Raw genomic sequence first — 481,549 nt, forward strand, 5'->3', positions numbered from 1 at the left:
TCATTTGAATATTTTAAGATCCGTGACAGCATCTGAAAATTGCACCAAAATAAAGGCTTTATTAGCATCAATTATTGGTAACACTTTAGAATAATGGTTTGTTATTAATAGATAACTATGCAGGACTAATGAGTAGCACTACATTAACACTTCAGCTACTATTATTAACTCATATAGAAACAAGCTGAACTAATCAGTAAGTAATATTGAATTCAGGACTAAGAGTTCCTTATTAGGTAATTAATGGTAACTGAATGAGACTGGTGTCACTAATAACTAATAGGTAACAAGGAAAAATTATAAAGAATTACTAATTACTAATCACAAAATTAGCATGTCTGAGATTTGAGAAATAGTCTTTTTTTACACTCAATGTGGTCATTAAATGCATCATTAATTACTTAAGTGGTAGTCATTATTCGGGAACTTCTAGTGATCTGGACCATTATTTTAAAGTGGAAAACATTGTTAGATCACTATTAATTCTTAAAAAAAAATCCTTTGTTACTCTGAATAAAGTAATAAAATGCATCACTAATTACTAAAGTACCCAATAACTCTTCAAGGACTTCTGATGATCTGGACCATTATTTTAAAGTGAAAAACCCACATGTTCTACTTTAAAACAATGGTCCAGAGATCACTAGTAGCTCCTGCATAATGACTCGGTAACACTTAAGTAATTAGTGATGCATTTTATGACTTTATTCAGGGTAAAATATATGATTAATTACATCTCAGACACACAATAATGTGATAATTGGTCATTTAGTTAATAGTTTTTAATGAGGCTCATCTCAGTCAGTATATTGATTACTAAATAATGAACTATCTTAGTCCTGAATTCAATGTTACTTACTGATTAGTTCAGCTTGTTTCTATATTAGTTAATAGTAGTAGCTAGCCTGGATGCCAGCCGAACGTAGCCCCGCCCACAAAATGTTTAGGTCGGGTGGTTCGACTAGAATTGAGTATGACCACGTCAGGCTAAGTAGTAGCTGAAGTGTTAATGTAGTGCTACTTATTAGTCCTGTATTAATTCCTGCATACTTCTTTATTAATAACGGATCATTATTCTTAAGTGTTACCCAATTATCTGTATAGTATAAAAGTGGTTCTTTAGATTATTGAATTTTCTTTCAGAATGGTTCTTTTAAAAACTGTTCACTGAATGTTACTTTGGGGAACCAAAAATGGGTCTTCTATGGTATCCATTTGTAACCTTTGTTTAATGAGTATACTTCCCTACTCTAGAGTAAAAACAGAATGTGAAAAGAGTAGTGTGCTAAAGTCAGAACTGTCTTAAGGTCAGTGTCAAGTTTAGTGGACATAGCTGGAATTGCAGCCAGACATTTTAACACTTGGGGGGGGGGGGGGGAATGCACTCAGTTTCAGTCAATCTTGAGTACCTATAGAGTAGTATTGCATCCTTCATATCTCCGAAAAGTCTTTAGTTTTGTTATATTTATAAAAGAAATATAGGCTCTACCGAGTTGTCAATGGAGCAAGTCGGGAACCGGCGAACATTCAGTGTAAACTTGAATCCAAAAATAAACAACAAAACAAAGTTAAAGCGGCAACCCCACACAGATGACTGCTGCAAATAAACATAATAAAACACAACATAAATAGTCTAAGCCTGGCCCTCTCTCGTCTTGCACTTTTTTCACTTCTACTTTTATCCTTCCATAGCTCCTCTGTAAAACTCGTGACCAGTGTGGCACGCAGGTTGCGCTCATTACCCCTCGCACGACCGGCCTCGATCCGTTCCCATGGCTCTCGGCTACGCCCTGCTTTACACAGCAAAGTCTTTCAGCCTGATTTGTCTAAGTTTGGTAAATGTAGCTTGAAAACTTCCTACAGTCAAACAAAAAATAATTAGTTGTTTTGAAAATGTTTATACAATCACTGCTTTGTAACAATCGAGTGATTAGCAGTTGAACTTAAAATTGGTGACCAAACAGAAATATATATAAATATGAAGAACCTAATTAGGAGTTTGGCCACAGTTTGCCTTTAGACCAGCTTTAATACTTAATCCATTATACACCTACAATAAAGATTTGCAAATGTGTAAAAGTGATTAGAAGACACCTTTTTTCTTCATTCTGGTGTTTATGAAGTTGTCTCCACACACACTCCAAAATGGGTCGAATTTGGATCCCCTTTTAGCAGTGTGTGTGGAGACCATTTAATCCTGGAATTTGAGAAAGTTATAAATTATTGGTGTTTGCACCCGGATGTACATGGTCCTGTTAAATTGCTTGATATTTCTTAGCCATTAAATATCTCCATTAGACCTAATGATTCTCACAGGACTGAAGTTCACTTCATTTGAAATCCCCCACCGTGTTTAACAGACGGCAAAACACTTTGTGAGGTGAAGGGAACTTTTGGCTTGCCAAAAACAAACTCATCCGATTGCAGGAAATAAAGTCAGTAATGAGTCATACCATCTCATTGTTGCTTGATCATTGTTCAGGGCTCCAGAGCCATTATTTAAGTGGTTTGACTGATAGCCCTACCAAAATAATTTGTTGGTAGCTACTACTCATATACAAAAAAATATGTATTTGAACACCTTTGTAAACCCTTTTATTTCCATTTGATAACATCCAAGTGTTTTAATAAATTAAAATAATCCCATAGACAAAAGGGATAATCACTCGTAGAATAAAGAATTAAGGTTCACCCAAAAAGTGAAATTTATGTCATAAAGGACTCACCCCAATGTCGTTCCACACCCGTAATAGCTCCGTTCATCTTCGGAACATAGTTTAAGATATTTAATTTAGTCCGAGAGCATATGCAAGTGTATGCACACTACTGTCCATGTCCAGAAATAAAAGAACATAAATAAAAACATCATCAAAGTAGCATTCGTCGCTGTCCGATGAAAACCACGTATGTCCATTTTGGCGATTTAGAGATTTTTTGACGGATTGAATTTCCAGGTTCATTTCCGTATACAGTATGCTTCACATATCTAAATGGCTATCGAAATATCTAAATGACCAATGAAAAGTTGTGAAATCATGTCATCTGATTTTCACGTATATCCATTTGTAATAAAGCTGTCAATGACGGCGCGTATCTCCCACCCTGTGGAAGCATCTCGCCGGTCTCGTGAAGTTTCATCTTATTGTGAAGATGTTAACGCATGGATTTCTGAAGTGAAGTGAAACAAAATTGACTGGGCATAGCGCTATATTTTTTCTGATCTATTTTTTTCCCCATCCATCATGATGCCTGTCTCTGTAAAGGAGCTGTGTGATTTGATGAATGTTAACTATGATAGTGCTGTTATTAAGGCGATTGCGAGGGTCAACAATGAGGAGGAAGGTTTGTAGGAAAATAGAATTGAGTCAGCCAAACAATTAAGTCTACATTGTATTCATTACTGAAATGTAGGGCTGCTCCTATCACGATCGGCCAGTCGTTGATGCGCATCTCGTCAGTAAAGCCGGTTCTCTAATCAGCGGTAAATTCCCTCAGGTGCGTGATTTCACAGAGCAGCTGTTACTACACAGAGCTAGCCTGACAAGCCAAACCCACATTTAAGATGTTTGGTCTGGAAACTCACCATTGACAGGGCTCAATCCGAGGGGCGGGATAAACGGTTGTCTTTCAAACTCCCTCTGCACGCGATAGGATAGCGCTACAACCAACCAGAGCAACGAAGGTGAAGCGGAGCTTGTTGATAGATTAAACATTCGCCGTATCCGGTCAGCAAAACTCCGAACACATCTTCCCTTTTTAAGAATGACTTCAGTGCCGTTCTTTGTTCTTTTCTCAGAGAAAAGCTTAACTCCAAGTCTTCCAGAGTCGCGGTCAAAGCTGATTCGAAAGACCGCCGTTTGCCAGTTTCTGTGTTTACTAGAAGCACGCAAACGCAACTCGGCTGTCGTCATTACACAATGTGATTGGCCCGGCAAGAGTTAGGCAATTACAGCTCAGATGAGTATTGAGAGTTGCTAGATGACACTCGCGGGCAAATTTAAAAATTAAATTTGCTGCCGCTAGGGGGCGTCTAGATTTCTAGGCTAACAGAGCCGTTGTTAACTGAGATGCGCAAATAAAAGCTGAAAATGAATGTGAAATATGAAACGTGACTTGGCCATTCTAATTTATGATCGGAAGAACACGTATCGACAACTGTTACTGTAAAATATGCATGTATGTCCATTTAAACTCCAAAGACCAAAAGTTTTGGTCAAATGTGGATTAGATCATTACACTGGTAATAATATGGTTACATGTAAAGATGCCATACCAAGTATGGCAACGCTACATTCAAATGCTTTTGAAATAGTGTTTTTTTTTTCACTTCCTGAAAAGTAACCGTTTTGGACATGACTACGTGACTACGTGAGTTTCATCGGGCAGCGACAATATGTGACATCAGAATCTCTTGAAGCATCAAAAATACATTTTGGTCCAAAAATCACAAAAACTACGACTTTGTTCAGCATTGTCTTCTCTTCCGGGTTTTTTTTTTTCAGTCCTCAAATAAAGATTCAAATGGTCATGAATCAGCGTATTGATTCATGATTCGGATCGCGTGTCAAACTGCCAAACTGCTGAAATCACGTGACATTGGCGATCCGACATAGCCTGGATGCCAGCCGAACTTAGCCCCGCCCACAATTTTTTTAGTTAGGGCAGTTCGGTCTGGCCTTGATCCATAGAGGAGTAATTATCTCCGAACAGAAACTGTTCAGACCAATGAAATCATCAGGGTGGGCTTTAGACGATGATGGACAGATGATCAACAGTAGCGTAATCATGCACGTCATCAAAGGGGCTTGGATTATATTTTTTCGAATCCTAAACGGAGAGCTTGTTTCTATATGCATTCACCTTCACAATGTCTCTCAGAAATGATGATCATGGGTAAGTACTCTGTGTATCATTATATTATTTTATTTTTTTACAACCCCGGCAAAGATTGTGTATTCCAGCCTGATTTCAGCGCGCGTGCGGACAGGGTTACTACGTTTTTACAACAAAACCTGGCAACTACTAGCCCTAAACAATAGCTTCTGGGGGTTCTCTGGGGAAAAAATGCCGTTTGGGGGGTAAAATGTGTGTTATTTTGGCAAGGTTGCCTGATAAAATTCGCACTCATGGGTCTATATATCACATAATAGTCGCTTCAACCCGTGGAAAAAAACGCGGACTTGGCAACACAGTGCAGTTGAGTTCTGTTGACATTTGAATGACAATGCGTCGCTTCGTTGCTCTGATTGGTTGTAGGTCTGTCCAACTGATGTCTTTCCTGGTTCGGTTGAAACACGCACCATAATCACAGCCCAATGGAGCAGTTTCAGACTTATATTCTGACTAGAATTGAGTATGACCACGTCATGGCTAGATCCGACATAGTGTGCATACACTTGAATACGCTTTTGGGGCTAAATATAAAATATCTTAAACTGTGTTCCGAAGATGAACAGAGGTCTTACGGGTGTGGAACAACATTAAGGTGAGTCAACTTTTGAGTGAATTTACTTACCTACTTGGGACATGTAGAGACCAGAATACATACACTCTAAAAAATGCTGGGTTAAAAACAACCCAAGTTGGGTTGATTTTAACCCAGCATTTTTTAGAGTGTAGGACATGTGTATCGCCTCCTGTTCAAACCGCCCGTTCCAAGCGGGACTCAAACACAGGTCCGTCGGCATGAGAGTCGGACGCTGTAACAAGGAGGCTTAAGGCTGCAACCTCTAGAGTCAGACGCTAGAGCATCTCTTGAGGTCAGAGGAGTGAGGTTTACTTGCACTCCGTTACACATGGAACCTGTGGACAAATCCATTAGGGCCCGGAGTCCATATTGTGCCTACTTTGGCCCAATCTCCACCCAAATGAAAGTATACAAACACCATTTACTAAAGTTTTTGGTTTCAAGGATGTGAGTCATGACATTTTATCCTCAAGTAATGTTAAAGACTGTGGGTTTCCTTTTACAGTGGTATATATAAGTGGAATCTGACATACATTTCTGTAACGAGTCAGCTCTGGCCTTAAATTTAAGCTAGACAATGTATTGTGTATTCAAATGGCTCTGCTGGAGGTTGGAGGCTTCTCTGTCTAGACTAAATGCTTCAGGAAATGACAAAAAATAATTGATGTTGCCTCCTTGAATGTCTGCAGAGAGACTCGCAGACAAACAGGTCAAACCTCAAAAAACTGATTGTAAATATGCATTTTCCATCTGTCTGAATTCCTTCTAAAATCTTTTGCTAACCTTATGATCAAACTTATACCTCCTGTTATAATCATGTAGCATTTGGACACCAAAAAAGAATTCTAAATCCAAAAACAGGCTTTACATTAGTAGCAATATATCCAGGATTTTTTTTTTAATCTTTAGAAAACTATTGAAAAAAATCTCTCTGACCTCAAACTTTTGAACAGTTGTGCTGTACCCTTCAAAAAGTGGCTTCCCTGTAAATTTCCTCTATGGAAAATGAGCGATACATCAAATCATGCAGCTTGTTGAGGAGATTTAAACTATTCTAAGCAGTCAAACTTATGGGCAAAAAATGCCTTACATTGAAAATTATATCTATAGGTTATCATATACGTTGGGCTCTTTTGACCTGGGCAGTATAAGCAAGCCCCATGGGTGCTCTGGGAGAAGCAGCTCAGATCTTAGAAACCACATGGCCAATGGCAATGCCACATGGCAAGCAATCACCACTCGGACAAAATCTAGTTGTTACTGTCATTCGAAGGCTTCCTCAAAACCCAGGAGGGAAAACAGAGGAGCAAACAAAAGCTACATGTAGCTGGCGTCCCGATTGTCCTGAAGTTTTAGTTTTGTTCTCATGATTTGAAAGATAAATAAAAGTGGGGCATTGATAGAGTGAGTGGACATTCACAATAGAAGATGGGCGGAGCCATCGTGCCTTATTCATACACCTGACATATGACTCCAGCATTTAAACAGCAAGAGGGAGTTTCAGTGTGCTGTGAAAACAAAGCGTCCCTCTCTCTGTTTGGCTGTTTAACCACAGTTTTAGATGGGGTTTGTTCATTATTTCAATGCACAGGCCCTCTCTGAGGAGTGTGTAAATGAAATTGTAGAAACTGCAGTATAAAAATCGTAGTTTCCGCATTTTAATAAAGGGCAAGATGATCCAAGATTGGTAATCTAATCTCTGTGGGAGTCACATAGCCCACAGTCAAACCTAAATTTGTTCAGACACCTTCAACATGTTCTCACATTATTACAGTTTATTCGCTATAGTTTAGAAAATGATAATAAAATATGACCAAAACTTCATCTTGATAATGTCAGATAACTTTGATAGAAAGGAGTGTAATGGACATGATATTATGAAAACAGGCTAACTTCCATCAACATAACCAGCGTGAACCTGCTGCTTGCACAGAGAGCGTGCTGGAGACTGTTTTCAGACGCTGCATAATATCATTGCGCCGCTGCACCCATGGCACGGCAGCAAAGTTCCTGGATTATTACGCAGGAATGAGAGTGTATCCTAGCCATATCGAGCTAGAAAAATCGCAATTTTTTCCCCGTCAGTCTTAGTACGCGATCTTACTATACACATCACAACATGTAAATAGGAAAATGTTAGCATTATTTTGTCACTTATTGAGCAGTAGGCTAGATGGAGCCGTTTACTTCCAGTCTTTGTGCTAAGCTAGGCTAGCGGTGGGTGCTTCAGACAGAGTTATGGTACACACGGAGATGAGAATGGTATGGATACACTTATCATACTCTGGGGGATACGGTCAGTAAGCTAAAGTCCCAAAAAGTTTTGCTTTAAGCAAACCATGGTCAGAGTGAATAATTTTGGTCCCAAGTGTTTATCAATTTTACTGGTAGCATTAGTCCACTACACTCTCAGAAAAAAAGAGAGTGTACCTTTTTTTATAGGTACAAAAGTGAAAAGGTACGTCTTTGTACCTACTCACCCCTAAATGGTACACTCTAAAAAATGTTGGGTTATTTTAACCCAATGTTGGGTTGTTTTAATCCTGCGATGGGTTAAATATTTGCTTAAAGGGGGGGTGAAACACTCAGTTTCAGTCAATCTCATGTCAATCTTGAGTACCTATAGAGCAGTATTGCATCCTTCATATCTCCGAAAAGTCTTTAGTTTTATTATATTTATAAAAGAAATATAGGATGTACCGAGTCTTTCCGGAAAAAAACGAGCGCCTGGAGGCGTATCGTGTGGGAGGAGCTAAAGAATGACGAATGCGCACAAAGCGGTGACGTCCTCAAGCGTGGAAAAGGAAAACGCTACCCTAAATCAGATTCAACTAATACATATATGATCCAGAATCAGATCCGGAGGCTGAAATAAATTGAACAGGGGAAGCAACAACAGAAGGATGTCCGTCTGTGTTATGTGGCCTGTCAACATTTGTGTGTGTTTACTCGCAGTTTATGAGGACATGATTCGGTTTATGGACTATTGTATGTGACTAAACCTTAGCAGTAGCAAGCAAAACATTTTTTCACGTCAGACTAGTGTAACGTCATACATAGAACAGCAATGGAGTAACCGTTAGCGCATTTGAATGACGAAGCGCGCTTCGTGAGAACGCTAGGTTTATGTTTGGGTGGTTTTACTGACACCTAATGGTCAGCTAAACAAATGTATTTAAACACACACCATAGATCGCATGCTCCATTGATAAATGAACTATACACGATTGTGTCGTTTACTGATGTTTACTCACGCAACGATAGCCAACAACATAGACATTTGAAGCAGTTTTCCTCACCGCCTGCTTCCAAAGCAGGACCGAACCTTTATCGCTGGGACCGCTCCGTCAAAACCACACTTCTTTGGTATGATTTGGTGAAGTCCTGTGACAGCAGTGACCGTGGAGATCCGCGATGTTGTGAAGCTTCCCATCATTTCTGCGTTCAAATCGGTTCAAATGCAGTGCTGCCTTCCCGGAATGCTGTGCTGAAGCGTTGAAGTCGCTTGATGTCACCCATAGGAATAAAGTGGAGCGCGACGCGGACTATAAAGACATAAGTGCTCACGGATGAGTGGATCTGCAGCTAATCTGCAACTGAGCGAGTGTTTTACGGGCGTGCATTTCCTCTCTCGCTCTAGTCACGCGTGCGGACCCTACCGGGAGAAGAGCCCGTACGGCCCATACAAGGACCTTCCTCTCTATCGACGTCAAGCTGACCCATACTCGAAAAAAAACTCTGAAACTTGTGAGAAACCGGAAGGAGTGTTTTTGACACAGAAATACTCCATCAAACGTCCAACATTAGTTTTTGAAACTTTGTCTATGTTTAGGATGGGAATCCAAGTCTTTAACAGTGTAAAAAGCTCAGTATGCATGAAACAGCATTTCACCCCCGCTTTAAAACAACCCAATCGCTGGGTTAGTCCATATTTGACCCAACATTGGGTTGTTTTTTACCAAAAATGTTTTAGAGTGTACATATTAGTACCTTAAAAGGTACATTTCAGTACTCTAAGAGTGCAAAAGATTTTTGGGCATAATATTTCACACTGTACCCTACTTTGTTTTGCTATCATCAATTACATAAATGAAATATATTGTCCTGCACCCTCTAGTAACATTAAATTATATCTGGTTTCTGGATCATTTTTGGTTTGACTCGATCTCAAACACCCTCCCAAACACATACCGTAAGCTTGTTTTTCTGCACTGTTTAAACTGAATTTGGATGGACTCAGGCTAAACAAAGATGGACACTGTTACTGTCTTCAAGTTATTACTGGCAGGCGTATTTCCAAGTTGGTCACAAGAAGGACATGCAGCTGACTGACATTCTTCCTGGGATGGCTGCTTCGAGAGAGTGTCTGCCGTGGTTTGAGCTCCATTCCAGACCAGACCCCAGAGAGAGGAATTCCCTGGGCTGGGAAGTATTGTGAAAGTCCCTGGTCAGGACGACCTCGGAACAAAGGCCATCCAATCCCTGAAACAGGTGGCCCCTTCGGCTGGCCATGAATGAAAGGAACATTTGTGCGAGTCTCTAGAAACTGAACACTTTTCACAGGGCTCTCTTTTCAAGTTATCGCCTGCGCTGTCTTTGTGTTTCTGAATATATACAATGACTTATTTCCAACTAACTGAACCTATCTTTTTTTTAGTCTTATCTATCTATCTATCTATCTATCTATCTATCTATCTATCTATCTATCTATCTATCTATCTATCTATCTATCTATCTATCTATCTATCTATCTATCTATCTATCTATCTATCTATCTATCTATCTATCTATCTATCTATCTATCTATCTATCTATCTATCTATCTATCTATCTATCTATCTATCTATCTATCTATCTATCTATCTATCTATCTATCTCTCTGTCTCTCTGTCTGTCTTTCCATCCGTCCGTCCGTCCGTCCGTCCATCTGTCCATCCAACAACATCAAATCACAATCATATGGCAATCCAGCTATTTTACGTTTTGGTTAACTTGGTGGCTAATTTGTATGAATTTGTACAATCTCATTAATCTCATTAATTTTCGTATGATCTGTTTATGCCCCAGTGATGAAGAGTGGGGTTGTGGCCATGTATGCTTTCTTGTACATTTTTGTAAGATTGCATAGCATAAATTAATTTGAAATCACCACCGTGCCACCATGTAGCATGCAATATTTTATATATATATATATATATATATATATATATATATATATATATACTGTATACATATTCAAAACACATTTATCCAAAGTGCCATACAAATGAGAACAAGACAAAAGTATAGTACTGCCATATCAAATATGTGTAATTTTCTACAAATATATAGCATAGTTTTATTTGTATTTATGGTATATATATATATATATATATATATATATATATATATATATATATATATATATATATATATATATATATATATATATATATATATATATATATATATAGTATTATTTTTAGCTTTTTTAGCATTCATGCAATATTTTGCATTAGTTTAATACTCAGAAGAGATTTCAAAATTAATTGTGCACTTATATTCTGATCATCTGACATCGATACTGATTTAAGTGTGTTGGAATAGCAAAGAGACTAACTCTGAAGCTCTCTCAGATTGCGAGCATAGCAATCGCTCCTCCAGCGTCCGCTTTTTGGGGCACAGTGTGTGCGCAGACATTCCACAGCCACTGCCAATTGCATGCCAAAACTGCCCGACCCCGCTTTGAACTGGGCCAACATGTGACTTCAGTAATCCAGACAAACAGTTGTATTTGTGAGAGAGAGAGAGAGAGAGAGAGAGAGAGAGAGAGAGAGAGAGAGAGAGAGAGAGAGAGAGAGAGAGAGAGAGAGAGAGAGAGAGAGAGAGAGAGAGACATTTGTCCTCAGACAAAAGTATATAAAATGTCCAATATTACAGTTGACAGCTGATTAAAAAGTATTTTGTGTTGGTCAAGAATAGAAATTATACTACTGACTGCAGTATCTATACATATTATAAACTATGGCTTTACAGAACTCCATCTATAAAAACATATATTCATAAATAACAAATAATTAGCAGTGTTCAATTATTTAGGTAGGCTATGATAAATGTTTTGTGGGAAGAGTAGGATAACACAAACAGTTTCTTGTATTGCCTGCTCAAACTGTGTCACAGGGTGACATATAAACAACTGCACTGTCCATTTTTTGTGTTTAGAGACAAAACGTCTTAACAAGACGTTCCATCCCACATCATTGCTCCATTTGTTCTGGTATGACAACTAAAGAATCAAAAATGGGAGGAGAACCGTCATCCTCACGGGTATAGAGTGTTTTTAACCCTCATGTTTTTTTGGGTCTGATCATAAAACACATTTAACATTTGAAGTATTGAGTTGATACTTCATGACTCATTAAACCTGTGAGAAATGATTATAAGCAATTCATAACAATGTCAGTATGCAAGTGTTTCTGATACCACAAGTATAAAACAGGAATTGTTGTGAATTTCCTCCTGCTAAGATTCAGTTTGTGTACACAATTTAACAGTTCAGTTTTGCCTTTTTTGATGGATTTATTTTATGTGGGGGTCCAATGCCCCCAAACAGAAAATTTGCTATACTGTATAAAATAACAACTGCATTTCTGAAAGGTCTGTCTTCATTATTGTACAACACTGCATGGATTAATGTTTCAATAATATAAAACGAATAATGAACGCTAGTTATGATGAGAAAAAAAACAGGAGTGAGAAATAAATATGTCTATATAATTTTATATACAATGACTTGACAGAGATAACAGATTGTTTGGAGAAGATATTATTTGTAACAACGCAAATCATTGGCTGAAATTTAAACGTGAAGTGTTAGGAGGAATCTGATTGGATGTAGGTTCCTCCAGCTCTCGAAAGGGTGGCGTTTCCAAGGATTCCGAGTGCGCTCGAGCCCCGACCCAGCGAGTGCCGCGCGCGCGTGTGCGTCGAGTTGGACCGGGGAATAGGAAAACTTTCGTACAATTTTTATCTATCAAAAGTACTTGGTTGAGGACAAGACACGGACCTACCTTGTCGTTTAGACACTTCTAGCGAATTAATGAGTTTTTGGTGCGCAATGGGCGTTTACAGCGTAACATCAGCGCTTTATTCCCAACAGGTAGGTGCTGGCTAGCCATTACAATACCAGTTAGCCTTTACTTTGTTTTGCTAGCTACTTATGCTAACCAGAGCCCAAGGTTTTATATATTACGCAGAACAATCAAACTTTACCCAACACGCAACGTGCTTCATGTGTTCACGCATTAAAATAAACTCAGACACTTTTAAAGTGAATATAAATACAGTCTGTTGTCTTTGAGTACACGACATCACGGCAGAAAGTTTCCAGCGCTGTTAGCCTAACGATATCACACCAGTTGACTGACCACACTAGATAAAACCTCTCCGCTTACAATCAGATTAGACTCTCTGTCTTGGTTTATCATTTTATTTCAACAGGATTAAACTTGTTTAATCGGCTCGTGCGTTTGATATCTCAAGAGTTTGAGCTTTTAATGAAGAAAGGTTGAGGCACATGGAACCATGTGGCATAAGGAAAAGACTCGCGTTTTGCTGGAATAAGCGATTTTAAGGGCGTTTGTGTTGGCCGAAGTCTATTGGCCACAACGGTTACTTCAAAACACCTGTCAGAAAGAAACAAAAACAAATCGGAAATGGCGTCAAACCTGTTTTTATATCAGATTGTGTGCAGAGAACCGTACAATTGATTACATAAATAATGTTTACTTACCTTGTTTTGAAATTTTTAGAAAGTGGTTTCAGTTTGGAAAAAAAATGTTGTAGAACCAAAAACGTAAACAAGTAAAAAGTGAAATGTCATTATGATCACATCGTAAGAGTATTTCATTTAAGTAATTAAATGTTTCCAGCTTTTGTCGTTAAATAAGGCAGTCTATGTTTAGTATTAATAAGATGTGTTTTTATTTGCTTCCCCAGGGTCTTTTACCCAAACATGTGGAAAACCAAATCCAGTTTGATGTTGAAGCAGATTTGAGGAGATTTCTCTAGATGTTGGCTGCAACGGTGAAATGATGGCAACACACTGGAGGAATTCAGGCGACGAGGATGAGCTGAATTATGCTGGAGCATCTCCTCGTTGCGAGGTGAGACCCGTGCTTTATATAACTGGATGCTTATTAACGGTGAGCCCCCCTGGAGGGCCACTATATGACCAAATGATTGATCATGGATCATCATGACCTTTTGGGTTACCACCATCCCAGATCTCTGACTGTAGGTTTGATTGAGATGATATACCATTCCTTAATGTTTCTTACCAATCTTGAAATATTGTTTTGTTTTATTTATTATTATAAATGGTTTGAATTATTGTGTAATTTTAGATGAGCCAATCTCTATCTCTGATTTTAACTTGTGAGCCACCACAGATGTTTTTTAGTCAGTAGTTTGTTTTTGATTTGAATTGTGCGAGTCTACATCAGCGCGTGTGCTTTATTTGTAGTGACTTCAGTGACATAGTTAGTGAAGGACATAAACATTTCCAATGAAATACACTGTCATTTTGTCTGAAATTTATCTTGAATGCAGCATGAATGAGATAATTTCAGATGTAAAATAAACAATCGGCTGAAGTTTACCACACTCTTGTTCCTTTTAAATGTTTCCTTTTTAGTATTAAAGGTCCCGTTCTTCACGTGTTTTCGAAGCTTTAAATTAGGTTTGATTTTATGCGTTTTCCGTATCCTTACCAAGCATTTTGAGAGAGGTTTTAATAGTGCTGGGTGGTATACTGGTTCATACTGAATACCTGTGTTTATATTTGTTATGATGTGATTATTTTGATTATACCGCAATACTGGTATATGTCACTTAAATAACGTTCGGAAAGTGGTGCAGCACGACACTGTTTGAGAGGGTCCCGTTACTCTGTAGTGAGGACACAGCTGAGATGGCATTATACTCGGGCTTAATCCGAATTTGCCCCTTAAAGCCTTATTCAGTATTATCCACTATGGAGTGAATAAATACGCATGTGTGAAGTCAGACAGCCGTTGTGTGTAGATCGGCTTTACACTCGTTATTGCTGTGCAATCTGGGATTAAATGAGTGCACTCAATAACGTCCACTATTGTTTTGGACACCACCGCAAATGGCTGTCCCCTCAAATAATTTCCTGTTTGAGGGTATAGGGGGCAATTTCGGATTCAGCCCTTGATTACAGCAGTGAATTCAAACAGCACACAGTGAGCACAAGAGAGCGGTTTCTGTGCGGAGCGCTGTGATGAGATTAAGACAGCTCCAACCACATGGATCATATAGCTCAGATTCAGGGCAGAATGAGCGCGTTTAAATTTTTTATGGATATTTTACATACTCTAGTCCTCTAAACATGAACCAGCAGCCTGTAAGGGCACATATTTCATCATATTTTCTTCAAGCAAAATGTATGCAAACATGAACATTGATACAGCCTTTCGTCTGATCATGACCAAGATGACATGATGAATTATTCTGCTACACCGAAGACAATGATGTAAATGAATAAATAGACTTGGAATGCAAAGAAGAATGGGCAAAAAAGTAACTTAGTGTTAAACTTGCTTGTGTTATTTGTTCAGAGAATGTAGTGCTCTCAAATGTATTGAAAATATCCTTAGACCTTTTAAATGTCCTTCTGCGTTTTACCCTCTTTTTAGCAGTTTGTTGTTATAAAGGATTAGATTTTTAAAATGCTTAAGGTGCCCTCAACTTTGTTTTTAACTCTCCATGGTCATATTTTGATAATCATGCGTCTGTAATGAGTGTGTTGCAGGTCTGGGTTTTATTGGTTGTTGTGTCCCCTCAGCAACATTTTGTGTGGCTTTGCAAAATTGTGGAATGTTTCTACAATATTCACTCGTCATGACAGTAAATAAGGGCATTCTAAGTCAATCTACTACAGTATTTCCTCCTTTAATCAGTAAAAAATGTGGTTAACACCCGATCATGCATTGGGGAAAAAAATACCATCATACGAAACCGGTATAATTTAGAAAAATACCATGATATAAATGTTTGCTCATATCGCCCAGACAATTCATAGCCACCGGATGACAAATATGAATGGGAAAAAATGCGTACAAAAATTTCAGACTTTTAAACCCTTGAGCTTTTAAGTTTCTCTCACAACATGTCTCATTACATTTTTGGAGTCATCTGAACACAGTGAAGCACTTCAATTTAAAACGTAGCACGACAGACAATACACTTCATTAAATTGCAGCCTTTTGCTATTTGATAAGTGCAGTGCACTGAGCCATATTGTGATTACAATTTTGGTTTGATTGACATATGCTTTGCCAAAGCAACACAGAAAAACATAACATTAACTGTCTTTTGTTATTATGAGAAATTTTAAACTTTTTTGGGTTCATTACAGGTTCATTTAGATTAGACCGCCAAAGTCTATGTGATTAATGGGAAAAACTATTCTGACTAAGAGTTCCATTGGAAAATCTCAGCAGAAACATGTTGTTCAGGTCACAAGATTGAATTAAAAGGTACTGCTGCTGTTGTTCAGCCTGTTGTTGTTGTGCCACTGACTGGTGTGGAATGCACAAGCTGTGCTGCTTCTTTATCCAAATACAAACTTAATGCCTTACCTCTGTTCTCATATTAAAGGAATTCTCTTTCTCCAAAGTTCTGTTTTTGGTTTTTATCAGTGCATCGTATTAGCTGCATTGTTTGATGGTTGCACCGCTAAGGTTTTGTTTATAACCATATGTGCTAAACCTGTTTTCTCGTGGGGAGTTTGCATATCAAAAGCAGTCTTTTGTAAGTCCAGAATGGTGTTTAGCTTTGGTTAACGTTTTGACTGTTGATGAACTCTGCTGTTGTCCTGCAAACATGATGTTTTGATGCTTACTGGAGCTTTTGGCACAAATTGAGTCTGGGTTTTTCCATACTTTTTCACAGTCTGGAGTTTATTTGCTGTTTGAAATTCCTTTGTAGTTCAAGAGAAACATGAAGCACTGTAATTTGTAATCATAAGTGTGTGCAGAAGAAATTCAATTCTTTGGATGCTCTTGAAGGAAATTCCTTGGCAGGCCTCTCTCTAGCGAGGAGCATCCGTTTATCCGCAAGGGATCTGTGGGGGAAGCTTCTCCAAACAGTCTGAACCACACAGTCAGATCGCAGTGCAGCTACAATGTAAACAGCTGGTGTGAAACCCCAACCTTTAAACACATGGTCAATGTGTGGACCATCCGAATACTGACATTGTCAAAATAAAACATGCTATATTTCTTTTGCTGTGTAGTTGGGTATTAACTTATGGTGATGACATACAATCTCAAATCTTTTTTTCAGAATGACTGACCGATTCATGATTTAGATTTTTAATTTTTTTTGTTGGACAAGTGAACTAAAAAAAACGTGACTACAAAATTATAAGATATTATTAATAGCAAATGCTTTGTAAGAATAGAAAATAACCCCCGTTTTGTCTGTCACCATCATGCAAATGAAATCTCAAACATACAGTAGTAGTTCTTTATGGGTTTTTGCATTCCGTTGAGCTGTTTGGCCGACGTGTTTGGCTGTTATCAGCGCCTCAGCCATGAAATGGTATTATAAAAAGGTGGAGCTCACCTAAGTTCTAAGAAACTTGTGTCTTCCTTTGTTTTTTCCCCATTCCACTGCCCGTGTCTTTTTTTTTCAACGCAATAATGCATTCTGTTGAACAGCTGCTTGGATGTAAAGGGTTTCTACATTAAAAGTGTCATGAACTGGCTTTCAAAAAAAATGTATACTGTTGTCTGAGGTCAACTAGTGATGTTCGTGTGGTGTTTACATTCAAAAATAAATCAATTTAGTCAATAGAGTGAGAATACCGCAGAACAAGAAAGGAATATTACGATATTCATTGGCCTGCTCCCTGCTGACGAGCATCCGTTTTGTTAGCCCATCTGGAAAACACACAGCCCTGGGACGTTGGGCTTTGCGAGCCCTGGACCATACAGGAGTCCAGCATGCTAAAGTTATGCTCTGTTAGACACATACACATAAGCAAAACAATCTATAGCAATGCAATACTATTACATAAAAAAACCACACCATTTACTCACACCATTGCACCATTCCTGTCGGATCTAATATAGAAGAAACAACATTTGTGCTTTAATCTCAAATGTCTGCAAATCCAGCATCGAGCTAAGATTTGTTTACAACTGTAGTTAAATGATGTGAAGTGAACACGTCTTCTCCACGTGAGCTGGAACTTCATTAAAAATAAAATTCAACCACACATTCCTTATATCAGGATCTAAGGGTGTCCATGGTTAACCGATTGATCGATTAACCGTTAAAAATTGCATAACCGAGTGAAACATTTTGCTCGGTTAAGTGGCGTCAATGACGTGCTTTGAATTTAGTTGTAATATATGTTTGCACCCCTAGAGCCCGCCAGAGCGCTCCCAGACATTTGTAATATCCATAAGAAGAAGTCATGACCAGCTTTCTAAGCGGGCAGTGAAGCGGGCAAAGAAAGCGTGGGAGCACTTTAAAAATGAGAGTGACGGGGCAAAATGCAAGTGTTGCAATGCAGTGCTTACCGCCTTTTTCAGGCTATAAGTTGCTCCGGAGTAAGAGTTGCATTAGTCAAAATATGTGTCATGAAGAGGAAAATAACATACGTCGCACTGGACTAAAAGTCGCATTAGGGCAGAAGCAGAGCGCGAGCTGCGCGCGCTGTGCATAACGGATCAGAAGAAAGAAAGTTTGAAGAGAGAAACTTGTGAATGACTAGAGAAAAGCAGACGTTACTTTAACTGTAATGAAGAAAACAAAAAAGCTAATCGCGGACTGAAAGCAAGATGGCCAGAGCTGAAGGGACGAGTCCACAGATGCTTGAACTCTCTGCCGGGAGAGGCTCAGCTGCACGAGTCAAACGCTGTGTCTGTGTGAATCATTCTCGGCTGCATATTTTACTACATGCCCTAATCATGCAGACGCCCTCGCGGCCACTTGCGTTGCTCGTGAACTGGAGCGCATCTCATCCTAATTTAACGAAACTCAGTGTACGCCTCGCAGACATGAAATAGATCTTAGGAAACTTGAAATGTCTTTTAACAATTTAAAACTAAAAGAAATGGGCTACTTTCTGATTATGTAATCCATGATGTGCATTTCTCTATATAGGCGCGTTCACTACAGACATGGTGGTCGTCAAATTAATAAGCTAAAAATAACCCTGACGCACACTATGGTTAACCGAGTATTAACCACTAAGGGCCTCGGTTAACGGTTAATAAAAAACTTGAAAACGTGCAGCCCTATCAGGATCGGAAGAAAGCTTATTCAGCGACTGTGTTCTTCCACAACCAGGAATAGCGCAATATCTTGCTATCTTCTTCACTGCTCCATGAGTGGTTGGGCGAGGTTACTGCTGTAGAGGTGTGTTTTGTCGCACAATGACGTAAAGATGTGCACACAATATTTTTCTAGGCCTGGTGTCTTAAAAGCTTTTCTTTGACTAACAAAGATGTTTTCAGCTCTGTAACTTACAGGATATTTTTATATTACCATGACCATTTATATATCAAGTTGAAGGGAAAGTTGATTCATCAATTCATCACCCCATTAACAGAGCATGTCACACGAGCAATTAGGTGCACCATCATTTACTCCGATCATTTTCTTCTATTAAAGGGTTAGTTCACCCAAAAATGAAAATTCTGTCATTAATTACTTATCCTCATGTGGTTTGACAGCTGTAAGACCTTTGTTCATCTTCAGAATGAACCTTTGGCTTGGCCTTTGGCTTGGCTTGCTCAGTTGGGGACACTAAAAATATGATTAAAGTTATTCAACTTATTATACAAATAAGATGTATGAATTGGGTCTTATTTAGTTCTATAGGCTGTAGTACTGATCTGCCAACATTGTCGCTATATGGTAAATTGGAATGGGCTGATGGCATCGCTGTTTTCTCCGGTGCGACTGTGCGGCCGGGTCTGGTTTTGTCGCAGTGTTGTCCTGTTTGACACTGTGAAGCTGCTTTGACACAATCGTGATTGTAAAAGCGCTATATAAATAAAGTTGATTGATTGATTGATTGATTGATTGAGAACACAAATAAAGATATTTTAAAATCACAGCAAAAAATTACAATTTAATTATTAAAAAAAAAACAAAAAAAAAAAAAAACGCCCAGCCCTGAATTGACATTTCAGTGTGGGTTGTGCTGACTTCTCCTCAAAAGGTTTGTTTATTGTTTTTCCTGCAAGTTAAGGAGTAACACTGACCCTCTTTTCTCTGACGTGGTCTGGATCTTTTCCTCCAGGCGTGAACTGGGTTTATGATTTGGTTTCATTTTTCATTTCAATTTGTTTTGCTAATGCACTTTGCAGAAGCAGGGATTTCCCTTTTTCAAAAAGAAACTGAAGTTAGCTAAATGGGGAAAAAAGGTAAGCGAGTGTTGATGATTTATGTTGGGTAACGCTGTCCTGCTGTGATATTAGTTCGCTCCCATGAATCAACATTTTTGTGCTCAGTCTGCTGAATCGTTCCATTGGTCTTCTAAATGAAGACCTTTGTATAAACCCCTGTCCACATTCATGGCAGGTTGAAGGTCATCTATTTTTAGAATCAGCCGATTTGTGCTCACATTAGCCCTCCCCTTTAATCTAATATTTGGCACTGTCTCTGTTTTTCTGCTGAAATGGAGTCAGGGGACAGGATGTCTCTCTTCTGCCAGTGGTAGGTCTGTCTTCATCAGGAGTTTTCAACTGAGTGATGAGGAAGGGAAACCTGTTGCCTACATGTTGATTAGATGAGCCGAGCATTTAATGTGTGAATAAGAAGTTTTTTTGCTTGGTGCTTGTTCTGTGTGGCTCAGCTGAACTCATTTTGATGGGAAAGAACGCTACATTATCACTGGTTTTTAATTAGTACCTTTTTTTACTCAAGCTTAGGGCTGCAGCTATTGATTCTTTTTGTAATCGATCAATCTAGCACTTAATTGATTGATTAATCGGATAATAATTAATTTTGTCTTTATTAAAGAGCAATGCTAAATATATATGAGAAAATAAGACGGGAATCTTAAAATGAACATCTAATTTGTTTTCTTTTTAGAAAAATTGAGTTTTATTGCTGAAGTTGCATAGCCTAGAAATCTAGACGCACCCTAGCGGCAGTAAATCTAATCTGCCCGCGAGTGTCATCTAGCACCTCTCTATACCATTCTGAGCTGTAATCGCCTAACTCTTGCTGGGCCAATCACATCATGTATAGAGTCGGTGGGCGGGGCCATAATGACGATGGCCGAGTTGCGTTTGCGTGCTTCTAGTAAACACAGAAACTGGCAAACGGTGGTCTTTCGAATCAGCTTTGACCGTGACTCTGGAAGACTTGGAGTTAAGCTTTCTCTGAGAAAAGAACAAAGAACGGCACTGAAGTCATTCGGAGTTCGGAGTTTTGCCGACCGTATACGGCAAATGTTTAATCTATCAACAAGCACTGTTTCACCTTCGTTGCTCTGGTTGGTTGTAGCGCTATCCTATCGCATGCAGAGGGAGTTTGAAAGACAACCGTTTATCCCGCCCCTCAGTTTGAGCCGTCAATGGTGAGTTTCCAGACCAAACATCTTGATGTGGGTCTGGCTTGTCAGGCTAGAAATTGCATACATTAATAACTGAAACTAAACAATTTTAATGAATACAATCGACATATTATATAAAATCTATTTCAAATTACTTAATTACTGTTCAAATTACTGTTCTAGAATGAGGATTCTTTTTGCAATTTTTGCAATTAACCATGGCGAAATAATAAGAGTTCAGTACATGGACATCACATACTGTGAGTCTCAAACATCATTGCCTCCTACTTCTTATGTAAGTCTTGTGAATCCAAAACTCCACAAAAAAAAAAGTGCTTCTCAACATAAACCCAACCATGACCCAAGCATTGGGGAAAATTTATATGCACGCCCCCAACATTTGCATCTGTCCAAACGTGTGCATTGTCAGGCGGAAATGGAGCGAATCTTCAAAACAAGCTGCTCGCATGGACACATGTCATGTTCCAGGCTGTTTAGGAGACTTGTCTACCCTTCCCACAGATAAAAAATGTCAACAGTCATGGTTGATGTTTATAATCGGATACCACAACAATTTAATTCAAGATTGTTCGTTTGTTCGGCCCATTTCAAGCAAGCTTCGCTCAGCGTCTTAAACTGAAGAAAGTGGCAACTATATTCCTGCAAGCAGTAAGTAGCAATTGTATCCACTTATTGACTGTTTAAACAATTTCTGATTAAATTGAAAGTTTCTTAGAGAGACCGCATTGTCTAGATAACGCAAGATGCTAGTACAGTAACAATAGGAAACACCAAGTACCATACTAAACTAAATAGTGTGTCTAATGAGTAATGTTATTTTGTATTACAAAATACAACCATAGATACTGTGCTTAGATCGTTCACTCGATCCTTCTAGCAAACGTCACCTTTTCCACCATATAAGTTAAAACAATAGTCATTTGACAAGGCTATTCATTTTGTAAAAATATAAGTTTTGAGAACTGAAGTATGGTGTTTACTATGATGTTTTTGCCTATTTGTATTTCAGATTAGGCTACATCACAGTCACTGCGTTACGTTAGCCTACATTGTGACTAACGTTATAAAAACATGCAATATCGTTGATGAAAAAAAGACAAGTTTAAAAGATGCCAGATTGGACATGTTTGGGTAAAAAACGGAGAGTATACAGGTTTCTTTTCACAGTAAAGCTCTGTTTGATTTAATTACTGAACTCTGGCAACCGCACGAACTCGAGCTCTTTCTCGCCCGTGGATGTTCTGAAAACACCTAATAAACAAGTGAGCTGCATTTTATCAATCTCCATTTGAGATGTTTTGCTTAGTTTCATTTAGTCGGTCTGTGTTGTGTCAGGACGGTCAGGACTCTCAAGCCGCTTGATCACGGCGGCCGCGGCACCTGGGGGTAAGGACAGAGAGGTGAGAGAAATGGAGACGGGAGCACGAGGAGCGACAGAACGAGAGAGGGGAAAGAGGGAAAAATAAATAAAATCTGGTCTGGCACCCAGACACATCGCCCGCCGAGAGGCTCTTCCTCACGGTGCTGTGCGATGGCACTGGACGCTGGTGGACAGCCCGATCCTCCTCCGCCCCTAGGCGGCCGGCGGTGACTCCTCCTACTGAGGGACCCGGCAGCGACCCCGCGCTCCCTGTTCCTCCCCTAACCGGCGGACGGCAGCAGACTCCGGCTCATGGCAAGTGCAGCGACTTCTCCGCTCCCTCTCGAATGGCAGCCACCCCACCTCGACCCAGGGGCACGGCAGCAAACTGTCCCACCTTCCTCGCTCCAGCACCATCACTTCGGGCAGCCCTTGCGGTCTTCCTCCATCCGCGCTGCCCGACCTACTCAGCACCGCGATCCCTGTCAGCAGCGAGGGCTCTTCGACAGCATGTCCCTCCTCCCCCCCCGGGTTTTGGCACCAGTGTAACGAGTTCGTTGATGGAAGGAAGGAGGCGGGAACCGGCGAACGTTCAACAAACTTTCCAAACAAATAAACAAAACGAAAGAAAAACCGCGGGCAGCCCCTCACGGACGACTGCCCGCTATACACACACATGATGAAACGCGGGCAGCCCCTCATGGACGACTGCCCGCACACACACAACAAAACGTAAACGAGACAACACAAATCCAGGCCTGGTTCTCTCTCGTCTTTCACTGCCTTTGCTCCTCCTTTTATGCTCCCGTCACTCGGCCGCAAGACAAGACCGGTGTGTCGTGCAGCTGGCACTCATTATCACTCGTCACCCGCCCGCTCTCGCGGTCCCTCGGCCCGCTGCTTGCCACACTCATGTTGTTCCCAACCAAAATTATATTTTTTCTCTATAAAAAAAAAATACCTAAGAAAGTAAAATAAAGAAAGTATATTGTGACCAAAGGCTTAAAAAACAAACAAGAAAACAAAAAGTCCAACAAAAAAAGTGAGATTTAACTGGTTTGCAGTGAATTTTGGTCTGTTCATCATAATCTATTGTAAGGCAGTAGACTTGGACTGTTCTTTTGAAACCTGTTCCTGTGGTCATAATTATTTATTTTTGCATGGAAAAGATTCTTCAGCTTAGAGGTTCATAAAAATCATCTTATTATTTTAAAAGATCTCACCCGTTGTTGTAATGTTGACACAATTTTTCGATTAGGTAGATTTAAAATGGGTGAAGTTGGCCTCTAACTAATTTTTAAAAATGTTTTTATATGCTGTTTTGATTCCTCACCCTCATGTTGGTCCAAACCCGAATGAATGACTTCTGCAGGATGTAGGATATTTTGAAGAATGTTTGTAACCAAACATTTTTGGTGACATTTGACTCTTATTTAATGGACAAAAAAAGACATTGAGACTTTTCTCAAAATAACTTTGTTTCAGATAAGAAAAAGTCTTACAGGTTTGTAAAGACCTGAGGGTAAGTAAATTATGACAGATTTTTCTCTTTTGTGTGAACTATCCCTTTAATTTAATTGGGTCACTTGTTCTTTCACAATAATCAATGGATAAGGGTTTCAGCAATAAACACTACAAACAAGCACATTCTGTGTGATCTATTAGAAGATTGTTTATGACATAAGTTTATTGTGTAATAGATTTTTTTTAAATAATGTTTTCTAAGTTCTCTTAATAATCATTAGATATACCTTTATGGATGAAAAGTATAATAATATGAAGCATAAATATGCACATGGTAGTACCAGACCGAAATGTATTGGTTGCAACATTCCTAGCTTTCGGCCCTTTTCCTGTTTCTCAGCCCTGTTCCTGATCATATGATTAACTCCAGGGCCAGAAGGGGAAAAATAGATTCTCAATTCAATAGAAAAAGACAAATTGATTCTATCCAATGCTCTGTCTTAAAAGAACAGCATACCAGAGTCCAGGCATACTTAGTTCAGTTATTTCTAATGAACACCGATTGCATTTAACAATGAACAGAACAACATAAATACAACAGAAGAAAGATATGAAATAAACAGTGATTTTTAGTAGGATTAGCAGTAGTTTTCAGGAACAGAAATAAAGTAGACATGTAAAATAACACTGCAAATTCTGCTGCACTGTATTAAATGCATGCTAATCCTTGTTAAAGTTATTTAATCAAGAGTAGTGAGTTTGATTTGTTTTGATTAACATTAAAATGCAGACAGCATTGCAGCAGAATATTTAAATTTGCATGGCTTAACCACATGCAAATTATAAACTTTCATGAAGGTGAAGCACTGGTCTGATTGGGACGGTGACAGTGTTGCACAGTTCATTTGTCCAGAGCGTTTCTCACGCTGACCTTATTGACGAGCCCTGCTGTGTTTTGTACAAATTTAATTTTGTTTTGGCAAGTATTTAAAATTTCCCTAGAATGAGTTAAAACAATATGTTAAATTATACTCTGATATCTACATTAAGGGTATGTGGCTTATTTAAGGGCAAAAATTGTCCAGATACAGTTTTACAGGTCCATTTACAACCCTATAAATTGTCCCTAGTATGTAATGCTCTGGTTTTGCCTTATATGGAAGAGTCATGAATATTAATGTTGAGCTCTGCTTATTTTTTATTTCATTTGGCTTATTTCAGCAGCTCACATCAGTTCAGTTGTTCAGCGAAGCGGCTCGTTAGTCCTGACCCTCTTGACAGAACACAGACCGACTGAATGACACTTTAAGCAGAACATCTCATGGAAATGCCGCTCTATATTATAATACTTTTGCGCTATGAAAGCCTTCTTAAAGGGGGGGGGGGGGGGGGGGGACACTCAGTTTCAGTCAGTGTCATGTCAATCTTGAGTACCTATAGAGTAGCATTGCATCCTGCATATCTCCGAAAAGTCTTTATTTTTTTAATAATTATATAAGAAAGATGCGCTGTTCCGAGTCTTTCCGAAAAAAGCCGAGCGGGTGGGGGCGTGTCGTGTGAGCGGAGCTAAATAATGACGTGTGCGCGCCGCTGTTGTGTTGAGTGCGTCGTAAAGCTGTGTCATCCCTAACAGCGGGAAAAACTTTATTCAAAATAAAAATATGGCTTTTAATCAGATACAGCCATACATCTATGATCCGGAATCAGACCCAGAGGCTGAAGTTGAACAGGAGCAGCAGCAAAAACGACTAGAGCAGGGCGTCTCTATGTGGTACAAGTTATACACTAACTATATAATATGCTTAGCAACTTGTGTTATTTACATATTTATACTTGAATTATATCGTCGTATTTTTGTCTTTGAAGGTGTACATGTGGGAAGTGCAGTTGTGCAAGTGTGTGTGTGTGTTTACGCGTGGTTTGTGTAGACAATTGTAACGTTGTTAAGCGGACTGGTTTTGCACGGCAGGATAAGTTAGTGTTTACATAGAAAGACATGGAATAGTAGCGCATTTGAATGAAGAAGCGTGCTTATTTAGTTCAACATATTTCCCCACTCTTTGTGTATTCACACTACACATCGCATGCTCCATTGATCAATTAACTATACGTGATCATGTTTGGGCTACTTGATGAGCATAGGCAAAAACACAGACATTTGAAGCAGTCTAACTCACCGCCCGCGGTTCTAACGTTGGGACCTTTATCGTTGGGACTGCTCCATCCTTTAGCATTAGGCGATTGTAAAATCCGGCGTCGAACTGGGCCTTGTTTATGAAACAGTCGGCACCGAAATGCAGCGAACAGATATAAACATTCGCGCAACTCAGTTGCTGATCCGGAAAAGCAAATTCCATCCACTGTTGCCTTAACGCGGGTTTTTTGGGGAATCTGTGCAGGACTGTCTTGGCCTGGCAACCAAAAACGCACTTTTTTGGTGACATTGTTAGTTGTGCACATCACCTGTGCAGCGCATCCTACAAGCCAGCGCTTTGATGGGCGTAGCCTGTTACTTTCGCTCTTTCCCTCTCTCTCTCTCACGCTCTTCCAGTAGAATTGTCCGTACGGCCCATACAAGGAAATTCCGCCCCCATTAACGTCAAAGTGGACGCATGATCGCAAAAAACTTGCCGAAACTTATGACTAACCGGAAGTAGTATTTTTGACAAAGAAATACTCCCATCAAACGTCCACCTTAACTTTTGAAACTTTGTCCATGTTTAGTATGGGATTCCATGTCTTTAACAGTGTAAAAAGATCAGTATGCATGAAACAGCATTTCACCCCCCCTTTAATAGCCTTTCTTGTTCTGCCCTATCTATATGTTGCTGCCTCATTAAAATGCACTATACATTTAAAATAAATGTAATTTCTTAGTTTACAGGCCGTATTTCTATAAATATATTTACTTGTTTTTCATGAATATATTTTGTAACATTTTACCAGATTTAGAGCTACACTTATTCACTTTTGTGGTTTTCTTAATTTTTTTCCCATGTTTAGATTTTATACAATATTGTGCACTCATGATTTTGTAACTTTTGCTGCTGAATTATCCACTAATCTAATTTATTCACCATCTATAGTAGTATTTTTCTCATAGGTTGTGATTTTATTTATATATATTTTTTATTTGTTGTTTTACTTTATAATGAAGTTGTCTGTATTGAAAGGACAACTTCCCAACTTGAGTGTTTGCCTTTTTTTCCGGTTACAATGGAGTTCCCAGTGGACTTCAGTGCGAGATACAGCTAGCCGTCTAAAACAGGTGAATTTAAACAATGGCTAAGTGGCTAAACTCATCTCATTGTCATGCAAGGGACTGTAAAATGTTGGACAGACATTTTAATTGCATTTTGTGTCTGTTGAGGCACAAAGACACCCTTTACGTTTATGCCCCCATAAGGCCATCCTTAAAAATATTCTTGTTTGCCGTAACCCGACCGACCCTGTCAATTTAGGGCCGACTCAATTTTTTTTTTTTTTTTCCTTTTAGTCCGACCGACTTGCCGGTTGTAAATTGGCTTTAAGACCGACCAATTTCTTTTTTTTACTTTTCAAACAACTAATACAACAGTAATAAAATAATATGAATTATATTTAAGTAAGTATTATAAATGTATAAATTGCCTGGGCCATACAAACGAAGGCTACGTTCTTTCGTTTATAGAAAAACCCGTGACGTCATCTATGTTTACACTATGGTTAACGGATGTCACACTATGGCCTGCACGTGCGTTCGTTTCGGCTCGGCTCATACTCTCATTCACTGTAACGTTAGACTGTTAAAGCCCTGTCGGAGATTTCGCCGTGTGACAGGAGTCAGGACCATGGACACGTTACACACACCAGGCAAGTGCACTGCAGAGGGGAGGGCTTAGTTTGAGCCCCTGCCCTTTTTGAAAATGAATCAAAAGTGCCCCTCTCAACATTTATCATTACTATATTGTGGCGAATAAAACAGATTTTGAATTATAATTAATATAACAACGTGTACAAAACAGTAACAAATGGCGGAAAAGCCGTTTATCTTGTCTCAGTCAGTCTGAAATGTCGTTGTCATAACGCGTTGCTATGGGTAGCGTGTGTTCTGCTCGACCCCAGCGCGTGGTGGGAGCGGCGGCACTGGTTGTAACTTGAAAAATAATGCTTTATGTATGGTTCTGTCGATGGATACACGTGCACTACAACAGCGATAATAAAAGAAAACATGGGCAAAACGGTCTATATTTGTAAACTGTGTTCAATGCATGCGAGTGCTGCCGTATGACCAGTCATTTTCGCCATCATCACTCAGTATATTCGCCAGAAGACGCGAATGAGAACCCTCTGCAGTGAGAGAAGATCTGTCTCTGTGCGCAGCGCGCGCACGTCTCACTGCGCGCAAATATTGAGTTCTTTCAAGTCTTGCGTTTGAGCGGATAAACTCACACAAAAAGTATGTCAACATGTCGATCTTGATGAGTACCCATCAGACAGTCTATATCCCTTAAGAGAACTTTATACAGTTGAGAAAGACGATGCATATCTCTGTATTAGGTCTTAAAGGGGCAGTAGCCTTTACTGCTGTCTGTCAAACAAAAGATAAGGACTCACTCACTGCTCTTGATTGAATAGCTGGTTATAGCTACTTAATTAATTGAATTCATAAAAACAACTTTTTGCTTTTTAATATTCAAATGCACTAGTCTATATCACCAGATGCGTTGGTCTGGCAAGAAGTGCAAGCCACTTCAGAGACAGATAGTTGCGTGTTCTGAGTTAACACAATCGAGCATAAAAATAAGAAACATATCACGGGAAAATACTAAAACGGGAAGACAGCGGGAAAAGAGCTAAAATACGTGAGAAACCCGGAAAAAAAGGGAAGGTTGACAACTTTGAGTCAATGACAGCTAGCTGGTTGTTGGACCCTTTTCTTAAAGAATGCACCTGAAATGTATGCAATAAACATGTTTTTGACAAATATTTCAATTTGTTTGTGGTCTATATAGCCTGCAATTAGCCTACACGCCCGACGGCACGGCTTGAAGACCCAGTCAGTGATGTCACGATATGCCAATTTGTTTAAATTCATACCTACGTAATCACCATCACCAAAAATTTACATTTTTTTTTGTATTAAAATTTGAAAAAAAAAAAATATAGACCTACCTACCGACCCTTTTTTAATTTTTTTTTACTGTTACTGCAAACCAAAATATTTTTAAGGATGGCCTAACTGTCGTTTTGGATGAGTGGGGACTCTGGGCATTAACTTAAACAGCTCAGTGTTGAAAGGACCAATCTGGTTCCTTTTTTTTTTATAGACTGTACTGACAAAGATATAACGATAAAGATAAACTTAAAAATTCGCTGGAGTTGTCCTTTAATTGATTGTTTAACTCACAAAATAGTGATTATCATTTCCACAGACTGAGGTATAGAAATTCTACATAGAATTTTTTTAACAAAACTGCATTGGTATCGGTTTAGTATCGGCATCAACCGATACTCAGAATTTTTAATATCGGATTGGTTCCGAAAAAATGGTATCAGTGCATCCCTAGATTTAAATGTACTGAAATATGGCAACCACAAGCACGAACGCTTTTCTTTCCCTCTGACAAAGCCAGTGGTTTTTGTTGAAGTTTTTATTTTTTAAACTACATTTTAGACTCGTCTTTTTTCGTCAACGATATTGCAGTTTTATATGATGTTAGTCACAATGTAGGCTATGCAGTGACTGTGATATACTCTGAAATACAAGCATGCAAAAAACATCATAGGCCTACTTCAGTTCTCAAAAATATAAATATACATATTTTTACAAAATGAATAGCCTTGTCAAATGACTTAAAACTTATCTTATTTTGACTTATATGCTGGAAAGTGGTGGGCCGAACAAACGAACGATTTTGAATTAAATAGTTTGCTATCCTCGAGTGCCGCTTGTTTATCTGCAGTCCCGATAATTCGGCTTCTTCAGTTCCACCTGACAATGAACATGTTTGGACATATGCAAATGTTGGGGGCGTACATATTATTGATCCCCAGCGGTTGCGTCACTGGTTGCATTATGTTAAGAATCACTTATTTTTCCTTGGTGTTTTTCATGCACAAGATTTACATAAGAAGTAGGAGGCAATGGTGTTTGAGACTCACAGTATGTGATGTCCATCTATTGAACTCTTATTATTTCACAATGGCAAGGTTAATTACATTTTTCATTCTATGGCACCTTTAATTATTTTACCCAGAGGAAAAAAAAACTGGGGGAAAACATTTATTCATTAGTTACTAATGAAAAAAAGTTTCAGTGACATTACTTCATTAAACTACTATATATAATGTTGAATATAATGTATAATGATGCAATAGGGGAACTCTTTACGTTGACTTAAAATATCGGGATACATATCGTACTGTGAGTTCAGTATCGTGATAGATATCGAATCGTGACACAAGTGTATCGTTACACCCCTAATAGTGTAAAATTGTCTCGTCCACTGTAATTTTTATGCCAAATGTAAACGCCAAATTTATGCGTAATTGATCCCATGTACAACAGAAATAATGATATCACATATAATAAGATGATAACCTTTTTTTTATAATAATACATTTAATTTGTTATATGTGCCTTTTTCATGATATAGCCGATATGGGGACGCTTTTAATTTGATCAAAAAAATGTACATTTATATGCGGCCGATACATCGGTGCATCTCTTGTGTAAGACCCATGTAAGATTTAACAAAACTAAATATACTTGTCCTATACACATCTGTGCAACATGGCCAGCTGAACACACTATTAGCACGGCATGACTATAAAATTACTGGAGGGACACTCTGTCACGTTGTTCACCTTCTTCAGTTGTCCATGTGTTTATCAGTCTAGGGAACTTGGAGCTTATCTAGCTGTTGCTTTCTAATAAGGAAACGATTCCAATTTCCAGCCCAGCAACCATCCACACACCTTGGAGTGTAACACATTGTCCAGGTGCATTATGCTCATCATGAATTATTTACAGGCATACTGCACAACCTGAATGAACTGCTGCTCCACACTCATCCGGAACAAAAGGATGGTGTGTGTGTACAGAGAGTATCACAGATATGTCCAGTATTGATGGTTGGCTTTTGTCACAGGAGTCTGTAGAATGTGGCTTGATATAACTGGCATTTTTTTACTACTGCTTATTAAAAAAAATATAATAATAATTTTATACCCCTCACAAATTGCTTTTGAATCTGTGGGAAACACTGTAAATCATGCTTAACACTATTCATGGGACCTAATTCAAAAATAAAGGCTATAGAATATGGTTGTCAGTTCCAAATTTTGTGCTTAAAGGGGTGGTAAAACACAATTTTACTTTTCTAACTTTAGCAAGTGTGTAATGTTGCTGTTTGCAAAGTTACAATGTGCAAAGTTTAAAGCAAAGGGAGATATTTGCTTTTAAAGAAATCAGTTTGGACTACAGCAAACGGCCGTTAGGGACTACAAGACATTCCTCCTGGGTTGATGACATCACCAGCCTCAATATTTACATAAACTCCTCCTCCAAGAATATTAAATAAGGGGGCGAGGTCATTTTTTGTTGCTGTTGAGAAGAGTTGTTGTGGTATAGTTAGTAGGTAGGGGTGTAACGCTACACAAATCTGACGGTTCGGTACGTACCTTGGTTTTGAAGTCACGGTTCGATACGATTTCGGTACAGCAGTTTTACAAAATTGCTTTTTATTTTTATTTTTTCAACAGTGATTCAATGAAAAAAATGTCTAAATTAATTAAATTATAACTAAACATTTCCTAAAGTTGATGATGTAAATATAGGGAGTTTACTTAGGCTACACATTGTAATATTAAAGGTTAACAACAGAGCCCAAATATGCCTCAATTCAGTTATTTTTAGATATAATAATCAACACTCATAAGGTTCACAGAAGACAGTTTTTAACTTCTAAATCTAATTAAGTATTTATTCTTCTCAAATTCATTGCTGAAATATAATCAGAAGATGCCAAAACGAATAGTTTAATTGTTGGGACTAAAAACCTAAAACTGGAAGCCATAAAAGACCATGAATCATCCAAATGCCACATCCAGGTAAAAAAAAAGAGCGCACAGAGCCCTAATCGTTTAATGAAATGTATATCAGTTCATGGTTTGTGTGTGTATAAGAGAGAGGGCAAATATCAGTATTTCAGTGAGACTTGAGCTTAAGTATTGTAGAGCTTGTCGTATTAATTTTCACATGCAGTTACTCATTTTCAGTTAAAAACCAAAGAAAGTGGCTGGTTAAAACATTGAGTGGCTGGTAGATTTTGAAATCCACCAGCCACAGTGGCCGGTGGGCAAAAAACTTAATTTCAATCCCTGCACTAGACATTAAGAAATCATGTTAATTTAAAATACTTATATCATTGACAACAGTAGTCCGGCCAGGATATTGTCATTTAAAAGTTGTTGTTGAAGCCCTCAACTGATGTTGATGTTGACATGTTGTGTTTTGGCCTGAAGCGCCACCCTCCACCTATCAACCAATCACGAATAGTGTTTCGGCATCCGGGTTGCCAGATCTGGTTTAGTTACCACGTCTGCAGCTACAAACATTCCTGCTGATCCGGAAGCCTATCGGGCAACCTCGTGCCAGTCTGGAGGGGGAGAGGGAATACATCGCTCTACAGTAATTTGAAAGTGATTGCAGTAACAATTTTGGCCATAATCTTCCTTTAAATGCTAATTTATACTTAACATTATCTGACAAACACTTATTGTTAAAACTTTGTTAAAATCTCAACTAGGGCTGGGATAAACGATTATTTTTTTAAACGATAAATCTAGCGATTATTTTTTCGATGCATCGATTAATTTGTCCTGTCCGATTCGGTTTCGATTATCGATTATCTCCCCATAATTGCCTAATAGCAATTTATACATGTTGATTTAATTATCTGAATGAAAAAACTAATTCCTTAGCATTGCAATATATGTTTATTGCTCTTAAAATTCCAAAGTAAGACTATACAAGAGCAATGCATTCAATAAAACCTTGAAAACATAAAGTACACACACACACACACACACACACACACACACACACACACACACACACACACACACACACACACACACACACACACACACACACACACACACACACACACACACACACACACACAAATAGATAAGTATAAACCAACAACAAAGAAACACAATATACGATTTTTCTATGTATGCAACTCGGCCTACAGGCTATGCCCATCGATTAAATATCAACAAGAGACTCCAAATCCAGGGACACACCGCAAGCATGAGCGTCTTGGCTGCGTGGCGTGTCCGTTTTTGTTTCGGCTCCCATGTTAACAGGTTGGAGTTTGCACACTGCCTGTGACGCGCGGAAAACGCGTGCATGCTAGAAATAGAAGAGCGTCTATTTTTCACGCGTGTTGCGAGCGTCTCCAGGCAAAGAATAAGAAAAGATGTTTATATATCATTTTGACACGAATACATATTATCAAATTACATTTTCATGTTTGAAAGTCTGTAGGTTTACATAAATGCAGATATAGGCCTAATTGTAATAACGACAATTATCGATTTTGAAATATTGCAACTGTCAATACAGAACGAAATATTGTAGCCTATTTTGCCGTCAATACCATAGATATGTGGCTACTGCCGACGTTGTCTTTGCTGTATCAGTAGGCCATTTATGTTTAACATTAAGAACAGGGCTTCCCTCCGCATCAATAGCAGCAGCAGCGCCGCGCCAGACACGCTTCTAGTGTGCAGAGGCAGAGAAAACGCCACGCAGACCCGTGGCTGACCCGCAACAGAAACGCCACGCGCATCCGCTGCATGACAGTGAAAACAGTTACATGTAGAGTGCATTACGGGCGCCAATATTTTAATTTAAATTTAAAACCGGAATAGTCCTGGGGTGAAACTCTGCTCACTTACAGGATGGATACCCTTGGTCACATCAGCGCGATTAGACATTGAACATTTTAAATTTAAAACAGCTTATTATGTAGGTAGCCAATGTGCCCGATGCTTTCACTTGATGCAAACGTTTGTTTTTTGTGATTAAAATAGCCTACATAAAATATTACCAAAACATCTGTCTTCCTGTGTGCAGAAATTTGTTTATGTAGCTGTGACAACAAAACGCGTGCACGCACGGAGCAAGCGCTCTTAACACAGACACGCATGCCTGTGTTAAGAGCGCTTGCTCCGTGCGCGCCACACGCCAACCCGCAAACCTTGCACTTCAGAAAGTCTGAGGAGCCACCCGTGTTGCTACCATAGATATACATAATAAATAATATACTTAATTATATATATCTATGGTTGCTACTACTCTCCGGCGCCGCCATCTTTATATTGAGTCTGACGAATCAGCGCAAATTTTGCGTCGACATATTTTTTGCGTTGTCCCAGCCCTAATCTCAACAGCGAACCTGCTTCGAATTAGTGTAAATTATTCTTTGATTGGAGCTTTTATGTTTTGTCTATCTACATGCTTGTTTATCTACAGGCATGCTAAACATGGTTCTGTGTTCGATATGGCTAATATAGTAAATATTAAGCCAATGTTTAGTGTTCGTTTTGGGTTAATAGTTCTTACAACAGATATTTCGCTATAATCCTTCTAAAAATACAAAACATGCACTAGGCGGTTAGCGAATCACAACACTGGGCCAACTAACCAGTCTGAGCCTACCCATTGCATATTTTTGAGGGACTGGCTTCATAGAACCCGGTAACCATCAGACCGTTTTTACTAGGAGTGACAGAGGAGTGTAGAATATATGAAAAAAAATGCAATTTAAAACAGAAAAATGAAGCATGGACACGTTACAGTGCACCCCACAAACACAATCAACCCTTCGATGAATGCGTTTTACCACCCCTTTAATATGGTTGCTTTTAATAATTTTGTTTCTTAAGAGCGTGACATCTGCATTCTGTAACCAAACTGAGACCTGCACATGTTCTTATTTTTTCTATAAAAACGAAGAGAAACCATTTAGTTCAATATAAACCATAGTTCATTTGGACAAATGATGCTACAATTATAAACTGAAAGTTGCAGCACAGTGCAACAGGGGTCAGATTTCGAGAGTAAGGAGAGATGATGATTTGATGCGCAACCTCAAAATTAAAATCTTATCTAGTAAAATGTGAAGTCATTACATATTTTTGGAATGTAGTCAAATTCAAATAGTCTCCCTCTGCTGTGTGTAAACAGAGCTGGCCCTAGACCTTTGGGGGCCCTAAGCTAAATTTGGTTGGAGGCCCTTTTGACCATTTTAAGTAAGGCCTAAAGAAAAGCAATGACTACCTTATAACTATACTGTACATTTTATATCTACTATGTTACTTTTACATTTTGTACTCTATTAAATTATGTTTTAATTATTCTATGTATAGCCTACTGTATGATAAATATCTTTTTTACGCTGCTGGTCCTGAGTACGAATTTCGTTCTTATGTGTCAACATGTACAGAACGACAATAAAAGACCTTGAGTTCTTGTGCAATGAACACACACGGATGAACTTGCTGAATAAAAAGACTGATTTTCACTGACCATCAAAGAAACATTTTTAATTGACACCAGAGTTTAAAAGGTAAAAACAGCACATGATAACAAATTTTGCTGGACAAGAAATTGGCCAAGAAATTATTGCGATAATATGCGATAAATGATAATATTTTTCGTTCTAAAAATCACTTTCTAAAAAGTGGAATTATTGTCCAGCCCTAGATCTATGTATTACTTCCGCTTGTGCTGTCTTAAAGACAACTATGGTTAGATCAAATAGAAGCAGCTTGTATGCTATTCTATTAAATGCCTTAGTTGACAGTTGGGATAAATATTACATGTTCCAAAATATTGTTCGCTGAAAGTTACAGACGGGTAGAAAGTTTAACTTACTAAATATTTAGACATTTCTTGTTTAACTTTTAAAGCCAAGTAAATCTGCAACATTGCATAACAAACAGCCATTCCATTTTTTTTTTCCTCACCTCCATGAAGTCTCTCTGTTCCCTTTTGGGGTGTATTACCAGAGAAGGCTGAGATCATTTGATTATTGGGGTTTTGGCACATAGAGGTGTTAGTAGAGTATTTATTGGTTTGGTCTGTCACCGTACTGGAAAGTGCAGGACTATCTGTGCTGAAGCTGCTCCCTATCCATCTGTTTGGATTAGCTAAGCCTTGCCTCTATGTCCCAAAGCAGAATCACCACTTCCATTATGCATGACTGAGCAATATTCCTGATTTGCATCCGGTTGGGATTGTGATCTCACATGAAAGAGACACTGATAATTTTGCCAGAATCTGCATACATCTACATACTCTGGTTCTGGACATTAATTTCAGGCAATTTTAGTTCCAGGGCATAAGCCAAAATATATGATGTGTGTGTGGAATAATAATTTAATGCTATGTTGTGTTTCCATTCTGTAGTTTTTCTTGGTGACACACTGTGCATGTGCTCTCTTTCCGGTCCATTGTCATGTGTAAGGTGTGCTGATGGACATGCACAGATGATGCTTGTATAAAAACTCTGTGCGGTATATTGACTTAGTACTATATATATCTAGTATATATATATATATATATATTAGGGTGGGCATAGATTCATTTTTTTAATCTAGATTAATTTTGAAATTAATCTAGATTAAAATGGCTAATCTGAATTTTGCCGAAGGCTTTCAGAATGTGTGCACTACCCTTTCACATACGTTACACTAAGGGTGCGTTTTTCACGGTTTTGGTACTGTTCTGTATTTACTGTGTTCAGGGAAAAAAGGACAACTGTCAAATGAAAATAAGAACAAATAACTTAAATAGAAGCAGCACACAAATACTATTGAGCAAAGATACTAATAAAATAAACAATGCTTTTCAGGTGGGTCTAACATTAGTTTTTAGGTAAAGAAATTGAATAAAGTAAACAAATGTAAAATAATTGAACATTTCACTGTTTAAATTAAAGATTAATCCTTTTTAAACTTATACAAATTATTCAATCAAGAGCAGTGAGTGATCCAGAGCCGGCCCAAGCCTTCATGGGGCCCTAAGCAGAATTTTATTTGGGGGTCCCTCGGTACCGATTGACTATTGTCAATTCTTGATAATAATCCCACACCCAGACGACTAAACAGTAATTAAATAAGAACAAATAAACATATTACAAAAAATAGCACAAATAAATAAAATAGAATAAAATATATAACTGAAAGACTGCTTTATTTTTTCAGGTAGGTCTAACATTCCGGTAAGAAACTGAATTAAAAAATGCAAAGTGGCTAATTAAATTTAAAATAACATTGGATAATGTTTTTTGCAGAAAATTAAATAGTTTCATATAAAACCATTAAAGTTACATAAGTTGATCAGTCAAGAGCAGTGTGATCGTTTATGTCTTTTTGTAGTTTGACTTTAAATAACAAATGACTGCTGTCCCTTTAAGAACTGCCGCACTCATGGATCCTGAACACTGTTCCTGTTACTCATTCTTCATTTCTTCCTGAACTGTTTACGACTGTGTTTACATTAATACTCTTCAAAATGTGCACTGAGAATTTGGTTGATTGCATTTGACCAATAATAAGCTGGAATAAGATTAAATAAATATATATATATATATATATATATATATATATATATATATATATATATATATATATATATATATATATATATATATATATTATACTAAACGATATAGAGTATACAGAGTGATTTATTATTTTACAAAAAAAAGATTCAAGTTGGTTAATGTTTCTATTGCTTACATCGTGACTAGTTGTGGCGTTCTAATTTATAGTTTTGTATAGCTTTTCAAATCAGTTTAGGTTTGTAATCGATGAGGTCCCATTACCTCAGTCTCCGAAATTGTTCTGGTATACAGCAATAACTTCTTTACAGCACAGTGTTGTCTAAAACATCCTGCAGTCAGCTTTACTGCTGCTCAGCAGTTTAAATTATGAGCGTAATATTCTGGAAATTGTCAGAGCTCTTGACAGAAACCTGCTCCACAAGTTCACACAGGCTCTCAGATTTCATGTGCACTCGCTTTGTTTCACACTTATTAACTCATTCCTCAAAGACTCAGCCCTCGTATCAGAATTTGGCACCCTCCAGACATATTCCAGCCACTCGAGTAACCTTAAGACTGCTTGTTTAGTAGACTAAAATAGACCATAGCCTGCTACACATCACTGTTGAGTCAGTGTTCCTTAGCACACCTGATAGAAGCATAGAATATTTCTTCCTTTTCTTTCTAGTAGTGAACTCAGCTAGTCATGAGAGGGGTAATGAATTTGCAGACCTCCTTTCCACTGCAGATGTCTTGCAAACATCAGCATGTTTTTGCTCAGTGCAGAATGAACTTTTGGACAACGTTGCTTGTTCCTATATAAAAAATTCATTTTACAATGGTGAGAGAGACTATAATCAGTCTAATCAGATTTTTAAACCGTTAACAACATAAGGCTGGACGATGTGGCCAAAAAAATGACACATGAACATTTTCATATTTTGTCAATATCGATAGTTATCAGGATAAATGTCAAATAATTTCTTTCAAGTTTAAAGGCAGATTTTTCCTTAAATGAAAGTTGTAGAAACCAGACCGTTACATTGTGAACGTTAATTGAGAACATGACGAACACGGTAATTATCTTACAGAATGTATGTCTACATATACACTGAGATGGGCATATGGTTATTATGTTAATATTGTTTGTCATGTTCATGTTAAGAAAAACAAGAATTTCCACATGCTTGGGTGAAAGTTGCTAATCAGTCTCATAACAATAAGCCCGGCTGCAGAGAAAATTCATACCTCTGACACATACATTGCAGGGGCACAGATAATGATGTGCTACGCAAAGTTTCTTACAGCGCTTTAAGTTTTGTTAAGGTAGACGAGTTTAAGAACAGAAAAAACAAAAGTATTAAATGTCTTGAGATAATTTTGCTATCAAATAAGTTATCTTTTCGGCTCACTCAGAGGTACAGCTGTGCTTACCTGTAGTAGGGATGGCTCGATACCACAATTTTGGCTTCGGTACGATACCCCAAACTAATACCGAAGTACCGATATTAACTCGATACCACACGGTCTGATATTAGCGCGGGTATATTGCACGCGAATGAGAACAATTATTCTAGTTTTGAGTTTATAAAGTGGGAAATTACCACAAATGCTTATTAATTAATTATTTAGCAAACCTTATCACATCAAATCAGTCATTTGAAAACTTTCTTGTGAGAAATAATTGCAGCAAAAATCTCTCAAAATTAGCAAATTGCTTCTGGTTTCAGCACCTACACTAAAGCAATCTGCATAATCTGATTCAACATTTCACGTTCGTCTCGGGATGGATAACGGAAGTCATTTGAACATGCAAGCGATTTTATAGCATTTCGTAAAAAAAGGAGATATGAGCTCATAACGACACACACACACACACATGCACACACACACACACACACACACACACACACACACACACACACACACACACACACACGCCTGTAACTTAGAGCTCGCACATTACAAATTAAGTTTCCTTAAACAGTCAAATACACAGAATTATGTACAAATGTCCATCTTTAGTGAGTATTCACATTAACACAGTTGGTTGTGTCTAACGCGAATGTAAATAGTGCAGTAGTACGCATGCAAATATTATGAGATCTAAATGTCATTGGTTGAAACGAAAGCTGGAGATTTTGTGATATTCGATCTTATGTTAGGCTATGTGTGTGCGTTGATCAGTGTAAAAAGAAAATACATGTCTAAATGAGATGGTTTGAATGATTCACTGACCTGTCGATCTCTTCAGAAGTCTTAAAGTCAGGATAGTGACAGATGCTTCTTGGCTAGGTTTGATGGTTCTTCATCAGTTTTATAAGCAAAGTAATTACACATTTCACTTCTACTCTCTTTATTAATTCGTTTTGGGCATCTATGTTCAACATGTTCGTCTATGTTGTTGTCACATTTGCCGGTTGTTTCGGGTCAGTTTTGGTAGCGCGCTGCCATCTAGTGGTGAACTTCGGAAAAGCAGCATATACCGAAATGTGCCAAATTATGATATCGTACCGTTTTAAATAAAATATATACCGGTATTTTTCCAGTACCAGTATACCGCGCATCCCTAACCTGTAGTGGTGAATGCAGTGATGGACAGCTGTGTTTCCTCATTAGACTAGTCAATAAAGGTGCTTTGTTTTTTGAATTTCATGTGATTTTGTATTAGGTCTGGCTTAAGACCTGCACTGATCTTATTACCTCAGCTGTAAGCTACACGTTCACTAAAGACATATCCGACTGTGTTTACCTCAATACTCGCCAGACCATGCATTTTTACATACGTTTGACCATTCAAACCCAAATAATAATCCGCGAAAGAGCTGAATGGCGATCGCATGTTTGTTGTCTGAAAGGCGTGTGCGCGCACTTCAGGTCAGAGTCCGGCAGCGCGAGCACGTCCCGCGCCACTCTTTTTCTTCTCATACGCGCATATTTCTGTTGCTTTCTCTGTCACGCGCTGCGCATATATTTAACTCTTATACTATTTCCAATGTTTAGTGACCGGGTGAAGCAGAGCTTTGCACACACGTCCTGACACCTGCTGTCACACATCCACGCACATTAAGAAATACAGCTCATATTAGCGCTGTCCTCCTTAAAGTACCGGTACTAATAAAAGTCCATATCGTACCGTTTGTAATAGCAGGCAATACTTTTCTAGTACCGGTATATTGAGCAACACTATTTACAACACGTGAATTCTTCCACTTCTCCCGAAATACTTAAAGTAAGTGGCTGGTGAACTGGGAATAGAATAGAGTAAACACTGAAGTTACTTACACAATGTGTATCTGATATGAATAACGTGTCGAATTATAATGGAAAGGATTATTATTACCTCTTCCATAGACATCATTGTGTATTTTACAAACTCTAAATGTATAGGGTTTTTTTTAGTACTTATGTGAGAAATAATTGGTTTTCACCGAACACGTAGTCATATCGTATTGTATTGATATCGAGATATCTGGCATGAAAAACGAGATATGAAATTTTGTCCATATCGTTCAGCCCTAATATGCACACCCCTGGTTCTAGCATGTCACACTTTTTCACCAAATTCCGTGTGCATTTTGTAGCATTTTTGCTTTCGACAAGCATTTGCAAGGTAATTTACTTGTATTACCCCTTAATCACCAGAAAAACTACCACAAAGACTCCTCTGAGCCAGATTATTACTATTTGTTCATTTTAACTGTTTTCCCATGTATCATTATTAGAATTATTATTATTTATAAACTTGTGTAAAATTCATTGACTTTAAATAAAGAATTTGAAAATAAATACATTTTCCACTCATTTGCTGATTGTAGGTTGAATACTTTTTGATTTCTACATTTTGTCATGTAAACCAAAGCTTTAGTCATTTGACTTTTGATTAGGGTGTTACATTTTTGTTTTGTGAAAACTGTACTTGATAGTTTTTATCAATCTTTTTTTAATGTATTCTAATTATTATTTTCAAAAAGTAAAAAAAAAAAAAAGAATCTCACTGCATATTGGTTATAATACAAATAAACAAAAATAATCTCAATCAAATATTAGTTGGTCTCTACTTTATATAACTGTCACACTTTTGTGAATATCACCAGGTGTGGCATTTCAGATGTTGGTTTGTGTTTATAGAGGGGGAATATTTGATTTCTCACACCTCTGCTGAAAGAGGTTTGGCAGTAAAGGCTAGGGCGTGACTATTGTGTAGGTGTGAGGCTATAAATACTCCATAAACAGAGCAGTGCGTGCCGGAAGAAGAATGCCCTCACTGGAATCGGAAGGCATGGAGATCTAAAGAATACTCAAGGCCTAAGACCTTAACCTGACCAAATTACACAACTTGAGCCTTGTTAAAGTAAATCAAATAGTAATAATAATAATAATAAAAAAAAAAAAATTATAAAGTTGTTATTGTCAGCTAAATAAATTTGAACAGTGGATACTTCTGTAAGGGAATTGGCATATGGTGTCTGTTATCCTTAAATATGCTTCACAAAGGAAAATTAACTTCAGATGAAACATACAGCATCACCCACACCCTCCAGACATGACATCAGGCCAGCCCTGACTCAACCTTCAGTGGGTGTTCCTCAGTATAAAGAGGAAAATGTCAAGGATGATGATGTCATAGCAGTTCTGATTCTTCCTGCGCTGATCCTACATTAGTTTGTTGAATAGGTTTCAAATTTTCTAAACAATGTATATGGAATTTATAATTGACAGTCGAATTGGATTTCTCTTAAGGTTTTTTTTATTTATTGTTTTCGTTATGCTGTTTCTCCAGGATGTGGTTGTCCACTGCTTCTGCTTATGAAAGGCAGAAGAGCTCTTGTTCAGTGCTCTCTTGCTCGCAAAAGTGATTCACTGGTGTGAATATCAGTGGCTGTATGTCATGATCTGTACAGTTTGATCAGGTCATTTCTCAGAAACTACCAGTTATAAATAGACCCAGATGGAGTTTTTCATGTTTTCGCTATTTAAAAAATAAATAAAAAAATTGGTTTCACCCAAAGTGGGGTTAGAGACTGAATCAGTGATTTTTAATGAGCACTTCTCTGATGGAGCGTTCTGACTGTGTGTGTGTGTGTAGATTACTATTTAGGTAATGTTGAGAATTGAACCCTAATCTAAAGTGTAACCAAACGTTTTAATTAATTCTCCATCCTGTGTCTTATTAACATCTCTTCTAAATTGTTTGGACTATTTATGGTAATTATTTATTGATCATTTTAAATTAAACATTTCCTTTTTTTTTTTTTTTTTTTTTTTCAGTTTGTGGAAATCACGATCAGTTATAATCAGTGTTCCCAGCTTCCCACTGCTTCCTCGTGGTTTCATGTGTTTCTCTCTTTGTAGGATGTGGTGGATCAGGATGATTGTACGGGAGTGCTCTTCCAACTGGAGGAGGAGCCATTTTCCTGGCCAGGGCCTAAGATGCTTCGCCTGCGCCGCACTTCACAGGGCTTCGGCTTTACTCTGCGTCACTTCATTGTGTACCCACCAGAGTCTGCGGTGCACTCCAATTTTAAGGTAGTGTACATCGTTCATTGCTGTGTTCATTGAGTTTCATAGCATCTTATCTTAGTATTATTTATATTCTTAGTATTATTTGTAACATACAAATTAATTTACTTTTTCTGTTTGTTATAGGATGAAGACCATGGTCACAGAGGTAAGTTATCACTTTTAATGACATAAAAACATAATCTATAGTTTTGTCCCAAATTACATACTATACACTATGCATTTATACCGTGCACTAAGCACTCTACCATCTAGTGTATGAATTTTGTAAAGTTGTTTTGTCATCTTGTCTGATAACCCTCCCGAACCCTGCTACATAAGGAAAGATGTGACAGTTTAGTGTAAGAAGTGTCCACCATTCCATTTATCAGTTAATTAAGTATATTATCTAGGAATTTGATGCATGGTGCAATTTTCAGTGTAATCACACTGTTTGCACTATGTATACTACAACATGGCTTAGAATAGTGCATAAGCATGCGAATTGGGATGCACCTTCTGTCTGAATAAATCCTTTATAAAACTTGACTTGAGGATCTTGACAATTCATAAAAACAACCAGAGTTTTCCAGAATTTTTTTTTAATCATACAACCTCCTTATAATCTAGCAACCCAAAAAGTTTGTATCAGAGCAGTTGTTCTATTAAAGGGGGGGGGTGAAACACTCAGTTTCAGTCAGTGTCATGTCAATCTTGAGTACCTATAGAGTAGCATTGCATCCTGCATATCTCCGAAAAGTCTTTATTTTTTTTATAATTATATAAGAAAGATGCGCTGTTCTGCGTCTTTCCGAAAAAAGCCGAGCGGGTGGGGCGTATCGTGTGAGCGGAGCTAAATAATGACGTGTGCAGCAGCGCGCTGCTATTGTGTTGAGTCGAGTGCGTCGTAAAGCTGTGTCATCCCTAACAGCGGGAAAAAAACTTTATTCAAAATAAAAATATGGCTTTTAATCAGATACAGCCATACATCTATGATCCGGAATCAGACCCAGAGGCTGCAGTTGAACAGGAGCAGCAGCAAAAACGACTAGAGCAGGACGTCTCTATGTGGTACAAGTTATACACTAACTATATAATATGCTTAGTGGCTTGTGTTATTTACATATTTATACTTGAATTATATCGTCGTATTTTTGTCTTTGAAGGTGTACATGTGGGAAGTGCAGTTGTGCACGTGTGTGTGTGTGTTTACATGTGGTTTGTGTAGACAATTGTAACGTTAGTAAGCGGACTGGTTTTGCACGGCAGGCTAAGTTAGTGTTTACATAGAAAGACACGGAATAGTAGCGCATTTGAATGAAGAAGCGCGCTTATTTAGTTCAACATATTTCCCCACTCTTTGTGTATTGTTGTTTGGAGTGCTTTTACAATACACAAACATAAAGTTACACATATAGTGGCCAGCTAAACAATTGTACACGCACTACACATCGCATGCTCCATTGATCAACTAACTATACGTGATCATGTTTGGGCTACTTGATGAGCATAGGCAAAAACACAGACATTTGAAGCAGTCTCACTCACCGCCTGCGGTTCTAACGTTGGGACCTTTATCGTTGGGACTGCTCCATCCTTCAGCATTAGGCGATCGGGAAAATCCGGCGTCGAGCTGGGCCTTGTTTATGAAACAGTCGGCACCGAAATGCAGCGAACAGATATAAACATTCGCGCAACTCAGTTGCTGATCCGGAAAAGCAAATTACATCCACTGTTGCCTTAACGCGGGGTTTTTGGGGAATCTGTGCAGGACTGTCTTGGTCTGGCAACCAAAAACGCACTTTTTTGGTGACATTGTAATTGTGCACATCACCTGTGCAGCAGCCTACAAGCCAGCGCTTTGATGGGCGTAGCCTGTTACTTTCGCTCTCTCCCGCTCTCTCTCTCACGCTCTTCCGGTAGAATTGTCCGTAAGGCCCATACAAGGAAATTCCGCCCCCATTAACGTCAAAGGGGACGCATGATCGCAAAAAACTTGCCGAAACTTATGACTAACCGGAAGTAGTATTTTTGACAAAGAAATACTCCCATCAAACGTCCACCTTAACTTTTGAAACTTTGTCCATGTTTAGTATGGGAATCCAAGTCTTTAACAGTGTAAAAAGATCAGTATGCATGAAACAGCATTTCACCCCCCCCTTTAAGGAATGACTTTTATTCACCTCCCATTACGAAATGGCTCTCATAACATGGTTTGGCGCAACCATCTATAGCTGCCCGAAATAACTCACCGGATTCTTTCCTCTGCTCAACCTCTCCCCCCTTTGTTTGAACTTTTGACCTTAGGTGTGTTTTTAAAGATTGCATCATTTTGTTGCAAAATGACTTGACTGTTAAACGTATATATTTGATCAGTTTTTCTTGTAGGTTCATCCTGCTGTCAATTTAGGGACATACATGCATTGTTGACATTTCAACAGTGCTTCTGGCGCTTTGGGTGGCTAAAACCTGCCCAGTTACGTCTCTAAATTCATCTCTTAAAGCCTCCTCTCTGCAGAAATACAGGCTTCTAAATCTGATTCAGGATCTCCCACACTGAGTTCTGTCTTTTTGATGACTTTACTTAACAAATGTGACCTACATAGATTTCATTGTTGTAAATTATAGGAAGGTTGTAAAGCTTGATGCTTTCAACAAACCACACACAATGGAACTTTCAAAGACAAGCCACATTCTTGATAAAGAATGAAGAATGTGTGGAGAAAAAAACCCTTTGCTTTATTGAGTGATTATCGATCGTGAAAGAATGTAGAGAAATATTGCGATTAAAGGGGGGGTGAAACACTCAGTTTCAGTCAATCTCATGTCAATCTTGAGTACCTATAGAGTAGTATTGCATCCTTCATATCTCCGAAAAGTCTTTAGTTTTATTATATTTATAAAAGAAATATGGGCTGTACCGAGTTTTTCCGGGAAAAAACGAGTGCCTGGAGGCGTATCTTGTGGGCGGAGCTAAAGAATGATCAGAGCGCAAAGCGGTGACGTCCTCAAGCGTGGAGAAACTCATGGCTATCGAGCTCAGCTAATACAGATAATGATCCAGAATCATTAGGAGGCTGAAAAAAATTGAACAGGAGAAACGGCTACAACAGGACGTCCGTCTCTCTGGTATGTACTGTATTTAGTGTCCTGTCAACATTTGTGTCTTTACTCGCAGTTTATGAGGACATGATTCGGTTTATGGACTATTGTATGCGACTAAACCTAGCAGTAGCAGGCAAAACGGTTTTGCATGTCAGACTAGTGTACATAGAACAACAACAGAGTCCGTTAGCGCATTTGAATGACGAAGCACGCGATCGTGTCATTTACTGATGTTTACTCACGCGACAAGCCAACAGCACAGACATTTGAAGCAGTTTTACTCACCGGCTGCTTCCAAAGCAGGACCGAACCTTTATCGCTGGGACCGCTCCGTCAAAAACACACTTCTTTGGTATGATTTGGTGAAGTCCTGACAGCAGTGAACGGTGGAGATCCACTTTTGCGACGCGACTGAAGCGATGTTGTGAAGCTTCCCGTCATTTCAGCGTTCAAATCGGTTCAAATGCAGCGCTGCCTTCCCAGAATGCTGTGCTGAAGCGTTGGAGTCACCCATAGGAATAAAGTGGAGCGCGGCGCCTGGATCGACTGGATCTGCACCTGCGTGTTTATGGGCGTGCATTTCCTCTCTCGCTCTAGTCACGCGCGCGCACCCTACCGGGAGAAGAGCCCGTACGGCCCATACAAGGACCTTCCGATCCATTAACGTCAAGTCGAGCCATACTCGAAAAAAACTCCGAAACTTGTGAGAAACCGGAAGGAGTATTTTTAACACAGAAATACTCCATCAAACGTCCAACATTAGTTTTTGAAACTTTGTCTATGTTTAGGATAGGAATCCAAGTCTTTAACAGTGTAAAAAGCTCAGTATGCATGAAACAGCATTTCACCCCCCCTTTAAATGTAGTATCGTGAGTTTAGTATTGCGATGGTATCGAATCGTGACGAGTGTATTGCCCCTAGTAATTTCTTGTAATTGTACCTCCTTGCATACAAAATAAAATGTATATAATTAAAGAATGCATAAAATTATAAATTAAGTGCACTGACTAAATTGTCATTCTTTTAGGCCACGTAATCATGTAAAATAATATTAATAATATTAAATTATATTTAAAAAAAAAAAACATTAAACACTAAGCCACCTGAATAAAATAACATTTCTACTTTAGTGCTTAGTACTCAGTAGCAAATTGCATCTTTTTATTTATAATAACAAAGCAGTAATATTAACAATAGACAAAATACATTTACAAAGTGTAATGTTTTCAAATGGAGAACATAAATAAATGACAGGGGAGTCTATCAGTATTGCATAAATAAAAGCATTTGGTTATAAACTATAGTTTTAAAAGGTTTGTGTTGTTTAGTAGGCTAAAGAATGAAGAGAATGGAATACGCCGTAATGTTCGCTGGAAAATGCATTGTTAGAAACAACAAAACCAAAAATGCTTTATTGCAATTATCTCACCTGGCATGTTATCAGAACCTTAATGTTTTTTGTCTAGATTATGAAATACCTGTTGACTGAGCGCTGCTTTTATCTGTGTTTACACAGAACTTCTGTCGCAGAGATGATTGATTTCCACATATATAGCTAGAATTATTTAGATGTTTATTAGTGAACTTAAGGTTATATAGTAAATGGTAATATAATTTAGAGAGTTTGAAATGAGTGGATCTTGTTAAAAGCTGCATTCTTGAGTCTCAAGTCAGGGAGCGAACAGCACAATGAATGTGACTTTACGAGACTAATGATGAGCCAACACTCATTCATGGCTGATTTATTTAATTCATGTAAAGTTATGTCTTTATTGGGACATGATTTGATAGATTACGTGACACCATTTTTTAGTGCCAAGTTTAAACTACATATCAAGAATTTATGCAACATATTGAATTTGTACATTAATCGCTATGTTTAACTAAGTTATTTAACCTTTGAACACCATTTTCCCTTAGATGCAGTGCTTTAATGGCAGTCTTGCTTACAGTTCTCAAATTGGCCACAAGACTGCAGCATTTATCAGTGAATTTAATGTTACAAAACCGATACCTGATTATGGTAACATTCTTAAATATCGGGAACATTATTGGTTGATCTCTAAATCCAGTATCTTTCCAGAAAAAATTAATAAAAAATCCCTGCTATATTCAGTCACTTCTGCGGGGGCCATCAGATCATGGAGATTCATTTTGAGCTTTAAGTTTATTAATGCTTTGTCATTATCTGTGTTGTGGTTTATAATACTGTACCTAATGCATCATGGCTAAAAAGCATTATAAAAACACTTTTTTTCACACCGATATCAAATGAACAATCTTTAGTCTATAAGAGAGAACTCGTGCATAACCCTGTAAAACTTATTTTACTTTACCTAGAAGAGTTCAACCTAGCTTACATAACATCTCTAGGTTCTGTATGTAAAACATAGTAGGACCTGACAAAAACAAAAAAAAAATACAACAACCTGAACTTACACCAGCATAGGTAATAGTAAAATATTCGATTTGCATGTTGTGTGAGAGCCAGACGTTTCTTTAGGCCTGTTCTATCTCTCTGAATATGTGGTTCCAGGTTTGTAGTTGTGTATTTATCTGTTGGTTTTAGTTTGTTTGTATGTTTGTGTGTATGTGCACAACACATACATAATAGTTTGTGTCTGTATTTTCGCATGTTGCTATGCGTCTGCTTTGGACAGGAGTGAGTCATTGTTTCATGTTCTCAGCAACAGAAGGAAACTTGAACTCCAGTGCACAGATTGCATAACTGACATGCATTAATCCCACAACCACATTAGAATTGAAATCTGACAAAGCAGCTATTGGGCTTAGTTTATGGATGGTTTTCATTTATCATCACAGTTGGTACACTTCTGTTGTGAATGTTCTATAATTTCTGATACCAGTCCAGATGGGTTAATATGTTGTTCACTATTATAAGCAAAATGCAATAAACATAGCAATATTGGGTGTTTCTTCATATTCCTAAAGGTAAATGTGTAACTTTTAACATTTGAAAACTGCAGTGTATGACAGTGAACACAAGATGGCGCATTAAATCTTTACTAATCATCTGATCGCTCTTATTGTGACTGAAATATTTTAAATATGTACTGTGCATAGTTTGCAAATTGTCAGTAAACTGAATTCCCAGGTGACTTACTAAATTTGTCATAATATGCAGTATAAAACTAAACACACTACATCTCATCCCACTATGCAATGTGCTCCATTTGACCTTTCATTTCCAATGTAACCAAATAACCAGAAGTATTTTCAGTTATATTTTTTCTGAATAGAGGTCGACCAATAAATAGGTTGGGCTCATGCTGGCCGATAACCAATTAAGCAACCAATATTTTTTTTAATGGATACTGAATGAAAACAAATATAACATCAAAATAGTGGTGAACTTTATTATAACAACTGAAGCACAGTATTGTAACCATGAAAATGTACTGTACTTTATAAATGAAAAAAAAAAAAAAATCTATATATATTATGAATACGTGGTCATTCATGTTAGTTTATAGTGCATTAACATATGTTAAGAGAAACAACTTTAAAATGTCAAATGTATTGGTAAATGTTGATATTATCTGTAAATAAAACTTATTGATAGTTACAAAATGATTCTTATTGTAAATTGGATAACACTTTAGTTTAGGGTTCAATTCTCACTATTATCTAGTTGCTTGTTAGCATGCATATTACTAGGATATTGACTGTTTATTAGTACTTATAAAGCACATATTAATGTCTTATTCTACATTCCTTAATCCTACCCAATACCTAATCTTAACCACTACCTTACTATCTATTAATTAGCAGTAATTAGAAGTTTGACGACAGTTAATAGCTAGAATTGTATCCTAATCTAAAGTGTGACCATAAATTGTTATGAAAATGTCTGAAGTTACCTAGAGAGCATTTGGATGATCCAGAAGAGTTCGATGGAATCAAAATATAGCTTTTTTTGTAAAAACTCAACTTGTCGTGTTTGGATGAGAAAGATTGCTGCACCATACCTACTGTGAAGCATGGGGGTGAAAACATCATGCTTTGGGGCTGTTTTTCTGCAAAGGGACCAGGACAATTGATCCGTGTAAAGAAACGAATGAATAGGGCCATGTATCATGAGATTTTGAATAACAAATTTATTACATTTACCTTGCTTCCACCAGCAAGGGCATTGAAGATGAAACGTGGCTGGGTCTTTCAGCATGACAATGATCCCAAAAACAATGCCCGGGCAACAAAGAAGTGGCTTCATAAGAAGCATTTCAAGGTACTGGAGTGGCCTAACCGGTCTCCAGATCTCAACCCCATAGATAATCTTTGGAGGGAGTTGAAAATCTGTGTTTTTAATATTGCAATATATATATAGCAGAAAGCCAAAATATTGCAGTGCAAGTGTTTCTAATATCATGCAACCCTAATTTAAATGTGATAGTTATAGTTGTCTAATAAGAATCGATTTGTGAGAGAATTGTGATCTCTATTTTTAAAAAAGAAATTGTGATTCTCAATTTATCCGGAACTGTGCAGCTCTACTCTACAGGCAAGACCTCAAGCAAAAAGAAAGAAACATGCAATCGGAACCTGTAGCACACTTAGTCATGTCTGCTGGCTGAAATCATTACAGTTTTATGAGGGAGATGTCATTGCCCAGTATGGGACATTAAGTAGTGATTGGAATGTTCTTGATGAGCTCCTCATTGTTGCCCTTTTGGAAGCAGTTTGTAGAGACTAGAACAGATTTCTGTCTTTAAACTCTGATTTACACATGCACCTGCAGCTCAGTTATACTCTTTTATTTGTCCTCAGATCTCAGTTTTCCATTCTTTAATTCCAGAAAAAACTGAAAGCAATTAAAGCATCCGTATGCCAAGTTGGGTTTGTTTGTGATTGTGAATTCTGGGCACATCTGAGTGGTTCTAAGACTGTTCAAATGGGCAGCAAAATATTTTTTCCTATAGTCTAGTTTGGGGACAGTTTACAGTCTAGAAATCTTATGCTCATTTGTATTTGTTTGATCAAAAATACAGTAAAAACAGTAATATTGGAAATTAGTAAAATAAAATAAAATAAAATGTATTCCTGTGATTTTTAGCATCATTGCTTCAGTTTTCAGTGTCACATGGTGCCCAAGATTTTATTTTTATTTTTTGCAATACTGAAAATGCTTAATATTTTTATGGAAAGTAGTAGTACAGTTATTAGAAAATGAATAACAGTCTACAACAACAACTACTACTACTACTACTAATAATAATACAATTATTAGTTTAGGAAAGATAAGGAAAGCAAAGCAATAATTGTGAACAGTTAAATATGAATGAGTATAATAGATCTTGTTTGTAAATCAGAAACAATTTGATAATTTGACAACAGGCTGCTGAGGTAAGTGCAGTTAGAATGGTTGGCCAATCATTATCCATACTTCCTCAAATACACATAAAGAATCATGAAGGTAACAAAATCAATACACGCAATTTTAAATATTTGGTTTGGGACAGACCATGTTCTGTAGTCACCCACATTGTGCTGTTGTGTTTGTAGTTCCATGTGTTGCCCATTTTTACACAATCTGTTGTTAAAAAATTAATTATCTTAACATTTTACCAACATCATTACTACAGCAATCAATGTGGATATACCGGATGCTTACTATCCGAACAAACTGATTGGATGTGGACAAACTAATTAGGGACGGGTCAAAATTGTCGACTAGTTGACCAAAATCAGAGTAGTCAAATTACTGACTGGTCTGTTGGATAATTTTAGTTATCTCAAAGGGATGGATTTAACATGCTGACAGTAAATGTAAGTCGATCAGTGTCAGTGTCAGACTTTAGACAGTCAGGTCAGACATTTTTCATGTAGAATTCACAGGTTTATTTCCAATTCGGTAGATTAACAGAGATGTATTGAACAAATAAATAGACTGTTATGGAAAGATCCGCATTCCTTACAGCAAGTGCAAGTAGACATGGGCCACTGTCTTAGCGTTTTGTAGCTGTCATCCTCAGGGAATCTGCAGTGTTAGTTATACTGTTAGAACTGTGATCTATGTTCTGGCATATGTCTGAATGAAGCCAAGTACAGCGCTTCCCTTAGGGGCTGAGGGATGTCACATTGAATGCTGGGTCATTTCTAGACTAAGTCACCGCATTTCCACTGTATTGACGGGTTAAATGTTTCATTTGGAAACTGGTGTGATTCAAATATTTATTTTGTGACTCGATCTTGTGACCGCTTGGTTCTTCTGGCGATGGTTTGTTGTGATCTGGGTCACTCGTGACACTGCTGCTTTTGTTGTTGCCAGGGAGACCACGGAACAGACTGGAGCCCATGGACACGATCTTTGTGAAGCAGGTCAAAGAGGGAGGGCCCGCTCACAGCGCCGGACTCTGCACTGGTAATTACACCAGCTCTTTAAATGTACAGCACATTGTTTTGTTTTGCTTATCGATGTCTGATAATCTAAAAGCTGATAATGGAACATCAACAGGGGACAGGATAGTAAAAGTGAATGGTGAGAGCATCATCGGAAAGACATACTCACAGGTCATAGGGCTCATCCAGAACAGGTAAGAGTGTGTTATAATTAAATTAGTTGTCATGAATGAGGTCCTAAATATTTATTTTTTTACTTCCAGTCATACATTTCTTGAGTTGTGTGTGATGCCAAAAGATGAAGATATACTACAGCTGGTAAGAGTTTTGTATTTTTCTTTTTTTAAAGCAGTCCCTAACAGAATTTTATTTTCAGATTTTCTGCACTGACTTTGATGTTGTAAACTTGTCTGGTTAGGAAACATGTTATTACTTCAAATAAAACTGGCCAGAAGCTTCTGAATACATCATTCTAATGAGGTCCTTGTATGCACTATATTTTAAGCTTGCATTCAGTAGTACTTGTTCTATTCGCACCCATGGAAATGAAGGTGCTGACCCATTTTGGAGGTATGAGGCGGGTTCCTCTCGCTCCTTAGAGTGCTGCTGTATCTGGGACTGCTAACCAGGACACTGCAGCCTGTCCTTCTCCAGCAAGACTCAAACTGCTGCACCATCCACAGCTGCCCTCAATTACACATAACTGTAGTGCAGTCATCACTTCATCTGCCCTGCATTCTCTTTTACACTTTCCATTACAGTCAAATTTCCATTATGTGTTGCATTCTTGGATCTTCTGACTCATCAATGGTGCCATTGTTTTATCATATGTCCCAGATTGACTGTAGCGTTAATCACTAACTCATCTTTAATATAGTAGATATTTTCAGTTGCTGTGAACTTTCGAACATGCTCTATTTTGATAGGAAGTTTGTAGAGGTGAAGAGCAGGATGTTCTCTGAGACAGGATGGAAGCTCTCGCTTCATGAAAGACTGTTTGTGTTGAAGCAGCCGTTCAGCTGGGAGTGAGATGCCAGCTGGGGCCTGGCACATGGGTTCTCTCTCACACAGAGATCTGATACACTGCTGTGCAGTTTCAGGGCTCAATGCTAGGATTTTTCTACTGGCCTTGTCATGGCAGTGTTTCAAAATTTTCCCCGGCCCTACCTCAAGAAAGTAATAAATAAATACATTAAAATAGTTTTCATTGTGTTTGACACATGCAACCTTAATTAACAAGGTTATGACAACAAATTTTAGATACCAGTGAAATTTCAAAATTCTCGATTCCAATGTTGATAACACAGCAAAAAACTACTAGCCTGACTTGTATAAATTTCAAAAATTATTAAATACAAGTAAACAGTCAGTAAGAAGAAATTATGGCAATAGCACAAATAAATACCATATAACAAACATACAAATAAAATAATCAGTGCGTTTCAGTTTTTTTAGGTAGGTTTAATAGTAGTTTTCAGATACATCAATTAATTAAATTAACAATTAATTTCTATATTAAAATCATTCCACCTTAAACTGTCTGCAAATACACCTAAATGCTATTTAAGGTGCAGCTTCAGTGTCACATCTCAAAGATGAATTTTGTTGATGCCATTTTCAATAAAACTGCCTTTACAAGGCAGATGTTAATTAAAGTTAATTAAAATCCCCTGGAAATCAGTTTATTAAGGTGGCAGATATTACCACATAATGGGAATGTTGTATTGATGTTATTGATCAGAAGTTGCTTTAATTTTTTAACTGTTCCTAAAAAAAATACTCTAAAAGTGTATTTATTAAAAAAAAAATATTTTTGTATAATATTGTCTACAAAAGAGCTTCTCAGAGATTTTTTTAAGTCTTGTTTTGTTTTCCATGTGTTTGTAAATTATGGTAGAATTTTTGTAAATTTGTGACAATTTGGCTAAATGATGCCTTTAAACATTGTAAATTTTAACACTTATTTTTGTGGATAAAATGTATTTTGTTAAGTTTGTATTCTGTGGAATAGAATGGAAACGTAAAACTCAGATTCGTTTGGATCACTGACTCTTGTTCTAACTACTTTGTGGGAATAATCACCCAACGTCCTTTCTTTCTGTTTTTAGTGCTTCCTAATCCTGTCCATAGTTTTGCTCAGCTCAGTGAGCACATGGAGTCCTGCACTCCTTTGTTTGCCCTTTAGATTAACTTTTAATGCATGCCATTTAATGTTGTAAGCATCGTTTGAACTCTGGCAGCAGGCAAAGGTATTTCTCAAAGCACCTCTGCTGTTTCATGTGCAGGGTGTAGTGGAAAAACAATGAATTGCATAAGAGAAATCTTTAATTTATGAAATATGTTCTCAACATTTAAAACATGTTAGTTGTTTAAGTTTGAAGTGCAAGAATCTTATAGAATATATGGGTCTTTAGTTTTCCATTTAATATGTCATGTGGGATGTTGGACTTGAAGCCAATAGCTGCTTTCACATGTTAAACTTGGTAAATTTTTCAGTAAATGTACCACAAAAATGGTACCACATACCATTTCTCACAATATTATTTTAAGCAGTTTGGAATCTATTGCAATTACTGGTATGGATTTAGGTTGGTTTTGTTCTTATCTTAAAGATAGCATTCAATTTGTACAACTCAACAGTTTGAATCAACCCACTTATGTTTTCTATGGGGTTCCTCATGGTTTTATTTTAGGACCTCTTTTGTTTATCATTTATCTAAAAAGATTTTGTAACATTGTACTACCATTTAAATGTTTTGGGTCGGTAAAAATTATATTTTATTAATTTAAAAATAACTTAAAAGAAATTAATACATTTATTTTGCAGGGCTGCATTAAATTGATCAAGTGACGGTATATTTCAAATAAATGCATTTCTTTTGAATTTACTACTCATCAAAGAATCCTAAAAAGAATTTTACACAACTATTTCAGCATTGATAATAATCATAAATATTTTTGAGCAGTAAATCATCATATTAGAATGATTTCTGAAGGATCATGTGACACTGAAGACAGGAGTAATGATGCTCAAAATCCAGCTTTACATCACAGGAATAAATAACATTTTAAATATATTCAAATAGAAAAGTTATTTAATATTTTTTATAATTTTTATAATATTTCACAATATGACAGCTTTTTTTGTATTTCTAATAACATAAATGCAGCCTTGGGGAGCAGAAGAGACTTCTTTAAAAAACATTTTAAAAATCTTACCATTCTAAAAGTTTTGACCGGTTGTGTGTTTTTATATATATATATATATATATATATATATATATATATACATACATATACACACACACACACACACACACACACACACACACACACACACACACACACACACACACACACACACACACACACACACACACACACAGTGAGGAAAATAAGTATTTGAACACCCTGCTATTTTGCAAGTTCTCCCACTTAGAAGTATTGGAGGAGTCTGAAATTGTCATCGTAGGTGCATGTCCACTGTGAGAGACATAATCTAAAAAATCTCAATTACAGAGGTCAAATGTTTCCTGTATTTTTCACCAGGTTTGTACACATTGCAGGAGGGATTTTGGCTCACTCCTCCACACAAATCTTCTCTAGCTCACTCCTCCACACAGATCTTCTCTAGATCAGTCAGGTTTTTGGCCTGTCGCTGAGAAACACAGAGTTTGAGCTCCCTCCAAAGATTCTCTATTGGGTTTAGGTCTGGCCACTCCTTGGTTATCCTGGCTGTGTGCTTCTGGTCATTGTCATGTTGGAAGACCCAGCCTCAACCCATCTTCAGTGCTCTAAGTGAAGGAAGGAGGTTGTTCCCCAAAATCTCACAATACATGGCCTCGGTCATCCTCTCTTTAATACAGTGCAGTCGCCCTGTCCCCTGTCCCCTGTGCAAAAAAACAAAAAAACAAAGCATGATGCTACCACCTCCATGCTTCACAGTAGTGATGGTCTCATCATTTGTCTTCCTCCAAACACGTTTAGTGGAATTATGACCAAAAAGTTCAATTTTGGTCTCACCTGACCGCATGACTTTCTCCCATGACCTCCTCTGGATCATCCAAATGTGCACTGGCAAACTTAAGATACTGCTTAGAATTAAGGCCAAGTTCTATCTTGGTCTCATCAGACCAGAGAATTTTATTTCTCACCATCTTCCAGTCCTTCAGGTCCTTCAGGAGGAACGAATTCTCACCACTTTAAATGGAAAGAAATGCACTTAAACATCACAGCCCTATTTTCTTGCGGTCATTGCTCGTGGTTGCTGTCCTGGTTGCAAATGTATTGTCCTTTTCAGACACCTGGTAGAACTGCAAGACTGGTGAAAATTGGTGATTTACCCAGATTACTGAAACATTTTTAGAAAAAGTGTCTTGTGTGTTTTGCATCATCTGATCAGCTCTTCTAATCTGCCTTTTTAGAGACCACCGAACAAACTATATAAAGCTGTTATTGGCTGATAACAATCAGTTCCTGAACAATCGGAGCAACCTTAAGCCCCGTCACCAAAATTACCCGGAACAATTTGTACCAGGAACTTTTTTACAGGAACTTTTCTCCCCCACAGACATGCAACTGTCTGCGTTTCCACCGCTAAATAAAGTTCTGTGAAGATTAGGCAAATTAGTCCGGTGATGTAGGACTGTGCGCGACTGCTCCTCCAAGTCAGTGACGGACAGTAATCATTTTTGCGTGTACCGATTGAAAGATTTAGTGGACTGTTTACATGAGACGTTATCTAAACCGATCTAGTGTTTACATGTGTTGACTTTCAATCGCAATCATTTTGTCACATACAATTTGTCTGCCGCATCAAAAATGTCAACGCTGTTTTCTCCAGCAGCTGGAATGTGTTAACTGTAGCCATAGTAACTCTTAACGGCCACCACGACTAATACAGTATTATATAATAAGCTGTATGTTGTAAAGTGTAATAATCATCTCAGAAAAAAAAAATTTCTCCTGTCAGGTGCAGTTAAAGTAAATATTGCCTGGGGCAATATACACTGTGTCATTATTCCAACATTATCTTCATAACTTACGAAATAAAAAGTTTACCCCTCAGAAAAATGTGCTTTCCTCTCTTGTCAACATGAGCGCGGCGCGCGCGGTCACATCATGTAACGGCGCACTCTTAAAAGTAATCGGTCAGGTCGTTTACATGGTGAAAAATAGACTGTAAAAAAATTAATAACGAGTATGGAAGAGATTCAAGCTGTGCTGCTTTTTCTGGTTATGTATAGGTTTACTAAAGAGGTAATTAACAACGACAGAAAAGAGCACTGATATGTAGATTTAGCAGCATATTCAGAAAGCTTGTAAAGGTAGATTTAAAATGACAATGTATATTATTATCAGCTATTACGGACATTGCATGTGAGATGGCTGAGACCAACGCGCGCCATCAGACAGACAGCAGGACTGATATTTACTGAACGTAGACCGAACCTTGCAAAAGACTTTTAAAAATGCCGGTTGAAATAAAATGCTAAACCAATCAGCATATTCTGCGCCCAAATCCCGCCCTTGAAAGTTCTTGAACTTTGAAAAAGTACTACCTCGCGAGCAGGGCCGTTTAGAAGAGGGAAATATTTACCCGGAACTTCATTTAGACCCTGGTTCCTGTGGTCAAAACACACCGAGTACCACCCAAAGTTTCTGGTCCCTGGGTAAAGTTCCTGTGGTGGAAACGCGGCTTTAATGTCTATCGTGGGACATGACAGTTAAAATGCTGCATCATTTTCATCAACCTGTATGAAATGTGCCTTAGTTTCACTACCTGTCCAATTTTACATCTTTTTTTTTTTAGTTCTGAGTGACAGCTATGAAGGGCCCCCATCCGTTTACTGTCGATGACTTGATGCATCATCACTGATTATACTGGGGATCAGGAAAACACTTCAAATTGTTTATTTTTAGACAAAGTGTATAAAAAATTAGGACTTTACAAGCATTTTGCTAGTATAACTTAAGGTGGTTTGTAGATTTTTTGAAATACTAAACTAATTTTTCCCGAAATTATCATCAGATTTCCGCCAGACTTTTGTTTTTTGTTATTCCAATTCTTAGTGATTCTCATAACTGTAATGCAATATGAGCAGATTAAAGGATATGTCATAATGTCAAAAGTAAATCTTTATTGTCCAAAAAATAAGTTTTGCTTTCTTCAAGCAAAATATGATTTATTAATTAATTAATTTTTATTTTGAAGTGAAGTATAACCTGGATTTACTTTTAATCTTCCTCGTCTTTAACATCACCACCTCTGTTATATTTTCATACCTTACTTGGCTGCTGCACAGCTTTTGCCGTGATGGTGCTTTACTCTTGCGTGTAGCAGTGTAACAAGGAAATGCTGTGCCTGTCTAAACAAGGTTTTCAGCTGGGTGGAGGATTTATCCATCCAAGGTCTCTGGTGACATTAGTCACAGTAACAGAGTTGATCATAAGAGGCGTGAAGGATGCTACAGTGAGCAGGGGTTTATGGATTTCAATGAGAAAGAGAGACAGGAAGTGGCAGGAAAGATGAGATTAGATCATCTGGAGTCAGCTGACTGCTCCGTGTTGTGGATACTCTATCTGAAATAGGCGCGAGCCAGCGAGAGAGAAAAGGGAAGGGAGGGGGAAGCTGTACCATCTGAGCTGAATGTATAATCAAGCATCTGCCTCCGACATGTGAATGGTTACAGCTTTCCAGCGAGAGTGAGGGAGGGAGTGAGCGAGCAAGTGACCGCGTTAGCTGGGAGGGAGGGTGGGAGTGTGTGCGTGTGATCACGGAGTAATCTGCCTGCGGATGGATGGAGAGGGGAGAGATGGAGAGGCGATCGCTACTATGCGAGGCAGGCACCAGGCACCTCAGCCCCCACCTCGACTGGGAGCGACGAGGACAAGCAGGTGGCATCGCTAACGTGACAGTCTTCCCACAGCACCCCTCCACCTTCCCACGATCCCTCCTCAGTAGCAGCACTGCAGCTCCTGTGCATTTTTTGCATTCTGTACAGAGATATTTACTGTGGTAGTGGCTGTCAGTACGTGGACTTGATTCTTTTGGTTTTGACCATCTTTAATGTATGCTGGTCTTTTACTTTACCCCCCATTTGCTCTCTTTTTTTTTTCTACGTGGGTTTGTGATGTAATGGCTGCAATTTTTGCAGGGAATCACTAGTCTGGTAAGCAGATCAATCTACATACATGTTGATTATGTTGTTCTTTTCATTTATAAATGTCATGCATGTCATGTATTCCAGTTGGTGATTTCCTGTTCCTTGTCATTTTCAGACGACTGTCATTATGTCTCTGGTTGTGTGTAGCATAGTACAGTGTAGTTTGTGGAATGTCTCGATTGCAGTAGCGAAGGGATTGTGTGACCTGTTCGATTTAGGCGTGTGGGTAGTTCTCAGATATATCCAGCAAGAATATTTTCTGTGCCTCGCCCCTTTTTTCTCATTTTTCTCTATTCCTATGATGAACTTTGGCCTTTGTAACAAGGCATCTGTGGCATTTCATGAAAGGAGGGGCAAAGTTCCCTACTACTGATATCAGATTCAGTTTGTATTGTTATGCTAAAGGAATGTAACTATATGATGGGTTGAAGTCCACTCTACATGACTAGCTGCCTTTTTCCAACATATCCGAGTAAGACAAACAATATGGAACCTGGTATTTGTTTTCGATCTGATATTCCTCAAACTGAAGTGCTGTGATATAGTAGTTCACCCTGAACTCTGGATTTTGACATGATTACGGAGGTCAGATTTAGTACCATTGCTAACCAGAGCAGTTGTTCACCTCTGACTTCAGTGTCGCTTCGGTCACGTGTGGTGACCCGAACGGTGGGTGACCACTTTCTTCTTACTCTGAATTGCTATGTATTATGTATACATGTTATTATTGTAGTCAGCCTAAAATGGCTATGTAATATGTCTGTGTGTAAAATGGAGGACCCTCTTGCTTTCCAGCACCATAATAAAATTTAAAGGAAAGGAATTACCTGTTTGCTCCCAGATGATATCAGATCACAGGTGTTTTTTTTTTTACTGACATACACAACAGAAACTTTGTAGTTCAGTCAAATTAATTGCTGTAGGTGTATTTTTGCTCTGAACTGTCAGCTTTGTATATTGTGAATATTGTAAAATTCTCAAGCACTTGGCGCACCAGAGTACAGCTCACACTTCTGACCTGTCAAACTCCCACATGCAAATGTAATGCTGTCCACCCACTCAGAGAGAACTATTTGTAGGAAATCATCATGAATTTCTTGTTTTCTCTTTAAAGTGAATGTGACAGTAAATGCTTTTAAAATATACCTAATTCTTTTTTCCACAGGCCTATTCCCAAGATGCCTACCTTAAGGGACATGATGCATACAGTGGAAATGCCCGCCATATCCCGGAGCCTCCCCCTATATGTTACCCTCGAGTAGACTGTAAGCCCCCGGGGATGGCCCAGGCCACTGAGACATTAGCCCCGGGGGTTTTACCATCGGATCTAGGATATCGTGTGGAGATACCAGTACCTCCCTCCCCTCCACCACCAATTCCAAAGACACAGACTGCGGTATGTGTGTGCAATGAAAGTGTTCGGACAGTTGTGTTACCTCCTGATGTTCACATGGGCCGTATGGTTCCGGGTCATAGGGGGGACTATGGCCTAGTAGGCCCAGAGCCAATGCTGATCAGAGCCAGGCCTGGTACGGTATCTGGTGGTCGTCCGCCATACCTCCATCCTCGCAAAGCTGACATGTTTCCTTCAGGTTACCATGGTGATCATTATGCCATTCCACCTACACACTATGCGCCTGCTTCCTCCATCAACTCCCCTGCTACTCACCAGAACATTGACTGGCGGACTTACCAGACATACCGGGAATATATCGATAATAAAGGTCTCCACACTTACAGTCGGACTATACAGGAGCGTTTAGACAGCCTGCGAGCTGCATCCCAAAGTCTCCATGGTGGCCCTCACTGTGGACCCCAACCTGGCTGGGGCAATAAGTTACGCCGCAGAAGCACATCTCATGAGCGGGCTTACCAGGGCCCTTCTGTGCTTCCTCCACGCAGCGCTTCACAAGATAGGATGAGTGGAGCAGAGAGAGCAGCCCACGCCAGGGACTGGCCTCCTCGTAGTGTGTCCTCTGACGGCCTTATGCGGAAGCCCCGTGCTCATTTGTCAGACTATGTGGAACATGAACTGGTTTCTGCCACACCATGGGCTGCTGTGGATAGGCCACTCTATGGCAGACTAGACCAAAGGAGTCGTCCTAGTAGGCAGTCTCTCCCACCACGGGCGGTCCTTTACCGTCCCCCAACAGGGTATGGTATGAGCGTCAGGGGTGTTGCTGGCTCCCATATGCACAGCTCCAGAACAGACATCCCACCCACTGCTGGTTTTCCAGAGCGACCGCGCAATGGAGTTAACCAGGCCAAAGAGCCTCCTTCCAAAGACCAAAGTGGAACTGTTGTTGGAAATCGTATTTCTAATTCTGCATCAAACCATCCAAGAACTAGGGCTGAAACCATGCAGATCCCAGAAACTGGGAAAGAGAATTTAGTGGAATACAGGACGGCATCTTACTCAACTCCGCCTCTTCAGAGGCCACAGGGTGGGGCATCAGCTCAGAGAACACACTCACGGGATGTCAAGGGTTTACCCGTAAATGGGTCTAGTCCTGTAGAGGGTGTAGTCCTCCGAGAGAAGACCCCCACAGGAAAGGGGACCCCACAACCTCTCCGCCATCCCTCATACATCCTTGCAGTGAATGACACGGATGGGTCAGAACCGGCAGGGGGTGGTGTCTGCTGGTTGCCGAATGATGCACGCCGGGAGATGCACATGCGGAGACTGGGGGAGCGGCTTGACTCCTCCTTCTGCTCTAGTAATCTGGACGAATCACTTGACTCCATTCCCTTCATCGGTAAGTGCACTCATTGTAACCATAGCAACTCTAACCCGGCAACATTCTTGAACCAGCAATGGAGGTTGTTTTAGAGCTACAGCAGATATTTTTTAACAATTGGTTATGTGTAGACTTTTTGTTTTGCAATACATTTTTTGGGGTGATCAGTGCATTTTCGTATAATTAATAATGCTACTGATCTTTTATCATCACAATTTCAAATCCTGACCCAGTGCATCCAGACAGGATTATCATGAGCAAATCTTGCTTTGTATTTTCTGTTCAACCTCTCAAACCTTGAGGAGTCAGGGTGTTTTAACAGGAGGTGCAATTCTAGGCCTGTAAGTGTGGTTGTTTGAGAGTGACTGAAATAGAGTGAGAGTGACTGTGTGTGAGTCATGGTGTTGTTCAGGGAGGAAGTGGCCTTCCCTCATACTCCAGTGCCTGAGGATAGGTCTGGAATATTGAGGGATAGTTTAGAAGCAATCTGTCACATTTCATCTTTGATGCTTTGTTGTGCACTGGACTTTTGATATTAGGCATGTACTGTAGCTATTTTTGTGTGTGTGTCCAAAATCTCTGTTGCTTATCTTTGATGCTGCTTACACATTTGGGTTAGAACTTTGAAAGAAACAAAAAAAAAGAAGCAAAATTAATTTGCTTCAGAAGCTTTTCATTTGCACATTCAATTTCCTAAGTAGCATGATATTAACTAATGACTAATTTCCCTATCCCTCTCATGACTTGAGTAGAATAATAGTGTTGGTAAGTTCAAACTAGAGCTGCATGATTCATTGTTAAAAGATATCAACCCCTATTCATACACCCATGTGATCTTATTTTTTTCTGATCGGTCAGTCACTGATTTCAGCAGTCAAATATTTCTGAATAGCTCTTGTATAGTCTTCCAGGGCAAAGCTTTATAGGTTGCTGCTAACCTGTTGTATCTCTGTATAAGGCATACATTTATTTCAACGTTGTTTTTTTGTTTTGTTTTTTTCAATGTAGACGACAGAGTAATAAAAAGGCATAATGTATCATCACCTGGTCATTGGAAAAAAACAAAAAAAAACAGGGTGATACAAAATTACAAGCTTTCACTGAGTTTTGTTATACAATGATTTTGCTTGAATTAATGGTTTACTCTGTTGAATCAGGGCTGCACAATTAATCAAACTTTTAATCACAATTTATGATTACGCAATCGTTCAAAGCAGCTATTACAAAAAGAAATTTAATCTACATTATTCTCTGTGCTTAATAGGTGTGTTTAGAGTATGTTACGTTGTGAGAGGCGAATCATGACTACTTGAGAGTAGGGACTAACCCAGCAGAAGCAGTGAAGTGGCCTAACCCAGCACCTGCCATTTTTAAAAAGCAATGTACACAGCCTATAAGCCAACTCCATCAACTAACACTACAAACATGGAAAAGAGTCAAGTCACCTTTACCTTTATTTATAGTTTTTTTTACAATGCTGATTGTTTCAAAGCAGCTTCACAGTGTTAAACAGGAAAATAATGCAATAAAATTTAGTTCGGCTGTACAAGCCGTTCAATCGAAAACCGTGATGGATGGACCGCTCAAACTTTATACAAAGGAGAAAATCCAACACAACTTTTTAGGGGTGTCAACAATAATCGATTCGGCGATGCATCGCGATGCGGGGCATGAACGATTCAGCATCGATGCGGCAAAGGGCCATAATCGATTATGTCACTGTTTATTTTCTGGCGGACGATAAAGTTGTGAAGTTTCAAATACTTCCGGTTCCGGGAGAATAACAACAACAACAAGGAAGATGGCTGAGGCGGAGGGAGATGACCGCGATAGACGGGTTATTAAAAACGCGCTAACGACCCGAGGTGTGTAGGATTGTACGTATATATTTTTTTGCAAATAATCAATGAATCTATAATGACGAAAAACGCCGCAATTCACCTTTATTCCACAAGGTGGCAATGTCTGATAAGCAATGATGAAGTGACGTTACACTAGTTACCTCTGACAGAAAACGAAACTATAATAATTATAATCTGCAAAACTTGAAATGTCTCAGTGATTTACTTCAGAGAGCAAGAACTAAACACAATCAGATCACTGTCTCTTGATGATGGATGTGGTCAAGAAGCTGTCAGTGATCAAAATATTGATTTTGAAGACATTGAAAATGAGTTTGGAGAATATGCTGGAGATCGCGAATATGAGGCATGTAAACGAGCAGATGCTGGTAAACGAGCTCTGACGAGGACAGATGATGATGGTATTAAACATCTGCTCAAACTGAATCCTTCCAAGCTCCAAAAGGTAACGAAATAGGTTTTATTTTATTCTTCTGTAGCTATTACTCTAAAATCAGGAGTTTTATATATTATCACGACAGGTAGAGGTCTATCCATGTTAAATATAGATCTGGGTCGCTAACGACCTGAATATGTAAGAATGTTTGGCGAAACAGTCATGCATTTAAGGGCTAATTGCATTTTATTTAATTACATTTTATTTTATTTAATAAATTTTATGTCATACAGGAGACACATAGCAGCCAATACAATCTGTTAATATCTGCTTGTATTGCCTCATGACTGATGAAAAATTTGCTTTGTGTGCAGTAGAATTTTGATGCATCACAATGCATCGTAGAATCGAATCGAATCGAATCGTTACCTGGTGAATCGTAATCGAATCGAATCATGAAGGAAGTGCCAATGCACACCCCTACAACTTTTAAGGGGACAAAGTGAAACATGATTATGCATTTCTGCTCAGCTAGTCACATAGGACATCAATCCCACAACAAAAGTTAATACTTTTTCATGGCTTCTTTCTTTGTATAATAGTTCTACCTAATAACATATTAGACAGGTCTGTTAAAGAGATCGTAAGCTAATGAAGACGGAGATTGAGAGCACTGTGTGCTCAGGCTCTGGTGTTCAAAATGATTTCAAAATAAATGTCAAGACAACAAGCGCGGATTACGTCACTTTAGAGTTACTTGCAAGTGTGTATGTAATCAGGAAAATTACCCTAAGGGTCTGGGAACCACCCTGGATGTTTGTTCATTCCTATAACTGAATTTCTAGAACTGGGAATTTCCTAGAAATTGTGATTTTAGATGCATGAAAATGATTAAATGTCATATAAAAATGATTAAATTAATATAAATTAAATGTTATATATATAAATTTACTCATTACTACTTGCGTTAAGTATAGTATACCACAATCATAATAGTATTGTAAAAAGTTGTTTGACTCTTTGAGTGAGTGCTGTTGAGCTGTAATCGTAAATACCTATGACTGGCCATTGTGCTCATGCGCTGATCAGATGTGCCTGTGATTGGCTACAATGATCAACACACCAGAGCGTTTGAAAGCACACGGAAGTGTTTGAAAGGGTTTTGAAAGCAGGAGCAAGAGCTTCCTAGGCTGATAGACACCTGCATTCAAATGCTCTCTGTATTTGTTTAAGCGCTTTGTGAAAAGCGTCATTGATGTACATTTACAACATGTTTGTGAAGCTCTGGTCGTTGTAGCCAATCACAGACCTATTTGATGAGCGTGTGAGCATGATGGCCAGTCAAACGTGTTTACGATTACACTGAACAGCACTCAGAGCGCCACATTTTTCAAATTTCAGTACCGATTTGGTATCGCGGTCGGTAATCTTGACAACACGATCATAATATAAGGCAAGCTCATCACGTGTATCTGACCTATATTTAGCAGCATTCAGTATGGGATTTGACTGCTCGTGGAGGGCAGGGGGACCTGTGGGAGGAAAAAGGGAGGACTGTACCGTCTCTGGAGGGCAGGGGGGTTAGGCTAGTTGGTTGCAAAAAAAAAAATGTTGGTTACAAATTTTTTTTTTTTATTTGTCGACTAGTTGTTTATTTGTACCAAAGCACAAAGTTTTGTTATTGTAAGTGTGTGAAGTTGAAAGGAGACCCTTTACAGTTTTGAATGTTTTTTAAAGTATTTTAAGTTCATTCTGTTGTTATTAGGAAAAATGCAAGTGATCGTGCTGTCACCTCTGGGTTTAAGGGTTAGTTCACCCAAAAATGAAAATTGTCATTTACTTGGCCACATGTTCCAAACCTGAGGGAATCTTAGTTAATCTTTGGAAAACCAATGAAGGTATTTTTGATCAAATCTGAATGATTTCTGTCTCTCTACTGACAGCTACATAACTATCTCTATAATTTTCCTGAGATCCACATTTGTTTATATGAAGACCAGATTGAATTTACGCTGTTATTCACATAAACATTGATCAGCGCACATAAACAGAAGCTCAACCATGCTTGCTTGAGACGCGTGAATAAACCTCATTGGTTCTTGCGAAAACTCATATGTCCTGCACAATGTATTGTAAATACCACAACCACATGGAGCAGCTCTTTTAAGGATCTGTTTGTCATGGACTACATGAACTCTCCACTTTCTGTCCAGTTCTTTTTCTGAGTAACTCATTAAAATTTTGGCTCTTCTCATCCACTAAGGAACCGATATACTTCAAGTGAATATAGTAGATATTCACCTAAAATGTACGGTGGCCCAGTAGTGCAGCCATACTAAATTATACCACAACACAAAGAAATCGCCATACCACAACGGATTTAATCCACAACACAACGAAATCGCCACACCACAACGGAAACAAGGCACAACACAACGAAATCGCCACAACACAAAGGATTTAATCCACAACAACTTGGAATGCAAAAAAGTTAGTTTTCCTTTCCATTGCCCTATAGATTGGCCAGTCTAACAAATATATAAACACCACAATCAGTTTTAAGTGTGTAACCATTGTATATCGACATCAAATATCAACTTAATATCAATTCAAACTCACCTACATGCATTACGCTGCATTTTTATACTTGTGACCGTTTTTACTTGCGATCACGGCACTTGATCCCCAAGGGAACGTCTGCCAATTCCACCAAGTGGTTGAAACGTATCATTTTATGAATTAAAATGATTTTTTTGTTGTTTTTTACATGTTCAAATTCTAATGTTGTGCATTATTGAGTCAGTTTTTTAGAATACAACAAAGCTGTGGAATTTTAAAATGTCTGTTTTTAAATGTTAAAAGTAATTTTAATTCATACAAATTATGTTTCAACTGCATGGTGAAATTGGCAGACATTCTCTTGGGGATCAAGCGGCGTGATCGCAAGTAAAAACAGTCACAAGTATAAAAATGCAGCTAAAATGCATGTTGGTGAGTTTGAATTGATATTATGTTGGTATTTAATGGTTACACACTTAAAACTGATCATAGTGTTTATATTATTGTAAAACGGGCAAAATCTATAGAGCAATGCCAAGGAAAACTAACTTTTCCTAAAGTCGGGAGCATTTCCGTTGTGTTGTGGCTCGTTTTTGTTGTGTTGTGAAGATTTTGTTGTGTTGTGGCGATTTTAGTTTCAATCAATCTCATGTCAGTCTTGAGTACCTATAGAGTAATATTGCATCATTCAATGAGTCTTTCCGGAAAAAGTGTATAGTGTGGGCGGAGCTAAAGAATCAAGAGTGCATGCAGGTATTGCATGAGAGCGTCTAAAAGCTCTGTCCTCAAGTGTGGAAAAGAAAATGTTGCCCTAATTGAAAACGTTGAGGTTTTCAATCTGCTATCAATCAGATTTAACTAATACATATATGATCCAGAATCAGATCCGGAGGCTGAAATAAATTGCACAGGAAACGCAGCAACAGCAGGATGTCTGTCTCTGTATTTAGTTGCTTGTCAACATTTGTGCGTTTACTTGTGGATTATGAGGACATGATTTGGTTTATGGACTATTCTATGCGAATAAACCTCAGCAGTAGCAAGAAAAACGGTTTTGCACGTCAGACTAGTCTATACATACAACAACAATGGAGTTGCGCATTTGAATGACGAAGCGCGCTTTGTGAGGACGTCCCCTAGGTTTATGTTTGGGGTGGTTCAATAAACAGACACATATAGTGGTCAGCTAAACAAATGTATTTAAACACACACCATAGATTGCATGCTCCATTGATAAATGAACTATAAATGATTGTGTTGTTTACTAATGTGTACTTACGCAACGATTGCCAACAACATAGACATTTGAAGCAGTTTTACTCACCACCTGCTTCCAAAGCACGACCATGAATCTTTATCATTGAGACCGCTCCTTAAAAAACGCACTTCTTTGGTAACATTGTTGATTTGCTGAAGTCCTGTGACTGCAGTGAGAGCAGCGTTTATGGGCGTGCATTTGCTCTCTCGCTCTGGTCGCTCGCGCGCGCACCCTTCTGGGAGAAGGGCCCGTACGGCCCATGCAAGGATATTCCGTCCTATTGACGTCAAGTGGACCCATACTCGAAAAAAAAACTCTCCGAAACTTGTAAGAAACCGGAAGTGACACAGAAATTTTGACACAGAAATACTCCATCAAACGTCCAACTTAGTTTTTAAAACTTTGTCTATGTTTAGGATGGGAATCCAAGTCTTTAAGAGTGTAAAAAGCTCCGTATGCATGAAACAGCATTTCACCCCCCCTTTAAAGTACATCCATTGCTTTATCAATTGTATTGTACAAATTATTAAATAAACACTTTCATATCATTCACCAATAGAGCAAAACAAATACCTACTTGGGTAAAATAATGAACTACTTTTAATAGCTATAAATAAGTGATGTTTGTAAAGAATTGATGTTTCCTTAACTTTTCTGCGGTCAATTTTATTTTAAGATATTTTAAAATATGCACTAAAATAGGACACGTTAATCAGTTATACTACCTCTCACAATCGTGCATGTGCAGGACTACAATGACAAGAACTACAATCTGTGGAAATCTGCAGAAAGCTGTGGCCCTCCAGAGGTTGACATCCTGAGGAGTAGTAAACAACACTTTGCCTCTCTAGGATTTCAGTACATTGATCAGTAAGTTTGACTTCTTAATCAACCACTGGCATGGCAAGGCCCAAACCTCAGATTTTAAGTTGCTTTGGATAAAATATATGCTAAATGGATTAGGGATGGGACGATACACTTAAACTCACGATACGATGCACCTCGATATGCCAGGGTTATGATACGATACGTCACGATACGATATCAAAAAAAAAAAGGAGTTCCAAATCTGTGAATTTTTTTTTTTACCACCAAAGTAATGTACTAAAACGAAAGGTAGGATTTTTCTCTTTTTTTTGCATTTTGGTTCTATGTTGTTTAAAAAAAAGGAGAATTTTTAGAAGTCCGCGACCACATCTTAAACAGGGGTGCCAATAATTGTGGAGGGCACTGTAGGAATGTCAACCGATTAAAATATTGAATAGCGATTAACTGCATGATTGTCATGAGTTAACTCGCGATTAATCGCAATTTAATCGCACCTTTTTAGCAATTGTGAATATATCTTAAATTAAGTTTAAATTAAGTTTTAAATATTCTAATCAACATAGGTATGGACAAATATGCATGCTTTATGCAAATGTACATTTATTATTAGTGAAACCATACTCATTCAATAATAATCAATATAGCATGAAGACTAGACATATCAAAGGTCATAGATATGTTTATCTAAGAAATTGTTAATGTCTCTTAAGCCTAAACTTAAAAATAATGAGTAAGTAGTGATTTCTCTCATTTTAACAATATAAAGGGAGTTTTTACACTGGCAGTTTAATTCAGAACAGGGAAAAGTTTGTATGAAAAATTGTTAATGTGTACCACTGAGCAAACCAGAACCACACCATACCTGGAGGAGGTCCATATTACACGAGGAGGAATATAGTGTGGCCCCTTTAAGAGATCCGCATTCCCTATTGAACTGCCGGTATTTTAAGTGTGCGCGCCGAACTGGGCCGTGATTCACGTGGACAGTGTGAAGAACACGGACGACTCGGGAGCGCGCTTGTTCAGGAAAGTAACCTGTGCATTAGTTTTAGCCGATTGTAATGTATTTAGCTCAATAAAACACGTGTTCTGTAAGGGGTTATGTGTTAATGATTTACCTCAGACATGAGCGAGAGTGAGCTGCAGTGCATCGCGCTCAGACTGCAGAGAATGTGCTCAGTGAAAAAACACACTTTTCTCTCTGGAGTCTTATAAAAGTTAAACAGAAAATATGGTAGCTTATGTAGGCAATAACACACACACACACACACACACACACACACACACACACACACACACACACACACACACACACACACATAATACACTAAATTATTTATATACTACGCAAATCATGCAGCAGTGCCATCTATCTTTATTTCGCGATCCATTTTTTTCGACCTCGATGCGTTTCGTCACGTTTTGTATCGCGAAATTTTGTCAAACGATATTTCGTCCCATCCCTAAAATGGATGCAGTAGAGGCTGGTAACCACCTTCCTGCCATGAAGCTAGGTGATTGCTGATGGCATTACGATTCTTGTGTCTTGGAACGAAGCGATCTGTAGGATATCCTAGAGTTCTTGGGCTAAGCATGGAAGAGGATTTTGCATACCTTCCCCTTGGCCCTCTTTGAGAAACGCTGGAGGATGCAGGAACTAGGGCAGTTACTTTAATTTTAGCTGCTCCAGCCCCCTGGCAGCACAGAACAGCTTTGTACTCCAACCTTTTTTGGCTGAGACCTGCAGAGTAGCTCAAAAGTTTTCAGTCCTCTCAAAAACAGGACATGTCAAATTTTAAGATAAATAAAACTGTCCTTGTTCCTAGAAAAGGTTTTAATGTAGACTAAATCAAGACATGCTCTTTAGCCTTGACATTTTTAAGGCACAATAAAACCTGCTTTCTGTGGTATGGTATATTTTTTGTTTATGTTAGTTTTATCATACCAAAAAAAAAAATATATATATATATATATATATATTTTATGACAGGGCGTAACGTTTATTTTTCCCAAGGAGCATCTGTGCTCCTAAGTTGAAAAAGTTAGAGGCGCATATAGAAACTTTAGGTGTGCAACTAACCATTTCAGCATTTATATTATATTAACAGATGAACAGATTTTGCCATACTAGTTTTATTTTAGTTTCACTGAGATACTATATAGTTTTTTAATTACATTTAATTCTGCTTTGATTTTAATTTTAGTTGAACATTTTAGTAATTCTGTTGTTGTTTTTTGTTTTTTGTTTTATGCATTTTTTCAATTTTAGTTTAAAAACCTTTAATCAGGTTAATTTCAACCTAATAAAAATATGAACAGTTTGTTTTTTTATGTCAGTTAACATTTATTTCAAGTAAAGAGATTTTTTTTTTGTTAACTATAGTAACAATGATACTAGTCAAATCTATATATTTAAAGGTGCACTATGTAATGTTTTTGCAGTAAAATATCCAAAAACCACTAGGCCAGTGTTATATATTTTGTTCAGTTGAGTACTTACAATATCCCAAATGTTTCCAACTATTTGTAAATTGTGAGAAAATTGCTATTTTAACTAAGGACCGGGACGCTTCAGCATAGCGTTTGAGAGAGTCGCCTGTCAATTGTGTCATATCTGCGTTACCCTCGGTTTTATTCTGCAGAAGCGCTTTTCTCTTAGCAGTGTGAACATGTCACAGCAGCGCCGAGCGAACGCACAGAGTAACGTCATAACATAATTTTAAACACACTTAAATCTATCTAATATGATAAACAGAGCTGCTTTACCTTATAATCATGACCGGAAAAAACGGAAGTGCGCGCCTGGTGACTGTGTCCCGTCCCGTCATAATAAAAGTCTCGGTGCTCGCAAGCCGTGTGTTTGTATAACAATCGCTCCAGCAGCTGTGCTCAGCTCCACAACACTCGGTCCCGCTCTGCTTCACACTACAGTAACGTTAACAACCGCATCCATGAACATGATTTCTGCCCGAGTCCTATTTTCCACCGGCTGTGAGGTGAAGACCACATGTCCCAAGATACTACACTCACACTTGACGTCATCAAACTATACCTTTGTTTAGAATAGGTGCCCTCCAGTGGACCAAAAGTTGCATAGTGCACCTTTAATATGTGTCAAATAATGTTCTTAGTCTTTACTTCCTGTGATGGGATCCTGGACAGAAGCTAAAATAGTTTACTTTAAATTAAATGGAAATTAAATTAAATGACATAGTTTGTTGTATAACCAACTAACAACCAGGGTGGAAATTGGACACACTGCATGACTTTTATTTAATAAACAACCCCAAAATACACTGGGACACTATTTTTGCCCAACAGCGCAACTTTCAGGCTTTGAAAGGTGAAGCGCTCACATTAAGCTTAATGCGATAGTCGGTGTTGACAATGTTACGGCAAAACACTGGTTACATCACTTGCCCACCGCAGCACTGCCCCTCACCGTCGTTTATTAATAAAAAAATAAAAAAAGGTTGTTATAGTAATACAATTTTGTTCAGTTAGATAACAGACACTACAATTAACAACTGAATGTGTCTTCTTAAAAAAACGTGAGCCAAAGATTTAATTTATCTCGAGACTAAGGTGCTGAATGACAAGATCCCGAAAGATTTGATTTCAAAGTGAAAAATAAAAGCGCCTATTTAAATGTCTTTGTCATTGTACTGTTTTCTTGTTGTGTTTTTAATTAAAGAATAATAGGCTAATGAACCCCCCATTCACACAACCCACCCCTCAATTTGCACTAATTCTAAACCGAAAGTAAAATGCGCATGGCCGCACTGTTATTCATGATACGTGCCCAACTTCTCAAGTTCACTGAAGACACTCTTTGCTCTTGTTATGAATGCCCAATTGGCTGTGAGCATTTTACTTTTGGTTTAAAATTTTAAAGCTAAGTTGTCACGTACATTAACCGGTGGGGAAATTTCCTCATCTTCACATCCCTAGCTCACTTTTATTTAATGTAATTATTAGGGCTGCCCCCAAATAGTCGACTAAACGTTAGTCGATATGAAGAGGGCTTGGTCGAATACAGTTTCATTAGGTGGTTAGTCGGAAAAAAAAATCCCGTGAAAAAATTATGCAATCAGGGGCCTATGTGAAAGCACAACAGGGTGTGCGGATCCTGTACCGCATACGCGACGGCGACGCAACACGCACCGCACACGCACTGCAGACGGAGTATGACATGACATGACATCAAAGCAACGATCGGTCAACGAGACCTCGCGCCTCGTGGTATACCAAAGCGCACTTGTGGGAGAGGTGTCTGCCTGGCTGATGCTAATAATTATGTCAGGAAAAAAGTCCAAAGTGTGGGATCATTTTGAAAAGTCGAAGGACGACCCTAAAAAGGCTGTTTGCAAACTCTGCAGGCAAACATTTGCCCATCACGCGTCAACATCGAATATGTCTTATCATTTAAAACATGTAAGTAGTAACGTTTCCTTATAGTGTTTCTGTTTGCTATCTGTTAGGCTATATAAAAAAAATGAGTATTTTTATAACAGTTAGGCTATAAAAATAAATAAATACGTATTTTTATTTATTCGTTTTTATAAAATGCAGAAGTTGTTTTTTATTCTGTAAGAAAAATTAGTCTGATGTTTGCAACTTGTTGTTTCAGTTCAAGACTCATCTGTCGTCTTAATGGCAGTTTGCGGCTTTGCTCTGATATATTTGATCTGTATTAGTGTTCTTTAAATTATTTGTTCTGCATTTTGTCTTAAATATAGTTGTTCTAAACAATTTAATCAAACACTTGTTGGCTGTGTATTTGTTTGCCGCCGCCTTTTTTTTATTGTTTTGGTGTTGTGCCATGTGCATTTCTTAAATTGTTTGTTTTTGTTAATTTTCCTTTTGAACAATATAAAAAGTATATAAATGTTCCACTGTATTTTTATACCAAACAGCGTTTTAGCTACAGTACTTGTTTTGTACTAGGCCCAAGTTATAATACGTTAATTTAATTAATTTTAAAGAACGAATTTTAGTTTATTTTATTCAAAACTGTTTTTTTTTTTTTTTTTTGGACATGTAACTGTTACAGTTTGCATTTTTGATAATAAATTATTAAAATGCACAGGCAGTCTGATTGTTTTTTTTAATGTTATTTTTAGCCTATAAAGTTCCGGCCACTGATTTTTGTGTCCTTAAGCGCTGTATACTTTAAACGCTTTACTATTCTGTTTTAAGCACTTCATTTTTATTTTGAACGCGCTAATATGCTTTAGCATTTTCTGTCATAAGGAAGTCTTAAACTTCAACTTGGACTATACCTTTTCTTGTATATACGCAAGTTTTTATAATAATATCATAAATGAATGATTATTCGACTAATCGCTAAAATGCAGGAGTGTTAGTCGACTAGGAATATTTTTAGTCGGGGGCAGCCCTAGTAATTATAGCCTTTTGAAGTTTTATAATCACATTTGGTACTATCATATGATTTTCTTTCCCCAAAATGTAAGATGCCTTTAAAATGATTATTAAGATGCTTGTTATATCGTTTAAGGTATTGAAGACCTTTTTAAGATCTTCCATTTAAGAAAACTGATGAGCGGGGATTTTTTATTCGCACATGCTGAAAATTACATTTTACAATTTGCACGGGTGTATTTTTATTCGTGAATGCGTGAAATGGCCGCACTGTTGAGCCCTGATTAACCTTTAGGAATACTGATAAATTTATTACCAGGTAAAGCCAAATACTTTTTTTTTGCCAGCTTTCCTTGGAAAAAAAATGGTGCCACATTGCAATTTTGTGGTCAAAATATGAATTCTGTCTTTTAAAACTGAGTTTAATATTTTGAGGCAAATATGATGGGTGGGATATGAACTGTGGAAGTACATATGTATATTTTTCTTTATCTTTTCTTTATATTTATTTTTCCAACTGTATTGTAGCAGCTTTTTAGCTCTCTTTGGCATGTATGCATTCATGTTCACAGAGGCTTGCAGAGTTGTTTCATTCACATGTTTATCGCTCTGTTACTATGTTTACAGATGAGCCAGCCAGCCCTAGTGTAGACCATGATGGCAGCCACATTCCTGCATCGGTTGTGATATCTGGAGCTCAGGCTATAATCTCTGACAGCCCAAGCCCTACCACCCCTAGTCCCCACATGCGCCGGCAACTGTCTCATGACCAAGGTAAGCAATTCTGTATAAATTTCAGTTTATTTGAACAATTATTGCTATCTGACAGCACTATATAAATGGGACAGGGAGCATTTTGTTGAACATGTTGCTGATCTATGCAGAGTCTCTCAGAAATGCCCTTCTGGAATCAGGAACCAAAACGGAGCGCTCAAAATCATACGATGAGGGTTTGGACAACTACCGGGAGGAAGGCCGTGGGTAAGTTTAATTTAAAAGCACCAGCTCATACATTTGTAGATTCCCAATGTTGTAGTTGTGAATGGTTGTTTGGCCTAACACACTTATTCATTTTCACAGACGATCCAGCAAGCCGAGTCTAAGTGTTTTCAGGAAGGTGAGAGATGCACTTCCTCAAACAACAGCTTTCTTTAAACCAGAACTCTCATTTACTAATAATGGTGGTGTTGGCTTTGTTCCAAAACCTAGCGAAATGCCAGTGTAGAGGGCATTTAAAGCTGTGCCTAAAGGTCAATCTAAGATGCATTATTTTAGCCAAATTTTAAGACCATATTGAATGTGTCCTTTGTGGATTAATACTGCATTGTGACAAATGTCCATCCAAGATGAAAAAAAGAATCAGACAGATTAAAGTAATAGTGCAAGCTGTTGTGGCCAGTCCATACGATTGTCATCGTAGGCTTGGGTGCAGTAGCGCCAATTCACCACTCTGTGAACTCTGACGGCATCATCAAATCTTACTCCCACGACATGACAAGTGTGTGTGTGTGTGTGTGTGTGTGGTGCATCCAAAGATGAATCACATACTTTGATTATAACACAGCAAATTATACTGTTATCGACCACTGTTATACAAATGAAGTACTTTTCAAGGACATTCAAGCATTTCACATAACTTTTTCCAGCACTTCAAAAGTTCAAGAGCGAATATTATCCAATTTAAATGTTATTTATTTTTTATGTAATGGTAAGGAAAACTGGAAAACTAACACCTAGTGAAAACCAAGCACTTTTATTTTAACTTTATTTAATTTTAATTTAAAAAAAATATATTTGAATTGGAACAGAGCTAAAATTATTAACCCGTTAACCAAGACCAAACACGTAACATTTCATGTTTGTTCTGGTTTTATAGGCACTTGATGGCCACAAGTCTGATGACTCCAGCTCCAGAAGAGACTCCTCCACCGAGATCTTTAGTGATTCCACCAAGGAGGGTTGGTTGCATTTCCGACAGCTCAACACGGAGAAGGGCAAGGTGTGAAAAGAATCTCTCTGACTCTTCTCTTTCACTATATGCCAAATACATTCAGGAGCATATTGAATGGAATAATGATTGCTTTACTGTGATCGTTTCAGGTTACTGATCATGACCAGTTTTTACATTTGTTTCAATCTTTATAGCGAGTTGGAGGTGGTATGCGGCCATGGAAACAGATGTATGCAGTGCTGCGTGGACACTCCCTCTACCTCTATAAGGACAAAAAGGAGGGACTTTCTCACGTCAACTCCCAACTGGAGGATGAGCCTCAATCGATCAGCATCAAGGCCTGCTTGATTGACATCTCTTACAGTGATACAAAGCGCAAGAATGTCCTGCGGCTAACGACTTCAGACTGCGAGTACCTGTTTCAGGCAGAGGGCCGAGAGGACATGCTGTCCTGGATAAGAGTCATTCAAGAAAACAGCAACCTGGATGAGGAGGTTTGTTGACAATGATAGCCTAGTCTTCTTGGCTATGTTCACACTGTAGCTGCATTGGTGAGAGCTTGTGTAAGGAGGTTAAGCGATTACTGTAACTCTAATTTAAAGAGTACAAAGACATTTTTATTGGCCATAACTTCTAGGGAGAAATAAAGCAGACAATGAACAAGGATGACACTTTCTAGTGCGCATGGTTTGAGCACCTGTTTGTGTGGGCTGTCAAATGGAATATAGTATACTTTAAAAAGCCAAGTGTTCGTTTTTTTTTTAGTATTTGCATCAAAACTGAGGTATGTGTTGAATTTTAGACATCATTAATATATGGAGTAGGGCTGTGCAATATTGAAGAAAAATGCGATATGCAATATCTTGTTAAATAATGCATACAATATTGCTATTACTGTGTAAAATCTATTTAAATTATATTTTAAAAAATGATTTAAAAACTGAGAATGATACCATTTGTGTTTCACATTCTATCTGGGAAAAGAAAGCATTTCTACAACTTCTGAAAGTGACCAACAGTGTTTAAGCAAACATTTATGTCACAAATTGTTCACGTTTTGGTGTGTGCTAGATTGCGCGAGACTGCAAGTTATTGTTTTTTGCAAATGATTGCGTTTAGTAACTATTTTTAACGTCAAGCAAGTCACATTAGTAATAGTCATGTGCCCATTCTATTCTCTGCTGTATGCGTCAACCTTAAATGTACACTTTTCACAATGTTGAAGTAGCCTATTAAAATCATTCAGATATTGCATACCGATGCGATATGCATATTGCGATATATACATTTGTGATATTTCATTAATTTCGATATATTGCACAGCCCTAATATGGAGTCAATTTATTATTTTTAAAACAACTCCCAAAGAGATGGTCAAGTGTGGTAATTTGCACTTTGTTCCAAAGCAGAATAAAAACCCTCAAGGCTAAGTATAAAGGGGTCAATGACTGCATTTTCTTCATCTTCTTTTTCTCTAATGAACATGCCAAGCTTGGATGTTTTATTCATAAACACAGTTAAAGAGTACTGCCTGTTGCCATCTTTGCTAATGATCATTTGGTTGTGGGCACACCGATTTTTGAGCCGTAAATGCCATGTGACTAATTACTGTAACTGTAGGAAAATGACAACCTGACAAAGCTGTATTGGCTAGTGGCAAATTGGCCTTCTAGTGACTGTCCTGCTGATGCATGAGCTGTGACGTCAAAGGCAGCAGGCAGGGAAAAATCTATTTTATGCTTCTAAGTGGTCCAAAAAACAGGCACTGGTAAAGCATCTGGTGTATACAGTAACATATTTGTCCACATAATTGTACAGCAATAGTAACAGCATCTACCAACAGGGGATAACAGGATCATCCTAACCAACCACTTAATACTTGACCCCTTTTAGAACAGTGTCTGAATACAAATTAAAAAAGTCCTCATCACACAAAAAATTCGTGGAAAATCATAGCTGATTGATATCATCATGTGAAGTCTGTGGCCCGTATATGCCCCCTCATAGCTGACTACACAAACACCGTAGTGTTGCATAACTTTGTCAGCATTTCCTGATATGAAACCATGTGAAAACCAGCTAACACAACAGCGCTTTGTCATCTGCTTAAATCAGTGTTGCGATGAAATAGTTTACTGAAGGTGTGAGGATTATGGGTAGGCTTTTCGTTGATAGTCGCTTTCTCTGTTTGCTAGAGGAACTGGTTTTCTTTAATGCTCACAATCAGATTAATATTGCTGTGCTCAGAGTTTGCATGTTACCACAGAGCTAATGATTCTTTGTCTTGTATTTTTAGAACGCTGCAGTTACCAGCACTGATTTAATCAACAGAAAGCTCAAGGAGTATATATCCATGAGGTAAAGAACATATCCCAGAGACCAGCATGTTTGCTTTGCTATATTGGCCGTTTCAAATCCTAGTGAGCTGCCTCACTGTTTAGATTGGCAGCATCCTGACTGAAATGTAACCTCAGAAGAGAGTGAATTAAATTAAAGCTCTGTCAGCTGTCAATCTCTCAAGCTGTCAATTAAATAAGTGCACAGCATGCTTCAGTTTAATGCACGGCGCTGTGTTCCTTTTACACGCAAGCAGCTCATAATCCTGTGTTTTCAGTGTCTCAGACTATTTCGGTTCACAGTAAATGTTACTCCACACAAACTCCATCTCTGGAGAACCTCTAAACAGAGGTTACCATAAGTAACTTGATTGATTTAACGTTTGAAAATAAAGAAATTAAGGCAGCAATAATTATTAGTATTGTAACTTTTGGTTTTAACTTTAACATAAAAAGGTTTGTATTTAAAAATGTATATTTTTTATAAAAAAATCTTTAATATTTTGGATGATGATGATTTAACATTTTTGGGCAAACCTGGAGCTTTTTTTTTCTTCTTCTTTTTTAAACTCAATAACACACTCATTAACGTGTGTGTGTGTCATAAACACACACACGCAAATTGTTAGTTTCTACACTAACAACTTTATAATACAATTATCAAAAGTTTTGCATTGAAAGCCTGCCCTTTTTTTTGTTTTCACTTACCTCTTTACACATGTTGTGAACTGTGTAAGCATGCCTTGTCATCAGTGTCCAATAAAATGTGTATTTGCTACAGTGCACCCAGCAGTAAGACAGAGCCATCACCCAAGACCTCACGACAGTCTCTCAGCATTAGACACACTCTGCTGGGTGGAAGCAGTAAGAGTCAGAACCCATATTCGCCCAGAAACGAACAGGAGAGGAGTAAAGGTAACACGCACATTATGAAATGACATCGAAACCTACTGAATGCGCTTTGATCCCAGTGAAATGTTGATGTCAGTGATATGTCTCTCAGATGACTCCAGTCCTCCCAGAGATAAAGCCGCTTGGAGGAGAGGAATTCCAGGCCTGAAGAAGAAGCCTCAAGATAAGAGGCCCACTGCTGGCGTCACGTTTGGAGTGCGACTGGATAATTGCCCCCCTGCACAAAACAATAGAGTAAGAGATGCCAGATACAAATGTGGCTCTGAGTCATGCAAATTAAACTATTATTGGTGAAACTCGTGCAAACGTGTTAAGTTTACTTTTCACTTCAAAAGCAAATGGGGAAAAAGAAAATGTATTTTTGCATAATGAATTTTTTTTAAACATTTTTTTTCAATGTCACAGTATTGAGGGGGTTTTCTGTAGTAAATAGGCTTAATTGTCATAAAACTAAGGTCATTATGGGAAAACGGTATAGTAAATGGTTCTAGTTTCATTTTCCCAATGCAAAATTACATTTCCTGATTTTCTTTTTGAATTTAGGGTGAAATATGGCCAACCTTTTGATTTGTAAGATTATGTGATATTAAAAATGACACTAAATGCTGTCTTTGTTTTAGTTTGTGCCTTTGATCGTGGATGTGTGTTGTAAACTGGTGGAGGAGAGAGGACTGGAGTACACAGGGATTTATAGAGTCCCTGGAAACAACGCTGCCATCTCAAGCATGCAGGAGGAACTAGACACTAAAGGCATGGCAGACATTGATATCCAGGATGATGTGAGTAAACACTTGATGTGTGATATCATGTATGAGCTCTTGTACCATAAAGGCAGTCCTGATCTTTATACTTTTGTTTTGTTCAGCAGAAGTGGCGAGACCTCAATGTGATCAGCAGCTTGCTCAAGTCCTTTTTCAGGAAACTTCCTGAGCCTCTTTTTACTAATGGTGAGACCCATGATTGCATAGAATAGATGATTCTTCTGGCTTTATATAAAACACTGTGCTCTCTAATAGTGAGAAACCTGTATCTAAGCCCTATTTATTCAACTTGTGGAGGAAGCACTCCTCCTAGAGGATGACAGTAGTTTGTTTATATGGTCATATAAAACCTGAAAATATCCAGGAATTTTTTAATTCATGATTTGCAGGCCTGAAAAAAAAAAACAAATCTTAAAAAAGGTCTCTAAATGGTATTCACAAATTATAAGATCTGTAGTATTTTTTATTTTTTTCATATTCATCAGAAATATTCCCTTGCTGTAGTATCTTTGTGAATGTGGGGACCCTGATTAATAGACTTCAGCGGTGTTCTTATGATGCTTGTTTTGCTCTGATCATAGAAAAATATTCCAACTTTATTGATGCCAATCGAATGGAGGACCCTGTTGAGCGGTTAAAAGCACTGAAGAGACTGGTATGGTTTTTCTAAGACTGCTGTTGATTTACTAAATACTGATGTTTACTAGATTGGAGAAATACAGTTCCTCTAATCAGCAATAAAGTCCTCAACAGATTTAAATAAACCATATTTACTGTGTTTATTCCTCTCAGATACATGAATTACCAGACCATCATTATGAAACGCTCAAATTCCTTTCTGGACATCTCAAAACCGTCTCTGAAAACTGTGAGAAAAACAAGGTATGAGTTCAGTTAATTTACCCTGTTTAGGTGCCGTATATTGAATATATAGGTATATATTCTGAATCAACCTTAAGCTGGTTTTGTGGTTAATATTGCTTCATTGTAAACCATCACTTTCGTTAAAGTTAAATATTAAATTATATAATTCTTTACAGATCATTAAAATGGCAGTGCTTGTCTGAATAACCCGGATGCTTGTGTGTCATCCATAATTTGTCCTATAGATCGAAGAGAAAGGAATTGAAAGCTTTCTTTACTGAAGCTTTTTTTGTATTTAATTAGATGGAGCCACGAAACTTGGCCATTGTGTTTGGCCCAACCCTTGTCAGAACCTCTGAAGACAACATGACGCACATGGTCACGCACATGCCAGATCAGTACAAGATTGTTGAGACTCTCATTCAGCAAGTAAGGCAATTTTCCTTTAATCTCTGTGTAAACTGACATCTAGATTCTGCTCAACTTTTTCTGCTTTTTTCTTTTACAGTATGATTGGTTCTTCACAGAAGATGGAGATGAAGAGCCAACGGTGAGTCTGTAGCTTCCTGCCATTCTCCTCTTGAGAGGATTTATCAGCCCTAAACAAGCATCACCAATCATATTCCAAGATCTAGTAGATGAGTCTCGTCTCAGAATAACCACTGAGTGTCTCTAAGGTAACACTGGTCAGGAAAATGAAGAGTCATCCTCATCGTGTCCTTATGGGCCCATTTCCACCTGGTATTAACTGAACTGAAACAGTGTCAGTTGTTTCTTGAAATCCACGCAGTGCATTCAGAGTTGGGTAGGGACTTAAATGGCTACATTGCTTTTGTAGAGCTAATTCATCCTGGCCAACATCGAAGATCTGTCCCTTACAGGGGCAGATTTGTAATTTTTCAGACCCCAAGCAGTTCAGACCTGATGCATTATTTCATTTTCTACAGAACAAAAGCTGCATTACAGGTACATCTGATACTAGGGTGCGAGGCAAGTTAGAAGCTTATTTTAAGGCTTCTTAAGCAGCTTTGCATCTTCATGCAGAATTCAAGAGAGCCACTTTAACTTGCAGCGTACAGTGCACAGGTCATTTACACTCATAGCATACAGTGCTTCTTTAAATGGCTGTGAAACTGATGGGTGAGTGATATCCACTGCTACTAAATACACACTTGCTTTGTCTTTCAAAAAGCTGAATGCAAAATCAACAAAGAACTAATAAGCTAACCAATTCTGCTATTTTCTGCTCTTCACTTTCATGCAGTAACAGACTGTAAACCTACAAGACATTGACACAGTTTTATTTATTTTAAGTCATGATTTGCTGGAAAAAGGACACTTGTGGATAAAGCCCCTAAAGCACTAAAGCCCCAAGCATTTGCATGGTTTACATGGCGGTGAAGCTGCCACTGGTCACGAAACACACAATCTTTGCATTGAAAGATTTCGATTTCAAATCGGTTTTAAAAGAAAACATTTGTCTCTTTGGCAAAGCTCATACATGCACATGCTTAAGATTGCACTGAACCTTTTTAATATGCCTTATATCAGTGACAGGAATTTTTACCTCTCATTCCTTATGTATGGCAGACCACCGTGGAGCAAGAGAGCACAGTTCAGTCTCAGCCTGTGCCCAACATTGACCATCTGCTAACCAACATTGGCCGCACCGCCCCATCACCCGGAGACGTCTCAGGTAATCTTGCCTTCATAGTCCAAAAGTTTCAGGCCAGGGATATGAGTTTAGAAGAATGGATATTATTTAAATCCAAATTGAAACATTCAGGGTGTTCAGATGTTATTGTGTGTGTATATATATATGTTCACTCTCTTAGTATATTTTAGATGATTAGCAGATACTCATGCTTGCCATTTAGATCTGTCAATGTTTAGAGCAAACAAAACAAGCTTGTCAGAAATGTCATGGTTCATATGTAAAGGTGAACTATTTTAGCAATTTTGCATTGGTCAAACGTATTTGATGAGCTGTTTGAAAAATTGGATAAAATAGTTCCTATGTTTGTGAAGCTTATGAATCAACCCTTTTCATTTAATTGTTTCTTTACCTTCAGCTATTGTTTTGACTAGTTGTCTTAATTTCAATTATATGATTTCTCCAGAATTCTCCTTTTGCTTTGGTTTGTATTGGTTTGAACCTCACTCATTGTCATCCCTCCCTAATGCTTTAGTCTCCGTTATGACTCCACTCCTCCTTTTCTTTCAGTTCTTTTCCCTCCTTACACTTCTCTTGTGCTAACCTGGCATGTTCTTTCCCAAAAGAAATGGAAAAATCAATGATAAACCACCAAAGGTTTACCCGTCTGACCCATCTTGTCTCTAGTGTTTTTCTTCCCTTGTCCCTGTCCAGCACTGCTCACACATTACCCAATCTTGACACAGGCCAAGTGGGCGGCGTCTATCACTCGGTGATGTCACTGATGGACTCTGTAATGTCTGTGATGGACAGCTGGGACTGTAGGAAGAAGGAGGAGTGTTGTCCCCAGTGTAGCTGCCTAGTCTGCAGAAATCCCAGATTCTTATAAATTGAAAGCGAATCCGGGACAAACCCACCAGAAAAAAAAAAGAAACCAAAAAAAAGTGTCAGAGAAGTTGATATTTGTCATCGTCGTGTTGCACGTTTCATATCTTATAAGACTATTATTAACAGAGAGGATACAGAGCTGTGATGGTGTAATGTGTCTGAAAAGCCTCTTTGCTGTCTCTCGTTGTCTCTGAAGCTGACCGCATGGAGTTCTAGCATGGTATGGTCTCAAGGATTTCTTCCAGTCATGTGACATGTGACATACAGTAACTGTCATTGATGATGTCTGAAGGGGTGTGGCGAGGGGCTGAGTCGGCTTAAATCATAAAGCTCCTGATGAAACTCATACCATTCAAAAGCATTAATATATCTGCTGGAGAGTGAGCAAAGGGGCTTTTGAGTGGTGAAGTAGCCCGTCTTAAGGACTTGCTTCCTCCTCGTAGCTGCTCTACCACCTTATAGCTTTGGCCCCTTTAGCCCCTTTCTGCCCTCCTGTCATATCTGACCCTTGTTGTCCCTTGTCATGGTCTCAGTGCTTTGATTCATTCTGCATCTCCATGTTCTGCATATAAAAAGCTGATACCATTCAACACAGATATGATTCCCCAAGTGACTGATTTTACCAGTGAACTTTCAGACTGGCTGCGATTAGCCGTGGCATAGCTACCCTTCAGGTACCATGTAACTGACTGCTAGCGTTGAATTGAGCCATTTTTCTGCTCATGAAAATAAACAGACGTGATGTGGCGACAACTAATGAAAGAGCAGACTGTGGAGGTTTTGTAATTCACATCAGTTGGCAGAGTACAGCTACGTGGCCACCTCCAGTTTGAACATCCTTTAAAACATTCCTTACTCCACAACAACTTTACATTTCTGTGCCGTCTCATTAAAATCGACACCTTATCCTTCAAAACTACTATATCTAAATTTGTCGCAATTAGTACATAGTTGAATGATTACAATAAATTGAGCTAATAATTGATGTGCATTCCAATTCTATAACCAAACATTGCCTTCCAATTACTAGAAATGCCATGAAATATATTGCACAGTAGCCTATAAGTGATACGGATGCATAACACATAAATCCCATGAGGCAATATAACCATCTAATGTAGGTTTATTAAAGTAAAGTTTTAAGCATATTTGGTCGTTCGCAAATAACTGCAATGTCCAGTTTCCAGCCAGATTTGCTACAGCTCTCGCCCCTCAATACATAGCTGTAAGAATGTCCATTCCTGCCTTGGTGATGTCTCTGAGTTGGGAAAGAATGCCTGTAGACATGTTCTGCTGGCTCTGTGTATGTGTGTGTCAGTGATTGGCGGTCTTACTGTGGACAGGCTGTCTGTCTGTGTGAATGTGTGCATGAGCTGCCTCCTATCTTTCTTCACACTGCCGGGTTCTTGTCATCACTCATTCCTCTTTCCTCCATTTCTCTGTGTGTGATGGCTTAAGTGTGTCGCCGTCATCTCTCGGATCTCTACATGACTCCACTGTTTGTGCTGTTCTGCTGCTGTTGTGGTGAAGGATATTTATATTTCGGTGTCCCCTTTTCTCTGGCTCTCTGTCCCTCCTGTTTTCCACTTGAAATGCCCTACTTACCTTTTTCTCTCCCTGTTCCGCTAGATTCAACCACCAGTGACTCTGCCAAATCAAAGGTGAGTACTTCCTTTTGAGATCATTACGAAATCACCTTCACATGAAAGAGATGAATCCTCCTTCCAAAGCCAATTCCCTGAGATGCGAGATTGATCACAATGTCTTGTAAACTTACACTTTTCTTTATGTGCTTGGTTCTGTAGCAGGGTTCCTGGGGTTCTGGTAAGGACCAATATAGTAGAGAGCTGCTGCGTACTTCCATCTTTGCTAGCCGCAAACGCAAAAAGCCTAAGGACAAGCCTCAACCGAGCAGCTCTGATGATGACCTGGATGCTAGTTTTCCTAAGGCAAATCTTCCAGTGCAAAATGATCCAAATTGGCCTCCTGATGATCAAACCGAAGATGCTGAAAGTGAAGTTGGGCTTGATGACCAAATAGAAAGGACTGATGATGATGATCAGAGCCCAGGAGACACTCTTGACCTCACCACTGATAGCAAGCAGCTCATCTCTGAACTTCTGCCCCGGCAAAATTGTCCCTCACCTAAAATAATGACGTCACCCAAGCCTAGTTATCACATGCAGATGACTCGCCAAAGTTCCCTGTCCGATCCTCCCTCTAACTATGATGATGGATGCGTCTCAGATCTGGGCACGCTTAATAGCACCAGTTCCCAGGCCTCGGTACCAAGGATGAGGCTCGGAAGGACACCAGGCCACTGGATGGAGAACACAGGAATGGGCCCAGGAGCAGAAGTCTGCTCTATCACATCAGATTACTCCACCACATCCTCCATGACTTTCCACACGGGGGTGGAGTCCATAGCTCTCAGTCCAGAGGTCCAGTCTGTTGCTGAAAGCCGCGGGGATGATGCTGACGATGAAAGAAGTGAACTCATTAGTGAAGGACGGCCCATGGAGACCGACAGCGAGAGCGACTTATCGGTCTTTGCCTGTGGCAGAGATGGCGGGCCAACTGAAGATGGCAACCAACTGGAAAGCAGTGTCACACCTTTGCAAGATGTACCAAACCTCATCTCCTCCCATCGAATCATTGCGTGTGATACCTTGGCACGCAAGAGGGGTAGTCGGCAGAAGACTGACAGCGAGTCTTCAGCTGATGGGAGTCGAAGTGACAAGGAGTCTACTCGACTATCACGAGTGCTGGAGGCAGTCAAGGGCCGGTCCACTGGCAGTCTTAGCTCTTCTTCTCGCAGCGAATCTGAGCGCGCCGAACCCATGTGGAGAATCAAAATCACAGACCGGTTAAAGTGCCGACTGCGAACATCAGCCGATGACATGTTCGGGGTGGGCTCCCAGCGCACCAGGTCCCCCGAGACTCGAAGTAAACGGAAAAGCAATATCCGCCGCAGGCACACCATGGGTGGTCAGCGGGACTTTGCCGAGTTGTCGGTTATTGGGGACTGGCAAAGAGTCGAGGGCAACGAGCTCTCAGCTATGGATCGTTTAAAGCCCAAGTGCAGTTCGCAGGACTTCTCCATCAGAGACTGGATAGCTCGAGAACGACACCGCACCAGCAACCCTGAAGTCAGCCTGGACGGGCTGGACCTGCACCCTTCCCGATCACGGGACCTGTTATCCGCTGGGCCCTCGCACTCGCACTCCCACTTGGGTCCGCTCCTCAATGGAGATGTAGCGGCCGCTCAAAGCAAGAGCCTAAGCCTATCCGCCGATGCCCACCCTCACAAACTCTCTGGTGCTCAAGTGGTCCGTTCCCGTTTCTATCAGTACCTGTGAAAGTGTGTGTGAGTGTGTATTCTCATGCTTCAATAGGAGTGTCCAATTATTGACATGTTTAAAGGTACTGGAGTGATGCTTGTAAGCCATGTTGGCGTCAGCAGAAGAATATAATGAGCGAGCGCATGTGTTTGTGTGTGTGTGATGTTCGAGATCAGGAGAAAGTCTGTATGAAATAGCTGTTGAGCATTCTCTGGAAAAACGATCTTTCCTGTGATATTTCCTTCTGTGAATGAAATTACGTACAGACCCAATGTTGTACAGTGAACAGAGGCCCTCGCTGTAGGCCAAACAAAGTGCAGTATTGACGGAAAACTGGGTGAGCTCGAGTTCCAGTGAACATAGATTTTAGAGTTGAGCGTAGAGTTAAGACGACTGAGACGTCATGTAATGGGACAGTTTTAGTCCAAATGGCTTGGAAGATAAAGGCAGGTAACTGAGAAATAGGCTGAGGTAGGTCAATAGTCTGGAATTGTAGGATGTTGAGAAGACTAGTGTCTTGAGCCTTGACAAAATATTCCTTTTATTGGAAAGTGTAAAGAGGTCCCTGGTGTTGTGATAGATCCTTCAGTAACCAAAACAAGAATGTATCTGCTCGTTGTAATACTAAACAAACTGCCATTGTCATTTATGAATTGTATATATTTCCCCTTTCTGTGCTTTTTGTTTATTCTGCCTGTGTTTGGACTGCTTTGTGTGCTGTGCTATGGAACGGTGTCTGTTTCGTTTTCCTTTTTAAATGCAATGCATGGCAGACACTCGGCACAGTCAACTTTTTTTTTAAAATAACGGAAGACAAAAAGGAATTCAAAACTTCCCTCTGATGCAATTTGCTGTGTACATGTTGCTGTTGTTATACTACGACTACTGAGACATGATTAGTGTCTCTGGCAAAAAAAGATGGAAAAAGAATGGATTGTTAAAGAACAAATCAGGTGTCTTTGGATCATGAAAGTGCCTCATATTGATTACAGGTCTTGGGTATTTGAAGGTGCCACATCTCACATTATAGTAAAAAGAAAACATGATTTAAAATATTTTTCTCTTCACCTCAGCCAGACTTCATTCATGGAAAAATGAGAAGCTTCCATTCCTACAGCATTCCTCCTGGGTCTTAACACTATTTTAATGCATTATTGTTTTAAGTTTTGCATTTGGTATTTTAACCAGACTTGAATTTTAAATATTCCTGTAAAATAAGTAACTTAAATGTACATATCTATTACATGTTTTAGCTGCTCTTCTTCCTCCGGTCATCTTCATCGCATCAGTTTCTTTTTGTAAGTATTGTATGATACAGAGGTGAGTTAAGGGACCCGGCCGAGTGAATGCGATCATCTCTGGGGCTCTGTCTAACCTAGTGTGAACAATGCTTCCCTAACTGTTTGTATCATGCTGGGTCTGCACCTGTGGCAGATACACATTGTAAAACACTGGAAAATAAACCCTTTTTGTCTGATACATAACTAGTGTTGAATTATTTTGGTTCTTTGTCAGTCTCAGTTTGATGCCACAAGGGGGCAGACTCATCGCAGGAATTTACATGATACTAGCTAAAAAAAGTCCTTGAAACTTTGTCTGCCACATAATGCAGCTGCATACATAGAACCCTGTGGTATCTTGTTTTTGAATGAGTAAAGAAACAAAATAGCTTTCAAAATGCTTTATGTACAAGGTACACACAAGTAGGGACCAAAACAGTAATTTACACATCAGTGCATCTGCTTACAAGACAGGATTTCACTTACAACAATAAATTCAGTGGAACCACATAGGAACATTCAAGCTGTCAAAAGTAATGACACGTAAATAGATACATTAACACAAAAGAAACCATCTTGCCACCATGCCAAATTATATAGCCAGAAAATATATTTTATGCGAAAACGTTCTTTGTAACCATGTGACCAAAAAACAAACCAAAAAGCGAGTCCTATGAATTGTGAATTCACAGTTAATCTACTGTATTAATTTACAACTTAACCAGCACACAGGACTGTAAAAAAAAGAAGAAATAAGGTAGTTCTTGGCAGGATTGTGGCGTGGCTCTTAGTCCTCTCTTTGATAACATAAATCTATTTCTAAACTTTTTTTTCCCCCCAATCTGTCCATAAATGATTCTTCCTACCTCATGGACTGCCTGTCTAGAGCAGGTTTATTCCAATAAGGCACAGTGACTAAATGAATCTCACAGACATTTGCAGCTGCACTCAAGTCGAAAAAGAATGAAGACTATCCTTCTCAGAATGGGCCGATTCACTAATAAACAACATGGATGCTGCTGCGGTTCATTACTACAACAGAGCAACTGTTTCACTGTAGCACATTTAATGAAACCGAAGGCGAAACGATCAAAATCCCTGTAAGAATTTTATATGAATGATTTATGCTTCTTTTTTTTATTACGTAAATTGCCACATTCAGCTGACGCATGAAATGATATGAACATTTTTCACAAATTCATTCAGCACAAACAGGCCTGATAACTTTGACATTGACGGCAGAAACAAATGACATTTATACCCAAATAAAGGCCCTAAACTGTAATAACTGGATTAAACTCAATGCTATGCAGCAGGGAAAATAATTGAGTAATTTGCAGCTTCAGTACTCTGACCAATCATTCTTCTTTATATTGTGCTGTCATCTCTTAAAGCTTTCTGTCAGCAATGGATGAATTAGAGAACGCAAGCAAAACAGCTCGACGCTTCATCCAGGTTTCTCACACGATGCTTGTGTGGTACTGCGAGTATGAAATGCTTCAACATGTACCTCCACAGGTTATTTTATCACCAAGTCATTCAAACTCTTTCCTGGATCCAATGAGCCAATCAGAGTTGAGGGGCGTGGTCCATGCAGAGGCTCAGGAGAAGCCATCGGAACTAACATGGGAATGGAGGAGGGTGCAATGGAGGGGAGGAGTTTGCATATTGGGCTGTAAGCTGGCTTGTGTTGGATATGAAAAGGACTTTAACCATCATCCTCGTTGTCCTGTTCCACTTTCTCTTCGGTCGGTATCTCTGGTGGTCTGAAACACTCGACAAAGAAGTTGACCAGCGACTGACTTAGATGTTGCTGTGAGTCTTTCGAGTGAAGGAAGTGGCCTTCATCTGGGTAGATCTGACAACAACAAAAAAGAGAGCTGCAATTTTCTCAGTTCACTCAAGTACTATCCATTTTACAATCATTCACTGAAATCAAATGGGATATTAAATGAAAAATAGTACGCAATATTCATTCCTAGCTCTGCTCAATAAGCCACAAGAATTGACGTGTCATTCATGTTTTTGACACAAATGGTACCAAAAAGGTTAACATTTAATAATTAGTTTGTTTAAATCGCAATATCTTTAGTATGAGCAATATGTTTGATGCAACAAACACAGGGCTCAACATTAACGCTTGTCTGCTTCTCCGAGACAAGTGGAAGAGAATTTGATTTGTCCGACTGGACAAGTAACCTGATTAAAAGGTAAATTAAAAAAAGGGTATCGCCAAAACACAAGAATGATTCTGCATTAATTTAGTGTAAGTGGTGATTGATTGTGAATAATAATATATAGGCTAATATGAGGGCAACAAGGCTGTGCTGTTGAGGCTCACGCTGCCTCTCCAGGAGACATCAAAACAAATTAGCACAGCACAAAGAAACTCAGTTAAAGCTGCACTATGCAAACTTTCCATCTGCTAGAGGTCGCCTATTCAAAACAAATGCGTAGTTTGATGACGCTACGTTTGAGCGCAGCATCTTGGGATATGTGGTCTTCACCTCACAGCCGGTGGAAAATAGGACTCGGGCAGAAATCATTTTCATGGATGCGGTTATTAATGTTACGGTAGTGTGAAGCAGAGCAGGACCGAGGAGGTGAGCACGGCCGCTGGAGCGATTGTTGCCGAACGCGGCTCGTGAGCAGCGGGACTTTTATGATTGAACACAGGCGCCGGCGCCATTGCGCATCTCACAGCAACACTCAGCTGTGTTTGAACGAATCGGTTGAGTCAAAGATTGAGATTCACCTATTCATAAACAACTCTCATTCTGAATGAATCAGCCATTTGAACAAATCGTTTCAATGAATGACTCAACGACTCACTCATTAAAACCGTAACCTTCCGCCACCTGCTGGTGGTTTAGTTTCATGTTTAAAAGTATTATTCTTTCCAGAATGTATTTGTACATTCAAAATAAATGTAAAACAATCTCAAATTATTTAATGCAGTTGTAATTTTTCAGCATTGTATTTGACTAATAATAGCCATATAGTGCCCTATTATTATAATTTAATTTACTGATCAAATGTAAGAATTTGAAATAAAAGATGAAGAATGCATTTAATAAGATTTATAGCCACAACATAACGGCAAAAATATCACAAATTAATTGCAGATTGAAACTTATCAAAGCTGATTGAACACTGATGAGGAATATTGCTTCAGAATAAATTATATTTACAGCACAGAATTCTGGACAAGCGACTTTTTTACTCGACAAGGGAATGACATGAAAAGGCTTAATATGTCCTGAAAAAAAAACAACAATGCTGAAACACAAGTCAATTACTGAGAGCTTTAAATATCAGGGGATGATGAACTCTTACCTGTAATGTATAATTAGCCTTCTCATTTATCAAATGGGTGATAAATTTGGCTGTGTGCTGAAAATGGACTTTCTCTGTGTGAATAAAGAAATGTTGCATATAATCCAGTGTCAGTTAAACAGATTTAATTAGAGCATGTATTTAAGAAATAAACTTAGGGATAGTTCACCCCAAAAATAAATTAATGTCATTAATTCCTCTTCCTCATGCCGTTCCAAACCCGTAAGACCTTCGTTCATCTTCGGAGCACAAATGAAGTAGTCTGACAAGCCAGACCCACATCAAGATGTTTGGTCTGGAAACTCACCATTGACGGCTCAATCCGAGGGGCGGGATAAACGGTTGTCTTTCAAACTCCTTCTGCATGGCATGCACGCATAAGTGTTGTCACCTTGTCATATGAGCTTCACCTGTGACTAATAATGGATCAATTAGGTCTCAAGTGTGTATAAAAAGAACCCCAGTACATTAGACCTTCACATCAACTGCAACTAGACCTCTGCAAACATGCCTAAGATTCACCCAGAGACTAAAGTTTTAATTATCATGAGGCTGAAGACCAGATCCACTGCTGATGTGGCAGACACCTTCAATGTGTCTCAGCGTCAAGTACAGAGGATAAAAAAAAGATTTGAAGAGACTGGAGACGTTTTTGACAAGCCCAGGTCAGGCAGACCCCGCAAGACAACTGCTCGAGAGGACCGTTTGTTGGCTTGAAAATCCAAGGCCAGCCCATTTTCCACTGCAGCAGAGCTCCACGAGACCTGGTCACCTGAAGTCCCTGTGTCAACCAGAACAGTTTGTCGGATTCTGTCTCGAAATGGCCTCCATGGTCGAATCAGTGCCCAGAAGCCAGCACTAAACAAAAGACAATTGAAAAACCGTGTGGCATTTGCCAAGGCCCACAGCCTGCTAAAAGGATGGACGCTGGAAAAGTGGCAGAAGGTGGATTTTTCAGATGAATCTTCTGTTGAATTACACCACAGTCGCCGCAAATATTGCAGGAGACCTACTGGTGCCCGAATGGATCCGAGATTCACCCAGAAAACAGTGAAGTTTGGTGGCGGAAAAATCATGGTCTGGGGTTACATCCAGTATGGGGGTGTGCGAGAGATCTGCAGGGTGGAAGGCAACATCAGTAGTCTAAAATACCAAGAAATCTTAGCTACCTCTTATTCCCAACCATAAAAGAGGCCAAATTCTGCAGCAGGACGGTGCTCCATCGCATACTTCCATCTCCACATCAAAGTTCCTCAAGGCGAAGAAGATCAAGATGCTCCAGGATTGGCCAGCCCAGTCACCAGACATGAACATCATTGAGCATATGTGGGGTAGGATGAAAGAGGACGCATGGAAGACGAAATCAAAGAATATTGATGAACTCTGGGAGGCATGCAAGACTGCTTTCTTAGCTATTCCTGATGACTTCATCAATAAATTGTATGAATCCTTGCCAAACCGCATGGATGCAGTCCTTCAAGCTCATGGAAGTCATACAAGAAATTAAATTTGAATCTCACAGCACCACAACTTAATTTGCTGACATATTTTTGTATTTGACATAAATTTGTTACATTTCTGTATAGGCGACAAAACTTTTGTCTTGCCAAAATTTGACCTTTCCGTCTTGATTAAATGATAAATATTTTTTCTGTGAACATTATTTATTTCAGTGCATTAAACATCATTTAGGAGGGTTTTAGCTTTTCATATGAGCTATTTCTAACACCAATTAATGAATTAAAAGTCAGGTTAATATCAGGTATTTCTAGAAAATAGATAAGCGACAAGACTTTTGTCAGGGACTGTAGAGCTACAACCAACCAGAGCAACGAATGTGAAGCAGAGCTAGTTGAAAGATTAAACATTCACCGTATCCGGTCGGCAAAACTCCGAACACATCTTCCCTTTTTAAGAATGACTTCAGTGTTGTTCTTTTCTCAGAGAAAAGCTTAACTACAAGTCTTCCAGAGTTGCGGTCAAAGCTGATTCAAAAGACCGCCGTTCGCCAGCTTCTGTGTTTGTGAGAGTTGCTTGACGACACTTGTGGGCAGATAAGATTTGCTGCCGTTAGGGTGCGTCTAGATTTCTAGGCTACAAATGAAGATATTTTTGATGAAATCCAAGAGCTCTCAGGAAAAACATCCATGCGACTATGCTAGTTCAACCTTTATTTTATGAAGCAACAACTTTATTCAACAATTTCGTTCTGGCCTGTGCCAGTCTCCTACGCAGTTTCTGTTGTAAATAGTGCAACTCTTGGATTTCATCAAAAATATGAAAAATATTCTGAAGATGAACCAAGGTCTTAGTTTGGAATGGCATGAGGAAGAGGAATTAATGACAGAATTTGTATTTTTGGGTGAACTAATCTGGTTACCATCAGCCGTCGGGTGGATTATCATGAGATTCTTGTCTTTCAGTTGCTCCATGTGCTCTGTTAAACGTGTCATCTATAAAAATAAATAAAATTACAAGCAAACACCATATGTAACATTAATTTAACTTGACTTTTAACCATCATATGCTGGCGTAAATTACCTCATACTCTCTCTTATTGGTCCGCGGTGATCCTAAATAGCGTTCAGAAAACGCAGACGCTGTGGGGCAGACGTTCATGATTATCAATGAAATGAGTCCATCACTTTTATTTCCATAAATCAAGGACAGGATATGACATCATACCATATAAAGAGAAGTCGGTGATGGGGGAGATGGCGGTGCCGCACTTGATTTTGAATTTAAACGTGTTTGGCGGTTCATCCGAGCGCAACAGTCGGCTGGTCAGATATCCTCCATAAGCCTGAGGCAGACAAAAACAGGTTATTAGTCATGCGTGAACATAATTGATGCTGGATGATACAGTCATACATCACATGGTGTGGTTTTATCAAGAGAGAATTTTGAGAACATTAATATGAATCCAACAATGCAGACAACCTGAAGGCAGGCAACATGAAATCAAAACTCCATTTACGGGGCTAATTATGTGTTCCTTGTTTGATTTTGAATGACTCATCAGTGTGTGTTATTACAACTAAAATAGATGTGTTCTAGGTATAATGTGATATAAAAAGCCACAGTATAGTTATGCTACCCCTCTACTTTTGGAAAAATAGTTGTATGATATAAGAGAATATACAGGTCCTTCTCAAAAAATTAGCATATTGTGTTAAAGTTCATTATTTTCCATAATGTAATGATAAAAATTAAACTTTCATATATTTTAGATTCATTGCACACCAACTGAAATATTTCAGCTCTTTTATTGTTTTAATACTGATGATTTTGGCATACAGCTCATGAAAAACCAAAATTCTCAAAAAATTAGCATATGAATCTAAAATATATGAAAGTTTAATTTTTATCATTACATTATGGAAAATAATGAACTTTTATCACATATGCTAATTTTTTTAGAAAGACCTGTAGAGCAGAGCACATCCTTAAATTTCATTCAAAATCCTAAACTGAGCAGAAATATGCAATTTGCTGCAGTTGCTGATATTTTTATGGCCAAAAAGAAAGATGATATTCTGAAATCTTGTCATGCAAATGAGATCTTTATAAGAGTGTAGCAGACAAAAAGCCATATAGATATCAGTTGTGACTCTATTGTAGGAATCTTAGTAAGATGAACAAATAAACCTTCCTTAATTTGATACATTTTAACATCATTTTCTTAAAAAAAATGATGTGGTTAGTCATGGGTAAACCATGAGATACATTAGTCTAGTAAGTGTTAAAATATTACTAACTATATTAATAGTTTTTATAGTTGTACTAAAAGTTTCAATCGGAAGCTATCAATCGGATGACAAAAGGCATGTAGTAGATTGAGTACTACAGGTTTTTCAGCAACGTTTTAAACACGTTGACAATTTAGACATCTTAGAAATTTAACCAAATATAACAGTAGACTTTAAAGGCTTATAAGTTCAGTTACTCCCAAACAGTCAACAAGCAAACAAACCTTTCCATAAACTCCAATTCTTGAGAAGTCAATGTACGGCAGCTGTGATATAACCCTGCAGAGAATCACAGAAGAGATGTAAGCGTGAAGTAAACTGACGTGGCTTTATTGTTGTTCATGTCAATGATCTGACCTGAGAGCTTCCAGCTGGTCTCTCTCCTCAAACTCCCCCAGTTTCTTCTTCACGCGGTGAAGGAGGTTTGTGCCCTGAAATCCACTGCCCCGGCCGTCCAGACTCATGACTATGGTGTTGAAGGAGCTGACCAGCACCGTGGTCCAGTCCACCTGAAACTGCTCCGTCACCATCTGACCACCGGGGGTGCCATCCCTGTCACAGTTAATCAGTTTCAGTACATCTGATCAACTAAATGCCTCAAAGCAATATCACAACGCTTTCACTTTTATATGTTTTCCAATACCTTCTTAAAACTTACTGGCTGAATGTTATGAAGATTTGTCAGGGTTATTTCACCCCAAAATTAAAATAAAAGAAACGAATAGGAAAGAAAGAAAATTATACAGAAACATTTTTTTTTTTATTACATTTATATTACAAATTATATTGGACACTCCAATATAATTACACACATATTGGGTCCTATTTTACCAATCTGAGCACATGGCGCAGGTGCACTTAGGGCATGTCCTAACGGAAAAAATGGCCAGCGCACCAGGCGCATGGTCTAAAAGGGCTGCACCTATTCTCTTATTGAGTCATGGGTGTGTTTTTTTGGGCGTAACGTGCAATAAACCAGTCAGAGACTCATCTCCCTTTCCCTTTAAAAGCCAGTTGCACTTGCACCATGGTGGATTTTCTATTTACATGGCGGAATTAATATTTTATTTTTAATATTTTAAAATGTTTATGTGTAATACGTCCCTGTATTTGTAATAAGCAAAGAGTACTTGTGTACAAAGTGCACCCGCCTATAGAAATGCGGCAACAATGCACCTGAACACACCTAATTTTCAGACCAGCGAGCCATGGGCGAATTTTCTATGTAAAGAACATGGCACTGGATGTGAAAACGATAACTGCGTCGGTCTGTTGTTGCATTGCGGCGGGTCCTCAATTATATGGGACACGTTTTTGCCATTAAAATGACCAAAAAAAATCAACTTAAATGTTTGTAATAATCAAATAAAACGCAAGCAATTTTTATTTGTGTAAAATGTTTGTGTTCACGCTGCCTTAAAAATGTGAGGACTCACTTGAAATGTGAAGTTGCACAACATGTATATTTGAGTTGACTAAACTTAAAAACACAAACTACATTATGTACAATACATTACGTTACATTAATGTAACTTTTTTTTTTTACAGAGAGATAGCGAATTAGGTGGAGCAGAAGGAAAATAATGTCACAAATAAAATAAATAATCATGACTCTAAAATACAAGTATAATATTCTTGCAGAGAAAGATAATGTCTTATTTCTTTCTTTTGATTTTGAAAATGTCCCTGGCGCCTTTCATGAGAGAGTTTTTGTGATATTCACCCTCAGCTCACTAAGCAACAGCGGCGCTGATGCAGTCACTCTCAGTCAGCCTTTCTCATGCTACAGAGAACATTAGTATCGTCTCACTTAGTCCAGTATTAGTATAGTACAATCTCATGTGCTGAAGGAATACACTGTGTTCTTGTATTTTGTGTGGTTGGTGTGTATCATCATGTGTCAGTTATTCAGTGTGTATATCACTCACACCAGCAGCAGTAAGGGGTAGTGAGCCGTTTCTAAAAACCCTGCTGGCTTCAGAATCTGGATGTTCAGACCTGTGCAAATGATGGAAAAGTTACTGTGCTTTGTAAAAATAAAAAATAAAAAAAACTTCTGCAAGTCTGATGTAAGATACTCACTGTAATCATCTATGTTGATCTTAATGTACTCTACTTTGGGCATCTGTGTGCGGTTCACGGTGATGTTCAACTCCTCATTGGTCTCCACATCCAGCAGCTCTGAGGGAAACCGTACATGTTCAGAAAGGTACATTTATGTGCTATAAATATCAAACTGTTTTCTGTTTAAATGTAAAAATGTAAATGCAAAGATTTTTCAGCATAATTTCTCCAGTCTTCAGTGTCACATGATCCTTCAGAAATCATTCTGATAAGAGATTTTGCTGCTCAAGAAACATTTCTTTTCAGTGCTGAAAAACGCTGAGCTGCCTTAAGTTGTTCAAGGTTCTTTGATGAATAGTACATTCAAAAGAACAGCATTTATTTTAATTAATTAGTTTTTTTTAATTTAATACTTAACATCCTTGCTGATTTCTTTTTTAAATCCTACTGACCTCAAACTTCTGAACGATATAGTAATAAAGTGCACTGGTAAAGCATTTACTTTAATATAATGATATATTAGTAATATGTTTTTCACCAAAATGGCGTCAGAGGGAAGACCACTCCCCAGCAGGCGCTAACAAGGTCATGCTAACCAGCTAAACCACAGCCTCTTGCTGTAAATACTAATGTATTAATACGGGTGTGGAAATGGACACACTTTTGTGCTGCAGACATCGGTGAATCACCTAGGTAAAGCGAGTCAGATCAATCTGATGTCCCCCCCTTGTTTTCTCCCCAAGGGGCCGATGATAATCACTGCTAATTATTCTAGACATTCTCAATTGTCTTCCGCTTACACTCTTATAGATCCAAGGACATGGTGTTAAAACAATTCATCTGACAGAATTCGGTAAGTGTTATCTTACATTTGAGGCGTTTCTTGTAACGTTTATCTTCGAGCACACTTCTAACTGATAAAGCGTTGATAAAGCACATACAGTATCTACATCTTTTATCATGTCCTTTGGGTGAGAAATACCTTTCTAGTAAAACAAGCTCTTGGCATCTCAGGCCCAGAGCTGATAAAGTGCATGTGATCGTGTGTGTGTTCCTGCCGATAGTGTAACGAACAGAGGACTCACTGTGATACTGTCCATCTCTGGTGCTGTACACGGCTGAGTGTGGCACAACTGGGCCTGGACAGAAAAAAGCACAGTGAAGAATAGTGTGACTGACTGCATATATATTTATCCCATCTGGGCTACCATGCACAGCTCAGCATCTAAACTTTATGATTTGTATCGCTCTCTCTCTCTCTCTCTCTGTCTGTGTGTGTGTGTGTGTATGTGTATGTGTATGTGTATGTGTGTGTGTGTGTGTGTGTGTGTGTGTGTGTGTGTGTGTGTGTGTGTGTGTGTGTGTGTGTGTGTGTGTGTGTGTGTGTGTGTGTGTGTGTGTGTGTGTGTGTGTGTGTGTGTGTAATATTCTATTATTGTAGTAACCCATTTCAGATAAACCTGTCTCTAAATGGAACATAACAGCACTTTATACAATAATGGCTGTCTTATCTAGGAAAATCGACTTCTTGACCCTTCATTCAAATTATTACAAATGTGTTAAAATTTTTGCAACCATATTGCATAGTTATGCTGGGATTCTGTGTAATAAAACATGCCAAATTGTACAGATATAATTTTTGGCCAGGTTTTCATACTTCATACAAATAAATGATGAACATATGCACAAAAAAAAAAAAAAAAAACGAGAGAAGCAATGAAATATTGATAACTGATTATGTTGTAGTCAAAGTATGCTTTCTTTATATAAATACAAATATTTAACATTTAAATGATAAAACTTTGCAATACTTTGAAAATTATCATAAGGACCATTATTTTTGTATCATGTGCATACATCAACATTTATATCATGATATTCTTAATATTTTGGTTGATGACCTCTAGTAAATCCAATTAATGCAGTCGCATGATCCTTCAGAAATCATTCCAATATGCTGATTTGCTGCTCAAGAAACATTCTTATCACTATCAATGTAGAAAATAAATGCTGATTAATATTTTTGTGGAAACCGTGATACATTTATTTGATTCTTTGATGGATAGAAAGTTCAAAAGAAAAGCATTTATTTAAAATATAAATCTAACATTGTGTGTAACATAACTAATGTAACAATGTAACATTATACATTTTTTACTGTCACTTTTGATCAATTTAATATGGCAGCTTGTTTCCGACATGGAATAAAATGACTGCCTTTTCTCAGAATTGTGAGTTTATATCATGAGATCGAGAGAAAATGATCTTTTTTATTTTGTATTCTGTGGCAGAAACAAGCTTCCATAGTTTAGTATAATTAAAGTTTCAGGAACTTATCTGTGATTACCTGTGATTAACATCACTTAAACGTGAACTAGAGTGACATTTTGTTTTTGAATGTGACAATATGTTCCAGGATAACTGAAATTAGAATACAGCACCTAAAACAGACCCAATGCACGATTTGATCCACACAACAGGTGGGACCATTTAACAGAATTTACAAGAAGTCAATGTTTCTTTGCTGAGGTCTGTGTGAATGACCATAAGGCTCTGCTCTACTTCATCTCCTTAATAACACTGACCTTTCCTTGTGCTCATCAGAGCCCGCTAAACAGATCAGTGACCATGGCAACCACGCTTTATTGTTGATAAAACACACAGCAGGGTAATGATGTCATGACTAACACATTTAGATCAGTGAGAGTCACCGAGCCAAACACTCGGCAGTGTGCTTTGACAAAATAAGAAACTAGTATCTAACAGATTTAGGAAAAAAACTAAAAATGAAACACTGACTTTACATTGGATTTTCTTTCCGGTCTATTAGTACGTATTGCTGAACTATTATTGTGGTTTGATCTGTTTCAATAAACTAAAATGTGGACAAAACATTATGCTTTTTAGTCAACGGTCAAATATCAGGAGCTTGAAATTTTGCAGTGATGACCCCACATATTACATTAATAGCCTACTTATCAAACAAAACAAAAATTCTTGTGAAATACTACTTAGAGTAACTATTTGATTATGTACGGAAGGATATGAAATACAAAACCAGAAATATAGGAGATTGTAACCAGTCAAAATGTATTCCAGAGAACTATTTAATAGAGTGCAAAATCTCGACAGGGGAATTGAGTTTTATTGATAACTTCTAAACTGATAACTTTATCAGTAACTTTAAAGGCGATCTGTTCACATTACTTCACATTAACAATCCCATGATTCTGCATGGAAATCCACCAATCAGAGAATAGCGAATGGCAAATCATGCCAAAATAAGCGTTTACCCAATCCCATGAAGCACTGAAAATGATGTAACAGTCTACCTAAACTCTCAAACTACTTACACACACTCACATGATTTCATGCTTTATCTTTCCATAGCATGGACATAATGATTGTTATACTGTACTATATTTTCTATCCCCTTACACTAAACATACCCCTAAACCTACTGCATCCCACAAAACTTACTGCATTTTCAAAAAAACACAATTTAGTATGAGTTATAAGCTGTTTTCTTCATGGGGACCAACAAATGTTATCATGGACATTATGTTTACCTGGACCACACACCCACTTCTTGAATATGTGGTTTACGGAGACTCTCCATAGGCGTAATGGGTTTTATAATGTACAAACCGTATATTTTATTCCCCTACACTAACCTACTCCTAAACTTCACATTTCATAAAAAATCACATAAAACCTTTTGAATTTTTTTAAGCTGTTAAGTTTTAAGGACACAGGAAGTGTCCTTATAAACCATGTTTACATTGTAACACCCATGTCATTATACACATTTGTGTCCTCATAAACCATATACAGGGCGTAAAATAAACACTCAAATGCGAGTAAAACTCACACACCAAATGCGAGTAAAAATTAGTGTTGGTGCGAACAGGAAACAGTGTCGCCAGTTGGCCGGTAAAATTTTGTTGAATTTTAGTGATAACATGAATGTGAACAAACATGAACGACGCTCCGTACAGTTGACTGGTCAGTGCTGCATCATCATCAAAATTTTAGCCTTTCCAATGGAAATATTCAAGTGCTGGAACACGTGAATGGGAAGTTTAAACATCTGAAGCGCATGCCCTGAAAGCCGCAAGACAGTGCGCAAAGTTGAGCTCTATTTCATGTCTTCCTGCACTTGAATGAATAAATTCACTCAAAATTAAAAATGCCCGTCTCGGCGAGTATCCCAGTAAACATGGCCGGTTATGCCGTAAGTGAACGCAAAACGGTGGTACAAAAATATTTTTGGACAGTTTTTTTTTTTTAAGAGTCCACAGCCATTGGCTTCTGTGGCAAAAAGTTTGTTTTAAGCCCTACAAATATATGTGTATACAGACATCAGTAGTTTTATATTTATAGTTATTAATTTCTCATTTCCAATGCTTCTGGAATTGTCCTGGGATTGAGCTTCCTCATTAAAGCCATTACATATAGTTTTGTGACTTTTTGTCAGATTTTCAAATATTTTTTGCTTCGACTCAAACTTTTGATTCAGTGTTTTGATTCCAATCCCAGAAGCATTGGAAATTACATAAATTAAAAAATATTAAAATATAAAACTACTGATTTAAAAACAGTGTGTGTGATTGTGTAGATACATTTGCAGGGCCTAAAACTAACACATTCCATCCACCTTGTAACTGGTTGCTTTGGTCCATGTCTTGTAACTATTTAACAAAGACATTTTTAAAAATACTACCGGTACTATGTGGACAGGCATCGTTGCACTCTATAAGTGTAAGAAAAGATATTTACAGATGTTTGCATAGAAAACAACATGAAACCTTTGCAGTTGAGAAGGAAGTTGTTGGCATCTGGACTGAACGATCCACTGACGTAACCACAGCTGGATTCACAGGAAAGACATTGGCGGTTGAAGGATCCTGTGGTGTTGGCACTAAAACACAACACACGGACGGCATCAGTGCGATGCTTGTAAACACTTGGCTGAGTGTCACACCATTTATCATACCTGTAGAGGTGTCGCCGTCTTGCGTCGTCTTCTGTACTCAGAAAGTATCTGCAAAGACATTGTTGTCACAGACATCTATTCTTAATGTATTACAAAAGCAGATAATGGCATATTTTTTATTTTAATGTGACATTTTAAGATTTTGACAGAAAATATGGACAGAATTTTTTATGCTGCTGATCACATGCTTACACAAGTTTGGTGTCCTCGTTGTAGGCTAAAATCTGCGTCACGTCCCAGTCTCCTGACGTCAGGGACTGTAGCGTGTCTGCGCTGCTGTTAGGCTTAAAGAGACGACAACAGCAAGTCACTTCTTACATTTAATGTGCTGTTAAACCTTTTTAAGTAGCGTGATAGGTTCTCAGTGACAGCTTACCTGGGAAGTGGACATGGATATGTGGAAGAACTTCCCTCGGCCCCCCTGTGGAACGGCTCGGGTGAAGAACAACCTGAAACCGTCTCTGGAGAACAGCGGGGGTTCATTCTGCAGAGAGATTCACATCTTCCCATCAGCGAACATTTGAGCAGCGCCCCTTACACACACATCCCACACACCGTACGTGTCTGCGCTCTGAGACGCCGCGTGATGCGTGACTCACCTGTCTGTGAAGCCAGCTGTCACTTTCATCTTCATGTTTCTGAAAACACACCGGAAGATTATTGTTTTTTTTTTCTGTGTCTCCCATTGTGTGACAAAGTCCTTTATATAGAACCAAAGCATTTGCCTAATCTTTTCTTTCATTTAACTGACATGCATTTGGATGTAACAATAGGCGCTGTTACACATACACTTTTCCGGAAAATGAAAGGTCACTTCGTAATTCACATCCTTCCATTTGTGTCCTTTTATAGTCTTAATGACTTGATAATTAAGATTGTTTGCTATATCAGATGGTACCTTGGTGCAGATTCCTGTGGTGGCTTCACATAAGGTCAGGATGGAGTTGTTCTGCGCTCGGTTCAGCCAGTTTACTGCTAGTTTGGTGCTGGTCGCCCACTTCACCATGGTGATGTAGTACTCTTTCCTGCATTGAGATGATAGTTAAAACACTTATTAAAGTTATTTAATAACACACTTATTTTATTTATTTTTAAAGTGTCAAATGTGTGTCTGTGTACAAGTTTTGTGGATAAATGTGTTTATATATTTAAAAAAAAAAAATCCCATTTTGTTCATTGGCTCATTTCCAAAATGCTTCAAAGAGATTTTCTCTTTAGCCAATGATTTAGCTATTCAAGCCAAGTAATGCCGTCCATTAGTCTGACTGCAGCTTGTTTACAAAGTTTGCTAAATAGATGCAGTATTCTTCTACAATTTGGGGTCAGTAATTTATTTTTTTATGAAAAACCAAACAAACATTTATTCTGCAAGTACACATTAAACAGACAATTTTATTTTTTGTAGAATTTTCTATTCATTAAAAAATCCTGAAAAAAATGTAAAAACAGTTTCATGATTTCCACAAAAACAGTAAGCAACACAACTATTTGATAATAATAAGAAATGTTTCTTGCAAATCAGCATATTAGATATTAGTATGATTTCTGAAGGATCAAGGGCCCTATTTTTACAATCTGTGCACACGGTCTGAAGAACATGGCGCAAGTGCACTTAATGGTTGTCCGAATCCACTTTTCCGGATCCGCTAGTTTAGCGACAGAAAAAACGCTTGGCACATCAGGAGCATGGTCTTAAAGGGCAGTACCTATTCTCTTAATGAGTCATGGGTGTGTTTTGGGCGCAACGTGCAATAAACCAGTCAGAGTCTCATCTTCCATTCCCTTTAAAAGCCAGTTGCTCTTTGCATCATGGCTATTCACTATGTTCATGCCTGAATTTCTGAGCGGAAAGACTGAACGCTTTCCAGAGAGAAATAATTTTATTTGTAATATTTAAAAATGTTTGTGTGCTCCTGTGTCTAATAAGCAGAGTGTACGATGTGTTGTGCACACGCCTAAAAGTGTGTATTACTAATGCGCCCTTTAAAGAACAAGTTTCAGTTGCCTCAAAATAGCAACGCGCCAACAACCCACCTGAACACACTTTGTTTTCAGACCAGCATGCCCATGGGCAAACAAATGACCATCTCAGAAATAAATTACATTTTAAAATATATTCAAATAGAAAAAAAGTTATTTAAAATTTCGACAATATTACTGTATTTTAGATCAAATATAAGGTATTGTGATAAAATATATGACACTTTATGGTTTTTAAATGTTACACCAGCTGTTTAACAGTCATGGATGACCCAGAAAAGTTAGTTTTAAAGGTTATAGTATCATTTGTTAGATGTCTCTTGGCTATGTTTTATAATGCAAAAACTAACATTCATACATTTTTAAGGGTCCAAATACTATTCGGGCCATCGTAAACTTGACTGAAGCAACAGATAAAGTTATTAAATATGCATCTTGTTGTGTGGTCACTGGCATATCTTCACCTGATTCTGGGATCCTCTGGTTTCCTCATCCTCACTGTGTGTAAAGGGCCGTTCAGACTCACCACTGACAAATAGATATCAGGATTCTCCTCCCCGGCCTGCAGAGAGCCATTCAGTCATTATTCACCCAAAACCCAAAAGAAAAGTCTGCAATCATTTCTAATGCAGCCTGGAATCATTATCACACAATGTTCATTCATCTGGCCAGAGAAGAACTGGTTCCCCAACTGAGCCTGGTTTCTCCCAAGGTTTGTTCTTCATTTCTGTCATAGATGGAGTCTGGATTTCTTTGCCACTGTCGCCTTTGGCTTGCTCTATTGGGGGCACTTAATATTCAGCAATATTATTGACTGCACTGACACTACTGGATGAGAACCAAACTGAACTGAATTAAGCTGGACATTGACACTACTGTTTAATGTAGATCTGGGGTATTTAGTCAGCCACCAATTGTACAGGTTCTCCCACTTAAAAAGATGAAAGAGGGCTGTAATTTTCATCATAGGTACAATTCAACTATGAGAGACAGAATGAGAAAAAAAAAATCACATTGTGTCTGATTTTTAAAGCTTTTAATTATGGTGGAAAATAAGTATTTTGTCAATAACTGAAGTTCATCTCAATACTTTGTTATATACCCTTTGTTGGCACTGACAGAGGTTATAGTTAAAAATGTACCAATAATAAAAATTACAGGCCTCTCTCATCTTTTTAAGTGGGAGAACTTGCACAATTAGTGGCTGACTAAATACTTTTTTGCCCCACTGTATATAGCTGTTTCTATTTCATAAAAGATGGTTTTTGCAACATCAACACTGGTTATCTCAAAATATTTTATTTTGGTTTAACTCTTATTTATATAACAGAAAACAAAGTTGTTATTCAAGGAATATAATCTGACTTATTTATTTAAAAAAAAGATGACTACCACAGGGCCAAACAACGGGTCCTCTTCTTTTTTTCTATTTTCATTAATGCTCTTCCCTTAGTTTCACACTCTTCTGTTCTTCTTTATACAGACATTGATCTACTCTGAATTTGGGCTTTATATGGCTGGATCCCAAAGTTACTTTTAAATCTCACATTAACCATACTATATACATCTTAAGATCAAATTCAGAATCAGTGTATTGTATCGATCTAAACATGTATTCATATATAGATTTTGATAAGCTCCATGCATGTGGATTAATCAGTGTCTATGTCTGAATAAAACCCTAAACTAAATATGTCCATCATATGAAACGATCACATCTCTAAAGACTTGGACTAACTGGTTTGATTCATATGGATTACTTTTACCATCAAATTTGTAAATATATACGAGTAAATGGCGACAGAATTGTCATTTTGGTTGGGTAAAATAACCCTTTAAATATCACAATTAGGACACCGATCAGACCCCATTTCAAGGTCACAGTGACACTAGAAAACACAGTGAGGAATAATCAATCCTTGGTTTAACCATAAAAAGAAAGTGCAGAGATTTACTTTAGGGTAGCGGTACTCCTGTCCGCTGGGATACAGTGTGCTTGTGAACATGGGTATCTCCATCTTGGGCACCAGAGTGTCATTGATGGTGGCATATGCCAGTCTGAGACCATCTGGTGACCACCAGTGAGCGATGTGATTCTGGAAGATCTCCTCTGCAAGCACAAGCAAATGAACACGTGCATTAAACACAAAACTGAAGCTTTAGGAAGCATTGTCCTATGAAAAAAGTGACGCATGTCCTGAAAAGCTCTGTTGCATAGTGACCGTATCTCTGTCAGATCCATAACCTCTAATACGTGTTAAAGGATTACATTTCCTTTCAACCAAACAGAGACAGAGGGCACTCTGCAAAATACATAACTGCAACATGTGCAAAAACAGCCTGCGTGATTTATCACATCCATTTGCCTTTAGGCGCCTGCCTCGGGAGTCTCATCCATCACTCTATAAAGCTGACAGCCTGTGAGATGGAGGAGGAACAGCACAGCCGTCAGGCTATAGAGAATATATAATATGACTTCCTGTAACTGTAAACTGGACCCCTAAAGCTTATTAAGCCATTATGTAACCAGACTAGAAAAGAAGAACACTGACGTTGCTGATAAAAAAAAAAAAAAATATGTTGCAACAATTGGCCTTATTTAAGATATTTTCATAAATTCTTATACAAACTGTGGCATTAAAAACAACAGCCTATTTTTTAAGCTGTTTAAAGAGAAATGAATGAATAAGCCCAGATGCTGAAATGACCCACATGAGCACCTGTGCTCATGACACTAACCGTTACACTATGGAAAAATGTATCTAATAATGAAAATGGATGATTTTATTTGAAGTTGATTTAAATTTATGTTACAAAGGTTTTCTGTAAAACACCAAAATAAGAAATGAGTTTACAGGCAGTTATTTTAGTATTCATTAATATTTTGAATGAGATACTTTTATATTTTCAGTTTTTTATTTCAATTTCAATTTTAAAAATTGTTTATGCACTATGTCCAACTTATTTTTATTTCAGCTTCAGTTGTAGCTTATTTTGTTTCAGTTTATTTAAGTTTTTCATTCAATATTGATATATTCAATATTCAGCTTTATTTCAATTACCAAAAAACGTTTTTGTTATATTAATTTCCATACAACTGAAGTGAATACCATCAAAACATCATCAAACAGTTGTTTTGAATCATATATTAATATTCCCCCTTTTGTTAAATGGAAAGGAGCAGCTTGAACATTCTTCAAAATATCTTCATTCATGTTCCACCAATGAACACAGTAAAATATGACAGAATTTAAAATTTTGAGTTAACTATCTCTTAAAGTTTTCTCTGGTCTGTTCTGATAAAATGCTAGCTGTCATGAAATGTGAAACCACAGGATGGCAGTAGAGATCTTTACACAGTAGAGAATAATCAGAAGTTGTATTAAAGCATGGGACTAAGTGAAATTCCTACGCATAATTTCAGGAGGAGTGAAACTATCAAATCTTTCAATTAACTGCCAGAGCATATAAGTAGCCATTCATCTTGCTCCGGTGTCAGCTGTTTTGACATCCCTCCACCTCTTGCTACCAGACTCATCTTCTAAGCATTAGTAGTCCCACTGGGGGAGTATATTTAAGCTTGAGTTGAAGCTGCTTCCTCAAGCCCCTCCACTGCGGCTAGCCAGCCGAATATGTTTAACCTTAATAGCTTAAAGATTATATGGGCAAACGAACCCGTGAAGTATAGCCTCAGACAGAGAAATTAATTTAGGATAAAACCAATTACTGGGCAGCATGCGTCACAAACAAACCTGAAGCCAATGTGCCCCCGAACAGCAGGAATGACAGAAATACAGAACTGAGAACATTAACTGATAAATATTTATATAATCTGCATAAGCTATTTTGTGATTAATGTTATATAATATTGTTTAGTCTCTAATGCTTTGAAAACGCATTTCAAAAAGTGTCTTTGGCTGTACGCACTTTATAAAAAATATAAAAAAATAACTGCACCAAGTTTATCACCCCCAACGAGCTTAAAATAACATTCTTATTACAAGCCACAAATGAAGGGAAATGAAAGCGGTAAATCATATGTGGAGTCTGGGTAAAGCCAAGTGGAGGGTTGTGCGTGTTTTTAGAGAGGACATGAGGAGTATTATCACTCGCAGCTGTGGGAGTGATATCCATATTCATGTGAATGACTCCTGGTGCTACAGATGCAGCGCAGTTTCAAACTGCTTGATGGATTTTGGTGGCAGTACCAAAAGTCAGCAACACACACCCTGATGAAGAGGTCTGATATGATAAATGAGATGCTGCTGACCTGCTTTAACTCAATTCGTAAGTACAGACCATCACACACAAACACACACAAACGGTTTAATATTTTTGTGAGGACTCTCCATAGCCATAGTAATGGTTTGTACTGTACAAACTGTGTATTCTATCCCCTTACACTAACCCTACCCCTAAACCTACACGTCACGCAAGACTTTCTGTATTTTTAGATTTTCAAAAAAACGAATTCTGTATGATTTATAAGCTGGTTTCCTCATGGGGACTTCGATTTATGTCCCCACAGTGACACGTGTCTTTATGAGTCAGTGTGCAAACCCCAGCCTGATTTGCCGCCGATTTGATTTCATATTATTTTGTATTTTTCTATCCCGCTTCCACTACAAATTTTTGGGAACCAATAACAAACCAGCTTATCCACCTGGCGTGCTATTGGCGGGTTTAGCACGATGACGGATAGAGAAGTGATGGATCGTTGGTCTGATTGACTATCCAATTGCATACATATTCAGTTGAATTATGCTTATTGATCAACGCCTCTTGTGGTCTGATTGGTTGAAGGACTATCCAATTGCGTACAGAGTCATTTGAACTATGCCCAGTTGATCACACCTCTGGTGCAGTAGAAAATACAGAGCAGACTACCCAGACCAATGTTCAATCTTAAAAGACTGAGCTTTGTCTGGTGATAGCCAGACAAGTTGAAGTCCCCGTGGGATAGAAAAACATGAACACAGTGGTGTGAATGATGCATGATTTGAAGGGACAATCTGAATTTGGTAAAATTGCCTTCCGTTACAATGCCCCTTCAACCTGAAATGCTTTGCAGTTGAAGCTAGGCACTATAATTCCACTTAATGATTTACAAATTATATGTCACAGAAACCTTCAACTATAAGTGTGATTGTACATAGGCTGCTGTTTTGTTTTTGTTTTCTGCCTGTTCTGGTTATGTTATTGTGTCATATTTTGTTTGTTGTTGTATTTAACTTTTGTCCTTGTTAAGTGTTGCATGGTTTATGAGGTGCTGATACATTTTTAAGTGCTGCCTTTCTTGGCCAGGGATCATTTGAAAAAGAGACTCAATCTGAGTCTCAATATGATTTCCCCTGGTTAAATAAAGGAATAATAATAAAAATAGATTTTTTTATTATATGAAATCCAATGAGAAACATGAAATCCAATCAATATGAAATCCAAACTGTCCCTATTACTTCTAAATACATCTGACCCATGCTGGCTAAAGGAGTCGGAATGTGCACACGATAATTTCGAGCTACAGGCAAAACAATTGAGTCGATTTTGAGGTTTGCACAAAAAAAAAATCATTAATATAGGCTGTCTGTTTCATTAATGTTAATCAAATAATTGTGGTATCATGGAAAACAAAGTTGAATATATATTTTTCCTATAGATATCTGGTGTTGACTTGATGTGTGCCAAATTTGGTGTTATTACCTGGGATTGTAAGGTATGGTTGCTGGGTGATTGTTTTGGAATCTTCTGAAAACGTAACTTTGCTGACTATCGACTTTCTCTATCCGTTTTTGTTCGATTCAAACAAATCATGCATCTTTTTGAAGGGTTTTTAATAGAGAATTTTGGAAAATAACTAATTTTTGAGAACTTGCTCATTCCAACTCATTTTGCCAGCACAGGTCACGTATATTCCTGGGGCCGGTTGCATAGACTGCTAAGACTAGTCTTACAGGATAGTCATCACTTTTTTTTTTCTTTAAGACTGTTCATAATGGTTTCGAGTCAGTTAAATAAAAAAGTAGATTGGTCTAATTTGATACTAAAAAGTAAGACTGATTGCCCCTTCAGTCACTGCTAGTTGGTCATACTAGTACTTAAGACAAAGTCTTAACATAAGAGCTGTTTATGCAACTGGCTCCTGGTCTTATATTGTGAATTATTCCTCAGTGTAAATCATTGTGAATGTAATTACTTGCTCTGCCTCTAAAATTAATTTCTTTTCGATTTATTTCATCAAGGTCACATCAGTTTTATCCAACAGTGTTTCAGTTGGAGCAGTACTTCTCCACAATTAACGGCACTTTCCAATTTATTCCAGATGAAATATCTAGATAATTGCCTGGCATACACATCACATTATTGAAGTAAAAATATATAAGTAAAAAGCCTTGTTGTTTTTCTTTTTTTTCTTCATCATACTGTGCAAATCATGAGCCAGGGCTGTGTGTGTGTGTGTGTGTGTGTGTGTGTGTGTGTGTGTGTGTGTGTGTGTGTGTGTGTGTGTGTGTGTGTGTGTGTGTGTGTGTGTGTATGTTTTTGTGACATATGAGGACACAAATGTGTATAATGACATGGGTATGACAGGTATTACAAGGAGAGGGTGAAATATGAGGACATTGGCCATGTCCTCACTTTTCAAAATGCTAATAATATCATACAGGATGAGTTTTTTTACAAAGTAAAAATGCAGAATGTTTCCTGTGATGGGTAGGTTTAGGTACAGGGGCAGTGTAAGGGAATAGAAAATACAGTTTGTACACTTTAAAAGCATTACGCCTATGGAATGTCCCCATATGTCACAAAACAAACGTGTGTACGTGTGTGTGTGTATATATATTTATATATATATATATATATATATATATTTATTTATTTATTTATTTATATATATATATATATATATATATATATATATATATATATATATATATATCCTAATTAAATTAATTATCGAAGCCTTAATCAATATGTATCTTCCTATATTATTATAATGATTCTTTCCAGTTATGATTTTACCTAAGAGAACCACTGATTGTTTCTAGTTTTCTAAAGTGTGTATTTGGAACTCCGTTGTAGCCGGAAAAATAGTCCAGTGGGGAAGAGCATCGTGTGTATGAAGAGGCTCTGCTCATCGGCTCGACGGTTCTCAGTAAAGAACGTGTCCGAGAGAAACGGTTTTCGATTCTGTCCTGCTGATCTGGAACGTTCAGTAACACGCACATGCTCAGTATCAGCTGCTCGTGAGTTCATCAGATCTCTCAGCAAAACATGATTCAGTTCAGTGAACGGTTGGATTTACAACATATAATTCAAGAGATTAGTTTATTTTTATTCGGAGGGACTGTCACTCATGTCAGAAAGTGAGTAACTAAAGTAACTTGTGTGATCAGCGCTGATTTGAGAAGCGAACCGTTTAGAATGATTCAGTCCGATTTGGTGAACTTGTTCGCCTGGTTCACTAAAAAGAACCAGTTAAAAAATATGATTCGTTTGTGAACCGGACATCAATAGAGTGATGATCCGATCGGGCTCACAAGTGAAGTAGAAATGGTTCGCGTTTGTGCCTTTCCAAATTGTGAAAATTTGCAGCGAACACTTGACTAACTTACACAGACACAACACAGCCGGGCCGGTTGAAAAATGCCATTCTGTGATTAAAGACGGGTGCAACCACTGTGGAGGTAATGTAAACTTTATTTATCCTTCCATTTGGGCACACCCGGCTTGAGGAAAGATGTGAGGTAGCCTAATAAAATAATTGTGCTTCACACACACGACGCTCTTCCCAACTGGACTGCCTTTTTTCCGGCTACCGCTGAGTCCCCCCGGGACTTCAGCACGAGATACAGCTAGCTGTCTAACACACTGTTTAGGTGAATTTAAACAATGGCTAAGTGGCTAAACTCATCTCGTTGTCATGTAAGGGACTGGTTCATGTTGGACAGACATTTTAATTGCATTTTGTGTGTGTTGAGGCACAAAGACACCCTTTACATTTATGCCCCCAAAGCTGCCGTTTTAGCGGGGGGGCTCTGGGCATTAACTGTAATAACTTCGCGTTGCAAGCACCAATCTGGTTCATTTTTTTTCTTTCTATAGACTGTACTCACAAAGATATAATGATCAAGATAAACATAAAAATTCACCGGAGTTGTCCTTTAATCAAATTTACCATGACTGTGCATTTTCTCTGAGCCAATCAGAAGCATCCACATTGCAGTAATGATGTGGATAGCCCTGGAAAAGGGTATAACTGCTTTTACAATTGTATGAACAAAAGGGCGGGGCAACGAGATGGTGAGAGAGGGAGCGCGGCCTACGAACTCCCTGTGAGACTTGAAGCTGGCTTCTGCTGTAGAAACTGCAAACTATTCTTAAGTATATTTTTCTTTAATTAATTGCACTCCTGACTCTTCGTCTTCATTCTTCACCACAATGTCTTGGGTCATAAGCTGTTAACCCCTAACACTAAGGTGTGTTGAAAGATTTTTTTTTTGTGAACATCTGCTGTTCACATCCTGCAGTTTAGATCAAATTTCTCAAACAATTTACAATAACTATTCTTCATTGCAACGATGTTTAGTGCATCAACAAGTTTGGTGTCCACAATTAAGACCAAGAAACAATCCTGAAACAAACCAGATGAACTTTACTTTTACATGCTCAATAAATCATAATATAAAATAACATATATATAAATAAACATATATAATAAAATAAAAAGTATCCAGTTCAAAACATATTGTTTATATAATACTGCATGTTACAATATTATAAATAGTGATAATTATTATTATAACTATTATATCTATGCACTTTGGTGTGAATTCTGTTACTATTTCATCTTGTGGAATATATTTCCATATCGTTTATGCCCATTTTATCAAAGATGAACAGTTTGATGATCATAACGATCACAAAATTATGAGCAAAGTAGTATTTCAGCAATGTAGTTTAGATTTAAAAAAAACGAGTGGATCAGACCTACAAATGCAATATGTAAAAATAAACAGATCTTCCCCCCAAACTACACAACAGACACTCACAATCCCTTCTGCTCTTTTATTACAGACATGCGCACCTCTGGCGTTTTTTATTATTCATGCTTATGGGCTTTACCTTCATAGAGCCAGTCAGCAAGTCCATTAAATATAACCCCCGGACTTCCTGTGGAAACCAGGCGGATTGGTACGCTGTTCACTTGCGCTTTGTAGTAGATGTTATTCTCAAAGATGAAAATCTGTCAGGAAAGAAAAACAAATGATTGTAAAGAAGACCATGTCAAGCCTTAACAGATGTAAAAATCCCATTCATTTTCTTTAAAAGAAAATTAGGTAACACTTTAGAATAATGGTCCGTTATTAATAGATAACTATGCAGGACTAATGAGTAGCACTACATTAACACTTCAGCTACTATTATTAACTAATATAGAAACAAACTAATCAGTAAGTAACATTAAATTCAGGACTAAGATAGTTCCTTATTAGGTAATTAATAGTAACTGAATGAGACTGGCCTCACTAATAACTAATAGGTAACAATGAAACATTATAAAGAATTACTAATTACTAATCACAACATTAGCATGTCTGAGATTTGAGAAACTTTCTTTTTTTACTCTCAATGTGGTCATTAAATGCATCATTAAATACTTAAGTGTTACCTAGTCATTATTCAGGAACTTCTAGTGATCTGGACCATTATTTTGAAGTGGAAAACATTGTTAGATCACTATTAATTCTTTAAAAAATTCCTTTGTTACTCTGAATAAAGTAATAAAATGCATCACTAATTACTGAAGTACCCAATAACTCCTCAAGGACTTCAGATGATCTGGACCATTATTTTAAAGTGAAAAACCACGTTCTACTTTAAAACAATGGTCCAGATCAATAGTAGCTCCTGCATAATGACTCGGTAACACTTAAGTAATTAGTGATGAATTTTATGACTTTATTCAGAGTAAAGAATATGATTAATTGCATCTCAGACACAATAATGTGATGATTGGTCAGTTAGTTAATAGTTATTAATGAGGCTCATCTCAGTCAGTATATTGATTATGAACTATCCTAAATTCAGTGTTACTTACTGATTAGTTTAGCTTAGTTTAGATTAGTTTCGATTAGTTTCTATATTAGTTAATAATAGTAGCTGAAGTGTTAATGTAGTGCTACTCATTAGTCCTGCATTACTCCCTGCATAGTTATCTATTAATAACGACTATTATTCTAAAGTGTTACCGGAAATTTAATTAGCAATAATGTATAAACTTTTAAGACAGAGCTACCAAGAGCTCATACTTCTGTGGAAACCGGCAAAGTAGTATGATTTCAACTTAAAAGAATCCCTGGTGAAGAACTACACTACCCATAACCCTCAAGAGATATCCACCAATCGCCAAGTCGCAGTTACCATATAAACAGAACTCCTACCATAAAACTCACTCCAATGAAACATATTAAATTACATAATTGACCTGTTAACCACACACTCTCAAACTATTGATATATTTCTGAATGTTTTGAAATGGATTTTAAACATTGTATTCTTATCATTACAGTCATGGATTTATATCAGAGATTCGGCGAGTATTTCCTTCCCTCATGCAAGAATTATTTACACAACCTTGTATCTTGAACATTTTATTCAGGTTTTCAAATGTGGTTCAAAACTTAAAAACCTTTACTGAAGATATTTTGACATGAGTATGGAGAAAATAATAGGACAAATACCTCTAGAAACAAGGCAGCTGAAAAAGTGTAAGATGCCTGCACTTTGTATAAATGTTTAAAAGCGGGTTCAATGGTTATGGGACAGTAAACTAATTTGCTAAATCAAGTTTACTATGCTGTTGTAAAAAGCAAAGCCTACACCAGCAATGAAATTAAAATAAATGAACAGAATTTTTAATTGTCAATAGACTGTACTATTGAAACTGAGCATAGCTGATCTGCTGTAACATCTCATAGATCTGTATTGAAGGTACAGTGATTTACACTGTTGTGTGACGCTACAGTAATCAGGAATGGTGGCAGATTGCCTACAGGATGACTGACAGCTGTGGGAGTGGTGGTGGTAGAGTGTGATTGTGTGTGTGTGTGTGTGTGTGTGTGTGTGTGTGTGTGTCTGCCTTACTGTCTGAAAAGCTCTGTTGGGATTTATTCAGCAGCTGAAACATGCTCTGCCAAAATCACAGAGATGCTGGACTAATTTATGCAAATCTAACAGACCATGCCTGAAAAAAATACAAACTCTTAAAGGAGGTGATTGTGGCCATAAATGGTACTGCAGGTGATTCCCCTCTCCCTCTCCCCCCTGACTCGTGGTTGCCAGATAGGCTGCAGGATCTAGCAGGAACGTTTGTAGCTGCAGCTGTGGTAACTAGAGCAGATCTGGCAACCCGGATGCCCAAACACTACGAACTTCGTGATTGGTAGATTGGTGGAGGGTGGAGCTTCAGGCCAAAACACAAAATGTCAACATCAACATCAGATGAGGGCTGCAACAACAACTTTTAAATGATAATATCCTGGCCGGCCTGCTGTTGTCAGTGATAGAAGTATTTGAAATTAACATGATTTCTTAATGTCTAGTGACATATCAGGGCCACCAATGGTTCTCTGAAATATATTTCTAACTTACAGTTCCTTTAAATACAAACTCTTTAGAAATCAAAATGGAAAAAATCATATTTTAAATGAAATATTGCAGTTTTACAAATTATTATTATTATTTTATTCATGGGCCCTTATAATCTTTAAATCAAATTAACTTCCCCCTCCTTCTAGCAGTGAGATCTCTTCACTGATGACGTGTTGTTTACTGGTGGGAGGGCAGGACAAACTATAACTTACATGACATCACCACAATAGCAAACCACAAACATCCAATCAATTCCAATGGACAAAATATAGCCTTACCCTATATATATTTTTCATGTTTGAGGAGTTGTTTCACTGATATTGTATATATAGGGAAAAAAAGCCCATCACAACTTTTTTTTGTGCCAATTTTAAAGGATTACTTCAGCAATTAGCATATTGCTTTGTATCAGTAGAAACCCTGGATTATATCCAAATTTTTGTGCTTTGTTTGTTTTCTCGAAGCGGCAACAACAAGAACAAAGTTTGTTCTGGCCAGTGCATTCATACTTCACGAGAAAAGCAGGTGCCGATCATCTGCGTTTCTTCGCATTAACCACACCCACTTTAAATGTATGACCAATCACACAATAGTTCTCAGACACCCGCAAGAAAAACGTTCTGCTCAGGGGATGTGTCGAGAACAAGTTGCGAGAACTCCCAAACCAGGGCTGTGAGAACAAAATTATGTAATTTTGTTCTCGCAGCCCTGGGAGTGAGAACTTTTTTCTCTGTTCTTGCAGAGTATGTTGCAGCCTTTACTTTAAGACCGCTGAGGCTGCTTTAGATGGAACATTTCTCTAAGACCTGCTATAGCCAGTGCCTAGTTTTTTTTTTTTTTACTAGTGCTTGCCGTAGTATGTGACAGATAAATGCATATCTGCAGCATAAATAAATGCAACATACTCCGCAAGAACAGAGAGAAAAAAAACGTAATTTTGTTCTCGCAGCCCTGGTTTGAGAGTTCTCACAGCTTGTTCTCGACACATCACCTGAGTAGTACTTTTTCTTGCGAGTGTCCAAGAACTATTGTGTGATTAGTCAGACATTTAAAGTGGGCGTGGTTAATGCGGAGAAACGCAGATGATCAGCACCTGCTTTTCTCGTGAAGTATGGAATGTACTGGCAAGAACTAACTTTGTTCTTGTTCTTGCCACCTCGAGAAAATGAACAAATTTCTTTGCTTTTGCAGAGTATGTTCCAAGCTTAACAAAGAGGGACACCCAACACTGTCAGCTCTATGCCGCTACTTAAAACATCAGTTGGGGAGGGGAAGCAAAATAAATACAGGAAATAATGCCCTAACATATTTAGTTTTCTTTGCATTAACCCAAGGAGTGTACGATCAAAGGGGAGCGAAACCCAGCTTCATAACCCATCTTTTGCAGAGAGAGATAAATAATTAGGGTATGCAATTGCCTGAAGAAAAATGCTTATCCCGCAAGCAATGTTCCAGACCTGTCAGAAGGTGGTTCATGAGAGTATGCAAAACGCACCAGTTACATCATCAGTTCAGCTTTGGAGCAAGATATAAGCTCATAGAACAACTTTGTGTGCCCCACACACCATCCCCAACCTATAACATGTATACAAAAAAATGTTGTCTATGCTCTCCATTCCTCAGTCATCTCAATCTCTCCAGTCCACAGACTATGACCATCCACAACCCCCAGTGATTTAGGGATGTACTTCATGAATGCCTACAATTGCACCTTTACCTCTCTAAACTTCCCTACCAGGTGTGCTGAAAACTTTAGAGGGTGAAACCGTAGCATCAAGGAGAAAATTCTCTCCGATGTTCACCAGGTTCTACCAAAGATGCCTCTCTATTACCATCATTGCTGCCATTGAGCAACTGATAGCAGCGTCTGTTTGTTAACTGGCATGGAGGGCAAAATCTGTGGTCTGTTCAGCAACTGCTTCAAGGGACACACCCTGCCCCTGATGCAAATCCATTACCAGGTTCACCTGGTAGGCCAGCAGAATTGGCCTGAGCTACGGGCTGTGGCTGCATACGGCCTGCCATTCAAGAGCGAGGGGGTTTGAAGCCATGTTAGGAGCCCTCAAATGGAATGACTCGCCCTGAGAGAGATAGTTGTTGAATGTCTCTTCAACAGGGGGCATCCTTGGGGGCATATCCCTGCTCGCTCAATCCTTCCACGTTTGCATAGTTTGAATCATGAAAAGGATGAATGTAAGCTGAATATGGCTTCTTCCATTACCTCTCTAGTTGTGCGTTGAGGTTAGGAAGGAATCAAAGGCTCATGGGAGAAGGGTGATTATGTTCTGACAGGAAGCACTAGTCCAGCCTACCACAACCGACATCCGGTCTTTCACACCCCCAAGATAGATCTAATCTGGTTGTGGTGTGGGCCGAGACAGCCAACGTTTCTGAGAGGACTCAGTACATGCATTATCCTTGACCTCTTCAACCAAATCCGGCTCCTTGTGGCTGGATGGTGCCAGCAACATGCTATCTGCGGGATCAGATGATCCCAGAGAAACCACATCTTAAACCTATGACTGATGAGTGTGAAAGAGCTATAGCTTTCACAAACTCCTCGGCCAGCTCGACCTGCTATCCCTACAACTTCAGCCTTCTCTGTGCCTCGGCAAGGCACAGCTTCTTGTCCTACATTCCTCGAGAATAAGGACAAGTGTGAACGGAGCTTCCTTATTATGAACTTTTCATTATAGGCACATTATAGGATAGAGCTTTCCCTATCCAATCTTTTTTCCCCTCGTCTCAAGAAATATCTGCGTACACATGAAACCACAGGAACTGACTCAAAATGGACTCAAAACACAAAAAACACTTTATGGCTCCTAGAATGCCGGATCTGCCTAGACGAATGCCGGATCCTGCTCAGACGCTTATCTGAGTGGATGGGGGATGAATGTGCTGCTCCTCACCCAAGCAGGAAACGCACATTTTAGATTTCTCCATTTTAGATCTGCCTTAACCAACTACACAAACGGCTTACAAAGACGGCTAATGACGTCCTCATTGTATATGATTGGAGTGTGTTCACACTTCAGACACCGGTTAGCGTCGATCCAAGACAGTGTTGCGTTCCAACTATAATATAACAATATTTCATTGTGCCAGTAAAATTTAGAACAGCACTTTTCATCTTTCAACGGTTTGTTCATATTTTAGCTTTATTTTTGTTACAAACTTCAAAACCTAATTTATTTTTACTCAATATATATTTTTTTTACTTACATTTTTAATATTTACTGCAATATGAGACATGAGAATAATGGGTAAAAAAAATCTGATGATTTTGGAAAATAAGAGTGAAAATATTATATAATTGTGTTAGCTATGAAAATAGCCTGAGCAAGACGAGATTAATTTTATTCCAAATATGTCTAAATGTAATATCCAATACTATCATTTTCACCATCAGAATATTATTAAATGAAATGATAGTGTGCTGGAAATGACTATGATTTACATGTGTAACAGTGGAAATGTGAAAAGTGTCTATTTTGTAAAAACTGTATTCATTTTTATTTTTTATTATGCAAACAGACAAGTACAATATTTACAAAAGAGAAACTAGACGCAAAATACAAATACAAAGACCAACAAAACATACATAAGAGCCAGTATGATTTGTGTGTGTAAGTGTAAGTGGGTGTGGGAGTGGAAATATATAAATAAAGGAGCATGTAGGGAAGTACAACAGACATTTAAAAAAAAAAAAAAACAACAACAACATGTATTCCAAGTAATGCGTAACAGATTAGGCCTGTGTCTGCTGAGAATGTGTCTAGTGTTTGTGAATGTGTTACAATTATCCTTTCTCTGGTTATGGTTACAACACAAATGCTCAGATAACTGCTAAAAGAAGAAGCAGCGTTTGAAATGCTGAGGACTGATAATTGTACTGCATTTGGAGCCATTAAGATAATTGCGCCGTGATTAGTATGATTTAATACGAACAACTTTAAACCTGTGGTTTTGTCTTATTACTGCAATGTTTGTGAATCATGGCCGATTTTGTCTTGCGCATGACTAATGGATGTGATTGTGCCCTGGTATTTATCTGTTATAGTTATGCATTTATGTAATCACTGTCATTTACTCTGAATGAAGACTGAGTGGAACAGCTCATGGGGCAGACAGAGATACAGACAGACAGACAGACAGACAGACAGACAGACAGCAGATAATGGCTCAGTGCTCTGTTCTTAATGAATTCACAAGGGCTGAACACAACGAATTACTGCTTTACTGCTATAGAAAGTCTAATGAGGAGAAAAACGCATACGACAGGCAGTAAAAAAAAAAGCTTAAAAAATGTGTTTGTGTGACCTGCTCATATGAGACAATGGTTCTGCTCCAAAAATCAGTGAGCTGCTTAAATAGGGAGCATTTTAGGACATCACAGACATATCTATGCAGTAAAAGTTACATGATTATTCTACCTTCTTTATCCAAAGCGACTTTAGGAAGCTTATTAGGAACATGTTCATAGAAAACTCTACTACAAATCAACTGGCTGTATGATGCATAAATCTGCTGCCTGTGTAGAGCATCCCAAATCATTTCAACTTGATACTCGCGATCCCAAATCATTTCAAATTGATGCTAGGAAGTCTCTGTACGAGTTGGGTGCTATCTGAAATTCAGATATGGTAATGTGGCCGTTTTATTTTCCATCATGTGCAAGCGGCAGACTGATCAGAACAGAATGACTTCAGCTTTTTACTTCTGGTGATTGTATTTAGGCTTCAAAATTCAAAGTTGTGTTCATCTGTGAAGATTATGTTGATTAATAAAACATGTAAAAATCATAAACCTTTGTTGGTCGTAGAGCTTATTTTCTGCAATATTCCAAAAGCCGATGCAAAATTCTGTTGGGTTTGTTTTGAGGATGATGAGAACTTCTGGTTTGGCCTACAAAAATACATCATCCCTGTATAGGAACTCTATAGGAACAATTTCAGTAGAGCTCTTTCGAGATTAAATTGCCACGAGTGATTTCACAGTTTCACATGATTTGTCCCACTAACATAATAGGGTATAGCATAATATATGTAGCCTGGATGCCAGCCGAACTCAGCCCCGCCCACAACATTTGAGCTTGGGTAGTTCGGTCTGGACTTGATCCATAGAGGAGTAATTATGCCAGAACAGAAACTGTTCAGACCAATGAAATTGTCAGGGCGGGCTTTAGGCGATGATGAGCAGATGATAAACTGTAACATAATCATCAATGTCATTAAAGGCGCTTTGGGTTGAATTTGTTCTAATCCTAAATGGAGAGCTTGTTCATATATGCATTCACCTTCACTATTTCTCTCAGAAATGATGATCGTGTTGGTAAGTACCCTGTGTATCCCGAAAATCTTTTTTTAGAACACCGGCAAAGACGCAAAATTCGTTTACACTCATCTTTTTCTTCTAATGCTTATTCCAGCCTGCATGCCAGACAGGGTTGCCAAGTCTTTACAACAAAACCTGCAAACTTCTAGCCGGAAAAAAATGGCTTTTAGGGGGTAAAATGTGTGTTATTTTGGCAAGGTTGCCTGCTAAAATCTGCATTCCTGGGTCTATACATCACATTATTGAGGTCTTCTCAACCCGCAGACAGAAAACAACCCGCGGAAAAAACGCAGACTACACAGTGCAGTTGAGTTCTGTTGACACTTGAAAACTATTTGACAACTTGTTATGCGTCACTCCGTTGCTCTGATTGGTTGTAGGTCTATCCAATTGAGGTCTTTCCTGGTTCGGTTAAAACCCGGCCCATAATTACAGCCCAATGGAGCAGAATCAGACTGACTTGAATTGCGTATGACGACGTCCGGCTATAATATGAAACACTGTGTCAAAATTTGTTGGCACACCGAATTTGACTTATGCATTGATAATCCGTCATCTTGTTCATGATACAATGCATTATGCACTGCTGCAATATAATATTTTGCAATAAAATCATGTATGCTTATGCATGAGTTTTAGAAGGCAGCCTCCCATGTAGACATCAGACAAGGTAGGTCAGCAGGTTTTGAGACAGAGCCAATGGCATCTACACTCTGGCCCCCGTCCCGCTGTCTGCACGTTCTCCTCTATCACACCAGTGATGTACAGCGATGACTCCTCAACATCTCTAGCTCTGCTCATCCATGACCGCCATTTTGATCTGTCTCACGCTCTCTTCCCCCCCGGAGGAGTCTGGGATGTGACCTTCAGTGTAGGTTCTGGCTGCACTGGCCCCTGCTGATTGCTCTGTCACGGAAAACTAATTGCCGGAGGCATCACCGAAGCGCAGGGCACGAGGTAGCATACGGGCATCTGCAAAATTACACACCTGATGCTCCGCGCACTTGCACACACACACACGCGTGTGCACACGCGCGCACACACACACACACACAGATGCGCACACACGCACACTAAACACAAACACAAGTAATGTCTCAACAGAACACTGTCAGTGTCTACACTGCACAAAACATTTCTTTCTTAGTATATTTGTCTCTAATTCCATTCTGAAATCAATTACATGTACTTGAGAGCAAATGATCTCTCAGTGGTGTAAGAAAAATGATCTTTTTCCCCCTTTAAAATGTGTTTATTTTTTTTGACCCTAATGTTTAGTCTTACTACACTTACAAGCATACTCACTATGAAATAAGAAAAAGGGGGTCAGAAAAAATAAACTTAATTGAAACCAAGGACCCACTGGAAGACTATTGTTCTCACTTTATTTTGATGCATTTTTCAGAAAACAAGACATAATATCTTGCCATTTTGCTCCTTAAGTAAATGCATCTTAATTTCAAGAACAAACAAGACAAAAAGTACACGTTTTTTTGTTAGATTAGCACACCCTTCCTAAGCAAGCCGTGTGATTTGGGATATCGATCACATTTTTAGCACAAATAGTGCAGGATGAGGATTAATATAATTACAAGTTACAGTTAGTTAGAGGTTAGTTAAACGATAACTATGAGGAATTTTAATAGTGAGGACTGCCTTTAGCCTAGAAATCTAGACACATCCAAGCAGCAGCATATCGAATTAGCAGTGAGTAGTCTAGCAACTCTCAATAGCCTTCTTAGGTGGAAAAAAACAAACTCTGGTCAGGCCAATCACATCATGTATAGAGTCGGTGGGCGGGGCTTAATATAATGACAGCAGAGTTGCGTGCTACTTGTAAACAAAGAAGCTGGAGAACGGCTGCCTTTCGAATCGGCTTTGGCCGCAACTCTGGAAGACTTGGCGTTAAGCTTTTCTTTTAGAAAAGAACAAACAACCGGTACTGAAATCATTCTTAAGAAGGGAAGATGTGTTCGGAGTTTTGTCGACCGAATACGGTGAAAGTTGAATTATAAACTAGCTCCATTTCACGTTGCTCTTTTTGGTTGTAGTGCCATCTAATTGCGTGCAGAGGGAATTTGAAAGACAATTGTTTATCCCGCCCCTCTGATTGATCCCTGTCAATGGTGAATTCCCAGACCCAACTTCTTGATGTGGGTCTGGCTTGTCAGGCTTGACTCCCTTAGCAAACGGCATTATTTAAGGTCAGTAAGAAACGTGGCTTCTAAAATCAGCTCTATTGAAATGAGGCTGTGTCATGCTGCTGCCATCTGCCACGTCCTGCTTTATCTCAGCCAGCATGACTCAGACACACTCGGGTCAAAATGACCAGCTCACATAGATCCAGCATGGATCATGTGCTGTTTCACACTTATTGATGGAAATGTTGAGCAGAATGATTATTTTTTTCTTTCTTTTTTTATAAGTATTTTATGCTCACCAAGGTTGAATTTATTTGATAAAAAATATAGCACAAACAGTAATACTTTGAAATATTGTTACAATTTAAAATAACGGTTTTAATCTATTTTAAAATATAATTTGATGACAAAGCTTGATTTTCAGCATTTCTCCAGTCTTTAGTGTCAGATAAGCCAGAAATCATTCTAATAAGATGATCTGATTCTCAAGCACATTTCTCATTATTATCATCAATATAATTTTTTTCAGGATTCTCTGAAGAATACACAGTTCAAAAGACTGTTTATTTTAAATACAATATAATTTATTTTATAATTAATACAATATAATTCATTTATTGGGGCGGCAGTGGCTCAGTGGTTCATGTAGGTTGTCTACAAACCAGAAGGTTGGTGGTTCAATCCCTGGTTCCACCTGACCAAGTGTCGAAGTGTCCATGAGCAAGACACCTAACCCCAGCCGCTCCCGACGAGCTGGATGGCGCCTTACATGGCTGACATCGCTGTCGGTGTATGAATGGGTGAATGTGAGGCAAAAATGTAAAGCGCTTTGGATAAAAGCGCTATATAAATGCAGTCCATTTACCATTTGCAGTCCATTTTAAATACTTTATTTAAAATACATTTTGTGACATTACAAATGTCTTTACTGTGACTTGATCAATTTATTGTGTCCTTGCAGAGTAAAAAATAAAATCTGACTCTGAATAGCAGTGTACTGTACATTAAATATTTCTCAAATATTTCTAACTAAATGGTCACACTGAAGAAATATTTAAGTGTACCGCAAAAATAAAAAAAAATAAAAAATGTACAAGATGATTCAAAATGATAAGTTAAAAGCTTAAAAGAGATGGTGATTAAAATATACAGCAATACTAAAATGTACACTATCCTTATAGATGCAATTACCATATGGAGCTTTTAGCTGTGACAGTTCCAGGTTCTTCTAGCCCCCCGAGCTGTTTTACTTCAGTGCGTTTGGTCAAATTAAGATGAAAGCTTAAAACACTCCATTTTCAAAAGATTAGTGGAGATTTAGGCTTCTTTAGGATTCTACCAGAATCGGTGGATCAAGGCAAACCAGGATTTAATGTAGAGTAGTACAGTTTCAATAAAATTCAAGTATTCCACAAGCCATTGCTTAAACAGAAAATGTCTCATTTTAATTTCTAAAATGCCACTGCTTTAGCAATTAAGGCTAAACATGATCTAGCAAAAATCATTTACATTATGAATAAGAATCATTGAAGATCACCTCGCCACTACGTTGGAAATATTTAAAACTTGGGTATAAGATTAGGGTCCAATTCTTACTATTAACTACAACTTTTGCCTCAATAAACTCCTAATGACTGCTTATTAATAGTTAGCAAGGTATTGGGAAGGATTAATGTAGAATATGGTCATGCAGAATAAGGCATTAATATGTGATTTATAAGTAATGATAAACCGCCAATATCCCAAAAATATGCATGCTAATTAGGAAATTTGCATTTATTTTGAACAAAAACAGTTCACAAAAAGAGTACATACTTTTAGGGCGTGGTATAAATAGACAAATTAACGCAGCAATAGTGTTTGATTTGCCCTCACGAGGCTTACCTGCGTGTCTAGTTAATTTTCTAGTTTTTTTCCCAGTGTTTCTTTCTGTACTGTATATATAGTCCTCATTTTTAATTAGTCTTTGTCTGATCTCATCTCTATTGTGGTTGTTTTGATTCCCGTGTTTCTGATTCAAGAAGTGTAATTTTTATTCTGTTTAAGTTTAAATTAAAAGTTCCTACTTGCAAACAGATCCAGCTTTTATTTTCCGTCTTTGCGTCACTGCGTGACAGTTTGTTCATGTAAATGAATGAGGCAATTATATAGCGCTTTCATATGTATTACTGTACAACCAAAGCACTTTCCACTCAAAACAGGGGTCTCTCCTCATCCACCACCAACCATTAGTTCATTCTTCGTTAATTAATGCTTGATGATTAGTTCATTATGAGCAGCCACATTCTTAATTATAAAAAGGTTTTAATTTTTATCTGAAATGTGTCATTTTGATTTTTAATGGCATTGCAAATAACAATGTTTTAATTGTTATTTTTAAGGTTCAAAAGCTCTGATGATTAATTTGTGTTAGATTTTTTGTTATATAATCACAAAAAACAGCTGTTTTAACAGGAGTGTGTAGACTTTTTACATCCACTGTACATACAACCTGTTACATGTTCCACATAATCACAATGAACAACAGGCTATATTGGCGGGCTACTGTAAATTAAACCAACCTCTTATGAATGTTTAGTGCCATTTATTTATTATTTTTTTAAGTTCACCTCCTTTTGGTGACACATTAGTAGTACGAGTGTGTGTGTATGATTTTCTTACCAGTTGCTGTCCTTTGGGACCCCATCCAGCATACTGCAGTGCGGTATTCTGCACCTCATTAGGGTTCAGTTCCACTTTCTCTCTGTCATAAAACAAACCATTCTCAAAACAAGAATAGGATGACCACACACTGTAAAAAAAAAAAAGGTCACGTCCTGAAATTTATTAGTACAATCTTAGATGTTATTTCAACTTCGATTATGTTAAACTGACTTTAAAAAATTGTTACATCTTGTATAACTTAAAAAAAAGTGTAAGATTTCTTAACTTAGTTTGATGACTTAAAACAATGTAAAAACATATGTTGTCATAACTTATTGAACATATATTTTTTACAGTGTGTGTGGGGGGGGCATGTTTTTGTGACATATGAGGACACAAATGTGTATAATGACAGATATTACAAGGAGAGGGTGACTTATGAGGACATTGGCCATGTCCTCACTTTTCAAAATGCTTATAAATCATACAGGATTAGTTTTTTTTAGAAAGTAAAAATGCAGAATGTTTCCTGTGATGGGTAGGTTTAGGGGTAGGGGCAGTGTAAGGGGATAGAAAATATGGTTTGTACTGTATAAAAACCATTACGCCTATGGAATGTCCCCATATGTCACAAAAACAAATGTGTGTGTTTGTGTGTGTGTGTGTGTGTGTGTGTGTTTCTTTTGAACCACATTGTGATGTGACACCAGCATCTCTATGTATCAAGGCAGAGAGACTGTGTAAGTGTGTGTGAGAGCCGGATACTGAATGAGAAAGATGTGTGCGTGTACATGTTTAATCTGTTTGAAGTCTAATTTACCATAGTATACTACTACTACAATTATCATGATGTATTTCATTGGTCAAAATTGGAATTCTCTTGAGATGTTAAAGGGTATGAGCAATGAATAATTTAGATAAGGGGATACCCACTCTGAGGACAAATTATATTTGCACAGACACGACCAGCTCTGGGGAAACTGACACCGTTTTTTAGGAAACACACTAGGTGGCAGTGCTACCCACAATTCTCTACAATGGCTCTATCCTATCAAGCTCAGTGAGCTGAACCCTCATGACAGAGTTAGTGACAGTAGAAAATAAAACCAGTCAGAATGGTGAAAGGACTTACGGAGAATCAAGGCTGCAGATGATATAATGGGCCATGAAGGAATACTGATAAAGCTGTAGAACAAAGAGACCAGGCGAGATGTCTATAAGAAACATGATCGGTCACACGCTGTATCATCTTTTACAAAGAGATGTGATGCAATAGATAAGAGAACTTAGTAACAAAAGACAAGAGAATTTAAGTAACAAACACAGCTAGATTCTTCACATTATAAATCAGAATATGAAGCATTTACCGGCACAATATTGTAGGCCAACAGCACATATTTTAGATCAGGAGACACTTGGTATTTAGTCGGTTTGTAGGATCCCTAAAACCAAAGGCTCAAAAGTTAATTTAAGTACAAAACAGCTAAAAAGCTGCATATTTTTTTGTTAATCAAAGCAGTAAGAACCTGGCTGTGGAAACTCTCGAACATCTTATTCTTCACTAAAATCTTGGAGTTGTTTGTCAGCACGTTGAGCTTCACCACATCGCCCTCACGGGAACGGTACAGAATTTCAGTGTCTATGAAGGGGAAGAAGAGAAAAACATCTTATCTGTGACATACATAATATCCTATTAATGTACAGTCAACTGATCATTATCAAAAAATGAACCACAAGAGCGTGATAGCTGGCTGTACATTATTACAGTTTAGCTGCCATAAGGAGTGTGTACATATATAATTAATTAATACCATTTTAAACTTTCTATTCATAAACAAATCTTGAAAACAAAATTGCATAAAATATTCAGCAGCACAGCTGTTCTCAACTGTTGTGCTTATTATTATTAAGAAATGTTTCTTATGTACATATACATATTTGAATCAGACGAACAATAAGGTAAAGGTTGATGGATGGTTTCATTCTTGTGAGAAAGGAAAGCTACTTTTACTGTTGTGTTACTTACACAGCACATTAAATAACCTTGGATTCATTTTTATAATGTATATAAATGTGTTCATTCATATATTTTGAATAGCCTTTAAAATCTTTTTACAGCTCATTTTAAAGCATTGGCTCATTTGCTTTAAGAGTTCCTGTTTTGCTAAGGCAACTGTGTTCTTTATTTATTCAGGTTGTAAATGTTATACCTACCCCGGTAAACAAGTCTGCTACAGACCTGAATGCAGATAGTGCCCGCCTTGATAAATAATACAGACGAGTGATCGCTTTTAAAAAGGCTTGACGCTGGGTTGTGGAGCATGTCAGAGGGAGAATAATGGGGCTGTTTCTCGGAGGTAAACACAGCCTTAAATCAACAAACGCATTTTCAGGAGCAGACAAAAAATGATTAATCAAAATGCAGATAAAAACATCTTTTGCATGGTTTACAAGGCACCTGGGTTGCACCTTTATAACACAAACAGGGACAAATAAATGACACCCCCGTTCTCCATCCTCCCAAAAATAGGTTGAAATTTCAGGCACAGAAAAATTATAATAGTAGCTAAAATAAGGTATTAACAAAAGCCTTAGCACTAGAGAGATAAACCAGAACAACCCCCAGTGAGAACTATCTATGACGAAAACATTATAGCAAGCATAAATGGTTGGTATAGCTTTTTATTCCTTTTTTTTAAGCTTAGTGTTAGTGTAAGCAATCTGTTGTTTTTTTGTTGTTTTTTCGTTTTTTTTTTCATGACAGAGCTTTTTTTTTTCCAGAACCCTTCACATATCTTAACAAAATAATAATACTTGCAAATAATATAATATATATGAAATAAAAGGCCACTTTTAAGAGAGTAAACTTTTGTACTGTGTTTGTACTATGTTTCTTAACACACTTTAAAAATGTACTTTGTAATAAATGTCAAATTAAAATTTGTATTTGTTTTAATAATCGTTTTCCACACTTTAAAGTACACTCATTGTAATGTGATGACTAATACATATAACTGCCATATGCTATTTAATTTAACATTAAATTAAATATTTTTTAAATTGTGCTAAATCAAAACTTTATTACAAATATGTAATTATAAATGTACTTAAATACATGACACGTTTCATTAGAAATTACATTAGAGTATATTTTACTATTAATGTTGGCTAGTAGCATTTGACAGTACACTTAAAACATATTTCGAAGACAATAGAAATAAAAATTATCATTAAAATTATAATTATGAAAAAGTACATATAAAGATGTACTTAAGTCCTCCTTAAGTGGGTCAAAAGAACTCTTTGGTTCAACTATTTGCATTACAAATTTAAAGTATAATATTCTCATTTAATGGTTAATAACGTGCAATTATTCAATTATCCAAAACATTATTCAGTTAAGTATATTCTTTTAAAAGACATGAATAAGTACTATTTTTAAAAGTATGCTTCTTCTTAAAAGTGAACTTCATTTTCCTGTCAATATAGAAATATACTACATTGAAACTTGCTCTTGCATCTATAGATCAGTAATATAAATGGCAAATATTATATTGTTTAACCTTTTCAAAAGCTGTATAAATGCAGTGGTTAGATTTTGTTCAGTGAAGTTTTAAAAACTAATAATGTATGCTACTTGATGTCTTCTAAAGCTGTACAATGGCAACATATAATGCAAATGTAAGCAATGGAAATAAAAAGAGAGATTATGTTGCAGTGCATATAAATAGGTCATACTAAAATGATAACGGACAGTGAATTTGTGGATGGAAAAATACTATTAAAAAAAAGAGAAACCATGCAAATGTTGTTGAGGATTACGCGACATGCTAATGCAGATCAATCTGCCAAAGATAACAGTCATGCTAATAATAAATTACAATGAGAAAGATGCCATTTTTGAGAGTTTGGGGAACAAGTGGAGTCTTAGGGGAAGGGGATTTGCCAGTTTTGTGAGGTCATGCCAACCTCTGCTCTCATGGTTAATTAGCTTGACCCATCTGTTGTACAGCCTTCAACAGCCAACTTTTATAACAATCTGTCCTTTTGGAAAATTATAAATTATATGCACTTGCTGTTACTTTTTTAATTCTTACTAAAGTTTTTCACTCAGAAATACAATAAATAAGCAAATAAACAAAACCACAAGTAACATTGAATTTAACATAAATTTTTTAATTGAAACTGTAATTTTATTTTATTTATTTATTTATTGGTGGTGGGGGGGGGGGTTGACAATTTACGTGTTACAACTAACTATAGACCTTAGTAGACTGTTAGGTTACGGTTCACGTTAGAATAAAAGGTTGACATGTAGTTGCAAAGTTACTTATAGTTATTAGAATGTCTGTTAGGGAGCATTAATATAAACTGCCCCCAGTTTATATTAGTTGGCACGTAGTTGTTCTGAAGTTCCCATTCAGTTGGTCACTTCTGACGCCATGTTGAACACCGAGGATCATGCTAGCGAGATCTAGTTTGAGTGTAACTAAACGAGGCAATGCGCATTGGCATGCAATGATTGCCCCAGCTGCTCATGCCACGGAGTGCGGGTATAAATGAGGCACAGGTACTTGCATCAAATCAGCTTTTTGCTTTATTTCCCCAGTCTGTGTCACCGCGTCTATCCCCGTGTGCTTCAGCACCACGGAGAGCAGTTTCTCTAGAAGAGCTACTAAAGACCATGTCCAGTTGATGCTGTACTGCCTGAACATGGTTCAAGGCAGGACGACAGTCCCAATGAAATAAAATCAGAGGCTCCTGGGGCATATGGCAGCAACAACACCACTCAGTCTGCTTCATATGAGACCACTTCAGCATTGGGCTTCACGGTAAGTCCCGAGATGGACATGGCAGCGCGGCACTCACCGACAGAGTACCACCTTCAGGCCGTGGCCAAACCCCTTGTTCCTTCAGGCCGGAGATCCCTTGGAACAGGTGTCCAGGCATGCTGTAACTTTCACAGAAGTCTCTGCCATGGGCTCAGGGGCCACGTACAACAGGCATGCAGTGTCAGGTGTTTGGATGAGAAGTGGAGGTTCGAGGTGACTAACTCCAAGAGGTAGTTAACACCATTACTTCGGCACGAAAATCGTCTATGATGTGTGGTGTTCTCGCCCGAAAAGACCCCCAAAGATGTTCAATCACATCTGTGCTTTCCTTCCTTCTGGAGCATAGGCCGTCGTCCTCTACCCTCAAGGTCTATGTTGCTGCAATATCTGCTTATCTTGACCACGTACAAGGTAAGATGGTTGGGAAGCACAACCTGGTTGACAGGTTTCTCAGGGGGTTGAGACGGTTAAATACTCCTCTATACCCTCTTGGGATCTTACTCTAGTGCTCTGAATAGAAGGCCCGATTTGAGCCTCTGCAGTTGGTAGAGCTAAAGATTCTGTCTTTAAAGATCTGGTGGTGATGCTGGCTGAACTGGCCTCCTGCAGCCATTTTCGGTCTATGAATCCTAGAGTTGGGCTTTGTCCATCACGGAGGTCAGCAGAAGGGAAAGGCTGTCTCGAAGCAGAGGATGGCCCACTGGATAGTGAATCCTCATCACCTTGGCTTACCATTACCTTGACTTATCCGCTCAGGGTGTGAGCACACTCTACTAGAAGTGTTGCATCCTCCTGGGCGCTGGCACGTGGTGCCTCGCTGTCAGACATCTGTATAGCTGTGGGCAGGGCAACACCCAACACGTTCACTAGATTCTATAGCCTACGTGTAGAGCCGGTTTCCTCCTATGTTCTCACCTCAAATGGTTAGAAGCACTTAGAGGCCCATGCTCTTGCCGGCTTGCTGCGCTATGGTGCTTATATTCTCCAGAAAACTATGTTGAATCCTTCATCACCCTTAGTACCGGATATGGCAGAGCATCTGGCATCAGGCCCTTTGCCACTTAATCCTTGAGAACAAATACTGGGCTGGGGTAATATGAGTGACCCTGCGGGGATCTCATATATTTTTTCCCATGGTAACTCCTAAACGGAAGCCTGTATCTTTCCCTTGGGATCACCAGACAATGTGGCTGGTAACTTTCTAACGATTAATTCAAATGGATTTATAACGATTCATTCAAATGGATGAATCATTCAAGAAGGTGGCGTTTATGAATAGTTAATTAAATCTTTGATTCAACTGATTCATTCAAACTCTGAATTGCTCAGTGACACGCTGTTGCTGTGAGATGCATTATGGTTCTGCAATGCAGTGAAATATTTCCTTTGTTTGGAAATATTTTTGCTGCTGAAATATAACAATAACACTCAATATTGCATCTAAAATGTAAGTGACTTAATGTTAATAATTTTTATGGAACTGTCATATGTCATCAGTGTCATTTTCAGTCATGATGGTATTCAGGAAAACTGCACTCTTTGTTCTGTCATGTTGCTTAACTGTAGGCTATCATATGTTGTTATAAATATAAAAACTCCACAATTTGTAACAAATTTTAACCATGTATGTTAACTGAGTTTCTTTGTATGATCAGCGCTCATTTGTTGTGATTTCTCCTCGATAGGCTGCACGAGCGTCAACAGTGCAACTTTTTTACCGTCAGTTTATAATACATTATATAGCCTAGGCTATTATTATCCACTATCAATCGCTACTTACACTAAATGAATGCAGAATCATTCTTGCATTTTGGTGATTCCATAGTTATTTTTTGACGTTTTTATCAGGATCAAGCAAATAAAATTCACTTGCTCTTGAAAAAATCCACGTCCGGTGTCGGCAAACTGCGCGCAGCCAATGGGCGTATGAAACATCATTGCGTAGCATTACGGCACCGTGTTTATGCGAAATGTAGGAAGTGCTGCCAGGGGGATAAATGACCGAGAACAGAGCCTTATTTATCATGCATGCCTCATGCATCACCGGCCAAACTGGCTAGTACGTTTTTATTAATACCCGCCAAATTGAATTTCAACCCGCATTTGGCGGGTTGGCGGGCATTAATTTAAAACCCTGTATATAATCCTCATTTCCTGAAGGAGGGAAATTAGACGCCACATCCTGTCACTATGTCCTTTGTACCCTGCTGGGGTGCCATCACCTACTCGGTAAATAATGATAAATGTAAATGTAAATAACTGATTTTGTCGGTCTCTGACGTGGTGTCTCCATTCCCTTCTTCAGGGAACCAGGGTTACATACATAACAGAGATGTTACTTATAGCTAGAATGTCTAAAGTGGACCATCAATATAAATTTTTAAGTTTTTTTATATATATTTTTTACAGTGTACAGAACTGCATACCAGCTAAAAACTGCAAATATAAAGATTGTGTACCTGGTCAAAAACATCAAGTAATTACAACGAACAAACCATTTATACCAGCATGTAACATTGAGTGATCATAAATAACTAATTTGAACCAGCTGACAACTATGCACAAACTTGGATCAGCGGGAAATGTGTTTGCAAGTTGATGTACATTTTTCATCGCTGTAAATGAATATATAGCCCTATCCAAGTCTTACAGTCAATAAAAGGCAATAAAGTTACTCTCTGCAGTCATATGTTTTGAGTGTATTGTGAAAACACAAAGCCTCTAAACCAACTTGAAAGAATTCAAGGCCAAACAAAGAAAGAATATGCAATGCAGGGTAAGAATATATATCCACACCTGTCCATATTAAATGGGGATTTTCATCTGAAGTACTACAGAGATTGCATTCGATCAGGATGAGTAGAGTAAGCTTTAGATGCAGATTCTGATGCAATTTCTGTCTGTTGTTATGAGATGACTGCATACACCCACAGCTCTAGCAGCCGAACGAGAGGGAGTGAAACTCAACTGCCACTCACCGCTAAGCCATGTTGCCTCAGGGTCGTGTGCCTGGAGCTTTCCATTGAAGATGTCCTCAATTGTGACTTTCTTTTTGGAGGCCAGACTGTCATCCTCATCTGTGAGCAGAAGATGTAGACAATATATATAAAAAACAGTCTAGAAAAGCAAACAAACTGTTGGAAAAAGTTTAAAACTTTAAAATTCTTGAAAGGTTATGGTTTGAAGGTTACACACAGGCTTTATACAGACAAATGAAAATTCTTTCCAATGTAAAAAAACAAACCAAAAAAACAATCATCTTTGATCATACTTTAAAGAAATACACTTATTTGGATGTATTGACTAAATTACTAAAGGACATGTAAAGTGCTTGATTAGAATTTTAACTTTAGTGAGTTATTCAATGTTATATTTTAAATTAATATATTTTAACTGTATTAAAATTTCAAATTTATCATTCTGTGATAGTTGATTGTAGAAAGGAATAAAAGTTGAGCCAGGATCTATTTGCAGCAGTCACTTTATTAAACAATAAACCAAAAACACACACACAAACACACATGTCTGGTTCACCATCTTTGTGGGGACTCTCCATAGACGTAATGATTTTATACCATACAAACTGTACCCCTACCCCTAAACCTAGCCATCACAGGAAACATTCTGCATTTTAACTTTCTCAAAAAACTTCATCCTGTATGATTTATAAGCCTTTTGAAAAGTGGGGACCACTGGCTGGTCACCACAATGTAGGTAATCTCAGGTTTTACTATTCGTATGGGGACATTTGGTCCCCGCAATGTAATATAAACAAGGACACACAAACAGGAGCACATGAGAATACTGGAACACAGAAGAACAACTCACTAAAATTAAATGAGAACTGACAAATGACAACTCAAACTGAGGGTTTTATATATACATAAAGCCAAACAGCTAATTAATAAAGAACAAGCTAACAATGAGTGAGTATCCATGACAACAAATGAAAACATGCTGAGAGACCATAGAATCAATAAAGGAAACACATGAAACAAAGAGTTACTAAAAGTCCATGGATAATGAAGCGATTAAGAAACATGTAGCTGGGCAGAACCTGTGGTGGCAAAGGAGACTTAGAGCTAGGGCTGGGTGGTATATCAAGTTTGTATGATATATTTTTTAGAAACAATATGGAATGAGGCAATACTGTTTATATCTATATACAGTAGATCAATACGAGCCCATCTGTAAAACGTCGGAGTATGCAGTGAGCTGATGAAGGGAAAGTGCATTATACAACTTGTCTTTAACATGACACATGTTTTATATTAAGGGCTTCAAAATAACTGGTAAGATATAAATAACACGTATAGTTTAAAGCAGTCTGCCCTGTCAGATGCTCTGAGGGATAGTCTTGAGCTGATGTACAGATAAATACTGTAAAATAGTGTTCAATGCGCTTAAAATGTGGTGCTTTCCTCAATGCATAACTTACATTTCACAGTTATATTCTCCATTTGTAAATATACAAGTCATGCAAATATGTCCATTTTACTGTCTGGAGAGGATGAGCTTTCTGCATGTGAATCTCCGCTAAAATTCAGTCTTCTGTGAATGAGCACCGCCGGCAAACAGATGGAGCGTGCTTGAATAGGAACGCAATAATTCTGACTAAAGTATACATATTTCTAAAATATTTGTTGTTGGACAATAAAGGTTTCATTTGTAGAATTTTAAACCTACAAGTAAGTATATTTTTTTTATGAAAGTGACCATTATAATGAGGTTATCAAATGTAGGCTAATATGCTTTTGTTTTTATTTTAATTTTTAGATTAGTGAACTATTAATTTCGTTTTTAGATTGTATTGTTACAATGTTAGAATGTACTGTGATGTGAACCCCCTTTTTGCACATAATATATTGCATAGCCTACATCACATTCACTGTATTTGTTTATAGCCTTCAATATCAACATTGTTTTTAGGACATCATTGGGGAGGATGAGAAATAAAATGAATTATTATAAAAATAAATACTGTTTTACTTAAAAAATTTGAAAATACTGGGATCTATACCATGTAACAATTTAACCAAAGAAGACTTGGAGCTGGGCGGGACCAGGGGTGACAAAGGAGATTTAGAGCTAGGTGGGACCAGGGTCAATGAATGAGACTTGGAACTAGACTGGACAAGTCTGACTGGAGACTTTTAGATATACATGGGGGTGATTGAGGAGAGACTCCTGATAAAGCTCTCTATAAATGCTTCATTCATGCCATAATCCAAATTAACATACCAACTAGTGGCGACTGAGGTCAGATCACCCTGGCCCTATCTGACAGGGCACACTTTATGTACACTTGTGGTCTTGTAGAGTTACAATTGCTGCCGTGTACGCATGCCCATTAAGTCTACTCTACAAGGTAGGGTCCCATTTGTCATTTTGGCTTTCAGGTTTCAGAAGGCTACCGATGATCTTCTACCCGACAGTCCAAAAGACATTACATCACACTAGTATGGATTTGGCGGAAGATTAGGGTACCATTTGAGATTGGGCCACCTCAGTGGCAGGAGTATGGCGGGGCTCCATTCCATCTAACTAAACTAACACTTTAGGATGGATGTTGTTCCTAGCTCTCAAACTTGGTCAAACTCTGCGATCAGCTCGGGCTCCATGAAAAATTTGGCTTCTGGTGTAAGCTCTGGCTCTAGCTTTGTGGTAGGCACGAGCATAAAGTCATTAGGGGTGTGACTGTAGGCTGCAAGGGGCTCTGGGTCCACAAGGTCCACTACAGGACTAGAGGATGTCTGGGCTAGAATGGGTACAGAGAGGGTTTAGCTGGTGTCCTTTTGAAACTTCTTCACTGTCAGGGAGGATCCAGTCATCCACAATACATATTAGATGTACTGGAGTAAAGCACAGCTAGTACTACCTATAGGCATCAGTTGGAGGAGGTGAACATCAAGCCCACTCCAAAAGCACGTCTTTAACGTTACCTCAGTCTAGTGAACCTGATAGTCAAGTTCAATAAAGAGCACTCCCTTGATAAAAGGACAATATTTGGTCCTCTGGGTAAAGTGGAACTGCTACTAGATCCATTTTTGGGAGGTTATATATACACAGGGGTATATATACACAGAGAGAAACCAAACAGCTGAATAAGGAACAGGTGAATCAAAACAATCAGACAACGAGTATCTACGACAACGAATGAATATATCCTGAGAAACCACAGAAACAAAAAGAGAAATGGGAAACAAAGTTACGAACTAAAGTCCATGGAAAACTAAACGAATCAAACTGAAAATTAGAATATGTAGTTGCAAATATATTTAATTACATGACATATAAGTTTGAACAGAAATAACATTATACTTTATTTTAGTTTAACACATGTTTGTCAGTGCATTTTGAAGTACACTTTTTGCATTTAATATAAATTAAAATTTTATCTAATTGCAATTAACATACAAATAAGTGTATTAACATACAAAACATTACATATAGTTTGCACTTAAGTATTTTCTGAAGTATATTTAAATATTTGTCTGTAATACTCTTTTAAAAAAGTTCACAAGGGAACATATCTTCATAGATGGATAGATTGTATTGTTCAAACTTTTAAAATAACTCCAGAATTTCAGGTCCCGCAAGACCACAAAAACTTTCTCAATGTATGCATAGCTCCCAACATATTGTCTGGATTCTTGTCCCGTGAGATCTGGCTTCAGCAAACAACTCCCTCGCTAGTCTACAGGGCCACGGCCAATTATTGGAGCTAAAATGAGATGGAGTGAGAGACTGGGGATCCCTAGTGTGTCTCATTCTATTTAGAGTTCTATTGATCCACACACAGTGATCTAATCAGCCAGAGGTTTTTTGTTTTTGTTTTTTAGACGACTACGCTCACCCATATTGTTTTTTTTCTCCCTACCTAACAAGTATCCATTTAGACGGAGTTTAAAACTTTGCAACTGAACTCAAGGAGCAGAAGAAAGGCAAAGTGGAATGACATTTAATTTCCTTATACAACACACTGAATACATATATTCATGATCTTGTTGTAACTCATAAGTTAAACAAAAACTATGAAAAACACTTTCAGTAAAAAAAAATGAAGCTGAATTAAAATAAAATAAAGGTAACACTTTAGTTTAGGGTTCAATTCTATTAACTTGCTTATTAGCATGCACATTAGTAGGAAATTGGCTGTTTATTTAGTCCTTATAAAGCACACATTAATTAATGCCTTATTCTGCTTGACCATATTCTACATCCCTTAATCCTACCCCATACATAAATGTAAAAACTACCTTACTAATATTAATGAGCAGTACTTAAGAGTTTTGAGGCAAAAGTCATAGTTAATAGTTAGTTAAGAGTGAGAATTGGACCCTAAACTAAAGTGTGACCAAAATAAAATAGAAATATTAGATGGAAAAATGTGAAGATTAGATATGCTGCCGGGCATCTAGGCACCTCTGCCCCTTGATCGCTCCGGCTCAATTTCAGCCCTCTCAATTTCTGCTGCCATCTTCGAGGGTCATCTCTTTTGCAGCTGCCTGATTTATCAAAGTCCTTTTGCTCCATCCATGCCGTCCTCGTCTCCCATCATACCCATGGTGATCCTCTACAGTATTTCTCCATGGCTCCTCCCTCCATCAAAGCCGTCATGGGGCAGTCCCCTCGTAATGGCCTGGATGAACAGCCATCATCCTCTGCTAAAGGTCATCCATTGGCTCTCTCCACCTTCATCACAACCTCTGTCTGTGCCGAACCTTCACCAAAACTCAGTGTCTGGTGTCGTGTTGTCAATGTTATGTTGTGTTTCTTCGTTCTCTTGGATTTACCAGTAGATACTATTAAAGCCTGTTTGAGCTCTAAACCTTCATCTTTGTGCATTTTATACAACACAGTTGTGACACTGACGTAGAGGGATAGTTCAACCAAAAATTAAAATGTGATGTTTATCTTCTTACCCTTAGTGCATCCAAAATGTAGGTGTGTTTGTTTCTTTAGTAGAACACAAATGAGATTTTTAACTCCAACCGTTGGTGTGTGCCAGTCATATAATGCATGTGAATAGGTAACAATTCTATGAGGGGAAAACAAACAAACAAAAAAACATGCTTAGACAACATGCACAAAAACCCTGCTGCTTTTGACGACATATATATATATATATATATATATATATATATATATATATATATATATATATATATATATATATATATATATATATATATATATATATATATATATATATATATATATATATATATATATATATATATATACACAATTTAAAATAAATTGTATATATATATAATACTATATATATATATATATATATATATATATATATATATATATATATATATATATATATATATATATATATATATATATATATATATATATATATATATATACACAATTTAAAACAACAAATTACAATTTAAAATAACACCAATTATTTTAAATTGTAATATCACCATATAATTTTTTCTTCTTCTGTATTTTTGATCAAATAAATGCAGGCTTGATGAGCAGAAGAAACATCTTTCAAAAACATTACAAATAGTAATGTGTCCAAACTTTTGGCCTGTACTGTATATATCTATGATCGCGCCAGTTTGCTCTTATAAGACAGAAGTAATAGCGGATGGGAAAACTAGATGAGTTTTGTCGGGATCTGAGGTAAAAGAATAACATAAATAGTGTTCGTTTTTTTCACAGAAACTGATCGGGTCAGTCAAATCAATGTGTCATCACAAGCAGCAGGGTTTTTGTGCATGTTGTCTAAGCATGTTTTTTTGTTTGTATGTTTTCCTCTCATAGAATTGTAACCTTCGCCCCATTATATGACTGGCACACAGCAATGGTTGGAGTTAAAAATCTTCATTTGTGTTCTACTGAAGAAACAAAGACACCTACATGTTGGATGCACTGGGGGTAAGCAGATAAACATCACATTTTCATTTTTGGGTGAACTAACCCTTTCAGCTTATTTGCTTTGGTTTTTATGGGCCTCTTTTAAATATCTTTCTGCGAGCACCACTCAAGAAATCGCCTCCCCCTCAATTAGGGGAGTTAAAAATTAGTTCACTAATTTCTTGAGGCTACTCCCAATTTAGGCTCCAACAATTGATCCGTGTTTGCATACATACTCTATCACTGGTGTTTGAAGAAGAAAAAAGTACTTAAATGAACTCTGGGGAAAGACGTTGGCCCACTTTCCTTTTGATGAAATACAGTCATAATTATAAATGCTATACCAATTACCCTGGAAAATCACCATAATTGAACCAGCAACTTTGAGGAATATTTTGGCAGCAGCAGCTGCTTGGCATCTGCTTTCTCTTCTGCTTTAGCAAAACTATTTGATACTAGGAAAAAAATAATTCCATCTAAACAATACCAGAATATTAACACCAGAATACCAGAAGTTAAATTACTCAAATCCAGTCACCCGGAGGAAAATTAACACTCATGGGTTGTTCAATCATTGGAGATTTCTCATTTATGTTATGTTTTATGTATCAGCTTTATCTCAGATGATTCTCAAAAAAACAAAAACAGAATTAAATGGGACAATTGTTGACATATATGAAGAGTTCAGAGCTATAAAATGTGTATAAAATGTGTAAAAATCGGAGCACAGTTTGTGTCCGTGTTGAAATTTCTTCTGAAACTCTATAAGCAGCAGTTCTCAATTTATTTTTAACTCCAACGCCCTGTATTGTCCAAGAAAATATCCAAAGTCCCCCAAAATATTTCTGGTACTGTAATGAGAAAGCTGCTCATTTACAAACTTTTTTTTATTTATTTACAGAAACTACTAGTAGTAATATAGTCATATAATTAAATAACATATAAATACAGCTTGAACTTTGCAAACTTTTGCCACATTTCAGGCTTCAAACATAATGATATGAAACTAATTTTTTGTGAAGAATCAACAACAAGTGGGACACAATATGAAGTGGAACGAAATGTATTGGATATTTCAAACTTTTTTAACAAATCAAAAACTGAAAAATTGGGCGTGCAAAATTATTCGGCCCCCTTAAGTTAATCCTTTGTAGTGCCACCTTTTGCTGCGATTACAGCCTTAAGTCGCTTGGGGTATGTCTCTATCAGTTTTGCACATCAAGAAACTGAAATTTTTGCCCATTCCTCCTTGCAGAACAGCTCGAACTCAGTGAGGTTGGATGGAGAGCGTTTGTGAACAGCAGTTTTCAGTTCTTTCCACAGATTCTCGATTGGATTTAGGTCTGGACTTTGACTTGGCCATTCTAACACCTGGATATGTTTATTTTTGAACCATTCCATTGTAGATTTTGCTTTATGTTTTAGATCATTGTCTTGTTGGAAGACAAATCTCCATCCCAGTCTCAGGTCTTTTGCAGACTCCATCAGGTTTTCTTCCAGAATGGTCCATCCATCTTCCCATCAATTTTAACCATCTTCCCTGTCTCTGCTGAAGAAAAGCAGGCCCAAACCATGATGCTGCCACCACCATGTTAGACAGTGGGGATGGTGTGTTCAGGATGATGAGCTGTGTTGCTTTTACGCCAAACATAATGTTTTGCATTGTTGCCAAAAAGTTCAATTTTGGTTTCATCTGACCAGAGCACCTTCTTCCACGTTTGGTGTGTCTTGCAGGTGGCTTGTGGCAAACTTTAAACAACACTTTTTATGGATATCTTTAAGAAATGGCTTTCTTCTTGCCACTCTTCCATAAAGGCCAGATTTGTGCAGTATATGACTGATTGTTGTCCTATGGACAGAATCTCTCACCTCAGCTGTAGATCTCTGCAGTTCATCCAGAGTGATCATAGGCCTCTTGGCTGCATCTCTGATCAGTCTTCTCCTTGTATGAGCTGAAAGTTTAGAGGGACGGCCAGGTCTTGGTAGATTTGCAGCGGTCTGATACTCCTTCCATTTCAATATTATCGCTTGCACAGTGCTCCTTGGGATGTTTAAAGCTTGGGAAATCTTTTTGTATCCAAATCCGGCTTTAAACTTCTCCAAAACAGTATCTCGGACCTGCCTGGTGTGTTCCTTGTTCTTCATGATGCTCTCTGCGCGGACCTCTGAGACTATCACAGTTCAGGTGCATTTATACGGAGACTTGATTACACACAGGTGGATTCTATTTATCATCATTAGTCATTTAGGTCAACATTGGATCATTCAGAGATCCTCACTGAACTTCTGGAGAGAGTTTGCTGCACTGAAAGTAAAGGGGCTGAATAATTTTGCTCACCCAATTTTTAAATTTTTGATTTGTTAAAAGTTTGAAATATCCAATAAATTTCATTCCAATTCATGATTGTGTCCCACTTGTTGTTGATTCTTCACAAAAAATTACAGTTTTATATCTTTATGTTTGAAGCCTGAAATGTCGCAAAAGTTCACAAAGTTCAAGGGGGCCGAATACTTTTGCAAGGCACTGTACTTCATATAGTTCCATAATCCATACATTTCAGGGTTTACCCCTTTTTATTTCCAATAAATCACTTTTCTAGACTTTCTAGGTTTCTGAAATCTACATGTAGCCCCTTTAAGCAAAGGTTCCCATTTGCTTAGAAATGTTAAAGAATTATTGTGTTTTTTCTTGAATAGGGGATGTAAAAAGGATGCCAAACAACACGGCCTGGTTTCACAAACGAGGGTTTAGATTAATCCAGGGTTAGAGTTACTGGTGTGCATCTTGAGAAAAAAAATGGCACTGACATATCTTAAGATATGCCAGGGTAAGTTCGACTTGTAATGTTGTATCAATTGTTGCATTATTACAGCCCTTACTTGGTGTAAGTAGAATGACGGACGTGACGATCAGAGAGCAGATGACCAGGATGACCAGCAGGGCGATGGCGATTCCTTTCCAGTTCCTCTGCTGAGGGCTACTCCCAACCAGCTCCTGTCAAACACAAGCATAGACATTTAATGTCTATCTATAAGCCAAGGATCATGTGACACTTGAACAATTTTAGCTCTGATCGTAGGAATAAATTAGACATTGAAAAAAAAAAGTTAAATAGAATTTTTTCTGGATGCATGTTTGGGGGGGCTTGAAAATATTATTTTCTCTACAAAAGGGGGGCCCGGCAGAAAAGTTTGGGAACCATTGAGCTAGTCATTAGGCCAGAGCAGCATTAGCGCTGGGATGTCTGGTGGAGCCCCATAATCAGGGGAGCAGGAGGGATTTTAATTGCCCAGGACAGCTTCCTGTCTGGCTTGGAACCACCAGGGAACTCTGAACTGTACTAGTCTATTTCAAGAGCAGAGTAAGCCTAGGGATTGAGCTGAACAAATAAAAGAGGAGAGGAACAATTATCCACTAATGTTTGGAAGCCCTTTAAAAAAATAAAAAATAAACAACCACAGATTGGCTTAAGAACAAAATGTGTATAACAGCTAGTCTTTTTTCTGATTGGATGAGCTGAGTGAGATGTTGACTAATGCCGCCTTCACGTGCTATCAGAAGTCGTGATTATGAGCTCATCACATTCAAATTTTGAAATGAGGGCGTTCATGTGCAATTTTTACCTAGGAAACTCGTATTTACGATAATTCCGAGAGCATGTGAAGGCAGCATAAAAACACACCTGTATTAATTTACCATGTTGTTGCTTGGCAAATCATAAACAGCCAACAATTTGACCAATGAAATACATTTTGATCAATAATTCTAATAAATAAATAAAAATTATAACTTGTGTCAGCCAAATATATTAGTATTTCTTATGTTATATGTATGTATATTCAGTACAAATCTTACATTTTGATGTAATATTCCTTAAAGGTGCACTATGCAGCTTTTGTCCACTGGAGGGCGCCTATGCAAAACAAATGCGTAGTTTGATGACGCAAAGTGTGAGCGCAGCATCTTGGGAGATGTGGTCTTCTCATCACAGCCGGTGAAAAATAGGACTCGGGCAGAAATCACGTTCATGCATGCGGTTATTAACGTTACTGTAGTCTAAAGCAGAGCAGGACCGAGTGTTATGGACCTGAGCAAAGCTGCTGGAGCGATTGTTAAACAAATACCCGCCTTGCGAATACCGGGACTTTTATTATGACGGGACGGGACTCATTTGCTGGGCGCCTGCACAGATCCGCTCTTCCGGTTATGATTTTGAGGTAATGGAGCTTTGTTTATCATATTAGATACATTTAAGTGTGTTTAAAACGATGTTATGACGTTACTCCGTGCGTTCAGTTGTTCACACTGCTAAGAGTAAAGCGCTCCTGCCAAATAAAAGCCGAAACCGAGGGTAACGCAGATATGACGCAATTGACAGGCGACTCTCTCAAATGCAATGCTGCAACGTCCCTGTCCTTAGTTAAAATAGCAATTTTCTCACAATTTACAAATAGTTGGAAACATCTGGGATATTGTAGGTACTCAACTAAACAAAATATATAACACTGGCCTAGTGGTTTTTGGATATTTTACTGCAAAAATACTACATAGTTCACCTTTAAGACCAAAAGCATCCGTACAATGTAAAAAACATTTATTTACTGATTTATCTCAAATGTCATATAACTTTGAAAAAGATCATTATATCAATACATTCTCTTTATTTATAAGTCAAGATGTTACTTAATGCGCGACTGTGCTGTCTCAAGACAGACAACATTTCTAACCGGCATTCACTTCTTCAAGCGAGCCGCTGATCGGTCAGTGCAGCATTGCATGAAGTCAAACAAGTCTTTTGTGTTTGCCAAGTGCTCATCGTGGCCTGTCTCCCTGTTTCCCACTACCATGCCCCCTTGTTTAGTCCTTTTCACTCTAGTTTTAGTTTTAGCTCTTGCTTTAGTACTTATTTCTTTAGGCCTACTTGTTTCTCGTTTCGTCATTGTTATTTTCAGTTTATTTTCGGGTTCTTGGTTCTGTGTTTACTTCTTGTCAGGTCCTGTTATCTTGTCTTGTCTGTTCTTGCCTGAGTTCCTGGACACTGACCTCCTCTGCCTGGCAGCAAGACAAGGGCAGCTGTTAAACTCTCAGGTGTCAAGCCTCTGGTTCTGTGAGTTTCTACCTGGCAGCAAGACTGGCGCTACATGATCTACATCAAGTTACGGGTTCCTGGTGTTCCTGCCTAGTCTTTCCTCTGGTGCTGCCTCTCTCTTGTACTCTAGGTCAGGGACCCCCAAATATGATGAACCTTTATGAGGGACCCCCTTCCTAAAATCTATTTTCATGTATGTATATATATATATATATATATATATATATATATATATATATATATATATATATATATATATATATAAGGGCTCGACATTAATGCTTGTCGCATAACGCATTAATGCGTGATTTTTTGAAGGGACAAGTGAAAGAGAATTTTACTTGCCCGACGGACAAGAGCCTGATTAAAACAAAAAATAACCAACGTTAGTGAATTACCAAAATGCAAAAATTATTTTGCCTAAATTTAACACCAGATTCCGCGTTAATATGCCAATTCCGTGATTCCGTGATCGCGGAAATTATAGGGCCCTAAAATAGCACCCGTGAGTCCTGTCATAATAAATGTCCCGCTGCTCGAAAGGTGTGTGTTTGCGTAACAGTCGATCCAGTGGCCTTGCTCAGCTCTGCTTCATACTACAGTAACGTTAATAACTGCATCCATGAACATGATTTCTGCCCGAGTCCTATCCCGATTCTTTACCACTGGCTGTGAGGTGAAGACCACGTCTTAAGATACTGAGCTCAAACTTGACATCATAAAACTACGCCTTTGTTTTGAATAGGCACCCTCTAGCGGATGGAAAAATTACTTAGTGCACCTTTAAGTTAGCTGAATTAAACAATGTTAATTTAACCCAGTTACATGGAACCAGTTGACATAAAGTTTTTTTTTTTTAATTGTAAACACAAATTTGTGCATAAATAAATCATGATTCCTGAAAAAATGGAAAGCATACATACAAGAAAATCAGATACTGAGGTGGTTTTATGAACGTGAAAATTCATGCAATTATTAACCCACTGATTTCAGTGGATTGCTTTAATCTCTGAGAATGGGTTTGTAAATAATGCTTTTGGCTTATTTCAACAGCAAATAAATAAAATAAATAAATAAATAAATAATAACAATAATAATTGCTTATATACATATATGATGATTGCTGATTTTATATTATATATATAAATAATAAAATATAATATATATATATATATATATATATATATATATATATATATATATATATATATACACACACACACACACACAAATTCAACAGTAAGGCACAGGAGTTTGCATTAATTACAATACGCAATACCACCATTTCATCTGACCCCAATGACGTAAAAAATATGATGGGCTCGAACGCCTCTTTGTCTAGTGCCCAATTAAAGCAGTCCATTGCTATGGAAACATTCGCAAAACTACTGCTAATGAAACAGCTCCTCTATTGAAATGTCATTACAGCAGTGATGACAATGCATATGCACTGAGAAAAAACAAGTCACATACATTCAGCAATTGAATGTCAACACATCATATTATACTTAATGCTGAAATCTATCTTTGTCCAAATAAAGATCAATTAATTGCTATAGTGTCTATTTGCTAAACTAACTTTCTCAAAAGCATGTGTGATTCCTGAACCAAACATCAAATCAAAGTATACCCTAATCCATGGAATAGGGTATATATGGTATATTAAAATAATAAATACATATATCCTACATTGTATTAACTCAAACTCTTAATTTCAATATTTTAAAGCAACCAGATTATTTACTTTTTAAGTTACACCAACAATATTTTTTTACAGTGCAGTAAAGGCATCTACAATGACATTATAAATGCTGTTCCTTTTAACTTTCTTTTCATCAAAGAATCCTGAAAAAAGTGATCATGGTTTCCACAAAAATGTTAAGAAGAACAACTGTTTTTAACACAGATAATAATAATTAATGTTTCTTGAGCAGCAAATCAGCATATTAAAATCATGTGACATGATTCAGCTTTGCTATCACAGGAATAAATTACAAATCAAGATATTTTCAAATAGAAAACAGTACTTTTTATCAAGTAAATGATGCATTGATGAGCATTAGAGACTTTCAAAAACATTTAAAAATCGTAAAGATCCTCAAACTTTTGAACAGTAGAGTATGTCTGACAATAATCCTAAACACTTCCATCATGAAACGGCCCTGAGTGGCTCATGAAAGAAAAATAAGTTATTTTGCATAATTAGCTGGTTTCGAACTCTACTCATTGTTTTACTTGATCCAAGGACAGCCACAAATATGCCTCATGAAATGTTCCAGTAACACTGAAGGTTGATTGTCTCCATTACCTATCACACGAGACAGCTCAGTGAACAACCTCCTGCTCTCTCTGACAGCTTACATTTCAATTTACACAGATAAATTCAAAAATATAACAGATGAAATATCACCTTGAAAAAATTGATTTTGTTCATATACAGCTACCAAACACTAACTCATCCCACATCTTTTAAGTTACATACATGAATAATACCCAAGGTGTCCTTCTTATTAATTTTCAAGGTGATCAGACGTAGGATATTCACTTGGCAGATGACAAAATAGACAAGAAAAAAGGCGATGTATATCAGATGGGTTATTTTGAGCAACCATTTAGATCACCCTAAAAGCCAAACCAGAATATAATAAAAAACCAACCTAGAGCACCTGGAAACAACTCACAAGACTTTAGCATTGTGACGGCTTTGTAGTTTTCTAAAGAAAATGTAAACGTATATGACTTTGAAACAGTTAACAAGGTTAAGTTTATAAAGTGGTTAAAGCAAACAAACAACTGTACAGTTCACATTTTACTAATATTTCTCAAAAACAACCTTGAGAATTGAGAACAATGAGAATTCTCGAAACAAACCAAGCCAAGCTTTTTGCATGTGTGTAAAGTCTGCATTTATACGCACGTATGCTGTTTAATCTCAAAGTGAAAGGTTTATCTGAAACAAACAAAAGACGCAATGTCAAGGCAAATCAGGCGAGTCATCTTTAATTTCAAAATCCAATATTCGCAGCACGAGAGCAACAGCTGCATGTTGAACTCGTCTTAGATAAGAATGCTGTCTGTGATAAATAAAATGAAGCGGTTTGTGCGCTTTGACTTGACGTAGAGAAATGCAGCAATTTTGCGTCTGCTTGAGCTGGAACCTTCTAGTCAACCTCTCAACTGAAAAATGTATAAATAAATAGCTTAATTAATGAGCAATATCACAGAATATTATGGATGAGCTAATGTACAATATTTTATTTTTACAGATTCAATCTTTTAATTTCATGCTTTGGAAATGAAAGGGGTCCATTAAAAATCTAAAGTAGAACTATAAAGCCTTATGCAAAGTTATTATTCATAAGAGGCATAGTACTTTTCCTTTGTATTCACACAACCCGCAATTTTAATTCCGTACGTCTTCATCCAGTCAATGAAGTTATTTCACAAATATTCTCTTTTTTTGCTACTTCATTCTACCTTTTAAAGTAACTGACTTAAAAAAAAAAAATGAAGGGGAAAAAAACGTTTAAACTAGTCTTAGAAGTGTACGCATCTGGACAGATTATTACTGCACGACATGTGATCTAGCAGCATCATTAATGGGTCATATTTTGGGGGTCATATCCTAAATCAGTCTAAAATGAGCATTTATTGTCAAAAATCTACAAAACTAACTTGTGTCCAACAGAATTATGTTTTTGAATACATTGTTGGGTGATCACAAACTTTGTTGTGTTTTTGTGCATTTTGGGATGTCACATAAAATGATGAATGGAAACACGTACAAACTACCATAGCAACAAATTTAACAAATAAATGAATTGAGGTGCATCAACAACAAAAAAAGCCATGTTGCATAAACAAGTGATTTGACTGAATAATTTGCTCAGAAAAGAGTCATCGCAAATGTAGCTCTGGTTATTCTGGGTATTTAGAAGGCAGAAGCAATCCCCAAAGAGTAAAAAATGGGAGTAAAATGCATTTCAACAGCTGTTCAAATGTAAATATATTCAATAAATCACTAAAGTAATCAGTTGAGTGAATAATTAAATGGCACATCAATTCATAAAGGCAGCTATTCGGTCCGTTGTCACTGGCATTACAATGCAACCTATAAAATAAGTAATTGAAAATGATCATACAAAGAAAGGGACAGTGCTGCTGGAGTATAATAATAATAATAATAATAATAATAATAATAATAATAATAAATTGTATTTATAATGCACTTTATATTAAACAAAATCTCAAAGTGCTAAAATATATAAAAGTATATATCAGTGTTGCTTGAATTTTTAAAATTCCTGGACTGGAACTATTTGTTGTATAAGCATAGGCTAGACTGTTTAAACAAACTCTTTTAAAAAATGCTTGCTAGAGCTGATGGTATTCCCTTGAAATTCCTCTTCTATCAATGGAGCACACATATCTCTCCATACTGCAGTGTGGCAAGGTTTCTAACAGCATTATAGACATGGGAACTTTTTAAAGCGTCAAAGTTTCAGTTGCGTAGCTGTCAATGGACAGACTCTCAGATTTCATCAAAAATATCTTAATTTGTGATCGAAGATGAACGAAAGTCTTATGGGTTTAGAACGAGGGTGAGTAATTAATAAAATAATTTAAATTTTTTGGGTGAACTCCCCTTTAAATGCACAACCATTAATGTAAACAATTTGTATTGGTTCAAAATACACGGGGATGTGTAAAAAAAAAACTTCATAACTTCTGAGATAATACAGCCACATCGGTGATGATCACATGGTCTATACTGACACTGCACACCCTCTCTCGATTGTTTTGCCTTTTTCTTATATTGTTTTTAATAAATGCCAAATCTGGATAACCACATTCCTTAAAGCCTTTAGCTCACCCAAAAATGAAATTGATGTCATTAATGACTCACCCTAATGTCGTTCCACACCCGTAAGACCGCCGTTCTTCTTCGGAACACAGTTTAAGATATTTTATATTTGGTCTGAGAGAGTATGCAAGTGTATGCGCACATACTGTCCATGTCCAGAAAGGGAATAAAAACATCATCAAAGTAGTCCAAATGTGACATCAGTTGGTTAATTAGAATCTCGTGAAGCATCAAAAATACATTTTGGTCCAAAAATCACAAAAACTAAGACTTTATTCAGCATTGTCTTCTCTTGCCTGTTTGTTTTCAATCCTCAAATAAAGTTTCAAACGGTTATGAATCAGTAAATCGATTCATGATTCAGATCGCGTGTCAAACTGCCAAACTGCTGAAATCACGTGACATTGGCGATCCGAATCATGAATCGATTCACTGATTCATTACCGTTTGAAGCTTTATTTGAGGATTGAAAACAAACAGGCAAGAGAAGACAATGCTGAACAAATAAATAAAAATGCTGAACGAAGGTCTTACGAGTGTGAAACGACATTAGGATCTGTCATTAATGACAAAAATTTCATTTTTGGGTGAACTAACCCTTTAAGTGCATGTTTAATGTAGTTATTTTCTTGTCCTCTGGCCTCGGGATACATGGGTACACGCTCTGCTTTATGTTGCAAGGTGTGAATCACACCCAGTTTTTGTTCGAACGGATGGTGTGAATCAAGATATGGGTCTGTATGGGTAGTCTTATGTTACACTTCCACTCGTAGTTTCCAATGTCCAGCCAGTTTTATGGCACAATCTAAAAATGGAAGTTTGTGTCCGCTCAACTGATATGCTCAGAGAATGAAGCTATATCCTCTCTGTTGATCTTCACCCACATATAATCCACATATCTGAACCAATGGCTTGGGACCTCCATCTTATAAGTGAGCAACACTTTTACCTCTACCTCTTCCATATACATGTTAGCCACTATCTGTTATACCAGAGGAAACCTATCGCACATCCATGCTTCTGTCGGTAAAACGCATCCTTGTACTTAAAATATGTTGTTCCAACAGCAGCACACAAACCTCCTTTGGTTTCAATTGTATCCTCTCACTCAGAGTATGATCACATCTCAGTCTTTCCCATACGAATTCAACCACCTGTGCTGTCAGCACATGAACAATGACTTGACATCATGCGACACTATAGTCTTGTCTGGTTCCAGGTTGAGTCCTCTGATTTGTAGCTTCGTCTTACCAAGCAAAAGTATTTTTCCACATTATATGTAATTGAATTAATACTGCTCACCACTGGACTGAGTGGAACGCCCTCCTTTATGTATTTTTGGTAATCCATTTATGCAAGGTGTGGTTTTTCCAGGGTAAAGGCAAAAAACAATTTGCAATCTATTACGTGTTGTTTTTCCAATGACTGTAAACAACTTCTAACTTGTTTCTTATATTTACCAGTGGGATCACGTTTTATAATTTCATATGCATTACTGTCATTGTGTTTTTATGTAGTCCAGTGATTTTAAATAAAGAGTTTGTTTGAACATTTTCTATTAAACCTGTCTTTAGAAGATAGCTTTCAAGAGATAACTCCTATTGAGTTGCTAAAAGAAATGCCAAAAACCGAATCTTCCCATTTCTCACTATCATAATAAAGCGCTCAGTGGCTTCCAAGGGTGAAATTGAAATCTATTGTCAGGCATAAAACAGTGCAGTGAGACAAGCAGGGGAAAACATAACATCTTTGTCTAGCACTCATTGGACAGATGGGTTAAATAACAATGAAAAACCTTGATTATGAGCAAATACAGGTTGGAATATAGAGGCTGGATCATGGTTATGCTATTGTTCAGGTAAAACAAACACAAAAAAAATGCTCTACCTAACAAGTAGTAAAATGCATAACCTGAATTAGTGCTGTCAAATGAAAAAATTTAAATTCGCGATTAATCGCATCCAAAATAAGTTTGTGTTTACATAATATATGTGTGTGTGCTGTGTATAATTAATATGTATATTTGAATACACATTTATATTTAAGAAATGTTTGCATGTTTATATGGTGTATTCATATTTTTTTATGGTGTATTTATATTTCAGCAATTATCATTTAAATACACATATATGCAGATGCAAATTATTTAATTACAATATAACTATTATGTATATAAATACACAAATGCATGCATTTATTTTAAAAAGAGAAAAAGAGTTACATTATATATATATATATATATATATATATATATATATATATATATATATATATATATATATATATATATATATATATATATATATATATATATATATATATATATAATATTTAAATATAACAGTTTTCTTAAATATAAAAATGTGTGTGTGTGTGTATTTATATATACATAATAATTATATATAGTAAACACAATTATGTAAACAAACTTTTATTTTGGATGCAATTAATCGCGATTAATCGATTTAGCAGCACTAACCTGAATGCTTTATTTTAGATAAGAGCAGCTGCCAAATGCATAAGTGTAAATCCGTATCTCTATTTTTAGGCCTACATTATAGATTCACAAATGTCAGCACTATTTCTCTAGCCTAGAAATCTAGAAGCACCCTAACGGCAGCAAATCTAATCTGCCGCGAGTGCTCTGCTTCACCTTCGTTGCTCTGGTTGGTTGTAGCGCTATCCTATCATGTTCTTGATGTGGGCCTGGCTTGTCAGGCTACTATTTCTCTGATTCTCAATTAAAAACCACTGAAAACTGGCAGCAAATAGATGAGGTGTGATATTCCCATGTTATTTTATGTTGTTATATCATTATCCAGGGGCATTTTTGTGAATGTGCAAATTGTGATCGCACTAAATTTGTGGCAGTTTGTGCTGTTACCTGACAACATCTGCAAACAAATGGTGTCATCAGTGGGTGCAATTAATTTTTAGTTATTTCACCTTTCAGTACAGAAAATGTATAGGCCTATACTGAATAGCTTTATCCCAGCAGGCAATTTTACATTTAAAATCTAATAGCCGCCCAAACACAGCCCTGGTGTCTAGGCTTAAAGGCGGCAAAATTTGAGCTGTCAGTGAAAACAGACGTCTAACTATAGCCAATTAAATCAAACACCTTTATCACTGTTGGCTTTACTGACATGATGGAATATCATACACTTGCACGTTATCTTAGCATAAACAACAAATTCAAGGTTATTTTGGCTAGAAGTGGGTTACTCATAGCCAGACTACTGCTTGCTTTGGAAATCTCTGGAAAGGAAAAACCTAAAAGATATTATATAATTTATTTTAAAAAATATGTTATATATTTATTTAAGTTAAATATATAATTAAATATATTTTTATATTTATTATATCTATGTCATACATTTATATCTATATTAAATATGAGGCCAATGCAAATTTCAAAACTGCACTATTTAGTTGAGACAACAAAATAAAATAAAACTTTCAGCTGCTGCTATAATAGTGATTTTGTAGTGTAAATTGAAGAACTGTATATGTGATATATTTTCTGTCTGTTAAAAGCACTAATCAAGTCAAATACATAAAAATACTAACAAGTTCACGCTTACCGTACACACCACCTACAATAAATCGTCAAGGGCTTTCAAACATCTGAGTTTTCAAAATAATCCCTTTTGTAGTAGCTTGCTTGTCTATTTGGCAAACACAGAAATCTGTGTTGTCCCACGAGTGCGAATGCAATTGTCCAACAAAGCACAGAAGCAAAACAGATGAAAACATTCTCATCTTGTACAAGAGGGATTTAATTCTTAGGGGCTCAGCAGGAGACTGCGCCTGTGTTAAGAAGATTTCCACCGGGATCCGTGTGAACGGAAGAGGTTTCTGAAATCCTCCAAATGAAAATCAAGATTCTATCTCAACTTCTGACCTTTCGATTGAACGAAGAGCCTCACTTTATGTGAGATTCGGGAACCTCAAACACTCTGAGATGAAGTTTGTTCCCTGTGGGTTTTCATGAAAAATACGCCTGTTAAAAAAACTTCAAGCTCAGTTTTCTCGTACATGAGCAAAGAAAAAAAAAAATCACAGTTTTAGTTACTCTTTCTATAAGGATAAAAGATTACAAACCTCATTCATGGTTTGGTGTTCCTCAGTAAGAAGGTTCAGAAGAACAAGGACAGAAACTCGTCATGAAGGATGAAATGTATCTTTCCTGATCTCTTGTTTCCAGGGGAACCAGGGAACGAGATGACAATAGGCAGAGGAGAGGGAGAGTGATCGCCGCAGTGACAAAGTTGGGGCTTATCGCTCACCGAGGCCAGAACGATGACTGGCATCAGTGATTTCAATCTACTGATGCTTCACTGAAATACAAACTGTCACTGCCCAGCAAGCCAGGTGGATCTTTTAAGCCTTATCGGATGGGATTTCCTAAGTGTCCTTGTAGGGTCAGAGCCAGGAAAGCACAGCTGAATAAGAGACAAATTATTCAGCAATGTTGTTGAGTTAAATCTAATTTAAAGGACACATGTAAGAAAGCGATTTGACTGCTTTTGCTTTAGCATATAGATTCTGAAATTTTTCCATACATTAGTGATCAGGTGGCACCGCTATGGGGGTGGAGTTAGGACGATTCTAAGGGCCCATGCACTTTTGGGTAGGGTTGGGCATCGAGAACCGGTTCTAACTTGGAACCATTTTAAAAATAACGATGCCATTGGAATTGTTTAGAAAATTTGTTTTCGATTCCGATCATCAGTTCACAACGCGCAAGTTTTGGTTTTCCATAGAGGCCACTTGATTTCCGGAAGTGTAAGCAACGCTCTAAAGTGTAGATTTATTTCACTTTTAAAAAGCCTGGGTCAGCACAGTGCAACTAGTGTTATAATATCTGAAACTTTATACTCAGTTTCTACATTATCGATACCAGCTGTGTTCTCCTCCCCTCTCCGAACAACAGCGAGTTGACACGCACCCGCATATTCTCATTCAGTCCAGTAAAACCATTGAACACGGCGAACGCTGGTTGTAAAATTAATATTTGACCTTGAATGTCATTAGCAAGAGTTTTGAGGTGTTTTTTTTCTCGAGTACAGTATACTTCAGTTTAAGTTAGATTTAAAAAAATTTTTACTTCATCTGTATAATCAGAAACATCCAAAATATAGAGATACTGATATATACAGTGCCACTAAAAAGGGGCATTTACACAACACCATTTACAACTAAAAAATGCTTTTAAAAAGTGCTTTTTTGATTGCCTAGACTTTCAATAGACGGACAAAAAAAAAATGATTATATTAAAAATATCTATTTCACAGCATATGCAGTGTTTTCATTCCCTGTGGTATTGAAAATAGCATTGAATATCGATGTGACAAGTTTTGACTCCACCCCTCAAAGAATCGGAATCGAGAATTGAAAAGAACTGAAATCGGAAGTAAGAATCGGAATCAGAATCATTCAAATCCAAACAATGAAGAAATCGGTTTTATTAGTAGTAACAGCACTATTAGTAATGTAACAGAAATTAGAAATTTATTAATCTACCAAAGAGTAACAAATAAAACAAAATGATGTTTTAAAATCTGGCAAATTTACCCCAAAATTGCTAGCGCCGCCCCGGTAGGGATTATCCGCCCTATTCCCGTCGAAGACTTGCTGTACCTCCTTGCTTGAAAATGTATTATAACCCATTATGAATTCCATGGTTCCAGACTGGTTTGTTAGAGCTGGTATAGTGTTGGTCTACCTGGTCACCAACAATGCTGAATTTTTCAGCAGGACTGTAAAAGGACTGAAAGGTGTAGGACCAATAAATACTGGTCATTTGAAACTTAATGTAATTCTTATTGAAAAATCTGTTTGGAACAAACATGTATGCCAACTGAAACGCAGCCAATGCGATTGAGTTAACCCGTCGCAAAAATAAAATAAAAATAAAAACGAATAATGAAAAAACACAAAACACATCAGTACTGAGACATACATAGCCTGACGTGGTCATACTCAATTCTAGTCAGAATATGAGTCTGAAAGTGCTCCATTGGGCTGTGATTATGGGGCGTGTTTAAACCAAACGAGGAAAGACCTCAACAGGATAGACCTACAACCAATCAGAGCGACGCATAACGTTAGTTGTCAAATGTCAACAGAACTCAATTGCACTGTGTTGCCGAGTCTGCAGTATTGTTTTGGACTACAGTTGGTGGGTTTTATTGTAAAAACTTGGCAACCCTGTTTGCACGCACACTGGAAATAACAATCTTTGCCGGTGTTGTTCAAAAAACGAATTTAAGGATACACAGTACTTACCAACATGATAATCAATTAATTTATAATTAACATCCTTAACTTGTTCCTTACTGGGCTACAAAAACTAAAATAATTTTAATTAGATTGGATACAATGCTATTTCATGCATTCTGAGTTTTCTGCACTGTTATAGTTTCCATGCTAAACATGGCCGAAGTTTAAAAAATTAAGTTGGACGTTTGATGAAGTATTTCTGTGCAAAAAAATACTCCTTCTCCTCCTATGGGCCTATGTGTCGTCAACACAGGCGAAATTTCCTTGTATGGGCACTTCTCCCGGAAGGGCGCGCACGCACACGTCGACCATAGCGAGAGAGCAAAATCAATGATCATCAATACTCTTTGCTCAGCTTTAGGGAAGTTGTCGGCTGCACTGCACAGGTCACAGGACTTCACAAAATCAACAAAGAAGTGTGTTATTGTTTGTCAGGGCAAGACAACCCTGTTCGGCTTACCAAAGAACACAGCGTTAAGGGGACAGTAGATGGAGTTTGTTTTTCCGGAGCAGAAACAGAGTTGCGCAAGTGTTTTTGTTTGTTCCCTGCCATTCACAAAATGGAGTATGAATACAAATTTATGGAAATCTGAAAACGCACAATATTCTAAAATCTGTGTATTTGCTTTAAGAGTGGCATGTTTTGAATGTTTTTACTGGGCCGGTTTTGATTGGACATTGGCCGGCGTTTAGCTCAATTGATTGTTCCACATCAGCAATATAAAACAGACTCCATACATCAAGGATTAATCTATGTCAAGCCATTAATATATAATCGATGTTAAGTTCTAAATTAAGAATGCATGCCTTCAGAGGATCAGATTCAGGTCTAACCGGTCAGACATCCGCCTGATGTCATTCAAATGAAACAACATACTGCTGGAAAATTGGAGGATCTTCAGTAGAGACACAACCAAGTCCAATAGGTGCAATTAGCCCATTGACACAAGGGTCAGAGGGTCTTTTGAAAGAGATGCCACGGCAGGACACGTAACACAATAATAGGCCAGGCCTAAAGAAAACACTCTGATTGTGATATGGTTCAGACTGAAGTGGCGACTGAGAGCTTTTGAACTTATAATTGAAGAGACACAAGCCCTCTCGATTGTGCACGGAAAATATCACATTTTCCATGTTTGGTTCAGAAGTATATGGAGCATCCAGAGCATTAGCTGAAGAGGAAGCATCATTGTGTTGTATATCACATCCTGTCTGCGCACAGCAGCTGTTAAATGATACGGCATCTGTGATGTTCCACCCACACAATAAAATCTATTTATTAACCTTAAGGACATCTGCATCAGGCACTCTGCTGTACTGTTGATGTGCTGCTGTGTTTGTGATCTGATCTTCACTGCTGTTGTATTGGTACACCAGATCAGGCGTTTAATTAGGAGGTGCTAATTAAAGCTGCCCTTCTCTACTGTAATCTCACCTATTTCCAGCATCCCCTGCTGCTGGTCTCAAGGAGTCAAAATGCTGGCTTTTGCCCAACCTTTAATGTTAAGATGATGGAGAAAGATTTTTTAAACAGTAGTTTACAAAACAATTACAAATGCTATAAGTTGACTAAAAATTCTTCCATGAGCTGAAAGGAAATCAAGTATAAGTAGATAATAAAATGTATGGGACTGACCACTAGAATGCACTTTATTACTCAAGGCCACATATTAGGTGGTCTTGAGTACTATGTACTTACATCAACAAATAAATACAATGTACTTACGGTGTTCAAATTGTATTGCAAAGCACTTTTGCTGATATTGAGGTGAGATACAGGTAGAGTTAGGGACAGGTTTGGTGGTGTGGTTTAAGGGTAGGGTTAGGTGTAAGGGAAGTGTCAGTGTATTTTTAAAATGTAAGAACAATGTAAAAACATGTATGTACACAATAAGTGCATTATATCAAATGATTCATTAAATGTTAGTACATTGTTAAGGCCACCTAATATAAAGTGGGTCCGAATGTACTTCATTATTCTGTTCCCTCTAATATTTGGCTATCGGTTCTTGTGTTCTTGGATTACAACCTCACTGGTTGTAAATTGATATTTGACCTTGAGTGTCATTAGGAAGAATTTTGAGGGGCTTTTTTGTTTAGTTCGAGTACAGTATCCTTCAGTTTAAGTTGGATACTGATAGAGTCATCTGTATAATCAGAAACGTCCAAAATATAGAGATATTGATATATACAGTGACACTAAAAAGGGGCATTTACACACCATTTTCAACTAAAAAATTTAAAATTTGTATGCATATGTTTTGGCCGTTTATTTATTTGGCCGACAAATAAATAACGAACTTTGTCAGTGTTGTAAAAAGAATTTAAGGATACACGGAGTACTTAACAACACGATCATAAGAAGACATTTTTTGAGAGAAATAGTGAAGGTGAATGCAAATACGAACAAGCTCTCCATTTAGGATTAGAACGAATTTAACCAAAGCGTTCTTTGGTGACGTGGATGATTCTGTTACTGTTTATCATCTGTCCATCATCGTATAAAGCCTGCCCTGACAATTTGTTTGGTCCGAACAGCTCCAGTTGCTCCACAACAGATCAAGTCCAGACCGAACTGCCTGACCTCAAATATTGTGGGCGGGGCTACGTTTGGCTGGCATCCAGGCTAGTGTAAACATACCCTAAGATTCAAACCAACTTGTGTTTTTGTGATTTTTAGTGGAGGTATGAAGTCAGTTCTCCTCGAGTACACACAGGTGTCCAAATAGAGTAAAGAATTGGTTACTAATGTAACCCCTGTTATGTCAAAAACTGACAAATGGGGTCTCACTTGGGAGCCGATCACCTCGGAGTTGTAGAATAATGGCTAATGGAATTGGTAAGTGGAATTTGCATGTCAAGCCAATCCCTAAATACATACGATTAAGATCGCGGCACGCATCCACTCTTTCAGGTTTATGCTGAGTTGCAGAGATGCCGGCCATTCAGTGGGGTGGTTCAGGGTTGTGGCAGGTGGCATATCCCATCTCTGTGCCCTCCATTAGGGTACAAGGGTTACATCAGTAATCAAGATGTTCCTTATCTATCAGTCATATTTAAAGTTAATCGAAATGGGGTCCCTCTGGAAAGCTTCACAACCACTGAACTGTTACGAGTGTTGGAGACACAGATGCTGGAAAGGCATAGCATTCCGTTTTGGCAACTGCTCCCTTAAAGTCATAACCTCGCCAGCATCCCACATAAGCCCACATTGATATTCTTGATGTCAATGGAGTGGAAGGGACAGGACATGGAGATGGTCGTAGCTGCTGTTCCTTTCGTATGTTTTTGTTTTATGGGTAAAGTGCTTCGGATCTCTATTCCTACTTCAGGCATGACCTTCATCGTAATGCTGGGAAAGTGCACATAGGCCAATGGAGAGGGACGCTATGGAGGCCACATCCCATACACAATTTGGACTGACCTGTTGGGCAATACTAAATATGGAAGATCTCTGCGGTAAGTTCTTCTTACACAGGGATGGAACTATTACATACACAGAAACAGTGCAGAGCAGACTCTGCCCAGGGAAAGACAGAAACCATGGAAGAATATACATATGGGATTTCAAAAAGGGAATCACAACATATGGGGCATCTAGCCCAGTACAAGGGCTGAGTACATGAACTCAAGTACTAGGCCTGGCTTTGAACTGAAAAATTATACAGAAAATGCACATACACAAGAAACGAACCGAACCTGTGTTCAGTTTGATCCGGACCGAGACTACCTCTTTTCGTCTGACCGAATTTCGTGGGGAAGTACAGGGAAGGTTTCACACCTGTAATTTTGATTCGGACCAAACGGAAAAGTCCGAAAATTCCGGACCAAACAAGGCAGGTGTGAAAGGGCCATTAAGAGTTGATTAGGGCTCCCAAGTGAGAGCCTATTATGTCTTCGACATCATTTTGAACATGACTCACAGAACCACTCGTGTATTTCATAACATTAACTATGAACAAGACCCACAACATTTCACAATGCAGGTGGTACTCATTTTGAACAATTTATCTATTGTGTTATCATTTTAACCCTAATAAATCTTTTGCTTGAAAAATGTTCTTGTGCCATCTTCAAAAAACATTATGGTTTGATATTATGATATAAAGACCTTTGAGAAGGCATCAAAATGAGATCTCTCAAGAAATCTACTCCAGGGCATAATATGCCACAGACTTGTTTGCTTGTAATTGAAATGTTATTGATTTTGGGATGACCTTTGCAGCAGCTGAGTGTTTTATTTTAGGCAGAAGACAAAACACCTGTGCTTGCAGCAATATAAGCTTTCTGTCATCTGTCGTTTATCTGTTAGCTCACCTAGCATTAGTTTAGCCATTAAGGACTCTCTAGATTTGTTTCTTGCACCTATGACCTGAATCAAAGCTGTTTTAGCTGCAGCTAAAGAAGTAGTATTCATTGTCTGATTCCCTGAGATTCTCCAACATTTTAAATGACCAGTGAACAAACCACAGCACATTCCAAACCATGAGAAACCACTCAGTTGGTTTTCACATTGTTACCCGTCATCTCTATGGAGATAATTAAATGTATAGTTTAAAAGTTTAAAATCCTGTTATCATTTATTCACACACATCATGTCTTTCTACAGCCATATGGTATAATTTTTTTCATGGAACATAAAACGAGAATTTTAAAGGATCTTCATGAAGCTCATATATATATATATATATATATATATATATATATATATATATATATATATATATATATATATATATATATATATATATATATACAGTATTGTTCAAAATAATAGCAGTACAATGTGACTAACCAGAATAATCAAGGTTTTTCATATATTTTTTTATTGCTACATGGCAAACAAGTTACCAGCAGGTTCAGTAGATTCTCAGAAAACAAATGAGACCCAGCATTCATGATATGCACGCTCTTAAGGCTGTGCAATTGGGCAATTAGTTGAATTAGTTGAAAGGGGTGTGTTCAAAAAAATAGCAGTGTGGCATTCAATCACTGAGGTCATCAATTTTGTGAAGAAACAGGTGTGAATCAGGTGGCCCCTATTTAAGGATGAAGCCAACACTTGTTGAACATGCATTTGAAAGCTGAGGAAAATGGGTCGTTCAAGACATTGTTCAGAAGAACAGCGTACTTTGATTAAAAAGTTGATTAGAGAGGGGAAAACCTATAAAGAGGTGCAAAAAATGATAGGCTGTTCAGCTAAAATGATCTCCAATGCCTTAAAATGGAGAGCAAAACCAGAGAGACGTGGAAGAAAACGGAAGACAACCATCAAAATGGATAGAAGAATAACCAGAATGGCAAAGGCTACGCCAATGATCACCTCCAGGATGATCAAAGACAGTCTGGAGTTACCTGTAAGTACTGTGACAGTTAGAAGACGTCTGTGTGAAGCTAATCTATTTTCAAGAATCCCCCGCAAAGTCCCTCTGTTAAAAAAAAGGCATGTGCAGAAGAGGTTACAATTTGCCAAAGAACACATCAACTGGCCTAAAGAGAAATGGAGGAACATTTTGTGGACTGATGAGAGTAAAATTGTTCTTTTTGGGTCAAAGGGCCACAGGCAGTTTGTGAGACGACCCCCAAACTCTGAATTCAAGCCACAGTACACAGTGAAGACAGTGAAGCATGGAGGTGCAAGCATCATGATATGGGCATGTTTCTCCTACTATGGTGTTGGGCCTATTTATCGCATACCAGAGATCATGGATCAGTTTGCATATGTTAAAATACTTGAAGAGGTCATGTTGCTCTATGCTGAAGAGGACATGCCCTTGAAATGGTTGTTTCAACAAGACAATGACCCAAAACACACTAGTAAACGGGCAAAGTCTTGGTTCCAAAACAACAAAATTAATGTTATGGAGTGGCCAGCCCAATCTCCAGACCTTAATCCAATTGAGAACTTGTGGGGTGATATCAAAAATGCTGTTTCTGAAGCAAAACCAAGAAATGTGAATGAATTGTGGAATGTTGTTAAAGAATCATGGAGTGGAATAACAGCTGAGAGGTGCCACAAGTTGGTTGACTCCATGCCACACAGATGTCAAGCAGTTTTAAAAAACTGTGGTCATACAACTAAATATTAGTTTAGTGATTCACAGGATTGCTAAATCCCAGAAGAAAAAAAAAATGTTTGTACAAAATAGTTGAGTTTGTACAGTCAAAGGAAGACACTGCTATTTTTTTGAACACACCCCTTTCAACTAATTGCCCAATTGCACAGCCTTAAGAGCGTGCATATCATGAATGCTGGGTCTCATTTGTTTTCTGACAATCTACTGAACCTACTGGTAACTTGTTTGCCACGTAGCAATAAAAAATATACTAAAAACCTTGATTATTCTGGTTAGTCACATTGTACTGCTATTATTTTGAACAATACTGTATATATATACACATACATACATACATATATACATACATACACATATACACAGACAGCACAGACCATATCTCTCCAAATAGAGCATAAAAGAAAAAGAAAAAAAGCAGTCGTATATGCATAAAAGTAGTCTATGGCTCGCGCTAAGAAGAAAGTGACACAGTAACAATGGACGATATACAGCAGATCTTGTTCTTGCTGCTTCTGGCACAAGGAAAAACACAGCCTTGCCTTGCCTTACCGGACTACTGTGCAAGGTACCCCAACGTAGGGGTGCCAAAAAAGTGGTATGGTACAGTTCGGAACTAGTGTACCATACACAACTTCTGATAATGGAAACGGTGTACCCGTACTTTACTGAACTGTGCCACTCTGTGGAAACGAGCCAAAAAGTAGCATGACCCATGCACTATATTTTAAGTCTTCTGAAGCCATTATGGTGACTTTTCAGAAAATTTTCTGAGAGCGAAAATTACAGACATTATTCACAGATAATTCTCCCTTTTATGATAATCACTCCAAATGGATCACTGAACCACGAGTTGATGAACTAGAGCACCGGAACAGAAACCAGATCACCAGCTTCAAACTGGGCCGTGATTCATGTGGACAGCGTGAAGAACACGGACTCGGGAGCGCGCTTGTTCAGGAAAGTAACCTGTGCATTCGTTTTAGCCTATGGTTTTAGCCGAATGTAATGTATTTAGTTTAATAAAACAGGTGTACTGTAAGCGGGGATGGTGTTAATGATTTACCTCAGACATTACCCCTTTTCTTTCCCTATTAATGTTTGCTGCTGCATCCTTTGCGTCTGACTGCTCTCACCTTTTCCAACTACGGGCTATGCCACGGATCAAACAGAAAATGCGCGCTGCGATAACGAGCATTAATAAATTTAGTGCATCAGGGTAGCCTTGAAGTAAAAATAAAAAGTGAAATGAAGTAGACATCTTCTAAAGACACCATTAGAGAACCCAAAAATCTGAAGGTGAAACTATAAGTGAGAGAAGACTGAGGGCGACTCAGAAAAGAAGTGGCTCTCATTTGCTGAACTAGAAAACAACAAAAGAGAAAACAGGAAATAATGGAGGAGGAATGAAAACTATTGTTACAGCACAGTTGTCTCATACATAGAGCTTCCATTTAACAAGCATCTTCATTTGGCATTCATATCTGTTTATACGAATGCAGAATTCATAGGCCAATCTTTGTCACAACACCCGCCAGGCATGTTTCACTTCATTTCCCAGAGGTCATCATGTGAAATATTGTTATGTCATAATGGGGTATCCCTTTCCCACCAATTTATAAATGCTTTACTGTTACTAATCTTTCGTCTCTCCATTCTGACAGCAAGCACTCCATTTTATTATAAAAACATCAGCGAGTGAAGATGCACGGGGCATCTGAAACAATATCTCAACGCTTTCTTCTGACAACACCATATATTTAGCCTGCAATAACATGATCACCTTTTATCTTCCATCATGTTAAATCTGACAGCAACAGCATTTGTGGAGGAAAGCACTTAGTGCCATCTGTGTGTGAAGGGCACTTAACAACTGTGAAATAGACAGGATAGTTGATTGGCACATCAAGACCAACAGCTAAACGATGCATAAAAGAGACCGTCTTTAAAAGACCCATTATAATTATCTCAATCAAGATGACAGATTAAAACAGCTCTGCAAAAATCATATAAAAATATGTGTATATTTATATATATGCATACCATTCAAAAGTTTAGGTTCAGACATCATGGGAATCTTATGGAACATAACCAATTTCAAATCAATTCTGTTCTTTTGAACTTCCTATTCAATTAAAAAATACTGAAATAAAATGTTTCACAATTTCGACAAATATTTAAAGCTACACTATGTAACTTTTTCATCCGCTAGAGGTCGCCTATTCAAAACAAAGGTGTAGTTTGATGACGCCAGGTTAGAGTGCAGAAACATGGGACATGTAGTCTTCACCTTACAGCCAGTGGGAAAAAAAAAAAATCAGGATAGGACTTGGGCAGAAATCATTTTCATGGTTGCGGTTATTAACGTCACTGTAGTATGAAGCAGAGCAGGACCGAGTGTTGAAGGAGCTGAGCAAAGCCACTGGAGCGATTGTTGCCGATCACACGGGACTTTTATTATGACGGGACACCTTCGCCAGCGCCATTTGCGCTTTTCTGGTCACGAGTTTGAGGTAACGCAGCTCTGTTTATCATATCAGATACATTTAAGTGTGTTTAAAATTATATTTTGACGTAGTGGGTACTATGAAACTTGTTCACACTGCTAAGAGTAAAGCGTTTCTGCCAAATAAAACCGGAAACCGAGGGTAACACAGATACAACGGAATTGACAGGTGATTCCCTCAGATATATGAACAAAATATGAACAAAACTGATTATGGGGCGGGTTTCAACCGAACCAGGAAAGACATCAATTGGATAGACCTAAAACCACAAGTGACGCATTACGTTAGTTGTCAAATGTCAACAGAGCTCAACTGCACTGTGTTGCCAAGTCAGCGTTTTTTCTGCGGGTTGTTTTTCATGTCCGCAGGTTGAAGCGACTATTATGTGATATATAGACCCATTAGTGTGAATTTTAGCAGGCAACCTTACCAAAATAACACACATTTTACCCCCCAAACGCCATGTTTTCAACACCATCACACACCCCCTCCCCTGAGAAGCTATTGTTTAGGGCTAGTAGTTGGCGGATTTTGTGTTAAAACTTGGCAACCCTGTCTGCACGTGCGCTGGAATAAATGATCTTAGCCGGTGTTGTAAAAAAATTAAAGAATTTAATGATACACAGAGTACTTACATGATCATCATTTTTGAGAGAAATCGTGAAGGTGAACGCATAAACAAACAAGCTCTCCGTTTAGGATTTGAACAAATATAATCCAAGCCTCTTTGATGACGTGCATGATTACGTTAGTGTTTATTATCTGTCCATCATTGTCTAAAGCCCGCCCTAATGATTTCATTGGTCCGAACAGTTTCTGTTCAGAGATAATTACTTCTCTATGGATCGAGTACAGACCGAACTGCTTGACCTAAAAAATTTGTGGGCGGGGCTAAGTTCGGCTGGCATCCAGGCTAAACATTTATAAATGCAGCCTTTGTGAGCATAAGAGACAAAGATTAAAATTAAAAATATTACTGACTCCAAACTTTTATATAATATTACACTACAATAAAAAATAATAATTAAATAATAGCATTGTTGCAGAAATGCTGCAGAACAGAACTGGATTAATCATAACATTTATGGTGTGGAGCAATATGTCATGAAGCAATCTGCTACATTGCTGAAAGGAACTGACCACATTTCTAAAAAAAAATGACTTACATACTGCAGCAGCAGAAACAACATCTAGTGAAGACATGTTGTGATTTGTCACATAGGTGATGGAGGGAGGAAGAAAAATAGCTTGAATGGAGATGGTTGAGAATGAAAGCTAACAGAATAGTATTAGTGCTGTTTGCTAAAGCAACTCTGAGTTAGGAGTTAGTGATGCACAACTCACACGGTTTGTACATGTGGACATAAATGACACCTCAAATCCTGTTGAGCAGAGGTGTACTATTAGTCTCGAACAAACACACTTACGATTTTCATCTGGTGAATGGGGAAAAAAAACACCATACAGCACACACAGGACCTGAGCCTAGGAACCAGTGGCCAATAAACAATATCTGGCAAACACCCAGAACACCATAGCAACCACCACTTATAGTTTCTTCAGTAAATTTAAAAACCATGTTAAAACTTGTATTATTAAGCTGAAAGAGCAGTGAGAAGATATGGAAAGTGGGTACAGGTGTGTGAGTAAAAGAACAGAACTGAAGTCATTCTTAAAAAGGGATTTTAAGAATGACTTCAGTGCTGTTCTGTTCTTTTCTCAGAGAAAAGCTTAACTCCAAGTCTTCCAGAGTCGCGGTCAAAGCTTATTCAAAAGACCGCCGTTCGCCAGTTTCTGTGTTAGCTAGAAGCACGCAAACGCAACTCGGCCGTCGTCATTATGGCCCCGACTCTATACACGATGTGATTGGCCCGACCAGAGTTTGGCGTTTACAGCTCAGAAGGGTATTGAGAGTTGCTAGACAACACTCGCGGGCAGATTAGATTTGCTGCCGGTAGGGTGCGTCTAGATTTCTAGGCTAGAAAATACCAGGTGTATTCAATCACTTAAAGGGATAGTTCACCCAAAAATGAAAATTAGTCCATGATTTACTCACCCTCAAGTCATCCTAACTGTATATGACATTCTTCTTTCAGACTAATTATATTAGACAAATTATAAAACGGAGTTAAATAACTGCCTCTTCCCAGCTTTATAGTCAAGTCAACTTTATTTATATAGCGCTTTTACAATGACGATTGTTTCAAAGTAGCTTCACAGAAACAGGAAAATAATGCAACAAAAAGGCCTTCTGAAGTGAAACATTGCATTTGTGTAAGAGAAATATTCATATTTAAAACTTTATACTAAATTTATACTAAATTAACTAACTTCCGGCTGACCTCCATATGCAATACAGGAGTAAATCAAGTAAATCAAGTGCTAATTTTCATTTTTGGGTAAACTAACCCTTTAAAGGTGCACTGTGTAAATTTTAGCAGCATCTAATGGTGAGGTTGCAAATTGTAACCGCCCACCACTCACCCCTCCCCTTCAAAGCACATAGAGAAGCTAAGGTGGCCGACACAGGACAAAGATGTCATCGTCTGAGACAGCAGAGAGTAGCTAGTCCTCTGTTTGTCTGTTTAGGGCTACTGTAGAAACATGACGGCGCAAAATGGTGACTTTACTGTAAGAGGACCCGCAGTGTATGTGGATAGAAATGGCTTTTTCTACGAACATAAAAACTTTTGTAAGATCTTTATACACCACTTAGTGGTACATAGTTATGTATATTATATTACATTTCTGTCAGTTTATCCTCATAAATGTTACACACTGCACCTTTAAACCACTTCAGAAGGTGGTCTGAGACAAAATGCATGTGGTTGTTGAAGCCACAAATGTAAATTTTACTCCTAAAATGGTAAATGGTAAATAAAATAAAGCATGGTATAGGCTAGCGGTTGTCACATATGACAGTACTACTGCAACACACATCACATTGTCAGTTGCAGAAAATAATTAAAGAGTTCAGCATTGTAACAATATTTTTTTATGAACATTACCAATTGATGCAATCCAAAATCCAATGATATAAAATAATGTATAATTTATCAGTATTTATAGTCTTTAAGTTATGGTGATCTCATTTTAACCATTTTATATATTGCAGTACTTGACAATACAATATGTAGTACAAATCTATGAAGTAAGAATCACTATTGAGAAAATGTGATTTACAAAACAAAAATAAAAAATAATATGCAATAGTCCCCTTTTGGTTTTGGTATTAAAAGTGACCAGGAATATGTTTTGGTAAGATTCATCAGTATGTCAAGAAAGAACAAGTGCAATCGTGTAATAGAGTCACACTATGACATCTCAGACAGATATTAAAATCCATCATCACCTCTAGAAATATATGATGAAAGACAAAAAGGAGGAATTATATGCAGAGTACAGCCATCTAAAAATCACAGCAATTCTCACACAGCCCTCTAGAAAGCAATGTTTAAGCTAAAAGTACTCTCTTCTAAGTGCCTTTTCAGACTACACACAAATGCACAAGTTATTAAAGAGACAACTTTAAACGAGACCCTCCTACAAAGAGAAAAGCCTGCATTAATAGAAGAATATTAAGTTTGATTGTGGCTCTATCAAATCTCTTTAATGATCGCAGAACAAAGCAGAGAGCAGGTTCTTCGATTAGAACTTCATCGGCGTATAGAGACCATTATTAAGGTGATAATCGCCATCCAAAGACCTGTCAGAGCTGAGCTGTTCCCAACACGTCGCTGTTATTGCTCTGACAGGCACTCTTTGAAGGGCAGGTGAATACACGCTCCTGTCTGTCAGAGCCGAGCCTGAACTGATTGCTCATAATTGTACTTCATGGGGGATGTTCTTTTTCATCTGGGCTCCAAACATCAAACGCAATTCCCAATTAATCCCGTCTATCAGACCCACTTTATCGCCGCCACCACTCCAAATATAGCCCCTCCTTTGAGCAGAATCAAAGGCAGCTATTCTAAGACAGGCAATTCTTCCACTGCTTAAACCCTAATCATTGTCATCAGAGAGCCCTACTTAGGGTTGAAGTGCAAAAAGCAGCTTGAGAGGGTGAATAAGAATACCCTCCCCTTTAAATGTCTCAATTCCTTGGTACGGCTTAATTTTATTAAGAAAAAACCATGCATTATATTTCTAAAAATCATACAAGACTTCAGTTAAATGACTCCACTGACTTTAAAAGTAACATGCATGGCAGTCATGTTTGGAGAACAATGTAACAAGGTCAGACGAATGTGTTAATGATTAACGAATAGCATGAAAGTAATCAAAGCACAACAGATGCAGTAGTTTGGCTTAATTGATTTGAATGATGAGAACTGCAGGTTTCCGTGCTTTGCTTCTAGTGGCACGATAACTGCGCTCGGGGACAAAGAAGTGAAATAAAGAGTTGTGTTTACGCTGGCCATCTGTTGCGGGTAGTTTTCGACTGCCACCTGAGGTTGTCTATTTATCTAATGTAATGGAAATATATGAGATTCTCTATAAAAAAAATTCAGGCAGTCGAGAGTCGTAAATGGTAGCAATGATATGTCAACATTTTTCGTAATTTTCTTTTATATAAATCAACTTGGATGAAAATTTGATGTCTTTTAATATCTGGTCAAAAACATATTTTAATCAATTTAAGATTTAATAGTCAATGCATGTGATTTTACTGTGAAACACCTTTATTTTTTTCGGTAAATAAAAGTATGAATTTCCATAGAGTTAATGGTGCATATATATTATATATATATATATATATATATATATATATATATATATATATATATATATATATATATATATTTGCACAACATTTTACTGTATTGTCTATATATATATCTTTCATGTATTCATACTCTTGTGTAATCGACGCCCCATCCTAAATAAAGGTCTCTTCCGTGATACCCTGAAATTTTGAATATTCCAATCTAATATGATTTCTGACCTGTAAGGTTGCCAGAATAATAATCTTACACGATGTGTTAATAGGCCAGAGGAGAACTGGCACCCCGACTGAGTCTGGTTTTTCCCAAGGTTTATTTTTCTCCATCATGCCCCGCTTGAGTTTTGGTTCCTTGCCACTGTCGCCTTTGGCTTGGCTTGCTCAGTTGGGAACACTAAAAATATGATTAAAGTTATTCAACTAATTATACAAATAAAATGTATGAATTAAGTCTTATTTAATTCTATAAACTATAATATTGATCTGCCAACATTGTCGCTATATGATACATTTTCTCCAGTACGACTGTACAGCCAAATCTAATTTTGTCGCAATATTATCCTGTTTGACACTGTGAAGCTGCTTTGACACAATCGTGATTGTTAAAGCGCTATATAAATAAAGTTGAATGAATATATATATATATATAGACAATACAGTAAAATGTTGTGTTATTTTGGGTGAGTAAAAAATATACACCTTATAATTATTGCGAAAAGCAGTAAAATGTCTACGAAATCCCTGCATGAAATATTGCATATTATTTAACTGTATTATAAATAATGAAGCTTCTTTGTATGTTTGCTATCAGTTATGTAAATGTGGCCGTTTTATTGTACATGTTATGTTGTTTAATTAATGTTTCGTGTCACTTCAATTTGAGTGTTTTTTCATAGAAAAGACATTTATGAACTTTTGAAGTTAGATTTTAAGTCTTCCTATGCAAAAGCCTAAAAGCCACCTGGGACAAAAATGAGAATGATACAGAGTAAACACTCTCTGCACATAGTAAATCCAAGTCTCAGCCCATTCCGAAGTACCGGTACTTAGGTAGAAACCTATACATGGAAGCCTGACAAAAATAGCGGATGTCTTAGCGGATGCTTTTACAAATGAGGAACATCTTCACAAACAATTCATCGTAAGACCCAACAGGTCTTCACTTCAGGACTCAAGCAATGCAGAGTGTCACGCATAAACTATAGTATCTGGATCTGGAGCAGAAGTAAAATGCAGAAAACTACAGATCACTGCTCACGGAAGGAGTGTGTCTTCAAAGTAGGTTCAGGAAATAAAGTAACAAAACTTTGTAAAAAAAAAAAATAACTAAAATATAAAATGTGCAAAATGCAACTGCAAGTTTTGAACATGAGTTCAGCAAGATAATGTGTTGCTGAATGAACGCTGAATACACGAATATCGTGAGGATATAGCTCAAAAATACATTTGGGGGGGGGGGGGGGGGTTGCCATTCCTAATAATAATTTCCTCTTAAATGTATCTTATGCTCAACAAGTCTATATTCATTTGATTTAAATACAATTAAAACAGCCACAAAACTACTAGAACTAACTATAGGCTGCGTCATTTGTTTAAAATGGCACGACAACTAACAGTGTGATGCAATATAAAATCTCAATGCTCAGTCAACGTGCCGTTTAGCGGTGAGTAGATGTAAAACAAGCCCATGTCAAAACGCACACAGAACTAACAGAATGCAAAACCACGATTCTCTACCCTCTACTATTCCATACACAGGAACCATAAGAGAAAAGCTCTCTGACTTTAATGTCACTACCTGCTCTTGTTGAGACGCTTTTCCCGGCGCGCTGGATTCCGATGAAGTCATGGTTAAGACGCGGATATAAACACTGATGCAGGCGCTCTTCAGAGGGGATAAAACTCGCTACTCTCAGTGAAACCCATTCAGTGATGGAGAGGAGGGGAGGGAGAGAGAGAGAGAGAGAGAGAGAGAGAGAGAGAGAGAGAGAGAGAGAGAGAGAGAGAGAGAGAGAGAGAGAGAGAGAGAGAGAGAGTATACGCTGCGTATGTCTCGAGCGGAGCGCGCGCTGAACAGCAAACAATCAAGGAGCGCGAGGCGTTGCGCAGCTGCAGAACTACATACACCTTGGGGTTCTTGTTATGCAGTAGTTTTCACGTGCCCATCATGTGTCTAATGTTCTGGATATAAAACAAAAACAAATGTGATGTCGCACACTGATATAACTACTCCATTTAATTGCAACGTTTCGACCAACTGACGGATACCTGTTGGTCAAAACGTCGCAGTTAATTGGAGCATTTATATTAGTGTGCGTCATCACATTTGTTTTTTTGCTTTAGTTATTTCTTTTGTCCTGCACCTGAGCTCTGTTTGAGTTCAAGGACGTGCACACATTATTTGTAGGCTATTTTTGACTTTTAATGCACTTGATAAAACATTAAAATAACAACTTTAAAACATATGAAATACATATCTGTTGTTTTTTAGTCAGGAATTAGGCTACTATAGTCTTTTATCACCCTATATCACAGCCCTTGTGACAAAGAATTACACTTTAATTTAATAGGCTAGGCTATTTTTAAAAAGACTACGGAAACAATAGGCCTAGGCCTACTTGAATTTGAACTGAATTATATTTTCGGACAACTTTGCAAACGTGATTTGCAGTTTAATGAAAATGCAGAAATTAAATGCAATTAGTTTGTTCAAGAATTGATCATAAAGGCCTTTATTATCAATTCTTGAACAAACTAATTGCAGCATTGGGCCTGATGAGCTTCAGCTGTCTTTGATTATGGTTGGATAATGCCGCTTTCACGTGCTATCAGAATTATCGTAGCCTAATACTTATCATAATATATCGTAAAAAGCAGGGCCGGCGTTTGCTATAGGCGAGCTAGGCGGTTGCCTAGGGCGACAATTGTGTTAGGGGCGCGAGCGCGCTCTAGTGCCGCCCATTACTACCCATTAGAATTGGAACAAGCGAAATACAACATAATGTTCATTAAACATGATCATCATAGGGCGCCCCCTCAGCCACACGTTTTATTACTTATCAACCTGATTATTAGATTGAATTGATGGTGATTATTGATTATTAGTTCGGGCGTTAGGTCAGGCAAGTGCTCATCTTGCGCGTTCATCAAAAATGAGGCGTCTAAACCCCGCGGATGCACAGGGGCGGAAAAAGAGAAAAAAAGAAAGGAAGAAAATTGAAAGAAAGCCCAGTATAGAGGTTAGTCTTCTTATCTCAGCCAATAAGTTGTCAAACAAAATAAAATTACTTAGTATCAATCTTATCAACTAATATTTATTTTATAAATATTATTAATATTATTATCGCAAAACTCCATCTCGCCTAGGGCAACCAAAGAGCTAGAGCCGGCCCTGGTAAAAAGCTTCCGAGGTAAAAAAAAAAAAAAAAATTGCACATGAACGCCCTCTGATGTCGTGTTTACTACTGGGAAGTTCGGAAATAATTTTGATACCCAAGTTCCCGAGATGGGCGTGGCATAACCGTTAAAATTGGCAGATGAGACGAATTTCTGGTGTGGCAGGTGTTTTATTAGTTTTTTTTTTTTTCCACAACAATTTCATTGTCTTGTAGTTAAAGTAGTACATATTTACATAAATTAATAATAATTTGAAGCATATTGTGTATTTTGAACACATCGAAAATCGAATCCTGAATATGAGCAAGCTGATCGTGTGGTAAAAGTAGCTATAGCCTACAAAAGGATCATGTATGGCTGAAAACTATTGCCATTTAAGTCTTTAAGCAGCCTTATCTTGTCTACATTATGCCTTTTTGTGAATGTGATTATGCTTTCGTGTTGTTCTGCTATGTTTGCCAGTGATTCTATGATTTTCTGGGACCGGGAAATGACTGAAATGGTTATGGTGTTAAAATAACATTTTCCAAAGACGCACAAAAGTATGAAACTGACGTCCTCCATTCTTTCCGACAACAAAGCACCTGAACACAACAAGCTCCTAATCTAGATTTCTGAAGTGGGAAGTAGTAAACTTCTGATAGCACGTGAAGGCAGCACTAAATTCCCGAGATGGGCGTGGCATAACCGTTAAAAATGGCGGATGGGAGACTTTCTGCTGTGGCAGGTGTTTTATTTCTTTTTTTTTCCCGCAGCAGTTTAATTGTCTTGTCATTAAAGTAGTACATATTTACATAAATGAATAATCATTTGAAGCATATTGTATATTTTAAACACATAGAAAATTGCATAGTTGACCATCATTCCAGAATAGTGAGCAAGCTGATTACCTAGATAGTGTGGTAAAGCTATACAATAGGATGTATGGCTGAAAACTTTTAACATTTTAGCCTTTAAGCAGCCTTACCATGTCTACATTATGCCTTTATTGTGAATGTGATTTTAAACCATATGCTTTCTTGTTGTGCTGCTAGTGTTTGCCAATGATTCTATGATGAAAGGGTTATAGTGTTAAAATAACATTTTCTCAAGACGCACAAAAGTATGAACCTGACATGCTCCATTCTTTCCGACAAAAAAGCACCTGAACGCAACAAGCTCGTAATCACGACTTCTGAAGTGGGAAGTAGGAAACTTCCGACAGCACATGAAGGCAGCATAAACTCTGCAGAACAGTGAGTCCCCAGGAGCAGGGTTGAAGATCTCTGCATTAAATCCAATTTGGCGCACAACAAGGAAGTTGAGTGAACATGAGAGTTATTTTGTTTGTCTGTTTTCAGTTTAAGTCTCAAAACAGCATTCTAATTTTTGTGGTAAAAAAGGTGGCTGCTGCCCAGACGATGTCCATGTAGGCTATATGACATGTTGGCTGAATCCAAAATCGCCCCCTATACCGTTAAATAGTTTACTATTTGAGAGGACAGCCATTTATAGTGGTATCAAAACCATAGTGGACGTTGTGGAGTGCACTCATTCAATCCCACATTGCACTGCAAATAGTGTACAGCTGATGTACACACAGCAGCTGTCTGAATTCACACACTTGTTTTTATTCGCTCCTTCAAGTGAACTGTATTAGACTAAAGTGGGGAATAGTGATTGGTTTAGTGGGACGATTTCAGGTTCAGCCCTTGTCTTCTATTAGTCATCCAGTGAGAACATGCACTCAAATGGAAGTGTTCAAGGAGCCTCTGGGCACATTATGACTCAAGTTAATATAGGGATCTCACCAAGATCTCAGAAGTTTTAATCTGATTAAAATCCCTAATCCAGTAGCAAACAAACACCTATTTTCTAACAATAAATAAATAACGGTTAGTGTTTTGTAGCTGTTTATTTGGTAGATTCAACATTGTGTACGGTTACTAGTACCACAGTACCACAGTAACACTAATGCACTTTTTGAAAGAGTGAGAACAGGTGAAATAATAAGAAGATGATAGCTAAATATCTTATTTTATATTTCACGGAAGAAAGAAAGTCATACAGGTTTTAGAATGACAGCAGGGTGAGTAAATAATGAAATATTATTTGTGAGTGAACTATCCTTTTAACCATGTGTTGCAGCAGAAAATGAGAATCGGTTGATCAGTATGGTAAGAGCTTGTGTCAGGTCTGCTCCGTTCCAGATGCTATACACATGCACTGACTCCTTATTCAACAGTCTCTTACCAGCACTGAGCCCTAATTTAGCACATCTCCCATCTCCCACTAGACGTGTCACACTGTACCTTTGCATTTTCTTTGTGCATTAGTCTGTGGCACCACCATTTTATTACATTCATATGGAAATGCAAAAGGAGCAGGCTGAAATCTTCAGCTTAATGAGTGACAGTGAGTATATATATATATATATATATATATATATATATATATATATATATATATATATATATATATATATATATATATAATAGTTTGATATGTTTTGTGGTATGTGTAGACTTGTGTTCATCATCATGATCCGCTCTGTGCTCTCCTGTCTCTGGAGCAGACAGGGCTGTGGTGGTTAGCGTGACAATAATGTGAAACCAGACTTCATTCACCCCAATGGAAAGCATGTTCACATTGTCCGAATCGCTCCCTATACCCCCTATATTATAATAATAATAATAATAATAATAATAATAATAATAATAATAATAATAGATTTTATTTATAATGCACTTTTCATTCCAAAGAATTTCAAAATGCAAAAATGGAAAGGGAAAAAAATAACAAAAAAATATCAAAAATAAAAATATAGAATAATACAAACAATCAACCAACACATAACAATTAAAAGCTTTTCTGAACAGAAAACAGAGCTGATGGTGAAGTCTCTGTAAGCTCCACAGTACACTCCGGTCCACTCCAGCGCTAGAGACTTCTCCCAGCGCTAGAGACTCTAATGCTACATATTCCCAATTCGGCAGTGTCCTGATGACGTCACCAAGGCACGACACGCGCAGCTGAAGACCAGATGGAGGGGATCGCTGACGCACCATGCAGGAGGCAAACAAAGTTTTCCGGACACTTCTGTGGACACCCCGGGTCGGCGCAGAAGTCCAAGTCGTTCCACGGCCACAATGCAAGACGGAACAGCGACGCACCCGAGACTCAGCAGCCGAGAAGCGGAACATCTCAGCATCATGCCGGACGCTGATGACGCTAGCCTGGTGCAAGCGCCGCCAATCAACCGGCAACCTCAGCCACCATGCAGCTCAAGCCCGAAGGAGACCACCAGTGAGCAGCCGACACCCAGAAGAGAGAGCAGCCGCAGCGAGCAACATCAAATGTCTTTCAAACCAGAAGCAACCGCAACAATTCAAACAAAAAGACAGTATATAGATCTATAGTGCACTATGTGCCGTTCACCATGTAAAAAAATAGTAATTGTGTGAACAAGTGATTGATTTTAGCTGCAGCCTCAGCATCCATTTATAGTGTAGGGGGCGGGAAACTTTAGATTCTAAAGAGCATTTGGTTGGACAGAAAATCTGACGAAAAGCTGCAGAGTAATGTCATCAAAATCATTGATCCATATTGGTGAAGTGAGAGACTGTAAGTTTTGAATGCTAATATCTCTTAAATGCAAATTTGATCATTGTTTTGGAGCACAACAGCTTATTGATTAAAAAAAGACAAAACACTTTATTTTGATTTCATGGGGACTTTAACAGTGGCTGTGACTTAAGATTGGACTCGATATAGTGTTTCTTACAACTTACCAAAGATCCAGCGATCCATGAAAAATTACATGCAGCCAGGAATTGCTTTTCTGACATTTATTTGAGCAAGATTTTGATACACAAATATTTATCACTGTCATTCATCCCAATTTTGAGAGTGAATCATGCATGTATATATGCGGATGGGCCTATGTGTTGAAGGGTGTGTGGCCACTTGTCAACAATGGGAAACCAAAGTTTTATTCAAATTCTAAATATATTATAGGCCTATTATTTTTTTATATGGCCCAGTGCACAAAAAGCACTCCCTTTATAATCACTAAAAGCTGTCACTCATTCAAAGTTCTGTTATATTAATAAGTGAAGCGGACTACACAACATATCTCTTATTTACATAATGTCTACACTTTGTTAGGATTTGTGCACGTGCAGAACTCAGCACTGGACAAAGACTCAAGCGGTGAGTGGATTCTAACTTCCACACTTGTAATTGAAAATGAGGAGATGGCGTCACGACACCACGCCCCGCCCCGTTCCGCCATTTTGGGAGGATGGTCCGCCAGGTATTGGATTCGGACAGAGACTGGAGAAGAGATATTCTGATGATTACCATGTACATAATTTTCCAAACTCAATGGAACATGAAGTTTTAATCCACCCCAGCCGATCTGAGAAAGCAGCTGCTGGTAAACATACGCCATTATTTCGCCACAGGGTGTCAGTCATCGTCTTACTAGTGCTGCGATGCTGGAGTGTGTTGACACCTGATGAACACGATCCTTTATTTATTTGTATTAAAGGGGGGGTGAAATGCTGTTTCATGCATACTGAGCTTTTTACACTGTCAAAGACTTGGATTCCCATCCTAAACATAGACAAAGTTTCAAAAACTAATGTTGGATGTTTGATAGAGTATTTCTGTGTCAAAAAAACGTTTTGCTTGCTACTAAGGTTTGGTCGCATACAATAGTCCATAAACCGAATCATGTCCTCATAAACTGAGAGTAAAGACAAATGTTGACAGGCCACTAAATACAGTACATACCACAGAGACGGACGTCCTGCTGTAGCTGTTTCTATTTCAGCCTCCGAATTAGATTATGGATCATATATCTATTAGCTGAGATCGATAGCAAGGGTTTCTCCACGCTTGAGGACGTCACCGCTTTGCGCATTTGTCATGCTTTAGCTCCGCCCACTCAATACGCCTCCAGGCGCTCGTTTTTTTTCCAGAAAGACTCGGTACAGCCCATATTTCTTTTACAAATAGAATAAAACTAAAGACTTTTCGGAGATATGAAGGATGCAATACTACTCTATAGGTACTCAAGATTGACATGAGATTGTTTCACCCCCCCTTTAAACATTTTGAAAACTATTCTGTCATTTTTCATTGTCAATAATTTTATTGTATGTAATTTACATGTTAATGCCAAAATGATTAATATTCAAAGTAACTTAGGCCTATAGCTAGTTGACTGTCATTTTCCTCTAACGTTACATGTACGTACTGAGCATTTAGTCTCCTTAAGACTGGACTAAAAGCACCAGCGCACACAAGCGTTCCTTTTATTAGTTAAATTCATTCTGAAACGTAAAATTGTCATCAGGTAAAAAATATGGTCAGTATGAGAAAAACACTGTTAATGAGAGGACGAGCACTAGACTGTTGCAGGATAGTGAGGAGATATATTTATTTATTATTCAGAATGCACACAAAATATATAGAAACATTTCGGGAACATGCAAGGTAGTAAGTTAAAGCGTCTAACGTTAGGTCTCTGTTCCATTCTGCTGCAGGCAGCTCGTATGGATTGACATTTTTGATATCATCCAGCTCCTCTAAATACCTCTGCCTGGCACTGGTAGCAATTTGTCCCTGTAGTTAACCTCCATTTCTTTTTATTTTCCATTTTAAAATTTCTCAGTTTAAACGACGTGATAATTCCTCGAGCCGTCTTTCCTGCTCCGATCTCTGTATCGCTCTTTCAGTGTTGCCCCTGGCAACCGATAGCGTCGGATCCCAAAATGGTGGACGGGCCCAAACACCGGCCAATTTGTCACGTGAAAGCAAGCTACCATGACGTATGTCCTCATTCTCAATTGGCCAATCGCGTCCAAGATATCAACAAACATGTCTGTGATTGGCTGCATTACTCACCGAAGCAAAAACGTTTCCCTCTAAAAGCACTCAGTAGCAGAAGCAGCATGCGGCAGTGGTTTGAGTGAGAAAATTACACGCCATTACTAAATCCATCTCCCTCGGTCCGGAGCGAAACACAGAGCTGGTAGGTCACATGATAAAGACAACATGGCGAATGTACTATGTCCAGATTATATTCATACTACACACATTCATACTATATAGAACATACTTTTTTTAGTGATTGTGAATTACTCATTTAAAATAAGTACCTACTCAAGAGAGTATCCGAGCCCTGATCTTTTCCTGATCTTGTTTCCCTATCTCCTCTATGCTTCCTGTCTTTTCTTGAACTGTCCTGTCAAAATAAAAGCTCACGTTTTTTTCTGCTTTTGTGCATTAATGGGCATTTCTGTATTTTAACGTAAAACAGATCTAATATACAGTCAAAATCACTAACAACTGATTTTATCCCACAGTCAAGAGCACAACAAAAAGAAACATGAATGAATCTGCAATAGCAATTAGTATACTATTTTGGTTGCTTAATTGTTTCTTAATTCCCTTAAAAAGAAACATACTTTATTTCTTTTCTCGCTGTCTCACTTTACAATGAATGTTGTCAAGGCAACTAACACCAATTGCCATGTCGGTTAGCAAGTGGAGCAGCGAGAAAGTAAACAATCCACCACCTACACTGTTTTGTCATTTAGTTATTTTTATATCTATGGCACAAAAGTTATAGTAATTAATTAATCTTACTTATGGAAAATGAGCAAAAGTATTGATGGATGTTACAACAGAGATACAAACAATTCATTAAATAATTATTAATTAAAAATAATTCTAGAAAGTTTTAAATCTCAAACAAATCTTAAACATATGGCACGACTAGACAATGATAAAGCGAATATTCGTTTAAATATTAAAATGCATATAAAAGAATGCTGAAATGAGGGAAGGCCTGATCTGATCTGTGCTCAGAAGACCCGCAATCTGATCACCACAAATAAAAGTATCCAGCTGGACAGCACATCTTTCAGTAGCCGTGGAAAACGGTCTGCTAATGGATAGCTTGGGCGCTAATTTAAGCAGTGCAGCGATGGCTCTATAAACAACATCTCAAGGCCGCATGAGGCCAAGTGATGGCAGGCTGAGTGCTGGGACTGGCACGGATTCATTTCCATGTCATCAATCTCATCTCGAGATGTTTCACGAAGCGAGCAACACCTTATTACAAAAAAAAAAACATAAACAATGAAGAAAATGGCACAATTATCTATTTTTTGATCTACTTCCAGCCTCTCGCGCGTCTCTGATGCTCGCAGCTAATGCACAGAGATGTTGCATTAGTCACACTCTGAGACTCTGCCATGAATAGATTTACCAGCATGTCGATTATACAGTCCGCTTCTTGTGGCTCTATGAGATGGAGGAAGCAGAAAGCTGTCCATTATATTTTGCCTGTTCAGTGTTTGATTTAAAAAGCAAAGGAGAAAGAAGGAGAACTCAATGGAGGACATGTTCGATCAAGTGCAGCATACTCTAACAACAGACTTCATATTAACAAAGCAGAGACCAGCAAAGCATACAGCATACTGAAAAGTAAGTAGCCTACCGTGTACTGGTTATGGAGGCCCACACGGAATCCGCACTGAAGAATTCAGAAGAAAACTCAAAAGATTTCCGCAGATTGTAGTGCCCGTCATTTGAGAAGTATACAAATGCGCTTATTGATGTAAAAAAAAAAAAAAAAGTTTTTTAGTGGATATGTGATTAGTGATTAGTTTAGTGATATTTTAAAATGTCTACGATAAAATTGACCACAGAGAAGTTAAGTAAGCGTCACTTGTCTACAAAAAATACTTATTTAAAGTTATTAAAATTTGTTAATTTATTTACTAATACTATGGTATTTATTTATATTGCTCTATTGTTGAATGATATAAAATTGTTATTTTAATGATCTACAATACAATTGATAAAGCAATATTTTCACTGTCTTTTAGTGGATGTAGCCTACAATAAGAGAGATCTAGCTTTGTTTAAAAAAGATATTTGACTTTTTAAAACAAAAGTCTTTATTATAGCATTTGTTTATTAAGATTTGTATTGTATAAGAAGTGAATGTTTTAAATTTTATTTGTAATGCTTTCAGTTCCAATATTCTTTTTCAAAAAGATTTTTCAAAAAAATCTGTGCAGAAATCACACAAAAAAATCCACAGATTCCACGTGGCCCTTATAAATAGTATGTGAGGAGGAGTACATTTTACAAGATTTAAAATAAGTCTCTGATGTCCCCAGAGTGTTTATGTCAAGCTTTAGCTCAAAATACCCCACAGATCATTTTTAATAGCATGTTAAAATGATCCCTTTTTGAGGGTGAGCAAAAAGTGCTGTTTTTGTGTGTCCCTTTAAATGCAAATGAGCTGCTGCTCCCGACCCCCTTTCTAGAAGAGGACAGGGCTTCAAGAGCTCAAGTTAGCACCTCATGCAGACATGCCTTTTATGTTCAAACCTGAGTAGGACTATGATGGAGAGACTCGAGAAGTGACAACATGTGGAATGCAACAGGATGTTTCTGAATGGTTAGTTGATGAATTTATGTAGCTGATGTGGAGTTAACTATCTTCAAGTCATTGATTAGTGTTTTCTGTCATGATAATCTATAATTTGCTTGTTTGGGAACTGTTGTAAAATGCCTACAGAGCCAGAGAAATGCTCAAAATTGATCGGGAGAATGCACACTTATTGTACCCGTAAGTTAATCATTGCGCTAAACTAATGCGTGCTGCACACACATAGCCGATCACACATCACATGGAGATCGCGCGCATCACAAAACCATTCAGTAGCGCAGAAATGTATTGTCAACACTATTCTGTGATTTTATCAATAAAATAGCTTAGAAACTGAAAAGTTCTAGCATTTTAGAGACGCTGGCAGGTAGAATTAATTCATACGCAGTCACTCACAAATGGATTCATACATGTAATCTTTATTGTGCTACTTTATCTATCTTATTCAGAATGAGCAGAAATCTGTGAGAAATATAACGACCAGGTCCATAAGACAAAAGAACTGATACAAAAGCTGTTATGTAGGACCAATAACTTTATGGGCATGCAGAAGCTGTGTCATATGCAATATCTGTGTAGCCTGACAAGCCAGACCCACATCAAGATGTTTGGTCTGGAAACTCACCATTGACAGGGCTCAATCCGAGGGGCGGGATAAACGGTTGTCTTTCAAACTCCTTTTGCACGGCGTGCACACAATAGTATAGAGCTACAACCAACCAGCTAGTTGAAAGATTAAACAGTCGCCGTATGCGGTCGGCAAAACTCAGAACACATCTTCCCTTCTTAAGAATGACTTCAGTGCCGTTCTTTGTTGTTTTCTCAGAGAAAAGCTTAACTCCAAGTCTTCCAGAGTCGCGGTCAAAGCTGATTCGAAAGACCGTTCGCCAGCTTCTGTGTTTACTAGTAGCACGCAAACGCAACTCGGCCATCATTATGTTAAGCCCCGCCTACCGACTCTATACACGATGTGATTTGCCCGACCAGAGTTTGGCATTTACAGCTCAGAAGGGTATTGAGAGTTGCTAGACGACACTCGCAGCAGATTAGAATTGCTGCCGCTAGGGTGCGTCTAGATTTCTAGGCTAATATCTGTGCAGTCCAAGTCCAGGCTTATTTGTTAACTAGTCAACGTCAACTCAACTTTCATCACATAAATGTCGTTCTTTGCTACGCTTTTTTCACATGACTTTGCCAAAATGGGTTAGTAAACCCATTCCCTCTTCCCATGAAAACTGTGAACATGTTAAGTCGATGTCCCTGCAATACCAATAGGTGAAAAACTGACCGAGGTTTAGTTGGTCCTGTAAGCACTCATTGTCACAGTTGTAAACACGACGGCATTCTTCTTTTATGAGGGAGCTTGGTGTCACGGCATTTGTTTCCAGGCGGACCGTTAAAGAACGCAACACACGCCTTATGCACATCCTGTAGAATTCAACCAATCAGATGAGGACTTGAAGTGTTTCAAGACAAGTGTGCTATACGCATCAGACTTTCAGCCAACGTTCCGTGGGTGTGACGTCTGAGGCTGATATTAAAGCTACACTGTGTGATATTTTCCCCCATCTAGCGGTGTAAAGGTATATGACTATCCAGCGAATATTAGTTTCTGTTCCTCTCAATTCTGATTCCGTTTTCTCCTACGGTGGCTAATTTAGTCCAAGATTAACATGGCAACCCCCCTCTTCACATTCCACACGGCCATCAAGTGTTAAAACATGAAAGGCGATGCTTGAATTTACGGGTATGTCCCTCTTTGGCTAATGTACTTTCAAGATGGAGGGGCAACATGGCGACCGGCATTCAAACCCCTCACCCGTATGTATTTTCAATGGCATATTATAAACTTACGAGAATACTTTATTATTTGAAAGAAGTAAATATACATTAATGAGCACATATATTTTTGAAAGAACTAAGTGTTTTTAGCTAAGAATAAACTAAAAAAGTTACACAGTGTAGCTTTAATTCTTCACACTGGAAATGCCAATACATGCACTGAAAAAAAGGTGTGTTGGATTTACATGATTTAATCACATCGGTTCCACGTGAATCAATTAAGTTAAACAAACATAATTTGTTCACAACTTCAACATCATGGAATGAAGTAATTTTTAAGTAACCCAATATTAATATTGCTTCCTAACAACAGTGGTATGCAGTATGCACAGAGGGGCTTGAGACCTCTTTAATCAAATCACAAGATTATTTTGTTTTTGTATATTTTTGTGGTCACTTGACTGTTTTATGAGACTGTACTAATTAGCTTTCATTCTATTAGCCAACAATAGCACATAATGAACATGTCAAGTGCTATGGAATGCTCTTTAATGACATGTGCTGTCTCAGTCCACAACCTAAGCAATCGCTCCGTTCTTCTCCACTACCCAGTATAATTTAAATGCTTCTAATTATTCCAAGAGAATTAAACATTTAACACTATTAAACAATATAAAGTCTCACCCTTATCTAATTTTGCCCAAGTTCAACAATTTTACTTTTCTCGTCAAGTCCCAAGCAAAGCTAGCTGGGAACTACAGTTTCAACAAAAATAATGTTAACGTACTTAATTGGTTTACATTCACCCCAAATAATGTAGTTTAGTAGATTGCACATTTTAGAGAATTACATTAATCGAAAGCAAAGAAATCACGTTTGGAAGAGAAACACAATTTTGTTGCATAGATCGTAGATAATAAGATTAAGTAAATTGGACAATGTGTGTTTTACTTTTTTTCAGTGTACTATATATGAATTACTGAAAATTTATATTATTGTAATACTTTTTAAATCTCACATGACTGCAGTATTCATTATTCATTTTTTTTCCACCTGTGGAAACTACTGCTGCATTTTAAACACATGTATTATGTATTATTTATTGTTGGCAGTAAAACATCTCAGACCATCATCCAAAGTAAAAACCAAACTGGCATCACACCAGGAACAATTTGCTATTTTGAAAAACACAAATGCAAAACAAAAGAGGAACGAAGACAATGGTGTATACAGAACTCATCTAGGAATACCTCATTTAATGGTGCCAAACCATGAATTGTAAAGTACTAAACTTTGACCCCCATCTCCCTCTGAGTACAGCTGAAATGCCTGCATGCTGATGGCGCCCACACCCCTTTTCCTGAGAGGAAATTGTAGAAAAAGAGCTGCTGGCTCGAGAGAAGGATTTCACATGCTGTTCTAATCGGACAAATCGCAGGCTTCTGTTGTAAACTGCCAAACCATTTTGTACTTGAAACATTGTTATGGTCAAAGTGTTACAGTAATTCCTCAGTTATATAGGAATTTCTGAATCGTGTTAACCTTCTAAAACAAATGTTAGAAAACGGGAGTTGTATTACGAGCCAGTAACATTACGGATCCTAATGTATCATATTTGATGCACACATTAATATGCATTTCAAAACTGATGAAATACATATTTTACACAATCTATTGGGTTCCTACACTTTTTGATACATCATTTTCTGATAATTGAGGGTATTTCTAATTGTGTTATTATCACAGTATTGTAAAGGATAAAAAATAATAATAATAATACAAGCACATTTCAACTATATCATAACGCTCCCCATATCCTTGGTTTTGTGTCACAGTTGAAACACTGCTAAACTATGACCGAACTCCTTACAAAAATGTTCCCTTTATAATGCTGCCCCCCTGTGACCTTTAGCAGATTTGACTACATGGTCAATGTTGTGTAAATATGCACTCTGCTGATTTTTTTTTTTTTTTTTTTTTTTACATTAACATCTATTTTACAGTTCCCTGAGAAACATATTTTATACACACTGAGATTCCAAACAACCCAATTTTCTTCTGGATACTCCTAAACTTGGCAGCTGGGCCAAATTGCTTCAATCAAAGAAGCAATTATGTAAATCAGGTGCTTTGTTGCTTAGCTGGAATAGATTATTACCACAGCAGGCGTTCTCTCAAGTCCAACTGTCCTTTGAATCATCAGAAAATCATAAGCTGTTTATCCAGCAAACTCAATTAAACTATCAAAATGGACAATCGCTTAATAGTCTTCCTGGAGAGTTGGTGATGAGATCACTCATTAACGGCACGTGCAAATGAATGCAGGGGAGATATTGGTCTAAAGGTTGATATTTATATAGCTATACATATTTATTTATTTGCCTTGCCTTGCCTTGCCTTGCCTTGCCTTGCCTTGCCTTGCCTTGCCTTGAAGCGAGACATGTAAATAATTGTCTTAATGGCTTCTCCAGTGAGAAACCGATCTTAATGGTGAATTTTCTACAAGTGTCGTTTGTGCATGGCAGGTTTCATACATCAAATTAAAGGCACAAGAAACCACTAGGACAATGTTATAAATGTGTTGACTTGTGCACTTGAAATATTCCCAAACGTTTCTAAGAATGTTTAAATTCAGAGAAATAAGCAATTTACTTTGTAGAAACCATGGAAAGACCAAAGACACTCTAATATATTAGATGTTTTAGACAGGTGAGCAACTGTTTGGTTCCATTTATGGACAGAAAACTAGTGAATTGTTAAATAGCTCAACACAGTTCTTATTGTTTGAATCATGTTTTCTTGTGAGTACCATGTTTTTACCATGCCTAATATTGATCTAGCTTACTGCAGTGTGCAACAAGTGTCTCATAGTAGCCGCCAAGGGAACACACAGAGTAGCATTATAACATAACTTTTAACACACTCAAATAATGTATCTATCTAATAAAACAGTGTTGCGTTACCCCACACGCATGACCGGTAGAAGCAAGTGGTCGTCTGTGGCATAAAAATAAAAAAAAATCAAGTGCGTCATCAAGCTAAGCCTTTGTTTTGAATAAGCGGCAAAAATACATTTTATATACGTAAAATAATAAATAAATAAATACAATAAATAAATACAATAAAATAAAATGTCACATTTTCCAGTTTTGTTGTACTGTACAATGTATTGTCCCTTTACTTTCCATTCCAGAATATTATTTTATATATTTAAAGATTATTTATCAAATATCAGCCGTTATGTGGGGCAAAAGAAGTTTAAAACATCAACTGTAACAAGATCAATAGGAGCATTCTTTAAATAAGGAGGCTGCCTATTGGATCAATAAAGGTAAACATCATATTATGCGACTATAAATATAATAAATAATAAATGTCTGGTTCTACCCCACCCTGGAGAACGAATACAATCAATGTTCTTTGCGGAGTTCATTCCTATTCCCAAAGAGGCCGACATCTTTCACTTCATATGCTAAAGTATTCAACTTGATTCAGTCAAGGGGACTCTGGACACTCCTAATCATGTCTATGCTGACGATGACACTGAGCCACTAATGAAAGTCCTCAGGTTAACTGAAAGTCCTCTGGCTACCTGACAGGAAGAGGGAAGTCTGTTAACTAAAACAGCTGATATGTCTGGACATAAGTTTTATAACACTCTAGTTCAAATAAACATAAACCAAAAGGTCCCAATACTGTCACTAGAAGGAACAACAACGTTATTTAAGAACTATATGCTTATTGAACATACTGCATGAGCTGCACATTTCAGTGAACTGCATAAATCTCCACTGCCCATTTCCCCGGGCTCCCAATATACACAGATCAGGCATAGCATTATGATCGATATTGTGTTGGTCAACAGCCCTGACCCTTCGAGGCATAGACTCCACTAGACCCCTGAAGGTGTGCTGTGGTATCTGGCACCAAAATGTTAGCAGCAGATCCTTTAAATCCTGTAAGTTGCGAGGTAGAGCCTCCATGAATTGCATCGTCAGTTCACCACTGTTCCTTCCTTGGACCACTTTTGATAGATACTGACCACTGCAGACCGGGAACACCCCACAAGATCTGCAGTTTTGGAGATGCTCTGACCCAGTAGTTTAGCCATCACAATTTGGCCCTTTTCAAATGCACCTCAAACGTTTCACTTTAACATTTTTTATAGATAATGACATCAGAATTAACACAATTAAATATAATCCTGTATCTGTAATAATACTGCACGGTTAAGACAAATATAATTGTCTGTGGCAGAATTAAAACCTGTTGACCCGTCCTCCACTGAAAGCGACAACAGTGTGATGCTTTGTGCAATGGTCATTATGTTTTGCTTGATCGGTCTGGGTTTTGTCCCCGACAATACAGGCACAATTTGATTGGCCAAAATGATAAGGCTGGTTCCACACAAGTGCTTGTTGGCGAAGTTACTCTTTATTTTTCACAGAAGTTCAAAAACCTGTGCAATGGTATACTGTTGTTTATGAGCATTCAGATAGTGTTTAGAGGAGTAAATATGTGCTGCTCACTATTCTCTTAAAGGTCCCATGGCATGAAATTGTAATTTATGAGGTTTTTCAACATTAATATGAGTTCCCCTAGCCTGAATATTGTCCCCAAGTGGCTAGAAATGTTGATCGGTGTAAACCGAGTTCTGGCTGTGTTTCTCTGCCTTTGAGAAAATGAGAGCTTAGGCGAGCTGATCTTGAATTCTCCTGTTATGACATCATAACAGGAAAGGTTACCGACCCTTCCTCTGCCTTGCCCGCCTAGAGAATTAGTCGAGAATGGATTCAGTTTATCAGTCGTGATATCAGCACAGGCTTTACCATATGGATTCAACAGCACCGCCAAAAACAGTGAGTAACAGTGTTCAGTGTTATTATTATTATTATTAATGCCTGATCTGGGATCAGGGATTTCTGATGTGTAGCTAATCATTCAAGTTCACACAGACTTAAGTGACTTCTAAACTACTTGTAAATTGTTTAATACTGTCAGTCTCTTTGCTGGCCGTCTTGATGCGTCAGTGAATCAAGCCAATGACTAAAACCATCAACTTCAAGTCCTTTCTGTTAGCAGCATGAAACAAATCTGTTTTAAATGATTAAACTTCAGAGAGCGATCAAAGAACACTATTTATAACGTTTGGATCTGTCAATCACACGTATATCTGCAGTGCACACTTATCCAAACTGCCATTATAATTAATGGCACTGTTATGCTCAACAGAAGCTCTTACTGTATTCATGTCGATGTCATTTTTGTTGTTAGTTGTGGTGAGAGAAATAGCGTTGCTAAGTTCACTCGTGTTTATTTAGAGCTCTCAGATACAAACAAAATAAATTTGTGCACGCGCAGTGCTGCTCATGCCTGACTAAACCACGCCCCCTCCGTATGTAATCTCATTTCAAATGCAGATGTCAGCCAATCACAACAGTGGGCGTTTTCACTGTTCTCACAGCAGACACGCCCCTTGAAACAGCAGTCATGCCAGAGGGCTAATATCAGTATCGAAAAAAATGCTTTTTATTTCTAAATTATTGACTTTTTTATGTAAAAACTATACTAACATTATAAGTACACCTCAGGAAACATAAAATAATTAGGACCCACTTTATATTAGGTGGCCTTAACTACAATGTACTAACATTGTAATTAATCATTTGATACAATGCACTTATTGTGTACATACATGTTTTTACATTGTACTTACATTTTAAAAATACCTGCATGTAATTACGTCTGTAATTAATTTCTGTAGTTACATTTGTAATTACACAGTTGGCACTTACCTTACACCTAACCCTACCCTTAAACTGACCCACACCAGCACACCTGTCCCTAACTCTACCCGTATCCCACCTCAATATCAGCAAAAGTGCTTTGCAACACAATTTGAACACAGTAAGTACATTGTACTTATTTTTTGATGTAAGTACATAGTACTTAAGGCCACCTAATATAAAGTGAGGCCAATAATTAAAAAATAATCCATGCCATGGGACCTTTAATAACATGACAACAATGACAGAGGTGAAAAAAGAGCACGTTCAGACATCTCATCATTGGCATATGGATATGTTTGTATCAGCTCTGCAATTTGCCACTCCAGTCAAGTCAAGTCATGTATATTTATATAGCAATTCATACAATAGGACTACAGATTGCTTCAAATCAGTTTTACAGTCTCATTGTTGCAAAGTTTGCGATTTCCGCAATCAGAATTTCAGTTTCAACAACAAAGCAGCTCTCCAGCGTGTTCATGTTTTCACATGTGTTTGACCTTGACGAACTGAAATGGAAAAAAATTTACCTGAAAAATATCCATGTCAGAGAAGGTAGAGCCACAGAACATGTGACTATCATGGACCAATGGCAGTTGAATGGAGATTAACAGCCATGGTGAAGTTTGCACTGTGGGCTGATTTGAAAGACAGAAAACGAACTTTGTTTTGACAGATTTTGTTCTAAATTAGGCCATTTTACTTGAAGTATTTCAGGGCTTTAAAACTAATAGAAAATATCTGTTCTACAGGCTTTAATTGAATTCTTGAAGCAGCCTCATTGGAAAGCTAATTCAACAGTACCCTAAAGCCTGTGCCACAACCAATGCACTGATGGCAACGATAAAAATCTCTGGCTTTTCTCCAGCTGGCTTGCACCAGTCTTGACCTTCCCAGAATTCCCTCAAAGAGTTCTGATGGTGGGCCACCTGCTGTTCCAAACGACTGAAAATAACCAATCATAATGGCCCCACAGCTCATATTTAAGCCTAAATATTTAGGCAGGTTCACCCCTTGCATCTCACAGACTCATTTTCATGCGTTTGGCTGTAACAGAATAAACTGAACAAGCCATTATAGATTTGGGCTACACAATGGGTGTCGTAATTAACTAATTGTTTACTAGTTGTTCGTTTCAAACGATATTATTTCTAGCTAGGAAGTGTTGTTTTGTTTGTCTGGCTATCACCAGACCAAGCTCAACATTGGTCTGGGGAGTTTTCTACTACAGAAGAGGCGTGATAAACAAGCACAAGTCAAATGACTATGCAATTGAATAATCCTTCAACCAGTCAGACCACAAGAGGTGTGATCAATGGGCAACGACCCATTGATTTCTCTATCTCTATCCGTCATCGTGTTAAACCCACCAATAGCCTGCCAGGTGGATAAGCCAGTCTGTGATTGGTTCCCGCAAAAGTCTAACAGAAGCAGTAGAAATTAATGTAGAGGTTTCCAGACTGAGTTGCCGGACGAAATCAAATCGCCGGCAGATCAGGCTGGGTTTATCCAGTCTATTGTTTTGTACTATTTTCTGCTAGTGCTATGCAATTAAATTTGAATGGAATTGTTAGCATTTTATTTTAACACGGGGTTAAAAATATAACGAATAAACATTGTTAGCATTTATAATAAGTATATTAAAATACATCTTAAATAAGCACATATTCTCCAGACAAGATTTTATAATTTTCTCATCTAGGTAATTTAATAAAGTTGATATAATCTTTAGTATGCTATAAATAAAGTCTAGTTGCATACATTAACATGTGTTTATAATATCACACTTAATTTTTTTCTCACACAGTACAAATGTGTCTCAAAAATGTGTCCAACTTTATATCTCAAGAAGGGGGATTATCATGTTTGAGGTCTTTGGCATTAAAGTCCCCCTGTAGTCAATAATGTTATCCCTTAAAACCTTCATATTTAAATGTGCCTTAAATAGTTTGAATGTAACTCTACACCCTTGCTTCATTTAGTATACACGGAATCATGAATATATTAGACCCACTCCCACTCACTTGCACAAGCTCAGAAATACAGTCAGCCAAATTACTGAGGTAAATGCCGCACAATGGCCTTCATTACAACGTTGTAATGACTACGTTATTGAACAGCTAATAATGGTGTTTTGCTATTTCACACAAACCATGTTCCTGTTTGCGTCTCATTCTGTCTTCAGTATCAGTCAGTATCCTTAAAAACGCTTTGAACAGTAAATAGTCAGTGAGACATATAGTTCATTATAACATCATAATACTGTATACTATATCATACAAAATTCACCCACTATATTGCTAAATCTACCCGATTTTTCATATCAACCGAAAAATATGCTGGGATAACCCATCTTCTCTTGAGACTACGGCCACTGCTTCAGAGAATAGTTAATGATATGCAAAAGCAAATCCCACTGGCACTGTCAGAAACACCAGCAATTTCAAACAGTGTTTTTAAGACTGCAGTCTACAATGGTTTTGGCATGAAATTGCACATGGTTTGTCTTAAAGCATATTAAAAACAACATGTAACATCATATAACAACATCATATGTATGTTGTCATATAACAACATGTATATAACAACTTTCCACAGGGGGACTTTAAAAACTTTGAGAGAACTTTGTTCCTTTGTTCAGGAACAAAGAATAAACCATCAGCAACACATAATATCAGTATGGTTGTAATTCAGCTAATGACTCTGCTCAACTATAAAATAATTATATTTGTCATAACTGTTGCAGGCTTTTAACAGATACAGAATTGTATTTAACTGTGTTCATTCTGATGTCATTATATATTTCCAGGCTGTAGAAGAATTGTCTTGCCTCTGCCACAATCTAAAAATACTTGAAGGCAATCGTGTGTACCAAGATTATTCCAGAGGTCTTGCCTGTTCCCAAGAGAGGCTTACAGTATGCTAACTTTTTAGATGGAAAAGCTGACCAGAGACTGGCAAATGGATTGCTCTTAGAGAGCAGCGCAGAACTAAAATCCCAGAGCGCCAGTGATTTGTTGGGTTTCTACGGCACAATGGAGGTACCCTAGTGCATTACCTGCAAACAGACATTAATTAGAGGTGTTTGATATTCATATCGTCTCACTGCCTTCTGTTTACCTAACCAGAATATTTATGTGATGCGTTTTATTCTAAATGTAATTACACATAGGCAGGTGATTTAGATCGACAATAAAATATAAGGAATAATGGCAAATTATCTTCAATTGCTACTCTTACCAGTCACAAACTTCTTTCTACCAAAATGCAATGTTCAACCAGGCCATTATTTTCTAAATTAAATTTAGGTTGAGTGATTACCCTATTCTGTCTCAAGATGGATGTTCTTGTCATACAGTACAGTATAATATACAGTATATGCTGATCCATTGCTTATTATGGCCTTTGTTATAAAACTGTCATATCTGCTATATGTTCAGCTTGCATTTCTGTTATAATAAATTCTGTTGTCACGATTTAAAGGGACAGTTCAACCAAAAGAAAGTCTTAGGAGTTTGGAATGAAATGAGAGTAATTGATCAGTATATAAACTGATATATATTTTCAGTATATAAACTTTCAGGTTATCTCCAAAGGGACAGATGAGAGTACCGGCAAGTCTGTGGAAACACGTGACCATTTTGCGACATGCTCCAAATTGTGTAAAAAAAAATTGTAAGACTGTAACTGGCCAGGATCCCTAGAGGCTTTATGTGGCATTCTGGATCGACACGGTTGTACTTCCTGAATGCCAGCGATTGTGCCCTTCCCTCTCTAAACTTTCTAACCACCGTCTCAACAGATGTGCCTGAAAAGTTCAGAGAACGAGAACAACATCAAGGAGAATATTCCTTTATTTCTCTCTTCTTCAGCCCCAGATGCCTCATCATAACCACCATCCCCATTGAGCGACTGATGGCCGCAGTCGTTTGTTTAGTTGCCTGAAGGGCTAGGTCTATGGTGTGGCAAAGCTCAGTTGACCACTTTAGTAGATAATCTGTGACTTTGATCCAAAACCCTAAGCAGATCCACCTAGGCTTGCAGCACCATGAACTGCTGCCACATACACCCTGTCATTCAAGCTTGAGGTGGTCTGAAAAGCTTGAATGTCAGGACAGGAGCCTTCAAAAAGAATGGCTCGCTCTGCGAGAGATAGCTTGCAAGCATCTCTTTAACAGGGGGCATCCTCCTATATCCCTGCTCACTCAATCCTTCCATATTCACAGTTTGAATGTTGAAAAGGATGAATGTGAGCCGAATATGATTCCTTCCAGGACTTCTTCAGTTCTGCATGGAGGTCGGGAAGGGACAGAAGGCTCGTTGGGAAAGGGCGAGTTATAGCTTAAAAGGAAGCCCTCGTCCAGCCGGCGTAGAGTGACTTCCCATCTCTGATATAATCTGGTTGTGGAGATGCCAATAAAGTCCAAAAGTTTCCCATATGCGGGGCCAGGAGGCTGAGAGTACATATACTGCCTTCAACCTCATCACCCAAGGATGCTCCTCACCCAAGCATTGAATACACAGGTTGTGTGTGTCCTCCAGTGTCAAACCTGGGATAAGGCACTTCCTAATATATATATATATATATATATATATATATATATATATTAGGGCTGGGACGGTATGGATTTTTTTCTTACCGCGGTTGAAAAGCAAGAAATACCCACTTTTAAACCTGTGACGCCACGCCCCCTGTTGCACGTCTTGTTGTGAGTGCGACACACACTAATCTTCTTCTATAGCTTGCTCTGTAAATTAAATTAGGAGTATAACTAATGCATATATGCTACTTTAAATAATGAAGTCTAAGCCTACATTTTAAAATAATAAATGCTCAAACATCTATTTCATAAGCATGCATGTTTATTTTCCATCCGTGAAACAACACACTAGACAGTAAAACAATAAAATGATTATAGGTAAATAATGGTAATCTTAAGAATATAAAAAAACAGCGTTCACATACACAACACTGGGTCAATAACGAAATTATAGTTTTAAGCAAAAAAAAGTATGTAGATAGGCCTATAAAATAAAAAGTGCACAACTCTTTTTTTCCCCTCACGTGCAACCTAGCGTGGATGAGACCTTATTTGGGTTGGTTAAATAATGAAATTATAATTTTTAAATAGAAAATACTATTTATGTAAAGAGATAGGCTATATTAAAATAAAAAGTAGCTTCAGATCCTCATAAGTGGAAGAAAGTACTTTTTTTCCCTGACGTGCAACCTAGTGCGGAATCGCGAATGAGTCCTTATTTGGGTTAGTAAAATAACAAAATTATAGTTTTTAAGTAGAAAATTGTATTTATGTAAAGAGATAAAATACAGAGTAGCCTATAATAAATTATATATTTGTATACAAATTATAAAAATGACCGTCCATCACAATAAAGTGAACAATATGAAAAAAATATGAAGGCTTCATGTACACTCTAAAAAATGCTGGGTTGTTTTAACCCTATGTTGGGTCAAATATAGACTAACCCAGCAATTGAGTTATTTTAATATTTTGTTTTAATCCTGGGCACGAAGCTCCCGTTCCACCACACCCCAAAGATGCTCTATTGGGTTGAGATCTGGTGACTGTGGGGCCATTTTAGTACAGTGAACTCATTGTCATGTTCAAGAAACCAATTTGAAATAATTCAAACTTTGTGAAATTGTGCATTGTCCTGCTGGAAGTAGCCATCAGAGGATGGGTACATGGTGGTCACAAAGGGATGGACATGGTCAGAAACAATGCTCAGGTAGGCCGTGGAAATTAAACAATGCCCAATTGTCACTAAGGGGCCTAAAGTGTGCCAAGAAAACATCCCCCACACCATTACACCACCACCACCAGCCTGCACAGTGGTAACAAGGCATGATGGATCCATGTTCTCATTCTGTTTACGCCAAATTCTGACTCTACGATCTGAATGTCTCAACAGAAATCGAGACTCAACAGACCAGGCAACATTTTTCCAGTCTTCAACTGTTCAATATTGATGTGCTTGTGCCAATTGCAGCTTTGTTTTCCTATTTGTAGTGGAGATGAGTGGTACCCGGTGGGGTCTTCTGCTGTTGTAGCCCATCCGCCTCAAGGTTGTGCGTGTTGTGGTTTCACAAATGCTTTGCTTCATACCTCGGTTGTAACGAGTGGTTATTTCAAACAAAGTTTCTCTTCTATCAGCTTGAATCAGTCGGCCCATTCTCTTCTGACCTCTAGCATCAACAAGGCATTTTCACCCACAGGACTGCCATATACTGGATGTTTTTTCCCTTTTCACACTAACCCTAGAAATGGTTGTGCGTGTAAATCCCAGTAACTGAGCACATTGTGAAATACTCACACCAGCCCATCTGGCACCAACAACCATCAAAATTACGTGTGTTCCTAACAATCCTTTAGGTGAGTATTTTATATATATATATACACACACACACACACACACACACACATCCACACACACATTTTTTGTTCACATTCACTACAAGCTAAATAAACAAACAACTCCTTAAGACAGAAAAGAACTGTAATACTATTAAATGCTGGATGAAAAATTATTGAGCATCAGTCAAACTAAAGTCAGCATTTTGATGACCTGGACAATTCCTATCATCAAAACTACCATATTTATTTTGAATAGAAAAGGTTTGTTTTTAAGGATTTCTTTTGTGGGCTGATTTCCACTTCTTAAATGAATGCACAGCCTGGATTCACAAAGTCTCTAAAACAGAACTGATATTTCTTCTTGACTCTTTAGATGATTTAGCACTCATTACAAGTTCATTAACTCAACTGCTGTTATAGGGAAATTTCAAAGATTTATGTGGCGTCTGGATTTTATTCCCGCTAATCTATTTCTATCTTAATGCCAGTAAAACTGGAAGGAAACCTTTATAAATAATCATTATTAATATGCAGGCAGCAACCATGGTTATCCACCACAAAGCATGCACAACAACAATGATAAAAGAGGAATTATCGCTATTGCAAAAGCGAATGGGGTCTGCACAGGATGTCAAAATCTCATTGGTAAAGCTTTACAAAAAAAGGAACATAAATAAGATAAAACCCAATAAGAAGAAGAGTAAAAAGAGATGATGACATAAAGGAACTGCCAAGCACAAAACAAATAAGACATGTATACAAGGACATGATTTGGTAATGCTATTGTATATCATTTAATATGTGAAAGAGTAAATCTATTCACTAGACAAAGCTATATAAATAAGTTTCTTTCTGAATTACTAGATTTTAACACCCTCCACAACTTTGAGAACATAATTAAAATGGACCAAAGAAAACCAATAGTTAGTATATGCAATAATTACATATACCAGTGGTCAACAGAAACTGTTGTTGAACCACTCATAAGTTCATAAGTTGGACCAATGGACCAAGGTCTGTTTATTTGGTTTCAAACGGTTATGAATCAGTGAATCGATCAATGACTCAGATCGCCAATGTCACGTGATTTCAGCAGTTTGGCATGCGATCCGAATCATTGATCGATTCACTGATTCACAACCGTTTGAATCTTTATTTGAGGTTTGAACACAAACAGGCAAGAGAAGACAATGCTGAATAAAGTCGTAGTTTTTGTTATTTTTGGACCAAAATTTTCGATGCTTCAAGAGATTCTAATCAACCAACTGATGTCACATATGGACTACTTTGATGATGTTTTTATTCCCTTTCTGGACATGGACAGTAAAGTGTGCATACACTTGGATACGCTCTCGGACTAAATATAAAATATCTTCAAATGTGTTCCAAAGATGAACGGAGGTCTTACGGGTGTGGAACAACATTTAATGACTTCAATTTTATTTTTGGGTGAACTAACCCTTTAAGTGCAAATAGTGATAGATGCTATTTGCACCAAGTATAAATAACTAGATTCTATTTACACTAAGTTAAAATAAAAATGATTAGCGATAAACGATATACACTAAGTGCAAGTAGTGAAGTGCAAGTAGTGATACCTCACCATTGTTGTACATTAACAGGATGCAATAATAACAGAGTGCAAATGATTATATTTATTAAAATTATAAATGGATGCCACCTTAATGGGACAATAAAAGCCCTCCCTACACCTACCCCTAATACTACCCAATAAATACTTTTATTATAAATAAACATTTCGCTAGGCAATTTATTTCTACTTTTCGAACATTTTCTTCATTTTTATTGAAAGTAAATGCCTTTGCATAAATATGATGGGAAAAGGGAGAAGAGCGAGTTTGGCAAAAGGCAGATTCAAAACCAGGGTCAATCGCGTCAAAACCTTGTTCCATGAGCCTTATGCTCTACTGACTACACAACTGAAGACTTTCAAATATGTGTGTATTTTTTACTCTTGTTATGCCCAACCAGACATTGCTAGATGGAGATAATGTGAATAGCATTTACTGAGTGTTTTTCTGTAGAGGGAGAGACTTGTGCTTTTGATGGATAATGTCATATGATCTTTCCTATGTTTCAGAACAACAAGCATGGTAAATATGCATGAGACCAACTGTGTAACTGTGTAAAACAAATAAACTTGATCAAAATGATTTAATGTTATCCATGTAATATTTTGAAACAACAATTGAAATTTTATAAGGACACAAATAGCAAGAATGCAAAACACTTATCCATTAACTATTAATTGCATCATTGTGAGTTCTCTAAATGAAAGACCTCCAGATCAACAGAAGGAATTGTTAAGTAGCATGACTTAATATGTTCAAATATGTGTGTATAGGAGGACGTTGATTGTGACAATGATATTGAGAGGCTGGTGTATGTTGACAAGATGCACAAAACTACAAGAAAGCAGCCCGCCGTTTCAAGACGCAATTTTATGATGTGGTAGAATGTACCAAAAGTTGCCCTTTCTTGTGAAGAAAAAGTACACATACTTTTAGAGCATAGGCAAATTCTGATATTGATGCATTAAAGACAATTGCATGAAACAATTGACTGGCTGAATTTGAAATAGCGCATTACCATAATAATTTTATATGGCAGAGATGATGATAATAATAATAATAATAATAATAATAATAATAATAATAATAATAATAATAATAATAATAATAATAATAATTAGCCACTGCCATCTGAGTGAGTCATTGAATGGTTAATTCGACCATTTCATTCAAAAACGCCAAATCTTTCATCAGCAAAACACAACTGCTACATTTTGCTGTTTTTTTTTAAAGTATTTTTGTCAGTAAAAAAACAAAGTAACTGACAATATTTTGTCTAAAATGTAAGATCCTCAATATTTACCTATTGAACTGTGTTATAAAAGCAATATCTGAAAATTATGCTACCCCTTCATACTCCAGTAACTTACCACAAACACCCCAAGGTGTCATTGCAAATGTTTAGAACTACAGCAATAACACATTTTGCTTGTGCGATACCGCTTTATTAGTCTGAATATTAAAAAAATGGTATGGGATGAATACACATCTTGTACATTTGTGGCTCAAATCCACGGACCAGATTTACTAAACAAGGCAAATTAGCACGAGAGCACAATTCCAAAAAAGCGCTGATGGGAGTGCAAAGTTCTGCATGTGATCTACTGACAACACACAAATGAAAGAACACGGACACAGCAATTATCATTTCCATAATGGCCGATTGTTTTCCTTTTTTTTTATCTTTTATGTATGTATTTATTTAATTTTTATTTAATTACTTTTATCCCAAATTTAGTATCTCAGAATTTTTTTATCTAACTTAAGATCAATACAAAAATGAAATAATCTTGGCCAACGGAAAAGTATGAACATGAAATGTATGAGCATATACAGCACTCAATACATAGTTGAGGCTCCTTTTGCCTGAATTACTGCAGCAATGCGCCGTGGCATGGAGTCGATCTGTCTGTGGCACTGCTCAGGTGTAAATGGCTAATATAAAAATGTTATAGTTTATATTTTATAGTAAATGGTTAATATACTAATTAATGCTCCTCATTTCTCCATGTTTAATTGTTCTTGAAGGTTTCTAAGGATTTGGCTACTTAAAATAAGAATCATTTAAAATCATAGAAACATGTATAAATTACAACAAAAAATAAATACATGCATACAAACCCAAAAAGACGTGACTCACAGTTATAGACATTAGCTAAACATTACTTTGAGCTTTATGGCATTACATAATTACCACTAATCGCTCACATTAAAAAACTGTGAGGACTATTTTGTACTGCACTGAACAGTTTTAGCCATATTAATCATGCCTGAATAGCTGAGCAGATGAATAGCAAACAATGCTTTAGAAAATGAAATAAGTCCCCATGTGCCTTTAATAACATGTTCAAATGAAATGCTTGAAAATGGCAACTGTCTTGTAGACAATATGCAAAATTGCAATAGTTTGTAGATTTTTAAATCAGGTAAAACCAAGTTGCCCCTGTTTTTTCATAGCTTTTTTTCATACACTGTATTATTCTTGTCGTAAAAAAAATAAAAAATAAAAATAAAAATAAAATAAAAATTTTAAAAAATTTGTCTTCACAATCTTCATAAACATAACAGCTTCATTTGATTTTTCTCTGAATTTTATTTTTGGCTGACATCACTAAACCTATTTTTTCACCTAGTATACCTTTTAATGATTCAATCAAATCCTAATGGATAAAGTCCCTTTTTTTTGTAATATTTGTAAATATATGTAAATATATGTAATATTGTAAAATGGGTGTGCAAACCCACAATTTAACCTCAAATGAACAATGTGCAAAAATTTAAATGCAGATTTTCCATCACAACAAAGAAAAGGTTCAATATTTCAAAGCACAAAACAACATGAAAATGAGTAGTAGATATATGTTAAAAAGAGGGATTAAAATGTCCTGGTAAAAGTAACAAAACGTATTTTTTTAAAGATTTCATATGTAATATATAGCCTACAAGTTATTAACATTTTACATTTTAAAAACTAGATTTTTTTTTTAGAAAACTTTAGAATTTAGAAAACTACAACTAAACTAGACCTACTGGATAATGGCATTACAAATGAACATTATCATTTTTTAACCACAAAATTACTCTAATTTGCCTCTTTGAATTGGAATTCTCAGTTTTAACCTTAATTGCTACACTAATTGTAATATAAATAAGAAAAATATTAGAAGAAAAATATTTTAATTGGTCATTAATTTACAATAATTATTGCAAAAACAGTATTTAGTCCCAAAAGATCTCCTCAAATATTCAATTATTATTATTGAACTAAAATATAGAACATTTATTTAATTAAAAAATTGTTGCGTGTATATGGTCACATTTGACCATCAATGAGTATTAGTGTGACTAATTAGTAAGGAATTCCTGAGGGCTAAATAGCCTACAAGAATAACATTAATGTTAACAATGTTGCATCTCTATCACTCGCCATAATAAAACGATCCTGTAAATATGGTTGACTTAATAATCAATGTACTGTTTACCAAAACTTGCTGCAAACATCTGTATAGTGAAACTGTAGTGTATCTTCTTAAGCAATTCAGATGCATTGACACAGAGCTAGAAGTATTGAGCGCTCCATGAGCCACGTGACTGCACGCGCCGCCTGGGAGACGAAAGCATGTCGCAACTCTGTTTTTCAACCCCTCTGGCTTTAACATTATGCCACATTAGCGACAAAACGCTATTTGTTGTTTGAATTTCGCATTAAAACTTAAAAATAAAAAATTAAAAGCTTAGCTTTGTTTAATATCAAAAGCAGGTTTGGCAATTTGCTGTAAAAATTTAAGTTGGGCAGAGTGTGACAGAGCCTGAAAGCGTATGTTTCATGCCAAATCTGTGAGCGTTGGCAACCCTGAGTTTGGACCAGTTCACCTACTGACTAATTTGATTGAATCAGTCTATGGGAGTCAGTGACCTGCTGAATAAAGCATCCACTCAACTCCAGATGGCTGGAAGTGACACTTTCTCTGGAGGGATTCTCACAGCAGGATGTAGTTCACCACAGTCACTATTACTGAGGAAAGACTCCCTGCAGAACTCCTAGATGCTGTCCTCTCCTTCCCTGAAACGGACCTGACCTTATTTTCCCAACAATTCCTCAAAACCTCTCACCATTCAACAAAAACCATCCCACATTTATTATTATCTTGGACACATACTGTACAGTATGGTGTGGTCTAAATGTCTAAAAGAGACCACTACTGAAAATACATTTATTTATACTGTATTTTGAGCATAACAATTCAATGATGACATTAGCCTGACGTGGTCATACTCAATTCTATTCAGAATATGAGTCTGAAACTGCTTCATTGGGCTGTGATTATGGGGCGTGTATCAACCGAACCAGGAAAGAAATCAATTGGATAGACCTACAACCAATCAGAGCAACGAAGCGACGCATTACGTTAGTTGTCAAATGTCAACAGAGCTCAACTGCACTGTGTTGCAAGTCTGCAAGTCTGGGTTTTTTTCCATGTCCACGGGTTAAAGCGACCTCAATTATGTGATTTATAGACCCAGGAATGCGAATTTTAGCAGGCAAACTTGCCAAAATAACACATTTTACACCCTAAACAATCCCAGACTTTTTAAAAGGGGATAATACAGTAGGCCCTCTTTAAAGGGATAATTCACCCAAATATAAAAATTCTTTCATCATTTTCTCACCCTCAAGTTGTTCCAAACCTGTATGAATTTCTTTCTTCTGTCGAACACAAAACATGATCTATTGACAGTTAGCCAAACAGTTGTGGGGCATCATTGACTTCCATTGTTTTTTTGTTTTTTTTCAGTCAGTGGCATTAACTGTTTGGTTACTCATAATCTTCTAAATATGTTATCTTATTTTGTGTTCAGCAGAAGAACAAAATAATACAGGTTTGAAATAATATGAGTAAATGATGACAGAATCTTTATTTTTGAGTGAACTAACCCTTTAAGGCTTCATTTACTGCATCTAGTCACTGACATCACATTTTTAACAACATTACTTTTAGATCGATGTGTTTAATGTCCCCCAAAATCCATAAATGCCAAAGAATAACACTTAATTATCTTTTAGCTAACTTCCTGTGCACCAAATCTATAAAGATGTCTAAGTTTTATTGGTTAAAAGCATTACTTTGGCCTTTAGATTAATTCAGAAGAAGAAGATTAGACAGAAGGAGTGGTGCACTTTCTATAAAAAAAGGAGAGAACAGGAAAGCAGTAAAAATAAACTAAACCACTGCAAAACATTGTAGTACAGCTCACTCAAAAGCTGGACAAAACTGCAGCTAAAAATGGATATAGTTATGTACATAAGGTAGGTACATAAATGGTATAACATATTGACCTACATTACATGCATTTACAGAAATAGCGAATTTCAGAGGCAAAATGACTGTCAATGCATGTCAAGTTTTCTATTAAGTAGTGTGTGCATTAAGGGAAAGCACAGGCAGCAGTCTGCAGTCTGCAGTAAGTGTGTTGCTGTAGGCCATTACACTGAGTGGCTAAAAGCTAAATGGATCCTCTAATGCATTAAAGTTGTTGACTTGCTGATACTTACAATACAGTACATGTAATTCATTGTGTTTATGAGTGTTGTGTTACATTACAACACCATGACATGGTGATGTATTAATTTTGACTAGTATAACTGCATGAGCTTTTCCATTATATCTTTAGGGGTATACTTACACTGTTACATACCTCGGGTCGTTAACAACCCTATTAAATTCTCTTGTTTTTACAAAAAATGAATAGGTAAAAAGGCACTCATCTATATATTTTCTAGATATTGTTTATAATGAAGTGATTGAGGAAGAAGATTGATGACTAAATTTTTAAAATGAATGAGGTGTAGGGTAGTGAATGATGTCCCGGGTCACTAAAGACCTGAGGTATGCGTTTAAAGGTTCACGGTGCAGTTAGCTCGCCTGGGTCCGCCCTCCTACGTACCTCCGCTCAATTTTCATTTTCCTTTAGTACCCCGTTTAAATGGTAAAATGGTAAATGGACTGCATTTATATAGCGCTTTCAACAGACCGGCCATCCAAAGCGCCTCACATTCACCCATCCATATACTCATTCATACACCGACGGCAGTGTCTGCCATGCAAGGTGCCATCCAGCTCGTCGGGAGCGGTTTGGGGTTAGGTGTCTTGCTCATGGACACCTCGACACTTGGTCAGGTGGAACCAGGGATCGAACCACCAACCTTCTGGTTTGTAGACAACCTACATGAACCACTGAGCCACTGCCGCCCCCAAAGGGTGATAGTGCATAGTTTAAAATTGCAGTATATTCCAAGTATATGTCTCTGCAGGTGAGTAATAGGCATTACCAAATCAGAGGGCATGGCCATAAACAGAGGGACTTTTTAAACTCTGTTACCTGATTTGGTTTGTGGGTTTGTGGGGAAGTGGGGTCAGGTGAAGGGGATCATTTTCATTTTGTGATTTATAAACACCCATCAATTTGAAAACACCCACAAATTTAGAAACGCCCACTTCATTCCTTATACTCATATATTCTCTGGTTTTCTGCAGTCAAATTTTAACCGGTCCAGTCCGCGAACAATCGGCTGAGAACGATGACGTTGATGTCGTGCGTTTGAGTTGTAGTTCAGTAATAGCAGTGAAAGTTGCAAGCGAAGCCATTAATTTCATTGTGGCACCGTTGCCGAATATCTAGAAGTTAAAGCCGGAGCAAGAACAATCTTTGCTTTGAACAATTTGATGCCCCTAATTTTGTGGCCCGCCTCCCCACAGGGTTCGAGAAAAATTCAATTTTCAAGCTCACTCCATTAGTGGCGAAGAAGTTGGCTGAAGCCCTATTTGATCTGTAATTGTTTCTTGTGGGGTCATAAGGTATTTTTATCATTTACTGGGGCTTGTCAGTGACTTTATTGCCATCCGTCTCCCACCACCCGCATAAAAATCCCCGGCCGAATTACATATTGTTTTTTGACAAACACCAAGGTCGTGTGGTAATTGAATTGCCCTCCGAATCCACATCTCTGAGTTTTCAAGAATATATCACTTCAAAATGCACTGTTTATATCCTTTTTGACCACTGCAGAGCACCGTACGGTTGCACTTCGCTGTAATTTGGATGCATTGTAAAGAAAGATCTAGCCTTTTATTACTGAAATGTTGGCAAATATTTACAAAAGCAATATACTTCATCACCGCTCAAAAAATAAAAAGACTAAAAGCATGTAAACATTTGAAATGGGCCGTTATTACGGCAGCAATTTTATATGTTAAAATTACCAAGTAGCGTTACGTTTACCTCGTGAAAATAGAGGCTGTTTGAACTTATTTCCGCTCATTTCCAAGTGAAATAAAATTACATCTTTTATTTTGAGATAAAATACAAGGCAGAACTATGATGTGTCTATATCTTCCTATTTTTAAACAGATTTAACTAATTAGGATATTATTTTCATACTATTAAATTAAATATGCATTTATTCTCATCATACCAAGCATATGACATTTTATTTACAGCATACAATCATGTTATTGACCACCTGAGCTGCGTGTTCCGGATCACAAAACTCGGTTTTGAGTCATCCAAAAATATTTTTAATAATATTCGGGTCGCGGTCGGTCAGGTTGTTTGAAATAAAGATGCCAATTATACCTTTGTAATTTATATAGTACTAGACACAATTTACTATGAAATACATGGGCAAGGAGGATATCCTGCGTTCCAGCATCAAGTGCAGCCAGTGCTGCCAGTGCTGCACTCAGCTCCGCAGGTCGTGTCATAGAGGCGAGAAGAAACCATCTCAACCCAGGGACGGTTGATTCAATATCATTTCTACACAGCTTGAGGAAAGCTAAAAATAAGTAGGCTACTCTTCTGTTTTAGGCCACAAACTGCACCTTATAGCTAGCCTGACAAGCCAGACCCGAGGGGCTCAATCCGAGGGGCGGGATAAACGGTTGTCTTTCAAACTCCCTCTGCACGCGATAGGATAGCGCTACACCAACCGGAGCAACGACGGTGAAGGGGAGCTCGCTGACTGATTAAACATTCACCGTATCCAGTCGGCTAAACTCCGAACACATCTTCCCTTCTTAAGAATGACTTCAGTGCCGCTCTTTGTTCTTTTCTCAGAGGAAAGCTTAACTCCAAGTCTTCCGGAGGTGCGGGCAGAGTTGATTCGAAAGACCGCCGCCGTTCGCCAGTTTCTGTGTTTACTAGAAGCACGCAAACGCAACTCGGCCGTCGTCATTATGGCCCCGCCCGCCGACTCTATACACTATGTGATTGGGCCGTCCAGATTCTGAGGAATACAGCTCAGATAGGAATTGAGAGTTGCTAGACCACACTTGAGGGCAAATTAAATTTGCTGCCGCTAGGGTGCGTCTAGATTTCTAGGCTACCTTATAGCCCTTTTATAGCTTATAGGTGGAGGTGTTTGGTCGCTATTACTTGATCTCTGTTTGGTACCTAATGAAAAAACTGGGCTTAGTGGGCTAAGCTAAGTGCTATCAAAATGACACTGCGCGTTAGAGCGATTAAGTGCACACACTGAGATGAGAGAGGTATGTATCAACTCGTCTTAGTTAAGGGAATAACATTGTTTAATATGAAAAAGCGGTGAAGTATCCCTTTAAATGATTTTTTACAACATCGGCAAAGATAATTTACATTCATCTTCTTCTGCTTCTCACAGTGTGTGTGCAGCTGAGTTCGGCTGAAAACTAAGTTATGTGTAAGTGGTGCGTCTTCATGAACGATTTGTCTTTTTGAACAAAATTTAAATATGACTCGGGAACAACGAGTAGTCTCATTGTCAGAGCGATTTGTTCATTTTGTGGTTACCGTGCATGTGCTACATGCCATTGGTTCTGTACAGGATCTTCTGCACTCAGCTTATGGGGCTGTGAGAACGAATGACTAGAACCCGAAGACTCGAGAGGTGAAGGACTGCACGCATTGCTTATAGGGCTGTCATGGTCCAGATCAGACACCGATGACAGAACTAACGAAATACACAATTCTAAATATATTCTCTGAAAACAAGTCTTAATATCCTGTGCAGTTTTCATCTCAATTATATTTATCTTTTTTTAAGGTTTTTTAGATATTTTTACTGGAAGTACAAGTGACGTATATCCAAGTAAAACCATTTCTCGAATGAGAAAAAAAATGTAGGATGGAACTTGATTTTGTCTAATTAGATCTGATTGTGGATTCCCAGCAAGTAATAGCCATTATCTCACCGTCTCGGCTAACTACAGACCCAGTATAGTCCGGCTATGAGTAAAACACTTCTAGCCAAAATAACTTTTGAATGTTGTTTTTGCCACAATAACAACTTGCAAGATGTATGATATTTCATCATGTAAGCAAAGCCAACAGTGATTACAAGGTGCTTGGTTTCATTTCTTTGAAATATTTACGTTCTAAATGGCTAGCCTGTTCTTGGGCTAGGGTTTATTAATTTTAGACAGCCCAAATTTTGACTTGTTTTAGCCTAGACTTTAGGGCTGTGTTTGGATGGCTAGACATCTTTTAAACACAAAATTGCTTGCTGGGTTGCTATTGCTATAATATATTGTGATTGACAGGTTGTCCAGCTATTGCGCCATTAAACATGTAATCAGAGAAAACAAGAGATGTCCCTGCAAGAGGGAGGGGATGTTATTGTGATTAAAGATTATGAGGGTATATGAATCAAATGTTGTGCATTATGTACATAGATAAATCGTTTATAATAATCACTGCAATATTCTATAAAAAACAAGAACTGTCCATTTTGATTTCATGGTAACATTAAGAAAATGATTTAGTGAATAGTGCATTTCTGAACAAAAAGATTAGGAGGACTATGAGGACAAAAGGCAAATGTAAAACAAATTGTTACCACAGTTCAATATAAAATTATAGCAATTTCTTATTGCAATTTCATTAAAGCCGTGTTGATTTAAAACACGGTGACGTGTAGTGAAAGTGTATACGATTACAGTAAAATAATTTGGGTTTGCCAGCAGTTAATATGAGTAATATGATATGAGTTAATATCAGTCTGATGTTCCCCTGCTATTAAACTCAGAGATATCTGCTACCCCCCAGAGTTCAATCCAAAGAACAGATAAAGTCGTTTTATAATCCTTACTTAAAAGAAACCTTTAAGAGTGAAACAATATGACATCTCAGACAAATCTGATATCCACTTTGCATTCTGGGATTTCTCTGCCTTTGGAGTTTCTTTTCAAATGTAACTTTCTTTACAACTCTGTAAAGAAACCAAAAATGCGTGCAAAAAGTTGCCAAAATGCAAGATATTGACATGAGCATAGGACTATGAGTCGTTGTCTCTGACCGAAAATAAAAATCAATCTGAAGCATAACATGTAACATTAGAAGCAGCAACTATGTCAAACACATCAAACGATTGATGTAAATATCGAGTAAATATGATCAATGCAGACCAATCTTGCATCCCCTGAGAAACACAATGTTGAACAAACATAAAACTAAATGAAACAAATAAAGAAATTATCATATTAATAGAGATTTTTTCAACAACACTACCGAAGTTCATGTATGTTCAGAAAAAAACTTACAATCCATAGTCTCTGTATTCTGGACAGCTTCCTTGTCTTCATGATGAGATGATGTCGGAGGACAGCAGTTTGCCCGAGGACGCTGAAGTTTGGTTGAAGATCGTTTAATGGTGACGACACACCCCTGCCTTAAGTGCAACTGATCTGGATTCTAACCACACACTGAGACTCAGCACTAATCCTGCCAGCTACTCACATTAGAGGCTTCCCCAACGTCTGAGTGTGTGTGTGTGTGTGTGTGTGTGTGTGTGTGTGTGTGTGTGTGTGTGTGTGTGTGTGTGTGTGTGTGTGTGTGTGTGTGTGTGTGTGTGTGTGCCCTTGTTCATATTACATTGTGGGGACCAAATGTCCCCATAAGAATAGTAAAACCTGAGATTACCTACATTGTTACACTTTTCAAAAGGCTTATAAATCATACGGGATGAGTTTTTTTGAGAAAGTTTAAATGGAGAATGTTTTCTGTGATGGGTAGGTTTAGGGGTAGGGGCAGTGTAGGGGGATAGAATGTACAGTTTGTACGGTATAAAAATAATTACGTCTATGGAAAGTCCCCACAAAGATAGTGAACCAGACGTGTGTGTATGCGTGCGTGTGTGTGTGTGTGTGTGTGTGTGTGTGTGTGTGTGTGTGTGTGTGTGTGTAATGCTCTTCATTTGTAGTAGTTCGACATGGTTGGACCTGTTCTAGGTAACTTTTTTTGAACAAAACCCATATGCTTTTACTGCCTCCTCTCACTTTGGCTGCACCAGAGAAACAGAACAAACGGACATGAAATCAATATCTTTAATCACTTTAAGGCAAAAATGTGGGAGGGATGATAATAGGGCAGAACAGAACAGGTCAAAGTCATAAAAAACACAATCACAAAATAAAATGCGCCTCCACACATAATGAACCTTCACTAATGCATTATTTTACTTAATGTTGTAAAAATATGCTTCAGAAATTTTACCCGAGACCTTGCCCTACTAGCGGGCACTTGTATAACACCACTGATAACATGATATAACATCATGTTTTTACCTTTTATTTTTTTTTAATTAAATCTATAATATTGCTTTTTACAGCTTGATTATAAATGTTTAATGCCACGGTCACACTTCATTTTGAGCAAGCAAAATTTCTGTGAACACTGCAGTAGTGGTAAAATGACGTCACGCTCTGATGCTTTTTAAGATAAAAAATATATAATTCAACATAATACATCAAAATGTAAACATTTTCAACTTACTCCACTCAACTGCAATCCTGCAGAGTAACTTACTCCACTCAACTGCAATCCTGCAGAGTAAAAGTTTATGTTCTTTTAATTCAGCTAAGAGGTCACAACGTGACATATCTATCTTCCATTGGTCACATGGCTGCATTTCCCGATAACATTGTCTCTCAGTGCACTACAGAGGCTCTAAAAGTAAAACAAAAGTTAAAACTTAAACAAAAAGCTTAAAACTTAACAAAAGGTGTACCATTTCTAGGCATGTTCCCCGAACTATAATCTTAGGAGGTTGCCTAACTCTTTCCCCGGCAAACACGGAATTTTCCATTATTTATGAGAAAACGCTTCCTGGCCAAAAACGGAATTTTCTGTGTTTTCACTGTTGATGCTAGGAGATGCTATTAAGCATCTTCTGAATGAGTACTGAATCTCCTGATCAAAACACACGCGAGGTAAAACAGGTGATCGCATGTAATCATATGCATATGTAAAATAACGTGATCATCATCAACAAAAATTCTATGGGCTATTACATTTTTGTGAACATTTTCAAAAACCCTGGCGGTGGCTAGCAACTATTTTTTAAACGCTGGTGGGGAAAGAGTTAAGGTTTACCTTCTTAAGTGTGATGTAACCAGGTGCCGTCCGTGGCGGCGGTGCTGAATTGGTTTATCAATGGCTCAAAAATGGATTATTCACTCTATGCAGGGGCTGTTTAACTGCGTTATGTGAGAAAGCAGTGTTATTTATAATAGAACCACTTTAAAAAATGGTTGAAATTAGGAGATCTTATAAATAAAATCCAAATTGCAAACTAAATCAAACCGTGGATATTTTATATCATTTTGAAATGATTGTGCAACCCCATAACTTCTCATGCCCAAACGTTTGCTGAATTTGCAGTGGCAGGCAAATTTTATTTTGAATTGCAGCTTCTGACATGGTAGCCAGGGGACTAAAGTTTTTACAGATGAAATACAGTGTATTTCAATACACATATACATACACTAATACACTATACTCTAAATGGCTCTGCGGACCGCACCAAACTCCCCTCCACAACTATTCTCTTCAAATAGACTCCATAATGGTTTTTGCCAGCTGATGTACCTTTGGATAATATAATTAAAAAGCTAACAAACAGTGTAATTACAGTTCTATTCTTTGCATGAAAACGCTTCAATTCGCAGAATTATATTGATATAGACTGAGATGTAAAGAACCACCGGAGGCCACCACTGCAATAAACTAAGCTAAGAGCGGTCCAGACCACCCTTACTGAAGTATACTTCTGAGAGTGAGATATGACTTACAGAAGGCATAATCATTTCGGAGAAACATGTATTAACAATAATGTAGACCATAAAGTATAGCTTAATAATGATGTAGTGTTAAGAAGGTTTGTCCCACATGTCTTTAAGTGAAACAGATTGAAGGCCATTGTTCATCAAACTATTTGAAACACTAAATTTACATGACCTTGAGTTTGGGAGCTTGACAGTAGAAATCCACCATCCACTCTCCAAGAATGGAAAACAAAAGCTCGGACAATCTCTCTAACATCTCTATGTTTATCATGGAGGAAAGAACAATACAACAATGCAAGGTAAAAATGTTTTTAAAATTTTAGCTTTAAAAATGTACGAAATATAGGCCTGTCTGTCTGTATGTGTAAGTGTACATGGTATATTCTTGGTACTTTAAAACTAACTGACCTTTCTCAAGTACTATCGAGTTGACTCATGAAACCCCTACTGAGTGGAACAGGGACACATGAGAGCAGTATCGGCCTTCATCAGGTCAGCGGTGTTCAGACTCTGACAGCCACAGATCAACACTCACAAACACAAACACACACACTCACACACACACACACACACGCACACACACAGAAAACTGCTTCAAACTGTTTCACCAGCATCAGCACCGAACCACTTACCAATCCATTAGGCTCCATTTACACTTCAGCAAGTATCAGCATTACAAAACCACACATCTAAACAACCTGATAAGCTCCTGATAACCTCTGGACTTCAGCTGGTGAGTTCTGCTAATGCAGATGCCACAAATTCACTGCAGCTGAAAGAGAAGAGTTTATTCGCAGCACTAGAGCGCTGCGTGTGCCAGTGACGAGTGCTCCTCCATGCTGATGGAGAACTTAAAGCCAGATGAATTGTGTTGTTTTGTATTGTGTTGTTTTTTTTTTCAGAAGAGGCAAGTTGAGTGTGCTAACTAATGGATTGACCTTCTTCAAAGTGAATCTATGTTTTTTTAAACTATTTTATCATTTGCCAGGTGACATCAGGTAATTTGATCACTTCAAAAGTAATAGCACACCGCTCCTCAACAAGATGCACGATTTATCATTCTAGTGATGTCCAGATCGCTCTTTTGAATCATTCAAACATTTCTAAAAAATTAATGAGTGAGCTACTGATAAAATAACCACGCGTGAACTGGGAACTTGACTAATGCCTGCTACAGACCGTGCAATTTCAGCAGTCCTATAAGATCATTACAAATCACACTATATGACATGGATATAATAACCTTGGGAACGATATGCATGTTGACTGTATGATGATGACACCTATTTAATCATAAGCTACGCAAGTTAGCATCAGTATGTGCTAGTGGTAAACAAAGAGCAAGATGAATCGCACTTTGGCAATTGTGGTTTTCATGTGTGCTGAAAACAAGAGGAGGACGAGAAAGAGGAGAATATTGATGTGGTCATGGCTAGAGAAAAGAGGCCAACATGGCATGCCAAGTTTGCAAATAGAGTTTTAAGTTTAGCACCATGTTGTGTTGATCAATAGTCCAATTCATGTTGCATTTTTATTAGCTAGTAGACATTGGCCCTAGAAGCAAACACACCGTGAGATGACAATGCTACATTTCTGGCACTGTCAGAAAATTATCTCAGGCCATCTCTGTTCGCAAGACAGTGACAACGGTCGTCTTTTACTTTCTCTCACTGTGTGATGTAGGACCAGAGTTTAGATGCCGCATCGCAATGACTGGCCATTTGTCGTCTGAGACAGCCCAAAATCAATCCATATCAGTCATCAGGGGGTCAAAATGTTTCTTAACAAATAAAAGGCACTAAAATGTGCAAAGTACAACATGGTTATGTTTAATCAACATTTTATTAAAACATGCAGACACTGTTCAATCAAGACATATTAATTAATTTTCTTAATGAGTATTGTGTATGCAGTGTTTGAGCTAGTTTTTCCCTCCACAGGGATGACAGCGTTACAGTTTGATGATTTAACAATTCAGCAGACAATTATGTATCTTGTGTGGAACACAATTACTTTTGTATGGAGCTACTTTCTAACTCTACAGATTCAGAATCTGCCATTAGTTTTAAAGATGTGGCTTTAAAGTCATAGACCGTGAAAAAAATATGGACGACGCACCTTCACTGTCTTCCACTGAAGACAAGTGAAGCCGCTAATGTCAGAATATTTTGCGCTGAATTGGGACCTGAGTCAGCGCAGTAGTGAACGCGGGATCCGAGTCAGCACAGTAGAAAATGCGGGACCCGAGTCAGCGCAGTAGTAAACAAGGGACCTGAGTCAGCGCAGTAGTAAATGCGGGACCCGAGTCAGCGCAGTAGTAAATGCGGGACCCGAGTCAGCGCAGTAGTAAATGCGGGACCCGAGTCAGCGCAGTAGTAAACAAGGGACCCAAGTCAGCGCAGTAGTAAATGCGGGACCCAAATCAGCGCAGTAGTAAATGCGGGACCCGAGTCAGCGCAGTAGTAAATGCAGGACCCGAGTCAGCGCAGTAGTAAATGCGGGACCCGAGTCAGCGCAGTAGTAAATGCGGGACCCGAGTCAGCGCAGTAGTAAATGCGGGACCCGAGTCAGCGCAGTAGTAAATGCGGGACCCAAATCAGCGCAGTAGTAAATGCGGGACCCGGGTCAGCGCAGTAGTAAATGTGGGACCCGAGTCAGTGCAGTAGTAAACAAGGGACCCAAGTCAGCGCAGTAGTAAATGCGGGACCCGAGTCAGCACAGTAGTAAACAAGGGACCCGAGTCTGCGCAGTAGTAAACATGGGACCCGAGTCTGCGCAGTAGTGAACGCGGGACCCAAGTCAGCGCAGTAGTAAACGCGGGACCCGAGTCTGCGCACTAGTAAATGCGGGACCCGAGTCTGCGCACTAGTAAATGCGGGACCCGAGTCTGCGCACTAGTAAATGTGGGACCCGAGTATGCGCAGTATTAAAAACCCGGGACAGAGTCAACGCAGTAATGAACGTGGGACCTGAGTCTGCGCAGTAGTGAACGCGGGACCAGAGTCTGCGCAGTAGTAAACACGTGACCCAAGCCAGCGCAGTAGTGAACGCCGGACCCGAGTCAGCGCAGTAGTAAACGCGGGACCCGAGTCTGCGCACTAGTAAATGCGGGACCCGAGTATGCGCAGTATTAAAAACCCGGGACAGAGTCAACGCAGTAATGAACGTGGGACCTGAGTCTGCGCAGTAGTGAACGCGGGACCAGAGTCTGCGCAGTAGTAAACGCGGGACCTGAGTCAGCGCAGTAGTAAACACGGGACCCGAGTCTGCTCAGTAGTGAACGTGGGACCCGAGCCTGGAAAGTAGTGAACGCGGGACCCGAGTCTGGAAAGTAGTGAACGCAGGACCCGAGTCTGGAAAGTAGTGAACGCGGGACCCGAGTCTGGAAAGTAGTGAACGCGGGACCCGAGTCTGGAAAGTAGTGAACGCAGAACCCGAGTCTGCTCAGTAGTAAACGCGGGACCCAAGTCTGGAAATTAGTGAACGTGGGACCCGAGTCTGCGCAGTAGTGAAGGCGGGACCCAAGCCAGCGCAGTAGTGAACGCAGGACCCGAGTCTGGGCAGTAGTGAACGCAGGACCCGAGTCAGCGCAGTAGTGAACACGGGACCCGAGCCAGCGCAGTAGTGAACACGGGACCCGAGCCAGCGCAGTAGTAAACGCGGGACCCGAGTCTGGATGTAGAGCCGCGATATCAAACCTCTCCCACACTCCCACAGTAGTACTTTATGTCAGTGTGAAATAAATAGAAATCAAAGTTGAAGCTCCAATCTCTTCCCGAAAAAAAGCCTATTAGTGCCTCAGTGACTACTTTGCTCAAAGAAGCGGTCAGTAACTCAATTCAAAATAAGTATATCCCTCAGAGATTCTGCCAATTGGGTTAAGTGAATGCTTCAATGACTTATTTATAATGACTGTTATTTGATTTGTTCTTGAATGAAGCATCTTTTTAAGGTGAATCAGTTGAATGAAGGCAGTCACCACAAGACAAAGAGTCACTGAAACATGCCAACAAATTGTACAGATTGACAGACAGTCTCAAATATGCAAACAAATGCAGTCAAATTATCTGCAGCAGTACATTTTCCTGATGGATGATAGATTGACGTTCAGCAGATGTCTTTGTAACATTTATGATCTACAGTAGAATGAGCATGAACTTTTTCCTTTTATGTATCAGATGGTTGTACCCAAATATAATGCTGATACAATGTGATGGCTTCCACATGATGTACTTTGACTGGAGTCTTTCTAATTTATGTCTGTTCACTGGAAGAAATCGAAATCATTGACGCAATCAAGTGTTTCATCTATGCACTAAAACGGCTCATTTACTTTTTCCCCCATTTCTAGATCTACAGTTCTACTTTAATAGATTTGTTTTATTTACATCGTCTTCTGCTTATACTGCTTTGTTTTATGACCAGAGGGGTGGAGATCAACTCCAATGCTTTGATGTTTTAGTATCGCTTTGCAACAGATTTGCATACATTCTCCCGTTTATTGGTATGACAGAGTTTTATGCTACATTCGAGGCAGGATTTGAGGCTGTAAGTTACGACTTCAAACAATGACTCATGACTTTGTAGCATTCCAGGCAAAGTCATGCTAAACTGCCTGAGCGCAAGGAATTGCGGTAGCTAAATGTTAACAAAGCATGGCGGACCGTATGGGGCTAATGCTCATTTACAATCATTTCTATCACCAAAGGTGCTTACTCCTAGCTTATTTGAGTGAAATGGAGGAGAAAAATGGTGCATAAGGCAAGAGAAGCTGTTATATATTTTATTTTACGTTATTTATGTATTTTGAAATGTATTTATTCTTGCACTCATTAGACTGAAAACTTGCTAACACTAGAAAAGCGGCTGTTAATGCATACCATTTGCGGGTAAATAACGTTAGCAATATCTTATTTTAATAAATTATTTGGTTCTTAAATGAACAACTTTCATAGACACCATCCATAGGTGCTGCAGTTGTTGCTTCGCGGGCTATGTAACGTCAGAACTCGTAACTGGGAGTACATAGATTTAGTACGAGTTCGACGGGTTTGACTGCCATTCCAGTGCACTTTCACGGGTAGAAGGTTGGAAAAACACTGGTTACGGGATGCCTGGAATGAGGCATTAAAGGGATACTTCACCGCTTTTTCATATTAAACTATATTATTCCCTTAACTAAGACGAGTTGATAAATACCTCTCTCGTCTCAGTGCGTGCACTTAATCGCTCTGATGTGCTGTGACGATCTGATAGCATTTAGCTTAGCCCACTAAGCCCAGTTCATTCACTATGGTACCAAACAGAGATCAAGTTAGAAGCGACCAAACACCTCCACGTTTTCCCTATTTAAAATACAGTTACACGAATAGTTGAACGATCAAGTATGATGACATAAAATAAAACGTGGCGCTTTTCTAAGCAGATTTAAAAGGAGAACTATAATGTGTGGCGGAATAGCACTTCTGAGAGTACTCCGAATTGGCGCAGTAAAAAGTCCCGGCTGAAACATCCTCCCTCACATCTCCCTCTCTCAGTTCTGTCAATAGGGGGGAGATGTGAGGGAGGATGTTTCAGCCGGGACTTTTTACTGCGCCGAGTCGGAGTACTCTCAGAAGTGCTATTCCGCCATACATTATAACAACATAAATTACTGATAATTAAATAATTAGTTTAGACTAAGCACTATAAATTGTGAAAATATCTTTTTTTTTTTATATATCAGATCATAAATTTTTTACAAAATTGACATCAAAATATGAATCTATTGGTTATATAAAATATCCAAATTTGAGGATTCTTGGGAAATAAGAATATATGCATAATATGACAATTTATATGAAATAGTATAACAATTAGTGCACTTTAAAAATGGACTATTATTAATATTAAATAATGCTGTTTTGTGTATAAACTACACTTGAACTTCAGTTGAATGGCGCATCTCAACCTTGATTCTACACCAGCTCATATTATCGATCTGATTATTCAGAGAGCCATCTTGTACGATGTTTCACACAATCGATAGAATATCAGCATAATCCAGATCTCATCTCCATAAAATCACATCTGATGATTCATTAATAAGCTGTGTTGGAAACCAGTGAGTTGAAGTGTTTTGCAAATGCATGGCAAAACAACAACCTGAAAGCCACGGCGATTAACTGAGTAGGACTGACGTCATCTCTGTAATAAGAGCCTGCCTTCCTAATATCTCTGTGCCTCCATTGACATGAAACATGAAATTGCAGGCTGTTTTAAGGAAGGGTATGAAGTGTGCTTTCCGAGATCACTAAAACATGAGCGCTTTGACTCAGACATAACATGAACCAGATAATGGCTGAAATAAATTAAAGGAAGCAGGAGACTGAAATTAGCATGAAATGACTAAATACTGAGTTTGAACCCTTGTCCCTTTAATGATTGCATTAGCATGTTGCTAAACTTACGACACAATACTCTAATGAACATAACACTTACATATATGGGTTAAGGTAGATTTTGGTAAAACTATTTTAAGGTGACGTAGTTATATTGTATTTACTCAGATAAGTAATGAGTAATATTAACTACGTTACTTTAAATTATGCATCATTTACCGTTCATACTATAATAAGTATACGTAGTAATGTGTAACTACGTCATCTTAAAATAAAGTGTTAATACTTTTCAGTTGGCTATTGATTGCAGTAACTAGGCTAAAACTGCTCTCCTCGCTGTCACAATGTACACAGAATGACATGAACAAATGAATTCAAATTTCAGCCAGAGGTTTTTGTTTTACGGTCTCATGAGAGAATAGAGCAATCAAACCCAAAGGCTGTGCGATTGGTTTAATTCCCTTTGGTCCCAGTGACCCTCTGCTATCATTTCAGTGTCAATAAATGACAACTTGTGTGGCACAACACATTAATTCTACATGGCTTCATCTTCACAAACAGAAACAACTCCCTAGCTGTGAGGACAAACAATATAGCTTAGGTGGTGTTACTATTAGGTGTTACTACTCCACAGTGTAGTCTACCTCACTTTGTTGCATACTAAGAAATGATGTATGCCGTCTATCTGGGTATATTTCAAAATGATGGTATTCTGAATGATTAAACTGCTGCAGCGGCCTTGTTTAATCGACATTGGTTAAACTGTATGCCATTTAATTAAAATGAACAGCACATACTCTTCTATTATAGCTCAAATGGCATCAAACAACAGATTACATTCATTCATTTAAAAAAAAAAAAGGATGTTCCCTGCATCCTGGAGGATTGTACTGCCCCCTGCTGATTGCATTGAGTACAGTTTTCACTTTCAAAGAAATATTCCTAAAACCTTATAGCTGCATACATACAGGTGTCAGAAAGTCCAGACTATACAAGACAATTTGCTTGTTTAGATGTATTATTATTATTGTTAAAAAAAAAAATATGACATTATATTATCAGCATAATCTGTAATAATGTTCTAAAGAGCATCATGGAATCTTAAATATGTTATTTTATATCACATGTAGCTGCTGTCAAATGTAACTGATACATTTCACTTCAACATGGTTCACAGTTAAAATATAAATATATAGAGGTTAAAAATCATATGTTTGAAACAAATAATGTCTCATGGCCATAAATAATAATTTCATGTTTATTTCGTTCTGTTTAAAAACTCTGTGAGAAAAGAGGGGGAACTTATTTTTTGTTCCGTATGGAAATTATAACGTGTTGCTATGTGGACGCTGTATGGGTGCACTCGCTATGATAAGAGAGATATATGCTGCGGCTTGTGAGCCTGTTGTCTGAAAGTCATCCGATTATAAAGTTATATACAAGTTTGTCAGTAAAGCGTGAAGATGAAGCACACTTTAAGTTTACCCTCTCGAGTTCATGCGGCCAATGAGGTATATTTCTCCATACTTGTCATTTATTTGTGTTATGTGACTGTGTTTGTAACAAGCTGATTACAATATTTTACATGGCATAAATGTATCCTTTATTTCTTAGTTTTTATATGTGATTTCGTTTTAGTATTGTCTTAAGTATGTTGAGAATTTAAGGTTAATTTACATTTCTGTGTTTTTTGTTTATTTATACCAGTTCTGACGGCAATGCGGAAATGTGACAATACGAGAACATGTAAAGACATGTTTTGAAGATTTTGTCAACGAATAAATGCCTGTTAAAACCCAGGAACGACTTGAGCTTTTATTAAACCTCGAGAGGAGTAACAGTCAGAACTCAACCTGCTTCGTGCTGGAGGAGAAGAGATCGGTGCGCGTTGCAACGGAGCAAGCAACGATCAGCTCGTCAATGCATCGTTAACCACGCGCAAACATCAAAGACAACACAGACTGCATGCACGGAAAACCCGACAAGTGGCAACTGGAGTCCAGAAGTGACGTGGGTCAGGCTACAAATAAGTAACACATTTAAACAAGTTAAATGTTTAAGAAGTAGTTTAATTCTGCTAACTTTAAAGGGACTCTAAGTGCTAAAAAGGGGGTTCAAGTGTATGTTTTATTTCGTTGTAAGGTGATTTTACTAATTGTGAGTTTATTCTAAGAGTTTTCTATGTTAAGAGTGTACTAAGGCACTTTAAAGGGCAAGCTATATTATTTATTTGACATTGAAGGTCATTTCTTTATTTCACACAAGGTGAAAACATAATTCATAATTTGCATTAAGGTGTTCATACACATTTTTTAAGTTAATCCTAACGGAGTAGTATTATTATTATTTTTTGTAATTTTACAAACTCACACATCATCTAACCTTAAGTCAATACACATACATCACCTCAAGTACTAATATGGCTGAGCCTGAAGTGCAAGGAAGCGAAGCTTTGAAGTTGCAGGAGCAAGCAAACCCTGATGAAGAAACTGTAGACTTAAGCCCGCAGCAAGAGGCAAATACAAGTAAAGTAGCTGAAGAAGATACTTTTAGAAAAAGTCAAAGAACCAGAAAGCTTACTGAAAAGGGCCAAGCTCTACACGAAAAAAGAGTGAATAAGCTGCAGTGTCGCTTTAAGACCAATTATGACAAATGGAAAGATATTGCCAAACAAGCTAAGAAAGCACTCGATGCACCTAGCACTGCAAGCTTACAGGATCACATCGTAAGGGTCCAAAATGCTTCAGGAGAAGTAAAGCAAACCTATCATGAGTTGCGCAGTTACGACACTCCTGACAGTGATACCCGTCGTCAAGTAGACACATGTCATGCTGTTTCTGTGAGGATAATAGAATATGCAGCTGAGATTCTTAAAGAAGAGGAAAGTGGTAAATACCCAGCTAAAAGGTCAACTCACTGGAGTGAAGCTGGATCGGTGTTCCAATCAGCAGCATCTCACAGGTCCAAACGTACGGGTAGTGGAATCACACGTTCAAGTCATTCAAGCAGGTCATCTGCGAAGAAACAAGAAGCAGCAGCAGAACTGGCTGCAACTGAAGCCACCTTGAAAGTGATGCAAGAAATGGAGCGTGAGCAAAGGGAACTTGAAAATCTTGAAGCTGAAAACAGAAAAAGACTTGCACAACAAGAAGCAGAAAATGCTGAAAAACAAAAGACATTAGAAGAAAAGCGAAGGCAGATAGAACGCTTAGAGACTGTCAAGAAAATGAAAGCTGCCAAAGCACGTCTGGAAGTCTACGAACAAGAATCAATTTTAGATGAAGAAATATCAGACCTTCTACACAGTAAGTCCAAGTGTAAAGAAGCTGCACCTTATCTGGTTAGTTTGCCTGAACTTCACCTAGCACAACCCACTGATAACCCACAACAACGCACTGTGCCACAAGAAGCCACAAGCCGGCAGCATGCAACCAATGTAGCACAAGAAGATAGCACTATTGCATTAGCCAGAGCGTTAGCGGAGTCAATCAACATAAGCCGTTTACCAGTACCAGAACCTTCAGTCTTCATTGGAGACCCACTCAAATACAAGGATTGGAAAATGTCTTTTCAAACGCTGATAGACAGAAAGAACATCCCAGTAAATGAAAAGCTCTACTACCTCCGCAATTATGTTGGTGGGCCAGCAAGAAAAGCAATTGAGAGCTATTTTCTGTTGGGAACGGACACAGCATATCTTGCAGCATGGAACATTCTGGAGGAAAGGTATGGAAGTTCATTTGTAATCGCCAAAGCCTTCAGGGATAAGCTCACATCATGGCCAAGAATAGGACCCAGGGACAGTGCTGAACTACGAGAATTTTCCGACTTTCTCAGAGGCTGTGAAACAGCAATGTTCCAGATTAAGAATCTTGAAGTTCTCAACGACTGCAGCGAAAACCAGAAAATGCTTAGCAAGCTTCCTGATTGGCTAACGACAAGCTGGAACAGAAAAGTAATTGAGATACAAGAGGAAAGTGGGTCATTTCCAACATTCAGCAACTTTGTCGACTTCATGACAAGAGAGGCCAAGATAGCGTGCAATCCAGTAACATCGCTTCATGCACTAAAGGCAAGTGTCTCGGAAAAACCAAAGTTCCCAAAGACCCGAGGTGTTGACGCAAAGGTGCTAGCAAGCAGTTCGGTAGAGAAACCAGACACTAAGAAGTGTATCTTCTGTGAAAGACCAAACCATGGAATTCATGTGTGCCGAAAATTCATGGACAAGACAATTAGTGACCGAGTAAAGTTTGTACAAACAAAGGGTTTGTGTTTTGGATGTCTCAGCCCTGGTCACCAATCAAAGAAATGTGAAAGGAGAAGTGTTTGTAACACATGCAAAGGAAAGCATCCAACATGCTTACATCAGGAGCGTGACAAGGAAGTCAAAGGGACAAAGGATTCTAACAAGGAACAACAGATCACAAGGGAAACCAAACAACCAAGTACAGAAACACCAAACGAGGCAATAGCCAACCGTGTTGTACAAAACACTAAAGGTGATCTCACATCCACAATAATTCCTGTTTGGTTGTCTACAACAAGCGATCCAGAACACGAGGTTCTTATCTATGCACTTCTCGACAGTCAGAGCGACACCACATTTGTTCTTCAAGAAAAGGCAGACGCTCTAGTCACAGAAAAGATAAAAGTGCAGTTAAAACTTTCCACCCTGTCATCCAGGGATGCAGTCATTTCAAGTCAAAAACTATTTGGGCTACAAGTCAGAGGCTTCTACACATCAAAGAGAATCCCTCTCCCAGCGACATACACAAGAGACTTTATCCCTGCTAATCTAAGTCATATTCCCACACCAAAGACTGCAAGAGCATGGCCTCACCTAGAGAACCTTGCTGAAGAGATTGCTCCCATTATAGACTGCGATGTCGGCCTGCTTATAGGGTACAACTGTTCGCAGGCTCTGCTACCCAGAGAAGTGGTGTCAGGAAAGGACAATGAGCCATTCGCTCAAAGAACAGACCTTGGCTGGACTATAGTCGGTGGTACTGATCCTTGTGTGGATTATGGTGATGTTATAGGAAGCAGCCACAGAGTCATAGTCAAAGAAGTGACACCCTCTGTGCAGTCACCAAACCCCTTACCAAATGAAGTCATGTACGTCTGTCGTACACAAGTTAAAGAGCTTGTCGCACCACTAGATGTGATCAAAGTACTTGAATCCGATTTCAATGAACGCCACTTGGATGACTCTCACTTCTCCCAAGAGGATCTGCGTTTCATTCACATAATGGAGGAAGGAGTAAAAATGAAAGCGAATGGTCACTGTGAGTTGCCCTTGCCCTTTAAGAAGGACAAACCAAATCTGCCAGACAATAAAATCTGTGCCGAACACAGACTCAAATGTCTAAAGAAAAGATTTGAGAAAGACACACAATACTACAAAGACTACACAACATTCATGAATGAAACAATAACACGTGGAGATGCGGAAAAAGTTCCACCGGACGAACTGGACAAAAGCCCCTCCTGGTACATCCCTCACCATGGGGTCTACCACCCCCAGAAACCTGGAAAAATAAGAGTCGTGTTTGACTGCTCTGCAAAGTATAAAGGTGTGTCATTAAATGACTTTCTACTCACTGGACCAGAGTTGACCAATACCTTGGTAGGTGTTCTATGCCGGTTTCGTAAGGGTCAAGTAGCGGTGATGTGCGACATAGAACGCATGTTTCATCAATTCCATGTCAAGCCAGAAGAACAAGACTACTTCCGCTTTCTGTGGTGGGACAATGGGGACTTCTACTCCAACCCCTCCGTCTACCGTATGCGTGTTCATCTGTTTGGAGCCGCTTCATCACCCGGCTGCGCAAACTACGGCCTCAAGTACATCGCAGCTCAAGGGCAAGGTCATTTCAGTAATGCCACAATTCGTTTCATTGAGAGAAACTTTTATGTGGACGATGGCCTAATAAGTGTCCACTCAGAAGAAGAGGCTATCCAGTTGGTAAATGAAGTAAGACAGCTCTGCAATACAGGCAATTTGCGACTACATAAGTTTATATCAAATAGGCAACAAGTATTGGCATCCCTCCCAAAGGAAGACTGTGCTGAGACAGTAATGAAACAAGACCTAGCTCTTGGTGAACAACAGATTGAGAGAGCTTTAGGCGTCAAATGGTGTGTCGCCTCTGATCACTTTCAGTTTCGAGTAGTCGTGAATGAGCGCCCTCTCTCCAGAAGAGGAGTTTTGTCGACAGTAGCCTCTATCTTCGATCCACTTGGCTTTGTGGCGCCTTTCGTCCTACTCGGGAAACAAATACTTCAAGAGATGTGTCGTGAGAAGATCGGCTGGGATGAGCCACTGTCAAATGAGCTAAGGCCACGGTGGGAGTCCTGGTTGTTGGATTTACAGAACTTGGCCAATGTCAAGATTGAAAGATGCTACCTACCAGTAAATTTCAAGACAGTTTACAAGTATGAAATCCACCATTTCTCAGATGCAAGTGTCACAGGGTATGGAGTATGTACCTATCTAAGAGCAACCAGCACAACAGGACAGATACACTGCGTCCTTGTGATGGCTAAGGCCAGAGTATCCCCTACAAAGGTAACCACGGTGCCAAGACTCGAGCTGTCCGCAGCAGTTGTAGCAGTACGCACAAGTGACATGCTCAGAGGAGAATTGGAGCTTGAAGGTGCCCAAGAATTCTTCTGGACAGATTCAAACGTTGTCTTAGGATACATCAACAATGACGCAAAAAGGTTTCATATCTTCGTAGCTAATCGCATACAGCGCATCAAGGAAAGTACAAAACCAAACCAGTGGAAATACGTGATGTCAGAAGACAATCCCGCTGACCATGCGTCACGAGGGCTTAAGGCAAAAGAGCTCATTGCTTCCAATTGGTTTAGTGGTCCAGAGTTTCTTTGGCAGGAAGAGCTTCCAAGCGGTGAGGTTAAGGTGAGAGAACTTGATGCCAAAGATCCAGAGGTGCGCAGGGTCATTGTGCACCAGACTTCAACCACAACAGATTCAATCACTAATCGCTTCTTTAAGTTTTCCAGCTGGACAAGATTAGTGAAAGGAATCGCCAGACTCCAAAGATTTCTCAAGGAGTTTAAAGGTACAATACAGAGAACCAATGAAGCCACAAGTCTTGAGGAAAGACAGGATGCGGAGCTTATCATCATGCTCATTGTACAAAGGGAAATCTTCTCCAAAGAGATCAATGATCTTGAGTCACAGAGAGAGATGACCAAAGACAAAACCAATAGGCTGTACCGACTCAATCCCTACTTAGACCACAGGGGCATCCTTAGAGTGGGAGGTCGATTAGAGCATGCTTCCATGCATCCACACATCAAACACCCAGTCATCCTTCCAAAAAACAACCACATAACAAGGTTATTGATTGATCACTATCACAGACAAGTGCAGCATCAGGGACGTGGCATGACCATAAACGAGTTGAGATCAAATGGCATCTGGATCCTTGGATGTAGTCAAGTTGTGTCATCAGTCATCTACCACTGCGTCAAGTGCAGAAGGTTTAGACGTCACACTGAGGAACAAAAAATGGCAGACTTGCCGCGTGAGAGAATGGAGACAGCTCCTCCCTTCACGTATTGTGGGATGGATTGTTTTGGTCCATTTTACATCAAAGAAGGTCGAAAAGAGCTGAAACGTTATGGACTATTGTTCACATGCTTGTGCTCTCGTGCAGTGCACATAGAGTTACTTGACAATCTATCAACCGATGCATTCCTCAACTCACTTCGTGCCTTCATTGCCCTACGTGGAAATGTTCGCCAACTCCAGTCAGATCAGGGCACCAATTTTGTTGGAGCGAGGCGTGAATTCCTGGAAGCAGTAAAGGAAATGGATCAAGAATGCCTTAAACAACTAGGATGCGAGTTTGTCATGAACCCTCCCTCTGCTAGCCATATGGGAGGAGTTTGGGAAAGGCAGATCCGGACCATCAGAAGTGTGTTGACATCCATCCTGGATCAGTCATCCCGAACACTCGACAGTTCATCCTTACGGACCTACCTTTATGAAGTGATGGCAATCATAAATAGCCGACCTATGACAGCACACTTACTCAGTGACCCAACAGGCCCTCAACCTCTTACGCCCAACTTACTTCTGACAATGAAATCCTCAATAATCTTGCCTCCACCGGGAAATTTCGTTAAGGAAGACCTCTACCTCCGCAAGAGATGGCGTAGAGTCCAATACCTTGCCAATGAATTTTGGCACAGATGGAAAAAGGAATACCTGTTGAGTTTACAACAAAGACAGAAATGGCACAAGACAAAGAGAAATGCAAAAGTCAATGATATAGTAATTGTACAAGACGATACCGCACCCAGAAATGAATGGAAGCTGGCAAAAGTCACCACTGTGTATCCCGCTGAAGATGGATGTGTGCGGAAGGTCAAGTTATTGATCAGCGACTCAGCATTAAATGACCAAGGAAAGAGACTCAGCAAACCAGCCTATCTGGAGAGACCTATCCACAAGACAGTCACATTACTTGAAGCTGACTAACATAACTTTAAATTACAGTAATTGCACAAACATAGTTCATTATTTGAAATCACAAGTGATTTAGTGGGAGTGTAGCTGCTGTCAAATGTAACTGATACATTTCACTTCAACATGGTTCACAGTTAAAATATAAATATATAGAGGTTAAAAATCATATGTTTGAAACAAATAATGTCTCATGGCCATAAATAATAATTTCATGTTTATTTCGTTCTGTTTAAAAACTCTGTGAGAAAAGAGGGGGAACTTATTTTTTGTTCCGTATGGAAATTATAACGTGTTGCTATGTGGACGCTGTATGGGTGCACTCGCTATGATAAGAGAGATATATGCTGCGGCTTGTGAGCCTGTTGTCTGAAAGTCATCCGATTATAAAGTTATATACAAGTTTGTCAGTAAAGCGTGAAGATGAAGCACACTTTAAGTTTACCCTCTCGAGTTCATGCGGCCAATGAGGTATATTTCTCCATACTTGTCATTTATTTGTGTTATGTGACTGTGTTTGTAACAAGCTGATTACAATATTTTACATGGCATAAATGTATCCTTTATTTCTTAGTTTTTATATGTGATTTCGTTTTAGTATTGTCTTAAGTATGTTGAGAATTTAAGGTTAATTTACATTTCTGTGTTTTTTGTTTATTTATACCAGTTCTGACGGCAATGCGGAAATGTGACAATACGAGAACATGTAAAGACATGTTTTGAAGATTTTGTCAACGAATAAATGCCTGTTAAAACCCAGGAACGACTTGAGCTTTTATTAAACCTCGAGAGGAGTAACATCACAATTGCTCGTTACCATGTTCAAATGTGAAAAATCCAAGATGTACAATATGGGTAACAGACTTTTGGACCAACAAAATGGAAGCTCTAGTCATCTTTAAATCCGAAAGAAAAGACTAATCATTTTCTCACACACACACTCCTATAGCCTGTGGAAGATAAAGCGTTGCTTGGGGCTTTTTGACTCCTGAGTCATTCTAATTGGAAATTGGTCTTTTTTTCTTGTATGAGATGACCCAATGGACAAAAAGATTCCTGTTGTTCATTAATTTGAGCCTTCGGGATCCGCCGCTGACACACTCATTACTGACACAATCAATCCTCTTCAATGTTGAGAGTGTGAGCGGCTATAAATAGTTTTACTCTGAACCTATAAATTGTTTTATATTAGAGGAAAGTCAGGTATAGTTTCATTTTGAGCTTACTATTTCTCCTCAAGTCTCTGAAAAAGCATTCCTTTATATGCAAACAGTTATATTATACAAATATATTTAGACAAAATATTCAGATTTTTACTAGAGGGTGCAGGACAGGATCATTCATTTATTTAATTGAGTATTGCAAAATAAATTGTGACATCTTATAGACAATCTGACCAGAGCATGTTTTGCTTAAAGAAACACGTCAACTATTTTATGACTTTAGCTTATTGACCATATCCCCCAGAGTTAGAAAAGTCCATACACACCATTCTCATCTCCTTGTGTGGCATAACCAAGGGAGTAATCTAGCACTTGGAAAGCGTTCCACCCATTGCTCCACCCATTGCCAATGGCGGCCATTGCTAACCAAGCCGCTGACTCAGCTGCTGACTCCCATTCATTTTTGAGTCACTTTGACAGTGAATAACTTTACATCAGAGGCGTTTAAAGACTCCATTTGTCCATTGTTTAGTTGTAAAGAAACACGACAATGCATAAAAGGCTCCATTACCTTGTATCTTACACTATCGCCCCATAGAAGCTGTTTTTGTAAAAATAGGCTACTGATTGCGTCATAACCAACGCGACTCTGTCGCACAGTAGAGAAATTACCGTATAGACAGGAGGAGATGCTCAGGAGCAATCTTTTACTGTCTATGAGACAGTCGGGGAGACATGGAAACATAAAGTCCGATAAAGTCAAGGGAGAAAAATGGGGAGAAGCCCATAGTGAGCCAAAAGCAACGGGAGAAAACATTTAAACAACGTGATTCAGATTTCACTTTCCACAACAATTAGAAGACTTACAACTGTCAGACAGGTTGCTCACGTCACATCTACGTCGTGAAGCTCAGTCTGAGCCTGCGCAGTTCACTCAGCCATCAGGAAGTGAGTGCTTCTAATTGACCTCATTTTCCGCCATTGAAGTCTATGGGAACGCTCTGTCCATTTCTTTTACTGTCTATGGGCATAACTCTGTCTGAAGCACCCACCGCTAGCCTAGCTTAGCACAATGACTGGAGGTAAACAGCTCCATCTAGCCTACTGCTCAATAAGTGACAAAACAACGGCAAGTTCCTGGATTATTACGCAAGAATGAGCGTATCATTCCTAGCCATATCCATCTAGAAAATTGCAACTATTTTTATTTTCCATTGGTTTTAGTACACAATGTTACTATACACATCACAACATGTAAATAGGAAAATGTTGGTGTTATTTTGTCTCTTATTGAGCAGTAGGCTAGATGGAGCCGTTTACTTCCAGTCTTTGTGCTAAGCTAGGCTAGCGGTGAGCATCAGACAGAGTTATGGCACGTATATGAGAATGGTATATGGATTTATCAATCTCTGGGATATACTGCGTATAAGCTAAAGTCACAAAAAGTCAGCGTGTTCCTATAAGTGTTTTTTCTTTAATTGCTCATGCAACCTTTTACTTGTCTGGCTATCACCAGACCAAGCTCAATTTAAGATTGAACATTGGTCTGGGGAGTCTAAACGAGCATAATTCAAATGATTCTGTATGCAATTGGATAGTCCTTTAACCAATCAGACCACAAGAGGCGTAATCAATGGGCAACGACCCATCCTTTCTCTATCTGTCATCGTGTTAAACCCAACAATAGCAAGCCAGCTGGATAAGCCAGTCTGAGATTGGTTCCCGCAAAAGTGTAACAGAAGCAGTAAACAGATTAGGCTGGGTTTATCCAGTCTAACCTTTTACACAGACTAAACAAAATCAAGCAATGCTTTGTCATTGGTTGACCTAAATTGGTATTATCTAATTGTGTACTTATATTTAACAGCTGATTGGTTGATTGTAATCCATTACCTTCCTTTCTATCAAAGTTATCTGGCATTATCAAGATGAATTTGTTCTGACACAGTTTAAGAGTTATTGTCATATTTTATTTTATATATTATAGTGAATAAATTGTAATAATGTGAGAAAATGTTGAAGGTGTCTGAATTCATTTTGGTTTTACTGTATGATAGATTATATTAAATTACTTATATTATTTATATATTTACATTATTATGCCACATCATTATGAAACATTTTGCTTCTGTAATGAAACATATACATTAAGTACAAAAGCTCATCATATGGATGCTAACATTTTTATTTTATTTTAATTATATATTATATTATACTCACATCATTATGCCACATATGTCACCATTCTGTTTAGTTTTGTTCATGGACTTTCAGTTTGTTTTCATTTGCCACACGTTTCTATGTTCTGATTCCCGCCACTCGTCTGTCCCCATAGTTACCTTCATTATTATGTGTGTGTCATCTAGTTCGCTCGTTAGTGTTGCTACTTAAGTTGTTCCTTTCCCTGCACTCCATGTCTGGTCACTGCTATGTTTAGATGTGTTGTGCTGTTGTGTCTTCTGTAATGAAACACTTACGTTAAGTATAAATGTTGGGTTGGACTTAATTTTATCCATCAGGAATTGTTTGAATTGTGAAAGGCAGGGATTAAAAAAAAGAGATTATGAAGATCTCTTTTTTTTTTTTATTAAATGCACCGATGCATGTTGCACAACAAGAGGCATTATAAATAAACTGAAGTAGGTTTCATGTTGACTTTAAAACACATTTTACTGTGCATTGAATTATGGAGATGGATGACTGCATTTCTAGAACTGTCATATGCATACACAGGTTTGAAATAAAACAAAGATTATTGGACTGCGTTTGAATACCATTTAATATGAGTAAGAATTGTTTCTACACCAATAAGCTATACGGTAGAAATGCCCCATGGTATTTTATGTACTTTATATCAGCTCTTTCAAGTCTAATGTCACGAGATTAATGCAGCATGTCAAACTGCAGGCTGAAGCAGCTGCTAAAATAGAACAACATGTGTTGCTGATTTCTGGGGCTGAGGCGCCCCTGGTGGTCAGGGGGTGGTCCAGCAGTAAGAGGACACTTGACTGGATGGCTCGCACTGCTGTTTCCCTGCAGAAATCAATAGACACGCTATACATCAACCAGTGATAATGAGCCCCTCTCAAGTTTCCAGTTGGAACCAGACAAGCCCTAATTACAGCCTTACAAAGCAGTATAGACTAGGACATAGTCCATCAAGTGTATTAAAAACTTAATCAGTGGCCACAGTGAAGTAGAACACAATTTTAAAAAAGTGCTATGCATAACAAAATCAGTCAGAAGTTTGCAGAACCTGCACATTGCTTATTACCATGTTATGCTTTTTAAACACGGCTTGGAAGTCATTAAATTAGTTTATCCTAGTGAAAACAAAAAACAAAAACAAAAAAACTTTATAGAAAGTAAATATTTCTTCAGATAATATTTTATACATTAATATTTTATTCCAATTTAATGTAAATAGACACTACAGAGTAGCCTTGGGTATTTGTTGGCTACTTTTTTCACTATCTGGTTATTTAAATCGTTTTTTTTGTTTTGTTTTTTTGCAAAGAATTTAATTTCTACTAAGTAATTATAGTAAAAACGCATTTGATTATAAGCAAATTTCTTATAATCAAAGGTTTTGACAGATAGTGTATGCAATGAAGATTGTGCATATTTTTTATTCATGTTGTGGATTTATCCTCTCCAGACAGTTTTGCATTTCATGCTCAGCTCTGAATATTACGTGCTATTCATATTACAGTAATGTATCATTGTCAGACTGTAGCCTTGGTCTTATTTGGATGTACAGCTGCAGAAACAAAGGGCTCTGTTTACAGCATGTAAACGTCTGCTGAACCTCTATATATCCCATAAAAAAACACATCATACGTCACTGAGCCCTCTTCATGTGTCTAAGAAAAAAAAGGTCCTTTTTTTTCAAAGAGCTACACTGTAAAAAAAATAAAAAAATAAAAAAATAAATATATATATATATATATATATATATATATATATATATATATATATATATATATATATATATATATAAGCAATTTAGGTAATTGTGTGCTTTATTTGTGATGACGCAGTGAAACATGCCAAATTGGGCTAATTTCATGATTTATTACATTTTTATGTGGTTCAGATGCACTAATATTTTGAGTTTCTATATATTAAACCAATTCCTTCATTGTATCAACTCAAATCTTTAATTTCAATAAACTAAAGGCAACCAGGTTACTTACTTTTTTAAGTTAAACCAACTTTTTCTTACAGTGTACATACAATGGAAACTGAGGAAGAAGGTACGAGGGGAAAGAAAGAATCAACGTATATCAGGCCAAAGTTAAACAGCAAGAGTTGTACATCACTGCTGGCCCAGTAAAACTCTGGGAAAAGAGCTTACAGTGAAAGTAAGGAGGAAAGTGGAACAAAGTAAGTAAACAGACTGCTATTCTTAGCACAGAGAGGATGAAGAAGTGCTCAGGAGAAAGTTCTCCAGATACAGAGAGCCCTGGTGGAGAGAGGCATGGAGTGAGACAGAGAAAGAAGGAAAGAAAGAAAGAAAGAATTGGAGATTTATAATTTTGTACCATCAATGTGAACCTCTTAGGAAAGACTCCTGAAGCAACGTGACACTTCAACATGAGCTAGAAATGTCAGAGTAAACTGGAAGGCAAGACGCATATAGTTTTAATAATTTATTTATTACAGTCGACATGAAATCAAAACTGACCCTATTTGCTTCTTAACACTCTAAAGCCTGACATATGAAGTCAAACTTAAAAAAATATTAATATCTTTTTTTTTTATGGAACAGTATATTGAACCTTCAGACAAGTTTAGTTTACATATGTGTTTTTGTTTAATATCATAACTGCATTTTATGGCTCATATAGTATGATATAGGAGAACGTAGACCTCACATTTTTTGTGTTGATTTTAACTTAATTCTTAATTGCTCTATTTAATTTCTTTTTCACTTTAAGATTTTCTTTACAATGTAAAGTTCTTTATAAATAAAATGTATTGTTATTATTATTATTATTATTATTATTATTATTATTATTATATTCAAGGAGAAAAACAATATCTCGCAGGCCCAAATTGAGCAAATAATTGGTGCAGTTGCTAATATTTATGCAGCCCAGAAAAATGAGCTTGTAATGCAAATTAATTCATTTTAAAAGTAAAGCCTAGCCTATCAGTTGTCACTCTTTCTCTCTAAATAACATGTCCTAGTATAGTACGATGATATTTAAATGCTTTTATGATCCAAGCTCTGTAGTTTTTAATTGTGGGGCAAAACAATGCGATACAATAAGGATTGAGAGATGAACAAATAAATGTTCCTCAAAAGCCTAATGTATCATATTTGATATATGATTACTGTAATTAAATCTAAGTTGCTTCAGTACTGTAACATCTTAAAATATTACAAGTAAAGTTATTCTAAGTTTAATTTACAACAACAACAAAAAATCTATAAAGACTTCACCGCAAAAAAAAAAAAAAAATTACCACAACTTGATTGTACTAAAAGTAAAAATTACTGCCTTTTACTTGCTAAGAAACCATAAACTATCCATTAGAAGATAAAAGTCATGTAGTAGATTGTGTACAACAAGATCTTTAGATTTATAGACATAAGACATTTGCATATATAATAAAGCAGGGTTAAAGGGTTAGTTCACCCCAAAATGAAAATTCCTTCATTAATTACTCACCCTCATGCCGTTCCAGACCCATAAGACTGCTGTTCATCTTCGGAACATAAATGAAGATATTTTTGTTGAAATCTGATGGTGCAGAAAGCCCTCCATTGGCAGCAGTGGCATTTCCTCTCTCAAGACCCATAAAAGGCATTAAAGACGTCGTTACAAAGCCCATCTCACTACAGTGGCTACTTAATGAATCAGCATATTGCTTCATGATTCGGATCGCTTGTCAAACCACCGAACCGCTGATTCGATACTCTGACTCATAAAGGTTCGAAGCTTTATGAATCAGAGTATCGAATCAGTGATTTGGCGGTTTGACACGCAATCCAAATCATGAATCAATATGCTGATTCATTAAGCTCCGAGGCTTCAGGAAGAAGTGTTTCGAAATCGGCCATCACTATATAAGTCATTCTTTTTATTTTTTTTGGACAATAACTATTCTCGTCTCTTCATAAAATGATTGTAGAACCACTGTAGAGATGGACTTTGTAATGACATCTCTAGTGCCTTTTATGGGTATTGAGAGAGGAAATTACATTGGTGTCAATGAAAGCCTTTCTAAGCCATCGGATTTCAACAAAAATATCTTCATTTATGTTCTGAAGATGAACAAAGAACTGACGGGTCTGGGCCGGGTTTCCCAATAACGATGTATCTTAGCTATAAAGAGCACGTTCTACGAGCGAAGTTACGATCACTCGCAGCAATTCCACATGCGTTTCCCAAAAATGTACTTAAAATGAACGCGCGGTTCACCTAAGTACTACTTAAGAGTCGCTGTCCATTTGCGAAGTGCTGAAATATAGCCTTATATGGAATCGATTCCTCTGAACGGTTCACCTAATAATTATAAGCAACTTAATATATATATTATAAGCAAATAAGCAACTACCTACCGGCTGAGTCAATGACAAAATGGCTGAAAAAAAAAATGAAAAAAAGATACCTTTCAAAAAGACGAAATCAATATCCTTCTAGAGGTGGAGCGGGAAAATATATTATTTTCAACAGATTTAAAAGGCATCGTACAAACAAAGAGAAACAAAACATCTGGGAGGACGTTGCTACCAAATTAAAAGTTATAAGTTAAATTATTGGTTAAAAGATCGGGTAAAGCGGTCTGAAAGAAATGGCAGGATTTTGCAAGCCTGACAAAAAGGAAGAGGGCACTGCAGAGGAATGTCCAATACATGGCTGGTTTTCGTGCACGTCAGCAAGTCATATAAGTTTATTTCTATTTTTCCCAGTTTTTGAAGTATATTTTCTACATTACTTATTTTATTCTTTTTTTCTGTCATTTAATTCAGATGTGTATTTTTATTTGTTTGTTTGTTACCTGCCCTCATAAAACAACAACAACAACAACAACAAAAAATATATATAGTGTTATCACAATGCACTTGAATAAATCTGCCGGTGTAATCTGCCGGTTTTCCTGTAGGTGACCTTATTAACTCTCTCTTCTTACGATACACTTAGAGCTTTACGATTACTCCAGAGCACTCGTAGATCTACATTTTCAAGTGCTACTTAAGTTACGATGCATTTGGGAAACAGACCTTAATATTAAGATCACTCGTACGATCGTTTTTACGATCAACTTAGGCTTACGATGCTTTTGGGAAACGCAGCCCTGGAACGGCATGAGGGTGAGTAATTAATGAAAGAATTTCATTTTTGGGTGAACTAACCCTTGGGTTAATATGCATTCCGGATCTTATAATCAATCACCCCCGCACGTTTTTCCAAAGAAGAAAAAAAAATCATATTTTACTTAAAATTTGTCACATTATGAAAGCAAAATTGGTTGCCAATGCCATTTCATGTTGACTTTTAAAAAAATAACTTTAATAAAATCAAGTAATGTTTCCATCTCTCTCTGTGAAGGCGACAACTGTTACATCAGTTCATTTCTGAGTGCTATTAAATACACTCATTCACACAGTCACCTGTGATGGACAGTTATGTTTTACAGAGAATTTAGCACCCATTATCTTAGGCTAAATGCTTTCAAATGTTAATGTATTCCAACAGTGTGCTTTTCAAAAATTACAGCTCACGTTCCTCAGAGTTTTGTGATTGGTCGGCTGGACAAGGAGAGATTTTTTTCCTCAGCTATTACTGACGGCCTGCCAACTCGTCCCAGGGGCGTGGCAGGAAATGACAGATATGCTGTCGACGCAGCCATGGGCGGGAGCGCGAGCTGACTGATGGCCTGTTGAGAGGCTCTGAGGTGGGTGGGACGGGGGAAGTTTGGCAGGGAAAACAGATCAATGCTCAGTGACAGCAAGCCCTCAAAGACCTGAAGAGTCACGATGTGTGAATGAATGTGTGCCTGTCACCTTCGAACACACACACACACATGCGCGCACACACACACACACACACACTTGGGTGAAAAACAGCCTGAATTATTTATGTCTGCAATTAACTGATTTACAGAAATGGCATTTTCCCACCCTCGGGTGCTAAACAATCACATGCCCTTTGATGTTCAGGTCGTTTTATTATTGATCAAAAAATGCTCGTCAGACATATTAGCAGCTTAATATTGTCAAACCATGTGATGTCACAGTCACCACTTAGGTTGATTTTTTTGAAGCGCAGATGGTGATCCATGCAAAGGTTTTTTGTTTTTTTTTAAAACATTTTATGCAGGTTTCAGCCTCACCCTTTTCAACCTTAGAAACCATGGCAACGGTGAGGCGAAGGACCCACGGAGGGAAGAGGGAGCAGCTTTTGTAGCAGAGCTAGGAAGCCATTATGGCACAGAGCAGCTGACCTTTGAGCCACTTTAGACTGATTTGATAGGCAGATGGGGGAAAGAACAGACATCTATATACAGCCAGATCTACTGGATTTATTTGATTGTGGTAGAAGTTCAACTAAAGTAAACAGGAAGTGTCTGTCAGCGGAGCTGGCCGCTTAGCTGGAAAACAATGCATGTTAGTTTATTTATATTGTCTTCAACTAAGACCTCCGAATATATTTCGGACTAAATTTGTTGTAGGTAACATGACCAGAAGCTCATCCACCTGAAAATGATAACAGACCAGTTTATGGCTTAAAGGTGGGGTAAGTGTTATTTCAAAACTGTTTTAGAAAAAGGACTCAGGCCGAGGGGAATAACAAACATGTAGCCATTCAGCAGGTAAGGGGCGTGTCTATGGTGAGACGAGAGGCTCAGTGTGCATCATTATTCAAAACACCCCTAAATTGTTTGTTTTCTCTTTACATCTATATAACCCATCCGGTCATGTTATTAGCTGGACTATCGAGCTTGTATACTAACGTTATCGAGTTGTTCATGAGAACTGTTTGTGTTTTTGTGATCGCTATAACTGTAATCTGGTCATAATTGTAATATGTTCGTTAGTTGGACAGTCGGCTCGTGTTCTATCGAGTTGTTCATGAGAACTGTTTGTGTTTTGTGATCGCTATAACTGAAGCTATCCAATCTGCAAAACTCTGAACACATCTTCCCTTCTTAAGAATGATTTCAGTACCATTCTTTGTTCTTTTCTCAAAAAGCTTAACACCAAGTCTTTGAGAATCGCAGTCAAAGACGATTCGGATGGCCGCCTTTCTTCAGCTTCTTTGTTTACAAGTAGCGAAACCTCCACAACTTTGCCGTCATTATGTTAAGAATCTCTACACGATGTGATTGGCCTGACCAGAGTTTGGTTTTTCCAGCTCACAAGTCTATGGAGAGTTGCTAGATGACACTCGCTGCAAATTACATTTGCTGCCGCCAGTATGTATCTAGATTTCTAGGCTAACAGTAGGGTACAATGGGGCTAAAGGTGGCGTGGGGTAAAAGGCTTCTTTGATTTTATTTTCCTCTAATCGACTATAGCACAAAAACTTGCCTCAACACTTCACAGAATATCAGATTTTCAAGATGCACATGGGAATTAAGCTGATCCTTGATGCGATTTGATTCTAGACATTAGATTCTAATAGTTAATGTTTTTAGATTGTATATTTAAGTAGCAAATTAGAATCAATAAAATGTATGATTGTATTTTAAGACAAAGGTCCTGTTTTGTTCAAGGCAATTAAAGCAAAAGTTTTTCAATAATAGAAGAATATGTGAAAGTATGGTATTTGGGGTGCTGTTGGCTATTTTTTATACAGAATAATACACATGACAATATACAGCTGGCTGATTTTTCCATTCGTTGACATGGTTAGATTCAGATGGTCAATATCATATATTAAGTTGGTTGTCCCCTTGGTCTGGTGATAGCCAGACAACAGTTTCCCAGTGCATCATTCACTCAACCGATTCATTCAACACCACCACACAATGGATTCTGTTTTGACTTTCTCTGAAACTATTTCCATTTTTCTTTTTATGATTTTTTGTTTCCATGAATGGTTTTTGAACATCCTTTTTTTCTGCACCAATCTTATGCTACTGAGCCTACATCTTCCTCAAAAACACTAAAGAATGAATAACTGCAATGAATTTTAATCTATAAAAATGTATTAATACAATTCGCCGTCAACATTTACTCACTGTCATTCCAAACCTGTATGGAATGTTGGTTAACAAACAGTTCTTGACGTTTTATTTGACAAACACACTAAGACATTTCTAAAAATATCTTCTTTTATGTCTCAAAGAAAGTCTTAATGGTTTGAAAGGACATGAGAGCGAGAAAATGATGACACAACTTTCGTTTTTAGATATACCTTTAAGTATAGAATCAATCCTAGTGATTAATTCCCATCCATATTACATTAGCAAAGAAATGTAAAACATTTAGTATTACACATGTATCTAAGAATACTATGATTCAATCCTCATGGGCCCCCAGCGGTCACCGTGATTTTGCCAAATAAGGTGTTTTCCGTATTCAATTTAGAAAGAAAGAGTAACGCCTTGCCAATTTAGGCAAAAAGCTTAACCCCCTCGCTCGCTCCGTGAGCCATGAAAATAACTTTTATGATGGATGGATGCACTTTTTTTGGGCTTCAAATTTTGAGCTTCCATTTAATACCATTATAAAGCTTGGATTAGCCAGGGAATTTTTATATAACTCTTATTGTATTTGTCTGAAAGAAGAATGTCATACTGCAAAAACAAAAACAAAACAAAAAAGGTCTCCAATTAAAAATTCTCTATATATTTCAGTTGGCCAAATTGAATTTCTTGGAATTAAATTTGGCCAATGAAAAATTTAGATGTGATCAGTCACTAGAACATTTGGAAACATGATTTTTATTTTTATTTTATAGTGCATATACACCAAGGATTGCTTGATCATGGGGTAATTTTCACTTTTGGGTGAAGTATCCCTTTAAATTGGTCCCTCTAATTGGTTGATTGCAATGTTGTTCCGGGATCAACATGGACTAACTTGAAAAAGCTTTCAGTTAGGAAAGAGACTTTAGTACCCTCAGCTACAGCATGTTTAACACAGCAATCGGCTCAGCTGAGACTCTCCCAGATGTTTGTCTTGCTGCAGGGCTCAAAAGGCCTGATTATCCAGCAACAACCAGGCAGATAAAATAACATCTGTCTTCATGAGGAATGCTAAAAAACTGAAACCAAAAGGCATTAACTAAAGTGTTGCAGGTGGAACATTATTATGCAATTATCTGGACAGCAAAACTGTACACATTGTAACATTACTAGATGATTGCATGTGTTTAGTCAGTGTGGAGTGTTTGTGCATTCAAACTGAAGTGTACTGCTCACCATGACAGCTGGGGCTTAATATGACAGGCCTGGATCGCTGCTGCCCGCCATCTGTTCGGATGATGCATTTCACGCGGTCGCATTTCAAACAGGCCGGGCCAGTATTTCCAATCAACTTCCTCTCCACACTTACTCAAAGTCAATTTCCAACACATGACAAGATTATTATTCAGGCTTAAAGTTTGGTCGGGTTTTTGCTAACATATTCAGCTGCAGTCTATTTTTAACTTTTATTCATCTCAAAGAAGCCAGACTGTTCATCTCATGAAATCAGTCTAGGCATTTGCGTTGGCAAATCTTTGCAAGTGATAGACACTTGAAGAATTAGAGTTATCCACGTGTAGTGTAAAGCATAAAGCTGAGAAACAATGATGAGGGAAATCTAAATGTTTTGCCATACTGTTGTCTCTTACTTTAAGTATAAAGTGAGACATATTTCTAAATCCAGTCTATGGGATTGAGAACATGAGGGGCTAAGAATAACATTTATCTTCTCAAGCGTTTACGAGCGAGTCCTCTGGGAGACAGCTGAAATCATATCAGTGATATGTCGCTCACACTTAGCTGATACAAAGCATATTTCAACATTAATAATCTGCTTTACCTTTTTCACAGTAAGAAACATAAGAAAACTCAAACGTGATAATAGTGAGTAAGTGACACAGAAACCTAGTCACTTACTTTAAATTTTAATGCTAAAACCTTTCTGTCTTCTTCAACTTTTGAACTTTCATGCTCAATTTGTGAATACTGCATCTCTTCATATAAAGAATGTTTTAAAGGCCCAGTTATACATCAATTAGAACAAAATCCGGCCATAAGTTTGCCACAGCTGTTTAACACCTAGCCCTGGCGATTACGTAATATGTAGGCGTTTATAGAGACGCTCCGCCTTCTTTTATGTGGAAATCTTTTCCGGATTAATTTCTCCTGTTCAGTCGGTCGAGGTCAGACGTCCGTGAGTGAAATCATGAACACACTGGAGAGCTGCTTTATAGAAGAAAAGGAAGTTGTCCTTCTGATGAAAACATGTCCTTCATGTTTAATATGGTAAAGCAGCTTGATTTTAAGCAATCTATTGTATAAAGTCATATAGAAATAAATGTGATGCGTCTTTACTAGAGTGCCGAATTGCAGAGCTTTTGCAAAAAAATATCCAATGCCTCTACAGAATAATAAGCACATGTAGTTGAGTAGCCCCGCCCACCAACTCATGGAGCCATTCGGATTGCGCTAGCCAGCAGCAATATGTGCATATGTGAGTAACGTGCAGACTATGTAATAAAAAAATAATAGTCCAATCAATCGCAGGTAGATGAGAAATAAATCATTGTTTGTTTGAAAAAGACATACTTGTATCATTCCAGCTGCCGCTTTTAAAACAATCCCTCCCTAATGTGAACTGAACTGACAGGGGCATAGATATGACAGGAGCTAAAGCTCATTAAATATAATAAAAATAAATAATAATAATAAAAATATACAATAAACTTCCCTTTCCCGCTGCACCTTAAACCTGTGACTTTGAAATATGTAATCTTCACATCAAGAGGTCAATCTGTGACTTTTAGATCCTCTACTGGATCCTCTTTGCTCACATTGAAATGAAAAACTTCTCTGCATAAGCTTGCGTTTCAAGTGTCCTGTATTCATATGGCTAGGAATAAACGTCAATGGAGCGAAAAGTCTAGTGTAATTTATGACTGGTTTATGAAGCACTATAGTGTGGTAGGTTTTTCTTCACAATATAACAATTACAAACTACACCTCCAATAAAAGATTTTGTCTCAGGATGTGTACTGAAATTACACATTTTGAAATAGTTGGATGACCCGAGTTTGCTCCAGAGATATGTGATGTAACCACCAGATTAGGTGTAGGCCTAGATTAATTTCTTGGAATGGATCTACGGAGATAAGCACATCCAGCCAGAGTTTGTATTCAGTAAAGCTTAGAAAAGCATTTTTTGTTTTTGGTATGTAAAAATGTTTCACCTTATATATTTTTCCTTATCAGTATAACTGCTTGACAAAGTGTTTACTCTATAAACCATCAAGAATAGGCCATGTAATGCAGTGTGGTACTCATTTACATGTCATTAGTGTTATAATGTGCATTATTCATATAAAGATGTAAGCCTACAATCGAATTTGACATTTCAACATTCTATCGCTATCATTTTCACTGGTGTGTGACGAGTTAATTAAAAAGATTGTGTTGACTGACCTACTCAAATGCACTTAGTCATGTGGCTTAGTTAGTACGCCAGTAAAATGTACAAAAAACAGCATTGGGTCCTGAGGCTCACATGACGAGACTTCAACCAAAACATGCAAGTCACGATTTGTAATCCTCAACATCCTGTCTTCAGGCAGCCTGCTTGATCTTATCCAGTCTGTCACACATTATGGACTGTGACACAAGGCAAAGCCAGGTTCTTTGACTGTCGCCCGCCAGCTTGAGTATACAGAGAAAGTCAATATGCTTCTCTTCATGAAAGGAAACATATCTACAGGCCTCTGTCCTTTTGAATGTCACTCTATTCTGGGCCAGCCACCTATGGATGATTAATTAAGGTCACTGTACATACTCGCAGCCCTGCCAAACAGAGCAAGGGATTACAAGATGAAAAACCTGGAGTGATACTTTATACACTGACAGCCTGTAGATCAGAAGTCATTGGATAGTCTAATCATCTAGACCCTACCATCACTGCATATTGACTGACTATTGAGAAAGAAAACACAATAATTTAAAAAATGTATGAATATTTCAGAGCAAGAGTACACTTTACTGGGAAATCAGCCAATGATTGACTAGCTTACAGTTGCCTTTGCAAGCTGGAGCAGGTAAATAGAATTAAAGCATTGGGGGGAAAATACAGTTCAGTTTGAAATTTTTAAGTTTGATTACTGGATCATGTTTGACAAGTAAATACTACTTCAAAACTTGTTCAGTCCTATGTTCAATCCTGACCTCGACCTGATAGAACACCTTTGGGGTGAATTAGAGCGGAGACTGTGAGCGAGGCCTTCTCGTCCAACATCAACGCATGACTTCACAAAAATGCTGTTCTAGAAGAATGGTCCCAAATTCCCATAATCACACTAAAGCTTGTGGAAAGCCTTCCCAGAAGAGTCAAAGCCATTATAGCTGCAAAGGGTGGACCAATGCCATATTAAACGCTACGGATTAAGTTCTGATTTTCACATAGGCTACATGTAAAGGCAGTTGTCCCAAAACTTTTTTGCAATATAGTGAACTGTATACACTCACCTAAAGGATTATTAGGAACACCCTACTAATACTGTGTTTGACCCCATTTCACCTTCAGAACTGCCTTAATTATATGTGGCATTGATTCAACAAGGTGCTAAAAGCATTCTTTAGCAATGTTGGCCCATATTGAAAAGATCTTGCAGTTGATGGAGATTTGTGGGATGCACATCCCATTTCCACCACACCCCAAAGATGCTCTATCGGGTTGAGATCTGGTGACTGTTGGGGCCATTTTAGTACAGTGAACTCATTGTAATGTTCAAGAAACTAATTTGAAAAGCTTTGTGACATGGTTCATTATCCTGCTGGAAGTAGCCATCAGAGGATGGGTACATGGTGGTCAAAAAGGGATGGACATGATCAGAAACAATGCTCAGGTAGGCTGTGTCATTAAAACAATGCCCAATAGGCACTAAGGGGCCTAAAGTGTGCCAAGAAAACATCCCCACACCATTACACCACCCCCACCAGCCTGCACAGTGGTAACAAGGCATGATAGATCCATGTTCTCATTCTGTTTACGCCAAATTCTGACTCTACGATCTGAATGTCTCAACAGAAATCGAGACTCATCAGACCAACATTTTTCCAGTCTTCAACTGTCCAATTTTGGTGAGCTTGTGCAAATTGTAGCCTCTTTTTCCTATTTGTAGTGGAGGTGGTTGGTACCTGGTGGGTACCCATCCACCTCAAGGTTGTTCATGTTGTGGCTTCACAAATGCTTTGCTTCATACCTCGGTTGTAACGAGTGGTTATTTCAGTCAAAGTTGCTCTTCTTGCAGCTTGAATCAGTCGGCCCATTCTCCTCTGACCTCTAGCATCAAAAAGGGCATTTTCTGCCATGCGATTGGTTGATCAAATAATTACATTAATGAGAAATTTAACAGGTGTTCCTAATAATCTCTTAGGTGAGTGTATATGTTCCTATGTGTTCCAGGCCAGACTGACATATATATATTTCACATATATATATTTCACATTTAAATTTTGAATTGGCATTGGACCAAACTTTTGTTCCACGCAACTCTATCCACAACAATTACACAACAGGTAACACAATCAAGGGGATTGATTGAGACAGACCCCTGTGTGCTGATTGTCACTGCCTTGTTCATTCATTATTCAGCACAATTCACTTGACAGACAGTCACCATACAAAGACTGACAAGACTGACTTCAGAATATCCATTGTTTTGTTAGCCCAAAAATAGGATCCAAAGCTTGTTAAAAGATCCAGATGCTGTCTGTGAGGGAAAAACTCTCAGAACTATTTAATGTAACATACCAAAATAATCATGTAACCAAACTAAATTTCAATTTAGTTATGTAAACCATGATTTACTCTTAATTCGTAAAATAATACCTGTGGTTCTGAGTAGTCTAAAACAAAATCTTCATAAAATAACCAGTGGTCTAGATTATTTTACAGTACCTTTAAGAGTCACAAGCATCTGCAGATAGCTCTAGTAGGGCTTGACCCCGCAAAGCATGAACAATTTGTCTAGACAGTTTCAATGAAGAAAAAGTGAATACATCCTCCATTAGCCAAGTATGCTATTCCCTACAGACACAAAGTAATCTTGCACTTATCATCGTGTGTAAGACTGAAATAAACCAGCAACAGACATGCTCTACTATTAAAATATGCCGACGTGAGACAGGTTCAAGGTTTAACATTTCATATTAGCTAAAAGGGCAAAATTAATAATTAATATAAAAAATGTATAATTTTTTAAAGAAATTATTTTGACATTGACACAGTAACAAATGTTTTACAGGGGTCATCTTTATTTTTTCCTTTAAACATATCAACAAAATGGTTTCCTGCATGTTGGTTATGTCTGACTTTGGTGGACAGACACAATATATATTTTATACTATATATTTTTATAGTATAAAAAATCCTTTAGTTCAATATTTAAAATATTATAATATAATAAAAGATTAGACATATTATAACTTTATATGCCAACTTTTTCCCCCACAATTCTTAAATGAATGAATGAATGAATATATATATATATATATATATATATATATATATATATATATATATATATATATATATATATATATATATATATATATATATATATAAAGTTCAAATATGGCTAATCTTGCCAAAGTCAGACACAAAGTCGGACATATACAGATACATATGTGAGCGATTGATTCTATAATTTGAAATACATTTTGCATTTCAAAATGTTAAGGGTAAAAACTGTCAACTCTGTTACTGTCAATTCTGTTACATACTGTCAACATTACTACTCTAACATGGTAATAGAGTTTGGCGGTAACAGAATTGACCGTTTTAAACTTTTTAGCCAAATACTTGCTAGCATAAATGCTAAGGGCACACAGCACTAATGAAATCATGATTAAAAGACTTTTAAACAACCCACTGTGATCAGTGATGAATTCTGTTTTCATTTTGTCATAATGGTAACAATTTTGACATTTTAAAAAATAACTCTTAGTGTAAGAACTTTAATACAGAGCACACCTTTCAGTGCCTCAGATCTGATCAATGAGAAAAGTGACATCATTTCCTGTGTCTTACATAGATGTGGGAGATAATTCCATCAATTTAAAGGCAAAGTATGGCAACAGAATTGATGCACGATTTATGGATACACATTTTAACAAGATAAAAGTTATTTTTAAACAATTCAATCATGTAGAACTAGAAAATTTATAATTTAGGGCTTTAAAAAAAAATTTTGAATTACAATTATTCATGATGGAAAAAATACACAGACTCTAACATTATTTAAAGTGAATTAAGGAATTATATATATTTGGACACCAAATGTAGGCTACCTGCAATTATAGAATCATCGATATATATTGATAACAAAGGTTGAAAGCGACCATTTGTGACGCTTTGTCAGCTCTGACGTCATTCTTGTCTTCAAAGGTCAAATCAGTGAATAGTGAAAATAACATGTGGCAGACGCGTCGTAAAAACTCTATGGATTATGTGTTATGCGTTCAGCTACAAGCACCTACTGCTCACTATTTGTTTTGCCTTCTTTTAGAGAACTAAACCACCTCAGGAACCGTAACAGTTGTGTTATAGTTTAAACCCTTCTTGGACCACATCTGGTTAAAAACAGACGCTCCAGTAACCTACATTACACGACCAACTCTGACATTAAACATTACACGCGAATACAACAAGAACAATCCTTTAGCCTAACAACTTTTACTTCTGCTTCATTTCTTGTGACATATATTTGTGCCCTATAAAAACACAAAAGTTCAAAATATCGTCCCGAATACAAAACAGTCATCGGGTAAAGGGAATAAAAGCGCGATTCTTACGTCTTCCTCCTCGCAGGCGTTTCTCTTGCGGTACTGGACCTGAGATCGGGATGAGGGGTGATGAGGACTCTTCCCAGCCTTATTCTCCTCCTCCGGAACCTGTCCACCCAGGAGACGACTGGCTTCAGGTGGATGGGGAAAAGAATTGTTGGTATTTATTTTCCCCGTGAATCTCTGGTAAAGCGAAGCCATGAGTCCGGTAAAGCCACTAAAGCATCTCAAAGCGCGAGATCTCTCATCAGCTGCTCTCCTTTAGATGTGTTTTGTTTTAATGTCCCTCTCCCTCAGAAGGTAAACGCTTTTCTTCTCGAATACCCCAGAGCCCGATGTCCTCTGAAGAAAGGCAGTAATTGAAATGAATCTCTAATGCGCTCCGTTGGGGTAATTTCTCTGTTTTATGGCTTTGACTGGAGCCCGGGCGGTACTAGAGAAAGTCTGCTCTGTATTCAAAGCACGTTGTTTCCTATAGCCCGACTGCAGAAAAGCGACAATAACCTATATTAAACTGCACTCATTCAACGGATTGTACAAACTGAGCACAACATCACACTGCATTTCAGAGGATGAGGCGAGCGATGGAAAGACTAGCAGTGAGAGCTTTACGCAGAGCCGTGTGTGTGTGTGTGTGTGGATGAGACGCGTTCTGCATGAAAAGTGACTAGGCTACTGACAGGATATTTATATGAAGAACATACACACCATGCACATCTCTCAAATCACAAATTCACTTAGCAATTAGCCTACGCTGACCGAAACTGTAGACTTTGTATCACTCATTCAGTCAATGGACGCTAACAAATCTTCAATATTCAGCAATAACCTTTCTCTTATACTTCTAAACAATGCTGGAAAGGTCATATGCGTAGTGCTGGAGTGCCACACCGTGGTCAAATGAAATACGACAACCCAGGCTGCGTTAAACGACATGCGGTTAAGTTCATTGATGCTTTCCATTGAAACCCGTTAAAAACCGTTTTAATTTGAAAATAAAATCGATTGGGACTTAACATCTATACTCCCTACGTCATGCGTTTAGCACCTGGACAACAACGTATGTTACCATAAGGCCATTTTCCCGCGAAATGAGCTGGATATCTAGTAATATTGACCGGGATGAGGAAATGTACAGAATTGTATCTACCCTGGCTTATTTTATACTCTTTATGGCAGAAAAAAAACATTGGATGAATGAACTGATGAACTGATGGAACTGATGAATCTGAGAGGTTTATTTCCAAAAGCCCTAAAGTACAATGGTCAATGGAAACATAATTGTTTAACAATCTCTCAAGTCTCAATGTTGGCTTTTCTTTCACTAACCACTGTGTCAATCCTGAGAGGTTTGAATATCAATGGGCCATTCTTCTTATAGCCTACTGTTACTCGTGCTGCATGCAATAACTTTAACTTTAATAAAATTGTACTTTATTGTAAAAAGACTGTGTTGGGATGTATTTATATATAAGGGTGCAAGTTAAACAGACTGTCTGCTGTGGATGGATATAAAGAGCATTAGTTAAGTTAGCCAAGTTGATTGTTGACAAGTGATTCCGATATTTTTAACAAACGCATACAATTTTCATAATATCAATTACTGTAACTATCTAATGGCATTGATTTTGTTTAAGTGAAACCATCCAACAAATATCACAAAAATGGCTTATTTTGATGGTGCCATTATTTACTAAATTAGTAAATTGCCAGTTGGGTTAAAAGTAACCCAAAAGCATGAGTTAACAATTTATTTTTATAGATTTTTTAAAATATTTAATTCAATATACACATCACACATAATACATTTAAAACCATATACAAAATGTGTACAAACAGTACACATTCAAAATCTATATTTAAACCCTACACAAAAATGGACTTAGTGTAAGCATACCTAAAATGTGTACATACAACTAGGGATGCACCGAAATGAAATTCTTGGCCGAAGCCGAAACCGAATAATAATGAAATGCTTGGCCGAAGACCGAAGGCCGAATACCGAACGCGGTGTTTCGCATTTTTTCCATTTATTTGGCTTTTTTTTTTTTACCATTACAATAATTAAATAGTAAAAATTTGCTTTTTACTATTTTGTGTTGCTTTTCAGAGAAATAAATCAAATAACAAAAATACAATTTCAAAATATTTATTTAACACTGGATTTTTTTTTAACATTCCAGCAGATATTATACAAACTAAGCACAACATAACTTAAAATAAATAATTAGTAAAATAAAAAATATATTTTTATTTGGCCATCTTAGAAGCCCCCCTTCTTGAATAGCCTATGTTAGGCCTATAACTGACTGCTGAAAGAATGTAACTCTGTATGTCTACAACAACTAATGTGCATTGAATAGTGCAAAAAATGTGGATGAACCCACAACAAATAAATAACTGTCTTAGACATAAGCCTACTTAGCCTACTTCTTCAGGAAAAGTGGCAGGTTCTTCTTTATGAAAAGTAGCTTCTCTGCTTTCTCACATGAAAGTCGGTTCCTCTTCTCATCGATGACATGAGCACTAAATTTCAGCACTAAACAGTGCTTCCACACTGCTGACATGTTTGCTGCATAAAGCACGCAGCTCTCACTCTACGTGGGTTACTTTTTGATCGCGTCATTAAAAACGTCATTGTTCGGCCAAAATTATTCGGCCTTTTTACTTATTCGGCCGAATGCCGAAAGTGCTTTTTTTGGCTATTTTCGGCCGAATAATTTCGGTTGCCGAATATTCGGTGCATCCCTACATACAACACAAAAATAAAAAATGAACACTACATTTAAAATACACAAAGGTGTTCCGTACAAATATTAAATTCAAAACCAATACAAATATGGAAAGAATACACAAATTCAGGAATATGTGCTCAAAACATATTTAAATTTAAAGTTTAAAATACACAACATTTCCTTATTTGATCACTTAAAGACACAATATGATTTTTTATATATATGAAATATCCCAAAACCACTAGAACAATGTTATATATATATTTTGTTGACTTGTGTACTTACATTATCACTAATTAGTCCAACATTTAAATCCAGAGAAATCCACAATTTTAACCAGTGAGTCTTAATGGAGTTCGTGTTACCCTTGATTCCTGGTTTTACTTTAACACCAAAGATGCTTTATTATATTATGTGTTTTATTATGCATCTGTTTGGATACATTAAAGAGTTACTTCAGCAATTAGCATATGGCTTTGTATCAGTAGAAACCCTGGAGTATATTCAAATGACTGTGCTTTCCCCCTCATATCCCCCTGAGACAAGAGATTTATGCATTTTATTTCTGGAAAAATTCCTCCCATGACGCAAATATCGTCAATTTGCACCATCGGAGGAATTGTTGGCCAGAGGCTAAAGACTACAGCCAGCAGAGGGAGCCATTTCCGCATGTTTTCAACTCGAGCATGGGGGATGGGAAATCACACACCACTCAGCCACCAGCTGCAGCCTCAGGCATTCATGTTTAAACGGTGCCGCCAGCAGGGCAAAGTAAGTCTTTCAACTTCTCAAACTAATTCCTATGAAAGTTAAGCTTTCAAAGGCATGAACTGAAAACGCAGCAGACTGAACATGCGCTGTGAATCTATGCCGCGAGTGCCGTCGCGTTTACCTCAGCTCTCATCACGAGCTCATCCATGACTGTCAATGTGACTCCTGATGTTTTGGGCTGTGAGACTCCCTCAGCGGCTAAATCACATATTGAACACACACGTTAATTTTTTAACTGTAGTGTCTGTTCTCTAACTGAACTGATTTTATGAAGATGACGGTGGGAAAGTGATCAGTGATTCAGTAATCTAGCGGTGGCTTTTGGAATGGCCTCGTAGGGCAGCGAAGCATTCTGGGAATTGTTTTCTTTCATCCCCATGAGACAAAAATACATTTTTTTGTCTTTTCTCAGTCTAGAAAGCACCAAATTAAAAAATAATTTTACATTTCTACTCCTTAAATGACCCAGTTTAAATACAGCTTCATCTTGCCAGTGCTGAAGTACTCCTTTAATCGACAGAAAAAGAATCATTACTATATATCAAGTTCACTGGTCCTTCTTCACTGCACTACACTTCCCAGCACTGGTTTTCCTCTGAGTCCGCACTTTCACGACGTAATGCCGCTTTTGACTAGAAGTCCTCTGCGTAACTCCCAAACCTAAATGGCCCACTTCATGTGCACTTTCGGTCTTGTGGACTTACAATGGCCACAAGACCGTAGGGTGTCCCATTCGTAATTTAAGCTTAAAGAAAGGTGCTTGTGAGTTGGGGCAGGGCCAAATGGGACACCCTGCGGTCTCGTGGCATTAATGGACAAGCGCACGCAGCAGCCATTTTAAGATCACAAGACCGAACTCGCCTATATATGTGCACCCACCTATAGATGTATATTAATAACACACTCTTTAAATAACACAAAAAATACTGCACTAATAATATTTTTTATTCTCAAAATAGCAATGCGTCTGAACACACCTCGTTTTCAGACCAGCACGACCATGGCCGCTTAGATGGGCGTCAGTGCATTTGCTGTTTAAACAACGTAGCAGAGGACGTGAAAATGATAACTGCGTCGTGCTGAATCTAGCAAAAAACACTTGCATTGCACCTGGCGTAGCATTGTGCCGGGTGTATGATAGAGCCCAAAATGTCCCAGGCTCTCGGCCCCGCACTGCTTCATGCCACAGTAACGTTAACAAAACTTTATACATCAACTCATCCATGAACATGAATTCCATCGGCTGTGGAGGTGAAGACGACACCTCCCGGGATTCCACAGTCATTCACACCTTTGTTATTGTTTTGGATAAGCACCCTCTAGCGGCGAAACCTACATATTGTGCTTTTAAGTTTATAATTTTATACAATATATTAATCATATGGCCCATATGATTATTTTATCAGGACCAACAAAACTGCATGAATTACCATATGGAGCAACAGAAACAAGCAACAAAAAGGTCATAGTATATTTGCAGCCTATAAACAAAGCCTAGCACATCACTGATGTATGAAAAATAAGTTTGTTCTTCTTTTTTTCAGCAAAAAGAACATTGTACATAATGTGCACCAGGGCTTTTAAAGGTCCCTCTAAAGCACAGAAAACATTCATGGCCTATAATTGATAAAAAGCATTACCATTCTGTAAATATAGCACTACCAGAAAAAGCAAGTGTCTTTCTATTCTCCATGTGATTTCTAAACTTATTGATGGTAAAATATTTTTCTATGCTTTCAAGTCTTTTCATGCTTTTTCTCTCTTTTTTTCCTCTTGTTGGCAGATTGTAGGTCATTCTTAGAATTCTATGCTTGTGTTTTCTGAATACCTGCATGACGTTTCTTAAGTGGTATAATCCATAAAATACAAAAAACACAAACTAATGGCTATGGTTTAGAACACTCAAAATACGTTTTAATAAAAAATATAAAAATAAACTTATGAGCCCATGTACCTTATCAAGTCAAACTTAAATACTCTACATCCGGTTCTTGTTAATGTGGTCCCGACTGTACCACAAACATTATATAATATCTCTTCAAAGCATAGGAAATTAAATAGTGCGTATGAATCAATTAATTGCCTTTCTACTACGTGTAATTTTCATTTTCTTGCAGACCAGGCAGTCAGCTGAAGTGTGCTTACTCAAAACAGACGCGCTGGAGGCTGAATAACTTATAGCCTGCATTATTCATGCACTCAGTGCTACAAAGGTGTCCAGGTTTAATTGACTGTCCAGGTTAAAATAGGCAAAACTACAGAGGCCGCTATCAAGGACACACCTTAATCATAGCATCTAGATGATAAACTTTTTAACCTGACCTCCAGGGATGTTGCTTAAGAAAGTGTCTGCATGATTAAAACTCTTTTAACAACCACATTCAAGTAAGCATGGCTTTATGCAAATTCCAAGAGTCTTTCCTGTGAAATGTAAGTCTAGAAAATCGGTTTGTGATCTTTGACGATGTTAGTTCATAATCATGTTACATTTCAAATCACTAATACAATAAAATAACACAACAAAACTTGCATCTTATAACAAATATTGTGGCTGCACTTAACAGAATATTTTTATTTTCATCACTTTCTCAGCTCTGAGAAATCTCTGAGATTTCCTTTAGGGCTTTGTGCAGGGCATCGTGCATGGCATCAGGAAGCTACGCTCTTGGCTTTTTCATGAGACAAGTCTTGAGATTTTGCTTCTTTTGAGATGCAGCCATATTGATCCCATACAGACATGCATTTCAAAGTCCTTTTGAAGGTTTTATGGTGTTATGTTGTGGATGCTGCAGAAGACTTGAGTGACAGAATCTCTCATCGCAATCAATTTTACTCCATAATTCCTTAATGGTTATCACGCTGTTTGGAGCTTCATTCTCTGTCCAATATTGTGAGTGGTGCAAACTAACTATTCGCATGTTTATATCACAAATGATCTGAGATTTTGATCAATTTCAGCATCAATCTCAATATCAATCACAAGTGAATGCAATTAAAGTACTGTCATCTTTATGGCACAAAGCCTATATTTGAGTGGCATGTCAAAAACACTGCTACATTACTTCATCAACAGTATTATAGTATGTTCTCTCCACTTCTCTAAACGGCACATTGAATGTCATTGAAAAAGAAAAAAATTAATTTGAGAACTTGGAAACTTAGAATTTGGGAAAGTTGTTAATGCCTAGTACAAAAGAATAGGCCACTGACGGTTTCTTTAAAAGGCACAAGCGTTTAGTACGAACAAACAAAGACTTGCTCAGGTGTAAACTGCTTGATATTTGATGAGTTGGTTGTTTGTGGATTTATCTTTGAGCTGTCAACTGTGTTTAAAAGATCATCTCTCTTTGTGAAGAGTTCAGCAGACCTCAGCTACTGAAGATCAATAGAGTAATCTGTCAGGACGCTCCACAAATACTCTGAGCAATACCAACCTAGCTTATAGGATGACAGAGAAACATCACTTCAAGGCTTAGAGCTATATCTCAATTTGCTGCCTCTGTAATGGACAGTTGCTGAATAAGCAGAACAATAATTTTAAATGTAAAGAAATAAAGGAAGCTGAAGGAGTGTTTTTGATAAGGTATGATTGTCAGTGGGTCTTTAGTAATGCATATACTGTAGAACATGATAGCACTCATTCAAGGATATACTAATTTCTATCAATTCACTTTCTCCATCTGGTGGCACGGTGGCTCAGTGTCATCTCACAGTAATTAGGTCCCAGTTTGGGTCCTTATTGAGGTTGAGGTATTTCTTTATGGAGTTTACTATATGTGTATCTTCTGACTGCTTTGATGTCTTCCACAATCCATCGACATAGGTGAAGTAAAGACATTCAATTCTCTGTATAGGTATTAATGTGAATTTGATGTATATATGTCTGTATGTGTTCGTGTCATGTGACATACTGGCCTTGTGTCCAGGGTATCTCTTTCTTTGCCTACAACCAAGTCAACTCTAAGCTTTACTTCTAACATTCTTTTTTCCTAATGGTTTACAGTGTTACATATGCTTTATGAACCACATCTATCACAGTATCAGCTATTTTATATATGGAAATGGTATGCATTTTTTCATTACTCAATGTTTCTTTTTCACTCTCACTGTATGTAAAGCAGACCTGTCCAGCAATATAAGCACGAATCTCATAATATAAACATGGTATAAATAGAACAGGGTGCTACATTTTTGCTATATCAACAATTTATGGTCCTTTTCTATAAGCCAATTAAATTATGATCCATATTATTGGTCTATATTTACATGTGCGTTTGGCAGATGCTTTTATCCAATAGTAACTTAAGCTGCAGCCACACTAAGCTTTAGACATGCAAAATAACCTTGACGACACAGCAAAACTATGCAGCATGCAAACTATTCATGGTCTTTGAATTTACAAGCTTCTGAAATCCAAATTGGTTAAATGTCTGTCAGAGTTCACACAACTTTTGTTTGTAGCAGAAGATCAAACAGCTTTGGATAAGCTTGCATTTCTTGTCTTCTAACGTTCAGTTGCATTCAAATTGAAATAAAAAAGTGTGGCTTTAAAGTGCACTTAAATTATACATTTTGCCAGTATACTGAATATTTTCAATAGTTACATAACCTTGGCACTGCTAGCGACATTGTCTCTCAATTAAGCTACAGGATCCTATAAACCTGTTGCCTGGATGCCAGCTGAACACAGCCCCGCCCACAACATTTGAGCTCAGGCAGTTCAGTCTGGACTTGATCCATAGAGGAGTAAATATGCCCGAACAGAAACTGTTCGGACCAATGAAATTGTCAGGATGGGCTTTAGACAATGATGGACAGATGATAAACAGTAATGTAATTCATAAAATAAAGAATTTGTTCTTATCCTAAACAGCATTCACCTTCATTATTTCTCTCAGAAATTATGATCGTTTTGGTAAGTACTCAGTGTATCCTTAAATTCTTTTTTTACATCACCGGCTAGGATCGTTTACACTTATCTTTTTCCTCTAACGTTACTTATTCCAGCGTGCATGCAGACAGGGTTGCCCAGTTTTTACAACAAAACCCTCCTACTACTAGCCCAAAAGAAGAACAATATATATATTTTTTCTTTTGGGCAAGGTAATTTTGGCAAGATTGACTGCTAAAATTCACATTCCAATCCGCAGACAAGGAAAACAACCTGTGGGTAAACCGCAGACTTGGCAAAATAGTGCAGTTTGAGTTCTGTTGACATTTGACAACTAACGTTATGCGTCACTCCATTGCTCTGATTGGCTGTAGGTCTATACAATTGATGTCTTTCCTGGTTCGGTTGAAATACGCCCCATAATTGCAGCCCAATGGAGCAGTATCAGACTCAACTAGAATTGAGTATGACCACGTCAGGCTAATAAACCTGACCTTTCTTAATAAAGCATGGTGTTGCTGCACTACTTTCTTTCATTTACTCGAATCCTTTTTTAATTTTAAGCCGTAACCACCACACACATTGAGTCCCCCGAATAATTAGAAATACCCAAACTGCCTCCCTTCTTGATGCTGCTCTGCTGTACTCTATTGCACAATGTCTGTTTGTTGCTAGGATGACAATATGTTAAATGTTTAGGTTGGTCTGCCTCAACGATCATCATCTCATAAACCGCAAAAAAATATGCACAACGCGACTTCATCCGACCAGAGTTGAAGCTTTCAGACGCCCCGCACGGCACTGACATCTTGGGACCGGATTTTGGGACCGGAGTTGCGCAGTAGAGAGCAGGAAGTACAGCCACGATATCCAAAGCCCGCCCACACTTTTACAGATGCAGAAAAAATAATTATGTTGGTGTGAAATAAAGAGTTAAGGAAATGTAGAAATTAAAGCTAAAGCTCCAATCTGCTCCCAAAAATCCCGAAAAAAGTCAGACAACTTCACTCAGACAAGACGTCGATCTCAGCTGTCAATCATGAGGTCATACCCCCGTTTTTATGGCACCAAATAACTAAAATAACTAAAACTAAAAGTATTTAAAAAACGAACAGTTGAAATTAAATGATAAATATGCCTACAATGACATAAACTAACTTTGGGGTAAAAATATTTGAAGTATAATTTGATTGTTTAGATACTAGGACCGGCCATCGACGCGCGGAGGCTTCAGTTTATAGCAGTGCAAAAGTGCATCGTAAAAGGTAAGTAGCTAAACATTTAATATCTGACAACTGTTTTACGATAAAAACATTTAGCGACCAACAGTTATATCGAGTGATGCAAACTACTTGTCGTTTTTATTAATGAAATTTCATTGTTTTTGAAAATATGACATTATTTATATAAGTCATAACTCAATTTGGCATGACAAGAAACATTTTGCATTTTTAAATGTTAGGCAGATGAAAATACCATAGTGAATATAGCATATATATATATATATATATATATATATATATATATATATATATATATATATATATATATATATATATATATATATATATATATATTTATTTATTTATTTATTTATTTATTTATATATATATATGTATATATACAGTGCTTTGCGAAAGTATTCGCCCCTCTTGAACTTTGCGACATTTTGCCACATTTCAGGCTTCAAACATAAAGATATAAAACTGTAATTTTTTTTGAAGAATCAACAACAAGTCGGACACAATCATTAAGTGGAATGAAATTTATTGGATATTTGAAACTTTTTTTAACAAATCAAAAATTGAAAAATTGGGCATGCAAAATGATTGGGCCCCTTAACTTTCAGTGCAGCAAACTCTCTCCAGAAGTTCAGTGAGGATCTCTGAATGATCCAATGTTGACCTAAATGACTAATGATGATAAATAGAATCCACCTGTGTGTAATCAAGTCTCCGTATAAATGCACCTGCACTGTGATAGTCTCAGAGGTCCATTTAAAGCGCAGAGAGCATCATGAAGAATAAGGAACACACCAGGCAGGTCCGAGATACTGTTGTGGAGAAGTTTAAAGCCGGATTTGGATACCAAAAGATTTCCCAAGCTTTAAACATCCCAAGGAGTATCAGACCACTGCAAATCTACCAAGATCTGGCCGTCCCTCTAAACTTTTAGCTCACACAAGGAGAAGACTGATCAGAGATGCAGCCAAGAGTTGCATGATCACTCTGGATGAACTGCAGAGATCTACACCTGAGGTGGGAGACTCTGTCCATAGGACAACAATCAGTCATATACTGCACAAATCTGGCCTTTATGGAAGAATGACAAAAAGAAAGCCATTTCTTAAAGATATTCATAAAAAGTGTTGTTTAAAATTTGCCACAAGCCACCTGGGAGACACACCAAACATGTGGAAGAAGGTGCTCTGGTCAGATGAAACCAAAATGGATCTTTTTGGCAACAATGCAAAACATTATGTTTGGCGAAAAAGCAACACAGCTCATTAACCTGAACACACCATCTCCACTGTCAAACATGGTGGTGGCAGCATCATGGTTTGGGCCTGATTTTCTTCAGCAGGGACAGGGAAGATGGTTAAAATTGATGGGAAGATGGATGGAGCCAAATACAGGACCATTCTGGACGAAAACCTGATGGAGTCTGCAAAAGACCTGAGACTGGGATGGAGATTTGTTTTCCAACAAGACAATGATCCAAAACATGAAGCAAAATCTACAATGGACTGATTCAAAAATAAACATATCCAGGTGTTAGAATGGCCAAAGTCAAAGTCCAGACCTGAATCCAATCGAGAATCTGTGGAAAGAACTGAAAACTGCTGTTCTCCATCCAACCTCACTGAGTTCGAGCTGTTCTACAAGGAGGAATGGGCAAAAATTTCAGTCTCTCGATGTGCAAAACTGATAGAGACATACCCAAAGCGACTTACAGCTGTAATCGCAGCAAAAGTTGGCGCTACAAAGTATTAACTTAAGGGGGCCGAATAATTTTGCATGCCCAATTTTTCAGTTTTTGATTTGTTAAAAAAGTTTGAAATATCCAATAAATTTCGTTCCACTTCATGATTATGTCCCACTTGTTGTTGATTCTTCACAAAAAATTACAGTTTTATATCTTTGTGTTTGAAGCCTGTATATATATTGTTTGCAAATAGTTTACTTAGAGCTGGAACTTTTACCATTCTTATTTTTCCCTTTATTTCCATAAATCCCTTTAATCCTTTAATAATTTAATTCATTTAAATAAACCAATAAGAAGCACCATACAAATTGACCTTTTTAAAACTTGTTAAACTGTTAAAACTTTCAGGAATGCAAGGCCAACAGGAAGTTTAATTTTTTGCCTATTCTCTCCACCTGAGGTATGTGAAAATTGTTCCCTTATGCAGAGTCAACTGATTGCAAGAGCAGGCAATTTATTCATTCAACTACTTATAAAGCTTTGATTAAAATTGTGTTATGAATGGTTAATCATTATTCTTACAGGGCATATAGGAAAACTACAGTCTGACATTCAGAACCTCCATATATGCCTATTGACTTTGACTTTCATCTTTAATCTCCCTCTTCTGCAGCAAGTTGCATGAAACTGAGCATGGAAATGAGGATGCGTTCACACTGAAGATTTTTCTGTTTACTGAATTTTTCCTCTTTTTTTGAGAGAGCACATCATACAGCCTTCAAATCCAATTTTAAAATGTCCAAGATAAGGTGCCAGTGAAATTGAAACTTATCCAAGGATGATATGGAGCAGACTGTGGGAGTAAATGATGAGTGAGTAAATTAGACAGAGACATCTATAGAGAGTGTAGGATTAGACAAATGTATTAGAAACTCTACGCAATGCAAGTCTTTCAGAGGGTCACTTCCTTCAGGTGAACCCTAAAAAGATTTTCCTGTAGCATTCAGTGAACACCGTAACTGATGTGCGGTGTATCAATGTCGCCTGTGCTGCAGGGTGTGATAAGCATTGAGTCTCAATGGATTGCAGAAGGCATTTCAGCCTTGGGTTTAACAAGAAGTTATTTTATCCTCTTTTTGGTTCTGCATTAATGTGCCTGTTATTATTATGTATTGGCACAGGAGACTAAAAAGCTTGAAGCGGTTTAAGTGAAATTGAAATAGTCCACCTCTATTTAAATTTTGTTCATTTGCAAGTAATCAGAAGCACTGAGACGGTATAGAAAAAGTCATATAATTAGCTACTGAAGAGTTTAATTACAACAAACAGAAGTGTCATTGAAGATGTTTGAGCAACCATATCCAATATATAGTGCTATATGAAACCTTCATTTCTGTAGTTCTATCAGCTGTACACTTCAAGAGTTTGGTAATGTCTTACAACATGAGAATGTTCTTGATGGGTTCCTAATGGGGCCAAATTCTGTAATCAAAACCTTTTGTGCTTTAGCATATTCTCTTCACAAGGGTTTAACTTGTAGTATCACAAACATCAATCTTGCAATTTTGAATCCATAATGAGGTTTGCAGAATGATTGATATAAATGCTACACATGCAAGGCCTTACCTTTCTAAATGAAGTGCTGGTGTCGATCTTTAGTTGAGTGGCAATAAGAACTGACATTGTGGATCTACGCGGATCTGAGTTGTCAGTGCAGCAAAGTATGAGAGTCCACTTGTGCTACAGCGTGTTTTACCCGCCTGTTGTTCACTTTGTCCTTCTTGCTCTTATATGTTAAGTCTTTGCAGCACATACACAACCCCGAGCGAAGTATGCAATTCCACGGCACCCGCTGCTCTAAGCTGTATTTTTCTTCTCTCAGTCAATTTCTCTGTCCTTTTCGGCTTCCCTTACCTCTCCTCCGTTCGCTGTCGCTCTCTCCTTCTCACACTCCCTCTCTCGTGTTGCCCCACTGAAGCGTGAGGGTAAACCACTTAAATATTCTGGGCAGATTTCACAAAACACACATAAAAACAGCGGCAGGTGACAGCAGCCCTTGCCAAATGGTTTAGAGACCAAAGGAAAAAGTATGAATATGTAAACTAACAAGAGCTGGGTTTCAGTAGCAACAGAAATGTTAGTAAGTGGTAAATCATTTCCATGAATGAGTTCAAAGTGTCCATTTTCAACTTATTCAACAAATTATTTGCATCATCACTCTAAAATGTTTATGTACTTGGCATATTTTTATATATTGAACTGTATTATCTTAAATATATATACAGGTAAATAAATCACATCCCTTTCTGTTTACATAATATACAGTATGTATGTGTACTTTGCATAATTATGCATATATATATATATATATATATATATATATATATATATATATATATATATATATATATATACACAATTATGTTCTGTCCCACAATTATGTTCTTCACCTGTGCTCATTTGTCACTGATTAATTTATCTACCCCACCTGTGTCTAACTAGTTCCCTCATCTCCCTTGTGTATTTATACTCCCCATTCTGTTCTGTCCTACGTCGGTTATTGTTGCTGTAAAGGTTATTGTTTGTACGTATGGTTAATGTTTGAAGTAAAGTCTGTGTTGAACCCTCATGTCCTGTGTTGCACTCTTCCTACTCCTCCTCTTTTTCAACCAACCCTGACACACACACACACACACACACACACACACACACACACACACACACACACACACACACACACACACACACTCCATGTATATATTTAAGAAATATTTGTGTCCCACTTTATATTAAGCGGCCTCAACTACTATGTACTTACATCAATAAAGACATACAATGTACTCAATGTGCTCAAATTGTATTGCAAAACACTTTTGCTGATATTGAGGTGCTATACGGGTAGAGTTAGGGACAGGTGTGGTGATATGGGTAAGTTTAAGGGTACAGTTAGGTGTAAGGGAAGTGTCAACAGTAAAATTATAAATGTAACTACAGAAATGAATTACAGATGTAATTACATGGTAATTTAAAAAATGTAAGTACAATGTAAAACATGTATGTACACTAAGTGCATTGTATTAAATTATTATATTAAATGTATATATAGTATATACAAACCCGATTACAAAAGATTTGGGATACTATACAAAATGTGAATAAAAAAGAATGCAATAATTTACCATTCTCATAAATTTACATTTTGTTCACAATAAAATATAGATTACATATCAAATGTTGAAAGTGAGACATTTTAAAATGTCATGCCAAATATTGGCTCATTTTGGATTTCATGAGCTACACATTCCAAAAAAGTTGGGACAGGTAACAATAAGAGGCTGGAAAGGTCAAGTGTACATATAAGGAACAGCTGGAGGGCAAATTTCCAACTTGGTAACATGATTGGGTATAAAAAAAGAGCCTCTCGGAGTGGCAGTGTCTTTCAGAAGTTAAGATGGGCAGAGGTTAACCAATTCCCCCAATGCTGCAGCGAAAAATAGTGTTGCAATATCAGAAAGGAGTTTCTCAGAGAAAGATTGCAGAGTTTGAAGTTATCATCATCTACAGTGCATAATATCATACAAAGATTCAGAGAATCTGGAACAATATCTGTGCGTAAGGGTCAAGGCCAGAAAACCATACTGGATGCCCGTGATCTTCGGGCCCTTAGTCGGCACTCCATCACATACAGGAATGCTACTGTAATGGAAATCACAACATGGGCTCAGGAATACTTCCAGAAAACAATCCACCATGCCATTCGCCGTTGCCTGCTAACACTCTATAGGTCAAAAAAGGAGACATATCTAAACATGGTCCAGAAGCGCAGGTGTTTTCTCTGGGCCAAGGCTTATTTAAAATGGACTGTGGAAAAATGGAAAACTGTCCTGTGGTCAGACAAATCAAAATTAGAAGTTCATTTTGGAAAACTGGGACGCCATGTCATCCGGACAAAAGAGGACAAGGACAACCCAAGTTGTTATCAGCGCTCAGTGGTATCGGGTTCCGTGAGGGTTCATAACTTAAAAGGCACCATCAATGCTGAAAGGTATATCCAAGTTCTAGAACAACATTTGCTCCCATCCAGATGTCGTCTCTTTCAGGGAAGACCTTGCATTTTCCAACATGACAATGCCAGACGACATACTGCATCAATTACAACATCATGGCTGCATAGAATAAGGACCGGGTACTGAAATGGCCAGCATGCAGTCCAGATCTTTCACCCATAGAAAACATTTGGCGCATCACAAAGAGGAAGATTCAACAAAGAAAACTTAAGACAGTTGAGCAACTAGAAGCCTGAATTAGAGGAGAATGGCACAACATTCTATTCCTAAACTTGAGCAACTTGTCTCCTTAGTTCCCCGACATTTGCAGACAGTTTTAAAAAGAAGAGGGGATGGGGGGTGTCACAGGTTTTAAAAAATATTTGGTAAATATAACAAAAACCTCTGTCAGATTTGTCTCCATCACTACAAGTGAATGGTTAGCAAATGATGCAGTACATGTGATATTTATGCCGCATGTCATGAGGTGAAGTCTACCTGCCAGCAGACAGGGTGCTGGCATCCCTGTTGTCCATGCAATTTCATTTACAAAGTATCTTTGCCTCGCACACACCCAGTCCAGGTTTCTGACACCCAATAAAGAATTTATTACACAAACCCCAGTGACTCTAGAAGATTTGTTCTAGACACCGGAGAGGGGTAGAGAGAGTAGTGGCTGTGTAGTGTAGTTTTATTAAAAGCAGACAGTATAGTTGGCTAGCAGGCTCTTAATTGACTGAGAGGGTAGAGACATAAGATGTGCTTTAATGGAGTATAAACACATCCAAAATGTCAAGAGCCTACAGACGGCTAAATGAACTGGCAAATGAAATGTGCAAGTGTACGTGTGGATATCTGAGAATAAGAAAAATGCTGTTATAAAACAACTTGTGAAGTTATACAAGTACAACATAGTGTGGGGTCCAAAAGACAATAAAAATCTGACAAATGTAAGAATTTTTAGCAAGTTTTAAAATATAACAAAAATTCAAACATATAAATTTGTGACATTGATCATGTGAACTCTTTATACAGATGGTCAAATACAATACTTATTGAACAGTGTTGAATAAAATAAAAAAAACGTAAAATGTGTGACAAGGCTGTCCATAAATTTGGTAAATGAAAGAAAAGGGAAACTTCCACTTCTGTTAAGTGGGCAGGGTTATTAGCAAATGTCAATATGGTCAAATTATAGTTGATTTATCTGTCTATCAGTTTCATTTTTGAGACTGTCTCTAGGTTTGCCTGGTAAAAGGCATTTTTCAATCCCAAAAAAATCACAAAAGCTCATAGAATAACATTTACTCTGTTACAAACAAAGACTGATACAACACTTCCTGTCTCCAAGGAATTGGGCCACCAGCTAAATTAAATAGAAGTGTATAAAAGCAGCAATTTCTATGTCATGGTGGTGGTGGTTATTTTTCATTTTGCTCCCTGGGCACAGTTAACAGGCTTGGACCCTCTAGGCTGTCTTATAAGGAGTGATATATGAGATGAGGCAGAGTTGCACAGCATCCTCCATTAGGGTCAGTTTAAAGATGGTGTAGGGCTTTAGTGAAGAAGTTATCAGCATCTGCAGGCTGCTAGAGTCCTGCATGTACACAACATTGTATGTGTTTATAAGGTACTATTGATTTGACCTCTCCACTAAAGCAGGACCATAATGACTGATGATTACCTCATTGGATTTAAAACTGCGGAAAAACTGAATGGATCAATATTTTGGTCAGCATTTAAGACTGAGCTAAATTATTCTTATTTATTCAGTGATTTTAAATTCGCAGACAGAGCCAAGTATGGACACAAATTATGGGAGTTATTAGATGCCACCTGGCTGCCAGACTTATTCCATGAGCTTGTTGTGCACCCAGTTGAGGATGTAGAAAATATAAACAAGTATTTTATTGATCATCTAATTACATTAGTGTTTCTAAACATGGGTCGTGACCCAAAAGTGGACCGCGGATTGTGCCACCAAATAAACATGAACAACGAAATATTTAACTCTAAACGTTTTTCTTTTATTTTGAAAGCTTTTGATTTTTCTGTCAGATGCTGTTTAAAGGGATAGTTCACTCCCAGAAAAAAATATTTTTATGTTGATCTGCTTACCCCTAGGGCATCCAAGATGTAGGTGTGTTTGTTTCTTCAGTGGAACACAAATGAAGATTTTTAACTCCAACCGTTGCTCTTATAATGCATGTTAATGAGGGGTGTATTTCTATGAGCCACTATGAGAGTAAAAAACACCAAGTAAGGTCAAAAATAGATATTTATTTACATAGACGCCTCATTCAACCGATCCACTCAGGCACTAATAAGGAATCAATATATATACATGATCACGCCAGGTTTTTGACCTTCCTCGACGGAAGTAATAGCAAGCATTATACGTGCAAAGGTTAAAAATCTTCATTTAGATAAACTCTGCACTTAGATAAACACGCACTTAGACAAACAAAGACGCAACTGAAAGCACCGGATTATTAGTTTTAAGATAAAAACATTTTATTTACTTTTAAACATTTGATGTAGCCTTCAAATGTTTATATAAATGATTTACTTATAATGATCACCATCATAAATATATATATTTTTTAATGAAACAGTTCAATAAAATAGTAAAATAGCTCCATCAGATTTCGCTGTGGTTCCAAAATTGGTACAGAGAACTGTACAATGTTAACGGTACTAATACCAACTACTGGAATTGTGGTACCTTGACATCCCTACTATATAGTAGCCTTACCTTATACGCCTACAGTTTATTTATCAGTTAGTCATAATTAGTCATAATCTTGCAATTTATGTGCACGTTAAGTAAAGTGGGGTGGTAACTGTGTGTGTATCAACAATTTTGCTACATACAGTCGTGGTCAAAATTACTGGTACCCCTGGTAAATATGATCAAATATGTCTGTAAAAAAATAATCTGCATTGTTTATCCTTTTGATCTTTTATTTGAAAAAATCACAAAAATCCAACCTTTCATTTCATTTAATTGACAATGGTGGGTAAATCACATTATGAAATGAATGCTTCTCTCTAAAACACAATAGTTGGTACCCCTAGAATTTTAAATTAGTAAAATATCTCTGAAGTATATTTACCTGGTTCTGTGGTCAGGATGAAACTATAAAATAGCTTTTTGGCCACAAATTTACAAGATGGGTTTGATGCAAACAGGGATAAAAAGTGCCGCATGCCCACGGCTAAAAATACCACTGGATCTTTAATGTTGTGGGCCTATTTTTTTGCTGGAGGTCCTGGACATCTTGTTCAGATACATTGTATCATGGATTTTAGCAAATACCAAAAGATAAAAAATCAAAACCTGATGGATTCTGCTAGAAATCTTATAATGGGCCGTGGTTGGATCAACCAACAGGACAACGATCCAAAACAAACATCAAAATCAACACACAAATGTGTCACTGAGCACAAAATGAAGCTTCTGCCAGGACCATCCCAGTTTCCTGACCTGAACCCTATATAAGATGTGTGGCTGAACTGAAGAGAAGAAGCGCCAGCATGGAGCTGGGAATCTGAAGGATCTGGAAAAGTTCTGTATGGAGGAATGGTCTCTGATCTCTATTCAGGTGTTCTCCAAACTCATCAGGCATTATAGAAGAAGACTCGGTTATCTTGGGAAAAGGTTGCAAAAAGTATTTAATAAAAGGGTACCAACAATTGTGGCCAACGTGTTTTGGAAAAAAGCATTAATTTCAAAATGTGATTTACCCCTCATTTTCAATTATTTTAATGAAAGGGTTAGATTTTTGTGATTTTTCTAATAAAAGATCAAAAGGATAAACAATGCAGATTTATTTTTTACAGCCATATTTTATCATATTTACCAGGGGTACCAACAATTTTGACCACGACTGTATATCCAGAATCTAAGAAACCTATCTGCCAAGCTACTGTGAAAAGTTTTAGAAATTAGTGTAAATCAACATTTTGGTTTTATTTATGAGGATCTATTGACAGACATGCAATATAAAATACATAACTATGTTTTCAGTGGTGCATAAAGACCTTACATAATGAACCGTTATGTTTTTAAACCTTAGAATGAGAAATTTTGATCTACATACAACACGGGTCCCCTTACAGTGAAGTTGCCATTGGGCGCCGTCATGTTTCTACAGTAGCCCTAAACAGAAAAACTCTACAGAGCGCTAGTCACTCTCTGCTCTCTCCACTATGACATTTTGGTCCTGTGTCGCCCCCCCTGTTGGAGGGGTGAGCGTTTGATGATTGCAATTCACAATCTCACTGCTAGATGGCGTGTGTGTGTGTGTGTGTGTGGGGGGGGGGGGGGGGGTGCTGTGACACTGACCGTGAATGACTGAAGACACTCCACACAAATTCACAGAGGCAACAAGCAACTTTCTACCAGGATATTTCCCTACAGGCCTACGAAGGCTACCTGTGTCTGTCTTGATTGAGTTCTGCTTGACCACCTCACTGTAAAGTAGACATCCTGAAAATATTGCATTTTCTCTCTTGGGTCAAGGTAGTGCAACTCTTGCTTCCTTCATATCAGTCCAGCTAAGAGTTTCAAAATGTAATCTGAGAATTTGAGTTTCTCATTTGCCTAAAATTGTTATACTATGGTAGATAGCTATATATTACTATAGCCATTCAATATTGGGTATTTTATAACAAAACATTTCAAAATCAAACTAAAAATATATTACTAAAATAAATATCACTATTTTTATTTTTTTTAGATTATGTGTTTCAATTAACTTTAAATAATTATGTAGCAAATATTTATGCAGAATGTGTCAGATGGAATTTCCAATTTCTTGTTTTTGTAAGATAATTCTATACTTTATAACTAGTTTTAATGTCAATACTTTTTCAATTTTTTCAATACTTTTTTACAATTTCATGTTGCAAATTTGTGGATAATGAATTGACACCATTCATTTTAATTTTATAAAACATCTTTAGTTTTTGGACATTTTAAAGCTACACTGTGTAACTTTTGTAATTTATTCTTAGCTAAAATCACTTAGTTCTTTCAAAAATATATTTGCTCATTAATGCATATTTACTTCTTTTAAGTAATAAAGTATTCTTGTAAGTTTATAATATGCCTTTGAAAATACATACGGGTGAGGGGTTCGAATGCCGGTCGCCATGTTGCCCCTCCATCTTGAAAGTACATTAGCCAACGAGGGACATACCCATAAATTCAAGCTTCGCCTTTCGCGTTTTAACACTCGATGGCACCGTGTCGAATGTGAAGAGGGGGATTGCCATGTTAATCTTGGACTAAATCGGCCACCATAGAAGTTAAAACGAAATCAGAATTGAGAGGAAAAGAAACTATAATTCACTGGATGGTCATATACCTTTTCACCACTAGATGGGGGAAAATATCACAGTGTAGCTTTCAAAAAAAAAAATAATAATTTGATTTTAGATTTTAAAACATCAGAAGATTGCAGTCACAGTTTTATGTTTATGTTTTAATGCAATATGCGAATGCGGTTTCTTGATTTAGAGAGGCACTTGCATACAACAATGTTCTAAGAAATCTGGCCTTGATGGAGTATATGTATATTTATAAATAAATGATTCCAAGCATCTTTTTTTCTAAAATATGTCATAGAACTTTACCATACCATTGAAATGACTCAAGGAATTATTGGCAGCACAAAGGAACTCAAACAAGCTAAAATTCTGCACAAGGAAGACCAATAAGAGCTCATTTTTATACTGACTGTCACATTTGAGACTTTGCCGCTAGCACAATCAAAGAGAAGCACAACTGAATTATCCATTTAACAAAAGCAGCTAAGCAGAACATAGAACTTTTATTTCCCTGTAAGCTCAGAGGTAATCCTTCACTTTAGGGATGAAGCTTATTATTTAGATTAAGAATATTTTACATTGTTTTGAGGCATTATTAAAATTGAGCTTTTCACTCAAAATGCCACTGAATTTTAATCATATAAAGTGTAGGGTAAAACTACTGCAGTGTTCAGAACTGGAGGAGCATGAAAACGCATATTAAACATGCAAATTCTCTGTGCATCCATTTTCTTTATACAAGAACTACATTTAACTACATTAACCTGCAGGATCAAGTAATTATAAATAAAAACACTACTAAAACTAAAACAGCACTAATGATACCAAACACAAAAAGTAAGCTCATACATTCTCTAAAGAAAGAAAAGTAAAAAAATAAAATAAAATAAAAATAACAACATATAACATTATACCTGTTCAAACAAATAAGACCATGTTTGGAAGGATTTGGGCTTGAAAGGGCTGTCGTCACATCCAAAAATTCGACATTATAATTACTACTTTGCTTTTAATGGAAACTGGTTAGAGATAGGAGAGTGGAATCAAGAAATGACCCAAACTAGGACTCCAACAGAGCATGTGCACCACCCATCAGATAAAAGCTTTATTTTTGAAGGAGGGAAATAATTACAATGTTTCTTTAAAAGCAACTAATCAAGACTAGTCTGGAATGGTTCCATTTTACTGTGGGTAACATCACACAGCCAAAATTATAGGTCAAATGTGAAATATCTTAGAAACTAAGATAACACACAGCATTAATAAATTCTGTGCATCCAGGGCCATTTTTTAGGCAACTAGGCTGTCGCCTAGGGTGCCATCAGTGGAGGGTGGGGGTGGGGATGGGGATGGCATATCTGGCACAACATTTTTGTGTGTGAAGGGTGTTATTGCCACCCCCACTAGTTCGCACACACTATTGTATTAGAGAACTTTTAAACTGACGATATATGCTTCCTATATATGCTATTGGATCAGAGTACTGTCAATTACTGTCAAAAAAGTTTGCTTATACCGTTTGCGTTCGCTCAACACCAGCATTTCATGATGAAGTGAGTGTGTTATATTTTGACTCTATAAAGCTTTCTTCTCTTGCTCCAAAAGCTTTTTGCGGCAATATATTGTTTTGTAATTGTCTGTAGTTGTTTTGTAATTGTTTTGTTGAAAAATAATAATACTGTTTTGTAATTGTTTAATTGAAAATGGTACAATAAAATGTGCTAATTCACAACATTAATACATCCTTTATTAAATCACTTTGTCAAATAACGCATCTTTACGGATGGTGTTTAATGCTGAGTCAGCGCTTAATGAAAATCGCTTTATTCAAATAGGAAGTTCAAGCATCAGTGAGTAACTGCACTGAATCAATATTTATTCTTATTACTTTCATATGTAGTAATACACGTAATAATTATGTAGTTGTCTGAGAAAAAATTCTTAGCAACTAGGGATTGTCACAAATCAGGCCTCTGTGGCGCACTCTGATAGCCGCCAGCCATCATTGTTTACACCTGTGTACCATAAGCCTCATCACCTCAGTCTATATAAACCATGTTCACTCTGCCATTCACAGCGAAGTCTAGTAAGGTGTAAAACTACAATTGTGAGCGGGCTCCCATGTTTAGTGTCTCTTGGTTTTGGATCACCTGCCTGTCTCTGGACTACTGAACTGCCTGCGTTCCCTGCCTTGTGGTGTTCGTTGTTTGTGTGGGCTGCCTGCATGAATTGTGACCTTGCCTGTACTCTGGACTTCGATTGTGGATCATTGCCTTAATAAAATTGCATTTGGATCCCCATTCTGTTGACTCATTGTTACAGATTGCATATATACAGCTCTGGGAAAAATTAAGAGACCACTTAACATTGGTTTCTCAATTGGTTTCTTTCTAACTTTTTCCAGAGCTGGGGCTATACAGGCATCTGGCTACACAATGGTTTTACTGGTATACATTTTAATCCTTTTAACAAATATAGTTTGGAATGTATGTATGTATATATTAATTAAGACCAGTAATACCAATGTGGCTTTTTAAAATTTGATTGGGGGAAGCAATGAGGATTTAGCTGTTTAGAAATGGCTAGAAACGGCCCTGTGTGCATCATTTAATTATATTTAATTAGTTAACAACTTAAAAACAACTTAAAAATATAAAAACTGCATAACTAGTCTCAAGGACTATACATCTGCACCTGAACAGAGAAATAAATATCTAAAAGAGCAGTATCTAGAATACTGGTGAATAAATGGGCAGCTAACCTTTCCAAGTGGTATAAATTGTGTAGTGCAGCGACAGGCACTGGATGAATACTGGCATCATAAATGAGCCACATCAGCTCAGGGAGACAGATGGCACATAAAAATAACAGAATCCTGCACTGGAGAGACTTCAGCCCAGTTAATAGAGTCCAGTGAGCTGAGCAAAGTGAACAGCCAACATGACACTTTGGAGTTTGATTGAAGAAAGGTTTCTGAGTTTATTATCCATTTAGTCAGCCTCTGTGATAGATTTCATAGAAAGCACTGATTCCATTAGGCTTTTGTAATGCTGTTAAAAGGTTGAGAGAATTAAACAGACTGATCTGTCAAAATCAAGTCAGCTCTTTATCAGCTGACAACTAAAGCATGATGAGATCTCATTATGTTTCGCTCTACTGCACTGTACATTAAGTAGCAGGAAATGTAAAAAGCTTAAAAAAATTAATAAAACTCATCAAAACTTATTCATCACTCTGTTGAAGGTTGTTTTAAAGGGGTGATGAATTGAGAAATCAACTTTCCCTTGAGCTTTTGATATATAAAAGGTCATGGTAATATAGGAATATTCTCTAAGTTTCAGAGCTGAAAACTTCCTTGTTAGTCAGAGAAAAGCTTTTATAGACAACAAGCTCAGCAAACAGTCCTGTGCTTCATACTTTACGTCACTGCACGATGAAACACACCTCTAAAGAACTTCTAATTCAGTAGCCTCGCCCCCAGACTCATGGAGCTGTTTGGTCGAACACAAGCCAGCAGCAATAAACATGTGGAAGATAGCAATATTGTGGAAGAACACAGTCGCTGCATAAGCTTTCTTCAGATCCTAATATTAGGAATGTGTGATATTTTATTTATTTTTAATGAAGTTCCAGCTCACGTATAGGAAGACAGTGGTGTTACAGACACAGACACACACGGGCATGGGCTCGCAAAGCCCGGCAGGCTGATGAATCTCATTATATTCCGTTCTTGTTCTGTTATTCTCTATCGCGACTTGACATCTGAAGGGCGGCGTGCGCACCAAACGTGTGTGAATGTGTGTGCACGCGGTTCTCGCTTATATCATCCTATCTTGCAGGCTATGTGTAATATAAAAATAATATTCCAATCAATCGCGGGACAATGACAAATAAATCATTGTGTTTGTTTGATAAAGACTTTTACGAGCCCTGTGGTCGAGAGAATCATTCTGGTTGCCGCTTCTCCCTCAGTCTCTCCCTCATGTGAACTGGCAGGAGAGCTTAAGCATTAGTAAACAATACAGTCAATAAAATTGGACTTATTCAATTAATAAAAATTAATAAAATAAAAATGTTTAGTCACGGAACACAGAATGATACTTGTACTTGTATACACTGGTGTTGCAAGAAATGCAAAGAACACTAGCTGATCACCAAAAACATTTTAATTTGAGACAAGCTGCTTTAAGAAATGCATTATACCATTGGCATGCATGGTGGTATGTAAATCGTAAAAATACACATTCTAGTTTCACGTTTTATTTCTAATGTCTGAATGTAAATCTGTAATTTATATATACTTAATATGTAATGCATGTGTAATGTATGTGCATACACTGTAAAAAAAAAAAAAAAAAAAAAAAAAAACACATTTCCAATTGAAAATTTTCTTGTGACTGATCACAGCTACATTTTTCAGTAGGCCAAATTTATAAATTTTAGGTCTTCTGAAGACAAATTTTGTGAAACAGAAAAGTTCATGGAAGCTCTTACCTCTGCTACACCAGTCATGTCATTCTCCATTCAGCATTCAAACAACATTTCACATTCATATAAGACAGTCAGCATGGTAAAACTCTCTCCAAGGCTGGCAGCTGACTTGTTGCCTCGCTGCCCTATCAGGCAATGCCTTGCAGGCAGTGTTTGTGCATGAAGGTACCTCACAAAACTGATTTTGGACAGGGAGCATAACATTTTAATGATCTACAACAAAATAGAGAGAGCTTCAAAAACCAGTCAGATGAACGTATTTCAGTAGACAGGACCTGATACCAGCATTGGATTTGTACATGCTTTGTTGCCTTCCTACCTCTGTATTTTTCAGTTTTTGGAAGCAGCCCAAGACATTCAATGCTCCTGTTATGATGTATAATCTGAGCATAAAAGGTCTATACTTTTGTTTAAAAGAACTGTATTTTGCTGGAGTTTATTGTTGATTCTGAATGTTGTGGTACTCACTTCCGTTAGATGAGAGCACTGGAATAAGTGGACTGAATGAAATATTTGAAAATTAAAGCTGCAGTCTGTAACTTTTTGTGCTCTAGCGGTTAATAAACAGAACTGCAAACGTCTTGCGGTAGAACATTGCAGCCAGTTGTCTATGGTGAGTCACGCAGGGACTGTGCTCCTCCGCAGTGGTTCCTACCAGTCTGGCCTGAAAAAGTCCCAATATAAACACTTATTATACAGTAAGTGTACTATAATGATTAAGAGTAAGACAAAACGTTTTTGGAAAGTGGATTCATTAATTTTTGTAAATCTATGTAAATCACAAAAAATTATGACAGCAGCTTTAAATATTGAATATTTAATGTTATTTTTCTTCTGTTTTATCTATTATGTGTAAGCAAGTTGATAATGTATAGCTGATATAACTGATCAAGAGAAAAAAAGAACTGTTATTGGATTGGCATCAGCAGATAGTCAAAGATGCAGTATTGGTGCTGCGACATTTTTTACTGAGCTATCCCTCCTCTATAATTGTCACCAGAAATAAAACGCAGCTGTATGTAGGCCACGTCCAAGCGAAGCCAGAGCTTTCCCAATATGATCTTTTTTTTTCTTGTTTCAAGAAATATCTGCGTATATCACAATTTCACTGAAACCAACTCAAAACTATGTAGTATACATGCCAAGCCAGTGGGTGGCGCTGTAATTCTGCCACAGAAATACACTAAAAACAGAGAAGAAGATTTGTGTCTAAGAAGGGGTATAGAAGTAGTTGGAGGGGAGGCAAATCTCACGATAAAATAACAATAAATACATTTGCTACTTAACAGATGTGTTTTATTAATGCCTACACCTACCCCTAGTGTTGTAGTCAAGACCACCTAAACCGAGACCAAGACTTTGAGGGGTCGAGACGAAGTCAAAACCAAGACCAAGACAGGCCGAGACCAAGTCAAGACCAAGACCAGTGGAAGTCCCCACACTTATGATAAAATGTGGAATATGCATATGATTGGCACTTCTCTCGTATGTGTGTGTGTAAGTGTACCATGAGAGAAGTTTTGATAAAATAATCAAAAGGCATTGCAGATATGTGGGAATTAATCTTTTTCTTCTAGAAGCAAATAACACTCAACTTTTCATCAGTGGGAGGTATTGAAGATGAAGTGTCCATATTGTTTACGGTCTATGGTGGACAGAAACGCCAAACTGACACTGACAGAGGGCATGTTTGTTTTTTGAAAAGTGCCTTAGCACATTTTAAAACTCAAAGTTCTGTAAAAATGTTAATCTCAATGAGGTATCTCAGACACAGTCCATTATGTCTTAAATGAATGTGAATAACAGGAGGTGGATTATGTATCATACAGATATGCATTTGTATGCTGCTTAGGCAAATTATTTTATATATGTATATTTTTCATTTACATTGTGGAAATGTTATTGTTTAGCTTTATTGTGCAACCGCAAGGAAAATAAACCCTGTACTTGCATTTTATTTTGATTAACTACAGTTTGTTTTATAAAATATCTCAAATGTGCAGGGGTTTTTCAGGGTAAAAAAATGGTCTTCGGTGGTGGCTGACAGACCTGGTCATCCACAAACACACACACCCACACAGTACCCTATCTATCTGTAATACTGACAATAAATAAATAAAAAATGCAAAGAAACAGTAATTTTTTTCTTATCTTATTTTGATATCTCAGTATGCATGATCTCTTATCTTGATGTTTCTTTTGTTCCTCATTTTTACATTATTTACAAATAATTGTTTGGTTATATAATCATATCAATATTAGAAATAGCCTTAACAATTAACAAATAGCCTAATTTTCTGCCATACAGTTTAATAAAATTATCAGCTAGATAACAATAACTTTGTTCTGTTTTCACCTTACTCCAGTCTAAACTAAATGATTTAGACTATTTATTTTACTACACATTGTCAACATAAATAAACTGAAATACTGTGGATAATTAAAACTAAACCTTACTATCCACTCTTGCTAAATAAGCACACTCGTGTACTCATTTCTGAGTAAAGGATTAAACTGATTTGTTCAGTTCAGTGTTGGACAGGTCAGTTTTTTTAACCAGTTATTAAAATGAATTGGTTTAAATTAGTCATATGGTCATGAATCGGGCATTAGCAGACCCGCTGTTTGTGAATCCCGGCTGTTAGAACATTGCGGAAAATTTGTCACACAGAAAACACTTCATAACTGAATAGAATTTGTTTCTCGTTTATTTAAAGTATGATTTATGTCAGCTGTTTAGCTGGTCAGAGAAGATCAAGTAATTCAAGGAATTCAAGTAATTCAAAATTGTCCGAATACGCAAAGTTCACCATGGATTCGATCTTCCGAACTTTAGATTTTTTTTATTAATATGTGTAATATATAAGAGAAAGAACTAAGAAGCTTATTTTGAAGACAGAGAGAGAGAGAGCGATTCAGAAAATATTGGATTCATGCTTCCAAAATGCCTGATCCGTGTGGACGAAACGCTGATACGGTACAAAATGTATACGTACACCGCTAAACGCATCTCTGTGTGGACGGGGCCTAAATTACAGGAGTGATTGTCTTTCATCCAAATAAAGTTGATACACTACAAAACAATACTAGAGCATAAATACTAGAGACAAACAAATTAAAACTCAGTAAACACCAGGTGACCGTAATAAATCAAATGAGGGCGGGTAGGGGCTTTGGCGGATGCAGAGCTGGCAAAAGGGACCCAGAAAAAAGAGGAGATGATGGTGGTAGGACCAGGGAGGAGTCAGCAGTGAGAGGAGCCAGGGAGTTACCCAACACAGAGCTATCAGGAAGAAGGTCCACAGGGAAGCCAATGGCAGGAAGAGCCATGGTGGAGTCTTGATGTAGATGCCAGGTGGAACCCTGGGAATGACAGACCTGTTATGGTGGAGGTGGAGAACCAGACAGAGCTGAATACCCAAAGAGACGGGTGAAATCCAAGGTCCGCAGGACTAGAGGCAGAGGTGAAAACAGCGTGCCGGATTACTGAGGCAAAGTAGGTGTCACATAGGACTTAGCTGGAGCCGGAGGGAAGGAGGAGACTGATGGAGCCAAAGGGTTGGAGGAACGAGTCGCAGATTAAGTTTAGGTTTGCAACTAGGGTTAGGTACCCTTACATAAGTGTTATTCACCTATAATTTACCTCTGATTTTAGGGATAATTCATTGGTAGGGTTCAGGTTAAGTTTAGGTTTAGGGGTAGGGGTAGGGTTAGGAAAACATTTTCCTAGAGGAATGTTGTTCCAGGAGCAGGATCAGTGGCAACAAGAGACTTTGGGAGCCCTACTTTGGAGTAACACCCTACTCTAGTTCCACCCTCAGTGGCGGGAGTATGGATGGGGTTCCACATCATGCGCATGAACTCCACTTAAACTGTCAGTGACAAACATGGATGCTGGCTCATGCACCTGGTGATACCATCATACATTTTGATGAGCTCGGACATAAGCTTAACGTGGGCTTCGGCTTGCAGTTCATTCAGGCCATGGCTGATGCGTTATTGGGGTTTGATGCTCATCACTTCCACAGATGGTAAACTCGAGGTAATAATAATAATTATAATAAAAATTATAAAAAATGTTGATGTTTCTGCTGCTGCTGCTGTTGCTGCTGCTGCTGCAAAAATGAAAAAAAATAAAATAAAATAAAAACATGAGTGCACTATTTACAAATATATCGTCCCTGGTTACGACTGTAACCTTAGTTCCCTGAGAACAGGGAACGAGACGCTGCGTCAGCTGACGCTATGGGGAACGCCTCCAGCGTGACCGGTGTCTGAAACGTTTATCCAATCACATCAGTCCTACTGACCGGCGACAGCCTCTGACGTCATAGACGTGCGACCAGGAAGTATAAAAGGGCGCCTTGCAAACACAACCGCATTCAATTCGTCTGAAGGGACTGTTTACAGGCAGGCAGGCCCCGAGGTATGGCAAAAGTGACGCAGCGTCTCGTTCCCTGTTCTCAGGGAACTAAGGTTACAGTCGTAACCAGGGACGTTCCCTTTCGAAAGGGAACTCGAGCTGCGTCAGCTGACGCTATGGGGAACGATATACCCACGCCGCCATGCCGAGGGGAGTGCATGCCTACTGGCAGTGACCACTGTCAGGACAAGCAAATTCAACTGAAATGCCTGAACCACTCCCCCTCTGGTCACATTAGGCTGTCCGTGACAGCATTCCCTACGGTCATAGCCCGAGCTGTGGCCTTGGGGCACCTTTATGTACCCTACCCTGGCCGCTCAAAGGCCTGGAACCAACCTGTTCGACAGAAGGGGTTCCTTTAAGGGAATGTGGCTAGGGGACCCGAGGGCGCCCCAGCCAGTCACTATTCGGGAAGAACTTCACCGAATGCCACCAGGGAGGCTTGACCTGGCGTCACTATGCGGGACGCTTCCGTCTGCCAGCCCAGTCTGCTAACAACAGAGCCTCTGGAAACTCGCCTCTGGAGAGGCATCAAGCTGAGGGACTGCGAACTGGCAGTGTCCGCCTCAGGCCGGAACTCAGAGACGGGCTATCCTGGAGAACAGCGCTCAGCGTAATGCTTTCCCACCCTTGCTAGCGAGGGGAGTCAGCTGCTCAATCCTAGGATCTACCGAGCACATACATTACAGGGGTGCTCAGGAGGCCTGAGAAGGCCTACAGGCTGATCTCACAGGGAGGCCCCGAGGGGCCTACGACCAACTGACCAGGCCCAAGCGGCCGTAAGCTCACAGACAACCCTCCTAAGAGGGGAGCTCTTAAGCCTGCCTGGTAGGTACCATGCTGTAGGCAACCTATGCAGGTCCCTGTCCTGTAAGGACCGCATAGCAGCAGTGTAAACTCGTCGTGCTAGAGTATGCACCTGCCATCAGGTGCTGCCGGCTAGAACCGAAGCCTGACGGCAGGAACCACTAGCTGTCAGCTTGAGTTCCAGTTCTGTGTCTCCTTCCAAGGAACTCGTTCCCCCAGGGAGGCCCCGCAGGGCCTACTACCTGCCAGGCTACTCGTAGCCGGCACTTCGGCCGGGGAATGACCTCAGGGCGGCCTGGTGAGGCCTGCTACCTGATAGCAGAACATGCTAACCGCCCCGGCTAGCAACCATGCTCCCTGCTCACCTTCCGGGGAGGCCTAGCGAGGCCTAACCCCTGTCACCCAGAGGCCGAGGCCCTGGGCCCCCCCCTCAGGGGAAACCCGATGAGGCCTGCTGCAACCCAGCAGGCCCTCCGGGAGGCCTGGTGAGGCCTGCTACCTGCCATCTGGTGACTGGAGCCCGGGAGCTGTTATCCAGCGCTGGTTCCCTGGAGTACCCCCTCAGGGGAAGCCAGATGAGGCCTGCTGCATCCCAGCAGGCCCTCAGGGAGGCCCCGCGAGGCCTACTACCTATCATCCAGTGACTGAAGCCCAGGAACGACCCCTTGGGGGAAGCCAGACGAGGCTTACTGTTACCACAGCAGGCCCTCAGGGAGGCCTGGTGAGGCCTACTACCTGCCGTCTCGCACCTGAAGCACGGGAATACCCTCTCAAGGGAGGCCCGGCAAGGCCTGCTGCACCCCAGCAGGCCCTCAGGGAGGCCTAGGGAGGCCTACTAACTGGGCTTGTAGCCATGCCAGCGATGAATACTCGCTGGCCGGTCGGATAAATGCTGGCCGCTCCATGTCGGGCTAACCATGGCTGTCTGCTTGGCTGACGAAGCCTGTTGACGAGACAATACTGTTTGTGACAACAAAAGGGAGATTTTTTTTTTTTTTTTACCATCCCGCACACGGGCCCCGATGTCGTCACTCCAACTAGAAGGCCCCTCGAGGCCTCCTGTTCAGAGACTACTGCCTGGACTGTCCGGGCTGGCTGCTCACAGCTCACAGCTGGCTTCATTCGGAGGCTCACGGGGTCCTCCCTGCGAAGCCCAGTCCTCCGGCAGAACCTACAACACAGACCTAATTGCATCGCCAGAGCGGTGTACTCAACACATTGCTCTTACAACCCCTTTAAGTAAGGGGAGTTCATTCCTTACCACACCAGCCCCGGGGAGACCGCTGCTATTTCCAGCAACCCGCAGTTTCCTCCAAGGCGTCGCCGTGGTGATACTTGGCTTCCCAGGGGAGCATCCAACGCTGGGCCCTCAAGAGGCACACAGGTTGTGCGTGTCGCTCACCCCGAGCCCTACGAAAGGTGGAGCAAAAAAACACAGGGCAAATTATTGCAATATGCGAATAATGGTTACCACAGTCCCACATCCCTTGGATGGGGTAAAAGTATTTGGCCCAGATGACCCACAAACCTTACTTACCGCCTTACAGGCTAGGTTGCAAAACTATAGTGCTCTCACCTTTTCCCATCTGTATTACCGCACCCCCGAGCACAGACCCGGGGGCGGGCCCTGGCCAGGCGACTCTCACATGAGAGGGGGCTGAATAGGGGTTTTTATCATCCTGTAAAAACACAGCCTAAGCTATCTGCCTGTATACCAGTCTCTGCTAAGGCTTTCCACCATAGCAACTTAACATCCCAAGCCCATATCTCGAGGGTTGGGTACACATATCTTCGTTCGTGTGTTAGCCTACTCACCCTCGCGCTTACTTACGTCCGCAGGGGTTAATGCTACAACACTTGCCCTCCGGTGGCCCGGAGCTTTTAGCCGAACCGCTAGGGACACCCACTCTCGCTTAGTTTCCCTCTTGAAACATATTTCCGCAAAAATGAGCGGTAACCGCTCTCAACGCACTGAGAGAACACACCAAGTAACATGTTTACTTTACTGGCTTAACGTGACGGCTACTCTCCACTAGCGAGGCTAGCTCTCACCAGCCGTCTCACGGCTTCCTTAAATAAATCGTTCCGGCCACCAAACGGGGACACCTTACAACACACCCTCGGCGGGGAGCACACAGCATTTTAAGAACATAAAACGTCCCTCATACTGAGGCTTACCCGCTGTCCACCGGCGCGTGATGACATCCGTGCACAGGCATATACTCACAGTATCCATTGCGCGGACCCCGAGGGTTGTTTCCCGATGAGGCGTCCAACGCTGAATCTTCCTCCTCATGCCCACTCAGGGAAGCGGTCGAGTTTACTCAGACGACTCCTTTCACACAAGGAAAACGCCACTTTTCCGCTTCTAGTGCTTATGATAACTTCTCTATAAGCTCATAAACGAACGCACCCCAAACCTGACGGGGGCGCCTGCTCACCAGACCAGACGGGCCGTCAGAGTCTCACGTCCGCTCATCATTGGCCCCGCCCGGCCTGATGTCAAGCGCCAAGGAAAAGGGTGGAAGGAAGGGCTCACCTACTACCTCCGCTTCGCCCTCGTAGGCGGAGTTTCCCCCCGCCTACGCTGGTTCCGGTCTTCGGCACCGGCACCCTTCCTCCAGTTCCGGGTGTCCCGCCTCTTTTGCGCCCTACTCCGCCATGGAGGGGGCGCCCGAGAGGCCACGCTCGCTCGTTGGTCTTGTCTCCGGTCCTCAGACCGTGACGTACCAGGGACACCCGCCTGCCTGGGCGCGGCCCCGGACCTCAGTGGGATGCAGGTTTTAAAAGCCGCTGAGCGCGCCTTCGCCTCTCTAAACCTTCCCACCACCGCCTCGACGGAGGTGCCGAAGAGCTCAGAGGGCGAAACCGGGGCATCGAGGAGAAAGGACCTCTCTTTCCCCCCGATGTCCGCAAGGTTCAGCCACAGATGTCTCTCCGTGGCCACCATAGCCGCCATCGACCGTCCGATGGCGACTGCTGTTTGCTTGGTGGCCCGGAGAGCTAAATCTGTGGTGCGGCGGAGCTCAGCCATCGCCTCAGGGGGTAGGCCACCCTGGCGTTCCCCCTGATCGAGGTCCCTCAGCAGGTCGGCTTGGTAAGCCTGCAACACCGCCATGGTGTGCAGCGCCGCCGCCGCCTGACCTGCTGACGTGTACGCCCTGCCGTTTAACCGTGAGGTCGTTCTCAACGGCTTAGACGGCAGGGTGGGAGTTCTCAACGTCGATGCCCGGCCGGATGCGAGATAGTTCGCAAACGTCTCATCAACCGGCGGCATCGACACGTACCCCGCCTCGGCCACTCCCTCCACATCAGCGAAATTCGCCCGCTGATGGCGGAATAAGCGAGCCGAGAACGGGGTTCTCCATGCCCCCGCGATCTGCTCGTGGAGATCGGGGAGGAATGGAAGGCTCCCAAGAGCCGGGGGGTTATGGCCGGAGAGAAACCGATCGTCCAGGCGATTTGGACGAGCGGCTTCTCCCCTAGCGCGCCGCCACGGCAACTGTAGCCGCCCGGCAGCCCGCTCCACAACCTCCAACAGCTCCCCGTACACGGGGCAGGATGGCTGGGAGGGTTCGGCCTCGGCCGCTTCACCACCCTCCACTTCCATCCCTTGCTGATGCGGGAGCTCCTCGGCCGACGATAAGGAGGAGTTATCACCCAACTCCTCCTCCGGCGGCCGCCCCTCGTGATCTGGCCCTTCGCCGAGCACAACCTCCGTCTCTAGACGGCGGGCCAGATCCAGCTGGGAGCCCCAGGACATAAGTCGCCGCTCGGCCTCGGCCGAAGCGGGACCACTCCCAGCCGCTGGACCCTCTTCCCTCGAGAAGAGGGCCAGACGAGAGCGGAGCGTCTTCAGTGACAGACGCTCACAGTTCGCACAGGAGGCACTCTCCTCCAGAACCTCCCGTGCGTGCTCCTCACCCAGGCAGAACACGCAGAGTGTGTGTGTGTCCTCAGGTGTGAGGAACCTGGGACACGGGTCTGCACACTTTCTGAAGCCGTGCTTTGACTTGTGCGTGCGCTTAGACATGATGCTTTTTTTTTTTTTTTCTCGAATCAGACAAACAGTCCCTGAAGACGAATTGGATGCGGTTGTGTTTGCAAGGCGCCCTTTTATACTTCCTGGTCGCACGTCTATGACGTCAGAGGCTGTCGCCGGTCAGTAGGACTGATGTGATTGGATAAACGTTTCAGACACCGGTCACGCTGGAGGCGTTCCCCATAGCGTCAGCTGACGCAGCTCGAGTTCCCTTTCGAAAGGGAAATATATATATATATATATATATATATATATATATATATATATATATATATATATATATATATATATATTCCAAAAGGAGATTTTTCCTCCAATGCCATAAATAGCGTAATATCATAAAGGCATAATTTCATTTTTAATTGATAATTAAATTGTTTAATTACGGTTAATACATGGTAATTTCAATGGCAGAGCTCAAGATAAATATTGTCATTACTACTAGAGCTGCCAGTTTGCTAAGTTTCAAACAGTTTATTAAACAGCAAGCAAAAACTATGCAAGTCCTGTGTACGAATTCACTCACTTGTTTTCATTCACTAACTCAGGTGGACTATAGTAGTGAAGTAATGGAGTAAAGAATAAGGGTATAGAGGGCGATTTCTAACACAGCATTGAAACGGATGTGTCCAATAAGGATGACCAAATTCACATACTATCTGTCGTAAATAGTATTTAAAATGACAATTTGTGTGTCCCAAATCATAGTATGTTGAAATGAGTATTCCAGAGATACCTGACTGGTCAAATTTTTCCGGTTAGAATCCGAGGTGCAGATCTGTGCACACTCTAACGACTAATATTCGCCAAAACGCATTGCACATTGAATGAGGACGTTGAACAGAAATATAAAGTGTTTAAAAATGGTTAATTTAAGTTTAGATAAAGGGGTTTGAGTGATTAATTATCAGTATATAACCTGACGAAAAGATTTATTCAGTGTTATTCACACTATATTTAATCTGCAACAGCATTGTGAACTTTTGTAAAGAGACATTTGGTCATTAACTTTTAAATGCATCATTATCCAAATTGTAAACACATGATAAGAGTGCTCAGCATGAAAGACTCACGACTGGAAGATCAATGTGCTACAACATTTCTCTCCGAAACAGTAGGAAATTAAATAAAATTGAATGAGGATTTTAACTATGACAAGATGACTGACGGGTCAGTTTAAACTGTAACAGGATGCACATAACTAATGCTGCCGTCACATCAGAATTATTGTAAATATGAGTTTAAGAAGACTAAATCACCTTTTAAAGGAGAATGATGAAAGCATTTTCCTTAACTCTGCTCTGCAGCAGCAAACTACATCAGAGCTTGAAAAACTTTCACACACACACACACACCCACACCCACACACACACACACACACACACACACACACACACACACACACACACACACACACACACACACACACACACACGCACACACACAAAAAACATTTTCAAGACAAATACAAAGAAAAATGTTACTGTTTGTAATCATCATGGTGGATTGTGCTCTACCTTAATTATATAGGTTTACAAATGATTTAATGTGCTAAATTCTTTGTGTTCTCAATCCCAGGTGCATTTTGTATGTTTAAAATTCGCAAAGATATTTCCTCTTTAGGAGCAAGGTATTTTTCCTTTCAGAAGAGGGAGAAGGAAGCATTTTTTTCAGCAAAGGAAGCTCATCCAAACTCTCTCTATCACAAATCTATCGTCCTGCTGCGGCACTCTGAGTGAGTTATAACATATCCTGCTCCTGCAGGAGAGCATGATGGGTTCTCTCTATACTGTGGTGATATATTCCAAGCAGTGCCGTGATTTAGATGCATCCAATAATACTTTACAGCTCTTCCATTCAGCACTCCAGCAGACAGGCTTCTGCTGATAGGAGCAGGGTCATTGAGGAGAGATGCTAGCAAATAAGGGATAAAAAAATAGGGGACCTTTAAAGAACAGGTTCAACGCTTTTATAAAAACTAGGGATGCACGATTTGGGGAAAATATATAATTGCGTTTATTCTGGGTAAAATTTAAAAATTTGCGATTTAAAATGCGATTATTATATATTTTTTAGATATGAAAAGTGTGTGTGTATATAACATTTTGTGTTTATATATTAATATGACTAATAATTATTATGATTACTGCTAAAAATAATTTTACAAATAAGAAATATTACCATTACAATAAAATTTTCCTAATTACAAATTAAAAAATAGAGTATGTCAGAATAAATATAAAAATTTAATAATACTAATACTAATTATTATTATTATTATTAATTATTATTATTATTTTTTGTAATATTTTACATTATATACTGTAACTTATTTTACAAAAAAACAACAAAACAAAAAAAACAGCTGGGTTACCTATTAATATGCAGACAGCCTATGACTAAAAAACATTAGAAAGGTCGAAGCCTAAGGAGTTATTGTAAGAAAAATATTATAAAATAAAAATATTGTTATAAAAATCTGTGTTTGTTTATCTGTGATATAATTTCTTATAATCTATGTCTTTAATATAAAATATGAACATCTTGTGCATCCACTGTGGGGGAAAAAACTCCTGTACATTGAAGAAAAACATGGATTGTCCTATAAATTTATAATTTTTTAAGTTTATTAAGTTTTAAAATGTATTAAATATTATTTTATCCCTTGAGCGGAAAAGCTACATTTGCCTCAGAGAAGTATTGACGTTAATTTTCAGGAAAACCCTTATGTAAACAGAAGATAGAAACGCTTTGATTAAACATGACGACAATAAACACGACTGCAGCAAAATATGGTGTATTTGAGTTCTTCAAGCCATCAAGGGTATTTTCATAATAATAAAGTACATTATAATTGAGTGCTGATTGACATAGACTTTATCACTGTATAGAATACTATAAAATAATGCATCGTCTGCCTCACTCTGTGATGAGAAGCCACATCAGCTCACAAACACTCGACTGACGATATGAAGTGAGGTAATGCTTGTTATTAAACGTTGTCTTTTGTTGAACAGGTTTATGAACGCTTCACTAGTTTGTGAAGATGTTTGACTCCTGTTGCTTTTTCAAACGCACGTTATAAGCGACTCAAACTCGCAGTCTTTCAGGCGGAGCAGCGTTACTCCTGATCACAGAGCCGCTCTTCGCTAACACACAGGGCATTTATTTATTTCATTAAAAATCGCAGCCTTTGAGCTTTCATAATCGCACACATGCCAAATCGTGATTGCAGTTCAATTTCGATGAATCTTGCAGCCCTAATAAAAACGTAATTATAGTATGATAAAATTACAACAACACACAAAAAAACTAAATGGCAAATATTTTACCAAAATACAACATACAATATACAACATCTAGATTGATAAAAAAAGACCAGGTCAAAAGTAAAGCTACACAAGTGTCATTTTCATTTCAAACATCAAACACATGACGTAACAATAAGAAACAACCCTACAATAAATGAACACAGATATGTAGATATGTACAACATCAATTTTTTCTGCCTGTGTATTGTTGTTTTTCTAAAGCTTGGACTGCAAAAGTATGAAGGGTTTGCATATTTCCCAAACCCTCTGAAATGTCTGTTCGCAACAAACAATGTTTGCGGAAAATGTTTGATACTCGTGGTACTTAAGGCTGCAACATACTCCGCAAGAACAGAGAAAAAAGTTCTCACTCCCAGAGCAGCCCTCGTTTGAGAGTTCTCGCAGCTTGTTCTCGACACATCGCCTGAGCAGAACTTTATTCTTGCGGGTGTCCGAGAACTATTGTGTAATTGGTCAGAGATTTAAAGTGGGCGTGGTTAATGTGGAGAAACGCAGATGATCGCACCTGCTTTTCTCGTGAAGTATGAATGGACTGGCCAAAACGAACTTTGTTCTTGTTCTTTCCACCTCAAGAAAACGAACAAATTTCTTTGTTCTTGCAGAGTATGTTCCAAGCTTTAAACCTCAAAACGTTTTAGATGTCACAGACACGCCACGCTCCCACGTCACAAACTCACAGTGCACACCCTCACCAGAGTACTGATCACGAACACCTGCAGCTCATCACCACCCCAATCACCAGCAGCACAAAAGACACACGCACACAGTCACTGTCCGGTCTCGTCTTGAGAAAGGTACTAACCTCTTCTGTTTACCTTAAGGACTCCCTCAATGTTAACTGCCTGTCTCCAGCGTCTCTTGTCAAGTCTCCTAGAAAACCCTGTGTCCAGCGTGTGTGTTCCTCGTACTCCAGCGTTCATCTCCAGCGATCCCCCTCGACACCCGAAGCCTACCCAGACCACACCATCACAGAGTCACCTGCACTTCACCCAGTTATCACTCACTGGTGCTCAATAAACTTTGCAAACTTACCATCCTTTATATTAGTAAAGCCATGCATGTTTTTATTACATTGTTTTAACCACTGTTTTCACGCTTGGTCATTTTTTTCACTAATAAATCATTTCTGAGCTTTAGTTCTTGCAAGCCAGGATTTTGACAACTGCCATAAAATACAACAAAGTGAAGGCTCATTTAAATTATGTAGCAGAGGACTGTGCAGCAGACAACTCCTAAGTAATTAGAAACTGTGCATTGTAGTTGGTCACCCTTATTAGTAAAAAGCAGAGACATAATGCTGAAAACATTGCTGAAAATACAGTTGTTCTTATAGAGTAATGCTTAATTACATTACATTAATGCTTAATTACTCTATTGTTCTTATAGAGTAATGCAAACTGGACATTTGTGATTTTTGCTAAACCCTTTCTTGGACTTACACGTGTTGCACATGTCAGGGGGCCCATGACATTTTGCCATGCCATATTATGTTTGATGCAGTTAGGTGGAAAAATCAACAAACAACATAGTCATAAGCCCTATTCAGACAGTAATTGTTTCTGGTGGTGTCGTAAGGTATTTTCATCATTTAGAGTGGCTAATCTGTGATTTTATTGCCATCCGAATCCATAATGTCAGTGTTTTTCTCCCACCACCTGTGTAAAAATCCCTGACCAGATTACCTACTCTTTTTATACAAACACCCAGGTTGTGTGGTGATTTAATTGCCATCCGAATCCACATCTCTGAGTTTTCAAGAAAAGATTGCTTCAAAATTAACTGTTGACATCCTTTTTGTCCCCTGCAGAGCACCGTATCGTATAATTTGGATGCATTTTAAAGATCTAAAGCCTACACTTTTATTACTAAATGCTGTAAAGTATTTACAAGAATAATCTTTCATCACTGCTCAAAAGAGAAAGAGAAGAAAAACATGTAAACATTTGAAATGAGGCGTTATTACAGCAGTAATTAACGTTATATAGGTTAAATTTGCACATTGTATTAACTTGTTTCTGCTCATTTTCACATTTTTAAAATTACATATTTTTTTAAACAGGAGATTTAAATAATTATTAGTTTTGTATTATAAAATTAAATATGATTTTATTCTTATTATTCCAAGCATATGACATTTTTACAGCAGACAATCATTCGACTGACCACGTGAGCAGCGTTCCCAGGTGGGGATGATCACACAACTCGCTCCTACACCGGGAATAAATCACCATCCGAATGCACAAGTTTTATCACTGAGTTGGCATGCAAATGTATTTTTACGGACATCCACATGAGAAACAATTAACAATTAGACCACTCACTGCCACATACCAAATATAATGTCAATTTACACAAATTTGCATGATTGATCGTCGTTTAAATGAACAATCGATTAATCAATTAATCGTTAACCTTAATACTGCAATATGCGTCTACAGCAGTGGCTTATAGCCGACAGCATGACAGGGTGTGTAAATGCTCCACAAAACGGCATGTTTTGTTGTTTGGTAGGCATGTTTTGGTAGGCTTTTGTGCCACTCACAACATCTGGGGAAAACGCCCAGCAGCCTTTTTCCACCAGAGAAGTGGGTCTTTGTCTCCTTGAGACGAGTAACTGGCTCTGAACAGTATGCTGTTAATTCAGCTCTGACTCGGTCCTCAACGGTGCCGATGCCGGGACCTGCCATTGCATTCCTACCTTGAAGCCCCATTCACACCACAGGCAACACACAGCAACATGATCCAAATCATTTTCAATGGAGAGGTGGCAACTTCCGGTGATACAAAAAAAGTTGTCATGACAAAAGTTCAGAAATGTATGCAAATTAGGGCTGTCAATCGATTAAAATATTTAACCGCGATTAATCGCATGATTGTCATGAGTTAACTCGCGATAAATCACAATTTAATCACACATTTTTAGCAATTGTAAATGTATCTTAAATTAAGTTGAAATTAAGTTTTCAATACTCTAATCAACGTGGGTATGGACAAATATGCATGCTTTATGCAAATGTACATTTATTATTAGTGAAACCATACTTATTCAATAATAATCAATACAGCATGAAGACTAGACGTATCAAAGGTCATAGATGTTTATCTAAGAAATTGATCATGTCTCTTAAGCCTAAACTTAAAAATTTAGAGTAAGTAGTGATTTCTCTTTTATTTTAAGAATATAGAGTTTTAACACTGGCAGTTTAATTCAGAGCAGGGCGCAGTTCGTATGAAAATTGGTAATGTGTACCAGTGAGCGCACCAGAACCACACTATACCTGGAGGAGGTCCATTTTCCACGAGTAGGAATATAGTGCGGCCCCTTTAAGAGATCAGCATTCCCTATTGAACTGCCAGTATTTTGCATTGTGCGCGCCGAACTGGGCCGCGATTCACGTGGACAGCGTGAAGAACACGGACTCGGGAGCGCGCTTGTTCAGGAAAGTAACCTGTGCATTCGTTTTAGCCTATGGTTTTAGCCAAATGTAATGTATTTAGTTCAATAAAACATGTGTACTGTAAGCGGTGATGGTGTTAATGATTTACCTCAGACATGAGCGAGAGTGAGGTGCAGTGCATCGCGCTCAGACTGCAGAGAATGTGCTCAGTGAAAAAACGCACTTTTCTTTCTGGATTCTAATAAAAGTTCAACAAAAAATATGGTAGCTTATGTAGGCAATAATTGCACTTTTGGTTTAGAATATTAATGTTAATGTCAACCCTTTTCTTTCCCTATTAATGTTTGCTGCTGCATCCTTTGCGTCTGAATGCTCTCACCTTTTCCAACTACGGGCTATGCCACGGATCAAACAGAAAATGCGCGCTGCGTTAACGTGCGTCAATAAATTTAGTGCCGTTAAAATGAATTTGCGTTTACTTTGAAGGCCCTAATGCAAATGAACAGGGAATTTCGCAAGCAACAACCAATAGGGTTGAAGACTGGAGCTCTGCTGCATCATTTTACAGTTTCCTCTGCATTGTGTTGATTATTAGAGAAAAGAAATTGGATTATTTGTCCAAATCGAATGAAGTTTTAGTAATTTTAAACAGTATGATAGAGTTTAAATTGGTTAAGAATGAATGAATGAATGAATGAATGATGCATTTATATAGAGCTTTCATGTGTTCTACTGTACACATTTACATTTACATTTAATCATTTACTAGACGCTTTTATCCAAAGCGACTTACAAAAAAGGGGAGAGCAATAGAAGCACCGGAAAAAAAAACAAGGCCAACAACCTGTAAGAGCTGTAAGAATTCTCAGTTAATTAAGCACACTACACAAACAATTGTTTTTTGTTTGTTTTTTTGACTAACAAACAAAATTTAAATGGATAGTTAAGTGCTATTCTTTATTGGTCAGGTGCAATTGGAAAAGATGTGTCTTAAGATGTTTTTTTAAAAATGGCTACAGACTCAGCTGCACAACTTGAGATCGGCAGTTCATTCCACCAGATGGGAAAGGTCCAGGAAAATGTCCGTGAGAGTGATTTCATGCCTCTTTGGGATGGAACCACGATGCTCACTCGCAGAACGCAAGCTTCTGGAGGGTGTGTAAGTCTGAGCAAGCGAGGTTAGGTATATTGGTGCAGAGCCAGTGGTTGCTTTGTAGGCGAGAACCAGTGCCTTGAATATGATGCAAGCAGCCATTTGCAACCAGTGCAGTCTGATGAAGAGAGGCGTTACATGCACTCTCTTCGGCTCGTTAAAGACCACTCTCGCCGCTGCATTCTGGATCAGCTGCAAGGGTTTGATAGTGCATGCTGGAAGGCCAGCTAGAAGAGCATTACAATAGTCCAGTCTGGAGAGAACAAGAGCTTGAACCAGGAGTTGTGCAGCCTGTTCTGATAGGAAGGGTCTAATCTTTCTAATGTTGTATAAAGCAAATCTGCAGGACCGGGCTGTTGCATTAATATGGTCAGTGAAGTTTAAATGGTCATCAATCACAACTCCAAGGTTCCTGGCTGTCCTAGATGGAGTTATGGTTGATGAACCAAGCTGAATGTGGAAATTTCGATAAAGTGCTGGGTTGGTTGAGACAAAAAGTAATTCTGTCTTTGCAACATTGAGTTGAAGGTGATGCTTCTTCATCCAGTCAGAAATGTCTGTCAGACAGGCAGCAATACGAACACTGACTGTAGGATCATCTGGTTAAAATGAGAAGTAGAGTTGAGTGTCATCAGCATAGCAGTGATAGGAGAAGCCGTTTTTCTGAATGACAGAGCCTAATGATGACATATAGATGGAGAAGAGAAGTGGTACATCCTAAGTGCTTTACACCAGTGTGCAGCATCCACTTTAGAGCCCTGCATGGGCCTTAAATCTAGGCCCTAGCCCGGCCCTGACCCGATACAATGAGGCCCTAGCCCGGCACATGTCCGACAGCTTATCAAAATTCTCAGCCCGAGTCCGATTGGAGGCCGTGTTTTTGTTTTGTTTTTCACATTGTTGCAGCCATTAAAATAGTTCAGTTTTGTTTTTAATGTCAAAGTAGTTATATTTTGTTTCGTTTCTTTATTAAGTTAATTTAGAAAAATGTTTAGAGCAAATTTTTGTTAAATTAAAGTTTACATTTTTTAAAGTGACAACGAAGCGGCCTGCGGCCAACAGTGAGTTACCACATGTTTAATCAATTTAGCCTCTCAAATGAACTCTTGACTTGTCTTGCATATTATAAAATCCATAGATAGAAAACACTTCAAGCATCACAATGTTAGTTATTTTGGCCTACTACAGTCCCTTGCGAAAGTATTCACCCCCCTTGAACTTTGCGACCTTTTGCCACATTTCACGCTTCAAACATAAAGATATAAAACTGTAATTTTTTGTGAAGAATCAACAACAAGTGGAACACAATCATTAAGTGGAATAAAAATGTATTGGATGTTTCTAACTTTTTTAACAAATGAAAAACTGAAAAATTGGACGTGCACAATTATTCAGCCCCTTTACTTTCAGTGCAGCAAACTCTCTCCAAAAGTTCAGTGAGGATCTCTGAATGATCCAATGTTGACCTAAATGACTAATGGTGATAAATAGAATCCAACTGTGTGTAATCAAGTCTCTGTATAAATGCACCTGCACTGTGATAGTCTCAGAGGTCCGTTTAAAGCGCAGAGAGCATCATGAAGAACAAGGAACACACCAGGCAGGTCCGAGATACTGTTGTGGAGAAGTTTAAAGCCGGATTTGGATACAAAAAGATTTTCCAAGCTTTAAACATCCCAAGGAGCACTGTGCAAGTGATAATATTGAAATGGAAGAAGTATCAGACCACTGCAAATCTACCAAGACCTGGCCGTCCCTCTAAAATTTCAGCTCATACAAGGAGAAGACTGATCAGAGATGCAGCCAAGAGGCCCATGATCACTCTGGATGAACTGAAGAGATCTACAGCTGCGGTGAGAGACTCTGTCCATAGGACAACAATCAGTTGCATACTACACAAATCTGGCCTTTATGGCAGAGTGGCAAGAAGAAAGCCATTTCTTAAAGATATTCATAAAAAGTGTTGTTTAAAGTTTGCCACAAGCCACCTGGGAGACACACCAAACATGTGGAAGAAGGTGCTCTGGTCAGATGAAACCAAAATTGAACTTTTTGGCAACAATGCAAAACGTTATGTTTGGCGTAAAAGCAACACAGCTCATCACCCTGAACACACCATCCCCACTGTCAAACATGGTGGTGGCAGCATCATGGTTTGGGCCTGATTTTCTTCAGCCGGTACAGGGAAGATGGTTAAAATTGATGGGAAGATGGATGGAGCCAAATACAGGACCATTCTGGACGAAAACCTGATGGAGTCTGCAAAAGACCTGAGACTGGGACGGAGATTTGTCTTCCAACAAGACAAAACATGAAGCAAAATGTACAATGGAATGGTTGAAAAATAAACATATCCAGGTGTTAGAATGGCCAAGTCAAAGTCCAGAGCTGAATCCAATCGAGAATCTGTGGAAAGAACTGAAAACTGCTGTTCACAAATGCTCTCCATCCAACCTCACTGAGCTCGAGCTGTTCTGCAAGGAGGAATGGGCAAAAATTTCAGTCTCTCGATGTATATATACATTTGACACAGGAAATTGCATTAAAAAAAATCTATGAAATTTCAATGACATCCGGTGACTATTTGTGGTACCAGTTGTAAAAAGGCCATAACTCTAGCAGCTGCACTGAAGAAACGCATGCTGCTGCTGGCGCGGACTCTAACCCTGTGCGAGCCATGTCTTGACAGTCACGTAAGCTATTATGGTCTTGTGTTGTTTCCACTAGTGCAGAACATCTCATTATTCCTTTTAATTAATAAAATAAATATAAAACGAAGGAGAAGCCTAAAAAATACAGCGTTTAAGGTATGATGTGAAAATTGTCCCGAGGCCCGGCCCTAGGGGCGTAAAAAAGTCGGGGCCCGTCGGGCTCAGGCATAAATGCAGGGTTCTCACTTGGATCAAATCAATCAAATCAAAATTTATTTATAGAGCACTTTTTAAAAACAACTAGTGCTTAGCAAAGTGCTGTACACACATAAAGACTAAAATACAAAGAAAACAAAACAATCAATAATAGGGGAAAAGAACGAAAACAGAACAAAAACACAAGTAAACAATAAGAGAGCAGTACTCAAATAGTGTCAAAAGCTAAATCATAAAAATACGTTTTTAAACAAGATTTAAAAAATGGCAAGTGTATAAGCCTGCTTAATATAAAGAGGCAAACTATTCCAGAGCTTCGGGGCCACCACAGCAAAGGCTCAGTCCCCCCTGCTCTTCAACTTGCCTGTGGAGCAACGAAGTAAATGTTGAGTAAATGGTCGGTGGACCTTAAAGCCCTTTGTGGAATATAAGGTTTAATCAGGTCAGAAAGATATTTCGGTGCTAAACCATTAAGGGATTTAAAAACAAACATCAAAATCTTAAAATTAATTCTGAATTGTACAGGTAACCAATGAAGAGAAGCAATAGGGCAAATATGATCCCGTTTTCGTGTACCCGTCAACAAACGTGCTGCCGCATTTTGAACCATCTACAGTCTGGAGAGAGAGGCCTGGCTAATACCAATATAGAGGCTATTACAATAGTCCAGGCGAGATTAAATAAAAATATGCACCAGTCTTTGAAAGTCATTAACAGACAAACAAGATTTCACCTTTTTAAGTTGTCTCATTTAAAAAAAACTAGATTAAACTACCAATCTGTTAATCTGTTTGTCCAGTTTAAAATCATGATGATGGTGTGTGACAATGATGTGACGGCAGCCACAGTACAACGGCGCCAGTGCACTAACCACACACCTGCGATAGGTGGAGAGGAGAGAGGGTGATAGAGCCAATTCAGTGAATAAACTGAAAAATGTTGGAATGTGCAATGTATATTATGAGAAAATTAAACATGCATGTACACCTGTTGTAGGAGATATCCAAAACTAAATTAGGCCTTTAAAATAGCATGAATATTGGCACTTAAAAATACCTCCCTGGGTATCAAGGGACAAAATGTTTGTCTTTCGACAGGAGAAAACTTCAACCAGAAATCGCAGGTTGACTCACTAATTCTTGTAACATTCAACTTTACAACTTTATTCTATAATGATCTTGACACCACAGTAAACAAGACCTGTTTTACTAAATAAATAAACAAGAACTCCTAGAGAGTGCTTTGATTGCACTAAAAAGTACACATCTTGCCAGCAGAGGGCGCACTTTGTTTAGTTTGCTGCTTCTACACTTTAGACCCAGTACTCTGTAAGGGTGCTTTCACATCTCTTGTTCGTTTCATTTGGTCCGAACCAAGGGCAAACAATTATACATTGTTGCATTTTTCAGATTTTTTGGTTCCTTTTCACACCACACTGATTGCTTTGGTCCGAACCAGTTGAAACGAACCAAAACGCAGGCACGTGATAACATCCACATCACTCATTGGCCATGGCGTATTTCCTAAACTGCTTTTCGATTGGTCAGAATTTACGTGTGGGAAAATTCCAACAGGAGAGGCAAAGCCAGCAAACTATAACCCTATGGAAAGACGACTGCGCGGGCCAGTTTTGTCCCTGGCCATAATCTACTACACTGTGTGTATTTACCACAGTATGCAAATAGCTTTCTATAATGAATTGCGGATGCGACGTGAAAACAACGTTCTAATGCACTGCAGACGGCGAGCGCGCATCGCTCGTCACTTCAAGAGGAGGCGTGCATTAATTATTAACTCTTGACATGCTTCTATCTTCCGAAAATATTGCCAACGATCTATCAGGTAATAATATCATGCACACAATGTCAGCGCAGCCGACTACGGCAGCTGGTTCAGTCCAAAAATGATCAGTACTTTTGCAGTTGGTTCTGTTCGAGGTCGGATCACGTTCTCACCACAAACAAACCGCTCCAGAGTTCGTTTGTAATCGTACCGAGACCACCTCTTCAAGGAGGTCTCGGTACGCTTGTTTGGTCCGCTTTTGGTGCGCACCCGAGTGCGATTGCTGCTTTCAGACCTGACCAAACGAACCGCACCAAAGAGGGAAACGAACTCTAGTACGATTCAACCGAACTAAATGAGGCAGGTGTGAAAGCACCCTAAGATATCAAGTATAGCAGTGTACCAGATCCTGACAATATATATATATATATATATATATATATATATATATATATATATATATATATATATATATATATATATATAAAATAATTATTCTTTAGTAAACTTTTTACTCTTCTTTTTAGACAACCATTAAAACAAAGACAAGAAAAAAGAAAAATACATTCCGGTGCATGTTGATAAATTTGGTTCTTCAAAAATTGAAGCCATCTCCTTCACAGTAGAGTAAGACACAGACATTAAAATGCACAACACCCCCAGTGCCTTAGCTTTGCTTTTCTTGTTCGTTTCCAGTGGGTGAAAACATTTAAAATGAGTATACAGAATTGCTAATAAAAAATAAATAAAAAAGATACTTCAGTGAATTCTGGCTGATGTTTTCTCCAATCAGTTGCATCTTCATGAGCAATGAACTAAATATATTTTTATGTGGGTCATGATATTGGCAATTCGCTGCTGTGATGTCACAAGACCTTAAAACTTTATAAGACAAAGCCCCAGAGGTGTTTGCAGAAAATAACGGAACAACAAAATAAGGAAAACTCTGCACCGAAATATTAAGACAATAACTCAAACTCTGATGGCGAGGATAATTAGGGTAGGAATATCTTGGGGTTATAAGCAGCCTGGCACTTGATTCAAACTGAGCAGCACATCTTTGAATACTTTTTGGACTAAATGAGGCAAGTGCAAATGACTGGAAGGAAGAAGAATGGAAAAGTAGATGTTGAGGAGACCAGAGAAACCCTGTATAGTGGAGCTACAGATTTGTTCAATTGACAGAATCCTATATGGATGTTTTAAGGATGTTGTAGTGCAGTGAACCTTTTTTCAGTCTGTATTTCCACATTCAAAAACTACTTCACTTCAATTTTTACTATGTATTTCACATGTTTTTTAGAACTCTTGTTGATGTTAACAGATACTAAAGTTGACTTGAGATTTATAACTGCTGGCTTTAGGATAATTTTACAGCACTATTGTGATTTGCCATGCAATGCTATGCATACCGCTGGATGGGCTTATCAAGGGCAGGTAACGTTATAGGGACAGACAAGTGTCTCTTCAATATGAAGGCATCTTTAGGTATCACTAAATATGCTGAACAAAAAGGTGCCAAATGTCCACCTGAGGGTAGTGCCGTTCAACATTCAGTCTTCCACTGAATTGAAATAACATTTAAAACTCCCATTTATCTTCACCTCCGTCATTTCACGTTGCTTCTAACCTCAACATTAAAGAACATTTATCCTCCATGGGGAGCTTTCTGTCTGAGTGGGACATACTGCTTAGCTTTTGGCAGTCCTGAGGTGGTTTTGACTTTCACTTCATAAATCCCATCAATTTCCCTGTCCCCTGAACTCGTGTTAAAATAAGTGCACTTATACAGAACAAAATAACGAAACCTGGGGGAAACCTAACACCTGACTTTGTGATGAAAATCCCTTTATCTCAATCTCTCGTTTGGTTTGGGTCTTTCTCCTCATTACCATTTTTTTACATCCAGAAAGGACATATTTAATACAAATATTGAAGCTTCTTCAAAGGATCAATTATATGTAAATTATTTCACACATATAAAAGACACAGTGAGTGTTGCCACAGAGAGTAAGAGTGATACGGAGGAAACTGGTCTTAAGTATCTGTTAATTTGTTGTATTATGCCTTGAATCATGAAATCAACAGTAAGCTTACCTTATCACCACTGGTTGAACCCCTCCGATAATTCCCTACTCCAGCAGACGAGTTCATCCCTCAACAGTGTGTCTGAGACAGAAAAAGTAGAAGTTAATCCATTGAATTTTGTTTTGTTTTTTTAAGCGGGGGAATAAAAAAAAAAAAAAAACAATTTTCATACCAGAAGTTCAATTAAATGTTTATCAGGTCGTGTTGGTACGAGTGAGTAGTTCCCGCGTTGTTTTCTGAGGTAAAATTGCTCAGTCTGCTGTCAACATCTGATGCAGGTGCTGAGACAGTTTCCCGCCGGCGGGAGTGACCCTCTCTCACAACTGCACGCGCGATGAGTGTGACGTAGCCTACCTGCGGGAGTTGTGACAGCAACGACAGCGCGCGCAGAGACCACGATTTCCTATTGAAACACTGGAATAGCAAAAGCACTCGGCACGGCAGCTAGTGCACCGCCTACCGCCTTCCTCAGCGTGGAAAGTGCTCTTTCAAGATTCTTTCCTTGCTGGAATGCTCTCTCAGCTGAAAATATTCACCAGCATCATCTTTTAGAGCATGTTTTCATATAGATTAATAACTCTACGCACTACACACTTGACTGAATTTATCAAGATATGAAAAGCATTTTGATAAGCTTATTTACTTGAAATTAGTAGCCTTGCCTAACGGATTTCTACGATTAGTTAACACAAAATAAATAAAAATGGTAAGATATTTTGATTTAGCATATTGAAGATTATGATCACTACACAATATCTATAATATCTCAAATATATCTAATATCTAAAATATACCCATCTAACTGTTTTATGACTTTATTAGCCTATTATTTTAAAATGTGAAAAATGTGTATAGCCTACACTGCAAAAAAAATTTGCTGTAAATTTACAATAAATCATTGGATACATTTTGCATGACTTTCACTGTAAGGATTACAGCAATATACTGTGAAATATGCTCACAGTAATTTCCTACTGTAATTTTATATCTGTGATATTACAATGCATTGTTGTAAAATCACAACTGTATACTGTAACTTCACAGCTTCAATGCAATTCACAAAGCAATACTGTGATATTACAGTACAATACTGGGGAATTACAATCTTTTGCTGTGCATCATTACAACATGGCCCTGTACTTTTACAGTAAAAAAAAAAAAGGCAAATTTTGAACTTTTGCATGCAGTACAATCGACTTGGATGTTTAAGTTATTTCATCTTAAATTATGTTAAACAGACTTTAAAAAATGAGTTACATCTTGTATAACTAATAAAAAAGTTTAAAATGTCTTAACTTATTTTGATAAGTTAAAACAATGTAAAAACATATGTTGTCATAACTTATTGAACATATTTTTTACAGTGTACTGTGAAAGTAATGTACAAGTGGACAATAATTTACTGTGGACTTACATTGTATACTGTGAAAGTCATACGAAAATTATTCAAAAACACAAAAGTAATGGAGATGAAGCTTCCATATACTCTGAATTTACATTAATATATCTTCATTAAGACTAGTAAATCATTAATGAGTTAGACCATTATTAAATAGTCAACATAATACTCTATAACAAATGTATTGTAAACACACCATTACAGCAGTTAGACAAAAAATTATGTTATTGTGTCAAGGTTCAAGAGCCCAACTAAAGCAAACACTGATCACCATAATGTAGCTAACGTCAGAAGAAACAATAAAACATCATATAGGATATGGGGAAAAAAATGTTTCATGGACCGTTTAAATCACTAAGTTATTAAAGTTAAACAGCTAACGGTTAGCCCTGCTAACCTTGACTAATTACAGAAATGTGCACGCATAAATAGTAATGTTTGTCCCATTATTGGTTTTATAAACTTTACAAACATAGATTTGTCTAAATAGTGATAGTTCCATGAAAAATTTGAATGTTAGCGAAACTCTCATCATTACTAACATTACTATTAGCAGATGCTTTGAGAGAACTTTCATCAATTCTGGGCACTTGCTAACAAAATGTGAACTGTGTCTTGTGATAAACGTTTATTTCAAAAGTAAGTATTATAATTATATTTAAATAACATGGGTGTAGGCCTAATTGCTACAAACATGCATGCTGCTCTCCTTCTCCATTCACCCTGGAATAGAAGAGGCATACGATGAAGGCGCCTTCAGTTCAAAACTGGTCGGTTATGTCATGTTTCCCACTTCCCAGGGCATATTTCAATACAATATTTCACTGTAATAATACTGTTTAATGCTGTGAAATCCTTATCTTTTTTCACTGTGTTGCTGTGATATTACAGACCTTGTTGTGATACAACAGCAGGTTTTAGATTACAATATTTTACTGTATTTATTTTACAATATTTTTTACAGGTATTCATTGGGATATTTTCCTCTAGTTACTGTAAAATAATACTGTTAATTATTGTGAAATGCTGGTAATTTTTAACAGTGTAGTGATTTCTATGGGTTCTCTGATGAAATAATATATACAATTAAAATAAAACAAATAGCCTACAATACGATTATTTAGTTTTATAACAAGTTGTCAAATTAACAACTCTTAATTCCTGACCACCACCACAGATGATATTATTCTAGATTTCTTTTTCATGCAATATCCATTGACCAGACAAATGATCGACATAGCCTACTAAAGACAACATTTTTAAAACCTGAATGGGTTTCTTTGTTCTGCTGTACACAAAAGAAGTTTATTTTGAAGAATTTCGGTAATCTCGGTACTGACCATGTCACTGTTTTTTTCCTTAAATCAAAGGGGTCCATCAACTGTTTAGTTCCCAATATTGTTCAAAATATATAGTCTTCTGTGTTACGCAGAAGAAATAAATTCATCTTTCAGTTTGGAACAACTTGAGGGTGTGTAAATGATGACAGAATGTTCATTTTTGAGAGAGAATGTTTCCCTTGAAATAAATATACATTTATTAAGAAGCAAAATGACTCTCTCTCTCTCTCTCTCTCTCTCTCTCTCTCTCTCTCTCTCTCTCTCTCTCTCTCTCTCTCTCTCTCTCTCTCTCTCTCTCTCAATATATATATCAACCAAAAAAAATCAACCAATCACATAGCAGTTGCTTCAATGCATTCAGGGGTGTGGTCCTTGTCAAGACAATCTCCTGAACTCCAAACTGAATGTCATAATGGGAAAGAACTGGGATTTTCATGCACAACCCTTTCTAGGGTTTACAAAGAATGGTGTGAAAAGGGAAAAACATCCAGTATGCGGCAGTCCTGTGGGCGCAAATGCCTTGTTGATGCTAGAGGTCAGAGGAGAATGGGCCGACTAATTCAAGCTGATAGAAGAGCAACTTTGACTGAAATAACCACTCTTTACAACCGAAATATTCAGCAAAGCATTTGTGAAGCCACAACATGCACAACCTTGAGGCACAGCAGAAGACGTCACCGGGTACCACTCATCTACACTACAAATAGGAAAAAGAGGCTACAATTTGCACAGTTGAAGACTGGAAAAATGTTGCCTGGTCTGATAAGTCTCGATTTCTGTTGAGACATTCAGATGTCAGAAGTCAGAGTCAGAATTTGACAATAGAACATTAAACAGAATGAGAACATGGATTCATCATGTCTTGTTACCACTATGTAGGCTGCTGGTGGTGGTATAATGCTGTGGGGGATGTTTTCTTGGCACACTTTAGGCCCCTTAGTGCCAATTGGGCATCGTTTAAATGCCACAGCCTACCTGAGCATTGTTTCTGACCATGTCCATCCCTTTATGTCCGCCATGTACCCATCCTCTAATGGCTACTTCCAGCAGGATAATGCACCATGTCACAAAGCTCGAATCATTTCAAATTGGTTTCTTGAACATGACAATGAGTTCACTGTACTAAAATGGCCCCCACAGTCACCAGATCTCAACCAAATAGTTTTTTTTATGGGATGTGGTGGAACGAGAGCTTCGTGCCCTGGATGTGCATCCCACAAATCTCCATCATCTGCAAGATGCTACCCTATCAATATGGGCCAAAATTTCTAAAGAATGCTTTCAGCAACTTGATGAATCAATGCCACGTAGAATTAAGGCAGTTCTGAAGGCAAAAGGGGGTCAAACACTAGTATGGTGTTCCTAATAATCCTTTAGGTGAGTGGATATCCCATATTGTCCTTCTTAATATATTAAATTGCCCATTATTCTTCTAAGATGTTTTGGTCTTAATTTCACAATATGAAATATCCGCTTGAGAACAACATTTTTGCACTGAAGATTTTTTCACATATGTTTACGGATGTTTTAAAGTGGACAGTCTTCCTCATTATTCCTTCAAATTGGCAGGAAAATAGCGTAGGAATATCAAAGACATTTGGTATCATATTGAAATGTGAAGGCCCTCAACAGCCTCTGCTCTCACATTAGTAGTTTCATCAGTTTAATTAGAAGGACAAAAAGCAATTTTCCATTAAATTACTCATTATGGAAAGCAAAGAGTAAATTAGAGAGACACATGGGTGGAGGGGTTTCTGCAATGGGTTAAGCGTACACTGTAGGGCAAACTCTGGTCATTTTGTTTATTTCAAAGAAAATTGGTGATGGATAACTCAATTTTAAGGAGACGTATTGCAGCTCATGTGGTATGTTCAGTTGGAAACATGTTTATTATATTCTAATTTCCAAGTGATCTTACAATATCTTTCAAATTGCAGCTAAAGCATACAGTTTCCACAGTCACCACAGTCCATTGCGATATGATTCAGCTCATAGCTTTCTCTTCACAGGTGAAAAAAAAAAAGATTTGTCATACTGAGATAGCCTAGCACACACCTCTCATGAGCTAAGCAGACTTTAGAACAGCACCCATCAAAAACTAGTCAGAAGTGTGAAGCATACTAAATCAAAAGGCTGATGCAGCCTGTGTTGAGGCCAAGACACACTGCAGCCTTGATCATTTGTAAAGGGTTGATAGTGCTAGCTTGAAGGTCAGCTAAGTTGCAGTAGTCCACAAACTGTGCAGCATAATGAGACAGGTAGAATCTCGATCTCAAGTTCATGTGACCATTGAATTTTAAATCACTCTCAGAAAAGCTATACTTTTATATCTCCTTTAAAGCACTGCCACAACAGCCATATTCAGAAATCATTTTGCCATTCTTTTTAAGGCGTTTCAAATGTAAACATCTCTATCTTTTAAAAGTGTTTCTTAAAATTGCATCAACACTTTTTTTTTTGCCATTCAGTTGTGATCCATATTGTCAGGCAACCCAGCAACTAGTCCATTTTGAAAATATGAAGTTGCCCACATCCTCAATAAATGAAATATTGAAGGATCAGTCTGAAATGGGATTCAAAGTGGAGTGCACTACCAGTGGTGACAAGCTCTGTGGATTGATGGGAGAATCGGATTATATCGAATTTGATTACGTATACTGAGGACAAGTGATCTTGAAGTTCTTTCATGTTGAAGTAACAGAGAGCTGGAAAGATTGAAAAGTTGCAGAAGGTTGACTGAAAGGAAGATATCTACTGCTGCAGGTTTCAGTGTTGTTTTTCAATGGGGTTAAGTGAGTCTGCTTTAATGTGCTGGGACAGATGCCAGTGGTAAGATATGTGTTTTTTGACGTGTGTGAGTGCAGAAGAGTGTAGAAGAGTGGCTAGAAGAAGATGAGAGAAGAGGTGAGACAAGGGTTAGGGATGGGCTACTTCAATCCTGGAGGTGACTGTCCTGCAGAGTTAAGCTCTAACACCAATCTCACACACACCTGATCAGGCTAATCAATGTCTTCAGGATTAGGTGAGTTTTTATCAGGGTTGGACCTAAACTCTGCAGGATAGTGGCTTTTTTTTTCCAGGACTGAAGATGCCCATCCCTGTGGAAACATCTGACGATCCAGTCACAAATGGGCAGGTGGAAAAGTTTGGCATTTACACTTAAGATTAACATCCATCTCAATTTGTGACCACTTATCATTGGACTTTGAAAAGAAGGTCTCTAATTTAATTCATATCATTCCACATAAGTACTGCATGTCGAAAGTTATGAAAATCCTTCCAAATCTGAATCTCACTGCATACATGCGATTTCAAATAGAATACTCATAATTACACTATTAAAAATAAATGTTCGTTATTTTTATAGATGTAAAAGTTTTCTTCAGATTATTAAAAAGTTCTTCACACTAATGGTTCTTTTAAGAAATGTTCACTGAAAGTTTTGCAAGGGAACCAAAAATTTTTTTTTAAGAGTGTATTTTAGTTCAACTCCTGTATTAACTTCAGATAATGCTTCACATGATTTGTTTCAATGTTGATGTCAGACAAACCACAGATGTTTTTTGCATTATGTGCTTTTTTTCTCCAATTTTTCAATTAGCACACATGAATTTACTTCTTGTGGTATAATACATTTTAAGCGACAGATATGCTGGGGAGGAAAAGGAAACGAGGAATTTGGATTGGCATTGCAAGCCAACACTTAGATTGGTTACTTAGCGCTACTGGCCCCTAGGGGCGAGAATGCGGGAAGATACCGGCTCTATACAGAGGCTATAGAATCTAGCGAACGTGTTAGGTGTCACCCAGCCCGCAGCTCTACAAATGTCTGTCAGCAAGGCGCCTTGAGCCAGCGCCCATGAGGAAGCTACACTCCTTGTAGAGTGTGCTCACAACCCGAACGGGCAAGGCATGTCTTGTGACTGGTAAGCCAAGACTATATCATCCACTATCCTGTGGGCTAACCTCTGCTTGGAGACAGCCTTTTACCTTCTGCTAGCCTCCGTAACAGATGAAGAGTTGCTCTGAGGTCCGAAAGCTTTGAGTCCGGTCAATGTAAGCGCAAAGAGCGCGGACCGGACACAACAAAGCCAGGGCTGGGTCTGCCTCCTCCGAAGGCAGCGCTTGCAGGTTCACTACCTGATCTCGTAAGGGAGTGGTAGGAACCTTGGGCACGTATCCGGGCCAAGGTCTCAGGATGACGTGAGAGTTATGTTGACCGAAAGTGCATGCAGGTCCCCTACCCTCTTAATGGAAGCTAATGCGGTCAGGAGCACCGTCTTCATTGACAAAATTTTAAGCTCAATTGACTCCAAAGGCTCGAAGGGAGGGCTCTGAAGTGCTCTGATCACTAAAGCTAAGTCCCAAGAGGGTATCAAGTTTGGGGAACTCTGAGGAACCTGACGACTAGGTCGTGCTTTCCTAGGTACTTACCTTCGACTGCGTTGTGGTATGCCGCTATTGCATCGACGTATACTTTGAGGGTGGAGGGAGACAGCCTTCGCTCCAACCCATCTTGCAGGAAGGAAAGCACAACACTAATCGAACACCTTCGGGGGTCTTCCCGGCGGGAAGAACACCACTCAACAAACAGGTTCCACTTCAGTGCATAGAGGCGCCTCGTAAAGGGGGCTCTAGCTGAAGAGATGGTATCTACGACTGCTTGTGGTAGTCCATCTAGAACCTCCGCGTCCCGTCCAGGGACCAGACATGTAGATTCCAGAGGTCTGGACGTGGGTGCCATAGAGTGCCCCGTCCCTGAGAAAGAAGGTCCTTCCTCAGGGGAATGGGCCAAGGAGGGGTTGTTGCGAGGAGAGTTAGTTCTGGGAACCAGGTCTGGTTGGGCCAGTAAGGCACAAGTAGCAAGACCTGCTCCTCGTCCTCCCTGACTTTGCAGAAAGTCTGTGCAAGAAGGCTCACTGGGAGAAACGCATACTTGCATAGGCCCTGGGGCCAGCTGTGCGCCAGTGTATCTGTGCCGAGGGTACCCCCGGTCAGGGAATAGTACCATTGGCAATGGGTCGAGTCCGGAGTGGCAAACAGGTCTACCTGTGCGGCCCCGAACTTGTCCCATATCAGTTGGACCGCCTGAGGGTGGAGTTGCCACTCTTCCGGAGGTGCTGGCTCCCAAGAGAGCTCGTCGGCTGTCCGGTTGAGCGCACCTGGGACATGAATGGCCCAAAGCGACCTCAGCTGCTTCTGATTCCACAGGAGCAGGTGGCGGGCGAGTTGGAACATGCGACGGGAGCGTAGACCACCTTGACGGTTGATGTACGCAACGGCTTTCCGTACGGGCCAGTACATGTTTGCCATGCAGCAGCCCCTTGAGGCGGCGCAGTGCCAAAACACTGCCAGCAACTCGAGGCAATTGATATGCCAATGCAATTGGGGTTCCGTCCACAGACCCGCAACTGCATGTCCGTTGTACGTAGTCCCCAGCCCGTGGTTGAGGCATCCATGAACAGCACAGCATGCCTGGACACTTGTTCTAAGGGCACCCCGGCCCGCTTTGGCCTGGTAGACCTGCAGGAGTGTTATGGCATGCAATGCTGATGCGGCTTCTCCACAGGCTGTGTAAGCCTTTCCCGTTATACCGGACGAGAACTTACACGCCCGGCAGGGGAGACGCGGGGCACCCCGCCAGTCCGCAGCGGTCTTCGGACACAGATGCATCGCGACCGACCGCTCGATTGGGGGGATTCCCACATAACCCTTTGCCGCACCACCATCGAGGGTAGTGAGGACGGAGGAGTCCGTCGATCGCACGTGAGCGCTATACGGCGCTGCCCACGACTTCGAGATCTCCTGATGCACTTCTGGGAAGAAAGGCACCGGGGCGAGGCGCTGAGAACAAGCACGGGCTGTCCAGAAAAAACAATTGTCCAACCGCGAAGGTTCGGGACATGGTGGAGGGTTCCACTCAAGCCCTACGCTTGCGGCGACCCGGGAAAGCATAGCACAGAAAGTAAGCTCTGGGTCCGATTTGGGCAACGCTGTCACACCCGAAGGGGGCAACACAGCCGAATCCTCATCCTCAGAGCCCATTAGCTCGTCCCCCGATGCTGCGACCAACATTCTGTCTTCCTCCGGAGCCCCAAAAGTGATGGCTGGCGCCTGGACCTAAGCACTGCGATGGTCATATTCCCGCAATGGGAACATGACTCATTCACAAACGCTGCCTCCGCGAAAGCCCAAACACGTGAGACAACGAATGTGACCGACAAGAAGCGACCGCACCCAGAAACACACGGTTTGAATGACATCTTCAAAAAGATGCAGGGTTAAACCGTATTGCTCTTTTAGAATGGAAAAACTGCTCTTTTAGACGTGCTGAAGCACTCAGGGAGATGACCACGGCTAGCACACAGTCCAAAGTGCAAGCCTGTGTGTAGCACTCTAAGGGAATATGCCCAGCGAACCAACAAAAGCTATTTTTGTGAAATGCAAAATGCAAATGGTCGATCACTCGCTGAAGCCCCGTTTCACCCGCACTGGCAGTTTTTCTTCTCTCACGAGACTCAGTTTAAACACACTCTTCGTAGAAACAGAAGTACTGTTCGGCTCCGAAGTAGAAAGCATTGATCTGCCATTCTACTTCCTATTTATACCTGCGCTGCGGGGCGGAGCGTGGAAAGCGCAGATCACATGCCAATCTCCGATTGGCTCGTTTTTACATACTCAAAGTAGATAGGTCTCTGAGATCAGATCCCAATTCATCGGCCTAAGTCCGACGTACGTCGAACATGACCGACTGAAAGGGAACCAAAATGAGTTGTACACAAACACAATAAGTGTAGCCAGTGCAATATTGCTCTTTACTCCAAGCTTCTTCTGATGTTTTCAAACTAGGCACATCTTACGTGTCAGACGTGAGCAATTGTGAGTAAGGATTGTGACCAATTTCTTCAGATCATTATACTGTAAAGCGTAATAGCACATTCAATAGATAAATGTGCCAGATTTCAGTGTTCAATATCTGAAAGCTATAAAACAATGCTGTACATTGATGAACCAAATGCTTTAGAAAAATGCTGACCTCTGAAATTCAATCATATGACTTCAGAGGACTTGGAATATAAAGCAAAATTATACAGACTTTTATTAAGTTTTGTACTGCCTTAATATTTATTTGGAGGAAGTAAATATAAATAATGTTTCTCATATTTAACAAAATACATTATCACAAAATACTATTCTACAATATTTTTCCTTTTTTAGCAGGAGTTTAAAGTATCAAGTAGATTGTAAAGCAACTGCGTAGTGACATTTTTCTGCTCTAGACCCATATCACGTTTAAATCTCAATTATCTGTCCCAGTCTCTCTGTAACCACAGATTTGTTATCGTTCGTTTCCTCTCATGCTTCACACACGTTGGCACTAGAATGTCTCAAGTAAATTAAAACTAAACTAAAACTATAGTTCTTTTTTTCTCCAAGAGAAGTATCAGATCACTCTGCAGTTGAGTTCAAGTTCTGGTCCATCAACCAGATAATGATCACAAAGCAATGGATAGCTGTAGCAATCGCACTGAACACAAGTGTGACTCTTTCAGAGCTTCAAGCTGACACTAGGTGTGTTTACATGGAGCACTTTAATCGGTTTAAAAGTCCAATCCGAACTAAAATGCTCCATATAAACACCTCAATCCGAAACAAAAATGCCCAAACCGAATGAAATTGTAATCGGTTTGAAAGGGGTGGGATAAACCTTCATGAACCAATCAAACGAAAAATTTAACCATGTAAACGACCTGACCAGATTACTTTTCAGTGTGCGTCCTTACAGTATGTGACGTGATACAGCGCGCGCCTTCACCACTGACCGCGCGCCACTCTCACATGCAGGCTATAATGTTGAGACAAGTTACAGGTCCCTTTCTTTGTGGGTTTTTGAAGCTTTGATTATGTTTACAGCGTGCAATATAACATGAGTTCATGTTTCGCGTGGAAAAAAACACAGTATTTTTCACACAATTTACTTATCTGTACAACGCTGTTTTCTCTGTCCTAAAAACGGCCTGATGATTTCCTTGTTCTATGAAGTCCCTTCTTCAGAAATACGTAACGAGTTCTGATTGGGCCAGTGCTTCCCGTGATTGGACAGCAGCTTAGCGCACTTTGCCCGGAAAGGTCCCGCCTCTTACCATAACGGGGAGATGTAAGCGCTGAATGCATGCTCTTCTCCACGTGGGAGAGCAACAAGACCATGCCCCCTATTTTGCGTGCTCTTTTTGGGCGGAGGGTTCATCAACAAATGGTTCTAGTGACGTCATTCATGCCAGGAAGTGCAGGGGTGTAGTCCAAACCGGCCGTTTGCTGTAGGCTTTGAAAGGGAACTTCTGTTAAATAAAATATCTCGCTTGGCATTGAACTTTGAGCTTTATATTTTTACAGGTATTATTTATGCTCTAACAGCAACATTACACACTAAATAAAGTTTGAAAGATGGAATAGCGAAGAACGGGACCTTTATTTTTTTCTGAGGGGTAAACTGTTTATTTCGTTAATAATGTTAATGAGATAATGTTGGCATAATGACACATCCTCTCATCTTGACAGGGTTTGTCCCAGGCACTTTTTACTTCAACTGTGCCTGACAGAAGAATTCATTTTTTTCTGAGAAGATTACACTTTACAATAAATAAATAGCTTTTATAAAACAGTATAAGTCCTGGTGGCCGTTGAGAGTTGCTATGGCATCCGTGCGTGAACACACTCCAGCTGCTGGAGAGGACAGAGTCGACATTTCTGATGCGGCAGAACTGCTCGGTGATGATTGCGATTGAAAGTCAGCACATGTAAACCCCAGATCGGTTTAGATAACATCTCATGTAAACAGTCCACTAAATTTTTCAATCGGAATTATTTTAATCGGAATGACAAAAAAGTGTGCATGTAAACCTGGCTATTGTTGGCCTAATCATCATGTTAAACTGTTTAAAATGGTTTGATTTTGTTATCTAATTCAATTATATATACTTTTAAGTGTGACTTAAATGTCTATGGTAAAATGGGCCTACTGTATGAACATTTTAGATGGGCTTCTCTCGAATCTTCAGAATAAAACAATTACATCATCGGCACAGGGGTTCGTTTTTATTTGGTTTTGTGAATGAGTCTGGTGTCCTGTTCTAAACAGACAAACAGTCCGCAGCTCAACCCTAACTCCATCTCCAAGGCCAGATCTCTTTACATGACTTGTTTCCATTAGACGAAGTGAGACAATTATAGTGATGCTCCCAGAGAGGACGAACGACATACGATCTGTGCGCGAGTCTCAAACACCAGAGACTGCTTGAGCCCTGTGTGTCCCATTGTCTGATGAAAAAAACACTGGAACAATGAGCGTCTCTAATATTCTGACATTTAACTTGTAATTGACTGATATTTAGGAAATTTGCTTTTCCTTTGTGCATGAGGAGTGAGGAGTGACATTTCACACCAGCCAATTCAAGAGCAAGAACTCTTTTAATTCATTATGTTTTCGTTGCTTTTGGTGTGAGGTCAGGTGATCGAGTACTCAGGGCAAAGTGTACAAAGACATTACAAGTTATTTAATGATTTTATATGCTTGCACTTTTTACTTTAGTGAATATTTGTGAGTAGATTGAATTGATTGACTAAATTTAAAACTATTTTTTTATAAATAATTATTATAGTCTATTCAAAAATTAGATTGAAGTTTTAGGTTTGAAAGACAAAAATCATGTATTTTTTACCAATTCCGAAGATTATGGGCCCTGTTTTAACTATCTAAGTGCATGGCGCAGGTGCACTTAGGGCATGTCCGAATCCACTTTTGCTGGTTTAATGACGAAAAAAGCAGTTGGCGCGCCAGGTTAATTAGTAATCTTAATGAGTCATGGGTGTGTTTTGGGCTTAACATGCAATAAACCAATCAGAGACGCATCTCCCACTCCCTTTAAAAGCCAGTTGCGCTTACATGGCGGAAAGACTGAACGCCCCTCTAGAGAGGAATCCTTTTATTTTTAATATTTAAAAATGTTTGTGCTGCTGTGCGTTGTGCATCCGCCTACATGCGCATATTGCTATTACGCTCTTTAAATAGCATAAAAAAAATACTCCTTTTGATTTGCCTCAAAATAGAAACTCACCAACAATGTGCCTGAACGAACCAGCACGCTCATGGGTGAAAAAAACCAAAGTGGTGCTGGACGTGAAAATGATAACTGTGTCAGGCTGAAACTAGCAAAAAACTCCGGTTGTATGATAGGGCTCATGGACTTTCTCAGTATTTTGGCCAGATAAATATCCCATCCTGCAACATAATCCAAAATTATAATAGTTTTTTTAATTTTCATTGGATTTTATTGGACTGTCCAGGCATAACAAAATCAAGTGCTTCAGAAATGATCTCGACAACACTATTTTGATGGTCCCTTTTGAACATTCGGTTGACTATAAGTAAAGTTGAACTTATGTCATTTAACTCTCATTAGAGTATTAGTAGACTCTCTTAAAATTTGCTAACTCATTATTATGATGCTCCTCCAACAGACATTCTAGTACTGACTTTAAGTAACTTTGCACTAATTATTCTAAACTGCAGTCTACTAATACTTGACTTGCACTCTAACAGGAGTTAGTAAACATGTAGGTGTAACTTAACTTATAGTCAACAAAATGTGTTAAAGGGACCATTAAAATAAAGTGAGGCCATTATCTGTCGCGGTGGGGAGTTCAGGAAAGCTAATGCTGATGGTGATGGTTTGATGCATAATTCTACCGCACAGCTTTCACGCCATACAGCTTGTTTATGTCTGCTTTAGCCAGATAGTTGAAACTTTTAAACTATCCTTTGATTAAAATTCATATGATTTTTGTTACCTTAGATAACCATAAGATAATATATATTAAAATATTATTTAATACATAAGATGTTACATGCAAAATAGCTGCATAGATATTCATTCCTGCAATGTTAGAATTAGTACAAATCATTTTTAGAATTACTACAAATGTGCAAAAACGTATCAGCAATATAACAGTTATGGTGTAGCCTTAAATACCACTAAAGAAACTGTTACACATCACATGTCCCAAAGGTATTAGTATGTGCTCTAAAAACCTGCTGTGTTAATGAATTAACCTCAATATTTCATCATTTGATTTCAGGTCCAATATTTTAATTCAGGTTAATATATGCAAAAAATATTCTGCATTGTACTTACACTTAAAAAAAAGGTTTAGTTCACTTTAAAATGAAAATTAGCCCATGATTTACTCACCCTTTAGACATCCTAGGTGTATGTGACTTTCTTATTTGTGATGAACACAGTCAGAGTTATATTAATAAATATCCTGATGTTAGCTTTATAACGGCCGTGAATGGGGCTCACGAGTTTGAAGCTCAAAAGAGTGCATCCATCCATCATAAATGTACTCCACACAGCTCCATGGGGTTAATAAAGGCCTTCTGAAGGGAAGCAATGCATTTGTGTAAGAAAAATATCCATATTTAATACGTTATAAAGGATAAAGAATACGGAAGGCAGTCTGGCGGTAGCTTGATATTTTACGTTATAAAGTTTTAAATATAGATATTTTTCTTACAAAAACTCATCACTTCGCATCAGAATGCCTTTATTTCCCCCTGGAGCTATGTGGAGCACGTAACTGAGTAGTAACTGAGACAAAAATGTAATTTCACAGACATTTGACACACACATCTAGTTCACTATCTTTGTGGGGAATCTCCATTGATGTAATGTTTTTTATACAGTACTGTACAAACTGTATTTTCTCTCCCCCTACACTAACCTAACCTCTAAACCTACCCATTACACAAAACTTTCCACATTTTAACATTTTCATAAAAACTCATTCTGTATGATTTATAAGATTGTTTCCCCATGAGAACCTCAAATTAGGTCCCCACAATGTCACAAGTCGCAGTCAGTGTGCATTCAGGTTGAAGTCCGGGATAGAAAAAAATCGGATTGAATGTCCCATTTCTATCACTGGGATAGAAAAACATGTACACAGACACACACACACACACACATATGAGATGTGGTTTGTATTGATTGTAAGGGTTCAGAGACTGCAGCATGTTCTGGCGTCAACAAAACACTATAATGTTAGAAAATAAGAGCCTAGGTGATAGAGTGACACAAACCACTTCCTGTGATAGGAGATAGCGGAAGAAAGTCTTACTTTTGCCAGATAATGTTTCTCACACACAGATCCCCAGCAGGACGTCAGCTATCAGATCAAGTCTGTCTGTAATTAACATTCTGACTAACACCATGAGAAAACTCCGGAAACTCTGAGAAATGTAACTGTCATATTCAAATGGCTTACATCGATCAGTCACTGTAACTCAAATCCAGGTGTTGACACTTCTTGACCTCTAAACTTTTTGATTCAAGTTCAACAAAATATTTATATTTGGTTACACTTTATTTTGATAGTCCACTTTAGACATTCTACTAACTATAAATAACTTTGCAACATGTTAGCTAACTCTTATTAGAGTATTAGTAGACTGTCAGTAGACTGGTAGGTTATTGTTAGGTGTTAGGGTTCGGGTTAGTAGAATAAGTTGAATTGTAGTTGCTAATTTACTTATAGTCAGTAGAATGTCTGTTGGGGGACCAACAAAATAAAGTTTTAGTAAATGTTAACCAGACAGTTTACAAATACTCTAATGACAGTTAGCTGACATGTAGTTGCAAAGTTACTTTTAGTTAGTAGTCTAAAGTGGACTATCAAAATAAAGTGTTACCTTATATTTTTTCAAAACATAATATTTCAAGAGAACTGAACTGTTTCATTGTTTTGAGTTGTATGAACTCATTTAATTAATTTAGACTAATTTAAGTTTAAAGGAACTGTATGTAAGAAATGTATTTCAAATAATCATTAAATGGCCCTGATATGTCACTAGACACTAAGAAATCATGTTAATTTCAAATACTTATATCACTGACAACAGTAGTCCGCCAGGATATTGTCATTTAAAAGTTGTTGTTGCAGCCCTCATCTGATGTTTATGTTTATGTTGTTGATATTTTGTGTTTTGGCCTGAAGCTCCACCCTCCACCTATCTACCAATCACGAAGTCAGTAGTGTTTGGGCATCCGGGTTGCCAGATCTGCTCTAGTTACAACAGCTGCAGCTACAAACGTTCCTGCTGGATCCTGCAGCCGATCTGGCAACCTCGAGTCAGGGAGGAGGGCTAGAGGGGATAGTGATTGCATTTTTTATTTCCCAGCATGCTTTGCCCATGGCGCTCGAAAGAGAGAATAAATGCAAGCTTATTGGTCAGGGAAATTTAGTAGTGACTAAACTTTTTTTTTTTGTTATAGCTAGCAAAATATGTATGTTGAATGTATAAGTTTAAGTTAAATGTATAAATTAGTGTACTCAAATATTTCAAGTTAAGAACAATAAAAATGTGTGAGTACAAATAAAAATATCTTACTTTGGGTTTCTTAAATTAAAATTAAAATCTCATTCAACTTCTTTGAGTTCTGACAACTTATTAGGGTTAATAAGTAAATATCATTGGTAACACTTTACAATATGGGTGCATAATATGCATTAATTCATGCTTAATTAATGCACAGATAATCATGAGATAATGTATTACTAATGGTGAACTAACTCATTTATTAATGATTACTGCATCAGCAACTATTGAAGATTCTCCATGATTAATAGATTAAGTAATCATTAAATTGTTATTAGTTAAATGTGTCTTAATGTATTAATTCCTTAATAACATATTATATTAACTAATAATGTAAATTAATGTGATAATTACCACAAGGGGTCAAAGCCATGCATTTCAACTTCCAGTTGTCTGCTTTAATTAATTTAGCTAATGATTTATAAAGGTATCATTATGACTTTACTTGTTGGGGCACATGCTATTAACTAATTTTAACACCCATAACCAATTACATATTATTTAATCAATTATTTAATAGTCATGTGCCCCAACAAGTACAGTCATAACATAATGATACCTTTATAAATCATTTGCTAATGATTAATTAAAGCAGACAACTGGAAATTGAAATGCATGGCTTTGACCGGTTGTTGTAATTAACTTAATGTTATTAAGGAATTGATACATTATGTCACATTTAACTATTAACAATTTAATGATTACTTAATCTATTAATCATGTAAATCTTTATGAGTTGCTGATGCAGTAATCATCAAACAATTTGATGCAAATAACTACCTCAAATTGAGTGAGTCCCATTTACAGTTTAGTCCAATGTTTTTCCAACCCTACCTGTGAAAGTGCACTGGAACGGCAGGTAAACCCGTGACTTCCCACCCGTGAATTCAAACTAGATCGATGCACTCCCTCCCAGTTATGAGTTCTGACATCACATAGCCCGCGAAACAACAATGGCAGCCCCTGCGGATGCGGTGTTTATGAAAGTCATACACGGTGACGTAAAATAAAAGGTATAACAGCTTCTCTTGTCTTATGTGCTGTTGTTTCTCCTCCGTTTGCCTCAGATAAGCACCTTAGGTGATAGAAATGATTGTAACGAATCATAAGCCCTGTACGGTTCCCCATGCTTTGTTTACATCTAGCTCACAATTCCTTGCGCTCAGGCAGTTTGGCATGACTTTGCTTGGAACACTAAAAAGTCATGAGTCGTGGTTTGAAGTTGTAACTTACAGGCTCAAAAACCAGCCTGGAATGCACTATTAGCCCACTGTTCTGATAAAAAGCCATTCATTTACGCCATCGATTTGTCAGTAGTCAAAAGTCTATCTTCACAGGATCTGAGCAATCTTTTTAAGCTACCGAATCATTTTCACTTTGTATTTTATATGTATGATGACAATCTAAAAACTATTTAACACTGAATGTGGATTTATTTAACTGAATTTGGCGATTTATTGCCTTTAATTGTAAGTACGGTACATTTTACATGCTATTCTCAGTGGAACTCTGTTACGCAAGAGTGAAAACAGAAGAAGATCAGCCTTGAGCAGCCACAACATAGAGAGCATGAGTCAAGGGAGCAAAAGCTCAGGAGGTCCATTTGTGCCTGTCTACTTGAATCTTCATGTGCAACCCTTGTTGTTTATTTAAGACACATTCATAAAAGTACCATAGCACTATTTTTTAGTATTTTATGGTGCCACTACCATAACCGCTTCAAAATATATATGTTTTATTTAGGCTATGTCCTTGAGCCATTGTATTTCAGATGCTGAGTCAAGTCCGATCCTGCCTCCCCGCTGTAATCGGAGTACAGTTATCTGGACAATATATGGCAGTCAAAGAGAGCTACAATTGACATCTTCTATTGTGGTCATGTATCGGAAGTCATACTGTATGGAAATGGGTTTCACATTAAAACGATTCATTACAGACAAGTAGTGATTTTTTTTTATTTTTTTCTGTATGAAGTTGTTGACTCTTCAGGTTTTGCTTGTGTTACTGGGGTCAATTTCAAGATGCTATTTTTGTCTGGATCCAATAATTTATTTAAAAATACATTCATTTATTAAAAAAAAATTCAAACAATGAATTACATATACTACTTCTTTTATGAGCATGGTTTAATTTCTTCATTTAAAAATAATAGTTTTGATATTTTGGAGGTAAAGTAAAAAAAAAAAAGAGATGATGATATGATTAGCAGCTGTGATGATGATTAGTGTATGGTGACTGATGAGTGGCGGGAAAATAGAACAAAGGCAACGTGACTTGAAGACAAACAAACTAAATGTCCACGTGACTGTATGTTTTAAAAAATCATATAAAACCAACATGAATACAAACAGTCACAAGACACTCTTATTTGCCAACCTTACAAAATTCATGTTCTGAATATCTTGTCTAGTTGTTGTCAATGAATAAATGATTTAACTATCACTGTTTTTGCCTCTCGGCTTGTTTTGCAACTGGACGTCTATTTTGCATTGCACCACAAGCGGTGACGTAAGATAGTGCTTGCTTATTGTACAAAACTACTCAATGTCCTTAGTGGAATTTTGGGGAGAGGGGGGTGACCTAATTCAAATGCTAATTCAGTCTGGCAGAAATATGCCAACATGTATTTACATTTAAATATTTATTTTGTGAATATATATTCATAAAATAACATGCAGCCTGCCTTCTCCAAAATTGATTCTGTAGTAAATTTCTGATACCAAGAAAGCAGCTGCTATAGCATAAACACTCACAAGCTTCTTCTTTTTTTCTCTGAGCTTTCAGCCAGGACCAAATTGGTCTCTTGGGTTTCCTGGAGGTAGTGAGTTTCTCAAGGCTTCTGCAGCTTCAAAGAAATGAAGCTCACAATTTCTCACAAGAGACTTCAAATACTGGTTGATGAGTCCCTCTCCTCACTATACTTTACTTCACCACTTTACTGTAACACAAACTCTGCAATGGTTCTGACATGCTACAAAACATATTTCACAGCATATCTCTTTGATTTAATGAACAGCTCATCATGGTCATCATTAACCCTGAATGAAGACCTGCTGTAACATTTCATTGTCAGAAAAAAAACCCATCCCAGAATTACTGGGCAATACTCATATTCAGAGTTTGAATAAGTTATTTAGCAAATTATTCATTAATGAATCTGGATTTACATAACTAGTTTTTATCTGGATCTCTGTAGCTAAAACATATAAAAACAAAACGTATATCTTGTACTACACAACTAACTTTTCTTATTTGTTTGTCATATCTGTATATTCTTGCTTCTAACAATAATTGATCCTGGAATTATTTCCAGGTATCTCACTTCATTGCACATACAGTAGCACCAAACTTTTAATTAGCTTTTTGTCTTAAAAAAAAAAAAAACTGCATGAGTTGTGCTGTTCCTGGGTAGATTCATAGAGTGGAAAAACCCAGTCGAATTGAGTGCGACCATCTGTTCTTAGAACAAAAAACTGTGATTTCAACTGAATAAGAGTTTACAGCACCACAATGATCATTACCATGTAATGCGTGCAGTATGACAACACATGGAATTCCCTTAGTCATCACAAGTTTCTGAAGTAAAAGCCTTTTGGCATGGTGAGATGTTGATGTTGAGCTATACCAGTTCATATATTTTATATATAGTTATATATTTAATAGAGATAATGTCAAATGAGCAGCATGTGTCACACTATACATACAGCATTAGATCTTGTTGTCAGGGCAACACTTTTGAAATATTCTGTAACATCCTGCAATAATTATCTCTTGCCTGTTGGCCTGTTTCGTGTATATATTTATTCTGTCATGAAACAACTCTAGATGGCACATAGGCCCTTGATGCGATCTGTTAGTAGTCACATCATTCACTACACAACACAAGCTGATTGGTCTCTGTTGCATCTGTAGCCAATAAGTTTGAAAAACAACATTAAAATAATTGGGTTCACTGATGCTGTCTTGCAGTGCACTGTCAAATATCCTCCACCACCCCAGCTCCACCTGTCTAGATCTGCTGGGTAATTTCATGTATGCAATTTGTCTTCTACAGCGGCGTGTGTAGCAGATTTAGTCTGTCAAGATCAAATAGCATTGTCATATGTCATATGCTAAAATATTAATATATAAGAGTTGAAATACTTCAATTTAGATTCTACTTTAAAGCCGCAGTCTGTAACTTTTTTGTGCTCTAGCAGTTAATAAAAAGAACTGCATGTGTCTTGCGGAAGAACATTGCAGCCGGAGCTACTTCTCTCTGTTTATGTCTATGGCGAGTCACGCAGGGACTGTGCTCCTTCGCTCGTTCCTACCAGACCAGTTTGAAATAGTCCCAATATAAACACTCATTTTAAGTGTACCATAATGATTCAGGGTAAGACAAAAACACGGTCCGGAAAATGGATTCATGTTGTACATTCTCATTATATAATTTTTGTATATGTTGAACACAAAAAAAGTTACGGACAGCAGCTTTAAATAATTTTCACACAAATGAAAACGTGAACAATGCATGCAAAGTGCTGTAGCAGTTATATGTTGTGCTTTTCAATTGAACACTAAAACCATGCACATGACTGTTTGCAGAAGTGTCAGTGCTTTATGAATTTTGGAAAAGCTCTTAAAATGTGTAAAGTTGGAAGTGTTTGAATATATAAACAGTACATTGAAAAACTGTAAACGTCATAAAGAATTATATTGATTTCATGTGTATGTTATGTTTTGGTTAATTCTAGTTCTTGTTTCCTTTGTTCTCATTTTCCCACAACTAGTTTGATTCTGTGGTTGTTAATTATTTCCTCACACCTGTTCTGTTTCTACCTTGAGAACCCAGTTTGTTGCAACCCGATCACACATAAATGCGTATAAATACGAGTGTGCAATGTCGTGGAATGTACGCAAAAACTCATTTTGGCGTGCATATGATACGCTGTTTTTCGCGTGCATATGATACGCACTTTATGGCGTATATATGACACGCGCTTGGGTAGGTTTAGGGTGGTGGGGCGTATATATGACACGCGCTTGGGTAGGTTTAGGGTGGTGGGGTGGGGGGTTCGTATGTATAATACGCCATAAAATAAGTATCATATGCACGCGAAAAACAGTGTGCCATAGACACGCCAAAATGAGTTTTGGCGTATACATTCCACGACATTGCACACTTGTACTATTTATACGCATTTTTGTGAGAATACCCTGGTTTGTATATAAACCCTGAGTTCTTCTTAGTTCTTTGCCCTGTATCGTCAGTGTTTTACATGGGGGTTTCCTCCAACGTTGTTTGCCATGTGGATTATATTAAAGACAGTTTGTTTACACCATGCACTCTGTACAAACACTGCATGACAATTTGATTTAACAAGACAATTATGTGTAATTTTACTGTAAAATACTGGAAGTAAAAATTGTGAATTGCTTTTATTTCGGCTTTGGAGATATGACAAAAATTCTCAAAATTGTAATTTATATTTTAGTTTATTTACAAAGACCAATTAAACACAACAACAGTTGAATAAAAATGTCCTGATATTTTACTGCATTGATTGGACCTTCAATCGTTGGTTGCCATTAAAGTCCATTATGTGGTGAAAAATCCTGTAATGTTTTCCTTAAAAAACGTAATTCCTTTCGACTGAAGAAAGAAAGATATGAACAATCTTGGATAAGATGAGGGTGAGTAAACTATCAGGAAATTTTAATTTTGAAGTGAACTAATCCTTTAACGTACAATGATGAAAATAATTTATATAAGAAATATAAAGTTAAAAAATACACAGCACGCCTCATTTATCAGCTTTTGTTAAATTAAAACCCAGACATAACAAATGCGTTTTTAACCAAGTTTTATAAATAGATAAAGTTGGAGGTTCTCTAATATGCAGAGGTAGATGGAGCCATACGCATACTAAGATCCATAAGGCCACTTTGGCATTAAAAAGACGTGGATATATGTATATATTAGCTTATTGACTTGTGCTGAGTGTACCTCATATGCTGAGTCCTTCCACACTGCAGCTTGAATATGTTTACCCCTCTGTGGACTCCGCTGTGGGTTCTGCTTTGACCCACAGAGAATGTTCTCCATTTCCACACTGTATAGTTTGCATTTCAAAAGCTCAGAGTCTGCACAGCCTCACCTTATTCCTTCAATATCTGCAGTGCACATCCCAAGTTTTTTTTTTCTTTTTCTTGTCACAAACTTTTTTGTCTTGCTTGTGATCATGCATAAATGCTTGCCTTCTTACATTAATATTACATTTTTGTCTTAACTTTTAAAGGTTACCTTTCACTGTCAAAATAATCAACCTGTTCCTTTAGCAAGATTAGAGGCTGAATTCATTTAACTTACTGAAACTTTATGAGCTCAAGCGACATAAATTGGATTGCTGTAAGTTGCATAATGAACGTGTGACTGAACAAATGCCTCATATAAAGTAAATTTAAATGTAGACCTTGCATCCTCAGCATGCTTGCTTTATTACACGGCTCTCTGAAATATAGTTTGATCAGTCAATTTTGACTTTATTTTTCAATATAAGATAATTTAAAATATTAAAATATAACAAAATTAAAGACTTTTACAGGTTTCTGTTATCTATCTATCTATCTATCTATCTATCTATCTATCTATCTATCTATCTATCTATCTATCTATCTATCTATCTATCTATCTATCTATCTATCTATCTATCTATCTATCTATCTATCTATCTATCTATCTATCTATCTGTCTAGTAACATAGCTATGTGAATGCTCACAATAATTAATTGGTTTAGGAAGAGCCAACTAAAATTAAATGAATCAATTCAAACATATTAACTTTTATGAATATTTACAATTCATTTGATCTTTATCTATATTTTTTATTTTGTTTTACTACAATTAACTCAACAGATTATGATTTTAACAGTTAAATACAGTAAGGAATGTCAAGACCTCTGATGTGATTAACAAATCTACAATTAAGGTGGGTTTAAAACTATTACTTTATTTTGGATAAAAGTTTGTAACAGTTTTTCTTAAAAGAAAAACATGGAGTTTTTGTCTCTAATGCTTTAAGTAATAGAAATAATGGAACACCACAGTGTACCGTTTTAATAGAAAGCAGCATAGCTGTGAAATAAACAGAATAATGCATCCAGCTAGTCATTATCACAAAATATACCCCTTCAGGCCACTACAAGACCTGATCCTGATCTTTGTTCACATTTAGTTTGCGATAATGACCAGCTGATCGCGTGATCTCTGACATAAATGCACATAAAATGACACTAAAAATAATGAACAGGCAGAGTAAAAAGCTATGCGAGTGAATATTTCTAGAAAAATTACGTGAACCTCCTGACCTGCAGCGCCATATCAAAAAATAATCCAATTTTGGATCCCTGCACTTCAATATTCTGTTTTAGAGCGATGAGATCTGATCAAAAGAAATGTTCAAGGATTTCAAAAGAAAGTTATAGAAGCTCATAAGACAGAGAAGATTAAAACACAAAACAAAAAAGGTAAGGCTTTTGTAAGGCTTGGTAAATGACATCCTGTTCAGTGTGACAGTCCTGTTCTGTGTGATTATATTGCACCAAACCTTAAATTACACCAAATACTGAAATGAAAATCAAGCTTAATTCCGCATGTGTAATAAAATGTAAGAAATAGTAATGTCATGGGGATGCCTTACCGCCTCAGGGTTTGACTTACAATTTTGTCCGATGAAGACACCAGTGAATTTAAACACCGGTTGTGGAAAAGTCTCAGGAAATTCAGAGGATCAAGATGTATTTCTATGATCTAAAATTAATAAAGAATCCAGGTCTTGCAACATTACGTTGATGAAATCAATAATTCAGAACTTCAAACTCAAGAAACAGACTGACTTTAGTACCATTGAAATGTAGTGCTTTGAACGCCACAAAAATATACACAGACTAAACAGGTCTAAAAAGAAAAATTAGACAAAAACATCTCTTGACTGCTGTGCTGGTCTGATCAGCATCTGGTTGAAGTTCCTCTTTTGAATTCCTGTGGGATTTCAGTTATTTTTGCCTAAATCCATAATTTAGTGCCATTCAGTTTGTACTTACAGTATATGCATTATTTTCTAGAATATTATTCTGCTGCACCTTAACAGAGCTATTACATGCGCTTCACTAGTGAAAATGCTGCTTGTGATTTCCAGAGAATTCAGCTCATCTGGAAAGGAAAAAGTGTGTGAACCCTTTGGATTTATCCACTTTGCCGGTAACTTGTAGTAAGGCAATGGATTTTTTTTAGTTGTGACTGCTTTAGTGAACAAATTCCACCGAATGCCACTGAGGTTATGTGTAGAATTTAGTGCATATATATTTTATGCCTTTTAAATGCAAAGAACTGTCTCCATGGGTGCCAAGTGTATTCAATATTAATGTGACCACTGCAAAGGTAAAGGCTGTGTTTGAGAGGAGTTACTGCACCCTGTCTTCATCTAAGCATGGCACTATAAACATACAATAATATGGAATAATATAAAACACTCTTTGACATCACTTCCTAAATCAGGTTGAGATTGTTTTATTTATGGCATCACAGTTAATCAATCAACAAAATAAATGAAACTTTCTATCCTTTCCTTGACAAAAAGAAGAAGAAAATATGCACTTATCCATTAACCTGATTTTAACGTGTGACTTTGATGTAGAGACTCCATCTTCTTTAGTGGACTGCAGTCACTTTAGTCATGCAAAAAGAAGAGCAAACAGCTATTTACTTACAGTGTATCTTAAACTGTACCAAGCTGAAAGAGTCCATCAGGAAATGAGTAAAAAATGAATTCTTTTTATCATTTTTTCAGGCTGCATATAAAAGATTTCCTAGATCTAAGCGGATTGTTGTTGAGATATCGTCTGCCCATTTTTGCTGACACAAATAAAGAACAAAGCATCCAATTTCCTATTCATTTCCTTCAGTGTGTGAGATCAGTCATCCACATTCAATTTTTTCCGTAAATAACTTCAGCAAATGGGATGATTTAGATTTAAACAGTATTGAATATCCTTTTGAAAAGACCAGCAGTTGCAGTTGCACTGGAATAAAGTTATAGCACACATAACTGTCACATATAGTCTGTTTCTGTTGTGTTTGCACTTGTCACATGTTCCTTTGTTAGTTTCCCGCCACTTATCTGTCTCCTTGGTTACCCTCATTAGTTAATTCTGTTCCAGGTGTGTCTTGTTTATTAATTCGGTTTTGGTTCCCTATTTAAGTTCCTCTTGTGTAGTCACTCCTTGTTCTAGTCTAAAGTCTGATTTGTGGTGTTTGGTGTTCTGTTCAGTTTATCTTAAATAATAAAAGCCCATCTGTTTGGAAGTTCTGGATCTCCCCATCTCTGCTGCATTACACACCGTGATTGATTTGTTTGTTTGTCCAGCTTTAATCCAGCCTTACAAGTGGTGCTTTATTATAAGTTCTCTGTAGGCAAGAATTTCATTGGCTTACATTTATCTAATTAGTTGCATAATTGCAATTGATTTGGATTTGGGATGTTTTTGCCTAGCCTGGATGCCAGCCGAATTTAGCCCCGCCCACAACATTTTTAGGTCGGGCAATTCGGTCTGGCCTTGCTCCATAGAGGAGTAATTATCCCCGAACAGAAACTGTTCGGACCAATGAAATCATCAAGGGCGGGCTTTAGACTATGACGGACAGATGATCAACAGTAACGTAATCATGCACGTCATCAAAGGGGCTTGGATTATATTTGTTTGAATCCTAAACGGAGATCTTGTTTGTATGTGCATTCACCATCACAATTTCTCTCAGAAATGATGATCATGTTGGGTAAGTACTCTGTGTATCATTAAATTATTTTACAACTCTGGCAAAGATCGTGTATTCCAGACAGGGTTGGCAAGTTTTTACAACAAAACGCGGCAACTACTAGGGGGGTTCTCTGGTGAAAAAATGGCGTTTGGGGGGTAAAATGTGTGTTATTGTGGCAAGGTTGCCTGCTAAAATTCGCACTCCAGGGTCTATATATCACATAATAGTCGCTTCAACCCGCAGACATAGAAAAGAACCCGCGGAAAAAACGCGGACTTGGCATCACAGTGCAGTTGAGCTCTGTTGACATTTGACAAGTAACGTAATGCGTCCCTTCGTTCCTCTGATTGGTTGTAGGTCTGTCCAATTGATGTCTTTCCTAGTTCGGTTGAAACACGCCCTATAATCACAGCCCAATGGAGCAGTTTCAGACTCATATTCTGACTAGAATTGAGTATGACCACGTCAGGCTAGTTTTTTCCCATTATTTTACTAAATCTGTTTAACCTTTAATTAATCCATACACTAGGCCTATTTGGTTTGTTGCTCTATAGGTTTTACTTGGGGTGCATTCACACTTGTAGTTCGGTTAGTTTGGTTCATTTGGTCTGGACCAGAAACAAAACATATACTCCTGGTCCGCTTAGCGTTCACACTGGCATTTTAAGAGCGAACCTAAAGTTACCGAACCAAAGGAAGATAGTCACAACGTAAGTGGTCAGCTTTTATGACATAGGGCATGCTTACCGAACATTCAAAACAATGCTGTATGCTGGATTAAACGCGAAAATTTTATGCGTGTACATATGGCATTATTTTTACCAGCTGATAACTCACGAAGAGCTCATCAAATGTTCAAAACATTCAAAACAGCACCGGTATTTCCTCCGTTGTATGCAGAAACAAAGATCTGCTGCAAAAGAGAGACAACAGTTCCGTCATCTGTACCGACTAATGGGTAACACAGGTCCTTTGATGAGACGAACTAGGTATGCTTTTTGTTCATTTTTTCTAGCATTTTCGAAACATGCTCGGACCATATATTGATGAGGCACTTACCTCCTCGTTGCTCCATGTTTGCCCTCTAACCTTAACATTACTCATTTTGGATACACCGATCTTTCTGCATCGTCAAATCAGCTGATTTGTAGCCTCGCATCTTGTGATATTACATCCTGTTTTTTGTTCGTTTACATGTCTTTGGTCCGTGTTGCGTTCATATATCAATCGAACCACACCAGAGTTTGTTTGTAAGCGGACAGAGACCCATCTTTTTAGCGGTCTCGGTCCGCTTGTTTGGTGACCACCAGGGTTCGGATGGCAGCGTTCACATACGTTCAAATCAACCGCACTAACCAAGCAATTGCACCAGGGTTCGTTTTAATCGAACCAAACATGACAAGTGTGAACGCACCCTTATTGTCCCTTTTATACAGTCTACTATTGATGTAATTTATGTTTTTTTTATCAATTAAAAAAAATTCACAGTTGAAAATTGAAGGCAATATATCTTAAATAACTGTTGTAATGGCATCTTTTACAGATGCATTTTTGTAATACTTTTTGAGAAGTTATTGTACACCAGATGGACTCGGTCTCGCCAAATCTGATTGGTTGATTAAATCTGATTTATTATCTAATTGGTTAAAGCAACATTTTTATTGCCATTTATTTTAAGCTAAAGGCGCCCATGTTGATTCTGAAGCCTTCTACTCACCCTTCTACTCCCTTCAGTTCTTGGAGAATGAGGAGGGCTATACCAGTAATTCTCCCAGCAGTCCGGACTATCCTCTGTAGTCTTCTACAGTCTGATTTGGTAGCTGAGATAAACTAGAGAGTTATAGAAGTACAGAGGATCGATTTAGTGGATCCTGTTTTAACTCTTTCCCCACCTCTTTTCCCCATTTTTCGTTATTTGTGAGAAAACGCTTCCAGGCCAAAAAACTGAATTCTCTGTGTTTTCACTGTCAGACGCTAGGGGGTGATATTACTCATCTTCTGAATGAGAACTGAATCTCCTGATCAAAACACATGCGAATAAGATGGAGTAAAACAAGTGATCATATGTAATCGTATGCATAGTAAATACTATCTAATGTTAGTGAATAAAATGTGGACCCAGGACGAGCTACAGGACTGTGAAGCATTAGAGGTGTTAATGGACTCGATCTACCCTATCTGTGTTTGATCATCGCTCTGAATCTGATCTAGGAACAGTCTTTCACAAAAACTGCATTTTTTCAGGTTTTTGTTCAAAATGTTGCTTTTTTTTATGAAACTACCCAGATTCAAGTGTTGAGGAAAAAAGGATTGCATGAAGCTAGAATAAAAGTTTTTTTTTTTTTTTTTTTTTTTAAGAAGAGGGTCAGTTCTTTCTTTTAATATCTTGCATGCTCAGATATTCATAAAACAAAATATTCTATGGGCTATTACATTTTGGTAAAAATGGTCAAAAACCCTGGAGGTGGCTGGCAACTTTTAAAAAAGAAACACTGGTGGGGAAAGAGTTAACGAGCTGAGCACATGGTCTAAAGTGCACAGCGCAAGTGCAATAAGGACATGTCGGAATTCACTTTTACTAGTTTAAAGGGGGGGGGGGGGGGGTGAAATGCTGTTTCATGCATACTGATCTTTTTACACTGTTAAAGACTTGGAATCCCATACTAAACATAGACAAAGTTTCAAAAGTTAAGGTGGACGTTTGATGGAAGTATTTCTTTGTCAAAAATACTACTTCCGGTTAGTCATACGTTTCGGCAATTTTTTTGCGATCATGGGTCCACTTGACGTTAAAAGGTCGGAATTTCCTTGTATGGGCCGTACGGACAATTCTACTGGAAGAGCGTGAGAGAGAGAGAGGGAGAGAGCGAAAGTAACAGGCTACGCCCATCAAAGCGTTGGCTCGTAGGCTGCGCTGCACAGGTGATGTGACTTCAAGAAATTAACAATGTCACCAAAAAAGTGCGTTTTTGGTTGCCAGACCAAGACAGTCCTGTACAGATTGCCAAAAAACCCCGCGTTAAGGCAACAGTGGATGTAATTTGCTTTTCCGGATCAGCAACTGAGTTGCGCAAAGGTTTATGTCTGTTCACTGCATTTCGGTGCCGACTGTTTCATAAACAAGGCCCAGCTCGACGCCGGATTTTCTGATCGCCTAATGCTGAAGGATGGAGCAGTCCCAACGATATAGGTCCCAACGTTAGAACCGCAGGCGGTGAGTAAGACTGCTTCAAATGTCTGTGTTTTTGCCTATGGCCATCAAGTAGCCCAAACATGATCACGTATAGTTAGTTGATCAATGGAGCATGCGATGTGTAGTGCGTGTACATTTGTTTAGCTGGCCACTATATGTGTAACTTTATGTTTGTGTATTGTAAAAGCACTCCAAACAACAATACACAAAGAGTGGGGAAATATGTTGAACTAAATAAGCGCGCTTCTTCATTCAAATGCGCTACTATTCCATGTCTTTCTATGTAAACACTAACTTAGCCTGCCGTGCAAAACCAGTCCGCTTAACAACGTTACAATTGTCTACACAAACCACGCGTAAACACACACACACACACGTGCGCAACTGCACTTCCCACATGTACACCTTCAAAGACAAAAATACGACGATATAATTCAAGTATAAATATGTAAATAACACAAGTTGCTAAGCATATTATATAGTTAGTGTATAACTTGTACCACATAGAGACGTCCTGCTCTAGTCGTTTTTGCTGCTAATCCTGTTCAACTGCAGCCTCTGGGTCTGATTCCGGATCATAGATGTATGGCTGTATCTAATTAAAAGCCATATTTTTATTTTGAATAAAGTTTTTTCCCGCTGTTAGGGATGACACAGCTTTACGACGCACTCAACACAATAGCAGCAGCGAGCACACGTCATTATTTAGCTCCGCTCACACGACACGCCCCCACCCGCTCAGCTTTTTTCGGAAAGACTCGGAACAGCGCATCTTTCTTATATAATTATAAAAAAATAAAGACTTTTCGGAGATATGCAGGATGCAATGCTACTCTATAGGTACTCAAGATTGACATGACACTGACTGAAACTGAGTGTTTCACCCCCCCTTTAACGACGGGAGAAATGGTCGGATCATCGTCTAAAAGGATTGTACCAGAGGGTATGCACCGCGGTCAGTTTCTCACCCGAACACGCCCCTTAGCTCTGGCTGAGTGGCAGAAGAGCTGCTGCGTGAATGGGCTAATGTGAGTAAAACAAACGGTTATTAGTTTGAACTAAAGGTGGGACTCGATATTGTGTTTCTTACAACTTGGCATCAATCCAGTGATCTATGGATATTGACAAGCATGCAGGAATTGTGTTTCCACACATTTATATGAGCCTGATTTCGATAAATAAATATTATCACTGTCAGCCATTACAATTTCGAGAGTGAAGCGTGTATGTAGCTGCTTGTCAACAAAAGTTTTATTCAAATTCTGAATATACAGTATTATAGGCCTATTAATTATTTTTTTATATTGCCTAGACAGAAAAAGAGTGCTCCCTTTATAAACACTAACAGCTGTCACTTAATGAACGCGATCTCACTAAGTTCTGTTGTATTAATTAGTATAGGTGACCACACAACGAATCTCTTATTTGCATATGCCTGCACATAGAGGATTAGAGCGCATGCAGAACTCAGAACTGGACAAAAACTCGAGCGGTGAGTGGATTCTTGCATAAACACCTGTGATGGCCATTGCATTGTAGAAATCAATAGTGTTGTGTATTGCAGATGCCAAGTGGGGGCATTAACTGTTCATGAGATGGATTGCCTGAGGAAAGAAACTGTTCCTATGCCTGGCTGCAGTGGTGGACCATGCATTTCACACCTAGGCCTTCAGTGGTGTCCTACCTGAATTAATCCACTTCATAATACCATCATTATTGTGCCAGAAATGCAGAATAACAGGCCATTGCATCACAGACAGTTATCTAATGCAGCAAGAATGAATGACATTACTAAAGCAAGAAACCCAATTAACACAATTCAGCAAGACTCTTCACTGCAGTCATATCCGAGCCACATACATCATCTCTAGCAGAAGCATCAATATTAACCTAATAAAATGACAAAAATACAGTCCAGCCCAGACGCGGTAGGCCTATTAATAATTTTTTTTATATCGCCTACAACGAGCAAAGAATGCTCCCTTTATAACTAAAAGCTGTCATTCATTCAATAAACAATAAATTCAATCTCTCGAAGTTCTGTTGTCTACACAACAAATCTTTTATTTGCATATGTCTGCACATAGAGAGGATTAGAGTACATGCAGAACTCAGAACTGGACGAAAACTTGAGCGGTAAGTGTATTCTAGCATAAACACCTGTGATTGGCCATTATTGTGCCATTGACTGAACCAGGTTTCAGTTGCCTCAAAATAGAAATGTGCCAACAATGTGTCAACAAACCTAATTTTCGAAACCAGCACGCCAAGCATGCGCAGAAATGGGTGGAAATGCATTTTCTAGCCAATCAGAAAATGGGCATTATTGATGGAGGCTATGATGGACAGAGAGCAATGGGCAAATTTGGTCAGGATGCCAGGGTTACACCCCTACTCTTTTTAGGACATCCTGGGATTTTTTTATGACCACAAAGACTAAGGATCTTGATTTAATGTCTCATCCGAACGATATACTAGTTATAAGTACTGTTTTACTTTCAACCCCACAAAGCCTTGGTCTCAACACACTCTAGTCTTGGTCTCGTCTTGATCTTGGTCTCGAATGGTTTTGGTGTAAGTCGTCTTGACTATAACAACAATCTCCACTGTTTTAGCGTGTTAAGCTCCAGGTTGTTGTAACACCAGACAGCCAGCTTTTCAACCTCCTGTCTGTAAGCAGACTCTTCACTGTCCTGGATGAGGCCAACGAGTGTGGTGTCGACTGGGAACTTCAGAAGTTTGACAGAGGTGTCCTCTGCGGTGGTAGAGGGAGAAACGCAGTGGGGATTGGGGCGCCAGTGCTGATTGCTGGTGCTTGATGAGAATGTTCCAATCCTCACTACCTGTTGCTTGACTGTCAGGAAGCTGGTGATCCAACAAAAGATGGAAGTGGGCACAGAGAGCTGGGTTCAGGTGGACAGGAGGTGGTTTGGAATGATGATGTTAAAAGCCGAGCTGAAGTCCATAAAGAGGATCCTCACATATGTCCATGGTTTGTCCAGATGTTGTAGGGTTTAAGGCAGTCCCATGTTGACGGCATCATCCACAGACCTGTTTGCTCTATAAGTGACCTGCAGGGGGTCCAGCAAGAGTCCAGTGATTTCTTTTAGCTAGGCCAGCACCAATCTTTTAAATTACTTCAGGACCACAGATATTAACTCTTTCCCCGTCAAACACAGAATTTTCCGTTATTTGTGAGAAAGCGCTTCCTGGCCAAAAACGGAATTTTCAGGGTTTTCACTGTCAGACGCTAGGGGGTGCTATTAAGCATCTTCTGAATGAGTACTGAATCTCCTGATCAAAACACACGCGAGTAAGACGGAGTAAAACAAGCAATTGTATGTAAACAGATATGAAAAATATGAAAAATAAAGTGATCATCATCATTAAACATCATATGACTCAAAACGATCTAATGTTACTGACTGAGATGTGTTCCAAAATCTAATTTACAGCCAGTGTCATCTAGCAACTCTCCATTGACCTGCAAGCTGGAAAAACCAAACTCTGGTCAGGCCAATCACATCATTTATAGAGTCGGTGGGCGGGCTTAAGATAATGACGGCAGAGTTGCGGAGGTTGCGCATGCTACTTGTAAACAAAGAAGCTGGCGAAAGGCAGTCTTTCGAATTGACTTTGGCCGCGACTCTGGAAAACTTGAAATTAAGCTTTTATTTGAGAAAAGAACAAAAACGCCACTGAAATCATTCTTAAGAGGGGAAGATGTGTTCGGTTTTTGTCGACCAGATAAGGCGAAAGTTTAATTATCAACTAGCTCCGTGTCACGTTGCTCTGGTTGCTTGTAGCGCTATCCTATTGCATGCAGAGGGAGTTTGAAAGACAACCGTTTATCCCGCCCCTCGGATTGAGCCCTGTCACTGGTGAGTTCCCAGACCAAACATCTTGATGTGGGTCTGGCTTGTCAGGCTATATAGACATACAGTGCCTTGCGAAAGTATTCGGCCCCCTTGAACTTCGCGACCTTTTGCCACATTTCAGGCTTCAAACATAAAGATAGAAAACTGTAATTTTTTATATAAAATAAAAAAAAAATGATATAAATTTGAAAAAAATTTGTACTTTGTGAAGAATCAACAACAAGTGGGACGCAATCATGAAGTGGAATTAAATTTATTGGATATTTCAAACGTTTTTAACAAATCAAAAACTGAAAAATTGGGTGTGCAAAATTATTCAGCCCCTTTACTTTCAGTGCAGCAAACTCCCTCCAGAAGTTCAGTGAGGATCTCTGAATGATCCAATGTTGACCTAAATGACTAATGATGATAAATAAAATCCACCTGTGTGTAAACAAGTCTCTGTATAAATGCACCTGCACTGTAATGATCACTCTGGATGAACTGCAGAGATCTACAGCTGAGGTGGGAGAATCTGTCCATAGGACAACAATCCGTCGTATACTGCACAAATCTGGCCTTTATGGAAGAGTAGCAAGAAGAAAGCCATTTCTTAAAGATATCCATAAAAAGTGTCGTTCCACCTGGGAGACACACCAAACATGTGGAAGAAGGTGCTCTGGTCAGATGAAACCAAAATTGAAATTTTTGGCAACAATGCAAAACGTTATGTTTGGCGTAAAAGCAACACAGCTCATCACCCTGAACACACCATCCCCACTGTCAAACATGGTGGTGGCAGCATCATGGTTTGGGCCTGCTTTTCTTCAGCAGAGACAGGGAAGATGGTTAAAATTGATGGGAACCCATACGGAAATGTAATATATGTACATATATGTCCCTATATCCGAGTAGTGATGTCATATATGTTTCATATAAAGCAATACATTATCAGCACATATATACATTCTCACGATATATGAAGATATAGGTTTATACCATGTATGAAATACCCATAGAAGAATTATTATATATACATATATTAAAATTATTTATATGATTACTTTTTATATGGTGTTGTATGTTAATGCCATATATGTAAACAATATATGTCGAATTTATATATGTAAGTTTATTTAAACATAATATATGCAAACATTCAGTATGCTTGTATGGGATTTTACATGGATTTATATAGTGGTGTTTGAATCCTGGAATTTCATTCTAATTTAGTTTTGGTTGAGGCTTCGGACATTAAAAGCTCCATGGTTTCTCCCCGCTTGGTCTCGTGTGAGCATCTAGTTTTGCTTGGGCAGTATACACTCTTTTGTCCATTTGTTTAGGGTTGTTTGTTAAGCATGTGGTTTGTGCTCATCTTTAGCCATGGTGTGTACTTTCATGTTTTTTTTTTTGTGTAGCATGTAACGGTTACCCTGGTACATTGGTGACATTTTTCATCCTGTCCTCTAGAGGGCAACAAATGGAGGAAGTGGTTCTAAGGTTACGAGTAGCACAGAGGAGAGGCATGGCAGTGGAGCATGGGTGAAAATGCCTGGAATCACATTGTGTTTGAGAGTTAAGTGAATTGAATCTAATGCTTTACAATCTTATTCAAATGTACATTTTTATCTACCCATAAAAATGTTAATTCATAGTGTTTGGAAGTTTGCAGAGAAGCTCGCAGAGGACACTGTTATGGGGCTTGAGTGCACTGATACCTACTTCTGACCTGTGTTGTGCCAGTGCCTAATCTAGGATTTAGGATTGTATATCTTCATTGCCTGCCGGGACTGGGACTTCTACAACACTCATATAAGAGACTTGCATTGCAGACTGTATATCCTTTTCCCTCTATGGCATTTCGAATAGTTTGGTACTGTTTTTTGTTTGTGTATCACTAGTATTTTGGGTTTGGAATTGATTTACTGTTTATTTGTTTACTTATAGTTTTGAGCTTTGATATTCACAATGCTGTCTTGGATTTCCATCCATGTACTAATTGTTACTATATCTCATTCAGTGGTTAAATAGATACAATTTATTTTCACTCCCTCATTGAGATTCTTACAGTTAGTTTGAACACAAACTATTGGAAAAAGTGAATCCCGTTTTTTTGAGGATTTCTTATTGTATAAAAAACTAAGGCGAGCCAGTTACCACCATGAAGGGGTTTGATTGTTTTGATTGTTTATTTTTGAAGCCTAATAAAAAGCCCATTAACCTCTGCACCCTTGAGTCCTTCATCTCTTGCCTCACCTGACAATAAGTAACATTATAAATATTTTATATTTTAAATGTCATTTGTTTTATACATAGTATAGATTTTAAGACTCTACAACATTTGACAGTGATAATGATTTGTCACCTATATAATTTAAACATATATAATATGTGGACTAAAGATATATGTCAATATATGGAATTTCTGATGCTGTGCATATATGTGCATTTATGTTTTTACTCTATATGAGCATATTAGGATATTTCATATATGAGACCTATATGTCAATATATGTATTATACTTACATTAACATATATAATATATGGGATACATTTATATGTCAATATATGGAATTGTTCCAATTTCTAATATGTTTCATATATGTTTTTACTTTATATATCACATATATCGCATATATTGATATTTCATATATAGACATATATTACATTTCCGTATGGGAAGATGGATGGAGCCAAATACAGGACCATTCTGGAAGAAAACCTGATGGAGTCTGCAAAAGACCTGAGACTGGGACGGAGATTTGTCTTCCAACAAGACAATGATCCAAAACATGAAGCAAAATCTACAATGGAATGATTAAAAAATAAACATATCAAGGTGTTAGAATGGCCAAGTTAAAGTCCAGACCTGACTCCAATCGAGAATCTGTGGAAAGAACTGAAAACTGCTGTTCACAAACGCTCTCCATCCAACCTCACTGAGCTCGAGCTGTTCTGCAAGGAGGAATGGGCAAAAATTTCAGTCTCTCGATGTGCAAAACTAATAGAGACATACCCCAAGTGACTTACAGCTGTAATCGCAGCAAAAGGTGGCGCTACAAAGGATTAACTTAAGGGGGCCGAATAATTTTGAACGCCCAATTTTTTAGTTTTTAATTTGTTAAAAAAGTTGAAATATCCAATAAATTTCGTTTCACTTCATGATTGTGTCCCACTTGTTGTTGATTCTTCACAAAAAAATTACAGTTTTATATCTTTATGTTTGAAGCCTGAAATTGTTACGTGTAGATGTATCACAGATGAAGATTCCAAGACTTCCAAAACTCAAAGGATCTTTATTTGAAATAAACTTGACTTTACAAGAAACATCTAACACTTGCTTGGAACATAACATACATCGAAGGACATCTAGGGTGCTAACATCATCAAGACCGGACCAAGACATGCCCTGCGTCTCAATCAGCTCCCTAGTTCACTAGTCAGGGCACTGATCAGGACATAAGTCAATGGGCTGACTCCCTGATCAGTGCCCTGACAACTGAACTAGGGAGCTAATTGAGACGAACCCATGGTGAAAACTAGGAACTTAAATACAAACACTAGCTGTGTCTCATTTCAGAAGGCTGCGTCCTCCGGAGGTTGCATTTGAAGGGTGCATACGTCATAAGGCCATCTCATTTCAAAAAAGTGAGTAGGACTCTTCAAATGCAACCTTCAAATGCGTCCTTCTTTCACAGGATTTCGGAGTGTGCATGAGGCGTAGCCTTTGCGGCTGGAGATAACCCATAATTCTTTGCGTCGCCGTTAACAACCATATAAAAAACTGCACCACTGCCAGATATTTATGCGAGCGTAGGTGTGGTGTTTAAAATGTAAGTTCAAGCTTGTTTTTATTTTTAAGCTCTATATTACCTCAAACAGATAGTTGTGGTTAACAGGATTACAACGCTTTAGTGCTTTTTAAATGTTTAGAACAAGAAACATTTCATAGTAATTTTCAAGTTATAAATAATTTTCATTCATATAAACTGGCATGAGAGCGCAACAAGGCTGAATGTGTTGGCATGGCAACGTGATACTTCCTGCCTGTGCGTCCTACAAAGGACGTCTCGTTTAATTCTGATTGAGGACACTTCGTATACTGCATCCTACACAGGACGTGTCCTCCGGAGGACGCCGCCTTCGAAATTTAACGAAATGAGACACAGCTACTGATGACAGACTAACGAGAGGAAACAGGTGACACCAAAGACAAGACACAGCTGACAATACTTGATACACGCAGGGACAGACTGTGGAGGGAACAAAGGAACATGTGACCAAACAGAAACCAGGAAGAACGAGGAAAACACAGGAGACGAAGACTGGATTAGTGACAGAAATGTGGCAAAAGGTCGCAAAGTTCAAAGGGGCCGAATACTTTCGCAAGGCACTGTACTTGTCTGTGATGCAACGGCCTGTTATTCTGCATATCTGGCACCATAATGATGGTATTATGAGGTTAATTCAGGCCTAGGTGTGAAATGCACGGTCCAGCATTGCAGCCAGGCATAAGAACAGTTTCTTCCCTCAGGCAATCCAGCTCATGAACAGTTAATGCCCCCACTTGGCATTAATGTGCAATACACCACACACATTTATTTATTTAACACACCATACTTCTTATTTACATTTCCTTGCATTTGTATGTAACAAACCTGCCCATTTGTGTATAGTGTGTCATTTTTTGTTTAAATTTTGTATATTGTTATTACCTATTTACTTATTCTTCATTTATTATTTTTATGATCAATGTATGTGTAAACAGACCTGGTAATAAAGCTCTTTCTAATCCCGATTCCTAATGATCAGAGTAGCCAAGTAGCCACAGAGACTTGTGGCCTCATAAATGAGCTAAATGATTAGTGTGTTCTGGTTATTTTGTTGTTATTGTATGTGGTGATAGAAAAACATGATATATGAGATGGGAGGAAAAACTATTGCATTCCCATAGGGAAACTTCATGTTTGTTTGCAAAACCTTCATGTTCTTTCACAAAACTATTGCAATCCTACTTGAAACTTTTCATTTTAATTGTACCTACCTGATTCCTGCGAAAGATTACTTTTCTCCACCGTACCTTCGTTTCCTCCGTCTCGGACCATCGTCTCCTTTTCCAAACCGGTCTTTCTTTTCTTCACCAAGGTGTGTGCACCCGCTTTCATCATCACCGCCATCTATCTCCTCATCCATCTACAACCACAGAGACTGTCCGTATTCCCATTCTCCAGACAAACTCACCTCCTCGTATATTATTCCCTCTGCTTAATGAACTCCATGTCTGGTTTTGAGTCTCTGTTGCGTAACAGTATTATTGTTTTATCGACAGTATTACACTTGATCATGATCAACTACACTATAATGCCAATGCTTACTCCATCATGCTTTAATTGATATACTGCTAACTTTGAAAGTTTTCTATTACTTAAAATAATTCTCCCTGAATAATCTCAAATTTTGCAGTCATCAGTTGATAATAAGGGTTTTCTCATGGTTCATTTAGTCTGTGTGCGAATTCCCCTGCAAATAGAAGTGATTTTTTCTTCTTCTTTGCATTGAGGAAATGTATTTTACACAGTTCTCAAGCTAAGTGTGACTATACCAACTCCCTGTATAGTTCTCAAGCTAAGTGTGACTATACAGGGAGTTGATTTTGGTCACTTGGGTCCTCACTAAATTCAGTTAGGCCCGGTTACACCAGTCGTTCCTGTTAGCTCTCCAGATGAATTAAGGGCCTTCATTCTTATAGTCCCAGACTGGATGATAAAATCAGTGTTAAACTCTCTATACCCTCTAATCAGACAGGTAATCATTTGTATTTATAATATAAAATGATTATTTTAGGAAAAGACTAATTTTGAGATTTGAGAAGCAGAGAATATAATTGGATTTCATGCAATATTAATCTTTGTTCTGGAATTGCGATGAAGGTCAGCTGCAGGGTAAGTTCACCTCTCTATCCACATACACATTCACAGTTTATTCATTACACAGTGGATTCATAATAGTACAATTTTGTGCAATATATTTACCTTTACAACATAGCCTGTAACTAAGTGTGAAATGTATAAAAACAACGCTTTAGATTACAGTCCAGAAAGTGCAATTTAATCAAAGCAAATTTACAGCATAACTTTCAGTAACTTCTTGTTTCATGTATTTACAGGGTAAGTATGAATCTACGGGCTGTAAAAATAGACTGTAAAAAAAAATATGGACATAGTGTCCATGACGTCACCCATAGGATTCTGAAGAGCAGTTTTGAAGCGTAAGTAGAGACGAACTGGTCGTTGCCATCTTGCCAGCATGTCATCGCATGTCATGCCCGGATAACAGAAAATAGGCAAAGAGGCGGGACGTGGGTGGAGCTGAAGTGACGCAATGACTAACAGACAGCAGATAAATGGCTATCCATCCGTCAATCAAAGTGGCCACGCCCTTAATTATGCATAATTTTAAGACTTTATTTAATGTAAACGAATGACTTATAAAAAAAAATCACCCCCCTCACAAATTCACCTCTCGCAAAGTTAGCCATATAGACCAAAACCACAATTTGTACCAGGCTGTTACCATGTTTTATTCTGCGGTAAAGCTGGGAATGTTCTCATAAAATCAAAATCTTATCGATCTTATTTACTTTGTTTGCACATATTACAGCTCTTAGGGTGAACAATTAATCCGTGCAAGTTAATACACAGACGAAAAATTGTTTGCCGTGGTAATCTTTAATGAAAATCTGAAAAGTTACTTCCGGTCTGCAAACGGAGTCCCTTCTCAGGTGATGTCAGTTTGACGGCTTGCGTTTTAAAATGTGTAACCACTCCCCTCCAACAGTTTGTCTGCTATGAGCGAGAGATGGAGAGAAGGAGCGCTGAGGTAAAACCCTGCCCTCTAGTCAATATTCTTTTTCATTTGGAAACATGTCAAAGTTACATGTTAGAGTTAACATGTAGAGGTCATGTTGTCAGTCCTTGCCATCTGATAGTTTCTGTCTGGGTGCTGGATTGGGAGTTAGGCTGGGCAGTTCCATGTAACTGCATGGGACTGATCTGAAGACCCTGGAACCTCCAGTTCCCCCTATACACTCAGAGATTTAGAAGGTTACTTCAGCGATTTAGCATTAAGCTTTGTATCAGTAGAAACGTATATTCGAATTATCATACTTTCCCCCCTCATATCCCCCTGTGACAAGAGAATTATGCCTTTTATTTCTGGAAAACATCCTTAGATGCCAGAAGCAGATAAAGCCTAGCCTAGACAATCTAGCAACTCTCAATACCCTTTTGAGCTGTAATCGCCAAACTCTTGCCGGGCCAATCACATCGTATAGAGTCGGTGGGCGGGGCCATAATGACGTCGGCCGAGTTGCGTTTGCGTGCTTCTAGTAAACACAGAAACTGGCGAACGGCGGTCTTTCAAATCAGCTTTGACTGCGACTCTAGAAGACTTGGAGTTAAGCTTTTCTCTGAGAAAAGAACAAAGAACGGCACTGAAGTCATTCTTAAAAAGGGAAGATGTGTTCGGAGTTTTGCCGACCGGATACGGTGAATGTTTAATCTATCAACAAGCTCTGTTTCACCGCGTTGCTCTGGTTGGTTGTAGCACTATCCTATCGCGTGCAGAGGGAGTTTGAAAGACAACCGTTTATCCCGGCCCTCGGATTGAGCCCTGTCAATGGTGAGTTTCCAGACCAAACATCTTGATGTGGGTCTGGCTTGTCAGATAAAGCCAGTAGAAGGCACTAGTTCCGCATGTTATAGGGGGTGGGATCTCACTCACAGACATGCGCACAGACGCTCGGCTCGGGCATTCATAACGGAGCTGTGCGGAGCAAAGTAAGTGTTTCAACTTTTCAAATTAATTCTATTAAAGTTAAGCTTCCATAGGCATGATCTATGAGTGCACCAGACTGAACACACGCCATGTATGGCGCACACATGCAGCTATGTGTATCTGCAGTCTGCAGCGTTAGTTTCCCTTTTGAATGCTGAATATAGAACGGCTGAATATAGACAGTTTACTATAATATTCTATATACTATAGTATTTTTTCATGTGGATTGTTAATATGAGCAATAGCAATACCTTATCAAAAGAAATGGAGGGCTACTGTCCGCTCCAACCCTGGTTTAAACACACCTGAACCAGCTATTCAAGGTCTTTAGGATAACTAGACACTTCGAGTCAGGTGTTTTAGAGCATGTTGGAGCTAAACTTTGAAGACAGTGGCCCTCCAAACAGAGTTTGAACCGTCCAATAGTGTATTAAAAGGTTTACATTTACAACATATGTTCTGGGACTCAAACCTATATGATCTTAGCATTGCTAGCACTATGTTCTTGATCTACAGGAACATTAATATCCAAAAGTGTGAAAATATTTGAATGTTACATCTGTTTTAACGGCACTGAAGATTCCTCATGTTACAAAAAAATGAATAAACTGGTATTACTTGACCCCAGTACTACACTGGAGAGATGATGAATGTTCTGCTACTAATATATAGATAGAATGTAATTAATGCCTGCACATCACTTCAAGAGACCTTTAAAACAACAATACCTGAGAAGAACAAACCAACAAAATCCATTAGAAGCTCCATTCACACAGAGGAGTTGAGTGATTAAGACGTCTGCTTAATGACAGATGCATTAGATGGTCAAGCCAGTCTGTGTCTCCAGTGAATTCTGATACAGATGAATTAAACATGCAATGCTTCTCTCTCAAATGGATCTCATTGCAGTTAATAGTAGTTCTGCTCAAAATCCGTTTAAGCTTAATTTTGTGTTCAATGTTGTGAAAGGTCAAGCTTGCTTTAAAAAAAAAAAAATTTACTATATATATATTAACTATATATATATACAATTATACATTTTTTGGTCTTGTTTTATATCTAAACACCCTTAAAAGAAAGTTCACTAAAAAAGTTTAATTCTGTTAGATTTAATCGTCGTTTCAAAACTGTATGGTGTTTTTACCCTCTGTTGAAAAGAAAAAGAGAATATGTTTCACACAACAAGGATAACAGTAAATCATATGACATGAGGGCTAATTGCCTCATGGAGCCTTTTTCTCTGATAACCTTGCCCTCTAGTGAGCTGTTAACTCAAGAACCAGATCATTGAATTAGTGAGCTGAATCTAGCAAAGAAAAAATCAGGCGGAATCATGAACAAGCCATATATATATATATATATATATATATATATATATATATATATATATATATATATATATATATATATATATATATATATATATATATATATATATATATTCAGAAAACATTTTTTTTAATTAATTATAATTAAGTAATGTTCTACTGAAGTACATTTATTTATTTTAAGAATTATATTTAGGCTGATTTTTTTCTTTTTTGTGCAATGGCAAAGAAGAGAAAAAACATGAAAACCACTAGAGTGCTGTCATCTTACTAAAGTGCTGTCATCTTTCTGATCTTACATCTTACCTTTTTATCCCGTTTCTTTCTCTTCCCTTTTCTTGCACTTACTGACGTATTGTTGCAGTTTGGGTTTCCATTTGTAGGGCTCTCTGAAAGGTTTTCTCTATTCTACTATTCGCAAAAGAAGCATAAAAGATATGTCAATGGGATTTCAATATGCATGAAAGCCATATACTAAGTGGAGAAAACTTGGAGAAAAAAAGCTAAGGTTTGAATTAGCCTTAAGAGAAGGAGAAACAGATGGAATTTGACTATCAAAGACAAATCCAAGTAACATACTAAAACTCCTTAAAAGCCATATACAGACTTTAAAGAGCAACAATATATTTTGTCCGGAACTGCTGTGACTTATGTGTTGTTATCATTTTGGACCATCATTGGGGTTACGGTGATACGCATGTGTGACAGCCAACCTGTGAGTGTGTGTTAAATATGTATGGCCAGACACATGGGATCAGGGTAGTGTGACTGGGTGAGTGTATCTATAATGGATGAATGTTGTTCTAATGTTGTGCTACACACTGCTGGACATTAATCAATGCTCATGTTTTTCTGTACCTGGTGTCACTATGACAGCCATGAAATCAACTTTCTAAAGGTCAGAGTGGATAATTTTTAGAAACTATTAGAAATGTTTTCTAAGGCAAGTATTAATATTACTAATTGCTCATTGAACAAACAACTAACCTCAAAAAATCTTATGCCAGGTACACACACTGCACCATTTTATTCCTGATTTTAACTTACCGACAGTTATGTGGAAATTGCAGACAAATGCCCAAAATTTGAGGCACTTTGGTCACATGAGTAACACTACAGTACACTCATGTAGTGCATATGACCAAAGATGCAATCTGACTGAAGCGCTAATGCGTCGCTGATGCCTGTGAAATATTTAGCATATGAGGAGCCAGAAATCCAATCAATATCAATTCTCGCGTTTGGTTGTTAAACATAGTTTTTAGACCAGATAGAGTTGAGATGAAATGTTGTGTAATGTGTGACCCCCTGTTGCCGATACGTCATGTTATGTGCTTACAACAGCAACTAAATGGTTGTGTTGTGTGAGAAGAACAGCGATCCAAAGATTGAAAATCGTGCAGTGTGTATGAGAACTTATGCGGCTAATTAAGCCGACATATGTCGGAGTCACACAGGAAACATAGCAAGATGAGATTGTTATGTTTCAATGAGGAGTAGGCTGCGGCCATTGCATCTACTATCTGGATAATATCTGCTTCTTGACCGGATGCCATTTGGCCCTGCCTCCCAAGCACACAAAAATGCCTAAATGTGACAGGAGCGCTCAATGTAAGCTCTCAAGGCCCTTAAGAAGCAGAGCAAATGTAGATCTCATTTGTCCACTGAGGGAGGAAGCTCAAAGAGAGTGGGACTGGCCAGCCTACAGAGCATGAAATGCTGCTATGGCCACCATGTAAACTATGAGCTTGGAAGCTCTTGGACAATATCAGCAATATGTCACAAGAATAGGGGTCCTCACTCCAAGCTGTAAAGGCATAGAGGCATCTCATGGATGGAGCTCTAGCCTCAGAAATAGTATTTAACACTCTCTAAGAGAGGGTCAAAGACTGTCATCGAGAAGCTAGAGATGCAGTGCCCACAACTCGGGTAGGGGATGTCAAATCGTTCTGTTTGTCTGCAAGAGAAGGTTCTGTCGCAGGGGAATGGGCCATGGGGCTGCTGTGATCCCTGATTCAACCACAAGACCACAGGGATCTGTGCGATTGGGGGAAAGCGTAAAGGAGGAGGATGGGCCAGTCATGGGCCAGCACATCCTTGTCTTTTGAGAAATAAGTTTGGCAGTGAGAATTGTGAGACAAAGAGGTCTACCTCTGCCTTCCCGAAGATTTCTCTGAACTGTCTGAGGATGGAGAATCCACTTCTCTGAGGCGACTTTGTTCCAAAGGAGAGTGTATCTGCTTGCCCCACACATGTGCAAGTTGATATGTGCCCGTTCCAGGATGCATTTCACCAGCCTGAATTGGAACTTTGAGGTGAGACCGCCCTGTTGATTTATGTTTGACACTACCATCATGTTGTCCAAGTTGACCAAGACTTATGTCCCCTTAGGTCTGGCAGCAATATCTGCAGGGCATTAAGAACCAATGAGGTTTCCTCCAAGGGGCCAGGACTGTAACACAGGTCTGGTTTAACTTGATACAAAAGCGTCCATGACACCAGGCTTGGGCTGGAACTAGAGTTTTTAGCAAGTACTGAAGGGGTATGCATGTGCATTAGAACCAGTTCGAGTACTGGTGAGGTGCAATCTCGTCATAAATTACTATATTTGTGTAATTATGTCTTATAGAATTTGTGGTGATGACAGTCATAGAGGAATATAGTAGGCATGAACAAGACTGTTGACAGGTTGAGACTGTTGAGGTTTTTTTTTTTTTTTAGCAGTGGTGCTCTTTACTCATTTCACTCACACTCCCACACAAAAAAAACTTAATATGGGCTCAGTGGTTCATGTAGGTTGTCTACAAACCAAAAGGTTGGTGGTTCAATCCCTGGTTCCACCTGACCAAGTGTCGAAGTGTCCATGAGCAAGACACCTAACCCCAGCTGCTCCCGACGATCTGGATGGCGCCTTACATGGCTGACATCGCTATCGGTGTATGAATGGGTGAATGTGAGGCAAAAATGTAAAGCGCTTTGGATAAAAGCGCTATATAAATGCAGTCCATTTAATATCAAAAACACAGAAAATGCAATAATTCAACATTAATCAGTCATAACTACCCTGTGAAACCTGCAATTTGTTCTATTGCATCATATTTTTCTCTGCACTGATAACTGTCATTACTTTTGTTAATGAAATTCTTAGTGTACCTCAGGAGACACAACGCTGTAAATGTATCAGTGACAGACCTTGGTGCATGGTGGAATGCTAATTTAAGCAAGTTTAAATCTGATACACTTAATGCACTCATTATGAACCACAGATCAGATCAGTGAAGATGTTGACAAGGGTTTTATATTTGTCTTAAACATTTAAGACTGAAATGTTGGATGGTTACCACATCCACATACCATAATTGCTTTACATGAAACCTGATTCTCTTGAAGTTGTTGGGAAACAATTATTTGTTAGCGTCTGTATCCTTCAATGTAGTCACCTTTTGAATAATCTCCAGTGTGTTATTCAGCCCTGTTTACCACTGCCAGAAAGTGTCTGAACCTTCTGTAACCCTCATCACAACTAATTCCATGCCATTGGGTCTGGGAACTCTAGATGAACTGATTTAAATCAATGACAGATTCAGGACAGGTGCAAAAGAGTAGACATATGTCTCCAACATCTCTTCTCAGCTAACCCAAATGAGTTGGGTGTAGTCTGAGCCACAGGGATCACAACACACAGTGTCATACACAGGACAGGGCCACGGGGTAACCTAGCATGTTCTCCTGCCTGTCATCTTCAAATTTAAACCTCAAAAAAGCATACAATGAAACAACAACAGGCTGGCAGTACTTTACTGTAAATTGGGCATGCGATTCAAAGTTGGCAGCCTAATCAGCCAACAAATAACATGCACCGGCTTGCTATCATTACAGGCTAGCAAACACCTAATTTAACTAAAAAATAAATCACAAAGAACTTGATATTTAAATATAACTTTGCCAGCCTTGTCTCATTGTTACCTATAGGTATTTGTATGGAACATTTATAGAAACAAAAACATACTATTTTGTATGTTTGGGTAGATGCTTCAAAGTATAATATAGATGTACTGACATCATCTAAAGTATAAGCTGTTTTACATATTTACAACTTTTGAAATGTAAAATATGTAAGTGACGTATGTAATGAATGTTTCTTCATAAATACAGGTCCTTCTCAAAAAATTTGCATTGTCATGACCCTGGGCTGATCTGTCTGTTCTCTTCCTGTCTCTGTCATGTGTTTGTGTTTTGGAGCACTTGGGCTTGCTTTGATAAGTCACCTTGTGCTTTGCTGTCACTGTGGTATCTTGTCCCACCCCCTTGTTATCCCACTAATTACCTCGTTATTGTTTCACTCTTTCCACCTGTGCTGTACCTATTTAGATCTCCTATTTAAGTCCCTCTTGTGTGCTGTCTTGTGCCAGTTCGTTGTTTGGTGTGGCTGTGCAAGCACTCCGCTAGTCTTGTTGTCTAGTATTCTCTGATTTTGGATTTCTGCCCTGTCTTTGTTAGGCCAAGCTTTAAGGACTGATTGCCTTTGGGTCTTCATCTTTTAGTTTTGTTTTCTCTGCTACGCTTCTGTTTTCTTTAGCTCTGCAACTGGCCCTGGTCTCGCTCTCTAACACTGACTACGGATCTCCTTTGCTGCCCTGCTTCACGTGACATCTGAGCGCCGCCAGCCCTGCCTACTCAGTTGCTCGTGCTGCGCTTCTCCAGCTGGTTCAGGCTTTATAGTCCTAGTATTCATCGGCAGAAGGCTCTGCTATTGACTCTTGTGTTGCCTTTTTGGGACTTTTCCCTGGTCCTGTCCAGATTATTGCTAAGACTTTTGTGACTCCTTTGTTCTTCTGTTTCTATCTGAATACGGCACCTGTGGCCCATTTCCTGCACATGCCTGTGCACGGTGGCTCTGGATGTTTCTACTCCAGACTCAGTCCACTGCTTCCGCAGGTCCCCCAAGGTCTGGAATCGGTCCTTCTCCACAATCTTCCTCAGGGTCCGGTCACCTCTTTTCGTTGTGCAGCGTTTTTTACCACACTTTTTTCTTCCCACAGACTTCCCACTGAGGTGCCTTGATACAGCACTCTGGGAACAGCCTATTGGTTCAGAAATTTCTTTCTGTGTTTTACCCTCTCGCTTGGGGGTGTCAATAATGGCTTTCTGGACAGGGTCGGGTTGGCAGTCTTACCCATGATTACGGTTTTGAGTAATCAACCAGGCTGGGAGTCTCAAGCCTCAGGAATCTTTTGCAGGTGTTTAGAGTTAATTAGTTGATTCAGATGATTAGGTTAATAGCTCATTTAGAGAACCTTTTCAGGATACGCTAATTTTTTGAGATAGAAATTTTAGGTTTTCATGAGCTGTATGCCAAAATCATCAGTATTAAAACAATAAAAGACCTGAAATATTTTAGTTGGTGCGCAATGAATCTAAAATATATGAAAATTAATTTTTTATCATAACATTATGGAAAACAATGAACTTTTATCGCATATGCAATTTTTTTGAGAAGGACCTGTATACATAGTTAAATTTCTACAGTTTTATATATGTATGCTACATCTTTTAATCTCTTAATCATATAACTTTTCAGCACAAAAAAAACCCCACAAAAAAATCACAATCATTTATTCCCAAAATGTCTTGGTTATTATTGTAACGTCCATCCCTTCTTTTGTTGCATTCTCTTAAAAAATGCCTTGTATCATGTGGTGGAGTAAAACAAGAGAAAAATAAATATTAAAACCATCTAATGTGTACATTTTCACTGAACCAAACTGGACTATTAAATTTACACCTAATTGTAAGTGTGGTTTCTGAATTCATATACATTTACTTGAAGTAGCAGTAGTTGCAAAGAAAATCATAAACAAAACTACAGCTATGGGTCTCCTGCTTGTACAAGGAGAAGAAAGTTAAGAATACAGAATCAGAGACCAGAAGGAAAAGACCTTTGAAAAGTATATGATGCCTCTGGCTATACTGAGCCTCGTCACGGTATAGGCCTACTAAAACTGTCTGAAACACCAAGCTGACAGGTGGAACAACATCCTATTTGTTTGTCAAAAACACTTTTATATTGGATTTAAACAAATAAACAATTTAGTTCCCAAGGCGAAACCTCAAACCCTTTATTCTGTTTCTCTCAAACTTTTATATAATTATCCCATATTTATCTGATACAAATTAAAGCTGTTTACAATGCCTAAACTTTGTAAATAAATGTTAAGTGCAAAGAGTCTTATCAAAACTTATATTTCTATTTGTGTGTGTGTGTGTGTGTGTGTGTGTGTGCGTGTGTGTATGTGTGTGTTGAGTAAATATTACATGTCAACGTTTTTAAATATATTTCTTTTTTTATCGTTTATTCACACATCGTTCTAAACTGGTTGGTCATTATGGTTGGTTTTAATGCTCAAGGTTGTAAAAAAAAAGAAGGGAAAAAAAGAAATCTGATGCACTGAAAAAAAATTACTGCTGGAAATGAGCTGCAAAAAATTAGCTGTCTGAGATATTTAGGATGGATGCACATTAAGATGCAGGCTCAATGTTGTTATTTTAAATGTAAAAGTGTTGTTTTATGGATTTTTGAGCTAGATTGTGGGATTTCTGTGTCTGAAACCTGGAAAATGCTGCCTTCGGAGGACACATTTGAAGTCAGGAAGGCATTAAGCCACATTCAAATCTAATGTTTGCTTCACTTCCTGTCTCCTAAGATACCTTCATCTGATCGATTTTTGAAGGCAGCATACATGCATCCTTCGCTGCTTTTGATATCCCACAATCCTGTGCTTTCCATTCAGTGACAGTTGAGCTGGGAAGAAAAGATGGTGTCCAAAAGTTGCATTTGCTTGTCAGTTTGTGTATAAATATGTTTTTGACCAATATTTTCCACTTCTGGTGTCATTTTTAGCGAGAAATTACTAATTTAACACACGCTGTGAACGACTGCTGCAAGTGTGGATGCGTTTACCTCAGCTCTCATCAGGAGAGCTCATTCCTCACAATGAATGTAATCTGACTCCTGCAGCGTTTGTGCTGTGACACTCCCTCAGTGGCTATATCACATTATATTGAACAGACACGTTCAGTTTTTAATTGTGGTGTCTGTTCTCTAAATGAACTGATTTTGTAAAAATGAACATGGTAGGAAAGTGATCCAGTCACAGTGATCCAGTAGCTGTGGCTTTGGGAGTGGCCTCGTAGGGCAGCGAAGCATTCTGGGAATTGTTGTCTTTCATCCCCATGAGACAAAAATACATTTTCTGTCTTTTCTCAGTCTTGAAAGCACCAAATTCAAAAATAATTTCACATTTCTACTACATTAATGACCCGGTTTAAATACCCAATCATCTTATCTATTCATACTTGAATAAAGTAGTTATGACAACCTAGGCAACTATTCAGTAACGCCGCATTCACACGGGGCGTAGGCGTTAACGCTTTCCATTTACTTTGAATGGGTGACATCATCCGTTGCCGAACTCAATTGTGGGTTCCGTCGCGGCGCTTCACTCGCGTTGCAAGCGGCAGAAGTTGAAGATTTCTAAACTTTTCAAGCGCCAGCACAGGCCTCATCCAATCAGATCGCCGTATGCAAATATCCTAGAGCAGACGCTAGCCAATAGCGTTCATTTAAAACGCCGGTGAATGAAGAACGAAAAAAGATTAAAATGGAGGAAAAACGTATTATTGCGGTGGGTAATCACCCGGTCCTTTACGACCAATCTCTATTTACTTACCGGGACACAAACCGGAGAGACCAGGCTTGGAAGGTGGTGGCAGAGACGGTTGGTGAATCTGGTATTCTCCCCGCTGACGACGCTTTTTTAGGATTGAATGTACCCAACAGCTTCGAGCCTATGCAGTGCACTGACAACAACTACACGGGCAATCGCATTCGCACATATAACCAAATCGGCATCCATTTCGTCTCACTAGCTGTCAAAAAAGGCGCTTTTCTGTGTTGTGGTCCAAGTGGTAAGTAATTTGATTGGCTGTTGTCACTATGACGCTAGAGTCAGCACCAAGCTTCAGCCACGCCCTCCGTCAAGCGTTAATGCCTACGCCCCGTGTGAATGCGGCGTAAGTCAATACTGTTTATTTGATGTATATCAACAGTGACATATAAGTTGCCTTATAACTCATGATATGAATACATGAACTGTCAGCAAAAACAGTCAGTTGATATTTAAACATTTTCACCAACGTTTCTTTACACTCAACCACTTTTGTAAATTGTGCTGAACTTATTCAGAACAGTTTTCTTTAAATTGGGAGCTACACTTTATGCTACTTAGATGGAAGACAGTCCTGTTTAATTTATCACAAAGTCTTTGTGCCAAACAGGCTTACGCATCATACGTGACTTTCACAGCACTGTGTTGTGTGTTTGCTGTAATGTACCGCTGGCACAGTCAGTCAATCCAGGTGAGTATGCCAAATGAAAAGCATTCTAATTTTTTCCATCACTGAGCAGGAAAGTGTTGGATCCCACTCTCTTCTCTACTTTTACAGGAGCAGAGAATCGAGGATAACCTTTTGGGGCTGCATGAGGAAGCCTTATCCTCACTCTACCTCTCACACCAAAGAGAGGATTGCAAGCACTGTGTTTGTGATCAGCGTATTGTTTCATTTTGTCCTGTTTCTTTTTCACATTCTTATGGACAGTAGCAAGATCACATTTGCCCTCACCATGCAAAGGCAGAAAGTTAAGCTTGGTCAACCTGATCTCACAGAATTCCGTGAAATTTAAACGATCCCTTAACTCAAAATCCGTGGTAGTTTCACGCAATCGCCAAAAAGTTCTGTGATGGGTCCACGGAACTGATGCCTATGTAAGTCCTCATTGTAAGGACTTAAAATGATGCCATACAATGATGCAGTGATGCCTCATTGTAGGTCAATGACAAGCAGCATCCGTGGTCCACTCACGGATTCCCAACACACATTTAATTCTTTGCATTTGTAAAAGGAGACATGATTTTATAAATATTTATAGCCTAATTTTATATTTTGGAGTAACTAACTCTACTCCTACCCTAAACCTACCCACTCTCAACAGTATAAAACATGTAACAGGTAAATAAATGTCACATGTCACAGTTATTTATTGCAAAAACTGACCAAAAACAGTATAAAAGTATTAACTCATGTTGCATTCCAAGTCTTCTGAATTCATACAATATTTTCATGGGAAGAATAGAGTTGATCTTAATGTTTTAGTTGTTGAAATGATGATCGCGCCCCTTTGTGAACAGAACACACACGCACTCATTCATATTTCTCATTCAAATGATACGCACAACTCTTTAGCATGGCGCAATTAGTCACGAGACACACGAGAGCCAATGGCATTTTACAATCAAAGCTGATGTAATGACGCAATTGGTCACGAGACATACGTCAGCCAATGCTGTCAAAGCTGATGTGACGTTTCTTCCAGCGGCAATATTTGAAATGTATTATTAATCTTTGGCGGATGGACTCAACGTTCTGATCGCTTTTGGAGATTTTCTTCACACAAATCAATCGTTTTACCTCTGAATATTTGTACTTTCTGAATAAATTGTGCCTGCAATCTTATCTGCCTGTTACATCCTGTTTTTTATAATACACAAATGGGTAAGTTTAGGAAAGGGTTTGAGTTACGCGTTCATGTGTCTGAATAAAAAGAAAATAAATGTAAATAAAATTATGCTGACTGAATCAAATTGACGAATAAGGTGTTGAAACAGGGAATCCGTGAGTGGACCACAGATGCTGCTTGTCATTGACTTACATAGGCATCCCTTCCGTGGACTCATCACGGAATTTCATGAAACTACCACGGAATTTGAGTTAAAGGGTTAGTTCACCCAAAAATAAAAATGAGATGTTTATCTGCTTGCCCCCAGTGTATCCAACATGTAGGTGTGTTTGTTTCTTTAGTAGAACACAAATTAAGATTTTTAACTCCAACCGTTGCTTTGTGCCAGTCATATAATCATGTGAATGGGTAAGGTTCTATGAGAGCAAAACATACAAACAAAAAAAAACATGCTTAGGCATGACACATTGATTTCTTAAGACACAAACCAATCAGTTTCTGTGACAAACTGAAAGGTATTTATTTATTTTATTTTTTACCTCATATCCCGATGTGTCTCATCAAGTTTTCCCATCGGCTGTAACTTCCGTCTAGTGAGGTCAAGCTGATGCGATCATAGATATATACCATGTAGATGCCTCATTCAATCATTCATATATATATATATATATATATATATATATATATATATATATATATATATATATATATATATATATATATATATATATGATCATCATATGACTGGCACACAGAACGGTTGGAGTTAAAAATCTTAATTTGTGTTCTACTGAAGAAACAAAGATACCTACATGTTGGATGCACTGGGGGTAAGCAGAAAAACATCTAATTTTCATTTTTGGGTGAACTAACCCTTTAAGGGTCTGTGTTCAATTCACAGAATTTTGTGCAGGTTGGCTTAGTTCGCATATTTCTCCCATGCAAAGAGAAATAACAGTTCATATGGTGACAAGCCTGTAGTAGCGTGAGGGGTTGCCCGGTATACTTGAAGCCACTCTAGTTTTGTTCCATGGTTGTGATTGCTGAATTGCTGTCTGGATGCAACCGTTCAACAGCACCATTAGATGCAGGATAGTACACAGATAGTACACAACCGGCTCCTCCGGTTGAGTGCAGTCAGCAGTGAGCCCCTCCTCCCCATCATTGTGGATGGCAGCAGGCTCCGGTTCACAGCAAACACCCTCCAGAACGGCCACCACCCCACCTCGAACCCAGAGGCATTGCAGTGAGCTCTCAATCCCACCGGTCTTCATTTGCTCCAGCCCCATCGATTCAGGCAGCCACTCCCGGTCTTTAGTCATCCGCACTGCCGGAACTCCTCAGCACCACGATCCCCCTCAGCATCAAGGGCTCTTCGACAGCATGTCCCTCATTCCTCCCAGGTTTTCGGCACCAATGTAATGCAGTATATTTGTGTGGGAAGAATAAGGTAGGAACCGGCGAACATTCAATAAAAGACTTCAATCAAATAATAAACAAACTGAAAGTAAAGGCGGGCAGACCCTCATAGAGGACTGCCGCGCACACACATAACAAAACGTAAACAGAACCATAACATAAAGTGCAGGCCTGATTCTCTCTTGTCCTTCACTGGTGTCGCTCTTCCTTATATGCCTCCAGGCTCCCTCATGAGAGGACTCGAGACCGCTGTATCTCGCAGGTGACGCTCTTTCACAATCACATTCCCGGTCTCGCTCACTCCTGCCAAGCCTCCCGCTCGTCTACCTCGCCACCCCAGCATTTAGTTTATTCTGGTAAGTGTTCTTTACAGTTGCAAACACGATGGCGTTCTTCTTCCATGAGGGAGTTTGGATTCGCACCATTTGATTTCAAGCAGACCATTAAAGAAAGCAACGCACACGTCTCGCGGTTATCCTGTAGAATTCAAGCAAATCAGAGGACGACTTCAAAACTCCTGAAGTTTTTCCAGATAACTGTGCATCAGACGCATTGGTGTCACTAAGCCTAAACTTACACTATAAATTTTCCTCCCCAGCATCTCTAGAGGCAGCAAAGGGAATTACATTATAAGACACAACAAGGAGCTTTAAATGTTTAGCATTTAAGATTCTAATGTGCGCTATTGATAGCTAAAGGTTTGTCAACTAGCTAGTGCAGTATTATAATTCAGTTGTGTGACATTCATATATACGTAATTGAATGAATGAATAGGCTATATGAAATTAAAATGTCTGAATCATGTCAGGGAGCCATAAAATTCCCTTTGAGACATGACAATAGTAATGAATGTAGTTTTATTTGTCCCCTTATTTTGATTATGGGGGGCCTTTTTGTTTAGCTTGGTGATTTTGATTATTCAATTTAATCTTTATATAATTATATTAGCAATATCTTGCATCACATCAGTTAAGGCATTTCTAGCATGAAATCATGTTCAGCCAGTTAATGTGTTTTAAATGTTTGCAAAAGATCATGCAGAACATTCACTAAGTCAGGATATCATCAATGCATCTGTTGTCACCTTGAGGGATTGCAAGATCATTACACACAAGATATTATCAAAATAAAGCCATTAGTACTGTCTCGTTAGCTGTGTTGTGTATTTGATAGCTCACTGATCTCTGGTGGAAAAACAAAGGGACAATTTAATAGTTGTAGGAAGTCATTAAGGGATTTTAAACCATTCTAGCTGCAGTAATAATCTCTAAATGAGGACAGTCCAACTGGGGAAACAACCTGAGGTTAGTGAGAATGAATGAGAGGAGGGGGGGCACATAGTGATCCTCCACACACTCAAGCATTTTCATGGCTTGCAGCTTCTATTCAAGTTAACTATTATGGTCTAGGTAAGTCTTCCTGTAAATGTTTAGGCCCATCAATTGGAAAAAAATGTCTATCTTCCTAATTCTGCTGGTCCAGACTTCTGCTGGTCCACTTTCTAATGAAAGAGTAGATATGGAAATCACTGGGGATCAAATGGGTTTTGTTAAGAACAACCTGAAGCTTGAAAATCAGAAGCTGATTTAGCTCAATCAGAGACAAAAAGCACATTTTATCTTTGTATATTTCTTGTAAAGATCCATAGACTTGAAATGGAACGTAGAGGATAAATAAAGCAAGGAGGACAAAAAATGGCCAGGTGGCTATGCAACTCACACGGTTAACCCTCTTGATTTAATCAAACTGGTTATTTCTAACATTTTGAAACAAGTTTATTAGTCACATTCTGTGCCTAAGAAAGCCAACACAGACTCATTGGAAAAATGTGCCTGTGGCAATATTCCTGCAAAATGATATGTTGCTTGCACAGTTTTGACAAGAAGTACACCTTCTGTAGCTGCTCAGGCAGCTCTTTGTTAAGAACTGAAATGTGTATTTATTTATTTTTCGCTTTCATTATCTGTTTATGTATTTCTGTTATACATTATGACTGGTGGTGCTTGACTGCATGAATTTACAAAGCTCTGCATTCAGTGCAGTGAAACATGTCCGTGACGGTAGGGGCGTGGTTTAGCGAGGTTTGCACGAAAGGTCAGGTCTTACTAACGTCCACTTCACAGCGACACAGTGTGCTTTTTAATATAAATTTGTGCTCTTTTGTCCATTCCAGATTAAATGAGGTCTGACGTTTAGGCATGTAACTTTATGAAATGACATAGCAAGCACGCCGTGCTTGTTTTCGTTTTTAACCAACGATATATCAGATATTTATTTGACACCACTTTGAGCCTGTTACGTCTGCGACCGTATTTTGGTACAGCCCGGACTCCCCCCCTTATTGTTCTCAGCAGTCATTCATTCTTAGGTTCGTGATTGGTTGGTTTGCCCATCAATCATCATTTGTCCAAGAGAGATCCCTCCCAAGGAACCAATCAGAACTCATCTCACCTGTATAAAGACCTGGAAACAACTGGAGGAAGAGACAGGCGTGTTTTCTTTCGTTTGTTTTGACCATTTGTAACTACTTTCCTCGATTGATAGTTTGATTTTGAAACTTTGTTTTGAAAGACATTGTTTTGGTTACAACTTTAAGTTTAAACCTTTGACTTGTTTGTGGCTTGTTCACACTGCTCATTTCGGACCCTGAGCGATGGGATAGTTTCAGCATGTCACGTGACCTACATAATACAACACGTAGTATTTGAAATTGTTTATACACACCAGGTAAGGAGCGGTTGCCACCTTATGTATTTATGTTTGTTAGTTAGTGTAGCTTAGTTGGTTTAGGTGTTTATTTATGTCTTTACTTTTAAGATAGTTAAGTTCTTCAATTGATAAGTTAGCTGGTTTTTGTTTTGTTGATTTCTTTGCTTTAGCACCGCTCATAGTCCCACGCTTCAATCGGGTGTTTGTTGGTTTATTTATGATTTTTGAAATTACTAAAAGAGTTAAAAGTTTAAATCTGCCTCTGCCTGATTCATCTTGTCATACATTTATCAGTAACTGAACCCATTCTATTCTTTCATTTTTTTTTTTACTTTAATACATGTTACCGACCCTATTACTCCTAGACACATTTTTTTTTTTAGGGAGACGTAACCCAGCCAATCACTTATTTAACTAGAGATCTTACGGCATTAGTTGCTAGGCTGCTGCATCCCCATAAAGATTATACAGCTGGGTTTTTTTTGGCAGATTTAGCGCGACTCCAAAAAGGCGGACAAATGAATGTCCGGCTTGAAGCTGTGCCAGACGCCGGACAGGGGGCTTAATATCCGGACTGTCCGGCCAAAATGCAGAGTTGGTACGGACGTATGGTAACCCTACTTCACGACTGTTAAAAAGTGTGTTTTATATAGTATGAATGTGTGTAATATGAATGCAATCTGGACATATTACATGGGATAGTAAACTTTCCATCCTATGCACACTTTAGAATCTCGCTGGAAGTAGGTCATCCGGGTTGTCTGGCTATCACCAGACCAAATTCAATTTAAGATTGAACATTGGTCTGGGGAGTCGGCTCTGTATTTTCTACTGCACCAGAGGTGTGATCAACTGGCATTATTCAAATGACTCTGTACGCAATAGGATAGTCCTTCAACCAATCAGACCACAAGAGGCGTGATCAATAGGCAACAACCCATCCTTTCTCTATCCGTCATTATGTTAAACCCACCAATAGGATAGGTCGATAAGCCAGTTTGCGATTGGTTTCTGCAAAAGTGTAACCGAAGCAGTAAAAATTAAGGTACAGGTTTCCAGACTGAGTTGCAGGCCGAAATCAAATCGCCGGCAGATCAGGCTGTGTTTACCCATCCGAGTACTTTTTGCCTACTCTTCGCCTAGTGTTGTGAATTGTTTTGCCTATATATAGTAGGGAAGTATATGATTTTGGATGTAGCCTTAGTTTTATCCACAACGGAGGCATGTTAATCTGCTAATGTTGTATTACTTTGGTTGTTGTACATACTGCAGTAGTTCAGAAACAAAATGTCAGCTGAGTGGCGTTGACCAGTTCATTAATGACGATTGTCTCTTTGAACTTTCTGGATCACAAGCCGCCATCAAAATGGCAAATTTATTACATTCCAGCTGCTGTAAGAAGACGCCACAGACAATCCACAACCTGCAGCACCCACACATGCGAAATAGCCTAATAGCCCGGACTCCACGTGATGTGATGATGCAAAGACGAATGGTGGAAGCTTGTTTTTCCAGGGAAAAGCTACCAGTACCACTCAAATTATAAAACATTATAACAAGCTTACTGTTGTGAATCGGCCTAAGGTAAGGAGATCGTTTTGAACACTGGCTGGTTATGTACTTGCTCAAATTGCTTTTGGATCATTTTTAACGAAGAAAAGTTATGGACTGCAGCTTTAACAAAAGCAAATGTAAAAACACTTGCAACTGTGTCATTTTAGCTTATTTCTACCTCTCTTTTTTTTTACTCATGATTCAAAGGACTTGTACGAGTGGTAAAAATGGTCATAAGACAAGTCAAGTAAATTCCCAACATAGAATTGTGCAAGTAGCTGAGCAAAATTAGTGTTCCTTTTAGCTGAAAACTGCATTGAATTGTATGATATGTTTGTGGAGTTTTGGAAAATGCAGGTAGAATCACGGATTTCTAATGTCTTTTTTCCTATGTTGGAGAAAGCAACTCTTTAAATATAAAGAAAACAACAAAATGAATAATGCAACTACCTACTGATAAAGGGGAGTTTCTCGTCCCAGTTTTACACTTAATAAGAAATTATGCAGAGGGTCTCTCTGTGATGTTTTGCCCTGGGATGGAAAGACCTGGCAGATGCTTCAAGCTTTGGGCCTGGAGATAGAGCCAGATTTGCTTGGGTAAATTGTGAGTAAACTGCGATAAGAAAAATGTGCTGGATTGAGGCCAACACCTCCCTTGTACCTTTTCATGGAATCGAAAACAGACCTTTTTGGTAGGATAAAAAGCTTTTTAAATGAAGCCAGCAACTATAATTACACCATTATAATTATATTAGTTAGTATATTAGTTCCAATCTGGCCCTTGAGCTCCACTGTCCTGCAGAGTTTAGCTTAGACCCTGATCACACTTGAACAAGCTAATAGGCCTTCAGACTGTACAGGCAGTTAATTCGTTCATTTAGGAATATACAGTAAATAATCGATCTTCATTCAAATTAAGGATCAATTAATTAATGTTTATACCACACAATTCCAGTGGAGAACTCAAAATATAGTAGCAACTCCACATAATAGCAATGGCTGCAGTACATCATTATTGAACTGAACGGATTTACAGGGCTTTCTGTCACATGATGACTCAATGAATACATATCACATGCATGGTACAAAAAAAATATATAATAAAATCAAATAAAAAAACAGAGAAATCGGTGAAACAGAAATCTTTTTAGTAGACTCTGTTTTGTTATTTTCTCTGCTTCATGTGGACCATGAACGACGTGGTGTGCGTTAATACACACCGCTGCCAAACAAATAGCGCTCCTCATATGCTCATCTAAACACGACAAGATATTCTTAAAGGCACACAGAGAGCGTTCACCTCTGACACTTCAATCACAACACTTATTCAAACTGAGAAAAAGTTATTATTAAAAAAGGTTTTTGTTGTCATGTTGTACTTTAACTCACAATCATGGTATCTGAAATGCACACAATCTTTACCTGCAAGAAAACACTCCAACACTCATGATCCTGAGGCCACATCACTTTTTGTCAAGGAAGCTAAGGTGTGCGTTTGTGCAGTGGACCTCAAGGTCTCTGCCTTACACCTCTCAATAACAAAGTGCTTCAGCATAAACTCTGTTAAACTCTTAAACTCTGCAGACCCTGTACAGGAAGGAAATCATCAGGTAAAGAAACTTTACATTTCTACAGCTCTGACCTCAATTGTGAATGTCTAGTTCCTGGAGATATCACTTTGGCATTTGTTTTACACAAAGTAACTTATTTAGATAACGCTTCTGGTACCATTTCCACCTGAATTTGGCCTACCCAAATTGAAAAGATTCCCATACCCACATACAGATGTCTAAATACCAAAAATATTGGTGTCATTTTACAGTCCTCCCTTCAGATTCATTGGAATAAATCTTGCATACAACATGATACAGACAAAATCCTTTTTTTCCCAGTGTTTGCTGCCATCTAGCGGAAACAGCCAAAACTGTCTGCAGGGTGCTAGAGCGCACAGGGCCTGAGTTACACCGTTTCAAAACTGAATTTATTATATTTTATTTTATTTATTATTGGCACTGTTTATCTTTTAGTCAGTTTAGGGCCATTCATACAGGACGCATTTTTTTTTTGCCATAGACTGTAAAAAAAATATGGATGTAGTGTCCGTGATGTAACTCATAGAATTCCGAGGTATGCATTTAAGGGTTAAAGGTTTAGTTAATATAACTGACTGACAAAATTGTATACATGAGGATGCAGTGAACCGTCAATGCATCGTGAACCGAATCTATGACAGCCAGTGTAGGTTCTCACTTCTACTGACTGGGCTTGGATGAATGACACATTGTACACTCTAAAAAATTCTAAGTAAAAAACAACCCAATGTTGGGTCAAATATGGACTAACCCAGCAGTTGGGTTGTATTAACCCAGCGATTGGGTGGTCTTAAGCAAATATTTAACCCAAACACAGGATTAAAACAACCCAATCGCTGGGTTAAAACAACCCAGTTGTTGGGTTAGTTGATATTTGACCCAACATTGGGTTAAAACAACCCAGCATTTTTTAGAGTGTAGGTTCTGCACAAAAAAGTGGCAACACCAGAGAATTATTATAATAAACCTTGCTCTTGGCATGAAAGACTCCAAGGAAGGATCTGGATGAAGCAGCGAAGCTGGCAGGTGCCTCTTGCCAGAAAACCTGAGAGGCAAAGAACAAAGCTAAAGATTTAAAGAGCTTGCCAGAGTAAAGAAGGCTGGAGGACACCCTCAGTACCAAGTCCTAAAGCAAGCCAGCAGCTATAGTCCTGGAAGATCTATACAAAGCTTTTGGAAGATAGTAGGCTACCTAAAGGAGCAATCACCTCAATTCTGCAGATGATGAAACTATGTATTTTGGGAAAACTACTGATCCCCATACTGCTGCACTGGTGACCACATCAGTTTGGGAGGCCTTGTTCTTTTGCACTAAAAGAAGTGATAGGACCGTAGCTCAGATCTAGAGAGTAACGGACTGATGATGAAGGCAAGGGCGCAACCGACCCCCTGGGAGGTATTTGCAGGGACCATCCTGGTGGTGATGGGGAGGATGGAGGTGAATGTTGGGATCACTACTCGGAACTCAGATGTGTAAGTACAGATCTTTTATACTCCAACTATTAGAACATGATAGGTTAGATCTGAAGTGACATAATATTTAAGTCTTCCTGGCAGAACTTATGCTGAAGCGTTCATTTCCCAGATGAGCAAAGGCAGGATTTTGTCTCTGTTTCGCCATATGCTGCAGATAAAATGGGAACCTTAAGGGACAATTTGATAGTGAAGCAATCTCTTTATAATTAAAAATCTTCCTCATATGTAAGTATCAAGAAGGATACCAACAAACTTTTGGGTTGTAACTAAATCAAGTTAGTTTACCTTAATCCACCTAATGTCTAGCCACCTGAGGGCTAGAAATGCCAAAGTGATGTATCAGAAACTATGATGTTCCCATGGTAATGAAATGAGTTTGAGTTTGTCAGTGCCACTATAGTAGCAAAATAGCTACTTGTGTTTTAACACGTCTACGGTTTTAGTCTGGTTTGTTGAACAATCTCTCGTCTGACATTGTAGTTTTACAATATAAATATAATATTTTAAATTATGCCATATATTTTTGTTTTGTATACTGTCCATGTCCAGAAAGGGAATAAAAACATAATCAAAGTTGTCCATATGTGACATCAGTTAGTTTATTCGAATCTCTTGAGCATTGAAAATACATTTCGTTCCAGCATTTTCTTATCTTTCTGATTCATAACCATTTGAATCTTTATTTGAGGATTGAAAACAAACACGGAAGAGAAGACAATGCTGAATAAAGTCATAGTTTTTGTGATTTTTGGACTAAAATGTATTTTCGACGCTTCAAGAGATTCTAATTAACCAACTGATGTCCCATACGGACTACTTTCATGATGTTTTTATTCCCTTTCTAGACCTGGACAGTATAGTGTGCATACACTTGCATACGCTCTCAGACTAAATATAAAATATCTTAAACTGTGTTCTGAAGATGAACGGAGGTCTTACGGGCGTGGAATGTGGAACGGGTAGAGGCACAAAGGCACACAAATTGTAGTGGTCTGGGATATTTAATTTTTTAATAGCTGCTTTAAAGGTGCACTAGAATGGAGGGACGTGCTCTGGATTTTTGAAGGGGCAGTTGCTCTGACCTAACCCCCCACCCCCCAACCGAAAAAAAACCCCTCATTATCTGTCCAATAACATATTATTGTTATTGCCATTATCATTATTATTTTAATGCCCCCTAGTGGTATTTATGTTCTGCGTAGATGTGATTTCCTGCATTATGGTGCGTTTGAGGCCATTTCCCTTGCCTATACCAATAAAAGAACTCAAACCAGTCAATATCAATAGTCTAATAAAATAAAAAACAATATTAATTTAACAGCCATCAACAGTTTCACAGGTAATGATAATGAACAAGTTGCATGTTTATTATGCTCCGTGTCCAGATAGAAAAAGTGGATTTATGAAGATTTTAATTCATTTCATAAAACTTGATGATATTGATCGTCCGTTTGTTATACCTTTCCGACAACATTGTCTCACCCGACAACCGTGACAATCTCCTTCTAGTGCCGCTCATGCAGGCTCAGCCAGGGCGGTTAGAAGGAATTTGGGGGCCCCAAGCAAAATGGATATGGCTAACTTTCTACAGATAAACGGGTAATGATAAAAAAATGTTTGTAAAACTTTAAGAAACCATTTTTAAAACATCTATAAACATTACATAGATAGACAGACCAAATATTCCTAACACTTTGTTAAGGGTTACTAGTTGGTTTGTAAACTGTCTATAAACATGATATGGATAGTTATTATAAAGTTGCAACAGATGACTATACTACCTTGTTAAATAGTTAATAAACAGTACCAGTAAAACATGTGGGTTGTCCTGATACTCTACTTCAAAATGCAACCGTGTAAAAACTGCCACACAGAATAAAGTAACTGTTCAAGATCCATTGGTAACTTATAAAAATAATGTCATAAACTGTTACTACCATATATTCCGACACTAGCACATTAAGATAAGCTATGAATAAAAATCATGTTCCTCTGCCTCTTTCTGGTTAAATAAGGTTTATAATAATAGTTAATATAGCATGCTATATTAACTATTCCAGGTTATTCATGCATAGCATAAAAATAGTTAGTATAGCATGCTATGCCACTTTCATCAAAACCTATTACAAAGCTATAGCAATTTTATGTCATTAAAATACGATAAACAGTTATTCTGGAACAGATCTGCGTCTTCCTTATCCCGTTAAAAACATATTACAGTATGTAACGTTAACCATATTCCGTCCGTTCGAAAAAAAAGTTGCAAAAAAACTGTTTGTTATAAGCAGCATTTGCCGTCAGGCAGGTAACGTTAGCTAACATAAACATATTTTTGCTAGCTTACCTGCTGCAAAATTACACCATTTTTGTACAAATAGAACTATTTTATATAGTGTAATATATCACTTACCACTATCTTGTTTTTTCTCTTTTTTCTTTTCTGGCTCCCTAAAGCATAATTCCGATTCATGATCGCCGAGGAGGTTTTGTATTTTGCCGGCAGCAGAGATCGCGTGGTTGGGTGGCTGCTGTCAGCGACGACTGAGAGGGCCCTCTTGAGGGGGATTCCGATAACAGTGTCATTGCACTTTACTGCATTGACTATCAAAGGGGCGCTCAAGCAGTTTGTCGTTGCATTTTATTCTTAACCTGTCGTTGTCTTGGGGTCCCAGGCAAGCTCGGGGCCCCAAGCAATTGCTTGACTTTCCCTTTCGGACGGGCACCTGAATATGGAAGTGAATGAGGCTTTGCCATTTTTCATACTTCATATGTAAATCTTGTTTGTGAAAAACACTATGGAAAAACTGCTATTTTCAGCATATCGCCAACTGTGACGCAATCACTGAGATCCTTAATATGTACGCCCCCAACATTTGCATGTCAGCCTATTCATTGTCAGGCGGAACTACGCAGTGCACATCCGTCGGAGTTCAGCAGATAAACAAGCGTCGGCGAGGATAGCAAAAATGGCAGCTCTCATGGACAGAAAATGTCATGTTCCAGGCTGTGCAGGGGACGTGAGGACTTTTCATAGCCTTCCCACAGATAAACAATGTCAACAGTCATGGTTGATGTTTATTTTCAATTCCACAACAAAGTAATTCAAAGTTGTTGGTTTGCTCGGCTCATTTCACCACGGAGAGTTTTTCTAACCTGGGGCAATATAGTAGGATTCGCTCAGCGTCTGATACTGAAGAAAAAGGGCCGATTCCAACCATATTCCTGCATGCAGTAAGTAGTGATTTTATCCACTTATTGACTGTCGAACCCATTTTGGATTACATTGAAAATTTCTTAGTAAGACAAAATTACGATATTTTCATAAAATACAACAGTAGATATGTATGTTGATCCCTTTTGATGCATTGAAATCTAAATTAGCCTATATTTCATCATTAACACAGAAACTATACGTTTATGGAGGACCAAATTACTCAAAATGAAATAATTCAATAAAACAACAATTAAATGTACCAGTTTATTCTGAAATAATTAAATAATTAATTAAATAATTAATTTAATTAAATATTAAATAATTAAATAAATATATCTATTTGTTTTGTAAAATTACATGAAATTGTTTAATATATTTCACAATTACCTCTTCCACACACACCATTGCTATGTTTAAAAATCTATTTTTTTCATTATTTAATGTGCTTTTTCAAAAAGACGTTTTTCATAATATGCTGCATTTATGAATGACGCCTATTTGACGAATCATGCATTTCCAAAGCACCATTTTCCCAAAGATTTTTTTCATAATAATAGAGAACAGGCAGTGGGTGGAGCATAGCGCTGATTGGTTAGAAGTTGAAAAGACAGATATGACAGATCCATCTGTGTGTGGTGTGGTGATGACATCACAGAACACCAAGGGTGCTTCTCATTTCTTATTTGTGACTGAAAATGTATTTTGACTATTTTAAAACTGAGAACTGGCTGTGTTTAAGGCAGTGCGTTTTTATCTTGATCAATTCCTACCTCCATATTAATTTCCAATCAATTCCCCTATTTCCCCTTGCTACTTGCCAGACCTAGCCTGACGTGGTCATACTCAATTCTAGTCAGAAACTGCCCAACCTAAAAAATTTCTTTGCGGGACTAAGTTTGGCTGGCATCCAGGCTATGCCAGATAAGACCCAGACAGAAAAAAGTAATCAATCTGAAAGGATTGTCCAATCAGCACCAAGCTCCGCCCACTGCCTGTTGATTGGCATTTGTGAAATGTCCTCTCTTATTATGAAAAAAAATCTTTGGGAAAATGGTGCTTTGGAAATGCATGATTCGTCAAATAGGCATCATTCGTAAATGCAGCATATATTTATGAAAAACATCTTTTTGAAAAAGCACATTAAATAATGAAACAATAGATTTTTAAACATAGCAATGGTGTGTGTGGAAGAGGTAATTGTGAAATATATTAAACAATTTCATGTAATTTTACAAAATAAATAGACACATTTATTTATTTAATTAATTAATTAATTAATTAATATTTAATTAAATTACTTATTTAATTATTTATTTATTTATTGCAGAATAAACTGGTACATTTAATTGTTGTTTCATTGAATTCATTATTTATTTAATTATTTCATTTTGAGTAATTTGGTCCTCCATACTCCAGAAGGGAGCAGATTCTCATTGAGCCCCATGTTAAAAATCTCAACTTTACAGCAGAAAAAAACATGTTTACAGCCTGGTACAAATTGTGGTTTTGGCCTATATGGCTAATTTTGACCTTCATGACAACTCTGAGGGGGGTGAATTTTTTTATAACTCAATGTTTACGTTATATAAACCCCTTAATTTCTGCATAATTAAGGGCGTGGTTACAGGTAGATAGCCATTTACCTGCCGTCCATAGTCATTGCGTCACCTAAGCTCCGCCCACATCCTGCCTTTTTGCCCATTTTCTGTTATCCAGGAGTGACACGCAATGACGCACTCACAAGATGGCAACGCCCAGTTCGCCCCTGCTTTACGCTTCAGAGCGGCTAATCGGAATCCTATGGGTGACGTCACGGACACACCGTCAATATTTTTTTACAGTCTATGGTTTCTACTGATACAAAGCCATATACTTATCACTGAAGTAACCCTTTAATAACTGGTAATTTGGGGGAATAACTTCTGAATACTGCTTATTATTAGTTAGCAATGTAGGTTTTATGTTTAGGTATTGGTTTGGTTTAAAGGGATAGTTCACCCAAAAATCTTAATTCTGCCATAATTTACTCACCCTCATGTTGTTTCAAACCTGTATGAGTTTCTTTGCCCTGCTAAACACAAAAGAAGATATTATATATATAAGAAAAAATATATGAAGAATGTTTGTAACAAAACCAGAGAGAACAACCCTCCACTACCATAGAAATTCTTTCCTACTATGGTAGTGAATGGTTGTTCTATCTGCTTGGTTACAAACATTCTTCCAAATATCTTCTTTTGTGTTCAGCAAGTAGTTAATATTAATGAGAATTCAACCCTAAACTGAAGAGTTACCAAAAAACTAAAAATATTGATATCCATGTTCATGGAAGGTCTGTAGGCCTTGTATGCCATCTGAACACTGGAAAACAGTCCACCATTAAGGACTGCTGTATTCCCTATGAACATTGCGTTCATGTCTCACTTCTTTTTTTTATCGCCGTGGGCATGAGCACTGCGTTTTTGGTTTTGTTTCGCACATTTTTTTGTCACAAAAATGTGTTTGTGTAAATGGCCCTTTTTTTCTTTTTGAGACTTCAGTCCCTGTTCACTGTAATTGCACGAAGAAGAGAATGGAAAATTATTTTCCTCTGGGGAAGAAAGTGAAACACTGACATGAAGGTAAGTAAATGAATACATCGAACTATTAAGGTAGGGACTTGTTTTTTTAGTTGTGTACCATTGTCCAGAATTGGCCAGATTTATTTTTAAAATATAAATGACTCCTCATCTCCAAAATCAAAATCCTCATAGTAAATTTTTCATTTTATTTACACAGTTCCATCTCCCAAAGACACCATTCGTCAAAAACTTTTGTCATTTTCTATGAGGCCGCCTGTTTACATCCTGTCTTTTCTCTGTAGAGGAATCTGCTGAGACTTTTCTCAGCAATACAGATGTTTTTGTCTGGTGTACGGCTTTGTCATTAAACAATAACAACCTCCGACGAAAACTCAAGATTCTCAGGAAATCTGAAATATATGTAATTTTAGGTCAGCCTATTATTGTTTACTGACACTCTGTCATGACACATCTTATTCAATTTATAACTGAGATCATCTGGATTTCACAGAACAAATTAATATATAATTATTTCCAGCTTACAGGCAAAATCATAGATCATTAAAGAGAGACTAGACCCAGAGGAATTTGTCATGAACAATAATACATTAAATTGACAGCATTTTAATATGGTTTAAACATTTTCATATCTTTAAAAGACTGAAGAGAAAACAACACAAAAGTTGAGGTTTTTTTCTGCAATAATTTCTTGAAACATTTATACAAACCTGATTCCAAAAAAGTTGGAACACTGTACAAATTGTGAATAAAAACAGAATGCAATGATGTGGAAGTTTTCAATTTCAATATTTTATTCAGAATATAAAATAGATGACCTATTTTATATATATTAAATGTCTAAACATTTAATATATAAATCATTTATATTTTAACATATGAATCATTTACATATTAAATGTTTAAACTGAGAAAATCATTTTATTTAAGTTGATTTTAAATTTCATGGCATCAACACATCTCAAAAACTCCTACAGAACTGAGGAGACAAATTGATCAAGTTTAGGAATAGGAATGTTGTCCCATTTTTGTCTAATACAGGCTTCTAGTTTCTCAACTGTCTTAAGACTTCTTTGTTGCATCTTCCTCTTTATGATGCCTCTTTATGATGTTTTCTATGGGTGAAATATTTGGACTGCAGGCTGGCCATTTCAGTACCCAGATCCTTTTTCTATGCCACCATGATGTTGTAATTGATGCAGTTTGTGGTCTGGTTGGTCATGTTGGAAAATGCAAGGTCTTCCTTGAAAGAGTGGACATCTGTATGGGAGCATATGTTGTTCTAGAGCTTGGATATACCTTTCAGCATTGATGGTGCCTTTCCAGATGTGTAAGCTGCCCATGCCACACACACTCATGCAACCCCATACCATCAGAAAAAAACACCTGCACTTCTGGATCATGTTTAGATATGGCTTCTTTTTTGACCTATAGAGTTTTAGCCAACAATGGTGAATGGCACAATGGATTGTGTTTACCGACAATGTTTTCTGGAAGTAGTCCTGAGCCCATTGTTGTGTGCGCTGGTAGGAAAGAACAGAAGGATCCAATTGCGAATGAACAATAGTTTATTACTCTCAATACACATGGTCGATCAGAACAGTAATGTCTCATAAGGCAGAAAGGCAGCTCAGTCCATGAAGGGGAGATGGCATGTTCCTCCGTGAAGCAGGGAGGCAACGGGCAGACATGGTCAGCTGGAACCGGAACAGGAGCGACGCAATCCCATGACGAACACGAAACACACAGGAAACCCACAGGACACACTGCAACGATCTGACACGACTGAGTGAGACACAGGAATATATGGGCCCGGTAATGAGGTGCAGCAGGTGAGAGTTATCGGTGATGAGTAATCAGTGACCACGCCTCCAACAACATCACACAACAGACAGAAGGTGAAGAAGAAGATGAATTCATGAACTGTGACACCCATGTTGTGATTTTCTTTACAGTAGCATTCCTGTATTTGATGCAGTGCTGTCGAAAGGGCCTGAAGATCACGGGCATCCATTATGGTTTTCTGGCCTTGCGCACAGAGATTGTTCCAGATTCTCTGAATCTTTGTATGATATTATGCACTGTAGATGATGATAACTTCAAACTCTTTATCATTTTTCTTCCTTTCTGATATTGCTCCACTTTTTTTCACGGCAGCATTGGGATAAATTGGTGAGATCATCTTGACTTCTGAGAGACACTGACACTCTGAGAGGCTCTTTTTTATACCCAATCATGTTGCCAATTGACCTAATAAGTTGCAAATTGGTCCACAAGCTGTTCCTTTTATGTACATTTATCTTTTACAGCCTTTTATTGCTACCTGTCCCAACTTTTTAGGAATGTGTAGCTCATGAAATCCAAAATGAGCCAATATTTGGCACAACATTTCAAAATCTCACTTTCAATTTCACTTTTATCTATATTCTATTGTAAATAAAATATAAAAGTTTATGAGATTTGTAAATGATTGCATTCTTTTTTATTCACAATTTGTTTGGACTTTTTTGGAATCGGGTTTGTACTTCTACTCTGTATAAGGCAGAAATGAGAGCTGTAATTATTATTGGTAGAACCACTTGTGAATTGTGAATTGTAATGAGAGGTATAGAGCAGAAGAAGGATACAGTCTTTGAATCTGGCAAGGCTGCAAATTCAGTATTCAAGGCCTAGTATATGTGACAGTGCACAGCATCCCAAGGCCTAGTGTTACAACTCTCAAAGGTATTCAGCAGTGCTGCTTTGTGTGTCACTCTTACTGTGGCTGTGAATAACATTTTGGGTTGATAGCTGAAAGATAGAAGGTTTAAATGCAGCGCAGAGCAGTCCATAAGAGGGGCTTGCCCTCTGCTCCAAAAAAAAAAAAACATTCACGTTTTCCGGATATGTGGGTGGAAGCCTACGTCAGGGTTTGAAATACATGGTGCATTCAAATGATGTCTTAAAGATCGTATTTACGAGTTGAACGCGCATGAGTTAGATTTGAAGGCTTCAGACACTTTTGACCAGGAGGAGGACAAGTGTGACCCTAAAATGAAGAGGACCAGAGGGTTAAGCTAGTTTAAATATATTTCAAGAGCAAACTTAATTACCACACATGATCACAATATTAATTAATACAGACAAGTAGCTTTAAGCCAAATAAATTCGTGGTGGACACTGGTGAGGTCTTTCTGTCTCTCCCCCATGTATTCACCCAGGCATCTCAAGACCACTTCTCTCCTTTTCTCCACAGAGGCAGGTGGTTGATGACAGATTTAAAAGGTCCTACTATACATCTAATAGTAGCTTCCAGTAGTACATTGGCTATTTCTTACCTCGAATGCTTTCTTAAACATACTTTAGTGGACCTTTTATGTGTTAAGATTGATATGCCACTGATTGTCAGAAACTCTTCACGGATCTGTAAAGAGAAGAATACTATCTTAGTTACATACCAAAAGTGAATGACTAAAATGTTTGTTTTTTTGTCTGTGATTTAAACAACATACAAATACAAATTAGTGTCAAGCAGTAAAGAAACATATACACTATTTTTAAGTATAAAAAAGCAAAAATCAAATTACATTTTAGATAATTCAGGTTTGTTGCCTTATGTGCCTTGTCTTTCAAACTATGGGCCATTTACCAAAATTGAGCAATGTGAAATTCAACTGAATGTGGCAAAGCATGAAAAAGATACTGTGGACTTAGTTAATACTGCACTGTATTCTTTAACAGCGTGATGAGTTATAGCCATGTATCTATTCTTAAGGTTTTCTTAACTGGATGTGAAGCTTGAAGACACCATGTACCAAAAGCACTTGGGTATCCAAAGACCAGGAAAATGCATGTTAGAATATAGGGTTAAAAATCAGTGTTAAATGCAATTTATTTATGGGTTAGAAATAGTTGTAGGGTTTTTTCAACCAAAAATCTGTCAATTATTTAACTATGCAGCATTAAAAAAGTGGATAAAGTCTCTAACAACAACAACAGTCTACTAAGCATACATCCCTATAACGTCTTAACTCTGCATCCTAATTAGTAATGCAAAAGTATACTAACTTAATCACTGATTCCAGGGTCCTGTCAAAGACACGCAGCTACCTTGTTCATCCTGCTCCACATATTACTTTCCCTTATTTGCCTGCACAACTATTGTCTGAAGGCTTGAAATTGCGACCTTTTTGATCGCATAAGATCCTGAAATTGAATCTGTGCAATATATAAATATAACTGAGGGCATTTGTGCAATTAATTATTACCTACCTATCTGCTTTTTTAAACATGTTCATCCTAAATGTTGTTACAGTGGCACTTATTGAATTTCAGATACATCAATCTAACCGTTATCTGCCGATCGACCGCACTGTGCAGCCATCTTAGCTTGCCATGCATGCAGTATAGCTAGCTATATATAATAGCCATAGCAACTCACTCTCTGAACATAACCTGCTCCAGAGTTGAGACACCCCTCGCTGCAGCCTGTAGCACGATGACGTTGCTGGATCAGATCCAATACGTACTGGATGGTGGATCGTTTTGGCAATGTCATTCATACAGATCTCTGAGTTAATTTATCATGCGTATGTGCTAGTCTTAATGTATGATCATTATTGTATATAGATGATGTTCTAAACTGTGTAGTACTGATAAATAGTATTAAGTAATTATTGATTAATAAATCATCTTTTCATAAATGTGATGCTTAAATTTTCCTAGTTTCGCTGTACATGCATGCAAAACAGTTCATTTTTATATATTCTGATCATACTTGCTGTTGAGTGGAAGGAAAAATGAGTCAAGTAGCCTAATTGTCTCTGTAATTTTAATTCAACACGATCTGTAAAGAACTTTAAAATACCAGTACCCCACACATTCAAGGGAAAATGCAAAACGTGTGTCCTGATGGCGTGAGCATGTTATTAATCGTTATTTTTGCGCGAGCGGTTTTGAGTATTTATCTATCCAGCAAAACTCTCCTGTGCATTCAATGATGTCCCCAAAACTCTTCTGCGCATGCGTATATGACGTCATCGAATTGTGAATGAAACCACCGCGCATGCGCGTCCAGTACGCGTTGGATCTGATCCAGTACGTCATCGTGCTACAGGCTGCAGCGAGGACTTCTTGCCAGAGTTAGTTTACTTTAAGAGGTGTATTAATATAGCATCCAATAAAACAATATAATCCTTATTCTCAGTAAAGATTACTTATTAAATTGCCATTAAACAAAAGAAGAAGGACATGACATCATGGCCCTTTTTAAAGCCAAGTGGCGTGTTATCTGTACGCATTTTGAGCTATCCGCATGTATATCTACGCTGTGTGATTCCGCGTGTATGTCTACACCGTGGGATTCCACGTAAATGTCTACGCCGTGTGATTCCGCGTGAATGTCTGCGCCGTGTGATTCCACGTAAATGTCTACGCTGTGTGATTCCACGTGAATGCCTGCGCCGTGTGATTCCATGTGTATGTCTATGCCGTGTGATTCCATGTGTGTGTCTATGCCGTGTGATTCCATGTGTGTGTCTATGCCGTGTGATTCCATGTGTGTGTCTATGCCGTGTGATTCCATGGGTATGTCTACGCCATGTGATTCCATGTGTATGTCTATGCCGTGTGATTCCATGTGTATGTCTATGCCGTGTGATTCCATGTGTGTGTCTATGCCGTGTGATTCCATGTGTGTGTCTATGCCGTGTGATTCCATGTGTGTGTCTATGCCGTGTGATTCCATGGGTATGTCTACGCCATGTGATTCCATGTGTATGTCTATGCCGTGTGATTCCACGTGAATGTCTACGCCGTGTGATTCCATGTGTATGTCTACGCCGTGTGATTCCATGTGTATGTCTACGCCGTGTGATTCCATGTGTATGTCTACGCCGTGTGATTCCATGTGTATGTCTACGCCGTGTGATTCCATGTGTATGTCTATGCTGTGTGATTCCATGTGTATGTCTATGCAGTGTGATTCCATGTGTATGTCTACGCCGTGTGATTCCACGTGAATGTCTATGCAGTGTGATTCCATGTGTATGTCTATGCCGTGTGATTCCACATGAATGTCTATGCCGTGTGATTCCATGTGTATGTCTATGCCGTGTGATTCCATGTGTATGTCTATGCCGTGTGATTCCATGTGTGTGTCTATGCCGTGTGATTCCATGTGTGTGTCTATGCCGTGTGATTCCATGTGTGTGTCTATGCCGTGTGATTCCATGGGTATGTCTACGCCATGTGATTCCATGTGTATGTCTATGCCGTGTGATTCCATGTGTATGTCTATGCCGTGTGATTCCATGTGTGTGTCTATGCCGTGTGATTCCATGTGTATGTCTATGCCGTGTGATTCCATGTGTGTGTCTATGCCGTGTGATTCCATGTGTGTGTCTACGCCATGTGATTCCATGTGTGTGTCTATGCCGTGTGATTCCATGGGTATGTCTACGCCATGTGATTCCATGTGTATGTCTATGCCGTGTGATTCCACGTGAATGTCTACGCCGTGTGATTCCATGTGTATGTCTACGCCGTGTGATTCCATGTGTATGTCTACGCCGTGTGATTCCATGTGTATGTCTACGCCGTGTGATTCCATGTGTATGTCTACGCCGTGTGATTCCATGTGTATGTCTATGCTGTGTGATTCCATGTGTATGTCTATGCTGTGTGATTCCATGTGTATGTCTACGCCGTGTGATTCCACGTGAATGTCTATGCAGTGTGATTCCATGTGTATGTCTATGCCGTGTGATTCCACATGAATGTCTATGCCGTGTGATTCCATGTGTATGTCTATGCCGTGTGATTCCATGTGTATGTCTATGCCGTGTGATTCCATGTGTATGTCTATGCCGTGTGATTCCACGTGAATGTCTATGCCGTGCGATTCCATGTGTATGTCTACGCCGTGTGATTCCATGTGTATGTCTATGCCGTGTGATTCCACGTGTATGTCTATGCTGTGTGATTCCATGTGTATGTCTATGCTGCGTGATTCCATGTGTATGTCTATGCCGTGTGATTCCACGTGAATGTCTATGCCGTGCGATTCCATGTGTATGTCTACGCCGTGTGATTCCATGTGTATGTCTACGCCGTGTGATTCCACGTGTATGTCTATGCTGTGTGATTCCATGTGTATGTCTATGCTGCGTGATTCCATGTGTATGTCTATGCCGTGTGATTCCATGTGTATGTCTATGCTGTGTGCTTGTGTATGTCTATGCCGTGTGATTCCGCGTGTATGTCTACGCGGTGTGATTCCTTGTGTATGTTTCTGTTCGGAGACAATTACTCCTCTGTGGAGCGAGGCCAAACCGAACTGCCCGACCCAAAAAAAATTGTGGGCGGGGCTAAGTTCGGCTGGCATCCAGGCTACACGTACACAGGAAAAGTATCATGAAGACTTTATCAGCTTTTCCGTAAATACACGATCAGGCAAAACATTATGAGCACTGACGGGTGAAGTGAATAACACGGATTATCTCATCATCACAGCACCTGTTAGTGGGTAGGATTAGGCAGCAAGTGAACATTTTTCCCTCAAAGTTGATGTGTTAGAAGCAGGAAAAATTGCCAATTGTAAGTATTTGAGTGAGTTTGACCGGGCTGTTCCCGGTCTGCAGTGGTCAGTAGCTATCAAAAGTAGTCCAAGGAAGGAACAGTGGTGAATCGACAATGGCCAACACTCATTGATGCACGTGCAGAGCGAAGGCTGGCCTGTGTGGTACGATCAAACAGACAAGCTACTGTAGCTCAGAAATCTCAAGAAGTTAATGCTAGTTCTGAAAGGTGTCAGAACACAGTGCATCACAGTTTGTTGCATAGTGGGCTGCATAGCCGCAGTTGGCACGTGAGCATCAGAACTGTGTCCCGTCCCGTCATAATAAAAGTCCCAGTGCTCGCGAGGCGGGTATTTGTGTAACAATCGCTCCAGCAGCCATGCTCTAGCCTGACATGGTCATACTCAATTCTAGTCAGAATATGAGTCTGAAACTGCTCCATTGGGCTGTGATTATGAGGCGTGTTTCAACCGAACCAGGAAAGACATCAATTGGACAGACCGACAACCAATCAGAGCAAGGAAGCGACGCATTGTCAAATGTCAACATAGTTCAACTGCACTGTGTTGCCAAGTCCGCGTTTTATCCGCGGGTTCTTTTCTATGTCCACGGGTTGAAGTGACTATTATGTGATATATAGACCGTGTGAGTGCGAATTTTAGCAGCAACCTTGCCAAAATAAGACACCTTTTACCCCCCCAAACGCCATTTTTTCCCCGGTGAACCCCCCTAGTATTTGCCGCGTTTTGTTGTAAAAACTTGGCAACCCTGTCTGCACGCGAGCTGAAATCAGGCTCGAATACACGATCTTTGCCAGTGTTGTAAAATAATGTAATGATACACAGAGTACTTACCCAACATGATCATCATTTCTGAGAGAAATTGTGATGGTAAATGCATATACAAACAAGCTCTCCGTTTAGGATTGAACAAATATAATCCAAGCCCCTTTGATGACGTGTATGATTACGTTACTGTTGATCATCTGTCCGTCATCGTCTAAAGCCCGCCCTGATGGTCCGAACAGTTTTTGTTCGGGGATAATTACTCCTCTATGGAGCAAGCCCAGACCGAACTGCCCGACCTAAAAAATTTGTGGGTGGGTCTAAGTTCGGCTGGCATCCAGGCTAGCCATGCTCTGCTCCACAACACTCGGTCCTGCTCTGCTTTACACTACAGTAACGTAATAACCGCATCCATGAACATGATTTCTGCCCGTGTCCTATTTTCCACTGGCTATGAGGTGAAGACCACATGTCACAAGATACTGCGCTCAAACTTGGTGTCATCAAACTACACCTTTGTTTTGAATAGGCGACCTCTAGTGGATGGAAAGTTGCATAGTGCACTTTTAATGAAAATGTGTGAAATGTTTTGAATTTAAATATTGACACCTTAAATATACGACCATGTGGAATCTCAGCCCATAAAATGCACCCACTAAATATACAATGCTTTCAAATGCAAACATGGTTAATGCAATTTTTTTTATATATTATTATTAGTGCAACTGAACAAACTTTTTTGTTTCAAATACATTTGTCATTGTTTTACTTCCATAGTAAGGGCAAGCTCACGCTACAGAACTGTAAGACTAGAGCAATTGCTATAGTGCTCACACTACACAACATGGTTTCTTGCCATCTGTCGTCATCTTGTCATAGCAGCGCACATACTACACAACAAAACACTGACGTGGTGCACAAACTACAAGACATTTGGTTAAGAGGCAGTCCCGAAGTAAGAAATTCTCTCACATAAAGTCATACAAGAAATTCACAAAAAAGGTGATTACGTGGTTTGTCTTTGTCGTTGTATTGCATACACTACAAGATCACGTAGTGCTGATTTGACAACACCGCAGTGTCTGTGCTCAGACTCAGATCAAGGTCAAGGAGTCTTTATTAGTACCCGAGGGTACATTTTATGTGCAGACGGGAGATTCAGCAAACCATAATTAAAGGAACAATATGTATTTTTTTGCCACTAAAGGTCGCCTATTAAAAACAAAGCTTGATGTTGCCGAGATTGAACGCAGAATCTTGGGAGTTGTCCTCTTCACCTCACAGCCGGTGGAAAAAAATCCGGCCAGGACTCAGGCAGAAATCATGTTCATGGATGAGATTATTACCATTTCCGTAGCATGAAGCAAAACAGGGCAGAGTGCTGTGAGAGCTAAAGAGATTACTAATGAGAAAAGAGTACGCGACACATGGCTTGACAGCGAAGCGGTCAGTGCTGTTTTACCATATTAGATACATTTAATTGTGTTGAAAGTTATGTTGTAGGCTCTGCGTTTGTCCGCAGCTATGAGACACTGCAGTAAGTTAGATCTATATTAGAAAATCATATTAAGACATGCTGAATAGCTTGTTTTGCTCAATTTTAAATCTAGGGCTATCAATAATTTTTTTTAATCATGATTAATCGCACCATTGTTGTGCGATTTATCGTATCGTGCAATACACAATGCAACAAAATATATAACGGGTGTGTGCAAGCAGGAACAAATGGAGGAATCAGAAGATCCAAAGACTAAGAGGAACTTGTATAGCAGACAGAAACAAGATAATGAACTGAACACAGCTGAACATAAACTTACTAATGAGGGTAACCAAGGAAACAGTCAAGTGGTGGGAAACTAAGGTCCTGTCCCCACGGAGACACGTTTAGCTGCATACGTAAAAAATTGTTTCGTATCAGCGTTTCATCCACACAGATCTGGCGTTTTAGGAGCCTGAAACCTATATATTTTTTAAACCAGGTCCCAAAGTAAATCTGAAAATGACACCCTTTTCAGGGCACTGGGCATGGGCACTGTGCACACATCAATATTGTGTTATTTAATTACTGTATTTGCATTATTGTAAAGGTAGGTTTAGGGTTGGGGTTGGGGTAGGTGTATGCATTAATAAAACACAATCTGGTAAGTAGCAAAATTATTTATTGTTATTTTATCGTGAGATTTTGACTCACTTCCTACCACTGCTTTAACCATTTTAGCCACAACTCTTCTTCTCCGTTTTTAGTGTCTTTCTGTGGCAGTATTACAGCACCCCATACTGACCTGGCATGTATAATACTACACAGTTTGGAGTCTTCCAGTGGTTTTTTGTGTATGCAGATATTTATTGAGACGAGGGGGAAAAAAGATTGGATAGAGAAAGCTCTGGCTCCGTGTGGATGTGGCCTAAGACAAAGGAACATGTGACAGAATCAAAACACAACAGAAGACCTAACAGACATGTGACAATAACACTGTTCTATTGGTTTTTTGGATATTTTAATCCAAAAACCTTACATATTGTGCCTTTAAGACAAATTCATAAAACATCCGAACATGTATTAAAACATATCAAAAAGGTAAAAATATAAAAGTGTCATGCATAGCCATCTCATACTTTTTTCTTTAATAATGCAATCGCTGCAGGTACAAAAGTATTCATGTATCATTTTGTTCTCCACCTAAACCGAAAAATAGAATGGAGGAGCTGAAATTCATGTAAAGGATGGGAACAGTCTTCAAAAACAGAACTCGCCATACACTGCAGCTTTATGGAGTAGAGACCTGCCAGGTTGAGTTGTGGTTCACCCATAACCTTACTATCCCACTTGACAATTTGGTTTAAATAACTTTTGTTTTTCAGAGACAGATTACCAAACCACAACATGAGAGAAGGAAAAGATGAATAAAAGCCAGACAAAAAAAGTCATCACACACTATAAAAAAGGCTGACTTGTTTCAACACATGTATGGGGTCAAATGTGGCCATATTTAAGCCCAATGTTTGGGTTTGTCCATATGTGACCTAACCATTAGCCTAGAAATCTAGATGCACCCTAGTGGCAACAAATGTAAACTGCCGCGAGTGTATTCTAGCAACTCTCCATAGACTTCTGAGCTGGAAAAACCCAACTCTATCCATGCCAATAACATTGTGTATAGAGTCAGTGGGTGGGCTTAACATAATGATGGCAGAGTTGCGTGCTACTTGTAAACAAAGAAGCTGGCTAACCGTGGTCTTTCGAATCGGCTTTGGTTACGACTTGGAGTTAAGCTTTTCTTTGAGAAAAGAACAGCACTGAAGTCATTCTTAAAAGGGGACGATGTGTTCAGGGAGTTTTACTGACCGGATATGGCGAAAGTTTAATCAATTAACTAGCTCTGCTTCATGTTGCTCTGGTTGGTTGTAGCGCTATCCAATTGCGTGCAGAGGGAGTTTGAAAGCCAACCGTTTATCCCGCCCCTTGGATTGAGCCCTGTCACTGGTGAGTTCCCAGACCCAACGTCTTGATGTGAGTCTAGCTTGTCAGGCTACCCAAACATAGCTTTTTGAGGTAAAACAGATGCTGATGACCCTTTTTACATACAGTCTCTAAAGTTTACATTACATAGAGTTCTTATCAAAGGTCAATTTAGAGTCTATGACTGTCCCAAGACTGTCTGGTCTTTGGGACAGTCATCGTTGAGAAGCATGAGTTATAAAATATATAATCATGTCCTATGTTTTGGTTATGTTTTACTCCAAGAAAGATTCCTCACACCAAGTGACAAACTCCTCAAGGACAAAGCCATGACTAGACTCTTTGTCATGTATAAAATTGTTAAATTTGCTAATTTTAATATAGTTTTATTCTTATGCTTACTTTGGCACATATTTTATTTTCTCTCTCTGTGTTCTGTTTGTCAGAAAAATCCAATATTCAACCCACCAGATTGTGACTCATCTCAAAATGCTCCGTCAGTCTCATGGCTAAAATGTGAGTTTAGATAGTATTAAAGGCAGAGGAAAAGTCAATAAACAATAGTCCAGCACAGGTTTTAATCACTTGTGTTTCAACAAAAGATTGAGTAGAGTGATACTCAAACTCGCATCCTCAACTCCTTTGTGTGCCTAGGCAAATATCAAAGGGTCTAGTGCTTGCTCGACACAAGCTTTTCTAAAGTTTTCATTACAAAAGAAGTGAGGGAACTGACGTTGTTTAAAGCCTTGGAACTATTGCAACTGCTTCCACAGGTTAGGTACACATTGCAGGTATAAAGCAGTGTTGGGTTAGCCTAGAAATCTAGACGCACCCTAGCGGCAGCAAATTTAATCTGCCCGCAAGTGTCGTCTAGGAACTCTCAATACCCTTCTGAGCTGTATTACTCACAATCTGGAGGGGCCAATCACGTTGTGTATAGAGTCGGTGGGCGGGGCCATAATGATGACGGCCAAGTTGCGTTTGCGTGCTTCTAGTAAACACAGAAACTGGCGAACGGCGGCGGTCTTTCGAATCAGCTTAGACCGCGACTCTGGAAGACTTGGAGTTAAGCTTTTCTCTGAGAAAAGAATAAAAAACGGCACTGAAGTCATTCTTAAAAAGGGAAGATGTTTTCGGGGTTTAGCCGACCGGATACTGGTAATGTTTAATCTATCAACAAGCTCTGTTTCACCTTCGTTGCTCTGGTTGGTGTAGCGCCAGGGATGTAGTGGAGGCTAAACGGCTGTAAACGCCGTTTACGCACCTCCCAAAATTTGGAAATAGCGTTTATCCACCGCCAAAGTGCGTTTATCCACCTCTAAATTGAGTTTATCCACCTCTAAATAGCCTCAAGTTCCTAAGCCATTTTAAATTAAGCTTATGTCGTTTTAGTTTCATATTGTTCATTTTCATTGGTTGTTTATTGTACAGTTAGACGAAGTCTTTCATATTGTGCTGCAACTGTCAGTGAGAGTAGTGGGAAGTTCGGATCATTTTACTGACTCGGATCTTTGAGTCTCGTTCAGCAAAATGAGCCAATCTTTTCTCTTTCCGTCTCTATGGGACTGACAGGAAGAACAAAAGACTCAGATCTCACCTGTCGATTCAGAATCAGAACGATCAGAAGCCCTATGTTGCGTAATGCATGTGCGGTCAACACAAAATGAACGAATCACTCTCTGAGACAACTCAGTAGTCCCGAGTCATATTAAAGATTCGTTCAAAATGAACAAATCATTCATGAACGACACGCAACCAAGATTCAAAAAAGGATCCGGCAATTTTCAAAATGACATAATTATCCATTTGTAGTACATTTAATCAGCTTGTGACACTTTTCAATCACTTTTCAAGTGGACAAAGAGGCACTATGGACATTGTTGTGATATTAATTAATCACAGGCAGCTGGTCTATTGTAGAGAGCATGTCGAAACCCTGTAAAAAAAAAAAAAAAAGCTGTAATGATGCAGTGTATTTTGTGTTCAAATGGAAAAATTTTGGTATTATTGCTTTTTTAGTTTAGCAAAATCGTCTGTTAATGTCGGCAGCCATTAGGCTAAACACTTGTGGAAACTATAGTGCAACTTACATTGTCTATCTTCTGTTAATTACAGAAACTGAGTTTTCTTTAAATTAAAATATGTGGCACCAAATTCATCCTTCTGTCGTTAATCTGCACCTGCCTCATTAGCAATTGGCAAAAACTGTAATCGACAACTATTTTGATAATCGATTAGTCGGCTTGAGTAATTTTTTAAGACAAAAGTTACATTCTTTGATTCCAACTTGTTTAATGTGAATATGTTCTAGTCTGTTCTCTCATATGTGCTCATATTAGCCACCTCGTAAAATTAGTACGAATTGCCGTGAGATCGGGCTGCATACACCGGTAGGCAGTGACCCACCTTACCGTGACCACGATGCGGTCACCCAGAATTTATAGTTTACCCACCTCTTTTTTTACCACTACACCTCTGCGCTATCCTATCGTGTGCAGAGGGAGTTTGAAAGACAACCGTTTATCCCGTCCCTCGGATTGAGCCCTGTCTATGGTGAGTTTCCAGACCAAACATCTTGATGTGGGTCTGGCTTGTCAGGCTAGTGTTGGGTAAGTTACTCTAAAAAAGTAATTAATTACTAGTTACTAATTACATCTTCAATAGTGTAATTAGATTACTGTGCAAATTACTCTCTCCAAAAAGTATTTAATTACTTATTACTAATAACTTTCCAAACCCTATATCAACCTCGAGTTTTAAGCGATTCAAGGAAACAGCTCTTTTAATTCATTCAAATACGTAATATAAAACCCTCATCAATTATTCTTATTAACTGACCAATTTATTACAAATGAAGGATACAAAAAATATGCATTTTAAAGTTAGACTTTTAATGTCAATTCCATTATTATATCATAAATAATCGTTCTACAGTCTATACACAGTATTTAGTTCAATTACTTGTGAAGTAACTGTAATTAAATTACACAAAAAATAAGAATAATCCCTTACTTTACTTTTTCAAGGGAAAGTAATTCAATTACAGTAACTCATTACTTAGTAACTAGTTACACCCAACACTGGTATAAAGAAATTACAAAAATACCATAGAAGAACTTACTTGCCCTGCACAAGATGTCAGTAGTTTGCCACTCTAAACCTTAATGCTCAAAATAATTAATTCGTTTGAGTAGAGCTCAAATTAAACTCACCTGTTCAATTAAATTAACTTCTATGAGCTCTCATAACTTTATTTTACTACTGACCTCACAAAACCAACACATTATAAGTAATCTGAATTGTTTCATTGTTTTGAGTTTTATAAACTATTTTTTTTTCATTTAGACAAACTTACATTGAACTGAAACTGGGCAGGGACTTCTATTTCCCAGCATTCTTACTGTATTCCTATGATCCCATCTCTGGCCGTCTCTTAAAGAGCATCAGTGACCGCAATGAGCAACCGATTTGGGCACAGTCTGCAGAACTTGGAAGTCTGTCTGAGAGAGCAAAATTCGCAGAATTATTCTAATTTGTAAATGAAAGTTGCACTCATCCAAATGAAGTCATGGGTCATTGTTTGTTCGGGAATTAATGTAAACAGCAGCAACTTGATTATTCATTCTTTCACTGAACTGTGGAAGCACTCCAAATCGCTCTATAATTTTTCAATTGTTAAACTGCAACAGCTTTAAAGCACTGGGCCTGGAAGAGAGATTTTGTGACAGAGCTCATCCCATTCAATAGATGGATCTAGATCTTCTTTTGTGATTAATCTGGCTCAACACAGGCTCTTTCACAGGGTCTGAATGCATGTGAAAGTAAAGCCTTCAAATTTCACCATAACAAGCTATCAATTTGTACAGCCAAAGCACTCGTTTATGCCTCAATAAACCCATTTTCAGCTTAAGACTTGTACAACCCAAGGTAAGATGTTCAAGGTAGCACTTTATTTTACAGTCCTGTAAGTACACTATGTACTTATTATAATATGGACACTACATATCTGTGGACACTATTAGTGGCATTTAGAAACCAGAACTGTTTTTGCTCTACAAAGGATAAGGCATAAACTTTGAGTTCCACACTTATTCTACTGAGGCCTGCACTTCTTGCTTAAGTAATTAGATGATACAGTGATTAACCTTTAAACAGGTCTGTCATGTCTGCTGAACAGTTGGATGTTAAGGATGTTTTACAGCATCTTCTGCCTCCTGCTGTTTGATGATAAGCATTGGCTTCATGCTCACAGATTGGTCTCATGCTGAGGGTGCTGGAGTCCTTGTAGGCACTCTGGCACTCAATGGGTTCCTGTGGTCCTATTCACACCGGATGTGAACCTGTATTTTTACTGTGAAGAAAATATAAGCTTTTGGTCACATTTCCTGATCCTCAGTCTCTCAAAGTCCACTTTTAATGAATTAATAATAATAATAATTTGTTACATATAGTGTTTTTCTAGGTACTCAGAGCACTTTACATGGAGGGTGGGATCTCCTCAGTCACCACCAATGTGCCCATTGTGTCCACCTGGATGACAACAGCCATATTGTGCCAGAACGCCCACCGCACCAGCTTACTGGTGGAGAGGAGACAGAGTGATGAAACCAATCAGAATAGGAGGATGATTAGGAGGCAATGATGGACAGAGGCAAATTGGCCAATTTGGCCAGGATGCCAATCCTGGGATTTTTAACGACCACAAAGTCAGGACTTCGGTTTAATATCTCATCCAAGGGACGGTGCTTGTTACAATACAGTGTCTCCATCAATATACCACACACACAGACCACACGCTCTCAGAAAAATAGGTACAGTGCTGTCACTGGGGTGGTACTCTTTGTACCTTACTCACCCCTAAATGGTACATATTAGTACCTTAAAAGGTACATATCAGTACTTTAAGAATGCGTTTTGTACCTTAAAGGTACATAGTGGAACCTTAAAGGTACATATTAGTACCTTTTCGGTTTTGTACCTCAGGGTACTGCCCCAGCGACAGAAATTTACCTTTTTTCTTACAGTGCAGGGTGAGCTCCCCCTGCTGGACTCACTAACACCTCTTCTAGCAGCTCCCTTGAAGGTTTTCCCAAGAGGTCTACCATCTAGGCACTGAACAGGCCCAGCCCTGTTTAGCTTCAGTGAGAAACCAGTCTTGGGCTACAGGATGATGTGGCTGCAAATGTGCGATGTGCATTTATAGTGCAATAAGTGTGCATAGACATAAAGTTTAATTGTCTCATGCATAAGAACAAATACTTATGAAAGTACACTGTGAATGCAAACAAAAACAAAACGTCTGTCTTCTGAAATGTTTTGTAATGTGCAGATACCTTTCAATACATGCTTTTTTTAAATAATATTTTATAGTACTGTACATTATTTAATGTATAATTATATCACTCCATTGCAACTTTGGCAAATTGTTTAGAATATAAGTATGGAGACTGTGGACAGAGGTAGATGCAACAGGGTGCTTATCTCACTGACACAAGAAATACAGACTCTATATTCCTCAAAATGCATTAAAAGACCTTGTGGGTTTTTGTCCTGTGTTTCTCTCACTGGGACATTGGATAGTTTTTTCCCCCTTTTCTCCTGTCAGCAGACCAGCGGAATGTGTGTATGCAGATTAATGTTCGGAAAACATTTAGGCCAATAAAATGCTTTCTAAAATTAGAATTCCCCTCCAACATCAAATGCCTTCTGACTAGAAGGAGCAAATGTCTGTGATGTCAAATTAATCTTACTGGCCATTTAATACTGTCAAGGTTCTGTCACTTCGCTCAGTTTATTCTTGGTTTGGTGACAGCCCTGTCACTCCTTTTGTCTTGTCGTTGTGAGTGTGTGGCTCCAAGTTTGCCGTACTTCTGTTCATGTGAGTTTTGTATCCAGAGCATAGTGTTCGGATCCCAGTACTTCAGTTTAATATGTTTTCGGTTCTCTGTCTTCTGGCTGATGTGCTCTTCTTCTTTCTATGCGCCATATGCTCTTCTGTCTATCATTTTAACCCCGCCCTTCTTGTTACCAGATTATTTAATGATGTAAAAGATCTTAGGTAAACATTTCCTCTTAAAACCTATTCAAAAGACTGCTGAGACTAACTTTTACTAATGAATAGAGCCATATGCAGTGCAACAAAGCTTCTTTTTCCCCGTGAGGTTAGCATATTTTTTAATTGTTTTCAATGGGGGCACCATGTTTTTAAAAACCTTTTACCTCAACAGTTTTCTGCATCCCCTCCGCCACCCGGACTCCTCAATCTCGGCTGGTATTCCCAGGATATAGGGGCGTACTCTGGGATTGAGCTAAATTCCAAGCTTGGAGCCCTTGTTCCCCTCAGATAGCACACCACATAGAATTGTTTTACTCTTGCACTCTACCTGAAGTGTGAACTCGAGAAAACAACTGCCACAGGTAATAATATGTATTAATGATTATATATTAATGATTAATAATAAATCTGTTAGGATGTACCAGCAGACCGAGGTGTAAAATAGGTGACTGGGGACAAAAATGCACGGTCCAGTAGTTTTATTCACCAAGGTGAAAGGAGAAAAAATATTATATATATACAGTACCAATAGTGAAAAAATAATCAGGAAAAATAATCAAAAAATATAATACAAAAGAAAATAAACTTGCAATATACGAATGTAAGTTGGCTATGCCAATGTACAGGCCCAAAAATACAAACGTGTTTCAATCTCTCCACACTATCCTCCTTTTTCCCTAAAATGGCTGCCTCTTTTATAAGCTTTGGCTCCTCCTATTTCTGGAGCATACCATTTTAGGGGAAAACCTATAGGTTACATACAAATGACAAGACATAAACAAAAAAAAACCTTCACAACATTTCAACTCTACAACATATATTATTTACAACTACGAACATGTACAGAGCTCAAAACAATAAAGACAAAACATATAAGCAAACACTTACATCCCAGGTTCTCTCCCTCCCCCATGAGGTCAGAACTAGATGAAGTAACCTTTGATGAGCAAATGCTAGCTTAAAAATGGCTACTTTCCATGTGTACTGGTTTGGCAAGTGAAAGGTGCACCCGAAGGTATGTGTTGCAGTTTGAAATGTATTGAAGTTAAACTGATACTGAATGAAATTAAATAAACTTTTATGTTGTAATGTATGTTGTTCTTTTTTTTTGTGTGTGTGTAATGATATTATAATAGCATGCATCACTGAACATTAAACATTTCAACACATTTTAGCATTAAACAAACAAAACAAAGAAAGTGATAACTTGGGACGAATAAGGGATATTACAACACCAACATCAGCTTACAAACACGCAACATCAGATTGTATTTTTAGCCGGCATTTAGTTTGTGTGTATGTGTAATGGTGGAAACAGTTCAGTGTATGCACATACCCATGTTCAGTCCCTTCATTATAAAAGTCTGGGGTCACAGTCAGTCTGTGACATTTCCCCCTCCTTCTCCAGACACCTCTTGAGGTGTCCTTGAGAGGAAGTCAGCTGTGCAATTTTGAGTACCCGCTCTGTAAAGTACTTCAAAATCAAAAGGTTGAATAGCCAGAAACCACCTAGTGATTCGGGCATTGGTGTCTCTCATCTGGCCTAACCAGGCCAGAGCCCGATGATCAGTCTCTAGCCGGAACTTACGTCCAAGTAAGTAATAACGCAGAGAGTCCAAAGCCCACTTGACCGCAAGACACTCCTTCTCCACTGTTGAGTACTTTGTTTCACGGGGAAGGAGCTTCCGACTGATATAGGCCACAGGCTTAAGTTGTCCTTGTGCATCTTGCAATAGTACAGCACCAATACCCTGTTCAGAAGCATCAGTCTGTACCGTAAAAGGTTGTTCAAAGTCAGGACTCTGGAGCACTGGCTCTTTGCATAAAGAGTCCCTCAAGTCCCGGAAAGCTCTTTCGCAGTCTGTTGTCCAATCCACTTTGTTGGACCGGCTCTTTTTAGTCAAGTCAGTCAGGGAAACTGCCCGGGCTGAGAAGTTTGGTATGAAGCGTCTGTACCAGCCTATGAGCCCCAGGAAAGACCGGACTTGTTTCTTTGTCTTAGGTCTCTCTGCATTTAAAATGGCCTCGACCTTCCCGACTTGTGGCCTAACCACCCCGTGTCCCAGCACAAACCCCAGGTACTGAGTTTCCATCTTGGCCAGGGCACATTTGTCAGGGCGAATTGTCAGTCCAGCAGCCTTAATCCGATGTAACACCTCTTTAAGATGTCCCAGGTGTTCCTCCCATGGTGGCCATAAAGGAGCTCAAAAGGTGAAAACCCTGTTGAGGCCTGTGGTACCTCTCTGTAGGCAAATAAGAGGAAAGGCAGCCACTTGTCCCAGTCTTTGCCTGTTTCGGAGACAAATTTCTTGAGCATTCCCTTCAGGGTTTGGTTAAACCGTTCAACTAAACCATCAGTCTGTGGGTGGTAAGGGGTGGTTCGTACTCTCTTAATCCCTAACAGCTGATATACTTGTTGTAATGTGCGGCTCATAAAGTTGGGACCTTGGTCTGTGAGGACTTCACGAGGTATGCCTACTTGTGAGAACAATTTTATGAGTGCTGTGGATATTTGCTTAGCAGTGACTTCTCGAAGTGGGAACGCCTCAGGGTACCTCGTTGCATAATCACATATGACTAAAATGAATCTATTCCCTGCCTGGCTTCTCTCCAAAGGGCCAACAATATCCACCCCAATTCTCTCAAAGGGTGCGTCAACAACGGGTAGTGGTACCAGCGGAGCATAACCAGGGGTGCGACCAACAGCGAGTTGACATTCAGGGCATGTCTTACAATACTCTTTAACATTACTGTACATTCTTGGCCAATAAAACCTCTTAGCAATCCGCATGAATGTCTTCATAAACCCCAAATGGCCTGCCCAGGGGATGGAGTGTCCCATTGCTAACACCTCCCTTCTCTGTGTCTTGGGTACAACAAGCTGTGTTCCCTCCTCCTTACTCTCTCTGTACAGTAGTCCATTTTTTATTACATACGTCTCATCTGACAAAGTGTTAACACCTCGCTTCTCGCTAATATGCCTAAAACAAGCAGCTAAGGTGGAATCTTCTTGTTGGAGCTGTGCTACATTGTTCTGAATGACAATGTCTGTCTCACTAAGTTCAGGTGCCTCTGCCTGTATTCCAGCTGGTTCTGAGGTCTCAATTAACTTTTCTACCCAACCTCTACGTTGCTGCAGCCTAACTTCCTCAGTAGGTCTAGATTCTCCTAGCACCTCCTCTGAGGAAAAAGGCATCATCTGCAGAGCTTTACAGTTTTCTACTGGTGGGATAGATTGTACCTTATGTTTAGCCTGAGCCCTCGTCACTACACCACACCATGCTGTCTCCTGCACCAACTCTGCTAACACTGGCAAATCTGTGCCTAACAGAACAGGATATGGCAGATTCTGGGCTACTCCAACTTTCATCAGGTATGGCTGGTTTTGCACCTCAATATAGACTTCAGCTGTAGGTAATTCAGTGTTATCACCATGCACACAACAAACAGTCAGTGTTTCTTCCTGACTCCAGCTATCTCTGGGTACATATCTGGCTTGTATCAGAGTTCGAGCACATCCTGTGTCAACCAAAGCCGGTAGTGGCTTGCCATTCAATACCACTGTGATAACGGGCTCTGTGTCATATGGGGGGAATGATGACTGCACTGGCCTGGGAACATAAAGACTAGTTGTCCTAGGCTTTTTCAACGGACATTCTGGCCTAGTATGTCCTGGCTCGCCACAATTATAACATACAACTTGTTGCTGAACAGGGGGTTGTAATGTGGAAACAGGGGATGTGGGTTTAGGGTGTGTAGGCTTCAGGATCTTAACATGGCTTTGAGAGCTTGAAGTCACCCCAAACCCCTCAGACTTACCCTTAGAAGATGGTAGTATGCCTGCATAACGGAAGTTTCCAGGGCCCCTCCTTGCAGCAATGTAGGCCTCTACTAGGTTAGCAGCTTCGGCAGCAGTGGCTGGATTGTGCTCCTTGACCCAAGTCCTTACTTCTGGATACAACACCCGCAGATATTGTTCAAGCACGATAATCTCCATAAGATGCTCTTTACTATTTTGGCTAAACTGGACCCACTTGCAGAACAAGTCCTTAAGCCGTGTATAGAGTTTTTGTGGTGACTCATCTGTTAGGGTGCTCAGAGAACGGAACCTTGTTCGGTATGTCTCAGGACTGATCTCATACTTTCTCAGTATGGCTTGTTTAAGCTCATCATAGTCCTGGGTTTGAGAAGGGTTCATGGCCACAAAAGCACTCCTGGCCTTGCCTGTAAGTAATGGTATGAGCCGAACTGCCCAGTCTCTCCTTGGCCACTGGTAAACAGCTGCCAACCTTTCAAAAGTGGTCAAGAAATGTTCAATGTCATCAGTGTCCTCAAGCCTAGCCAGACGTGGCTCCTGGTCCCATACCCTTGGCAGTGAACCATCTGAAGCGGGAGTTTTAACTCGGCTACGCTCCATATCCATCTGTAGCTGGGTGACCTGGTGGCTGAGTACTTTGTAGTGCTGCTCTCGTCGTGCAATCTCTCTTTCCTGACGCTCATCACGGTCTTTCTGGAACTGCATGAAGGTCGTGAACATCTGCGCAAGAGTTGAGATTGCAGCATCCCCTCCAGCGGCATCCCCTTCAACCATTGCCACACTCTCTCCATGGGCCCCTCCTACAGCACCATGGTCCTCTTCCTGCACCGTGCCTTCCTCAGGCTGACTCCTTTTTTTAGGTGGCATGTCAGCACAAAGGGAAAAGGGAGAAGAAGAAAAAAAAATCCCCTCTTGTCACTGATCTGGTACTGGAATCCCACTTCTGACACCACTTGTTAGGCTGTACCAGCAGACCGAGGTGTAAAATAGGTGACTGGGGACAAAAATGCACGGTCCAGTAGTTTTATTCACCAAGGTGAAAGGAGAAAAAATATTATATATATACAGTACCAATAGTGAAAAAATAATCAGGAAAAATAATCAAAAAATATAATACAAAAGAAAATAAACTTGCAATATACGAATGTAAGTTGGCTATGCCAATGTACAGGCCCAAAAATACAAACGTGTTTCAATCTCTCCACACTATCCTCCTTTTTCCCTAAAATGGCTGCCTCTTTTATAAGCTTTGGCTCCTCCTATTTCTGGAGCATACCATTTTAGGGGAAAACCTATAGGTTACATACAAATGACAAGACATAAACAAAAAAAAACCTTCACAACATTTCAACTCTACAACATATATTATTTACAACTACGAACATGTACAGAGCTCAAAACAATAAAGACAAAACATATAAGCAAACACTTACATCCCAGGTTCTCTCCCTCCCCCATGAGGTCAGAACTAGATGAAGTAACCTTTGATGAGCAAATGCTAGCTTAAAAATGGCTACTTTCCATGTGTACTGGTTTGGCAAGTGAAAGGTGCACCCGAAGGTATGTGTTGCAGTTTGAAATGTATTGAAGTTAAACTGATACTGAATGAAATTAAATAAACTTTTATGTTGTAATGTATGTTGTTCTTTTTTTGTGTGTGTGTAATGATATTATAATAGCATGCATCACTGAACATTAAACATTTCAACACATTTTAGCATTAAACAAACAAAACAAAGAAAGTGATAACTTGGGACGAATAAGGGATATTACAACACCAACATCAGCTTACAAACACGCAACATCAGATTGTATTTTTAGCCGGCATTTAGTTTGTGTGTATGTGTAATGGTGGAAACAGTTCAGTGTATGCACATACCCATGTTCAGTCCCTTCATTATAAAAGTCTGGGGTCACAGTCAGTCTGTGACAAAATCATTCTTAATCATTAATAAATGATTATTATATGAATAAAGGTTTATTTTTGGTGTTTTGCCTTTTTACTGTGATAGTACAGCACTGTAAAAGATTATTTAAAAAAAAGTTAGAGAGAGATTCAACAACCTTTATTAAAATATTAAAAGATTTTGTAAGCATATTGGGTAATTGTGTGTTTTATTGTTGATGATGCAGTGAAACATGCCAAATAGTGCTATTTTCATGATTTATCAATTGTTTTGTGGTTCAGAGTTTCTATTTATTAACCTGTTAAGCTGCATCCCCATTTGGGGGCTCACAGCTGAAAATGACCTACCTGAATTAAAATAATTATAGCTCAGTGTGACAGTGTGCTACAGGCACAATTATGGTATCTTTGGAAAGAAGACACTTGGGACTCTACTAAAAAGAAATCAGAGTTGATAAATTTAAAACAGATAAAAAATTATAATAGTTGAAATGCCTCAAAAAAAATGTGCACTACAAAGAATTTTTTATTACTTCATGTAAAAATATATGAAAATAGACCTGAAGAAATCCAGTTAGGTTGTGTTACCTTCATTGTATCAACTCAAATTTTAAGGCAACCAGGTTACTTACTTTTTTAAGTTAAACCAACAAATTTTTTTTTACAGTGAGTGAGTAGACACTACACTGTAAAAAAAATAATTGGTTTACCTTTACTTAGGACGCAAGCACCCTGGCACCAGGCATAGCAGGGAGATCCAGCTTGTAGACTGATAAGCTGGTCCAATCTCCTCCACTGTGCAGACCTCTCCTGATAGATCCTCAATGCCCTAACCGGGCAGAGCAGGTGAAGACTGGCTTCCTCAGCCATCATATGAGGCGGAGGATGATGCCTCAAGAAACACTGATCTCATCCCCACAAATGGAACCTTGGGCACATAGCCCGGCCTGGGGTGTAAGATGGCCTTCAACCCGCCAGGGTCAAACTCCAAGCAAATTGGCAAAACCGCCAATGCCTGGAGGTCCCCCACTCTCCTCAGAGAAGGGATAGCGAGGAGAAAGACCCCCTTAAGAGTCAGGTTTCTCGCCTCAGCCGACTCCAATGGCTCAAAGAGGGCCTCCGCCACCCCCTCGAGAACCACTGCCAGGTCCCACGCTGGGGCCCCGGAATGAGCCGCAGGCCTCAACCTCCTAGCCCCACGTAGGAACCGTTGAGGGAGCCCTAGAGCTGAGAATGGTCTCAACGACACCGGCTGACAGGCCATCCCCTATGTACTGAGCCCCTTAGTGCTACTAAGAGAAGGCTGATGCCCTCCCGGCGGACCCGCTCTAGAACCTCCGGGAGCAGAACTGCTCCCTTGTTTTGGTCCCCTGGGACATACATCGCTCTGAGAGATGACAGTTTCCCCTGGGACCACAGGAGGATCTGGTCAGCCAAAATGCATAGTGGGCGCGACCTCAGACCCCCCTGATGATTCAGATACGATACCACGGACATATTGCCGGACTATATCGGGACATGGTGGCCGTGGAGGTCTGGGAGAAAGCTCCTCAGAGCTTTGTAAACCGGCAGCATTTCTAGGCAATTGATGTGCCAAGAATAATGCTGGGGCCCCCACAGACCTCTTGCAAACTGGCCTTCCATGGCCGCGCCCCAACCAGTGAGGGAGGCGTCTGTTAAAAGGCTCTTCCTGCAACATGACGCTCCCAACACTGGCCCCTGGGACAGGAACCAAGGATGGTTCCCAGCCACCACAGGAGGGGTCTCATGTATAGCAGGCCGAACAGAACCACGTTGGACACTGCTACCATGAAACCCAGCAGTCCCTGCTTCACAGTGCGGCTGTGGCCTAGCTTCATAGCTAAGACTTCCACCCGTATGGACTCGACACGAGAGGGAGACATTCGGGCCCGCATCGTAGTCGAGTCCCACGCGATTCCCAGGAATGTGGTCCTCTGGGAAGGCGTCAACACACTCTTCTTCGTGTTCAGTCTCAGCCCCAAGCACCTTAGATGGGAAAGAGCTAGGCCAAAAAGAAGAACCCGATACTGGTACGCTTTGCCCCCAAAAGTGAACCTAAGGAACTTGGTCAGGGAGGATGGGGATGTGGAAATATGCGTCCTTTAGATCTATCGTGACGAACCAGTCCTCGAACTGGATCTGACTCGTGTCTGGAATAGTGAGCATCTTGAACCTGAATCTCCTCAGAGACCGATACAAGTACCTCAGATCTATTATAGGACGCAACCCCCCTTCTTGGGAACAATGAAGTAATGGCTGTAAAAGCCTGACTCCCTGTCTGGTGGAGGAATACATTCTATGGCCTCCTTCGTACTTCCTGTTCCATAACCTGCCTCTGAGAGGAGACCAGGGTCAAGAGGGGACCAGGGTCCAGACCACACCGTAGAATTTTGGTGGTGGAATTCTGAACTGCAGTCTGTACCCCCTTCCCACGGTACACAGGGCCCAAGCAGAAATATTTGGGAGGCATAAACATGCGCAAGATATTCTACTAGGGGAACCAACCTCTTGGGGCTGGTCTCTGGTACCCAACGAACCCCCTGCCCGACCCCCTATAACGGCCACCAGGCAGAGCTTAGTCAGGAAGGATTTTCGGTGTGCGAACGCGATCGCTGCCCAGCTGCAAGTCTTTCTAGACGCGGCTGGAGCAGCATGCGTCCGCTGGAAATCGATGTGGCCCGAGCATCGTAGACGGCGGATGGCAGCATCGACTTCCAGAAAACTCCAAGGAGGAGGCGACCTCGATCGCTCCCTGGGAGAGGGGGCTGGCCAGCAAGCCACTGGGCTGGGCACACCCCAGTCCAGACCACACCGATTGACTTCGGTATTGGAACACTGAACTGCAGTCTGTACCCTTTGCCCACGGTACACAGGGCCAAAGTAGATATATTTGGGAGGCATAACCATACACCGAGATACTCTACTATAGGAACCAGCCTGCTGGTCTCTGGTACGCACCGAGACTCCTGCCCGACTCCCTGAAGCGGCCACCAGGCAGAGCTTAGTCGGGGAGGATTTTCAGTGTGCAAGCACGTTCGCTGCCCAGCTGCAGGTATTTCTAGAGGCGGCTGGAGCAGCATGCGTTCGCTGGAAGTCGATGTGGCCAGAGCGTCGTAGACGGCGGATGGCAGCATCTACTTCCAGAAAACTCCATGGAGGAGGTGACCTCAATCGCTCTCCGGGAGCAATAACTATATATACAAGTGAACACAATTTGGATGATAGGCTGATAATACCTAACTCCTCAAAGTCAGATAAATCCCATTTAATTGCTCAGAATTAAATGCCACCAAAATCACCCATAAAGTGAACATGGTCTGAATGATAGGCTGAATAAACATACCTAACTCCTCAAAATCAGATAATATTTCACTTTAATTCCTCAGAATTAAATGCAGCCATAATCACCAGACGATACTGTTTTAATATTTATTCCCACGGAGTCGACATCTACATGCTGCCTCAGCCAATGCGAGATGAAAGACCACAGGCGCGAGGCAGAAACACCCGGAAAGCGCACGACTGTGCGCATCGAGATATTTCTCAATGAACACAGCCAGCACCCTCAGGAGCTGACAGCACGCCTCGTGCCAAACATCATCACATGTACACCGATGGCATGTGTTCACTCTTATTGCAGACCTGTAATCTACGTGCTGCCTCGGCAACGCAAGATTAAACCTTGCATTATGAAGCGGCGAGCTTGCGTTTACTTTGTTACCTCGATACTGAGCACGTCTAATTCCTCGGAATCGGACCGCTTAAGCATCTAATTCTCCACCCCAGGGGAAAAAGCCACAGCGTGGGTTTCCACAAAAGGAATGAGAACATCGGCTAGCTACAGGCAGCCCCCTTGAGAGCTGCCAGAGTGCCGTCAATGCTGTGCGCGTCCGATTCCTCAGAATCAGATGGTTCGAGCATCGGGTACTCTAAGGAGAACATCTGAACTGTCAGATGGGGACTGAGATTATCTTTTTTTTTTTTTAGCCCCCGCTGACCAGTCCATCCGCAAACCGCCAACTTCACAAGATACTTTTGGACAAACAACACCAAGTAGACAAACAATTCATACACAGAGCACCTCGCTGATGAGCGAAAGCTATCTTTACTATGTTCCGGCGTCCTCTTATAGCCAACCCATTCTCACTACCAAGGCGTCAAAAACCGAAGCATGGTCAAGTGCCTTCTGCGTCACAATAAAGACGCTAAAGGTGCCCCAAGGCGTCATGTTTCGACGCGCTGGGTGTTCCATTCATTTCAGTGAGAAACCTTTGGCGTCATACACAGAGGCACTGGGTATTAGTAATGTTATCGTAATGGTGAAATTGTATTAGTTTATAATTTTGCCATTATGACATGTTGGAGTGTGTTTTTCAATTTAATCAGCATGCATAATTTTATTTACATTTATTTTATTTACGCTATTTAGACATGCTTAACATGTAACCCAACCCCATCCCATCCCTAAACCTACCCATTTGTCTGAACATGATATAAAACACAGGATATAACATATGACTGCATCCACGAGTTATTCAAAAAAGTAAAATAATCCAAGTTTTCCGAGGCCAAACGATTGATTTGTATGAAGAAAATCCCCAAAAGCGATCAGCATCTCCATCCGCAGAAGATCGTCAACAAACACATCAAATTTCAAATATTGGCGCCCGTTACGTGAGATTTCATAGTGAAATTGCATTGGCTCTCGTATGTCTTGTGACCAATTGCGTCATTACGTCAGCATTGATTGTAAAATGTCATTGGCTCTCGTGTGTCTTGTGACCGATTGCGTCATGCTCAGGAGTCTTTTGAATTATTTGAATGAGATATGAATGAGGTCGTTCACGGGGCAGCGGGATCATCATTTCAGCGATTAAAACATCAAGATCAACTCAGTTCTTCACATGAAGATATCGTATGACTCCAGAAGACTTGGAATGCAACATGAGTTAATACTTTTATACTGCTTTGGTCAGTTTTTGCAATAAATACTTGTGACTGTACATTTATTTGCCTGTTATGTGTTTTATATTGTTTAGATATGGGTAGGTTTAGGGTAGGAGTGGAGTTAGTTGCTCCAAAATATAAAAGTAGCCTTTAAATATTAATAAAATCATGTCTGCTTTTATAAACGCAAATAATGAAATGCGTCTGTTTATGACGCCAAAGGTTTATCATTGTAATGAATGGAGCACCCAGCGCGTCGCAAAATGACGCCCAGGGGCACCTTTAGCGTCTTAATTGTGATGCAGAAGGCACTTGACCATGCTTCGGATTTTGACGCCTTGGGAGTGAGAACGGGTTGTTATAGCTTCCGCATATGCCGTCACATACTACGTCATGACACAGCACCAATCAGATTGGTGACAGATTCCATTCATGCTTCTGATGCCTCATGCTGGGGGCGTTCCCCAGAGTGTCATCACTCGACGACGCAGTGTGAGTTCCCTCGATAAAGGTAACACACAATTACCCAATAGGCTTACCAAAAATGTCTCAAAAATTTTCATTGTATTAACTCAAATTTTTTATTTCAGTGAACTCAAAATTTTAAGGCAGCCACGTAACATATTTAAAAATATATATTTTTTTACAGTGTAGACAGGAAGCAAAGTGGGAGAGAGAAAGAGAGGACAGGATCAGGAAAAGTCCATGCAACCACCCAGTAGAGCATTAAAATAATAGCATTTAGGTCATTTGTCACTGAGAGCATAAGTTGTTGTTTAAATATATTTTTTTAAGAAGAATGCAGTTTTACAGATGCTAGAAATTTGGCTTTCAAATGAAAGATTGGCACACCTAGGTTCCTAACTTCCTAACTGATGATGAAGACAGAGCATAATTACATGCGGAGGTTTTTGGTCCAATAATTCAAATCTGTTTTTTCAAGTAGTAAATTACTAGTAAACCAATTTTTTATATCAGCTCTGCATCTTGTTAATTTTGTAAATTGGTCAATTTAGTTACGGAGAGTTATAGAGCTGAGAATCATCAGCATAACAGTGAAAACTAACGGCATTCTTCATAATGATATAAACAGGGTGAAAAGCAATGGTCCTAGCACTGAGCCTTGCAGTACTCCATACTGAACTTGTGATCAATATGACACCTCTTTATTGACTGCTGTAAACTGATCATCAAAGTCAGATGAGTATGATTTGAACCATGTCAAATAATAATGTAATACTTACAGCCATGGGTGATGATACACGTCGCCCTGTATGGACATATCCTTTTGACGCCGTACTGTGGTGACATCCATGTTTTCCAAATAGTCATCTGGTCCCAAATGCTTTGAGCAAACACATAATTTATTGTTTGAATCTAAGTTACCGGTGTTTTGATATCTGTGGTTCAGAGAAGCCTACCATTCGTTCTTTCGTTTCTTGTTTTTCGTTGGTATTCTGTGAAACATGATGGTAGAATACACCTTTGACTCACTATCACAGCCCTTTACAACACACAGAAGCATGGTTAATGGCACAGGTAAATCCACTGCCTAATTTGCCCGCTGCAACTCTAAATCATCTGCAACTACACAAACTTAGTGCCGGTCGCATTGGAAGTTACCTATCTGAGAACTTCAGGCACTGCATAATATAAATGTTCCGCTGAACCCATGGTACGGCCGCAAAGTTCCATGATTCTTATGCAGGCATGAGAAAAAAGTTCCTATCTATATTGGTCTAAAATAGTCAAGAATAGTCAAGTTTTAAATAGGAAAAATATTGTCTTTGAAAAATAAAATCATTTTTGAGCGCAATGTGTGCGCTCAAAAATGATACAGAGTCTGCTGAATGGATTAAAAAATGGTAAAACTCAACTGTTTAACTCCAAGGTACTTGGAAAATGAGCATATTTTCACACAAAAAAAGAAAAAAGTAGAGGACCATAGTTCATTCCTGCTTTGTCAAACATTTGAAATGACGCTGGATTTTTACTGTGACAGACCGACAATTGATAGTCAACACTAACAGGCTTATTAAGCACTGTACCACAATAACATTGAAAATTGACAAGAAAATCTGTTTAATTGTGCTGCATGAATGTACTTCCATGTTAGGATGCATTTTCACTATGAAAGCATTTTTATTTAAAGTATTTTTATCTTTCAAAGAGAGATACTAATTAAAAACATTAACTGTTTGTACAACTTCATTTTGAAAGATTAAGAGATCAGGATAGTGTATAAATATTATGTAGGGAACCTACTTAATGTGGACAAAATGTCCCACAAAGATGTCAATACCTAAAATCCTCATGAGGTCATTTTTTGGTCCCCATGAAAAAAAAGACTTATAAATCAAAGTGATTTTCTAAAAATGCCAAATGTGTTCTCCTCTAGCACACTGAAATAACGGTATGCAGTGCCACACTGCCCCCTGGCCAAGTAAGAGAGTAATAACGTTGCAACTTTGCAAAAAAAACTCATCAACATATTTCACAGCTCTTCAGCTTTTATAGAATATATATGTTTTTTTATGTCAACTTCAACTTTAACCTTTATAGATGCATTATAGACACCGTTTAGCTGAATTTAAATAAAAAAAAAAAAATTAAAAATACGTAAGTTGCTTGGGGTATGTTTATCAGTTTTGCACATCGAAAGACTGAAATTCTTGCAGAACAGCTCGAGCTCAGTGAGGTTGGATGGAGAGCATTTGTGAACAGCAGTTTTCAGTTCTTTCCACAGATTCTCGATTGGATTCAGGTCTGGACTTTGACTTGGCTATTCTAACACCTGGATATGTTTATTTTTGAACCATTCCATTGTAGATTTTGCTTCATGTTTTGGATCATTGTCTGGTTGGACGACAAATCTCCGTCCCAGTCTCAGGTCTTTTGCAGACTCCATCAGGTTTTCTTCCAGAATGGTCCTGTATTTTTTTTCATCTGACCAGAGCACCTTCTTCCACATGTTTAGTGTGTCTCCCAGGTGGCTTGTGGCAAACTTTAAATGACATTTTTTATGGATATCTTTAAAAAGTGGCTTTCTTCTTGCCACTCTTCCATAAAGGCCTGTCCTATGGACAAGTCTCCCACCTCAGCTTTAGATCTCTGCAGTTCATCCAGAGTTATCATGGGCCTCTTGGCTGCATCTCTGATCAGTCTTCTTGTATGAGCTGAAAGTTTAGAGGGACGGCCAGGTCTTGGTAGATTTGCAGTGTTCTGATACTCCTTCCATTTCAATATTATCGCTTGCACAGTGCTCCTTGGGATGTTTAAAGCTTGGGAAATCTTTTTGTACCTAAATCCAGCTTTAAATTTCTCCACAACAGTATCTCGGACCTGCCTGGTGTGTTCCTTGTTCTTCATGATGCTCTCTGCGCTTTAAACGTACCTCTGAGACTATCACAGTGCAGGTGCATTTATACGGAGACTTGATTACACACAGGTGGATTCTATTTATCATCATTAGTCATTTAGGTCAACATTGGATCATTCAGAGATCCTCACTGAACTACTGGAGAGAGTTTGCTGCACTGAAAGTAAAGGGGCCGAATAATTTTCCACGCCCAATATTTCAGTTTTTGATTTGTTTAAAAAGTTTGAAATATCCAATAAACTTCATTCCACTTCATGATTGTGTCCCACTGGATGTTGATTCTTCACAAAAAAATTACAGTTTTATATCTTTATGTTTGAAGCCTGAAATGTGGCAAAAGGTCGCAAAGTTCAAGGGGGCCGAATACTTTCGCAAGGCACTATATAAGCTTTTAAACCTAAGGTATTTAGACACTGTCAAGCAAAAACAAGAAGGGCTGCACTTTTATTTTAGAAAATAATTAGAATAGATAATCCAAACTGAAGTTCACAGGAGAAAACGCATGGCAGCATTAACAATACAAGACCAAGAATAAGAACTAAGGGGTGACACATCAAAAACCATGGTAACTTATGAACAGAGACAAAGGAAACTGGGACCCACTTTATATTAGGTGGCCTTAACTACTATGTAGTGACAGTTTAATTAATCATTTGATATAATGCACTTATTGTGTACATATATGTTTTGCATTTTTAAAAATACCTGCATGTAATTACGCCTGTAATTAATTTCTGTTACATTTGTAATTACACAGTTGACACTTCCCTTACACCTAACCCTACCCTTAAACTGACCCACAGCACCACACCTGTCCCTAACTCTACCCGTATCCCACCTCAATATCAGCAAAAGTGCTTTGCAATACAATTTGAACACAGTAAGTACATTGTACATTGTATTTTGACTTCACATTCGACACGGTGCCATCGAGTGTTAAAACGCGAAAGGCGAAGCTTAAATTTATGGTATGTCCCTCTTTGACTATGTACTTTCAAGATGGAGGGGCAACATGGCGACCGACATTCGAACCCCTCACCCGTAAGTATTTTCAAAGGCATATTATAAAATTACGAGAATACAAGAATTACGAAGAATATACATTAATGAGCACATATATTTTTGAAAGACTTAAGTGTTTTTAGCTAAGAATAAACTAAAAAAGTTACACAGTGAAGCTTTAAGATATTAGACTTTGCTCATTTCATGTTTCTATTCTCGCCCTAACAAATACATAAACATTTCCATTTTATAAGGAATATTAAAAAAAATAAAAAAAAATTTCAACAAATATTTTTCCAGTAACAGATACTGTACTGTACATAGAATCCGAACCAATACGGCTCTGTTTTTCTATGTTTCTTGCTCTGTCAAGTGGCAAAAGTGATTCTATGTAGACTGGGTTAACTCCATGCATTTCCAGTGAGGGGGAATGGATTGCCCCCAGCTATGACACGAAGCTGAGCAAGTCTATACGTTTTGGCTGTTCATTTACATGACAACAGTGTTTTGGGGGGCCTAAAAATGCAAACTTTGAAAACAAGTTTTTTGAAAACTATGCAGTTTTCGTCGCAAATATAACATATGACATGTTCAGTAATACATATACGCATTTTCCTTGACGTCGCCAACTATTGGCCTGGCATGAATAATACAGTTTTAGTTATCATAGATCCGTGTGAACGGAGATCATTTTGACAACAATGATGTCTGTATGTGAAAAACACAAAGAAAAAAATCTGTTTTTAGTACATCACCTCAAAGTTCTAGAAACAGAGCAAAACTAAACAAAACTCTGACAGAAACTTTATAGGAAGGAAGTTATTTAAACCACAATACACCCTACCATATACTGTGTGAAATCTTGTTTCCTCCTCAGAGTAAAAAATAAAAAGGCAATTGTGAGGTAGTCTTAAATATAATATAAATTCACAATTTCCTTTTAGGTTTCCATTTGTTCTGCAGTTGTATTGCATTTTCATTTATGTAAAATTGGACTGCATTGCTTTGTAACCGGTTGTAAAAAGTTTTACTAAACGCTGTTGTCCCTACAGGCACTCAATGGGTTCCTGTAGTCCTATTCACACCAGAAATGTAGTTTACCAAAACGTATAGACTTGGCTGGCGTGTCATAGCTGGGGCGTAGCATGGGGGAAAACAATCCATTTCCCCACACTGGAAATGCATGGAGTTAACCCATGCATTCACAAGCATTCTGAGAAATTGTCTGTTTTGTGGAAACATAAGTGTGCAGCATAATTGAGATTTCCCCACTATAGAAAAACATTGATTCTCTCTGGGGAGCATCATCCTTTACGTAACATATGTCACCATCCAGCTAAAGTCAGACATTTAATGAAGCAAAAAATGTGCATGAGAAAATAACCCAGTAATAAGAGAACATTTTGATCTGAAAAAAGTCTCCCATAGAAATGTAAGATAAATGTTGCAATGTAGGCTATTTTGTATTATCTTTTACAAAATATGTTTTTTATTACATAAGGGTGAATGTAACTCCATAAGGGTGAATGTAACTCCATATTAAAGGAACTCTATGTAAGAAATGTATTTCACTTAATCCTAAAATGGCCCTGATATGTCACTACATGAAGAAATCATGTTAATTTCTAATACTTATATCACTGGCAACAGTAGTCCAGGATATTATCATTTAAAAGTTGTTGTTGCGCCCCTCATCTGATGTTGATGTTGACATGTTGTGTTTTGGCCTCAAGCTCCACCCTCCAACGATCTACCAATCACGAACTCAGTAGTGTTTCCGGGTTGCCAGATCTGCCTATAGTTACCACAGCTGCAGCTACATATGTTCCTGCTGGATCCTGCAACCTCCCTGGCAACCTCGAGTCAGGGGGGAGGTGCAGAGGGGATAGTGATTGCAGTACCAGTTTTGGCCACAATCTTACATAAACTTCCTTTAACTGTTTTATATCAACAACTGTTCACAAATGACTTGACCAGGAATAAGAAAATATGGAAGTCAAGGTGATTAATATTCCTTCTCTTTCACACCATTATATATACATTTTAATTAAAATAAAATAAAAAATGACTTTTAGATTTTAGTGTTTCCACAAGTTAAAGATAAATAAAAATTGGTTTGAATTTGCTCTTTTCCAGCCTAAAATGCTTCTGAATTTGTTATAATAGCCATACAATGGACCACATTTTGCAGTAAAGACTTGAACCTTCAAATGTCTCTCCGTTTATGTTCTTAAAAGCCTCCTGCCTTGTAAGGACGTATAATCATGGCAGCCACACTTCCCAGGCAGAGAAAGAAGTTTAAACTAAATCTAAATGATTTTAAAAAGTAATGTTATTGGATTATTAGTACTAAGAATATGATAAAATTCTAAATTCTAACTCTAACTGTGTCTATCCTGGAAGCAACATAAACTTGGCTGTAAACATTGACATAATTAGGGCCCAAGCCCTGAAAGGGCGCAGAGCCCTATTGTTCTTCTAAGGATTATTTGTTATTAGGGCCCAAGCCCTGAAAGGGCGCAGAGCCCTATTGTTCTTCTAAGGATTATTTGTTATTATTATTATTATTTATTATTATTATTTTTTTACGCGACTATTTGGGCATTTTTGGGGCCCTTCCCATGCTCGAAAACTCTTGAAACTTTGCACACGCGTCAGAATGCGCGGCCATCAGGGCCGGGCTAAGGCTGGGACCCGGGCGTGGCAGGGGGGCTCGACAGCGCCCCCTAAAGTGGGGTCTGAAAACGGGGTCTATAAATCAAACCAACTTCCACGTATATATATGAAACTCGGTAAACATATAGAGCTCATCGGGCCGAACAACTTTCGTGCTCTAAGTTATGCGTCAGCCCAACAGGAAGTGAGCTATTATGGGTTGTTCGGAAAACGCATGCTCTGAAATTTGCGATACTCCTCCTAGACGATTTACCCGATCAGCACCAAACTCGGTCAGCATGAAGTAAAGACACTGAGGATGCTAAATTGCGAGCAACGTTTTGATATCTCAAACGGTTTGGCCGTGGCGAAGAGACGAATTTATGGCGAGAAAAAGAAAACAGGAAGTGTGTTATAACTTTTGCATACATTAATTCATTTTGATGAAACTTCAGCTGTGTGTTCGTTGTAGGAGGCCGATCACATGGATATGACTTTTGTGAGACAAAGTTATAGCGCCACCAACTGGCAGCAGGAAGTGTGTCACTTTCAAAATTGCTTTAAATCCCCATCTTATTTTCACCCGATTTACTTCAAACTTCATCGGTATAATGTCAAAACATGGCAGATATAGACATATGAATGGATTCCTGATTCTAGAAAAACTGTTGTCATGGCAACGTGTCAAAGTCTAATAATCTTTTTTGGTGTTTTTGAGACTCTTCACATGCTTGAAATTGTATGAAACTCAACACACACATCTGACATGCTGTCCAGAAGATGCAAGCAAAGATTCAGAAACGGGCGTGGTAGAGGGGCTCAGTAGCGCCATCTTTTGTCCAAAGTGGGGGGTTAGTTTTATCTACAGTCACCAAACTCGGTATATATATTGTACATTTTGAGCCGGACAACTTTCTAATTTACAGTCATTAGCTCTGACCAACAGGAAGTCAGATAATTTGGTTGGAAGATAACAAGAAGTCAAAAGCGAGCTCTGAGTTTTTACCTTCTCCTCAAAAGCGATTCATTCAATCTCCTCCAAACTCGGACAACATGAAGTAAATATACAGAAGATGCTAAAATGCGAACGGTTATTGGATATCTCAAACGGTGTTCCTGTAGCAAAAGCCTAAAAAACACAAAATAGGGACACACGTGCCTGGTTCATAAATAAGGCTATACTCCCACCTGCTGGTTATTCTATATAGCACACTGTTGTTGTTTTTTTGTTTTTTTTCAACACTTATGCTCTCACTTAAATGACCAGTAGAGGGCAATATTGTATAAGCTTTCAAGCAAAAAAACATGCCTCTGTGTGTGTGTGACAATGGTTTTCTAGGCTGGTGGGGACTTAAACCTGAATGCACACAGACTCATGGGGACTTCCCAATGGGTACAAAAGCTTATAAATCAGACAGAATGAGTTCTTTTGAAGAAAGTTTTGTGTGATGGGTAGGTTTTGGGGCAGGGGCAGTGTAGGATGACAGAATATGGTTTGTACAGCATAAAAACCATTACGTCTATGAGTCCCCAGAAAGATAGTGAACCAGACATGAGTGTGTGTGTATGCGTGTGTGTTTGTGGGTGGGTGTGGGTGTTGTGGATGGGGGATGGTGGATGGGCTTAACTGATAAGAGTTGCCTGCAGCATACTTCAGCATTACTACTGTGTGTGTGTGTGTGTGTGTGTGTGTGTGTGTGTGTGTGTGTTCTTTTTGCTAGCCTGGTGGGGACTTCAACCTGAATGCACACAGACTCATGGGGACACGACTCATTTCTACAGTGTGTGTGTGTGTGTGTGAGCCACTCTTCTGTCTAAAAAGATTACCTCTCAATGCTGTGCTTTGGCCTGCATTAAAGGATAAAACATTTTATTCTGGGTTTGAATAAAAAAATGAATGTATAAAACCAGTTTATTTGTAGGGCATTGACAATATTGTTTTATATAATTAGTTAAATAATTGTGTTAATACAAACAATTATTAATACAAAAATATAAATATAAAAAAACATTACTAACAAAAGAAAAAAACATTTAATTGTTTAAAAAAAAAAGTAGATTAATGCCTTTTGTTTAAATATAAATATAGAATAACTAAATATAGAATAACCAGAAGGTGGAAGTGTAGCCTTATTCAGTAACCAGGTTGGATATGTCCTAGGGAACACTGTTTTGAAGATAAAACTATTGTTGTTTTTGCAAAACTGTTTTCAGATGGTGAAATAAAAACAATGTACTCTCTCAGTTTAGATTTTGTGTCTGTCATTCCCCTTCCCCCTCCCTCTCTCAGGATCACTCTGTGTGTGTGTGTGTGTGTGTGTGTGTGTGTGTGTGTGTGTGTGTGTGTGTGTGTGTGGAGGGGGTCTCTCTCACTCTCTGTGTGTGTGTGTGTGTGTGTGTGTAGGGGGTCTCTCTCACTCTGTCTGTGTCACCTTGTCTCTTGTTTTTTCATAATTTAACCCTTTCATATCATAATTGCTATCAGCAATATCTATCACTTTATTGTGAAAAATAAGTTTAAAAAAATGTATTATATATATATATATATAAAAATACTGGTCTTCTGAACTTACAATATTTTGAGCTGCAAAAAATACATTTGCACATAATTGAAAGTGATATCCTAATACTTTTAATTGTTTTCTTTAACATTGGCTTTAAAGAAGGTCATGTGCTGTGTTTGCAAAGATCATGTATGACACCTCTTTAAACTAATTATTTATTGATAGAATTCAAATGGATAAAAAAATTAAATTTCACATGAATTTATAAAAGTGGCTGTTTATTATAAACTTCCATAAATTATATGCACGCATATTACTCTTACCTGACACTGATATTAAAATCATTGTTGCGGTCTCTGTGATTTGGCTTAATTTATTTTTAAGAGAAGTGTAAGGATAATACAACTTCAGCATTTGGACAGTATTCTGCACTCATTTTGAAATTGACATTTGACATCACCTGACATAAAATTAATGAATAAAATGTAATTGATCTCAGAGATGTGAGTGTTGTGGTTCCTGGTCATAGCAGCACCAGTTGCTGCAGTTAATGAGGTGAATTCAAATGACTTAGACAAAGTCCCATTATTTATTTTCCCATATTAAATGCCTATTGGCTGCTGTGCACAGTTAAGCTGATGCCACCGGGGTGGCGGTGCCCCCGGCTTGGGCCCGTCATCGCTGCTCGCAGCTTTAATTATTATTATTATTTATTATTATTATTTTTTTACGCGACTATTTGGGCATTTTTGGGGCCCTTCCCATGCTCGAAAACTCTTGAAACTTTGCACACGCGTCAGAATGCGCGGCCATCAGGGCCGGGCTAAGGCTGGGACCCGGGCGTGGCAGGGGGGCTCGACAGCGCCCCCTAAAGTGGGGTCTGAAAACGGGGTCTATAAATCAAACCAACTTCCACGTATATATATGAAACTCGGTAAACATATAGAGCTCATCGGGCCGAACAACTTTCGTGCTCTAAGTTATGCGTCAGCCCAACAGGAAGTGAGCTATTATGGGTTGTTCGGAAAACGCATGCTCTGAAATTTGCGATACTCCTCCTAGACGATTTACCCGATCAGCACCAAACTCGGTCAGCATGAAGTAAAGACACTGAGGATGCTAAATTGCGAGCAACGTTTTGATATCTCAAACGGTTTGGCCGTGGCGAAGAGACGAATTTATGGCGAGAAAAAGGAAACAGGAAGTGTGTTATAACTTTTGCATACATTAATTCATTTTGATGAAACTTCAGCTGTGTGTTCGTTGTAGGAGGCCGATCACATGGATATGACTTTTGTGAGACAAAGTTATAGCGCCACCAACTGGCAGCAGGAAGTGTGTCACTTTCAAAATTGCTTTAAATCCCCATCTTATTTTCACCCGATTTACTTCAAACTTCATCGGTATAATGTCAAAACATGGCAGATATAGACATATGAATGGATTCCTGATTCTAGAAAAACTGTTGTCATGGCAACGTGTCAAAGTCTAATAATCTTTTTTGGTGTTTTTGAGACTCTTCACATGCTTGAAATTGTATGAAACTCAACACACACATCTGACATGCTGTCCAGAAGATGCAAGCAAAGATTCAGAAACGGGCGTGGTAGAGGGGCTCAGTAGCGCCATCTTTTGTCCAAAGTGGGGGGTTAGTTTTATCTACAGTCACCAAACTCGGTATATATATTGTACATTTTGAGCCGGACAACTTTCTAATTTACAGTCATTAGCTCTGACCAACAGGAAGTCAGATAATTTGGTTGGAAGATAACAAGAAGTCAAAAGCGAGCTCTGAGTTTTTACCTTCTCCTCAAAAGCGATTCATTCAATCTCCTCCAAACTCGGACAACATGAAGTAAATATACAGAAGATGCTAAAATGCGAACGGTTATTGGATATCTCAAACGGTGTTCCTGTAGCAAAAGCCTAAAAAACACAAAATAGGGACACACGTGCCTGGTTCATAAATAAGGCTATACTCCCACCTGCTGGTTATTCTATATAGCACACTGTTGTTGTTTTTTTGTTTTTTTTCAACACTTATGCTCTCACTTAAATGACCAGTAGAGGGCAATATTGTATAAGCTTTCAAGCAAAAAAACATGCCTCTGTGTGTGTGTGACAATGGTTTTCTAGGCTGGTGGGGACTTAAACCTGAATGCACACAGACTCATGGGGACTTCCCAATGGGTACAAAAGCTTATAAATCAGACAGAATGAGTTCTTTTGAAGAAAGTTTTGTGTGATGGGTAGGTTTTGGGGCAGGGGCAGTGTAGGATGACAGAATATGGTTTGTACAGCATAAAAACCATTACGTCTATGAGTCCCCAGAAAGATAGTGAACCAGACATGAGTGTGTGTGTATGCGTGTGTGTTTGTGGGTGGGTGTGGGTGTTGTGGATGGGGGATGGTGGATGGGCTTAACTGATAAGAGTTGCCTGCAGCATACTTCAGCATTACTACTGTGTGTGTGTGTGTGTGTGTGTGTGTGTGTGTGTGTGTGTGTGTTCTTTTTGCTAGCCTGGTGGGGACTTCAACCTGAATGCACACAGACTCATGGGGACACGACTCATTTCTACAGTGTGTGTGTGTGTGTGTGAGCCACTCTTCTGTCTAAAAAGATTACCTCTCAATGCTGTGCTTTGGCCTGCATTAAAGGATAAAACATTTTATTCTGGGTTTGAATAAAAAAATGAATGTATAAAACCAGTTTATTTGTAGGGCATTGACAATATTGTTTTATATAATTAGTTAAATAATTGTGTTAATACAAACAATTATTAATACAAAAATATAAATATAAAAAAACATTACTAACAAAAGAAAAAAACATTTAATTGTTTAAAAAAAAAAGTAGATTAATGCCTTTTGTTTAAATATAAATATAGAATAACTAAATATAGAATAACCAGAAGGTGGAAGTGTAGCCTTATTCAGTAACCAGGTTGGATATGTCCTAGGGAACACTGTTTTGAAGATAAAACTATTGTTGTTTTTGCAAAACTGTTTTCAGATGGTGAAATAAAAACAATGTACTCTCTCAGTTTAGATTTTGTGTCTGTCATTCCCCTTCCCCCTCCCTCTCTCAGGATCACTCTGTGTGTGTGTGTGTGTGTGTGTGTGTGTGTGTGTGTGTGTGTGTGTGTGTGTGTGGAGGGGGTCTCTCTCACTCTCTGTGTGTGTGTGTGTGTGTGTGTGTAGGGGGTCTCTCTCACTCTGTCTGTGTCACCTTGTCTCTTGTTTTTTCATAATTTAACCCTTTCATATCATAATTGCTATCAGCAATATCTATCACTTTATTGTGAAAAATAAGTTTAAAAAAATGTATTATATATATATATATATAAAAATACTGGTCTTCTGAACTTACAATATTTTGAGCTGCAAAAAATACATTTGCACATAATTGAAAGTGATATCCTAATACTTTTAATTGTTTTCTTTAACATTGGCTTTAAAGAAGGTCATGTGCTGTGTTTGCAAAGATCATGTATGACACCTCTTTAAACTAATTATTTATTGATAGAATTCAAATGGATAAAAAAATTAAATTTCACATGAATTTATAAAAGTGGCTGTTTATTATAAACTTCCATAAATTATATGCACGCATATTACTCTTACCTGACACTGATATTAAAATCATTGTTGCGGTCTCTGTGATTTGGCTTAATTTATTTTTAAGAGAAGTGTAAGGATAATACAACTTCAGCATTTGGACAGTATTCTGCACTCATTTTGAAATTGACATTTGACATCACCTGACATAAAATTAATGAATAAAATGTAATTGATCTCAGAGATGTGAGTGTTGTGGTTCCTGGTCATAGCAGCACCAGTTGCTGCAGTTAATGAGGTGAATTCAAATGACTTAGACAAAGTCCCATTATTTATTTTCCCATATTAAATGCCTATTGGCTGCTGTGCACAGTTAAGCTGATGCCACCGGGGTGGCGGTGCCCCCGGCTTGGGCCCGTCATCGCTGCTCGCAGCTTTAATTTAAGTTGCATTTACCCTGAACTTTTCTCAGATAGTCATGTTTAGGAAACAATTTTTTGATAAGCAATTTAAAAAAAGGAAGCGTTTATTTGCACAACAAAATAAACAGTATTGTAATATCAGATGGTATATATATATATATATATATATATATATATATATATATATATATATATATATATATATATATATATATATATATAAGATGTATAGGTCCTATAAAAATATATTAGAACTTAACTATTCTATCTAAAGTTTTTGAAAATGTTTCAAAGAAAATCATTGCTGAAAACTTAACATTTAACTTAAAACCAGTTAATAAGGAACAGTACTTTTATTTTATACAAATGCGGTCTCTGGTTGGCTCCAGAATCAGACCACATTCCGTTCCGCGTTTTGCAGATATTATGTGCGTGTAAAAAAAAAAAAAAAAAAAAAAAAAAAAAAGTCGCCTCACCTGCTGAGCGCTCCAACATATCACTCCGCAGGGTCAGTTTATATTATTTTTATTTTGCACTGGCGTTTGTAAAACCGCTAATATATTATTTAAAAATACATTGCAATGTTATTATGAAGGTTAATAACGTGCACGTCTATATGAGAAGGTGTCGTTCCTTTAAGTGCCGTGCCTAATGTTGTGGCACTATTTAGCATGGTGTCGCTCACAGTGCGTGATTCGGTTACACTCAAATATGGCTACCGTGGAGTGAGAGCTACAACTTTAATTGTACTAATGCAGAAATGTAACGTTTTACTTCGTTCTCCGTTCTACAGTCGCGTCTAATTATCGTATTTTGCTTCTACAGATTGTGAATACCCAAGCAAGGATACCATCTCGATGTGTTTAGCCTTAATAAAGTGTTGCTCGAAATTTGCAGCTTGCTCCGCGAGCTGATCGAAATCGTCAGGATTGGAAGCTTGAAAGCGAAATCAGCTTTCGGTTTTTACCTCATTTGGGGATATTTTTGGCTATATTTTCCCGAATGTGGCCAGCGATCGGCTCCTGTCATCGCCTTGCAGGAGCTCAGATAGCGGTCGGTATGGCTTGTTTTCGGATGAGGGATGTAACCCGCGAGGATTTGGCGATGTGGGATGAAGCGGAATAAAGAAAAGTGATCCGTCCAAACCGAAGCAAAGCGGATGCGTTCTGCCTATGGATTAAACATTATAGATTTTCTGGATATAAAAGTGGATTTTACTGGAATACGTGTACAATATCGCAGAAGATATCGCTTTGTCACGCTGGCTTATTTTCCTGAGGAATAGTGGTGTATTCCTCCCCAACCCCCCAGCGCCACAAACACTAAACAAAAGTACTATATGTCACGTATATGACGGTTCTTGTCATGAAGGAAATAAATAAAAATTGCTAGGGTCGAAGAGGTAAGTAAATATCGATCGATTAGTGTGTTGTGTGTGTTTCTCGTTATCATTTGCGAGCGCTTTTGTCGTATCTGTCGCCTTTTTGCATGCGAGCACTTGATTTTTGACCGAGTGTGCAGCTTTTCTCCATCTAAAATCATCCCGAGATGTTTAAAAACGTCCTGCATCTTTACTGTCCACTGCCTTTAATGGCCCGTTATATGATTCCCGCTTGGATAGGTGACTCCAAGCTTGAGTAATGTTTCCAAGTTAATCAGCCGGGCTGCAAGGCCTCTACTGTATCCACTTATAGCCTTTCTTGCGCATTTACAGTCATCTTTCCACTGTAACACCATCACATCTAAGTTGACAATACGTTGCACGTGATGATCATCTGCCGAGACGTGAATGTTTGGAGAGCACCGATACTTTGTATGCAGGTAGGTTTAGCTTTTGGGCTCCCTTAAGAGTGCCAATCCGTCTCTCATTTAAAGTCACTGGCTTGTCCTTGTTTCCCCCCCAAATTTTATTAAAAAAAGTATTACGTAGGGAAAACGTTTGAGTATTTCATGGCATGATGGTATTATTGGCACCCTGCGTATGTAAGGCTCTGAAACACAAAGCTCTGGAGACAACCGAACAAAGGCAAAAAGCTGGACATGCCCCCTCATGTGAAGAAGCTCTTGCTTTGTGTGCTTCTGTTGTTTCACCAAGGCTGTCCCTCTGGTTCCTGTATGTGTTGGGCTATCTAATCATTTTTTATATCCTATGTGTATATATATCATGTTAATTGTGAGGTAGACTATGTATTATATGAATCTTACAAGTAGTATTCAAAAGTATTCATGTGTGTGAAATACCCACTCTGTAGATAACTTCAAAACAGGCAGGTCCTCTATATGGGGCTTAGAAATGTTTAATAATTTTAGATATATTGTTTCTAGGATGTTTGCCAACAGTTCTTCTAACCCAAATTGATGGAGTGCATAGTTTTTATTTCTTAAACAACCATGTAGGAAGACACATCATGGCCATATCCCAGGATGACGATGTCAAAATTCGTCAGGCTCAGATTGTGAACAAATGGTTGAGAGGGAGGATGAAGAATAATTTTTTACACATGAATTGGCACCTCTGAATCCAGACCTTGAATTTATTGAAAGTCTTTTGGATGTCCTGGAGGAGACTTTACCGAGTGCTGTACTCTTGCGTTGTCAATACAAGACCTTTATCATTGCATATTTCCATCAAGAGGTGCATGGATTTCTGTTCAAGATATTGTAACAGTTAACATGCTAAAAACATAATCTTCACTGTAATAATGTTCCAATCTTTGACACTTTATGTGACCTATTTGAATCCAAACGGAAACCTTTTTTTTCCCTCTGGCCGGGCAGTGTGGTTTATAGTGTTATTGCGTAATTTCAAAATAGCATCAGTATTAAGTGTAAACAGCAACATTTATGCGGTTATAAGACCCACATGTAATTCACATGTGAATGCATTAGCTGGTGCTGCTACCATGTTGTGTGTCAGAAACACCTGTTCATCTGTCTGATTAACTTCAATTTGCATGTAAGGAGATGCTTTTGCAAACTACATTTCTCAAAATGAACCCAAAGACAATGATAATTATGCAGAAGCATCATTCTATACATACACAGCTGCTGTTTAATTGATTGAACAGAGGGAACAATCCAAGAGTCTGTCTCCTTTTGTAAGCTTTAACCTTTTAATTTACTGCACTCTTGTTATTTATTCTTTATAGTTTCCCTGTAATGCCTCTGCCATACTCGGACCTGGAAGGTTTAGAAGAAATAATTTGCAGATGTTAACAATGAGCAACAGATTGTGACCATTTTTTAAAAGACACCTTTAAACCCATGTCATTATATGTCAGGTGGTCTATATACTGAAACTTCATTTTCTGTTAAATTGTCTCATGTCTCATTTTACTCCTAGTTGACAGAATAAACATTCAGCAGATGTATGCATTTCTAAAGGGTTTTTTTTTCTGTGAAAAGGGACTAAAAAGTATTGATGAGTCATCTTGCACACAAGGGCGTATCCAAATGTTTGTCCAATCAAATGTGCTTTAGAATGATAATGTCCACCCCATGTTATTGTCTACATATGGTTAGCAATAGCATGTAGCACATCATGCTTCTCAGCTGTGACTTCGACCAAAGCCTATTGGCTGTTTTAAAAAAAAGGAGGCGATTTCTACAGTATGTCCTCCCCCAGCTTCTCGTTTCAATTACAAATATAACACAGAAAAAAATGCACTTGCCAAGCCATTTCATAAGGTTTTAAATGGCTGCCACAGACAATGTGTATGTACACACTAATGGTAATGCACACGGTCTCATTGAAGGCTTGACTCAACCATGTGAGGCCTAATTGTTTACTCAAGGCAGGATACAATGAGCGCAACCCAGGGAGGGATCCCACGTAGTTCCCGGAAAAGACAGCATCCCGTTGGCAATATGCCTTGTCAGCTGAGTGGACAGGTTGGCAGAAGCACCACGCAGAGCAGGTGCAAGGGTCAGCACTGGGGATCCAGCAGAGCAGCAGCTAACAATATGCACAACATTCAGAAAGAATATAACAACAAGACCCGAAACATTGGTCTGTCGGTCTGTCACTATTAACTGTGCCGTGTTTACTTCTTTAGATTGCGAAGTCCTAGGCTGTGCTAATATGTCGCAAGTCACAAAGAGAGATTGATTTGGGCTATTACATAGCTGATAAGGATTTAATTTTATTTAAATATTTGCCAGTTTTAAATTGAAGGAAAAGTGTGTACCAAAATTGTGTCTAGTGTAACAAAACTTGATAGCATCATGTGGATTGATTTTATTGGATTTAATAAAGTGTGCTAACGCTTGTTTTTTTTTTACTAGTTTTAGAGTTTTGAGATATAATCCACACTATGAGCAAATCATACAAGCTTATTAAAATATTGTTTTACTTTTAACCTCAGGGATTATTTTCTCCTCCGGCATTACCAGGTTTTTAATAAATTCAGAAATAAAACCTTACTGGTTGGAGAATGATGTTTTATAGGTGAAAAGCTGGAAAACTTGCTGTGTTTAAAGCTTTTTTGGAAATGTACAATTTTGTCGACCTACAGAATAGCAGACATTTATGATGTTATATACTTGTTTGTGAAAATAATATAGAATGTTTACACATCTTTTTCACAGAATGTCATCAGAGGAGAAAAGTCTAGACCCCTCTGACAAAGGACCCTCACCACCTCCTAGCAGCTCTGGGGCCACTCCCACTGGAAGTCCGGCCCCCACAGATAAGCGGCCCCGGGGCCGCCCTCGTAAGGACGCATTATCCACGGCAACAACACTTCCATCTGTGCCCAGACAGAGAAAGAAGTAAGTTTAATTAAACTTCTGAGTTGCTGTTATCAATCTGAATAGCAATTTAAATGTCTTTAGAAAGTAACAAGGATTATTGGTCCTAAAAGATAAGAATCTTATGAAATTCATCCAATTGGTCTAGCTCGGTTTATCCTGGAAGCAATGCACACTTGGCTGTTAATATTGGTGGGATTTCACTTCAAAATGTTTATCAACCACGGACCAATCAGTTGTGAGTTTGTGGTTCACCTTCAGCAACTTTATGGAAAGGTAATCTGTTGGTGTAAAATTAAAATTAGTTTTTTTTTTTTTTTTATATAAAAAAAAATCATAAAAGTGGGTGTTATGTGCCAACATGGAACAAGGTGGTTGAAAGAAGGGTTGAAAGGTGAGAGATTGGTGACATTAGCGGAAAAGGAAAACAGTTGAGTAGATTTAGATGAAAGGGTTTATATATATATATATTAGGGCCGGGACTCGATTAAAAAAATTAATCTAATTAATTAGAGGCTTTGTAATTAATTTATCGAAATTAATCGCATTTTAATCGCATATAAATATTTGACCTGAGAACAATGAGAAGTAATTTTTCACATGTATTTTTAGTATACCATTGAATAATGACTGAAAACATAAGCTTAATCAACAAAATATTGTTTATTTCAGTCCAGCAGACCAGTGCAATGTTTGCCATTAAGTTTAGCAAAAGCAAATTTGTGATATTTGAGGCTCGATGTGCTGCGGTGATACGCAAACTCCTTTAACGCGTTAATTAATTACGCAAAAAAAAAAAAAAAAAATGTAACCACACTTATTTTTGCACCGCGGAACGTTTTTCAATGAATGAGTTTCGACGGACCGATTATACTGGAACACCAACTAGCGCTCCGGAGTCACGACAACAACAAACCATGAGTGAACATGAACGAAGAAGCTGATGAGACCGCTTTGCTTGGCCCCGTGGATGGGAAATTTTGTTTTAAAAAACGAAAGAATGGAAGCGTCGTCAAGAGCATGGTTGTGAGCAAGTTATACAACAAGGAATTTGGGTATCACGCAGCACATCGAGCCTCAAATATCACAAATATGCTTTTGCTACACTTAATGGCAAACATTGCACTGCTAGACTGAAATAAATAAACTATATTTTGTTGATTAATCTTATGTATTCAGTCATTATTCAATGGTATACTAAAAATACATGTGAAAAATTACTTCTCATTGATCTCAGGTCAAATATTTATATGCAATTAAAATGCGATTAATTTCGATAAATTAATTACAAAGCCTCTAATTAATTAGATTAATTTTTTTAATCGAGTCCCGGCCCTAATTTATTAAATTGAATAATTAAATGATTTTTCCATTAAAATGACCTTTCTGTCATCTAATGCAGACTTAAACTTAAGCTTTAAAGTCCCCTTGGAATCTGAATTCCAAGTTTTTTAGCTTCTAGTATGAATATGCTTGCCATAATATTCTCTATAAGCTAGTGTGTTCCAAGAATATGTGTTACAAAATATAAGCATTCAAAACTTAAATTCTCTCACTCCCGCCAATGTTGATCACTCTGCACTTAAGCTTCTCATCAGATCTTTTGTCCAATCGAATGCTGTCTAGAATCTACAGCGTCCTGTCCCCAAATAGACGCTAAAGCTGCGGCTAAAATCTGTCTCTTGTTCACACATTTACTATTTTCTGCATGGTGTATGCACATAGTGCACTATATACAGGGTACGGAACCACTCAGACATTGTGAGCATGCTTTCATTTGGTGAGAAGGAAGTCTGGTTTCATGTTAGTGTCATGCGAATCGTACACAGTCTCGTTCCAGAGACACGATAGCACAGGCAGCCGGTGTATAGCAGAAATGTATATGACCCATTTGACTTCTGCAAAGAATGCTGTATTTTAAAGCAATATGGATGAGATTAGGAGGTGAAACGGTTAGAGATTAGGAGTAAACTGCTGCTTTAAGAGCTCAATGGCTCTGGCCTAGCTGTGATATAAACAAAACGCTATTGGATATTTTAAAAAGGGGGAGGAGCTGTTCGCTTTGTCCCACCCTGTCTTCCTGTTTCAGTGGAAATTACATCAGCAGATTGAATAATGCATTTCAGTGGGCCTTTAAAAACATCAATAATTATTATTATATTATGTTGTGTTGCCAAAATTCACATGTTTTTTTTTTTTTAGTATTAGCCAGATTCTCAATATCGTTGCATCCATACAAATATTTTATTTACTACCTTTTATTTCAGATGTGTGCTAAATATAATGTGGAAGGTTTAGCCGTGCAGTACATCGCAAAGGGAATCTGAAATAGAGTGCACTGTTTCACGCACGATGAGCGCTTTGCATGATAGACATCTTTGTTGATTAATAATGGAAACATTTTAGTTTTGATGCACCGCACATGTCCAGTGTAGTCATTGTGTAAAATTTTGATTCATGATGATAAGCCTTCCTCCTATGCGACAAGCAATGCATTTGACCAGTTTAGCTTCATGGACGCTTCATCTTCTCTGATAATGCTCTCTGACAGGCCGCTTTAAATGATGGTGCGTTCAATGAACCCCTCTGAGCCCTAAAGCTATTTACCCATAGCTTCCTCTAACGAGAAGCACCTGCTTACCTGACTGGCAACTTGATCCAGGATGGGACTTCAGGCTAACCAGAATCCATTGAATGTACAGAAGCAGTGTTTGAACGCTGATCCGCTGATTTCACATCTGCATTTGAGAAGAGTATATGCATCTTTCTTGACTCAGATAACTATCTAAATGGAGGGGAGGTTTTTCCTGAGGGGATTAATTATATAGGAGTCTTTGAAATGAAAAGCACAGGTGCCTCTGCCAGCTTATGAGCTTTACTATGAGTGTGTAAGGTGTGATGTCAGTGTATGCAACTAGGAACGGTCTAGTGCAAAGTGATTTCATTAATAGATCTCACAAAATCATCTTATTCAGGAGAAGAAACTTCCCGAATGTACCTACTACCTACCATTCAGAATACAGATAAAACAGAAATAACTGTTTTCTATGTTAATTTATTTTGAAATGTAAGTTATTTCTGTAATGGCACAGCTAAACTTTCATCATCGTTACACCTGTCTTCAGAGTCACGTGATCCTTCAGAAATCAATCTAATATGATGATGTGGTTCTTATTTTTTATTATTATCAATGTTGAAAATATTTGTGCTTCCTAATATTGTTGTGGAAATGTACACGTTTAAAATAATAAAAATAGAACTAGTAATTGAAATAATCTGTAACATTATGTACATAATGTATTTATGATTCTATATATATATATATATATATATATAACGACCCCAAATATTGAAATGGTTGTGGTAATATAAAATTAATGTGGTCACATCATCACAGTTGTGCTTATGCCAGCTATTTTACAGCAACATTTAAATATGGTTGTAAAACTTTACAGTAAAGTCTCATTTGTTAAAATTAATGTATTAACTAACATGTACTAACAATGGACAATAGTAATAATTGTTAATGCTAGTTAATAAAAAATACAGTTGTTCATTGTTTGTTCATTTTAGTTCACAGTACATTAACCAATCTTAATAAATACAACTTTTGATTTTTATAATATATTAGTAATTGTTGAAATTAACATGAACTAAGATTAATAAATGTAGGTGTGTTGTTTAATTCTATTCAGAATATGAGTCTGATTCTGCTCCATTGGGCTGTAATTATGGGGCGGGTTTCAAACGAACCAGGAAAGACCTCAATTGGATAGAACTACAACCAATCAGAGCAACGAAGCGACGCATAACATTAGTTGTCAAATGTCAACAGAGCTCAACTGCACGGTGTTGCCTAGTCTGCGGTTTTCCCGAGGGTTGTTTTCTATGTCCGCGGGTTGAAGCAACCTCAATTATGTGATATATGGACCCAGGAATTCAAATTTTAGCAGTCAAGCTTGCCAAAATAACACACATTTTATCCCCAAATGCCTTTTTTTATTTTATGGAGAACCCAAAAAGCTATTGTGCTTGTTTTAGGCTATAGTTGGCGGGTTTTGTTGTAAAAACCTGGGAACCCTGTACGCATGCTGGAATAAGTAAAAAGATGAGTGTAAATGATCCTTGGCGGTGTTGTAAAAAAAAGAAAAGAATTTAAGGATACAAAGAGTAGGCCAAATTACAAACACGATCATCATTTCTGAGAGAAATAGTCAAGGTGAATGCATATACGGACAAGTTCTCCGTTTAGGATTAGAAGAAATTCAACCCAAGCACCTTTGATGTCGTGGATGATTACGTTACTGTTGATCATCTATCCGTCATCGTCAAAAGCCCGCCCTGACAATTTCATTGGTCCGAACAGTTTCTGTTCCGGCATAATTACTCCTCTATGGATCAAGGCCAGACCGAACTCCCTGAGCTCAAATGTTGTGGGCGGGGCTGAGTTTGGCTGGCATCCAGTGCTGTTCATTGTTAGTTCTTGTTGATGTAGGTAACTAATGTTAATTAATGAAATCTTATTGTAACGTGTTACCAATATGGCTAATTTCAAATATTCATATATATATTCATATAAAACTTTTTGTAAAAGTCTTGCATAATGTGAAGTTGCCAGACTTGTAATTGGCATCCATCAACTGTCAAAATAAAAAAAGATAATAAAAATAAATTACCTTTTATTTGTAAAGTCAGGTTTTATATATAAAAAATTTCACAATACATATAGTTTCAAAGCATCTCTAAATGCCTTAGGCTGAATTTACATTACATGTACAAGTGACCCAATTCAGATTTTTTCCCTTCCATGTGGCACGGATCGGATATGACCTACGAACGTGTAAGCAGGATAAAAATCACATGGATTCTGATATTCTCAGCTCAGTTTCAGGCCTTATTCATTTAAATCTCATGTGAATCGGATACGTGCATTTACCCCTGTCATGTAAGCGGTGAGATCAGATAATCCATGGCCAATGTGTCATACATCACTGAAAAAGCTAATTGGGCATCAAGACCTGCAGTGTAAATATGGCCTTAAACTATACATAAAAAATTGGTTAAAAAATCAGTGAGTGACATATACCTTAACTTATATAAAATTGCTTTGCCATATATATATGATTTCAGTCATTCCACCCACCACCTAATTCATACCTATTAAAAAGCTGCCACCATGATGCTAGGGCATTGTGGATGGTTGCTATGCAGTTGCTAAGGTAATATGAGGCTGCTGCATTGCTTACTAGCCCAAGACAACAGATCCAACCCCAAAGAAAAAAAATTCCTCATTCAATGCAAGCCTATCTTATCTGCCAAGAAGTCTGATCACTAAGAAAAATAATAGCATACCTCTCCTTAACAAACCACATTATTTAAGATGTCATCCATGTCTGTACCACAAATAATGTGGGACAAATGTTATATTTAGAGTTATAGGTTTGTTCAAATCCTTAATTCTTGGCCTTGACAAAGATCGCTAGTAAATTAATTCATCAATGTATTGTTTTCCATTCCCCTTTGTTGCTTACTTCAGCCTATACATCTTCAGTTTAGTGATTCTCTAAGAATTTTATTGAATTTGGTTCCATATTTTTAAAGGGAACCACCTCAGCCTCCAGTCTTTGAAATCCATTCCATAAAACTCCGCTCCAGATATTATACTGTAGCTGTGTGTTGGCTCTACTTTCTAAAACAGTCTCTCTCTCTCTCTCTCTCTCTCTCTCTCTCTCTCTCTCTCTCTCTCTCTCTCTCTCTCTCTCTCTCTCTCTCTCTCTCTCTCTCTCTCTCTCTCTCTCTCTCTCTCTCTCTCTCTCTCTCTCTCTCTCTCTCTCTCTCTCTCTCTCTCTCTCTCTCTCTCTCTCTCTCTATGGTGTGATCATGGGGATAAGTTATAGGTCTCTGGGCTTGGGGGTTGGGTGCCGATCATGCCTAAATGGACCATGCATTTTCTGTGTTCTTTTCTTTTTGCAAAGGCATAGAGTAATACCAATGTGTACAGTATGTATATTAACACAAATATACTTAATCTTAAACACGTGTGACATTTGTACCTGTGACATTTGATGCTTTGCAGAGCTAATGCAGGATTTTAAAGCAAAAAATGTTTTACAGAATTTCGTAGTGACGCATGACTGGCAATTGCAGGTGGACACTAGATGACATCACTAATGTTAGGCTGATGTTGGTCCTAAATGAGAACAAGGTCTATTTTTAAAATGTGTACCTACATTTTTCATCATCAGCCATCAGCATTGTCATATTCTTCATTAAAACATTTTCTAGTATCTCTCAGACGTATAGGAGTATGGAAGTAATATTGTTTGTGAATGGCTTTTCATGCTGACTTTATTGCTCCGTTCGTTTAGATCAGCAAAGACAGTGCATAAGTAGGACATTTTCATGTTCCCTCATCCAGACGGAGATGATGTTTGGCTGTCTGGGAATTGTGATGCATATTTAATCCTCTGTCTACTACATAGGCCTACGAAGTCATCTTGAGGTTGGGCGTTAACACAATTAATTTCTATGGTTCCTCCATTTAAATTTACTCTAAAGGTACACATACCAAACCAAGCGAATCGAATTTAAAGTGCATTATGAATGACAGTCCGCATTATTAATGACCTGTCAGAATAGTATCATTTTCATTGTGTGTTACAAGGGTATGGTAAATTAGATTGTGCTATATGTGTATGAAATGATTTCCTCTTGAAATTACAAAGGGATTTGCTACTGGCTTCCTTGGTGCTCAGATTACAATGTAAACTTTGTGACACATTGAGCTCTGACTAATGTTTAGTTTAGTACACTTTGTTTAGTTGCTAATATTTGCTCATGCAAATTGTTGGCCATATTTACAGACAGTTAATGTTTTGAGTGTGAAACTGTATTTGTTAAAAATACATGTTTGTCCCCATATGGGTTTATTTAGCTTGATTATCTTGTTACAAACAGATACTTAACATATTTTTGTCGCCTAAAGATGAGCCAGAGTAACAATTCTGGGATTCTTTTAACTTTGGTGGCATAATGAGAGTAATATTACAATTTTTATTCTTACAATTCAATTAAACCATGTCTTAGTTGCAGTTTTAGTTGCCAGGAGAACCATACTTGCCTGACTGCATTGTGCCAAGTGTAAAGTTTGGTGGAGGGACGATTATGGCATGGAGTTGGGCTTGGCCCCATAGTTCCAGTGAAAGAAACAGAGGTCCTGACTCTCTGTGGTCATTAAAAATCCCAGTGTAACCCTGGCCAAATTTGCCCATTGGCCTCTGTCCATCATGGCCTCCTAATAATCCCCATACACTGATTGGCTTAATCACTCTGTCTCCTCTCCACCAATCAGCTGGTGTGTGGTGAGCGTTCTGGCATAATATGGCTGCCGTTGCATCATCCAGGTGGATGCTGCACAGTGGTGGTGGTTGAGGAGATTCCCCCTTCCATATGTAAAGCGCTTTGAGTGTCTAGAAAAGCGCTATATAAAATGTAACAAATTATTATTATTATTATTGTGAAGACATGAATGAGCGAGTTTGGTGTTTAGAAACTTGATGGGCCTGCACAGAGTCCTGACATCAACCCGACAGAAGACCTTTGGGGTGAATTAGAGTGCAGACTGCGATGCGAGCCAGGCCTTCTCGTCCAACATCAGTGCCTGACCTCACAAATGCTCTTCTAGAAGAATGGCCAAAAATTCCCATAAGCACAATCCTAAATCTTGTGGAAAGCCTTCCAAGAAGATTTGGAGCTGTTGTTGCTACAAAGGTTGGGCCAACTCCATATTAAACCCTACGGATAAAGAAATGGATGTCATTAAAGTTCATGTACTGTACATGTAAAGGTAGGCGTCCCAAAACTTTTGGCAGTATGGTGTATATATTTATATGTATTTCAATTCAACAATTTATTATGATTAAATTAAATGACTATCTTCTCTCTTGATATGATCATCATTAAAATTTAAAAAAACATCATATTTGACAACTAATTTCAGCTGATAGTTTCGACCAGCTTTTTAAACCCCAGCCATGTGGTCTGGTTCTGAAGGTTTTGCTGCATGTGTCTCTGTAACCTCTGGGGTGAAATCCCTCCCGTTTGTCAGCGTTCAGCCTTGTTAACTGTCTGGTATAGGAAGTCATTTGCAGGGAGGAGTCATTTTTGGCATGGGACAGACTGCGATTTCTCTCTCCAGTGGCACTGGTAATTACCCATCCATCCCTCACACCCACCCCTTACGCCAGCCCTAGAGAGGGGCTGGCTTCCCTTTCAACTCTGCTTGCTGTACCTCCTCCGTCTTCAAACTGTGAGACTTTAATTTGAATGCCTAACAATTATCACCCTGATGAAGTGATACATAGATCAGACAAGAGAAGCCCCTCGGGAATGGATCTTCACTGCGCATTTGTGGGGCGGATGTGTAGAAACGCAAATAGATGTTTGGCTGTAGATGGATGCAGGCTTGTTAGTTGGTTCTCAACTGGTTAATCGTGAACCAGAATGGGTCCCAGGTCTGTTTTGTTAGGGTCACTGACAATAAGGGGAAATGATTATGTTACACCATATGTATATGTTAAAGGACTGGAATGTATGTGAATTGAGGATTAGATATTTAATTTCTTGGAATTTAGGGATGACTGACAAACAGCCATTGAAACAGTTATGACCTGTTCACACCAAGATGAATATTACATGCAAAAATTTGGTGTGATAAACACTTTAATCGGAATGAAGGCATCTGTTCAGACTGATAAAAACATTTGCATGACGTCAGACCTCACTTCTTTTCCATCACATTGTGAAAAAAACTGGCCAACCAGTAGAATATGTGCTTTTGGTCACATGCCAAAAGCATTCAAAATATATCCTTAAAATTAAAATATTACATCCATATAAAAATAAACACTTATTGACAGGGCTATAGGAAATTATTAGCATGTGGTTAAATGACAGCGTCATACAAAATTTAATCACTAAAGAATGAACAACACTCTACAAGTTCATGACCACAAAAAATTAAGCAACATGACCAAAAGGAAGTGTCAAACTAGAGGGTTCTAGTTGTTTTGTTTAGTTTCTTGTTTTTTTAGGAGAGTGCAATAAAGCCTAAAGAACTACTGGTCACAGTTTACCCTAAATGCTGGAAGGGCATATCTTCAGCTAAATTAACCATGTAACCATTTATCACCAATTCCGATATCAATAGTACCAGAAATTAAATTTATTTCGGTGCTTATTGTACATCTTGTTGTTGTTCATGTAGCTATCATGTTGTTTTGAACACATTACATGTATGTACAACCATCATGGGGTTTACATGATTAATGTGACTTATTTAAATAACTAGATTTTGGATATAATACCTGATTTACCTTCCCCCTCAGTCAGTAAATTTGGTCATGGTTTGGTTTTTATAATTAACATCATCTGATATCAACATCTGAATGTGTACATTTGAAAGACTTGATTTTTGATTGCATGTAACTTAGTTATAAGCTGATTTTATATATTTAGTTAAATCTCATGTTAACGTGTCTAACTCATTTTCCACATCATTTTTCATATTTATATAAAATAAATAATATTTTACTTTTTGTTTGAAGCACTTTACTTTTGTGATTCCCATTAATGTCTGTGCTGAGTCTTATTTTATTTTCATAACTGTAATGCATTCATTTTATGTAAAATATAATTTTGAAGTAAAATAATTCTATCTACACACACGTTAGTTTTTTGTGAATTGTGGAGACTTTCCATAGGCGTAATGGATTTTACACTGTACAAACTGAACATTCTGTCCCCCTACACTGCCCCTGCCCCTAAACCTACCCATTACAGGAAACATTCAGCTTTTTTAAATTTTCAAAAAAACATAATTTAGTATGTTTATAAACACAGCTGGGACAGCTGGCTGGTCCCAACAATGTAGGTGATCCCAGGTTTTCATTACATTGTACACACATATACACACACACACACACACACACACACACACACACGCACACATACATATGTGGCATGACATATCGATGCTTATAAACGTCTCCTGAGTCATTATAATGGTAGAACAAATTAAAAGTAATAAAATAGTAGTTCTCAAAATGCTGACTAATTACTGAAAAATACCCTTTTTGTGTATGACTTTTTTTTTTGAAGATTTATAAGATACCATTATAAGATTATATATTATAAAGTACAGAACCACAGCTATGGTATTTGAGGCTCTGGGGCAGGCTTTTGCTGTGGGCCAGAGAGGGGTTTCTTCTCTGTAAAATCACTGGGGGACCCCTAAAGTTGGGGGCCCCTAGAATTGCCCCCGCCTTTTAAGCGGCGCCTCAGTGACTGCCCTGTTAAAATATACCTTGAGATTTCAGTCTCTCTATTCAAATAAATAAATAGTAGCTGTACTTGCATGGCTGGAAATAGCTGCCCGGGGTCGTAACCAAGATGGCCACCAAAAGAACTGCCTTCCTGTTGAAGGATTTTGATGTCTCGCAGAGAAGCTTTACTGTTACTGTAAACACAAAGAGGAACTAACTGAATGTATGTGCTAACAGTTTCTAAATGTTATAGGGAAGCTCCATAGACACATATATAACCAGGCTCACATTTCACTCATCTGTGTATTGTAGCTGGCAATATAAACAACATCTGAGAAAGTGGTGGTGCCGATTTCAAATTAATTTCTGCAATGTGATTTGTACGGAAATGTATGCTTTTTATAAACAAAATAAACATGAAAGTCCACCCAGGGCATTACCAGGAAAGTCCAGATTAGGCAAATTAGTCCGGTGATGTAACTTAGGACTGCGCGTGACTGCTCCTCTAAGGTAGTGACGGACAGTAATCATTTTTGCGCGACACTATAGCCACGTCTACTTGCACACTTTTTTTGTCATTACGATTGAAAGATTTAGTGGACTGTTTACATGAGACGTTATCTAAACCGATCTGGTGTTTACATGTGATGACTTTCAATCGCAATCATTTTGTGACATACAGTTTGTCTGCCGCATCAAAAATGTCAACGCTGTTTTCTGCACCAGCTGGAATGTGTTATTTGTAGCCATAGCAACTCTTAACGGCCACCAGGACTAATACAGTATTATATAAGCTATTTATTTGTTTAAAGTGTAATAATCATCTCAGAAAAAAATGTATTCTCCTGTCAGGCGCAGTTAAAGTAAAAACTGCCTGGGGCAATATACGCTGTGTCATTATTCCAACATTTTCTTCATAACTTACGAAATAAAAAGTTTACCCCTCAGAAAAATGAACTTTCCTCGTGCTGTCACGTCATGTAAGAACGCACACGTAAAAGTAATCGGGTCAGGTCGTTTACATGGTGAAAAATAGACTGTAAAAAAATTAATAACGAGTATGGAAGAGATTCAAGCTGTGCTGCTTTTGCTGGTTATGCATAGGTTTACTAAAGAGGTAAATAACAATGACAGAAAAGAGCAGTAGCATATTCAGAAAGCTTGTAAAGGTAGATTTAAAATGACAATGTATATTATTATCAGCTATTACGGACATTGAACGTGAGATGGCTGAGACGAACGCGCGCCATCAGACAGACAGCAAGACTGATATTTACTGAACGCAGAACGAACCTTGCAAAAGACTTTTAAAAATGCTGGTTAAAATAAAATGCAAGGTGAGCTAAACCAATCAGCATGTTCAGCGCCCAACTCCCGCCCTCGAAAGTTCCTGAACTTTGAAAAAGTACTACCTTGCGAGCAGGGCCGTTTGGAGGGGGGAAATATTTACCCGGAACTTCATTTAGACCCTGGTTCCTGTGGTCAAAACACACCCCAAAGTTCCTGGTTTCTGGGTAAAGTTCCTGCAGTGGAAACGTGGCAATTGTTAATGATGTGGAACTGCTGTTTACGGAAGGTCTTTCCCTTTAAATTGTATGGGATGTACATATGCGTTCTCAATGCATGTATGGTACACTCTTGGGGAGGGAAAGGGGGCAAGCCAAAAATGGCTAAATATTTAGTGGTCTTTTAATAGCCCCTTAACCATTTAATCACAATTCACTGGTCAGGAAATTAGTAAAAATTGCATAAACACCGTAGATAAAGTAATTCAATATCCTGCCCCAACCATTCAATATCCTGCCCCAACCTTGCAGACAGCTTTTTACTGGAAGAAGTTGTTCCACTCAATATTAGTGGCTTCACTCGGTTTATGAGTATTTGAGTTTAAAGGGATGGTAAAACACGATTTCACTTTTCTAACTTTAGCTAGCGTGTAATGTTGCTGTTTGAGCGTAAACAACATCTGCAAAGTTACAAAGATCAAAGTTTAAAGCAAAGGGAGATATTTGCTGGTAGGGAACTACAGACATATCCTTCAGAGTTGCTGACATCACTAACCTCAATATTTACATAAACCTCTCCTCTGATAATATGAAATAAGGGGGTGAGGCCTATTTTTATTGCTGTGGAGAAGAGTAGGCTGGAGTGCACCAGACAGTTAGCCAATCACAACACAGCTGGGCCAGCGAACCAATCAGAGCCCATTGCGTATTTTTGAGGGACGGCTTCATAAACCAGGAAACCATCAGACCGTTTTTATAATGAGGGACAGAGCAGTGTAGAATAAAGGTAAAATATATGAAAAGTAATGCAATTTTTTTTTTAAACAAAGCATGACCACGTTACAGTGCAGCCCACAAAAACAATCCGGCCTTCGAAAGAATGTTTTACCGCCCCTTTAAAGGTGTCGTGATCTGGCTTTTTTTGTTTTTTTATACTGTTGTCTGAGGTCACCTAATGATGTTAGTGTGGTTTTTACATTTAAAAACATCATAACTAATAACTAATAGGCTATTTTCTACACTGGTTTTGAGGCTGTCTTCTGAACGCTGGGTTTTGATGGGCGTGCCGCACTGGATACTTGGAAGTAAACGCCCACGGCTAGGATTAAATAAGATTTGCATATTTAATGAGCTTCAGCTCCGCTGTCATATCTAGCCCCAGTCAGTTCAGTTCACATGAGGGAGAGATTATTTTGAAAGCGGCAACTGCAACTTGTCTTTATCAAACAAACACAATGATTTATTTCTCATACACCAGCGATTGTTTTAGATGACCCGTACCCGCACAATCGGTCGATATTGAGGCCCAGATCAAGAAAGAATTTCTGCCGACGGACGAACGTTTTGGTCTGGTACAGCCCCGGGACTAGTACTATTACATATAAAAAAGACATTTTACTCACATAAGTGTTGCACCATTCCTGTCGGATCCAATATAGAAGGCACAGCATTGTGTCTGCAAATCCAGCACTTGAGACTTGTCCACAAACGATTCCGTGGTGAAATGAAGCGAACACATGTACACAGTTCCACGTGAGCTGGAACTTCATTAATAATAAATGAAGTATCACACATTCCTAATATTATGATCCGAAGGATCTTCTTCCACATTGTTATTGCTGCTGGCTAGTGATCCAAACAGCTCCATGAGTCGGTGGGTGGGGCTACTAAGGGTGCTTTCACATCTCTAGTTCGGTTCATTTTGTCCGAACCAAGGGCAAACAATTATGCATTGTTGCATTTTTCAGCTTTTTTGGTTCCTTTTCACACCACACTGATTGCTTTGGTCCGAACCAGTTGAAACGAACCAAAACGCAAGCACGTGACAACATCCACATCACTCATTGACCATGGCGTATTTCCTAAACTGCTTTTCGATTGGTCAGAATTTACGTGTGGAAAAATTCCAACAGAAGAGGCAAAGACAGCAAACTATAATAACACTATGGAGAGACGACTGCGCGGGCCAGTTTTGTCCCTGGCAATAATCTACTACACTGTGTGTATTTACTACAGTATGCAAATATATTTCTATAATGAAGTGCGGATGCGACGTGAAAACAACGTTCTAATGCACTGCAGACGGCGACCGCGCATCGCTTGTCACTTCAAGAGGAGGCGTGCATCAATTATCAACTCTTGACATGCTCATCTTCCGACAATATTGCCAACGATCTATCAGGAAATAATATCATGCACACAATGTCAGCACAGCTAACTACGGCAGCTGTTTCAGTCCAAAAATGATCAGTACTTTTGCAGTTGGTTCTGTTCGAGGTCGGATTACGTTCTCACCACAAACGAACCGCCCCAGAGTTCGTTTGGAATCGTACCGAGACCACCTCTTCAAGTAGGTCTCGGTACGTTTGTTTGGTCCGCTTTTGGTGCGCACCCGAGCGCGATTGCTGCTTTCAGACCTGACCAAACAAACCGCACCAAAGAGGGAAACGAACTCTAGTACGATTCAAACAAACTAAATGAGGCAGGTGTGAAAGCACCCTAAGTTAAGCGTTCTGTAGAGGTGTGTTTCGTCGTGCGATGACATAAGGATGAAGCACACGATCGTTTTCTGGGCCTGGTGTCTATGAAAGCTTTTCTTTAAAAAGAAAGATTTCAGCTCTGAAACTTACAGGATAATCTTATATTATCACGACTTTTTATATATCAAAAGCTCAAGGGAAAGTTGATTTCTCAATTCATCACCCCTTTAATATCAGACCAAATATTCACTATCTGGACTCAAAGCCAAAACATGAGCCTAATAGACTTGTTCTCAAGCAACTTCTTGGTTGTCTTTGTACTTTGGACAGGAGCATCTTGTTGAAAAATAACATCTGATCATTCCTCTTTAGATAGCAGCTTTTCATTTGTGGGAAGCAAGCCATTCAGCAATATTCTTCCGTACTCCAAAGCATTAAATGACTTTTCCCAGTGAAGCAACTAAAAAGGCTCCCACACAAAGACACAGTCTCTTCCTCCAACTTCACTGTGGTAGAAATGCATTTATTATTATATTTCTCAGCAGATTTTCGAAGGCACCGCTCTGGAGAATCACCATGCAATTCATGTTTCATTGTGATTCATCAGTCCGCAACTTCCCATTTTCTGCCGCATACTTCATTCTGTCTTTGATGTTTTTCTGAGACAGCATTGGCTTTACATTTTGCTACTTTCCTGACTAATAATTTGTGGCTAAGACAATTAAAAAGCTTAGTGTTTATCCAATGTCCAGTTGGCCCATTTTCTTAGCCCAGGAGGTCTTACTGTACATCAGATACTGTCCTCTGAGTACTGCGTGTCCTGAAAGACTAGAGCGTCACGTAGCACCATGGCAACAGCTTCAGGCTGGGCTCTTTCTGAGGGCAAACTCATGTGACTGGCAGCCTGTCATGCACTTCTTTGACACCGAATCCATTGAAAGGGTGAGGTAAAAAGAGAATACTTTATTAGCTTCATGAAAGGTAATGAGATTTGCATTTCTATCTTTTCTTACTGAAAAACTGATGGTTGGATTTTACATTTTACAACCACAGCTTGAGTCAATGACATCATACAATAGGGAACAATGAGCTTTTCAAAAGACAAAACACAGAAGGCCGTTAAAATAGTGCCAGGATTAGTTATGCTTAAGTTCTCCTGATATCCCCAGTTCCAGACAAATCCTTGGTCGATCAAACCTTGGGAAATAATAATCTTTGTGTTTTAACTCATGGACCTATGCGGTTTATCAGCCAAATGCAGCTGGTGAAGTATGTTGACTTGCACCCAGAATGTATTTTTTGATTCCACTGCGCTACTTGAAAAAAATGAAACTATAAAAAAAATGTGCTAGACGAATGTGTTTGCCTGTCGCATCAGTGTCTTTTGCACTGTCTCATTTTAGAAGGCCTTCTTAAAACGTGGCACTCAAGTTTAAAAAAAAAGAGATAACTTTTAAAAAACGTTTTTTTTCCACTGACTTCCATCAATTTTTTTTAACTGCAAAAATGTGTTCTGTGTGAATGGCCCCTAAGGAAGTCTTGCTGGGGGGGTGGGGGGTTTCAAAACCCATTTTTTAAAATTTAAAACTTTTGAAAGTTATTGTACTTCCAAATGTATGAGTGGATTTTATATCTCGCAATATGACTTTATTCTTCACAGTTGCCACATTCCTCACAATAAGACTGTGCCTCTAAAATGAATTTCCTTTTCACCTGGAGCCCTCTTATTTTTCATCCCCTTCCCTCTAATCACCTGTCATATAGAGACCACTTTTCACTTTTCTGGTTGGATGGTTATTTTCCTGTAACTGGCAATACAATTTTTATATATTTAATTGTTTCTCTTTTTAATGAGAGAGAAAAGGCTAATTCATGTCAAATTTTCAAACCCCATGTGCACAAAGTTAATGAAATGCAATGATCAAAACCTGATCTGACTGGACACTGCTCGTGCGAATGAGTCATCAAGAAGATGAAACCCGGTTCAGCGCGTAATCTAGGTTTGAGTGGCGACACCAGAGCAGGGTTGTGTATCCGCCCTCAGAGCCTCTGCGTAAATGAGGAAATGTCATCTCCATGATGCTCCTCTATCGAGCGGCAGCTTTTATGAGAGGTCTTGCACCTGTTACTTCCCCCTCAGTGCATGTAAACAAATGTGCCAACACACCGATTTCACATGGCCGTCCCACCCTTGCCCTGGGGATTGCTCGGTTAGGAATCAGAGACAACTGGTACCATGTTTAACTAAAAAAAATGCATTAGTGTCTGTCCACTTTTATAACATTCTTTTTCCATATGGATCAAAAAAAGCTTCTTTAAAGCATTGGTCAAACTCAATAAGTTACACGGTGAATCACAACATTACAAAAAAGTATTTGAAAATCAGGCAAAGGTACAAGGCTTTTAACTACAATCCCATGAAGCATTGCGATTCACATAATCGTTTTGTAAAAACAATTGCGAAATCTAAAACAGTTATTACAGTGTAACTTTGCAGATTTTCGGCGCACTTTATATTATTACAATGTCGGTGGTAAATGTAAATTAACAATGTTTACTTGTTCTGGTTCATGGTCAGGCAGTTTGAAATGTTGACTACAAACATGGAAGTAGACGTGCCGGCTACCGTGCTCATCACCTCTCCAAATAATTAATACTTAAAGACTTAAGGCTATTTATTTTCAAACTTAAACATTTTATATTTTAATCTGGCCTACATGAGCTAGATATTGTTTGAATATGTCACACACTTTACAATAAGGCTCCATTATTTTACATAAGTTCATTCATTATTAGTTAACAAACTGACAATGAAAAAATACTTCTAAAGCATTTATTAATCTTAGTTAAATGTAAATTTCAACATTTAATAACGCATTATTAAAATCAAGTTGTATTGCTTAATGGACCTGAGCTAACATTAACAGTTGTATTTTTTATTTGTTTTACTGACGTTATCAAGGAATAATAACTTTGTTACATATAAAGCTATTAGCTACATTAACATTTAATCATTTCGCAGATGCTTTTATCCAAAGCGACTTACAAAAAAGGGGAGAGCAATAGAAGCAACGAAACAAACAAGGCCAACAACCTGTAAGAGCTGTAAGACGTCTCAGTTAGTTAGCACATTACACAATTATTATAATTTTTTTAATTATTTTTTTTATTTTTTGGACAAACAAACAAAAATTAATGAATAGTTAAGTGCTATTCTTTATTGGTCAGGTGCAATTGGAAGAGATGTGTCTTAAGATGTTTTTTAAAAATGGCTACAGACTCGGCAGCATGAATTGAGATCGGCAGGTCATTCCACCAGGTGGGAACGATCCAGGAAAATGTCCGTGAGAGCGATTTCATGCCTCTTTGGGATGAAACCACGAGGCGTCGCTCACTCGCAGAACGCAAGCATTTGCTCTTTGTTAATGTTAGTTAATGCATTAACTAACACTACTAGTGAGACCTTATTGTAAAGAGATAGCCTACCTATTGTTCTTTAATTCTTTTGCACTTTAATCTGTTTGAAACATTTGTTTACTTTATACATTTTTGTGTATTGCTTTATCTATTTGAATGTTCAGTTATTTTTGTCATAAGTACTTGTTATAGTATGAGAACACTTTTTTTGCAATTTATTCAATATCATAATAATAACGTACACCGTGATAAAAGCTTCAGCAATTAATCGCAACTTGAAAGTTAATGATTATATCTATGGAAACAATATATTTCAATTGTATTGCAAAATTATAAATAAAATATATATATTAACACATTTTTTAAATTATTATTATTATTATTTTTGGAGAGAACAAGAAAGACAGACATTATTTGTTGCTTCATGGTAGTCCCCTGCAATTTTTGGGTACGATTTGTTTGCTGATTGGTGGAATTTTGCCCTTATAGCCTCATGGATAATGTAGTTTTCAATTAAATATGATTATTTTAAAAGTAATTTGAAATAGTGTGATCAAATGGCTTCAACAAAAGCATATTCCATCAATTAATAACCTCCGTCTGTCTTTTAGATAAATTAGGCCGCGTGTCCACCAAAGCCTTTTTAGCCTGCTGAAAACGCTAGACGCTCTGATGAAAACGACTCGTTGTGGGCGCTTGCAAGCTTTTTGGCAGGGCAGCGTTTTTTTATTTTTTCAGTTGAGACTCTGTGTTTTATGATATACGGTATATCGGTGGAAGTGTTACTAGTATCTAATTTCACAGGTAGTTTTTTCTGTACTGATTGTATAAAAAAATACAATATGGATACAATGTTAAGTATTTGCTCTGGCTCTGGTTTTAAATTATTTTGTTCCGTTATCATGCTGCTTGTTTTCATCTGTTGTGTAGAATGTGCAGAATGTTGCAGTTGGTCAGTGTTGTATTTGTCCTGCCCCTCTTCCACTCTGATTGGGCGGCTGGTGGAAAGTGACAGTGATGAGCGCTGCATTTTACTCAAAATTGAACATTCTTCAACACTCGGTGACCAGTAAAAAACGCTGAACGCTCAGCGTTTGAGCGTGAAATACTCGCTCAGTGCCTCAATACACTCCAGGTGTTCTAAAAACGCACCGCTCCCATTGAAAACTATTGTACCTTCGCTAAGCCCCGCCATCCTTAGTTACTGTTGCTACACCTGTCAAGCTTTGCACCTGCCACGTCTATTACAGTATGTATGTGCTGGTGTCAGACATTTCCAAGGAGATAATTAGTCCGTTTTGGCGATGAACAAGACAAAAGGGACTGCAGTATGCATTCGCGGGATATATCCATGACATACTATGCAATCGATTAGAGGATAATTTCATTAAAATTGAAGTTAAAGCCTATAGTCAGCAGCCGCCTCATTCGTATGTTCATGCACAGCAGGGTAAGGGAAATTAGAAATAATAATAATAAAAATTAAAAAAACATTATAAATCAAACAGCTTATCAATAAATCGTGTAGAATAAACACATTAGCCGTGTGGAATAAAAGACATTAGCCTTACTACTTTGCAATGATTCTCCCGGTCATATTTAGCGTGCCTGCTAATGTGCTGACACGTCGTGGGTCTAATATACACCTTGGACCTGGCCAGAGATTCTGACCTGAGCCATGTATAAAAAAAACCAGTTACTGAAATACAGCCTTATAACAGAAAGTCTGTCTCTCAAACATGATGGGTTTTATTAATTTAATAAACACAGCCACTGCAACAATCCTTGTAATGAAGGTCTTAATTTGCACACAATTTGTGTGAACAAACTATGATACAAAACTAATAAATAAAGCTACAAAACAGTTCCTTTTATAATCCATATACTGCATCATATGTAATAATTTGCCTCAATCAAAAACCTCACACTGCTAAAAATGCTTTTCTTACATAGTATTTTTGTCTTGTTTCTAGTCAAAATCTAAGAAACATTTACTAGACAAGCAAAAGTAATTGTCATGTTGTGGAAAAAAATTACTCAAAATTAAGAGAGTTTTTGCTTAAAATAAGCTAAATAATCTGCCAGTGGGGTAAACCAAATAATCTTGTTTTAAGACTATTTGGCTTACCCCACTGTCAGATAATTGTGCTTATTTTAAGCAAAAACTCTCTTAATTTTGAGTAAATTTTTCCCCAAAACAAGACAATTACTTTTGCTTGTCTTGTAAATACTTCTTGTTTTATTTTATTTTAGATGTTTGGACTAGAAAAAATACAAAAAAACAAAGTAAGAAAAGCATTTTTTGCAGTGATGTTTTTTTCAGTTCGCTTAAGCAAACGTAACTTTAGCTGTTTTTTGACGACATTTAGTTGTGAATGGGGCCTCACACTGCTTGATTCACACCTGGCATTTCTTACCTTGGGTTAAATGTTTGGGGAAGAAAAAAAATTCCACCCTCCGTCCAAACTTTTAGGATAGGTATCAGATTTGCACAATCCATAGTACGCACAAGTTTGCTTCGGCATGTTTCATTAGTTCGAAAGCTTGATACCTTCCGCGCCTAGTTACGGTTGCTAAGCCACGATCGGCCTGTGGCGGTTTTCAGGTGTGGCTTAACGAAGGGTCAATTGAATACGGCAGCCAGCTGCTTGAAAAAAGCTTTGGTGGACACAGTCTTATAGTTAAAAAATGAATTTCTTTAAAGAGAATATGAATGAGTTTTTACTTCCGGTACGAACGTTGCATTCTATTCATGATCACACAGTCTTCCATGAATCTAACGTAGTAATCAATGTCTCTCTTTCTCAGGAATCGGGGGCGAGGGAAAGCTCTGGTGGAGGATGAAGACAGCACAGATGGAATGGAGACAGCAGAAACAGGAAGCACACAGGAGACAGGTAACTGCAGCCCTCTTTTCCTTTTCTTACTTTCACCTTTTTCTTCTGGCTTCCTCTCCCACTCTTTCCTTTCTTTTCTTCTCTCCTCCCCCACATATACCCTCTTTAAACTTCTTTTCCCAACACTCTGGGTTTCCTGTGTCAGTCTTTTCTTTTCAGCCGTCACATCCCCCTTCCTCAAGAGTCAGAGAGCGAGGCTGACTCTCCTCTGAGGCAGTTCCAATGATAAACAAAATCACAATGTGGAGCCCTGAATTGATTTTCTTTCCCAGCTGTGCAGTCAATCTAACTCAAACCTTGGCCGGCCGAGGAGGAGCTTTCAAGAGGCTCGGCCGTCCACACTCCTTGAGCAGGATTGATGAGATTTTCGCCCGTCTCCACATGGCTCCGCTCTCTAGCTCTAATTGAAAGGATTTGACTCCAGCCACAGCCTTTCTGCTCTGGAGTCTCCCCACCACCTCTCAAACCATGTGATTGAGGTTCGCAGCAGCCAGTGGAAGCTAATGCCCACTGAAAGCCTTTTAAAATCTCGTCTCGTGCATTTTCCCCTCATTTTCTCTGCCCTTTTTGCCAGCTTGTGGCTGGCGGCCTTCTGGTACGATGTGCATTCAGGTTCACAAGCAGCTTAAAAACTAGTTTTGGTAGTGTTTGTACCATTTAACTTTATAGGCACTTTTAAATTAGCTGTGCTTTCTGAATGCGAATAATACATCAATATCATAATTTTTCATTCTTACTCCTAACCTTTTTTTGTTTTGTTTTTCTGTGGACATAAATGATACCTCAAATTGTTTGGGTTGTTTAGGACCGTGGTTTTCAATCCTGGTCCTGGGTACCCACAGTTTTGCAAATTTTATCTCTTATCTGACACACTCACCTAACAAACGTGATAATCAGGTTAGTTAAATAGTTTTGATTTTTGTTTGATTTTGTTTTTGGTTCCTTCACACTGCCAGTTATTTCTGGAATCTGTGCGTGCGTTCACACACATCCCGTAAAAACGTGATATCACGATGTATCGTTCCACTAAGCTGGGGAACAATCTCAGCTTCAGAATCATCACTACTATGTCCCCACCCTGGGATCGACCCCGGGACGTCCTTGCGTTCATACAGAAGACATTCTAGCAATTCTGTGGCATCAATTTTCTAGGATCATCGCTCTGTGTGAAAGGGGTTTAAGGGAGACATACAAAACGTGCAGAGCGATAAGTCTCCAGGAACAGGATTGAAACCCTCTAGTTTAGGAGAAGTATGCTATTATTTATCACCTAACAAGCACTCTGAACACCCTAGCAACTGTAATACACCAAAAACTCATTGGCAAACACATAGAAACACCTAAAAAAACAGTGTTTGGGAAGATACCTTGAAACTGCAGCTTTCTAAGTTCTGGTTGAAAGTAGATAACTACTTTAAATCAACTTAAGTAAGTGAAAAATAGCACTATTGTCCTATTTGGATGGTGGTATTTTCTCATAGGGACATACGGTATTTTACAGCATTTACTGTGATTAGTCTTGAGATTTTATTGTTGTCCGATTACAAAATGTAGTTTTTCTCCCACCACATGCGTAACGATCCCAGCTGAACTGCCTAGTGTTTTTTTATTCTTTCAAAAACCAAGTTTTTAATTGAATTACCACCAAGGTGGTTATTTATTTGTCATCTAAATCCAGCGGATCTAATTTCCTATTTTTAAACAGGAGATTTAAATTTAAACATTCGGATGTTTTTTCCTATTAATAAATAAAATATGAGTTTATTTCTATTTTTTCAAGAATAACATTTTATTTACAGCAGACAATCATGCGACTGACCTCGTGAGCAGGCCATTCTGGGATCGTAGGATCACAAAACTCGCTCCTCCACTGTAAATAAATCATCCTCCGAATGCATGAGTTTTATCACTGACGTGCCGCGCAAATTTATTTTTTACAGACGTCCACATGAGAAACAATTACCGTCTGATAAGGGCTTTTGACAGCATTACATTTAAACTGCAATTATTAACTGACCATTCATTTATATATTACCAAATTTACACTACCGTTCAAAAGTTAGGGGTAGATCGGTTTTTAAATGTTTTTGAAAGATGTCTTTCCAAGGCTGCCTTTAGCCCTATTTGGACGGTATTTTTTTTCTTGTGGGGTCGTAAGGTATTTTCATCATTTACAGGGACTAGTTTGTGTTTTTATTGCCATTAGAATCCAGAATGTCAGTATTTTTCTCTCACCACCCGCGTAAAAATTCAGGTTAATTGTCTAACTGTTTTTAGACAAACACCATGGGCGTGTGGTAATTTAATTTCCGTACAAGAGACGTCAAAATTAACTGTTTATATTCTTTATTGACCACTGCGGAGCACCATATCATTGTGCTTCACTGTAATTTGGATGCATTTTGAAGATCTAGCCTACACTTTTATTACTGAAATGCTGTAAAGTATTTAAAAGAATAATCTTTCATAACCGCTCAAAAGAGAAAGAAGAAAAAACATTAAACGTCTGAAATGGGCCATTATTACGGTGTTAATTAACGTCATATACGTTAAATTAGCAGCATTATGTTTACCTCATTAAAATAAAATGTAAAATGTTTGCGAATAGTGCTTTGGTTGGAAACAAAAACAGTAATATTGTGAAATATTATTTTAATCTATTTTAAAATAATTTTAAAAAAGAACAGCAATTATTTAAAGGGCTGTAAAGTTGACTACGGGTGCTTTCACACTAGCACTTTTGGTGCGGACCCGGGTTCGATTGACGTCAGAGTTGGTTCAGTTGGATGATGTGAATGCTGTCTTCTAAACTCGGGTGCGCACCCGCGAACCGTACTCGGGTCCACTTAAAAAAGTGGTCTACGGTTCGGTTCATGTGAACGCAGCCATTCTTAAGTGCAGAAGTGAACCGCTATTAAAGACATGATTTGATAAAAATGTGTTTTGTGTGTGTTTCACTCATTTTCCCGATGAGCGTGACTGTACAAGTAGTGACAAATAGAGAGCTATAGGTCTAATTTCTACTCTTCTTCAGCATTCTTAGAGCATTTGCAGTACATTCGCGGCAGATACACGCAATTGATATTACATACTGAAGCTTTGGTAACAAAACCAACGGTTCAAAAACAAAAATATAAAAGTGGATAAGCAATGCTAATCATTTTGCCACCTTCTTGCTCGCCACCGTTACCAAGCAACTGGGGGTAAACAGCTGCTGCTTTGATGACGCAAACGCACCCCTGTTCAGACCAAGCGGCAACCTCCCGCGATCTCTCTTGAAGCCAATACGGAAGTAATGTAAACTGCAATTCATCGACTGGCCACTAGGGACGGGCTCCAGAAGGGAGCAGATTCTCATTTAGCCCCATGTTAAAATTCCCACCTTTACAGCAGAAAAAAAACATGTTTACAGCCTGGTACAAATTGTGGTTTTGGCCTATACGGCTAATTTTGACCTCATGACAACTCTGAGGGGGGTGACTTTTTTTATAACTCATTCGTTTACATCATATAAAGCCTTAAAGTTCTGCATAATTAAGGGCATGGTTACTCAGGTGGATAGCCCTTTATCCGCCGTCTATAGTCATTGCGTCACCTAAACTTCGCCCAAATCCCGCCTTTTTGCCCATTTTCTGTTATCCGAGAGTGACACGCGATGACTCGCTCTCAAGATGGCAACGCCCAGCTCGTCTCTACTTTACGCTTCAGAGCGGCTTATCGGAATCCTATGGGTGACGTCATGGAGACTAAGTCCATATTTTTTTACAGTCTATGGTTCGGACGCAAATAATATAATATGAACACAGTCCAGCAGGAGGGAGGGGGGAGCAATCGAACCAAGTGTGAAAGTTAAAAAAAGCTACAGTATAATGTGAAAAAGACCAGAAAAAAGGTATCTTGTTAACAGCTACGCAATACACATCATCTGGTGGACTTTTGTGTGCTTTTTTACTCATCTTAAACTTAAAGTAGTAATACTGTAAGGATAAAATTATTATTGTTTTTTTACGCGGTATAGGCCATTATTCGTTGTTGAATTAGTTGAACTGTCATAGTAGTTTCTTTATTCATTCTCTGAAGCCTACATGGAGCTATAATAACCAGGTGTATTGTCTTGACACTGCAGGAGAGCTGACGCTGCCTTTGAATGTCAAGTCACTTTCACCTTGAAGGTTGGAGCACTCCCTCACAGTCAATAATACGAGCTAGCATCATTAAAGGTTCTGTCAGTAACTGCTTAGCCTCCTGAACCTCAGAAATAACCTTTGTGTCAAGGTCACCACTGAAGTAAATGGCACCATAATTATAAAAGACCCTTCAAGTACCCAGAGCTACTAAAGATAATTTTTTTCTGCTTCTTGGAGGAAGCTATGGAAGCCCATTTTCGCCACTAAATAAAAAGAGTAATTGTAACTTTTTATCTCATAATTCTGACTTTTTTGCTCAAAATTGCCAGTTATTAAGTCACAATTCTGAATTTATCTCACAATTGCGAGTTATAAAGTCACAATTCTGAGATATAAACTCTCAATTTGCTTGATGTAAAGTCAGAATTCTGAAATATAAAGTCGCTATTGTATTATATAGTCTCAATTCTGACTGAGAAAAAAAGTCTGAATTGTCACTTAAATCACGCAATTGTGAGTTTATATCTCAGCATTTCTTCACTTTATAGCTCGCAATTGTGAGAGAAAAAAAGTCAGAATTCTGAGATAAAAAGCTGGAATTACTCTTTTTATTTTTTTATTAAGTGGTGGAAACAGGCTTCCATAGTAAGCTGTCAGCCTTTTAATGTTTTGTTTAAGTCCACCAAATTTTAAGTTTTCTAGAGAAAATGGATGTGATGTTTGCTTGTGAAGAACTCACTGAATGTTGCAGATGATTGCCAGGGCGTCGCTGTTTAGTTGCTAAGGTGTGAGTGCTGAGTGTTTTAGCATATTGCTATTCAGTTTGTATGGTGTTTTCAGCTTGTTGTTAATGTATATGAAGTGTTTTTAGCATGTTTTCACTGTGGCTAGGGTGTTCTGAGTATTTAACACGTATTTTGATTGTGTGTTTTTTAAGCATGTTTCTGTTTAGCTGCTAAAGTGTTTTGAGTGTTTTAGCATGTTGCTATCAGTTTACAGGGTGTTTTAAGCACATACAAGAATGTTCAGAGTATGTGTAGCATATTGCAGTTCAGATGCTAAGTTAGAATTTGTTAACATGTTGCTAAGAGGTTCTAGCATGTTTTTACAATTTCCAGTGTGTAGTAATCTATTGTTTTACCGATGTTAAGGTAGTGTTTTTTTTTTTTACCATGTTGCTATTCTGTTGCTAGCTGTTGTGAGTTGTAGCATTTGCTAATTGTTATTAGACTGTTCTGAGTGTTTTAGCACATTATCCCTGTTTTCTAGAATGTTCTAAGTATTTGTAGCATATTGATATTCAGATCCTAAGGGATTTTTAGTGGGATTTTTTAGTAATGCTAGTTGTTAAAGTGTTCTGAGTGTTTTAGAATGTTGTATGTTTTATGCAGTTTGTATGGCATGTAGCATTTTGTTGAGGTGTATAAGTGTTTTAGCATGTTTCCAGTATGCCTACGGTGTTCTGTGTTTGAAGTATATTTTTTGATTCACTGTTTTTAATAGCATGTTGCTGTTAAACTGCTAAGGTGTTCTGATGCTTTAGCATGTTGCTATCAGCTTCTGTTCTGAGCATATGTAGCATATGGTGCTTCCCACTTGCCCCTGGTATTTACGACTTCGTGGTGGCGTTCATGTACGTTCAAATCGTAAATACGATCTTTACAACATGACTTGAATGCACATGAATGCCACCACAAAGTCATAAATACCAGTGGTAAGTTTGGGATTTTCTTTAATGCTGCCTTCACGTGCTATCGGAATTATTGTAAATACGAGTTTCCGAAGTAAAAATCGCACGTCTTGAACGCCCTCTGATGTGGTGTTTACCACTGGAAAGTTCAGGAATCATTTTGATACCTAAGTTCCTGAGATAGGCGTGGCATAACCGTTAAAAATGGCGGATGGGAGACGAATTTTTCATGGCAGGTGTTTTATTCGTTTTTTGTGCAACACTTTCATTGTCTTGTCGTTAAATTAGTACATATTTACATAAATTAACAATCATTTGAAGCATATTGTGTATTTTAAACACATTGAAAATCGCATATAGTTGACCATCATTCCTGAATAGTGAGCAAGCTGACTATTTAGCAGTGGTACTGTCAGGCTTTGCTATTTACAACAAAGTAAGCTCGCATTGTAATATAAAAATTAGCCTAATATATAACAATACCGTTTACAGTGGCTTCATAGATTAATTAAAAAACGTAAAAGATTGAAAGTCACCTGATGCACATTCTTTGTTCTCCATTTTCTATAAACAGTGTTAACAAACCGTGCTGTTTTTGTGAAATTCATTAAACAAAAGTACACCGCCATCTTGAGACTTGCCAAAAGAGACTCACCAAAGAGACTTGAATGCACATGATGTCGTAAACACGACTTCTCATCTCGTAAATACAAACATCTCAGTAGGACTTGAACGCACTAATATTGCAGTTGAAATGTTAAGGTAACATTTATTAGCATGTTGCTATTCAGTTAAGATGTTCTGAGTGTTTTTAGCATATTCTAGAGTGTTCTGAGTGTGTGTAGCATATTGCAGTTCAGAGGCTAAGGTAACATTTGATAGCATGTTGCTATTCAGTTAAGATGCAAGCTTAAGATCGCAGCTTTATGCCACCTTCTTGTGCTCTCGGAAATTTCGTACTTCCCACTTCTGAAGTCGCGATCACATGCTCATCGCATTCAAATTCATTCAAAGACTTAAGTTCATGTCCAATTTTTGAACTAGGACAGTCATATTTACGATAATTCCGTTAGCACATGTAGGCAGAATTAATTACATAGCGGAGTGGGAGCGGCATCAGACTCCGATTTTGAATAACAAAATAACCTTTTAAAATTCATAGACTACACTAATGAGTAGAGCATAAGTGCATAGTGGGGCATCTTTTGAGATGCGGCTTCTGTGTTTTTTAGCATGTTGCGGTTTTGTTGCTAGGGTGTTCTGAGTGTTTTAGCATGTTGCTATTCAGCCTTTGGGGATTGTTCACCCATTTTATAATCTGCCACATGGAAATTGATTGCTTGGAAAAGTAATAACACACCTCTTCACACAACAATTTCAACGTTTGGGTAAATATAAGCTATATGAATGCTAATGTTACCTTAACAAGCACCAGTACCTAGTTATCTTTGCAAATTGACCATAATTTGTGGTGTCTGTTGTAGTTCCATTGAAGCTCTGTACGTTTAGACTGCAGTGGATGGAATGAGTAGCCCACAGGAGGTGGCTGACTGCAGCTGTGGTTTGAATGCGGTCTTTTTTAGACCACAACTAGATCTTGGCTCACTAGGCGCTCTTAGTCACAGGTGACTCACACCTCTAATTGTTCACATTGTGTATGTTCTGAGACAACAGTTTTCCCAGTTTCTCTTTTATTAACACATGGCACATGTGCTCTGCATATTTTCCTATAAATCAAAATGGATAGAAGTGCGTGTTTGTTTTTCGAACGGTGAAACCAAAGGTCCTGGGTCTTTCTACTCTTTTTTTCTTTTCTTAGCAGGCTGCTGTTGACATTATACAAATTCAACCATTGTTCACACGTCATTCAGGATCTTTAAAAATGAAGTTTATTGGCATGGATCTGAAAGGCTGGTTTACTGGAAACAATTAGCACGGTTCATAATAAATAAACTTTTCGTGGATGGCAACACTTAGATTGACTTGTAAATCTCACCGCCCATTTTAAAGAACTAGTCATCTTTTTGATCGATGTATCGTCTGTTTGTTTACTCCAAAACACATTAGCTAGACCAACCTAAAAAAAATATAGTGTTTTGGTGTCATTTGAGCTAGACAGTTTTGGAGATTTCTGTCTTTCTCCATCCAAGTAGATTGCAGCAGTATGCCTGTAATTTATGGAAGAATAAGAGACAAACTTAAAAATTGTAAATACATATATTAATTCAAAAATGAAAATAATAAATAAGTTAATTACTTTTTTAAATTGCCAATAAATAGACAATTAAATAATAATACATTTACAAATAATTGATTAATTACTCACCCTCTTATCGTTGCAAACTCGTAAGACCTTCTTTCATCTTTGGAACACAAATATTTAGAGATATTTTCGATGAAATCCAAGAGCTTTCTGACCCCCCCATAGATTGCAACAAAATTTCTACCTTTAAGAAAGGTAGTAAAGACATTGGTGGTTTAACCTTAATGTTATGAAGTGACAAAAATACTTTTTTTGTGCAAAAATAAATAAAAATAACGACTTTATTCAACAATTTCTTCTGTGTGAGACTCAGACACTGTTCTCGTGAGAACCATGTTTTGTGTCTTTAACTGAAGTAACATAATTTGATCTACTTTTTTTAAAAAAATTGAAACGGTTACACTTTATTTAAAGGTGTCTTTGTTACACTGTAATTATTCATTGAAGTACTGAGTAATAATAATTAACTACATGTACTTACTATATGGTGAGGGTACGATTAGTCTCATATAGCCAGACTTTCAGACTGACACAGAAGGTCTGGACTCCATTGTACTATTTGCAGCTTTCATTGGTCAAGGACCGTCCAAGAGGACATTTGACTAAAACGTAACGCAAGCAATCACCGTTCGTTTTGTTCCACGTCATGTTTAGGGTGTGAAAATGTAAAGTCGATGTCCCTGCAATAACAGAGCGCTGTGCATCTACAAATTATTAATTCAAGAACATTGTGCTAGTTAACTGCAACAATGGAGCTGCGAATTTCACATACTTTTGAAAATCCAGCATTTAGTTGATCCTAGGAAGCACTAAACACTCATTTTCACTGATGTAAACACAAGGGTGTTCGGAGTCGCCGCATTTGTTTTCAAGCTCACCATTCAAAGAATGCAACGCACATGTTTTGTGGACATCCTGTATATTTCAACCAATCAGAGGACGACTTTGAAAATTCTGAAGTGTTTCTAGATAAGTGTGCCATGTGCATCAGTAATTAAGCCAACGATCTGTGGGCGTGACGTCTGAGACTTGGGTAGGGTTTGGGTTTGATTTAGGGTTAGTTGCATATAGTTATGCATACTGTAATGTTTTTACTGTAGTAAGTAAATGTAACATATGTAACCATGACACTATAAAATAAAGTGTTACCAAAAAAACACATTGGTAATTAATTTCTGTAGTTATCCTTAATAACACTTTTGAAACCCAACATTAATAAAGGAAGTGTATGTAAGATTGTGGCCAAAACTTTTACTGCAATCACTTTCAAATGACTGTAGAGCGCTGTATCCCCTCTTCCCCTCCTCCCTGACTCGTGATTGCCAGATAGGCTGCAGGATCCAGCAGGAACGTTTGTAACTGCAGCTGTGGTAACTAGAGCAGATCTGGCAACCAGGATGCAGAAACACTACTAACTTCATGATTGGTAGATCGGTGGAGGGCGGAGCTTCAGGCCAAAACACAACATGTCAACATCAACATCAGATGAGGGCTGCAACAACGACTTTTAAATGACAATTTCCTGGCCAGACTACTGTTGTCATTGATATAAGTATTTGAAATGAACATGATTTCTTAATGGTAGTGACATATCAGGGCCATTTTATTATTATTTGAAATATATTAATTAATTACATGCGTTCCTTTAAATCTAACCATACCACAAAATCTATCCTAACCGTACCCGTATCCAACCTTAATAGCAGCAAACATTGCTGTAAAACACTGGTATTTGTGTTTTTATTGATCATTCATTTTTATTCTGAAGTGGTTTTCTGCTTGAGAATGTCAACAAGATGGCTGCTAAGTGAACTAACTTGCCTCAAAGGACTTTGAACTTGCTCCAACTCTTCCAACAGAGTTTCGGAACGCAATTAGCGATCCATGTTCTTTGATGCTGTTTGTGTTTGAGAACTCACCAAAGTGCAAGTGAAATCATGATTGGTAACATAAATAAATGATTAGAAGTTGTTGTTTTTTTTTACCGCATTTTGTCATTTTGAGCCACATTCTATTATAAATGACAAGTAAACAATTTTTTTAAATGACTTTTTTAATACTTTGCTAGTTTTACACGATCACTCTAGTGTGTAGTTACATTTTTAATAGATAAATGAAATTCAGTTGGTGAAACGATCGTTTATTTATTCAATTATTAATTATCAGTTTTAGCCAACATATCTGTATTGGGGCAGCTCTAATTAACATTCTCCTTCTGTGTCCCTCGTTAGTCACTAAAGGGCAGCAGGAGGAGACGGAGGACGCCTCTGCCGTGGCAGTTTCAGCAGAGGGGGAGGAAGAGGAGCAGCCGTCATCCCTTCTTCCTGCGAGCCCCGAGACGGGGGCGGCACAAACATCATCAGCCTCTGGAGAAGCTAAAAGCAGGTCAGAGCAGCATCCTCTCGCCAGGCTGAGTCACTGCTGGCGTGGGAAGCGTGCGTGTGTGTCGGTGTGAATGTTTGTGAATGGCTTCGTGTTTTAAGCTTTTTTGACTGTTACGCCTTTCCACCAAGATCTCAAAATGGAAGGTCAAACTATAAATGCCCGTTAGCGCACACGTGCTGAAGTATGTGTGTACACAGTTCTGTCTTGACATGGGGGATGGGCACATGATCAGCTTAATAAAAGAGCATTCTGGGTAAAGAAGACTGCAGTGCAGGAACCCAGGAGTAAGTGCTGCCGTGGCACAGCCCTCCAGCTCGAAGAGTTGACTGTGCTTCCAGGAGCACAAAGATCAGGAAGGTGCTTCATAAGGCCAACTGCAGCATTCATGCAAATTTTCTGTTTACATTCCCAAAATGTGCAATATGCTGACAGTACTGTATCCCACAATGCAATGTACTCAGTTTGACCTCTTGATTTCTAATGTGACTTATGACTAGGGCTGTCAAAATTGCTCAAAAATCACGTTTGAATATTCCTTCTAAAACAAACACGAATATTCGAACTATTCGAACATCTGGATGCGCATTTTGTCAACTCTCTCTCTCTCTCTCTCTCTCTCTCTCTCTCTCTCTCTCTCTCTCTCTCTCTCTCTCTCTCTCTCTCTCTCTCTCTCTCTCTCTCTCTCTCTCTCTCGCTGTCGCCCTCACGCTCTCTGCGGATAACAGTTTAAATGAATAAACTTTGAGTGCTGATCAAGAGTTTTGTGCAAGCAATATAAGGTCTCGAGACTCGCGACTCTTGTCCCGAATTTAGCAGGCTTCATTCAGGGATTGAAACAAATATTATTAATATTAAGTTAAGTTTTACAGCATATTGAACGCTCCGAGCGAGCTGTGCTGTGCTAAACGTGGAACTTCTCCTTGACATGAAACGGTAAATAATCACACCAATAAAAATCAGTGCATTTATCCTTTATTCATGCAATATTTCTTCAGTCAGTACAGTAGTGTTTCTGTTTAATGTTAAATAAAACGAGGCATGGTATGCTAACTGTATCTTACATTGCTTGTATATAACTTTATCTCGCGGCTCAACAATTTTACCTCCTACCAACCAAAATCCAACGTACTTCCAGACATGGCTTTTTAGAATTGGGAGTTAAAATCGCTTTCTCTGCTGCGGTCGAGATGGGTTCTGCACTTTCTGCCATCTTCACTGCAAGAGGCGTCAACTTTCAGCAGTAACTCCTTTTTTTCCGCTTTAAAATATTTTTTAAAATATAAATTTTTTACTTTCGAAATTCGTCTTTTAAAAACTAATCAAATATATTTTCGAATTTAGAATATTCGTTGACAGCCCTACTTACGACAGAGAATATTGATGATATTTCTAACATTACTGGCTATAAGTGGAACACTTCTGTGTCATTCATTGTTCAGAATAGAATAGTTGCTTAGATACTGCTAATACAATGCATTTAGAATTTTTGTTCTGTTGGATTTACACACCCAGCAAGTTTTGTGATGTTGGACTGTGATACATTTGGCGCTACACAAACATTTAATTCTGAATCTGGACACATCTTTTTCTTTGAGTCCCATCTCTGGGTTTGTTGGTATGTATGCACCGTGTCTGTTTGTTTATGCTCTCAGCTGAATGTGCCTCAATGTTGATGTTACACTACAAATTTAAGGTTCCCCTGCCACACATGCACAAACATACATAAACACACAAACCCCTGTCCAAACAGTGAACTCACCACGGCCGCAGGTCTCCCAGGCTTCAGTCCATGAAAGATTGCTAACAGACTGAAAGATGGCTTTTTAGGATGGTCTGTACTGCCCATGAGGGCCAATGATTTGGGGACCAATTTTATATCTGAGGGCTGAATGATATTTTCAGTTCTTAGTTTAAGTTGTGATGTCAAGGAGGTTTGTTGTGTTGACAATACTACATTATTTTGAGGATTTGTTACAATGGTCAAAGATTATTATCTTTGCATCATCTCAATTACTGTAACTGAGTTGGAGAAGACACTACAATTAAATACTGAGTCTGTTGATTGAAATACGTGTCTGTTCCAGTGAGTCACCTCGCGAGTGTCACAGCACTGAGCACTAACTGCAGGAGTTAGATTACATTTAATGTCACGAGCTGATGAGCTCTCATGATGAGAGCTGAGGTAATCGCGACCACATTCGTGGCATACATTCACAACGCGTGTTCAGTCTGGCGCGTTTTCAGTTCATAGACTTTCATAGAAACTAATTTGAGAAGTTAAAACACTTACATTGCTTAGCATAGTTTAGTTTCCATAAATGCCTGCAGCAGCGAGCTTAACTGTGAGTGCGATCTCCCATACCCCATGCGCGGGTGTAAAACATGAGGAAATAGCTCCCTCTGCTGGCTGTAGTCTTTAGCCTTTGACCAAAAATTCCTCCGATGTCGCAAATATCGCCAATTTGCGTCATCAGAGGAATTTTTCCCGAAATAATATGCCTAAATCTCTTGTCTCGGGGGGATATGAGGAAGGGAAGCACAAGAATTTAAATATACTCCAGGGTTTCTACTGATACAAAGCCATATGCTAATCGCTGAAGTAACCCTTTAAATATTATATAGCTATTCTTTGAGCGAAGTGGTCTCCTCACTTTTATGTTTCAGTGAAAATATAGTGGAGTTTTGGTTTAATTGTTAAATATTTTCCAATTATCAGAGAGCGTATAAATAAAAGACAGCATATGTGAATTCTAACACTTCCACATCCTTTTCAGTAGTAGAAACTTTGGTCTTGCAACTTGCTTTTGTCTCTTGTCTCCCCTGCCCCTTTGAAAGTGAAAGTGCCCTTTTCGATCACACTACTGTGCCCCCACGAACGCGATTTCAACCGAGGGGGACCACCCCCTGGCCCCCTGGAATGCAGTGGAACGCCACTGTATTATTAATTTGTTCACGTTACTCAAATACTGTGTTTTGCAAGCTACGGAGAAAATGGAAGCCAGGCAACACACAAGTGATCGATCCCCAGTGGCACCATCACTACACACATTCTAAGGGTAATCCAGGGTAATTCCTCATACCCCTTTGTTCCAAGTGTGATCCCGAAAAATTCTTGTTTGAAGGGCTATCTGGCCCTTTCTCTTGCCCTTACCACTCCAGCCAAAAGAGAATTGAGACACCCCTACCCCTTCACTTGAATGCTAAAAACGAAGGGGTAGAAAAGGGATTGGGCCTTAGAGACTCTAAACTCGGGTAGGTTTTTATGTGCAGGTGTGATTCTATTGCAGTGTACTTCAGTTATTTTAAATGTATGGTACACATTTAAATATATACATTTATTGTTATTGCTGATATTATTCCTTAAATGTGTTTTTAGAAAGCCACTGATAATAAAAAATATCTTTATGCTAGTGCTGTCAAATCTGTTAATCGCATCCAAAATAAAAGTTCCATACATTATGTAAACACAACATTTTATTTTTGGATTTTAATCAATTTGACAGCAGTTTCGAAGGTAAACTTATATGCCTTTCCAAAAAAGCACATATGGAGACTCCAAAAGGACACCAAATAACCAAATGATTCAAGGAGACCATATAACTCATATATTTATGCACACCAGCACTGTTCAGAATGTACAGTTTATAGTATGTATACATATACATACAAGTCAAGTTGCAATACCAAACAAGACCACATGGAGATCCAAAAAACCTAAACCAACGTACTTCCTTGACATGACTGTATTTACTATAGTAAATGGATCCATTAAGAATTACTAAACACAGCAACATACACTTGACAGATAAAAGCATTATCCTGAATGTGTGTGGAAACCATGTGAATATACTGAAATGTATCTGTGCATAAATACAATGTGTTTGCTTGTGCATCAATATAACAAACTCACATGCAATTATTGTACGACTCCTGTGCGCCACCACAATCCTCCTTGCAATACTTTACTAGCAAATAGCTGGTTTGCTTAACACTGTTTCTCTGCTGGATTTTTTTTACCATTTGGCCATACAGCGGTGGGATGTTTTGACATTCTGTTTTTCACACAGCGCGATGACATTCTGTATTTCACACAGCGTAATGCATGAGTGCTCACACATATCAATCACAGAATATGAGAGAGCTTGTGATTTAAAGCTAAACACACACTGGGATGAATTATGAATTATTATATTAAACGATTAATCGTGACTAATCACATCCAAAATAAAAGTTTGTGTTTACATAATATATATATATATTTCATATATAGATATATTTCATGTGCTTCAGTAATTTATGTTATTTGGGTTTATTATTTTAATGCATTTTAAATTGTTTTGTATTTTTTGCATACCTTTACGCGTTATTGTTAATGACTATAGCATGCCATGTGCACTTATAATAAACAGTATTGTATTGTGCATTGGTTTTTTATCATGTAACAGGCTTTTACATTCATCTTCAAAACAGATCTGTGTTGTGCTTGAACACCCTTCAGCTGTTATAAAATCACGTTATACCATAGTTTGTCTGAATACTTTATTCTGATTATTATTTTCCTGCCAAAGTCTGAGCTGCTGTTATATGCATGTAGTTTTATATGTTAAACATTGTGTAAAAATAGGTATTATTTTATTGCTGTAATATAAAATTTGCTGTATACAACACAAAGTGTTGTAATTTTGCTTCATTTACATTTACATTTCTTTAAAAACACATTACGATGCACATGTTCAGAATGGTAGCATTTGCCATCTCGTTTCATTTGCTAACAGCATTCCTCTCATCTCCTCACAGCGAACAGCTCTGTGCCTTCTGTTACTGTGGTGGTCGAAGCCTGTTGGGCCAGGGGGATCTGAAGCCATTCAGGGTCACGCCCGGATACGACCCTCCACTCCGACAATCCTCGACAGAAGAGGGCCATGACCATGACGACAAGAGTGGGGCTGCCAGCCAATCAGGGAGGCACAGGGGCCCAGAGAGGTAAGCTGATTGGCTGGGGTGAGGGGGCTGTCGTATGATATCAGCTGTGATGTGTATGTAATGTAATGTTTTAAATGAGCTCAGCTAAAAGGGGCTTCTCTCACGACAACACAACTCTTTTTTTTTTTTTTTATCTTGGTCGGCCCCTGTGAAATAGATCAGATGGTATTGGCCACTGTTAGAGAGAGGAAAGTGTTACACGAGCTAAAGCATGTGCGTATGCGGGTTTGCACTCTCAGTGACGTTGTATGTAAGGGCTGTTCTGATCGGTAGGCCTGTTGCAGGCAGCATGGCACTGAAGCCTGACGTCACTGGTTGAATCACCCTCATCTGGATGAAATTTCAGGCAGAGACTGAATACGGATCATTCCAGTTGAAAATTGCACTCATTGCTCTAGTATGTGTGTGTTTTTGCTTAATATCCTGGAGACAGACTCATGTGAAGCAAACAGCATTTGTCCTAAAGTGACCCTCTGCGTCGTCTCAACAAATGGCAATGCTTATTTGTCCCACATACTTTGATTTAAAGCACATTTTACCTCTTCATTGTCTCCTATAGCCATGATATGTTTCTATTACTAGTAGTGGTGTATACGGCCTTTCACGTTTAGGGTTAGTAAGATTAAATGTTTTAAAAGAAGTCTCAATTTAACCATTGTTTTCTGTTTTAATATAATGTAAAATGTTATTTATTTCTGTGATGTCTAAAGACGAATTTTTAGCAGCCATTACTCCAATCTTCAGTGTCACATGATCCTTTAAGGTTAGCTGAACACTAGTCAATGAGAAGTGGCCCAAATTTTAATTCTTTGGTAGGATGCAGAAAACTCCACAGGAAGTGGCAAAGTCATACAGTCTGTGATGGACAGATCATTAACAGGGCTAGTGGTAATTATGTCGGTTAGGAAATCTAAACGTTCGCCTATTATTCATCAACCTCAAAAGTGGCTTATCTTTTGAAACATTAACCTAAATAAATCTAAATTACTACAGCACTTACTGCATGATATTTAACTTGCAAGTCTGCGTCATCAAATTAATCTTTACAGCTGACACTGACTCAGAAAACACTAGTTTATTAATGAGATATTAAAATGTTCAGACGGTCTCCTTTCTGTTTTCTTTGTTCTCTTAATTTATATTTTAAAGGCTTAGTTATATTTTTAAAGGCTAGTATTTTTCTGTAACATAGAACAATGTTAGAAATGTTACATATAATATTCTATCTCAGCCCTGAAACTCAAACCATGTTCCGAATCCACCACCCAGTACATATTAATGTAATTAAATTAGTATCATGCATGTGCAACTAGTCAATGACTACGTTTATGGACAGCAGTAATCTAATTATTGACCTTATTCTAAATAAGACAATATTCTGATTAAGGTGTTTACATGAGTTGCTTTTAGAGTACTCCATTCATGTTCCCGTTTTACATGTGAAAGAACATAGATCGATTATGGCACGTCATTACGTCCCCATGCCACGCCATTACGTCCCCATGCCACGCTATGTTCTCCAACATCCAATCATAGCGTGACTTTGGCAGGTCTGTTAATTTTATGGGCTCAGGAAACCCGCTAACTTCACCTGCAGGTGTCGCTGTTGGACAGTGTTACTTTACATTAAGAAGTATAAAAAACATGCGTTTTTATAATGTTTTATATACATTTACGTTGATTTATTTTTGTAATTTTATGTATTGTCTCTTTTTGTTTTTTTGAAAAGAACCTACCCCTCTTTCCTCCTTATTGACAGCCTACATTTATAATAATAGCTTTGATTAATGATGAAAAAGGTTTAAAAATCGTGACTGTTTGGATTGTTTTTCCTGCCGTCGAGCCACAGGCGTTCACTGAATGACCCATCTGGTACAAACTCATTGTATTTTACTTTTACAATGAGCATAATAATTACAACAAAAATAATAATATAGAGAGAGGATGCAGTGTTCAGAATAAACAGTCAAGTACAACACACACCACCCATAGCAACGCGTTATGGCAACGACATTTCAGACTGACAGATACGTAAAAGATAAACGGGACTTTTCCGCCATTTGTTACTGGTTTGTAGACGTTGTTATAATAATTGTAATTCCAATTCTGTTTTATTGGCCACAATATTATCAATGATTGTTGAAAGGGGCACTTTTGATTAATTTTCAAAAAGGGCAGAGGCTCGAACCCACAAAGCCTCCCCTCTGCACTTCCCTGGTGTGCGTTACACACACCGCCCATAGCAACGCGTTATGGCAACGACATTTCAGACTGACAGATACGTAAAAGATAAACGGGACTTATCCGCCATTTGTTACTGGTTTGTAGACGTTGTTATAATAATTATAATTCCAATTCTGTTATATTGGCCACAATATTATCGATGATTGTTGAAAGGGGCACTTTTGATTAATTTTCAAAAAGGCCAGGGGTTCGAACCCACAAAGCCTCCCCTCTGCACTTCCCTGTTATTAGTAACGTTATGTGTCCTGTCACAAAATGCGGCGAAATCTCCGACACGACATTAATAGTTCGATTAAAGTGTGTACATGTCTGTAATGCTCTCCGATAATGCGACTAAAATAGGCATACTCCACATGTCTTAATCTGATTTATGTTTAGTTAGATTATGACTTTAATCAGATTAAGGTAATTAGAAATCGCTGTCTACATGGTAGCCTCTTAATCAGAGTATTGTCTTAATCAGATTAATATCGGAGTATTGTTGTCCATGTAAACGTAGTCAATTAGAAATTGGAGCTAGCCCATTTATTTATTTTGTGAAACTGACACACTGACTGTTATCTATTGCATATTTAAGGGGAAAATACAGTAAAACCAGTAATATTGTGGTGAAATGTAATTGTGGTATAAAATGTAAATGTAATTGTGGTATATATATATATATATATATATATATATATATATATATATATATATATATATATATATAATATTATATTATATTTTAAAATGTATTCTTATGATGGAAAAGCTGAATTGTCACGTGACCCTTCTGTGGGTTCTGTAGGTGTACATTATTGGCATTAATTACCATTTATGTTGTCCTCTACATTGTGCGCATAATTTTGTATTTTGTGAGTATGCTTTATCGACAAGCAAACGCCTGCCATGCTTGAGTTACATTGAGCTACAATGACATAGCGCTTCCATACAACCCCGATGATATGGCATCAGCCGGATGGATCTAAATCCAGTATCCTGTGCTTCATTCAGAAAGGTATAAACAGGCACATGGCTGTTGGCTATTTGCTTTTCAAATGTGACTCTCCGAGAGCATTCTCCCCTCGCTGATCATTACCCTGCAGCTATTGGGAGTCACAGAGCGAGATGTGAGACGCCGGCCCCAGCATGCGCTCAGTCCAACAAAGGGCCCTCTCCCTGCTCTCTCGCACAGCTGCCTAATTTGTCTTGGCTCTTTGGAGCCAATCAGCCGTCTCCCAGGGGCCCTTGTGACGTAATGTGCTGCCAGTCTGATGTTGGCAGTTAGCCAGCCCTGCTGAGCTTTGTCATCTGTGGGCCGCACTATCAAGCAGCAGGTCTGACTGTGGAGTAGCCAGTCGGAAATGGTGGAAAAACACAATTTTAAGAGAATTTTTGGTTCATTTACAGCAGCATGGCTAAAGTTAACATGGGTTTTTAATTTAATGAAACAAAATTAAAATAAAAATGTAATTTCCATTATGACATTATATACATTTTTTGTTTATTGTTGCAAACATTATAATCATTAATAGGGATGTGCCTAAAGCTAAATACTTTATTCCGGCACATCCCGAATCATCCCTTATGATAAATAGTTAATATCAAAAGAGAAATATAAATGGAAAAAAAATGTTTTATTGTTCATGCTCATTTACCCTGTTTTTATATTAAGATTCATTTAGCTTAGCCTGACAAGCCAGACCCACATCAAGATGTTTGGTCTGGAAACTCACCATAGACAGGGCTCAATCCGAGGGGCGGAATAAACGGTTGTCTTTCAAACTCCCTCTGCACGTGATAGGATAGCGCTATAACCAGAGCAACGAAGGTGAAACAGAGCTTGTTGATAGTTTAAACATTCACCGTGTCCGGTCGGCTAAACTCCGAACACCTTTTTAAGAATGACTTCAGTGCCGTTCTTTGTTCTTTTCTCAGAGAAAAGCTTAACTCCAAGTCTTCCAGAGTCGCAGTCAAAGCTGATTCGAAAGACCGCCGCCGTTCGCCAGTTTCTGTTTACTAGAAGCACGCAAACGCAACTCGGCCGTCATCATTATGGCCCCGCCCGCCGGCTCTATACACGATGTGATTGGCCCGTCTAGAGTGAGGGGAATACAGCTCTAGTTCCTAGACAACACTTGCAGGCAGATTAAATTTGCTGCCGCTAGGGTGCGTCTATATTTCTAGGCTACATTTAGCTGTCATCTAACACTTACGGCCCTGTTTTAACGATCTGAGAACATGGTGCAGGTGCATTTAGGTCGTGTCCGAATCCACTTTTGCTAGTTTAAGGACGGAAAAACTGTCTGCGTGCCTGGCACATGGTCTAAAAGGGTTGTACCTACACTCTTAATGAGTCATGGGTGTGTTTTTGGTGTAACGTGCAGTAAACCAATAAGAGTCTCATCTCCCATTCCCTTTAAAAGCCAGGTTAAAATCGTTTTAAATCGGATAGTGCACCAAATAAAGTTATTGTCTCTCAAAAGTAAGAGTCGAGTCAATTAAACAAATCGTTTTTCAAATGAATATGAAGCCGTTTCATTGGGACTTAAAGACCAAACATTAGCATATTGCCAGTCTAATTATTGCATGCACAGACACCAGGGAAATCTTGAACCCCCTCAAACACTGCAGTGGAAACTGGATAGCATCATTTCGAGAAGATACTACTCTACAATGTGTTTATTCTATTTCATATTGTGTAGGTATCTGGCTAACGGGCTAACTCACGTTATTACTGTCTTACTGAAATACTACTGTAAATCAGCTGTGGGCTGCAGTATTACCTAAACCTATGTGTCTATTAATGCAGATTGCCTGTAATTCTTACTACTTTGAGTAAAGATAAAGGATGGAGCGACATTTGTTTTGCAAACTTTAATGTTACATCAGTCATTCACTTTAGTGCTGGGCTAACATATGTGCTGTTATTGATACCGCATAGTCCCGCATGTGCACCGCAATAAATTAGAAACACACACGCACAGGTTTGTTGATGGATGCACACTTTTTAATGCCGATGGTGAGGAATTGAAACAGTTGAAACATCTCATAGATGTTTAGATTCCGAAATACACCCTGTACATGGTAGACCAATCACAAAAGATTGGGCCATCTCACCAATCAGAGCAGAGTAGTCTCATGGAATGGAGGGAGTTAGAGAGACTGATTTATTGTGGTGATGTACAATGTATATTATGAGAAAATTATAATATACATTGATGCATGTAAATCTGTTGTTGGAAACCTCCAAAACTAAATTAGGAACCTTTAAAATAGCATAATAGGGCACTTTAAACAATGTGGAACTGGGCATGAAAATGATAACTGCGTCGGGCTGAAGCTAGCAAAAGACATTTGCGTTGTGTGGCATTGCGCCACATGTATGATATGGCCCTCAAAGTTACTATCAAAAAACTAAAAATGTATTCAAATCCAGTATTAAATGTAATCCTTAGTCATTTCAAAATGAATATCCACTTTTCATAGTGTACATTATAATATTGTGATGCGTAAGTTGACTTGTTGCACAGGATGTTAAACTTGTTTTTAGTGTTAGTGTATTATTTAAAATTTATTTAGACAAAATAAAATTGACTCAAATGATCAACCACAACATCTTTTGGACAGAATTGGTGCATACCTACTTCAGTTTAGTATCACTGTGATGCAAAGAAAAAGATTTAGCTGGCCACATGAAGCTCTATATAAATTTTCACCACTAATTGGTTATTATCCAATATGTTATGCATGGAAACCTGCTTGTTTGTATTGGTTTCCATGATTATGCTATTGATTTTGCCTCGTGTACATAATTTAACTGCTTTGTTAGGTTATGTAATATAGCATGAAACCACATTTGTATTTACAGTATGAACGCTACTAGGTAAAATAATACGGCACTCAGAAATTATATTTCGTTTCATCCATATCTATTGTCATGGGATTACACAGAATGTCAGTCAAAAGCACACTGAGTTTGAAATTACAGTTGACCCCTCGTATATGTCACCCGTCCCAGCAGGTGGATAGAGGAGGGGTATAATGAGATGCGCCGAGCTGTGATGGATGCATTTTTGTCCCATGATGTGTTTACGATGAGTCATTTCTGTGTAAGTGGTTAATCAATCAGCACCATCCCACTCAACCCCCTCCCCATACCTAAATTAAAATGGCTGTGAGTCAAACCCCTCCAGTCCCTGAATGTCAAGAATAAATTAACACTCCTTGTGCCGGTGGCTCATGATAGAGGGCCAGAAGTTCGAGAGCATGTACATTTATCTCAGTCTACATTTGATCAGAAACATTTTAATTTAATTAAGTACAAGATGTGCTGTTTAATTAATATAACATCAACTGCAGTTAATATCATATATCATTATAATTAGAGAAAAGACCTAAATGTGTAGAATTTATAGGCATTGTTGTGGTAGACAAGTAAATTATTGAATAGACAGTTCCAAATATGGCTAATAAAAAAATATTTATTTCCATTTCAACCATTTCAAATTTCAACTGCATTTCTATTACAGATTTGCACAAAACTTTTGGGATATTTTTTAAATGTCAAAAAAAAAAAAAAAAAATATTGCGAACTGACAGCATTTCCGTTAACAGATTGTAATGTGACTAAAACACAATTTCCTCTCGCAATGTCGTTCCATAACTCTTGGCAATGGATGTTGGTGCTTTACGTACAGTATATTCCAGCCACCACTCTAGCCATTATTTTTAATCGAAGGCGATGTAGACGTGTTATCCAAGCATTAATGGCAAGGAAAGCCCAGAGAGGACATAAGAGGTTTTCTGGTTGTTTCACCCTCTTATATCAAATTGTGGGATTTCTGTGTGGTTTAGAATCCAGTATTTGTGGAATTATTTTGTCTTTTATGAGTTTAATAAAAAACTATCTCATATTCTTACCAAACTTACCAGCGTCATTTTTAAAGAATGATGGACATATGTCAGGTGACCTGTAAATGCGGAAAAATACCGGTATGCAGTTTTGCAAAATTGAATTTTTATATAATAACATATTAATATAATATAATCATGCAACTATGTAGGATTGTTGCAGTAAAATATCCAAAAACCACTAGGCAAGTGTTATATATTTTGTTCAGTTGAGTTCTTACAATATCCCAAATGTTTCCAACTATTTGTAAATTGTGAGAAAAGTGCTATTTTAACTAAGGAACCAGGACGTCTTAGTGAGTCATTTGTTACCCTCGGTTCCAGTTTGATTTTGCAGAAGCGCTTTACTCTTAGCAGTGTGAACAAGTGTCACAGCAGCCACTGAACGAACGCACAGAGTAACATCATAACATTTTTTTAAACACACTTAAATGTATCTGATATGATAAACAGAGCTACGTTACCTCATACTCATGACAGGAAAAGCAGAAATGGCGCCGGCGACTGTGTCCCATCCCGTCATAATAAAAGTCCCGCTGCTTGCGAGCTGGAGGGTTTGCTCAACAATCGCTCCAGGGGCCTTGCTGGGCTCCCACAACACTCAGTCCTGCTCTGCTTCATACTACAGTAACGTTAACTTCTGCCCGAGTCCTACACCGATTCTTTTCCACTGGCTGTGAGGTGAAGACCACATGTCCCAAGATTCTGCGGTCAAACTTGGTGTCTTGGTGTCTAAATCTTGGTCAACATACCTGCACTGTTAAATACTATTTTTAATGTGATGAGGAAAAACAAGTTTTCTCTTTAAGATTGTAAGATTGTGGCCAAAACTGGTACTGCAATCACTATCCCCTCTCCCCCTCCTCCCGGACTGATAGGTTGCCATATAGGGCAACCTATCAGATCCAGCAGGAACGTTTGTAGCTGCAGCTGTGGTAACTAGAGCAGATCTGGCAACCCGGATGCCCAAACATTACTGACATTGTGATTGGTAGATAGGTGGAGGGTGGAGCTTCAGGCCAAAACACATGTCAACATTAAAATCAGTTGAGGGCTGCAACAACAACTTTTAAATGATAATATCCTGGCAAGACTACTGTTGTCAGTGATAGAAGTATTTGAAATGAACATGATTTCTTAATGTCTAGTGACATATCAGGGCCATTTTATGATTATTTGAAATACATTTCTTACATACAGTTCATTTGAAATGAGTGATTTGACGGAGGTAGGATATTGTGAAAACTTCCAACTACCATGCCACTTCCACACCATACTTGCATCAAAGTAGCCTGCGCAACTTTTCTCTATTTACAGATATGACTAGACATCAACGGCGAGTGACATATGTAAGCAATTTCCTGCAAAAAACATTCTAACTGGTCTAAAATATAAACATTTAGAATAGGCTTACCATAGTGAATATGGTAAGAAAAAACACATTTTGGAATGGTGTATTTTTTACTTATTATTTCAATTTTGTTAATTTGTTGAACAAAAAGAAGTTACATAGTGTACCTTTAATTTCAGTCACCAAATAAAAATGCAAAAATGATGACTATTTTCAAACAAAATCACTTTCCACCTGTCTTCTTTTGGTCTGACAAACAGATAATCATGGTTAGGGCATGGTGCAAGACTAAAACCTGATCTTCTCTAATGACTCTATCTCTGTCTTCAGTGTCGGGGCAGAGGAAGCAGGAGGCAGATTCTGGGATGAGCTCCGCCACGTTGGCCTGCCAGACGGCATTGACGTCCGAACACTCTTTGAGGAGTCGGGTAAGCACTTGTTAAAAACTCCACCAAGAAAAGTATACTATAGAATCAATGTTGCCTAGACTATTACTTTTAAGGAATAAATATTTTATAGGAAAAAGTGTAGTTTCTATAAAGAAACCAAGGTTTTCACTCTCATATCATGCTGTTGAAAACAGAGGATGATTTAAAGAAACTAAAAAAACTCAGCCTGAAGGCTTTTATCAGAAAGAAGCCTACAACTACAGTGTAGTTAGACACATGACATTTATTTGAGAAATTGTTAGTCCAATAAAATGAAGCTGAACTGCTGTTCTGCCAATAAATCTTTACTATGTTGGTCAGAAAGCATAAAGGGATCATTCCAATCTTGGGTGACTTTCTTTCTTCTGTGAAACACAAAGCGAGAACTTAGGCAGAATGTCTCATTTTGTGTTTAACAAAAGAAAGAAAATGATATTATGAAATTTCCCATCCCATCTTCTAATTCCTTGTCCAACTTTCTTGTGTTGGCAGGTCAGTGCTGGGCCCATCAAAGCTGCGCGTTGTGGTCAAATTTAGTGTGTCAAGCGGAGGATCAATCACTGCTAAACGTGGACAAAGCCATCCACTCAGGGAGCACAGAGGTATGCTGGGATAACTCGTTCACATTTATCTTGGTTTAAGCGTGCAAGGACTCGTAAATAAAGTAATGACTGCAAACTTTATGCAAATATAACCACCTCACTGGAGTACTTGAAAGGTTATGCAAATGAGGGTTCAAATGTACAGCTCTCTTTTAATGGTGTTTTTCCCCTTCTTTTATTGATTGACTATAATGTGTCTGTATTTTAATTTTATCTATGACAGCTATCTTTCCTGAAGCTGTTTTTAGATTTTGTCCTTAATGGCTTCCAGCAAAGCTGGACACCAGAATATATTTTTGATGCTGGCCCCTATTGTATTATATATATTTTAGGGGTGGAATAGTACACAAAACTGACAGTTCGGTATGTACCTCAGTTTTGAAGTCACGTTCGGTACAGGTTTGGTACAGCAAGGGAGAGAAAACTAAATATAAAATTGCTTTTTATTTATTTTTATTAAACAGTGGTTTGCTGAGAAAAATGTGTCTGTCCTTAAATGCATTCACTTATAACTAAAAAATAATGAAGATAAAGATAATGCTGTAAACTATAGGGAGCCCTTACTTGCATATTACTATAATATTAAATGTTAACAACAGAGCACAAACTATTAGCCTGAATTCAGTTGCTATTTATTTTTAGATATAATAATCAGCACTCAAAATAACACATCGTATGCAAATATGTAATCTTCACATTAGGCAGTTTTTGCATTAACTTCTAAATCTAATTACAAAATTATGTTTTTACACCAATTCGTTGTTTAAATATAATCATTTATACACAGTGGCTTTCATTTTCATTACAGATTTATTTAAACATGAATCAAATAATCAAGACATCACTAACAGGTAGAATATAATGAATATATTGGCTGATATAGTGCATATATTTAGCAAAAGAGTTAATTTCTGTAGTGAACTAACCAGCTGTGGACACTGAATGACTTGCCTGAGGTAAATGTAATGCTACGTGACATTGTTTACAAGCTGTTTTATTGACATCTTTCCGCCATTGAAACACGGATTGAGCAATTACACAACATATGACATGTTTCAGTGATTTGTAATGTATCCTCAACATCCCTTTAGGTATTGATTTATGTTTATTCTTTGAAGAGATGATCGCAACCAATCGCGTGCTGCTCTGCTGCTTGAACTGACGTTTGTACCTGTAACGAAATGGTTTGGTATGAATATGTGTACCCGTTACACCCCTTATATATATATTTCACTAACAGCTCTGGAAAAAATGAAGGGACTATTTAACATTGAGGAAGTGGTCTTAATTATCATTTAAGTACATTTTTGGACATTTCTTTATTTTTATGTTTTGACTTCGACATTATATTATGTTCACTTAATTAATCGTTAAAAACTCTAGTAATTTAATAACACTATTAAATGTAAACTTTAGCAAATCTCAGAATTATGTTGTGTTTCCTAAATTAAATTTTTTTGATCGTTGAAAAAAATAAAATTAATTTTAAAACTAGTGACTTGAATTCATTTAGATACATTTTCAGCCATTTATAGGTTATTGGCAATAACACGCAAATAATGATTGGCTTATTTTCTGCCAAAATGTTAATATCAGTGCATAAAACAGCAGTTTATATATTTAATTGTATTAATTTATTTATGTGCTTTTTAATTATTTTTATATTAGGGATGCACCGATCCGATACTCAGTATCAGTATCGGCTCTGATCCGCCATTATTTGACAGATCGGGTATCGGACAGACAGGGCCGATCCAAATTCGATACTGTGCGCATAATATTCTGTGTTATTGTTAAGCCCCAGTGCCCCACAAAAGGCACAACAACTTTATTAAGCATCATCAACGATTCGTGCACTATATTATAAGTGTTCTGAAGCCATTCCATAGTTTAATGCGAGTACAGATGAATATTTAAGTCATTCAATTCAAGTTCACATCAATGCTTTCCTCCGCTGCGGCTGTCAGTCACTCTCCATTCAGCTTTCAAACTGTGTGTTGCGTTCGGTTACAACAGTCAACGATGAAACTCTCCAAGATTATTTATTGTTTCTGTTATTATGTTAGATCTGTAGATAATACTCTATGGTTTCTCATAAAATGACTTTATCTTGCTGGCGTTTATTGTAAATCGTGTTACTTTCTACCGGGTGTCTGTTAGGTCACAACACTGGATTAGTTATTGTATTGTTCTTCACACAAAGTAAATGAAATGTTAAACTGTTAAAATAAATGGCTTATAAGAGCTATTCTACATAGAATTTTTTTTTTTTTTTAAACTGCATTGGTATCGGATGGGTTTAGTATCGGATTTTGTTTATCTGATTTTTTTTATCGGACCGATTTTTTTATATCGGCTCGGATAGGTTCTAAAAAAATGTTATCGGTGCATCCCTATTTTATATATTTCTGTGTAGCTTTAATAATTTTTTTATTTCAGTGTCAGTGTTTTTTACTATTTCAACATGTTTTATTCATTTATTTATTCTGCTTATTTTATTTATATATATTTTACTTATTTTACTTACATTGCCATGGCAACATTTCTGGTTTACCTTTTTCATGTGATACATGTTTTAGTAAATAATCAAATATTTTTTTTATAATCAATGATTTTTGTGAAAGAGATTGATAATCCAGTTGGATAATACTATTGATAATCCAGTTAATTTAATATTTTACTAATTAAATGTATTATTTTATGGTCACAAACTAAAGAATAAGATTACAGTTCCAATTTGATCCAACTGTTTGCAGAGTCGACTATTTCTACCTCTCTCTGCATTCTACCATCTACATTTCCACATAATTTGGCCAATCCCTAATTTTTAGTTTATTTCTTGCTCGTGTTTAATGTCACAATAATGACACCTGTTAGGGTTCTGGGGGTCACCATATACCTGCTGACTCTTATAGCGATGCTGCTGTGTTTCTGTGAAGGCTAGAGCTGGAGGAGTAATCTAAGTGGCTGCTAAAGGTCGCTGCTGATCAGCTGTGAAATAGAAAAGGTCACAGCACTCAAAGGGGCTGCGGCGTCATCAGCTTCATCACTTAACACCCCCCATGCAGCAACCCCCTTGATTCACATTCCTTAATGGTGCTCTGCCATTTGATCTTGTGAATTAACAGCTACGCTGCGTTTAATGGTAAATGCCAGTCGAGAGCTCAATTAATATGTGTGTGATTTGAACGTTCGTATAGGTGGCTCATCAGATTAGCGTTTTTTTTTCTCTGAGTGGAATCCCCCAGATGGATGTGCATAAATCGTGCACTGCTCCATTTAAAGCCATGCCTTATCAAAATCCATTTGCTGTAGGAACCGAACAACTTGAGGTGTGAAACAAAATGCGCAGTTAACAAGGAGAGCAGCTGTAAACATGAGGGCTGTTGACATGTCAAGTCTGGACTCATCTCACAGTGTTGGTTGACTTTTAGCGTGCAGGCGGTTTCTGAGCAGCTCATTAAGCAGGACGATGGACAGAGACGCAGAACAGATCGATTCAAATAGAAAAAGGGAACATTTGCCTGCAAGTGCTAGTTTACAGAGGGAAATATTCAAGTGTTTTCAGGAACATGTTATGGGTTACAGTTGTCGTTTATGCAAATTGGAACCTAACATTTGGGAAGACTACGCTTAGATCACCTGGCCCATGAAACAACCTGCATAGGCGGCATGAGTTAATGAAATGCCACTGTAGAGCCTAGATGTGTGACCTCTAAGGAATTACACTCTTTTGCTCTCCCTGAATATTTATTTATCTCACAGTACAGGTTTGAAAGATTATGTAATTTCCACCAAGGCCACAGTGACGGTTGTTTTTATAAACAGCCATTATTATTTCACAAATCTTGTGATGTCTGAAGTCTTGCATGCTCCAGCTGCTGGTTTTTGCCAGTGGTTGTCGAGTCCTGCAGGCACTTAATAAGGGTAGAAAAAAAATTAAATGCGCTAATGCCAGCTGCGCTTTCACGCTCTCACTTTTCTCCAACGGCAAGCTGACAAATAATGTGTGCATATTCATTAAATAAGAATATAGTCAACTTATTTTATTTATTTATTTATTCAACTTATTATATTTTACTTAATGGGTCCTGCACACTGTGCGATTTTTCAAAATCCTTTGCGAATGTCCCTTGTCAGACTGTACGAACATGATCCCTGTGTCACACTGTAAGATCTCAGTTGTCATTAATGTCAGACTGCACGATAGTTTAGGCGCGCTAAAAATGGATGCGCGCAAGAAATCTCACCCGGAGCTTTATATCATCAATGAATGACGCGTTCAGTGACAGTGAGCTGCATTACACACGGGACTGAAATGCTGGCTACAAATACATTTCTAGCTCTCGTTTTGGTCATAGTTTGTCTTGAAAAACCGAGATATTTGACTATTGTCGTAGGAGAAGTCACACTGCAGGATTCTGTGCCAAATCTTCTGACACTGCCAGAATTTCGTCTGAGGTAAAATTTGATCGCAGAGCTCATTAATCGGCGGCCGGTGAACATGTCAAACTAACGACCAAAGACGTCAGATTTTAGCCTAGGATATGAGGAATCTTTTAGGATTTCCTAAATTTGTCTCTGATGGCCAAATCGTGGCCAAAATCGCACAGTGTGCACCCGGCTTAAAGGGTTACTTCAGCGATTTAGCATATGGCTTTGTATCACTAGAAACCCGGGAGTATATCTGAATGATCGTGCCTATCCCCATATCCCCCTGAGACAAAAGATTTATGTTTTTTTATTTCTGGAAAAAATCCTCCACTTAAGCAAATATAGTCATTTTGCATCATTGGAGGAGTTTTTGGCTCGAGGATAAGGACTACAGCCAGTAGAAGGAGACATTTCCGTGTGTTTTCAACCGGTCCATGGGGGGTGGGATCGCTCACACAGCGCTCGGCTTGCAGCTGCGAGCATTCATGTTAACGGAGTAATGCGGAGCAAAGTGAGTGTTTCAACTTTTCAAATTAATTCCTATGAAAGTTAAGCTTCCAACGACATGAACTGAAAACGCGCCAGACTGAACATGCAAATGTATGTGATGAATGTAATCTGACTCCTGCTGCGTTTGTGACGTGACACTCGCTCGGCTCACTCACATTATATTGAACAGACACGTTCATTTTTTAATTGTAGTGTCTGTTCTCTAACTGAACTGATTTTATGAAAATGAACGCAGTGGGCAATTGATCCAGTTATCCAGTAGCGGTGGCTTTGCGAGTGGCCTTGTAGGGCAGCGAAGCAAGTGCATTCTGGGAGTTGTTGTCTTTCATTCACATGAGCCAAAAATACATTTTCTGTCTTTTCTTAGTCTAGAAGGCACCAAATTCAAAAATAATTTCACATTTCCACTATATTAATGACCCAGTTTAAATACAAAGCTTAATGCTAAATCACTGAAGTAACCCTTTTAAGTTGCCATGGCAACATTTAAAAACATTTTTGTTTTTCATGTGTTTTTTATATTTTATTTTATATCAGCTTTATCTCAATTAGCAACAAAAATGTAAATAATAATAATGTATAATAATTAATGATTTTTGATAATACTGTTGATAATCCAGTTTATTTTTTACTAATTAAATGTATTATTTTATGGACAAAAACCAAAGAACAGTTTAAATATGATTGTTGTGGGTTACAGTTATAGTTTATGCAAACTAGAACCTAACACTTGGGAAGAGTGATTTATAGTCCATCAGCTGCATGTTTTAGAGTGAAGTGTGACATTGTGTTCTTAAATACGAGCAGCTCATGATGATCCTGTGCTTTCAGGGTCCCAGAATGGCTCTGTGAACAGTGAATGCTCTGAACTCCATGTTTGCATGTACTGTGAGCTTAAAGAGAGACATGGTTGTGATAGTCTTTTCTTCCATATTTTGACATATCTGGTGAAACAGCTTCTTGAACTAGAAAAATTCAGAGCGGGACTTGATTTTGTCCATGGGCAATTGATTGGATGGTTGTGGTTTGCTTTTGCTGTGATGTCATGTGAGTTACAGTTTGTCCCGCTCCTAGAAGAGAGGTCACTGCAAGAGGGAGGGGAAGTTATTTTGATTAAAGATTTTGAGGGCCCATTCATAAAAAAATAAAAAAATAAATTAGGATGCATGTAAAAAAACATTTTACAGGATTACAGAATTTTACAGATTTGTAATGAAACAAATCTGTTGTCTCAGACATTTCAAAGTCTCTGCAGTTTTACACCAAAACAAAAGCATGAGAAAGCTTATTTTAAAATATGACTTTTTTATTTTACAGTTCATTTGTATTCAAATATTACTATATTTCTGTGTTATAAATAATAACATATAATGTGTAATTATATAGTAATAATATTAATCATCATCAAATTGTTATTATTTATAATCAGCTATTGGGTCTAAGGAATTTCAGACATCAGTTTCAGTGGATAAGAAAATAAATATGGTCACATGTAAATGAACTTTTATAACTTAATGTTTTTCTTTGTGATTCCAAAATGGTATTAAATATTGATCGGTATAATATAAAAAATAGACATTCCGGTATTGTGATAACACTAATAACGAGAGTTTGACAAATATATTGAAAAGTATGGAGAGAAAATAAATGTGATGAGAGGGATAGTTGAACCGAAATTAACATTTTGTCATCATTTACTAAACCTCATATTGGGCATACAAGTATAATAAAAGTTTAAGTATGATAAGAGTATGGTGAGAGCATGGACAAAAAAAAGTGATTTATTTTCACATGCTGACTACATTGTTTAACTCCCACTTCACTAATGGAATTATGAAAATCCAGTAAAGCCTCCCAAAAGACCCGACACTCTTTAATTCAATTTGCTTTGCAAGTTGTCGTAAATTTTTAGGTTTTGACAACTTGAAATCCGACTGTATTGGTTGACAACTTGAATATTTGAGTTATCTCAGCAAGTCAAAGTAGTTCTAGCCCTAAATTTTAAGTTTTAAACAAATTGCAAAAGTTTTGCTGTGGAGGATACAGCAGCCTACTGCAATCTGTTGTACTTAACCCGATTGCAAAGCATCACTGCACAACTCTCGTTCAGACAATGAATCAGCCCTTGAAAATGCAATGCACTTGACATTGACTTACTGCACATCTAGATGACAGTGACTTAATTTCAATACCCATGCCACTGAGATACTGCACACAATAGTTGCGCAACGGTTTAGTGAATTGGCCCTCTTCTCTGTGGTCTGTGGGAGATTACAGGCATAATGGGATAATTACACATCAGTCAGTCAGTCATCATTGTGGTTTGTCACAGCTCTCCCTAGCTGTTAGTCTGACCACATGCATTAAACTGTCAGCTTTCATGTCTCATTGTATAGATTTGTTTGGTTTAATATTAGTTGCCAGAAATTTAAACTTGAATGTTGATTGTGATGAGCAGCTAATGCATGTAAGGTTTCAATTAAGGAGTATAGACTGGCATTTTATCATCCAAACCGGAGACTGCTCTGCATTGTCGGTGTCTTATCAATTATGTCTCGTCTTTTATAGCATTGTGCATATTGTAAGCGCCTTGGAGCATCCATCAAGTGCTGTGAGGAGGGGTGTGATCGCTCGTACCATTACCCCTGCGCAGGGGCCGCCGGCACCTTTCAGGACTTCAGGAGGCGCTCTGTCCTGTGCACAGAGCACACTGAGCTGGCCGTCAGCAAATGTGAGAACTGTCTTTATTATTATTCATGCACTCTTGTAAAGCAACACCTTGATGTAGTATAAAAACATATCGTAATTTTCAGACTCAAAACTTAGCATTTTCTTACATCAGGAACTAGAACTCATTTAATTTGATACTTGTCACATGTTTTAAGTTACACGTTAATTTAGCTTTTTCATGACCAAAAAAATCTTATTTGTCTCAGCCTAAATATTTAGATGTTTTTGTTGTTTTGAAAATCCCAGAGAATCTCACTGGTGACCAGACAACATTCTGGTTATTGGTTATTGGCCAAATTACATTGTTTTTATAAATCCCATCGGTCAATAATGGATATTGGATCTTTAATATAATTCAGTATTTCACTTTATTGTGTAAGTGATTGGAAATTGGATTAGATTAGATCAGGTAAAGTGAGCATAATGTGCATCCGTAGTGCAAATTTTGGCTAAAAACTTGGATTTAGATAGTAAATAGGGCTCATGTTGATTTCTTGTTCTTCTCTGTCTTTCTCAGATGAAGACGAGGCAAACTGTATATTGTGCGACAGCCCCGGAGATCTCCTGGACCAGCTTTTTTGCACCAGCTGTGGGTTGCACTACCACGGCATGTGTCTGGACATCAGCGTCACTCCTCTGAAGAGGGCAGGCTGGCAGTGCCCCGAGTGTAAAGTCTGTCAGACATGCAAGTGAGTTACAGCCAAGCTTTGCCTTTTATTCATCCGAGTTTGTATGGCGTGCCTGCGCCTAAATAGCTCATCTTTATTAGTTCATAGATTGCAGTATTTCGCTTTTCAGTGGAATAAACAGACACCTTCTCTTCTTGTTTTATATGGTCTTCTTAATTTATAGTCCCTAATAAGGCACATTCAATTATAGGCTATGTCTACATTAATCTGAATACATCTGAAAACAGTTTTCATTTCAACACTAGCATCCACGTGTTTTCAGTCTTTACCAAAAGCTTCTCATCCATGTTGGGAAATGCTTAAATCATCTTACCATATATATGTAAAATGTAATAAAAGCTTACTGAGGTGATCCAGAAAGACCAGATGTAATAAAGTTATCATGCTATTTTTCTGGCACAATCATTTTACTAGCAAAGTATCCCTCCACTTACTGGGACTGGTTCAGGTCACACTCAATCACCATTTAATATTTGGTTGAAACGCAATTGCCCTCGTGTTTTGAAGTAAGGTAACAATTGCGAGTTAATTAGTCAGTCATCTCTGCAGGAATTTACTGTGTTGTTCCGATTATTATTAAGACAAAAATTGGAGTCGACTTATATTTGGGGTCTAAACTTATACACATCATTAATTCTCCAAATACGCAAAACAAGTATTCCAACCAGTACTGATTAATGCAGCAGAGTCATCAAACAACTCTCATTAAGCAGCCAAGAAATACAGTGTGTCAGAGTGTAATTTTAGAAAAATGGCAAGCCCAAAAAGACTTCTCTTATAAAAATGCTGACAGTCAAAGAAAAGCTCACCGCTGTCCTAAAATCGCCCGCTGCGAAGAAACTGACAAGAGTGTCAGCATGTAGCTAAAAAAAAAAAAAATCCGCTGCCCAATAACCAGAGCCGTCATCCAGCTGAAATTACTGTATATCGCCACAGAGCTGAACCTACCCACCAATGAGGCCCATGATTTCTTATTTCGGCTATGTACAGTACTGCCGTACTTGCCTGTCAATATCCTCAAAACGGCCGCTTTGATGTGGCTTAATGGTTTAGCGTTTACACTCTGACTTCAGGGAGAAACGGCTGTCTTTTCAGCGCTATGTGATTGGCCTAGAATCTGCCACTGTACATAAAAAGGTGAGAGATCACTATAGTGAAATCTACTGAATGAGAACTTTTTATTTTTATGGTAGCTATGCCATGAAGTGTTTATTTCTTAATGTGATTGTTGGTATTACTATACTTTACATACAAAAATAAAACATTAAATATGAAAAATATGCAATATTAATAGTATAGTATATATAATAGTATAGTCTTTTAATCGACATTTGAATGCAAGTTGCATAAAAACGCAGCATTTTTGTATTTTACATATTCATCTGCTTACATAGCTATCGCTTGTTTCTGCTTTTTTTGGGCTTTGTTTTGATCAGGAGATTCAGTACTCTTTCAGAATATGTGAAATGGTGCTCTCTACCGTAAAACACAAAAAGCCAAAATTCCATCAATGGCGGGGAATGAATTAAAGTGCCCAGTGGGTAAAAACAAACATGCCAGTGTGGATGGAAGGCACAAATATGGGTTTAAAAATGTATTTGGATTAATTGAGACTCAGCCATGGAGATACATGAATTTAAAAAAATTATTCACCAGTGGAATATGAATTGAAAATTGACCAATGTCCTTGTATTTTTCAGGGAGCCCGGAGAAGACACTAAAATGCTAGTGTGTGATATGTGCGACAAAGGCTATCACACTTTCTGCTTGCAGCCGGCTATGGATTCTATCCCCACCAACGGCTGGAGATGTAAGGTACGGGCGGCTCTGGTAGACTTTATTGTTATCATGACAAAATATGTTCCATTTCTTTAAAACAGTATAGCTAATTATAGCTGTGCGCTTTGTAGAACTGCCGGATGTGTGTTGAGTGTGGCACCCGGAGCAGTGATCAATGGCACCACAACAGCCTACTGTGCCAAAACTGTGGCGATCAACAGGACACTACCATCCCCTGCTCATGTCCCAGCGATACAGATCCCGACGTCCACAAAGACCTGCTTTCTTGTCATCAGTGCAAAAGGTGCATTTACATAAAATATCTGTACCGGGCCATCCAAACCTGCTCCTGGAGGACCACTGTCCTGAAGTGTTTAGTTCCAGCTTGCCTTAACACACCTACCTAGAAGTTTTTAGTATGCCTAGGAAGACCTTAAGCCGATCCAAACATTTTCCATATCTGGAACCTAATTTCTGATGCAGTGAAAATGTGATTCATTAGCTCCCTCTTTTTATTCAGGTGGTTCCACCCAGAGTGTGAGCAACCAGGTGAAGGTCACGCACATGCCCAGTCCAAAGAAGATCACATATGTTCCATCTGTAGAAACGGCGGCTTTGAATCAGATCCTGTGCGCACCGATGAAGAAGGAAACAAGGCGGAGACTCAATCACATGTGGACGTTGAAGAAGACACACAGCTAGTTCCATCAAACAATGATTCTGAGCCTGCCAAAGTTCAAGACGTAGAACCTCATCAGCCTGTCAGCGAGATGCCGAGTGTAGAGAAGCAAATGGATATAAAACAAATGACGGGTAAGGCTAACTTAATGGCTTGCAAGGTTATCATTGGATCATTCTCTTTCCTGTGGGTTTTCCTTCAACACACTTGCCTGGAAGTTTCTAGTATTCCATTGATTTGCTGGTTCAGGTGTGTTTAAATTGGGCTTAAGATAAACTTTGCTGGAAGGTGGCCCTCCATTAGACACCCTTGCCTAAAAGTATACAAGTCAAATCTTCGGTTTCACACCTAATTGGTAAAATACACAGTAAAAAAAGGCTTCTGACCCCTGTTCTCATCCGATTGAGTCAGAGCAGTCAATAGATAGATTGTTTATAGATTGGTCCCTATTACCTTTTTTTGCATGGCCCAAGTCTAGTTTTTAACCTCTGCATGTATCATTTAATCATTTTTGTAAAGGCTGTTTATTGGCTTGGTTTCTGACAGAATTTATGTGGTTTTGGGATGGAATCTTTTAAGTTTTTATTTGATTTTTCTGTCTTATTGGCTTGGTTTTTGCTTTGGTGTCTACCATTCACTTACGTTACAGTGGTCCAGTAACTGTGAGATTATCCTTTGAAACATGAGGAGAGAGGTTATTCTGTGACGCACCCCAGTCCTTCAGGCCAGAAGTTGCTGAAGTGGAAGAGTAGGCCAAAGCAACCCATAGGCCCACATGCCTCAGATCTGTCTGGATTAGTCTGGACTGGTTTTGACGAAAGAGGTATTAGAAACTTGCCTGGGGAAGGCTTAGACTCTATGAAAGTGTTACTTTCTACTTATGTGCTTTCAAATATCTGGATAAAGACTATAGTGATTCATTGAAATAGTTCATTGTTAAATAAAAAATGGCAGTCCTGTCATCATTTTACTCACCCTCATGTCGTTCCAAACCCTTGGAACGCAATTCAATTTTCCACCTAAATACCGAAGACCGTCTCGCTTTACAGATCTGCAGGAAGTTTTACTTTCTTGCCAATCTCCTCCATGTGTAATATTCCATCACAGCTTTGCGTTCAACCAGCTTTTGGTGTGCGGTGCATTAACACCCTGCTGTCACTGTACAAATGCTCAGCACAGTGTCAGTAACTCAATTCCTCACCCTTTAGGGGAGCAGCTGCCCACAGGCCTTGTACAGCATTATTCATCCTGGTGCAAATCTCTAGGTGTAGAGGTGAGAGATCTGGCCTCATCCCACGCTGGGTTCATGGTTATTTAGGGTGCCACAGGGCGGCCTCAACGTTATGCTGTATGTTGTAGCTGTATGTCGGGGGGGAAAAATCAGGCAGGATGTGATATAAAGCATAAAGACTTGGTCCAAACCCAAGTTTAATTTCACCCGTGCCTCCACAGGCCCCTTTCACGCATTTTCTGGGTTAGAGCCGCAGTATGATTCCATCATCAGCCTCAGTGCCAGGATGAGGACTAGTGGCAGCTGTTTACCAATATATCTAGGTAACTAATCAGGAGGAAGAGTGCCAGTTGTGTAATGCTATTGAAGTATTTGGCTCTTCTTTTCTCTCCTTAAAATTCACATACAGTCCACACTACTTGCATTGAACTTGCAGTGAAATGAACAACAGACTCCTTTTCAATTAGGCTTTCAGCTTCAGGTGATGGCTTTTATTCTACTCAGACAAACCAAACTTTTAACAACGTTTAGGGCCCTACAAATATTTTTTTTTTCTAAATTCTGTTTTCTGTTTTATTTCTCAAGAGCTCTTTTTTTTTTTTTTTTTTTTTTTTGCTTTTAAAGAAATACAAATATACAAACAGTCAGGGGTACAATAAACAAACACAGTAAGACATAAGTACAATAATAAAACAGAGTAGTGACAAACTTAAAATTTAAATAAAAATATGAAAATGTTTACAAGTAGAAACACATTTTACAGCTTTCTTATTTTTTAAATATAATATTGTATTAAGGTATTGTTGCATTTCTAATTTTAGAATAAGAAATAAAGGCTTATTACCCCCAAATTTACATTTATGGATACTAAATTTAGCTAACAGTAGCATCAGATTAATTAAGTAATATTCCTTATGATAAGAATTGTTATAGGAAAAAAAGCAAAATAAAACATTTTTAAAGCATAGTTGAAAGCTGGGCATGACGTGAGCCTTAATAAAAATACAGAAATCTGAAAAAAAAACATAAGGACAACTCCAAAACAAATGATAAAATGATTCAACATGTACACCACCAAATGTACATAATATATCAATGTCACAATTAAACCTGTTTACAAGATAATAATTACAGGGGTAATATTTATAAATGAGTTTAAGAGAAATTTCTTTGATTTTATTTGTGATTAAATATTTATGATGAAGTTTCCAAATTTTGCTCCACAATAGACCATCAACATGACCATTCCAAAATGAGATACAAGCTGGACTGGAGACAATATCCCTTTGAAATTTTATAATTTTACAGGTATTATTTATGCTCTAACAGCAATATTACACACTAACTAAAGTTTGAAAGATGGAATCGCGAAGAACAGGACCTTTAAGGTTTTACAATTTTTGTAGTCAAAAGAAAATATAGCAAATAATTTCCAACAAATCAACAATTTTTTTGTCAAATACTGAATAAATTAAAACATGATTTATAAAATATATTTTCATGATAATTCTTTAAAATAATAAAACGATATCGATTTATCACAGATCCCTACTTTATGTAGTATGAAACTGCCATTAAAATAAAGAAATTTCTTGAACTGTTTTGGTATTTCAAAATTAGTTACGTAGCAATAGGTGGTGGTGTGGATGACGTCTGGATGAAGATGATGCCTTTGCCGCGACTAGCTTTTCAAAAAGACTTCAAGGCTTCTACTCATTGGTCTTTGACCCTCACATCAATTTTAGAGAGGCTTGTTTACAGCAGAGAGTTAACCTTGTTCACCTTCGTAGATGATGCCCAATGGCTCTTGGTCCAGTGTGGCTGCCATTTCTCTCTCTCTCTCTCTCTCTCTCTCTCTCTCTCTCTCTCTCTCTCTCTCTCTCTCTCTCTCTCTCTCTCTCTCTCTCTCTCTCTCTCTCTCTCTCTCTCTCTCTCTCTCTCTCTCTCTCTCTCTCTCTCTCTCTCTCTCTCGCTCTCTCTTGCTCTCTCCCGCTCTCTCCCGCCCCCCCTCCCTCCATTACATTACATTGAATTATGCTACGTGTCGTGATCTAGCAGTGTTCACCCATCAGAAAGTCCCCATATGTGCTTAATGGATTATGAATGAGAAACCTATAAGTGCCGAATATGTGCTTATTGAACCATAGGTCTTTTGACATGACCTTGAACCAGAGATTACCATGGCGACATGGCTTTGAGACTCAGCGGGTGATTAGATTATTAGCATTTCGAAAACTACTTATCAACCAAAATCGTAATATTGTTGCATCCTTAATATTTGGTTCAAAAATTGCCAACAAGACAATATTTCTCATTTTTATTTAGTTTATGTTGAAGCACTACAACAGCACAAATAAACTAAACCTAAATATTAAAATTTTAAAAAACGAAAACTAATAAAAACAACAAAAGCACAATTAATGACAAAAAATAAATGTTATTTAATTTAAACAAGTAAAATAATTAAAAAGTAATTAAAATAATACAAATTTAAAAAAAATCAAAATATGAAAAAAAAAAAAATTATAATACTAAATATATATAAATATGTAAATATATATATAATACTAAAATAATAAATGTTCCATATCTAAATCAATTCAAAATAAACGTTAAAAAGTTTTTTTTTCACTTTGCTGCAAGTGAATTTAGTCATCACAACGTAATCAGGCATGTGATCAGCTAAAGACAAAAAAGAAGAAATACCTGGAAATGAACACAGGGCTCTGCTTTATTCTGAAACAGAAACAGCCTTAGACTTTACAGTATATTTAAATAATTATGTAATTATTATTGATAATCTCTCTAATCCATATCACATATCCATGTATTGCCAAAATTCATTAAAAAAAGTTCCCAGGGCTGGTGAGTAACCGCTGCAACCAAGCGTCAACCTCCCCCAGTTTCTCTTGTGGCTAGTACAGAAGTGACTTAAACTTCAATTCATCGACTGGCCGTAAGAGACAGGCTCCAAAAGGGAGCAGAATCTCATTAAGCCCCATGTTAAAATACCCAACTTTACGGCAGAAAAAAGCATGTTTACAGCCTAGTTACTAACTGTGAGGGGGTGATTTTTTTTCGAAACTCTTTCTAAGCTTTATATAATGTAAACTCATTCATTTAAATCATATAAAGTCTTAAAGTTCTGCGTAATTAAGGGCGTGGCCACTTTGAGTGACAGGTGGAGAGCCGTTTGTTTGCTGTCTGTTAGTCATCACATCACCTCAGCTCTATCCACATCCCACCTCTTTGCCCACTGTCAGTTATCCAGGAGTGACGTTATCCAGTTATTCAGCTCGACCCTACTTTACGCTTCAGAACTGCTCTTCAGAATCCTATGGGTGACGTCACAGACACTACGTCCATATTGTTTGTTTTTACAGTCTATGGTTTCAACACCGATTTTTACACTCATTTGGCACTTTGAACCCTGCCTAGTTGGGTTATATATATCAAATATCTGTCACAAGAACTATTAACCCAAAATGAACACTAAAAATTGGATTTACTGTAGTAGCCAAATCAAAAACAGAACCATGTTTAGCATGCCTGTAGATAAACAGTACATAAAAGCGCTAAACAAAGAATAATTTACATTAATTTTAAGCAAGTTTGCTTTTGAGATTTAAAAAAAGTTTGTAACGTTAAGAGCATTTAACAAACTGGTTTGCAGAGCCAAACAGCTTTGTCATTTGTTTACTTCCTTGCTACGACATAGAATTTTCAATACGAACTATTACAGGAAAACACATTGACGACAAAAAAATCTTACTGGTTTTGGCACGTTTTTAAAGCTGGAACTGCTCCATCTTTCAGGACAAGCCGTTGTGCAAATCCTGCATTGAACTTGTGATGATTGTGGAAGCTTTCCTCCATAAAATGTGCAGCAAAGAGAGCGAGATTTGGGTAATAATTATGAGGGACCGAGTTAAAAATACATTTTAATGTCATTGATCCCCAACTCCCCCGTCCCTAGAAAGGCTGAACAAAGTGGACGTGCAATCCGGATGAAAATAACAGTTTCGTCGGTATTGCTACAACAACACTCCCGTCTACTATTCCACAGTAATAAAAAAATGGCCTCTCCCCCCTTATTTACTATTCTCAGAGGAGGGTGTTTATGTAAAATTTGAGGCTGGTGATGTCAGCAACCCTGGAGGAAAAGGCAGTAGTTCCCTACCGGCCATTTGCTGTAGTCCTTAGAAATTAATTTCTTTAAAAGCAAACATCTCCCTTTGCTTTAAATTTTGAGCATTGTAACTTTGCAGATGTTGTTTAAACAGCAACATTACACACTAGCCAAAGTTAGAAAAGTAAAATTGTGTTTTACCAGCCCTTTAACTTAGTCCACATCTTGATACTTTGACTATGAGTGTGCTTTGACAGCTGTGTCCCATAATGAATTGGGTGTATAACCGTCTTTTTCTTTTTAATGTCTTCTATTACCCAGAAGTGACTTCATCTGACATAACAGCCCATAAGTAGCAAGTTTCACGTCTTCCCATAATTAAAAGATGTCTGAATAACTGAAAGCACAAGTCATTATTGTAGGCCTCTATCTTCTCTCTATTATAGCAGTCACAGGTCCAGATCAGAATCATGATCTATCTCTGCTCTTCTGATTAAAAAAGAAACCTGCCCCCTAATTACTTCGGATGGTGCTCAGCTGATGTCAGCCGCTCTGTACGATAGTCATTTAGTCTTCTGTGATGAAGTGATTTCTGTAATGGCTGGTTATCTGTTCCTACTGGAGATACAAGGTGATTGATCTGATATAGATCTGAATTAAAGTGCTTGAGGTGAAAATTTGTTGTTCCAGTTATTCCATGAACAGAACAGAGCCATGTTATAGACAGTAAGAGGACAATAAAGCATGATATAGTGTAGTCAGACCAACAAATCAAAAGTACAGCGTGTATGTAAGGAGACACTGGATAAATTGTCCTAATAGGAGGCAAGGATTACCTTCAGTATTTGTGTACTGCTCAAAGCCATTGTATTCTCTTGAGCACAATGTTTTCTGAACAACACGCATGCCATATGTGCCTGCGTTCACACTTTCCCCTGCATTTTTCTATCCCGTTGAGTTGTTTTTCCAATCCTGTAATTATTTCCACTAGTGCTTGGAGCAGTTTGCATTACATAACATAAGTCGGGATACTCTATTGACTTTTTTCCCCTCCTCTAGAAATTGGTGCAGATGCTAGTGGCGATTCAGCCAAGCCAGAGTCCAGCGAGACCTCACGCTACCACCACAGCACAGAAAATGAAAAGACTTCAGGTACTTCATCTACTCTGCTTGCTTTCAGTGACACACACATTTATTTTATGTTATTGAAGATGCACTTATCCTTAACCACAACCAATATCCTATATATCAATGTTTCCAACCACTGTGCCACGAGACTCATCAAATCTCCCCAATCTTGTATTTAAAGAGGGGAGAAGAGTCTTAGGGCCAGATTTACAAAGACTTTGCGCCAGCACAAACCCTCTTTCGGTGTTACAAAACTACCGTCAGGATTTACTAAAGACAAATTTTGCTCTGAAAAGGCATGGACAGGGTTATTTTTGCGGCTGACCTTGCATATACATTTGTAGTAGTTTCCCTTTTAGACACAAATTTTATCGGAGGAAAGGATTAAAATTAATCACGCAAGGGGATTTACTGAGGGTTGCGCTAGTCATTTTACTGGTATTTTCACCATTATTTACCACCTTAAAAAAAACACGTCTTAAACCAGATGATAATTTGCACTGCTCTTGGAAGATTGCATTGGTCATTTATGGTCCGGCTACATCTGTGTTCTTTAATTTGTGCATTGTCAATAGATCACAGTCAGAACTTTCCACTTATATCAGTGCTTTTTTAAAATTGTGCTCACATTTGCATGCTAATTTGCAAGTTTTAAATAGCCAATGTAGCCAATATACTGTTTTAAATATCCTGTGCATAGCGCTTTGTCTTTTATATCATGATATTTTGGCCAAATCTATTTACAACTAGAATAAACAGTACTTGTAAGTAGATGAAAACGTATTGCAATGCGCTTGCTGCCTCAGATGCAGCCATTCTAATGCATAGGCCTATCTCTGTCATTTGCTGGTCTGAATCATCATAGTCTCGCGTAGCTTTCGCAGATTTCATTGGTCAAGAACTGCCCTAGAGGACTTTTGACTGACATGTAACGCAACCCATTCACAGTTTGTTCCGTGTCCTTTGCAATAACAGACTGGCGTGCATCTACAAATGTTTAATTCATGAACGTTGTTTACTGCAAAAATGGCAAACCGCAAACTTCACATAATTTAGAAAATCCAGCGTTTAGTTAATCCTGGTAAGTACTCATTGTCACAGTTGTAAACACAACAGCGTTTTTCTTCCACTATGGAGTTTGGAGTCCCAGCATTTGTTTCTAGGCGGACTGCTAAAGAACACAACACACTCGTCTCGCGGACATCCTGTAGAATTCAACCAATCAGATGATGATTTCGAATCTCCTTATGTGTTTCCAGATAAGTGTGCCATATGCATCAGACTTTCAGCCAACGGTCCGTGGGCATGACATCTGAGGCTGAGATTTAAAAACTCATACCTCCATTTGATCTTTATTTTCATAAAAGGTTAAAGGGTTACTTCAGCGATTAGCATATAGCTTTGTATCAGTAGAAACCAAGCGGCAACATCCCGCGATTTCTCTCCAATACGGAAGTAATGTAAACTGCAATTCATCGACTGGCCACTAGGGAGCAGATTCTCATTGAGCCCCATGTTAAAATTCCCAACTTTACAGCAGAAAAAAAAACATGTTTACAGCCTGGTACAAATTGTGGTTTTGGTCTATACGGCTAATTTAGACCTTCATGACAACTCTAAGGGGGGGGGTGAATCTTTTTATAACTCATTCGTTTGTGTTATATAAAGCTTTTAAGTTCTGCATAATTAAGGGCGTGATTATTTTGAGGGACAGGTGGATAACCATTAATCTGTCCTCTATAGTCATTGCGTCACCTAAACTTCACCCACATCCCACTTTTTTGCCCATTTTTTGTTATCCGAGAGTGACTCAGGATGACTCGCTCGCAAGATGGCAACACTCGCTCCAGCTCGTCTCTACTTTAAGCTTCAGAACGGCTTATTGGAATCCTATGGGTGATGTCACGGACACTACATCCATATTTTTTCCATATACAGTCTATGATAGAAACCCTAGAGTCTATGGTAGAACCCCCCCCCCCCCCCCCCCCCCCACACACACACACACACACACACACACACATTTACCTCAGCTCTCATCACAAGAGCTCATTCGGCTCTTTCATTACGCTGAATGTAATCCAACTCCTGCTGCGTTTGTGCTGTGACACTCCCTCGTAGGGCAGCGAAGCATTCTGGGAATTGTTGTCTTTCATCCCCATTAGACAAACATATATTTTCTGTCTTTTCTCAGTCTAGAAAGCACCAAATTCAAAAATAATTTCACATTCTTGCTACATTAATGACCCATTTAAATACAGATTCATCTTCCCAGCGCTGAAGTACCCTTTAATATTATAATGACACAAATATATAACATTTTGTAATTATTATATTATTATATATGTAATTTACAAATATCTGAACATGTATAAAGCCACAAAACCTACTTTGACGACAAGTAGAAGTGTATTTAAAAAATATGAGGTTTTCACCCAACAGCGATGATATGTACCCAAAGTTTGTTGTTTCATCATCACCAACAACATCATATCTACACATTATTAACCCTTATTGTGTTCTTATTTGAATTAAGGTCACATTTCACCTTACATTTAAGTACTTTTAATAATACAGGTGCTGGACATATAATTAGTTTTAATTCCATTTTTAATTCCATTCAAAAAGTGAAACTTGTATAATATATTCATTCATTACACACAGACTGATATATTCCAAATATGTATTTCTTTTGATTTTGATGATTATAACTGACAACTGAGGAAAATCCCAAATTGAGTATCTCAGAAATTTTGAATATTACTTAAGACCATTTTATTAATGTAATCTGACATATTCGTGGCAGTATAATTACAAGAGAAAATATATTCAGTCAGGATGTGATTTTGTACATTGGGATTGGGTCGTAAAAAGTGGATGTTGCATATCAAAATGTTTCATAAATATACATTCTGATAAAGATTATGAAGAAAACATTTTTTCTTTGTTTGATTCAAGTAGTCTATAACAATAAATACGTTACAAATAAATATATAAACAATTACAAATAAATGTTAAATTGAATATATATATATATATATATATATATATATATATATATATATATATATATATATATATATATATATATATATATATATATATATATATATTTTTTTTTTTTTTTTTTTTTTGACTTCTCTAGCTGTGTACTGCCATGCTTTAGTATTAAAATTATTATGTTATTATAAATGACCCTGTATGATAAATTGCTTGTTTTGTTTTTTGGCAGTCACTTTAGATAAAAGCATCTTCTAAATGAGTAAATGTAAATTTCATTTAAGGTTCATAAAGGAACATTATGATAATTTAATTGCATTTTTGCATGTTTTTAAATACACAACGTAGTCCACTTTGCTTTTACATGCCAACAAAATACATTTGGTTGTATCTGACCAAATGATTTCTGTCCATTTCTTTTATTACCATTTTTATTCCTGATAGTTACATTTACAAGACCACGTTTAATGATTTTGTAGTGTGTAATGTACAAATAATCCATTAACTCTCTCACTTAATATTTCATTTGAATCTGTCATTAAAGCATTCATTATTTACCATTAATTCTGCATTAGTTCTATACCATAAGCATTTCAGCTCAAGGAATAGTAAAATAAGCCTACTTCCTATTAAAATTTCAAGACAATATGTACAGCAATGTTGGTTACATTATGGTTACATTTTACCTTCTGACCTGCAGTGTATTTTTGTAAATCTTTGGAAAGTAATTTTGGTATTTTCCATATTGCAGTTACATCTCCTCATAAAACAAAAGATCCTGAAGATTCAGAGCCACACGAGCAGAAACTGGATTCAGCTCCAGAGACGTCCACAGACCAGCAGCTTGTAACCTCCCTTGAAACAGAGGAGCTTCCAGAGACTTCAGCTACACTCACAGAAAACATTTCCAAAAGTGAGGATGACAGTGAGCCCTGCCTAGAGGAGCAGAAATCCAACCTATCACCCACCAAAGAGCCAACTCCAGCCTGTACTACCCAGGAGGAAGAGCCCATGGAGGTTTCCTTCACGGAGGAGCCCTGCTCAAAGGCGCACAGAGTTACTGTAGAGCCTGAGGTTAGTGCTGATAAGACTACGTCGGTAGTTCAGAGCCCGGAGGAAATGGATGTTATGTTGCGGCAGCACGACATCATTCCTGAGAGCCGCACGGAGGAAATGGACATCTCTATAGATGTTGATGAGCGATGTTTGGCCAAGCTGAGCTCACTGGTGGAGGAGAGGACGTCGTTACAGCAGCCTCCATGCAGGCAGCCTGAGGGATTGCCCTCGTTTGGGCAGGGGGCGTCCCAGCTCCATGCCCTGGCCCAGGCTGTCTCAGGAGAAGCCATTAGCAATGTGCCTTCATCCACCTTCATACCACTCACTCCAAAAATCGGCATGGGCAAGCCGGCCATCTCTAAGAGGAAGTTTTCACCTGGAAGGCCCAGAGTCAAGCAGGTCAGTCATTTACTTTATGATCAATTCTGTGGTGTTTTATTTAAATCATTATCTGCAGTTTTTTTCTTTCTTTCTGTAGGTTAATTAATAAGCATAATGTTCTGTTCAAACTGACAAATAAATTAAGTTCGGTTCAATTCAATTCAATATTTTTGCCGTGTCCGACTCAGTTCTGATTTGTTATTTATGATCTCACAATTGCGACTTTATTTCTTGTAATTGTGACTATATCTCATAATGTGACTTTATGTCTCATGAAATGTTTATATCTCATAATTTGACTTTATATCTCAAAATTAGAAAAGTATTTTTCGTAGTTGCAACTTTTCACATAACTGCAACGTTATTTCTCACAATTGCAACTTTTATCTCAACATGACGATCACAATTGCAAATTTTCTTTCTGTAATTTTGACCACATGTCTCACAGTTGTGACTATTTCTCATAATTGCGACATTTCTCGTAATCACATTTTTATATCTCAATATGACCTTGTATCTCACTATTGTGAATTTTTTTTCTGTTAATTGTGACCATATATCTCACAACTCCAACTTTTAAAAAAATCATTATGCCTTTTTTAGGCCTATTTCTGGTAATTGCAACTTTTATCTCAATATGACATTGTATCTAACAGTTGTGTTGTTTCCCCTGTAATTGTGACCATATATCTCACAATTGCAACCTTTTTTAAAGGGATAGTTCACCCAAAAATGAAAATTTGATGTTCATCTGCTCATCCCCAGGACATCCAAGATGTAGGTGTGTTTGTTTCTTCAGTAGAAAAAAAAATGAAGATTTTTAACTCCAACCATTGGTCACATAATGCATGCCAATGGGGTGTATTTCTATAAGAAATACAAGGAAAGAAAAAAAAACAAATAGACATATGATTCCATTAGGGCTGGGATAAACGATTATTATTTAAACGATTAATCTAACGATTATTTTTTCGATGCATCGATTAATCTAACGATTAATTTTTCCTGTCCGATTCGGTTACGATTCGATTCGATTACCGATTATCTCCCCATTAATTGCCTAATAGCAATTTATACATGTTGATTTAATTATCTGAATGAAAAAACGAATTCCTTAACATTGCAATATATGTTTATTGCTCTTAAAATTCCAAAGTAAGACTATACAAGAGCAATGCATTCAATAAAACCTTGAAAACATAAAGTAGGCTACACACACAGACACACACACACACACACACACACACACACACACACACACACACACACACACAAATAAATAAGTATTAACCTACAACAAAGAAACATATTATACGATTTTTCTATGTATGCAACTCAGCCTACTGGCTATGCCCATCGATTAAATATCAACAAGTTGGTTAATCAAATCCGGGGACACACTGCAAGCATGAGCGTCTCGGTTGCGTGGCGTGTCCGTTTTTGTTTCGGCTCACATGTTAACAGGTTGGAGTTTGCACACTGCCTGTGACGCGCGGAAAACGCGTGCATGCTGGAAATAGAAGAGCGCCTATTTTTCACGCGTGTTGGGAGCGTCTCCAGGCAAAATAGAATAGGAAAAGATGTTTATATATAATTTTGACACGAATACATATTATTAAATTACATTTTCATGTTTGAAAGTCTGTAGGTTTACATAAATGCAGATATAGGCCTAATTGTAATAATAAAAAACGTCAATTATCGATTTTGAAATGTTGCAACTGTCAATACAGAACGAAATATTCTGTAGCCTATTTTGCCGTCAATACCATAGATATGTGGCTACTGCCGACGTTCTTTGCTGTATCAGTAGGCTATTTATGTTTAACATTAGGAATAGGGCTTCCCTCCGCATCAATAGCAGCAGCAGCGCCGCGTCAGACACGCTTCTAGTGTGCAAAGGCAGAGAAAACGCCACGCAGCCCCGTGGCTGACCCGCAACAGAAACGCCACGCGCATCCGCGGCATGACAGTGAAAACAGTTACATGTAGAGTGCATTATGGGCGCCAATATTCCGTTTAAAACCGGAATAGTCCTGGGATGGAACTGCTCTTAGAGGATGGATACCCTCGGTCACATCAGCGCGATTAGACATTGAACATTTTAAATTTAAAACAGCTTATTATGTAGGTAACGTAGCCAATGTGTCCGATGCTTTCACTTGATGCAAACGTTTGTTTTTGTGATTAAAATACATCAGATATTACCAAAACATCTGTCTTCCTGTGTGCAGAAATTTGTTTATGTAGCCGTGACAACAAAACGCATGCGCGCATCCCTGTGATGCTCCGTGCGCACCGCGCGCCAACCCCATAGACTGTGGCCAACCCGCAAGCCTTGCACTTCTGAAAGTCTGAGGAGCCACTCGTGTTGCTACCATAGATATACATAATATACTTTATTATGTACATCTATGGTTGCTACTACTCTCCGGCGCCGCCATCTTTATTTTGAGTCTGACGAATCGACGCGCATATTTTGCGTCGACGTATTTTTTGCGTCGACGTCATCGATGACGTCGACGCGTTGTCCCAGCCCTAGATTCCATATTAAACCCTGTGGCTTGTGATGATACATTGATGTCTTTTAAACACGAAGCGATCGGTTTCTGTGACAACCAAAGCAGAATTTGTGTTATTTTTTTTACCTCATATCATACAGATCTCATCTAATACTCCCAACGCCATTATTTCCATCAAGGAAAGTGAAAAACTGAAAAACTGTGATTATATATATATATAGATTCCGCATTAGTGCCTGTGCAGATTGGTCGAATGAGGCATCTATATAAATATATCTATGATCACACCAGGTTTTTGACCTTACTTGACGGAAGTAATGGCGTTGGGAATATTAGATGAGATTCGTCTGATATGAGGTAAAAAAAATTACAAATTCTGATCGTCTTCTCGCAGGAACTGATTATTTCGTGTCTTAAGACATCAATGTATCGTCACGAGCCGCAGGGTTTAATATAGATTCGTATGCCTATGTTTTTTACTCTCATAGTAGCTCATAGAAAACACCCCATTAACATGCATTATAAGGGCAACGGTTGAAGTTAAAAATCTACATTTATGTTCTACTGAGGAAACAAACACACCTACATCTTGGATGCCTTGGGGGTAAGCAAATACATAACATTTTCTTTTTTTGAGTGAGCTATCCCTTTCATTATTGTGCCTTTATTTTTCATAATTGCAATGTTATTTCTTTTAAATGCGACTTTATCTCAGTATTACATGGTATCGCACAACTGCACTGTGATGGTATATCACACAATTGATACTTTATCTCAAATTTCTCACAATATATTTCACAATTGTGATGCTATTTCACATAATCATGACCTTGTTTCAAATTGCATATTTTTTCATATTTATGACTATTGCTTGTAATTGCTACATTATACCTCACAATTGTGATTAGCTGTTTTTTTTTTTTTTTTTTTTTAACTTTTCTACATGTTTCAATAGGTTTCAGTCCAAACAATCAGACATGCTCTCTGCTGGAAATATTGGTGATTTGTGAATGTAAAGGTTTTAATTTTGTGCTGATATACACAATAACAATAGACACCACACAAAAAAATGTGAACTTCCGTGGTTGGAAGCCTTATTTTAGACAATATGTGTGATAAATTGAACATTTTATGAGATATGACACAGGCTTCAAATATCAATTCAAAGGAAATTATCTCAGCATCAGACTTCTCGCATACATGTCATACTCAACCATCAGATCATCATTCATGCATCACATCCTGTTTGTGATTGTTTTCCTGTTATCCAAACGGCTCCTAATTCACTATGGCTGTGTCCGAAAGCGAAGGCATCTGCCCAGTCTACACAGACCGTTTTATTCAGACTGGGGTCCAGGGAAAAGATAACGTCGTGTCTAATGATCTAGAACTCTAGAACTAATGAAGTATAAAATTCAAGTGAGCTTTAGACATAACCAAGTAAATATTTAGTGACTCATAAGGTTAAAAAATAAGAAATAAGAAAAAAATGGACATTTATGAATTAATGCCCTGATTTCAGCTGATCCTTCTAATTCTTTCTGCCAACCGCCAAATTGCATGCACAAAATTAATCTAAAATCTTTGGTTTTCAATGTGCCTTGATGGCTACCCTACTAACAAGGCAGTGTTTCCCCTGACAGGAATAGAGAAAGATGGACCTAGAATGCCTCAGAGCAACTACACCCCAACATGCGTATACAAGGATTTGAATATTTGGTACAAAAAACAAAAACAAAACAACGTGTTAATTTCACTTCAGGCAGCTTTACGTTTTAATTGAGCGAGTCTTAAGTCACAGCCATCATCGTGATTTCAGGATGATCGCTAAGTATTAATTAACTTTATAGCCACAAACGGATTAATTAGAGGAATTAGGCGGCTGTAAGAGGCCTGCTCTTTGCACCCTTTGTGTGCTCGAGTCATGTGTTGTCGTGCTGGCATAATCACATGCGTTTGTAAACAAGACAGCGAGTGTCTCTGTTGTCATGGCAACAGAGGTAGCACAGTCATTCTGATGCCAGGCCTCTCTACAACAGTAAAGGCCTGTTCACACGCAAAAGAGAAATGAATTGCCGACGAGCGGTCTATTAACAGAAAGAAAAGTGAAAGTCATTCCAGTAATTTAATGCGAAATAAAACACGACTCATCTTTATTACATTTTTTTTTGAAAAATTGGGCGTGCAAAATTATTCGGCCCCCTTAAGTTAATACTTTGTAGCGCCACCTTTTGCTGCGATTACAGCTGTAAGTCGCTTGGGGTATGTCTCTCTCAGTTTTGCACATCGAGAGACTGAAATTTTTGCCCATTCCTCCTTGCAGAACAGCTCGAGCTCAGTGAGGTTGGATAGAGAGCGTTTGTGAACAGCAGTTTTCAGCTCTTTCCACAGATTCTCGATTGGATTCAGGTCTGGACTTTGACTTGGCCATTCTAACACCTGGATATGTTTATTTTTGAACCATTCCATTGTAGATTTTGCTTCATGTTTTGGATCATTGTCTTATTGGAAGACAAATCTCCGTCCCAGTCTCAGGTCTTTTGCAGACTCCATCAGGTTTTCTTCCAGAATGGTCCTGTATTTGGCTCCATCCATCTTCACATCAATTTTAACCATTTTCCCTGTCCCTGCTGAAGAAAAGCAGGCCCAAACCATGATGCTGCCACCACCATGTTTGACAGTGGGGATGGTAAGTTCAGGGTGATGAGCTGTGTTGCTTTTACGCCAAACATAACGTTTTGCATTGTTGCCAAAAAGTTCAATTTTGGTTTCATCTGACCAGAGCACCTTCTTCCCCATGTTTGGTGTGTCTCGCTGGTGGCTTGTGGCAAACTTTAAACAACACTTTTTATGGATATCTTTAAGAAATGGCTTTCTTCTTGCTACTCTTCCATAAAGGCCAGATTTGTGCAGTATACGACTGATTGTTGTCCTATGGACAGAGTCTCTCACCTCAGCTGTAGATCTCTGCAGTTCATCCAGAGTGATCATGGGCCTCTTGGCTGCATCTCTGATCAGTCTCCTTGTATGAGCTGAAAGTTTAGAGGGACGGCCAGGTCTTGGTAGATTTGCAGTGGTCTGATACTACTTCCATTTCAATATTATCGCTTGCACAGTGCTCCTTGGGATGTTTAAAGCTTGGGAAATCTTTTTGTATCCAAATCCAGCTTTAAACTTCTCCACAACAGTATCTCGGACCTGCCTGGTGTGTTCCTTGTTCTTCATGATGCTCTCTACGCTTTAAACGGACCTCTGAGACAATCACAGTGCAGGTGCATTTATACGGAGACTTGATTACACACAGGTGGATTCTATTTATCATCATTAGTCATGTAGGTCAACATTGGATCATTCAGAGATCCTCACTGAACTTCTGGAAAGAGTTTACTGCACTGAAAGTAAAGGGGCCGAATAATTTTGCTCACCCAATTTTTAAATTTTTGATTTGTTAAAAAAGTTTGAAATATCCAATAAATTTAATTCCACTTAATGATTGTGTCCCACTTGTCGTTGATTCTTCACAAAAAATTACAGTTTTATATCTTTATGTTTGAAGCCTGAAATGTGGCAAAATGTTGCAAAGTTCAAGGGGGCCGAATACTTTCGCAAGGCACTGTATGTAAATGAGTTTTTTTTTAATTATGGGTAAATCATAAAAGTATGTAAAGACAATATTATAAAGTAAAAACGTTAAAAGCAAAAGCAATAAAGACAATAGAAAGATATACACTGTATATCATTCAAAAAGTTTAGGGGTCTAAAAACAATTTTAAGTAATTAATACTTTTATCCTTTATTTATTTCATTATACATTATTTATTTATTTAAGTAGTCAAAATGTATCACAAAAAAATCTTATTTGCTCACCAATGCTGCATTTATTTGACCAAAAATACAGTACAAACTGTAATTTTGTGAAATATTATTGAAATTTACTGTTTTCTATTTTTTTCTATTTAAAAAAACATGTATTTAGTCCTGTGATGTAAAGCTGAATTTTCAGCATCATTGCTATAATCTTCAGTGTCACATGATCCTTCCGAAATCATTCCAGTATGCTGATTTACTGCTCGAGATACATTTATTATTATTATCAACGTTGAAAATCCGGATTCTAAAATGATTCGAAAGGTCAAAATAACAACATTTATTTTTGTTACAAGACTTTCAAAAACATTAAAAAAATTGTACCGACTCCAAACGCTTGAAATGAGTTTGCACACAGTCGTTATTTTTTGATGTTCCATTTATTGCTACACAGTTGACCTTTAGACACTGTCTCTTAAGGCACTGATGACATTTTTAAAACACGGCTCATCTTCCTGGAGCGGAGGATTCTGTTTCGCCGGTCCTTTCCATCATCTGCGCATGCAGTCTGTCACTTTATGTATACAGACAGAAAACAGTCTTGCCCTAGAAGCAATATGTCTAATCAAAAGGAAGATTTTTGTTTGCATGTTTGAGAGCAATGTAATCAGATTTTTTATTTTATTTTTTTATTTTTTCTGGAAACGCTTTGTCTGAAATGTCATTTTTTTAGTTCATTCACAGCTCTAATGTGTCACATTCTCTGTTAACCATGTCTGTTTGTACATGCATGTATGTGTGTTTCTTTGCTGGCTGTATTTAAGTTGTTGCATGTTCTCGCCCACATCTCCTCCTCTCTCTCTCTAACCCACCCCATCTTCAGGGAGCATGGAGCGCCTCCCGCAGACCGAGCTCCCCCACATGGTCCCTTGACCCGACTGAGGGCTGGGACGGGCCAAAGAGCAGGCAGCCCCACGGCATGGCCGCCTGGATAATTCGTGTGGTAAATACAGCTAAATATTACACAGCCCTTCCATTGGGAGTTCAGTTACAACTTTGCGACATGACGATATTAAATTGTTCTTATTACAGTAAGTCAGTGAAGCTGTCAACACTGGAAATAGCCGTTTCGACACGCCTTCAGCTAATAAATTAAGAATAAATAAAAAAGTAGAAGATTACTAGCAATAACGAAAATAAAGACAATAGAAAAATACACTGTACCATTCAAAAAGTTTGGCGTCAACAGTTTTAAAAAATGTATTCATTATTTATTTAATTATTCATTATCTATTAAATTAATCAAAAGTGAAAAGTCTTATATGCTCACCAGTGCTGCATGTATTTGATTAAAAAACTGATATATATATATATATATATATATATATATATAATATTT

General features: G+C 38.3%; 3 protein-coding genes across 17 annotated transcripts in view; 2 read left to right on the plus strand and 1 right to left on the minus strand.

Annotated features, from left to right (window-relative positions):
• The first annotated feature begins 12,392 nt into the window (after positions 1-12,392).
• arhgap21b (Rho GTPase activating protein 21b) lies at positions 12,393-88,819 on the plus strand. Of its 2 annotated transcripts, XM_067454127.1 has the most exons (25): positions 12,393-12,605; positions 13,445-13,611; positions 42,855-43,028; positions 43,149-43,170; positions 52,396-52,488; positions 52,582-52,660; positions 52,730-52,784; positions 60,798-62,388; positions 75,263-75,409; positions 75,520-75,616; positions 75,716-75,752; positions 76,512-76,634; positions 76,781-77,080; positions 78,883-78,944; positions 79,704-79,837; positions 79,926-80,068; positions 80,455-80,613; positions 80,703-80,781; positions 81,177-81,250; positions 81,388-81,477; positions 81,763-81,888; positions 81,968-82,009; positions 83,050-83,155; positions 85,631-85,662; positions 85,807-88,819. In XM_067454127.1, the coding sequence occupies exons 2-25, from the start codon at positions 13,537-13,539 to the stop codon at positions 87,358-87,360; spliced, it is 5,394 nt and encodes a 1,797-aa protein (XP_067310228.1). In that variant the 5' UTR covers positions 12,393-12,605; positions 13,445-13,536; the 3' UTR covers positions 87,361-88,819. The 2 variants fall into 2 exon arrangements, with proteins under 2 accessions (XP_067310228.1, XP_067310229.1); XM_067454128.1 differs by lacking the exons at positions 12,393-12,605; positions 13,445-13,611; positions 42,855-43,028; ... (2 more) ...; positions 52,582-52,660; positions 52,730-52,784 and adding an exon at positions 59,226-59,638.
• A 189-nt stretch (positions 88,820-89,008) lies between these two features.
• On the minus strand, positions 89,009-293,681 carry dpp6b (dipeptidyl-peptidase 6b). Of its 5 annotated transcripts, XM_067454122.1 has the most exons (27): positions 293,537-293,681; positions 293,374-293,445; positions 143,113-143,227; positions 134,328-134,426; positions 128,044-128,156; positions 127,885-127,959; positions 127,650-127,702; positions 126,536-126,617; positions 113,868-113,988; positions 106,703-106,857; positions 105,212-105,309; positions 103,666-103,792; positions 103,367-103,405; positions 103,144-103,251; positions 102,960-103,051; positions 102,768-102,815; positions 102,580-102,692; positions 98,857-98,910; positions 97,790-97,888; positions 97,636-97,705; positions 96,065-96,259; positions 95,932-95,986; positions 94,644-94,761; positions 94,500-94,558; positions 94,339-94,411; positions 91,959-92,032; positions 89,009-90,480 (listed from the first exon to the last, which is right to left on the minus strand). In XM_067454122.1, the coding sequence occupies exons 2-27, from the start codon at positions 293,428-293,430 to the stop codon at positions 90,331-90,333; spliced, it is 2,442 nt and encodes an 813-aa protein (XP_067310223.1). In that variant the 5' UTR covers positions 293,431-293,445; positions 293,537-293,681; the 3' UTR covers positions 89,009-90,330. The 5 variants fall into 5 exon arrangements, with proteins under 5 accessions (XP_067310223.1, XP_067310224.1, XP_067310222.1 ...); XM_067454123.1 differs by lacking the exons at positions 293,374-293,445; positions 293,537-293,681 and adding an exon at positions 257,228-257,299; XM_067454121.1 differs by lacking the exons at positions 293,374-293,445; positions 293,537-293,681 and adding an exon at positions 244,289-245,052.
• Positions 293,682-402,441: 108,760 nt separating this feature from the next.
• The window catches only part of kmt2cb (lysine (K)-specific methyltransferase 2Cb), a 142,407-nt gene continuing 63,299 nt past the window's right edge, over positions 402,442-481,549 (plus strand). For 9 of the 10 annotated variants that reach the window (XM_067454132.1, XM_067454135.1, XM_067454134.1 and 6 more), the window contains exons 1-15: positions 402,442-403,141; positions 406,327-406,509; positions 427,021-427,109; positions 437,421-437,574; positions 442,372-442,557; positions 451,376-451,473; positions 451,966-452,075; positions 459,588-459,750; positions 460,267-460,438; positions 462,139-462,253; positions 462,349-462,521; positions 462,738-463,030; positions 469,316-469,408; positions 473,136-473,839; positions 481,034-481,153. In XM_067454132.1, the coding sequence (XP_067310233.1) occupies positions 406,328-406,509; positions 427,021-427,109; positions 437,421-437,574; positions 442,372-442,557; positions 451,376-451,473; positions 451,966-452,075; positions 459,588-459,750; positions 460,267-460,438; positions 462,139-462,253; positions 462,349-462,521; positions 462,738-463,030; positions 469,316-469,408; positions 473,136-473,839; positions 481,034-481,153 (2,652 nt within the window). In that variant the 5' untranslated portion in view covers positions 402,442-403,141; position 406,327. The remainder of the gene's footprint in view (positions 403,142-406,326; positions 406,510-427,020; positions 427,110-437,420; positions 437,575-442,371; positions 442,558-451,375; positions 451,474-451,965; positions 452,076-459,587; positions 459,751-460,266; positions 460,439-462,138; positions 462,254-462,348; positions 462,522-462,737; positions 463,031-469,315; positions 469,409-473,135; positions 473,840-481,033; positions 481,154-481,549) is intronic. The other variant, XM_067454139.1, reaches the window with a different exon arrangement.

The sequence above is a fragment of the Pseudorasbora parva genome, chromosome 9 (genome assembly GCF_024679245.1).
Source record: "Pseudorasbora parva isolate DD20220531a chromosome 9, ASM2467924v1, whole genome shotgun sequence".
Taxonomy (NCBI): domain Eukaryota; kingdom Metazoa; phylum Chordata; class Actinopteri; order Cypriniformes; family Gobionidae; genus Pseudorasbora; species Pseudorasbora parva.

Bases quoted from the DNA above. Each gene is read 5' to 3' on its own strand.
- dpp6b (XM_067454121.1), bottom strand. From the start codon at position 244,480: ATGGCTTCGCTTTACCAGAGATTCACGGGGAAAATAAATACCAACAAT. The intron at 113,989-126,535 runs GTAAGAAAATCA...CTTTCCTGACAG, and splicing joins GTCCCAAAGGACAGCAACTG to ATTTTCATCTTTGAGAATAA. The intron at 97,706-97,789 runs GTGAGTATCTTA...TCATTTGCACAG, and splicing joins GATCAACATAGATGATTACA to GTCTGAACATCCAGATTCTG.
- arhgap21b (XM_067454127.1), top strand. From the start codon at position 13,537: ATGATGGCAACACACTGGAGGAATTCAGGCGACGAGGATGAGCTGAAT. The intron at 81,889-81,967 runs GTAAGGCAATTT...TTTCTTTTACAG, and splicing joins TTGAGACTCTCATTCAGCAA to TATGATTGGTTCTTCACAGA. The intron at 85,663-85,806 runs GTGAGTACTTCC...TTGGTTCTGTAG, and splicing joins GTGACTCTGCCAAATCAAAG to CAGGGTTCCTGGGGTTCTGG.